The following is a 439,857-nucleotide window of genomic DNA, read 5'->3' on the forward strand; positions in this document are numbered from 1 at the left end:
CAGAAGCGCTTTATTTAATAGGCTTTTGCAAACACTGAGATTATTGTCAGTGTCAGAATATGAGAAGAAAAATACAACTGATGACATGCATTCCACAGAATATAAATATAACATGAAGAATAAAGGAACTGGGATAGCAGAAAACAAAATTCAAAACTTAATTTGTAAAATGATACATTTCTTAGTAGTTATGTGAGAGAAGAAGGGGCTATTAGCCTTTTTTGGGGATTACTGGGCCTATTTTTATCTAGGAGTTTAGGTATTTAAATGGCCTCTGGATCAAAACACTTGATCATTGGGTAAAAAGTTGGAACTTCAACTGCAAGAGTGAGCTCCCCAGCTGCAGGTGCCGGGAGAAGATGGCAAGTGAGACCTCCTCATCACTCCGGGAGGTGAGGACCTCACTCTGTGGCAGCCCCTGCCATGGCACAACTGCCCCAGCACCGGAGAAGCTGTCAGCTGGTGAGTGGCTTTATCAGGTAGGTGACTGCTGATATCCTTCAGGAAATGCTAATCCTAAGGGATGTGACACGCTTTGCCAATTATCAGCCTATGCCTTTGTCCACAGATTCACTCCTCAAATCCCTGCAAAAGTGGTCCCCAGGCAGCTACATTTTCTCCTGCCATGTCTACATCTACCAACATCACTTCATTTGCTTCCTTAGTGGAAGACGAAAATGCTCAGAGCACCATAAAGAAACCAGAACTGAAGACAGGCACGGATTTGCATGGACACCTTCTAGACATCCATCCATATGAGATTTTGCTGCTGTTTATACTCCTAAGGTAACTAGCATAAACAATTTGCCCACAGGCAAACACACCTGAGTTTGAAAATTTCACACAAATCATCATGAGAATGATTATTAGGCAGAGCTGATTAAATCGTGGTCAGGCCCCACTGAGCCCCTTTGGCCCCTGTGGAGGGAAGCATGTGCAGGCTTTGATTGAAGACCTGACATCAGAGAAATGTACTACAGGGAGTGGCAGTGCCCAGAAGAGCTCCACAATAAAATGAAAATGGTTTCTAGGGGTCGTGCCACCTGGGGAATGCAAGAAGGAGATACTCATGAGCAGGAAGCCGCTTTACCCCCCAGGACTGACACAAACTGTGAGGTGCTGCTGGTTCCTATGGACACTCAGACGGTGGCCCGTGAGCAGCTCTTGATTGACCAACAAAGAGCTGCTCTGTTCACAGAGAGCATTTCCAAAGTGAATGGACAACATCCTCCTGTTTGGAAGACTGCTGCTTAAACAAGGTAAAAACAGATACGTTCAGTGGGCTGAATTGCTTGCTATTTTTCTTACAGTAATGGAAGAACTGAACAGGGGTAGAAACCTCTGTTTGGGTTTTTACTGATTCATGGGCAGTGACCAATGGCCTGGCCGTACACTCAGGCAAGAGGACAATGGAAACGTGGTCTATTGAAGGAATGTCCGTCCATATGGGGCATGGCCCTATAGAGATTTGAGGGGTACATTAAAAGAGAGTAAGTCAATACTCATCAGAAGAACTTACTCCCCAGGCTGGGAAGGTGACTGGAATAGACAAGCAGGGATCTCTGTGTCAGCCCTTGTGGTCACCAGCTGGGTCCATGAAGGGAGTGGATGTAGGAATATTGCAGCAGTGCAGAGATGGGCTGAATCTAAACATGTTCCTTTTGCATGCTTGCAGGCACAGAACACCAATAAGAAGAACTGTTCTGTTTGTCAGCAAGAGAGACAAAAACTGCCAATGACTATGGGGCAGATGGCCTGGTGGGGAGGCCCTGACCAGAGCTGGCAAGTGAGGCTGATGCTGGTAGCCCTGTGGGCTACATATGGGTTTTTGACAGGAATAAACAGACTCTGGGCTGGGCTTTGCTTCCTTAGTGGAAGATGAAAATGCTCTGAGCACCATAAAAAAATCAAGAACTGAAGACATGCATGGATTTGCAGACAACTGTCATTTCTTCAGATCAAGGAACAATGAACAAGTCATAATGTCCAATGATGAGTAGAGAGTTATCTCCTTAGCATCATAGTTTAGTAATAGAGAAGTGGAACGAGTATAAAACACTGGTTGTCTAGAAGGGGAGATAAAGTATGAAGGGCTGGCTTACACACCTTCACAGGTAGGTGCTCACACTCAACATGAATGGAACTAAAGGAGTGTCCCCGTTAGATTTTTCTGATTGATCCAGGGAAGAGGGGTTGGGGAGGATGCTGATATAACTATGCAGTTCTTGCTAAGAGAGGAGTACACTGGTATAATGACTATAATTTTCTCTTTCTTCCTCAAATAACCTCAAAAAAATATTTTTCTCTCCTCCCCTGATGCAATGATCCTAGGACCAGGGCTACAGCTGCATGTGCTGGAAGCAGGGATGATTTCTAAGCAAGAAGATATAACTACATCTTTAAACTTGTATCTGAATTCCTAAGGAGATAATGGGGGTGGGTTGTACCTTCATCCCATCTAAGAAGTTGAGATCAAGAGTGGGCCAGGCATGGTGGTTCACACCTGTAATCCCAGCACTTTTGGAGGCAGAGGCAGACAGATCATGAGGTTAGGAGTTTGAGATCATCCTGGACAATATGGTGAAACCCCCATCTCTACTAAAAAATACAAAAATTAGACAGATGTGGTGGCACGCGCCTATAGTCCCAGCTACTCGGAAGGCTAAGACAGGAGAATCGCTTGAACCTGCGAAGCAGAGGTTGTAGTGAACCAAGATCATGCCACTACACTTCAGCCTGGGTGACAGAGTGAGACTCTGTCTCAAAAGAAAAAAAAAAAAAAAAAACATAGTGAATGCAGCTATGTTCTCTGGTGGCAAAACTAGCTCACTAGTTCTGCACCTGTGTTACCTTACGCTGTCTGAAGAGCAGGGGGCTAAGGAGGAGCTACTTGCATAATTAGCAATGCCACCCACAATCTAGACCAGCACAGTGGCAATACTAATGTCCCTTCCAAGGGTGAGAAAGTTTGGGTATCAACGGAGAGGAGAAATAGTAGCTGAGAGTAAAGAAAAAAATAAATGGATCCAGGTCCACTGGCTTCTGAAAAAAAAAAAAGAAAAGAAAAAAAGAAATGGTTATTAATTGGAAGAAATTCAATATTACATTAACACCTCAAAAGAGTCTCAGTGCAAGGGGTGACATTATGTCTCAGCTCAGTTATTTTAGATGCCTGAAAGAGTGAAGCTATATAGTTGCCAAGACCACTCCTGTTTTTGGCACCTAACGAGATTGAGAGGAAACCTACAAACCTGAGTAACTTTACTCTGGGAGACGTTCATACACTATGATGAACTGGACTAATTATTAATGACTACACAGGGTTCTAGTAATGAGGCAGTATCTTTTGAATTGTATATATTTTTTACATTTTTTTTTGTAGAGACAAGAGCTTGCTATGTGGTGCAGGGTGGTCTCAAACTCCTGGGCTCAAGTGATCCTCTGCCTCCCAAAGTTCTGGGATTTCAGGCATGAGCCACCATGGCTGCCCTGCATATTCTTTTGGTGTAAGGGATTTGTGTTTGAAAACCAGGGGATGGCTTAATAGTTTAGAGTAATCGTTCAGTAATAGAGAAGTAGAACAAATAATTAAAACATTAGTTGTCCAGAATAAGGAGATAAAAGTATGAAGGGCTGCTTTACATGCCTTCACAAGTATGTGCTCACACTCAACACGAATGGGACTGATGGATCGCCCCCACCCGTGGCCCGTGGTGTTACGATATATATATATTGGGTTTCATCCACGGTTCCCAGCTCATAACTCCTAAAATCCCTGGTATTAAAAAAAAAAAAAGAACATCCTCCCCAGAGCTGGGTCTCAGTCTGCATCAGCCTGTGGTCAGCATACAGCTTGCACACATCCCCATATGAACATTTAAGCAAATTTTGCATTAAACATTTCAGTTAGAAATTACCTTAAGATTACCCTCAAAGTAAATTTGAGAAGAGCTTGGTGATCCTAATTTGTGGAAAAAAACAAGTAGGTGCCAACCTTTGGTGGGAAAACAGTGGCCAAAATGATCTTAGAATGCCAAACAAAGGAAAACTACAAAAGAAAACTCAGCAATAGAGGCAAGTCTCCTTTCTCAGCTGCTGTTGTAGCTGTCCCTTGTCCTGCAGTATGTGTTCAGTGGCCCACGTGGGCCCAGGACTGTGGAAGACAGTGGAGTGCTCTCTCCTTCGCAGGCTGGGCTCCTTCCTGTCACCCGTAGTCTAAGAAAAATGTCAAAAAAAGTAGGTATGCTTTTCCGTCACACACAAAAAGAAATACTGAATTAACTCAGAAAAAGTATGGCTAACCAATGACTTCTTACAAGATGGCTTTTAAGCTTTGTAATTATACTTTCTCCCCACTTTATTGAGATATAATTTCCTTTTGCTCATAAGTTACTTTATAATAGCTAACACTGTAGTCTTCTGGAGTGAGTGGTTTGTATCACAGTTCTCCAGGTAAGAAAAATTAGACAGCTACAGAAAAGTACATGATGTCATTGGTGGGTTTGGGTCTTTGGTCTAGTATTTTTCTCCAGGGCAAAGTCTTTAGCTAACCAGATAGCTTGACTTGTGTGATAGCTTGAAAGAGGTTAGACATTCTGTTGATTTAAAGGTGCTGACCCTAGTGATTTTGTACTGTTCTTGCACCAAATGTGGTTTCTTTCCCAGAAATGTGGGAACACAGAGTTGGCTGTACATCCTAATGCGATTTCCATCTGTCCACATGAGCTTGTATGAATATGTATATATATATGTGTGTGTGTGTGTATGTAGATATATATTTGTATATATATTAAATATATATGTATATATATTTAATGTATTTTTATGTATATTTTTATAGGTATATATTTGTTTATATAGGTATTATTTTATAGGTATATATTTTTTAGTTGGAGTCTCATTCTGTCACCCAGGTGGAGTGCAATGGTTTACTTTTGGCTCACCACAACCTCCGCCTCCTGGGTTCAAGCAATTCTCCTGCCTCAGTCTCCTGAGTAGCTGGGATTACAGGCGCACAGCACCACACCTGGCTAATTTTTGTATTTTTAGCAGAGGTGGGTTCACCATGTTGGTCAGGCTGGTCTCGAACTCCTGACCTCATGATCTGCCTGCCTTGGTCTCCCAAAGTGCTGGGATTGCAGACATGAGCACTTTAGGAGACCAGGGTGGGAGGACTACTTGAGCCCAGGAGTTCAAGACCAGCCTGGGCAACAAAGGGAAACTCTTGTTTCTATAGAAAGTTTTTTAAAAAATTAGGCCAGGTGTGGTGATTCACACCTGTCATCCCAGCACTTTCGGAGGCCGAGGTGGGTGGATCACAAGGTCAGGAGTTCAAGACCATCCTGACCAACATGGTGAAACCCTGTCTCTACTAAAAAAAAAAATAAGAAAACACTAGCCAGGCGTGGTGGCACACGTTCCTGTAATCCCAGCTACTCGGGAGGCTGAGGCAGGAGAATTGCTTGAACCTGGGAGACGGAGGTTATGGTGAGCTGAGAGAGAGAGAGTCACTGCACTCCAGCCTGGGTGACAGAGCGAGACTCCATCTCAAAAAAAAAAAAAAAAAAAAAAAAATTAGCCAGGCATGATGGCACTCAGCTGTAGTCCCAGCTACTCAGGAGGCTTTGGTAGGAAGTCCACTTGGGCCTGGGAAGTCCGGACTGCAGTGAGTCATGGTTGTACCTTGTCTCAAAAGAAATTTAAAAATAAAATTATTTGAAGTCATAAATAAGAGTCTTTTCCTATTCTGTTTGCCTTAAAATAAATGCATAGGCTAAGAACAATTTGCTTTACTTATTTACCTATTGGTTTTTCTTATAAAAATGTCAAAAGTTTCCTTTCTTGCTGGTCACGAGTTTCAATGTATGTGTCCTTCTAAAATTCATGTGTTGGAGCTTAAACCCCAAAGTGACCGTACTAAGAGTTAGAGCCTTTGGAAAAATGACTAAGTCAACAGGCACCCTCCCTTGTGAAAGGATTAGTGCTCTTATAAAGGAGGTTGATGTGCATTTTGCCCTTTCAACTTCTGCCACATGAGGATACAGCAAGAAGGTGCCACCTTGGAAGCAGAGCGGAGCCTTCACCAGACACAGAATCTGCTGATGCCTTGATCTTGGACTTCCCAGCCTCCAGAACTGTGGGAAATAGATTTCCATTCTTTCTAAGTTAACAAGTCTGTGGTATATTATTGTAGCACCCTGAATGAAATAAGGCAGGAATGTACATTCAAAAGATATGTTCGTTCAATTGTATTTGCAGAAAATAGTCCTTAGATTGTGGCTATATCCTCAAAAGTCAGAGTAGAATTGCCTCAGGCTTTAGCCTGACATTGGCAACACAATTTTGTAAAGATGGAGATGCAACCACAGGATCAGTGTTTTGAGAGGAGGAGAGCAGAACTGAGGCAACATCTGATATAGTTCCTGGTATATGTTTCAAGACTGAGGAGATGTGCTTTGCTTCTGTCTGAATGATTGCCAGGAGTTTGTTTTGACCTAATGCAAGAATTCAGATCCCTCTAAGCCTAAGATTTCAGTTCAGTTTAAAATCCTGGGTGAGCTAAGCTCCATTCTAGGGTTGAAGTCAACCCTTTAACAACACATATTGCTGGAATCCTCAAATTTCCTTATTATCTGAACTGAATGGCCATCCCAGAGATTTTTTGGGACCTGCACGAACACTTAACTTTACCTTTTCCCAGACTTCACAAGTCCTCAACTATCCTGGTCTCAAGGGAGTTGAAATATTACAAGATTAGAAAGGAAACGATGGCCAGAAAGGAACTGGAGGAGAGGTAAGATGAGCCTGGACCATGAGCTTTTCTGGGACTATCTTCTGTTAACTTTTCCTTGCCTGCTTCTAAGCAAATTTATCAAACCTATTGCTATTATTTGAATGTTCCTCAAAAAGAATGTGTTGGAAACTTATTTCCCAATGCACCAGGGCTAGGAGACGTATAGGACATGAGGCCTTCACCCTCATGGGTAGATTAATACTGATTATAAAAGGGCTTGAGCCTTCAAGGTCAATCTCTTGTTCTTTTACCCTCTGGCCTTCCACCATGGGATGACACAGCAAGAAGGTCCTCCCCAGATGCTGGCCAGCATCTTGATATTGGATTTCCCAGCTTCCAGAACTGTTAAAAAAAAAAAAGTGTCTTTATAAATTACCCAGTCTTAGGTATTCTGTTATAGCACCGCAAAATGGACTAAGACACCTACTGACGTTCAGAATTTCTGGTGCTTGCCCTGAAAATATAAAATAAATGACCACATATGTGGGTATTGTCACTTCTTACACACTTTGGGGTTTTCACTGACTTTTTCAATGATATTCTGCAGTGCAATTTGGTATCATTTTTAGGAACTTTGGAATTAAAGTTCTCATACCCTAAATCCCAGGTAAGATATAGTGGTCTGCTCTTATCCTCAGTTTCACTTTCCATGGTTTTGGTTATGGTCAACTGTGGTCTGAAAATAAGTAAGTACAGTACAATAAGATCTTCTGAGAGACAGATTACACCCATATAACTTTATTACAGTATATTGTTATAATTGTCCTATTGATTTTTTACTGCTTCTAATTTATAAATTAAATTTTATTATAGGTATGTATGTTCAAGAAAAACATGTAGTATTTGATACTACCTGTGGCTTCAGGTATGCACTTGAAACTTATCCTCTATAGGTAAGAGGGACTACTGTACTACTTTAAAATGCCAGTAGTCATATGTCACTACTCAGTTTGAGATCTGATGGCCACAAGCATAACTTCGCACCAAAAATCCCCTGTAACCCAGGCGCCCAGAGATGGCAGAATCAAGATAGTCTAACGTAGGCGTAAAGATGGAATGGAAACTACTTATGGACTCTAGCCTAGGAAGGAAGCTCTGAGGTGAGGCATAAAATACTTCTATGATTATCTGCTTGAAACACTTAAGTGTTTAAGTTCCACAAAAGATGGGAGGCATGACAGTGCAGTGGAAGGTGACACCTCTGATCTGAATTCTATGCTTGCTTCTGCCTCTAGTTATTAAGGTATGTTTAGGCAAGTTACCTAACTCATATGGTACTCAGTTTTCTCACCTGCAGAATTAGTTGTAAGAGCCTGTATGTGTGTTGGCTTATTTTTGCATTTTGTCAGTTTGGCTAAGTTGGGAACTACGTTTTTCCAGAATCCCCTCTCTTATATGGTTCCAGTTTAGAATTAGCCCAAAGAGGACTTTGCATGAGAGTTGGGAGACAATAAGGGAATGGCTGATACCCCTGAAGGTCTTTTCACAATCACATGTGCAGAGACAGAGGCGCCTGCCAGTCTCCAGCTTGCTCTTGACATCCTCCAGTCCAGATTCAGCTCTTCCTGACTGCTGGCCCTGCAGACCACCAGAGCCACAGGCCCACCACCACATGCTTGGTGGAGGCCTCTCAGAAGCAGTAGCTACACAGAGGCAACAGTGTCCATGGACTGTTCCACCAACTTCCTCTTAGTGGTCCCACATCAGTGGGGACCCAAGCCATGCCTGGCTTCCCAGAATCATCAGACTAGTTTGTGATTTTTTATCTGATCCTCCAAAGCTTCCTCCCAAACCTTCACTTTCGGCACCCCCGCTGCTGGTGTGTAAGGTAGAATTTCTAGAATAAATCCGGTATCCCATAACACAGCAGTTCTGTTTCCCTGACTGAAACCAGCATTTCACTGACCACCTTTACTGGCTTTACACAGCCTTTGCAAAAGATATTGTGTTACTAACAATCAATTCCTTGATTTTCGGAAGGGAGTGTTAATTTGGCAGAGGAAATTCTGGAGAATGTAGTTTCCAACTCAGTCAAACTGACATAAAACAAAAATAATGCAGCACACGCATAGGCTCTTAAAACTAATTTTGTGGATGAGAAAACCGAGTACCACATGTTACGTAACTTGCCTAAATGTACATCCTGTCACATTATTTCACTCTGTGTGTGTGTGTGTGTGTGTGAAATCTGTGTGGTTCTGGAATGTGTAGGTAAGTGGAAAGAGAAATAACAAATAAATAGAAATTACAGCAAGGAGCTAAGATTTTTTTTTCTTCCAACTGTTATCTTAGTAACTTCAGAAACTCAAAGACATCTAAGATGTTTACTTTGCAATTAAGAAAAGAGGCAGAGGTGGCTGGCAGTCTCCAGCTTGCTCTTGACACCCTCCTTTCTGAAAGTTTTGCTCAAATATTTTTTAGTTGTGCCAGTTGCCATAGGAAAGTGTTATTATCCTGGACTTCAAATGTTTTCTCTAACAGTTTTGCAAATAAGTCTGGCACACAAAACACACTTCATTTTGTTTTTCTGGTTGTTTAAATGTTTAAAACTGTTGGGGAACTGAAATGACCCTAACTCTGGTGTAGATAAATATGCACGACTCGTCTCATCTCCTGTAGCTTACTCATTCCATTGTTATGCCTGAGAATCCGGTGTGGGCGAAAACACCTGATTGGTGCTAGCCTGGCTTCAGAGATGGGAGACCCATGGGAGCAACATCTGTGAGGAGCATGTCTCCCTCTCATGGTCATTCATCAGTACTACAGAAACCAAACGCACCCTGGAACAGGAAATAGAGTTCAAAACCCTTACTTTGTAGGTGTGGTGTATTTTTTTTCCAAATACCTCTTCATTCTGATCATATCTCTTTTCTACAGAGACAACTAGTTACATGGGATAGTTGCTAGATCACATTCAGTCTCTTCTGATTGAATGCTCTTCTGAGCATTCAAGTATAATATTTTTGAAAGTCTGTCTGCATGTTTAAAGACTAGATGAAAATTTATATGACTAATATAACCAAAATCCTTCTTATCCCTAATAAGAAAACTTTCTAAATGAAAACCCTACCCAAAGCAAACATTTCCTTTTACTTATTCATTCATTCACTCAGCTGTATCTAATACATTGAGTCTCAACTGAATCCTGGGCTGCACATTAGAGTTCCCTGAGTAACTCTTTAAAATGCAGATGTGGCCAGGTGGCTCACCTGTAATCCCAGCACTTTGGGAGGCTGAGGTGGGTGGATCACGAGGTCAAGAGATCAAGACCATTCTGGCCAAAATGGTGAAACCCCGTCTCTACTAAAATACAAAAATTAGCTGGGCATGGTGGCACACACCTGTAGTCCAAGCTTCTCAGGAGCCTGAGGCAGGAGAATTGCTTGAACCTGGGAGGCACAGGTTGCAGTGAGCCGAGATCAAACCACAGCACTCCAGCCTGGGCCATAATGCAGATGCCTGGGCCATACTTCCAAACAATTCTAACTTGATGGCTAGGACCTGGACACTGGATCTCTTTTTGTTTGTTTGTTTTGTTTTGTTTTTTTGGGTTTTTTTTGAGACAGTCTTGCTCTGTCACCCAGGCTGAAGTGCAGTGTCACCATATTGGCTTGCTGCAACTTCTACCTCTTGGGTTCGAGTGATTCTCCTGCTTCAGCCTCCTGAGTAGAATACAGATGTGAGCCACCATGCCTGGCTAATTTTTGTATTTTTAGTAGAGATGGGGTTTTACCATGTTGGTGAGGGTGGTCTTGAACTCCTGACCTCATGATCCACCCACCTCTGCCTCCCAAAGTGCTGGGATTACAGGCATGAGCCACTGCACCCAGCTGCACTGGTATTTTTTAAGCTCTTGCATGATAGTAACATGCTGCCATGTTAAGAACTACTAAGCTAATATTCCTGAACATGTCTGATGTGCCAGTCACCGTGGTGGTGCTAAAGATTCGGTGGTTGAAATACTGCCGCAGAAGGGGATAGCCTTCTGCCATCAGCATTCACAGGCCACATATACCCTCTCCTCTGTCTAGAATACTTCCCTTCTTCATTACGTAAGTAATTCCTCATGCTTTGCATCTTAGATTAAATATCACTTATTCAAAGACATTGCTGCCCTTCTATCTAAATTGGCTCCCATATCATTTGCCCTCAAGGAATCGTTCCTCTTTCCCTTCATGACACTTATCCCGGTTGTAATTACAAGTATTCCCCGACCACTGTAACTCTCACAATCAAAACTTAGGACCAAATAGATTTTGGTAATGAGGAAGAAGAGGCAGATTTACCTGAAGAGAATAAAGCTTCAGGGCTCTTGTGGTAGGCTGGATAACAGTTCCTCAGAGATGTCCACATCCTATTCCTAATTCCCAGAATCTATGAATTTATTGCCTTGTATGATAAAAGGGGCTTTGCAAATGTGATTAAGTGAGAGATCTTGAGTTGGGGAGATTATTCTGGATTATCCAAGTGTGCCCAATATAATTGCAAGGGTCCTTATAAGTATGAGACAGGAGAGTCACAGAGAAAATGCAGGGATGGCCAGGTGTGGTGGCTCACATTTGTAATCCCAGCACTTTGGGAGGCCGAGACCATGCTGGCCAACATGGCGAAACCCTGTCCCTACTAAAAATACAAAAATTAGCGAGGTGTGATGGTGCACAGAGGCTGAGGCATGAGAATCACTTGGACCCCAAAAGTTGGAGGTCACAGTGAGCTGAGATCTTACCACTGCACTCCAACCTGGGTGACAGAGCAAGACTCCATCTCAAAAGAAAAAAGCTTATATGATCTTAGGGCATTTCACATTTTACTGTGCTATGACTAATCAGTAATTGTTAAATTGATGCCATTTATTAATCAGTTTGTCATTGATGTCCTCCTTGTGGTCATGTGTTGAGTTTAGAATATCTTCCTTTAATTAGCAAGGAAATCAAAGCTTTTCCCAATGTATTCATAAGATTCACTCCTCATTAGTTGACTCATACAACAATCTGAGAGCCTCTGCATTACTTCTATTCAAATTTATCTCTTCCTCCTCATGAATTACTGCTTTTATTTGATAGGAAAAAATTTAGGGATAGTGAAGACAGATTTTTTTCTCTGATGGGATTAAGGAAGTGAACTGCATGCTGCACATATTCTATGACTCCTTCATGTTACCACACCTGGGCACTTGGACACAGTGGCTGTTAGGAGCTGATATGGTTTGGCTGTGTCCCTGCCCAAAATCTCATCTTGAATTATAGTAATCCCCATATGTCAAGGGGAGGACGAGGTGGAGAAAAGTGAATCATGGGGGCGGTTTCGCTCATGCTGTTCTCATGATAGTGAGTTCTCATGAGATCTGATAGTTTTATAAGGGGCTTCTCCCTTCACTCGGCACTCATTCTGTCTCCTGCCACCCTGTGAAGAAGTGCCTTCTGCCATAATTGTAAGTGTCCTGAGGCTGCCCCAGCCATGCAGAACTGTGAGTCAACTGTGAGTCAGTTAAACCTCTTTTCTCATAAATTACTTCATGTTGAGTATTTGTTCATAGCAGTGCGAGAATGGACCAATACAGGAGAGTTCATAGGAGCCATTCCTACACTTCAGCAATAACTTAATGCTGCATGGAAGTGACCACAGACCACATGAACATGCTCCATTAAATGAAACCGAAGTACCCCCAACTGCATTTCTGCCTGGCTGGATCCCAAAAATGCCTATAGCCACTCCAATGTTAGTCAACCAGTAGAAGAATACTCAGGAAGTCTGAGTGGAAAGAGACAAATATTAATCAATTGTAGGCAAAGTATTTTAATTTTGCATAATTTACAAAAACATTTGACCATGTGAACACATTTCCAGACTGCTTCCCAGGGTCTTGGAAGGGGCCTGAGCAAGGAAGGGCTGTCTATTGGTTTCCTATTGTCACTGTAACAAATTACCCTAAATTTAATCATTTAAAACAAGAATTATCTTACATTTCAAGAGATCAGAAGTCCAAAATCAGTTTCACTGAGCTAAAATCAAATGTGGGAAGTGCTTTTCTTCTGGAGAGTCTCTGGAGAATGGTTGCCATGCCTTCTCCAGCTTCTAGAGACACCTACATCCCTGGCTCATGGCTCATTTTTCCATCCTCAAAGCCAGCAGTGTAGCACTTTTCTCCCTTCTAACTTCTGTTCTTGTCCTTGCAGTTTTTTTTTCTTTTCTCTTTTTTTTTTTTTTTTTTTTTTTTGTTTGAGACTAAGTCTTCTTCAGTTGCCAGGCTAGAGTGCAGTGGTATGATCTCGGCTCCTAGGTTCAAGCAATTCTCCTACCTCAGCCTCCCCAGTAGCTGGGATTACAGATGTGTAACATCATGGCTGGCTCATTTTTGTATTTTTAGAAGGGATGGGACTTTGCCACGTTGACCAGACTGGTCTCAAACTCCTGACCTCAAGTGATCTGCCCACCTCAGCATCCCAAAGTGCTGGGATTACAAATGTGAGCCACCTTGCCTGGCCAGATTTTATAATTCTTACATGAAATAAATTTAATAGTGATTTCCTCCAATATGACAATAGTCCTAAACCTTTACACGACATTTTCAAGAACAAACTATTAGACAGTAGATGGTTTTTGAATGAATGGATTATGAGACACCCTAAAGCAGGGGTATCCAATCTTTTGGCTTCCCTGGGCCACACTGGAAGAATTTTATGTATACTACTAACATCAACAATTGTTGATATTAGTATATTTTATGTGTGGCCCAGGTTTGTTTTTTTTTTTTTTTTTTTTTCAAAAAATAAAAATAAAACCTGCAAAATCTCATAATGTTTTAAGAAAGTTTATGAGTTTGTGTTGGGCTGCATTTTAAACTATCTTGGCTGCATGCAGCCTGCAGGTGTGGGCCGTGGGTTGGACAAGCTTGCTGTAGAGCCTGGCTTGGTTGGATGAGGGTGCTATAATTCAGAGGATGGTCAGTGTGCAGGGGGAGTTGTCTTGGCTGTAGGATTGGAGTTGGTAAACTGAAGAAAAAGAAACTAGTTTTGCATGAAAGAATGTTTTCAGTACATGAATGTCCCAGATGTCCCAGCACTCTTTTAGTCTTGGCTGCACGTGTTGCAATAAGTCAAGGAACCCTACAAAGTAGGATGGAAAGATTGAAAGTGTGAATGACTTGAACCCGGGAGGTGGGGATTGCAGTGAGCTGAGATTTCGCCACTGCACTCCAGCCTGGGCGACAGAGCAAGACTCCGTCTCAAATAAAAAAAAAAAAATTCAAACTGCTTTTGAAAAAAACCAAAAATGCAGGATTATATTTTAGAATTAGAGCAGCCAGCCATTAGTGGCTATTCCTAATACGTCCATCTGGGGTCTACAGAAGCTCTACCTAGCGGCAAGCAACTATTAATTCACGTTTATAGCACCTAATAAAATTCCCTTTGCCTTTGAAGTCCCCATTTAGCTAAGGGGATGAGATGTGAATTTAGAACAGGACGAGAAAAGTGCAAAATGCTCCCGGACTCAGATCAGATAAACCTCTTCTAGGATGGCTTCCTCTTGGGAAGCCACAAGTTTTGATGCTTTCCCGAATTCAGAGCAGGCACTCCCAGAATCTCTGACTCAGCAGGCCAAGCCACCGTGCGGACCGCCCATCTGCAGGGGGCGCTCCGGGGCCGCGGCGCCAGGCCGCTCTGGCCCAGCGGGGACTCTGCCTGCCCCTGGCCGGCCCCTCCCCTCCCTCCGCCCGTCACCGCCGCGGAGCAGCTGCCGCAGTCTCTGCTGCTCGTTCGAGTCGCAGGTACCTGACCTCGGGCCCGTGGGCAGCGCCAGGGCGAGAGCCACTCGATACCTCCCGCAACGTCCCTGTAGGACCGGAGATCCAGTCGGCCTGGCCGAGGGTCCTGAGGGGAGAGGGTGCCCGGGCTCCCGGCACCTCCGCGGCCAGCGGAGGGAGGCGGGCCCAGGAAGCGAGCGCGGATTGGTGAGCGCGTCTCTGCGGTCTGTGTGCTCCTGAGGCCGGGAGAGGCCCGCGAGGCTGCTCGTTTGCGCATGCGGGGTGTGGCTGTGGTCCTGGGAGCCCCGGGGTGGCGCTGGCTCGCGGTTAATCCGGCGGTGGGTGAGTGCGGAAGCCCCGCCGCGGGTCCAGCTGCCCGGCCGGGGCGAGACGGTGCCCTCGCGGCGTGGGCTTGGAGGAGCGCAGCGTCCAGGGCGCCGGGACAAGCTGTTGGGGTGGGACTGAGCTGTCCCGGGTGCCAGTGTTAGAAGGCGGCATTTGCACACCTTCCGCTTAGGGCTCAGCTCATCGGAAACGTCCTCTCTTATTTGACGTGCAGTGCTAAGAAGCAGATCGTTCTCTCTCAGGTTTTCCTAAAGCTCAAGAGAAAAGCATTTGTTTTTTTAAAACGTTCCACGGTATTCGGGGTTGGCGACAGAACATCGTAAAGTAAAAATATGCCATTGAATAGTAACACTTCTCACCCTTTAAAAAATGACAGTGGTACCTAGGAGGTTCTTAAAGAGCTGTAATATGAGTGGTGTGGGGATTATTTTTATGTTCTAGTAATAGCTGTTTTCTTTTCGTTCTCTTTTTTTTTTTTTTTAAACATACGGTGTCTCGCTCTGTCGCCAGGCTGGAGTGCAATGGCGCCATCTCGGCTCACTGCACCCTCTGCCTCCTGGGTTCAAGCGATTCTTCTGCCTCAGCCTCCCGAGCAGCTGGGACCACAGGCGCCCACCATGCCCAGTTAAAATTTGTATTTTTAGTAGAGACGGGGGTTTCACCATGTTGGCCAGGATGGTCTCGATCTCTTGACCTCATGATCCGCCCGCCTCAGCCTCCCAAACTGCGGGGATTACAGGTGTGAGCCACCGCACCCGGCCAGTAATAGCTGTTTTCAGTGGTTATTTTATGTCAGACGTGATGCCATTGCTTTTAATACCTGGCACCTTTATTTAATCCTTGGAGCAACCCTATCAGATGCCATTTCCATTATACAGATAAGGAAACTGAGCCGCCGAGGGTCTGACTTGTCCAAGGTCAGACAGCTAGCAAAGGGTGAGCGAGATTTCGCCTCCTCTCCCTTACTTCAGTATCCCAGCTTCTGTTATCTAGCCAAACGTGTAGTGCTAAGAGTTTTGTTTATCAATTAGACGTGTAGCCAAAACTGATTTTCCTCTGGCTTAGTTTTCATGGCCATATGCAGAAGTCCTATATGAAACTAATTTAAAAGGAGTTTCATAAGAAAAATGTTAGCGCATTAAGGACTATGGTGATAATAAAGTTAGACTTGGACTGGGGTTCTCAATATGCCAGTATGATTTTGATTTGAATAGAGATGGATTTATTTGATTGTGAACACACTTAATTACTTTTCTTCATTATTTATGTTTCCATACATTTTTAGTGAGTTCACTTTGCCTTTGCAATATTATGATAGCAGGACCAGAGGGAAATCAAAGATTTTTCGATGATAGCAAGTTAATATTTTACAGAATATAGGAAAGGCATTGGAGGCTGTGAAGCGATGAGGAATTTTTGGCATGTTATTTAGAGCAAATTGTGTTACTTTGGAAAATAAAGGTTTCTCACAGTTCTTTGTCAAAAGGGGAAATTGTATTTCCCGTTGTGGAAAGAAGTTGGGTTTTGTAGTCCCAGACTTCTTAACCTTGTCTATTATAGATTTAAGAATTTGCATATTCAGCATTCACATAGCAGGCGTATGTTTAGTGCCTTCCATGGCCAGGCTCTGTTGTGAGCACTGGGGTTACGAGAGTAGACAAAATGAAGTCCTTGTCTTCCAGGAGCTAAAGTGTCACTGGAAGAAGGTGGGGGTGGGAATAATAAGCGACATTTGTGAAAGTTAACCTATCTCCAGTCAGATGGTAACAGTTGCTAAGAAGAAAAATAAAGTAACAAAGGGGGATAGGAAGCACCAAGAAAGGGACAGGTGCAGTCTGGTGCCATGGAAAAGACTCGAGCAAAACTGAAGGCGTCAGAGACTGCCATGCAGCTGTCTAGGGAAAGAGCACACCAAGCAAGGGCAAAAACCCAGAATCCGTGAGTCTTGTTGGAGGAACAGCAAAGGGGCCAGTGGCTTTGAGCACCTGGAGGGAAGGAGGATGAGACAAGGTCAGAGAGCTAATGGGCCCAGGTAAGGACTTTCGCTTTGACTCTGAGTGAGAAGGGAGGTGGTTGGAGGGTTTTGAGCAGAGGAGTGAGGGGATCTGGATTCAGGTTTTCAAAAGATCACTTCAGTTGCTGTGTTCAGAGTGACTGTAAGGGCAAGGATGGAAACAAGGAGACCTGTTAGGTTGATGCAGTAGTTGAAGCCAGAGAGAATGGTGGCTTAGACCAGGTGGGTAGTAAGAGAGGCAGTAAGAAGCCTTCGTATTTTGAGTACTGCTGATAGGATTTGTTGATGGTTTGGATGTGCTTGTGAGAGAAAGGCTGTTGGAAGGCTTTTGTTACAGTGTACCGAGATGGAGAAGACTGAATGTGAAGGTGGGTGGAGCCATTTTAGTCAGGTTTGAGATGCCTCTTCAAGTGGGGTTATAGAGACTGGAGTTGAGGAGAAAGGTCCAGCTGGAAAGAGAAATTTGGGAGTCACTAATGCAAGCTTGTTCAACTCAAATTTGTAAACGTTTTGAAAACATTATGAGATTGTTTGCATTTTTGTTTTTAAGCTCATCAGCTGTTGTTATTGTAACATATGTGTGGCCCAGGAAAGCCGAAAGATTGGCCACCCCTGCACGGAAGGGTGGTATTTAGAGCCATGAGCCTATGAGATCCAGTGCAAGGAAATGAGGATGGAGCCCTAGGGCTCTCCATGTTCACAGACTGGAGAGATGCACAGCTACAAAGGAGACTGCAGAGGAGAGGCTTTTGAAGGTAGGAGGAAAAAGAGGCGAGTATGGAGTACTGAAGGCCAAGTAAAGAGGGTTTCAGGGAGAAAGTAGCCAGCTGTGTCACCTCCTGCTGATTGACAAGTCAAGTAAGATGGAGACTAGGAGATGACCATTGGATTTAGTAATAGGAAAGTCTTTGGTGACCTTGCAAGAGCACTTTCAGGAGACAGTGAGGAAGAAAACCTGGTTGATATGGTTTCAAGAGACAACAGGAGGAAAGGAATAGGAGACTGAAAGTACAGGCAGCTCTTTGGAAGAGGTTAGCTGTACATTTTTTGTATGTCAGTTATTTGAAAGCACTGTCGTAATTCCCACAGTAAATAATTTTTATTTCTAATTTAAGCTACTGAGTAATAGCTACTACACCTGGATTGTTTTATCAATGACTGGTGGAAATAAAATAGCTATACTTTCTAAACCAATAAAGCTCATCCCTTTTATGTAATGCATTTCAGAGCCCATAAAAAGGCTTGGGTGGGCTGGGCGCAGTGGCTCATACCTATAATCCCAACACTGTGGGAGGCTGAGACTGGAGGATCTCTTGAGCTCATGAGTTCGAGACCAGCTTGGACAATATAGGGAGAGCTCATCTCTACAAAAAATTTTAAAATTAGCTGGGCATGGTAGCACACACCTATGGTCCCAGCTACTTGGAAGGCTAAGGTAGAAGTATCTCATGGGCACGGGAGATTGAGCCATGACTGAGCCACTGCATAGTCTGAAAAGGTAGTAAGTATATAAAAAGAATGCAATTTTTATCTTAAGGCATGAGTTCAGGTTCTTGTTTCTGCCCTCAGCAAGTTAATGTCCAAACCCGAATACAAAATAATCAAGGTATGCAGTAAAATACCAGATTTACACCATCCTGATCGGACAAATGTATCTTTTCCATAGCAAATACAGCCATCTGTTGCATTGTAGATGTAAAATGATTAGAATATTTCAAAGTTTAGGGTTATGTCTACGGATTTTTAAAATCTGTAATTTTATCTAAAAGAGGACAGGTCCTTTATACATTAAAATTTGTTTTTTTGGTTTTTTTTTAGCTGAGGAAAATATTAAGTTGGTGCCTTTTGTTCTTGTGTTTTTCTCTAGGAATTTTTCATGGGTTGGCTCTCCTTACTAGTTCTCTTAGCTGTCATTTCACACATTCTTTCTAATTTTTTTCTTTTGAATAGCTTCTTAAGTTAGACCCTTCCATCACTGACTTCCTTACTGCTTGCAATTGGGATTTTAAATTTTTATTGTGTTTTTATTTAACTCATACATTTTTTGTAAAAGTCTCAGTCTTCTCTAATACTATTTTCCCCCACCCTGAGTTCTTAATTTTTCGTATGTCCCTGAGAGCACAGTGTTTTTCTGGATATTTTTTTTTTTTTTTTCAGTTTCTTATTGTAAATAATTCTCAGTGGTGTGCTTTTCTTCTTTGCTTCTGGTGTAGAATTTTTTTCAGACTCCATCTTGACTTTCGTTTTTTATCCTTTAAAAATGAAAGAATTTTTGAGACTATAACCATAATATCGAATTTGTCATGCTAGTACCATTCTACTAAAGATTTTTTTCTAGATTTTCTATAAGGAAAATAGAGAATTGGGTTTTGTCTAGGCTTTCTATAAAAGACACTATTGTGATGTCTGTAAAAGATTTCTATTTAAAATAACTTTCATTATTATTAGAACTTAAGTTTATGGTTATGTCTTTATGTCTTTGTGATAAGTACTTTTTTTTTTTTTTTTTGGAGATAGAGTCTCACTCTATCACCCAGGCTGGAGTGTAGTGACACAATCTCGGCTCACTGCAACCTCTGCCTCCCAGGTTCAAATGATTCTCCTGCCTCAGCCTGGTGAGTAGCTGGGACCACAGACACATGCCACCACACACGGCCAATTTTATTTTTAATGGAGATGGGGTTTCACCATGTTGGCCAGGCTGGTCTCGAACCTGATCTCAAGTGATCTGCCTCAGCCTCTCAAAGTGCTGAGATTACAGGCATGAGCCACTGTGCCCAACTAAGTACCTTTTTTTCCTTGTGTTTTTTTGAGATGGGGTTTGGCTTTGCTGTCCAGGCTGGAGTGCAGTGGCACAATCATGGTTGAATACACCCTCCACCTCTTGCCTGGGTTCAGTGATCCTCCTGCCTCAGCCTTGAGTAGCTGAGACAATAGGCACGCACCACCATGCAAAGTTTATTTAAAAATTGTTTTGTACAGATGGGCTTTTACTATGTTGCCCAGGCTGGTCTCGAATTTCTGGGCTCAAGTGATCTTCTTGCTTCAGATCCCCAAAAGTGCTGGGACTACAGGTGTGAGTCACTCCACACAGCCAAGTACTTTGTAAAATTAAACTGGTAAACAGACATTAGAATTACCAATGTAAACTTTAAAAGCAAAATCAGTTACAAAGGAATAATTATTTTCCAAATTAGATACTTTTTTAAAAGTGCTATTCAGGTTTTCTGAAGCTTCCCTGTGTTAACAAGGATAGAACTCCACCAAATCGGTGTTTAGAAACCTTAAATAACTTAATGTCTGACTTGCCAGTACACTGTTAGAGAAACAATTCCAAGACCAAAACATGTTGAATAAACAGGAGGTATACACTAATTTGATTTACAAATGGACAGCTTTCCTGTCTCTAGCTCTCTCTCATGGTGCTTTAAACACACATATGCCATAGAAATCCTATCCAATACGTGGTATTTTTAATAAATTTCTAAATACAATCAATTAAAAGATTTGTGCATGTTATTATTTAGGTACGGTGCTGAGTAAATCAGAAACAAATGCAAGAGCAGAGATGGTTTATTTAGCTGCCTTTCCATATTGAGTTTTTATGACATCAGATACTCTGCTGTATTTTATTTTTTAAGCTAAACATATTAAAACTAGCCAAATAACCTATATTTTCTTTTATTACATTATGATGCCTTTTTTTCATTAGCTTAAGTTTTGTTTTTTCTTTGTTCATTTGTTTATTTTTGAGACGATGTTTCACTCTGTCTCCCAGGCTAAAATGCAGTAATGCAACCTGAGCTCACTACAGCCTCCGTCTCCTGGGTTGAAGTGATTCTCCTCTCTCAGCCTCCTGAGTAGCTGTGACTATAGGCACCTGCCACCACACCCAGCTAATTTTTGTATTTTTAGTGGAGATGAAGTTTCACCATGTTGCCCAGGCTGGTCGCAGACTCCTGACCTCAGGTGATCTGCCTCAGCCTCCCAAAGTGCTGGAATTACAGGCATGAGCACCATGCCAGGCCTGCTTAAGTTTAATTAAAAAAAAAAAAATTCTGAATGTGACTTTGTTTAAACAGTTTATATAGACATTTTAACTTTGGTGACAGTTTTATCAGTTTTTTCCAGCAGCCCAGCAGTACTGCTACTTTAATTTAAATCTGCCTCTCTGCCTTAGGAGAGCCTCAGTCTTTTGTCTGTATTTTACCCATTGACTGTTAATGCTGATTTTTTTTTTTTAAACACATCCAAAACTGTGGATTGCTTATAAAAGAGTTTTTCCATAATAGACTTATTTTTATTTCACTTGTTTATTCAGAATCTCTTTTTAACTTGTTCTTCAGGTTATCTCCTCAATCAGTTCCTAGAATTTACCCAGCCCTCAGTCAGTGTTCAAGCTCCTGTGCTGAACCTGAGATTTCTTAGGCCTTCATTCAACTCCTTCTCAAAGAGAGTTAAATATCAATGGACTTCACCCTTCCTTTGACCTTTGTCTTTTGCTGAAACATGTACCACAAACAATATTTTTTTTTTTTCCTTTTTAGGAAGAGTGGAAATCAAATAGTAATGACCACTTCAGGTTCTGTGTCATTTATATTTTGTTGTAAGTAACAGAAAACCTAATTCAAACTGTCTTAAAAAGATACCTTATTGATACCTATAATATGAAAAGCTCAAGGTTTGGCCCTGTTTATCTGTTCTGCCTCACACCGTGTACTTGCTACCTATGAAATATATATCAGAATGACAAAAGCAATTTTAGATGTCTCATTTACTCATCATATTTTTAGAAAAATAAAGTGAATGTATTTCTCTGGCATTCCAAGCAGTTTTATTGAAATGGTCACTTGCTCACCTTTAAATAAACTTATATAGCTAGGGGAATGTGATATGTTACATGGCTTTAAATAATGAAGACTGACCCCTTCAAAGCATATGAGCAGTGAAAAGTGATAGAGTTGGATACCAATGGAACAGGTAGGAATGGAGTCTAGTTAGGCAGTGGACATCTGAGGGAATTAAAAACACATAGCTGATTTTCAGTCAAAATAATATATTCATGTTTGGGCACATGGCAATAATTGATGTTAAAAAAAAAAAAAGCTCCACAGTGTAGTCAGAATAGTAACCATCTCTATAGAGTACAAGCACAAAGTAATGAGTGAGGCTGTAGCTGGTTTGGAATTGGTCAAAATAGAAATCATGAAATATCTAATCTCAGACCAAAAGAAATTAAATTAGAATTTGATAATGGAAAGATAGCCAGAAAATTGCTGAATACTTAAGAGATTAAATAACACATTTGTAAATAACATTTCAAAGAAGAAATCTCTAGAGAAATTAATAAATATGTTGAACTAAATGATAGTGAAAATATAGCCTGACATTTATGGGATATAGCAAAAGCAGTGCTTACAGGAGGAAAATTTAAAGCATTGAATGCATGTATTAGAAAAGAAAGATCCAAAATCAATCATCTAAAGCTTCCACCTTATGAAACTAGAAAAAGAAGAGCAAATTAAACCCAAAGTAAGTAGAAGAAAAGAAATAAGAATTAGAGCAGAAATTAATAAAATTGAAAATGATAAATCAATAGAGAAAATCAGTGAAACCAAAAGCTGGTTCTTTTAAAAGATCAATAAAATCAATAAGCCTCTAGCCAGACTAAGAAAAGAGAGGACATATATTGCTAACATGAGAAATGAGAGAGGACATCACTAGAGATCCCATGGACATTAAAAGGATAATAAAGGAGTACTATGAACAACTCTCTGCCCACAAATTCGATAACCTAGATGAAATTCAATTCTTTGAAAAGCACAATCTACCAAAATTCACACAAAAAGAAATCAACCGTCTGAATAGGCCTATATTCATTACAGAAATTTAAGAATCCATAACCTGGCAAGTACTAGAGCCCAGAAAGAAAATAACAAAATAATTAAAAAAAAAATCTATAACCTAAAACAGGAGCAGGCCCAGGTGGGTTCACTGGTTAATTCTGCCAGACATTGTTTAAATTTTCTCCATTTTTAATATGGTTTCTTTTAAAATGTTTCACTTTATTCTTTTCCTAATTTATATTAGAATGACAATGTATGTTTAACACTTGCATTTTTATAAATTTATGGGTTTTTAATGTTCTGAAATGTTACTAATTTTTTACTTCAAATGTGTTGAACGTTTAACTTCTTAAAACATTCCAGGCTGGGCACAGTGGCTTACACCTGTAGTCCTAGCACTTTGGGAGGCCAGAGCAGGAGGATCGCTTGAGCCCAGGAGTTTGAGGCTAGCCTGGGCAACATAGTGAGACCTCATCTCTTAAAAAAAAATCAGAATTAAAATAAAATAAAATAACCAGTATTCATGCTAGTGTTCCCATGTTATATAAGTGTGAAATACCCAAACTATTATTTTGCTTTCCAATTGCTATTGCATTTTTTTTTCATTTCTGAGTAGATTTTTTAAAATAATTTTTAATTAAAAAATTTCTTATTTCTAAAAAATTTTGTGGCTACATAGTAGGTATATATCATATTGCATTTCTATTTAATATGTACCTGCTTATGGAAGGAGTCAAAAAATGTTTCTCAATATTCCTATTTCTTGGACCTTAAAAGATGTTCAAGAAGTAGTCAAATGAACATGATTGCTTTTTAATGTGGTATCAGTCTTATTGGTACGCCTTTTGGCCATACATTTTTAGTTTATATTTTTTGGCCCCCATCGGTGAATGCCTTCACTTTCATTGTCATTATTTAAGCATTTACACTGACTTCCAGACTCTACTGAAGGACTCGTTTGATTGCATACTTTACTTGTGGACCATACATTCACTTAACAGAAGAGATACAGATTGAGCACTTAGTGTGTAATAGATAATGAGAGATACTGTGGATAGTGTGGAACAAGACAAACTCATGTCTTCAGAGTTTATTTTCAAATTGGGGAGATGTACAATACGTGAATAAGCACATAAATAAGAAAATTATAGATTGTGGTGAGAATGCCAACAAAGTAGCAGGGTGATGTGAAAAGTAACATGGGGAGAAGTAGGTGACATCTGAACTGAGACCTGAGTGATGAGAATAAGCCAGCCATTCTCCATCCAGGTGAAGCACATACCAGCAGAAAGTAAAGTAAGTGCACCCTTGAGGTGGGAAGGAGCTTCAGGGAATGTAAAGGAGGCAGGTAGGGGTGGAGTATAGAAAACAAGAAGGGGAAATGGTTAAAGATGAAATTGGAGGGGTAGGCAGGAACAAAATCATCAAAATTATTCCCAATTTCTTTAGTATTTGCTGCAGAACAAAGAACAAAATACTAAATGGTTTTGAGAATAAGAATTAGAAGGAAAGTAAGGTTTGTAGTTTCTCGCAATCAGTTTTAATTGACAGCGTTTAAACAAAAACACCTGCTTATTGAAGACATTTTCTGGAAAGCAGCAAATCTAGAAGAGCTATGTGGCTATTAAATCTTAAGATCCAAAGTCATGGACCATTCTTTCCCATGTTAGTCACAATGGGCAGGTCTCTGGGCAGTTTGTGAAAACAGCTCCATGGGAAACTGATAAAGGAACTTGTCATCCTCTATTCCCAGTTCTGAAAGATTATTCATAATTCTCTGAGTACACACATGTAAACTGAGCTAACTCACAGACTCGCCATTTTAATAGGATAGGCTGTGTGTAGAGGCTAGGGCTCAGTCAGAAAGAGAATTGCTGTAATTCATTGTGTTCTGCTTGAAAGGATGCTCTACTGAAGGTATCAGGACTGCTGATTGAGCTCTGCTTTAGAATATTGGTGTCTTCCACTTCTTGCCCCACCCCTTCCTAATTAGCAGCATGAGGAAAGTGCTAGCCAGAAATTACAGCTTCTGCGTATAATCCTTTATTTATCTCTGTCCTCAGAAACTGGGCTAGAAAATCTGGGGGCAGGGAATCCCTGTTTTTCTTTCATGAACCTGGAGCCATTTCTAAGCATGTACTTCCTACTTTCTTTTCAAAAAAGATGCCTTCCCCAAATAGGTTACCCCCAATCCAGGAAAAGAGCCGCAGATTCCCTTTAAAGCTTCATACACTCCTCAACTCCTTTAAATATAAGACTGTGTATTTCCTTGCTACCAAAGGTCTCAGCATTAAGTTAACATTTCCAGTGGGGAGAGAGGAAATACATCTAATACCCCACATGTGAGTCATCTACTCCATTGTTTTGTGTCTGTTCTACAAACATTTCTCAGTTTTGTGTCTATTCTACAAACATGCCATTTTAAAAATCCTGTTTGGCTAAGTCATCTCCGTAGTCTGCTGTCTGGTTGTCTTTTGTTGTATATCCTTCTTATTTATGAGTTCCCCTGGAAGTCAGAGTGAGTGAGGTGGGTCTAATAAGGATACATAAGGAAGTCTGAATTTTAAAGGTTTACCTAGGCCATAAATGTACATATGGTAAGTGTAGACGAGAGTGATTTTCATAGCTTCACACACAATCAGACCTCACCTTAGAGAAGTCCACTAGATCCTCTGGGGTTTTATAGCATAGGGAGGAGTGCCCTTGTCCACCCACTGTAATTATGTTTTGTGTGAAGGATGCAGTACATGCTTGCACCCGTCTAGCACATAATCTAGAGCTTGGAAAGGAACAAATTACAATAGAATTGTAAAAATAAATTATTATGTTGAAGATGATGTACAGTGATACAGTGCTTAATGACAGGTGCACACATTCTGAGAAATGCACCATTAGGTGATTTCATTGTTGTGGAAACATTGTAGACTGTACTTACTACACACAGCTAGATAGCAGAGCCTACTGCACACCCAGGCCATATGGTATATGGCCTGTTGTTCTTAGGCTACAAACCTATACAGGATGTTACTATACTGAAGACTGTAGGCAGTTTTAACACTGTGGTAAATATTTGTGTATCTAAACATAGAGAAGTTACAGTAAGAATACTGTATTCTGATCTTATGGGATCATCTTCATATATGCATCATTGACCAAAATGTGATTATGCAGTGCATGACTGCATTTTATATTTTGACAGTGAATCATGAATAGGACTAGAACCTGTAGGGATGAGGGGTAGTGTGTAAAGTAGCAAAGTTACAGCCTTTCTGGTCTCAGTGTCCTTCTTTGTAAAATTATAAGATTGAGTTAAATGATGTTGGATGGCCCTTCAAGCTGTAGAATTTTATGGAAATACAGTCATGTATAGCCTGGGCATGTAGTAGGCTACATCCTCTAGATTTGTGTAAGAACTTAAGGACATCCTGAGATGTTCATATAACAGTGAAAGCACCTGACGGTACAGCTCTCAGAACAGATCCCCATCATTAAGTGACACATGACTATTACACTTAAGCTTCTTGTAAGAATACAATCTCATACCTTCAAACTTATTTAGGGTGAAGTCTGGTTTCAATTTTACAGACTATTTAGAAAATAAGGAATATTTTGCAAAAACTGCAATTCTTATATTTTGAAACAACACAATAAATGAATGTTAGAATGCCATTTAAGTAGCACTTTATATAAAGTCCGCTAAGGTGGATTTAATAAGGTTTAGATTTCTGGATAGGCCTGTAATCATATGTTTGCTTTTAATTTTCTGGATAAACTTTTTTTAAAAGGAAAATTGAACTTCATTCCAACTTTGGATTTTTACAAATTCGCAGAATTATGGTAAATAACTGCAAAATGGCACAGAGAAACTTCAGAGGTACAGTCTTCTCGCCTTATGCCATACTAGAAGCTGAAGTTGAACTTGAAGTCTACACAGGCCACAAGGTGGCACCCTTAGGCCATATAAATAAAGTGCTGTTGCAATTAGAAAAAACAATTTTAAAGAATCAAATAACTATTATGTAATGATAGATTATAACCTGGAAACCTCCTGAGTAGGAAGTCCCTTGCTAAGAATTTTAAACATGGTAAAATTACATAGTAGAGAATTACATTCTGTGATTTTAATATCTTAGAATGAAATAAAATATCCAAAATAACCACTGTTCCTTTTGTGAACAATTAATTTTGATTTGTCTTAAGCCAGTACCTTTGCTAAAAGTTGAATTGTAACTAAACTTTAATAATGCAAACAAATAATAGTTAATCAATATAAATATTGCCAGAAATATATTAGAAATCCTTGTTTGGTGTTTTTTGATTTTCTGATGGAGAAAGAAAAATCTAGGTGTTTTCTTGTTATCCCAACCAGTAAGAAGTACTTGAGAATAGTTAGTCTAAGAGTTTAGTCACCTGTGAAGTAGAAGGCTTTTCCAAAAATATTTTATTGTTATTTTCCCACACTTTACAAAGCTTACTTTGTATATGATTACAAAGAGTTAATTTGGCTTATGTGTACTAGACTATTTTCTATAAAGTAAAAGACATTTCCAGGTATTGTTTCTAAAGTTTAAGAAGCTCACTTTGAGTGAAATGATTGTGAAGAGTTATATGGAATGTGCATACTAGACTAATGTTCTCCCTTATGTTATGTTTGATGAATTCATTAAACAAAAAATCTTGTGAAACTTAGTGACTTTTTTTTCTTTACTCATGAAATGAGTATAATGATAGTGTGCATGTACCTTGTAGGGCTTCTATGAGGGTTAAGTGAGCTATTACAGGAAAAGCACTTAGATCTGTGCCTGCAGTGTAACTTAATAAGTGTAGAATATTGTGTATCTCAACTGTTGCCCGGCAATTATTTGCATAGTAATAGCAGACATAACAATTTTTTTTTTCTGTTTTCATTAAGCTTAGTTCCAGAAGAACATCTACTAAGTAAAGTCTGACTAACTGAGTTTTAATTATTATATGAACTTAACACAATGAACTGGCCTTTTTGTTTTTGTTTTTGTACAAACAGGGTCTCGCTTTGTGGTCCAGGCTAGTGTCCAACTCCTGGGCTCAAGCAAGCCTCCCACCTTGGCCTCCCAAACACTGGGATTATAGGTGTGAGCCACTGCACGTGGCTAGGGGCCTTTCTTTAAGTATCATTCTGTAATTCACATACTTCAAATTAACCTCACCTTTACTGCATTAATAGTTCTAATTATGCAATTGTTGATAGCTTTGTATTGAAGACATCACAGAATTAAGAATTTTAGATACAACCACGTTAGATTAAAATGTTGGAAATACCACAAAATGTGTGTTTTCTACAAAGTTGGATATAAAAATGTATCTGTTTGTGTTAGATCCACATCTGCCTAAAAGTTGCTCCAAAAATTAGAACTTCTGTTATTTTTGAGCCTTGGAAATAAAATTCAGAAGTTTCTGCTCATAAATTTCTTCCTTCTAATGTTCTTCATAGTACTGGGATATCCTAAAATAATAGTGTTCTTAGTTCCTTCTTTTATTTTCTTCTTACAGAAAGAGAGTAACCCTTTTCCTTTTTTAAAGAATCCAAGTAAATATTCACATATATTGTCTTTATTTAGGACAGATCGCTGAAAGGTTAAAAATTGGGGTCCTAGCCATATGATCAGTGAGAATTTACTTCCTAGGCCCTTCTAATATAATTTTCCAAAAAATAGAGAAATAAGGATCTTAAGTCCAGCCTAGTTGAGGATGAACCATAAAGGAATCTTAGAAGTTTTACAGTGAGCAAAGAAAGCATTGCATCAAGATTCACCAGTCAGGAACTCGTCCCAGAGCCATACATTAGACAGCTTTCATCTGCATCACAAAATTCTGTTTACATTTTGATTAGCCAAAAATGTCAATGAATCTATGTAATAGGAAAAATACAGGATAAATTCTTGTTCAGTGTGCTAAGGAATTCAATAAAATTGTGGTACCTTACATAGAATACAGTCATCTCTTAGTATCCTTAGGGCATAGGTTTCAGGACCTCATGCAGATACCAAAATTTGCAGATGCTCAAGTCCTTGGTATAGAATGATACAGTATTTGCATATAACCTATGCACATCTTTCCATATACTTTAAATCATCTCTAGGTTACTTACAATACCTAATACAGTGTAAAGGCGATGTAAGTAGTTGTTACACTGTATTGTTTAGGGAATAATGACAAGAAAGAAAGTCTGTACATATGTATACATATTCAGGATTCAGTTTTTCCCTAAATATTTTTGATTCATGGTTGGTTGAATTGTGAATTTGATTCATGGTTGTGTGCAACTTTTAGTTTCTTCTTTTTTTTCATATTTCTAAAAATTCTTACAATGCACTGCAGAACTAGTCATAAGAAAAAAATATCACTTTAAAATCCTGTAACAATGAACTTAATTGAGTGTACATTCAGGAAAGAATTATTGGATTTTCCTATGTCTGGACTTCCAAGAAAAATTAATGTACCAGGCATCGCAGTCAGCCAGTATATGTAGACAAATCAGACCCATTTCTTGCCTTCTAGAAACATATTCTGGCAGGAATTTTAGGACAATTGTAAACAAGCAGAAGTTTTATCTGAACAGTTTTCTTCTGGTTATCTTGACAACTTTCAGAAGTTTCATGGCACATTGGAAATATATAAACTAAATATGAAGCCCCACCCTGTCACTTAAAGCACTATGGCCCTAGACTCGTTAATGTCTGTGAGCCTTCGGAATTAAGATTACTCTATTAGAGAAATAGTTGCTATGAAATAGCTGCTGAAGATAAGCAGACTGAAGAAATGTATTGTTAATGTTTTGGGAATGATTTGAAATTCTTAAAATTCGTCATTGCTCACAGCTAAATTTCTTTTCAGCATGGCTTTTTTCCTTGCCCAGTATCTTTGGATTTTTGCAGAGCTCAGGTTTTAAGAACAGTGATTTTAAAGTACTAGCAGTTAGGATTTAATGACTTCATTGGAAATTTTTGTTTTATAGATCTCTGAGACTATTTTTTGAAACAGCTATATTCTCTTAAAAGGATAAGAATAACCAAGTGATAGAATCTAAATTGGGGGGTTTCATTTACTGTGTATCATTCATTTTTTCAGTGTTAGTACTTTTCTTTGACATTAGAAAATGGCAAAGACAGTAAGATCTGATAGACTACCTTTCCAGCTATGCCGTTGTCTCCCTGCATTTTGCTGAAATGTCTGGTGCTTTGATCTCTGACCAAAATTACTGGTGTAGGCATAATGTAGTCAGTCCATTTGAGGCAAGAATGTGGTACTTAGTCTTGCTTCTCCAAATGGCCCTTCCAAATGCAAAATCAGTCTATTATGTATTCTTGTTGTTATTGGATATAGAACAATTTTTAGTTATTATATCATAAGTATATATTAATAGAACATATTCTCCCCATTAGTCCTTAACCATTAAGAATACTGTTATATCTTAAAGTTTTATAGATTGACCTAAGATTGTGGATCCAGAATTTGAGATATAAAAGAAAATTAGGCATGACTTTTCATCAAGTCAGTGAATCACAAGCTTCCATCAAACCTTTTTATTGTTGTTTGGGTTGGGACAAATGTGCTGGTTGACATAAGAAGCTCTTGTTGTTGAGATCTAAGTGACCACATTATCTCAAAGGATGAATGACTTCATCCTCCTCAAGTCTCTCAGGCAGTACCACAGAGCACAGAGAGGAGTCTTAAATGTCAGGCTGCATCAGCCCTCTAAAACCTGACTCCCAAAGTTCTGCTTTTAACAATCCCAGCTCGTCTGCCTCGGAACCAGTCAGTGGACACTGTTCCTTATGAACACTGTTCCTTGGGAACCAGGGCCCTGATCAGCAACCGGCGTGCTTTCTGGGGCTTGGTTACTCCCCTATTGACTGTTCTTGCACTAGACTGTGGTTTTTCCCCTGGTTTTCTTGACAGCTTTCAGCAGTACATTGCACAATGGAAATAAACTAAATATGAAGCCCCACCCTGCCACTTAAAGCACTATGGTTGAAGGAACCAGTTCTTGTATTTTTCTTTCCTGAAGGTCTTTACTCCCCACTAGAGGTCAGCCCACTAGCAGAAGCTGCTCTGTTACCAAGGGGTCAGTGCTCTACGCAGGCTTTCTGTGCAAACTGCTCTACGGCGGAGGACGGTCTCCCCAGAGCTGTGCCTAACCTGAAGAGGATAATAACTTATTTTTTGAGTGCTAAGTCATACAGCTAGTAAGTAGCTGAGCTGGGGTTCAAACCCAGGTAGCCTAGCTCCATACACATTCCGGGTGGAGTAACCAAGTCCTTTTAACAGCATCTGACAAGAAGAAAATTGTCTCTCTATGGTACACTCCTAAGAGTAGTGCCTTTCAGGAGAGTCACACTATCACATCTCTCTCCCTCCTACTTTTTCCACCTCTAAAAGCAGGCTTCATTTATGTTTACTTAGGTTTCACATCCATTCACAGGGGAACAGACTCAGTCCTCAGTGAATCTTGAAAGATTACTGGTTCATTATTCACACTTTTATTAGTGCCTCTAATTCTGTTTGTAGAATGGTTCTTACTAAACACTCCCTTTGGTAAATACCAGTGCATCCACCTGTGCCCTTGCAAATGCTTGGTCCTACAAGTTCTTAAATAACCTGATACCCAGACAAAGGACTCCAAAGATGATCTTGAATGGGGAAAATTGACACCTTCATGGTTGGCAGTCTTTTAGTCACAATCTTTAGGCCTTTGTAGACTCACTGCCTGCTCTCTCTCCTGATCATTATCCCAGAGAAATGAAGATTTACATTCACATACAAACAAATGCTTGTAGAAGCTTTAATAATGGCCAAAACCTGGAGTCTGATGATTAAGGTCTAATTGAGGTCTTGGAAGTTTTCTTGGCAGGTTTCTAGTAATTTAGTCTAATGAATTTGTTTAATATTAATATGAAATCACAAAAATCTGTAATTTGTTCAAGTGTATTTTCTTATGGGCCATTGTCATATCAAAAGAAAATGACAGGCTGGGTGCAGTGGCTCACACTTGTAATCTCAGCATTTTGGGAGGCCAAGGTGGGTGGATCACCTGAGGTCAGGAGTTCAAGACCTGCCTAGCCAACATGGTGAAACCTTGTCTCTACTAAAAATACAAAAATTAGCCAGGCATGGTGGGACACGCCTGTAGTCCCATCTGCTGGGGAGGCCGAGGCAGGAGAGTCACTTGAACCCAGGAGGTGGAGGTTGCAGTGAGCCGAGATCGTACCACAGCACTCCAGCATGGGTGACAGAGTAAGACTCTGTCTCAAAAAAGGAAAAAAAGAAGAAAAGAAAAGAAAGAAAAAGAAAATAGCAGAAGCATTGTCTTTCTTGTGGATTTAAGAGAACATTAGGATTATTTGGGGGCATAACCATATGAACTATAATTCTATCTCCAGATGAAAAACAAAATTTATTCTTCTTCTATAATGTGACTCTACCACATTCAGAATAACCCACTTGCACCATTTTAATTAACATTGAAAACGGAAGCCAAATCATACATTAGAGACAGACTGTACTCATTGAAAACTCAGCTGTAGTGGTCAGGACAAGAGAAAATACTAGGCTTTGGGTAAATACAGAGTATTTGTCTAAGGAAGTCAAATGAAGTGGCTCCATGACATGAAATTTGTCTAAACTGATACTGTAGTATCACAAAAGTAGGAAATGAGGAGCAGAGGTATTTTGTGTATCACCATGTCCTCACGGCATTTACTGACACTGGTTCTCACATACAGTTTGTCAGCCATTGTCATCAGTTCCAGCCTAGCACCGATAGCCCTTATGACACAACCTAACTTCCGTATTGTAAATGGAGCTTCGTAAAAGACCATTAATTATTTCCCTTTATAAATTTGTTCACAGGGATTTGATAATGGTGAGCATGGATGACCAGTAAAAAGTTAACCTGTATTTCAACCTGACCGGGAATGTGGGATTTGGACTTGATAGCATGGTATCTGGCACTTTTCAGGCACACAGTAAATGTTTGTTTTATGAATGAATATGGCTGTTTTTGTGGTCCTTACTGCCTGCCCATGACCCTGCTTCCATAGTCCCTCCACAGAAGAGTTCAGTGGGCAGACAGGGTGCCCTCGTAGTCTCTCTCAGTGCAGAGGGGTGCAGCCTGGTTGGGGCAGCACCACAGTTCAGGGGAAGCAGGGTCAGGCGACGTAAAGAAGATCACAGATAGATTTGGGCCAGGTTCACTTTCACACTGAAGAGACACAGAAGGGAACAGATTTAAAGAGATTTAAGTACCAGCATTCAAGGTAGATTAGAAATATTTTTTCTTAAATGTATCCTGGTGGTTTAAATGTAAGTATTAGCTTTTTAAACTTTTATTTTTTTTCCCATTATGAATAGTATTTCATTTCTAAAAATGCTTTTGTTGAATAATCTGGCATCTAGCCTCCATTTATAATGTGAAAAATATGCATTCTGAATTCCAAGTAATGACTGAGAGTGAATTTTTGGAGCCCAATTTTTTTTTTACTGATGGCACACGACTTGATTGTTATTCTTTTATCTTTCTGTCTTGCTTTCTTGTTTGTGGGCCACAGAGCAGCTTCTCTTAAGCCCTTCTTTGCTTCCTTTTCACTACTTTGTTTGTCAGGTATTTTTCTGGCCTCAGAAGTTGATGCCTCACCTACAGGTTTTCTAGAGAATTTCTGCAGGCTCAGTAACCTGTCTGTATTTAATAGAACAGTGAGTTCTTTTTCTCACCGTACTTTTATTATAACTGAATTTTCTATTTATTGCAGATCCTTGCCAGCACATTACAGAATATTTTTGTTGAACCTGCTTGAGAACTCAGAGAAACTGCTGAGTGACCACTGAACGAAAGATCTAATCTTAAGGCTTACGTGAGTATTTACTGCTGTGGACTTCCTCACATGATGTGACGCCTTCGTTGAACTGCTTTAGGGCAGATTCAGTTCTGTGATCAAGATGAAAAATATCTATCATTGGGCTTATTAAATGTGGAAGTAAGTTTAGCTGTTGCTCAGGGACACAGAAACTGACAAAATAAACACTTATTTTCACCTAACAAATAGACACAGAGACTTGTATTTCTTGCTGAGCCAACATTCTGAAGAATCCTTGTCTTTAAACCATGAGAATTCTTACTGTGTTTGAATCAAAAACACCAAGTAAATATTTAAAATTATCTATTCTTACAAAATTTAACCAAAACACATGACCTTTTGAAAAGCATTTGATATGTGGCATTTCATTTTTAAAAAGGTTTATGATAGCTTTTCCTTTTCTATGATTCAATACTGTGCAGGCGTGTCCAACCTACAGCCCAGAACAGCTTTGAATGCAGCCCAACACAAATTCATAAGAGTTTGAAAAACATCATGAGATTTTTTTTTTCGCAGTTTTTTAAAGCTTATCAGCTGTCATTAGTGCATTTTATGTGTGACCCAAGGTAATTCTTCTTCCAGTATGACCCAGGAAAGTAAAAATATTGGACACCCTTGCTGTAAGGGAAAAATATTTAGATTACCATCCCAAAAGAATTCTTGACTATTTTATTGAGTAAATTATTCTCATTCAGTTTTTTTGTTTGTTGGTTTGGTTTGGTTTCTTGAGACAGGGTCTAACTCTGACACCGAGGCTGCAGTGCAGTGGCTCAATCACAGCTTACGGTTACCTTGACCTCCCAGGCTCAAGTGATCCTCTCACCTCAGCATCCCGAATACGTGGGACCAAAGGCGTACGCCACCATGCCTGGCTAATTTTTAAATTTTTTTAATAGAGACAGGGTCTCGCTCTGTTGCCCACACTAGTTTCAAACTCCTGGGCTTCAAGCTGTCCTCCCATCTTGGCCTTCCAAAGTACAGGAATTACAGGTGTGAGCTACTGTGCCTGGCCAGATTTTTAAAAAGTCAACATATGTATCATAATCTAAAGTTTATTTTGATTTTTTAACCTTTGTAGTTTTTAATCATAAACAGATTATTTTTTTCTTATTTGAAATTATTCTTAACAGCCCCTCTCACCTTTCATTTTATCTCCAGTGAGTCATTAAGTTGTGCTAATCCTGTCTTCTCTATTCCTCTCCAGTATGTCTCCTTCTGCCTGCTACTGCCTTAGGTTAGGTTTTCATTTCTTGCCTAGATAGCTGCAGTGACCTAATGATTGATCTCCCTGCCTCCAGTCTTTTTTTCTCCAATCCAGCCCCTCCATATTGCTACCAAGTAATCTTTCTGAAAGACTAATAAGACCAGACTGTGCCATTTCTTTGACTTAAAATCCTTCACTCCACAGCTTCTGTACAGCAAAAGAAACAATCATTAGAGCGAACAGGCAACCAACAGAATGGGAAAAAATTTTTGCAATCTACCCGTCTGACAAAGGGTTAATATCCAGAATCTACAAAGAACTAAAATAGATTTACAAGAAAAAAAAAAAAACCATTCAAAAGTGGGCGAAGGACATGAACAGATACTTTTCAAAAGAAGATATATATGATGCCAACAAACATAGGAAAAAATGCTCGTCATCACTGGTCATTAGAGAAATGCAAATCAAAACCACATTGAGATACCATCTCACGCCAGTTAGAATGGTGATCATTAAAAAATCTGGAGACAACAGATGCTGGAGAGGATGTGGAGAAATAGGAACACTTTTACACTGTTGGTGGGAGTGTAAATTAGTCCAACCATTGTGGAAGACAGTGTGGTGATTCCTCAAGGTCTTAGAAATAGAAATTCCATTTGACCCAGCAATCCCATTACTGGGTATATATCCAAAGGATTATAAATCATTCTGTTATAAGGACACATGCACACGAATGTTCATGGCAGCACTGTTTACAATAGCAAAGACCTGGAACCAACCCAAACGCCCATCGATGTTAGACTGGCCAAGGAAAATGTGGCACATATACAACATGGAATACTATGCAGCCATAAAAAACGATGAGTTCGTGTCCTTTATAGGGACATGGATGAATCTGGAAACCATCATTCTCAGCAAACTGACACAAGAACAGAAAATCAAACACTTCATGTTCCCATTCATAGGCAGGTGTTGAACAGTGAGAACAAATGGACACAGGGAGGGGAGCATCACACACTGGGGTCTGTTGGGGGTGAATAGGGGAGGGACAGTGGGGTAGGGAAGTTGGGGAGGGATAACATGGGGAGAAATGCCACATATAGGTGATGGGGGGATGGAGGCAGCAAACCATATTGCCATGTATATACCTATGCAACGATCCTACATGTTCTGCACATGTACCCCAGAACCTAAAGTGCAATAAGATATATATATATAAAAGGAAAAAATAGAAAAGATTTTTTTTAAAGTCCTTCAGTGGACTGGACTCATTGAAATAATAATCCCAGCTATTTAGGAGGCTGAAGTGGGAGGATTGCTTGAATCCAGGAGTTTGAGGCTGCGGTGAGCCATGATTGTACCACTGCACTCCAGCCTGGCTGACAGAGCAAGACCCTGTCTCAATTAAAAAAAAAAAAAATCAGTCAATGGCTCCTCACTGAAATTCAGGTATAATAAACCTTACTGAGGAGTTAAGAAGATAAAATTAAATTATTGAAGAGCTCCTAGTTGGTACCTGGCTCAGAACCAGTCTCAGTATATGCTAATACCCACTCTTTCCACAGAGAGCCCATGGCAGCCACAGAGCCCTTGGGTAAGGCAGCCCCAGATTTTGGGACAGTGGCTCAGCTAGGAAGCCAAGTGGAAAGGAATAAGGGCAGCAATCTCACCAAACTCAGCAACCAGGATTCCCTGAATCCCTTTGAGGTTAGGCACAAGAATAGATGGGTCTAGCCTCCAATTCCATCAGTGTTTCAGAAAGAGACTCTCCCTAATCAGCTGTACAAGCCAAGTCCATCCGTGACTAAGCTTTTGTAATATAAGAATAAAAACACCGTCCCTAGAAAAGCATTGGTCTCTGCCTTTCTGTTTTCTTGTTTGTTTTCTCATCAATTTCCTAGTGGAGTTTCTTTTGACAGGCTTTAACTCTTTCTTAAACGAACTTAGGGGAAGAGAGAGAGACCTAGTTGTATGCACTTCAGTAGAGCAGAATGTCCTGAGAGTACAGGTGCACCAGTGGGTCCGGGAAGCGTCCATGAAAGACGTGGGCAAAGTGGAGAGCTGGATGAGTCCAAGAGATGAAATTCACATTGGACCTAGTTAGGATTGTGGCTTCGTCCTGACTTGGTATTCCCAGGCAGCCCTACTTTTTTTTCCTTCCTCATCTCTCAGTCTTTGGACGATGGGAATTTGGCATAATCACATATTGAGATAACCACAGAGCACAGCAGAATAAGATTAATACTGTAAAAATGAGCATAATCTGAACTGATTTCATATTTCTGATTTTTAAATTCAGTTTGTTACTTTTCTTAGCCTTTCTCTATGAGAACTTAAAATTTGTGCTATAAACATAACATTCTACAGGTCCTTGTTGAGTATAAGTTCTTTTCATGCAAGTAGTTTTGGTCACCATATAGAATATCTCAAATACAAGAAAAAGCAAATATATGAAAGATAATTATTTTGTATTAAATAAAAATGTCTACTAGCAGCAGCATTTATATATGGGTAGTTCTTTGATGTTAAACACCATGTTATCTGTGTGTTCTGACAATGTAATACTTTAAGCTATTATATCTTGCTTAACTTTAAAAATATCTCTTAATCTTTTTACGTGGTGAAAAGCAAAATAGAGCTTTATAGTAATTGAATTGGAATTTTAATCCAGCAGATGTGAAGAAAATAAAACATTTTAATGAAAAATAAAATATAATTGATAACTTCATAGTTGTTTCTGTTTGGTAAGGTAATTTATTTATTAGAGGCACGAGGCCAAAAAAGATGAGAAAATGACTTCTTTGTCTTAATTTCATTTGGCTTCATCGAATCTCACTCATCTGCTTCATTACAGGCGTGTTCCATCCACCACATCGGAACAATGTCATACGTTTTTGTAAACGATTCTTCTCAGACTAACGTGCCCTTGCTACAAGCCTGTATTGATGGGGACTTTAATTATTCCAAGCGTCTTTTGGAAAGTGGCTTTGACCCAAATATTCGTGACAGCAGGGGCAGAACAGGCCTTCACCTTGCAGCAGCTCGAGGGAATGTAGACATCTGCCAGTTACTGCATAAATTTGGTGCTGATCTTCTGGCCACAGATTATCAAGGAAACACAGCTCTTCACCTCTGTGGCCATGTGGATACTATTCAATTTCTGGTTTCCAATGGACTCAAAATTGATATTTGGTAAGTTCTCTGTGGTTTTAGAAGTCTAGTCATTTCTTCCCGTTACTCTCTCAACTGATAGTCTTATCTCTGGGTCTGTTGATTTTGTTTCCTCATTTATCAATTGAAATGATAAGTTCAGACAAGCATCGAAGACAGTGTAATTCTGTTAGGCAAATGAGGGAATGAGGAGCTGACTTCTAGATTTTTGCTGAAGCAGCATATTTTTTTCTATGAAAATAGTGGATAGTTTCTGCTATGAATTAATTATGCAGTTATGTCAAGGGAAGAAGAAGAAAAGAACTAACATTTGTTGAAAATCTATGAGCTGAACTGTTTACTTGTTAGCTCATTTAGTCCTCAGAATGAAGAGCTCTCACCATAGGTGTTATCTTCATTTACAGATTAGATAGTTGAGACAAAAAAAACGATTAAACAAAAGATGACAAAGGTCACACAGTTAATAGAGGAATTGTAAAGGTCACAGTTTATAAGGGACAGAACTGGAATTTGAACCTAGTTCTGCTAACTCTAAAGCTTGTGTGCTTTCTGTCATATCATGTACCATGTGAACTTCATAATCTCCCTGGAGTCCAGGATCCTTTTTAGACTGAACAATTTGAGGAAGTCATGGGGTTTTTTGTTTGTTTTCGTGATACTCTGCTTTTTGAGTGGGAAAGATGTCAGGTCACCTGTAAAACTGAGCTTGACCTTTAAATTGCAGTGCTGCCCTCATTTATTGATGCCATAATGCCCCTAAATCTGAATAAGACAGTAAGTGTTTCTCTTACTGCAATACAGAATGGGGTAGGAATTGACTGCAGGGTCTAATGTGATTGAGTTCTCGCCTATTGTTAGTGCTAAATAGCTGTGAGAACCGTAGCAGCTGATTTGACATTTTTTTCTTAGACTAAAAAAAATGTACTCTTGTCATAAATATCAAATAAGAGTGAATCTACAAGTAGATTTATTCACTGTTTTTGACTATATGTTCTCTTTTTTCTTTTCCCTGGAAGTAAAAAAAAAAAACAAGGGTTAATTCAAAATTCAGCTCCACTGGATGTTTGGCTCAGCTCTGGGTTTTACTTTTGAGTTAATTGGGCCCCATCCTTCCCCCTCCCCCACCCCCCACCCCCGTGATTTGTTTATTCTACATAAACACTTGTTTCTGTAGCACAATTCAGAAAATAGAGGCAGACGGCTCTAAATTCCACCACAACCTGCTGTTGAGGAGACGTTCAGTGTGAGGATAGGGGCTGTAGGTGGGGGATGTGTTTGGGTCACAGAGTAACGGTCTCTGTGATGAACTCTGCAGAGATCCCAGCCTGATGGTCAAGGCTCATGTGGAAGAGTTGCAGTGAGCCAAATGCTCCTTTAGTTTCCCACGGCCCTAGGGTAGGTCCTAATCAGGCTCATCCTTTCTTCACTGAGATCTACACAAATGGGTACTAACAATGGAACTGACAATGTAGTATGACTGCTATGATGACTTCTTACTTTTTTTAATGTTTGTGAACTTTTTTTAGCAATCATCAAGGTGCTACCCCTTTAGTTCTGGCAAAGCGCAGAGGTGTAAATAAAGATGTCATCCGATTGCTGGAATCTTTGGAAGAACAGGAGGTAAAAGGATTTAACAGAGGAACTCACTCAAAACTGGAGACCATGCAGACAGCTGAGAGTGAAAGGTACTTGAGACACAATTGTTTTTTTAAGTGACCAAGTCTCACTATATTAATCATGCTGGACTCAAACTCCTGGGCTCAAGCATCCCTCCTGCCTCATCCTGCTGAGTATCTGGGACTATAGGCACATGCAGCCACGCCCAGCAAGATATTAATGTAATTTTTTAAGGGAAAGTCACTTTCAGTACCTGGATCTTTTGTGGCAACTTTGTGAGCTTTAATATTCATTTGCTTTTAAGTGCAACTTGAACTTTATATAGGACCTTATGGCTGCAGATTACAATTGAGAAGCTATTAACAGAAAGTACTACCTGTCACGTGCACATAATGTTCGCCACCTGCTGTATTGACAGTACAAAGGGGTAGTAATAGTTAACAGCTGAATCTGAGGGAAGGAAGCTGGAGCTTGAGGATTTTAAGTACAGGTCACAAAAAGAATGGAATTTTTAAAAAAAAGGTAGTTTCAAGGGTAGGGAAGTGGCGTGCTGAGAAACAAGAAAGAGGAGAGGGAAAGTAAGATAGTACTTAACGCATGCATAGTTCAGTAAGTGAAAGTGAAAGTGACTTTCATATGAGTTGGAGCTAATGAAATTTGGACTCCTGTAAGTAATTTAAGCTAAGATGCGGTGACTGACAGGGTCTTGAATAGGTCATCATTTCTCATTTAGAAGCAATGGAGAACGAGGTTCAGGGAGCTCTGAAAAGATGGCAAACCATCTTTTCTCCTGGCATGACTGGGCTCAACAGGTAAAGTGAATAGGCCATACCTAGTTCTAGTAGCATGTAGTCTGGTTGACCACCATGCAGTTTCAGCCTTCCAGATTATACAAGTGAAGGAAGAAGGATGCTTAGCTTCCATAGTCTCTTCCTAACATTCTTGGTAGATTGGAAATAGAACAAACAAGGGCCCGCATCAGCTGTTTACCTACTAACTGATGGACTGAGACTTGGATTTAGAATCACATAGTCCATTTAGACCACTGGGATCATTGTTTCTGTTGAGTCCTAAATGAAATCCTATTTTTCTAGCTCACCTTTCATTTGATTTCTTTGTACCCATGATTGCTTTTCTCCTCCTCGTGTGCCAGTTGATGTTCTTTAGGGATCATTAATTCCAGTCTCGAGCTTAGGTCTGTTTTGTTTAGATACTTTCAAGCACTTAATACAGTCCTAAAGAAATCCAAGAGCTTTTCTTCTGGAACAGTGCACACTCCTCATGAGTGATCACTGAAAACTGACAGATAGATAAACAAGAAGTTAGAGATTTATTTACAAGCCCTTTTTTTCTCTCCTGTGTACTCTGGATTGACAGAATGGCATAAGCACTTTAACAATATTGAGTTAACTATTATTTGCTAAAGATTTGCTCCTCCAACATAACTTGAAATTTATTTTTATCTTTGTAAAAATACTATTAAATTACTTTAAGCTTCTTTACTATGAAAAACAACCAAGAATGTACTTTTAGGGCCTTTATTTTGTTAATAGCCAGTTTCTTGGCACCTCTAAATGCAAACCTTTTAGCATCAGTGTGCCTCAGTTGTGATTACTTGCTAAGAAGCGATTGATAAACAGATTGGCGAACAGTGATTGATGAACAGAATGAACAGATGAAGTACTTCTGCTTCCTTCACATACCTGCCATTTCACTGCAGCCCGAGAATTTGTATTCATTATAACACTGTATAAAGCTCGTTTTTCAAAAATTGAGTTATTAAGATTAGTATTACCTAGTTTTCCTATTTTACTGCTACCCCTCAGTGTCATGGTAGAAATGCAGTGATTGAAGCTTACATTACAAAGTTGAAAGGTAATGTCATTAGGAAAATGCAAATGAGGGCCACAGTGAAATGCTTCACACCCACTAGGATAGCTGCAGTTAAAAAGACAGATAATAACAAGTGTTATTGAGGATGTGGAGAAGCTGGAATCCTCATACACTGCTGATGGGAATGGAGAGTAGAGCAGCTTCTTCTGAAAAGTCTGGCAGTCCTTCAAAAATTACACATAGAGTTACCATCTGACCAGCAGTGCCAGAATCAGGGTTTTTATGGTGTTTGTACTACCTTATTTCCAACTATACCTTATTTTGCTATAGGACTATACCAAAGAAAATTGAAACATATGTTCACACAAAAACTTATATACGAATGTTTATAGCAGCATTATTTGTAATAGCCAAAACATGGATACCACCCAAATATCCATTAGCTGATGAAGGAATAAACATCATCTGTTTATCCAATGGAATATCATTAATATTATTATTTTGTACTGATACATGCCACAGTGTGGATAAATTTTGAAAACATGCTATATGGGAGAAGCCAGGCACAAATGGCCACATATTATGTGATTCTGTTTATGTGAAATGTCCAGAATAAGCAAATCTGTAGAGACAGAAAGTGGACTAGGAGCTGGAGGAAGGGGCAGTGGGAGTGACTGCTAATGGGTACATAGTTTCTTATAGAGGTGCTGAAAGTGGACTAGAATTAGAAGAGATGGTTGTACAATTTTGGAAATATATGAAAAGCCAGTGATTTGTACAGTTTCAAAAGGTAAATGTTATGGGATGTGAAATATATCTCAACAAAAGTAGAGGAAAAGGTTTAAAGACATTGGCTAGTATATGGCACTATGGCATAATTGTGTAACGGCCTTTTCTAGAGTAGAAGATAAAGCAACGTTTTAAGTGTATTTACTATAATATTTTCCATGTCTCTTAGGATTCCCTGAGACATAGCACAGCTTCTGCAGGCCTCATACAGGACTATAAATCAAGTTAATGAAAAATATTTCCCCACTCCTCCATATAAACTCTTAAGTTTCATTCCTTTTTACTTTATAGGTATGGGATAACAAAAACAATATAGATATCACGTTTTTTAAAAAAAAGACACAAACACACACCCTAAAGACAGTGTAAATATCGCATTCTAAAAAAAGATTATATACATACTCCATTATGTTAGAATCAGATATTCCCTGGACAGTAGAAAGCATTTCATTGGATAAAGTCTCCATAGAAAATTCTGATTGGCAGAGCTTCATGACCTCCAAAGAGCAATGAGAGAATGTTCTTTGAATTTTCATTTTATACCTAACATGTTTGAGTATAAGGACATGTCAACTCATAGTCAATAAATTTTAGATAAGTCAAACTAAGGCTCTCCAGAACTTTATCTATTTATGGTTTTACTCTTTTAGGCCCTCTCAACGTTCTAATCTTATTTTTAAGCTTGCTCTAAAGTTTTTTGAAATTACTGTATTGTTGTAGATTCCCACTGAAAACATCATCACTTATTCAGAGAATAAACATCTTTTAATTATTTAAAAAAAAATGTCTGAGTGTCAAGCAGACTGGCCCATTAGGAAGTCAGCCCCCCATGATTAGAGAAGACCTTTAATGCTGGTAAAGGCTGAAGGACCTTTGTTTGATGGTGTCAGGAAGTAAAATAAAGTTGTAGGTTAAAAAAATATACCAGTTTGGCATGTGTTTACTCATAGTTCATAGTGAATGCAACTCTAAGACATTATTTTATGCTGTTTTCATTGTTCGTCCTCAGATGGTTAGAAGGATATGAAGGGAAGGGATTTAGGAAGGATAGTCATGACCTTTGATAACCTAGTTGATTCCTGTGATCGTGGTTATTATGGCTTTAATCTAAATGATACCCTCTTATTGGGCCCTGTATGTTGTGATATAACCATGGGTGTTCTTCCCTTAGTGCTTCCAAGTACCAAAGTCAGATGCAGTTTCTCTGTGGTGGTTATATTTCTCACTGATAAAGTTCTGAAAACCAGAATCAGTGTTTTTATGGTGTTTGTAGTACCTTATTTCCAACTAGATTAGCCCTTATGCAGAAGAGAAATGAACATACTCTGTCTTCTTGTACAGGATAGACTAAAACCAGTAGGAAGAAATTATTAAGAATTCCTAGTGACTAGGCCAGCTGTGGTGGCTCATGTGTGTAATCCCAGCACTTTGGGAGGTCAAGGCAGTGGATCACGTAAGCTCAGGAGCTCAAGACCAGACTGGGCAATATGGGAAACCCCGTCTCCACCAAAAATACAAAACTTAGCCAGCCATGGTGGTGTGCACTACTTGGGGGAGCTGAGACAGGAGGATTACTTGAGCTGGGGAGGTGGAGATTGCAGTGAGATGAGATCACATCACTGCATTCCAGCCTGGGCAGCAGAGTGAGACTATCTCCAAAAAAAAAGAATTCCTGATGACTAGACAAGACCACATATGCAACAGGCTGAGGAGTAAGCTTCCATTATTAGAGAATTACATTTAAAGAGGAATTCCTTCATTGGCCAGATCATTAAATTAATAAAAATTCCCTTCTAACTTTAAGATTCACACACTATATATAAGTGACTTTGAAGATTTACTCCTCATCCCCCCCACTGCCCCCGCCTCAAACAGACATTTATTTTCTCGGTGTTCTAGGGCCCAGTAGTCTGAGATCAAGATGTCAGAGTTGGTTTCTTCTAAGGCCTCTCTGCTTGATTTGTAGATGACTGTCCTCTTCAGGTGTCATCACCTGCATATCTGCTTATTCTTATTACACATTCTTAAATTATGAGTCTGCACTTTGAATCTTCTAAATTTAACATAACAAGAATATGTTGTGGTTTAGTATCTTGATGGAAACAACTCATTTAACCTATTTCAAGACTTCTGCTCAGAACATCTTTTAAAAAAATAGAGAGATGGGGTCTTGCTATATTATCCATAGCGGTCCTGAACTCCTGGGCTCAAGTGATCCTCTGTCCTTGCCCAAAAGTGCTGGGATTACAGGCATGAGGCACTAAGCCCCACCAGGGCCTTTTTGACAGAATTTTTAATTTGATTTTGCTAAATTCTAAACCAAATGAAACATATTTATTACCATTTAACAATTTACAGTTTAGGATATATTGTTCAGATACATAAGCATGTAAGAGTTTACACACATATACACACACACACATACATACATACATACATATATATATATATATCAGTTTTCTTTTGGTAAGTGTTGTAAGTTTGGTCTTTTCTAAATAATAGCCCTATAGTTTTATGTTTTTGGAATTGCTGTGTTTTTTTTAATGCCCTTTTTGCTCTTTCTTCTTCCACAGTGCCATGGAAAGCCATTCACTCCTCAATCCCAACCTGCAGCAAGGTGAAGGAGTCCTTTCCAGCTTCCGAACCACGTGGCAGGAGTTTGTGGAGGATCTGGGCTTCTGGAGAGTGTTGCTCTTGATCTTCGTCATTGCTTTGCTGTCTCTTGGCATTGCCTATTATGTGAGTGGGGTGCTACCCTTCGTGGAAAACCAGCCTGAACTGGTGCATTAAAGGAGCTCACGGAAGATGAGGCAATTAATTGCCTGTTTCCTGGCTTCCCGTGTTTGTTCTTAGTTTCTCAGAATTTTTCTTAGTGCAAAGCAGTGAGGGTGGTACATGTTTCTTCTTGCATTTTTAATTATTGTAATCCTTTGAGATAACAGTGTGTTCATCTGAACTAACTACATACTATGATCAAGTATATTGCATCCTAATGCTACCTCTGACTCAGCCTGACCTTGTAGGAAAACCTACACATAGCCTTGTTTGATAAAAACGCAGAAATGACCAGAGAATAGAAGATAAAGGAAGATACTAGGAAGTCCTTACTATCGAAACCTTATCCTAATGTAGGACCAATTGAAGTTTTCAAAAAGAAAAAGAGAATCTTAGATGATTAGTTTTTGTTGGTGGTTTTGTTTTTATTTATTTTTGCAAAGCCCCTTTTTCTTTACTTTTTCTAGGGTTAAGAGATATCTTAAAACTTGAAGTAATTTTTTCAGATCTTGTATAGAAATTAGTATTGTTAGGATCTATTCAGTTTTAGTATTTTCAAATCTTGTCACAAACCAAACCAAACTTTTGAAAATGAGCCATATTTTGTTCAAAACTGATTGATTTGATCTTATATTTATTTGTTTTTAGGATGATTTTTTATTTTTTTTAATTTTGTAAACTGCTTTGCTTGTTCATATCTGTGAAAAATAAACAAGTTCATTTTGTTCACTTTCCAATTTTCCCTAGTATCCTATTCATCAAAGATAACCGTTAGTCAGAATTACGGTCAGAAAATTCTTTTTCTACTGAATAGTTAGCAGGGAAAAATAATTCTGATATTTAACTGTCATAATTCTGTAGAGCTATTACAGTGAAAAACTCAGTTCTATAAGCTAGCTGTGTTGTCACAGTTTTATCATGGTTCATAATTATTTCATGTGCAATCCTGCTTAGAGGCCCTGTTAGACTTTTAACAATTCCATCCATATCTGTAATTCTCTGATGGCAAGAATGGATAAAGCATTTCTGAGTTAACAGTGCTGAACAGTATTGTACTGGGTGTCATAAACTCTTTATGAATGGTAATATTATGTAAATTGAAATCTGGTCCCCAAACTGTATTGCAGCTTTCAGAAGTATGTTTGAAAGCCTCTTTTGTTAATGATTCTGTGATGTATGAATTATATTTTTGAGTTATTAAAAAAGAATATGAAGGCTTGATAATTATTCATTGGGTAAAGTCAGGAAATTGCAGTGAAAGAACTAATGGTTTTGTTTTTTGGAATATAGGCACCTAAGCTATTGCTAATTGAATTGCTCCTAGAATTAGAAATTATGCTTTAGAGTAGAATTGGTATTTCTGTGATTCTTTTTGCTTCTTGATATTTTCTTTTATATCTGTATATCAGTATTGAGGCTTGCTCTTTCATGTGGCTTTATCCTCCCTAATAGCTGTTGTAAAATGCCTGAGTAACTGGCTGCTTCAGGATCAGCCTTAGGTTAGATACAAACAAAATAAATCATAGATTTGTGTAAATACGGCAAAAACAGCTGGCTGTAGAATGAAGAACACTACAACTCAAATTTGAAGTATATTCAGAAGAAAAATTTGGAATTAGCTTTACATTTGTTTGCAAATCTAAACAAATATGCAAAAATTGGTCAAAATGGAAGTATGTAGCATCTTTAAAGATTAATGCTTCCTTTTATGTGCTGATTTCTTTGTATTCTGTTCTCTGCATTCATCATTCAGTAATATCACTAATAAATGTATTTATAAATCCCTTAATTACAATTTGTTTTTGGGTTTTTTTTTTTTTTAGTGTATCATAGTTTTTCTTTTAATTTGGGGATTTTGTAATGTATTGCAATTGGCTGCCTTTTAAACACAGCTTTTTTCAAACCTCATGTAATAGGTATATTGAGTTTCATATATGTTTGCCTTATAAATACTCTGAAATTCCAGTGAATTGCTTGTAGATTTAAGGGTGATGATAACTACCACAATTAAGCCCCTCCCAATTATGGAAGTTATTAGCATGCCCCACCTCATTTTACCACATATTCCCGGTTTATAAGATAGAAAACTGACACAGGGAAGGTTAAGTAACTTGTCTGAGGTCAAACAGCTAGGACCTGGTGGAAAAAGGATTCCAGGTTGAGGCTCCAGCCCCAGTTATTCTTGCTCTTTCCTCCTGCCCCACTGTTGTGAATCTGGAAATGGAATCATGTTTATCCAAAACCTCTCCTAGTACCATTTGAGCAGGACATTACTAAATTTTCCACTCATGGTCCTATATACTTACTTTTTTCCCCTTTTAACACACTATTCCCAGTGACAGAAGCTTTAATATTCAAACCCCAACCCTGGCTTGTTCAGAAAGTCTTTCATAGTTAACCGTACCTGACTGCTCCTTCTCAGTCCCTCCTTTCCCCACCACTTACCGTACTCTGTTTTATTACTTGTATTTTGCATTCCTTGATCTGTTTCTCTGCAAACATGATTTTCTTTCTAACTTGTTTATTATAAGCTTCATGAGAGCAGGGACTTGGTCTATTTTTATAACCTCATCTGTCCACAGAGCATCCTATAGAGTTCTTTGTACACAAATGCTAATAGCATTACTTCTTTACCTGGAGCTCTATTTTTTCTTTTCAAGTTGAATAGCTCTGCTCCTTTTATGCCTCCCCGGCAACAAGCTGCAGGTGTGAGCTGTGCTTGGTCCTCCTCCCACCGCGTATAGTGCAAACTATACAGGCGGGCAGTGTGGAGCCCCTCACCTGTAGAGCATGCAGACTTCTGATATGCAGTGCCTGCCACAGGTCTACCACCTGATATAGAAGCCCAGGAACAATATTCACCTGCCACTGCTGCTGCTTTGGTTTTGATGTTTTGATTTCAAAACCATGCCTCAGTCTTGGACTTGTGAAATTGTTTACGCATATCCAAGTGCTTGCAGCTGCAAGAACCAAAACCCAAATTCAAAACAGCTTAACCCATAGGAAATGTATTTTTTTATGTAACTGGACGTCCAGTTTATGTAACTGCAAGTCAAGTTACATAAATCCTATTTACATAAAGAGGTAGGGTAACCCCAAGGGTGACATCATCCAGAATCTTTATCTCAGTTCCCTTGTGCTCTTGGCTTGCCCTCTTTGTTGGCTGCTTCCTCCAGCTGCTTCTGCAGTGAGTACAGAATTTTTAAGCATCACATCCATTTATAACCATGTAGAGACCATCTTTCCTGTGACTCCCTCGTAGGGAACTTTGATGCAAACTTAAACTGTTTCACTGGCTGACATTGCATCACGTACCCCATTCTCAAACCAGCCGGTACTCTACACAGGTTGACTTAGGCCTGGATTGATGAACCAGTCCTTGACGGGGGTGGGGTTGGTAGAATTCTTGTGTTGGGCTTGGACTAATGGTTTTAGAAGTAATTGGGGCCATTCCTGGCAAACCGTGGGCAGGGACCATAGATCTTTTACATCCCATAGTACATGGGACAGCTTAGCCTAACAAAACATTGTTCTACATCCCACATGGTTATTGAATGTTCTGCTGGACATTCATGTGTTTGAAAAACAAACTCTTTTAGATACCTGAACCTAAAACCAAACTCCATTTTACATTTTAAAACAAGATATTTGTTGGTATAGTTGTAATGTATCATGAATTTTCCAAGAATATAACCACCAGATAATTAAGGGAAGATTCGATTTTATTTTGTTCAAAACTTGACCAAGGATTGTACCACGTTACAAAAATCTTGTTATTGACAGCAGTGCTGCTTACAATTAAGTCACCAACATCATTCTATTACAGATATTAATTGGTTGTTTCTTCTAGTGTAGTTGTGCCTGAGCATTTACGTATTGAAATACACATTTTATTACAAATTTCTTTCCCTTTATTTTTTGTTTCTATTACATGATTTATGTGAAATCATTTTATTGATTCTGGCAATTGTTAACTCCTACTTATCTGGGACCCATAAGATAAATAAGCTTAGCTTATTTCATCTTTTTTTTAAAAAAAAAAACAGAGTCTTGCTCTTTGACCCAGGCTGTAGTGCCATGGTGCTGTCTAGGCTCACTACAGCCTCTGCCTTCCAAGTTGAAGCTATTCTGCTGAGATTATAGGTTTGCACCACCATGCCCGGCTAATTTTTGTATTTTTAGTAGAGATGGGGTTTCGTCATGTTGGCCAGGCTGGTCTCAAACTGACTTCAAGTGATCTGCCTGCCCGAGCCTCCCAGGGTGTTGGGATGACAGGCATGAACCACCGCGCCCAGCCTTATTTAGTCATCTTGATGTACCTTTTCCAAATAGTTTATCTTGGAGTGAACACCAGGAAGTAGCTTTCCCAAAGTTAATAGAACATTCAGGGGAAATGAGGCTAATATCTGTTTAAACACCTTTAAAATTGTTCAGGCCGAAGCAATTCCGCTGTGCTACATAAAGTAGTACTTTGGGATTAGGTTCATTCCTTTGTGCTCCAAGTAGATTCAAAACAATTTTCTTTTCTTGAGACAGAGTCTTGCTCTGTTGCCAAGCTGGAACATAGCGGTACAATCTCGGCTCACTGCAACCTCTGCCACCTGGATTCAAGCGATTCCCCTGCCTCAGCCTCCTGAGTAGCTGGGACTACAGGCGCACGCCACCATGCCCGGCTAATTTTTTGTATTTTAGTAGAGAGGGGGTTTCACCATGTTGGCCAGGATGATCTCTATCTTCTGACCTCATGATCCACCCACCTTGGCCTCCCAAAGTGCTGGGATTACAGGCTTGAGGCACTGTGCCTGGCCGATTCAAAACAATTTTCTCAGAGGCGGGCGGATCTTGGCTTTGACTCCCCTCAAAGCACACATAGGCTGGCATTCTGTTTAGCTGCTCATCCTTGACTTTGCACAGCACAGCCAGGGACTGCTCCACAGCCAGAAGCATAGGCCTCAGCATTCTCCTGGGGACAAACGAAGGTTAGGCTACATTCCTTAGATGCAAGGACTACAATCTGGAGTTCCTCATTACCCAACACTCATTAAAAGCTTCGCTGATAACAGTATTTAGAGAGTATTGCTTGGAGGATGCTTTAGAGCAGAACTGTCTATTCAATCCTGGCAGTGCTGAAGATTTTCTGTATAGCTGTCCTGTACAGCAGCCACTTGCCACCTGAGGCCGTTTCAATTACATTAGAAATTCATTTCCTCATTATTTTAGCCACATTTCTAATACTCTTGGGCAGCACAGATAAAGAAGATTTCCATTTTTACAGAAAGTTCTTTTGGACCACACTGTGGTAGAATCTGCCTGGAGTTCAAGTCAGGTCAGTGGAGAGCTGGGTACTTGAACTGTGCTAATGGCAGTGCCCAATCCAGTTGCTTTTACTGAGCTCTCCATTATTCAGTGGTAACACTATACTTATTAACTCAGTCTTCACAAATGCTATTATTGTCCCCACCTCACGTTTAGAGAAACTAAGGCACTTGAGGCAGGTTTGAATAGAATGCCCAAGGTTACACGATTAGTAAGTGGCAGAGCAGGGATTTGAACGCAGGTACCGGGACTGGGGTCACTTGTCATCATCATGCTGTGATGCCTGTCCACTTAGTTGTGATGCCACTGTCTTGAAGTGAAAGTCGTCTTCTACCCTGTGGACTGAACCACTGGATCTGTTCCAAGGAAAGCTACTGAGGATGCCGTTGGCACCATTCTTTATGAAGACCCCTGACAAGAACTTTTGCTTCTTACAGCAAACAACTGGATTTCTGCTGAGCAGTTATTTTGCTTTCATTTTATGTTCTCTAGAAGTTGCATAATTGATCAGGTAGAATTCATCTTTCACACTAGATGCTGAAAAGCTTAATGCCAAATTTGAGTTTCACCACAAGTAACTAAAATACAGATCCTTATGATGATTTACTAGAACCTCATTCCTATTGATTTTAATCCTCATCTTTAGTTTTGTTTTCTTGTTCTAAATGTTCACTTCAGCCTACTTAAGTTGTTTTTAGATTATGATGGGGGTGGATAGTTAGACAGCTATTAGTGTGAATTGATAGAAATACCACAAAATTACTTTTTGATTTCTGAAACTTAACAGCAGAAAACGTATTGACCTTTTGCAATTTGAAACAATACTTTGTTGCTGCATATTGAAAATGGTTCCTAGCATACCTGGAAATGTCAGCTTACCTTGTTTGTGTCTTTATGTGTTCCAAAACAGGATTTACGTTCAGCTGAATAAGCAGATACTGTTCTAAACTATGGAAATGAAATGACCTAAGTTCTATTCTAGCATTCTGATGACTCATTTGAATGAAGCCTGAAAAGTGAACATTAACATGTTACTGGAATCAGAGAATTTTAGAGATAGGGCATCAGAAGTCATCTGGAGCAGAGAGGGATGGGGAGACCAAGGGGAACGGAATGACCATGGTCCCATTCTTAGGAAAGGAGCAGAACCGTTATTTGAATCCAGATATAGTCTGTTGCTCCTCCCTCCTCCATACCGCCCCTCCCTCACACGCTGCCATCACCAGCCCCCAACTCACTGTGCCATTCTAAATATTACTTAAAATTACAAGAGTCTGGTGTGAAATACCTAAAGATAGACTGTCTCACTATTGTGTTCTGTGTACTTTTATAGGTAAGCCAAATATGGACTGATCTTTTCATCAAGCTGATCGTCATAGCTGAGGATGTGGATTTCTGTAACCTAGTCTCTATTTGTGTGTCAACAGGAGACTCCAAACTTATCTTCTCTTGCTAAACAATTTTCTTCTGAGAATCTTGCCACTTCTCAAACAAAAATCCATTTCAAGTAATACACTTTCTCTGTAAAGCACCTTGCGCCATGGAAATGCTATGAGCAAGCTGAGCAGCAGGCCCCAGGCTTTCAAGAGCAGCCATGATGTTACCACATTTTGCCCTGGCTAGTCACATTATTTTCTTAACATGAAAGCCATTATTTCATCAGGCTCATTGTCTACTGCATGCTTTTGATTCAAGTTAGGAGATCAATGGTTGCAGGAACGTGTCAGCTTAAGCCCTGAGATTATAAAATGCCTTTTTTGATGGCATTAGAAAACAAACAAAACAAACATTTACTGCCTGGTTCTCCACTGTGCCAGAAATATCTTCAAGGTACTAAGCTCTTCTGTATGTTTTCCTATTTGTCCTTTTCCACATACTTAGAAGCATCTCTGAAAAGCCAGTGAAATATGTGTGAAGATGGGGCGATAGGGCTGGGCATGGTGGCTCATGCCTGAATCTCAGCAGTTTGGGAAGCTAAGAAACTGGTTGGATCCTTGAGGTCAGGACTTTGAGACCAGCCTGGCCAATATGGCAAACCCCTGTCTCTACTAAAATACAACAGCCAGGTGTGGTGTCACGTGTCTGTAGTCCCAGCTACTCAGGAGGCTGAGGCATGAGAATGACTTGAGCCCTGGAGGTGGAGGTTGCAGTGAGCCGAGATCACGTCTCAAAAACGTAGGAAGAAGAGGAGAAGGAGAAAGGAGGAGGAAGGAGGAGGAGGAGGAGTAGAAAGAGAAGTAATCCACACTCAGGATAAAAGCACTGGGTCTGCTTAGGAATCACTTTTTTTGGGATGTTCAATAGATTCTTCTTCCTTTTTTTCCCATAAAGTTTTATTATTGTTTTGTTGTTTTTAACTTGGGTTGTTTTTTCATGTCTGAATTATTTTAAGAATCAATTTAAACATAAGTTCTGACCTAGGGAAATTTGAACTTGAAATATACATAGCAAATCTCCTGATATTTTTTTAAAAAATAAATATATATTTGCTGGAATCATTACAAATTAATATTTGCATATATTGTTTTACAGATAGATACATCTTGGCAAATTTCAATGGTTTTCTTCTTTTTCACGGTATCCCTTTAAGTACATTTAAAATTTTGTGGTATGCAACATGAGCTTTACAGAATGCTTTTGTGTTTTTATGTGTCCCTAGGCCAAGTTACTTTTTGGAGGTTTAAGAATAATTGCTAGCCTAATTCTCTTGCATCTTGATATCATAAATTGCAAATAGGAAATGTGGCATCGAAGAGTTAGTTATTTCTTCCCATGATTGAGCTATGAGAAGGTTATTCTCTGCCACAATAAAAGTTACTCCTTTTCTTTGGGGATTAATTTCTAAATTTGAAGACTCTGGGTCAGAGTTGTGTGGACTGTGTCACCGAAATTTCAGCCCATAAGAAATAAAAATAGTTTTTGAAGTAGTTTCTAGGTCACTGGCACAGAAAACTGGCAAAAAGCTGTAACTTACTTTGGATAGTCCTAGTTAGTACAATTCCACCAGCACAGTCTGTTCTTTTAGATTGTGATTCAAGTTTAGAAGAAAATAAAATTTAGAGATCCCCAAATGTTACCCTAATCCCCAAAGTGCTTTTGCATTCTTACTCTATAACTTAAGTTTAGGTAATTCTCTTTGTAGATCCCCTGGTTTGGGGGAAAGGCAGGCATATTTCATCAGCTGAGGTCAGTTCTTTATTTTATTTTATTGAACAATCCACATTTATTTGTTATTTTAGGTAAGTTCCTATTTTGGATCAGACAGTGGAGGCTGTGGTTATTCAAGAAAACATGTAGACTTGGAGCCAACAAATCCCAACTTAATGTGAACTGACCTTGGCCAAATACATTTTCTGAATCTGTTTTCATGTTTAAAACAAATAATAGCAACCTCACAGACCTATCATGATTAATAAAAATAATAACTGTTATTTAAGTGCTGTATGTGTACCAGGCCCTACAGGATTGATACTGTTATTGTCCCCATAAAAAAAGGTGAGGCTTAAAAAGTTAAGTATGTTTCCTAAAGTCAGGAACTAGAGTCATTTTTGAAACCAGATGCTGTCTAACTCACTCTAGTGATTTTGTGTTCAACTATTATGCCATCATGGTGCTTCTTTGAAAGGAGACCCTGAAAGGCCCTGGCACTCGATGTATGTTATATGTGTTTTATTGACTAAACTCCAGCTTTTTAGGCTAAACTCATCCCTATACAATCTCAAAATTTCTGATATGCTGAGGAAGTATTAACTATCAATTACAAATCCTGTTCATGGTTTTTCATAGCAATGGCCTTATCCAGGCAGCATCATCTCAGGAACTCTAGCAGTCCCATCTCAGTAGAGCCTCAGTAGAGCCCAGAGACCTCTCCAGTGATGGGAGAAGGAAAATGCCCAGGCCTCTAACCCCTGAGCTGACCAATCACAGGTTTATATTGAACAGGGAAGTGTATCGTTTTTAAGGAATCATGGAATTTTACAATGCCCAATGCACATCCTGTGAAGGTCAAGAGGATGATTTTGATTGAGTTCCATGAGAAAAAATTCAGATCTTGGTAGTCACCATTGCAAAATTCTTTCAAAAGGTATTCCTCTAATAGAACTACTCTTAGAGCTCAGAGTCAGTGAGAATTATGGAAGCTTATATTTTCTTTCCGGTTCAGATGTCTTTTTCTGTTTAGGAAGCATGAAACTTCTCTCATGACTTTTGTTCCCTCAGTGTAAGACCTCAGAACTTGTGACATCATCTTGCCTAATTACAAAAACGTTTTAATGGCTGAGTTCAGAAATCCATTCGACTTCTTATGTTTTTCAAAAAATATGTGTTGGTCACAAGAAACAGAAGTGCACTATGTCCTCGGTGAACGACTTCAGCCATTGTCCGATCATCATTCTGGAATTCTCATTCTGGGAAGTGCCAGTCCCCGTCCCTAGTGGAAAGAGCTCTGAACTATCTATTTCTCCTTGACAAACTCTATACTTTTTCAAGGCCTGCCCCGCCCTAGCCTTGAGCTGCAGGTGGAAGAGAAGCTTGAAGGTAAGCAGCTGCCTTGCTTTCTGCACCTGGCTCAGAGAATGCTCTAAATAGCAGGGTCCTGGAGCTCCCACCCCGAGATGATGCTGTTCTACAGAGCAGACACCTGCCCCTGCTCAGAATGCAACTTCTGTTCAATACACAGGCTCATTCTCACTACAAAGAAGTTATTCCAATTCCAGAATTATGTGACAGAGCCTCCTTTCCCTTTCTGCTACTGATTGAAGTTCTTTATTGTCTTTCTGTTTGTTTCTTTAAGATGGAGTCTCACTCTGTCGCCCAGGCTGGAGTGCAGTGGCACAATCTCAGCTCACTGCAGCCTCCTGCGTTCAAGTGATTCTCCTCACTCAGCCTCCCAAGTAGCTGGGATTTCAGGCATGCACCACCCTACCTGGCTAATTTTTGTATTTTCATCAAGATGGGGTTGCACCATTGTTGGCCAGGCTGGTCTTGAACTCCTGACCTCAAGTGATCTGCCCACACTGACCTCCCAGAGTGCTGGGATTATAGGCGTGAGCCACCACACCTGGCCAAAATTCTTCATTGTCTTTAATGGAGTCCTAGTGACTCAGCCAGTAGTCTAGCTTTGGTTTATTGGTTTACAACTGCTCAAATGACATTCCCAGCCATGGAATAAATATAGACAGTCAACTTATTTCAATGTCAGCCTTTTAAAATAGGTATGTATATATGATTTTTTCTCATTTAATTTGGATAAAATAAGTAGTAACAGGCAACACAGTGCTTCCAAGTTAAAAGAATAGATGTAAAAAGAGGAGCTGAGATGCCCACCCTCAGCACCCCACAGGACACACACACACACACACACACACACACACACACACACACCTTGGTCTCTACCTCACCATTTACCAGATGCATAAGAAAATAAGGCACTCCTTGTCACAGACACCCTCTCTTTTGTGACTAGGAGGCAGAAGTGTGGTGGTGAGCACAGGGGCCTCACAGTCACACAGACCTGGGTGTGGATCCCCAGCCTACACTATGAGGGAGTGGCCTTGGGCAGGTTACCTACCCCCACTCCCCTAGCCTCAGGTGCAGCATCTGTTCAATGGGGATATCCCTTCCTGACTCAGCTCATCGTCATTCCATGGGAATGGTAGTGCTAACCAGGGGATCAGCTGCCATGTGTAAGCTGCTGAACATTGTTGGTGCACAGTAGCTCTCAATAATCAGGGTAATTACATGATTACTTCCTCTTTCCCAGCATTTATTTGCTGGAAGACAGGCCAACCTCTGATCTTGTGTACTTGGTCAGGCCCACAGGTACTGGGTTCCCAGAAGACTTCAGCTCTTTTTTGAGCTTTCATTAAATAATACCTTAATTATTAGCTCAAGAGGACACTGAACACAGTCCCTGTCAATCTTCCCAGCCTTCCCTATGGGAAGCCGAGGACAGTTGTGGAGCGGCAGGACCCTTCCTATGAGTGTGGAGAGCTATGATGGGGAGAGGAGAAGCAGGGTCCTGGAGCTCTCCACCCCGAGAAAGCCCATGCTTTCTGGTTCTATCTATTTATGATTATATCTGGTTCTGGCACATCTCTGCAGCTTAACAGAACTGGGATTTTTTTTTAACCTTCCCCACATTTACAGAGAAGAAAACTGAGGCTTGGAAGCTTTGCAAGGCAAGACAGAAGCTGAATCCAGGCCGTCCAACCTCCAGATCAGTGTCCTGTGCTCCTGAGCCTCAGAAGGCAAGAAAGAAGGGACACAGACGTCAGCGTTCCTGATGGGTGGGGCTGTCTCCGTCACGACTTGTGTCACAGAGCATCATCTCAAAGCTCTGAAGTTAGGAGGCACAGGGACCTGCTGCCACCTGCCTCTCCTGCCCAGTTCTGGTCTGCAGGCAGCCCAGGCACCTGCTGCCCTCCTGGCCTCCCAGGTCCTCAGGACGGAGCTCCAAGAACCATCCCTTCCTCCTCCTGGGCAGAATGCCACCTCCACAAAGCAAATCACATCCATCTGATCTTGAACAAAAGGCTGCCGTGGTGTCTGAAATGACAACTCCCAGGCGGGTGATGTCATGCTGTTTTGTTTGTCTCCATGGACTGTGGGGCTCCAATTTCAGTTGTGAAGAAAAAGGTCTGGGGAAAAAAGTTACTTCATTCGGAAAATTCCGAGAAGCCATAAATACAGTTTGCAGCTGAGGAAAGCACTTTCACACTCAGACAACGGATCTGGGTGGAAGAAAAGGCTTCACGCCCCCACGGCTGAGCCCCTTCACCCCCACCCATCACCACTGGCAGCCCGCTTCTGCCGGCAGATGGACATGTGCATGGTTCTGGCAAGATCTCAAGCAACCCCCGCTTCCCCAAGGAGACTCCATGACCCAGTGGCAAGTTGGCAGGGGATGTGTTTTCCCTGGTTCTCATCCTAAACTGTCTCCTGCCCAGAGTCCATCCCTGAAGTATTGGGCACTTCCCTCTCGTAAATGGTTGACCTGCGTCTCTGGGTTGCTGTTAAAGCAAATTTAAAATAACATTTCGTTGTAGTTTTCATTTCTTATTCCCTTTCTAGCCTTGCAATCTCTAGTGAATCATTTTTGCTTTTCTTATTTTTTTTTTTTTTCCTTTAACACGGTGAGAAAGAGGCAGAAACAGAGGATAAATTTTATTGCTCTTTTCTTTTTCTTTTTTGGAGACGGAGTTTCACTCTTGTTGCCTAGGCTGGAGTGCAATGGCGCAATCTCGGCTCACTGTAACCTCCACCGCCTGGGTTCACATGATTCTCCTCCCTCAGCCTCCCAAGTAGCTGGGATTACAGGCACACGCCCCCACACCTGGCTAAATTTTTGTATTTAGTAGAGGCAGGGTTTAACCATGTTGGTCAGGCTCAAACTCCTGACCTCAGGTAATTCACCTGCCTCGGCCTCCCAAAGTACTGGGATTACCAGGGTGAGCCACCGCACTTGGCCTTACTGCTCTTTTCCTGAGAAATTTAGTGCACAATTCCCAGTCCAGATCTTCAGCCCTAAGTCAGGAAGGAATCATCTCTGCTGGGAAAGACCAGGGCCAGCGAGCTCATATCCAGCGGGCAACTTTTCCAGAGATGGTGCTCCCTGGATTCCCCCACTTCTTTTTTTTAGTCACATAAACACAATACGGCAGGATAACAGAATCTTGGAAGATAGGACAAAGTCTCTCTAGACCACCCCTCCTTTCATTACATGTCCATCTTTAAATTTTAGAGGAAGGTTTTGTCGTTTGTTTTTTAATAGACTTATCTTTGGAATAGCTTCAGGTTCACAGAAAAGTTGAAAGGACAGTACAGTGCAGAGAGTTCCAGTTTACCCTTCACCCAGCTTTCCTTCATGTATGTTTGTCAAAACTAAGAAATTCACACTGGTATAATACTGGTATAATATAAATTCACTCCCAGCACTTTGGGAGGCCGAGACGGGTGGATCACGAGGTCGAGAGATCGAGACCATCCTGCTCAACATGGTGAAACCCCGTCTCTACTGAAAATACAAAAAATTAGCTGGGCATGGTGGCACGTGCCTATAATCCCAGCTACTCGGGAGGCTGAGGCAGGAGAATTGCCTGAACCCAGGAGGCGGAGGTTGCGGTGAGCCGAGATTGCACCATTGCACTTCAGCCTGGGTAACTAGAGCGAAAACTCCGTCTCAAAGAAAAAAAATATATATATAAATTCACACTGGTATAATACTGGGATAATATAAATTCACACTGGTATAATACTGGGATAATATAAATTCACACTGGGATAATATAAATTCACACTGGGATAATATAAATTCACACTGGGATAATACTGGGATAATATAAATTCACGCTGGTATAATACTGGGATAATATAAATTCACACTGGGATAATATAAATTCACACTGGGATAATATAAATTCACACTGGGATAATACTGGGATAATATAAATTCACACTGGGATAATATAAATTCACACTGGTATAATACTGGGATAATATAAATTCAAACTGGTATAATACTGGGATAATATAAATTCACACTGGTATAATACTGGGATAATATAAATTCACACTGGGATAATACTGGGATAATATAAATTCACGCTGGTATAATACTGGGATAATATAAATTCACGCTGGGATAATACTGGGATAATATAAATTCACGCTGGTATAATACTGGGATAATATAAATTCACGCTGGTATAATACTGGGATAATATAAATTCACGCTGGGATAATACTGGGATAATATAAATTCACGCTGGTATAATACTGGGATAATATAAATTCACGCTGGTATAATACTGGGATAATATAAATTCACACTGGTATAATACTGGGATAATATAAATTCACGCTGGGATAATACTGGGATAATATAAATTCACGCTGGGATAATACTGGGATAATATAAATTCACACTGGGATAATATAAATTCACGCTGGTATAATACTGGGATAATATAAATTCACGCTGGTATAATACTGGGATAATATAAATTCACACTGGGATAATATAAATTCACACTGGTATAATACTGGGATAATATAAATTCACACTGGTATAATACTGGGATAATATAAATTCACACTGGTATAATACTGGGATAATATAAATTCACACTGGGATAATACTGGGATAATATAAATTCACGCTGGTATAATACTGGGATAATATAAATTCACACTGGTATAATACTGGGATAATATAAATTCACACTGGGATAATACTGGGATAATATAAATTCACGCTGGTATAATACTGGGATAATATAAATTCACACTGGGATAATATAAATTCACACTGGTATAATACTGGGATAATATAAATTCACGCTGGTATAATACTGGGATAATATAAATTCACGCTGGGATAATACTGGGATAATATAAATTCACACTGGTATAATACTGGGATAATATAAATTCACACTGGTATAATACTGGGATAATATAAATTCACGCTGGGATAATACTGGGATAATATAAATTCACACTGGGATAATATAAATTCACACTGGTATAATACTGGGATAATATAAATTCACGCTGGTATAATACTGGGATAATATAAATTCACACTGGTATAATACTGGGATAATATAAATTCACGCTGGTATAATACTGGGATAATATAAATTCACACTGGTATAATACTGGGATAATATAAATTCACACTGGTATAATACTGGGATAATATAAATTCACACTGGTATAATACTGGGATAATATAAATTCACGCTGGTATAATACTGGGATAATATAAATTCACACTGGTATAATACTGGGATAATATAAATTCACGCTGGTATAATACTGAGATAATATAAATTCACACTGGTATAATCCTGGGATAATATAAATTCACGCTGGTATAATACTGGGATAATATAAATTCACGCTGGTATAATACTGGGATAATATAAATTCACGCTGGTATAATACTGGGATAATATAAATTCACACTGGGATAATACTGGGATAATATAAATTCACGCTGGGATAATACTGGGATAATATAAATTCACGCTGGTATAATACTGGGATAATATAAATTCACACTGGGATAATACTGGGATAATATAAATTCACGCTGGTATAATACTGGGATAATATAAATTCACGCTGGTATAATACTGGTATAATATAAATTCACGCTGGGATAATACTGGGATAATATAAATTCACGCTGGTATAATACTGGGATAATATAAATTCACACTGGGATAATATAAATTCACGCTGGTATAATACTGGGATAATATAAATTCACGCTGGTATAATACTGGGATAATATAAATTCACACTGGTATAATACTGGGATAATATAAATTCACACTGGGATAATATCAATTCACGCTGGTATAATACTGGGATAATATAAATTCACACTGGGATAATATAAATTCACGCTGGGATAATACTGGGATAATATAAATTCACGCTGGGATAATATAAATTCACACTGGGATAATACTGGGATAATATAAATTCACGCTGGGATAATACTGGGATAATATAAATTCACACTGGGATAATATAAATTCACACTGGGATAATACTGGGATAATATAAATTCACACTGGGATAATACTGGGATAATATAAATTCACGCTGGTATAATACTGGGATAATATAAATTCACGCTGGGATAATATAAATTCACACTGGTATAATACTGGGATAATATAAATTCACGCTGGGATAATATAAATTCACGCTGGGATAATACTGGGATAATATAAATTCACGCTGGGATAATACTGGGATAATATAAATTCACGCTGGTATAATACTGGGATAATATAAATTCACACTGGGATAATACTGGGATAATATAAATTCACACTGGGATAATATAAATTCACGCTGGTATAATACTGGGATAATATAAATTCACACTGGGATAATACTGGGATAATATAAATTCACACTGGGATAATACTGGGATAATATAAATTCACGCTGGGATAATATAAATTCACACTGGGATAATACTGGGATAATATAAATTCACGCTGGTATAATACTGGGATAATATAAATTCACGCTGGTATAATACTGGGATAATATAAATTCACACTGGGATAATACTGGGATAATATAAATTCACACTGGGATAATATAAATTCACGCTGGTATAATACTGGGATAATATAAATTCACACTGGGATAATACTGGGATAATATAAATTCACGCTGGGATAATATAAATTCACACTGGGATAATACTGGGATAATATAAATTCACACTGGGATAATATAAATTCACACTGGGATAATACTGGGATAATATAAATTCACGCTGGGATAATACTGGGATAATATAAATTCACGCTGGGATAATACTGGGATAATATAAATTCACGCTGGTATAATACTGGGATGATATAAATTCACGCTGGGATAATACTGGGATAATATAAATTCATGCTGGGATAATACTGGGATAATATAAATTCACACTGGTATAATATAAATTCACGCTGGGATAATACTGGGATAATATAAATTCACAGTGGTATAATACTGGGATAATATAAATTCACACTAGGATAATATAAATTCACGCTGGTATAATACTGGGATAATATAAATTCACACTGGTATAATATAAATTCACGCTGGGATAATACTGGGATAATATAAATTCACACTGGGATAATATAAATTCACGCTGGTATAATACTGGGATAATATAAATTCACACTGGTATAATACTGGGATAATATAAATTCACACTGGGATAATATCATAATAGCCCAACTATAAACTCTAATCAGATTTTTTCAATTTTCTCATGAATGTCTCTTTTCTGTCCCAGGACACCACTCTGCATTTTGTCATCCTGTCTTAGCCATCCCAATCTGTGATCATTTCTTAGCCTTCCCTTGTTTCTCATGACCTTAAGAGCTTTGAAAAATATTCATCAGGTGGTAAATTCCCTCTCACTTGGGTTTATCTCATGTTTTCTCATAATTCAATGGATTTGAAGAATACCACAGACAGGAAGCGCCCTTTTCATGTGATCATATCAGCAGGTGCATGATAGCAACATTACTTATGAGCAGTGATGTTAACCTTCATCATTTGGTTAACAAGGTATCTGCCAGGTTTCTTTCCTATAGTTACTATTTTCCCTTTCCATACTCTACTCTTTGGAAGTGAGTCACTAAATCCAGTCCACTCTCAAAGAGAGTGAATTTAAGCTTGGCCTCCTGGAGAGAAAGTATCTACATATGATATTTGGAATTCTTCTTTTTTTTTTTTGACACGGAGTTTCGCTCTTGTTACCCAGGCTGGAGCACAATGGCGCGATCTCGGCTCACCGCAACCTCTGTCTCCTGGGTTCAAACAATTCTCCTGCCTCAGCCTCCTGAGTAGCTGGGACTACAGGCACGCGCCACCATGCCCAGCTAATTTTTGTATTTTTAGTAGAGACAGGGTTTCACCATGTTGACCAGGATGGTCTCAATCTCTTGACCTCAAGATCCACCCGCCTCGGCCTTCCAAAGTGCTGAGATTATAGGCGTGAGCCACCGCGCCTGGCCTGGAATTCTTCTATAGAGGAGATTTTTCTCTTCTCATTTACTAATTTGTTGACTCATTTATAATGAAGGCATCTTTTAAAGATCAAAAAAAAACCCAGTGTATTTATTTGTATGTTGATGGAAATGATCCAATAGAGAGCAAAATAGTGTGAGTTTCTTTAGTTTCTACAGCAAGTGTTGAAAACTTTTTTCGCTATTAGCTTTGCACCAGGCCTTTCCTCATGTCTTTTACAAATTCGCTTCTTGGCCAGGTGTGATGGGTCACACCGGTAACCTCAGCACAGGAGGCCGAGGCAGGAGGAGCACTGAAATTCAGGAGATCAAGACCAGCCTGGGCAACATAGCAAGACTCTCCAGGAAAATTTATAAAAATAAAACAAAATAAAAAATAACATTTTCTTTTACCCACAATTCAGTTTCCTTAGGCCCTGCAGGAGGTCAGCTGTTGATGTCAGGGCAGATGCTTCATGGCTGGCCAGTGGAACTAGGCGTCAGGTCTGGTGATCTGGCAGAAGGCCTTGGTACCTGGTGGCAGGGGACACCTCTTTCCTCAGCACTCGCTCTTCATACCTCCTCAGCTCCCCAGCCACTCACAGGAACTCAGTGCAGGCCAGGGAAAGCCCTGTGTTTTACTTTGGGTAGGAAAGAGCCAGGTATCTCTTATGGGGAGCTGGGGCAGCTATAGGCCTCTGGAGGAGACTGGAGGGGCTCAGGGTCCTTGGGGGATAATTCAATGGGAAGGAAGCAACAGATTGAGTTTCCTGGCTCCAACTCAGAATCCAGAAAAGTGGGCCTTATGTTTCTTCTGTCCCTTTGTTGGGAGGCTGGAACTCCGAGGACAATGGTCATGGCCACGAGCCCAGCTGGGGGCCCAGGAGAGACATGTCTGAGCACCCCAGGATGTGTGATGAGACATTCATAACCTTAGAGACCCAGGTTAGAAATTCAATGTTGGAAGCAGCAGCCTGGGAGAAGCCCAGGACAGATCCTGGATGGGATTTTGACCTCTGCCAGTGGCTTACCTCCCTGCTCCCATCCTCCCCCTCCCCATCCCCACCACACAGAGACCTCTAATCTGGCCTCCAGCTGGGGAGCTCCCCACCCACATGCCTGGGCCCTACAGGATGTGGGAGTGGTGGACAGGGAGTGATGGTGACAAAGGTGACATCTCCTGGGCAGCAGAAATGGTCTCCAGGCATGCATTTTGCAGAGGCTAGCAGGATGGTGTCGACATAGATATGTGTATTTGTATATGAATCAATCCACACCCTGCGGTGACACTAGAAAAAACTGTCACCATTGACAGGAAGTGGTAAATTCCCTCTCATTCAGAGAATACCTTTCTCTTCTCAACCAGCTGCCCACGGGTTTCTCATCAAGATAGTAATTCATCGTACAGGGAAGGGATCTCACCATGTGGAAATTCCCACTTCCTCGGAGAACAGTGTGCCCAGTGTTAACCTTGGTGAGTAAGAATTCCCCTCTTCTCACACCCCCATGGCAGCTTTCCTCTCAGAAGCCTGCAGGTCTTATCCAAACCTGAAAAATGACCTGCGGCAAAAATGACCTACGGCAAGCACCAACAAACCAAGCCATTGGAGCAGATAGTGTCATTTTTTTGGTCTGCCCAGCAACCAAATAGCACTTCAGTTTTCCTTTGTGGGGAAGCAGCTCTTCTCCCCTCTCTTTTCATGTGATTCTGGTAGGGGAGGGAGTATGTGACCCAAGCCTGGCCATCACAGAGGTACATCTCTCTGGCCACAGGGAAGGACACATAGCCCAAGCTGGGCCAGCAGTTACCTCTGACCAACACTGCTAGATTGCAGTGCAAGGCAGAGCCTGTCTGAGGATAGAAAACGAAGAGATGGACAGAGGCCTGAAAGCAACCTCAGAGGTCCTGGGTCCAACTGGTCTTTTTAGTTATAAGCAACTTATAACCTACCTTCCTTCTTTCCTTCCTTCCTTCCTTGCTTCTTCTATTAAATGAAATTTATAGGAGGTCACTGATTTGGGCTGAGCTCCTGCACAAAGCCCCAGTAGACTAAACCAAGCTGGAGTCGCTCTTGTTAAGTTCCATCTCACCAAACTGAAACTAAGTCATCAGACCTTCCCAAAACTCAAGACAGAGAGAGATAATAAACAAATCCCCAAACAGGCCAGTTGTAGCCAGCAGGGTAAGGAAGTCCCCTCTACTTTAACCCTTATAAGGAAAGTAACCTGAAGTAACCTGATCTCATCAATCTGCTTCTTCTTCCCTGTGTCTGCTTTCTTCACCCTTTTCTTCCTATAAAGCCAAGCTCCTCTGTTCAGCTCATCAGAACACTTCTCCTAAAGTTTGAGAGGAGATGCTGCCCCAACTCATGAATTACAATCAAAGCCAGCTCGATCATTTAACTAAATTTGTTGTAATTTTGCCTTTCAACATTTCCCTCTTTCTCTTTCCTTTCCTCTTTCTTTCTTCCTTCCTGTCCCCGCTTCTCTCTTTATACTTATTTTGGCTTAGGCCAGTTTGAGTTTGGCTTTTGTCTCTTGCACTGAAATTTTTCCAAAAACTACCCCAGTGCCATTGACACCTCACACACCTGCCTGTCCCTCAACATTGGTTGAGAAAGAGTTAAGATCTCCATTTTTGAGTTGTCACAAGGGTACTGACCCATCCCAATCCACAACCTCTTTTGTCCCGTAAAGTGTAAAATAAGAATATCTTTTTTAAATTGAATACATGTATTTTTCTATTATACATATCATACAAATATTTATTTTTAAATGAGAGAAAGGAGAAAAATTAGTCATAGTCCAGCAACTATGATTTTAGCTTGTTTTCTTAATAGCTTATGTCTTTACAAGTATTTCCCCACACATTGATATAGTTGCAGGCTTCAGGCACACAAAATGTACGCTGCTGTGATCATTGCAACCATCAGCAAGCAGGCATTGCCATCAGCACTTCTTTCTGTGGTTTCTCAGTCTCTTTTCTTTTCTTTCTTTTTCTTTAAAACAAAAAATATTTTTTCCTGGTCAACAGGGCCTGAGCAACATGGTAAGATTCTGTCTTTAAAAAAAAAAAAAAAGAAAGAAAGAAAAGAAAAAAAAATAGCCAGGTGTGTGGCGCGTGCCTGTGCTCCCAGCTACTTGAGAGGTTGAGACAGGATCGCTTGAGCACAGGAGGTCAAGGCTGCTGTGAGCCATGTAAAATAAAAAATAAAAATGAAAACTAAAAAAGAGGAAAGAATAAATTTAATATTTTGTAGAGACACTATGTTGCTTAGACTGGTCTCAAATTCCCGGTCTCAAGCGCTCCTCCTGCCTCAGGCTCCCAAAGCACTAGGATTACAGGGATGAACCACATCCAGCCCAAAGTCTCCATTTCCCACAGCTTTTCTTAGTGGAGGTGGAGTTGTGAGACGGGAAATTATGTCAGTCACCTACAACAATGTCAACTCACCTGTTAGGTGGGAGCTCTTCCATCACCTGGAGTTTTATGCTGAGGCGTGGGTCCTGCGCCCAGAGACTCTGTCTCAGTCGTTCCGGGGTGGTTTCCGATGAGCCTTTCCGAGAGGCTCCGGGTGATGCCCACGCTGACGGGCGTGTAGGAATGCTTTTGCTATCTTGATGATAAGCATATTCAAGTTTGAGAAGCCAAGATATAGATAAGTCCGGACTTTCAGTTAGGAGTCATTTACCAAACACTGATTCATGCACCTGTGGTTTTCAGAAGCATACATTTCTCTTGGGGACCAAGTTTCCGAAGGGGACATGGCCCACAGTTTTGAGTCTAAAGCCCTTGGGAACTGCCAACTTCACATAACCTAAATGGGGAAAACATTAGGGAAAGATTCCTGTTACTGTTGTCTCATAATCTCCCTTCAGATGGCTCGAGATTAAGGGCAGACTTGGGGAGCTGGAGCCTTTGGTGCAGTCTCATAGTTCTCAAGTGCTGGGGACTATGTCGGAGGATGCAGTGATCCCTGCCCTCTAGAGCAGGGATCTTCCCAGTGGGAAGATGATTACAAAGTAACTGCTACACAGCTGGGAAACAGCTGGGCAGAGAAAGGCACAGGGTGGCATGGGAGCAAAGAAGAGGCACCTAGCCAGCCTTCGGCGACCTGGGGAGACAGCCTGGAAGCAGAGCTGAGGGAGGGTCAGCCACATGGAGGAAGGTGGGAAGGGCATCCCTGGCAAAGAGAACAGCAAAGGCAAAGGCAGAGGTAAGGGGGGTCAAAACATCAAGGCGCCCTTAGGTGTGGAATGGTGAGCAATGGAGCGGGAAGGCAAGGTGGGGCCAGGCCCACACACCTGCAATAGAACAGGCAGGTGGAGCCTCTGAGATCTCTGGAGCCGGCTCAGGACCGTTTGAGAATTTTCCACCTGTCCACTAGGCGGAGTGACTCGGCTTCTTGGACTACTTGTGGTGTCACCTCAAAGGCATCACATTTGGTCCATAAATCCCCAAGCCTCATTTAGGCCTGCACACACCTAACTGTAACCACACATCTTTCTAAGGGCAAGGACAATGTGTTGGTTAAGTTGCTAGTAGCAGACATATTTAGCAGTGGTTTACATGAAACACAGGCATATTTTCACCGGGAAACAGAACAGGATTCATACAGTGGTCCCGTGGTCAAGGTTCAGCATGTCCAGCATTCTAATCTACCACCCTTCACTGCCTTGCTACCCAAAGTGGGACCACGGTCCAGCAGCAGGTGCCTCACTGGGTGCTTGTTAGAAACACAGAATGAGCTCTACTCCAGACCTACCGAGCCACGGCCTGCATTTTAATAAATCCCCAAGTGATTTATTTGCAAACTGGTAGTTGAACAAGTTGGCCTTATTACTGGTTGCAATGAGGAAGACACCATGGGGGAACCATTTCAGTAAAAAGGTGTTCGAAAGGACTCACAGGCTTTGGGCTTTGGTTAGATGCGTGGGAGGAGGGCCTAGGAGGGAAGGTCTTGCTCTGCATCGTCTGCTCTCCGGAAATGGGACAATTCTGTGGCTGGGTATGTTAGTAAATCTTATCTATAAGGACAGCAGACAGGATCAAGGCTATAGTTGTACTTGATAAGGAAGCCGCTGTCACTTAATGAGCCAAGGGGGGATGTGTTTAGTGTTTTGTGGGGATTTTTTTGTATGTGCTTAGACAGAGTTATGAAGGGGTCTCTTGACCTCTTCATTCACAGTTGCAGAGTGGCAACTGACATCAGTGTCTGTGAGAATAGCCAGGCAAGCTTTTAATAAGATGAAGCCCTAGCTCAAAGTGTCAGGCCATTTCCCGGATGGCAGGGGATACTTTTTCTTTTCTCAGCATTAAAGGTTGAGAGTCGATGTGTTAGTTTGTGGCTTCCTTTTTCAAGGCTGCCTCCTGGCCCAATATGGTTGCTAGAACTCCAGCCATTTCATTAGTGTTTCATGGTTAGGAAAGAGGGTGGGGAGGGTGAACAGCACGTTTCTTAGATCCCTTTAAGAAGCTTTTAAGGCCAGGTGCAGTGGCTCAAGCCTGTAATCCCAGCACCTTGGGAGGCTGAGGTGGGAGTTCCAGAGGCATTTGAACCAGAGGGACTCTACCTTGAGTAGGGGCTGGGTAAAATAAGGCTGAGACCTAGCTAGTAGGCTGCATTCCCAGGAGGTTAGCCATCCTAAGTCACAGGATGACACAAGATACAGGTGACAAAGACCTTGCTGATAAAACAGCCTACTGTAAAGAAGCTGGCTAAAACCCACCAAAACCAAGACAACAGGAGTGACCTCTGGTTGTCCTCATTGCTCATTGTATGCTAACTATAATGCCTTAGCATGCTAACAGCACCATGACAGTTTACAGATGCCATGGCAACATCTGCAAGTTACCCTATATGGTCTAAAAATGGGAGGAACCCTCAGCTCTGGGAATTGCCCACCCCTTTTCTGAAAAACTCATGAATACTCCACCCTTGTTTGGCATATAATCAAGAAATAGCCATAGAAATGGGCAACCAGCAGCCCTGGAAGCTGCTCTGCCTATGGAGCCGCCATTCTTTTATTCCTTTACTTTCCTAGTAAACTTGCTTTCACTTTACAGATTCACCTCAAAGTCTTTCTTGGGTGAGATCCAAGAACCTTCTCTTGGGGTCTGGATCAGGACCCCTTTCCAGTAACAGGAGGATAACTTAAGCCCAGGAGTTCAAAATCAGCCAGGGCAACATGGCAAGGCCCCATATCTACCAAATAAATAAATAAACAAATTAGCCAGGTGTGCACACCTGTGGTTGCAGCTACTCTAGAGGCTGAGATGGGAGGATCACCAGAGCCCAGGAGGTGAGGGCTGCACTGAGCCCATAAATCAAAAATAAAATTCTAAGTACCCCCAGTCATCTGAATGGACCCTTCCTCTCAGCCAAGGGCATTCCAAAGTTAACCTGAAAAACTAGTTCAGGCCATGATGGGAAGGGGGAGTCAGACATGACTCCTTCTACCCTTCTCCCTCATCAGAACCCAGACATTCTTTTCTATTGATAATAACTCTTTGATCCACCTATGACTTGGAAGTCGCAGCTTTCAGTTGTGCCACCTTTCCAGACCAAACCAACGTACGTCTTACACATAACTGATTGATGCCTGGTGCTCCCTAACATGTATAAAACCAAGCTGGGCACCAACCACCTTGGGTGCATGCCGTCAGGATCTCCTGAGGTTAAGGACGTGCCCTTAGCCTTGGCAAAACAAACTTTCTAAATTGATTGAGACCTGTCTTTGACACTTTTGATTTTACAGTTGTGATCCTGCCGTTGCACTCCAGCCTGGATGACAAAGTGAGACTCTGTCTCAAAAAAAAAGAGAGACACTTTTAGAACCACAGCCCCGACAATTTTCATTTATGCCTCATTGGCTGGCCTGGGTTTAAAGAGATTTGAGAAGTACAGTCTTTTACTTGGATGTATTGCTGCCCACCACCCCACACCCCCATCCCAAATCAAGTACTTCTGGTAAAGCAGAAAGAGAAATTGGGAATTGGTAGGTGACTAGCAGTCTCTGTCTCAGATATGGAAGCCAAAGCTCAGGAGTGAGGAAATTCCAGGCCTGGAGGGTGGAGATTTTATCTTCTCTTATCAGTGCTTAACATTCCTGCAGCCAGACTTGTCCTGAGCTTCCCTGGTAAAAAAGAAACAACCTCTCTGCACCATCTGTAAGAAATTTTGATAAGGCAGAATTCGCCTTCCTCTCTGGTTTTTTATCCTGCTGGCTGGGAAAGCAGAAGTGAAATTTAAGTCAGAACCGCCCCTCAGGCCACAGCCACAGCCAGAGGACGGTAGGGATAAAAAAGGAGATCGGTCTGCTCTACAGGAAGGTTTTATCCCATCCTTAGGGAGGGTGAGTGATTCTTAAAGCAAGGCAGTTGGAGCTAGTAAGAAGGAAGCCTGGCTTCCCTTTTCACTCCACAAACCAGCACAACTGGGGAAAAATGAGTTTCGGGCACCATGTGACCTGCTGCCATGCTGAGGCGCCCTTGGAGAGGGTGCTGGGTGTCTCAGCATATGTTGTCCTTATGTCACCTTCCACTTACACACCCCATCCTCTGCTCCAGTTCTGGATCCCCTTTCATTCCCATGATAATCCCTTTCTGCAGAAAGGGAAACCGAGGCTTAGCAAGGGTTAAGCAACTTGCTCAAGATCACGCAGCTTCTAAAGATCAGAGCCAAGCTTTCCACCCAGTTTGGCCCGTCCCAGCCCCTGCTCCTTACCCTCCCTTCACAACAGGCAGGCGCTGGCCTAGACTTTGAGGGCCCAGCTCTGAGCCAGGCGATCACTCCCTTCCTCTAACCTCAGTTTCGTCGGCTTCTAAGCCATCCTCCCACTTCCCAGGTGAAGGTCTTAGGGTCGGACAGGAAGAGACTAAAGGATGAAATATGATTTTACAAAGATGTAGCCCGCTGAGACTGGGCTTCCTAATTAGTTAAATGAGGCTGATAATGGCTACCCTGCAGTTCACAAAACTGTCTCTTGCAGCCATTTATACCCATTTCCCCCAATTCGGGCAACTCAGAATGTGAGAAAAGCATTCCGCTGTTGCGAGAGTGTGATTTTACTCATTACAGAGAACAATTATTTTGAATCTATGAGAACTGTCTAGAAATCACATGCCATTTTCACTTTCACCTATTAATGCTGAAGCTTACATTCGGCTGTTTATAAAGCTTCCCAGTGCAGAAGCAGCTGGCAGCTAGCAGCCCACAGGCAGGCCTGTACCTGAAGCCACTGCACTTCAGAGGCACAGACCCACTCCGCAAGCTGCAGTGCTGGACTCAAACCTGAATAGATTTTGAAAGAAAGAAAGGCTTGCAAAAAGGACACAGTGAACCAACAGGAAACAATCAACACCTGTCATCATCTGGACTCTTCCCTCTGCTTGGGAGCTGCGTTCAGCACGGTCAGGGAGCCTAGGGAGGGAGGAATGAAGCTGAGAGGAAATGGAGATCCTGGGCCTGAGGCAGATCCCCTGGCCTATCTGCCTGCCTCACTCCCAGGCTCTGCCGTGGGCCAGGAGCTGGAGCCAAGACTCACCTACAAGGGACATCTGTAAAGCTCTTTGAGCCAAAGGCCAAAGCTGCTGTCCCTTATCTATGATCAGGGATTCCGACAGTAGAGTCCCCGGCGTCCTGGCCACCATGTTAGTAGAGTCATGTTTCCCTTTACTGGGTACAGAGGAGACCCACTGCATGGGGCCAAGCAGGGGGTGTGTGTGTGTGTGTGTGCGCGCGCGCGCGCGTGTCCGTGTGTGTGTGTGCGTGTGCGTGTGTGTGTCCGTGTGTGTGTGTCCGTGTGTGCGTGTGCGCATGTCCGTGTGTGTGTCCATGTGTGTATGTGTGTGTGTGCGTGTCCGTGTGTGTGTGCGCGTGTGCGTGTCAGTGTGTGTGTGTCCGTGTGTGTGTGTGTGCGTGTCCGTGTGTGTGCGTGTGCGTGTGTGTGTACACACCTGCAGTAGTTTTGAGGAGTCAGGGTATTTGCATAACACAGATATCTTTGCAGATACCAGACAAACAGGAAGTTTCAGAACCTCGGCCATTTCCTTTCACTGTGAATCAGCTGCTGCTTTTTCTCATGTAGAAATGATGACAATCACAGGGTAGGCCATGGCCACGGAGTCCAGGCGAACAGCACAAAAGCCTCCAAGTCTCCTCTGGTCAAGGATTCCCTGTACTCCCCACCCGTGCGGCCAGGGCCCCGCCCGCTGGCTTCCTAAGGCACTACAAGACACCTGTGATCACAGCCACCAGAGCACAACAGACTCCCCCCACACAGCAGCTATTACACTAACTCTGGGAATGAGGTCCAGCCAGGAGGCTTGGGGGAGCCCTCAACCCCCAGTTCCCGGCAAGGCTCTTGCACAGAGAGGCACGAAGAGTTACAAGCACACCTGGACTTGGCATTGGGATGCCTGGGCCCAGAACCCCATTCTTCCCAGCAAGGCCTTGGGCACACAGCCAGCCCTGCTGAGACTGGGCTTCCTAATTAGTTAAATGAGGCTGATAATGGCTACCCTGCAGGTTTGGGGTAAACATTACACCGAAAAGGGAGGAAGATTAGGCAGCAAATAAAAGCATGGGCTTTGGCCGGGCACAGTGGCTCACACCTGTAATCCCAGCAATTTGGGAGGCTGAGGCAGGAGGATCATTTGAGTCTAGGAGCTGCAGAACAGCCTGGGCAACACAGCAAGACCTTGTCTACAAAAATCTACAAAAATTATCCAGGCATAGTGGTGTGTGCCTATAGTCCAGCTACTCGGGAGGCTGAGGAAGGAGGATCACTTGAGCCCAGGAGTTTGAGGTTACAGTGAGCTATGATCATGCCACTGCGCTCCAGCCTGGGTGACAGAATGAGACCCTGTCTCAAAAAAGAAAAAGAGAGAAAAAAAAACTACTCAAGCTTTGGAGTCAGATACTTGAGTTCAAATCCCAGTGTTACCATGTATTGGCTATATGACCTTGGGCAGATTAACTGTTTCCTAAGTCTTAATTTTCCCATCTATAAATGGAAAAAATAAGAGTGCCTACCTGAGAGTCTACTGGGAGGGCTGAATGATATAATCACTCAGCACCAAGTCCAGTGCCTGGCTCGCAGGAAGCTCTCAGTGATGTGAAGCAGGCTTCTCACCACCTCCTCCCTCCTCCCTCTTCCCACCCACCCAGTGCTGCAGAGTCGTGAGCAGGGACCACAGCTGCTCTTCTTCCCGGTGTGTGCCCAGAACCTGGGCTGGCCCATCAAAAGGCTTAACAAATCAGTTGAATAAACAAATAGATGTTCCTGGTTCATAGCATATGCTAAGGAAATAAACGTATAAAAACATAAATTTAAGCAAAAGCCAAAGACCAAACGCCCACCCTCTCTGTTTTTGAACTTCCTGTAAGGGGACAGCATAGAAGAATGACTACAAACACCGCAAGCTTTAACAGCCCTCAAGTCTGGTTTGCATCCTGGCTCTGCCACTCATGAGTGGTGTGTCCTTTAAGCTCTCTCAGCCTCACTTTCCTCATCTGTAAAATGGACATCAAATAGTCACTCGGCCACACTGGGTTGCTTTTGATTTGAATGAGATAATGCATGCAAAGCACTTAACACAATGCTCGTCCTGTAATAAGCATGTGGGAGAATGTGTCAGATAAATCCCACCCTCGGGACCCTAGAAGATGATGCACAGATTTTACTTTTCTCGGGACAAGGCTTGGGGCCGATCTCCCTCATGCCTCGTTTCTCTTGGTCCTCTCCTTCCCTTCTTAAGCCTTACTGTCTTCTCTCATTGAAGAGCCGGTGTTCCTCCCCGCTGTGGGACTCCTGAGGAAGACAGTGAGCTACAACCTACACCCTTCTACCCACCACCTCACCCCAGCCACAGTAGGAAAGTAGGGTGTGCAAGAGGCCCGTCTCTGGGCAAGGAAGGCAGCACGTTTACCCAGGCATTTCTCTAGGGCATGTTTGTTCCACCAGCCGGTGCTCCAAGGGGAAGTCAGGGGTGCTGTGGGGGCACAGACCAACTGAAGGTCTGACGCCAGACAGCCTGGCTTTGAACCCAAGGCTCTGCCACGCGCGAGGCTGTGTGATCTCAGGCAGGTCAACTCCCCTTTCTCTTAACGTCAATTTCCTAATTGGTAAACTAGAAACCAGTCCTAGAACCCAGGGCTAATGTTGAAAATATTCAATAACCAGCTGAGGTACTAACTTATTACATGGCAGGCAGCCAGTACAAGGGTGTACCTGCTAAATATTAGCCCTGCTCACCTCTCCTGCAGAGGTTGTTGTGGCACCTAATGTGTTGCAAACACTACTAAACATTTGCCGCTATTGTTCCTGTTTTGATGTTGACCTCATGTCCTGAGGTTTCTAGCACAGCCTCCAGTGGAGGGAGCTCCGTGAAGATGCTGACCCTAAACAGACCTGGCTTGGTTCTCCCTGTGGCTGACTAAGGCTCATTTCCCTTCTCGCCTCCCTATGTTCACTAAAAAGTCACAGAACTGCTGGGGCTGAAATGAGGCCTTAGTCTCACCTGTCCAGGTAAGTCTTGGACAACATTCCTCTGCTGTCCGTGGGTGGGAGCTGTTTTCCCCATGAACATTCTCTGTAAATTTTCATCACAGCAACTAAGAGCCAAGTACCTAATGGCCCCGTCACTGGGTACATATTTGCAGTACAGACCAAGCCAACGTGTAGCTAACATGTCACACCTGGGGCCTCTTGCATTGTGTGGAAGGAAGGCCTGGAGGCGTTGCTTGTGCACATACCGCTGCACAGGTTTCTCCTTCAGGGGGTGGAGGTGCTGCCCCTCCAGTTATCACTCCTTGGGCCTGTGTTTTTAAAAGGACTCCCAGGGTGTTCAGGGCAAGGAGGCAGCCCTCCATAGCAGCAGGAGTTTAAGCTCAGCCATCCCCAGCTCTGCATCCTGTGCCCCAACAATGCGGAGGACACCAAGCCCAGCTGCCCAGAGATCAAGATCATCTCTGTCCCCAGGGAAAGCCTGCTGGAGTCCAAATCCTGTAGCAGCCAGGACAGCTGGTCGCCCAGGGAGGCCTGTGATTCCCTGCCTGGGCTGTGACAGTCCACTGGGCCCTCCCGTTGTGAGGATTAATAGCAACAGTCCCTCTCCTGCAGCCCAGGCGGCACAGCAGCCTGGGTTGCACATCTATGAAGTCCCCTCCTGTCATCTGATAAAAGATGCGCTCACTGCAGACAGCATGGACACCAGGGAGGGGAATGAGTAAGCCTCAGAGCACTAGCTCGAGAATTTGCAACCGACACAATTGCTGCCCACCAAAGCCAAAGAACAAAATGCAAACCCAAATGGGATCTTCTGGTAGCCGTTTTACCCATGGATTTTTTTTTTTTTTTTTTTTTTGAGGTAGAGTCTTGCTCTTTCTCCAGGCTGGAGTGCAGTGACACTAACTCAGCTCACTGCAACTTCCACTTCTCAGTTTCAAGCGATTCTCCTGCCTCAGCCTACCGAGTAGCTGGGACTACAGGCACACGCCAACATGTCCAGCTTATTTTTGTATTTTTAGTAGAGACGGAGTTTCACCATGTTGGCCACGGTGGCCTCGATGTCTTGACATCATGATCTGCCTGCCTTTGGCCTACAAAAGCACTGGGATTACAGGCAAGAGCCACCTCACCTGGCCTTATCCATAGATTTTAAAAAATTTAAATCACAACCTTCATGAATAGAGTCCAGCAGGAACCCATCCATGCGTTATTGGAGTGCCTGTATCAGTCCTTGGCTGTGTCATGACTATGCACGATATGACATAGCAGTGTGCTCACCAAGATGCCGCTTCTTGTGTGTAAGCTACGTTCTCTCTCAGTCAGGTTTTTGTATATATTTTCTCACCGTTGATTTATTCCTTACCAAAAACCTGAGAAAGACATCATATAAGAACAATTAATTGGCAATATGTATTAAACTTTTTCGGTGTGCCAGGCAGTGTGCTCTGTGCCTTTAACTAATATCTCTTTTATTCCCCCCAAGAATCTCCAATGAAGTAAGCACTATTTTGCCCCATTTCATGGATGAGGAAGAAGACAACGGGGACCCCATCCCAGATCTGCTGCCCCTAGAGCCAGTGAGCTTCCCAGTGGCACCCTCCCGCCTCCTGTGTGAGTCCTGCTTCCTCTAATTCATCTCCTGCCCATGTAGGCAAGGGCGAGGGAGCTGCAGACCCATGGCCAGAACTCGAGCATCTGAATTGGCCAAGCTCCAGGATGCAACCTGCCTGACTGCTGGCAGGTCAGAACTCTGGGGCCATGCCCACCACCTCCCTGCCCCAGAGGCGCCAATACAGACATTGTCAGCGCTCCTATTTGCACAAATAAAATGGCTTTCATGTGTGCATCAGTGCGGAACATTATTACTGACTAATGTCCCTGTTGTACACTAAGGTCCACTCTTGGTGGTGTACATTCTGTGGGATTGGACAAATGTGTAATGATGTGCGTAGGGGCCAAGGAAAACTTCCCCTTCACCCTCTGAAGTTTCACTGAAAATTAACTGATGAAAGGCAGATTAATAGGAGAAAAGGCACACATATCTATTTGGTCATAGTTTTACATGAAAGGGGCACCTTCAGAATGAAGACCCAGAGATGCAGGGGGCACTGCCCATTTTTATGCTTAGACGCAACAAAATATGTAGAAATGTGATTGGACAGAAAAGGGAATGATCTCCTGCTCACAGGCTGAGTGGGGACACACAGCAAGCCCTGTCTGGATTCCTCCTGGGCCCTCTGGGCAGCACTGCTTCCTGCTGGGTGCGGGGCAGGGACCTCTCTGGAATGGGGTCTTATGACCTACATCCAAACAAGGCAGGTTAGGTGATTTCCTTATGATAAATTTTTACACAGAAAGGTGGGGGGTAGAAGTTAGAGTAATATTTTTCGGTTTTATGACTGGCTTTGGGGAAAAGGGGTTTGAAAATTTCTATGACTCACATTGGGAAAGAGGACTTCAGGCTGGAGGGCAGTGGTGTGATCTCGGCTCACTGCAACCTCTGCCTCCTGGGTTCAAATGATTCCCTGCCTCAGCCTCCTGAGTAGCTGGGATTACAGGCACCCAGCACTGCACCCAGCTAATTTTTGTATTTTTAGTAGAGATAGGGTTTCACCGTTTTGGCCACCAGGCTGGTCTTGAACTCCTGACCTTGTGATCCACCCACCTTGGCCTCCCAAAGTGTTGGGATTACAGGCGTGAGCCACTGTGCCCGGCCGACTTGTGGTTTGTACGGCTTACCCCGGGGGAGAATGAGGTCAGGAGAAGCTCTTGCTTCTGAGGCCTTCATTTGGGGGGTGTTGTTTCCTGAGTCCCAGCACACATACCCACCATGTTAGTATGATATAGAATTGTTTCACCGGCCTTAACATCCTCTGTGCTCTGCCTTTGCGTCCTTCCTTCCCTCTTAACCTCTGGCGGTCACTGATGTTTTCACTGTTTCTATAGTTTTGCCTTTCCCAGAATGTCATAGAGTCATGTACAGATGTAGCTTTGCAGGCTGGCTGCTTTCACTTAACTATATGTATTTAAGGTCCTTCTGTGGCTTCATAGCTCATTAAAAAAAAAAAAAAAGAAATCCAAGAATTTAACTCATTTTCTTTTTTAGATGGAGTCTCACTCTGTCGCCAGGCTGGAGGGCAGTGGCGCGATCTCTGCTCACCGCAACCTCTGCCTCCTGGGTTCAAGAGATTCTCCTGCCTCAGCCTTCTGAGTAGCTGGGATTACAGGCACGCACCACCACACCTGGATAATTTTTGTATTTTTAGTAGAGATGGGGTTTCCCCATGTTGGCCAGGATGGTCTAGATCTCCTGACCTCATGATCCGCCTGCCTCGGCCTCCCAAAATGCTGGGATTACAGGCATGAACCACCGTGCCTGGCCCAAATTTAACCATTTTTAAAAATCACCAAATAATATTGCATTGTCTGGATGTGCCGCAGTGTATTTACCCATTCACCTATTGAAGGACACCTTGGCTGCGTCCAGGTTTGGACAAGTATGAATAAAGCTACCATGAACATTTGTGTGCAAGTTTTAAATGGAAGTTTCCGACTCACTTGGGCAAATGCCAAGGAGTGCAATGCCTGGATTCTATGGTAAGACTACGTTTGGCTTTGCAAATAGTGTTTTAAACCTAATTTTACTCTGGATGTTTCATGTTTTAATGGGATTACTTGATTTGGGGAACTGCAATGCTTCCAGCAAAAGCAAGAGCCTTCCTCAGTCCCTGGCGTGACACCCCAGGTTCCCCTCCCTCCCTTCCTCAGCCTCCCTGTCATTCTCCAATCAGTTGCAGCTGCTCTCAGACCCACCTGGATTCTACATACACATGGCCTGGTTCATACCTTCTGCAAGGCAGGGAAGTGATTGTTGAGCTTTAAAACCAGCTAAAATGCAGTTCCTACTGAGGGTACAAAAATATCTCATTTATATCAAGCTAAATCGTTTAGAATGTCAATCAAATTTGAAAGGAGTAATTCTGGAACGTAGTTAAACTCATTGTAATACACGTCATTCTAATATGACCTGAATTTTGATATGTTTTCCTTCTTTCTCTTCCTCAAATGCTGTTTTTCTTATTGAATCACTCCTTCCTTTTCTCAGCATACATACCTCTAACAGGGCGGGGGCAAGTCTTATGTGTCTTTGTAATACCTAAGCCAATATTTATTAAACGAGTATGTTGGAGAAAAGCACCTTGTTTTCCCTCCAGTTTGGCAAGGTCTTTCCACTGAGTCTTCATCTTTGCGCGGGTGACCCCATAAGCCGCACTGGAATGTCATTCACATGCTGACTTCACATGTGTTGAAATGTACTATTGACTTCCCCAGGTCACAGAGTCATGGAGGAGGTGATCAGGGTAGGAGTGGAGCCTCAGGGGCGAGTCTCAGGATTCCAGGTCTTTCTCACCAGCTCCTAGAGGAGTCTGTTAGCGCCATCAGAGTCTTTGCACACTGTCCCTTGGGGTCTCACCACTCCCTATACCACAGAAGGTCTCTGCAGTCTCATCATCAGGGGTACCGTCACCTTGGCTCTGCCCCAGCCATTCCCACCAATTTCCAGAGGAGCTCCTGGTGCCTTGAGCCCCTGATACTTTGCTGCTCTGTAAGCCCCTCAGTCCTGGGTTTTCCATTCTTACTAAGCTCCTCAAAGGAAGCTGTTGAAGGCTGATTTGTCTGATTAACCTGCGCTGCCCTCCACTCAAGGAACGAACTCAAGTTTCAGCACTTTGAATGTCACGCCAAACTCAGCATCTCTCCTCCTCATGACCCAGCTGTGGCCCAAGAAGAGCCCTGCTCAGGGGACTCTCCTCCCATCTCACAAGAGGACAGCTTGCCCTCCCTGCTGTGTCTTGGAGCCCTAATTTCGGCATCCTGGGTCTTGACTGCCAGCTCCGGTGTCCTCATCACCTTTTCTCCCCTAGGGCATAAGCTCTCTGAAAAGCAGTCTCAATGGACCCTGCTCCCATTCCAGAATCCCTGTGCTGAGTGGGCCCTGTTTTAGTTAGGGCAGGCTGAAACACCATAAAAAAAGATCCCAAACCATGCTGGCTGAAATACAGAAGTGTATTCCTAGACCCCCTTCCTGCATGGAGGTTCCAGGGCAGCAGCTGGCTCTGTGCTACGTGGTGATCCAGAGCCCAGGCTTTTCCAGCTGTGGCTCCATCATCACCCAAGGGCTTTGAACCACTGCAAGGAGAACAGGAGTGTGGAAGAGGCAGGCTGCTGTCTCAGAGCCCCTCACTCCACTGGCCAGAATTCTGTTTGTGGTTTCCCCAAACCCAAGAGGGGCTGGTAAATGCTGCCTAGCTCTCACCCAGCAAGAAGTGGAGAATGGGTTTCAGTGGAAGCCAACAGCCCCTGCCACAGATCCCATTTCTCTTCCTCCAATTGCACCTTCTCTTACCTGCCTACTGGCCCCACGTGCCCCTCTTGCAATGTAAAGGACTGAGGATTTTAAAACTCCAGGACTGATACCATCAAGAGGCAGCCACCTACTGCTCCTAAGAAGTGAGTAATAGAATCCGCTCACCAAGGAGTAATCATTGCTCTCTTAGTAACACACATCATATCCTAGCACTGGTCTACACTAGTGTTCTTTGAGTTTTTATTTTGTTTGTTTTAAAATTTATTGTCCATGCTGTCATTCATTATCCCCAGTCTCACTGATGTGTACATGTTCCAGGGGAAATAAAAGCCAAATATTATGAGCACATATCTTCCCTGAGCACAAATACATTTCAGAGCTTCCAGCTCAGGATCAATCTTGTGATATTAACCTTCAAATAGGTCATTCAGACACATTCAGTGTGTTCACAATGATATTGCTCACATAAAACAGGACCAGACTTGGGATTATAGCCCTTGGTACAAGGGTGTAGCTTCCACCCCAACTCCAGCAAAGGCTGGTCCCTGGAATCTGCCAAGGAACAAGAGAAGTCAAGTTGATTTGGGGGCAATTACCTCCCACCAGGTCCCTCCCACAACACATGGGGATCATGGGAAATACAATTCAAGATGAGATTTGGGTGGGGACACAGCCAAACCATATTATTTGCTTAGGACTGTTGGGTTGCAGTAGCTATTACCAGACCCAGGTGGGTAGTCCTTAAGCAGAATCCTCCACTGCGGCAAAAACTCAAGATTTTCAGCAGCATAAAATGACTGGGATTCAAAGGGAACAAAAATCCCACCATGTTGCTTCATAGTGCTAGAGGGCGAGTAAACCATCCCTCAATAGAAGCTTTTAACCACAAAGCAGTTGTGGGGGAAGGCACACTTTGTCTTTGAATGGTGGACAGCATAGAAATCCCAAGTGAATCTCCTCTCCTGTGGCTGTGGTCAAAAGTTACTGCTTCCTTTCTTGGGGGGATATGGTGTGGCCTTAAGAGGTTTGGGTGACATTTTTATCCCAGATACACCTCGAAGCAGAAGTTTCTCCAGGTGTGGTCCTTGGACCACCTGCATCAGAACCATCAGTGGTCCTTGTTAAAATGCAGATGACTGGCCATCCCTCAGACCTGCTAAACCAGAACTTTGGAAGGTAGGGCCTGGGAATCTGCATCCTTCTCAGGTACTGTCTCTAGTGGATCAGATGTGGTCAGGTGTTAGGCACAAGATGCTGTCATCAAGGGCCTTGCAGCATGCCTGGGGGTCCTGGGGCCTCAATTTAGAGACCTCTTTGGACCTCCTTCATGACTCCAAGCTGAGTCATCCCTGATTTTGGCACTGTGCCCTATGCCATTTTGCCTAAGTGAGCATTCTATGGATATTTGTTGAACTAAACCAGTACCCTTGCCAGCAGGGCATTTTCAGCTCTCTTTTGGGGGTCCCACCCACTGGAACACAGAAAGGGTACAATCTATCCCTGACAATAGATTGATGAGGGCATGGGTCTAAGCTACATCAACAAAAAGAAAAAGAAGAATTATCACCCAGCCCCACGGCTCCTCCAGTGGTTTCTGGAGGCAGAAGCAGCTGTTTCATTCATGTTCACTGTTCAGAGATTCTCAGCTGGGCAGAGACACCCTTGACATGACTCAGGAAAGGCAGACGTCAGCACAGATGAGTTTTCTAAGAAAGCCAACACGGGTAAGCGAACGAAGTCAACCTTGAGGGCCTTGACAGTGGCTTGGCCAGATAGAACATCTGTATGCAGCTTTGGCTTTTGTTCTCTAGAATAAGAGTCATGTCAGCTGTCCTAGGTATGCTTCCAGCGTGGCTGCTAAACTCCCAGAGGGGCCCTGGTCCTCATACGGGTCATGGAGGCATCATGTGTGGCTTCTGTCTACAGCTGCCCCTCCAGTCCTCCCAGTTTCCAGTGGGATGGAGTGGGAGTCAACGACTGGGATGGCCTTTCTCGCTTACTCAAGGTGAGGGGGTGTGCCTAACTAAGGAACTTGCTGGAAATGAGCTGACCTTGTTTCTCTGAACTCCTAGATTTTTAAGCCTCTTGCAGGGTCTGATTAGGGCCTGGGATCACTCAGTTTAAAGGAAGAGTAGGGATCTGAATGTGGCCTGGAGAAAACTTAAATCCTCTGGATACAATTTTCTCATAAGTCATGTCCAAAAGGAAATCAGAAAAAGCTTAAATAGCCCTCAGACAGCGCATTAACAACCAACAATGAATGGAATCTTGCTGTATTCGGGAAATGCACGTGACACAAGTATGGGACGAAGTGGGAATGATTAGCTCATGAGGATCATGTTCTTTCATGCTCATGAAAAGCAAAACACCTTCATTCATGTCTCAATCAATCAACAAGCATTTACCAAGCATTCACTACAGGCCAGCCTCTCTGCTGGGGTACAAAAGGTATGCAGAACAGCTCCTGGCCTCAAAGGCTCAGATTCTGAGCCTACTTGGAATCCTAAATATTCAACTTTTCATTAGCTTCTGTACTTCTACAGTTGAAATCTACTTGTCATAGGGTACTCAGTTGCAGGCAACTTTAGCTGACTTGGATTGAAAAGAAATTCAGTAAACATATAACTGAAAGGCTGGAGGCTCAGAAATAGGGCAGAATCCATGAGAGACTGTACAGCAGGAAGCACCAGTGGGTAACCCCACAGGAGTAAGCACAGGAATAAGGAATAACGCCATTGTCATCACAGCAGGGTCCAGGACTCCAGGGTTTGCACCACACATACCCTGGCATTGGACTCGGCACACCACAGCCTAAGCCTCTGCCCCAGCTACCACTGAAACTGGAAAGGATTCTCTACAATCCCTGTTTCTTTTCATCATTAGTTGTCAACTCTAAGTCTGGGCCCAGAGTCCTGAGCCACATGCCCACATCCTAGCTGCAAGGGAAGCTGGAAATTGAGTATCTGGACATTTTTGTTTTTTAGGGGGAGGTAGGCACCCATGCATGAGGCAAGGAATTTCACAAACATAGGAAGTGGTTTAGATGCAGGGCAGCCAAAATGAATCACAAATGTTCACCATACCTCCCATATCTTGCATAGAAATAGGAAATACAAATGTGAAAGAATAACAATTACTATTTTTTTTTTTTGAGACAGTCTCCCTCTGTTGCCCAGGCTAGAGTGCAGTGGCACGATCTCGGTTCACTGCAACCTTCACCTCTTGGGTTCAAGCAATTCTCATGCCTCAGCCTCCCAAGTAGCTGGGACTACAGGCGCCACCACCACACCTAGCTAATTTTTTGTATTTTTTGTAGAGACAGTGTTTCACCATGTTGGCCAGGCTGGTCTCGAACTTCTGGCCTTAAGTGATCCACCCACCTCGGCCTCCCAAAGTGCTGGAATTACAGGTGTGAGCCACTGCACCTCGCTAATTTCTATGTTTTTTTAAAGGAATTCTTCAGACTAGAAATTTTGCAGGTTATCAGTGCAATACAGAATATTCCCATTACCTTAAAGCATTCCCAAATACCTCAATTGCTGTCCCCATTTCCAGAACAACCATTGTTCTAAATCATCTACCTTAGATGATTAGGTTGGCCTGTTCTAGAATTTCTTATAAATGACATTGTTCCGTATCTACTCTTTTCTTTTGTCACTTAAAATAGTATTTTAGGCCGGGCGCGGTGGCTCAAGCCTGTAATCCCAGCACTTTGCGAGGCCGAGGCGGGTGGATCACGAGGTCAAGAGATCGAGACCATCCTGGTCAACATGGTGAAACCCCGTCTCTACTAAAAATACAAAAAATTAGCTGGGCATGGTGGCCCGTGCCTGTAATCCCAGCAACTCAGGAGGCTGAGGCAGGAGAATTGCCTGAACCCAGGAGGCGGAGGTTGCGGTGAGCCGAGATCGCGCCATTGCAGAACAAGACTTTTTTTTTTTTTTGGAGACGGAGTTTCCCTCTTGTTACCCAGGCTGGAGTGCAATGGCACGATCTTGGCTCACCGCAACCTCCGCCTCCTGGGTTCAAGCAATTCTCCTGCCTCAGTCTCCCGAGTAGCTGGGATTACAGGCACGGGCCACCATGCCCAGCTAATTTTTTGTATTTTTAGTAGAGACGGGGTTTCACCATGTTGACCAGGATGGTCTCGATCTGTTGACCTCGTGATCCACCCGCCTCGGCCTCCCAAAGTGCTGGGATTACAGGCGTAAGCCACCACGCCCGGCAGTCTTGTTCTTCTTAAGAAAACTTTTTAAAAAGTAGTTAATTTCAGGCCAGGCATAGTGGCTTATGCCTGTTATGTCAGCACTTTGGGAGGCTGAGGTAGGTGGATCACTTAAGACTTGAGCCCAGGAGCTCAAGACCAGCCTGGGCAACATGGCAAAAACCTGTCATTACAAAAAATATGTATGTGTGTGTGTGTACGTGTGTGTGTGTGTGTGTGTGTGTGTGTAAAAACTAGCTGGGCATGGTGGTGCATGCCTATAGTTCCAGCTACTCAGGAGGCTGAGGTGGGAGGATCACTTGAGCTGGGAGGTTTGAGGCTGCTGTGAGCTGTGATTGCACCACCACATTCCAACCTGAGCAAATGAGCCAGATCCTGTCTCAAAAACAATAGTTAATTCCTTTTTCTTATTGACTTTGTTTCATTTATATGACTGTATCATAGTTTGTGCTCCCATTCTCTTGTTGATGGACGTTTGGGCTGTCTCCCCTTTTTTGCTATTATAAATAAAGCTGCTGTGAACTTGTACAAGGTTTTTGAGGTTATAGGTTTTTATGACTCTTACATAAATACTTAGGAGTAGAACTGCTGAGTTGTAGGGTAGGCATATATTTCATCTTATAAGAAACTGACAGACGTTTTTTCAAAAGTGGTTGAAGCATTTTACACTCCTCCTGTAGATGTGCATGACATCCTTCCAACATTCAGTTTTTCAGTCTTCTTAATCTGAAGGTAGGTGTGTAGTGGTTTCTTATTATAATTTTCATTTATAATTCTCTGATGATTAATGGTGTTGGGCACTTTGTCACATGCTTATTGGCTGGTAGTATGTCTTCCTTTGGGAAGTATCTATTCACAACTTTTTTCCATGTTTAAAGGAGTTGTCTTTTACTTTTGAGATTCGACTTGCTAGTAGCTAAGAATTTTATACCTCCATATTCACTAAGAATATTGGCATGTAAACTTACTTTTATTATAATAGCCTTGTTTGGTTTAGGTATCAGGTATTAGCCTTCTTTGCGTTTGGATGATCTCTAAAATGCATTGGGAAGTATTCTCTCTTCTTCTATTTTACAAAATAATCTAGGTGCTATCTCTTTTTCCACCCTTATATTTGCAACCCATTTCTGACTTTATATTTGTACTGTGCTTATAGATAGCATAAAATTGGGTCTTGCTTTTTCTTCCAATCTGACAGTCTTTTAATTGGAGTGTTTTAGTCAATTTTCATTTAATGTAATCATTGATGTAGTTATTTATTACTTGTTTTAAGTTGGTCTAATCTCTTCTTTCCCCCCTGCTCTTCCTTCCTGGTTTCTTCAGAGTTTCAAGAGATTTTATTTTTAAAATTATATTTTAATTTACCTACTGACTTTTTGCAGACTGAAGATGCCAAAACTATAAACAGAAGCCAGAAATTGTGGTCTTCGAGCCTCTTGTTCTTTGCTAATTTTCTTCATCGTCTCCTTCCCTCACCACCTATTTCCCTTACTTCTATAAGCGAGCTTGGCTAAAACTTTAATATGAGTTCCAGTCACTGGGCTGAGAGGACTCCCAGACATTTTGTTAAATAAGAACATCCTATTATGAAGCTTTCCCTGTCTTATTTATGATTGACAGGTACCACAGTACCACTGCCTCAGAGAAAAAGCCTGTTTTCTTAAATGCTTTTCTCCTTGGTCACATATCCCAGGCTTAAGTTCAAATACTGAACCAATGACTTCTAAGTGGTTGAGTTTATTATTAAAGATGTCCTTTAAACATTGTCTAAACCCTGGCTGGTGCAGCTGCAGGTGGCAAGGAGTGAGAGCTAATGTCAGAATGCTCTGACCTGTATGTCAGGAAAATGCTAACACCAGCCCCAACCAGATGCTCCTTCTCCAACCACCCCATACCACAAATCAACTTCAAAAAAATCTACAGTGGTGGGGTTCCCTTTCTAAAATACCTGCCTCCTGATGGCACTGTTAGAGCAGGATGATTTTGACAAGGGTGTAGACTCACCAGGATTACAAAGTTGGCTGAAAGCTGAATGGGATCCTCAAATGTATTTTTTGAACATTTGCATTTAAATGCTTTAGGGCAGGATAAGAACTCTCCAGTGATTCTCGGGTCCAGCCACTCCCTATTGTGTTTTGACTGGCCCAAGGAGGTATCTATGTTAGTAGCCCTTGTGGCAAGTTCTATTTACAGGCATCTAGAAGAGTACAAGAAACCTTGCGTGCTGGCTGGGCCCTTGGCACCTGAGTAAAGGGTCCAGAAACCAGACAGCCTGAGCAGCCATTGATTCACATCTGTGTGGGACCAGTATTGATTCATATATGCGTGGGACCAGTAAAGACATGGAAAGTCTCTTCACAGGCCCCAAGTTCCAGCCTGCCAGTCCCAGCCCAGCTGCTCTCACAAGTTATTTAGCTTCCTCTTTATGGTCACACAAGCTACAGTTGGAAAAATTCACCTGAACAGCCTAATTTTATATCTCAAAAATTCAGGGCCGGGTGTGGTGGCTCACGCCTGTAATCTCAGGACTTTGGGAGGCCGAGGTGGGAAGATCTCGAGGTCAGGAGATTGAGACCATCCTGGCCAACATGGTGAAACCCCATCTCTACTAAAAAATACAAAAATTAGCTGTGTGTGGTGGCGTGTGCCTGTAGTCCCAGCTACTTGGGAGGCTGAGGCAGGAGAATTGCTTGAACCCGGGAGGCAGAGGTTACAGTGAGCCAAGATTGCGCCACTGCACTCCAGCCTGGTGCCTGGCAACAGAGTGAGACTCCGGCTAAAAAAAAAAAAAAAATTGAGGCCTGACCAGCACCATTTGTAGGCAAGGATCATAAAGAACAAACTTGGGTAACCCTGTACAAGTCAGGACCGACTCGAGTTTCTTGAATGAAATGGAGTTGTCCTAGGTCCTCGGAACTTCAGAGGAAAGCCTGGAACTCTAGAGGAGCTCCAGAGCCACAGATCCAGGACTGAATGGTGGCGACAGCCTCTCCTATGGCCTCTCTGCCCCTAGTGTGATGCCATTTCCCCACTCCTCAACTGGGGCCCCACGGTGCTGGCCAGACGCATCTTCCTCACTCACCATTCACATACTCTTAGTGACTTCTGGAGCCCTCAGTGGAAATCCCAAATCGGTGGCTTGGCTCATAGTAACTCTTCAGCCTGCACTCTCCCCGCACCACTCTCTGTACTTTCTGACCCCAGCATTGCATGAGTAACAAGATGTGTCATGCCCAGCCTGTGGCCCTGTTGTTCCATCCTCCTGGGTCATGCTCATCCCCCTGGACCCACCCCCACTGGATCAGTTTCCTGTTGCTGCTGTAACAAATGTCCACAGACTTTGTGGCTTAAAACAAAACAGGCCAGGCACAGTGGTTCACACTAGTAATCCCAGCAGTTTGGGTGGTGAGGCACGGGGATCACTTGAGGTCAGAGTTCTAAACCAGCCTGGCCAAACATGGTGAAACCTGTCTCTGCTAAAAATACAAAACTTAGTGGGGCATTGTGGCAGGTGCCTTTAATCCCAGCTACTTGGGAAGCTGAGGCCGGAGAATCGCTTGAACTGGGGAGGTGGAGGTTGCAATGAGCCGAGATTGCACCACTGCGCTCCAGCCTAGGCGACAGAGGGAGACTCCATCTTAAAAACAAAAACAAAAAATAAACAAAACAAATTTAGTAGCTCAGAGTTCTGGAGGCCAGAAGCCTGAAACCAGTTTCACTGGGCTGAAGTCAGCGTGCTGGCCAGGCTGGCTCCTTTTGGAGGCTCTGAGGTTAGAGCCTGTTTTCCTGCTTCATCCGCTTCTATGTTCCATGGCTTGTGGGCCCTTCCTGCTTCAATGAACACCCCTCCAGTCTCTCTAGTGAGGTCACAAGGCCTTCTCTCTGCTGTAGTCAAATCTTCCTCTGCCTGTCTCTTATAAGAACCCTGGTGACACATGTGGGATTGCCCACATAATCCAGGACAACTTCTTACTTCAAAACCCTTAATTCAGTCACATCTGCCATGTTCTATATGCCCCATACGGTGACATTGATAGATTCCGGTGATTAGGATGCAGATGTTTTGGAGGTTACCCCACTCACCAAGCTGGCAACTCCCTATCTGCCCTCCAGGTTCTGCTCAGACTTTGTCCTTCTCTGAGTGGCCTCCGCAATCCTCAAGGCTGTGTTTGGGGCTTCACTATTGCCATCCACAGCCCCTGACAGGCTCCCTCCTGAAGCTCCTAGCAACCTGGATTCTAACTGCCTTTTCACCTCCCTTCTTTCAACTATTAACAGTTTGAGGGCTGGGATCTCATCCGTTTTTTCCCTCTCAGTATCCTAAAGGTCTGGCACAGCATACATGCTTGAGATATGTTTGCAGGAAGGAAGGGGTCCCTTCTGGCTGACAACCCCAGGATAAAAAGCTCTGATGATGATGTGGGCACAGAGGTCCCCTATTTAAAGTGATAAGGGGCCCCAAAGAAAGTAGGGCTATGGCTGGGAGTGCTGGTGGACCAGGCCACATTATGTCTTGGGGGTATGCCACTTGTGTCTGGACTCCAGAGCTTTGCACAAATATGCAACAGCCAACCACCAAGAGACCCCCCCCAGGTCCCTCTGGTCATGTCTATTGCTCACTGCAACTTTCCTGGTCACTCTGACCCCAGGGACATGGCCTTGGGGGAAAAGTACTGGGAATCCAATGTCACTGTGCCTCTGAGGTGGTCTGTGACTTAGACATTGATTAACTTTTCAAGGAAACACAATCATTAGGCAAATTCCACCCACTTATCAGGGAAGATATAAACATCAGCAAACATTAACCCAGACCCATGGGTTTACAGCTCACAGCTGCCCCTGGGCACCCTGGCAGTGCCAGCTTGCTCCAGGTCCTGGTAGCTGTTTGGTCGAAGGGAATAAAACAGTCATGTTTAAGAGATCCAGGAATGTGACCCTTGGAATGCAGGCCTATGCATCACCAACGTTTGTGAATCAGCAAGAAACAAAAACACACGTCCCCCCAAGGCTGAATGCTATCTCACGCTGCATCTGTTTATTTCTGACAAGGCTAACCTAGTTTTAATGATTTATACTAAAACTTATAAGCCACTAAAAATGTCCTGCAGAAGGAGGATACAAGGGAAAGAAGTCTTGTTAACTTGAGACTGCTGCAGCAGGCACCCTGCTTTTAACCCTCGCTGGCAGCAAGCTTGGGCTATTTCTGGGGGGTCTTTTGCTGTGTGGTCAAGGCAGAAAGGGTGGGAGAGGTGAGTTTCTGTTGGAGAGGTATGGGTGGAAACAGAGTTAGGGAGTCTAGTCTACCTTCAAAAAGCATAAACCTCTCCGAGACTGCTAAGGCCAAGACAATATAGGACTGAGACACTCCCTCCATGAAGCCCACCAGGCCACTCTGCTATCCTGACCCCCTCAGGTGTCTGGGTGCTGGTGGCTACACATTCTGGAACACAGTGAAAGCACTGGTCTTTCTGGAAGCACCAACAGCTTCCAAGATGATCCCTCAGCTGACAGTCTCTGACCCTTTTTATGCAGTTCACAGGCCTTCTCTCCCTGAATTTCCCCAATGAGTTCCCCTCCACCCTCTACTTCCCCGCTCCCTCCCCACAGCTCTGCATCTTCAAGCTACACCTTCACTCTGTTACCCCCTCCAACTGGAGTCCCGTGCCCTCCAGCATCCTGGGAAAGGGAGAAAGAGGACCACAAGAGAGAGATCTCGGGATGAATAAGGACTATGCATTTGAGCTTCTCACGTCACATAACTCGTATCAATGATATGAAACTTGGATTTCTTTTCTCTGTCATTAACCCTGATTTGACAGGCAGTCTAGGGTCATCATTAGGAACATGGATTTGGGGATCAGACAGACCTGGGTTAGTGGTGGCTTTGTTATTCATAAACTGTATGCTTTTGAGGAAGCTAACCCACCATGCTCTTCCTCAGTTTCCTTACCTGTTCCCACTAAAATAACAGTGATACCCAGCTCACAGGGCAGTTATGAAAAGGAAATGAAATCTTGCATGAAAAGGTTTAATGATTCTTTGTATGCATAGTGAGTAATCAATAATCATTAGTGATTGTGATTGACATAATAGGATTGTGGGTAATATGAAGACAATGTAAAGCAACTTTGGTTGGAAAATGCTGGTGAATCAACCACTGTGACTTCTGTCTTATATTTAGGGTGGATGGAGTTGAGTGGGAAACTTTCCCCAAAGCATCTGGGATGTAAGTTCCTACAGGGATGAGATTGTGAAAGCCACTTCCGAATACCACTTGGATCCCCAAGCAAACAAGCATCATATCCTAATCCTGCATTGCTTCTGTTGAGAATCTGGCCCAGAGAAAAGCATTTCAACAGATACGATCATACGTAGTTTTTGTGCTGGGGAGGGCTTCTGGGCCATCTAGCTTCAGCGTGTAGGTCTGAGACAAAAGGGCAAATGGTTCGGGAATCGCTTCTACTCACATAGCCAGCAGCCTGATGGGGCCAAAAGCTACTTTATCAGGTCAGAGCCTCTAAAGAAGGAACCGGTCAGGCCTGAAGTCACCACAAACAGATCCAGCTGGTTTTTGTGGTGGGTAATGTTTGTTTGACATTATGTCCAGATGTCTAGATTACGAGACACATACTGTTAGCATCAAAAAGTGTTTATAAAGTTCTCAGTTGAGCTCCATAGTGAGTTAGATAGATCCTGGCATAAATCAAACTGAAACCAAATTACAGGCGCCATCCGTACAAGGAAGGGGCTGGAGCCCATCCCTGGTTTCAAAAAACAGGTAAGAAACCAAACTAAAGAAATTATCTGTGAGCAAAGAAGGACTTGCTCAATGTTCTCAGCTATTTTCCAACTCCAGGAAAAATGCTAAATCATGGACATGGCAAAATAATCAGGGGTTTTGTTAAGATCTGTTTTCCTACGGGAGCCCAGGGCAGGGAGAAGGCCCCCACCCTGGGAACACTTGGCTGATTTTCACTGCAGGGCATTTAATGAGATGCACTGCTTAGCAAGCTCTTAGGAGTGTGAGAAGTCAGCACTCCACCCTCCTCCCAAATGAAAAACCCTGCCTCAGCTGTACTGGGTTACCCTTTCTTGGCCTTTCTTTGAAACCTAAGCATCCACATCCTCTATCTGAGGATGACTTTCTCTTCTGGCAAAGAAGTGGAAATGGTTTTATTGGTTCTTGGTTTTTTTATACCCTCGTGTTGGCTATAATTTCAGATTTGTATTTTTAGGTTTGACTTTGGGTAGCAGAATAGAACACAAGCAGACCAGGTCAAGAGCTTCCATACGGAATCAGCTTGAGATAACATTTGCTCCCCTCCTGGGAAATGCTCTTAGCGTAGCGTCCTAAGAAGGAAACTGTCCATAAGTGTCATTCTTATGAAAAAAAGATGAAAGTAAAAATAAGAGCCTTCATCAGCTGACTTAATTCCAACAAAGTCCTGCTTACACCTGGGCCTTAATGACAATAAGCTTCTCCACAAACATACCAATGGGTTAGTAGCATCTGAAAAATCATTTATTTTTCACAGTTAATTATAAAAGAGCTCTATGACTGAGTTGCTATCTGTTATCTTTAAAATAGTCAGCAAATTACACCCTGGCTTAGTTTGTTCATCTTCACGCTGCTGATAAGACATAGCCAACACTGGGCAATTTACAAAGGAAAGTGGTTTAATGGACAACTCACAGTTCTGAGTGGCTGGGGAAGCCTCCTCCTAATCAGGGCAAAAGGCAAGGAGGAGCAAGTCACATCTTACATGGATGGCGGCAGGCAAAAAGAGAGCTTGTGCAACGAAACTCCCATTTTTACACCCGTCAGATCTTGTGAGACCCATTCGCTATTACAAGAACAGTATGGGCAAGACCCTCCCCCATGATTCAATCATCTTCCACTGGGTCCCTCCTACAACATGTGGGAATTATGAGAGTTACAAGATGAGATTTGGGTGGAGATACAGTGCCAAACCATATCATAGCCCTTGATGGATAAGAGGTGAAGGAATTGGAAAACAGGAAGAAACACACTTCATCCCCCATGCCATTCCATTTCCCACGAACGTTTAAACTACTCAGGCAAACTTTTTTTTTTCTTTTTTGTTTGAGACAGGGTTTTGCTCTGTCACCCAGGTTGGAGTGCAGTGGTGCAATCACAGCTCACTGCAACCTTGACGTCTTAGGCTGAAGGGATCCTCCTGCCTCCACCTCCCGAGTAGCTGAGACCACAGGTTTGTGCCACCAACTGCAGATAATTTTTAATTTTTGGTAGAGACAGGGTCTCACTATGTTTCCCAGGCTGGTCTCAAACTCCTGGGCTCAAGCAATCCTCCTGCTTCAGCCTCCCAATATGCTGGGTTTACAGGCATGAGCCACCATGCCCAGCCTATGCAAACTTTCATAAGCAAATTGAAGATAAATTAAAAATATTGGAGTAACCGGTGATAAAGTGTACACTTAAAGCAAATAATGTTGCTGTCAAACCTTTACCACTGAGGTCCGTTGGCAATTCAGAGCAACCCTGGCATCAAAGAAATTCTGAAAGCGGATTCAGTGTACTTAGAGCAAGGGTAGAAGACACAGAACATTTGATCTAAAAGCTAAGATGGGAAATTGAGCCTTTGTATTCTGTTGAGTGAGGACACAGAGAATTTTCTAGAGATACTTGATTTGATTTTAGTTTTTGAAACATGGTCTCACTGTGTTGCCCAGACACTAAAACTCCTGGGCTCCAGTGATCCTCCCACCTCAGCCTCCTGAGCAGCTAGGATTACAGGTGTGAGCTGCTACACCCAGCTGTGAAATACTTGGTTTTAAAAAGTTGCATTTGTGTGGATGGGGCATGCTAGAGGGTAAGACTAGAGAACAATGTCCTAGAAGCAATGACTATCACCTGGGCTAAGTTATCATTGTGCCTCTAGTAGATGCTGTGAGACTTATAGTAGGGGCTGAATATTTGAGGATGACAATCATCTTTAGGCATTTTCTTCTCTACACAGACACTAGAGGGGCCCCAGAAGCCCTCTGGTCTACCAGTTTCAGAACACTCCATGGTCAGGTCCACAGGCTTTGGTGTCTGCTGGACTGGATTGGAATCTTGGCTCCACCATTCACTAGCAAGTAATTCAACTTCTGTGTGCCCCACTTTCTTTATCTGTCAGATGAAGATGAGTATACAACTTGTATCATTCAAGGTCCTTGAAGGATAACTGAGGTGATGCATGCAAAAGCTTCAACATGTTTGTCAGCCATAGACTAAAAATGCATTTGATGTGAGACTCTCCTCTATCTCCCGAAGGCCACAGCAAGAGGGTGATGTCATCAGGAAGCTTGTATTAAAGTTAAAAGTTAGGTAGACATTAAAGACCAGTTTCAAGCAGGCTTAAAACAAAAAATGTCAATATACACTGTTGCTCCCTTTTTTAAAAAAAAAAGAAAAAGACAAGGTGCTTTGCAAATAGTACAGATTTTGCAGGGCTGCCTAGAATAAAAATGTATCAAATGCCAATAAATTTTAATTAGTAGTTGATACCAGAAAAATACCACAAAGAAGTAACCAGGCTGGGTACAATGGCTCACACCTGTAATCCCAACACTTTGGGAAGCCGAGACAGGAGGATTGCTTCAGGCCAGCCTAGGCAACAAGGCAACACTTCCTCTTACCAAAGAAAATTAAAAATTAGCTGGGCTTAGTGGTATATACCTGTAATCCCAGCTAACAGATCGAGGTGGGAGGATCCCTTGAGCCCAGGAGTTCAAGGCTGCAACAAGCTGAGTGCACCACTGCACTCAAATCTGGACAATAGAGTGAGACCCTGTCTCAAAAAAAAAAAAAGATAACCCATCTTTTCTACTAAGACCTCCCTTCCCCAATGCCTATAGACTTCTAGCATGATGGATAGAAATACTGTAGATATATTTTTTGTGAAACTCTTAAGGCATACCAAATTTTCAAAGTGATGTTCATTCCTATTTCAGTATGTTTCAGACCAGGGGTCCTCGACCCCCAGACCACTGACTGGTACAGAAACTGGGCTGCACAGCAGGAGGTGAACAGCAGGTGAGCAAGCATTACCATCTGATCACCACCCTCTGTCAGATCAGCAGTGGTATTAGGTTCTCATAGGAGCATAAACCCTATTGTGAACTGTACATGTCAGGGATCTAGGTTGCTAACTCCTTATGAGAATCTAATGCCTGATGATCTGAGGTGGAAGTTTTATCCTGAAACCATCCCTCCCCCCACCCACCCCTGCCCCGTTGCTGTTGGTGGAAAAATTGTCCCTGGTGCCAAAAATATTGGGGACTGCTGTTTTAGACGATAATCTGGCAGAAAGATTGCAGTTTAAATAAATTCCTACATGTATTCAACAGTGATTTATTGAGTGTACTTCATTAGGTGCCAGGAACAGTTCTAGACCCTGGGATGACCATATCAGTAGTGTTTGCATTCTAGAAATACTTCTCACTGGAGAAAAACAGCAATTACCTAGCTGGACATTTCTTTGGATTCTAGCATTAGCTAGTGGTGGATTTTCTAAGCAAGAAGATGTCAAAGGCTCTGTGTAAGGAATGATGACTGGGTATTTGGAAACTGAGTTGAAACCCCCAAACAGGTTCCTGGGGGGGCTCCCATCCTGGAGGAGCACCTGGTCTCTATCTCTGAAATGGAGGATGTGTGCCTCCCTTAGGCCAGGCTGGTTCTTCAAAACTAGGTAACTCAGGTGGTTTTAAAAAAAACGTTGCATTTCCCACAGAGTGGCCGTTAGTGCGGCAACAGGAGGGGATAAACTCAGCAGGACCAAGTGCAAGGCCTGGAGCGAATATGCAGGAAAGAAATGGCGAGGAATGAGGTCTAAGAAGGGGAACTCTGGCAATATCAGGGCTCAGCGTGCCTGTGAGGAGGAGGAGTCCCGTTAGTGGCTGGTTGATGAATCTTTCAAAGCTCTGAACAGTAAGCCACAAAGCCTGGCTCTGGTAATCAAAAAGAAAGGAGTTTATGGAAAGGGAATTGGCTAGTTCACAGACATAGCAGGAGCCTGGAGAAGCAATTTCACAGAATGATGTCCAAATCCATGAGCACTGTCAGGATGAGGAAGCTGCTGCCACCAAGGCAAAAGCTCCCAGTCCTGCCACTCCACTGATGCCATTTTAACCCCATTTCTTCCCAAAGAAACCTCTGCTATCTGCCTTGCCAGCAAAGTGGGTTCTGCTAGGTCCTCACTTCCAAGTCCAGGTCCCCCATGGGTAACTGGATTGGGAGAACCCAGCTCACTTTACTTGAGCTCTTTTGCAAAATGAGTTTTCTGGGTTGTTCCTGGTGAAAGTAGGACTTACAAAGCAGGACATTTCCCAAGTAGAGCAAAGGTGAGTTTAAAAGTTGCTGGAAAGCCAGGAAACACGGCAAGTGTCTGTTTCATTCAGTTGCTTAATAGGCCGCAAGGCCAACCTCCACCATCCACCAGTGTTAAGCACAGCATCGACACAACAGCGTTCTCCGCTGACACAGTTCAGCTCCACCTCATGCAGGCTAAAGATGCCTCTTCTGCCTGACGTGGAGGTAGCTCAAACTCAAAGTCAAACAGTAGTGGGCATTCTGAAGTCAAACAATCAAAAGAGCAGCCATCTCATCTTTGACTGGAGAAAACTAGCAAGAGCATTTATGGCATAAAACTTTCGAAGATCAATTGTTTGATTAGAGAATTGTCAGGAACCCAGTGGGGCCAGGCGTGCTGGCTCACTCCTGTAGTCCCAACATTTTGGGAGGCCAAGGTGGAAGGATCACTTGAGCCCAGGACTTCAAACCAGCCTGGGTAACAGAGGGAGACCCCGCCTCTACAAAACATTAAAACATTAGCGGGGCTTGGTGGTGCATGGCCAGTTCCAGCCAAGACTACAGGCTACTCAGAAGGCAGGAGGATCACTTGAACACAGAAGTTTAAGGCTGCAGTGAGCTATGCTTGCGCCACTGCACTCCAGCCTGGGCGACAGAGAGACTCTGTCTCAAAACAAACAAACAAAAAAGTGGGCACCTCTCCTTTTGTTTATTTACATTTATTTATTTATATATCTATTGGAGACAGAGTCTCTCTCTCTCTTTTGCCCAGGCTGGAGTACAGTGGCGCAACCTCAGCTCACTGCAACCTCCATCTCCCGGGTTCAAGAAATCCTCGTGCCTCAGCATTTCAAGTAGCTGGGATTATAGGTGCGCACTATCATGCCTGGCTAATTTTTGTATTTTTTATAGTGATGGGGTTTCATCATGCTGGCCAGGCTGGTCTCAAACTCCTGACCTCAAGTGGCCTGCCCGCCTCAGCCTCCCAAAGTGCTGGGATTACAGGCATGAGTCACCGCCTCCAGCAGGGCACCTTTCCTTTGAAGAGCTCATTTATTCCTTGTCCTCATGCAGGAGAGAGGAGCTTTCCCAGAATCATCTCTCCACCTTCCTCTGAAGTGACAGGGTCTTTGGATTCTGGGCACCACACGGCTGGAAACGGAGCTGGCCCCTCGTAAGGGCTCAAGATGTCACTGTCCAGACCGGCTGCACTGATGGACTCTGAGCCATGAGCACTGCCTCTCCTCCATTGTGCAGCCCTGAGCCAGGTTGTGAAGTTCCCTTACAGAGTCCAAAGTCTCCCAATTACTCTTCGCATCCCTTTTCCCCTAAGGGATTCAAGTGTGAGGGGTCATTCATTCTTATCTGGTTACCTTAGAATCCTAGCAGCACTTTCAGGTTCCCCAGAGAGTGTCCTGTGACCCACAGGCTGGGGCTCCAAATGTGAGAATGCTGCCCACAGTTACCCAGGAACTGACAGCAAAACTGGCACTAGCATCCAGCTCTCTGCTCTCCTACCATAGCACCTTTTGTTCAGGGATATTTGCATTTTAATAGAGGATGAAGACTTAAGCCAAAGGACTGTCTCCTGTTGTGAAATATCTGTCACCTTTGAGCCCTCATGCTAAGGATTGCTAAGGGTCAGCTCAGCCTTTTCCAGGAAGCCACTGGCAGGTCACAATAGAGTGAACAGAGCCACAGCCCTGGGGTGGCACCAGCACCCAATGGGCCCCTGATGCCCTCCACTCACAGGCACTTCAGACCATCAGCTTAGAGGAAGGGAGCCCATTTTCCAGGCCATCCCAGCCCATGGCTGGGATGTTTCTCTTTCACTCCTAACACTCAAGGAAATGCTAGCCCCTTGGGCATGCTGGCCAAGTTCAGCTTCTGTTACCAGCTCAGTTAGCAAAGCATGTGTTAGAGGAGAATCCACGGGATTTCAAGTGCTCTCCTCTTTCAAATAACGGAGTTGGGTCATATGACCTTTAAAGTCCTTCTGGGCCCAAATCCATGAGAATCCCAGTGGACGAGGAGTTATGGAAGAGCCTCTTGCAAACAGGTCCTGGAGAAAGGTTCAGTTAGGGCTTCAAAGCCTGTAGACTGTGAACTTATCTGCATTCTAAGCAGAACCTGAAATGGGACAACAGTCATGGCTCTGGTGCCAATAGCCAAGATGTTTTGATGACAGCGCTGGTTTACTCAAGGCGTGAGGAGGTGAATGCCCGAGAGTCTGTGGGGTCAGGGACATCTGTCTCATGCTGTCTGCACTGGCCTTTGCCTGCTCAATATTCAGGGAGCTAAAAGCAAGGTTCAGGGCTGCTGCCTCTTCTGGGAACCTGCCAGCCTTTCCCACTGCTTTGCCACACCTATTGCCCCCACTGGACACCCTCAATCCTGTCACTCAGCTGAACAAATGCTGCACTGTTTATTTAATTTCTCAAATAAGGTTTTTCATCTGCTTAAAGGATGGATGAATGTCAATCTCTGCAAAAAAGTGTTATGACCCTATTGAAGCTGTGGCTTCACCGTCCAGTCTTAGAGTGAGATCATGATACACGAAAGATAGTCTAGCCACCAAAAAGCAATTCGAAATAACATAAGGCTTTTATTTGTACTTCTTGGCGATCCTAAAGAAGACGGATGTCAGGCAATACAGTTCTCAGCCCTCTCTTCTGTCTGCTTTCTTCTTAACCCACAAATGCCCTAGCTTCCCTTGCCTCTGAAATCTTGGGAAAACCCTCTCTAATACTAGTCTGGGTGCTTCTAATCCTTTTACCCACCTGGCTTTCTGTACAATCAAAGCTCCCAAGAGCTTGGCTGGCAACACAGAGCCCTGCGGGGAAACAGGGAGGGCAGCGCTGATCCATCAGGACAGCTGTTCCTGAGCTGGACCAAATGTCTACCAAGGCAGGTGAGCACTCATCCAGCACACATTTGGGGCCGCTTCCTTTGGATCCACCCTACTCTCTCGTTCTGAAAAAACTACGTGTAAGTTTCAGATTTGTTGTGGCACCTCAGAATAGAAGGTCTGTGGGGACCAGGGGACAGAGGTAGAAGAAACAGTAGTACCCACGAAGGAAAACTGTTTTGAGTTACTGGTGGGAGTTCCCGACATGAACAGAAGAAAGGAGAGAGAAGAGAGGTGCTGATGCTGATCGGTTGCAGTCAATCTGCGAGTCGATTATGCTGAAGCTGGCGCAGCAGGTAAAAGCTGTAACAATACTAATCTTCACTGTGTTGCTTACGTGCCAGGTCCCTTCTGCTGTTCCATTTATTCTGCATGACAACTCCGCAAGGTACTCTTCCTCTGTTAGGGAGAGCATTTAGAGCTTAGGGAAGTTAAGCCATTTGCTCAAGGCCTCACTTGTCCATAAGTGGTGGGGTCAGAATTTGAACCTAACAATGTGATCAGAAACCACGCTTGTAACTTCTGCCCCCACTCTACTGCCTCCTCACAAAGTGAGGTTCCATTCGGGAGGGTGGAGAGGGAGGTACACAGAAACTCAAACAAGGCCATAGGGCACCTGGGCGGCACTGGTGCTCTCTGTACAGAGAACGATAGAAGCAGGGGAAAATCCCACTATCATGAGACGCGCTGCTTAGGAAATTCTGCATGGGCATCATCTTAGTCAACACAGTGAACTGCTGCAACAAAAAACCCATGCTATTAAAAGTGTATTTCAGGCTCACGTAAACTCTAATTAGACATTCCTGGTCAGGCAGCAGTCCTGGGCTCTTCCTCTGCCCAGTAACTCAGGGATTTAGGCCTCTGCCCCTTAGTGATACGAGCTGGGGAAGAGAGTGAGGAAAGCCACACTGGACACTTAACCACCTCAGCTAGAAACGGACACATCTCTCAGGCTCTTATTTCACTGGCCAGAATGAAGGACATGGGGTTGAGAGGCTGGGAAATGGAGTCCCTGGTTAGTCACCTGCTTCTCAACAGCAAGTTTGTACTATGGAGATCAAGGAGTCAAGGAGATCATGACTTTTCAGGGGTCAAATAGACATTTCTATCACATTTGAGAGAGAGAGGGGAGGGTGATATGATGATGTGGTACAGGTTAGTGAATGGCACATGAATTTCAGCATTATATGGGCTCTGTTGGATGTAGGACAACCCAGGGATGCAGGCGGATGCCTCTCTTAAGGAGTGACCCCAGGAGGTCAAGCTCATTCCCCAGGCATCTGTGGCCTGCTCAATCTTAGCCTAGGCACACTGATTAGGTCTGCCCCAGCACACCGTCCAATGTCACTGAATCTGATCCCAAAGGCAGCCTTGCCAGGGATTTGGTTTCTGAGAGCAAGGCCATCCTTCCTGTGGGCTGAACTAGAATCAGTTCTGTCTGGTCACATGACTTACTGAGGTTTTTAATAAGCCTTTGTCGACTGGCGACTCTGGGAGTTCAGGCAAGAAGTATTGAATCCCAGTATCTAAATTTGCAGACTACAGACATTTACAGAAAGAATTTGAATTAATGTGGCTGTCAGAAGGGAAAGGGGCCAGAAAAAAGGGTGGACAGATTCTGAGCAAGAAAAAATACACCAGGCTGTTCTCAGAATCATATTTCAAATTCCAAGTTTTTATGTCTTTTTTCCCCCAAATCATCATTAATTATGGATTATGTGTCTCTTGGAAGTTTGTTAATATTATTAGTTTTGGAAAGGCGTTTCCTGCTTCTTTTCCGTATGCAACTATTTATTTAGTCAGCTGGTTCTCATTTTTGAGTGTAGATTCCCTGGCCCAGCTGAAGGATAATGGACTAAAACATCTCAAATGAAACCCGAATAAATAAAGAACTTTGATTCTTGTTTTTCAGGAGTGGATAACACAGTATTGAATCCATTGGAACTAATCTGGCCTCTTTAAAAATAAATGCTTCTAGATGGAAATAATAATGGATTTGAAAACACTTGAGCTACACATTTTCTGAAACGCCAGCTCTCTTTCTGCACATCTGAGGCTTTGTACTTGGAAGATCTACAACTACCCTCAAAAATACCTCTAAGAAGAAAATTGTAAAATGTCCCTTGCTTTCCAGATGAGGAAACAGATTCTTAAAAAGACAAACATCTCTCCAAGATCATGGGCAATCACAGAACTTGGAGACTCTGAGTCCCAATTTCTGACCCCCTGATCAATTTCTATCAAACGGAAAGGACTACAGGATAGACATACAGATCTAGTGGGTTGTTACAAGAACATTTAGGATAATTGTAGGAATTTCCATTTGAAATTAGTGTTCAGTGCCTTAGTCAGCATTAGAAAGTCACATTAAAAAGCCTCCAAAGGGTCGCTTGAGTCCAGGAGGTTGAGGCTGCAGTGAGCTATGATCATACCACTCAGTGCTCTCCAGCCTGGGCCACAGAGCAAACAAGCAAACAAAAAGCCTCCAAAAGAGGAAAGTTTGCCTTTATTTGAAACCCTTGAGGCGGAGGTTGCAGTGAGCCGAGATCGTGCCACTGCACTCCAGCCTGGGTGACAGAGCGAGACTCTGTCTCAAAAAAAAAAGAAGGCCGGGCACGGTGGCTCAAGCCTGTAATCCCAGCACTTTGGGAGGCCGAGGCAGGTGGATCACGAGGTCAACAGATCGAGACCATCCTGGTCAACATGGTGAAACCCCGTGTCTACTAAAAATACAAAAAATTAGCTGGGCATGGTGGCACGTGCCTGTAATCCCAGCTACTCAGGAGGCTGAGGCAGGAGAATTGCCTGAACCCAGGAGGCGGGGGTTGCGGTGAGCCGAGATCGCGCCATTGCACTCCAGCCTGGGTAACAAGAGTGAAACTCTGTGTCAAAAAAAAAAAAAAAAAAAGAAAGAAAAGAAACCCTTGTGCACCCATCAGCCTCACTCCACCTGCCTGGCTCCACTCCGTGCTTCTACTATGACATCTGACGCTTCTCTCATTTCAGTACCACACCTCTTTCAGTTGCCTTCTTGACGCCCCCTTCCTGCCACTTGGGTGACGCGCTTCCCTCTGCACAAAGAGCAACCAGTTTGAGTGGGCAGGGTTCAGGCAGAGAGTGGTCTTGGGGGCCCCAACTCTTGTGTGTTCCAGGGCCCAGATGTGGGCTGTGGTGGACAGGACCAGGCTCAGCTGCTCCAATAGGTTGGTGGGACAGAGTTGAGGTAGCACAGCAGGTCACAACCTTGGCCACAGGGGCAGGTGGGACTCTGAACCAGAGATGACATCAGAGGCAGCTGTAGAGTAGACAGCTGTGGTGTCGTGAAAAAGGGTACTTGGGACATGAAGTCAAAAACCCTGACTTCAAATCCTGCCTCTGACCCATTACCAGCTGTGTGGCTTTGGACAAATGGTTAACCTCTCTGAATCTGACTTCCTCATCTGTAAAGTGGAGGCTACCACAATATTAGCAACACATATGGAGTTCTGAATATATCCTGATGTCTCTCTGTACATTTTACATATATGAACTCATTTAAATCTCACACCAACACTAGGGAGTGTGGACTATCACAGTGTACAGTTAGGGAAACAGGCACAGAGAGGTTCACTAACTCATCCCAGATCTCTTGGCTTGCGGTGGCTGAGCTGGGGTTTGAAGCCAGGCGGTCTGACTTCATTACCTCTTAGGGTTGCTGGAAGGTTATGGTTGCTTCCAGCTCAATGCACAGAGTCAATACTCAACAAAGTTACTTCTAAATAGAAGTACAAGAGGATTGATACGGCGATGGACAGGGATGGAAATCAGCAGAGGAAGGAGGCAGAGAAGCACATGTGGAAAACCAGGCTGGACAGAAGGACGGGAAATGGGCTGTACAGACAGACCAAGTGGTAATCCAGGGTTGAAACCAGCCCCAGGCCTCAGCTTCACTGTTGCTTCTTCCAGGAAGCCTTCCCTGGTCTCATGTGACTGAATTGGGAGCCCATCCTCCAGTGTATTCCGAAGCATGTGGGCCAGGCTCCCGTCTCAGTGCCCACCACCCCGGACTGCCATTGCTTTGACTCACTCTTTCTCTTCATGGCAGGCTCAGCAGTGACTTTGGCCGACTTACCTTTCTGTCTCCAGGGCCTGGCATCCAACCTGACACATAGTAGGTCTCAGCAGCTCTACTCGAATGAATGAATAAACAAATAGGCTCAAAGGGTGTCTGGGCACCAATATTCCCACCTCCAATCCACGCATTTCCATTCTGACAGCAGTGAAGTCCCACTGTCAAGGCTGGCCTGGTCTTCCTCCCCACTCCAAATGTGAGTGGATCAGGGTGGGGGTGTCTCCTTGGGTCTGTGGGCTTGCGGCTGGGACGGCAGCCAGGTGACCAATGGCTACCAACAGCGGGACTCCCAATAGCTAGTCAGGGCCTGAAGGGGAACCTGTGGCAGAACCCCACCTACCTCGGGCTTCTCAGCCACCTTCAGCCCAGACCCTGGCAGTCCTGAAGAGTGTGGCTGGAGCCGAAGCAGCTGGAAACGGCAGGGGAAATCACGTTTTCAGAGCACACCTACCCCTTTCAGGATCCCCCAGACATTCCCAGGGAAGCTGATGTGATGTCAGGGGAGAGGGTGCCACAGAAACGCCCCTTTCAGCAGACTTCAGAAGTAACAACTTTTCTTACCAAGGTCAGTCCCCAACAAGGCAGGCACGGGGCTCACCCACCCCGGCTCCCACGCTGCCATCCCAGAGACCCTCTCCTCCTTTACCAGGAGCCTCTGCCTGTTCCTTCCACGCCTGAGGGCAGGGAGCAGCTCTCTCAGGAGAGTCTCCATGGGAACCTCTAGGGGAATTCCGAGCCCCACAAACCGCCTGGACTTGGCTCCTCTAACAGTTGCTCAGGAATGCTGGCACACAGATTGAGAGGCTCAGCACAAAACGCCTTGGTTTCCTTCATTTTCTTTCCCCAACACCATTGCCCCTGCCAACCCCTAGTACTGAGGAATGTGCCCGATTGTGTAAGCTGGAAACGGGCAGGCCAAAATGTGGCAGATTTTGGCACAAAGTATAGAATCAATGTATAATCACCTAACAGGCCCTAAGTCAATTTTTATGGTTTTTTGTTTTTTGAAACAAAGTCTCACCCTGTTGCCCAGGCTGGAGTGCAGTAGTGCAATCTCGGTTTGCTGCAACTTCCACCTCCCAGGTTTAAGCAATTCTCCTGCCTCAGCCTCTCAAGTAGCTAGGATTACAGGCACCTGCCACCAGGTCCTGCTAATTTTTTGTATTTTTAGTAGAGATGGGGTTTCACCATGTTGGCCAGGCTGGTCTCGAACTCCTGGCCTCCAGTGATCCACCTGCCTTGGCCTCCCAAAGTTCTGGGATGACAGGCATGAGCCACTGTGCCTGGCCCAATTTTTATGGTTTTAATTTACAGCTTCTCTCAGGCCAAACTACTTCTACAAAGCAAAGCTAGGCAAAGTTAGAGTGGCACCAGGACTCTGGCCATGACTTCCAGGTTTGGCCCTTCCCAGTTGGGAAAAATCCAGGCTTGGGATTTGTACGTCCAGCCTGTACTCTTTGCATTTCCTCTTTTTTTTTTTTTTTTTTGAGATGGAGTCTTGCTTTGTCACCCAGGCTGGAGTGCAGTGGTGTGATCTCAGCTCACTGCAACCTCTGCCTCCCGGGCTCAAGTGATTCTCCTGCCTCGGCCTCCCAAGTAGCTGGGACTACATGCAGGCTTGCACCACCATGCCCAGCTAATTTCTGTATTTTTGGTAGAAACAGGGTTCCCTGGTCTTGAACTCCCGACCTCGTGATCCACCCGCCTCAGCCTCCCACAGTGCTGGGATTACAGATGTGAGCCACCGTACCCAGCCTGCATTTCCTCTTCTGGATGCAAGATACTGCAGGAAACAGGTCATGGCAGTCATTGTGCCAGAGAGATTCAGGTGGCTCTTGCTGGCAGAAATAAAAGACTTCCTGCTAATCCCTGCTCTGGAAAATAGAGTGTTCAGGACATTTCAGGCAGCCCTCAGACATTCAGCAATAAGAAAAGTTATCCATAAATATGTGGTAGGATACAAGAAAAAGATGCAGCCAGGGGTTGGGTAAGGCTGTGCAGGCTGGGTTTGGTAAAGGCGTGGCACAGCCCCACAATATCCTTGATGTGGAGGGAGGGGATCAGGCCGGGCTATGGATCAGCTGAGTGGGCAGTTGCCTCCTTGTCGTGCTCTGAGGGGTGATGAAACATCAGGAGCTCCAGTTCTCCTCCCAAGACCTCAGTAAGTCTCTGAGCTGAGTCATGGGAATGACAGTACCTGCTCTACTTCTCAGGATTGTCATGAGGTTCAAACTAAGTGACAGAGCCTATGTGACTGTGCTGGCTGTTAAGCTATTGTTTCTCAGCTCTCATCCGCCTCTGCTCTGAGATGCTGGAGCTGGGACTCTGCAAACCACGCTCCCCCTGCCAGCTGCTCCTTGTTACGAGTGCCAACAGCAGGGAGTAGTCGAAGGGCCTGTCACGGGACAAGAAGAGGCAAGCAGGCCGTCAGGGATGCAGCATGTCAGGTGGCACTGATGCTCCGTGTGAACCTGTGCGACCCTGAGATGCAGCATGTCAGGTGGCACTGATGCTCCGTGTGAACCCTGCAGTTGTGCGACCCTGAGATGCAGCATGTCAGGTGGCACTGATGCTCCGTGTGAACCTGTGCGACCCTGAGGGGATGCTACACGCTGTCCCTTTTCCATCTCCAGTTTAGGCACACAGACCTGGTCTCACCTGAGAGAGTCAATCTCCCAAAACTTTGGGGATAGTTGTTTTCATGATTTAGGTCTCTTTTTTCCCCTCCTGTGACAACGGACAAGTTGCTTTTCATTAGCAACAGAGCCTTCAGGGCTTCAGTATGGCGGCAGAAAGGTCTGATGGTGGTGAGGATGAGGAAGTCCTTGCTTCCTGTCCCTAGTGTTGGTGAGCCCGGGCTGAATGAAAGCAGGACAAAAGAATTCAAGTGGCTTGGATTCCAGGGCTCTTATATCCACACCTGGCCTAGATGTCCCGGCCAGCAGGAAAGAAAGCAGTGCAAAGGGCAGATGAACAGCCCCAAGGATAGGCTTGGAAGCAGGAAAGAGAAAGAATTCAAATTGCCAGGGAGAAGGAAAAAGTCGTGGAGTTCAGGGAAGTTATCCACCAAGAGCAATCAGCAATTTATGTGGACATTATTACTCTCAGTTCCAGTGAAATCAGGATTCCATCTGGTTTAAGGAAAATAAAATCTATAGTGTTTAATGATTTTGTTCCCATCATAACACTAAATGAACAAACATCTTTAGCTCTCTGCTTGGAGAAAAACAGAAATGGCTCTAACCAAGTGGTGTTTAAATATGAGCTCACTCTGATTTACCTCTGCTGTGTTTATCCCGGGCTAGCTGCTCTGACCAGCACGGTGGTGACATAACAAATGCTAAATCATTACACTGTTGATATTATGCCCTGGGGCATCTTGGTTACCACGACAGCCGCCTGCTCTTTGTGTGTATATTCCATCTACAGCCTAACTCAGGCTGGCCAAATCGCACAGATGGCAGCTTAGGGCCAGAGAACAGAACATGCAGTTGATTTTACTTCCCCATGCAAGAAAATTATAGAAACATAACAAATACAGTAACTTTCAGAAACATCCTTATCTCACACTGTTTAACATGTAATTTAGAAATAGACTCTTCAGCCAGGCACAGTGGCTCACGCCTGTAGTCCCAGCGCTTTGGGATGCTGAGGCGGGCAGATCACGAGGTTAAGATGTCGAGACCACCCTGGCCAACATGGTGAAACCCCATCCCTACTAAAAATGCAAAAATTAGCCGGGCGTGATGGCGGGCACCTTTAGTCCCAGTTTTTCAGGAGGCTGAGGCAGGAGAATTGCTTGAACCCGGGAGGCGGAGGTTGCAGTGAGCCGAGACGGTGCCATTGCACTACAGCCTGGAGACAGAGCGAGACTCTATCTCAAAAAAAAAAAGAAAGAAAAAAGAAATAGACTCTTCATCAGTATCAATTATTTAGGGTTGCCATAACAGAGTACCACAGAGCAGGTGGCTTCAACAACAGAAGTTTGTTTTTTCACAATACTAGAGGCTAGAAGTCCAAGATGGAGGTGCTTGCAGGGTTGGTGTCCTCCGAGGCCTCTCTCTGCGGCTTGTGGATGGCTGACTTCTCTGCATCTTCAAGCAGTCTTTTCTCTGTGTGTATCTGCACCCTTATCCCCTTATCTTCTGAGGACACCAGTCACATGGGATTAGGGTCTACCCCAGTGACTGCATTTTACTTTAATTATCTCTTTAAGGTCCTGTCTCCAAATGCAGGATATCTGGGCACCAATATTCCTGCCAGCAGTTCCTCACATTCTGAGGTACTGGGAGATAGGACTTCAACATAGGAATTTTGAGGTTGACACAATTCGGCCTCTATCAAGAGTGAATGATGAGAATAGCCAACTTTTCCCAAAGGCCTATGAAGTGTTTAAAACTGTAGTGAAGGTTCTACTTGAATTTCACCTTTAAAAATAGTCCTAGATGGAGGCAGTTATCATTCTTCTCCTTTTACAGATTATTGATGAAGGCCTGATGAGGTTAACTGCCTTGCCCAAGGTTACACGTGATGAAGCACAGGGCGGGAAGCAAAGTGAATATAACATAGAGCAAACCAGGCCTGTCCAACTCAAACCAAACGGATCCAAGTTTTAGATAATTCTACAACCATTTTTCTTCCAGGTGAACTAACAAAAGCAACTTCCTATAATCCTAGCATGTTGGGAGGCTGAGGCAGGCAGATTGCCTGAGCTCAGGAGTTCAAGACCAGCCTGGGCAACATGGTGAAACCTTGTCTCTATTAAAAGACAGAAAATTAGCTAACTGTGGTGGTACACACCTGTAACCCCAGCTACTTGGGAGGCTGAGGCAGGAGAATTGCTTGAACCCAGGAGGTGGGGGTTGCAGTGAGCAGAGATTGTGCCATTGCACTCCAGCCTGGGTAACAGAGTGAGACTCTGTCTCCCAAAAACAAAAAACAAACAAAAAAACCTTCCTAACACTTAGCACATGTACATTGACAAGAATAAGTGAAATCTCTTTGGAGAGACATAACACCTGACATTACTGAAATTCTCAAGGAGGTGCACGGCATGTGCTATTTCTGTGTGATAACCAGTTTCATAACTGAGAAGCATTTTTAAGACCTAAAGAAAAAGCAAAGCAATAAATAAACTTACTTTATTGATGGTCTTGGCATTAGAAAACCAATAGTGATTTCTAGAGAAAATCCCAGATCTCAAGAACACACTTTATACTGTGAAATTTGAACTTTACACAAAAACAGAAACAAAAGCTACCCTGAGCAGGTAAGAAATGTCAATGTTTATTTTTCTCTACTTTAAATATAAAATTAGACAATTTTGTTAACAGGCTGGATTATCTCAAGATTATCTGTTCTAGGTCCTCAATGTTCCTTACCTCTTTTGAGATTCCTATTTATTGTAAGTTGTTCAAAACAGCTCATCAGTAATCCAACTGTGTCACTTTGAACATCATAGCTATGTCGTCAGTCCTCTCCTCTCTGCCCTTGCCACTCCACCTACCCTCGCTAGACATGAGACTGATAATCTTAACAGGAAATAAAATGAGCAACTATGATTTGAAACTATTCTTGAGCTGAATATTCCGAACTTTCCAGATAAACATGAACTGCTGGCTTCCTCTAAAATGTCAGAAATCCCCAGTAAATGTGGCTGATGTTTGAATAACTAATTAACGTTAGCCATAGTTCTGCAATTTGCAACAACGAATACAACATTCTCATTACAAAAACGGTATGTCCAACGTCTCTTATATATGGTTTTGTCAAAGTTACTATAAAAAGTAAGTTGGGGCTGGGCACAGTGGCTCACGCCTATAATCCTAGCAATTTAGGAGGCCAAGGCGTGTGGATTACCTGAAGTCAGGAGTTCGAGACTAGCCTGGCCAACATGGTAAAACCCTGTCTCTACTAAAAATACAAAAAATTAGCCGGGCATGGTGGTAGGCACCTGTAATCCCAGCTACTTGGCAGGCTGAGGCAGAAGAATCACTTGAACCCAAGAGGCTGAGGTTGCAGTGAGCCAAGATAATGCCATTGCACTGCAGCCTGGGTGACAGAGTAAGACTCCATCTCAAAAAAAAAAAAAAAGTAAGTTGGAGAGATTGAGATTATGCCCTTAAAGAGGTAATAGAGGCAGTATTTTAAGATCAATGATCTACTTTGTATATATTCTCATTTAGAGCCAATCTGGCATAAATTGATATTAACATGCTCACCTTTAATTTAACCATGAAAAATGTCTAAAGACTGACAGAGAAAAATACACTTAATTTTTAACCCAAGACTTCAACCTTATCTGTCCATAAATCTACTTACCATTGAGTTTCTGAACACATAATGCACAGTCATTAATAAAAACATTTGATAGAAAGATTAAGTGACAAAAGTCAGTAGTGGCTACTTTGAGATTTTAACTGCAACAAACATAAATCAGCAAATCCTCCAAGGAAAACTAGCCCCCTTATAATAAAATCAGTACTGCTTTTACAAATCATAGATAATGCAAAACAGGGCTAATGTCAACAGCAATTGGCCCACAGAGATACACAGGTCCACCATTGCACACCACAAAAATACCACCACCTGCCCATCTTCTAGTGGTAGGAAAGGAGGCATGTTTCAATTGAGCTCTGTTTTCAGGAATACCTGGGGGGGGGGTGGAACACACACCCCATCCATCATCACCCTCCAGCATGGAGAATCTTCTCCTCAAGCACAGTCTCATCTTCAGACTCTTTCTCCTCTACCTTAACTTCTCCCTCTACATACTGTGGTTCCCAAACACTCATTGTGTTTTTTCCCACAACATTTAGGGTTATCTTTTTTTTTTTTTTGAGATGGAGTCTTGCTCTGTCACCAGGCTGGAGTGCAGTGATGTGATCTTGACTCACTGCAACCTCCAGGTTTAAATGATTCTCCTGCCTCAGCCTCCCAAGTAGCTGGAACTACAGGCACACGCCACCATGCCCAGCTAATTTTTGTATTTTTATTAGAGACGGGGTTTCACCATGTTGGCCAGGATGGTCTCGATCTATTCACTTCATGATTTGCCCACCTTGGCCTCCCAAAGTGCTCAGATTACAGGTATGAGCCACCCACCCGGCTGGGGTTATTTTATCATTGCCTCCTCACCATACTGTAAGGTTTAGGAAGGAGGGTAGCAAATGTTTTGTTAACTTTTCTAGCCGCAGAGCCTAGTATGGTCACGCACCGTGTAATGACAATGGACCATATATATATATATATGCCAGTGGTCCCGTGAGATTATAATAGCCCTGAAAAATTCTTCACGACATCTTGATGAGCCTGATCCTGTACAGGCCTAGGCTAATGTGTGTGTTTGTGTCTTAGTTTTGTTTTGTTGTTTTTTTCGAGGCAGAGTCTCCTTCTGTCACCCAGGCTAGAGTGCAATGGTGTGATCTCGGCTCACTACAACCTCTGCTTCCTGGGTTCAAGTGATTCTTGCACCTCAGCTTCCAAGCAGCTGGGATTATAGGCCTGTGCTACCATGCTGGCTAACTTTTGCATTTTCAGTAGAGATAGAGTTTTGCCCTGTTGGTCAGAACTCTCTTGAACTCCTGACCTCAAGTGATCCGCCTGCCTCAGCCTCCCAGAGTTCTGGGATTACAGGTGTGAGCCACCACGCCCAGCCTCTGTCTTCATTTTTAACAAAAACAAAAACAAAAAAAAAAAAAAAGAAATAAAAAACAATAAAGTGATTAAAAAAATCTAACAAAGCTAGTAGCATAAGCATGTAAAGAGAAAAACAGTTTTGTACAGTTGTACAAAGTGTGTTTTAAGCTGGGTTACTATAAAAGAGAATACATTTTTAAAAGTTTATAAAATAAAAATTACAGTAAGCCAGGTTTATTACTGAAGAGAGAAAAAATTTAATAAATTTAGTGCAACCTACGAATACCATGTACATACGGTCTACAGTAGTACAGTAATGCCCTAGACCAAGCTTGTCCAACCCATGGCCCACGGGCCACATGCGGCCAAGGACATCTTTGAATACATCCCAAGCTTTGAGTACGGCTCAACACAAATTCAAAAACTTTCTTAAAACATTACAAGATCTGAGATCGATCCAAGATGGCCGACCACTAACACCTCGGGATTGTAGCTCCCAGTGAAAGCTCAGAGAAGGAGACGACGCCACATCTTTAGACAAATTTTCGTCACTCACCTATCAGCCGATTCCCAGTGGAGGAGCCCCACGGGTCGCCAGCACGACTCTTGTGGCCGCCGCAGCGGTTTTGCCGGCGTCTCGGCGCAGCAGCTCTTCATGCAGAGCCAACGGGACCGCTTCCCCTACTGACCGGAGTTTGGAGCTCCGGGAAGTCAGAGCCCCTTGTTACGGACTCAAGAGGGAAGCAAGACCAGAGATTCCCGGGCAGAAGAGCACCATCAGTCTTATCGCTGCTATTTAGGCCGCCACAGTGGGTGGCTCGGATCCCAGCACTGGGAATCAATAAGTCGGACGTCGACTCAGAAAACTAATTAGAAAGGCGGGTCATCTATAATGAAGGGAAAAAAACAGCCTAAGAAGGCCGAGTATACTCAAAATCAGAACCCATCAGCAACGGAACAAGCCCTGATGGAAAAGGACTCATCAGCAACCGAACAAGCCCTGATGGAAAAGGACTCATCAGTAACAGAACAAGCCCTGATGGAAAAGGACTCATCAGCAACCGAACAAGCCCTGATGGAAGAGGACTCATCAGTAACGGAACAAGCCCTGATGGAAAAGGACTCATCAGCAACGGAACAAGCCCTGATGGAAAAGGACTCATCAGTAACGGAACAAGCCCTGATGGAAAAGGACTCATCAGCAACGGAACAAGCCCTGATGGAAAAGGACTGTGTTCCATTATCTGAAGTCGGCTTTAAAAGGTGGATGATAAGAAACTTCTGGGAGTTAAAGGAACTTGTTCTAACCCAATGTAAAGAAACTAGGAACTTGGAAAACGGTTCGATGAAATGTTGAAAAGAATAGACAATATAGAGAGGAATACAAATGAACTTACGGAGTTGAAAAATACAACACAAGAACTTAGTGAAATATGTACAAGCTTAAACAGCCGAATGGATCAAGCAGAAGAAAGGATATCAGAGGTCGAAGACCAACTTAATGAAACAAAACGACAAGACAAGAATAGAGAAAAAAGGATAAAAAGGAATGAGCAAAGTCTCCAAGCAATATGGGACTATGTGAAAAGACCTAATATACGCTTGATTGGTGTACCTGAATGTGACGGAGAGAATGAATTCAAGCTGGAAAATACTTTCCAGGACATTATCCAGGAAAATTTTCCTAATTTAGCAAAGCAGGACACTATTCAACCCCAGGCAATACAGAGAACACCACAAAGATATTCCTCAAGAAGACCAACCCCAAGGCACATAATTGTTAGATTCACCAAGATCGAAACGAAGGAGAAAATATTAAGGGCAGCCAGAGAGAGAGATCAAGTTACCCATAAAGGTAAGCCTATTAGGCTTACAGCAGATCTCTCAACGGAAACCCTACAAGCTAGAAGAGAGTGGGGGCCAATATTCAATATACTTAATCAACAGAACTTTCAGCCCAGAATTTCATATCCTGCCAATTTAAGCTTTACATTTGAAGGAAAAATAAAATCTTTTAGGAACAAGCAAGTACTCAGAGATTTTATTACCACCAGGCCTGCTTTACAAGAACTTCTGAAAGAAGCATTATACACAGAAAGGAACAACCAGTCTGACCCTTTCTAAAAATACACCAAAAAGTAAAGAGTATTAACATAAAGAAGAATTTTCATCAATGAAAGGACAAAATAGCCAGTTAATATCAAATGGCAGCAACCCTAAATTTAAATCGACCAAATCTCCCAATCAAAAGATACAGACAAAATCTAACGGTATATCCAAAGATATACATAGACTCAAAATAAAGGGTTGGAAAAAAAAATGTACCAACCAAATGGAGAGCAAAAATAAATAAATAAAAAGCAGGAGTTGCAATTTTCGTATTTGACAAAATAGATTTCAAAGCTACAAGGATACAAGGGTAAAAGGATTAATGTAATAATAAGAGATCTTAACACCCAGATACATAAGACCCATAATGAGATTTAGATTCAACGAGACAGAAAATTGATAACGATATCCGGGACTGGAACTAAGATCCAGAACAAATAAACTCAATAGAGCTCGCCATTTTAAACACACAAAATATACATTATCCACAAAATCTAACGATATATCTAAAGATATACAAAGACTCAAAACAAGGGGATGGAAAAAAATTCACCAACTAAATGGAGAGCAAAAATAAATAAATAAAAAGCAGGAGTTGCAATTCTCACACTTAATAAAATAGATCTCAAAGCTACAAGGATGTAAGGGTAAAAGGATTAATGCAACAATAAGAGATCTTAACACCCAGATACATAAGACACATAATGAGATTTAGATTCAACGAGACAAAAAATTGGTAACGATATCCAGGACTTGAACTCAGAGCCAGAACAAATAAACACAATAGAGGTCTCCATTTTAAACACATAAAATATGCATTAACCACTTTAAACACTCAAAATATTGATCGGCCATTATTGAAACCCATTTTAAGAATGAAGTAATATTCCTTTTCCCCTCTTTTTCTTTTTTCCCCTTCTTTTTCTCTTTTTCCCTCTAAGAAAAAAAAATTACAAGATCTATGCACACATCTTTTTTCTTTCTTTCTTTTCTTTTCTTTTTTTTTTTTTTTTTAGCTCATTAGTGTTAGTGTATTTGTTTTTCTTTTTTTTGAGACGGAGTTTCACTCTTGTTGCCAGGCTGGAGTGCAATGGCGCAATCTCAGCTCACCACAACCTCCACTTCCCGGGTTCAAGTGATTCTCCTGCCTCAACCTCTGGAGTAGCTGGGATTACAGGCATGCACCACCATGCCTGGCTAATTTTTGTATTTCATAGAGACAGGTTTTCTCCACGTTGATCAGGCTGGTCTCAAACTCCCGACCTCAGATGATCCACCCGCCTCAGCCTCCCAAAGTACTGGGATTACAGGCATGAGCCACCGTGCCCAGCTAGTGTCAGTGTATTTTATGTGTGGCCCAAGACAATTCGTCTTCCAGTGTGGCCAGGGAAGCCAAAAGATTGAACACCCCTGCCCTAGGCATTCACATTCATTCACCACTCACTGACTCACCCAGAGCAACTTCCAGTCCTACAAGCTCCATTCATGGTAAGTGCCCTATGCAGGTTCACCATTTTTTATCTTTCATACCATATTTTTACCATACCTTTTCCATATTTAGATACAAAAGTACTTACCATTGTGTTACATCTGCCTACAGTGTTCAGTACAGTCACATGCTATACAGGTTTGCATCCTAAGAGCAGCAGGCTATACCATGTAGCCCAGGTGTGTGGTAGGCTATGCCATTCAGGTTGACGTAAGTATACTCTATGATGGTTGCACAATAACAAAATCGTCTAGTGACAAACATTTCTCAGAATGTATCCATGTCAGTAAGCGACATGTCTATATAAGTCAGTCCATAAATGTTTGTTTAATAAAGGGATGTTATAAACTTGTCTTTTTGTTTGTTTTTGCATCATGTCCAACTCTTTCCTTCGGTTGCTTAGTAGAATGTATCTTTATGTTTTATATAGGATTTCTTTCCTTGGTAGCAACATTCTTAATGACAAAGTATCTTTTTAAAACGCATATGCTACCATGCATCTTTGTTGATAAAATGAGCATTGTATGCATTCAGCTACTTTGCTGAACATTAAACTGGCTAGTCATGATAAGATTCAGTTACAGACTGTGCTCTTAATATCATATTAAATAAAATATTAAAGGAATTGGAGAAAAAAAGATTCAGTGAAACTAAAATTAGATATTTTCAGTCACCTAGAGTGACCAGTTCTCTGTGGTATCTGAAAAAAACATACTCGACCAACAAATACTCTTTTCAACTTTTCAAGGAAGGAAGAGACTTTGGGGAGATGCTGAATGATCTCACGTCTTACTATGTGGCTCAGATTTTAGAAGTGATATGACGGAGTGAGAGCAGGACTGTCATCTGGAAATTCCCCAAAATGGGCACTTGTGGTCCAGCCCATTCTGAAACTCTGTGGTGTGGTGTGGACCGGTTGCTAGGCAACCCTGATGATGGGACCATGACTCTCTGCTTCAATAAAGCTGTGCTCCAGCCCAAGTAAACAACCCTGCTGCTCTACACAGGCAAAGGGCTGTCAGCACAACATTTTCAGTCCTCGCTGAAAGCCTATCATTTCCAGCCTTGGAGGGTACACAGTGCCCTTTTGCTAAAAGGACTCTTCTCCTGAAAATAAGAGGAGACATATTTCAAAGCTAGGACACCACAGACCAGACCACATAACACTCAGGACCAAATGTTCAGAAAACAGGATTACCATTTTGTGCTTGAGCAGTTGTTTTTCTCTTGGCCTGAGTGTGGAATACTGAAAGCAGGTGTCCGCGTTTGCATATGTACTTCCTGCACTGCCCTTCTGTTTGCTGGTGGCGTTGGCTTGTTGCATTATTTCTGTTAACCAAGAGAACTGTTTACATTGACTTGACCTAACTAGGATGCTCTGCTCCAAATACTCTTGTTTTAGCTTATAGCCTCCCCAGGATTTAAAATCCCAATCCTGTGGCATAGTCTTCTTAGGGGAACACAGAAGGGAAGAGGGCATCATCATAGCCATTTCACACCTTCCTCTGCCAATATTCTAAGAGATAGATTTTATTTCCTTTATTATTAGTTTTTTTTTTTGGAGACAGAGTCTCTCTCTGTCACCCAGGCTGGAGTACAGTGGTGCAATCTCAGCTCACTGCAAACTCCGCCTCCTAGATTCAAGCGATTTTCCTGCCTCAGCCTGAATAACTGGGACTACAGACACCCACCACCATACCTACCTAATTTTTGTATTTTTAGTGGACACAGGATTTCACCATGTTGGCCAGGCTGGTCTGGAACTCCTGACCTCAGGTGATCTGTCTAAATTGGCCTCCCAAGGTGCTGGGATTACAGGTGCAAGCCACTGCCGCCTGGACAAGATAGATTTTAGATGGATCCCACCTTGAGACAGTGAGTTGTTAAATTGTTGGAGTTCCTTTCAGCTGTTTTTGAGTAATTCTTCAAGAAACCAGGAGAACTGACTGAAAAGATGAGGCTCTTTCTTCATCTTCCATCACACACACATACTCTCCACCTTTGACTCTGAAATTTTTTAAAAAGGCTTCATATAGCCAACTCTGTATTTTTTAAAATAAATTTTTAAATAAAAGAAGACAGTAATTTTTGTTGCTCAGCTTGTGTGAGGGTCCTCTGGGTGTTCTGAAGCAGGTCAGTAAACACCTGTCACACTGATATGTGGTGTTGTTGAAATATGTCCACAAATTCTTTGACATGCCTTCCTTCAAAAAGGAGACCGTAATTCCTTCCTTCTTGAGTGTGGTGGCTGGATTTACTGACTCGCTGCAAATGAAGCCAATGTGGCAGAAATGTGACTCTGAGGTTCAGTCTCAAAAATGATAACTCCTGTCTGGTTCACTGTTGGGTTGCTTGTTTTGGTGGAAGCCAACTGCCGGGTAGCAGGGACCCTTAGCCACCCTCAGGACAGGCCTGGGTGTTGAAGGGTTTCACCTCATGCCAAGAGTTAGCAGCTACTTGCCAGTCATGTGAGTGAACGCTCTTGGAAGTGAATCCTCCACCCCGATCAAGAATTCAGATGATTGTAATCCCAGCCATCTTTTGTTTTATTTTTTCTTTTCGCTCTTTCTTAGTGCTGCAGACTTAACCTCCTAGGCTCAAGGAATTCTCCCACCTCAGCCTCCCAAGGAGCTGAGACTACAGGTACATGCCACCACATCCAGCTAATTTGTTTTTTAACGTTAAGGAAATTTATTTTTTATATTTATTTTTGTTATTTTATTTTAAATTCAGATGATATATGTTCAGGTTTTTTACATGGATATATTATATATTGATGAGGTTTGGGCTTCTAGTGAACCCATTCCCCAAATAATGAACATTATACCCAATAGGTAAGTTTTCAACCCTCACGTCCCTCCCATCTCCCCCTTTATGAAGTCCCAGTGTCTGTTATTTACATCTTTGAAAATATGTTCATGTGTTTAGCCATTAATAAACCTATTATTTAGCTCTCATAAGTGAGAACATGGGGTATTTGATTATCTGTTTCTGAGTTCACTCACTTAGGGTAACAGTCTCCAGCTCCATCCATATTGCTGCAAAGGACATGATTGCAGTCTTTCTCTTTTTATGACTGCATAGCATTTATATACATATCACATTCTCTTTATCAAATCAACAATGGATAGACACTTAGGTTGATTCCATGACTATGCTCTTGTAATAACGTGGCAATAAGCACACAAGTGCAGGTGTCTTTTTGATAAAATTATTTCTTTTCCTTTGGTTAGATAGCCAGTAGTGGAACTACTGTCTCCCTACATTTCCCAGGCTGGTCTCAAACTCCTGGGCTCAAGCAATCCTTCCACCTTGGCCTCCCAAAGTGCTAGGATTATGGGCATGAGCCACTGTACCTAGCCCCAGCCAACATCTTGACTGTAACTTCATAAGAGACCCTGAACCAAACTCACTCAATCAAACTAGTCCCACACTCCTGACCCATAAAAATTGTGAGAGATAGTCAATGTTTATTGTTTTAAACCACTAAGTTTTGAGATAATTCATTACACAGCAGTAGGTATACACTGGCTCTCCACCCTCCTGTGCCGTAGCCAGTTGTTCAGGTTCAGGAGGGAACTCTTCACCTCCTGAACCTGAACATGACTTTGCAGCCCTTCACATGCTGCATTAGGCAGCTACCACGATCAGAGATGAAACCTATTTGCGAGCTCAGATCTGGGGGGGGCCAACTCAAAGAGTTGAACATTAAAGCAAACATTTCAGAAAGCGTCCCTTTACTCTTAATTGTAAATGAAGACTAAAAAGCAACCTTCCCATTACAATGTAGATGCCACTTACACAGTATTTACAATTGTGCACAAGTAAAAGCGTGACCTGTGCAGACTGATTCTTTTGTTTGACCCTGGTCTGTTCATGAACTTTTTAACTTATCCCATGGATGCAAGTATCATCCACCAAGTTCAAGAATTGGATCAAAGTGGGCTTCATGTGTGTAACCCAGTTCCCCAGGCCACATTAGTACGCAGGTAACAAATGAGGTCACTACTAAAAGTGTAGCTGGGGAGTGATGTCAGCAAACGGCAGAGTGCGCAGCTCCAAGCTCTTATCTCCCTGCAGACACGCACACACACAAAGCAGAAACTGTCAGAACCAACTTTGTCAGAGCTCTGGAAAACAGCCAAAGGTTTACAGCAACCTTGTGAATGCTGAATTAAGAAAAAAGCAACTTGAAAATGGTATGAAAGCTTTGTGGCATTTTTTTCCTGTCTTTGCCCACCTCCTCCCCAGCATGGCAATAGTCCTGAAGAGGTGCCCGTGTTCCCAAAGTGGAACTCTGGTTCCAGGTTCCAGAAGAAGCAGAGCAGATCTCACTCACAAATTATCCCATGTGTGTGTTATAACCTGTCTGGGGACTACGTGAAAGACGGACACAGATGCTTGCATTGGTTTCATCTGACATAGGCTGGAGAAGTGGCCATTGCTCAAAAAACACAGCAAGGTGAACTGACCCAGAAGCCTGGGGAAAGAGTTTATGGTACAGATGTTCAGTAGACAGTCTGAGGCCCAGGAGGAAACGCTGGGGCAAATTCTTTGTGAAATAGGATCTTCAAAAGCACCTGGGCATATGGAGGAATCTAGAAAACCATGCACATTCTCAGGGCAAGATGCATGCTCAAAAAATACATGAGAAGACGCTAAACTTTCACCTCTAGCTGATAAAAGCTGGAATTTCTTATGACTCCCCAGCCCTAAAGATTGCTAAAGGGAGTCCTCCAGGTTGAAATAAAAGGACACTAGATTCTTGCCATAATGAAGGTTTAAATCATAGGTTTAAATGAAATATTGATTGGCCATTATTAATACCCATTTTTTTAGAATAAAGCAACATTTCCATTCTCTCTCCCTCTTTTTCTTCCTCTTTCTTCCTCTCCTTCACTCCTTCTTTTTCTTCTCTCAAAAAATAAAATAAAATAAAAGTCACAAATCAACACATTCCTAATGATCTCTTATCCTGGCCTGCAACCCCTTTCTAAAAAAAAAAACTGAATGGAGAAGAAACAACTCTTTCTTACAGAATTCCAATTTAATAAATAATGAGGAAATTAGCATATCACAGTAATAATTGCCCCAGGCAAGATTTCTATCAGGATGTTAAAATAAATGGGGAAAGGTGTAAGCAGAAACAGGTTATTTGCATAGTCTTAAAGTATGTCCCTCTGCATATTTAATATTTGTAAAGAGAAACATGGTAAGTTTACAGTGGAAAATTCCAGCAGATATCACCTTGGGGGGGAAAAAAAAAGACTCTTGACATAATGAAGCCATCATGAGGAAATAAAGATCTCTGGTCATGGTAAATACACGGGCTAATATAAAAGCCAGTATTTTTGTATTTTAAAGATTGCTAAAGGAACTCTTCCAGGTTGAAATAAAAGGACACTAGGCTATTGCCATAATGAAGCCATTATGAGGAAATAAAGATCTCTGGTCATGGTAAATGCATGGGCTAGTGTAAAAGCCAGTATTTTTGTATTTTTGGTCTGTAACTGCATTTTAAATTTCCTACATGATTTAGAAGACAAACACATAAAAACAATTCTAAATCTATGATATTAGAAATACTATATATAAAGAGATGTCATTTCCGACAACAATGACACACGAGGAGTGGAAGGAGCCATGTGGGAGCAGAGGTTTTATGCACTGTTGAAGGTAAATTGGTATCCATTCAAATTAGGTTATTATAAATTTAGGATGTTAAATATAATCCCCAAGGTAAACAGATAGAAAATATTTAGAGAATATAGACAAAAGAAAATGAGAAGGAAATCAAAAACTACCCCCAAAAATCAATTAATCAGAAAAGAAGGTAATAATAGAGGAAAAATCTAATATCCTCTAATGATAAGAAAAGACTCTTAGAATATGAGGAACAGAAGGGAACTCTCTCTATATGATAAAGGGTAGTTATGAAAAAACCCACAGATAACATTGGACTTAATGGTGAAAGACTAAAAGCTGTCCTGCTAAGATTAGAACCAAGACAAGGATGCCTTCTTTCACTGCTGCTATTCAACATTGTACTGGAAGCTCTAGCTACCAGATTGCAAAGAAATTAAAGGCATCCAAGTTGTAAAAGAAGATGTAAAACTATCTCTATTAGTAGATGCCATGATCCTTTATATAGAAAATCCCAAAGAATCCACAAGAAAGCTACTAGAGCTAATAAACACAACCACCAGTAAAGTTGCAGGGCACAATATCAATGCACAAAAAAGTTAGATTCTTGCCTTATACATACCATTTACAAAAATTGACTCAAAATGGATCAAAGACTTAAGAGCTAAAACTATAAAACTTTTAGGAAAAACTGGGGAAAACCTTCATGACATTGGATTTGGCAATGGTTTTGTGGATGAGACACCAAAAACAGGCAACAAAAGAAAAAATAGATAAATTGAGCTTCATCTAAATTAAGAACTCTTGTGCCACAGAGGACACTGTTGAGAATTTCAGAAGAGCCTACAGAGGGAGAAGATATCCACATGTCATCTGTCTGATAAGAGATTAGTATACAGAATAAATAAAGAACTCCTACAATGCAACAAGAGAAAAAAAAAACTTAAAAATGGGAAAAAGATTAAATAGATATTTTTCCAAAGAAGATACATAAATGGCCAATGAATACATGAAAAAATGCTTAACGTCATTAGTCATTAAGGAAACACAAATCAAATAACCAACAAGACACCACTTAAATATCTACTCAGATAGTTATAATTTTTTTAAAATAGAAAATAACAATTGTTGGCAAGAATATGGAGAAGGTGGAAGCTTCATACATTGCTGGTGGGAATGTAAAATGGTGCTGCCAGTGTAGAAAACAGTTTAGTGGTTCCTCAAAAAGTTACACATACAATTATCATATGATTCAACAATTCTACTTTTCAGTATATGCTCGAAAGAAATAAAAGGAAGGACTCAAAAAATAGATGCTTGTATGCCAATATTCACTGCAGGATTATTCACATTAGCCAAAAGGTAGCAACAATGCAAGTGATTATAAATGGATGAACATAACGGATAGCCATAACAAAATATGCTATATACATACAATGGAATATTATTCAGCTACATAAAAGAGTGAAGTCCTAATACATGCTACAACATGGATGACCTTGAATACACTGTGCTAATGAAATAAAACACAAAAGAACAAATATTATATGATTCCATTTATATGAAGTATCCAAAATAGGTAAATTCTCAGCAGCAGAAAGTAGATTCAAGGTCACCAGGAGCAGGGGGAAGGGAGAATGAGGAGTAATTCTTTGATGGTTACAGAAATTCTGTTTGCAGTGATGAAAAAGTTTTGGAAATAGAACAGTGATGGTTGCACACCATTGTCATCGTAATTAATGCCAGAGAATTGCACACTGAAAAAATAGTTAAAATGGCAAGTTTTATGTTATTGATATTTTACCACAATTAAAAACAAAATGTCTAGGTGGGATAAAGGAAGGGGATCTCTTGCTTTTCCTGGGGCACTTTCTTCCAATGCATTGCCTTGTCAACTCCTTTTCCCTTCTCTTCTCCTTTCTTTCTTTCCTTTCTTTTTCTTTTTTTTCTTTCATTCTTTTCCTTTCTTTGTTTCTGTGATATAGGGTCTCACTCTATTGCCAAGGCTAAAGTACAGTGGCTGAATCAATGCTCACTGCAGCCCCAAACTTCTGGGCTCAGACAATCCTCCTGCTTCAGCTAGCCCTGCACCACTATGACTGACTAATCTATTTTATTTTTCATACTAAGTGGCCCAGGCTGTTCTCCAACTCCTGGCCTCAAACCATCTTCCTGCCTCCCAAAGTTCTGGGACTGTCAGCTGGCCCTTGTCAGCATTTTTAAAGATATCTTGTTAACTCAGCCATTATTAAGGCCATTAAGGATAACCCAATAGAGGAAAACAAGAGAGGTTCACTTGCTTACCCACTTGCCAACAGAGCAGGCCCTCAGGAGACCCCACCCGTCCCTGGCCCAGGCCCCAGGCTTTCTCTGCCTCAGGTGACCATGCAGGTACACTGAATTCTCCAACAAGATTTTCCTAAATAGACCCAACAAGCCTAGAGAGATGTCCCAGGTGTGCTTTGGAAATCCCCTCAGGTACCACGCGGCTGCCGTATTTTCTCCCTACAATAAAAGCTGCCTTGCAGATTATTGCACTGAGATATCTGAGTTTCTGGTTCCCATACTCCAGACCCCAACACATACCTCCTGGAATCAGAGAAGAGATACACCCTCTGTCCCCCCACATGTATACCATGTTAAAAGGTTACGAGCAGGCCAGACATAGTGGCTCACACCTGTAATCCAAGCATTTTGGAGGCCAAGGTGGGTGGATCACCTGAGGTTGGGAGTTCAAGACCAGCCTGACCAACATGGTGAAACCCTGTCTTTAAAAAAAAAAAAAAAAGTTACAAGCTGGACTGCCTGAAGTTCTCAAAGTATAGCAGAACTTTTAATAAATGGCTTTTCAGTCTTGTTACTCCTCCCCTAGAGCTCAGGCAGGAGTCCATGGGAGCTAGCAGAGGGGGCAGAGTGAGGAATTAAGGGGACAAATACAGGGCTGTGCTCAGAAGTATTAATTCCCATGCCCTTCAGCTTTTATCCACTGCCCTCAATCAAACTTGGGAACTTGAATTCTCTTCCTTTAGCACAAATTCTCTCCTACGAGGAGCCTCAGACCATCGTGCAAATACAGCCGTGGTAGGCTAGCTTCTCCAGCTCCCCAAACTTGTTTAGATATGCCTGCATCTCAGGAGGGGAGGCGGGGGGTCCTGCTCGTTCATGTTGGCTTGCTGTGTGCCAGAAATCAAGTTTTAGATGTGCTAATCTCCTTTCTTTTGTCCTTAACTTAAAAGTAATTTTTTAATGGATTTAGTGGGTACAATTGTAGTTGTGCCACATAGATATTCTGTGCAGTGGTGAAGTGTGGGCTTTGAGTGTACCCAGCACCCCAGAGCGTACCTTGTACCCAATAAGTAGTATTTCATTCCTCACCCCACCCCGACCTTCCCTCCTTACTTTTTTTTTAATTTAAAAAAAATCAGATGATATTTATGATACCTATATGTTTTGGAAATTTTGAAATGTACCAAAAATTATATATAGGTTCATTAAAACTTGCCCTCAACCTTGTTACTTATTATTTCATGTCACCCTTACCGCTGTACAGTGAGGAAGCTTTAATCGCGTCTCTTGTGCAGCCAAGGGTAGCGAGGGTCAAAGAGAAGTGAAGAGCCTTGTCTGAGATCACGCCTAGGAAGTGGATTTGTGCAAGGAAAGCCTAGCTCCTCCCTGGTGACCACACTGCCTCCTCAAGCGGAGGCTCCAAATACAGAAGCGGGTGCACAACCTCCTGTATGCTCAGAGGCCTCCTTTGCAATAGTCTATACCCAGCCCTGCTGTACTGATGATCTGATGATCCCCCAAAGAAGGAAAGAGACCCAATTGCTGCCAGCCACAGAAACAACTTGGACAACATGACTTCCTCATCTTTTTTTTTTTTTGAGACCAAGTCTCCATCTCCCAGACTGTAGTGCAGTAGCGCAATCTCAGCTCACTGCAACTTTTGCCTTCAGATTCAAGCAATATTCCTATCTCAGCCACCTGAGTAGCTGAAATTTCAGGAGTACACCACCATGTCTGCCTGTTTTTTTTTGTTGTTGTTTGTTTGTTTGTTTGTTTGTTTTTGAGACAGAGTTTCGCTCTTGTTACCCAGGCTGGAGTGCAATGGCACGATCTCGGCTCACTGCAACCTCCACCTCCTGGGTTCAGGCAATTCTCCCGCCTCAGCCTCCTGAGTAGCTGGGATTACAGGCACGCGCCACCATGCCCAGCTAATTTTTTGTATTTTTAATAGATATGGGTTTCACAGTGTTGACCAGGATGGTCTCGAACTCCTGACTTCAGGTGATCCACCTCCTTTGGCCTCCCAAAGTGCTGGGATTACAGGCATGGCCACCGCGCCCAGCCATGACTTCCTAATCTTAACGATGAGGGCTGAACTAGTCCAAAGACTGTTAAAGATAACAGGCCTGAAGAAATACCTCGCACTAACACATTAGCAGAAATGTTGACTGTGTGAATAAATGGATGTCAGTCCCACGTCAAACATTCCATCCCTGTCCTGCCTCCTGGTGTTTGAACAGCAATTATGCCTAGACCACTAATATCAGAGTCAAACTGAAATGGGAAGCTTCTCACATACAGTCAGACACCCTGGCAATTACAGGGAACACACCACCCGGGCTATAGTTAAGGTAGGAGAGTTAGCCCCAGGAAAGGACCTCATTTCGCTTCTCTTAACTTCTACAATGCTTCTTGTTTCTGCTATTTTGATATCTATCTCACCAAAGCCAATCTTAGACTTTTCCCAACCCTATTATACTCAAAGGGCTTGGGTGTTCTCTGCATTGCAGGCATAAAAACTTTCCCAGAAGTCCCTGAGTTATCTTTGGGATAAATTCCTTCCCCAACACATTCTGAATCTGCTAGGTGGTCCTTAGCGATGGTGTGAATAGCCTGTAAACGGAGTGCTAGGTTTCTTCTGCTGGGGGGACACCATGCCTTTGAGCCTATCTGGCCCAAAACATCCACATTGTGACTTTCTTCCACAATCCTCAAAGCCACCTGCAAGCATTAGAGAAGGAGATATTTCTCCACTTAAAACTCACCCCTAAAAGCTGACTTGCCTTCTGTGGTTCACAATGTCTCCTGGAGAGAAAAATTCAGCCCTCGCAGTTTCAGGTTGAGTACACACTCAGCCCACTATTTCTGTAACAACGGAGCCAATCTCTGACTAATCCTCAACTTAGGAATGATTCACACATAGGAAGGAGCTCTGAGCAACCCCTCCACCTCCACCACCACCAGAGTTCTCCCTGCCACTGCCAGAGCCACCAGCTCCCTTTTCCTGGTCCTGCGTCCTCCTCCCCACCCTTCTCAGGGCTCAGAGGAGCTAAAGCATCAGCAAGAAGCACTGGTGCCAAAAGGCAGTAACGTTTTTAGAACCAGGGCCTTGGAGTCAGGCAGGCCATGCCGCGTGTTTGAATTCCTTCACTTGGCTGTATGGCCTTAGACAAGTTCATTAATTTCTCTAACCTTTGTTTTTCTCATCTGTAAAAATAGGAAGACAACCACACTAATCCCTTAGGGGATTGTGAGGATTGAAAAACATAAGACATATAAAGCATGTACCATATAGAAAGTGCCTTATAAGAAGTAGTTGTTATTCTCATCCAAAGACATTATCAATACTCAAAGGCTCAGCTCCACTAGGAGGCAATGGTAGTCCCAGCCCACCCTGGGCAGCCCCATACTTGTACCTAATGATCTGCTCCTGCTCACACCCCACCTCTTTGCTCACTCTCTCCAGCAAGTTCCCAGAACATGTCATCTTCCTTTCTGCCTTGATACCCTTCTTTCCTTTTTTTTTTTTTGAGTTGGAGTCTCATTCTGTCACCCAGGCTGGAGTGCAGTGGTGCAATCTCAGCTCACTGCAACCTCCACCTCCTGGATTCAAGCGATTCTCCTGCCTCAGCCTTCCAAGTAGCTAGGATTACAGGTGCCCACCACCATGCCTGGCTAATTTTGTATTTTTAGTAGAGACAGGGTTTCACTGTGTTGGCCAGGCTGATCTCCAACACCTGACATCAGGTGATCTGCTTACCCCAGCCTCCCAAAGTGCTGGGATTACAGGCGTGAGCCACCATGCCTGGCCCCTTCTTCCCTTTTCTTTGACTAAATTTTCATCGTTTAGGTCTCAGCTCAGATGTCACTCCTCAGGGAAGCCTTGCAGAGCCCTCTTCTCACCAGACCTAATTAGATTCCCTCTCACTTTGTTAAATGCTGTCTATCTTTGAAGCACTGTCTACAATCTTAGTTGTACCATTATAAATTTAACCATGTTCTGTGTCTGTTTCCCCTTCAGACTACAAATTCCATGAGTGTAGGAATATTAACTATGGTATCCTTATCACCTAGGAATTGGCTTGGCACATGGTGTGAATAGATGAGTGAAAGAGAGAGAAGAAGGAAGGGAGGAAGTAAAGGAAGGAGTAGGGAGGGAGAGAGGAAAGAGGGAAGGAAGGAAGGAAGGAAGGAAGGAAGGAAGGAAGGAAGGAAGGAAGGGAGGGAGGGAGGGAGGGAGGGAGGGAGGGAGGGAGGAAGGAAGGAAGGAAGGAAGGAAGGAAGGAAGGAAGGAAGGAAGGAAGGAAGGAAGTTAGTTAGTTAGTTTTTGGGTACACATGAACTATCCAAATCCTACCATTCTATATAGACCCCTGCCATGATAGTTCAGCTCAGAGTTCTAGGTTTCTGTATCAACTTCCCTACACAGCTTTAAGTCTGCTCCTGGATCTCAGCCAGCTGTTTGGAGCCCAACACCATCTCAAGCTCTTCCAGACCTTTCCTTAGATGATTAGATGCTGCTTCCAAACCCACTAGAGAGTGTCTGACATCCTGCTGGACAGGAATGAACTTTTCTGATTTGCACCCCAGCCACCTGACTGCCTTTGTTTATTTCCTCCCACCTGGATTCTAGCTACTGTGCTCAATCTCACGGATTAGCCACCTGGCCTTGATGGTTGCCAAGATGTCAAGGACATTCTGTGCTCTGAAGATGTTAGACTCATCCCAGACCCCATTCAGTGAAGCCTCAAGTTTCCCCTCCACTGCTGTGTGACTGAAGCCCAGCAAGCCTCATGCTTCTGGTTCTGGACACCTGAGCTTTGGACTACAGAGTTCAGGGTCACCGCTAGCACTTCTAGGATAGTCTAGGAGCCTAACTCAGTGTAGCCCCCGAGATCCATTCTACCAACTTCCCACGGAATATTGTAGAAATGTGATGACTTTTTAAAATGACCCATTTGAGGCTGGGATTACAGCACTTTGAGAGGTCAAGGCGGGCAGATCACTTGAGGGCAGGAGTTCGAGAGCAGCCTGGCCAACATGGTGAAACCCTGTCTCTACTAAAAATACAGAAAATTAGCCAGGTGTGGTGCCTGCAGTTCCAGCTACTTGGGAGGCGGAGGCAGGAGAATCTCTTGAACCTGGGAGGCGGAGGTGGCAGTGAGCCAAGATCGTGCCATTGCACTCCAGCCTAGGCTACAAGTGCGAAACTCCATCTCAAGAAAAAGAAAAAAAGGAAATGAGCCATTTAAAAAATATCAATTTTTCATGAAGTTTCTTACTTGCTTAAGGCCTGCTTACCACATCTATGTGAAACTAATCAGCATATTACCACCCTCACCCTCACCTCCACCCCCAACGCGCACGTACTTCAGTCTCACTGCGCCTTTGCTAATCACCACATACAACTTTATTTCTGTGGGAAAATGCATGCCCAGATTCAATCAACCAACCTAAAAATAGTCTTTGGAGCCTCAGTCCTCAGTAAATGCAGGGCGGGCTGCCTGCCGGTCCACTACGCCATAGCCTTTCTAAAGCTAGGAAGGAGAGAATTTGAAGGAGGGATGTTGTTCAAGTCCCACTTTAAAGCGATGGGACTGGTTTAGGCATGTGCTTGGGGAAATCCATCACTCACCACGTGGCTTTCCTTTCCGTTTCCCACCTCTTACCCCCAAGTCTTTGTTCACACAGGTTCTCCTGAATGGGATGCCTGCTCCCCCACCTCCACTTGGTTAGACTTGACCTGTCCTTCTCGACCTGTCCTTGTAGCTTCCTGAGACTTCTCCAGACTGCACCCACCTGCCCTCTTATGAACTCTTTGGGCACTTAGCACATGGCACGTCCCATTTGCTCTAGAATGCCTCATTTCTGTTTCCCCAGTCATAAGCTCCTTGAAGACAATGACTATGTCTCATGCATCTCCACAAGGATGAGCTCATATTGGTTCTCATAAATCCTTGATCTTATGAGATTGGAACTGAAGTCCTGGACATTTCCCGTTTCCTCTCCCCCACCCGACCCCTCACCTCCTCCAGCTCTCTAACATCACTGGGACCAGCCCGGACCACTCTGGCGTCCTATATGTCAACACAAGGTGTGGTTGTTTCTATCCACCAAAGGTTTCTGCCTGTGATGGAGAACCACGTGCTTTCTAGGAAGGAAGAGCATCTTCTCATTCAGCAGACTCAGCTGTTGGGTCGTGTGGGGTGATGGGTAGAGAGGAGAATCAGAAAAGCTAAAAGAAGGCAGAGTTACTCTCTGCAAGAGAAGCCGCAGGAGATACCCAGCTAAAGGAATCTTGCACAACGGAAGATGCTGGAAAGAGGAGGGAGTTAGAAGGAGATCCTGTCTGGCTACAGGTTCATGAAAAGAGGGGAGGAGGAGGACAGGGAAGCTGAGGATGAGGGTGAGTGATGGAACAAACATTGTCAGGGGGTGAGACTTTAGGGTAAAAGGCATGTTTAAAGACAAATTTAAAAAAGATCTGGGCGTGGTGGCCCACAACTGTAATCTCAACACTTTGGAAGGCAGAGGCAGGAGGATTGCTTGAGTCCAAGAGCTCAATATCAGCCTGGGCAAGATCTCAAAACCCTGTCTTTCTTTAAAAAAAAAAAAAACAAACAACAACTTGTGCTGTATGATGTAGTATATGCCCCTCTTTGCCTCCCTTAGAAACCTTCAGTAAGAAATCTACAGTTCCTTGATTTCTGAATCAGCGGCATGGAGCTTTCAGTTCATTGTTTCAGTAAGGCCACAGGTGCAGTAGTTCTCATGGTGGGTGTGGGGTGAGTGTGCAGAGCCCCCAGGGAAGCCCAGCTCAGGTATAGTTGGGTAACATGTACATTTGTTTGTTCAGAAGGTGCCAGAGCCCCTCTTTATTGGTGTAAAAATTAAATAAGGAAAATACAATTTATGAAATGAAAAAAAAAGTTACCTTGAGTCCTGCCAGGTTAACACAATTTTCCCAATCCTAACCGAGCCTTTGAGGAAGGCGTTCTTTGTTTGGTTGGTTGGTTGGTTAGGTTTTTGGCACAGGGACTTGCTAGGTTGCCCAGGCTGGAGTGTAGTGGCACGATCATGGCTCACTATTGCCCTGACTTCCCAAGGCTCAGGAGACCCTCCCAAGTAGGTGGAACTATAGGCATATGCCACACACGCAGTTAATTTTTGTATTTTTTTGTAAAGATGGGCTTTTGTCATGTTGCTCAGACTGAAGGGCCCAAGGAATCGTCCCACCTCAGTCTCCCAAAGCCCCGAGATTACAGGCATAAGCCACCCCGCCCAGATGAAGGTGTTCTTCAGCTGGGACCCGGAGAACCTCTGAGACATGAGAGAATCCTGGTCTTTGACAACCTATGTTGTACCTATGGACAGCTGACTAATGCTTACTTGTGGCTCAATTAAGACCAACAAAAAAATCCAGCAGTTCTGAAGAATGCTTTCCTGTCCCTTCTGGGGATGATCAAGGGGTCAGGGAACTCTCCACCTTCATGGGAGAGCATTCTCCCAGCGGCCGCACCCTGTGGGCTACACAGCATGCTCGTACTTATAATTGAATTCAAGAAACTGGAGCTGCAAGCCAAGAGCAACAGCTTGTGATGTGATTTGTGGGTGTTAAACGCGCCAGAAAGCGGTCAGCGTGTAGGCGACAGATGGGAGGGGAAGGTATTCCTTAGCTGCGGTGGAGAAGGAAGGCTGAGCGCCTTTTCCATTTTGGAACATGTGGCTTTTCTCTGCTGAGAATGGCTGGCCACCCTGGGGTGGCCCTGACCAGGAAAGTCTGAGTCTGCAGCCTCCGAGCCTGAAGGTCAGGCGTGGTCACTTTAAAAATAAACTCTTGTGACTGTAACCCTGGCTCAGCGTGTGCACTTGTGGCCTCCGACTGAAGACACTGGCCACAGCTATGATTTGCATTCACCAAAAATAGTCATTTCAGCATCTGAGAGCGAGACGGGGAAGGAAAGGCCAAGTGCAGTTTCTTCCTCTCCTGCTGCTGTTTTTCTCCGTGGGACTGAGCAGCTTGGTCAGTCTGTGTGCTTCCCTCTTGCTTCAGTCTCCCTGCTCAGGATTAGGCTCCTTCCTTCAACAAAGGCTTGTTGAGGACCATTTATGCACCAGGCATTGGGGATTCAACAGTGAACACAAGAGACGTGGGTCCTGCCCTCCAGGTTCTTAAGGGTCTTACTGGGCATATATTCATTATGTGGCTGCCGTAACTACAGCAAACTGCGTAGCTTCAAACACCAGACATTTTTTCTCTCACCTGTTGGAGGCCAGGAGTCTGAAGTTAGGTGTCATCAGGGCCATGCTGCCCGTGAAGGCTCTGGTGGGGGTCCCTCCCAGCCTTGCTGCTGCTGGCGGCTGCTGTTAACTTCCATCTTCCTTGGCTAAACAATGCCTCATCCCAGTCTTTGCCTCTGTCTTCATGTGTCTAGGTTTCTGTATCCAGATCTTTCTCTTCTTCTTCTTCTTTCTTTCTTTTTTTGGAGCTGGAGTTTCACTCTGTCACCCAGGCTGGAGTGCAGTGGCATGATCTCAGTTCACTGCAACCTCCACCTCCTGGGTTCAAGCGATTCTTCTGTCTCAGCCTCCTGAGTAACTGGGATTACAGGTGCCCACCACCACGCCTGGCTAATTTTTGTACTTTTAGTAGAGATGGGGTTTCACCATATTGGCCAGGCTGGTGTCAAACTCCTGACCTCTTGATCCTCCCACCTTGACCTCCCAAAGTGCTGGGATTATAGGTGTGAGTCACCACACCCGGCCTTTTTTTTTCCTCCCTGTCACCCTGGCTGGAGTACAGTGGTGTGATCTTGGCTCACTGCAACATCCACCACCTGAGTCAAGCAATTATCCTGCCTCAGCCTCCTGAGTAGCTGGGATTACAGGTGCCTGCTACCTTGCCTGGCTCATTTTTGAGTTTTTTAGTAGGGACAGGGTTTCACCTTGTTGGTTGGCCAAGCTGATCTTGAACTACTGGCTTCAAGTGATCCTCCCACTTCAGCCTCCCAAAGTGCTGGGATTACAGGTGTGAGCCACTGCTGCCTGGCCAGATCTTTCTCTTCTTCTGAGTACACCAGTCATACTGGATTTAGGGCCCAACCTAATTAAATATTATCTCATCTTAACTATTACATCTGCAAAGACTTTATTTCCAAAAACGGTCACACTCTGAGCTTCCAGTTGAACATGAGTTTGAGGGAGAGGGAGGAGCACTGTTCAGCCTGGTACAGGTGTCAAATGGCAACTAAACAAATACATAGATACGGGGCAGGATTATATGACAAGGATTAAGCAGGTGGCCAGATGTGGTGGCTCATGCCTGTAATCCCAGCACTTTGGGAGGCTGAGGCGGGCAGATCACTTGAGGCCAGGAGTTTGAGATCAGCTTGGCCAACATGGTGAAACCCCGTCTCTACTAAAAATACAAAAATTAGCCAGGCATGGTGGCAGGCACCTGTAATCCCAGCTACTCAGGAGGCTGAGGCAGGAGAATTGCTTAAACCCCAGAGGTGGAGGTTGAGCCGAGATTGTGCCACTGCACTCCAGCCCGGGTGACAGAACATGACTCTATCTCAAAAGAAAAAAGAAAAACAAAAAATTAACTGGTTGTTTTGTGTATATTTTTGTTTCTATCTTCCTTTTCACAGACCAAGTCAATATACACCAATCAGAAGCACACTCCCCTCAGTGTTGAATGAAGATTCTGGAAGGCATGCAGCCTGCCGAGACTGTCTTCCTCTCTCAGAGACCAGAGAAGGGCGGTCAGGCCTGGAGATAGGAGAGAGTGGGAAGACAGTGTGACAACAAGAACAGGGGAGGCAGGGGATGGCGGTGGGGGGGGGCGGGTGGTTCTGTGGGAAGGGAGTGGATGGGCTGTCCTTGACTTCGGGCCCCTCCCCCACCCCACAGGCACAGCATGTACACCGCTCCCTGCCTCACCGTGAGTCCTAGGCACTTGTAAGTCCCTCTGAACTGAGGGCCGGGGACTTGAGCAGCTCTGGAGATGGAGTTATGGGGTTATAGGTGGAATCGAACAGAACCAACTGGAATGTTCCTCTGAGCTAAAACCTCACTGAACCCCTCCACCTCCCCTACTGTGGTTTATAATGGCAGGTGGTGACTAACAGAATGGGGACACTACACAGAGTAAGAAGGGGCGACTCTCGACTCAAGGCCTGGAAGGAGCTCCCTGAGGAGGTGACTGCACAGACGTGACCTACAGAATGGGAGGATGTTCACAGGACCCACGTCGGGGAGGAAGGACTTTTCAAGCTGATGCTGGGCCCTGTGTGAGGGTCTTGAGTAGGGAAGGAACATCTTAGTCTCTGAGCTGGGGCAGAGAGAGGCATCACATGGGCTGAAGAGGAAGGGAGGGCCCAGAGGCTCGGGCCCCGTGGGTTACAGTCAGGAATCTGGAGGCAAAATCAATAGGACTTAGTGACGATGGAAATCCATTCCTTGAACAAATCTCGGAAATTCATACCAGCAAGAAGAGGGCAAAAAGAGGAACATTTGCACAAAACGATGAACTGTAAACACGTCTCCCTGAGTGTATGTAACCTACAACACAGTGTCTGCCAGCTGATGGGTTTTAAGTTGTTCCTGACATACCCCTGTTATGAACAAGACTGAGAAGAACAACCTTGTTTTTGTGTATATGCTTTTATTATTTCTACAAGACAAATGCCCAGAAAAGCTAAAGAGGTTTACGTTTTCAATGGCTTTTGCTCATTGTCACCACATTGCCCTTCAACGGGCCAAACTGAAAATAGAGCTGCCATCCAGCCATCCTACTACTGGGTATATCCCCACAAGAAAGGAAATCAGTAGACTGAAGAGGTCTCTGCACGCTCATGTTTGTTGCAGCACTAGTTACAGTAGCCGAGATTAGGAAGCAACTTAGGAGCCCATCAGCAAATGAGCAGATAAAGAAAATGTGGTGCGTACACAAAACTGAATGCTATTTAGCCATAAAAAAGAATGAGATCCTGCCATTTGCAACTACATGAATGGAACTGGAGGCTATTATGTTAAGTGAAATAAGCCAAGCACAGAAAGACAAACATCACACATTCTCACTAATCTGTGGGAGCTAAACATCAAAACAATTGAACTCATGGCAATAGAGAGTAGAAGGGTGCACCAGAGCCTGGGAAGGATAGTGGGGATGGGGGGAAAGGTGGGGATGGTTAACAGGTACAAAATAAAATAGAAAAAAATGAATAAGACCAAGTACTTGATAGCACAACAGGGTGAGTATAGTCAGCAATACTTTGATTGTACATTTAAACATAACTAAAAGAGAATAATTGGATTGTTTGTAACACAAAAAATCTTGAGGGGATGGATGCCCCAATTTCCAGGATATGATTGTTACACATTTCATGATTGTATCAAAATGTCTCATGTACCCCATAAATATACATACCTACTGTGTACCCACAACATTAAAAACTTTTTAAAAAATGATTGGGCCTATTTATGAAGCAATAGGTGTGGTTTGACTGAGAGGAACACTCAGACAGGGCAGGCTCCCCACCCTGCTGCAGCCACTACCCACTGGGCTGGGCCTCCATGGGTGGGGGTGGGGAATGGGCTTGGGAAAGACTCCAGTGCACATGTCTGAATGAGGGGCTTTCACACGCTAGAATGTTCCCGAAAGGGGTTACTTTCCTGAGTGCCAAGAGTGACGTCAGGAGCAGAGCTGCCCCTCTCAGGCAGGTCAGGGTTCCCAACTGAGTGGCACTTCTATTACCCCAGGGGGGTGCATGTTGGTTGTGGTGATGGGGCTAGACACGGTGGCTGGAGTCGGATGTCCAGGGTCAGAGAGAGGTATCTGGCTTTATGCCACCCTTATGCCACCATTCAGTCTCTCAGCCTCATCTGCCTCTTATTTCAGCCTCTTCCAGGTGGCTAGTGACCAGTACCGAGTGGGGGCCAATCCCACTAAACCTAGATGCAACCTAAGAGCACCTCACCTGGGCTTCGGAGACAGTCAAGGAGGGAGCGGGAACCTGCTTAGTGCCTAGCAGGTGCAGCCTGGAATAGGAGGCAGCACACGCTGATAGGTTTCCCTTTCTCACTCTATCCACAGGCAATGAGCAGCTGGATGCAACATCTTTGTACCTCCCTCTCCTTCCCTGCTTTGCTCCCCATCTCTCCTGCTCACTAGATGACACTCCCCAATAAAGGACTCGCCTGAACGTTTCTGTGTTACGTTCTGCTTTGGGCTAAGACCCCGGCTAAGAGAGCCACTTCTAGCTGTGTGACTTTAGGAACATGCCTACTTTCTCTAAGCCTAAATGTTCTCATCTCCAGAATGGTGGAGCACAGGAGCTCTCACTGTGGTTGGCAGAATAATGGCCCCCTAAAGATGTTCACATGTTCATCCCTGGAACTTGTAAATATGTTAGGTACCATGGCGAAGGGCAACTAAAACTGCAGATGGAATTAAGGACATTAATCTGATCTAAAAATAGATTAATCTGGATAATTCAGGTGGGCCCAATGAGACCAAAGAGTCCTTAAGAGTGGAAGTGGGAGGCAGGCAGAGATGCGACGTTGCTGGCTTGGGAGATGGAGGAGGACGCCGTGAACCAGGGGACAGAGCCGGCCTCTAGAAGCTAGAAACAGCACAAAAATGGAATCTCCACTAGAGAGCCTTCAGCCCTGCTGACACCCTAATTTTAGCCCAGTGGGACCTGTGTCAGGCTTCCAGCATTCAGCACTGTAGTCATACATTTGTGTTATTTTAAGCTACTGCATGGTAATTGTTACAGCAGCAAATAGGAAACTAGTATACTTACCTCATGGGCTACTGTGACAATTTGATGAGATAATATCTGTAAAGTACTTAGCTCCAGCCCTGGCACGCAGGAGATGGGTGGCGATCGCTGTTACTGTTTGGTAGTAAATAACCCAAGACTGCCCGGCTGGCTTCTTAGTGCAGCCACCTGAGTCCCACCCCTGGTGCTTCAGGAGCCTGGGCAAGGGAAGGAAAACCGTAGCCTGTAGGACTTAGGCTTGGCCCTGATATACAGCCAGGTGCGACCCTGGAGCCACACCACTGGGCCCCATATTATAATCTGTGGCCACCGGCACCATCCCATCCTCTAGCCCTTGGTACCACTATCCTTGCCCTATCTCAGGCTGCCCCAGACACCTGAAAAGCACGCCAGGGCCTGAAATAGCAGTCATATTCCTTGGTCTGAAAAATGCTTTTTCCTGCCAATTTGATATTTTTGTTACTGTGAATCCTCGTGTTCCGCAATTAAAATATGAAGACATTTATTCAGGTATCATCAATGTACCAGGTTATGTCTTCTCCAGGTGGGGGCCCTGGACAGCAGCAGCACAGCAGCAGCATCCGCCAGAACTTGTTAGAAATGCAGAGGTTCCTGCCAATCCCAGACCTACTGAATCCAAGGCTCTAAGGGTGGGGCCCAGCCATCTGCTTTTTAACAAGGCTCCAGGTGCACAGTCAAACTTGAGAACCACTGCGCCACTGCACAGGGCATTGAACCAGATGTCAAATGCAGGTGGCTTGGCACCTCTCACCAGAGTGTAAGTTTAGAATCCTGTCTATTCTTACCACCCTCTGGGGTCAGTCACAAAGGATATAACGTTTATTCATTAATTCAACAAATATTGAGTGCCTACTGTATGCCAGACATCGAAACAAAAGGTGGCGTACAGTGGGGAACAAGCCAGATCGGGGCCTGACCTCGTAGAGCTAACAGAGAAGACAGACATTCAATGAATCATTACCTACCAATTCCTTACAAGAGATGCTTTGCAGCTTTTTAAAACTCAGTGCTTCTTGGGAGGCCGATACAGGCAGATCACAAAGTCAAGAGATCGAGACCATCCTGGCCAACGTGGTGAAACCCCGTCTCTACTAAAAATACAAGAGTTAGCCAGGCGTGGTGGTAGGTGCCTGTAATCCCAGCTACTTGGGAGGCTGAGGCAGGAGAATCACTTGAACACAGGAGGCGAAGGTTGCAGTGACCTGAAATGGTGCCATTGCACTCCAGCCTGGTGACAGAGCTAGAGTCTGCCTCAAAAAAATATATGTATATCAATGCTTCTCAGTCCTTAATTTGCGTAGAAATGCAGGCTCTGATTCAGTAGGTCTGCGGCAGGCCTGAGGGTCTAGTCTGTCTTTGAACCAGCTCTCAAATGAGGCTGCTGGCCTGAGGGCCACACTTTGTGTAGAAAGCTTTAAACCTCCTGAGGCAATTTCATATCCAATTCTAGCCTACAATTTCTCTGATGGGAAAAAGTGACAGGAATCATTGTTTTTTTTCTTTCCTGTAGAAAAACCAGGAGAGAGTCAGGAGCGGTTATCCCCCTCGCAGGTGAGAAAGCCAGGCCCCGGCACTCTGAGTGACACATCGAGGCTGGGTGTTAGGCCCCAGAGCTCACTGCACACCGCCTGCCTTCCTAGGAGGTTCTGGGCTTGGTTAATTAACTTCTGCATTTGAGTTTTATCACAGAGCCACAGAGCCACAGATCCACAGAGCTCTCCCTGAGCCAGCCCTGATGTTGGGGAGACAACTGCTTGGTTCTCCCTCTAGCCCAGGACTTGGTTAAGAAAATAGATGTGGATTTGCAATGCACGTGAGTCAAGTGAGTTCTTTGGGCTGAATGATAAAAAAGGCGCATTGCTCACATGGCTGAAGGGGAGAAAATAACACTGGATGGTGGCAGCCCCTCTCATTCCCCACAACCCCATAAAAATAAAGGCCTCCCAGTCCCCTAGAGCAAAGGGAAAATGGGAAGCAGGCTTTTCTTGGCTTGTTTCCAGCCAGGGCAGCTGGAATCTATTGGACACATTCAAACAGTCACTCTCCCTGAGATAGGCTGGCTGGGTAAATGTTTCCATTTCATTTCAGGAGGCCACTTCCTCTCTTGAGCCTCCCAGCTCACCAGGGGCCACCCTTTCGCTCTCTCACCCCATCTATGTTTCTTGCCTGCACTGAGCTCTCAGGGTTTGTGAAGGGGATTTGTATGATTCCAAGTGATTTCAGGCATTCCTTTGGAGGCTCCACTCCACATCAGCAAACATATTAAAAAGCATCCAGGGCTGGGCACAGTGGCTCATACCTTGTAATCCCAGCACTTTGGGCTGAGGTGGGAGGATTGCTTGAGGCCACCTCTTTTTTTCTTTTCTTTTTTTTTTTTTGAGACGGAGTTTCGCTCTTGTTACCCAGGCTGGAGTGCAATGGCGCAATCTCGGCTCACTGCAACCTCCGCCTCCTGGGTTCAGGCAATTCTCCTGCCTCAGCCTCCTGAGTAGCTGGGATTACAGGCACACGCCACCATGCCCAACTAATTTTTTGTATTTTTAGTAGAGACGGGGTTTCACCATATTGACCAGGATGGTCTCGATCTCTTGACCTCATGATCCACCCGCCTCGGCCTCCCAAAGTGCTGGGATTACAGGCTTGAGCCACTGCGCCCAGCCGAGGCCACCTCTTAAAGAAATTTTTCTTTTAAAAAACCACTAGCCAGGTGTGGTGGTATGAGCCTATAATTTCAGCTACTCATGAGGCTGAAGTGAGAGGCTGAGGTAGGAGGATCACCTGAGCCTGGGAGTTAGAGGTTTGCAGTGAGCTATGATTGTGCCACTGCACTCCATCCTGGGCAACAGAGAGAGACCCTGTCTGAAAAAAAAAAAAAAAACAATAAACAAGCAAAGGAAAAACCCTACACATCTTTTGTGTTACGTATTGGGCCAATGTGAGCAAGTTTTATTTGTTAGCATTCTGACTATAAAAAAATCATGCTTTTATAATTCTACTTTTAAAATAATTCGCCTACCAGGAATACATTCAATGTACAATTGGCTGTGCTTTCTTACATCAGTATGCAAGCCAGAAAATGTTTTCAAGGTAAGAAAAGCAAGCCTTATTGTTTTTAAGCATAATGAAGTTTTATGAATTCCCAATTTATTCACAAAATCAGCATGTAATTTTTGTAGGCATTTGATCTAACCTTTAATTTCAGTTCTGCAATTCCCTTTCTACTTTGAGTTCCCTATTTTTGGGGGGAGAACTTAAGCGTCTTGGTAGGCTCCTGATGGTACTTAGTAGCTAAAATGGCCTTGAGTCAGGGAGGGTGAGGCAGGCGAGGACCTAGGCAACAGTGGATGTCACTCACTGGGAAGAGGAAACCGCTTCCCAGCTCTAAGTCTTCTCTATACATCGTTTTTTTCTTGCATTTTCTTACCTCCAGGGATCCAGTTTCAGCCAAGAATCTGGTTGCCATGGTGACAGAGAAAGCTAGGCAGAATCGTCAAGTTCCGGGCTTTGTTCAAATGGACTAAATTTTAATTACAGAAAGCGTGGTGAGTTTTGGGCAAGGAGGGTGGAATTCCAGCACACCGCAATCTGGATTGAAAAAGGCCACAGAGAGAGAAGGCGTGACAAGAAGGTGGCAGGGTGAGGGGTCTGGGGGCCCAGGCGGTTATGCAAAGGTTACCTACACAGCGGGTAGTCCTATGGGCCTGGGCTTTCAGATCTGGCTCTCCTGCTCCTCGTCGTGCGATCCTGAGTAATAATTAGACATCTCTGAGCCTTCCTTTCATTCGCATAACAGGATAATCCCAATAACGCCTGCCTCCTACAGCTGCTATAAGGATTACATGAGCTGCTCTGTTTAGCATAGTAGTTGGCACATATTAGATGATCCAATATTATTATATTCATATGTATATGTATGGATTTATGTTTATTGAATTCAAAATAATAACTATTATTATTGAAAGCAAACTTCACAGGTCCAAAGAAAGTATTCGAGTCACTCTCAATGTCTCTGCCCTCATAGAGGATGGCGTGACTTCATTCCTAAGGGAAAGGAAAATACTTTTTGTCCCGTGGCTCCAGTGTGTGTTAGGGCCCTGTTGACACCCATCTTTCTTATCTGCTCACAAGCACAGACAATAGGCCACACTGGCAGAGTGAGTGTTTCCTCTGAGCAAAGTTAAGGGATGAAGATAGCAGTCTGCATTTGTAAGCCACTCAAGAAACATCAGGTTCAGCCAGCTGAACCTGCTGTAGCAAAGGTAGCGAGCAGTGGTTCAATCAAATGTGTGGGGTCAGTGATTCTCAAACTGGGATGCACATTGGAATCCCCACCGAGTCCTCCACTGGATGCTCAAATCTGTCTGGGAGAGGAAGGAAGGGAAGAAGGATTCAAGAGAGGTGTTATGGGCCAGGCTTGAGGGTGAGCGGCCTCACTTCCATCCTCACTCCATCGGCCAGCCGCAGGCACATGCCACCTCTGAGTGTAAGGGACTGAGAAACTGATCAACTGCAGAGCCAGCAGGAAAACCAGCCAGCCGCTGCCACATGGGTGATTTTGATGCACAGCTAAGCTCAAAAACTCTTCTTCTGGAGTAAAAGGGAAAGATAATTGAGGTTTCAAAAGCTGAAGACAGACAGCAGGAAGCAAACAAAATACCATCTTGCAGTGGAAGAGAAGCTTAAATGGTTTCGAGCACTGTCACATACTCCCACGTAAATGTTTCAGATAAGGTATCACAGGCTCCAACTTGCCCTTCAAAGGCAGGACCTCCCCCTCCTGTGGCACCCTGGCCAGCCTCCCCACCCAGCACACTGTAGTCTGCCACATGCCTGCTCATCTCAATTAGACTGCAGGCAAGGGTTCAATGTATTCATCCTTGAATCCCAAGTATCTGGCAAGGTCCTTGGCACAGAGTAGGGAGAGCTGGTTGAATTTGGTCTGGGAGATTAATGGAAAAGAAGAAATTCAGAGGCAGAAAAGACCCATGGTGGTTAAGAGCGCTGATTTTGCCACTTAGTACCTTGGTGACCTTGGACAGGTGACTTTAGCCTCTCTCGGTGTCTTGCTTTTCTTGTTTATCAGTAGGGTCTATGATTGCATCGACCTCGGATGCTTGTTGCGACGGTTAAATGAGCTAAGAGATCCAAATGTGCTTAGAAGAGCATCTGACTCATAATAAGTCCCTGGTAAGTGTTGTTGCTATTTTTGTTAGTAAATGATAAGAAGTCCTACCACCGAAAGGATAGGAAACAGAAGGAAGAGGATAGAAATGAGCAATTGCAACTAGAAGGGCCTGTGTGCCCACAACAGGGGTGAGGAGGAGTCTCATAGAGCAGGTAAGTTTCCCCACATGCCATGGCCAAGAGACTTCAAAGCAAGTAAACATCAGAGGGTGACATTTGCCTTTCTGCAGAGCAGATGGAACAATCACTGTGCTAGCCTTATACAGGCCGGGGCAGGAAATGGGCTAACCAGAGTGAACTGCTGACACCGGTGACAAGGAGTCCATGGTGCCAAGCTGAGACTGGGGTTCTGAAGGGAGAATAAGACGTATGTGTTGGTGTGGGTGGGGGCATGTGATTTGGTGGGGAGGAAGAAGGGTAGAAGAGAGAAGAAATTTCTTGGGGCATCTGAGAGCCACCTGAAAATATTTGACCCTGTCTTCAGGCAACAGGTGATTGCTTTATTGCATTAAAACTTCCAAAATTCAAAACATGTATTGCAGCAGCTGCCTGGTAAGATTTCAGAGGACACAAAGATGTGTTAGAAAAATACCCTAAAGCCCTGCATGATAAGAGAAGGCGGGAGATAATGCTGTGGCTGTCAGCTCAGTCGTCATTCAAGGGTTACGTTCATTTCTCATGAAAACGAAACACCGCTTCTGATGACATCAAGATTAGGTGTCTAATTTGTGGATAACCTAGACCCCACTGGCTCTTTCCCCAGTCGTTCCTCAGATGAAAAACATTATGAGATGCCAGTTATGAAAACCTGACAGAAGTGAAATCATTATTTTAGCCTGTCCTTCAGAAGAGCCTGGGTGATGGGTGGGCTGTGGCTCAGAGGAACTCAAGGCTCCTTTCTGTTGTTAAGCCCCTAGGATTCTAATCCTGTCCTCTATATGGTGATGGTTCTGCTGTTCCACCATCAGGAACACTGGCAACAGGTGCTTTCTCAGCTTCCTTCGAGACTAATCTGAACCCTTCGTGAGGTATGTGATGAACTTGGAGAACAGCCCATAATTAAAGAACGTTCCACCACTTCTCTCCTGCTTCCATGGCCAACACCTATAATTCTGTAGTCAGGTAATCAGCCCTCATTGCTGAGGCTTTGACTGCCTTTGCAGTGCAGAATCCTGAAGGTGTCTTCTGTTGTTTGCCTCTTAAGATTGAAAGTCACTTTAAAAATCTAGGCTCTGAGTGCCGGGCGCGGTAGCTCACTCCTGTAATCCCAGCACTTTGGGAGGCTGAAGTGGGCAGATCATTTGAGGTCAGGAGTTCAAGACCAGCCTGGCCAACATGGTGAAACCCCATCTCTACCAAAAAATAAATAATAAATAAAAATTAGCCAGGCATGTTGACGCGCACCTGTAGTCCCAGCTACTTGGGAGGCTGAGGAAGGAGAATCACTTGAATCCGGGAGGCAGAGGCTGCAGTGAGCCGAGATCCTACCACTGCACTGCAGCCCCAGTGACAGAGTGAAAGTCCATCTCAAAGAAAAAAAATCTAGGATTTGAGGGCAGCTAAGAACACAGGGGGCAGGGGTGAGGTGGGTACCTGGAGGGGAGTGAAAGAGAGGCCACAGTTGCCCGAGTCCAGCCTTGGGTCTCTGATCTGCTTAAACTCCTTCTGCAACTCTCCACTGCCCTGACAGTGACATCCCCACAGTTCACCATGGTCTTAAATCCCCTGAGAATTCCACCTCATCCTCTGCCACTTCCCTTCACTGCTCTGAAGATGCCCTGGTCTTGCTTCTGTCCCCTGGACATACCCAGGTTGTCTCCATCTTTGCATGTGTCATAGCCTCTTCCAGGAAAACCCTTCCTGTTGCTCATCCCAGAACTGAGTCTTGGATTTACTCTTATTTTGAGAGAAGGGGGCATTTCCACCACCAGAAGGGATCTTGCTGTCTCGGTAGCCACTGTACCCTGGCACCTGGCGCATCTACTATATAGAGTCACCATGAGTACACTTGTTTCACAGTTTGCTTGGGCAAGCCCCAAAGCCTGGTTCCCGGTAGGATGAGTCTTGGTGAGTGGGCTGAATTTCTACACAAGTCTCCCTACCAGTTTCCAATCTTGGTGAAACTATCTTTGTGAGCATAAATGAGAAAATTTGCCATTCATATCACCAGTTACCCAGCTGTGGGCCAGGTCCACAGAAGAGCCTCATCCTACTTTCAGTTTTTATTTCCTCCAGTCATGGGAACAGTGGGGTGCCACCTTTTCAGAAACTCTAAGAAACGGTGTTCATGAAAGTGGCCAGAGAGTTTTACAAGTTCACCATTAGGAATGATTAAATATCCATGACTAATGCCTCTGTTATTAAATCGTATTGGGAGTTCAAAAGTTTGCTTTCTGTGCATTAAGAGTAAAATGAGAAGAAGAAAGCAACTGAACCTCACTTAGAAAACATTTTTCTCTCCTTGGCAGGGTGCAGCAGCTCACACCTGTAATCCCAGCACTTTGGGAGGCCAAGGTGGGTGGATCACTTGATGCCAGGAGTTCAAGACCAGCCTGGTCAACACAGTGAAACCCCATCTCTGCTAAAAATACAAAAATTAGCTGGGTGTGGTGGCATGCACCTGTAATCCCAGCTACTCGGGTGGCTGAGGCAGAAGAATCGCTTGGACCCAGGAGGCAGAGATTGTAGTGAGCCAAGATCGCGCCATTGTGCTCCAGCCTTGGCAGAAAAAGAGAAAGAGAGAGAGAGAGGGAGGAGGGAAGGAAGGAGGGAGGGAGGGAGGGAGGAAGGAAGGAAGGAAGGAAGGAAGGAAGGAAGGAAGGAAGGAAGGAAGGAAGGAAGGAAACATACATTTCTTATCTCCTAGACCCAGAAGCACCTTCCATCCATGAATCCAGGAAGTAGGAATGAGAGCTGCCACCACGGTAGAAAAAGTGAGTAACCCTTACGTGAGACATAACACCCAGGCCAGGTGAGCTTCAGGAAATGGGAACCCTCTAAGGGCATGCTCATCTGGACAGAGCCACTCTGAGTGCCAGAATTTGTATAATGTTTTAGATTTGCATGGATACAGAAATATAGAAGAAGAAGAATCTGTAAGAGGATTTAACAGTGGTTATGTCTGAGAAACAAGGAATACATGTAGTTTTAGGGGTTTTTTCTTAGCTGAATTTTTTGAAGTTTCTAAAATGAACATAATTTACTTTCGGAATTTTTTAAAAAGCATTGAATATTTAAAAATTTTTTAATAATGGCACTCATTAAACAAAAAGTATTACAAAACAGTAGAGTTACAAAGGAGGAAAAAACTGCTCAAATCAACTACTATTTATGTTTGGGGTTTTGAAAAACTATATTTTTTTTTTTAAAAATAAACTGTTTTGTCTTATTTAGCATAGCTATAATTATACTATATATAAAATATTTTGCTTGCATTCTTTAACTTATTTCATTGTAAGTACTTTCCATGCTATTACTTAGTCTTTACAACACTATTTTAACTTGCGAATAGTATTCTGTTGAAGTATCACAGTTTGCATTTACTTCTGTGCTCAATAGGGGACATATATGTTCTTTCAGTGTTTCATGGTCTCAAGCTGCCCTTAGTATGTCATGCCATAGAGTTTAGATTCTATTCTTAAGACAATGGGAAGCCGCTGACAGTTGTTAAGTGACCAAGTCATGTCATCGAGTTTTCATTTAAGGAAGTTCTTCTGGCCTTTCTGAGAAGATGAATTGGCTACAGTGAGGCTGAATTTAGGGAGAACAAGAAAGCTGAGGCTGAAGCTGAAATTTTCCAGACCTCTCATTTCACAGAAATCGATACTCACAGTGCCCGTTTTGCCTTCACTTTACACCAGATTGTAAAATTTTGAGCATTATGAAAATTTGGGGCTCCAACTTCTCCATTTTGCAAAGAGGCAAATAAGACTCAGAGGGTTTAAGTGACTTCTCTAAGGTCACATAAAGATTTAGTGGTGCCTAGAACATAAGGTTTCTGATTTTAGTCTCATGGCCTTCACCAGAGCAGACTGCATCATCATGAAATAATAGAAATTAAACGTCATTGGTATATTCAGCAATGTGTTCAGGTGAAGAGAGGTTTATAAGTGTGTAAAAGACAGGGATGATAGTAGGGTGGTGATAGTGATGGTGATGATGGTGATAATATTAGTGGTGGTGGTAATTGATGCTGGTGGTGGTAATGGTGGTGGTGGTGGTGGTGGTGATGCTGGTGGTAATCATGATGGTGGTGATGGTAGTGGTGGTGGTGGTAATTGGTGATGGTGGTAATGATGGTTGTGGTGGTGGTAATTGATGGTGGTGATAGTGGTAGTGATGGTGGTGGTGGTAATTAATGGTGGTAGTGGTGGTAGTGATAGTGGTGGTGGTGGTAGTGATGATGGTGGTAATGGTGGTAGTGATGGTGGTGGTAGTAATGATAGTGGTGGTGATGGTTAATTCTTGGTGGTGGTAATGATGGTGGTGGTAATGATGGTGGTGGTAATGATGGTAGTGGTGGTAATGATGAGGGTAGTGACGGTGGTGATGGTGGTAATTCGTGGTGGTGGTAATGATGGTGGTAATGATGGTAGTGGTGGTAATGATGGTGGTGGTAATGATGGTGGTGGTAATGATGGTAATGGTGGTAATGATGGTGGTAGTGATGGTGGTGATGGTGGTAATTGGTCATGGTGGTAATGATGGTAGTGGTGGTAATGGTGGTAATGGTAATGAAGGTGGTGGTAATGATGGTAGTGGTGGTAATGGTGGTAATGGTAATGAAGGTGGTGGTAATGATGGTAGTGGTGGTAATGGTGGTAATGGTAATGAAGGTGGTGGTAATGATGGTAGTGGTGATAATGGTGGTAATGGTAATGAAGGTGGTGGTAATGATGGTAGTGGTGATAATGGTGGTAATGGTAATGATGGTGGTGGTAATGATGGTAGTGGTGATAATGGTGGTAATGGTAATGATGGTGGTGGTAATGATGGTAGTGGTGGTAATGGTGGTAATGGTAATGATGATGGTGGTAATGATGGTAGTGGTGGTAATGGTGGTAATGGTAATGATGATGGTGGTAATGATGGTAGTGGTGGTAATGGTGGTAATGGTAATGATGGTGGTAATGATGGTAGTGGTGGTAATGGTGGTAATGGTAATGAAGGTGGTGGTAATGATGCTAGTGGTGGTAATGGTGGTAATGGTAATGATGGTGGTGGTAATGATGGTAATGGTGGTAATGATGGTGGTAGTGATGGTGGTGATGGTGGTAATTGGTCATGGTGGTAATGATGGTAGTGGTGGTAATGGTTGTGGTGGTAATTGGTGGTGGTGGGTAATGATGGTAGTGGTGGTAATGGTGGTAATGGTAATGATGGTGGTGGTAATGATGGTAGTGGTGGTAATGGTGGTGATGGTAATAATGATGGTGGTGGTAATGATGGTAGTGGTGGTAATGGTGGTGATGGTAATAATGATGGTGGTGGTAATGATGGTAGTGGTGGTAATGGTGGTGGTGGTAATGATGGTAGTGGTGGTAATGGTAATGATGATGGTGGTAATTGGTGGTGGTGGTGGTGGTAATGATGGTGATGGTGATAGTGGTGGTGGTGGTGGTGATAGTGGTGGTGATTCTTTACAAAGGACAAAGTACTTCCCCAGCTATGATCTAATTTGATCTCCGAAATAACTCAAATATAGTGGCCATGGTTTCTTGCCATGGTAGGCATCATGTGAGATGCTTTATTTATTTGATACCACAGCCCTATGAGATTGGCATGATTATTCTTCCCATGTTAACAAATGAGGAAACTATAGCTCAGAGAGGTGAAATGACTCACCCAAATAAACAAGGAAGCCGTAATTAGAACTCGTTTTATATAAGTATGTGAATTTTACTGACTTGTTTTTTCCGTTTTACCATGCAGACAATACTTTCCTCTGGTGGGTAATTTAACCAAACTATTGAAGGTCATGGGTGAATAAGAAGGGAGGCGGGCTGGCTGGCCTGGCCGGGCACCCATACACCTGGGTTACTGGGAATAGGCTGGCCACTCCTTTCAAAGATGCCCCTCCTGAAGGACATGTAATACACGGAAGGGGGCTCCACACAGCAGCATTCTTCACGTGTAACAGCGGCCCATGAAACAGGGCTAAATTGTAAGGAGCTAAAAAGCAGGGAAGAGCTAAAAAGCATTGGGCTGCTTTGCCATGTGAACCTCATTATTAAGAATGCTACCTCAGGGCCGGGCATGGTTGGCTCACGCCTGTAATCCCAGTACTTTAGGAGGCTGAGGCAGGTGGATCATTTGAGATCAGGAGTTTGAGACCAGCCTGACCAACATGGCAAAACCCAGTCTCTACTAAAAATACAAAAATTAGCCTGGCAGGGTGGCACACACCTGTAGTCCCAGCTACTCAGGAGGCTGAGGCAGGAGAATTGCTTGAACCTCGGAGGCAGAAGTTATAGTGAGCAAAGATCGTGCCACCACACTCCAGCCTGGACAACAGAGCGGGACTCCATCTCAAAAAAAAAAAAAAGAGAGAGGCACAAGAAGTGACAGGCACATAAGCTGCTAGAGGACAGAACTGTTTTTCAATCTTGAAATCCTCTAAAAATTGATCACTCCTCACAGGTTCCTATCAGCCTAAATCTAGACATTTATTGCTATAGGCAACAGAGTTTGTGAGTGAACAAAATTGCCCAGGGCAACTGTGCTTCTGGAAACATGACAGTAAACAGTTATTATTGGGTCATTTCAATGCGGACTTATTTGGAACAGCTGTACTTGGTTCAGTACATTAATGTAGCCCGAAGTTAATTAACCATCATGACTGACTTGCTGGGGAAAATGCAGAACACCAGGAAAGTAAATGTCACATTTGTTTTTATTTGCTGCCCTAAACAAATCATAAATACCATAAGTTTAGTAGTCGGACACAACGGTGCCAGGGATATTCATCCTCCTGTAATGAATGAGATGGAGGGAAAAGTGTGATGATTGCCAAAAGCACTGACAAGGGAGACGAAGTAATTTATTCATTGAAAATGCACACGCATGCGTGCACACACACACACACACACACCCCTAGGCCGAGCACAGTGGCTCATGCCTATAATCTCAGCACTTTGGGAGACTGAGGCAGGTAGACCACCTGAGGTCAGGAGTATGAGACCAGACTGGCCAACATGGAAAAACCCCATCTCTACTAAAAATACAAAAAATTAGCCAGGTGTGGTGGCATAAGCCTGTAATCCCAGCTACTCGGGAGGCTGAGGCAGGAGAATTGCTTGGACCTGGGAGGTGGAGGTTGCAGTGAGCCAAGATCCCGCCACTGCACTATAGCCTGGGCGACAAGAGTGAAACTCCATCTCAAAAAAAATTCTAATCCAATGAAAGAAAAAGCAAAGACCACCAAAAGTACCTGTCTGTATTTCAATCTGATCACATCACAGACTGCGCTTTCTCAGGGTCATTGGTTTTGCTCATCATGTGGCAATGGGTTTTCTGCTCCTCATCCTCCCCAGATATCAGCACGGTTCACCTTCTCCTCCTGCAGGTCTTCACTCAGATGTAACCTGACCTTCAGTGGCCTCCCTAGTTCTTTATCTGAAATCACCCACTCCCCTCCCCCACCTGCCCATGCATCTTCCTGCTTTTTAGCTCCTTAGCACTTATTTCTATTTCAGTACTCTATGTTTTAAATACTTATTTATTTATGATTGCTGTCTCCCCCATTAAAATGTAAGCTCTGTGAGAGCAGTGATCTTTGTCCTTCTTGTTCTCCCATTTTTCCAATGAGCACAGTGTCCGACACATAGTAAGCTCTAAATATATATTTGTTGAACAGATTAATGAATGAATGAATGGAACAATCAATCCATCAATTAATTTCTTCAATAAAGTTATTGAGAACCTACTAAGGGATAACACATAGTAGGCTCTAAATACCTATTTGTTGAACAGATTAATAAATGGGGCAATCAATCAATTAATTAAATTCCTCGATAAGATTATTGAGAACCTAGTAGGAGGTATGACTAAGGAATGATGGAGAAATTTATTTATTGAGCCTCTTAATAGCATTTATTCAGCCTCTATGATGTACCTCAGACATGGAAAGCTAGATGATTTTCATGTCTAATACAGAAACCCCAAAATGCTATTTTAAAACATGGCTGCAAGTTGTAACTCCTGCTTTAGGGGATGAGAACAGAATTCATCCTAGAGATAAAACTGCTCTACTGTGTAAGAAAACATTTCATGGTACTTGGCTTTGCAAAAATGAGGGAAGGTGGACTGAGGTTGTTCATAAGTAAGTAAAATCGACTATGGTTTCCTTGGGCAGGATTTTTGGTTGTTTTTGTGAAGGCATTGTCAGTTTGTCCCCAACAAATGTAAAATACAGAAGTTCTGGTTTGAGCTGAGCTGGGAAAAATTCTAGGCTTGAGTGTGAAAGCAGATTTGAGAAAGAAATTGGTTCTGAGGGAAGAGACCCCACAGTCATGGAGGCCAACTGGTGGCCAAAAAGAGACTGTCAATGAGGGGCTCCTTCTAATAGGGGATGATGATGGACCTACAGAGATGTTTAAGATCTAATTTTCAGTTGTACAAGCAATGTGCTCAATCCTCCAGCAAATCGGTTACACAAAACTGAGTGAGCACAGACTGTACAGCTGTACTTGGTGTTAAAATATTAACATACTTCATACGGGTTGGTAAATAGCCTCTGTCCTGAGGCTTTCTCTCCCAGTTATTCCCTAGTACACTGTTACCTTGAGTACCCCAGCCCACTCCAAGCCCCCTTAGCCACCCGGTGATCCAGAACCTCAAGGGTTATGCCTGACACCACAAGGACCCTTTAGGATGGATTGGCCATTCTCTGTGAAGGCCACGGCAGTTGTTAAATATTCTGACTCTCATGGCTCATCCCTGTGATCCCAGCACTTTGGGAGGTCGAGGTGAGCAGATTGCTTGAGGCCAGGCATTCAAGACCAGCCTGGGCAACATGGTGAGAGCCTGTCTCTACTAAAAATGCAAAAAACAATTAGCCAGGCATGGTGGCACATGCCTGTAGTCCCAGCTAACACAGGAGGCTGAGGTGGGAGGATGCCTTGAACCTGGGAAGTGAAGGCTGCAGTGAGTCGAGATCACACCACTGCACTCTACCTGGATGTTGAAGTAAGACCCTACTTTAGAAAAAACCATCTGACTCAGCCCTGCCTCCACACACATACCAGACTAATAAAGGGGAAGACTGTCCACGACCAGGTAGAAGCAGAGCAGAAAGAGGCAATAGTATGAGAGACTGGAGGGACAGCTACAGCAGAGAAAGGGAAGGTATGGGATGGGAGGTAGGTGGTAAGCGACAGGTAACATCCAGGACACACAGGCACTCCAGATATCTTCAGTACTATCCAGAGGGCCCTAGTATTCTGCAGTCACGCAGAGCAAGGATTCAGGCTATCACTACCTAGTGTTAAAGAAAATGAGCTCGCAGAAGGCTGGGAACTCAGGGACACTGAGAGTACATATCAGATGGAGAGAAATACCGCGTTGCCCTTCCCAACATGGAACTGCTGATTCTGGTAGATTCAGTTTTATATCAAAGGACAGGTGGTGTCAGCAAAGCACGGGCTGAAAGAAAACAGCATCATTCCCCATGTATTTAATCAGATGTTCAACTCTGCAGGGGGTAGGCGTGGCTGTGGTTGGCTCCAGCATGCCAGCTCCAAATCTGACGCATTCCACATCCGGAGCGCCCCAGGAAGGAACACAGAACCCCTGCTGTGTTCATTAGACTCCCTGCTCAGCCCCAGCACTCTTTTCTCTTAATATCAGGAAAATGAATGAGAAACTATGAGGCAGAAGTAAATGCAATCATCTTCCAGAGGCCCAAGCCAATGCTTTCGGGGACGTGGGGACTCGCATTTTCATAGGCCCCTTCATTCTAGCTCTCTCTTCTCCCTTTGTGCTTCCACGTTCACTCTCCACTTTTCCTCTCACACTTGCATCTTTTCCTGAGTGAATAAGGATCACACCCCAGTCACCAGCAACGTGGCCAGCCCCGTGCCAGGCACAGAGGCGACACTCTGCCCGGGGCTTGCTGAAAGCAGACCAACGGCTCCCCTCTCACTGCAGAAAAGCCAGCTTGTGCCCAGAAAGCTAGAGAATGAAAATGGCAATTCATCATGATAACTAGGACTGAAGGCAAAGCTATCAGAAAGCCTGGGAGGAAAGAGCCAGTGGTCCCTTCATCCTCCTCCTGCAGGGCGGTGAATGCTTCAGACAAACACTGCGTTTGGGACCATGGAGGTATGTGTGCCATGCCCAGCAAGATTCATTCAGGATATTCTAGAGCATAAACATCTTCTCGGCTGCCTCTCTGACCTTCTCGCCTACAACTCTCCCCATGCTCCACTCTGGCCACATGGACTTCCTTGCTGTTGCAGGGATTTGCCAAGCATGGTCCTTCCTCCAAGCTCTGTACCTCCTGTTCTGTGTGTTTAGAACACTCTCGATGTCCCCGCAGCACCTTCCCTCCCTTCCCTCAGGTCCTCGCCCAAATGTCACCTTCTCAGAGATCCTACATGATGACACTACCAAAAATCACATACACCTCTAGTCGCTCTCTCCACCCTTACCCAGCCTTATTGTCCTTTCTAGCACTTTCCCCAGCAGATACATCTGATGTTTTAAGGTCTCAATATCAGGCACATGTCTGTTTTGTTTCCTGCAGATACTTCAGTTACCAGAAAAGAACTTGCTCAATAATACTATTGAATAAATGACCAAATGGTCCCTTAACTCTTGCACCGGCAAATATTGTTTTATTATTAATTTTCCCCCCCCAAACTCTTAAGAAATTCTTATGATATCACTGAAAGCCAGTCTGAGCTTCTGAGAAGCAGAAACTAACTTGTTTTAATCCCACCCATGGGAGCCTTTTAGTTGACCTCGTTAGCTTCATTCCAGGTAAAAGTGTAATCTACCTCAGCCTTTCCAGCCCCTATATTCAAGGTGCAGATGTGCCCTGGCTGGGAATCGCTGCTTCGCACCTTCAATAACATCACTTCTTCCAATTAATGGAGCATCTACTCCCATACACTGCATGTATACACTTGTCTACACCCCCATCCAGATGCTCAGGCATTGCACAAAAACTAGACTCAAGAATATCCCATTAGATCACTCAATACCAAATATTTTTCCTGCATCTACAAGATGTTGGTAATACAGCAATAAACAACAGAGCTGTGGAGCTTACGTTGTAGAAATCAGACAATTAAATGTTAACTTGAATTAAAACTGACCTAGAAATGTGGAATATTCAAAGACATTAATCTATGTTAAAATTTTTCATTTTCACAGTTCTGGAAGTGGATAGTGGTGATGGCTTCACTATATTGTGAATGTACTTAATGCTACTAAATTAAACACAAAAGTGGTTAAAGCGGTAAATTTTATATTATGTGTATTTAACCACACAATTTTTTTTCATTTTCTTTCCTGGGTTATGCTCTAAACATGTGTTTTGTGGTTCAGCAGTCTGCACTTTTTCACTTAAATTTCTTTGGTAGAAAAGGAGTTTACACAAAGGGTATTAGTAGCTCGCAGAATTATCAGGAAGCTGGAGAACAGGCTTGGGGCTGTTTTGAGAAATAACATTCACAGATCTGTTCTATCACCACTGCCACCAGGCACTGGATGCTGCAGATCTCAGTGTCACTACATAAACCAGGATCTTACTTTACTGCAGCTGCTGCTGCCCTCAGCACCAGTAGGAGCACTTCCTTTTTTTTTTTTTTTTTTTTAATTTTTTTTTTTTTTTGAAACAGAGTCTCACTCTGGAGTGCAGTGGTGTGATCTTGGCTCACTGCAACCTTTGCTTGCCAGGTTCAAGCAATTCTCCTGCCTCAGCCCCCAGAGTACAGGGACTACAGGCCCATGCCACTACACCTGGCTAATGTTTTGTATTTTGGTAGAGACAGGGTTTCACAATTGTTGCCCAGACTGGTCACAAACTCCTGATCTCAGGCAATCTGCCCGCCTCAGCCTCCCAAAGTGCCAGGATTACAGGTGTAAGCCACCTCGCCTGGCCACTTCTTTTTTTTTTGAGATGAAGTTTCACTCTTGTTGCTCAAGCTGGAGTGCAATGGCGCTATCTTGGCTCACTGCAAACTCCGCCTCCCAGGTTCAAGTGATTCTCCTGCCTCAGCCTCCCAAGTAGTTGGGAGTATAGGGATGCAACACCACGCCTGGCTAATTTTTTGTATTTTTAGTAGAAATGAGGTTTCACCATGTTAGCCAGGCTGGTCTTGAGCTCCTGACTTCAGGTGATCCACCTGCCTCAGTCTCCCAAAGTGCTGGGATTACTCCTGGCCAGTAGTAGCACTTCTGAACCAGGAATTTGACCTTTCAGTCACTGCCCCTACAAAACATCCCCTCCACCATCTTCACCAGGAAATGGATTCTGGATGGCACTGGCATTCTTACATTGGCCACTTTCAAAGTGAAGGCTCAAGTCTCACACAAGCATGTCTGGAGGGTGGAGCCCAGATCACACGCCAGGGCAGTAGTGGCAAGGGAGACTAGGAATATGTTTTCTGATGAGCTCGTAAGGCACCAAACACTGGAGGGACTTTCGGTAGATGCTGTGTAGCCAGGAAACATGACAGGTGTCCCCTACAGATATGCTTTTATTTTGCTCTTTTCTTTTATTTCCTCCTAACCACACTTTCACTTCTCCGAAGCTTCACTTACACTCTACTTCCTCAGACTCCTCTAGAGCAGCCGCTAGAATAGTTTGGAGCCTCCCCCAAATTTCTCTGAAATTTCTCTGCATACAGATGCACAGTGGGGTGTCAGGCTCACTGCGGGCTGGAAGAGAACCAGAACACAGTGCAGCTTCTCTGCAAGCCAAACTCCCCTGTTGCTTAATCCCTAGGCAAAATGCAGACACTTGAGGATGGACCGTAGGATGGAGTAGACAGACGGAGGCAGAGTGAGCCAGACAACAATTCTTACCCTGGAAAAATATTGTCAACCTAGCAGATACTCATGAAGTTCTTTCTTTCTTTCTTTTGAGAGGGAGTCTTGCTCTTTCACCCAGGCTGGAGTGCAGTGGCATGATCTCAACCCCTGCAACCCCTGTCTCCCAGGTTCAAGTGATTCTCCTGCCTCAGCCTCCTAAGTAGCTGGGATTACAGGCACGCACCACTGCACCTGGCTAATTTTTGTACTTTTTAGTACAGACGGTGTTTCACCATGGTGGCCAGGCTGGTTTTGAACTCCTTATGTCTTGATCCGCCCACCTCAGCCTCCCAAAGTGCTGGGACTACAGGCATGAGCCACCACTCCTGGCTGAAGTCCTTTCAATTTATGTTAATTCATTGACTCAACATTTCACAGATGTTTATCAAGGACCAACATTGTTCAATGGCCCAGGCCTGTTACAGGTGTTGGGGATTCAGTCATTGATAAAACGGGACATTCACTGCCTTCATGTGCAATCTAGTACAGGAGGAGAAGTACTACTGAACCAAGTTCCCAACCAATTTACTGATGGAATGACACACAGACAATCCACAGTGGTAGTTCCTGGCCTTCTTTCCACTGGTAGACAGATGACAAATGACACCAGTACCTCCAAAGGGGTGACAATATAGTAGCACTAGTTATATGCCAGGCACTATGCTAAATTCTCTCCACACATGAACCCACTCGGTCCTCACCACAACTCTCTCAGATAGGTTCTCTTGTCATTCCCATCTACAGTTGAGGAAACTGAGGTACAGAAGTAAAGTTTCTTGCCCAAAGTCAGGGCTGGGAAGCAGCAGAGCCAGGAGTAAAACCCAGGCAGTGTGGCTTCAGTGTTCAGTTCTGCTACAGCATCGCTGGCAAATGTGGGGGTTACCATGTCATTCCCTGAGAGTCAGCTATAACTAACTCATTTTCCCCGCTACTCAGAAAGCAACTTTAAACCCATGCTCATTCAATTATTTTGTTAAAGACATAAATCAATGGAAAATGCTTACTCTTTGATCAGTAAAGAACTTGCTGCAACACACATTACAGAAACTTGGGCAGGATTACTTCTGACTAGCTAGTGCCATTCAGTTCTGGGGAGGTTTGGGGGCACCTCTGGAATGAATCAGATTGCCTAATAAAAATAGTGATTATTTATTTAGGGCTTATAATGTGCTGGACAATGGTCTAAGCTCTTTAAACATATTAACTCTCCCATCTACCTTAAGGGCCCTTTTCCCAGCACAGAGCCTAGCCCAGACCCATACCCTCTGAGAATGTCCCCAAGAGATCCAACATGGTCCAGGCAAGAAAGTTGTGTCTATCCCAGATTATTGAAGGACCTGTCAGTTCAGTCCAGCCCTGACTTGGCATTGCAGAAGCCAGGGCCAAGGTGCACAGTTTCAGGGACCTGTTGGTGAGCTGAGGTAGCCTCCAAGAAGAAGACAATGTCATTACCTCTCCTGAAGCAATTTGCCCTCCCCCTCTCCACCTAGGAGGGCACTCTCTGATTGACTTAATGCTAGGATGCTTCTGAACAGTGATCTGCTGTTCGGAACCACGCCATCCTCTATGACAAATCAAAGAACACAGCATCCTGGAGACAAAGCCGCCAGGCATACCTTATTCTGACTCGACAGCTTTCATGTCTGCGTCAGCCTGCCTTTCTCTGTTTAGGAATCATCACAGCTCCAGCTTTCCTTCTAAATAATACGGTAAACATCCAGCCATGACTCAAGCCAGTTATTTGCTGTTGCCCAAACTGCACCTTACCCAGGTTCTCTTATGGTCCCTGAGTCATTAACCACACAACAAGCCAGGTGCCAACTCCACCTAACAAGGCCTCCCTCCCCTGGCTCCTTGCCAAGGCTGCTCTTAGCCTGGGCTAATGAGATCCCTCTACCCCCGCCATGCCCCACCCCCTGCTCTCTCACCCACTCAGGCAGGCTGGAATTGAGAGTTCAAAAGCTGTGAAAACTGAGTGAGGCTTGCAAAACAGGAAAAATGCAAACTGGAAGCCCTTCATGCCAATTTTAGGGCAGCCCCTGTTAGGAGAGCAATAAAGAAATAGCCATTTACACAATTTAGAAGCAAATGGCCCTTTCATCTGGAGTGGCTGTTTAATGAAAAGCACACTCTGCTGCAGAGGGGGAGTGAGCTCCAGCTAGAAGCACGCCTTCCTACAGCAGAGGAAAGGCTGCCTTGCTGAATGGCTGCTCAATGCTGCTCAGAAAGCAGCTGGAGGTGGGGTGACTGAGCAGAGAATTGCCTGGTGGATGCGAAATTTATTTTTATGCTTTTGTGTCTTGTGAATGTTCTTTTCCAGGAGGCTACCCTGTGCTGAGATACTGAGGCAGCTGGCCACAGCATCAGTCATGCTGGACTGTGTGATGGAGAAAGAAGGGCAGTAAGAGACAGCAATAGCAGCAGCACTCCATCTCTGGAGTAGTTTCCAGGGCTAAGACTGGAGATTTGCTGTCATCAGAAAAGCACCACCTTTTCAATATAACCACATGGGCCAACTCCTCCTCCCCTCCCGCAGCATGAGTAGATGGTTTGGAACCAGCTATGCCACCGCTATCCAAGTGTAGTTCCGAGACCGCGTGGGCACTGGGATTACCTGGAGTTTGGTAGAGACGCAGACTGTGAGGTCCCACCAACCAGGAGTTACTGAATCCGCCTCTGCGTTGGCCCCCCATGCCTGGGTGATTCTCCTGCACTCATTCCCTGAGTGCCACTGTTCTAGGCCTTGCTCTTGGTTGTGAGGAGAGAGATGCAGGGGAGGAAATGCGCCCCGAAGGCACAGGCTCTTTCTTGGGGGGGCTTGTGAATAGACACAGGGAAAGTGGCCTGTAAGTAACACAGCTGCTCTTCCTGCTTGCCGGAAACTTGCAGCACTGAGTAACCATCATTGTCTCCCTGCTAAATTCTACAGCCCCTCCTCTCTCCAGCCAGGAGAAAAACACCAGGAGGCAATGACCTCAGCCCTTTACTGATGCAAAACTATTTCCTTTTGCCTGTAGGAAACCATGTCCATCAAATATTCCTGGAGCTTCTGACTACGCATCAAGCTTCCGACTGCACCTGGAGCCTTCCGACTGCTTCTGACTGCTCAGCCCCTTGGGAGAAGCTCCGCCAGTTCAAGACCCTCACCCGACCCTCTTCTCCGACCCAGGCCTTCTCAGCTATCTGGGGCTAGCAGGCAGGTTGGCCTTCACCACTGAGGCCCCTGGTAAATTTCTACAGATAAACCCCCATTTAATTTTTTGTTTCCGTGTTGCCTGCCTCCCCACCCCACAACCCCCAGCCCGCCCCTCCTCCCTACCACAAGATGTCAGGAGCAGAGAAAGGTTATATTACCAAATTTATTTGAAAGAAAACCTCCTAAGAATTTTCTTAGGTTTGCAAATATTTCAAGAATGTCTGTGTTGTCAAGAGTGTGAAGAATGTCTCATTGGACATCCGTCAGCGTCACTGAGAAAAGAAATCAGTCTCTGATGGGGGAGTGTGGGAAACAGTGAATGAAGAAAAAGCAGGGGTTTGCTTTTTGTAATAAACAACGCTGGCGTGCACGTGTTTTCTCATGTTACATTAGAACATGCTCCGGCCCTGGTCCCTTCTGCCCCCTCCGCCCTTCTCTGCTTCAAGAAGGCCTTCAAGATAAGAATGTTCATTTATTTGGGCAAAGCTGTGTCAAAATTGGCTTTAAAAAATTGCTGATGAGAAAGCTACGTGAACGTTATCTTTAAGCCAGCTAATTACGCACAAGCTGGGGCCATTTTCTTTTCTGTTTTTTGGAGACAGACTTTCACACTGTTGCCAGGCTGGAGTGCAGCGGCACAGTCTCAGCTCACTGCAACCTCCGTCTCCAGGTTCAAGCGATTCTCCTGCTTCAGCCTCCGGAGTAGCTGGGACCACAAGCGCTTGTCACCACACCCAGCTAATGTTTTGTTTTAGTAGAGATGGGGCTTCACCATGTTTGCCAGGATGGTCTTGATCTCTTGACCTTGTGATCCACCCGCCTCAATCTCCCAAAGTGCTGGGATTACAGGTGTGAGCCACCGTGCCCGGCCCCATTTTCAAGCATTAACAGTTTGACAGAACATTAAATATGATGCTGAGGACCTTATTATGTTTGTGCTGTATCCCCAAGCCCAGCACGGCTCCTGCTACATTGTTGGTACTTGGAAAGTGTCTGGCTGACGAAGTGAAGGAGTCAGAACAGAGGGTTAGATAGCAGGCAGGACATCTCAGAGTGCCTTGCTGCTTTCCAGCACAGGGTCATGTCAAGCTCCCAGAGACTCTGAATGTTTACATATAAATCGAGGATGAAAATGGAACAATAAAGATTTGGGGGAGAGTGAACCCTAACCATTTTCAAGCCTCCTAGTCTGTAGACCGTAAGTATCCTCTCCTATTGCTTAAGGGCCTGCTCTTAGGCTGGATTCTGTTAATAGCAGAACTGGAGACAGGGATTCTCAGGCAAGTGATTTATCAAAGAGTGCTCTGAAGACACTGGGAGTGAGGACAGCAGGATAGGGGAGGGGAAAACTAGGAAGGAGAGGGCTCAGGGAGTGCAAACTACACCACCAGGTTGTCCCTACCTCCAGGCAGGGGCCCACCAGTCTTAGTCATTGAGACATTGACAGGATGTGGAAGGAATGGGGTGAAGAGAGAGGTTGGAAGTGAAGTTCTATCAGAGGAGTTATACAAGCCCTGAAGGGGATTGGGCCGTGCACCAAGAGCATCTACTACATTCCCAAGGTCTCCTTCAAGATGCAGTGGGGCCTGCCTGTCAAGCCTTTGTAATAAACATGTAAGTTGATTTTTGTGGATGCATATAATTTAGGAGAAATTTTAATAGCCCTCCATCCTGACCCCACCTTCCTTACTCTATTTACATACTACATAGTTCATCCATCTTTACATTAATTAACAGCTTATTCATTGTCTGTTTCCATACACTAGAATGGGAGCTCCATGAGGGCAGGCATTTGTCACACTTTTGACTGATGTATCCTAAGAATAGTACCTGACATGTAGAAAGTACTGGGCAAATATTGGTTGAATGATAGAGTATTCTGACAAACATATTCTCTGCTTGGTTGTGGCTCAGGGATTTTTGCAATGATTCTTTGGGTCCAAGCAATCAACTTCTGACCTGCACGAATAAGCAGGGAACTCTAACATGCTGGTGGAAGGATTAGAGAGCCCTGTGATTCTCAGATTTTAGTGCATTTAAGAATCACCTGGGGATCTTGTTAAAAATGTGATTCTTGGTTCTCCCACCCAGAAATTCTGATTTAGTAGTTCTGATGGAGCCCAAGAATACGTATTTTACAAAAGCATAACTATCAATTTTGATGTAGGTGAACTGAGCTCACATTTGAAAAATACTGGTAGAGTCTGAGACAGTGGGTCAGTTATAAATAGCTGCCTTAGCCCACCCAGCTGATCAGCCGCAGAGCTGGGGCCAGACCTGGCTCTTCCCTCTTCAGTGCAGCGTGTTTTCCACTCACTGTCTTTCTTAAGATATGTTTATAAGATTCGCACGTATGTTGGTTACCATGGGAACATCCTGCTGCAATCCTACAACTGTAGTTGGGCTTTGTGGCATAGGTTGATAGCTATCTTTAGCAAAATTTGGCTTCACAGTTTATTATGGCTTGTGTTGCCCCTGTTTTCCTGGAAAATTGTAAATGTCATAATCATTTATCACGAGGGAAACCAGTGTGAACCAGGAACTGGGGCAGAGATGCACGAGTTGATTTGGGGGTGTACTAGCAAGACATGAGGAAGTTTTATGGAAAACTGTGGAATGAAGCCGCGTGATGTAATGCGTGGTGAAGAGCCTTGGGGCAGGCGTACATTCACTAATTAGAAGTCAGTAAGCTCAAAGAAGCTGTGAGGAGGAATTTCTCCAAGCCTGAACAAATGAATGTTGGCTTAAAGATATTGCTATGAAGCAATTTCATTCACCATACACCTTCTGGCCATCCTTAAAAGGTGTGTGCCATGGGTGGGGGTTAGATCCCAAAGGGGGTGTTCAGTGGGCAAACGTGGTTGACAAACTGTCTTCTAAGAATAAACCCTTAAAGTAAGCACTATATTACTTAGGTGTGACACGTACAGTGTGCCAGGCCCTGCTTTAAGTTTTATGTATCATCTCATTTGACTTCATAACAATACTCTAGGAAATCATTATTTTTTAAGTTTGAGACTGGGTCTCACTGTGTCACCCAGACGAAGGAGTGCAGTGGTGCGATCATAGCTCACTGCAGCCTCTGACTCCTGGCTCACATGAACCTCCTGCCTCAGCCTCCTGAGTAGTACAGTAGATACTATTATCTTCACTTTACAGATGAGGAAACACAAAAGTTCCATCAGTTGTCTAAATTCATACAGCTACTACCTATTTGAGCTAGAATTTGATCCAGGCAATCTGGGCCCAGAACCTTTGCTTTTAACCAACCACTGTTCTCTAGTACAGCTGAATGAAGTGTAACAGATGGGACTTTGCCTTCTAGAGCATTGCCGGTAGGGTTGAAGAACCATTTAATAAAGAGAGCTGGGACAAAACTGAGTGTCTTGGCATGTTGGTAGGGGGAGGGCATCAGCGAGGGGAGAAGAAGCACTGAAAATCATTCTGGAAGATGCATTTCAAGTCATTTCTCTGGAGTTATATGACCTAGATTCTCTCCTGTCTCTTTGACCTGTACAGAAAGTGTACCATGTTCATTATTGCATTTGTCTTGTGGCTTCTTTTCTGGGAGAGGAGCTCAAAGAGAAGGAAGAGGGGACAATTGGCCTCAGTTCCATAGAGGGCAGGAGGCACTGGGTTGAAGAGCGCAGATTTCTCTTGACCTTGTCTTGAGTTGTGTGCCCTGACCCAGGATTCAGTAAGCGAGGGGCCCAAGGGGAGAAGAGCAGTAGGACTTGGGAGGGACACCGTCTAGATCCCAAATGCTTGCAGGCTGTGGCTGAGAAGCTGCAGAAGAAACCCTGTTGGTTTGGCAATAGAGGCTGCCCAGAGAAAAAGGAAGCCTGAGAGACTGGGCCGGGGGAGGAAACCACCGGAGGCTGGAAACAACAACCAGAGCTGGTGGCAAAAGTTTGCACCAAACCTCAAACCAGAGAACTTTCTTTCATGTATGTGCCAACAGAGAGAGGCCTTGTGAGTGGGGATTTTTCTGGAATTCATCTTAAATGCAAAGAAGCTAGAGGTGTAAGGGAAAGAGGACGTCTTGAGAGGGAAGCTGGTCTCACTCAGAGTGATGTGTGGCTCCTCCCGGATCCTTCATCCTCTGTCCCTCTTTTCCTTCTCCTTTTCCTCCTCCTTCTCCTCTTCTTCCTCTAGTTCTGCTGCTGCCTGTCTCCTTCCTCAGTGCTCAGATAAGATGTAATGAGGGCAAATGAGATAGAAATATAAAGAAAGGTTTGTAGACGTAACCCTTCACCCAGAAAGTGTATTTACACCCTAAATAAAGTGCAGCTTGTTAGCCCTAAATAATTTCTAATGATGAACTTCAAACAGGTGACTGTGGGTGTACAGGGCTGGAGGAGGGCAGGCAGTGGTAGTGTCTACTTGTGGATGAGACAGCTACTGTTGTTCCTTTCCTATGCAGGAAGCCCTATGCAACACACACACACACACACACACACACACACACACACACACACACACACCAGCCTCTTCACATGCACACCTGCACTACAGTTGGGTCATTTTCTGGGGAAGGCTGCCCAAAGACTGCAGTCTAGAGGAGGAGGAGAGTTAGCCAGGTGAAGCGGCTGCTCTAGGAATGATGCCTTGGACCTGGTAAAGCTAGTGGGGAAGGAGCCACAGCTGCTGAAGCAGTAAGATGAGCATCTCATCAAGTAACCCTATAGGATCCCTCTTATATAAGTCTTTGCTAAGTACCAGTACTTTAGTCTGGTCTGATGCCAGCATCGGTATATCCTTGGAAGACTGGCTCAATGTAGCCCAACTCTCTCCACCTCTCACCGCTCTCTCCCCGAGCCTACCAATGTTCAAAGTCTAATGTTACTGTGGCCTCTTTGGCACCCACAGGCTAGCAAGGTCTAGGATATTTGAGTTACAGAGCAAAAATAGAAAAATATGTTTTTGCCTTATTATCTGCAATTCAAAACATGTTCCCTGATCTTTTTCAGTCCATGCATATCTAATATGGCAGTGACACAAACACAGCTTGGTGAGTGGTCCTCTCCCTGTTCCCTGGCCCTCACATGTATATTCACTGATATGACCCCCCCTGCCCTGGGAGCCTCATAGCCGGCCGTGCCCCATTCCATGCAGTCATCATTACAGTTCCTTACTTACAACCATCTACGATTGAATGGCGAGTAGGCAACCAGATCCATACAACGACTGTTGATTTTTTTTTCCAAGTTCTCAGTTTATTTTTGAAAAGTGAGATTTTCTCACGCAGCATGAGATTGAGGGTTTGGAAAGGTTTCTGGTCTGGGAAATCCATGACTATAATAAACGGGTTTATCAGACCTGGTTGTTTCTGAAGCAGGGTGTCACACGCTGGTGGAAACAGTGCTGATGTGGGTCCTAGGAGGGTTAGGCTCGGAGGGCAGGTGAAACCAGCTGATGAGAGCCAGAGATTCTCAGGAACCAGGGTTGTGACTGGGGGTGCTCAGGAAGAGACTCCCATATAGAAATCAAGCAAGGGGTCACCCCCAGGCTCCCAGGAACTCCCTCAGAGGGTGACGCAGGGTTATGACAGGGAAGGCAAGCGGGGGAGGTCGGCACATCCCTGCCCAAGAGCTCCAGCTGCTCCGGCCCCACAAAGGAACAAGCCTTGCCCTTCCCTTTGATTAGTGACCTGCCAGCCCTCATGTGGCTCTGCACTCTGGGACCTCTGGGCTCTGTAGATGCCTGGTTTCTGTGACTCCATTTCTCACTTTCTAAAGAGGTGTGACTTCTTCTGCAGAAGTTAGGGGCTCAAGTCAGTGGTTCGCGGGAAGTTGCTCAGACAGAAAGCCTGAGCTGATACTTGGTGGGTGCAAATGAGTCTGATGGTGTCAGTTGTTCAGCATTTTGGCTATCATCCCTGTGACCCTTGAATCACATTCAGTCCAGAGAGAATCTCGTACTTCGAAAGGTCAGGTAAGGGACCCGTCACATATGGCACCCTGTAAATTCTTTTCAGAAGCACTCTGCTATGGCTGATGTCATCATCAGCTGCATTATTGCCATTGTTATTCTCTCTCTCTCTTTCTGTCTCTCCCTTCCTTGACTATACTATTGAATACAAAATAAATTCAGTGTGCTTTCATGTGTCTTGATCTTTGTCTTACTCTGTATGTCTAGGTCTGGGCCTCCCTCTCATTCTTGGCTCAGCTCAGACTCCTGCATGCTTGCCACTCACCCACCCAGTCCTCAGCACTGTCAATATGAATGCATGACACCCTGTTTTGGAAACAATGCTGGAAGCAACCTCCTCAGGCTTTGGTTCTGCAGCATCTGGGCCCAGCCAAGGACTCTCTCTCATTCACCCAAACAACAGATGCTCTTAGGAACACTGTGCTGCCATCCATCACTAATACATTTTTGTTACAAGTAGAGTTGCTGGATTTACTAAATAAAGACACAGAACACCTGTTAAATTTCAATTTCAGATGAGTAATGAATACAATTTTAGTATATCTCCCCTGCAATATTTGGAACATACTTATAATAAAAATTAGTTATTGTTTATTTGAATTTCAAGTTTGGCTGGGTATCCTGTGTCTTATCTGGCAAACCCAAGTGACAAGTCAGACGACAATAACAATAAGGAACTGGAACTTACTGATGTAGACACCTGAGAAATCTAGAGGCTGGACTGGCTGCAACACACCTGACACTGGGGACTAAATGATGTCACCAAGAACAGCAAGTCTTCTTTCTCTGTCTTCTAGGTTAGCCTCCCTGAGTTGGCTCCATTCTTAGATAAAGTTCTGTCTTTGTGGAGGCAGAATAGTTGCAGTTTTCCAGTCTCCTCTTCTAAGATTCTGAGTTGGTAAAAAATAAAAAGTTGTTTGTTCAAAGGCTCCCACAAAACTTTTGATTCATTCCAGGCCAGGGGTGCAATGGCTCACACCCGTAATCCCAGCACTTTGGGAGGCCAAGGAGAGAGAGTCAATTGAGGCCAGGAGTTCAATACCAGCCTGGGTAACATAGGGAGACCCACCCCCCATCTCTACAAAATATTTTTAAACAAATTAGGCAGGTGTGGCGGTACACACCTGTAGTACCAACTACTTGGAAGGTTAAGGTGGGAAGATTGCTTGAGCCAAGAGATCGAGGCTGCAGTGAGCTGAGATCATGCCACTGCATTCCAGCCTAGGTGACAGAGTGAGTCCCTGTTTCAAAAAAAATGAAAGGATTCGCTCCAGCTAGATCAGCTTGAGTTGCCTTTCCACTACTAACCCAAGCTTTATGGCCAAGAAAATGAATGAAATCCACTGATTGGCATAGGCTGTTGCCAGATAATGGGAAAGGGATGATTAGGAGGCCAACCATACCTATTCCCTACTCACACCAAATGAGTATATGGATACGCAGTGCTGCTTGGCTTCTACAGCAGCTTACAAAGCCCCAGAGAGAGGAAATGTAGAGGTTAATAAGGCAGTGTGGGAAGCAGGCCTGCCCCTTTCAAACAGCCCAGAATGTGCCATTCAATTGCTGTCCTGGGTACTTCCTGGAGTTAGCAACCCCTCTTCCTGGTCCCTAACTGTTTCACAATGTGCCTCGTTTGTAGCAACACGTGAGACTGCTTGTAAGTGTGGCTGAATCTCAGAAGTACAACTTCATTATCAGAATCACTGCTGATAGGAAAGGTTTTCGGGATGTGGAATGACCCAGGCACACATCATCTACTAGATGGCTTTTCTGTGTGTCTGTTTTCAAGGGCAATTGGCTTAGAATATTGAGAAATTTAACCTGACTTTTATTTACATTTTAAGAGATTGCCTCAGCTTTGGTAAGTATGTTTTAATAACGCTGTTTAAATAGTTGCTTCTTTTTAAAATCGAGTATGAAAAACTAGGGGTTGCTACATTCCTACAAAGATTCTATCAGCAGAACTAAATGGGGAAATGAACCATTAATCCGTGGCCTAATGTTTTTCCTTACACGAAAACAAGTTAAAAGCTAAAGGCCTAAGAAATAAGATAGAAGCCTCTTTCTCTCTTGTGTCAAAGAAGTCCGAAGGGAGGTAACCCAGAGCTGATGGAGTGTTTTCACAGTCATCAGGAACCCAGCCTTCTAACTGCCCTTTCATTCTTGGCATATTTTACTTCATGGTCCAAAATGGCTACTTGAGCTCCAGCCATCACATCTGATATTTTAACTAACAGGAAGGAAGAAGGAGTCAAAGAGCATGCTCATGCCCTTCAAGGACATTTTCTTAAATTTATATATAACACCATCATTTACATTTCACTGGCCAGAACTTAATCACATGGCCACATCTATCAGCAAAAAAGCAGGGAAAGTAGTTTTTATTACACATAGCTTTTTGCCCAGTTGAAAACTGGGAGTTCTATCAGTAAGAAAGAAATAATGGATATTAGGCACAGGTAGGAATCTTGGAGCCACGGACAATTGGAAAACTTTTCATGTTATAATGAGAGCAAAACATTGAAATGTTTTTATATGTGGGATTTTAAAACAAAACCGAACAAAGATACCAGACATGAACAAATAAACATTAAGCCCTGGGCTGGGTTCCGTGGCTCATGCCTGTAATCCCAGCACTTTGCGTGGCTGAAGCAGGAGGATTGCTTGAGCCCAGGAGTTCAAGACCAGCCTGGGCAACATAATGAGGCCTCATCTCTACGGGAAAAAAAATTTAGCTGGGTATGCTGATGCACACCTGTAGTCCTAGCTACTCGGGAGACTGAGTTAAAGGGATTGCTTCAGCCTAGAAGTTCAAGACTGCAGTGAGCAGTGATCTCACCACTGTGCTGCAGCCTGGGCAACAGTGCAAGACCCTGCCTCAAAAGACAAAACAAAATATCAAAGCCTGAAAAATTTGTAATAGTCTAAACTTACTTCCCACGTGTTAAATATATCATTTTATGTAGATTTAATCAATGTGCACTTGGTTTTTGAGTGGTTGTAATTAGATGTCACTTCCAACAAACATTGCCATATTTGGTCACAATTCACATATTTGTAGTTTTTAATATCTGCTTTATATTCTACCACGTTAACATAGTTTTAAAACATGGAAGGGGAGAGAGATGATGCAAGAGTGGCAAAAAGTTCAAAATTGTTGAAGTTGCTTGAGGAATACAGAGGATTGATCATTCTGTTGTCTCTACCGTGCATGTTTGAATATGTCCATCATCAACGTTTTTATGTATGTATCATCATTTCCCTAGAGATAGAGAAATGTTTAAACAGGAGAACCAACCACTAGTTTCCTTTTTATAGTCAGTATACCTGGACGGGAGAGAGAAGATGGAGAAAAACTCTCTTGAGGCTCCTTTCATCTCCCCTCTAAGCAAAACAGATTTCATTCAGAAGATTGATCTTAATCTAAGAAAGCAAATTACAAGAATTCTTTGTTCAAGAACAGCAATGCTGTGTTGTGCTTTAAAAGGGTTGGTTTCAATGGAGAACTTCAATCTTTTCATGAAGTTTTCCTTGTTAGAAAAAATCTGTAGGCCGGGCATAATGGCTCACACTTGTAATTCTAGCACTCTGGGAGGCCAACGAGGGTGGATTGCTTGAGCTCAGGAGTTCAAGACCAGCCTGAGCAATATGGTAAAACCCTGTCTCTACAAAAACATTAGCCAAGCATGGTGGTGAGCACCTGTAGATATTTGCTAGGCTGAGGCAGGAGGGTTACTTGAGCTCAGGAGGTTGAGGCTGTAGTGAGAAGAAAGAGAGAAAGAGAAGAAAGCAAGAAAGAAAAAAAAGAACGGAAAGAGAGAAAGAAAGAAAGATGAAAGGAAGGAAGAGAGAGAGGGAGGGAGGGAAGGAAGGAAGGGAGGGAGGGAGGGAGGGAGGGAGGGATCTGTAGAGGTATTGTACATGATTCATTTTCCGTCTCCCACCAAATTCTCCCCAGTCCCCAGTATTTATTGAAAACCTGTTCTGAGCTGTTCAGAGATACAGAGATGAGTAAGACATTGTCACCGCCCTCAAGCAGTTCATATTCTGCAAGGAGAAAAAAACGTGGAAAGCTATAGTTATGAAATAATGTGATAAGTACACTGACAGAGCTAGCCACAGCACATCATGACTATACAAAGCACATTCATGCAACCGGATGGGTACAAAGTGTGAATCCAGGAAGACAAAACCCAGAAAAATATGATTTCTTTTGAAAATGTTGCCTTCATTGAAAGAAACTTAATACTGAGTGGCATTACAGTTAGATGAAGGCCAACTATGACCCCACTAATATAAACTGCAAAGAAGCTTTAAAATGAATGGAATTTGCAAATGTTAATATATTCCACAAATTTAAATGGTAATATGACTTTACCACAAATTCCTCAGTTGCAATCAGAAGAAATGTGATATTTAATGAGGACAGGCCTTTAAATAAGCCAGTGAAAGATAAGTTATGTAACCTGATGCTCAAGTTACTGAAAAATATCTCTTTAAGCAGATGCGACTTAATTTAAGTTGTTCAGTAAGTCTTTTTGGATACAGCAATTAGCGTAGTGGCTGGAACAGGATACATTTGTGGATGAATGAATGAGTGAGAACACTTGGGCTGTAGACTTGGATCTGTCACAGAGTGCCTAGGTCAGTTAAACCCCCTGGGATTTTATTTCTTAACTAGTGAAATTAGGGGGTAGGATTTATTGGGGGTTTCAAACTTTATTTAGCCATATCACCCTTTGTTCAAATGAGTTATTACTTGGAGTCTCGACAGATAAGATGGAGCTAAGTGGAGGTACCTGTGTGTGTGTACGTGTGTGTGTGTGTGTGTGTGTATTATGTTAGGGGTACACTCTTTTTGTTTTGTTTGTTTGTTTGTTTAAGACAGGGATACAGTGTGTTACATAGGCTGGAGTGCAGTGGCAAAATCTCAGCTCACTGCAACCTCCACCTCCAGGGTTCAAGAGATTCTCCTGCCTCAGCCTCCCAAGTAGCTGAGATTACAGGCACATGCTACCATGCCTGGCTAACTTTTGTATTTTCTGCAGAGACAGGGTTTTGTCATGTTGCCCAGGCTGGTCTCAAACTCCTGGACTCAAGTGATCTATCCGCCTCAGCCTCCCAAAGTGCTGGGATTACAGGCGTGAGCCACGGTGCCCAGCCAGGGGCCCACTCTCGGTTCATTCTCCATTCTCCCCTTCTGGTTATCCCAGAGACCTCTTCCAAGAACAAAGTCCTACAGTCACTGGTCTAGAGGATCCCTGAGGTCATTTCCAGCTCTGACGCTGGATGATGCTATTCTTGGAAGCCATTTGGCTATAGAATACTAGTTCAGGAAATGTCCAAGAAAACTTAGTCCCGTCTGCAGAGAGAGATCGTGGAAAAAGGGGGACATTTTGAACTGATCAAACTTGCTGCATATCTGAAGTCAGGAACAAGAGATGGAGCAGCTCTTTATTCTGATTCACTTTCAGGCAAGGTTCCTAAAATGAAGACAATTTAAACCAGTTTATACCAGAGTCAGGTCTCCCGAAAGATTCCAAGGGGCAGTATCACCAGGCACAGAGAGTTGGCTTTTCTTGGCCTTTTCTGTTTAATGCTTTCAGCCAAAACGTCATGGAAGAGAACTCCAGGCTTGTGAAAGTCATGTCTATTAATACATAGCCTGGCCTACTGATAACAGATGTGGTTATAATAGGAGCTGAGTGAACAAAAACACATTTCCCCAACGTTAAACCTCAAGCACATTTTCCATCATTTGTTAACAGACAGAAATGCTGGCTCAGGGCAGATGCTTTTCTTTGCTTGTTTGTGGAAATTGCTGCAAGCACCCATTGGGGAAGGAGGATCTGAGGTCTCCATTGGCCAGTGTCTGAAGGAGACGGCGGGACAGAGCGAATTCCTCCCCTTTTCTTGTAGAAACTGCTTTTGGGCTATTGCTACAAAAGGCTCTTTGTTGATACAAACCCTCCCTGAGATAACACTAAATACACTCAGAGAAAGGCTCCAGAAAGCTGAGCATTGCTGAGCTGAACCGTAACCGTCTTATGACTTACGCCTTGGCCAAAACCACCTCCATATTGCCAGCCATGAACTTCATCTGTCCAGCTCTTGTGTTAGTGCAAAACCACATACCATCTGGAAACAGTCTTGAAGAATTCATGCAATGAGAGACGGAACCCCCTAACTTTACCTTCCTAAAGCCAAGCCACCCACAGTTGGTTGCTTTAGCAACCCTTATAGCTTTCCTGGAAAGGGCATTGAGAAATGACCAGGTGAGACTTAATAGTATGTCAGCCTGATTATCAGGCTAATTTGAGCTTCTGGCTTCCAACCTCACACTTAATAAACTAGGTCAGCTACTTCTTTGTACAAATTTACTTCTGTAGACTGTGGGGAGAGACCATCGTCAGCAGTGTGCGTTTTATAGACACAAGTTCCAAACCACATAACATTTAATTTTTCTCAACACAGCCCTGAGTGCTAAAAGACTAAATCTGTCTCTCAGAAGAGCATTTGCAGCCTTCATTTGAGCGTCTGGCAGGAAGGAATCTGATTTTCCAGTGGATAAGTATTAGCTAAAATGGTTGTCATTATATATTCCCTGGAGTTCTCTATGCTTTGTCGGGTCAGCCCTTGCCCTTCTGATAGTAGCTTGAAATCGTTGTCAGGGAGCTTGAGTTACACCATAAATGTGAAGTCACCCAGGAAAACACTTGTTTAGACTGGAATTACAGCCCATGACTGCATGCCTGAGCTTTCCCTTCTCTTTGTCCAAGCTTCCAAGGATCCAGCTCCCCAGCTAATGCTGTACCACATCTGTATTATGTCTGCTGCAGATGAACTTTAATCACCCAGGGCAGCATCCTTGAAATATTGTGTCATCTGACAGCAAGGCGATGTCTACAGTATAATCCATATTTCATTTTAGTATATATACAAACACTGAAAAGAAATTCCTCAGTTGATAACAGTATCTGTCTCAGGATAGTAAAAATCTGGATGATTTTTTTCTGCCTAATTCTGTATTTTCCAAAATTTTGCAATGAGCAGATATTGCTCTTACAGTAGAGACACAAAGAATGTGTGTGTGTGTGCGTGTGTGTGTGTGTTATAGTACAATGTGACTATCATGCCACAACCAACACAGAGTTTGTACTCTGCAGAGCTCAGGCTCCAAAACCCAGACTGTTTACTGAACTTTCTAGAAGAGGTTCCTAGCCTCCACATTCCTGTTATACAGAAAACTTCATCAACTTCCCACTTCACTTCAATTGTGGAGGCAACGTAGGAAACACTGGCAAATTGTCAAGTGCTCAAATGACCCTACTAATTAATGGAAACAGCTGATGAGAGCCCAAATTAATAACTTAATTTTATTTTATAAATGTGTATGTTTAGTTGGTTACAAAATATGCTTAGTATCAAAGGGATGATTATGGCTAACACTTTGGTCTATTTCTCTTCTTCCATTGAGTCAACATCAAAAGTTGCCACCCTGGGCATCCATTAGTGGGGTGGGAAGAGGAAAGACCCAGGACTGTGCCTCTGGAATCCTGGACCCAGAAGGTTTCTTTCCTAGTTGTCATTGAAGGGCAGGACCTTCAATGACACTATTTCTCAGCGCACTCACAGGGACGGGAACTGGGCTGCATGATTTTGTTCTCCAGCCTTATTCGTTTAACTCAAAGAAAAATTTATTTGTATAAGTTAATTACTCAGATAATGTGCCTAGATTCTGGATGTCCAAAGACCAATAAGATAGTTTTGAGACAAAATACAACAAATAATAAAATACAACATTCAGAGTACTTCGAGAGACACAAGCAGAGGGCTGCAGCCAAGAGTGCCGCAGAGGGAAACCCTGGGGACAGCGTCCACTCGGCACACCTAGATTCCTCCAGCTGTTCAGTTGAGTGCTGACTCCTGGAAGCAGCCGGCTGAGGCCTGGAACCTAGTTCTGCCATTATTTGCTATAGACAGTGAAAGAATTAGCAAAGCTTCCTGAGTCACCGAGGACTGACTTCACTTTCCTTATAGGGTTGTTGACAGAATGACTTGAGATAAGGTCAACATGCCTTTAGCCCAGCTTGTGTGGCACAGTCAGCACCCCCCAGGTCTGGGGAACAAATCCCGGGCTCCCCGTCCTGCAGCTCTGTCCCATTAGCTTCCTCCACTGAGCCTGAACCGGCACCAGCTCCACTCTCCAGGAAGGAGGATGTGGATATGAAGAGGGAGGCTTTGATGACTCAACACAGCCACCCAAGCAGGTTACGTGAAGGATGCAGTGGACGTGTCTCAGACCTCTAACCTGCTTTTCCAACCTGCTTTTCCAACCGTGCTCAGCCTGGGTGGCAGAGAGAGGCTGGGGCAGAGGGGAATACAGTTTTGAACCATGAGTAGCCTCTTGTAGTTCTGAAAGGGACATTCTGAACCTGGCTTTCGCCTCTGTTGTAAACTTCGCAAGAGCAGGGAATTCACTGAGTACTGGCATGGGTGTTATTAATGCCAGTTTAACCCTTTGGTGAATCAGTATTATTTCATCTGGACTCCAAACATAACATATTTCCAGGCTGAATAATGTGAGCCGCAGGACTGACAGGTGGTCAAACAGCGTCTCATGGATCCACACAACCAACCTGTGAGGCTCATAGGTGCAAACTCATCATCCCGAGTGCACAGACGAGGACCCTGAAGTTGCTGACATGAAGAAACTTGCTCCAGCTCACACAGTCAGCAATGTCTGAAAAGTGGCTGGACCTTTATTTAACTACCTCCAAAGGCTGCATGTGCAGCACGTACACAGTAGTTTGAATGCTCTAGAGCAGTGCCAAGAGCCAGGAGATATTTTAAAGGGCAGCTAAAGGACACAGCATTGACTTTATGTACTACAGTGAGAATGTTTTATTCATAGGCAATCTCTCTGGGACTTGCTCGGGGGATTTTTTTTTTTCCCTGCATGGAGCAGAGAAATAGTGTGTTTCTTCCAAGATGTAAGTAAATTCCATTGACTCCCAGTAGTGCTTCCTGACAACTACAGTTCAGCTCAGACATGCCTATTGGACAACTTCGACCCTATTTGGTCATTGGTTCTCCTACCTCAGTCTCCTCAACGTATCACCTCACCTTGCCATCAGGGTTTAGGATCTTATACAGACAGAAGATAATTTTTTTTTTAGATGGAGTCTCGCTCTGTCACCCAGGCTGGAGTGCAGGGTTGTGATCTCGGCTCACTGCAAACTCCTCCTCCCGGGTTCAAGCAATTCTCCTGCCTCAGCCTTCCAAGTAGCTGGGATTACAGGCGTGCGCCACCACGCTCAGCTAATTTTTGTATCCATAGTAGAGATGGGGTTTCACCATGTTGGTCAGGTAGGTCTCAAACTCCTGACCTCGTGATCCACCCACCTCGGCCTCCCAAAGTGCCAGGATTACAGGCATGAGCCACTGTACCCAGCCAGAAGATAATTTTTGAGCTCCAGCTTTAAGGATAACAGAAAAGAAGTTTCTCATGATTCCCAACTCTAGAAATGAAGAAATAGGTTTGTGAACTCCAAGTAGAAGGAAGACCAAGTCTGACTCAAATTTACATTTGAATGGAGAATCCCTTTGTGAGTGAAGTCAACCACTATTTACTGGGAAGAAGTTCTTTGTAAAAATCCACAAACATAATTCAAAAGTAAAAATATATTCTTTTATTTTCTACTCCTAAAGTGATTTATGGCAATTACTTCTGGCATGAGATCAGTGACACATGAAGGATATTTGAAACTTTGGATCTGATGCTTACCTTATCTGCAGAGCCCTGCATGTTGCTCTACAAAGAAGCAACTGCAAACCTCACGCTTACTGACCAATGCATTGGCACCAATTTGGGACACCGTCATGAAGGGTCCTGCTGGATCCTGCCAGTGCTTTTTTCTTTTCTTTATTTTTTTGAGACAGAGTCTCACTCTGTCGCCAGGGTGGAGTGCAGTGGTGCAATCTCGGCTCACTGCAAACTCTGCCTTCTGAATTCAAGCAATTCCTGCCTCAGCCTCCCTAGTAGCTGGGACTACGGGTACACACCACCACACCCAAGAACGTTTTGTATTTTTGGTAGAGATGGAGTATCACCATGTTGGCCAGGCTGGTCTCAAACTTCTGACCTCAGGTGATCTGCCCGCCTAGGCTTCCCAAAGTGCTGGGATTACAGGTCTGAGCCACTGTGCCCGGCTGCAAGTGCTTTTTAATGCATTTTAAAGAAATGGAGAAACTCCCACTGGTATCCTTTAGGTCATTACAGAGAAGATGGACTTTGGCACTTCAGGAAATCCGGTCCCATCATGATGGTGCAGAGTAAATCATACTTTGATGCGACCAAGAGCCTACAGAGAGGTTGGGCAAACGATTACCAAGGCACAGCCCTGGAAACCAAACTGGGGAGCTAAAGGATTTCAAGCAGCAGTGATGGAGCATCTGTGCTCTCATAATGTCCTCATAAGAGTGTAAATAGGGAAAAAAATATATATTTAAAGCCAAAGACTCACGGGTTAAGATTGAATAACATAGGCACCTAGCAAAGGAACTTTATTAGACTCAAAATTGGCATTAATCAGAATTTTCCATTAGAGTCACTTTCTTTTATATACAATATTTGAAATGCTTAGCTATGAAGCAGCTGTTATGCAGACTGTGTGTTATTATTTTATACCATTACATTTCAGACTGGGGGATTGTCTTCACAATAAAATTTTAGGAGTTTATGGTTGCTGATAACAATTCAGCCCTGCCAAATTTTGATATGTCTTGTTTCAGCACTGCCCTCACCTGCTCAGCCGATTTCTTTATTAGGATAATTTGCTATAATGACATTTTACGCAGGAGGAAGTTTTTTCTGTAAGACCTAATTTTGGAAACAGAGGCAGGGATGCTCAAATGTGCTACTTTTTGAGTTCCTAAACCGATTCCTGGTTTAACTTCACTGGATTCTGATGGTTATTAAGTGACTTGGAACAAGCACCAGCGTTTTCCTTTGCACTTCATAAATCACAGACCCAAATGCCAAGTTACAAAAAACAAAAATTATGATAGAATGGCATGCACAGAAAAATAAAATGACAGGGAACTAGAAGATGACATGGGTGGAGCAGATCTTTCTGAAACCCTTCCTCCTAAGCAGAAGTGAAAGTCAGGAAAGAAAGGTGCATTTATTACTATAATGATGGTATCCTTGGCTGGGCACCGTGGCTCACACCTGTAATCCTAGCACTTTGGGAGGCTGAGGTGGACAGATCACTTGAGCCCAGGAGTTCAAGACCAGCCTGAGCAACATGGTGAAACCCTGCCTCTACAAAAACTACAAAAATTAACCATGCATGGCAGCATACACCTTTAGTCCAAGCTACTCAGGAGGCTGAGGAAGGAGGATTGCTTGAGCCTGGGAAGTCAGTGTTTCAGTGAGCCAAGATCACACCACTGCACTCCAGCCTGTGTGCTAAAGCAAGACGCTGTCTCAGTAGTAATAACAGTAATAACATTCTATTCTTTGTCCATAATAATATCTCTATTGCTGATGAGTCTGAATGGAGCCATGCACATGCTGCCATATCTTTCGCAACTAAGAAATAGGTTTCGTGAGACAGCTGCCTGGAACAGGGATGGAGGCAGGGAGGGGCAGGGAAAGAGGCAGAGTTTGGAGCCCCAGCACAGGGAAACAAGAAGCATATGTCATCTTGACCTTGGCCATCTGACCTCATCAGATACATGCCCACCAGTACAACCCCTAGTCCTGGTGCACCTGCTGTTGCAATATGCTGTGACATGTTGGGTTTATAGCACATGTGAGAGAAAAGTCATACTCCCTGAGAAAGCATCTGTGTTTTGTTTCTTGAAGGGGCCTGAAAATTTGCATTTTGTAGTCACTGGGGCAGGGGTGAAGATTAGAAAGAAAACGTATTAGAAGAATACAAGTACAATGATTAGGAGCACACAGTCTTGTGCCAGTCGGCATGGATTCAAATCCCGACTGCCACTGAAAGCTGTGTGATCTTGGCATACCTCTTTAACCCCTTTGTGCTTTAGTTTCCTCATCTGTACAGTGGGGATCATAACCTTACCTTTCTTACTGAGTTCTCATGAGAATTAAATAAATGGATATATGTCAAGAGCTAAGTCTATAGGTAGCACTATGTGTGAGTTGTGATTTATTGAGTACCTAATGTGTGCCAGACCCCATGTAAGGTTCTTTCATATAAAGTTTTAATCTTCATAGTATTGCAAACTTAGGAGGCAGGCAATATTATTTCCGTTTTACAGGCAAAGACATTGAAGCTCAGAAAGGTTAAGAAAATTGCTCAGGTGTATGCAAATAAGTGGTCCGGCAAGGTATCAAATCCAGGTGTGTCTGTCCAACCTTATATCAAATACCATCGCTGTCCTCAGTTCTCAGTGGCTGCTATTTTATAAACATTTGTATTGTGGTTTAGACTATTACATTTCTAATCAATTTTATTGATGAGAAAATTATTCCTCTCTCCATCATCATTTGTCTAAAGCATTTGAAATTAACAGACAGCATTAGATCAATGCATTTGACACCTGAAGTTGACTTACTCTGGACTTCAGGGGCAACTCCTGCATGTCATGAGCTTTGGTGCTGTTGGAGATAAAGAGAACAGTTGCTCCTTCCTTCCTTCCCTACCTCCTTCTTTTTCCTCTCACCAGACAGGAAGAACCAGCAAATGTACAGCTGCCTCTAAGCAGAGTGATGAGGCCCTGAGTGGCCTCTTTCCGGAGCCAGAGGAACATCTGGTAACTCAATTACCAGGCAGTCTTTCTCACAGGGCTCTCCTTTGGGGGCCTCACAGCACTCAAGGACTGGGAACAAGTCTTTCCTCCCAACCAGCACTTGAGACAGGAAGCAGGCCTTCCTTCAGGTTGCCTGGCTCAGCTTCCTGCTCACACAACAGAGTCAAGGAAGAACAGGTGATGGAAAAACACTAATAAGGAAAAGAACAAAAACAAGAATGAGTGTGGAAATAGCACAATGCTGTAAAGTTTCAGTTCATAAGAAATGCAGCCCCGGCTGACATCGATCATTTTGTCATCTGCCAAATGTTGGCCAAGTCCTTCAGAAGCTTCGCCCAACAGGGTGGGAGGGTTATTGCTGGAGCCTAGGGCGGTGATACCTAGAAGACCCAGCAGACAGGACACTATGACACCACCATTCGAGAGAGGACTGCAAGGGTTTGGTCTCTGTAGGGTACCTGGGTTGGGCATGGTCAGAGAAGCAACATAGCTCACTGGGTGACATTGACCTCACAGGTCCCTGTGCCCTCTGGATGCTAACTAAAGCATTGCTTTAACACATCTGAACTGGTATTTAAAGTGGCAATAATGAATAGACAAATCAATACTGTTGAAGAAATGCTCCCAAACAATTTCTTCTATGTTTTTGTTGTTGTTGCCTGTGCTCTAGGTGACAGATCTAAAATCCCATTGCCAATCTAAGGTTAAGGGGATTTATGCCTATGTTTTCTACAAAGACTTTTATAATTTTAGAGTATACATCTAGGGTGTTGATTCATTTCTCTAGTTAAGTTTTGCATATGGCATAAGGTAGGAGTCCAACCTCCCTCTTTTGCATGTGGTTATCCAGTTGTCCCAGGGCTATTGGTAGAAAAGACCATTTTTCTCCCATTGAATTGTCTTGGCACCCTTGTCAAAAATCAATTGACTGTGAATGTCCAAGTTTATTTCTTGACTCTCGGGTCTGTTCTAATGATCTGTGCATCTGTTCTTATGCCAATACCACACTGTCATGAGTATTACAGTTTTATAGTAAGTTATGAAATTGAAAGTGTGACTCTTTCAACCCTGTTCTTTTCCCAGATTGTATTTGCCATTCTGGGTCTCTTGAATTATCATATGAATTTTAGGATCAGCTTGTTCTTATCTGCAAAAAGGCAGCTAGGATTTTGATAGGAATTGCATTAAACCTGTAGATCAATTTGGTGATATTGAAAAAATATCTTTAGGTTAGCAAAGAAATAAGGTTAGCATCTCCTGAGCTCTGGCACTTGAAGTCAGTGTGGCTTTGGGTCTCTCATATCTACTAGAAAAAAATAAAGCCTACCCCAGAGGTTGCCAAATAAATGAGACAATCTAAATGAAAGCATTGTGAAAACTATAAGGTATTGTGAAAATCAGAGGTGTTGTTGAATCTGTTTGGGTAGGAAGTAATTAATTCAGTCTTTCAATTGAATTTTTTGATGGAATTCAGATGCTGTGCTTATAAACTGATATAAGTGAATTAGAACGGACACGTTAAAACAAGTATTTATTGTCCCTCTCAAGCTGGTCATCTTGCAAAATTATATATTTATTCTAACAATGCTACATTTGCTTGAAATATTTTTCAGTTATTTTTTTCACATTTCTTCTTTTTAACATTAGTATTTAATTGAACACACATATTTCAAAATTAATCAAAATATAAAAGTTACAGTCATAGGGATCAAATTTATATACTAAATTATGTCTGTGTTTATATACTTGTTTGGAAAACAAGAAACTTATATAATGAAAAATAAAAATAATTGTATAATTCTTGCCATAATAATATAAATGCTTTCCTGATCTAACCAAGCTTATTGAATTAAAGTTATTGTAATTTTATGTTAGCCATTCATACTTAGATTGAAAATTGTATTATAATATCCATCGCATTACTTTGAATATCCTCAGTAATGGCAAATTATTACAAATCATTGTTTTTGAAAGCAAATTTGATTTCTTGGAATGATCAGAAGTCAGTTGGACCCAAGTTGAATGGCTCAGTAAAGGCAGTGATCAGCCTGAATAATGTTTTTCTCAAAACTGCAGTGTTATTACTAATAATCTTTGCTTTAAACTGTCATTTATGTGTTTTATTTAATCAACTTATTTTGTAGAAATTGGGTCTCCCTATGTTTCCTGTACTGGTCTTGAACTCCTAGGCTCAAATGATCCCCTTCTCTCTGCCTCCCAGAGTGCTGGGATTATAGGCATGAGTCCCTGCACCCAGGCATAAACTTATGTGTTTAAATAACAGTTATCCTACAAAGATGTGCCTGGCCCAGGCAGTGATGTACTTGTCATCTGATAACCTGATTGAGAAAATAATCAGGTTCTCCCACCAGGTCGCTCCCTCAACACGTGGGGATTACAATTGAAGATGAGATTTGGGTGGGAACACAAGGCTAACCATATCATTGGGCATATTGATTACTTAGAGCTGAAAGCACTTGAGAAACAGTAGTTGCAGAAAAGGCTACAGACTTGCACTTTCCTATAGGTAGCAAGCCATAAAAACTCCTTTGTGAAAGATGCCTTCCCTGTGCCAGAACAAGAAAAATAACCCTTAGCGCCAGAGACTGGGAATTGATGCTGTGAAGGATCTGTACAAATAAACCTACTAAAATGGCTCTCTTCCAATGTTTTACCCCCCCACAAAAAAACAACAACACATTTCCTGATGATTCCCTGCCCTTGTCTTTTCTTCACAAATTTATCAGTTTTGTTTTTGTTTTTATCTAAAAGGCATAAAAGCTTTCTGCTTTGTCCGTTTCTTCGGGTCTTCGCTGTCTTGTGAGAGCCTCCATGAACATGTAAAAATTAATAAAATGTGTATGCTTTTCTCCTGTTAATATGTCTTGGGTCAATTTAATTCTTAGACCCAGCCAAAGATCAAGGGGGCAAAGGAGAATGTATCCTTCTCCCTGACTATAGCCACCAATAGAAACCAATCATTGTGAATACCCGACATGGCTTCAGTCAGTTCAGCACACCTGCCAACCCTAGCAGATGGGAGAGGAGTCAGATTTCATTTGATTTTGAAAATTAAAAGAACATGACATTTCTTTCTCCTTAGGACCAGGGATCAAATGCATGACGGTTACACCTTTATTCTGTCAACACTGCCGATGCCAACACATGGAGGTCCTCTTTTCCAATAATTGTTGGAGAAAAGTCCGTCTTTTTAATAGTTACACCTGGCATGTTACAGCTGCACCTTGTTGGAATCATGTGTCTATAATCTCAGCAAAAGAGGCTGAGAGCACCCGCCTAGAAGTAGGGAGAGAAGTCTCAGATTTTCTTCTACGTTTCAGGCAGTTCTCCATGTTTACCATGAGATACTCACTTATCTCTTCTTTGTTATTCAACTAACACATATAAAGCCCCTATAGTAGGCCAGCCTTCTGTTAGGCCTTGTAAGAATTAGAAATGTGAATTAAATGTAAATCTTCAAACCCCTAACTTCATAATCTGGTGAGAAAGAAAGAAAAATGTGCAAACATCCTGTAGTACAAACCAGAATATGATCATTTAAAAGTGGGATAAACGTGCTGGCGGAAGTGTGGCTGCGGGGATGATTAGGCTTTGGAGAGAAGGTTTAAGTGAGCCTTGAAGAATGAGAAGGAATTTGATGGAAAATGGAAGAGGATACTCCATGTGTAAGGAAAGCCACAGAAGCAGGAAAACCCTAGTGTGTACAGAGAAGGGTGGCAGAAGGACACAGCAGAAGGAAGACCAGAAAGCAGGTATGGGATCATCTCAACTACAGTTTGTACCTTGCACTAAGGAATCCTGCTATGTGGGCTGTGGGGGAATGAAACTCAGCCCTTCCTCAGTTCATGCTCCAACCACCCAGAGGAAGGGGTGTCTTTTCAAATTTACACAGAGACACAATAGGGGCTAATAGAACCTTATTCTTTCTGAGGCAAGATCTTGCTCTGTCGCCCAGACTGGAGTGCAGTGGCATGATCACGGCTCACGGCAGCCTTGACCTGTGGGGCTTAAGTGATCCTCCCACCTCAACCTCCCAAGTAGCTGGGACTACAGGTGCATGCCTTCACACCTGGCTAATTTCAAAAAAATTTTGGTAGAGCCAAGGTTTCACTATCTTGCCCAGGCTGGTCTAGAACTCCTGACCTCAAGCAATCCTCTCACCTCAGCCTCCCAAAGTGTTGGGATTACAGGCGTGAGCCTCCACACCCGCTCTGGAGTATCATTCTTGATGGTCCTGAATAGCATGCCAAGGAGTCTGGCATCTGTTGTGTAGGTGACGGGAAGCCCTTGAGGATTTTTGTGAAGGTTTGAAGAGTCAAAAATAATGTGAATAATGAGAATAATAGCCAGATGGGTATTAAGCACACTTTCCTTTGTTGCTCGCTCTACTTCAAGTGTATTCTCACATATTCACAAAGGCTTCTGAATGGTAGTTTTCTAACATATGAGCGAATCAGTGACCTAACAGATGAATTTAAGAGCCCATGTTGAATGCAGATCCAAACCCCAGGTCTCTAGACTTTCAGACTAAAAAAGTCAAAGTCAGTGAGACAGAAAGTTGAATTGTCGTTGCCAGGGGCTGAGGGGAGGCAAGAATGGGAAGGTATTGTTTAACGGGTACAGAGTTTTAATTTTGTAAGAAGAAAAGAGATATGGAGGGGAATGGTAGAGATGGATACACAACGTGATGAAGGTATTTAATAGTTTCTTACTGTTTGGGGCTTTTTTATGTCGGACCCCTGTAAGGATCACTAATGCAGTACTCAAGTGGAAGAAAGTGCAAAATAAAACACACACACACGCACACACACAAAATCTAAGAGTGAAAAAACTCTTATTTCCCCTTGTTTTTTTTTAAGACAGTCTACATTTTCCACTTATAACCAAAAACCCTTTAGACCTTCCAGTAAGATAAAGTGAAAACTGTAAACTGTTTGTACGTAGTTTACCAAAATAAGTTCACGATTATAAGCAAAAATGTCAGCCACCTTCACCTCCTTACAAAGGCTTATGTATTCCCACTTGTCTCAATGCTAAATCATGTAGCATTTGTTCAATGGTCATTAAAAGCTGTATGCCACCAAGAAACAACATCTTGGGCTCTTCTGGGTACAGACCAAGTTTCTGCTGCAGTAAACACTTAAAGGAGCACCAGTTCCAATGCCAGCACTGTCCTGGTGGAGGCTCCCCCGCCTCCGGCTGTGAAGCTTCATCACTGTTTGTGTGGGTCTGGGCACAGAGGAAGGCAAGGTCGCAGGTCCAACAGCTAGCATGGCATTGCTGGAAGGGTGGAGGAGGCCCTAGAAGGAAATTTTGAAATTGTCAGATACAAAAAGTGGAAAGAAACTTAGTGTTTTTTTTTCTTTTTAAACTTTTATTCTAGGAACAGGGTACACGTGCAGGATTGTTACATAGGTAAACTCATGTCATGCAGGTTTGTTGTACAGATTATTTTGTCACCCAGGTACTAAGCTTAGTACCCAATAGTTATTTTTTCTAATCCTCCCCCTCCTCCCACCCTCCGCCCTCAAAGAAACCCAAGTGTATGTTGTTTCCTTCTTCGTGAACGTGGAAACTTAGTGTTTCTTTACGGAAGCCCCTAGGTTTCTGTAAGGAGGCAGGAGAGGCTGAAGTGATGCTGTAAGTCATGAGGTTCCTGTTTCCATTCCACTACTTTTTCTACCACCCTATTCCGCCTCACTAAATATGTGCTAATCTATCTCATTTGTGGATTTGTATATTTATTATTTTTCAGTTATTATCCTCCCCTATACGAGCGTTTTAAAAGCATTTTTGAGAGATACATCGCATAGCGTAAAATCCACCATGTTGAAGTGTGCACGTCAGTGGGTTTCAGTACATTCGCTATATTGTACAACTGTCACCACTTTGTAATTCCAGAACATTTTCCTCACCCCAAAAAGAAACCAGTACGCTAAATGAAATAAGCCAGCCACAAAAAGATCAATGCGTCCTGTATGATTCTCCTTATATGAGGGGAGTTGTCAGTCAGTGAGACAGAAAGTTGAACTGTGGTCGCCAGGGACTTCAGGGAGGGAGGAATGGGGAGGTGTTGTTTAATGGACACAGAATTTCAATTTCTAAGAAGAAAAAAGACATGGATATGCTGGTGGAGATGGCTACATATATTAGGAAAGTATTTAACACCACTGAAGTGTATACTTAAATGGTTAAGATAGTAAATTGCATGTTTTGTGTGTTTTACCACAATAAAAATAAATTTTGGTAAACACCACAATGAAAAAAATTGGGAAAGGAATCTCTGTAGGTATCTTATAAATAGCAATATATTATTGAATCATTTGTGCTAATAGTTTTCACCTGTTAAATGTAAACTTTTTTTTTGTTTGTTTGGTTTTTTTTTTTTGTTTTTTTTTTTTTGAGACAGAGTTTCGCTCTTGTTACCCAGGCTGGAGTGCAATGGCGCCATCTCGGCTCACCGCAACCTCCGCCTCCTGAGTTCAAGCAATTCTCCTACCTCAGCCTCCTGAGTAGCTGGGACTACAGGCGCATGCCACCATGCCCAGCTAATATTTGTATTTTTAGTAGAGATGGGGTTTCACCTTGTTGACCAGAATGGTCTCGATCTCTTGACCTTGTGATCCACCCCCCTCGGCCTCCCAAAGTGCTGGGATTACAGGCGTGAGCCACCGCGTCTGGCCCATAAACATTTAAAATACACCAAGTATTAAGAAAAAAAAAGGAGCCCATACCTATTAGCAGTTATTCTCTATTCTCACCTTCCTCCAGCTCCTGGCAGCCACTAATCCACTTTCTGTTTCGATTTGCTTACTGGGGACCTTTTATACAAACGGAATCGTACAATAACATGACCTTTTGTGTCTGGCTTCTGTCACTTAGCATAGTGTTCTCAACATAATGTAGCCTGTATCAGTACTTCATCCCTTTTATGGCAACATATGTGGGCTTTTCAAAGTGGATTCCAGGCTGAGAGATGAGTCTTTCCCTCTGAAAGCTTTCTTCTGGAAGTAGAGCTTTGGCATAGCTGAGCTGGGGAGCACACAGGCCTAGGAGGCCTCATTGTATACAACTCTCCGCGTGGACCAAATGTTTTGTCTCTGTACGGGCTCCCTTTTCCCTCTTCAGCGTGAGAAGACCCATAACAGGAGGCCCTGCATTCAAACTCAGCTGGGATACTGACCCCTGGTCAGGTCTTTAGTAGTGATGCAGCTCACAGGTATCATGGTGCCAATGGCCACTCTGTAACTGGTACTTTTCTTTCTATATAACCATGTATCACAGAGGAGAAATTCTGCTATATATTCTGCTAATTGCAACTGAATGTAGCCTGTGATAAACAAAACCCACTCTTCTGAAGCACGGTTCACTTTGGGGCATATTCTGTTGCACATGCCGCTTGGAATCAGAGGTAAATCAGACCCATTTGAGCCACGTAATGTACTGCTTTGCTGCAGAGCCTGGGGAAGCTTGGTGGTGGGTCATGTGAGGAGGATGGGCCACTGCTCTCTTTCAGCAGGAAGTTGCTGTGCTTTTCTTGTTTTATAAATGTTCCCAGATATGGAGGCCGGGTAAAGCAGTGATCCTGTTGGACTCATTCTAGATATACTATTATTTGTCACAGTGTAAAGGGGTAAGAAAGATCACTTCATGTTTTAAAGCACAAATCTCTTTTAGGAGGTTATACTGGGCATTCAAAAGTTTTGTGTAATTTTCTTTTTTGCTTTTTTTTTTTTTAAGAGATGAAATCTCTCTCCATCACCCAGGCTGGAGTGCTGTGGCACAATCATGGCTCACTGTAACCTCTAACTCCTGGGCTCAAGTGATCCTCTCACCTCAGCCTCTCAAGTAGCTAGGACTACCAGGGCATGCCACCATGCACAGCTAAGTTTTGCTTTTTCAAATAAATTTTCATAGTGGCAGGATCTCATTATGATGTCCAGGCTGGTTTGGAACTCCTGGCCTCCAGTGATCCTCCCACCTTGGCCTCCACCAGCACTGGAATTACAGGCATGAGCCACTGTGCCTGATCAATTTTCTCTTTTATATGTGTTACTTTCTACAATTTCTTTGCTGGCTGACGTTGAAGATTCTTCCTTGGAATAGATGCGATGTTCAGGAAACAGGAAGAGTTTCCTCATCCAAGTTCATGGGTAATTTGATAGGTTTTCTTGGAGAGTTTAAGTAGAATTTAATTGTGAGTATTTGAGTGTTTGAGACCGGGAGGAAGGAGATGGCCTGAAGGGGTAATCCCTACTTGATGGCAAGACATAATTAAAAGGAATGTTCAGCATGATTTTCTCTAAAACACAAAGTTCTACATGATTCTTATATGAGCATGGGCTGAGAAAGCATGCTGTGTTGTGTAGCAGCATCTGGCTTCAAGAATTCATTGTAATGAGATCAACAAAACATGAATATTGCCAGCCACGCACTCAGTGGCACCCAGTGTTGTCAGGCTGATACACCTTCTCATTCTCACTTGCCTAAAATGCTTTTTTCAGCTTCCTTTGCAGCTAGGAAAAACATATGACATAGTTACCCGCAGAAAGCTTTTGCTTTTCTGATAAAAGGGGAAAATATTCCCACTGTGACCCCCTTCTCCTCTTCCTTCCTTGAAAGTGGAGTGATGCCTGGAGCCATGGCAGTTTCCTTGAGGCAGTCATCTTGTTACGGTAAGGAAAGGCCAAGAGAACTGTCAAATTGTTAGCCTCAGCATCACATCACTGAACTGATGAATCGGCACCATTGTTGTACTTTTAACCTTCATGTTGTTTGAGAAACATAAGCCCCTATTTGTGGAAGTTATTTTTAGTCAGATTTTTGCTAATGGATATAATACATGGAAAAACTTTGCTTTACTAGTATTTACTCTAATACTTTGACCTAAATATCCACCATGTCCTTCTTTGTCTCTCTCTTGTATATTTCAACACTGCCTCATGTCTGTATTTATTGTTCCCTTGTTTTTTTGTTGTGTTTGTTTCTTTGTGTGTGTGTGTGTGTGTGTTTTTTGAGATGGAGTGTTTCTCTGTCTCCCAGGCTGGAGTGCAGTGGCAGCTCACTATAACCTCTGACTCCTGGGTTCAAGCAATTCTCCATCCTCAGCTTCCCAAGTAGCTGGGATTACAGGTATGTGCCATCAGATTCTGAAAATGAAACTTTCATATAAATATATTTCTTTCAAAATGAATTTTATAAATCCTTTCCCTCCAAATTTAAAACTTAAACCTCTACTAAGTTTCCATGAAAAGAATCCATGGGAGCTTAAGCTTTAAAAGATTTATAAAATTCATTTTTAAAGAAATATATTTATGAGTAAGTTTCATTTTCAAAATCTAATGCGTGATCACTCCATTTAGATTAAAATGTTGCCTGGTGCACTTGCAACCCACACATGGCAGAATTAGTTGGTGTGGAAGAAGGAAAGGGAAACTCTGACTGCATACGGTCCAAAGCTGATGACAGGCCTGTTTGTGCATAAAGACAATATTTTTAGAAACCCATAACCTTAGCAATCTCAAATGCCAAAAGCAGAGTGTGAAATAACCAAACTAGAAAAAAAATGGAGGTCTTATTATTGATCTCCGTCACACTAATATATTTTATTAGTGTGCTTTAAAAACAAATGTATTTTTTTTCAGCAAAAACAAATGTATGTTTTAAAAATTTTTTAATTACTCCCTTGAATACGTGTGTGTAGTTTATTTAGGAGAGTATGGGTAGTTGACACTGTTTGTCTGTTACGGATATGGTCTGTTGTATCACGTAGTTTCCTGTTTATTAGGACCCTTGGGGGGAAATTTCTGTCTTATCATAGGATCCCAAATATTTGTAAGTGAGCAATAGGTTTATTTTGATTTCATGAATACTGTAGATAATTTCGTCGTCAATGGGCTGCTTATTTTTGTTTTCTTCTTTGCTTTTTTAAAAAGTTATCTAAAAAGATGCACAAGTCTCATGACATTAGGTGCAATGAAAAAAGATTGAGCTGATTAGGTCAGACTTTTACGCGACATCCAGGAGTGACTCTGTCCCATAAGATACGCTCTGCCTTCACTTGATGTTTTCCAGCATTGATTTAGGATATGCACTAACATCATATGAATTTTTAAAATTGCATTTATTTTTAGCACCAACTTTAAGGATTTCTATTATGACAATAGACAATAGAGATTTTTTTATCTTGTGATTTAAAAATCCCCCAAAATATCTAAGTGGTTTTTTTTTTTTTTTTGAGACGGAGTTTCGCTGTTGTTACCCAGACTGGAGTGCAATGGCGCGATCTCGGCTCACTGCAACCTCTGCCTTCTGGGTTCAAGCAATTCTCCTGCCTCAGCCTCCCGAGTAGCTGGGACTACAGGCGTGTGCCAGCATGCCCAGCTAATTTTTGTATTTTTAGTAGAGACGGGGTTTCACCTCATTAACCAGGATGGTCTTGATCTCTTGACCTCGTGATCCACCCGCCTCAGCCTCCCAAAGTGCTGGGATTACAGGCGTGAGTCACCGCACCCGGCCATCTAAGTGTTTTAACATCATGATTGCAGTTTATTTTTCACTCAGCTCGAATCCAAGATGGGCGTTCCTGATCAGCCTGTAGCTCTCCTCCAACCCAAACACCTTTCAAATTGTGGCTCCACCATCTTCAATATGGAGCTTCCAAAATTGCTCTGCTGCCCTGCATCAAGTCTGCAAAAGTGGATAGGGGTCAGGCCACTCATATTTCATTGGCCGAAACTCAGTCACATGGCCACATTCACTGCAAGGGATGCTGGGAAATGGAGTCTAGCTCTGTGCCCAAGAAGCAGGGAAAAACAGGTCTGATGAGAACTTAGTCAACTTCTGCAGCAATGAAACAGGTAAGAAGGCAAAAGAAAAAGAGTTTTACAACCTTAAGAGGGAGAGATAATTCAATTAACAAAAAGTTAGACTATACCCCAAAGTAGTTTGCAGAATTCTATCTACCCAAATCATGTGAAATGAAGTTAAAATGTGAAAGAAGTTAAGGTAAAAATAGGGTAAGAGTGAAATTTGAAAAATGCTCTGGGGACACATGGCACACTCCTTCCCTGGTGACACAGTTGGCAGAACCAAGCCAACTACACAAGGAAGCTCAGTGTGTTTAATCTGTTGCTCAGATAAAACCATCCTGGAAAAACTCCCAGTTTTACAATCTAACTGATACTCAGTATCTCAGTTATACAAATAACTTCAGCCTGCATGGAATAGCTGCTTGCTCCTCTTGACTGGTAAGAATACTTTGCTTCCATGGAAAAGGTGTAGCAAATGGATGTTGAGCCCAATCAAACTCATAGTATCAATACTTTGTGGTAAGCTTGGGGAGTAAGTTTTCTAATCATTGAAATCAGCTTGTTTTTGTTATTTAAGAAGCTTAAAATGATTAAGAGAATCTGACATGTTAGCCTTATGATTTTATTTTGGAATGATAAACTAATACTCAATTTGTGATTTTCACTTGAAAGTTGCAAAATAATTAAATATGTTCTTTAGAAGTGTTGAATGTTCAGAAGAACCTAATTTACTACATATAGAAGCTAGTTTTATTCTAAGAGCTCATTGAGATACTGAAAGGTTTTTCTTGCTTGGTTTGTAAATTTGTCCCATCAGGCATTTGAGGTGTTTGAGAAAGTCAAATTTATTAAATTGGTAAAGATAACCAAACATATTCCTAGGAAATCTGATTACTTGCATAAAGATGGTCAGCTTGAAGAAATTTAATCTTTTTAAGTTAATTGAACACTAATCAAACAAGAAAAACAATTGTTCTCATTTTTATATAAAAATCACTATATTTACAAATAAAATAACCAGGTTTATAGATTAAGCTTGAAGACCTAAAACACATTTTAAGTGTAAGGGCCAGGGATAGGGGGCAGGAATGAGCAAGAAGCTACCAGGAGCTAAGAAACCAGAACCTGAACTGCAATCCCCAGAGAAAGGGCTTTGCTTGGAAGTCTACCTCCTCCCAGGGGCAGGCTGTCGAGTCATATGGGGAAGAGATAGTGAGACTGAAGGGCAAAATCAGGGTCATTACTAGATTTCTGTTGAAAACAGGGCAAAGGAGAGCAGCCCATGATATGGGTATGACCAAGGGCCCAACCCCAGAATATGGGTCTGGTGGAGATTCCAGATGGGTAGCAGGGTCCTGTGGACAGAGGGCCTACATACAAGGACATAAGAGGGCAAGGGAGAGGCTACACCATAATGGAGATGTCGGGCCACTTGGTGCTGAGATATAGAGCAGAACAGACACTAAATAAGCCCAGTGCCCCCCGCCAAGGGACAGGAGAGAGAACAGAGAGGCCCTTGGGGAAGTGGATGCTCCTGAAGAACAGGTGGAATAGACACTTGGTGTCCTGGTGCCTTGACATCTGATGTGATAATCATCATCTTAACTGTGAACCCGGTGAAGAAGGACAGGAGCAGCTTGTACCAAGTTCTGAGGTGTGGGGGTAGGGACACAGTGCTCCAGTCTGGGGTGTGGAAAAGTGAGGCTACATCGACAGCATCATGGAACTCCACCATCTAGATGATAATAACACCCCTCCCCAACTCATGATAATCAAAACTATCTCCAGAAATTGCCAAACTTTCCCCCAGCCCCCAGGCGGACAAAATTGTGGATAAGACTGACTGCTCTAGAATGTAAATGCCATGAAAACTGGAACATTTTTCTTACATATCTCCAGCAACCATAAGTGGCACTGAATAGGTATTGTTGAATAAATGAATGAATAAGTAACTTATGAATCATAACAGCAGTGGAAGAGCAGTGATAACACAACAGTCAAATCCTGAAGCCTTCCTGGATTAAAATAAGTGAGCATCAATTGGCGTAAGACAGAACCAAGATAGCTTTATCCTTAAAAAAGTTAAGAAAGAAATAATGGTTTGTTTATAGTTAAAATATTTAATTTTTTTCGATTGGGACATTGGTTTATTTCCTCATGTTAATAGTGAGTATATACTTATCATTATAAATATAATTTAATACTTTAAACACAGGTGTGTTGCTTCTCTGGGGTTCTTAACATTCCAGTTGGAAATCTGTCTCTGTTTAAACCACAAAGCTCCATACATCACTGCAGTGAATGGATCACCAATCAACTAGCGACGGGAACAAGAGGCACAGGGCGCAGAATGAAGGAGTAAGAGCACGAAATGCCTTCCCATTTCCCCCAAAATCCCAGAATGCAATCGCCATATCTCAGAGGAACATCTGGTTGAATGGGGAGACTGGGTAAAATTTTGGAGGATCTGGGAGGCCAGGCCTTGTTTTAAGGTAGTGAGCATTTGAGAGCCATGAGTACATGTGAAGCACAGTCAGATGCTGTCAGTGGTGCCTTAAGACGATTCTATAGGCAGGGAAGAAAGCAGAGGAGAGAGATGCACCAGGCTGGCTACGATGAGACGTGCACCAAGGAGCCCGGCTGCTTGACTTCAGAGCCAAGGAAATGGAGTGTGGCCATTACTGCAAAGCTGGACTTCTGCTAAGGACAGAGCTTTCAGAATGCTTACACATTGTTGGTTTACAATTCTCTGAATGTAGCCAAGTTTGATGACAATGGAATTTACTGTCCTAGTTAAACAACTCGGAGAGGGTTACTAAGGCGGGGTCATGAAGACCTAGACAAACTGACCCTCTCACCACCTTGGATAGCCTTGTCCACTTGAGTCAAATCCAGTGTCATCTGAGAGTGAAGGATTATTTTGTCTCAAGGGTAATCAGCTTTAAGGCAGGATTCTAGGAGGAACTTTCATAAAGTTTTCTTTTCATTAAGATGCAGAGCATAATTTTCAGCAGTTATGAAGTGACAGTCTCTTATCTTTGTTTCTTTGATTTTTATGACATTGCGGCTGGAAATGCCAGCAAATCCTTTATATTCATTCTTCCTTTCTCCCTTATAACAAAATCCCCGGTTTATCAGCTGGGACTATGGAAATCCAGACAGCATGTCTCATTTTCCAGCTTCTCTTGCTAGCTAGGTATGGCCCTGTTCCTTTTTTTTTTTTCAGACAGAGTCTTGCTCTGCCACCCAGGCTAGAATGCATGATCTTGGCTCACTGCAACCTCCACCTCCCAGCTTCAAGCGATTGTCATGCCTCAGCCTCCCAAGTAGCTGGGACTACAGGTGTGCACCAGCACACCCAGCTAATTTTTAATAGAGACAGGGTTTCACTATATTAGCTAAGCTGGTCTCAAACTCCTGACCTCAAGTGATCCACCTGGCTTGGCCTCCCAAAGTGCCGGGATTATGGGCGTGAGCCATGCGCCTGACTTGTTGCTACCTTCCAACTAATGAGATGGGGGAACACATATCATGTGGCAGTTTCTGGGAACCTTCCCAAAAGGTTCTGCTCTTTGCCTCTATCTTGTTGATAGGGTCCCTGGGCGGTGGTTAGGCAGGCTGTCCTAGACTGGCGGCAGGGTGGAGGGGTGAGGGACCTTGCAAAGCTGCCACCCCAGTCCTTCACATGAGACAGAAATAATACTGTATCTTGTGTAGGCTTCTCTTTGGGATATTTTCTGTTACTTGCAGATGTACTCACCCTCAGTAATAAAAAAAAATAAAATTGTATTCTATAATATGATTTTTCACCTACCCTATTAAAAATGTTTTGTAACTTCTCCATACTCATTCTTTCTTCCCTACAATTTGTCCCACAGGTAATTGATAAATGATCTCTGAAAGTTCCAGCTGAATCATGTCACCCACACCCTGCCACCCATGTTTGAGAATCTTCGATGCCTTCCCATTTCCCTCAAACCAAGTGACACTTCCTTGGCCTGGTAGGGAAGGTCTTCACGATCCGCACCCAGCCTGCCTCTCCAGCCTGCTCTCTGCTACTCCCTCTGCTTGGCTGGGATGGCCCTTCTCCTTATAGAGAAGGCTGTCCCCACTTCTGCCTGCCAACGTTCTCTACATCTTTCAAGATCCATCTCATTAGCCAGGCATGGCAGCTAGTGCTTGTATTCACAGCTGCTTAGGAGGCTGAGGTGGGAGGATCACTGGGAGGTCGAGGCTTCAGAAGGGAGCTATGATCATGCCACTGCACTCCAGTCCAGGTGACAGAGGGAGACCCTGTCTCTTTAAATCAATCAATCAGTAAATAAATCTGTGAAAGGTTGTATTTGCTTTGTTTCCCCACCCCTCGCACTGCCCAGGCTTTACCCTTCTTTGACTCAGAGGGTGTCTGTAGCTCTCCCCTGGGAGAAAGTATCCACCAAGGAGTCAACATTACTACTTCTCTAGCTGGGTCATCTCCATGATATTTCCTTTCCTCTGGTGGCTTTCACTGAAGGTGTCATTTTTCTGATCCGTTGTCTGCCATTAGCACTCACCAGGCCATATGTCTTTCCCGTTAACCTAAGTTTGGGTTACCTATACCTACTATCTAATAAAAGTTTCTTGCCTCTTTTTGATTTTGAGTTACATTACAAAGCCTCCTTCTGTGAACTTAGCCTGAGGTGGCACCATGCCTGACCCCTTCTTCCTGGTTCCCACTCAACTACAGAAGTCTGTGGGTTGGGACGGGGGAATCTAAGGCAGTCTCTCCAAACTAGAACTGACAGGAAAATGTTAACATTTATTGGGCCAGAAGTCATGGTAATCACTTTACATGTATCATCTCGTCTCTCGCAAAAACAAGATCACATAACTAGTGAATGGCGGAATCAGAACTCAAACCCAGGCAGCCTGCCCCCAGCACCCTTGCACTGTAATGTGCTATCTACTCTGCAAACTCAAGGCAGTATGCCAGTGTCACATATGAACAGTTCAGACCCAGAAGGAATCGCTTCTTCCCAAACCTCTTTTGAGTATTTCTATTTTTATAGGAGGTGTTTCCTAAAGCCACAGACAATGTGCAAAAAATGAAATCAGATTCTTTTTAAAGAAACTCATGAGGAACAAATGACTCTTGATCAGGCTGTTCCTCTTTTGATCAACATCCTGGCAGGAAGCGTTGCCTACAACACGCACAAGAGACTTGAGAAGCAAGGAGTGTTTGCCCTTGCCTATCACTGAGTTTCCTGTTTTGCTTTCCAAAATTTGCATCGAATTTTTAAAGTGCTTTTAGGAAAAGTTTTTTTTTTGTTTGTTTTGCTTTTTGTTTTTTCCATGAGACAAGATTTATGTTCTTGAGTGACTAGCCACAGAAACTGCACAGAATCAGCTTGAGTTACCTAGAGAGAAACCGTTTTCTCTTCACTGAAGCCTATTCTGTGCCCTTCATCTGTTCACTTAGAAATATTCAGTCCTGGGCCAGGCGTGGTGACTCACACTTATAATTCCAGCACTTTGGGAGGCTGAGGTGGGCAGATCACCAGGTCAGGAGTTCAAGATCAGCCTGGCCAACATGGTGAAACCCCATCTCTACTAAAAATACAAAAATTAGCTGAGCATGGTGGTGCATGCCTGTAATCCCAGCTACTCAAGAGGCTGAGGCAGGAGAATTGCTTGAGCTGGGACCCAGGAGGCAGCGGTTGCAGTGAGCTAAGATTGCACCACTGCACTCCAGCCTGGGCTACAGAGTGAGACTTCGTCTTAAAAAAAAGAAAGAAAGAAATGTCCAGTCCTCTGTGCTTTCGCACTGACCCCCACATATTCCCGTGGTACTTTGTCAAGCTTAGTTGTATACATGCCTGTGACTCTGCTAGACTGTCAGCTTCTAGGAGGGAAGAACTATGTCTGACTCATCTGTTTATCTCAAGGTGCCTGGCACATAGTAGCCACTCAACAGATGCTAGTAGCATGAATGAGAAAACAATGACTGCTTGAAGGATGTCAGCATTGATTGAGTACCTCCTTTGTGACAAGCACCATGCAGGTGGCTTGCACCCACATTTCATTTCATTCTCACAACCCAGCTGGGCAGTTAGTCTTATTCTTCATTTTTCAGATGAGGAAACAGACTCACGGAGTTAAGTGCATCACCCAAGGTCAAGGTCACACAGATGGTAAACATGAACCAGGAGTCAGGCTCCAGTGCTCTCTCCCATTCTCTCTTTTGCTTCCTTCCTTAAAGTAACACATGAAGGAAGTCAGCAGCTGAGAAGGCTCACTGATGCTTACAGGTACTGGGCAACTTTGAAAAGCTGTCTCCTATTATGGAATGGTGGAACTTACTTTCGAGAGTTAAACTTACTAATCTCATTCTCTCCTGGCAGAATGAGATCATAGAGAAAGTAACTGCCTTGATTTTCTGTGATCTTTTCTACAAATGGCAACATGGAACAGGGGAAGGAAGGGGGTCAGCTCAGCCAGGGTTCAAATCCTAGTTCTATCACTTACCAGCTGTGTGACTCTGGCAAGGTACTCAACAGCTCTGTATCCCTTACAGAGGGACAATCACACTTACTGGACAGGAGAGTGAACAGTAAATCAGAAATTTCAAGGAAGTAGTTGGCACCCAGTGAATGCTTTATAAAAGGTAGTGTTTTTGGGTTTTTGTATGTTTGTTTGTTTAAGACAGAGTCTTGCTCTGTCGCCAGGCTGGAGTGCAGTGGCGCAATCTCAGCTCACTGTAACCTCCGACTCTCTGGTTTAAGCGATTCTCCTGCCTCAGCCTCCTGAGAGCAGCTGGGATTACAGGCATGTGCCACCACACCTAGCTAACTTCTGTATTTTTAGTAGAGACGGGGTTTCACCATGTTGGCCAGGATGGTCTTGATCTCCCCACCTTGTGATCCACCCGCCTCCGCCTCCCAAAGTGCTGGGATTACAGGCTTGAGCCAGCATGCCCAGGCAAAATGTAGTGTTTTTAATAGGAAGGTGCCCATGAGGTGCTGTGTTCCTGTCAGTGGTCCTAGCTAACTCCCTCTAGCCGTAGCAGGCCATGGTATGAGGCACAACTCTGTCCCTTCATGCCAGGGTTCCCTCTGTCCAGAGAGGGAAACCTCATCTACCCAAGTGACCAAATCCTCTATAAGACACCCTTCCTGGCTGGGCACGGTGGCTCAAGCCTGTAATCCCAGCACTTTGGGAGGCCAAGGCGGGTGGATCAACTGGTCAAGAGATCGAGACCATCCTGGTCAACATGGTGAAACCCCGTCTCTACTAAAAATACAAAAAATTAGCTGGGCATGGTGGCGTGTGCCTGTAATCCCAGCTACTCCGGAGGCTGAGGCAGGAGAATTGCTTGAACCCAGGAGGCGGAAGTTGTAGTGAGCCGAGATTGCGCCATTGCACTCCAGCCTGGGTAACAAGAGCGAAACTCCGTCTCAAAAAAAAAAAAAAAAAAAGACACCCTTCCTGAAGGCCTTTAACCACTTTAACTCCACTGCATGGTTTGATCGCTGTTAATTTGGTAATTGATTGATTGGTTGGTATAAGAAGGATCTTGATCTATTGGCACAGGCTAGGGGCCCACAAACTAGAACCTACAGCCCATATTTATCCCTCCTCCTGGTTTTGTGTGATCCATGAAATAAGAATGGCGTTTATATTTTTGTAAAAAACAATCAAAAGAATATTATTTCATGGCACACAAAAAACTGTATGAAATTCAAACTTCAGTGTCCATAAAGTTTTATTGGAACACAACTGTGATCATTTATTTACATAGTGTCTATGGCTGCTTCCCTGTTACAATGGCCACGGTGAGTAGTCGCAACAGAGACCATATGGCCCGCCAGCCTAAAATAGTTCCCATCTGGCCCTTCACAGAATAAGTTTGCCAGCCCCTGGTATAACCAAATTGCTGCAGAAGCCTCCTTACTTAGAAATATTCAACCAAACCCCTGCCCTTCCCCTTATTCACTCCATTTCCAAATGGAGTACCAGATTGGAAATTCTTTTAATTAACAAACTGCCAATACTCCCTGGAAAGTTTGCAAGTGCACACTGATCTCCCCACTTCCATTTTATTTGACTTAATCACACCTTATCCCAGCATGTAAGAGCAAGTAAGGAGAAGGTGGAACTAGGCAAGGAGGGGGAAGGAAAGAGCCAAAGAAGGCCAGCCGTGGTGGCTCATGCCTATGATCCCAACACTTTGGGAGGCTGAGGCAGGTGGATCACTTGAGGTCAGGAGTTCAAGACCAGCCTGGCCAACATGGTGAAACCCTGTCTCTACTAAAAATACAATTCGCTGGGCGTGGTGGCACGTGGCAATAATCCCAGCTACTTAAGAGGCTGAGGCAGGAGAATCACTTGAACCCAGGAGGCAGAGTTTGCAGTGAGCCAAGATTGTGCCACTGCATTCCAGCCTGAGCAACAGAGGAGATTCCGTCTCAAAAAAAAAAAAGAGAGAGGGAGCCGAAGAAGAGAACAAGGGAGGCAGTGAAAAGGCTAAGCAATGTCATAAAGAAGTTTGTTCCAGACAAGAAAATCCATCAAAAGCCAGAAAAGTAAACACTTAACAGAAATGTATAAATACTCCTGCTTTTTCTGCACTGACAAACATATCATCTCCTCCTCAAGAAAGCTTTAACAGTTTTGACAAGATGGCAGCAAGACACAATAATGCCAGTTAGGGAAGAGGATCAATCCAGCAACTACTGTTGAAAAAGTGTAATATTTACTCAGCTTATGAACTAACCAGTTGACAGAGATGAACTCAAAACTCTTGACTGTCCTGGCAAACAAAGCTACAGAGTTAGAACTATCTAAAAGAAGTCACAGAATCCCTTAAGAAAGAAAGAAACAGCAATTTTTTAGCATTAAAATTGGAATGTTGGAAGCTATAAAAATCAACAAGGACAGACCTGGTAGAAAAAAAGACAAGGACATCATTCAAAGATTTTTATTTTATAAAGCTACTGCAAATCAAATATTTAAAGATTTTTTTAAAAGCCTGCACCTTCACTTGATTAACATGTCTTATCTGATTAATAGAAAGACAAGTCCTTGTGATGTTAATACCAGAGAACAGCTGCAAAACCTTGGTACCAAAGAACCTCATAGCAAGATTCTGAAGCTCAGAAACAGGGATTTCTGAAAGACCAGAATAAGCCTAGCAAAGCATTTCTCCATTTTAAGGCAGAGCAGAGATGAAGACCACAAGAGCACAAGTGTTTGCCAAAGTCAAGTCCCATTGGGATTTGATACAGAGGGGAGATTTCATCTAAACAGGACTCACATAGGGATGTGAAAAGATGAAAAATCTCATTTCCCAAGATAAAAGAGAAAAATCACAAAAGCAAAAAGCAAAGCAGTACAAGCAAAAGGAAGAGTAAAGACAAGCAAAAGGAAGAATAAAGCCAAGTGCGGTGGCTCACACCTGTAATCCCAGCACTTTGGGAGAATGAGGTGGGTGGATCACTTGAGGCCAGGGGTTCAAGACCAATCTGGCCATCATGGTGAAACCTCGTCTCTACTAAAAATACACACACACACACACACACACACACAAAATTAGCCCTGTGTGATGCTGATGCCTGTAATGCCAGCTAGTTGGGAGGCTGAGGCGTGAGACTCACTTGAACCCAGAAGGTGGAGATTGCAGTGAGCAGAGATCACGCCACTGCACACCAGCCTGGGCAATAGAGTAAGATCCTGTCTGAAAAAAAACAAAAACAAACCAACAAAAGAATAAAGCACTTGCAACACTGTCTATACCCTGGTCCATTTAGTATCGGCTCATGCTCTTGACTCTCTCAATTCAGGAGTTCTGTCTTTCACATTTGTGGGAGTTTGTTTACAAGTCTACTCACAATCAGAGAAGGATGTCCCAGTGGCTTACTGTCAATTATTAACTGCCACAAATCAAATAACAAAAGAGGCAAAAGGAAAAAATTAAAAGAAAGAATTCTAACCAGTACTCCTCAAGACTGTCAAGATCACAAAAAACAAAGCAAGTCTGAGAAACGATCACAAGAGACATGATGATAAAACGTAATGTGGTATCCTGGATGAGATCTGGGACAGGAAAAGCCAAAGAGACCTGAAGAAAACACTGACCTTGGTTAATAATAATGTATCAATATTGATTAATTAATTGTGCCAGATCAACCATTACTAACACAAGAGGCTAATATAGGGAAAACTGGAAGAGCACAGGGTGGTAATATCAGACCTCTGTACTAACTTTATAGCTTTTCTGTAAATTTAAAAATATTCCAAAGAGAGGAGGGGAAATGAAGAGAGGCTGGTTAAAGTTGCAGCTATGTAGGATAGATAGGTATAGAGCTCTATGGTACAGCATGAAGACTGGAGTTAATAATATTGTATTGCATACTGGAAATTTGTTAAGAGAGTAGATTTCAGGTGCTTTTACCACCACCACCACCAAAAAAAGATAAGTATGTAAGGAGATGGATAGGTTAGTCGGCCTGACTATAGTAATCATTTCATTATGCCTATGTATATCAAAATATCATGTCATACGCTTTAAATATGTGCAATAAAAAGCAAGATTTTTTTAATTTAAAAAAAATTTAGAAGAAAAAAGTATTCACTGAGTGAACATTTCACAAGTGCCTACACATCCATCAGCCACTGTCCCAGAAGTCTCACTTGAAATCTGGAGTTGCAGCGAGTTTGCCTGTCAAAACTAGCCAGTGGCTCACTACAGATAGGGAACAAAGTGTCCCCTTGACCTTGCAATGGCTGAAGGTGGTGTTTTCCAAAGTGAAATTCACTGTGAGATTTAATAGGTGTTAATTTAAAAGAAAAAATAAACAACAACAACAAAAAAAGAGAAGGTGGTCTTTGATTTTTAAAAAAATTAGAAAAATTAGATTAAAACAAATTAAACATACTTCTTTACTACTGCACCTCTCATAACCCTTATTATGCTTTTGCACATCGCAACTACATTGAACTATACAATGTAGCATTTCCCAAATTGATTTGATTATAAAACTCATTTATTGCAGAATACCTGTTGGGACTAGCTTCCTCCGAAGATACTTTGGAAATCACTAATTTGTGCAGCCTGAAAGAGGACTAGGATGCCAAAAACTGCTAAACAAAGAGCGCGATACAGTAAAGTTAAAAGAAACACAATGAAAACAATCTAATTAGCCATTACTGATTTTTAACTCGTTGTTTCAGAGATCTCTTGCCAAACTAATTGCTGAAAAATTCTCATATGATGCCCACAGCCTGAAACAAGAGTCAAATGGACTGTGTATCTTGTTATATGTATCTGGATGAGGAAACTATTAACAGTAGGCTCAGTCGACATCTTCAGTTGCTAAACAAAAGGCATTTGTATCTCAGCCTTTTGAAAAGTTACACCAATTTGGGGGTGGACAAGGAATATTTGGTTGAGATTAGTTAATGCAGAGATGAATAAATCCTCCTTATCCTGAAGAACAAAGACAATTCAATTTCCAAATAACTGCAGACACCCAAATGTACCTTGGACAGCTGGAATATTTAGAACCCATATATGATAAATCATACATTTTCTTCTTTTCCACATGCAACCTTCTCAAGTCTAAACTGCATTTTAATTTAATCAGTTTGGGCAATTATATCTCTTCAGCTGAGATTAAAGTAAAAATAGGTTCAGACCAGGCAGGGTTCTTTTGCAAATTTGTTTCAAAATATAGCAGATGATAGGTATAAAACTTGAATCTTGACAACACAGCTTTGTTAAGCGACACAGTAGTAGCATTTTTATCATCCTGTGACTGCTTTTAGCACAGTCCTTAAAGAATTGAAAAATTCTTGCTTGGGATGCATTTAAAGTAGCAGAAAAATAATTGTTGAGAAACAGAAGACCTAAGACAGCAGAATAGAGCAAGGAATCAGAACTTAGCAGAAAAAGCACAGGCTTTTTGGAGTGTGACAGATGTTGGTTTGAATCCAAATTCTTCCCTTCAAAGCTGAGTAATCTTGGGCAAGTCACTTTTGGAAACTCAGCTTCCTCATCAGTAAGATGGTGATAATCTCATCCCCCTTGCAAGGCCACTGTAAGTAACAGAGTTAATGCACAGAAAGTGTGCCTTTAACAGTACCAGACACATAACATAGTACTAGTGCTAACATAATAGAGGTAGTATATCTCAGTAAATGGTAATTATAATAAGAAAGTACCATCACCCATCTTAAATAGCAGTTTGTTTGGCAGGGATACAAGCCAATATTGGAATACAAACATAAAATAACAAAAGCCAGGTTAAAAAAGAAATGCAGGCCAACTAAAGTAAAGGCTGCATGGAAAGAACAACTTTATTTGCATCAGTAGAGTTTTCTGGAAGGGAGGCAAGACCAGTAAACTTTTGGCGATTTGACAAAATTGAACTCAGTTAAAATGGTTCTGCTTCAGTCAAGTTTGTAAGGTGGGCTAACCTGTCATCTCCAGAACAAAGTTTCCTAAAACTAGTACATTCCTGGACTAAAGCAAGAAGACGATTGGATCTTCATTAATGATACCATGAAAGTGAACAAAAGAAATGTTTCCCAAATTGCATTCTCGGTGTTATTCAGAAAAAAAAATATGGAATTAATATAATGTAGGAGCTGTTGGGTTAAACAAAGTTAAACCAGTTTCTAGGCTTTTTTCCCAAAGCAAATTGATAAAAATTTAAACAGTAGGGAAGAACATAGGACAAAAAGTAAGATTTCTGCTCACTTCAGCTCTATCCTTCAGTTCTTCACAGAATCAGCAATTGTTACTAGTAGTTTCTTGTGTATCCTTCCAAAACCACTGCATGTATATATGAGGAGATCTCAAAAAGTTTATGGAAAAATGAAATTAAAAGATAAAAATAAAAATCACAAACTTTATTTCTTGACATAAGCTCTATCAAGGTCAAGCCACTTTTGTAAGTGATGATACCAATCATTCAGTTCATCTCTAGAGAACTGAGAATCCTGGGAGTAACCATGTCATGTAGTTTCATATGTATATATATATATATAGATAGATAGATACATACATACATACATATACATATCAAACTTTATATGTATATGAAGTTTTACACGCCTTTTATAGTTTTGTTTTTAGATTAGGAAACAAAAAGTAGTCAGAAGGAGCCAAATTAGGACTATAAGGTGGATGCTTAATGATTTTCCATGGAAACTCTCACAAAATTGCCCTTGTTTGATGAGAGGAATGAACAGAAGCATTGTCATGGTGGAGGAGGACTCTCTGGTAAAGCTTTCTTAGGCATTTTTCTGCTAAAGCTTTGGCTAACTTTCTCAAAACACTCTCATAATAAGCATATGTTGTCACTCTTTGGCCCTCCAGAAAGTCAACCAGCAAAATGCCTTCAGCATCCCCCAAAAAACTGTTGGCATACCTTTGCTCTTAACCAGTCCCTTTTCGCTTTGACTGGACCACTTAACCTCTCTTGGTAATTGCTTTGATTGTGCTTTGTCTTCAGGATTGTACTGGTGAAGTCATGTTTCATCTGTTGCTACAATTTTTCAAAGAAATGCTTCAGGATTGATCCACTTGTTTAAAATTTCCATTGAAAGCTCTGCTTTTGTCCACAATTGATCTGGCTCAATGGTTTTAGCACCCATCAAGGGGAAAATTTGTTCAACTTTAATTTCTCAGTCATAATTATATAAGCTGAACCAACTGAAATGTCTATGGTGTTGGCTATTATTTCTGCTGTTACTCATCGGTCCTCAATTAGAGCATGTACAAGATGATTAATTTTTCTCTAAAAAAGTTGATGTGGATGATCTGCCCATTTACCGTGGGGTATATCTAGCACATCATCTTGTCTTTTCTTAAAATGAGTTATCCATTTATAAACTACAAATTTCTTTGGAACATTGTTCCCATAAACTTTTCATAAAGCATCAATGGTTTCACTATTTTTCCACCCAAGCTTCACCCTAAATTTGATGTCTGTTCTTGCTTCTATTTTAGCAGAATTCATGTTGCTCTAATAGGGGGTTCTATTCAAACTGATGTCTTATCCTTCTTACTGCCTCAAACTAGATTCTGTTCAGACATGTTATAACAAGTTAGTGCAAGTTAATTTTGGTATAATTTTTTAAATCTATGCATAGTTTACTTCATAATATGCATTTTCCATGAACTTTTTGAAGAGCTTTCATATAAACAATTTGGTAAATCAAGCTATAATTTGTATAGCTAGATATGGATAAATACATTACAAAATGATAGTAAACTATACAGACTTCTGCATTTTCCCTTGTTCACTTATATATCTTGGGAAAATATCAGTTCATTTAGATCAGTGATTCAGTTGGATACATTAAATATACCAAAAAATAGATTAGTGGCTCTCAACCTGGAATAATTAGTCTGTAGACTTTTTAATTGTCACAACTGGGAGAGTGACAGAGCAGGTTGCTACTGGCAACTAGTAGGCAGCATTTACCAAACTCCCTACCCACTAAATACCCTTTAAATAATGGTTAGAGTTTAGGGATGCTGCAAAACATCCTACAATGCACAGGACAGCCCCACAACAAAGATTTATTAGGCCCCAAATGGCAATGTTAAGAAACCCTGATTTCTGTCCAGTCATTTTTAAATGACTATCCAGTCATTTCACTGCATAGATTAATCATAATTTATATAACCAGTATAATATTGGTGGTCATTTAGGTGTCCTTTACCAGGAAAAAAAAAAAGCGGAAATGAATATGCTTGTGCAAATGCAGAAGCATATCAATAAGATAACATTCTGTAAATAAAATGGGGAGGGGGCGTCAAACTATGTGCACATTTTTATCTTTTATAAATAGTGTCACTTATCCTCCAAACACAGTATAGCAATTTACACTGCCTTCAACAATGCATGCAAATTCCTTTTTTCTGATATCCTACCCCAAACAGTATAGTAACATACTTTTTGATATTTGCCAATCTAATTGGTTAAAATAGTGTTGTCTAAATTTGCACTTACTTAATTATAAGCAAAGTTGAACTTTTAAAACTATTTGTTATTTTTGTGAACTATTTGATTAATTTTATTTGACACAGGACTTTTCAGAGCCTTTAATATGTTTGTCTATATATGACACTCCAAGAGGTAGCATTCAGCAATTCCCAGTCTTTCATCTTTGTAACTTAATTTTTTTCATAGGTCATTTTGAGAAAATATGGTTATGTAAAACAGTGAGAATTACTGAATATAAGACATCTGGATGAGACTGACATATAGAAAGAATTTATACAATTTCAGTGAATGCATAACAGTGACATCAATTATTTGGTGGTATATCTAGGAGACAGGGACACTGCTAACCCATGGTTGCAAGTAAGAGCAACTGAACTTGAATCTTACAGAACTCTAATACTCCTTTATCAAATGAATTAATCAAGATTATTTTCCTTGCAGGTGAGTGAAATTCATAGAAATGATTAAAACTGATTTTTTTTTGAGATGGAGTCTCACTCTGTCACCCAGGCTGGGGTGCAGTGGCGCAATCTGGGCTCACTGCAACCTCTGCCTCCCAGGTTCAAGTAATTCCCTGCCTCAGTGTCCTGAGCAGCTGGGATTACAGGCGCCTGTCACCATGCCCAGCTAATTTTTGTATTTTGTAGACATGGGGTTTCAGCTTCTTGGCCAGGCTGGTCTTGAACTCCTGATGTTGTGATCCACCCACCTTGGCCTCCCAAAGTGCTGGGATTATAGGAGTGAGCCCCCGCACCCAACCAAAATTGATTTTTTTTTAAGCAAAGAACTTATTTGCTTATATAAATAAACCTTGGGAAGGGTTTCTATGCAGCTGTGCCTCAAGTATGACGGGTGCCAAGAACTCGAACTCTGTGAGCTTTCTCTCTTGACCCTTCAGTTTTATTCTCTCAACGGAGGCACCCGCTAGCTGCCTACATCTGGTGTTTCACTGTTTCACCACCAGAGAGAGACTGCAACACTGGCTCTCATATTCCAGGTTCAGAAGTACCAGGAAAGTCCTGGATTATTGCCTATTCCTGTGCCAAACAGCAGTGCCAAGATCAGTAGCCCTGAGAAGACTGAGTACTCATTAGTGTCACGCGATAGGAGTAGGAGTTTCGGCCAGAAGAGAGACAAAGGGAGGTCTCTCTCACCAACACGTGACATGACATTCTTTGCCTCCATGTTAACGAGAGACGAAGAAACATTCCTAGAGAACACAGTCATCGTGAACCAAGTGGCACCTGACAAATAAATTTAAAAGAACGTAACATCCATGTCCTTGTGCAGTTTACACAGACTTGCCAATGTCTAAAGCCACATTAGGCACTGGAGCAAAGCTCTCAATTGACTGGATTTGGACAGGTGAAGAAATATGTATCAGAAGGATTGGCAGCTGTAGTTCTGGGGCAGAATGTAAGCTTTCATGAGTTTCGTAAGAGATCCACATTCAAAGACCTACAATGGCATGGAATGAGGAAACTGGCCTACTCAGTAACATTTATAACATTTCAAATCTTACTGGTTTTCTATTTGCTGCTGTAACAAATTACCACAAACGTAGCATCTTAAACAATATAAATGTATTATCTTACAGTTCTGGAGGTCCAAAATGGGTCTTACTGGGGGGAAATCAAGGTGCTGGCAGGCCTGCATTCCCTTCTGGAGGCTCTAGGAAAGACCTATTTTCTTGCCTTTTCCAGTTCCTAGAAGCTGCTCATGTTCTTTGGTTCATGGTTCCCTTCCCCAGCTTCAAAACCAGCAACAGTAGGTCCAGTACCTCTCACATCCCATACCTCTGACCTCACTGCTGTTGTCATCTCTCTCTCTCTCTTTCTCTCTCTCTCTTTTTTTTGAGATGGAGTCTTGCTCTATTGCCCAGGCTGGAGTGTAGTGCAGTGGTGCGATCTCGGCTCACTGCAACCTCTGCCTCCTGAGTTCAAGATATTTTCCTGTCTCAGCCTTCCAAATAGATGGGATTATAGGCACGTGCCATCATGCCCTGTTAATTTTTTGTATTTTTAGTAGAGACAGCGTTTCATCGTGTTAGCCAGGATGGGCTCCATCTCCTGACCTCATGATCCGCCTACCTTGGCCTCTCAAAGTGCTGAGATTACAGAGGTGAGCCACCGCGCCCGGCCATATCTCTTTCTTTCTGACTTGTATTCTGCCTCCCCCTTCCACCTTTAAGGGCTCCCGTGATTACACTGAGCCCACATCGAGTATTCAGTATAATTTCCCAATCTTGAAGTCAGCCAGTTAGCAACCTTTATTCTACCTTCTATCTTAATTTTCTTTTGCCATGGACCTACCACTTTCACTGGTTCCAGGCCTTAGGACACAGGCTTTCCCGGGGGAGGCATTATTCTGCCTACCACAAATTAACAACTTAGGAGCAGGCATGACAGGGCACATCTGTAGTCCCAGCTACTTGGGAGGTTGAAGCAGAAGGATTGCTTCAAGTCCAGCCTGGGCAACACAGTGAGACCCCAACTCTAAAAAAATTTTTTAAAAAAGAAAAAGAAGAAACTTGGGCTGGGCGTGGTGGTTCACACCTGTAATCCCAGCACTTCAGGAGGTCAAGGCGAACCAATTGCTCGAAGCCAGGAGTTTGAGATCAGCCTGGCCAAGATGGCAAAACCCTGTCTCTACTAAAAACACAAAAATTAGCTGGACATGATGGCTTGTGCCTGTAATCCCAGCTACTTGAGTGGCTGAGGCATGAGAACCACTTGAACCCAGTGAGGCAGAGGTTACAATGAGCTGAGAGGGCACCAGTGCACCCCAGCCTGAATGACACAGTGAGATTGCCTCAAAGAAAAAGAAAGAAAAGAACTAAAAGACAGCATCACTATTTTTCTCCTGAACCATCAAAAGGACAACGGGCATTTGAAATACTGATTATCAATTATACTAAATACTCCAAACATTTAAGGTAAATGTCCAAAATGTCAATGTTTAAAATGTTCAGGGACCAGTTTACATGGACATGGAAAGGTAAGTTTCTCTGCAAACTAACTCCTAAGAGGCAGGGAGTTTGATTTCTCAAAAATTCAGGTTAACATTTCTCAAACTGGTTACTTATTTTTTTAATAATTCAGGAAATTATTCACATTGCTCAATTTCCATTATATCCTCCCAGTAAAAGTAGCAATCATATACAATATAAATCATAGCATCCCATAGAATGCAGGCATTAAAAATTTTAAAATAAAATACCCATAACAGAAAACCGGAGGGCAAAAGTTTTTATAAATTATATTAAAATTATTAAAGGATTATCCTTTTCTTAGTGGATATGGGAAGCTTCTTCATAATAATGCTGACATTATTCCCTCTTTTCTTGACTGCAAAGCTTATGCTTAAAGCAGTCTGAAAATGTAAATATAATGTTGATAGAGTTTCCTGAAGATACAACATGAAATGAGAAAAATAAGTTAGTTCATCCATCACCCCATTGGAAACTTTTCTAAGAGTATGAGTAAAGAAATACCCTCAGACACTGTTAGTGGGAGTATATATTGGTATAATCTTTTTGGAGGGCAATTTGGCATATCTATAAAAATATTTATAGATACATATCTTTTAACTGTACAATTATCTGCTAGAAATCTCTATCCTTATAGAAAAACACAAACACATGAGAATGAATATATGTACTATAATATTTGTTGTAGCATTATTTATAATAACAGCAGGAAAAATAGAGATAATCATCCACAGATGAATGGTTAAATTATATGCACCAGTTTCTTGGAATATTATATATATTTTTTTTTACTAGAGAGAGAGTTATAATGGACAAATTATAATGAAATGTATAAAGAATTATAGTGGAGATCAGGTGTGGTGGCTCACACCTGTAATCTCAGCACATTGGGAGACCAAGGCGGGTAAATCACCTGAAGTTGGGAGTTTGAGACCAGCCTGGCCAACATGGTGAAACCTCACCTTTACTAAAAAATACAAAAATTAGCTGGGCATGGTGGCATGCGCCTGTAATCCCAGCTACTCAAAAAACTGAGGCAGGAGAATTGCTTGAACTGGGAGGTGGAGGTTTCAGTGAGCGAGATCATGCCACTGCACTCCAGCCTGGGCGACAAAGTGAGACTCCATCTCAAAAAAAAAAAAAAAAAAAAAAAAATTATAGTGAAAATTCAGTGGATTAAAAGAAGTTAGACCCAATTTAAAAATGTGCAAAGGGGAAAACCATCCCAGCAACCTGACCACAGCTGGTCTTCCCTGGACACCATGAACCACACTGTCTAAACCTTCTTCACTCCTGCCAATACTGACCATTCCCCCAACTATGAGATGCTGAAGGAGGAGCATGAGGTGGCTGTGCTGAGGATGCCCCACAACCCTGCTCCCCCAACATCCATCGTGATCCACATCTGCAGCGAGACCTCAGTGCCCGACCATGTCATCTGGTCCCTTTTCAACATCTGTTCATAAACTCCTACTGCCTGGGCTTCATAGCATTCACTACTCTGTAAACTCTAGGGACAGGAAGATGGTTGGCGACCTGACCAGGGTCCAGGTCTATGCCTTCACTGCCAAGTGCCTGAACACTGGGGCCCTGTTTTGGGCATCATCATGGCCATTCTGCTTATCATCATCTAGTATTGATCTTGCAAGTCCATCGATAGAGCAGGAGGCATCATCCAGGCCAGGAGCTCTGCCCATGACCTGTTTCCCACGTACTCCACCTTCCATTCCTTGCCCTGCCCCCCCGGAGCCAAGTCCTGTATCAGCCCCACACTTTTCTACAATGGCATTCAATAATGTGCACGTGTTCCTGGTTTAAAAAAAATGTGCAAAGGATTTGATAGATATTTCATCAAAGGAGATATACAAATAGCCAATAAACACGTGAAAAAATGCTCCATATTACTATTCATTAAGAAATTTAAATCAAAACCTCAAGGAGATGTTACTTCACACCAAGTAGGATGGCTAAAATAAGAAAGACAAATAGTAACGAGTGTTCATCTGCATGTGGAGAAAATGGAATCCTCATTCATTGCTGGTGGGAATGTAAAATAATTCAACCATTACTAATGGGCCCAGGTTTCTGGCTTCTTTTGGGACAATGAAAATGTTTCAAAATTAGATTGTAATGATAGTTGCAGAACTCTGAGTACACTAAAAAACGCTGAATTATGCACTTTAAAATGATACATTTTATGGTAAGTAAATTGTATCTCAATAAACATGTTATACCAAGAAAGAGTTCAGAGAATCATGTGGTGGATCTGCCCCAAGACCATTAAGTAAAACCAAGCCCTTTGATAATAATTTACATTTACTGAGTGCTTATTAAGGACCACACTTTTTCTAAGTATTTTATATGTATTAACTCATTTGATCATTTCAATATCCTATAAGTTAAGTATCCTTGTCCCTATATGTAAAGAAACTGAGATGCCCATGATCACATAATAGTAAAAAGCAGAACTGGGATCTGAACTCAGGCTATCTACCTCCCAGCCTGTATGTCTTAAGCACTCACTATTTGTTCTCTTAACCACTACACTGTACCACACTGCTTCTCTGAGCATATGGTGTCCATTACTAGAACACAACAATCTGGAAACCCAATTAAAATATTACTAGGTATTTTAAGCAAAGAATTATGGTTATTGATATTTTACTCTAAAGAGCTGTATATTTTGGCAGAAGTCAACATTATAACCAAGAAGAATCAGCCTACTGTCAAAGCCTGGTTTGCCAAAATATGAGAAATGATAAAACAGAACAAGTCATCACAGATTAAAGCCCCATCCTATCCAAGCCCAACAGGCATTTGAATGTCTGTTATAAGCCCTTTCAAATTTTTATCCAAAGCAAAACAGTGCAACCAGAAAAGACCAGATATTACACATGCCATAACATTGACTTCTGTAGGATAAACAGTGATTTGACATCAAGAAGAAATATAAACATTCTCATCATCTGCTTTGATATATATGCTATTAGAATTCCTACGCCATTTTCTAAAAATTTACCTTTTTCTTTTGTTACTAGTGCCATTGGGCTAATCTGGTGGGGAAAACTGAAGTATATATGATAGGTTAGAGAAGATTTCAAAAGCATTTCTTTCCTTCACAAAATAAAAGGCAACAAATATCTGTTAAGCAGATTGCAAAGGGGTAAGGTGGTAACAATTCATGCTTTATAATAGAAGTGACATTTCTTTGCTCTTTTGTTTTAAAATTAAACTACAGGTCCTGCTTGACTGATATTCAAAACCCTAATGCTTTGTGACTTATTGGCTGCACAAAGTACTATATTTTCAAAAAGTGATGTTGATGTTGACTCTAAAATTTTCCTACATACAAGGGCACATTCTCATTTCTCTCACCCTGGAGAAGGATTTTCATGGGATAAAAGGGCGGGGAATTGGAGTAAAAACTTCATGGGGGCTAAGTTAATTGGCTTGGAGGTATACCCAGATTAAATTCCAACTGCAAACAAGTCATCACAATCTTAGTCCTGAACAAGGTGTGTGCCTGTCAGAGATGTGGAAAAGAAGAAAAGTGGTAACCAGCTGATCACCGATCTCTCCCCACTCCCTTCTATGTCTCACTTACCCCTAGCCCCAGGCCTCATTTCCACCATGCTGCCTTCTGATGCCTCCCTACATCTGTTCTACACTCCACCACCTCTGAGTGTTGGTTCATGTTGCCCACATTCCTGGAGATGCCTTCCTTTTTCTATGGAACGCTGTCTCCCTCTCCCAACAACTCCCAACATACATACTCCCCACCAAACCTGCTTAATTCCAGGGTATTTCCATTAACTGTCTTTCATTCATTTGATAATCTTATTTGACTAGCATCCACTCATTTGGAGGAAAAACTACAGGCCAAACACTGCCAAAACAACCTTTCAAAGACTATTGATTTTCTCCAAGGAATTCTGTCATTATAATAGCGATTATGTATATTTATATCATAACTCTGCCTCACTCTGTTCTGTTACTCGATGAGACTTGCCTGATTTTTGGACCTTAAGCACTCTGGACTCAGGCATACAACTGATACTCAGTAAATTCTTGTTAACTTACTGAGAGATTGGGCTGTCAAGAATGACTATTCTAGCTACAGTCCATGGTAAGAGAAAGTAAATGTCCTTTGTCTCCCATTTCTGAGCCACATGAATCCAACTGACTTTTGGTCCATCATTCTCCCTCCTTCAACCTCCTCCCCAAAAGAGATATAAAATATTTATCTCCAAGAAGTAACCACATATCCCATTCAATTTTGGCCAGAAGTAGGAACCCTCAGACCCCAAATTCTAGTACATGGCCTAAAAGGCTGCTTATTACCTGTGAGCTGAAATGAAATTTCAGAGTGGTAGACAAGGAGACAGGATTTGAGTCCCAGTGCTGCTACAGATGAACTATGACATCCTGAACAAGTCATAATTTCTTGGAGGTTTAATGTCCTCATCTGTAATATGGAAATGCTGGTGCCTTCAGAAGTCTCTTGTGAGGATGAAATAAGGGACTGATAAGAAGGTTCATTGAAGTGAGATCATCTGAGGTTAGGGGTTCGAGACCAGCCTGGCTAACATGGTGAAACCCCATCTCTACTAAAAATACAAAAATTAGCTGGGAGTGGTGGTGAGTGACTGTAATCCCAGCTACTTGGGAGGCTGAGGCAGAAGAATCGCTTCAACCCAGAAGGTGGAGGTTGCAGTGAGGTGAGATCACACCACTGTCCTTCAGCCTGGGTGACAGAGCGAGACTCTGACTAGAAAAAAAAAAAAAAACTGCAAAGGCTTATAAAAAAAATATTGAGAAGGCTTTTCAGCCCTTCTCTGGTTCACTTACCACTTTGCAAAAATCCCCAAAAAGCCTTCCTAAAACGAATTCCACATCAGTGACTCAGACCTTTAATCTTTGCCTTTTGGCACTACAATTTTAAATCAAACTTCACAAAAGAAAATCATCACTGACTTAACCTCCTGCAATCTGGCTTTTGTTCTCAGAAGTCTAATGAAGCTGTATCTTGAAAGATCATCTGTGTACTCAATTTGCTGAGTCCAAGGATTTTTTCTCTCACCAGCCTGCTGGCCATAGGAGGCTATTGATCGTTTTTCTCTCTCCCTTTCTGTAAGATAGCAATAGTGTGATTTTTCTCCTACTTCTCAGGCCCTCAGGAACTCGGAGGTTCAGTAGAAAAAGGAAGGCATCTCCAGGAATGTGGGTAACATGGACCAACACTCAGAGGTGGTGGAGTGTCGAACAGATGTAGGAAGGCATCAGAAGGCAGGATGGTGGATATGAGGTCTGGGGCTGGGGGAAGACTTCATAAGAATTTACTGAGTATCAGTTGTATGCCTGAGTCCAGAGTGCTTAAGGTACAAACATCAGGCAAGTCCCATGGAGTAACAGAACAGACTTGTTGCCTACACTCCCTCCTCCTTCCACCTCCTTACTGTGGTATTCTCTGATCTTCTCACTTCCATTCTCCTCTTGCATGTTCCACTTCCCCTCATGGTCTCACTGACCCTCATGACTTCAGTGACCAGTTTCTAAGCAGAATGGCCCAGTTTCTAAGCAGAATGGCCCAGTGTGTAGCTCATCATCACTGACTTTCGCTGGAATCAGTCACACCTTTACCCCCTGCAATCTCCCCATCTCTCCCCGAGTCTGGTGGGTGCTCCCACATGTATGGGCTGGCATCAGCTCGACTGTGTCATGCCTAACATAAACCTTATTTTCTCCCTTAAATGGCTCTTCTTCCTGCTTTCTCCCTCCCTCAACCCACATATGTAGTTAGTTACCCACCCAACTCCAGTAGTTCTCTTTTGCAACATCTTGTCCAAGTCCTCATGACTTCATGGAGAACTACAGTAACAGCCCTGCATCTATCTTGCATCTCTAGTGGGCTTTCCTTATTGATAAAAGGGGGAGGATACAAGTTTTGATCTGCTGTTTACTCACGCAATAGCTTTTAACATTATAACATTTTACCATTTTTTTTCTTTTCTTTTTTTTTTTTTTTTTGAGACAGAGTCTCACTCTGCCCAGGCTGGAGTGTAGTACTGGGATCCCAGCTCACTGCAACCTGCGCCTCCCCAGTTCAAGTGATTCTCATGTCTCAGCCTCCCAAATAGCTGGAACTACAGGCACCTGCCACCATGCCCGACTAATTTTGTTTGTTTGTTTATGGTAGAGACTAAGTTTCCTGGTTTCTCTATGTTGGTCAGGCTGGTCTCAAACTCCTGGCCTCAAGTGACCCGCCCACCTTGCCTCCCAAAATGCTGGGATTACAGGCATGAGCCACCACGAAGGGCCAAAAATTTTTCTTTGTTTTTTCTTCTTTTCTTTTTAATTTTTTTTTTTTTTTGGAGATAAGGTCTCGATCTGTTGTCCAGGCTGGAGTGGAGTGGCATGACCATAGCTCACTGCAGCCTCATACTCCTGGGTTCAAGCGATCCTCCCACCTCAGCCTCCCAACTAGCTGAGACCACAGGTGTGCACCAAAATACCAGGTTAACTTTTTAACTTTTGTATAGAGACAAGGTCTCATTATGTTTCCCAGGCTGGTCTCGAACTTCTGGCTGCAAGCAATCCTCCCATCTCAACCTCCCAAAGCACTGAAATTACAAGGATGAGCCATCTACCTTGGCCCTTTATGGAAATGTTTTATAAGTACCACATTTCTGCTAAGCATTTTGTGTATATTGTCTTAGGAGGAAGGTTTGAGTTTATTATTCTCATTTGGAAGTATAAAGATAAAGTAAAAGATTATATAAGTATTTCTCAGATCAACAAACTGGGAATGATATGGTTTCCCAAAAATATTACTGGCACAGTTTTTCCAACTTTGCAAACTTCTGCTCTATCTGAATTGGTCCTTGCTTCAACATGAGGTGCCAGATGCCCAGGTTTTACAGATGGGATCTTCTTTACTTCTAAGTGCCTAGGGATCCAGTACCTACCTTGACAATTGACGCCCAGCCTCCCATCCTACCCCTCCTACCCTAATGCCCCTGCCTCATGAAGACACCAACCCCAATGCATCCTTTCTTAATTTTCTGCTGTGCACAACTTGATTTTCTCTGCTGCACTGCTGGAACGCTTTTCAGTTGTCACCAGTGCCAAACCTTTACCTTCTGCCCTGTGAGAAGCTTCATACCTGTAGTTCCACTCAGGGACTAGGGCCTACGATGACCCCTAAAAGTACATGATGTTTCAATATGGTCATTTTGAATCTTTCGAGGCTATTCATATTTTAACATTTATCTCTCTTATAACCTAAAAGGCAAATCATAGGACCTTTTTTTTATTTTGAGACAGAGTCTTGCTCTGGCACCAGCCTGGAGTGCAGTGGTGCGATCTTGGCTCACTGCAACCTCTGCCTCCCGGGTTCAAGCAATTCTCCTGCCTCAGCCTCCCAAGTAGCTGGGACTACAGATGTCTGCCACCATCCAGACTACAGACTAGTTTCCTATATTTTAGTAGAGACGGGGTTTCACCATGTTGATCAGGATGGTCTCCATCTTCTGACTTTGTGATCTACCTGCCTCCACTTCTCAAAATGCTAGGATTACAGGCATGAGCCATTGCCCCTGGCCAGGACTTTCTTTTTATTGCTAAATACTGTGTCCAACAGATGATGTAATCCTATCCCTACTCCCCTCAACCCTAACTTTTTAACTTTTATATAACTTCTACCCCACACTGACCTCAGAATGCCACATCATTCTTTTAGGGAAGTCCAGTCCACAACTTATAGCCCTGCTTGAGCTGGTGGTGGGGTGAGGGCTTCCTCTCACAGCCATAGTATTTGGTCCTGTGCCCCTGCCTTTTATCCCCTCAAAGGGAGAAGCGTGACCCCCACCCCGCACTCCGGAATCAACTCTGAGACTCCTGCTACCATCTGCCACTCCCTTCTCTTCTTGCAGCTGCTATTTGCCTAAAGTCACACAACAAAATCTGGGCCAAAAAATTCCAAGATACTCCAATCTCTAATTCTACGCATTGCCAGGAGTTCTTTCCAGGAAGCTGACTCTGTTAAATTAACTGAGGACAGCTGCCTCTCTGTGATGCACATTCTTAGATTATTGCTCCCTCAAGTCAACACCTGTGTGCCAGCTTTTTATTTAAAATTGCAGGGGTAGGCTGGGTGCAGTAGCTCACACCTATAATCCCAGCACTTTGGGAGGCTGAAGTGGGCAGATCACAGGTCAGGAGTTTGAGACCAGCCTGGCCAACATGGTAAAACCCTATCTCTACTAAATATACAAAAATTAGCTGAGCTTGGTGGCAGCCACCTGTTACTTGGGAGGCTGAGGGGGAAGAATTGCTTGAATGTGGGAGGCAGAGGTTGCAGTGAGCTCAGATTGGACAACTGCACTCCAGCCTGGGCAAAAGAGCAAGACTCTGCCTCAGGGGAAAAAAATTTGCAGGGATAGTGGCTAAAGATCACCAGCAACACTGAGACATAATTTAACACCCAGTACCAAAGGAGGCTCATAGAAAGGGAGTATGAAAAATCAGGAGGAGGCTGGCTGTGGTGGCTCACGCCTGTAATCCCAGCACTTTGGGAGGCCGAGGTGGGCGGATCACCTGAGGTCAGGACTTTGAGACCAGCCTGGCCAACATGGTGAAACCCTATCTCTACTAAAAATACAAAAATTAGCCAGGCATAGTGGCGGGCACCTGTAATCCCAGCTACGTGGGAGGCTGAAGCAGGAGAACTGCTTGAACCCAGGGGGCGAAGTCCCAGTGAGCTGAGATCGCACCACTGCACTCCAGCCTGGGCGACAAGAGTGAAACTCTATCTCAAAAGACTGAAAAGAAGAAAAATCAGGCAGAAGCAAGACCTGTGGATAGACCTGCCCCCACTTCAAGAACCGTCTGCATCAGAACAATCACAAGAGCACAAACTAGGACAGCGACAGGATCAGATTCCTTCCACACTAATTCACAAAGATGTTTATGCCCCAGTTCCCACCTAAAACATCTTTTTATTTTGGGGGGGACTTTGAGGTCTATGACCTAGTTTTTTATTTACCTTTTCTACCTAGGCTACCGCCTCCACATTCAAAAGGTCAAAGCCGTTCTATTTTATTCCAGGTAGAAGTGGTCTTCAGGGCTGCTCCTGAATGAGAATCAGGAGCAGTGGAAAGATTTCTCCTTTCCTGCTCCCATTCCCCTCCCTAACCCTCCTCACACAGCTTCTAGCCCCTACTGACTGGCCTGGAATTCTATCAGCTTCTCATGCTGAAACATAATTAAATGGTTTTGGCACAAAGTTAAAATGGAAATATCACAAAAAGAAATGCAATTTTCCTTCCTTCCTTCCTTCCTTCTTTTCCTTCCTTCCTTCTTTCTTCCTTCCTTCTCTTTCCTTCCCTCCCTCCCTGCCTCCCTTCCTTCCTCCCTCCCTCCGTTTCTCTCTCTCTCTCTCTCTTTCTTTCTAGTGATGGGGGTCTTGCTATGTTGCTCAAGCTGGTATCAAACTCCTGGGCTCAAGCATTCTACCTGCCTTGGCATCCCAATATGCTGGGATTACAGGCGTGAGCCACCGAGGCCCACAATGAGTCTGATCAGTCATTTGCATTTTGATAAAAAGTAGTTGATTGTTTCTCTTTTCCACTTTCCACAAAGCAATTGTTGAGAAAAAAAAAATGAGTCTCAGATAATGAGAAGGATATAAAGGTCACGGAAAAATCTAGAGTCCAGCTGCTTATGTCACAATCTAGCCAAAAGCAGGGTCATGGGTATTCCTATTTCCATTTCTGCCATATCCCCTCTGCCTCTTGTGGTATCTAAGAGACAAACAGCTCACCACTCCCATCACTATCTGAGAAATGAAGAGAAAAAAAAAAGTAGATGGATCACAAGTCAGGAGCCAAAGCATGCAAAAAGAGATTAAGTCAACTCGAGAAAGGTTCTGTTCCTCGAATTTAGACATATTTTATTATTAGTCAATGATCAACGCAAGTTGAGGACTTCAATGACCTTTACTGTCAGAGATGCAAGAACCCATTGATGCACAGCAAGAACACCCAATTCCTAGAGCAAGAAGGGGAGGGAGGAAGTAACCCTGCAGCCATCACTTTGGGACCTTGAGTGACTTCTTTTATGGGAACCTGGACCAAAGATCTTTGAAATCTTGACAGAGTAGATGCCAGCACCATGCTTCCTGTGCAGCTTACAGAACTGTAAGCCAATGAAACCTCTTTTCATTGTAAATTACCCAGTCTCAGGTATTCCTTTATAGCACTCCAAGAATGGCCTAACACACCAGCCTTGAGTAATAATCCTTGTAAAAGCCCAAGTTGAATTGGAATTGGTTTTCTAAGTTTTACTGAGTTCCCACAGAAGGCCAAATCCATGTTTGGGTAACCAGAAGGACTGCAGCTAGCCAGTTGGCATCTAAGTGTCACTACGAAAAGGCTTCCTTTTCTGAGACTGAGAAAGTTCAGGTTGGACTCCACTCCCAATTCAAACCCTTGCCTAGGAGCCCTTTGCTGGGCATAATCTTAACACATATACCCAGAGCACAGTAATTAACACAGTTACTATTTTAGTCTTGAAGAAAAAACTACAGGCACACATCTGTAGTCCCAGCTGCTTGGGAGGCTGAGGCAGGAGAATTGCTTGAACCCAAAAGGCAGAGGTTGCAGTGAGCCAAGACCACACCATTGTACTCGAGCCTGGGTGACAGAGTGAGACTGTCTCAAAAAAAAAAAAAAAAAAGATTAGAAAGTCTTATATCTTAGAACAGAATAGAAATTACTTAAAATTTTATCAATAAAAATTTTAAAATAGTTACCATCAGTTGTATATATTTTTCTGACATGTGTTCTCTGGTGATTTGGTATGTTTCTATCAAAGATGCTTGCCCAGCAGAGGTGATGGCTCACACACATATTCCCAGGGCTTTGGGAGGCCAAGGTAGGAGGACTGCTTGAGCTCAGGGGTTCCAGACCAGCCTGGGCAACATGGTAAGACCCCATCTCTACAAAAAATACAATAATTAGACAAGTGTGGTGGCATGTGCCTGCAACCCAGCTGCTTTCCAGGCTGAGGCAGGAGGGTCACTTGAGCAGGGGAGGCAGTGGTTGCAGTGAGCTGAGATCATGCCACTGCATTCCAGCCTGGGTGACAGAGTCACAGAGTGAGACCCTGTCTAAAAAAAAAAAAAAAAGAATTAAGAATGCTTGCCCAAGACATGGGACTACTTTCCTTGGCAGTTATAAAGCAATGAGTACTGGACTGGACTAATACAGGGGTTTTAGCTTGTACCCAGCCACCAACCAGCTAGACTGCCTGGAATCATCTTCCATTCCCCATCTGACAAACTTTTACTCATCTGTTAAGAATCAGCTCAAATGCTGCCTCCTCTGAGAAACCATCAAGTACCACCAGGAAAGTCTCTGGGTTCTCATGCATTTTGCTTATACCTCTTTTGAAGTATTTTGCTGTTTCATAATTTTGGTTTTCCTATATGCTTTTCTAACCAAAACATAACTTTCTTGAAGACAGGCAATGTGGTCTCGTATGTCTACTTCCTTGGCACCTAGCACAGTAGTTGACTTAATGAATTATTAAATAAATGAATGAGCTGTATGATCCTAGGCAATTCATATAGCTTCTCTGGTACTGTACTTTCTTCATTTGTAAAATGAAGGTATCTGTATTAGTTAGGGTTCTCCCGAGAAACAGAATCAAGGGAGAGTAAGATAGAGAGAGATTTATTATGGAAATTGGCTCACATGATTATGGAAGCTAAGAATTCTCATCATCTGCCATCTGCAAGCCGGAGAACCAGGAAAGCCAGTGGTAGAATGCAGTCCTAATCTGAAGGCCTGAGGACTGGGGTGAGCAGATGGGGTTCTGATAGAGTCCCAAGAGCCAGAAGATCAACATCTGAGGGTAGGAGAAGATGGATATCCCAGCTCAAGAAAAGAAAGAGACAATTTGCCCCTCCTCTGCTTCTTGTTCTAGTCAAGCCCTCAGTGGATTGGATGGTGTTCACTCATGTTGGTGAGGGTGGATCTTCCTCATTCAGTCTAGCAATTCAAATGCTAATCTCTTCTGAAAACGCCATCATGGACACACTCAGAAATAACATTTTTACCATATATCTGGACATCACTTCGCCCAGTCAAGTTGCAATATAAAGTGAGCCATCACAGCATCAGTCTACTTTTTCCAAATCCTGGCCAGCTCAAATGCTCCTTGAATGCATAACATTCAGTTACAGATATTCCATCTAGGCCTCACCAAGTGTAGGGCAGACAAAATTGCCTTCGGAGTTCTGCCATCTCCCCTTTGTACCCTCTCCACTCATCTGATTCCCCTTCATGTCCTGGTTAGGAGTCTTTTCCATACACCCTTGAACTCAGTTACTTGAGAATAGTGTCAGGGTTATGAGCACAGAGCCTGGAGACAGAGAGACTGAGTTGAAATACTGCCTCTCGCACTTATTAGCTATATGACCTTGAGAGTTATTTAATCTCTCAATTTTCTAATTTTAAAATAGAGATGATATTCATAAAAATACTCACCTCATAGGATTGTCTAACATAGGCTCTGATCAAAAGGAATGGATGTCAGCATTAAACAACGAGCACAGTCTCTACTGGACATAGGACTCCTCCCTCCTCACCTCCCTCCAGTGCTGAGTCTGTTGCAGTTGTTGACTCTTATTTTTGAGAATGGGTAAAATAAAGGCTTAGTAGAAGATGTATGCACGCACACCCTAGATATTTTAAATAAGGCAGGGGGGTGGGGCAATTCAGGTAGTAAGTGTAGGCCTTTAAAGGCTCACCTCAAGGCAGATGCCTAAACTTGGTTGATTTCACTTCATCAATGAATAATAAGATTAGAGCTATAAAATTCACTCTTCCTGGTTTGTGAACAGAATATGTGTCTCCTTGTTATCAGAGAGTAATATTATATGGCTTCCCAAGATTTGTATTTCTTTTATTATATCTATTATATATTATTTTAATACCTAATGTTAGAATAACACTTTATTTATTTTCCTGTACGTATTTCATAAGCTTCTTACAACCTTGTGAAGTGAGTAGAGCAGATATTATCTGTCCCATTAAAAGAGGAATTACTAATTTATTGTATCTGGGAGTGTCTGACACATAACAATTTTGACAATTCTCTGGAAACTTACATAGATATTGATGAACCAGGAGCATTCTCTGAGAAGGTAAGATGGTAACTTAGATTTTATTCATCAATTTACTGGAATCTAGCTGTAAATCTTAGATACCTTTAGAGTCTAAATATAATAACATATTAATAGATGTGTAGCTTAGAAATGGTTGGTGTTGCAAATAATATATTACTTCACGTATTCCAAAAATAAAAGGTAAGTAGCTTTTGTGATTCACAGAGTAAAGCAGAAATAGAAACACTGCAAATATATGGATTAACTATAAATTGACATAGCAACATCCCTGTGAGACGCAAATCTATAAGGAGCTAAGTAGACCATTTCTCCTACATAGAAATGAATATGGTTATTTGGTCATAAATTAAATTCCACTTGACTTTGCAGAATATATGGTGCAGAATGAATAATCTTTACTCTGGTAATTAATAATTATATTCCCAAATTATACTCACAATCTTTTCTTATTGTTCATTATATTAATACAGATGTAACTTTTAAGGAATGCTTGACAACAGTTAAAGCTGATGCATTAAAATGTGAGTTTGGGCATAGATATGAATTTATGGAATAGATATTAATGTATAATAGCTGAATCTTCTGCCTTGAATTCTAGATAAGTATTTGTTTGCTGGTAATCTTATTTGGTAAGACCAGAGTAAATTAATTATATCAATTTATCACTAAATGCAATTCCTGTGAGGCTTTATTCCTGAGTGTAAGGAAACACTCTTCGTTTATTGAAGAAAATGATGGAATCACATTTTGGCAAAATGATGGGGAGTAAGCAGATGGAAAATGGGAGAAAAGCCACATGGGTAATAAAAATCATGAGTTTTCACCACATAACTAAAGTATAAAGCAAAATTCTCCTGGGAACCCTATAAGTCACTTGATTTAACAACAGTGATTTATTTTCCATTCATCAAGGGTTCTACACTTAAGGGGCAGAGGGAGTCTTATGACATATGGCTCTCAGCACCAGCTGTGACAGGGAAAAAGGGCTGTTGATAGAATAATCCTGACCCAGATAATAAGATCCTTAGCTGGCTGCATCTAATAGCTTCACAGGACATCTTAGGATGGAAGTCAGCCGAGAAAGCCATCTTCATTTGCCCTTTAATTTGGCACAAACAGTAGATACTTATTTCTCTAAAAATTAAATTAATTAAAAAAAATTTAGCCGGGCATGGTAGCTCACGCCTGTAATCCCAACACTTTGGGAGCCTGAGGTGGATCACAAGGTTCAGGAGTTCGAGACCAGCCTGACTAATACGGTGAAACTCCATCTCTACTAAAAATATCAAAATTATCCGGGCATGGTGGTGTGCACCTGTAATCCCAGCTACTGAGGAGGCTGAGGCAGGAGAATCACTTGAACCCAGGAGGCAAAGGTGGCAGTGAGCTGAGATTCACACCACTGCACTCCAGGCTGGGCAACAGAGTGAGACTCCATCTCAGAAAAAAAAAAATCATGGAGTAATTTCACTTAGTAGTCTAACCTGTATCTCAAAATAGGAACAAAGCTTTAAAAATACTACCTGTCTTGCTGGCTTATTTCATTCCATCCTGTCCTTGTGATGTCACACTAGGTGTTATATCACAACTACTGAGGGTGGAGGGACTGATCAATAACTAGAGCCATTTGGGATGTGAATGCAGGGGGGAAATGGTCTCTAAAGAACTCTGAGGCCCAGTGTGGTGGCTCCTGCCTGCAATCCCAGCACTTTGGGAGGTTGAGGTGGAAAGGTCTCTTGAGCCCAGGAGTTGGAGACCAGCCTGGGAAACACAGTGAGACCCCTATCTCTCCAAAAAAAAAAAAAACAAAACAAAAATTAAATTAGTTGGGCATGGTGGTGCATAGCTGTGATCCCAGCTACTTGGGAGGCTGAGGTGGGAGTACTGCTTGAGCCCAGGAGGTTTAAGCTGCAGTGAGCTGTGATCACACCACTGCATTCTAGCCTAGGCAACACAGCAAGACCCTGTCTCAAAACAAACAGACATATAAAAGGAATTCTGGATCTACATCTGTTTTGCCAGACTGGGATTGAGCAGCAGCAAGCCATAAATATTTTCTAATTAGGAGTAGGCCATGATCAAATCAAAAAGTCACAATGGTGATCATATGGAGGATAGACTGGAAGAGAAAGACAGTGGACTTTGCACTATCACTTGGAAAGTTCTAGAAAGGAGAGAAATGCTGAGAGACTAAGACAGTGGTTCTGGGGATAGAACAAAGAAAACAGTCAGCAGTCATCAGATCCTGTCCATTCTCTCTCTGAAACTTCTTAACCAATTTAGTCAAATGTCTCAATAATGTCCTTTATGGCATTTTGTTTTCCTCCTGTCCAGGATCTTGTCCAGGGTCACATATTGTGTTTGTTATGTCTCTTTAGTCTCCTTTATCTGAAACAGTTCATCAGCTTTTCATTACCTTTCATGACACTGACATATTTGAAAAGTACAGGTCAGCTATTTTATAGGCTGTTTCTTAACTTTTGTTTGTCTGATGTTTTCTCAAGATTAGATTTAGGTTATGCATTTCCAGTGGGAATACCACAAAAGCAATGTTGTGTCCTTCTGAGAGTCACATTTGGAGACCACATGATGCCTGCCTGCTCTTCTTTGCTTATGTTAATCTTGATTATCTGTTAGGATATTGTCTGGTTTCCCCACTGTATAGTTACTGTTTTCCCCCTTGTTACCAATTTGTGATTAGTGGGAAAATACTTTAATACCATAGAAATATTCTGCTCTTCAACAAACTTGCCTGCCTAGATTAAGTATTCTCTGATGATTCTTGTCCAGATCAATCTTTACCATGAAGTTTGCAAAACTGTAATTTTCCAAATCTTCCCTGCCTTCCACCAGAACTTCCGTTTTTAAACCAGACACATTACTACCTGAAATAAACGATTACGTCCTCCAGTTTGGTCATGGTTTTTTAACTAAATCCTAACAAGTGTTCTGTGGGACTTTCAAGAAGTCTTCTTAAAAATGCAAGGGTGAGGTAGAAGTGGGGAATGGTGTCTTCCTCCTCTTTTCTAGGAAGAACATGGTGTAAGAAGAGAAAAGAGCAAAATACTAGGGCCCCAAGGGACACTGAAAGTTGCTAGTAACAAAAAAAAAAAAAAAAAAAGAGTAACCTGTATAGAAGTCTGAGAAAATCAAACATCAGAACCCAGTGGTGCCTCCAGAATCAAAGGAAGGAAGATGCTTAAGGAGAACAGAATGGACAGTTTAAATATCATAAGGAGGTCAAACAAAATAAGGACTGAAAAGTCTCTACTGAATTCAGCCACTTGGAGGTCCTTGATAGCCTAACGAGGAATTTTACTAAAATGGATGGGAAAGCTGGGCTGTAGCAAGTTAGGAACCAGACAAAATATCAGCATTAAGTTTAGGCAACTCTGCCACAAAGATTGCTTCAAAAGAACTACAGAAGGAATGTGGTTCATTCCTTTTGATTGGTGAGTGGTATGACGATTTGTCTATTTCTCAGTCGATGGATATTTGAGTTGCTTCCAGTGTAGGGCAATTATAAATAAAAATGCTATAAACCTTTGCATATAGGTCTTTGTGTGGGCATACATCTTCATTTCTCTTGGTCCTTGGGAGAGGATTACTGACTATAAATTAACTTTTTAAGAAAACTGCCTAACTTTTCCCAAGTGATTATACCATTTTGCATGCCAACAGTGTATGAGTTCCTGTTGCTTTGAATCTTCCTCAGAACTTGACATTGGCAGTTTTAAAAGTTTGGCTGTTTTAATACATGTACACTGGTATCTTGTTATGGTTTCAATTTCCATTCCCTACTGCATTTGCACTCTGTTAATTATATTGAGTATCTCTTCACGTGTTTATTTGTTGTTTGTACCTCTTCCTTGGTGAATTCAAATCTGTTGATCATTTTAATTATTGGGTTGTCTGTTTTCTTATTATCGAATTGTGAAAGTCTTTACATACTCTGAATTCAAATCCTTTATCAGATAAGTGTTTTCCAAATATTTTCTCCAAGTCTGTGGCTTGTCTTTCCATTTTCTTAACAATATTTTTTGAAAAGCAGATGTTTAAATTTTTGATGAAGTCCAATTTATCAAGTTTTTATGGTTCATACTTTCAAGTTCTATCTCAGAAATCTTTGTCTAATTCAAGGTCCTATGTTTTCTCCTAAACAGTTTATAGTTTAGATTTTAGGTCTATAATCTATTTTGAGTTAGGTTTTGTATGTGGAGAGAATAGGAGATTTGAACATATTTATCATTAGAGAAAAAGAGCGACTGAAGATATATGATCTAACAAAATTACAAAAGAGTCAAAAGCAGGTTGGAACAGAAGTTCATTCACACAAATGAATCCCTTTTCCCACTAAAACAAAAAGGAAAGAAATTAAAGCAAAATTTGTAAGTGGATGGGGTTGGGGGGAGTTACATGGTATCACCTCTTGGTCTGCATTTTCTCTGGAAGGAGACAAGAGCATCTGATAAAAGAAGAGAGATGAGGCTAGAGAACATTAGGTTGGAGAATAGTAACTAAGATCTGGCGTAGAAACTATGGAGTGGGGAAGAAAGGTAACCACTAACAAATCAGAGGGAAGCTAAATGACAGTAGAAACCCAGGCAAGTCTGGAAACCTTGAAATTGCAATTGCTTTTGTTAGGCAATTGTCCTTGGTTGTATTGCTGAACATGATCAGCATACAAGCCATGAGGCCAACGCAGGAAGAGGCTTGGCAGAGGACACGGACTGAATTCACAGAGACTGATGAGAAGTGACACTCCTGTTTAGACAGGAGAGGAAATGAGTCCAAGAGAAACGGATAGGAGGAGACTATAAAAAGCGGCTGCAGGAGTATGAGGTCTAGGTGCGGCTGACAAGCAAACTCCAAATCCAATAGTTATTCTGTGCTTTTCTGCTCATGGGATCAAATGACATATATGATCTATACATCAGTTAGGACTCATTTGGTTGCAAGTAAAACAATTTGATTTAACCAAATAAAAGTGACATAAACAACACAGGTTTGTTCTAGTTTTGTTTTTTCTCCACTTTCTTTCTCTTCCACAAGAAGCCTAGAAGTAGGAAGCTCTGGGAATGGTGAAATAAGTGGTACGACAGTGCCAGGATTTTGGGGTAATCTCTCTGCTATTGGCCTGGTTTACCCTCATAATTACAAAATGACCACTAGAACACCAAGCTTTACATCTTGGCCATACTTCTTTGTTTTTTATTCCTTTGGCATTTTAAGACATTTTTATTGTGGAAAAAAGCATAAAGAAAAGTGACAAAACAGCAGAGTGAATCCCATGCACTCAACACTCAGCTTCAATAGTGACCAACTACGGGCAAACCTGCTTATCTTCCACCGCACACCCACATCCCTCTTCCTGGGTTATTCTGAATCAGATACCAGGTGTCTGACCATTCCAGGCTTGAACTCATTCTTTACTTCTTTCCCTTGTCCCACATATCCAATCCATTAGCATGTTCCACAGTTTTTTGTTTGTTTTTGTTTTTGTCTCCAAAATATACCCTGACTGTGTCCTGCCCTCTATCTCCATCACTGCTACTCTAGTGCAGGCACCATCATCTCTCACCTGCACCACTCCGAGAGCCTCCTAACTGGTTTTCCTGTTTCTTCTCTTGTCATGGCCATATTTCATAGGTACGAAGAAGGAAAAGGGTTTATACTCATGGTCTGTCTTTTCACATGGAGGAAAATTTTCCCAGAAGTCCTTTCCTCACTAGATTTCCCTCTGCTCCCATTGGTTGATATACAAACTCCTACTGGTAAAGTTGACTGGTTTATTAATTAATTAACTAATTTCAGCCTTAGGCCTTCCATTTACCTGATTTCTTTGATGTTAGTCTGCAGTCACATATTAGATACTGCCACTAAATCGTCTTCATATGCTGAACTTCCAAGTTTTGTGTTTTAGCTAACAAATGGATATATGAGGTAGGTAGAGGGAGCTACCTGGTAGGCAACAGTTTGATTTCAAATATATTACCATCTTCCTCTGCCTCAGTGTTTTTGCAATTATTCGAATAGTATTTGCATTTTACCTTCATTTTACCAAAAGTATAAAATATAAAATAAAAGTGTTAATAATGGAAATTAGAAGCACTGGTTTTATAAACAGTTGAGACAGTCAGAAAGATAGGAATCCTCAGCCTCCTCAGATGCTTTTTTAGCTATAAACTGGTTAATTTTTATATAGTTGTAATGGAAAAATACATAATTGATAATATGAGTAAAATGCTAGAACCATATTGCCAAAGGTTATGCCTAAAGTTTCGTATAGATATATACAATTTTTTATACTCTGGAATAAACTCCTCCTTTTAGCATATAATTCTGTTGTTCAGCTTTCACACATTTGATTTAAATCCACATTTTCACAGACTCCTGTATGAAAAGGGGATCATTTTCCTTTCTTTATATTCAAAATTCTCCAATCCTGTGATTTTGCTGAATCACCTTCTTTCATTCCCCCACCAATCCTTTCACTGTTAAAAGAAATCTAATATTGCTGTTCCTCTTATGTTTACCTCTGACTTTTCCTCCCCGTGCTGAACTGCAGTTCTCCCCTCTCAGCCCGTTTCATTGTAGTTGTACTCTTTTTCCTTTACTCTACATTGTTGGCCAAACATCTCCATTGTTTTTCTTTCCAGAGTGATTCTAAATGCTGTTAGGCAAAGTGATTAGAAATATAGTCAATGTAAGGAAGAATTAGAAATTAAAGTAACTCGTTTGTTGGCAAGTGCCACTGTTTCTTAGTATGTTATTGCATGTAGATTATTTCTTGCTCATCCTCTCTAGGCCATAAGAACTATTCTTCGGCTCAGCACATCCGTGACTATCCTGTTATAAGCACTAAATGTAACTTTAACAAACAAAATGCAGTGAACAGTGCACACAGAAGACCTAAATTCCAATCTAATGTCTGTCCTTCATATCAAAATAAACACAGCAAAATCTTACTCATTTACATGTAGTAGAGTGAAAACTCTACATATGTGAAAAGTCTGAGTTAGAGACTTTTAAAAACTAAATCATTCAAAAACAAGCAATGGGGAAAGGATTCCCTATTTAATAAATGGTGTTGGGTATTTATTGGCTAGCCACATACAGAAAACCGAAACTCAACCCCTTTCTTATACCTTATACAAAAATTAACTCAAGATGCATTAGACTTAAATAAATGTAAGACCTAAAACCCTAGAAACCCTAGAAGAAAACCTAGGCAATACCATTCAGGACATAGGCATAGGCTAAAACACCAAAAGCAATGGCAACAAAAGCCAAAATTGACAAATGGGATCTAATTACACTCCAGAGCTTCTGCACAGCAAAAGAAACTATCACCAGAGTGAACAGGCAACCTACAGGATGGGAGAAAATTTTTGCAATCTATCCATCCGACAAAGGGCTATTAGTATCGAGAATCTATATGGAACTTCAACAAATTTATAAGAAAAAACAACTCCATCAAAAAGTGGGCAAAGGATATGAACAGACACTTCTCAAAAGAAGCCATTTATGTGGCCAACAAACATGAAAAAAAGCTCATCATCACTGGTCATTAGAGAAATGCAAATCAAAACCACAATGAAATACCATCTCATGCCAGTTAGAATGACAATTATTAAAAAGTCAGGAAACAACAGATGCTGAAGAGGATGTGGAGAAATAGGAATGCTTTTACACTGTTAGTGGGAATGTAAATTAGTTCAACCATTGTGGAAGACAGTGTGGTGATTCCTCAAGGATCTAGTACCAGAAATACCATTTGACCCAGCAATCCCATTATTAGGAATATACCCAAAGGATTATAAATTATTCTACTATAAAGACACATGTGCACATGTTTATTGCAGCACTGTTCACAATAGCAAAGACTTGGAACCAACCCAAATGCCCATCAGTGATAGACTGGATAAAGAAAATGTCACACATGTACACCATGGAATACTATGCAGCCATAAAAAAGGATGAGTTCATGTCCTTTTCAGGGACATGGATGAAGCTGGAAACCATTATTCTCAGCAAACTAACACAGAAACAGAAACCCAAACACCACCTGTTCTCATTCATAAGTGGGAATTGAACAATGAGAACACATGGACACAAAGGAGGGAACATCACACATCAGGGCCTGTCAGGGGGTGAGGGGGCAGGGGAGGGATAGCATTAGAAGAAATACCTAATGTAGATGATGAGTTGATGGGTCTGCACATTCTGCACATGTATCCCAGAACTTAAAGTATTGGGGGGGGGCAGGGGAACTAAAACATTGTATTCCTTTTGGAAACATAGCAACTTGAACTACTAAGAAGGGGTTTCTAAGTAAAAGCTCTAGTTGCCTACTTTAGTGAAATTTCAAAATAACACTTTGGGTAGTTAGTAGGATCTATCTCCATATAAATAGCAAATGCACTTATCTCCTTTAAAAACCATTTCTTCTTTTAAGTAGGCTAACATCCTAACCACCACAACCACATAATCACAGTCTCACTTAGGGGACTAATTTGCTTTCTTTAGACAGCAGTAAAAGACATTCCTTCCAAGAATGGTTTTGTTAGCAATTTACATTCTACATTATTTTAATCTCTATAGAGTTATATGCCTGACAAATTTAGAAGGGGTTAGAAAGGGATAGACTGAATTAAAATAGTGTATATGATTTCAACTGCAAGGGACAGATTCAAACATAGGCCTTGGTGACCCTCAATTTATCACTCAATTTACCATAAATAATTAGGCAGTTATTTTGTTATATCATAATATGTATGGGTCTTGAGGTTAGAGAAACAAATCAAGATTATACTGAAAGTTTGTACCGAGAATTCACAGGCTTTGAAACCCTAAGATACGGCACTTAACTGATGCCCTACCTTCACCTCCCAAATTTGTTTTAGGGATAAGAAAAAGAGAGTAAGTGCCATTCAAACACCATAAGATTTAGAGTAAGACCACTTTAGTTTTTACCTGGTGCACATGGCATTGTGACCCTGAACAGGACACACAACCTCTCTAAGCCTGTTTTCCAGTTACAGAATGATATTACCAACCTTAGATCATCATTATTATTATTTATTTTAAGACAGGGTCTTGCTTTGTTGCTCAGGCTGGAGGGCAGTGGTGTGATCACAGCTCACCGCAGCATCAATCTTCTGGGCTCAAGTGATTCTTCCACCTTAGCCTCCTGAGTAGCTGGGACTACAGGCACATGCCACCATGCCAGGCTATGTTTTTTTTCTTTTTAAGCTGGTCTTGAACTTCTGAACTCAGGCGATCCTTCTGCCTCGGCCTCCCAAAGTGCTGGGATTACAGGTGTAAGTCACTGTACCTGGCCAGAACATTATTTTTATTATTAAGTTCAACCATGTGCAAGAAAATGTTTTGTAAACTGTTTAGTATCATTCAAATGCTAGAATAAAAATGGAGAAGCAAGAGAAACATATACTTTGTTTTTTTTGTTTGTTTGTTGTGTTTTTTTTTTTTTTTTGAGACAGACTCTTGCTCTGATGCCAGGCTAGAGTGCAGTGGTGTGATCTTGACTCACTGCAACCTCTGCCTCCTGGGTTCAAGCGATTCTCCTGCCTAAGCCTCCCAAGTAGCTGGGACTACAGGAGCGCACCACCACGCTCAGCTAATTTTTTGTATTTTAGTAGAGACAGGACTTTACCATGTCGGCCAGGATGGTCTCGATCTCCCGACCTCAGGTGATCCACCCACCTCTGCCTCCCAAAGTGCATTTTGTTGTTTTTTAAATAGAACTGTTCTGGTTTTGGCTTAGAGGAAATGTTTTCTCTCACACCTGGCACCTTTTGAAAAACTAATAAACTATTTCACCTGTGGTTGACTTGTAATTATTTCATACTTCTGTGAAGAGAAGGAAATATAATAGAAAGCAGTAATTTTAGACAAATTCTCAAATTACCCCTACATTCCTGAAGACTTTTTGGTCAGGAAAGCATCCCTGTGTAGATGAAATATAGAATTTAAATTAGTTTTACAGAAAGTTAGTTACATTGTTAAAAATTAAATCATTATGTTTTGTTTGAACAAGAATTAGTTTTATGGATGGGTGCCGTGGCTTACGCCTATAATCCCAGCACTTTGGGAGGCCGAGGTGGGTGGATCACTTAAGGCCAAGAGTTCGAGACCAGCCTGGCCAAAATGGCGAAGACTCATCTCTACTAAAAATACAAAAATTAGCCGGGTATGGTGGCACACGCCTGTAGTCCCAGCTACTCGGGAGGGTGAGTCAGAAGAATCGCTTGAACCTGGGAGGTGGAGGTTGCAGTGAGCCAAGATCATGCTACTGCACTCCAGCCTGGGCAACAGAGTCATATTCTGTCTCAAAAAACAAACAAAACCACATGACTAGTTTTACGAAGATAATTTAGTAGTAGAGTCCTGAGAAATGACAGAAAAGGGCTGAAGGAAATAACTGTCTTTAACATTTGTTGTAGTTTTACATAAATAGAAACCAAAATAGCAATTATTACTAGACTAGATCATCTAACTCCAGATACTGATAGGTAATATCACCAACAAACAATTTGTTTATTGTTAGCAGGACTTTAAGTTGAATGAAAAGCAAGAAAGAAGAGGAAAAGTAAATATGTAATAATACAATATCTATCACAGCTCAGAAATTCAGAAATTTCATTCAGGTCAAAATGCCAGACATTTCACCCTTACCAAAATCTCCCTGGAGAGCCTGTCTGCCTGCAGACTGGAAGGACATTCCTTAAATAAATGGGGCTGTGCTCTGATCTCTGACCAGCTAATTTGACTAAGGGCAGTCGCTTGGCCCAAACTGAGTCCATCATATTCTCAGAGACATAGAGGCTGAAGTGGATGGTGTTGACACTGAAGATGCAAGGTCATGAAGACTTGTTGGCAAAACTGGCAGCATGGCAGCCCAAAGCCATATGCAAGCCAGCGTTATGAGGGAGAAGAAACTAAAAAAAATAACTTACAGAGATGCAGAATAACTAGTCTGCAAAAAGGAAAATGGAGCAGATGTGAAACAAGGACAAGAGATTGGGAAACCAAGCAGGGAGGACCAGAAAGAGGGAGAGAAGCTGTCTGATCATACATGCTTTCTTCAGTTGGGTTCTGTATAATACCTTAAAATAAATCTCCTTCCCTTTACTTGTGCTGGCTCCAGTATGTTTTGATTCCTCAGAACCAGAGGTTACTTTAGTAAGATATGCACCGATTGGACTAGAGCCAAAAGTAAAAAAGTAAACAAGAAAAGCATCTGAATAGCCAAATTGCATTTCCAAAATACTCTATACGGAAGCTCATGGGGTACTAAATATCTTTTATTACTTTTAAAACTTGCATAACAACTGTATTGAGATTTAACTTACATACTATAAAATTCACCCTTGTTTCATTTCTTGTTTACTTTTAATTTTTTAATTCCATCAAGCTTCCAGATCTGGTGTTCAAGTCTATGAGTAACTTTAACAGACAGAATGGCTAGTAGAAGCAAGCACACTGCAGCAATAAAGTGACAGTTGACAGCCTAGCAGCAAAGGAGGAAACAGAAAAACTATAAATAGGAGTACAATAATTCCAAAGGAAAAAAAAAACGCAATCTGGGACCATTTAGAGTGTTTTTTTTTAGTCTCCTTTGGTTCCGAGGAACAGCTCAAGTTACATCTAATATTAGGGGAAGGAGTTATTAGGAATGAAGAAAACAGGGATCTCAGCCCCAAAGGGCCTCGTGGGAACCCAGGAAAAGCCAAATCACCAAGCCTCTGGAAGAACAGGAGCTTCGAGAGCCAGAAGCCTCATGAGCCAGGACGTCACCGGGAATCCAAGGTAACTCCAGGACTTCAGCATCAGGAGTTCACCTCAGCGATGAGTTATTTTTGTGAATCAGCTCTCCCTTCCCTCTGTGCTTGTCAGTGTTTTTCGGTTTCTCTGCCTGCCTCTAACTGACTTCCTCATCCTTTCCTTGGAATTTGCAAACTGACGACTCCTGACCTCTTTCAGCCTGCAGACTCATTGTGTTTGGCCAGCATGGCGCCTTCCCATTGTTGAGAATTCCGAGGCATCTGGGCGTGGCATGAGCTTGGCAGTCCCCGAATCTTTACGTGCCGGATCACCCTCGCCGTGCTCTCTTCTCTCATTGGCACTGCCTGCCCGACTGCCAAGGGCGCCTGAGTGTGGGACCCCTGCCCTGTATTTCTTCTCTACCCCACAGCTTCTGCTCATTGTAGTATCTGCTTTCTCATCACTTTTGCTTGTTCTATCCCATGGGCTCTCTCTGTACTGTATATCCCTTTAGCCCCCACTGCTAACCAGTCATTCAAATTCTCCAAAGGGAGAATCTGGATCATCTCACCCATTTTTGGCTAAACTTGTCCCATTTGTTCATTGTCTAGAAAGCGGCCAGCCTATAGGATAGCTGCTTTGGGTCACGTGTCAGCTGTTTGCCCAATCAGTTGTGGCTGAGGGGCTGCCTGGCCCACTTAGACCAGAGCACCACTGTCCTAGGGCTGACCCTTCCTAGGGACTGTCGGCAGGGCAGCTACCTTTAGAAAGCACCAAGGGCCAGGCGGCCACCGTCAGTGTCCAGTGCACTGAGTAAGAATGACCCAACTCTATAAACCCTAAAAAGCCCCAGAGAATCAGGCTCCATTTAGCCTCCCCAGAAAATTAACGTCTATGACCGAACCAGAGAGTCTTTAAAGAAAAGTTTAGATTGTGTTCAGTTTCTTCTATTTAAGGAAGCAGTGATGTATGTACTAGATTTTGGAGTAATTTCCATTAAAAATTATTAAAGTAAAATAATAACAGATATTTAGTATGTATTCATATTTGGGAAAGCTTGGGTTTTTTTCCCTCAATTTAATCTGATTTTCCTTTCAAATGGAAACTAGGAAGTTGTTGAGAATATATCTCTGAACGTTTTCTAATCTTGGATTTTCCATTTACCAGCTAGCAAATGCTTTTGTAATATAGTTGCTGAATTTCCTCATCGATAAAATGAGGATAATAGTACATCTTTACCAGGGTTGGCACTTTTAACTGAGAGAAATCCAAATAAAACATTTAGGACAGGTACCTGGTTCACAGTTAGTGTTAACAATTGTTAACTATTAGTATTATGACTGCTGTTGTTTTGTTGTTCTTATATAAGTAAGAGAGCTATGTACTAACATATTAGTAGAGTTTTTATAATGGTTGATAATTGTTGAGGTTTTCCTATTTGTACATACATAATTGCTTTTCCTTAACACAGTGTTCTAACTCTGTCATAAAAATTGTGTATTGCATTTCCAAAGAAAACAAATTGCTTCAATCAGATTGCTTTATTGTATAACAACAGGGCATTGTTTGGGGAAATCTGAGCTTATTTTAACCCTAGTACTGGTCTATCTATCCATTAGCTTATCTTGGTGCCTAGACTGAAAGGCAACCTTCAGAGCCAGCCCCAGTGCAGAGAGTTGTCAGTCTGAAGGTAAACACCTTTGAAATACAACAAAGGCTATAGCTGATGCCAAAGGACTTATCTAAAGACCGTCACTTAGGAGTCTCTGGCCAGTTCCAGGATGACTTCCTGCCTGGAAACAAGACAGGAAAGTGCTGAATGGGTGCACGCCAACAAGGCTGGATCTTGAAAGGAGTGGGACTCGATGAAACCGTTAGAATCAACAAGGGAGCTTTAGAAAACATACCAATGCTGGTCCCATCTTAAACCAATAACCTTTTTTTTTTTTTTTTTTTGAGACGAAGTCTTGCTCTGTCACCAGGCTGGAGTGCAGTGACGCATTCTCGGCTCACTACAACCTCTGACTCCCTGGGTCAAGTGATTCTCCTACTTCAGCCTCCTGAGTAGCTGGGTCTACAGGCATGCACCACCATGCCCAACTAATTTTTGTATTTTTAGTAGAGACAGAATTTCACCATGTTGGCCAGGATGGTCTCCATCTCCTGACTTTGTAATCCACCCACCTCGGCATCCCAAAGTGCTGGGATTACAGGTGTGAACCACCGTGCCCAGCTAGACCAATAAAATTCTGTAGTTCCGAGGTGGGACACAGGAAAGGGAGAAAGCAAGCAGCCATATTTTTAAAAGCTCCTCAGATGCTTATAATGTGCAGCCAGGGCTGAGAACCCCAGTGTTCTAGGGCTTCAACTAATTTGCTTCTGCTACTGAGCACTACTCAGAAGAGAGGCTACCAGGGAAGAACAGAGGAAAGGAGAAAAGAAGACATCACCCAAGAACTTTTGCTCATCATATAAGCCTTGTCAGCAGTTTAGTAAGCCTTACCCTCTGCTCAGCACTGTGCAGAAACTGAGCAAAGGGTGAAAAGAAGATTGCGATTAATACTGCCTGCCTTCACAGAGCTTTCAAAAACAGTTGTAGAGTCAAAATTAGCACACAAGAAATGGTGGCAGAACCATAAAGTATTATGTTGTGGCTATGATTCAAAGAACATGCTCTGAGGATTTGGCAGGGGGCAAGGTGAAAGTCAACATGGAGGGGGTGGAACCTCCTGAAGATGAGAAGGATTTGGGCACAAAGGGAGCACAAGGAAGTGCATTATAAGCACAATGAACAGAATGAGCAAAATCAGAGAAAAGGCAGGGTGTGAGCACAAGCAGTGACAGACCAGTCGAACTGGGGGGTAGGGGGGATGTTTATTGGGCAGTAGTAGTAAATACACTTGGATAATTTCAGTAAAGTGAGACCAAATTTAGAAGACTGGGGTACTAGACTGAGTAATTTAAACATGCATTAGGGAACAGGAAGTCATTATGGGTTCGTAAGTAAAGACAGACAATGTGTTTTGCGTTTTTGTTGTTGTTGTTTATAGAGAGGGTCTCACTCTGTTGCCCAGGCTGGAGTGCAGTGGTATAATCATAGCTGACTACAGCCTTGAACTCCTGGGCTCAAGTGATCCTTCCACCTCAGCCTCCTAAATAGCTAGGACTACAGGAGACACCACCATGCCCAGCCGTTGTTTTTAAAAATTTTTAGGGCTGGGCTCGGTAGCTCATGCCTGTAATCCCAGCACTTTGGGAAGCTGAGGCAGGTGGATCATGAGATCAGAAGTTCAGGATCAGCCTGGTCAAGATGATGAAACCCCGTCTCTACTAAAAATAACAAAAATTAGCTGAGCATGGTGGCAGGTGTCTGTTATCCCAGCTACTTGGGAGGCTGAGGCAGGCAACTGCTTGACCCCGAGAGGTGGAGGTTGCAGTGAGCCAAGATCATGCCACTGCACTCCAGCCTGGGCAAGAGAGCAAGCCTCTGTCTCAAAAAAATAATTTATTTTAGAGATGGACTCTTACTCTGTTGCCCAGGCAACACACAGAAAAGTAAAAGCAATCAGAAAAATATTATGCATAATCTCTAAACACAAGTGACTGCTGCTTTGACATATTTCTTTTAGTTCTAATATATTTTTATATAGTGCTGATCTCACTTTATAAACAATTTTGAATCTTGCCTCTAATATAATAGTGTTAGCATTTTCCCATGTCATTAATAGCTTTAAGCTTTGCTTCTGTAGCTATGTGACCTTCCTTGGTATAGTTGCACTGTGATTTACTTCTAAGACAACAGCTGTCTTAGTCCATTTTGTGCTGCTATAATATGATACTGCAGACTGAGTAACTGTTAAAAGATAGAAGTGTATTTGGCTTATGGTTCTGGATCTGGGAAGTCCAAAGTTGAGTGGGTACATCTGATGAAGGCCTTCTTGCTGCATCCTTACATGGCAGAAAGCATCACATGGACAAGAGGAAGAGCAAGAGCAGACCAAACACACTTTTATGACAAACCGATTGCCATGTTAACCCACTCCGTTAATGAGGGCAGAGCCTAGGTTTGTTCTTTTTTATTTATTTACATCCTAGAAATAGTAAGAAGGAACAAATTTTTAAGAGTTAGCAATATACTGAAGGTGAAAAAGAGAAAAGATTCAAAGTTGTCATGTTCTTGGCAAATGTAAATAAGACAAAGAAAAATAAGAACCCATAAACAAAATGAAAGATTAAACAGCAATATAGAAAAAAAATCACAACACATGACAGAAAAGGGGCTAATTTCCATAAAATATAAACAGCTTGTACCAATCAATAAAGGTCAACAACCTAATAGAAAAATGGGCAAAGGAAATGAACAAACAGTTCTCAAAAAGGAAATAGAAATGGGTTTTAAAAACAAAAGACAATCAACTTCACTCACAATTAAACATACAAGTTAAAATGAAAATGAAGCATTTTAACAGATTTGCAAAGATAAAATGTTAAATAATGCACTTTGTTAAAGAGGATGTTGGAAAACAGGGAATGCACACGTTGCCATTCGTCTTATCAATGTGATTTATGTGATCACTTGTAGGATAATTGGACAATAGATATTGTATTAGTCTGTTTTCACGCTGCTATAAAGAACTTCTCTGAGACTGAGTAATTTATAAAGGAAAGAGGTTTCATTGACTCACAGTTCTGCATAGCCCAGGAGGCCTCGGGAAACTTACAATCACGGTGGAAGGAGAATCAAGCACTTTCTTCACAAGGCGGCAGGAGAGAAAGAAGTGCAAGCACGGGAAATTGCCAGACACTTAAACCATCAGATCTTGTGAGAACTCACTATCATGAGAACAGCATGGAGGAAACTGCCCCCATGATCCAATCACTTCCTACCACACCCCTCCTTCAACAATTGGGTATTATGGGGAATACAATTCGAGAGGGGATTATGGGGATTACAATTCGAGATGAGATTTGGAATGTGTGGACACAGATCCAAACCAAATCAGATACCAATGTGGAAAGTGGACATAGCCTTTAACTCGGCAATTCTACTTTTAGGAATTTATCCTACAGATAATTTACAATATGTGTAAAATAATATATAACCCAGATAATTCTTGCAAGTGTGTTTGTAGGAGCATAATATTGGAAACAACATAAGGTATACCAATAGGAAATTATTTAGGTAACATATGGTATATCTGGAAAGTTAAATATCATGCAGCCATAGGCCGGGCACGATGGCTCAAGCCTGTAATCCCAGCACTTTGTGAGGCCAAGGCAGGTGGATCATGAGGTCAAGAGATCGAGACCATCCTGGTCAACACTGTGAAACCCCGTCTCTACTAAAAATACAAAAAAAAAAAAAAAAAAAAATTAGCTGGGCATGGTGGTGTGTGTCTGTAATCCCAGCTACTCAGGAGACTGAAGCAGGAGAATTGCCTGAACCCAGGAGGCGGAGGTTGCAGTGAGCCGAGATCGCGCCATTGCACTCCAGCCTGGGTAACAAGAGCGAAACTCCATCTCAAAAAAAAAAAAAAAAAAAAAATGCAGCCATTAAAAAGAAGTGTAGCAAGTCTCCACCCGGACTCCGCCATATTGGGTCTTGTGGGTCGTGTGGCCGCTACCTCCGCCTGCGGGGCCTTGCGGGGACTGAGCCCTTCAGCGTTGCTACCCCCAGCGCAGCTCTTACTGCGGGCCACTCCAACAGCTGTCTATCCTGTCAGGGACTATGCGGCGCAAACATCTCCTTCGCGAAGGCAGGCGCTGCCACCGGGCGCATCATGGCAGTCATTGGCGCAGTGGTGGACGTCCAGTTTGATGAGGGCCTACCACCCATCCTAAATGCCCTGGAAGTGCAAGGCAGGGAGACCAGACTGGTTTTGGAGGTGGCCCAGCATTTGGGTGAGAGCACAGTAAGGACCATTGCTATAGATGGTACAGAGGGCTTGGTTAGAGGCCAGAAAGTACTGGATTCTGGTGCACCAATCAAAATTCCTGTTGGTCCTGAGACTTTGAGCAGAATCCTGAATGTCATTGGAGAACCTATTGATGAAAGAGGTCCCATCAAAACCAAACAATTTGCTCCCATTCATGCTGAGGCTCCTGAATTAATGGAAATGAGTGTTGAGCAGGAAATTCTGGTGACTGGTATCAAGGTTGTGGATCTGCTAGCTCCCTATGCCAAGGGTGGCAAAATTGGACTTTTTGGTGGTGCTGGAGTTGGCAAGACTGTACTGTTCATGCAGTTAATCAACAATGTTGCCAAAGCCCATGGTGGTTACTCTGTGTTTGCTGGTGTTGGTGAGAGGACCCATGAAAGCAATGATTTATACCATGAAATGATTGAGTCTGGTGTTATCAACTTAAAAGATGCCACGTCTAAGGTAGCCCTGGTATATGGTCAAATGAATGAACCACCTGGTGCTCGTGCCCGGGTAGCTCTGACTGGACTGACTGTGGCTGAATACTTCAGAGACCAGGAAGGTCAGGATGTATTGCTATTTATGGATAACATCTTCTGCTTCACCCAGGCTGGTTCAGAGGTGTCTGCCTTAATGGGCAGAATCCCTTCTGCTGTGGGCTATCAGCCTACCCTGGCCACTGACATGGGTACTATGCAGGAAAGAATTACCACCACCAAGAAGGGATCTATCACTTCTGTACAGGCCATCTATGTGCCTGCTTAAAATACTGGTAAGCCGATTGCAACAGCACATCAAAAAACTTATCCATCATGATCAAGTAGGATTAATCCTGGGAATGCAAGGCTGGTTCAACATACACAAGTCTATAAATGTAATTCACCACATAAACAGAACCAAAAACAAAAACCACATGATTATCTCAATTGATGCAGAGAAGGCATTTGACAAAATTCAACAGCCCTTTATGCTAAAAACCCTCAATAAACTCAGTATCGATGGAACATATCTCAAAGTAATAAAAGCTATTTACGACAAACCAACAGCCAATATCATACTAAATGGGCAAAAACTGGAAGCATTCCCTTTGAAATCTGGCACTAGACAAGGATGCCCTCTTTCACCACTCCTATTCAATATAGCACTGGAAGTTCTAGCCAGAGCAATCAGGCAAGAAAAAGAAATAAAGGGTATTCAAATAAGAAAGGAGGAAGCCAAATCGTCTCTATTTGCAGATGACATGATAGTATACCTAGAGGACCCCATCGCCTCAGCCCAAAAACTCCTGAAACTGATAAGCAACTTCAGCAAAGTCTCAGGATATAAAATCAATGTGCAAAAATCACAAGCATTCCTATACACCAATAACAGACTTAAAGAGAGCCAAATCAAGAACGAACTGCCATTCACAATTGCTACAAAAAGAATAAAATACCTTGGAATACAACTTACAAGGAACGTAAGGGACCTCTTCAAGGAAAACTACAAACCACTGCTCAACGAAATAAGAGAGGACACAAACAGATGGAGAAACATTCCATGTTCATGGTTAGAAAGAATCAATATCGTGAAAATGGCTATACTGCCCAAAGTAATTTACAGATTCAACGCTATCCCCATCAAGCTACCATTGACTTTCTTCACAGAACTGGAAAAAACCACCATGAACTTCATATGAAACCAAAAGAGAGCCCACATAGCCAAGTCAATTCTAAGCAAAAAGAACACAGTGGGAGGCATCACACTACTGGACTTCAAACTATACTACAAGGCTACAGTAATCAAAACAGCATGGTACTGGTACCAAAACAGAGATATAGAACAATGGAACAGAACAGAGGCCTTGGAGGCAACACAACATATCTACAATCATACAATCTTTGATAAACCTGAGAAAAACAAGCAATGGGGAAAGGACTCCATGTTTAATAAATGGCGTTGGGATAACTGGCTAACCATATGCAGAAAGCAGAAACTGGACCCCTTCCTGACACCTTACACTAAAATTAACTCCAGATGGATTAAAGACTTAAATATAAGACCTGGCACCATAAAAACCCTAGACGGAAAATCTAGGCAACACCATTCAGGACATAGGAGTAGGGAAGGACTTCATGACCAAAACACCAAGAGCGTTGGCAACAAAAGCCAAAATAGACAAATGGGACCTAATCAAACTCCACAGTTTCTGCACGGCAAAAGAAACAGTCACTAGAGTGAATTGGCAACCAACAGAATGGGAAAAAATTTTTGCAGTTTACCCATCTGACAAAGGGCTGATATCCAGAATTTATAAAGAACTCAAACGGATTTACAGGAAAAAAACAAATAAGCCCATTCAAAAATGGGCAAAGGATATGAACAGATACTTTTCAAAAGAAGACATATATGAGGCCAACAAACATATGAAAAAATGCTCATCATCACTGGTCATTAGAGAGATGCAAATCAAAACCACATTGAGATACCTTCTCACGCCAGTTAGAATGGCGATCATTAAAAAATCTGGAGACAACAGATGCTGGAGAGAATGTGGAGAAATAGGAACACTTTTACACTGTTGGTGGGAGTGTAAATTAGTTCAACCATTGTGGAAGACAGTGTGGTGTTTCCTCAAGGCCTTAGAAATAGAAATTCCATTTGACCCAGCAATCCCATTACTGGGTATATATCCAAAGGACTATAAATCATTCTACTACAAGGACACATGCACACGAATGTTCATTGCAGCACTGTTTACAATAGCAAAGACCTGAAACCAGCCCAAATGCCCATCGATGATAGACTGGATTGGGAAAATGTGGCACATATACACCATGGAATACTATGCAGCAATCAAAAAGGATGAGTTTGTGTCCTTTGTAGGGACATGGATAAATTTGGAGAACATCATTCTCAGCAAACTGACACAAGAACAGAAAATGAAATACCGCATATTCTCGCTCATAGGCGGGTGATGAAAAAAGAGAACACATGGACACAGGGAAGGGAGTACTACACACTGGGGTCTATTGGGGGGAATAGGGGAGGGACAGCGGTGGGGGGGAAGGGGGGAGGGATAGCCTGGGGAAAAATGCCAAATGTGGGTGAAGGGGAAGACGGCAGCAAAACACACTGCCATGTGTGTACCTATGCAACTATCTTGCATGTTCTGCACATGTACCCCAAAACCTAAAATGCAAGTTAAAAAAAAAAGAAATAAAGTGAAATAAAATACAAAAAAAAAAGAAGTGTAGCTTTGTAGGTATTGATATATTAATAGTAATTCTCTGAGACATATTTTTGAGTAAAAAAGCAGGGTGCAAAGGTTAGTACTGTGTAAGAGGGGTAGGTAGGGCTGGGGAGGATATGTATAGATGTATTTGTATGTGCACAGACTTGCTTTTGATCAATACATATGAAACTGATAATAGTTGTCTGCAGGAGGAGCACTGAAGAGGTGGAAATTAAGGAATAGGATTTTAAAAGACTTTCACTCTACTCTTTTATTCCTTTCAAATTTTGTGCCATATATCTGGTTTTTGTTTTCTTTTATTTATTAAGACAGGGTCTCACTCTGTTACCCAGGCTGGAATGCAGTGGCACAATCATGACTCACTACAGCCTTGACCTCCTGGGCTCAAGCAATCCTCCTGCCTTAGCCTCCTGAGCACCTGGGACTACAGGTGCATGCCACCGTGCCCAGCTACTTTTTTTTTTTTTAGAGATGGAGTTTCACTATGTTGCCCAGGCTGGTCCCAAACTCCTGGGCTCAAGCAATCCTCCCACCTTCACCTCCCAAAGTACTGGGATTACAGACTTGAGCCACCATACCTGGCCTATATCTGTTTTTCCATTCTAAATAAGATGTCTTGAAAGGAATTGCAATGGGAAAATATCAAGAGGACAATGGCTTTTCTACATTATGTGAAATCAAGGTTCGAAAGGACAGCCACTTGAATTCTCTCCAAATTGTGATTCGGATATAGCTTTGTTAGTCAGTGCTCTTCCCTGTGAGCCCAAGATGACAGGGCCTGTGAATGTTGTCTTTCTTATAGGATGTGCTTAACAAATATGTTAGATACTAGATTAGGATTCCAACCCAAAGAGTAGAAAAGTGGAAGAGCCATGGATAGAAATGGACAGATCAATGTAAAAGGAAGACTCAGAGACAAAAAGCATTTAGGAGTGAAAAGAAGGTTCCCTGCAAAAATGTTCCAAGTGAGTCAGATTTCAAAAAGACCAGCTCAGAGCCTTGGAGCCAGTCTGCGCTTTTCACATTAAGACTATATACACAGTAAGAGTCTCAAGAGGGTTGTGGAGAGAGATGAAGCTGGAGAGGTGGACAGGGCCAAGTTTTCATAGGCCTTAGAAGCCATGGGAAGGAGAGAGAAGAAGTTAGAAACGGAAAGAACAAACATTGTTGAGACTACTTTGGCTTCAAGAGATGGAGAGCTAAATAAAATAGGTAATTTATTGGCTTGGGTAACTGGAAAGTCCAGAGACTCAACTATAACATCAGGATATTCTTTCTCTTTCTCCACCCTCCCCCACACCCACTTTTCTGTGTTGGCTTTATTCTCTTGCAGACTCTTCCCACATGTTGGCTTCTGGCAACTCTAGCTTTGCAATTAACACATAAGTGTCCCCAACAGTTCCTAATCATTCCACTAAAAATCTCAGCACTAACTCATATTGGACAACCTGTGTCATATTCTGATCCCTAAAATGATCACTATTCCAAACACTAGTAGGTCAGGCAAAGATCATATGATAACCCTTACAGGTCATTTTAATATTATGGACCAAAAGTGAGGGAGGGATGGGTCCCCAAAGAAATCAGGATGCTGTTTCCAAACACAAAGAAACTGAATATTTGAAAATAATAAAAATAATGACAGTCGTTATGGGCAAAATCAAAATCAAATGACAGCTGTTCCCTTCCTTAAAAAAAATTGGAAAGAACATTTGGAGGCAAAAAAAAGTTAAGATGAAGGTTGGGGAGATTGTGGGAGCAAGCTCTGGAAGAAATGGAAGGGATGGTGTTTGGATGGAAACGCTGTCAGTAGAGAGTAGTTATGGACTCTAAGAGCTAAGGAGGATCCTGGAGGCCCTCTAGTCCAATCTCCCCAACCTCTCCTATTCAAGCGTCCCCCACTGCCTCCTCCCCAAAAAACAAATTAGGACCCCTTACGTGACCATTTAAGCTCTACTTGAACATATTCAGTAACAGATAGTTAATGATTTTGGAAAGTATTTAATTTTTTTCATTTGTCCAAATGTATGGGATACATGAGAAAATAATTAATTTTGTTCTCATATGGGTCTGATTCTTTAAAATGTCTGCTTTTCATTGAGCTTAAATCTAGTACTCAGTGTGCCCTCTGAATTAACAAACCATGAGGCTACTCCTTCTTTCATCAGACGATCCTTTAAGTGTTGGAAGACACTTCACTTCTGCTCCAGTCTTTTCTCTCTTAGCCAAGTACAACCAGTTCTTTTGACCACATATCAGGTGACATGATTTCCAGACTTCTCTTAACCTAGTTGTCTGTCTTTGGATTCATGCTAGTTTGCGTGTGTCTCTCTTTAAAATGTGCTTAAATATAAGCCTCCAGAGGGGGTTCAACCACTGCTGAGTTCAGTGGGACCACTGATTTCCTTTATCTGGACACTACACATACTTTGCTAATGCAACCTAAGATTGCACTGGCTTTTTTTTTTTCATCACTGTATATAACTCACTCATTTTGAGCTTATGACCATTAAAATCCCCAAGTCTTTTTCCTCATGAATGGCTGACAAGTCAGGCCTTTTGTAATTATGTAGGTGGCATATTTTGAGCCAAAAGAACAGAACACTGTAATGTGTGTGTTTGTGGTGTACGTGTATGTGTGTATATGTGCATGTGTGAAATGAGCTTTCACCTGTGGTTTCAGGTCAGTCACTGCCAACCTTTGCACCCACTTTTGCTTTGTGCCAGCAGTTCTGGATGAATGAACACTTTAGTTTCTATAAGCTGTACCACCCCTCTCCCATAGCCAATTAAAGGGCAGCAGCCAGGACAGCTCTGGAGGGACCTAGGATTGGTCACATCAGGCCCATGCTTTAGAGAAGTCATCACTGTGGAGCCAAACTGATAAACCTTCCATCCAAGTCCTAGATTCCTAGATACACCCACCACGTCCTGAGCAGAACTGAAGCCCTTCGTACTCTAGCTGTGTCATCTGGGGTTCCTGATTCCCTTATGACCTCCTCACCTGCTTTATAGAAGACACTTTGCACAAGGCTATAAGCCACTTCTTCTATTTGGAAAGACCTACCTGATCTAAGATTTGCACTAACACTTGCTGTCTTAAAATGTTAACACCTAGAAGTCCCCTCCTACTCTCTGCCCCAAGCCCCTTAGGCTAGATCCTGTGCATGTAAACAGACCACACAATAAACTAAAGTTCACCTTGTCCCTTGGACCTGGTAATTTCCACTGCTGATCTCTCCCTGGCAGAGGCTAGATCTTTTGACTCAGTGAGTCTCAGCCCCAACACTGCCACAAGGTCCTAAGTCCCTTGAGGCTCTGGAAAAGTGCCAGTTATAATAATTAAAGAGAATCTGCAACTGGCACACTGAGGGTGTGGCAGAAGGTGGAGTCTTCCCTGACCCAAAGAAAGGGAGGTGTACTGTGCAAAGAGTGGGTGGAGAGTGGGGGTATGTAGATACCACCTGCCCTTTCATCTCACCTCCCATAATGCATGCATTCAAGAGCAAAGGCAGCCACTCTTGTAAAAGAACTGAGTTCTCAGACTCTCATCATGATGCCAGACTCTTACCTCAAACATTCAAAGAGCCTACCTGTTTGCTAGGATTTATGTCTCAGTTTTCTCACAAATCTCTGCAATAGCTGTCAGATTGTGTCAACAGCAATAAAGAAGTTATATATTTGTGCTTGTCGCTCACATTTTCTCAGTCCCTGGAGAAGAAATGGTGCCTTGAAGAACAATGGTGAAGCAGAACCATCCGTGACGCTCCCATCACCTTTCCAAACTTGGGTTATTTTCCAAAGAGGAACCGGATGTTTTCCTAAAGGGAAAGTTCTAACACCCTCTTTCTGAAAAATAAGACACTGGAACTGAGGGACCATCCACTCAGGATTTCCCAGGTTATGACCACAATAAAGTCTTGGATGGCATCACCGCTAACAGAGAGGTTTTCAAGAACTGATGCAGTAAGTAGCATATAAGAAGTAATTGTGGCCGGGCACAGTGACTCATGCCCGTAATCCCAGAAATTTGGGAGGCTGAGGTGGGCAGATCACTTGAGGTCAGGAGTTTGAGACCAGCCTGGCCAACATGGTGAAAATCCATCTCTACTAAAAATACAAAAATTATCCAGGCATGGTGGTGCTTGCCTGTAATCCCAGCTACTCAGGAGGCTGAGGCATAAGAATCACTTGAACTCAGGAGGCAGAGATTGCAGTGAGCCAAGATTGTGCCACTGCACTCCAGCCTGGGTGAAAGAGTGAGACTCTGTCTCAAAAAAAGAAGAAGAAGAAGTCATTGCTAAATCTAACAGGGCATTTTATAAGAATTCCTAGATACTCAAAACACTCCTCCTTACCAATCCAAAATTAGTAAGCCAGAAAATGAGAATAATTTTTCTTTACATGTGTTAGCTAGGCTAAGATTAAAAACTGAAAAAGCAAACTAGAGATGTGTGGGACTTTTCTTCATAGCAAAATAAAAAGTACCTGGAAGACAATCCACATAAAATCATTTCAAGAGAAGTAATGCTGACACATCTGCTGAGCGACTGTTGATCAGAATGTTTAGACCATATCCAAGGATGTCAACCCATGGCTCCTCTGCTGATTATTTTGGGACAGAACCAAATTTCAAAAGGAAAAGAAATATAAGATAACACTCAAAGAAACCCTGCCAATTCTGAGTTTGAAAATATCAGCAAATGTGCTCAGCACTTCTTTCATCAGAGTCGAAATACAATTTTGTTTGATACAGACTGTTTAAAGGGCTAAGTATCATTTATCTCAGAATAAAAAATATTAAGGCCCATAAGGAATAAGGTCTTGGAAGATAGAAGGGAATGAATTCAAGGGCTCATGGGAAGGAAAAAAGGTTGGCTCTTCCTCCTATATAGAAGGAAAGACAGAGAAATTTGAAGGGAGAGCAGGGAGAAATGGCATGGGGCAAAGGTGGATAAGGCGGTCAGTGCTTTCCCCTTTATTGAATGTTCTCAGTAGAGCAGGAAAGGGGGAGGGGCTACCTGTTTCCCTCACTAGACTACAAGATCTGTTAGGGCAGGAACTGGGTCTGTTCTATCCCTACCGTAATGCCTGCCCTTACTGTAATGCCTGCCCTGACTATAATGCCTGCCCTTACTCTAATGCCTGCCCAGCACAGTACATAGCATATTTTTTACTCTTACTTAGAATTTGTTAAATATAAGGAATGAAAGAATGTGGGCATTAGGGACTTAGAAGAATGAAAAATGCTGGGAATTGCTGTTAAGAACTGTGCTCTGGAATCAACAAGAAATTGAATAGAGGTTGCTAAACTGAGGTTAGGTGGTATGCATGTAAGCAGAATTGAATCAGCATTTTTCTGAAGTTCAGAAGAAAGAACAGAAAAAACAGGCAGATGGGAACTGGCATGACCAGCACAGTGGAATGAACACAGGGTAAGAGTTTTGTATGCATGTGAAGGTGATGCAAGCCAGGCTGGAAATGGGGTCAAGGGTGGAGACAGACTGAAAACAGCAATAGACTGGCAAGGCCATGAGATTACAGGTACTTGCGAGAGCTTTAGGCAAAGAGCATAAAACATCAGGACAGCAGATAGCACATAGAATTACTTTGTAATTTTATAACTTATAAATTTACACAGTTGCATTGTAACTAGTTTGTGGAAGACTCAGAAACCAAACTCTCTGCTAAAACCCTTCAGGCTTTTAAGTTCTCTGCCTTTAGTATCAAACACATTTCTCCTTTTAGGATTTTCTATTAAAAATCAATCCTTTTAAGCTGGGCGCAGTGGCTCATACCTATAATCCCAGCACTTTGGGAGGCTGAGGCAGGTGGATCATCTGAGGTCAGGAGTTTGAGACCAACCTGACCAACATGGTGAAACCCCATCTGTACTAAAAATACAAAAAATTATCTGGCTGTGGTGACAGGTGCCTGTAATCCCAGCTACTGGAGAGGCTGAGGCACGACAATCAGTTGAACCCGGGAGACGGAGGTTGCAGTGAGCCTCCCACCACTCGTGCCATTGCACTCCAGCCTGGGGGACAGACTCTGTCAGAAAGAAACAGAGAAAGAAAGAGAAAGAAAGAAAGAAAGAGAAAGAAGGAAAGAAAGAAAGAAAGAGAAACGAAATATGCTTTTAATCAATTTTTCTATCACCTCTTGTTAAAATGTCTTGTCATAAGGTTCTGTTTATTTGTTTTGAATTTTCTTGAAGCAAACACGTAGATTCACATTTGTGTTTCTCAGGTTGGAAATTCTTCGTTTGTGAAAAATCAATGCAAAGGTATGTTAGAAGCCTAATTAAAAAAAACACTGATTCATAACCAGATGGGGGTGAAGTGGGAGTACGGTTTGGACAGAGGAGAGAATGAAAGGAACTTTTACTCTCCTTAGCCTGTAAAATGTAGTATTTCAAGGGATTCCATTGTTTGTTTTAAAGAAAAAAAAATCCACATGTGTTTTCCTGTTTGGTCTGTAAATCAGTAAATATTAAGGTGGAAACAAAAGAAATACTTCTTTGTGATTAATCATCTACTTTAGTCATCCAAACTGTCTGATTGTGTTGCAGACTGTACTTCTGAAAATAGTCTCAAGTATTGTTTCTATACCCCAAAATGCTTGCCACTAAATTATTCCTCTTTGATTCAACACTGAAACACAGAGAAGATCATTTTAAAGAGCTCATGCGATGTATAGAACTAACTTTATAAATCTAGATTGGGCATCCTCCTCTGTAAAAAATAAATTATAGTAGCAACTTCAGTGTGTGGGAATTTTATTTTAACAAAGCTATCTCAAAATCACAGCTCTGTAGTAACTGTTCAGTTTTTCCCTCACGTCCTTGGGATATATTTACAAAGTTTTACTTTTATCACAGGACACTAAACCCTTAGAAACAATTTGAAATTGAATACAGATCTCTGGCCCCGAGACCGCAGAGAAATTTTTCTCCCTTGATGAGTTATCCAACCATTTAAAAATCTTATTTTCTTTGATTGTTGATAGGAATGTTGGCTTGGCACAGTCTTTTTACAAACAACTTTTGATGTTTATTGAAAACTCCCAAGTATGAATTTCAACAAGTTAACAAAGGGTCCTAAGTTTTCCCATCCAGCCATAAGTAACAGCTGACGTTCAAGTTATTACATGTCATCTCTTGCCTATCTTTTTATATCACACCAACTTTCAATTAACCATTGTGGGTTTTGACCACACTTGCTAGGAAATAACTATTTAAATATGTCCTTCCCCTAAAACATTTCTAATGGGATTCCCCTGGCAAAGGTAGATGGGATTTTTAAAACTGGAGCTGTACTAGAAACAGAATTGTTTTTGGTAATTGCTGATGAGTTTCTTGGCTAGCATACATGCAGTTAATATGACAATTCTAAGAATGGATGGCAGAAGAAAAGGGTGAAAGATGGTTGTCCTGCAAAAACAGGCTGTCCGGCTTCAGCAGGAGTTATTTTCTACTTAGTTGCCTTTCTCTACTGTTTTCTTCTTACTGTTTCAGCGCTGAGATTCTGCCAAGAATATGAACTAAATACAATATGAAAGGAAAAGGAAAACATGAAGATAAAACTTCCAAAAATGACATTACAGAGAAGAATAAAGTTTTCTTTCTTCCTTAAAAATGTTCTCTGAAATACTATCTTTAAATAAAAGCCATGGAGTTGAATATCCCAGCATCTTAAAATAACACTCTAGGTAACAGCTCATATTTATGGGCATACCTCGTTTTATTGTGCTTTCCTTTACTGCACTTCACAGATTTTTTTTTTTTTATTTTTGTTTACAAATGGAACGTTTGTGGCAACCCTGCATCCAGCAAGACTGTTGGCAGCATTTTTCCGGCAGCCTGTGCTCATTTCATGCCTCTGTGTCATATTTTGGTAAATCTCACAATATTTCACACTTTTAAGTTATTATTATATCTGTTATGGTGATCTGTAATCAGTGATCTTTGATGTTAATATTGTAATTGTTTTGAAGTGCCATGAACCACTCCCACAGAAGACAGTGAACCTAATCAATAAATATGTGTGTGTGTGTGTGTGTGTGCGCGCGCGCGCACGCTCGTGTTCTGACTGCTCCACTGACCAGCGTTCCCCCATCTCTCGTCCTCTTATTGAGCCTCCCTATTCTTGGGAACACGATATTGAAATTAGGCCAATTAGTAACCCTATAATGGCACCTAAGTGTTCAAATGAAAGGAAGAGTCGCACGCCTCTCACTTTAAATCAAAAACTAGAAATGATTAAGCTTAATGAGGAAGGCTTGCCAAAAGCTGAGATAGGCTGAAAGCTAGGCCTCTTATGACAGTTAGCCAAGTTGTAAATGCAACGGAAAAGTTCTTGAAGGAAGTTAAAAGTGCTACTCCAGTGAATTCATGAATTATAAGTGAAACAGCCTTATTGCTAATATGGAGAAAGTTTAAGTGGTCTGAACAGAAGATCAAAACAGCCACAACCTTCCCTTAAGCCAAAGCCTAATCCAGGGCAAGGCCCTAACCCCCTTCAACTTTATGAAAGCTGAGAGAGGTAAGGAAGCTGCCAAAGAAAAGTATGACGCTAGCAGAGGTCGGATCACAAGGTGTAAGGAAAGAGATTGCTCTGTACCACAAAAATACAAGGTGAAGGAGCAAGGGCTGATGTAGAAGTCACAGCAAGTTATCTAGAAGATCGAGCTAAGATCATTAATAAAAGTAACTATACTAAACAACAGATTATCTATACACAAAACAGACTCATATAGGAAGAAGATGCCATTTGGACTTCACAGAGAAGTCAATGCTTGGCTTCAAAGGAGAGGCTAACTCTCTCGTTAGGGGCTAATGCAGTGGCTGACTTTACACTGAAGCCAGTGCTCACTTACCATTCCACAAACACTAGGGCTCCTAAGAATTGTGCTAAATTTTCTCAGGGTATTGATAAAGAAAAAAAAAGAATTTTGCTGAACCTACTTTACATGTACTCTAGAAACAGAACAACAAAGCCTGAATGACCACATATCTGTTCACAGTATGGTTTACTTAATTTTTAAGCCACTGTTAAGAACTACTGCTCAGAAAAAAGATGTCTTTCAAAATATTATTGCTCATTGACAATTCACCTAGAACTCTGATGTACAAGGATACTAATACTGTTTTCATACCTGCTAACACAATATCCATCTGCAGCCCACGGAAGGAAGAGTCATTTCAGCTTTCAAGACTTCTTATTTAAAAAATGCATTTTATAAGGCTATAGACGCCATAGATAGTGATTCCTCTGATGGATCTGGACAAATTGAAAACTTTCCATAAAAATTCACCAATCAGAAAGCTATTTGTCACCCATGAGAAGAGTTCAAAATATCAACATTAACAGGAGTTTGAAAGAAGTTGACTCCAACTCTCATGGATGACTTTGAGGGGTTCAAGACTTCATGGGAGGAAGTAACCACAGATGTGGTAGAAATAACAAGAACACTAGAATTAGAAGTGGACCCTAAGATGTGACTGAATTGCTGTAATCTCATGATGTAACTTGAACAGGTGAGAGCAAAGAATAGTTTCTTTAGATGGAATCTACTCTTGGAGAAGATGCTGGAAACATTGTTGAAATGGCAACAAAGGATAAACTTAGTTGACAAAGCTGCAGCAGAGTTTCAGAGGATCAATTCCAATTTTGAATGAACTCCTACTGTGGGTAAAAGGCTGTTAAGCAGGAGCAAATACTACATAGAAATCTTTTGTGGAAGGAAGGATCAATCAATGTGGCAAACTTCATTGTTGTCTTATTTTAAGAAACCACTATACCTACCCTGACCATAAGCCACCACGAACATTGAGGCAAGACTCTACACCAGCAAAATGATTATGTCTTTGATTTGCTGAAGGTTCAGATAATCATTAGTATTTTTTAGCAATAAAGTATTTCTAAATTAAGGTATATACATTCTTACACATAATGTATTGCACACTTAATAGCCCACAGTACAATGTAAACATAACTTTTATATTCTAGGAAACCATACATTTGTGTGACGTGTTTTATTTGCAATGTTGTTTTATTGTGGTAGTCTGGAACTGAACCCACATTTTCGAGCTATGCCTGTATTGAGCTATTACGAAGTGCCAGACACTGTGCTAAATGCTTTATATGTATTACTTTACCTAATCCACATAGAAACCCTATGAAGAAGGTATTTTTATCACCTTCATTATGAAGATAAGAGACGGGTTTAAAGGACCTTAATGTATGGACATTCATCACCCTGATTTAGTCATTTTAGACCTTTTACTGGAAGGGCTCTGAGACTCCAAATGCACCTGTTATTTTTCCACCTAGTGAACATTAGCACCTATAAGTGTAATCAGAATGGGGAAGGAGGTTGGTTATAGTATTTTTCAACTTTTAAAACAGTTTCTTCAGTAATTCTGCTTCTAGGCATATACCCTAGAGAAACTCTCCTGCATGAGCCAGAAAATACATGTATGCTCATTTACATAGCATTCAAAATGAATAAACTAAATTTCCATGTATCAACATAGGTAGATCTTGAAAATAGTGTTGAGTTTTGCTGTTGTTGTTGTTGTTTAAAAAAGAAAGGCTATAACATGATGCATTCAGTATAAAATCATTTAGGTAAAATTTTGCTTAGTAAAACTATTTAAAACATAAAACAATAGAATAACTTATTTGTGAATTTGTACTTATGTTATAAAAGTGTAAAAATATGAACCAGACAGGCCAGGCACAGTGGCTCACACCTGTAATCCCAGCACTTTGAGAGGCCGAGGCAGTTGGATCACCTGAGGTCAGGAGTTTGAGACCAGCCTGGCCAACATGGTGAAACCCTGTCTCTACTAAACATACAAAAATTAGCTGGGCGTAGTGGCAGGTGCCTGTAGTCCCAGCTACTGGGGAGGCTGAGGCAGGAGAATTTATTGAACCCAGGAGGTAGAGGTTGCAGTGAGCCAAGACTGCACCATTGCACTCCAGCCTGGGCAACAAGAGTGAAATTCCATCTCAAAAAAAAAAAAGGCTGAGTGCAGTGGCTCACGCCTATAATCCCAGCACTTTGGGAGGCTCAGGTGGGTGGATCATCTGAGGTCAGGAGTTCGAGACCAGCCTGGTCAACATAGTGAAACCTCGTCTCTACTAAAAATACAAAAATTAGCTGGGCGTGGTGGCGGGCAGCTGTAATCCCAGCTACTCAGGAGGCTGGGGCAGGAGAATCACTTGAACCTAGGAGGCAGAGGTTGCGATGAGATGAGATTGTGCCATTGCACTCCAGCCTGGGTGACAGCCAGATTCTGCCTCAAAAAACAGAAAGTGAACCAGATAGTTAAAACTTCAGGATAACAGTTACCTGAGGGAAGAAAGGAATGTTGCTGCAGGGGAAAGTGCAAAGTAGGCCTCAATTCCATTTCTATGTCTCATTTCTCTTGTTTTAAATAATATGAATATGAGAAAAGTTAACATTTATTCTTACAGGGTCTACATGGATGTATTACCTTATTTTCCAAAAGCTTTTATATTTAAAAAATACTTCCATCCTAAGAAAAATACATATTCTTGCTAAAAAAAGAGCAGGAATCACCACATAAAACATAATCTCACTAAAATTTTAGGTTACAAAATTTTTTTGAAGTAGGCTTAACTATAAGCCCAATTTATCCATAAAGTAACTTACTAAGCCATCCATAGAATGTCTATCTTTGAGTCTTGGAAATTCAATGTGTCCTCCAAAACAAACTAGTTGTAAAATATGTTCATCAGTAATTTGATTAAGGTGAATTTCTTTATTCAGCTTTACATTAGCTGCAAACCACAGGGTGCCAGTCCGAATAACCTCTCACCATATTATCCAGGGCAGCAGGAAGAACAACTGCCTGGGGATTGCTCTGGGCTGCATGCTTCTGGCCACAATTCCTCCTCGTGGGTCACTGTTACCATCTGGACTGTGCATTCCCAAATCTGATTCCTCCAGCCATCACTCTTCCTCTCCCTTTCTCCATTTCCAACAGCATAGGATTTCACTTTGGGGGTAAACAACCATGAATGCTATCAAATTAGACTATGTAAATCTGGGAGTGAGTGTTCTTTGTTGCATTATTGGGTATCAAGGTTCTGGGTCATATCTAAAAGTATTCCAGCTTGAAAATTAATTTAATCTCTTGTTTGTTTGCTTTTGTTTGCAATCATTTCACTCTCTAGGTAATAATGTAGTTGAGGAATGCTATGCCAGCATTATTTGAAGTGCTACTCATTGCTTACAATTATATTTCCTAAGTGTGGAAATTATTCTGTCTATACATTTAAATATAATCCTGTTCAGTTATATAACAATCAGTACCCATTTTTTTGTGGGCATGTATTCATACACATTTTTTTTTTATATTTGCCGTGTTTCAAAATTGATAAAAAGACGGGCTACAAATATACATAAAATAAAGCACCAGAAAACTTCAGTCTGAAGGCATGAAGAAATGAGGACACAGAATGTAAGCAAAGAGTGAGTTAAATATATAAAATACATCCTGTTAAATATTATACACAGACCGGAAGGAGACCACATATAAGGCTCTAAGCTTTCTCACAGCCAAGGGAAATACTGTCAGTTCCACAATTAGGTTTCCAGAAGACAAAAACAAATGGGGATAATAAACAAGGGAAACACAACTATACCAGGTGCTAAAAACCAAAGAAAAATATTTTCCAGATATTGTTAGAGAGAGTAAATATGGCAACAATTTCATGGCTCCTAGAAATCCCTTAATGAGGCCTAAACAATCCACAATGGATTGTTTAAAGAAATCTGAGGGGAGGACAGAGCCATAGCATGGAGTCAGGGGCAGAGGGTGAGGAGGGGTAGTCTAGGCCTTATCCAGGGGCTAAAATGTCACAACAGTTGCTCTTGACATGAGGTTCATTACCAGGGTGACCATGCAATTTATTGTCTAACCCAGGACCCTTTGAGAATGAAAGAGGGTACTATTAATAATCAGGCCCCCACAATAGGTATAAGGTATGACTGTCCTGGGCAAACTGCCACATATAGTCACTTTAAGTCATTGCTCATCACCTGCTGGCATCCTGCCCCAGCACATCCTGCCACTATAGACCTGGTGAGCCAACCTCATCCTGTCAAACATGGAGTGAGTCAAGCTCAATTTGTAGGGGGCTCTGGGGGATTCTAGTCCAGGTCATCAGCACAGTGTGGGCTTGCCTGTGAGTCAGTCAGACAGGGAAGGGAACCAAGAAAGACTGGAGTAGGCAAATGGGAACAGTCGCCCGAGGATCCATCAAAAAGAGGTCTGGGCATATGTCAGGAGAATGGGTGAAAGGGGAAATAAAGAATATTATAAGTAATTGCATTAGGTTCCATGAAGAGGAAAGAAACAATTTCCTTTCCCTCTGGCACTCTCTCAAGGGCCCCATGAGAGATCTAGTGGAAGAAAACTTCCTAAAGTTGGGATATTATCATAATGGCTGAAACAATTATGCTGTGGTTCTCAAACATGTGATATGAATTACCAGGAGAGTTTGTGGAAAACTAGATTCTAGCACTCCAACCCCACTGATAATGATTCTATTAGTCTGAGATGAAACTCAGAAATCTATTTTAACAAGCGAGATTAGTCAGGCATGGTAGCACATACCTATAGTCCCAGCCACTCAGGTGGCTGAGGTGGAAGTATCGCTTGAGCCCAGGAGGTTAAGGTGTGATCACATTGCACCACTGCACTCCCACCTGGGCAACAGAGTGAGACTGTGTCTGAAAAAAAAAAAAAGAAATTGTACCAATTACTCTGCTGGGAAAGAAACAGAACCAATTTGGAAATCAGTATATTTAGTCACATAGGACAAGAAGGAGAGTCAAGAAGTAGGACATTCCAATGATCAATTGCACCACATGAGAATCTCCCAAGCCTTCCTGGACAAGGCCCACGACTGCCTTCCCTAGCCAGGCAAAATAATGGTGGAGGAAGTTCCCAAGCTCCCATTCATTCCTAGTTGCATTTTTTTTTTGCCAGTGAAACAAAGGCCAAGCTTCTTGCCTCTGATGTCCTGAAGAATTAATGGTACCCTGTCCTGTGTTTATATCATATGTACTTTATTGGCCCTTATGTTAGAGTGATTATATATATATATATTTTTTTTTTCTTTTTTTTCTTGGACACAGAGTCTTGCTCTGTCACCCAGGCTGGAGTGCACTGGTGTGATCTCGGCTCATTGCAACCTACACCTCCCAGGCTCAAGTCATCCTTTCACCTTACCCTAATGAGTAGCTGGGACTACAGGCGTTCGCCACCATGCCAGGCTAAGTTTTATATTTTTTGTAGAGATGGGTTTTGTCATGTTGCCTAGGCTCAAATGATCTGCCTGCCTCAGCCTCCCAAAGTAATGGGATTACAGGCGTGTGCAACCGCACTAGCTTAGAGTGATTCTCTCTGTGTTGGTTTCCATGGCAAGTTTACAAGCTTCTCAAGGGCAGAGACAATACCATATTGGTGTCTTGCAGCATCTAGGGTAGGCGTGTCATGTGCATCGCTAAGTTTCTTTGCCTGCTTCCTTCTTCTCTCCCTAGGTGTCAGGCATTAAGCTCTCTGCCTTCAAAGTTTAGTGGAAAGGCCTACAAATAATGAAGTGCTTTATGTAGAAAATCATAGAGGTAAGCACAGTTGCTGTGGAGCTAGAGAACATGAGCTTGATATAGCCTGTCAGAACCAGTGAGAGTTGATAAACATGAGCCAGGCAGAGGAGAAGCGAGGGGGCATTCTAAGCATAGTAGCATCTACAAAGCTAGATAGCACCTACAAAGAGAAAGAGTTAGCAGGGTGTGTGAAAGAAAGAAGAGAAGGAAGAGAAGAAAGGATGGGGGAATTTGTGGTACTGTGAGTAGCTTACTGTGGCTAAAGAAATGTTCACTTGAGTGGCTGACGGTAGGGTTAAGAGAAGAGCATGAGCTCTGGAGCCAACCTGCTGGATGACCCAAATCCCAGCTCTGCCACTTAGCTATGTAACTTTCAGCAAATTACTTAAACTCTCCTTCCTCAGATCCTAATTTGGGACCTGTAGGGCCTCTTTATGATAAACTCAGTGGCTTAATACCTATAAAGCAATTAGAATAGTGCCTGTCATGTAGTATGTACTCAAAGAGTAGTTCTCGGCTGGGCACGGTGGCTCACGCCTGTAATCCTAGCACTTTGAAAGGCTGAGGTGGGCAGATCACTTGAGCCCAGGAGTTTGAGACCCACCCGAGCAACATGGCAAAACTTCATCTCTACAAAAATATAAAAATTAGCCAGGCACGGTGGCATGTGCATGAAGTCCCAGCTACTCAGGAGGCTGAGGTGGAAAGATCGCTTGAGTGCCGGAGGTGGAAGTTACAATGAGATGAGATCGAGCCATTGGGTGACAGTGAGACCCTGTCTCAAAAAATAAAAAAGATTTTAAAAGTTCTCTTGCTCTTACTTGCCACTTTTATTCCATTCCATGAAAGTTCCACTGATTATATCTCTAAAACAAATACCAAAACCATCCACTTCTGTCTCCATACTCTCCACCCTGGTTCAAAGAACTAAGATATCTTTATTGGATTCCTGGAGTAGCCTCTTAACTGGTCTCCCTACTTCCACTCTTGCTCTGCTTTAATCTCATCCACAGAACAGCATGAGTGATCATTATCAAAGACAAATCAGATGTCACACTACTTAAACACCTATTATCTCATCACACTTCATACCAATCATTTAGAATTCTCCTTACCATACCTGAAAAGGTATTAAATAATCTGGCTCCCTCCTACTTTTCTGACCACCTCCCAACACCCACATCCTACTCCCCTCCCTTTTACTATGTTCAGCCTCTAGCTACCTTGAATTTGACAAATGTTTCTGGCTAAGACCTTTGCATCTGCTGCTCCTCTGTCTTCCTCACCTCTTAACTAGTTTGCCTCCTTCTTGTCTTATAGAACCCAGCTCAAATGTCAGAAGAATTGAAGTTTGAGAGACAAAACTAAAGTTACAGCTTCTCTGGTTTCTGTTATTCTGGTAAATGTATCTCCTTTTCTTTATTTTTTCTTCTTCATTCCTCACCCGCTATGTAGTAAGCACCATGCTAATGGAAATATAGGCTTTTTCATTGCTTTAGTCTCATTGCCTGTAACGGCAAACACTCCATCCCCAACACAGTAAGCACTCAAATATTTATCGAATTGCTGTTAAATGAATTAGGAGAGGAGGGAAATAAAAGAAAATGCTGCCAAAATTAAGGCACCTGGGGCCAATTAGGCTTTTGTGGTACTCTAGTGAGAAATGATAAGCTCTGAGCAGTGGTTTCCAACCTTGGTTGTGCATTGGAATTACCTAAGAGTTTTTGTTGTTGTTGTTTAGATGGAGTCTCGCTCTACAGCCCAAGCTGGAGTTCAGTGGCACAATCTCAGCTCACTGCAACCTCTACCTCCCAGGTTCAAGTAACTCAACCTCACCCTCCTAAGTAGCTGGAATTACAGGCATGTGCCACGGTGCCCAGCTCATTTTTGTATTTTTGTAGATGTTGCCCACCTTCGTCTCAAACTCCTGTCCTCAAGTGATCCACCCACCTCAGCCTCCCAAAGTGCTGGGATTACTTTTCAAGCCACTGCACCCAGTTTTCTTTTTTCTTTTCTTTCTCTCCCTCCCTTTCTCTTTCCCTTCCTTTGTTCTTTCTTGGGACAGGGTTTCACTCTGTCATCCAGGCTGGAGGGCAGTGGCGTGACCAGGGCCCACTGACAACTTTACCTCCCAAGGCTCTGCAGATGATCCTCCTGCCTCAACCCCTGGAGTATGTGGGACTACAGACATTGGCAACTACGCCAGGCTAATTTTTGTATTTTTGCCATTTTGCTCAGGCTGGTCTTGAACTCCTGGTCTCAAGTGATCCAACTACCTCCACTTCTGTGAGTGCTAGAACTACAGGTGTGAGCCACCATGCCCGGCACACCTGGGGAGTTTTAAAAACGACTGACACCTGAGCACCACCCTCAGTGATTCTGATTTAATTGGTGGGTGCAGTGTGGACATAAGAATTTTTTAAACCTTCCCACAGGATTCCAATATGCAGCCAAAGTTGAAAACACTGCTCTAAAAGCAGAGAGAGATATGGAAGAGAGAGCACAGGACTTGGTGGTTAGTTATCAAAATTGGAAGGGACAGAAAGGATGGGGCCTGGGAAGACGCCTAGATTTCTGGCTTGTGTCTGGGTGAAAGAAGCATGCTTTGAGAAAAGAATAAACTACATCTTGGACAGCCTGAGTTTGAGGTGCCTCTAGGAATTCAAGTCGGAGATGTTCAATAGGTATTTGCTTCTTAATAGATTTATTTACTCTAGTGAAGAATAGAAAGTCCTTCTTTCAGGAAGACAAGAAAGCCAGACCAGCATCTCTGGAAAATACAACCGTACAGAGTGTAAGACCATTTTCATTCGGCACAGCCTCTTTATTCAAAACCCCCTTTCCAGCCAATGCTCTGTCTGTGTTGAGATGTTAACATGTTGATATATTTTCAAGAAGGGTATGATGTATGGGTACTTAACTTATTATTCTTGTGCTATCTGCAGGCTTAAAGTATCCCATATATAAAATCGCTGGCAGCCTTTAAGTAGCATTTAAAGGTATAACAGCTTTAAAACGTCCCATAAAGGAAAATAAACATAGCCATAATTACTTCCTTTAAGATTCGAGGTCAAAGACACTTAAACCTAAACTGCTCAGCTTGTTCCATTTTCTAATTGGTAAACATTTACTGGGTTACCAAAGATACCAAGTGCATTCTGAAAGACCATGTCTCCTTGGTTTGTTTCTAATTTAAATTACACAGACACACTAAACAAGGACTGAGAGAGTGATATATTTAGTTAAGTAACAGATGGCAAATGGACATTCTGTCCAGCCTCTATCACATTCGTTTCTCAGTATTCCACGGAAAAGTGATCTAAATCTTGAAGAGAAATAAACCAGGAGGAAATGCACCAGGCCCAGACTAAATCTGTTTATTCGACTAAGAAGAATTTATACCAAGACTAGTGTAGATGAAAACATTCAAAGGGGATATGACTGGCTGAAAAGATACAAGAGGAAGGAAGAAATAAAGCTAGATTCAAGTAATTCGGAATGTATTAGAGATGAAACAGGAATTCTGATTATGTGACTGCAAAACAGCACATACATACGCAAAAAGAAACAACAGAGGTGAGTGGAAGATACTTTCCAAACCCTTACGTAGGCTTGCTATTGTGGCTAAGTACTGCTCCCGACAGCCTCCGCAAAGACTGAGGTCCAGTAAGACGAAGAGGGCGGCTGCAAACGCACGGGGGGCTGCCTCCCTCTCGGAAAGGATACTTCCTCGCCGAGAGCTGCAACATCCCGGCGCTTCTCTCCCGTGGCCCGCCGATCCAGCAGGTGAATCCCGAGAATGATGAATAATGGATGAATAATGCCCTGCAAACTGCCAAGAGCCAGGGGTCGCCGAGTCCGGCAACTCCCTTCAATCAGGCGCCGCTCCAGCCACCCCGACCTGTCCTGGGAGGAGACGCTCTCGGGGCCACGGAGAGGCGGGCAGAGAAACACTGGCCCCAGCGCCCGGCGCACTCAAGGCGAAGTCCCCCGAGCCAGGCACAGGCGTGGGGGGCCGCAGTAGGGGCCGCTCGGGTGCAGCGGGGCGGCTCCCGCGCGGGAACAAACGCGCGTGAGGAAACGACCTCGTTTCGAGTCACCCGCAGCGGGCACGGTGGGCGTGACGCCATGACGCAGAGCACGCGGGCGGCGCGCCGGGGCGGGGCGGGGCGGCAGGGGGCGGGAGGAAGGAGTGGGAGGAGGAAGCGGGGAAAGCGGGGGCTGCGGGAGGGGGAGTTGGCAGTTGCGGCGCTGGTTCCCGGGAGCAGTCGTCGAGCCACAACTGCAGAGGAGGAGTTCGGGAAAGCGGCCGTCAGGACCCCTCCCCTCCGTCGTCGCCGCCCCGGTACAGAGGCGCCTGGGCGCGTCGGAGGGACCCTCCCCCGCGCTTCCTCGGGCTGCTGTCGCCGCTGCTGGGAGATGGGCCTGCGCGCCCTCCGCCCTTCGCCGCAGCTCTGAGGACTTAAAGGTACGGGCGGGCACCGGAGGAGCTTGCGCCCCGGAGCGGGAGGGCAGGGGCGGCTCCCGCTTGCGACCCGGGGAGCTCTGGCCCGGCCGTAGCCCTTGCGCGTATCCCTGGGACAGAAATGGATTCGGAAGTCCTGTGGCAAAGGCGCCCCCTCCCGTGTCCAACGGGAGCCGGGGGCCGGGGCAGGCTTAGGGGGTAAGGCCTCGGGCTGCTCCGGGTCCCCTACCGGGCCCAGGCGCGGGCGTCTCCCGGGCAGCGGGGGCCGAGGCGGAGCGTGGGATCCGCCCCAAGCCCAGTCCTCCTGGCCCCGGGCGTCTGCGGCCGGCGGCCTGCCCGGAGATACTGTGACGGGCCGACGCGGCGCTTCCCTCGAGCTGTCCCCCGCCGCCCCTGAAGCGGGGACACCCGAGGGCGTCTGCCGCGGGGAGGCGGCGGGGCGGAACGCATTCCTGACGGGTGAAATCGGCTCTAACGGGACCGATTTCCGGGCCTCGCTGCAAATTCGGAGCCGGGACGTCGCCCCACAAGCCTTGCTGCCTGGGGCCCTAGGGAGGGGAGCTGTGTTCCGGGGAAGGTTCCCGGGACTGCTACCAGCTCCTTCGAAAGCGAAAATTACATACCACACCAAAATGATGTAGCCTTGGGGTGAAATATGTGTTAACGGGGGTCTTCCGGGATTGTCTCCCTATGCTAAGCCTTTAAGGTGTTGCCAGCCCTCGTCCAGCAAGTAATGCTGCTACTTTGAATTTTCAGTTTTTCCTCTCTGGGTTCCACTCTGGGTTGCTCTTTTTTTTTTTTTTTTTTCTTCCCATTTCCATTAATGGGAAGAAGAAAAAGGAGGTTTAGGGTTCATTAACCCCGCGACAAGGGCAGTAAATAAAAAGAAGGAAGAGTGGTTAAGGCTATATATGGGAGAGAAAAAGATTTAATTTTTTCCCATTGGCCCTTGGAAATGTAAATACAGGAACGATGCTTTACTCTGCTTAATGTTTACTATCCACAGTGTTGCAGAATGTTCTGTTGGAGTGACGTTAGAAAAGACAGTGTTTAAGTGCCGCTGCGATTTTCAAACCTAGGTGTTGGCCAGAAGTGGTAGTTTTAAGTGTTAGTAAACCGTGGAGGCATAAGCAGTCCCTTCCCTTGATGAGTTGCCTTAAATTGTTAGTGATACTTACATTCCACCCCCCCCTTTTTTTTTAAAGAACATGGCTGTTTTTTCATTATTTTTGTCTGTTCTTATTTTAACCTAGATTCATTGACCCTTTTGGTTGTTTGAAGTCTGACCGTTTGCCTCAGTTTTATTTTCAGTTTTGCCGTTCTGTTTATAATGCAAGCCATTACCGTATTTGCCTGTTTATGCTGCTGTTAACGGGGACTGAACTGTCTGAATTGACTTAAAATATAAATACTTTTCTGTTTAGAAAATGGCGATGATCGTATTTTCAAATGTTCTTTCCCTGTTACAGTTCCTTGGTAAAGACTTAGAATTAAGTCTTGGGACTTAGTAAACCAAATTATGTCAAAAAACACTTAAAATTGGTTAGTTTAATGCCCTGCTTCTTAATGTTCTATTTAAATTACTGCATACAATTTAACTGAAGTTTACATTTTATGTGTCCATGGAAAATATTTTAATGTCATCGCAAGGTGTCTTTTTGAGGAAAAAATTACAGTTGGCAACTATTAGTGTTTTGTTTTTTTTTTTTTCACTCTCTCAGCTTCCAAGAGATTTCAGTAAGGTTAATTTTTAAAACCACAACATTATTTTAGGAGTTGAAGCACAACCCTGTTCTTCGTATCCAAATAGTGGCCACTGGGAATTTTGTTTCCTCATTTAGGGGATGTCTTAGTTGATCAGTAGACTTTATAAAGAACTGTCTATATTGTCATCCGGTCAGTGTTGGGATTTATTTTTAAAATATTGTTGGCGATTTCTTGAATTTTTGATGTATTTGGCTTGACTAAAACTATTATTTTCTACCTAACATATGGGAGGCGCTAAGATTCTTATTTTTAAAGATACTTCATTCAAGAACATGGACGAGTAAATAAATAAAAATACTTAAGCCTCTTAGTGGAAAGTAAATACACTTCCCAAATGTGAATGTAAGTGAAGTCATAAAGCAGTATTTTAGCATTTGAGAATGCGAGATACTTGGGTCACCTCTATTTTAATGAGGTTGGATTGAAGGATACTAATTGTTATGGGGTTGTTTAGAATTAAATATGAGTAATTAAAAGCAAAGTTTTTGTTTTAAGCCTTTTGAAATAATCGCTTGTATCTTCCGGAAGGTTCTGATACCCATTCCCCGCCCCCCACGGTTTTGTTGCTGCTGCTGCTGCTGCTCCCGCAGTTTTTATCTTGAACACTTACTTAGATTATATAGAAACTTTTTGGTTTCAAATTATTTCTTCCTCTTCTCCAACACACAGTTTGTTGTTGTTGTTTTTAATCTACAGGGCACACATGGTTGAGATACGTAGTTTTCTGAAATTTCCAAGTGGGGGAAAGAAGACAAAATATTTGTGATAACATGTAAAAGTCCCTAGTCAAGTGCTGGGCATAGAGTGAGTGGAGGTAAATTTTGTTATATTAATATTTACATCTGAATTGGTCACTTATATCTTCTTCAGTTATATAGGAAATCTTAAGCAGTTGTTATTTGTTTTTCTAATGTCATTAACAAGTGGAAATTGACTGTCAAATGCAGGCTGGTTTTGTACTGAACTAATAAGCTTATGCTCTTTTAACATTCTTCACCAACATAAAAATTAGGCCACCTTGGGCGAAAGGCCGAAGTAAAGTTAAATTTCTAAATTTATATTTGATTGCATATTGCATTGTATTTGGCAAACTAGCACATCACAGGAAAATAGTAGTTTAATTTAGATTGTCTGAAAGGACCCATATATATAGTACTTAGGCTTAAAAGCTGGTTATCAAAATGTTCATCCTACTACTTATTAGAATAGCTAAATTTTTCTTAGGAATTCTTTTTCTCCAACTAAGAGTAAGTATGAATTTTCTTAAGTCATGCCAGTTCTTTGTTAGCAGGCAGAAGATGCCTAACATTGAAAACTTAACCATACCTGCACAGCTAAAGACTGAGGGATAGTATTTCTTTGCTTAACATATCTGTATTTCAGATGGTGGTAGACTTCAACCAGTCAGTGAAATCACTTTGGGTGTTTAAAACTTGTTTATTTCATTTGTTTCTCAAAAGCTATCATGTATCAGTGATACTTTCTATATCAAAGTGGAAAAAAGTAGCACTTTTTGATAAAATAGGTTTTGTTTGCATTGCTCTGTGGCTGTCATTAACACCTGAAGAATTATTTTTATTGGTAACATTTTTTGAAAGCTGCTCCATTAGGCGTAAAACCATTATATAGTCTTGTCCTATTGATGTTATGTAGAATTTTATTTTATAAATCATTTACTAGAGAATTACTGTTAATTTGTTTTAGGAGTCTTGTTTGGGAAGGTTTTGTTACATGAAACTCTCAGTATGACAGAAGTGATTAGTTGTTGTAGCTCTCAAATAAGTTTGTGGGCTGGGTGCGGTGGCTCACGCCTGTAATCCCAGCACTTTGGGAGGCCGAGGCGGGTGGATCATGAGGTCAAGAGATCGAGACCATCCTGGTCAACATGGTGAAACCCTGTCTCTACTAAAAATACAAAAAATTAGCTGGGCACGGTGGTGCGTGCCTGTAGTCCCAGCTACTCAGGAGGCTGAGGCAGGAGAATTGCCTCAACCCAAGTGGAGGTTGCGGTGAGCCGAGATCGCGCCCTTGCACTCCAGCCTGGGTAACGAGTGAAACTCCGTCTAAAAAAAAAAAATAAGTTTGTGCATTGAATTCTGAAGCAAAATCTTGCTCAGAAATCACCTTAGTTTGTTTAAGCCCAAAGGAAGCTTCAAAACTGAGTCTTTGGTCCAAAAACCTGGAGTTGGCCCCCTAAAATTGTGTATACTTAACATTTTTAACTTCTGTCCTGTTGGGGAGACCCCTGAGGGTAAAAGTAGTACTTACGATTTGAATAGCAGGCAGGTTGCCAATTGAAGAGACTGGTAGAAGTGAGCCATAAGGAGAGAGCCAGAGTTGTTAAAAGGAAGGAGCAAGAAACCAGGAGAAGCTGTTGGGAATGTGATGATATTCCCAACTTCCAGGTAAATATTATATAGCATATTAATATAAATACTGTATAAACTCATTAGCATGAATCTATTGATTTATATTTTGTGATTTCGAAGTCAAGTGTTGGTATTTGCCCCTGAACATGGTAAGGTATCCTAAATTTATTATGCATAATCACAGATGAGACAATGTGTGAAATGTGCAAAAGTGTAGGAAATAATGCAAGCTTGTGATGGCAGGGACCATTTTCTTTGTTTACTCTTCAAGTCTCAGCACTTAGCATAAGCCTAACTGTATAATAAAAGATGTGGAATAGATATTTGCTAATAGAATTAATAAATTATTTATTTTACAACTATCTCTTCAGCAGTGTTGTCCAATAGAAATACAATTGGAACCACAAATGTAATTTAAAATTTTCTAGTGCCATGTTAAAGAAGTAAAAAGAAACAGGCAAAATTAGTTATTGTAATGCGTTTAATCCAATAGATCCAAAAGATTATCATGAGTGACTTTACATACTTTTATTCATATTGGACAGTGCAGCTCTAGGGGCCTTTTTTATGACATGTTCCTCTGTACGGAACTTCTTTGTCTTTTTGGTAGTCTTTTTCTAACTGATTGACATGTCTTTTGAGGCCAAATACAGAATTGGATACACCTTCGAATTGGAGTTACTGGGTTGGATTGAAAATCAGGCTGTCTTCTCCCAGTTTTACAACTCCCCAATAAATGAGTAGGTGCTTCACTGTCTTTCCTCGTATATAAAATAAGCATACCTATAATCCCAGCACTTTGGGAGGCCAAGGCAGGAAGATCATTTGAGGTTGGGCGAGACTAGCCTGACCAACATGGTGAAACCCTCTCTCTACTGAAAATACAAAAATTAGCCAGGCTTGGTGACAGGCACCGGTCATCCCAGCTACTAGGGAGGCTGAGAGGCAGGAGAATCGCTTGAACTCGGGAGGCAGAGGTTGCCGTGAGCTGAGATCACACCACTGCACTCCAGCCTGGGCAACAGAGCGAGACACCATCTATAAAATAAAATAAAGGAGGATGTTCTAACATCGATTTCATTGGATTAGTATAAATTAATTATACCTTTGAAACACTGGGCTGCTCAGACAACACTGTTACAAAAGAGGTCTTTTGATTATTAGAGGGACGCTCAGTGTAAAAACAGTAGTGCATGTAGAGTGTACCGTTACCTCTCACAGTGGGGCCAGTAACAGTAAACCAACACAAGAGGCTCTTAAATGGAATCAGGAGAGGTGACTAGCTTGCTTTATTTAATATATTTACTATTGCCTGAATAAGTCTATTTTTCAGTTTTCGTATGGAATAAATGGGACTTTTTATATAGGCATCCTTAAATCAATCATGAGATAAGGTCCTTTGGAAAGTGGGGATGGGAACTGGTAAGTAGTGTGAGTAGGCAAGTGGGAAAAATAGCCATTTAGAAAAGCCTGTTATCTCAGGGTATATGATGTTTATGGTATAATGACTATGATTCTTTTATCCAAACCAAGGATGGCAGTGGTTACCTGGTAAGCCATTGAGACTTCTGGTTATATACATAGCTATATCAAATAGTTTTCTCCATATAGCCATATCCTTTAATATAAAACCAACTTCTCCTGGGCATGGTGACTCATGCCCGTAATTCTAGCACTTTGGGAGGCCGAGGCCGGCAGATCACCTGAGGTTAGGACTTTGAGACCAGCCTGGCCAATATGGTGAAACTCTGTCTCTACTAAAAAAAAAAAAAAAATTACCTGGGTGTGGTAGCAGGCACCTGTAATTACAGCTACTTGGGAGGCTGAAGCAGGAGAATCGCTTGAACCTGAGAGGCGCAGCGGAGATCACAACGGTGAGAAGAGCAAAACTCTGTCTTACAAATAAAAATAAATAAAACCTTTTTTTTTTTTTGGAGACAGAGTTTTGCTCTGTCATCCAGGCTGGAGTGCAGTGATACAATCTTGGCTTATTGCACCCTCCAACTCCCACGTTAAGGCAACTCTCATTCCTCAGCCTGCCAAGTGGCTGGGATTACAGACACCCGTCACCACACTCAACTAACCATTTTGTATTTTTGTAACAGACAAAGTTTTGCCATATTGGCCAGACTGGTCTCAAACTCCTGGACTCAAGTGATTCCCCCACCTTGGCCTTCCAAAGTGCTGGGATTATAGGTGTGAGCCACTGTACCTGTCCCATTTCTAAAATTACACACAAACATTAAATATCCCTTAGATTTTTGCATAAATACATCATACCTTACTGATGTCCTTAGCAAAAATGCCTAGAACCATATTGTAGTGCATTGCATGGTAGCCCCCCAAAAGATATGTTCACATTCTGATCCCCAGAACCTGAAATGTTATTTGGAAAAAGGGGTTTTGCAGATGTAATTGTTACGAATCTTGAGATAAGATCATGCTGATTATCCAGGTAGCCTCAAAATCCAGTGACAAGTGTCTTTGTAAGGGAAAAATAGACAAATTACAGAGGAGAAGACACAGAAAAGGAGGAAGCAATGTGCTCATGGAGACAGAGACTGGAGTGATGTAACCGCAAGCCAAGGAATACTTATGGTCACCAGAAGCTGGAAGAAGCAAAGAACAGATTCTCCCCTCCAGCCCCAGTAGGAGCACGGCCCTGCTGGATTTTGGACTTCTGGCCTCCAGAACTGTAAGAGAAATGTCCATTGTCTCGAGCCAACCAGTTTGTGGTAGTTTGTTACGGCAGCCACTGGAAACTAATATACAGTCAGAAGTCTTCAGTAAACCAAAAATCTCCAATTACCTTTGTTTTATATCATGTGCTTTGACTGTCAGAGACTAGACAGCCCTTTCTTTAGAATTCTAACTCTGAGAAATATCAGAGGAAGTGTTTTAATACCCTCTGGTCTCAACAGGAATCGATTATATCTTGTAAGATACATTTTGTTATTTTTGCTTGTGTCATTTCTTTCCTCTCCTAACTTGCTCCTTCTTTGCTCTTTGCATACTTTTCAAGATGTAGTTGACATGGGGGAGAGGAATGAGTAACATACTAGTTAGACCAACAGGTGTTGTCTTCTTTAAGGTGTAATTCCTCCATGATCCCCCTTCCACCTATTCTGTCTCCTTTACTGGATTTGCCTCTTCTCCCCTACATGTTAATGTTGGAATGCTACAGGCCTCATTCCCTGCTCTTTAGTATTTACTTCTTGATTATTTCATCTGTGTTCACAATTTTACACACCATCGAAATAACAGCAACTCCAAAATTTACATCTCTAGGCTTTACTTTTCTCCTAAACTCGGGGCTCATCAAACAGGTATTTGGATATACCTCTCTGCCTAGATGTAAGATATGTCTCAAATATAAATGTCTAAAAGTAAACTCCTGATCTTGGCTTCTTCTTAAAAGTTGTTCGCTTCATAGCCTTCCCCATTTCAGTTGATAGCAGTTTCAGCCTTCTGGTTATTCAGGCCAAATCCTCTTGTAATCCATCAGGAAATCCTAACAGTTGTACCTTCAAAACATGTATTAAAACATGTCCTCAACACCTTCGCTGATGTGCCATTGTTGTCTCTCTCAGAGATTACTTCAGTAGTCTTTAAACTGTTCTCCGTGCTACCATTCTTGACACCTCCCCTAACTGTTCACAACACTGCATTGATCCTTTTAAACTCTTAAGATTCTAAACTATCTTTATCACTTTAGAAACTCCTTAAATTTCCCTGTCTCACTTAGAATAAAAGCCAAAGTCCTTACAGTGGCTTAAACCTACACAACCTGGCATGCTCATATATCTCAGATATTCTTTGCTTTGTTCTTTTATTTTAAGCCATATTAGGGCCTCCTGGCTATTCCTTGAACATACCGGACACATTCCTCCCTTAGTGCCTTTGCAGTGGCTGTTCTGGCCTTGGATGCTCTTTCCCCAGATTTCCACATTGCTAATACCCCCTTTATCTCCTTCAGGTCTCTGCTAAATGTAACCCTTTCAATGAGACTTGATCACCCTATTTAAAATAGTAATCAATACCACATATACACTGATCTCCTTTACTCTACCTAACTTTTTCCCCCACCTTCTAGTAAATAATAATATCAAAATGTTTGCGTAATATTTAGAAAAAAATGGTAAACTTGTATATGAGAGCTTGGAGTAACTTTTAGTAATGCCTATTTATAGTTACTGACCTAGAATGATTGTGGAGATAAGAAAGGAGTTGGGCCTGAAAGAAGACTAAGACTAGCAGAGAAGATGTGGAAGACAGTGTGACAGTTCCTCAAGGATCTAGAAATAGAAATGCCATTTGACCCAACGATCCCATTACTAGGTATATACTCAATTATAAATTGTTCTGTTATAAAGACACAATGTTCATTGCAGCACTGTTTACAATACCAAAGACTTGGAACCAACCTAAATGCCCGTCAGCGATAGACTGGATAAAGAAAATAGGGCATATATATACATCATGGAATACTATGCAGCCCTAAAAAATGAGTTCATGTCCTTTGCAGGGACATGGTTGAGTCTGAAAACCATCATTCTCAGCAAACTGACATAAGAACAGAGAACCAGGGCCGGGCGCGGTGGCTCAAGCCTGTAATCCCAGCACTTTGGGAGGCCGAGGCCGGTGGATCACAAGGTCAACAGATCATCCAGACCATCCTGGTCAACATGGTGAAACCCCGTCTCTACTAAAAATTACAAAAAATTAGCTGGGCACGGTGGCACGTGCCTGTAATCCCAGCTACTCAGGAGGCTGAGGCAGGAGAATTGCCTAAACCCAGGGGGCGGAGGTTGCAGTGAGCCGAGATTGCGCCATTGCACTCCAGCCTGGGTAACAAGAGCAAAACTCCGTCTCAAAAAAAAAAAAGAGAACCAAACACTGCATGTTCTCACTCATAAGTGGATGTTGAACAATGAGAACACATGGACACAGGGAGGGGAATAGCACACACTGGAGTCTGTTGAGGGGTGGGGGGTGAGGGGAGGGATAACAGAGGGTGGGGAGATTGAAGAGGGATAACATTAGGAGAAATACCTAATGTAGGTAACGGGATGGAGGCAGCAAACCACCATGGCATGTGTGTACCTCTGTAACAATCCTGCAAGATCTGCACATGTACCCCAGAACTTAAGTTTAAAAAAAAAAACTTACATGTCTCTGGGTAGTTGGTCATACCTGGCATTTCGTACTCCGCTTTCTCTATGGTTCCATAATGGTGTATTGTTTCTCTTCTTATCAAAGAGGACCTGGAATAAGCCCTCTTTTCCCAAAATGTTTTTTATTGGGAAAATTGAAAGAGTAATGCTTTATTCCTTTCTGTAGCTGCTTGCTTTTTGTAATGACTTGAGTAATGAGTATTACTTGTAATGAGTATTATTAAAACCTCAAAGCATCATTCTGTTCCTCTCCCAATCAAATATAAGCTTCAAGAGGGAAATGTGGCAGGTGCATGTTTGTGAAACTGTTTAAGAAATACCTCTTTGGGGAGGCTTTGTGGCTTATGGGAATAGCTTATTCTGAACTTTTAGTTTCTATTTCTGAGAGATTATAGAAACTATCTTAGGCTAGTACCCAAGAGAGTGTATCTGGGTCTTGGTAAGTATTTACTTTCTAAACAACTTGCTGGAAGCTGATACTCACCTACACTAATGATGTGTCGAATTATCCCCATCTCCCTCATTTATAAGTAGTTGAATTAAAAATATTTATTTCATTTATAATATTAGACTACTTGAGGTAGGTTTGTACTGGCTGTACGTTATTTATGTTTACCTTTGAGAAATTTGTGTACTTTAATGATATATTCAAAACTTCCAAGTGGCTACTTATTCTGATTACATTAGGAAAGCCATTTCAGAGCCAAGCATTTATTTTTATTTCTAACCTAATGTGTAATAAATTTTTTTATCCAGTACATGGTAAATTTAGATTCATTTGTGCTATCTTCTCAGGTAAATGTACTTGCAGGTAATATATAAGTGATTTATACGTACCATTCTCTTTACTGAATTCTTGATGTGTTATTTTATTTAATCTTTATAATCTATGGACTGTAGATACTGTAATTCCCATTTGAAAATTGAAGAAACTGAGTCTTAGTAATTTAACCCAATGTCACACAGCTAGTTAATGTAAGTTTCAGAGGCTGAACTTGAACTCAAGATCTACTGACTCCAAAGTGCATGCTTAGTCACTTGATATGACATAATCTGTCACTACCCCATATTTGTATAGCATTTAAAAAACCTTTCCCCTAAGTGAATCTAAAATTTTTTTATCTCATCTTATTCTATTTCCCAGCTTTAAGGTGGGTAGAATAGATAATTGTGTCTGTAACAGAAGACCCAAAATCTCATGGTGGAACACAGTAACAGTTTATTTCTCACTCACACAAAGAACCATGTGTGGTACTCAGGTATCCAGATTCTTTCTATCTTGTGACTCCTCTGTCCTCTACATTTTGCTTGTTGTTACCCACTAGTGTTACTCCATTCAGCCAGCCATTGTGTGAAGAGAAAGAGAGCTTGAAGGTTGTTTTCAGAAATGATTTAGAGGTCAGTCTTTGAAAGGGCAGACATTGTTATACTCAGATTGCATTGGCCAGGACTAATAACATGGCCACACCTAGCCATAAGTGAAACGGAAAATATAGTCCTGCTTTGTACTCAGGACGAAAATGAAGCAGCCTCGCATATAACAGCATCTCTGCCACAATAGTATTTTCCCTATTTTACAGGTGATACAGAGAGGTCCTTTCTAAACTAAATCCATAAAACTACTTGGTAGAGTTCATAGAACCTAGGTTTCCTTAGATCTGCATATTATGGGCTCATGCTTCTAAGGAGACATTGAAATAATTGAAAGATATTTTTATTGTATATCTAATACCATTTATTTCTTTCACACTGGGCATTAAATGTTTTAACCTCTTCATGTCTGTTATTAATACATTGAAATAGATTATTAATTGACTTACCTCATAAGGAATAATCAACTTTAAAATTTTTTCAGTGGTAATTGCCATTTTAGGTAAAGATGACACAATAGATTATAATACCTTTATGGACATTTATAGTCAACTAACCTTTGAATATACAATATTGATTAACATTTATTTGTATGATTTTTGTTTTTAATACATGCGATAGGTTACTCTAGTCTTTCTGCCCACATAATATTTATTCTTGTGTGATGAATCAGAGACTTTGTTTAGGAATGCAAGTTATTTTTTAACTTTTCCAAAAACTTAACTGTTGTGGAAAGAGTTGCAACACCAAACCTTAATGGAATAGAAGTATTTTCTTACTGAGCTTATCATTGGTATAGCTATGAATGTTGTACTAATAATGTAAATTAGTGAGAGCAGGAAGGATTTACAGAAACTGTTAACTTTTGCTGGCAAGTTAAATCTGACATCTCAGCATTAGCAGTTAGCCTTTCATTGTACTTTAGACTCCTTGGAGAATGTGTTGAAAGCTGTGAATGTATCCTGTGACTAGAAAATATATATATATATTCACAGTTTAACATACACTTTGAGATTTCATGGATTTTACTGAAGCCGGTCCATGAATTATCTGGGTTTTTTTTAGCATTTTTATATTTTTCTAAAAATGTATTGTGCTTTTTATATTTTTACTTTAATAGTCTGTAGGAGGAGATGCTTAATAAATATTATAACCTGGGTAGTAAAAATAATGCCTATAGGCTGGGCGCAGTGGCTCATGGCTGTAATCTCAGCACTTTGGGAGGCCCAGGCAGGAGAATCACTTGAGGTCAGGAGTTCAAGACCAGCGTGGCCAACACTGTGAAACCCCATCTTTACTAAAAATACAAAAATTAGCCAGGTGTGGTGGCATGTGCCTATAGTCCCAGCTACTCGGGAGGCTGAGGTGTGAGAATCACTTGAACTTGGGAGATGGAGGTTGCAGTGAGCTGAGATCAAGCCAGTGCACTCCAGCCTGGGCAACAGAGTGAAACTGTCTCAATAAAGGGAAAAAAAAAAGAATAATGGCTAGAATTTGGTAGTTATATATGTTGGGGAATCAATTTGTTAGAGAAAAATTTGACATTTCTAAATCTGAGGTTCATAGTTAAGCAAGTCTTATAAATAAGCATATAGATCATGAATGATATAACTTAAAAATAACGTTTAACTAGATTTTTGAGTATTAGTGATTTATCTCTGTTAAGAGAAAGTGATATATGGAATCTAGTTTAATGCCTGAAACTTAATGATGTGGTTCAGATTTATAAAAACTCTGTTTACTTTGGGCCAAAATTAGCTTGTGTAGAAATATATCACTTCTAGTACATCGCTTAGAGTCATGGTCTGATCAAAGGATGGCTTATGATAATTATCTGTTTTTGGTAGTCAACTGCTACGTTAAATTGTACATAGCCATATTTAAATTTGATGAGATAGTATTTGCAACACTACATATAGCAAATGCTACACAAAGACAGATACTTCCTTTTTTCATTGTCTTATTTATTTCATTGCTTTGTTTAGCACTAGAGGCTAAGCATATCCAAAATATGAGTCTAGGTTTGAAGATTTCCCTATTTTTTATCTGTTAATATTGATTTCTGAAGTTATGCACAGTGAGCTAAGTGAATATTCTCTATACTAGATCATTTGGTTAGGAAAATAGTGATTTCTTTTCTGCAACTTAAATTATCTACCAAAATGTTCAGTTATTAGAAAACCATTGTCACTATGAAAAATAAAGCGCTGTCAAAAGTATCTTGTCTATTAGAAAGAAAGCTTTAAAATGGATTTTAAAGAGAGACCGAGGTGGGTGGATCACTTGAGGTCAGGAGTTCGAGGCCAGCCTGACCAACGTGGTGAAAACTCGTCTCTAATAAAAATACAAAAATTAGCCAGACGCGGGGGTACATGCCTGTAATCCCAGCTACTTGGGAGGCTGACGCAGGAGAATCGCTTGAACCTGGAAGGTGGAGGTTGTGCGCCACAGCACTGCAGCCTGGGCAACAGAGCCAGACTCTGTCTCAAAAAAAAAAAGGAAGTTCTTTTGTGCCTCCCCACAAAAGGTAGCCGCAATTGTGACCCCTAACATTGTACATTAATTCTGTCTGTTTGGAACTTTATGTAGTAGAATACATAGAATATGTAAGCACATACTCTTGTGTGAGATTCTTTTCTTGTGTGTAGGAGTATTTTGTTCCTTTTAATTGGTTCATTGCTTTAAAGTGTGAATATATCACAACTTGTTTGTTTATTCTACTGTTAATAAAAGTGTGGGTTGTTTCCAATATTTTGATTATTATTACTAATGCTATTGTGAGCATTAAGTATGTCTAATGTATATGTACATTCATTTTTCTTAGGTACTTATTTCTAGGAGTAAAATTGTTGGGTACTAGGCCATCTCTGTGTTCCGATTTGGTGGATATTGTTAAACAGTTTTCCAAAGTAGTTGTGCCATTTTACACTCCCGCCAGCAGTGTAATCGAGTTCCTATTCCTCCACATCCTTGCTAACACTTGGAAATGTCATTTAATTTTAGCCCTCCTATTAGAGGTATGTTGTGGTCTCTGAATGTGGCATTAATATGTTTTTCCTGATGACTGACGATGAGCACTTTTTCGTATCCTTTTGTGAAATACCTGTTAAGTTCCCTGCCCATTTTTCTGTTGGATTGTCTGCATTTTCTTAGTGATTTGTAAGCATTCTTTACATAGTCTGGGTACTATGTTTTTATTAGTTATATGTGGCAAAAGTGTCCTCCCATACCCTTAATGCTGTCTTTTGACTTTTTTCTAGTCCAGTTTATCAGTCTTTTATTTTATGGTTGGTACTTTTGTATGTTCTGTTTAAGAATTTTTTCATTGAAACAGTCTCCTTGTCTCCTGGAAGCTTTACATTTAGATCTGTAAACCGGCTGTAATTGATTTTCACACATGGGTGAGCCATCTATCAAGTGTCGTTTCTTTTCTTACGGGGATAACCAGTAGACAACACTTTCCTTTTTTTAAAGGCCATTTATTCTCAGTCCTCAGCAACATCACCTTTGTTGTAAATCAAGTCTCATGTATATATATTGCTTTTTCTGGACCGTTTTCTGTTCCACTAGTCTTTATATGCATCCTGTGGCATAGCACACTGTCTTAATTACTGTAATTTTATAATAAGTCATTATACCTGGTGGTGTTAGAGCCCTTTCCCCACTTTGTTCCGCAAGATTGTGTAAGCTATTCTTAGCCCTTTGTATTTGCATGTATACTTGATTATCAGTTACAAACGACAAAACCTGCTATAGGGAGTGAGAAATCACTAAAGTCAGAGTGATAATGACCAGAAGCTTTTCTAAGATATTAATAATGATTAGGTCAGCTCAAATCTAGAATATTTTTTTAAGATTAAAGAATGCCCTTGTGATTTCAGCATTCGTCTTATCATTTCTTATAGACTATTTAATAAATGGCCTTATTTTAAAAAATGGTTAAGGAACATGCTTGTTTGAAATTTCATATTTATAAAAACACACAAACCAAGAATACAATTAAAGGATCTTTTATTTTTTATTTTTCAGAACATCCATGATAACAGTCTTCTGTAAATTGAACTTTTCAAGAATTCTCTGAAGGAACCAAGTAGGATATTCTTACATCATGACTTAATCTGAATGCAAGAACAAGAAATAAGTTTTATCTCTAAGTATAATGAAGGGCTGTGTGTAAGCACTGACCCTGACTCAATTCTAACAAGCATTTTAGACATGAGTTTACATCGGCAAATGGGTTCAGATCGAGATCTTCAGTCCTCTGCTTCGTCTGTGAGCTTGCCTTCAGTCAAAAAGGCACCCAAAAAAAGAAGAATTTCAATAGGCTCCCTGTTTCGGAGGAAAAAAGATAACAAACGTAAATCAAGGGAGCTAAATGGCGGGGTGGATGGAATTGCAAGTATTGAAAGTATACATTCTGAAATGTGTACTGATAAGAACTCCATTTTCTCTACAAATACCTCTTCTGACAATGGATTAACTTCCATCAGCAAACAAATTGGAGACTTCATAGAGTGCCCATTGTGCCTTTTGCGGCATTCTAAAGACAGATTTCCTGATATAATGACTTGTCATCATAGATCTTGTGTGGATTGCTTACGACAATATCTAAGGATAGAAATCTCTGAAAGTAGAGTTAACATTAGTTGCCCAGAATGTACTGAACGGTTTAATCCCCATGATATTCGCTTGATACTAAGTGATGATGTCTTGATGGAAAAATACGAAGAATTTATGCTTAGACGGTGGCTTGTTGCAGATCCTGATTGTAGGTGGTGTCCAGCTCCAGATTGTGGGTAAGAAGATATTGTTTGATTTTTCTTGAGTTAATTTTTTTCTCTGTGGATAAAATAATTTGCTATTATTCAAAAGAAAAATTTTTACATGCTGGAGAATTCATTCAACAAACCTGTTGAGTGCATACCATATGTCAGGCACTATTTAAGTTTTAAAGGCAGTGATGCTATCTTACTCATTTCTATATTGTCTCTACATTACATATTCACTGAGCATTTTTAGAGGAACGGATAAGATGGTAGAGTACAGGATCTGGTAAACAAAATTGGTTTTCCCATCTATTAGGAGAATTTTGATGTTGTAATAACAGATGAAATGATCCGGGTTGTTTGTGATGAGGGGGTTATTTATGGTCATAAACTTAAATGACCCTCTTTTCTAATTTATTTCTTTTCTCTTTGTAGACATGTTTCTCACTTGAAATAAATGGCCCTTTTGAAAGGTACCTTAACATGTGCCACAGTATGATGGGTTCATGTTGATATACATAAGCATTTGCTAGTCTCAAGTTCTAAAGGTTATGTAATATTTGATTTGCCTCAAGTTTTTGAATTACACATACCATATCCTCAACATTTAAAATAAAATAGTTTTTCTTCCATATTTGATTATTATGTTCATGAGAAGCTCCTGTTTACAGGGCATTTATTGTGTACAGTTGTCAGAATTAGGGAAACAACAGTCATACACTCTTCCAAGAATAGCAAAAGCCACAAACAATTAATATGATACGTAGCATACTATTAGTAAACCAGAGATTATAAGTAAGAGTTTGGGGAAACCCAGAACTTCCAGGATTACCTGGGTGTAATCTCAGAGGCAAGGCTGGGATGTGAGTTTCATTTATCAAATTATAATTTCAAGACTCATTACCTGAATCAAATCCATTATTTAAAAGTTTCTTGGGTAGTGAATTTTCAGATTGCATCTAACCTACATTCTGTAATTTAAAACGAGAAAAGTAGTGTTTCCTGCCTGTGCAGATCCCAATATTCCCACGTATCACTAACCCTTAACCATCCCCCAAGGATCTCTGTGTAATATACAACATTTAAAATTTACCTAATTAGTATTTTATGAATTAGTCATGTATAGAACTCAGATACTATTCATTATCAGGTATGAATTATGGTGTCCTATACTGCAGGGAACTTTTACTATAATATAGATAGACAACAAACTATGTTACAGATACTGTCTAAACTGGGCCAAGGTTAGCTGTGTTTCCAGGCGTAATGGCAGAAGCACACTCGGGGGTATATGCAGGGCTAAATTTTCAAGAAAACGGTGGGAAAAAAATAGGAATTATGAATAGTAACTTTAAGTAACTTGAGCAGAAGACAGTATTCTGTCAGAAAGAAACAGCTTAGATATGATTGAATCACTCTTGATCCCATGGACTGACCCTGCATAGCATTTTCACTGGTGCAAGTGTGCATTTCCACTTGTGAACATGTGCAAGTTATACTCTTGAAATTAGAGTAGATTTCAAGTAGGATAGCAAATTTTAGTTTAAAAAGAACTTTTCGTGAGTCATTATAACAAATACTTCCATAGCAAGAGTTCAAATACTGAGGAATATGTCTATGTTATGTTTCATCTACAGAAAGAGGGTGGTTTTTCTATCTATCCTTCATCGAACCCCATGGTACAAGAAGTGCTTCATACATTCCTCTAAATTTTTAATAGCTTAAAAAAAAATCTCCAACTGGGTGTGGTGGCTCATGACTGTAATCCCAGCACTTTGGGAGGCCAAGGTGGAAAGATCACTTGAACTCAGGAGGTCGAGGCTGCAATAAGCCGTGATTGTGTCACTACACTCCAGCCTGAGCAACAGAGCAAAACCCTGTCTCAAAAAAAAAAAAAAAAAAATCCGACAATGATAGAACAAAGGAAAAGGAGACTTAAGTTGTCACAGCCTTTGGCCAGGAGCCATTAAGACAGTAAATCCAGGGGCACAAACCTTCTGGTCACTTGACTGCCGTATATTGTACTGGGGTTGATTGATAATGTAATTGTAATGTATAGTTAACACTCATAACCTAATTGAACACAATAGATAGGGCTGAAGCAAATTATAGTTCATATAAGAACTGATTTTAGGAGAAGCCTGCCAAGCCAACTGGAAAAGAATTGTTTATTTGACATATAGAATTATGAAAATTAGTTATTTGAGGGGGGAAAATTAGATTGTCACCACATATAATATATTAAAATCAAAACAGATTACAGAGGTAAGGTTATATAAAGGGAAAAAAATTAAAACAAAATGCAGGTGAATGATAAGCTAACCTGCTGTCACCTTCTGTGTTAAAATTGAATACACATTTACTCTACAACTGAGAATTTCAACTCCTAGGTAAGTAATGTAGAGAAAAATCTTTACTTGTGTACCAAGAGATTTGTTTAGGTATGTACCACAATAACAGAAAAAAATGTTCATTAACAGTAGAATAGATAAGTATATTTCGTTTACTGGTTATCTCTTGAGGGTAGGAAGAGGGGATGTGAACTTCAGGGTGTAACCAAGTTACTTCTGAAGCCACTGATAAATAAAGGTTCTGATTGCCACTTGATGCTTAGTGTACTGGTATAATATCACTACGTTTCTTTCTTAAATGTTCCAATTTAGATTATGAGTTGATCATCCTACTGATAATCTTTTTAACTTGTATGGTAGATACAGGAGTATTTATTTTACTATTCTTTATAAATCCTTTTTATATATTTATAATAATTTTTTTCAGAAACTTGTACTTTGGGATATTTTGACACATTTTCTTCTTATTGAAACTTCATTGTTAAATAGTAAAATGGCTCAGTATTCTTAAATATGGCCATTTTCATATATGACATTAATTTTACTTAAACATACAGTTTAATGCACCTTGAGAAATACTGTTCTTACCTCAGATAGAAAAGAGTTCTACCTGACCCGGTTTCCATTTAAGATCTCTTGGGGTTTCTGACCTAATATTCTTTCTTCTCTTTTGAGGGCTAGGACTGATCACACTTGTTTAAAGGACAGTATTCTAAAAATGCCACTTGAGAAGGGGCCAAGGGGGCCAAATCTGAGTGCTGTGATTTAACCAGAATGAGTCTAGCTAGCCAGCTTCTAGAACATGCCAGTCCTCACAGGTTCAGAGAAAAACCTGGCCATAGCTAGGGAGAAAAACTGGGGGAGGGATCCCAGTCTGCAAGGAGGAGAAGCATAGAAGCTGTCTTGAATAAAAATATCTGATTACCTTCTGCCATGGAGGACTAGTTAGTACATTGTCTAGGCAGATAGCAAAAAGTTGTTGTTTTAGTTTCTATCACCTGTTTCAGTTGGCCAAGGCCACCCTGCTGCCAGCACACTTTATCCCTGCCATCTCATGTGAGTGCTTCTGACTTTGCTGGGGAACTTTGAATATACAAGAACATTTATTATACTGGTATATAATTAATGATTTAATGTCTGTGAGCCCCCCAAAAATCCCCCAGCAAAGTTGCTTTTTGTTTTTGGAAGCACAGGTTAACCCCATGCTCAATAAAAAAAATTGTTCAGTGAACCAGCCTGACTGTATGCCACTAACATAAGTCATATACATTTGGGTAATGTCATCAACTATAATTGGCTTTGTGTAAGCTTCAAGCTGGTTTGCTATGATATTTAAATGGCTTTCAATGATAACTTACTCTGGTGGAGAATATTGTTCTTAACGGATTAAAAAAGAATAGAGCCATAGGCTTAGGGACTAAAGAACATGTATTTTTAGAATTCTAATTAATGTCTATGTGATTGTCATTCTCATCCTATAAAGATGTGTTTTAGCCATACCATGACCATCTTTTGACAGGCTGCATATGCTTTTGTAGACTGGCCTTTTATAAATTTTGCAGAGATTATAGATCCAACTTTGATTTTATTTAGAGAAAACACGTAATTGGGACTTAGAAAACAGATTTTGGGTATAGAGAGCCGTAATGAAATAAACTACATTTCAGGGTAAGTTGTAATTCATGACTAGTGATAAATTGTATGTGTTAGAACATACATGCATAAAAATATTCTAAGAGTTAATAGCTTGAACTGAGAGTGCTGTTTTTAATGTATTCTGCTTCCTAACTATAAAATTAACCCAGGTATATTTTAATACCAAATAATTCAGTATACCATGTGGTTGGTTAGTTCTTTGAAGTTAAAAATCACATTATCTGTGTCTTCTGACAATGTAATAAACATTAAGCATTTCACATTTTGAATTTTTTGATTAGGGGTATTCAACCTATATGTTATTCCTACCAGCAAACATTGTTCATTGCTAGTAAGATTTTTGGTGATGTTTTAATGAGTTAATAAAAATAACATTCTTCCCCTCCATTCTCATTCAAAACCGTGTTAATATATGACATAGGAGACATGTCAGTTTTCTTTAAATTAGTTGACTAAAGAATATAGCATTGGATATGCAGCCAAAATGGCTTGCTAACACTTCATCCCTAAATTAGACAGACTTTCCCAACTAGTCTCAGGCGTGTAGGCCTGAGAACAACTGAAGCCCTCTCCTACAGCACATAGTGGAAAACAGAACAGAATGTATCCTGTCTGTAGGATGCAAATCCTAAAAAAAAAAGGGAACCAGGAGATGAGCCTCACTTTGTCTAGACCTTCTCTGAAGTAAAGTAAGTTATTCCTTTTCCATGGGAATAATCATAACTTTAAAGTAGAAAGAAACGTGAGGTTCTTGGTTCTGATATAAAACTTGATTGTTCCCCTTAACTGGATCAAATTGGTATTTCTGATTATATTTTCTTTCTGTTCTTACCTTTGAAAAACTTTGTTTTTAACTTTTTATGTTAAAAGCTTTATGCTTTAAAAAATTATTTTGGACTTACAGATACTTTTTCTTTATTCTCTTTCAGTCAACAGAAGGGACATGAGAGATAGTCTTTTTTTAATCAAAATATTTATTGAGACTGCCATGTCTTAGGATAACATTTCATGTTAGGTATTTATTTTTCTTCTTACTTGTTTCTCATAAGGAATTTGCTCTAGGCAGAATGTATCACCCTAGCTGGTATCCTTACTTGCTTGTTGTTATCAATAGTATAGTTTGTAAAACATTAGTACTATGAAAGTCTCCCAGGAGACAGTATAAATGACTGAATTTAAATAAATTTAGGAAATACTGCTGCCTACTATGTACTGAGCATTGGTGTGTTAAAAATTCTTATCAAATCCTATAATAAAAAACAAAAACCACTTTAATTTTAATTGGCATTTTCCTAACTTTACCACTGAGTTCTTCCTTTATGTGGATCACCTGTTAACAATGCAGCGAACAGAAGATACTTCTGGAGAGACTGTTGTTTCAGCCCCTTCCTGTCTTCCCACTCCTGTCTTCCTCTCCATCCACTCCTGGTGTAAGCATTTCAAGTACAGTAGCTAGAGACTTTCAGCTGAAGGATAGAGAAGTAATGTAAGGCTTGAATTAAATAATGGACCATAGAAGGAAATGGAGCTAAACTACTAAACCAAGGTTTGGGTGCTGTTTGAGCCAGAGATGTTTAATTAACCACTATTCAGTTATTTCTGTGACCTTCTATTGAGCCTGTTCTTTTTCCAAATAACACTTCTTATACCAGAGCAGAGAGACTCCTGGAATTCTCTGTAAAGTGAGTGTTTTGTATTTAATTTAGTTTTACCATTTGCTACCATTATAATTTCAGAGTTATTTTCCAGTGGAAAATAAATTCAGCTCCCACAAAAGGAAACTCATCTTCAGGAGTTCTGACAATCTGTTCTCAAAATGTGTGAGTGCTAGGTACATGTAATTCCTTCATATATTATAGAACATGCCTAATACAGTTATGGTTAGGATTGAATACATATGAATGTGAAACACTTACACAGGAAGCACTCAATAATTGTTAGTGTAAGAAAAAACTGCTAGACAAACTGCTGTAACTTTTATAGTCATCAGATTATACATTTAAGAAAACTGGTCAGTATATTAAAGTAATCTTGTTTTTCTTTGGGATTTGTATAAATTCAGTAAACTTGAATGTTTAATTCAGGGTAGGACATCTTTGTTTTTCCATTTAAAGAATACTGAGAAATAGCATGAAACATTTGTACTTTAACATCTGGGTACATATAATGTGTCATGAACTAAACTAACTCTCCTTTTTTCTCTACCCCTGTAGTTCTACCTCTCCTCTGTCTTCCTCTCTTCTCTCCCGTCTCTCTTCACACACATAAAAACACTACATATGTATAATCTTATTTTAATCTCATAACTCTCTTTGGGGATACATTTTTACCAAATGCCAGGTAGCCAAAGTCAGATACCTTCATCATAGTCTGATGAACTTCTGGGATATAAGAATAAACGGAAATTTTTATTTAAATAATTTTTTAAAACTAGCAATCAAGGGCTAGATGTGGTGGCTCACGCCTATAATCCTAGCACTTTGGGAGGCTGAGACAAGCAGATCACTTGAGGCCAGGAATTCAACACCAGCCAAGCCAGCATAGGCAAAACCCTATCCCTACTAAAAATATAAAAATTGGGGCCGGGTGCGGTGGCTCATACGTGTAATCCCAGCACTTTTGGAGGCCAAGGTGGGCAGATCACTTGAGCTCAGGAGTTCAAGACCAGCCTAGCCAACACAGCAAAACTCTGTCTCTACTAGATATACAAAAAAAATTAGCTAGGCTTAGTGACGCATACCTCTAATCCCAGCTACTCAGAAGGCCAAGGCAGGAGAATCACTTGAACCTGGGAGGCAGAAGTTGCAGTGAGCCGAGATTGTGCCACTGCACTCCAACCTAGGCAACAGAGGGAGACTCCCGTCTCAAAAGTAAATAAATGTAAAATAAAAATACAAAAATTGACCAGGCCTGATCTCAGCTACTTGGGAGGTTGAGGCACAAGAATCATTTGAACCTGGGAGGCAGAGGTTGCAGCGAGCCGAGATTGTACCACTGTGCTCCAGCCTGGGTGATGGAGTGAGACACTGTCTTATTAAAAAATAAATAAATAAGACTAGCAATCAAATATTAAATGTTTGACATAATAATGCAGGAATGGTAATTTCCCCTACACTGCCAGCTGTTGGTTTGCCCCTGATACACTGTATATGTGTGTGTGTGTGTGTGTGTGTGTGTGTGCGCGCGTGTGTGTGTATTTATACCATATATTTTTAAAATTCCAAACAGATACTCAGTTTAATAATATTACTATTCATATAATTCAGGAGAAAATTTTATAGTTACATTTTATAGGAGAACACTGTATTTGTAGTAAAGTTTGGATAAATCTCAAAAATCTTGTTCTCTATAAGCAGCCATTTTCAATACGCATAAGACTCAGAACTGTAAGGAATTATCATCTGAAAGCAATTTATGAAGCTGTTTTGAAATTCAATTATTGAGAAGATCTGAACACTGTTAGAAATACAAAGAAAAAATTGAGAAGAAAATATGCTTTAAGTCCACAGTTTTCTGTTTCCTTGCCAAACCCCTTCACTTCTTTATGGAATTTGTACCAGATTTTGGAACTTGTCATGAAATTTTTAAAGGGCAGTATTGATGTTTTGCTTTTAATTCTTCTCAAGATGTAGAGTCCCTAGAAGTATTTGTTTTTTTAAAGATTTATCTAAATCATTAATTAAAAATTAGGTCAGTTCTTAAAATTTTGTGTAATGCTATGAATACTAGTATACTGAGCAGCCTTCTACAAAGGTTAGAATTATATATAACCTAACTTTGTTAATCTGCCTTGTATATTTTTATAAATATTTATTTGCTCAGAAAGGATGTATTCTTACTAAATTTATATAGGTAAAGCATTCTCAGTGTTCATATTAGCTGTAAATTGTTTTCCTATTTAATTATTTGAAAATTAAGCATCTACCTAAATTTGGCTTTTACAGTCATCACAAAGATTATAGGATTTTACTCTTGCAACATACTGCACATTTAAGTTATCCAGTAACATTTCACCATATAAAAAATGCCTACTTTTATGTCTAAAATGCCAACCAAAAGATGTTAATATTTAATCCTAATAACATAATTTATATTATTATTATTATTATTTTTTTTTTTTTGAGACGGAGTTTCGCTCTTGTTACCCAGGCTGGAGTGCAATGGCACGATCTCGGCTCACCGCAACCTCCACCTCCTGGGTTCAGGCAATTCTCCTGCCTCAGCCTCCCGAGTAGCTGGGATTACAGGCATGCGCCACCACGCCCAGCTAATTTTTTGTATTTTTAGTAGAGACAGGGTTTCACCATGTTGACCAGGATGGTCTCGATCTGTTGACCTCGTGATCCACCAGCCTCGGCCTCCCAAAGTGCTGGGATTACAGGCATAATTTATATTATTTATGTAGAAATGATAGTCACTTGTATGTGACATGGTTATTAGTCGAGCACAAGTGTAGGGGTATGAGAAATGTCATCAAAGCAGTCATTTGCTTATTTGGCCTTCTAGAGGCCAAGGCCAAGGTTAAAAATTGTTTTGGCCAAATACTAAGGCTAAACCAAAGTGAATGCCTGTTTCATGTATGGGAAAACTTAGTTGTTGGGAGATTATGTAATTGACTTAAAATTATACAAGTAGTAAATGGTGGAAGTGGAATTTGGACTGGCTCCCCAAAACCTCTTTGCTACCTTTGTAAATTGTTACTGACTTCAGAAAATAGTTTTGTCATTGTTTCCTGCATACACAGATTTCCCCATTCTGCCCCCACACTTTCCTATTTCCTTCTTTTCACTGATATTATTGTTTTAAAACAAAGGCTATGCTTTAGCTTATAGATACTTTAGATTATAACTTTGATTTAAAAAAACAAGGTCTTCTTTCTTTACCTGGGACTGAATGAATAAGCTGTCTTGGAAATTTTAAAGCTCAGGAAAATGAAGCTTTGCTAAATTACCCAATGCTGATTATAAATGGCCTTTAATTCAATCCTGTTTGAACATGTCTGTGATAGAGAATGGCAATTAGAAAATTGGTCTATAAGATGGAATTTAAGATGTAAATTAAGTTTTAAGAATGTAGTACTAGGGGACCGACAAGTCCAAAAATGGAGGGAACTCCCTGACTCTTAAAATCCTGCACAGTTTATTTATAGAGTATCTTGAAACTTAATACAATCTCAGTTACAATTATTATTTAAATTTTATTGCCAACTCTGAAAACTCCCCTAAATTTCCAGGCAAAAGGAAATGTTTGGTATTTACAAAAGACTCTTAGACGTTGATAAGACTTGATTGTTGCTTCTTTTCAAAGGGAACTAAAAACTTCTAGAAATTTTTAAATTGAAAGTTGTATAGAGGTAATGGTAGATTAACATGCAATTGTAAGAAATAATTTAGAGATCCTATGTACCCTTCTCCCTCTTTGTCTCAGTGGTGCCATTTTGCACAAATTATAGAACAATATCAGAACCAGGATATTGGCATAGTAGCAATCTACCAATCTCACTCAGTTTTCCCAATGTTACTTGTATTTATTTGTGCTCAGTGTATTTAGTTATATGCATTTTATTGTGTAAATTTGTATCCACCACCATAGTCAAGATACTGAACAGTTCCATCACAACAGAAGTCCCTCATGTTGCTCCTTTTTTTTTCTTTTTCTTATTTTCTTTTATTATTATTATTATTATTATTATTTGGTACAGTGGCATGATCTTGGCTCACTGCCACCTCTGTCTGCCCCTGCATTCAAGCAGTTTTGCCTCAGCCACCCAAGTAGTTGGGATTACAGGTGTGCACCATCATGCCTGGCTAATTACTTTTATATTTTTTGTAGAGATAGGGTTTTGCCATGTTGGCCAGGCTGGTCTTGAACTCCTGACCTCAAGTGATCTGCCTACCTTGGCCCCACAAAGTGCTGGGATTACAGGCATGAGCCACCGCACCCGGCCTGTGTTGCTGTTTTATAATCACATGTACTTACCCCAACTCTTTCCCCTCCCCATTCCTAATCCTTGGCAACCACTAATCTGTTTGACATTTCAAAAATATCATATAAATGGAATCATACAGTATGTAACATTTTGAGATTAACTTTTTTCACTCAGAGTAATTATCTGAAGATTTGCCTAAGGTGTTACTTGTATCAATACTTTCTTTATTGGTGATAGTTTGCATGCAGTATAGCTTATTTAACCATTTACCGTTTGAAAGTCATCTGGGCTCATTCCAGTTTTGGCTATTAGAAGCTGCTGTGAATATTAGTGTACAAGTTTTTGTGTGAGCACAAATTTTCATTTGACTGGGATAAAGGCCAAAGAATGCACAGAATTTAAGTCATACGTTTTTGAAGTGTCAGAAATATTAACTCGGTCTTTAATCTGAAGCCACAAAAAGAAAAGAAACGAGTTTGTGTATTTTTTGGCAGGAGATTGGCACCAAAGACCACTTTAGCCATGCATCTTAGAAAAATGTGAGACTTCTACATACATACAAGATATTACAAAATTTATAAATTGACATGGTATGCCATTACCTGACAATTATAACTTACATATAGTCATTACAATTTTAAGCAGGTAATCTTTTTTTCTTTAAGATTTTCCACTTTAAAAAGTAATTGTAGAAAATCAGAAATATATAAACATACAATCAAGAAAATTAAAACTCAATACCAAGAAAACCACTATTAAGATTTTTGGTGTATTTCCTTCCATTTTTGTGTGCATACAGTACTGTACTAATTTAATATGGTTGTTATAAAACTGGGATTAGGCCAAATGCAGTTTGGTGTCTTAAAAGTTGAGGGAGAGGGGCAAGAGTTGAAAAACTACTCACTGGGTACTGTGTTCACTATTTGGGTGACAGAATCATTAGAAGGCCAAACCTCAGCAACATGCAGTGTACATACGTGTGTAACAAACTTGTGCATATATCTCCTGAATCTTAAAAAAAAAAAACCCTGAAAATTAAAAATTGAACTTTTAAAATGTTTTGTACTTATGATTGTTTGCTAATGTATAAATAGAAAATGTGTTTCAGGAATAACATTTAGTTGGATACTTTTTAAAATGAGTATCTCTTGTTTTATGTTGCATTTTAAATCATTTTTCTTGTTCTTTCAAGATATGCTGTGATAGCATTTGGATGTGCCAGCTGTCCAAAATTAACTTGTGGGCGAGAGGGCTGTGGAACAGAGTTTTGCTACCACTGTAAACAGATTTGGCACCCCAACCAGACCTGTGATGCTGCTCGACAAGAGAGAGCCCAGAGCTTACGTTTGAGAACTATACGTTCTTCATCCATTAGTTATAGTCAAGAGTCTGGAGCAGCAGGTATTTATGTCTAATTTTTTTCTAATAAAATATTTGACACAGAACACTAGTTATTTTAATTTTTTAAAGTTAAGTATTCCTGTTTTCCTTTGACTTGCCAGAAGTGTTTTGAAGTGCATTTCTATCCTAGAAGCACTCATTTTTTCCTATGAAAGAAAGTGATTCTGAAATTGGGGAAGTTTTATTGTCAAAAAAAAGGAAAAAAGGAAGTGTCATGATAATTTATATAACTGATAGCCAAAGATGGTCTGAAACTGTTGATTATAAAGTTATTTGGCCAAGCATGGTAGATCACACCTGTAATCCCATGACTTTGGGAGGCTGAGGCAGGCGGATCACTTACGGCCAGGAGTTTGAGAATGGCCTGGCCAACATGGTGAAACCCAGTCTCCAAAGAAATCAGCCAGGCATGGTGGTGTGCACCTTTAATCCCAACTCCTTGGGAGGCTGACGCAGGGGAATTGCTTGAACCTGGAAAGTGGAGGTTGCAGTGAGCAGAGATCATGCCACTGCATTCCAGCCTGGGCAAAAAAAAGAAAGCAGAAACATAATAATTTATGTTTCTGTCTCAAAAAAGAAAGATATCTTATGTAAAATGTACCAAATATTTCTAATGAAATATTTAAAGTATGTCATCTTTATATTAATGATTATATAAATATCACAGAATCAGATTTGAATGGTATTTATTGTTGGAATCATTTTCATTTAAATATTTAATGAAATGCATTTTTCATTTGCAGATGTCTCATCCAATCCTAGGATCAAGGATATAAAAATTATACTGTCCGGGTGTGGTGGCTCATGCCTGTAATCCTCCCACCTCAGCACTTGGGGACGCTGAGGTGGGAGGATAACTTTAGGCCAGGAGTTTAAGACCAGCCTAGGCAACATAGTGAGACCGCCATCTCCACTGAAAAAAAATTAGCTTGATGTGGTGGTGTGCACCTGTAGTCCTAGCTATTAAGGAGGCTGAGGCAAGTGGATCACTTGAGCCCAGGAATTTGAGGTTACAGTGTGCTGTGATCATGCCATGGCACAGCCTGGGCAACAGAGTGAGACCCTGTTTATTAAAAAAAAAAATCATACCTTTGTGGGGAGGACACTAAGAACTTTAAGGTGTCTTTGGTCCTTGGCCAGAAATTTAAGTTTTCTGGGGATCTATAAATGTACAATATATACATACCAGAAATCTGAAAAAATTATTAAAAGGAACATCTTCATGTTCTTTGAATAAAAATTCAAAAACAAATTTAGTGTGACAGAAATATATTTATTGGAATTATTCCTTTTTGGAAAAAATATTTTTATTGCTGAAATGACAGGGAAAAACTTGGAAAATACAGAAATTTTTCAAGAAAATAATTTATGTTTCTGCTATTAATCTGAGATAATCATGTACTTTATTAGAAAAAAGTTATGAAATTTTAACACAGAATATTCAATATTTAATACTTCTGTAACATAAATGTATTTTTATATTTGTTTTCTGATTGATTTGTTTCTATTTCCTTTCCTAAAGATTTGAGGAACTCAGAGGTATTAGTATTAATTTGTAGGTATGGGTCCAGAAGCAATTCAGAGAGGACCTGAATATACCTAAACTGTTCCCTAAAGACTCAGCAGTAGCCATTGGATATTCACTCTTCCAAGTGGGGGTGTTTGTTTATTGGTTACAGAACACACAGTCATATAGAGTAAGACAGAATGGACTCTGGATCAGACTGCCTGAATTCAAATCCCACATTCTCTACTTGTGCAATCCTGAGCAAGTTACTTGTTTCATCTTTAAAATAAAGGTACTGACTGAGCACAGTGGCTCATGTCTGTAATCCCAGCACTCTGGGAGTCTGAGGTGGGCGGATCAGGATCTTGAGATCAGGAGTTCGAGACCAGCCTAGGCAACATGGTGAAACCCCATCTCCACCAAAAAATGCAAAAATGCAAAAATTAACCAAGCGTGATGGCAGACATCTGTAATCCCCAGCTACTTGGGAGTCTGAGGCAGAAGAATCACTTGAACCCAGGAGGCAGAGGTTGCAGTGAGCCAAGATTGCACCACTGCCTTCCAGCCTGGACGGCAGAGGAAGACTATGTCTCAAAAATAAAATAAAGATACTAATAATACTTATGTCTATATACTTGAAACATTTCCTGACTCACAGGAAGTGCTTTTGCTATATGAGGTAGGGGAACTTAGACAAACCGCAGTCGCTTTATAGAGATTTAAGTATGTATGGGCCATCATTAAATTAAAAAATGACAGAAATTGCTTTTATTATTTTTTTAAATAAACATCATGATTTAGTTATCCAAATGAATATTGGTCTTCCTCCAAGTAGTCACCATGAGAGTTTTTGTGTTTATTTCAGCAGTGCTTCCCTGGAATGCCTCATTGGCATAACCTTTAGGTAATATCAGTTTAATGTCCATTTGATTTGACAGTTTGATTTCTGAGAATGACTGAAAGTTCCTTTAGAGCTAAGTCTAACAGAGTATCATACCATGTTGAATTATTGGTTTGGGATGGATCCAAAGTAAGATGTGACTATGTGATCATGAGTGATTTTATATATATATATAAAAGAGCTCTTTGAAAGTAATTATGAAAGAAAACCTTGCCAAATGATTTGAACCAAACAGTAACATTGTTGGAATAAATAATTTCAAGGTGATTGTTTTAAAAAACAAACTTCATTTGAAATTTGTTCCATGTTTGTTTAAAAATCTTGGCTGGGCATGATGGCTCACATCTGTAATCCCAACACTTTGGAAGGCCAAGGCTGGAGGATCACTTGAGCCCAGGAGTTGGAGACCAGCCTAGGCAAAATGGTGAGACTCCATCTCTACCAAAAATTTTAAAAATTGGCCAGGCATGGTGGTATAAACCTCTGGTCCCAGCATCTCAGGAGGCTGATGTGGGAGGATCGTTTGAGCCTAGGAAGGCAAAGCTGCAGTGAAAGGTTATTGTGCCACTGCACTCCAGCCTGGGTGACAGAGCGAAACCCTGTTTTGAAAAAAAAAAAAAAAATTAAAAGTACATTGAGGGCCGGGTGCCATTGCTCACACCTATAATCCCAGCACTTGGGGGTGCCAAAGCGGGCAGATGGCTTGACTCAGGAGTTTGAGAGCAGCCTGGCCAACATGATGAAACTCCATCTCTACTAAAAATACAAAAACTGGCCAGGCATGGTGATGTGCACCTGTAGTCCCAGCTACTTGGGAGGATTGCTTGACCCTGGGAGGTGGAGGTTGCAGTGAGCTGAGATTGTACCACTGCATGCTAGCCTGGGTGACAGAACAAGACCCTATTTCAAAAAAAAAAAAAGCGTGGTGAACTTGGCTTCTCACAGACTTGTAGAAAGTGAAAAGGAAGCTACCATCTAAATGATTTCATTTATTACTGTTATTCCACGTATTTTTCTATTGTTTTCTGTATCATGATATGTTGAAAAACTAGTTTTACTTTTAATATTAATTGGTATAATAATGATTAGTTGGTTTTTTCCTAATCAGTTACAAAAGGTCAACATGTGCTTAGTTACATAAAGTACATTAGTATTTGTATTTGTAAAATAGCATAATATTTATATTATAATGTTTACGTTTGTCTTTAAACTGTGACAGTACTGCATCCACTTGAGGTTCTTTCTTATAGCTACTAGGAGGTTTATGCACTTGGAGCTAAATTTTAAATGAACTACATATTTTTCATTTTTGTTACTATAGTTTTTCCATTTTATAAAAATAAAATATTTAATTGGCTTTCCACTCCTGCCTCTGTCCCCTTACCACTACCACCCTAAGAGATAATCATTGTAAACATTTGAGACATGGTGTTTTGTAACCTGCTGTTTTTCTTAATGTGACAATGGGCCCATATTTTAGCAGTAAACAAAAAGATAATCAAAGAAGACAAAAGCTTTGCCAAACACTGTAAATAGAAATGGGAAGCTTTTTCACATCAGGGAACTGTGGCTAATTGATTCTTGGGGAATGGGGGATCAATTGACCATAAACAATTTCATTTAGAATTTTTGCTATATGAGGGTATTTGGAGATAAATGTATCATCCTATAATGTGCACAGTAAATTTTTCCTAATATGTTGCTTTGAGGAAAGAGACAAAGCAAACTAAGCAGCCTTTCATAGATGAATAAGTAAACCGAGAGTGAAGGATGTGGGTACAAGTATATAGAGACCTATCAAAAATACGTTGCTTCTGGTTTTCATTCTCTAACATGTAATTTTAGCATATTAAAAGGCTGTTTTGTGTTTTTAGAATGGTAAGAATAAATGGGGATATTACCTTTCAGTTTGTTCCAAAGATCGCATGCATCAGAACCAAAGCTTGAGTCTCTTTACTCACCCATCTAATTGAGATACCTGCAACTTGAGTATACTCTGGAATGAGGAAGTTTGTCAGTTAACATCTACTTAAGCAGATAGGATTAACATTTCTTTAATTTGGTATATTACATGTTGTATCAGGCATAAAAGTTACCTTTTTTTGATTTATACCCCAGTGTTTAAAATTGTTAAATGCAGACTTTGTGTTCTTTCATTTAAATCATGACTTACGGTTATTTTTAGTTTTTGCTGCTTAGAGTTATCAGTTTGTTCAAAATTTCTTGAATCATTAAAATACTAATTGTGAGCACTGGCCAGTTTTTAAGGAAAAAAAAAAAAAAAAAAAGCAGTTTTGGTCCTAGAAGGAACACTAAAGAAACCTGAATTAACTGATAAAGCACAGGTAAAGTTTGACCATAAAACTTGTAGAAAGAATAGACTATAGCTTAATGCTTGTAATGTTAGAAATTGGAAAAAATACTTAAATTCGGTGGTTAGCACTATAAATATCTTTTCTAAACTGTGAGCAGTTAGAAAATGTAGCTGGCCAATAGTAAAGTAATTACAAGTTGCTAAACAGATGCCAACATGCAAAATAGTTGTATAATTTTCCTGGTTATACTTGATTTTTAACTTGACAATGTTATGCATTGTAACCATATTATTCAAACCATATATATTCAAAGAGTAACTGAGTGAATAAATAAATAAAAAGGATAAAGCCAATTAATTTAGAAGTCATGAGCATAACTAACAATAATTGCTTTTATTCTGAAACTGTTTTCCACGATTTGTAACCATATGACCCTTCCTTAATCTCTTCCTTCCTTCCTTGTATTCTGGATACTGATTCTTTGCAAGGTCCATCTCTCTTTTGTATGAAGTAAAATACTGGGAAAAGGCTGCTTTTCTAAAGATACTTGTTTTGCTATTTTTATGGTGCTTATAATTTATATAATTAAGTAAATTCATAGTGCTTTGGATATAGCACCTCAGATTAATATCAAATTGTCACCTCCTGTTAGTGTTCATTCACTAAAGGAATAGTATACAAAATGCGTACATTTGAACTAAGGGAAGATGGTTAGAAAAGTTCTAGAATCAGGAAGTACCACTCAGAAGACTTCTATGGGACCATGACAGAGATAAACTTTACTACGCAGTTTACAGTTTACCTGGAGCTGTCCTTGATTCTCCTTTCTCTGTTTATTTTTTGTTATTCTTTGTTCTTACTGTTTTACAATGTTTGAAACATGTTTATGACTTGATATTTTAATGTAAAATGTGTTCTCTTAGAAGGGAAGAAAAAATGCTTTATATACTAAAAACACCACACTAAAGCTGTGAGTTAAACTATCTACATCTTAAGATTTTCTGTAAACTGCCAGAAGTTATTTTTAGACCAGTTTTATATACTTAATAGATTTCTCTGTGTTCCCAATAGCTGATGATATAAAGCCATGTCCACGATGTGCTGCTTATATAATAAAGATGAATGATGGGAGCTGCAATCACATGACATGTGCTGTTTGTGGTTGTGAGTTTTGTTGGTTGTGTATGAAAGAAATCTCAGATTTACATTATCTAAGGTAAGTTTATAGAAGGGGCTGTTTATATGTAAATGTAATTTTATATTGTAAGACAAAAGAACTTGTTTTTAAAAAGTATTATCCTAAGCATTTTTAAACTTGGTTTTGTAAGATACTTAAAGGAATTGGTTTTATTCTAGTTACATAAATTTAAAAGAAACCGTCATTATGCTAGTTGTTTGGAATTAATAACTGGTCAAAAATGGGAAATGGGTATTTCCTCTTTTTGTTTTTGTTAAACTAGAATACTAGTAGGTAATACTCTGTGTAATTATGCTAGACCATAAATACTTCCATTTAATTTTCCCATACATAAAATTTGTCATTTAGGCCTCCGAGTGAGTTTATGATATAATCAGATAACTGATGCCTAAAAATATGCATGTTCTGCATTAATTTACTATTAAAAAACTAACAAGGGTTTGAGGGTAATGAAGGACTAGGGGTACATTTTTAACCTGAATCTCAGTTATCAGTATCTCATTAATATAATTTATAGTGGTTCTTACCTAGTTTAATGAACTCAGAATTTAAAGAAAGGGGAAAAAACTCCTAAGTATGAGAAGTTTTTAAAAATAGTCATTGCTTTAATATATTACATTAATTTGTTACTGTGGTGTTTTGCAGCAGTTACTTTACCTTATAATTTTTTCCATTAGTCCGTCGGGATGTACTTTTTGGGGGAAGAAACCTTGGAGCCGGAAGAAGAAAATACTATGGCAGCTAGGAACACTGGTCGGTGCTCCTGTTGGAATTGCTTTAATAGCTGGCATTGCTATTCCTGCAATGATTATTGGCATTCCTGTGTATGTGGGCCGCAAGGTAAAATGTTTACTTCTTGTTACTCGGTTATCTTATTCTAAATCTTTAGGTGTATTCTCTTAGTATTGACGATTTTTTGCTTTGTTTTGGCTTTTGTTTAGGCAAAGTGTATCTTCAGTTTCTTCACTATAAAAGTTACTCTTTTTTCATAAATTTTTAATGTTTGGCAAGCATATGTGAATACATATAAAGCAGACTTGCTTTAAAATTTTCTGAATCTGAAAATTTTAGTACATTTGCATTACAAAACTAACTTTGAATATAAAATATTGAAGGATACACACCCAAGATTTTTCTCATAGATATATCCTTGTAAGGTCAGATCTATAAAATCTTTTTAATGAAAGTTAATAGCTAAGTAACACATGCCCTCTGGCAAAGAATAGCCAGTTCTTGAATTATTTCTGCTGCAGTTCAAAACTGTTTTTTTTTTGTTCTTGGATTACTGCTAATAATAAATAATTTTGCAAATTATAACAATTTTGTCAAAGTCCAAACACCGGTGACTACCACTGGCCTCTAATTGATGAATTATATTTCATTAGCTAAGCAAATAATTCTTTTTTTTAAGGGTTAATGGGATAATTTATGAGGGCCTAAGAAATCTCTTGTTGCCTAAATTAACAGAATCTCTGAATTGAGAAGTAACTTTAGAAATTTTCTTTGGTTCTTTCAGTAGGAGATGGCTAAAAGAAAAAAAATAAATTTTCTTTAGTATCCAAGAAGATCAAAAAAATTAAAACTTTTTTTTTAAAATTAAAAATTATCTAATCTCAACCCTGTACCCAAGCAGAACAAAGGATAACAATTTTTAAAAAGGGAACTAACAGGCCAGGTGTGATGCCTCATGCCTATAATCCCAGCACTTTGGGAGGCTGAGGTCAGGAGTTCAAGACCAGCTTGGCCAACATGGCAAACCACATCTCTACTAAAAATACAAAAAAAAAAAAACAATCCAGGCATGGTGGCAGATGCCTGTAATCCCAGCCTCCCAGAGTCTGAGGCGGGAGAAATCACTTGAACCCTGGATATGGAGGTTGCACTCCAGCCTATGCAACAAGAGCAAAACTCTGTCTCAAAAAAGGAAACAGGCTGGGCATGGTAGCTCATTCCTATCATTGTAGCGCTTTGGGAGGCTGAGGCAGGAGGATCACTTGAGGCCAGGAGTTCAAGACCAGCCTGGACAACATAGTGAGACCCCATCTCTCAAAAAAATTTAAAAATTATCTGGGCATGGTGGCATGCACCTGTAGTGCCAACTACTTGGGATGCTGAGATAGGAGGATTGCTTAAGCTGGGAAAGTGGAGGCTGCAGTGAACTGTGATCGTGCCACTTTAGCCTGGGCGATAGAGCAAGATCCTATCTCTAAAATAAATAACAGAACTAAAGGTTGTCATACCATGTCATAGGTGATGTATGTACTTTGACTCATTTTAACACTGCAGTAACCTCAATATTTTGGTATGCCATGTGTGTACCTATGCAGCAATCTTACATGTCCTTCATGTGTACCCCAAAACCTAAAATACAGTTTAAAAAAACATTTTGGTCTGTAATTGATATGTTAAAATATTGAGAGGAAAATTTATGTACTATATCTTCAGTTACACAGAAAGAAGCAGAGCTGAGATTTGAACTCAGTTGCATGATTCTTAATATTAAGTTTCCTGATTAAGTTTTATTGGCTATTTGGGAACTTCAGTTATGGGGAAACCAATTCTGTTGTAAAATGGCTACTAATTGTTATAAAATTCTTATGTTGAATCAGATACTCTTTCCCTTTGTTTCCTTTATTTCTATTTCTGACTTCTGGGACCAGACTCGGAATAAGGTTGATCCTCTTTCACGTAACATCTGAATTTTTTGTGTTCAACGTACATTTTATAATCAGAAGAATAATATATACAGTTTTTAAAAAATTAATTTTGGGACTGATGATAAACATATTTATAAGCCAAATATTTATTTCAGAAGGTTTTAAGTGAGTAAACCTGAACTTTAAAATTTGTTGGGGCTTGTGTGGTGGCTCACACCTGTAATCCTAACACTTGGGGAGGGTAAGGAGGGAGGACTGCATTAATCCAGGAGTTTTGAGACCAGCCTGGGCAACACAATGAGACCTTGGCTCTACAAAAATTTAAAACATCAGCTGTGCATGATGGTGCATGCCTATAGTCCCAGCTGCTAAGAAAGCTGGGATGGGAGGATTGATTGAGCCCATGAGGTTGAGGCTGCAGTGAGCTGTGATCCTGCCACTGCACTCTAGTGTGAGTGACACAGAGAGCCCCTATCTCCAAAAAAGAGAAAATAAAAAATTTCAAAATATAGTAGCTGATAATAATTTTTCATGTAATTATTCAAAGCAAGGTTTTGCTGAAAACAAAACTATTTATTCGGGTACTTAGAAGGAAAAGAGAGACTGTTGTACCACATGTACCTATAAATAATTTATAGAGGAGAGATTATTTACCTCATTGTTCAGGTCATAGGGTACAGTTACAGGCTTCCTTTTTTCAAACATGTACCCAGAGCATTGTAAATGAATGAATTAGTTTTTCGTTGAAATAGTGTTCTGTGGTGCTTGGGATCCCAACCAACCCAGGAAAACCTACTAAGTCAATAAAGTACCCAAAAGCTGAGCCTTCACTTAACAATTAAAAAATAGAAAATGCAGCAAAAAATCATAAACAGAAAAATTAAGTTGAACCAGAAATAGTGGAATGATGTAATCACTGTAATCGATCATTTGTGCTTGAAGCTGAAAATTTTTCTGGAAGAATTCTTTCTCTTGGCAGCCTGCCTTTGCAAGTGAGCTCCATCGGTTGTTGCTTTGCCTTTTCTCTTCTTCAGTGCTAAGTTTCCCAGGAATGGGAGTAGGGAGGAGCAGGAATTAGCTGCAGTACTGAAGGATAATGAAAGGTACCCTGGAAGGTCTGCCATCTCTGCCTGCATGGACTGTGTAGGGAAGTGAGGAGGCTCATTTACAAGGAACCTCTAGTCAATGCTGGGAAACGGGATTCTGACTAGACAATAGAAAGGTTTCTCATCCCATACCCTCATCACCCACCTCCCACCCCAATTTTTCCACTGTTTTATATATCCCCCAATACTCCTCATACTTTACAGCCTTCCAAAGGCTAAAGGTATTATTACACCATGTAGTAATAGATTATTTTATAAGTCTCACCTGTAATATTGTTTATAAGTCATTTTATTTTAGAGAGTCCCCATACTTTTGAGGCTGTTTTGAATCTGTCTTGGAACAGCCCTTGCAAACCATGAAAATAAATATGTCAAAGTTCATATAATTTCTCAAGCCACTTTTTAATCACTGCTTCTATGATGATATCAGATTCTGCTTATTAACACCTGTCCTGTACAGAGATACTGAGTGAATTCAATATTGTCCTCTGTTAGCCATTGTTTATCGTCTTTTTTGTTTCTCTGCCCTTTACTTTGAGCTATAAATGAAAACCCTGGATTTTGAGTAATTTGTCAATATTTGTCTTCATAAAAAGGGATCTGAGAAAAAGTAATTCTGTTTAATCATACTCATTTATTAGAAATGGTTTTTAAGGTCCATTTTTAAAAAGAAACCTTTCCCAGAAGCCAATTTTTACCATTTAGACAATCTTCTTTAGAAAGAAACCTTTAGAACACTAGAAGTATCCTGTTAGTGAACCATGTGACTCATAACTGTGTTGAAAATAATAATCTTAATTTCTTTCTGTTTGCTCAATACATAATTACACTAGTTTTGATTAAAATTATAAAGACTACTTTCACTCAAGACTTAAAATTAAGCACAAAGTAAAATCTGTTAAATCAGTCTTAAGCAAATTATTTATAAGGAGCAAATTATTTGTGAGAATATACTGATAGTTTAAGGACACCAGTAAGTTTACCTTGAACTAAGATACTCAGCTATGAACTTTTTTGAAAAATAACTTTAGCAAGTATAGGCCTTTTTCAACTTAAGTTAAATTGTAATGTATTTTCCTCTTTAATCCCCTACCCCTATTTTTATTAATTCAAGATTCACAATCGCTATGAAGGCAAGGATGTTTCAAAGCACAAACGGAATTTGGCCATAGCAGGTGGTGTAACGTTGTCTGTAATCGTGTCTCCAGTAGTAGCAGCAGTGACTGTAGGTAAGAAAATGCTGAAAAGTACTAATTACCTAAAATTTTATGGAGTTAAAATTTTGTGGAAGGATTTTTAAAAAACAAAGTGTTTGAAGAGAAGACGTTTACTTTTTTGTTTTTTAATTTAAGGACCAATTTAACTAAATCAATTAAATTAAGCCTACATTAAGTCTTTCTTTGGTTAGAGTAGTTGGTAAATTGTTAATGGCTGATACCCTTTCCCCCTTACTCCACCCCAAGTGCAGTTCGGAGGCCTGGTACGTCAAAAGAAAAAAGTTTACATCTCTCTCTTTTTCTCCTCATGTGAGTTACCTGAAAGACTGGGAACTTTGAATTTGCTTAACAACTGGGTAAATCTACTTTTGGCAAATGTTTCAGCCAACTCTTTAGAACCCCGGCACTTTTCTCTGTATGCCTCTTGAAAAGACTTTCTAAAACTCATGTTTCTGTGAATTATTTTGTTGTTGTTGTTTTTAATGATTGATTTAATTTCTCTTTAGGTATTGGTGTTCCTATTATGTTAGCTTATGTCTATGGCGTTGTTCCAATTTCTCTTTGTCGAAGTGGAGGTTGTGGAGTCTCAGCAGGCAATGGAAAAGGAGTCAGGATTGAATTTGATGATGAAAATGATATAAATGTTGGTGGAACTAACACAGCTGTAGGTAAGTCCTTTAAGCAAAGGAAGAAAATGTGCCTATTAACAGTGTAAGTAGTGGGGATTCTGGAGATAACATGCAAGTCAGAATTTACATTGCCCTCCTTTTACTAAGCCTAATAGTATTCACTCAGAAGTACATCCATGAATAAATTGCCAAGGAGAAGTGTATGGATGAAAGAGGTGGGGGTAATTTTGGGTATCTGACCTCTAATGGGAATATAATATCTTAGAAATCATAAACTTTTCATCTTAAATTTTGCCTGAAACATTACAAATCATTAAGTAAAGGATATGAAGAGAAATACAGTTCAAAAAGAAATACAGATGCCCAATAAATCAAAAATATCTTCAGCTCAATGTTATTGAAAGAGATGTGAATTAGGATAGTAACTAGCAGAGATGAAGAATAAAAAAGCCTTCATAGACTGTCAGTAGGAGTATGTCAGTAAACCTTTTTTTTAAAGTGCATGTTCTATATTCTAGCAATTCTTGTTATAGGGAAATAATCAGGCAGATGTGGAAAGATAATACCTACTTTATTATCTTCCATTTTCTCTTGAACTCACCTCAATCAGTCTTTTGTCCCTCCCACTCCAGAATTGTATTTCTGCTATTCACTAAAGCAGAGTCACCAGTGGCCTCCGTGTAACTTCATACAGTGGTCAGTTCTTGGTCCTCATATTCATGTAACAGTCTGTCTGACATGATAGACTCTACCGTTCTTGAAATACTTCACTTATCTTCTGGGAAACCACTTCTTAACCATATTTCCTGGCTACTTCATCTCATTCTTCTTTGCTGGTTCATTTTCCTCTTCTGACTTCTAAATGTTTGTTTCCCAGGACTCAGTTCTCAGAATTCTTCTCTTACCTACACTTTTGCCCTAGGCGATCTCATCTATTAAATAATATATAGACTGACCTCTCTTTAAATTTATATCTAGGCTAGAACTCTCCCCTGAACTTCAAACTTGTATGTCTGACTTTGCTCTTGATCTGCACTTGAATGTCTAACAAGAATGTCAAGCTTTACTTGTCTATAGCCAATTTTTTTGCTCTAAAATCTGTTCTTCCCTTCATCCTCCTTAACTCAGTAAGTAGCTTCTCCATTCGTCCTATTGCTTGGGCCAAAAACCTTCCCTTATGATGCCTCCCTCTTTTCTCTCATGTCCTACATCTGATCTGTCAGCAAATTCTGCTGCTTCCTTCAATACTTAGCTATAATTCAACCACTTCTTACTCTCTTCACTGCCCTTCCCTTAGTGCAAGCTACTATTTTTTTTCCTGGGCAATCGTAATAGCCTAACTGCTGTATCAACTTCTCAGCTTCTCTTCCCTATTCCATAGTGCAGCCATGGTCACATGCCTAAACCCTGTCAGATTATGTCTTTCTTATGCTCAAAACTTCCCCGGTGGCTTCTAACTATACTGGGGAAGAAAATCCAAGTTTCTTATCTTGGCCCAAAAAGCCCCACATGATCTGCCCCAGCTGTGTCTCTGAGCTCGTCTCTTGTCACCCTCCTATTTTATACCACCCTTACTTGATTTTTGAGGGTGCTAAGCATGCTCTTACATACAGGCTTTTAAACTTGCAGTTCTCTCTGCCTGGAATACTCTTTCCCTAGAAAAATTAATGGCTCACTTTTTTACTTCATTTGTCTCTACAAGTATTACCTTATCAAAGAGGCCTTCCCTCATCACATCATATAAAATGACACACAGCCATGTACATACATGCAGTTCTCATCACTCTTCTGCCCTTTACTCTCTTCTATTTTTCCTCATAGCATCTATCACCATGTGATTGAATATATAATAGGAACTCAAATATGGTGCAAATAAATGACTCCTTCAAAAGTTTTGTATGACAGATACTATAAAATTGGAACATGGTTTTACTAGATCTTAATAATAGCTTGTAGACAGAACTGTGGGATGTATCTAGAAATCAACGTTTAGCTCATTCTTATTTACCTAGAGAATAATAAGCTCTTTAATGACACCCTTAATGAAAACTGTCACATAATTTTCCTCTGAAGTCAGCTATATTTTTCAACAATCAGATTCTTTATAGAATTTCTAAAATCTGGGTTTTTGAAAAAAAGAAACTAGTGACCATTTAAAATGAGGGCTTTATTCTGACTGCTTCTAATGGACTAGCCTATTTTTCCATGTATGTGTATATTTATATTTTATACCTTATATAATGTCCTCTCTGAAATCATGGAGGAATTTAAGAAGGGGAAAATTGATAATCATACTTACTTAGTTTCTTTAAAATATTTGCATTTAGATACAACATCAGTAGCAGAAGCAAGACACAACCCTAGCATAGGGGAGGGAAGTGTTGGTGGGCTGACTGGCAGTTTGAGTGCAAGTGGAAGCCACATGGATCGAATAGGAGCCATTCGAGACAACCTGAGTGAAACGGCCAGCACCATGGCACTGGCTGGAGCCAGTATAACGGGGAGTCTGTCAGGAAGTGCCATGGTAAACTGTTTTAACAGGTGTGTGTTTTGGTTTGGTTTGGTTCTGCCTTCTGATAACTACAAATTATTAATTAGGTGAGAATTTCGAACATAAAGCATGGTGATTATATACAGCCCTACTATGTAGAGGTTCAAAATAGTAATGTTAAAAATGAAATTTGGGACCAGGTGCAGTGGCTCACACCTGTAATCACAGAATTTTGGGATGCCAGGTGTGTGGATTGCCTGACCTCAGGAGTTCGAGACCAGCCTGGGCAACATGGCAAAACCCCATCTATACTAAAAAATACAAAAAACTAGCTGGGTTTGGTGGCATGCACCTGTTGTCCCAGCTGCTCAGGAGGCTGAGGTAGGAGGATCACTTGAGCCTGGAGGGGGGAATGTTGAATTCAGCTGAGATCACACCACTGAACTCCAACCTGAGTGACAGTGAGACCCTATCTCAAAAAAGGAAAAAAGAAATTTGGTGGTAGACTTCTAAGGCTAAGGAATAGCATTCTGCCAGTTTTTTCACTGTCCTTGTCAGATTTTATATTATAAATAATTCCTGCAGCTGCTTCAGTAGACATAGAAGCAAAGGCAATATTTAAGCCTAGATCTTACCTCTATGGGTAACAACAGCTGGATATTAGGAGATGGGACTTTGGCTGAGTCCCCAGGAATGTGTGAACTGGGACCGGGATAATTGGCTAGGGGCCTTTTATGTATTAATGCTTGCTTACTTTGTTCTCACCAAGTCTTTTATCAATAGCCGTGTAGATAAGTAGGAAAAATTATCTTCTCCTGTTTCTCTTTATTTCACTATTTTTCACTTATGCTAAGCCTTGCTTTTTTAAGTGTAGGGGAGAGAGAATACATGAATTAAAAGAAAAATCAGACATATTTATCTTATTTTTTAGGTAATTTGCATTTAAATACAAACTCTTAAGTTATAGTGGCATATATAACCTCTTTAAAAAGGCAAATGTTAGCTGGGCTCGGTGGTTCACACCTATAATCCCAGCACTTTGGGAAGCCAAGATGGGAGGATAGCTTGAGGCCAGGAGTTTGAGACCAGCCTGGGTAACATAATGAGACACTGTCTCTAATATATATAAATAAATAAAATATTAAAAGGCAGGTGTTATTTATTGAGCCAATTTTTAATATAGATGCTGAGGATTTTTGTATTCATTGATCTGTCATGTTTAAGAATGTATTCTAACTTCATGTTTTGCGTTGAAACATTACAAAGTGCCATATCCAGGGTGAGAATAATGGAGCACATTTAAGTGAAAATCCTCTGTGCCCTTTTTGTGTTATTCTGTTACAACCTTACTTGGCAGACAACTAGTTTTTCCCATTTTATTTGGTGTGCTGTAGTAAACTTTGAATTAAATAAAAGGAAAATAAAAAAATAATGGTTCCTAAAATAGCTTCTGATTACTAGGGTTCTTAACTGAATTATTTAGAGATACATATTACAGTAGTGCTGATATTAAATATAATTTTGGTTATTTCCTACCCTCCCTTTAAGGTTGGAAGTTCAAGCAGATGTACAGAAAGAACGGTACAGTCTAAGTGGAGAATCTGGCACAGTCAGCTTGGGAACAGTTAGTGATAATGCCAGCACCAAAGCAATGGCAGGATCCATCCTGAATTCCTACATCCCATTGGACAAGTAAGGAAAAAAATGTTATAGAATTGAAAGGATTTTAAAAATTAATTTTAAAGGAATAATTCCTATCATTAGATTACCAGGGAAAAATGGCTACCAATTATTAAGTTCTCTGAGAAAAGAAAACAATGAGCTGTCCAGAGTAGGCAAATCTATGTAGATCATAAAGTGGATTTGTGGTTGCCAAGGGCTGGAAGAGGGAAGAATGGGAACTGACTGCTATTGGTACAAGGTTTCTTCTTGGGATGATGAAATGTTCTGAAATTAGGTAGTGGTGATGGTTGCACAGCTCTGATCACAACTAAAAATCACTGAATTGTACACTTTAAACAGGGAATTATATCAGAACACAATAAAGCTGTTCTTTAAAAGGTAGCATAGTGCCTAGAACAGCGTTAAGTAATAAATGTATCTACTACTATTTAAAAAATTGAAGCATTATAAAGAATTCTCTTATTTCAAGTACGTTTTTTTAAGCAGAACGTTTCCTGCATTAAGATGGTCTGATAGCTTACATATTGTCTGAATTTTCCATGCAGAAACCCTTCCCCTAGTCATCTGAACAAAAAGAAGTCAGAAATTATGTTTGTGTTTGTTACTCTTATGTTTCAGAGAAGGCAACAGTATGGAGGTGCAAGTAGATATTGAGTCAAAGCCATCCAAATTCAGGCACAACAGTGGAAGCAGTAGTGTGGATGATGGCAGTGCCACCCGAAATCATCCTGGTGGTTCATCCAGTGGCTTGCCTGAAGGTAAATCTAGTGCCACCAAGTGGTCCAAAGAAGCAACAGCAGGGAAAAAATCAAAAAGTGGTAAATTGAAGAAAAAGGGTAACATGAAGATAAATGAGACCAGAGAGGACATGGATGCACAGTTGTTAGAACAACAAAGCACGAACTCAAGTGAATTTGAGGCTCCATCCCTCAGTGACAGTATGCCATCTGTAGCAGATTCTCACTCTAGTCATTTTTCTGAATTTAGTTGTTCTGACCTAGAAAGCATGAAAACGTCTTGTAGTCATGGTTCCAGTGATTATCACACCCGCTTTGCTACTGTTAACATTCTTCCTGAGGTAGAAAATGACCGTCTGGAAAATTCCCCACATCAGTGTAGCATTTCTGTGGTTACCCAAACTGCTTCCTGTTCAGAAGTTCCACAGTTGAATCATATTGCTGAAGAACATGGTAACAATGGAATAAAACCTAATGTTGATTTATATTTTGGTGATGCACTAAAAGAAACAAATAACAACCACTCACATCAGACAATGGAATTAAAAGTTGCAATTCAGACTGAAATTTAGGCCCATAGATGCTGCAAAATAATTACCAGTGTACAACCTTGTTTGGAGCTGGTTGAACTACATGTGACTACCGTAAGTTTCAAGTTACCAGCAAAAGCCGGGTTTCATTTTCATAATGCAGATACATTTTCTGTGTTCAGCAAGGCATTGTGTGTCATGTGGATATTAGTTACCAAACTATGAAATGAAGGCTTTAAAAGTGCATTATTTTAACGATAATAAATTTGAAGAGCAAAGCATGTTTTGTGTGTTTGCCACAAAACATTGCTTGAAGCACATACTTGTGTATTTAGAAATTGGTCTTAATTTATAATCAATATAAAATACTAATGCAATTCTACAGCATTCAGATGAAGAAAACTTGAGGCTTTAGGGATAAGTGGTTAGTGATATTTTATTGAAACCACTAAGAGTTTAAAAGAACTGCATAGGTTACTCTCAGTATATGATACTCTTTGTAACATTTCTATTTATATCTGGGCATAAATTTCATTTTCTTTTCTTCATATGCAATGTGGTTATATAAAGCTTAGTGCAGCTCATTTGCTACCATTTGGATACTTAGACACTTTGAGCAAAATTGTGGCAGTTTTTGCACAATGTTGAAATAGAAATACCTGGTACTCTATCTTGTATATTGTTGATGCCATCTTAGAGGAAAAATGTAAGGTAAGTAATTAAGTATATGACAGCAGCAAATAAGATATATAAAACTATACAATAAAATCCCATTAGGTTATAAGTATTACAAAAAAGCCACCTTTCTCTAAGGGGAAATTTGTACCCCATTGATTCTTGGTGCCTTTGGGATAGATTGGGTTTTAATGGCCTAGTTCTTTGAGGGTTTTGCTGTGGTGTTTTCCATGTCTTCTCTAGTCACCTTGGATTATATAGAAAAATACAGGAAATGGATAAACATGAATGTGATTAATAACAATGCTGAAGAAGTATTAGCCTACCAAAGACACACTCAGGCTTTAGTGAATAACTTTATATAACCTCAATTTTTAACACATGCGTATCTTCTCCAACCATGAAATCAAAGCACGGTGCAGAGCTTGTACCAAGTACAAAAGGTCCATGTATGATTAGCATTATTTTCTTTTGCTTTTGTTTATGGACAATGTTCAGCCGACATAAGCGGAAGTTGGCCAAAATACTACCTGTACTGTTAATTTCCTATATAGTTCACTTAAGCAGGTTAACCTCAATGATAGCAGTTAAAATGTTCTATCTTACATATTTCTTTTAAGTATTACCATTATGGTGCTACTGAGCGTTTTCTTTTGATAAAAAGAAAAATGCCGTGGGCTGCAGTCTTCTTCCATCACTTTTCCCTACCAGTTCCATTAATATGCTTATAACACTAGTGCCCGTTATTTTATTTGATAATGCTTATTATGGTATTTGTATATTTGTTTGCATTCCAATTTTGTTCAATAATGAGCGTGTAAACTGCATATCTGAAATAAATGTAAATACTAATGTATTGCTCTCTTCTGGTGTGTGCACAAGTGTTTTTTTCATAAGAATGGGGATATTCATTTGCCATGTGGTGGTAGTCATAAATATTGTGAGCCATTGTGATGATTTTGCCTTCTGGTGTCAGCCCAAAGGGAAGCAAGCATTTGCTGAACTTTTCAACAGTGTTTAGAAACTACCCTTTCTTCCCAATTCCTGTCTTTCTACCAGAAAAAAAGATGTATACATCATCATAATTTTTTTTGAGTAAATTGGTGGGGTTTAACTTGAGTAAATATATCTATCATTAAATTGTGAAGAGACATCAGTATTATAAATCCTCATCTTAGAAAAATGGAAAGATCAGATAACTTGGTAAAAGGGGGGAAAAGTAAAAAGATCTTAAAAGACTATTTTAAGGGATTCTATTCTAGCAACATTATGAAAGATTATGAAACTGGAACCATTTAAATTCAAGCTAATTGTAATCAAATGCTTTCTATTCCTGTAGCTCTATAAAACACATAGTTTTTCTGTTTCTCTGGTCCATAGTTAATACTTCATGAAAATAATCTTTTTTTTTTTGTTTATTTTGAGATGGAGTCTCACTCTGTAGTCCAAGCTGGAGTGCAGTGGCACAATCTCGGCTCACTGCAACCTCTGCATCCCTGGCTTAAGCAGTTCTTGTGCCTCAGCCTCCCAAGTAGCTGGGATTATAGGCGCACATCACCACACCCAGCAAATTTTTTTTTCTTTTTTTTGTATTTTAGTAGAGACAAGGTTTCACCATGTTGCCCAGGATGGTCACAAACTCCTGAGCTCAAGTGATCCACCCACCTCAGCCTCCCAAAATCCTGGGATTACTGGTGTGAACCACCATACCGGCCAAAATAATCTTATGAATATGTTGACTGCCTTCTTGATGTTTCTTTAAAAGGCTAAAGATGAAATGGAAAGCTAAACGATCTTTGGAGGAACACAGCAAAAACAGTGCCATATAGGAGGCTGGTGCCTTCATTCACCCTACACCTTCTTTTGGTGATACTTATAACCAGTATCACTTCAGTCACACCTTACAACTAGCTTTGAAAATTCCTTGTCTCCTGGATCCTTCAAAGTTGGATTAATTTAGGACCAAGCCAGTTTTCCCTGGAGCTTAATTCTGGGCTAGCCTGGAGCAAGAGATACCTCCAGGGTGTTCAAAACAAACCTTAACTCGCTGAAATCTTGTTACAACCCTTTGTACTTTAAGGCCTATTGGAAAAATCATCTGGTAATGAAAGAAAAGAAATACAAAGATTATAATAGTATAACCTGCTGTTGATTATGTAGACCACCAATTTAACTGGTAGATTCGCTTCAATGTACAAATTCCCAGCTCCAGGGCATTGAATTAGTTAGCTTTTTATGTTAAATGCACGTAATCCACCACTTCTAGCTTATTTTTGCTGGAAATTGTGTTAATTTTGTAAACATGTAAGACTTTCCATAGCTTGTTGTCTAGGTAAACATATAGACGAATCACCATATAAAGTATTTTATGTTGAAAACTGTCAGAGCAATTAATTGCTAACATGATATGAGCAAAAGAAACTCCTCCATAGATCGTTTTGCCCTTCCATTCAGAGTCATGAAGCTTCTTACAGCTTCTAGTCTGTCCCTGGACCTAAGGAAAATTTTTCTTCCTTATATAGATGCTGGCAACCTTTCATATGGTTCCTATTAATGGATTTGTCATTTTGTTTATTTCCTTCACTAAAGTACGAGAGAGAAATCATGGCCAACAGCCAGTGTTTATATACTGGTTGATTTTTGAATGCCAAAAACAGTATTCTAAACTTGGACAGAGTTATGTTATTTGGGTAGCTATTATTTAATAGATGGATATGAAAAGTTTGCAGTTTTAGCATTTAGTTCACATTGAATCACTGTACATTATACACTAGTCAGAATTTTTGTTACTTCTACCAGTTTATTCATTCAACAAAGTAGGTACTGGAAATACAGCATAGTACCAAATAAACACTCAGGCTTCAGAAGGCTTGTATTAGAATTTGGAAGATACAAAAATAATAAACATATGCATGTAGCTTAAAATAATGGAACCAGATATGAAATAAGCAGATGATGGTTGCTATGAAAAACTTGAGGTGGGCATAATAAGAGTGACTGGGGTTTTGGGGGAAGCAGTACTGTTTTATACAGGGCAAAACAGGAAAAATTTCTGTTTAGAAGACATTTGTCCTAGGGTATAAAGGAATGAAGAATGAGCTGTGTAAACATAACTGGTGAATGAGCATTTCAGAAACATCTCCAGGGTGAGTTAATGGACAGTTCAGACATCAGTCTTGGAATCTAAGTTTGCTATCTATTAGGGCAAGTCTGCCACCTTTTTTCCTTGGATGGTGTCTTGACTGTCCCTGGCACTTTACATTTCCATAAACGTTTTAGAATAACCTTGTTGTGTTCCACCAATTTAGATTGGGATTACATAGAATCTGTAATTATCCTCATAGAAGTCTTTTATGGCCAGATGCAGTGGCTGACACTTGGAATCCCAGCACTTTGGGACCAAGACAGGTGGATCACGATGTCGGGAGTTCAAGATCAGCCTGGCCAACATGGTGAAACCCCATCTCTACTAAAAATACAAAAATTAGCTCGGCTTGGTAGCAGGTCCAGCTGCTCAGGAGGCTGAGGATGGAAATTGCTTGAACCCAGGAGGCAGAGGATGCAGTGAGCCAAGATCATGCTGCTGCACTCCAGCATGGGCAACAGAATGAGACTATCTCAAAAAAAAAAAGTCTCACATCATCTTTAAATTTCATTCCAAGGTACTTGATATTTTTAATCCTATTATAATGGTATATTTTTTAAATGCCTGCCTGCCTGTCTGCCTCCCACCCTCCCTCCCTCCCTCCCTCCGCCTCCTGGGTTCAAGCGATTCAGCTGCCTCAGCCTCCCAAGTAGCTGGGATTACAGACGTCCCACCACCATGCCTGGCTAATTTTTGGTATTTTTAATAGAGAGGGGGTTTCATCATGTTGGCCAGGCTGGTCTCGATCTCCTTACCTCGGATGATCCACCTGCCTCAGCCTCCCAAAATGCTGGGATTACAGGTGAAAGCCACCATCCCCAGCCAGAAATGCTATTGATTTTGTATAATGATTTTGTATCTGGTGAATATTACTCTTTTAATTCCAATGGCTTATCTCCAGATTCTTTGGGATATCACTCTACAATTATTTGTGAGTATTTGTATTAAACACTTTTACAGTGCTTTGAAGTGTCAAATACTTTGTGAGCACTTTTAAAATAGTAACTTACAGAAAAGCAAACAAAAAATAATGAAAGAAATAATAACTTAGCAAGTTTACTTATATAACAGACCTGCACATGTACCCCCGAACTTTAAAGTTAAATTAAAAAATAATATTAGGTTGACTTTGAATAGTGAATAGGGGTCATATAATTTAGAAAGATGCAAAAGGTAATTACATATCAAATTATATATTAAAGTCTTTATTATAATTAGAGTCGGTTCAAAATAAAATATTCCTCAGAACAATTGTGAAGGAGGTATTCTCATCCTCATTACAGATGAGGTAACAGGCACAGATGTTAAGTACTTTGCCTGGAGTTGCATGGCCACTAAGTGACAGAGGTGGGATTCCAATTGCTTTTTTTTTTTTTTGTCTTAGGTCATTTCATCGTTAATTTATTTTTCTGGCCCATTGCACTGGCTAGGACTTCTAGTGTGTACTTCTGAATAGCAGTGGTTATAGGGGGTATTGTTGATTTGTTAATAACCTAACCTCAAAGGGAAATATTTCATCATTTCAGCTATTCATTATGATATTTGCTGAGATATATTTATAGGAGATCCTTTATTGGATTTAGTAAATTGTCTTCTGACTCCTAGTTTGTTTGCCAAGAGTTTTTACTTTGGAAAATATGTTGAATTTTACTGGCTATTTGGTGGGGGGAGCATCTGTCATATAACTGTGATTACTTTAATATGTTAATGTGGTAAATTTGATTTTTCAAATGTTAACCTGAGGCAGACTTCAGTGATCAGGGTGTGTAAGATTGGAATGATGTCTTCCTTGAGTGTTTGGTAGAAATTGCTGTTAAGGCTGTCTACACTTGAATTGTTTGTTTTTTAGTACAAGAGATCCAGGTTCTCAGGATTAGTAAGCAGCTAATTTTCATCTATATGAGCAGTAAACACAGTCTCTTTACTCTGTAAGAGTTGACTAATTCTAGAATGTCTGGGCTGGCTGGTGACAATATAGTCTTTGCTTTTATTTTTTTCCTTTCCAGCCTTTTGCCTAAATAGCATTGGAGCACATATTTCTGCCCCTTTTTGTCTTGCATGAAGGAGGTAAAACATAGACATTACATAACTTCATGTGTTCCAGGTAGCAATACCTCCAGATTCTTATTTCTGTATTCAAGATATTAGGGTAGGGCCGGGCGGGGTGGCTCACGCCTGTAATGCCAGCACTTTGGGAGGCCGAGGCGGGTGGATCACTTGGTCAAGAGATCGAGACCATCCTGGTCAACATGGTGAAACCCCGTCTCTACTAAAAATACAAAAAATTAGCTGGGCACAGTGGCGCGTGCCTGTAATCCCAGCTACTCGGGAGGCTGAGGCAGGAGAATTGCCTGAACCCAGGAGGCAGAGGTTGCGGTGAGCCAAGATCGTGCCCTTGCACTCCAGCCTGGGTAACAAGAGCAAAACTCCGTCTCAGAAAAAAAAGATATTAGGATAACAAATCTTAAAGACACTCTAGTCTTTGAGAGCAGGGACTTGTCTTTCCTTTTATTTTTCCTATACTTATAGTATAGCCTGGGCATTTTAATTTTGCTTTGGGGGGGGGTTGTTACTTTTTTGCTTGTTTAAAGAAAATATAATACTTTCAACTAGATAAGGAAATCACAGTTGCTTTAGAAGTATTGTGAACTGATGTTTTAGAAACTTTCTTTTGAAAGGTTAAATAAAATGTGCACAAATGAATTATTTCCCCTTCCTTCCAACTCAACCGTATAACTCCAATTAATTCTTTTTAATGGCTGCATAAATTCCGTAGTATAGACGTGCTGCAGTTATCCCGACATTCTCATATTGATGAGCATTCACTTTGTGTCTGTTATTTGTTGTTTCTTTCCTCAATACGAAACACTGCAGAAAACATTCTAATACTTAACGTCCTTATATTCTGGTATTTCTAAGTATGTGAGATAGATTCAAGGAAATTAAATAGCTGGGTTAAAGTCCATGTATATTAAATTTTTAAAGGTTACCACATTGTCTTCCAAGAAAGGCTGTCACAATTTACAATTTGCTAACGATATATGAGTTCCCTTTTCCCTGCATTCTACCAAAAATAGGTATTGGAGCTTTACAAATTTTTAAACTGTTTGATGTAAAGTAGTATCTAATGTTACATTTTCCTGACTAGTTTGTACATCTTTTTGTTTTTTGTTTTTTAATTATACTTTAAGTTCTGGGGTACGTGTGCAGAATGTGCAGGTTTGTTACATAGGTATACACATGTCATGGTGATTTGCTGCATCCATTATCCCATCATCTACATTAGGTATTTCTCCTAATTCTATCCCTTCCCTAGCCCCCCATCCCCAACATGCCCCAATGTTCCCCTTCCTGTGTCCATGTGTTCTTATTGTTCAACACCCACTTATGAGTGAGAACATACAGTGTTTGGTTTTTCTGTTCTTGTGTCAGTTTACCGAGAATGATGGTTTCCAGCCTTATCCATGTCCCTGCAAAGGACATGAACTCATTCTTTTTTATGGCTGCTTAGTATTCCATGGTATATATGTGTCACCTTTTCATTATCCAGTCTATCACTGATGGCATTCGGGTTGGTTCCAAGTCTTTACTATTGTAAACAGTGCCACAATAAACATGCATCTTTATAATAGAATGATTTATAATCCTTTGGATATATACCCAGTAATGGGATTGTTGGGTCAAAGGTATTTCTATTTCTAGATCCTTGAGGAATCACCACACTGTCTTCCACAATGGTTAAACTAATTTACACTCCCACCAACAATGTAAAAGCATTTCTGTTTCTACACATCCTCTCCAGCATCTGTTGTCTCCTGATTTTTTAATGATCCCCATTCCAACTGGTGTGAGATGGTATCTCAATGTGGTTTTGATTTGCATCTCTCTGATGACCAGTGATGACGAGCTTTTTTCATGTTTGTTGGCTGAATGTCTTCTTTTGAGAAGTGTTTGTTCATATCTTTGGCCAGTTTTTGATGGGGTTGTTTTTTTCTCACAAATTTTTTTAAGTTCTTTGTAGATTCTGTGAGACATTGACCACCACCTCTAGAGGTTTGGCCTGCATACCCTGACTCAGTGACAGATAAAATGAATGCACTCTCACACCATTACAGTGATTCAAGTGGCTAGGGATGGTCGTCAGCTGTTTTAAGGGTGAAATGCAGCCCATCGACCAGGATTCCCTCTCCATCGTTATATGTAAAAAGATTTCGTAGCAGAGGTTGTAAGGCAACACACTTGTGGATAATTAATGTGGTTAAAAGAGTGGTTATACAAATAATAAAAGCTTTAGGTTCTGGGCCCAGAATAAACACCGTTAACGGGTAATTCCCCTTTAATCTCCGCCTGAGAGGACCGTCCAGCACAAAGTTTACATGAGTAAACAGAGTAGAGACAAAGGGATGTGGGGTAAGCAGACTTAAACTGGGAAAGCCTCTTATCGTCCCTATCTTCTCCCTAGCTCAATGGACCTGCCACCTTCGGCCTGTCCTAATAAAACCTTCTGGCCATCCAAAAGGTTTGAGACAAATCTATAACTTTTTCTAATATTTCGCCAGCCACCCTGAGTGAATCTCAACATTTTTTTTTTCTTGTAAATTTGTTTAAGTTTTTTGTAGATTCCGGATACTAGCTCTTTATGGTAGCTTGCAAAAATTTTTTCCCATTCTGTTGGTTGCTGGTTCACTTTAACAATAGTTTCTTTTGCCGTGCAGAAGCTCTTAAGTTTAATTAGATCCCATTTGTCTATTTGGGCTTTTGTTGCCATTGCTTTTGGTGTTTTAGTCATGAAGTCCTTGTCCATGCCTATGTCCTGAATGGTACTGCCTAGGTTTTCTTATATGGTTTTTATGATATTAGGTCCTGTGTTAAAATCTTTAATCCATCTGGAGTTAATTTTTGTATAAGGTGTAAGGAAGGGATTCAGTTTCAGCTTTCTGCATATAGCTAGCCAGTTTTCCCAACACTGTTTATTAAATAGGGAATCCTTTCCCCATTGCTTGTTTTTGTCAGGTTTGTCAAAGATCAGACGGTTGTAGATGTGTGGCATTATTTCTGAGGCTTCTCTTTTGTTCCACTGGTCTATAGATCTGTTTTGGTATCAGTACCATGCTGTTTTGATTAGTGTAGGCTTGTAGTATAGTTTGAAGAAGGTAGTGTGATGCTGCCAGCATTTCTTTTTTCTTTCTTTCTTTCTTTTTTTTTTTTTGTTCCATATGAAGTTTAAGGCCCAGCAGGTAAAAGAAAGTATTTGAATTTGCTGTCTTCTAAATTGGCTCTTACATCCTTTGCCTATTTTCTTTTGGATTATTTTCTTGTCAGTTTGAAAGGTATTTTGGCCAGATGCAATGGCTTACTTTGGGAGGCTGAGGCAGGAGGATTGCTTGAGGCCAGGAGGCAGAGGTTGCAGTGAGCTGAAATCACCCCACTGTACTCCAGCCTGGGCAACAGAGCAAGACTCCATCTAGGAAAAATAATTTTTAAAAATGAAAATAAATATAATAGGTTTTGGTATACTATACTAATAGTTTGACTCTTGTATTTTTCTCCAGATCTGTCATTTGAGTATTAGGTTGTATGTGTGTACATTCTATTTTATCCTTAAGTAAACTTTTCATTTTGAAATATTTTTAGATTTACAGAAAAGGTACCAATAGTTCAGGGTTCCCATATATTCTTTACATTTTTTTTCCTGCAATATGAAGCCTGTTGTGTGTCTACTTGTAATATTTTAGACTTTCTAGTCCCCTCTGTTCCTAAACTGTACTTATAGTCTCTTTTGGTAGTTTATAGTGAGATTTTAAATTTTTCCTATTATTAAAAATCTATCTTCAGTTGATCTTAGCATTTAGTGTAATATAAAAGTCCAGTTTTACTTCCTTCCAGATAGCCATTTGTGATGGCACTATTTCTTAAATAACCTTTCCTTTTCCCACTGATTTGAATACTGTGTTTACACTAGAATCCATTTCTAGATTTCTATCAAAAAGTCTGTTGGGATTTTGACTGACAATACCTATGTATCAATATGTGGAAAACTGGCATCTTAAAAATATCAAGTCTTCCTGTCCATGAATACAGTATACCCTTTTATTCAGTTCTTTCTCTCAACAATGCTTTATAGTTTTCAGTGTACCAATCTCTTAAAAACATCAGTTTGTGATTACATTCAATTACTAGTATACAGAAATAAAATAGATTTTTATATGTTGATCTTGAATCCTACAACCTGTAAGTCACATTAATTTTAGTAGTGTTTTTTTGTAGATTCTATAGGCTTTTTTTTTTTTTTTTTAAGCTGGAGTTTTGCTCTGTTACCCAGGCCAGAGTGCAGTGGCTCCATCTCAGATCACTGCAACCTTCACTCCTGGGTTCAAGCAGTTCTCCTGCCTCAGCCTCCAGAGTAGCTAGGATTACAGATGTGTGCCATCATGCACAGCTAATTTTTGTATTTTTTTTAAATAGAGACAGTTTTGCCATGTTGGCAAGGCTGGTCTTGAACTCCTAACCTCAGATGATCTCCCTGCCTCAGCCTCTCAAAGTGTCAGGATTACAGGCATGAGCCACCACACCCGGCCTCTATATGCTTTTCTACATAGATATGTGTGTCTAAAAATAAAGACAGTTTACTTCTTTTCCAATCTGTATGTCTTTTATAACATTTTAACCCCTTACTGCACTGACTTCAACCTCCAGTGCAATGTTAAATAGGAATGGTAAGAGGACATCTTTACCCTGTTTCCAATCATGGGGTGGAGTAGTTTGTCTTTTCAGTCTTCCTCAGTTTTTATTCCTCCTGATAAGTTCTTGAAAAACTCAAGTAAGTGGCCTTATCAGGATTGATTGGAAAACTCCAGAGTTTGCCTCTTAAGTTATTCACACTACCTTGGGTGATTGCTTCCCCCCCCCCCACCATATCATTCATTTTTCAAAACAGATACAGTTCACATACTATAAAATTTGCATTTAAAGTGTACAATTCAGTGTTTTTACAAGGTTGCACAACTAATATCTGACTCCAGAACATTTTCATCACCCCATCATGGGAAAGAAAGAAACCCGTTCCCATCAGTAGTCAGTTCCCATTCCCTCTTTCTCTCAGTCCCTGGCAACTACTAATTTACTATATGGGTTTGTCCATTCCAGACATTTCAGATAAATGGCATAATAAAATGTGGCCTTTTGTGTCCTGCTTCTTTCACTTACTACTTTCAGAGTTCATCCAAGGGTCAGCATGTATCACTACCTCATTCTTTTTTACGGCTGAATGATACGCACTTGTATGCATATGCTGCATTTTTGTTTATCCATCAGTTGATGGACATTTGGGTGGTTTCCACTTTGTGGCTATGATGAGTAGAATTGCTGTGAACATTTGTGTACTAGTTTTTGTGTGAACATACGTTTTTGACTTTTAGTAATAGGAGTTGCAGAATTATTGGATCAAATGGCAACTCTATGTTTAAGTTTTTGAAGAACTGCCAAACTTTTCCAAAGCTGCTGTACCATTTCACATGTTACATTAGTAGTGGATGCAGTTTTTAATTTCTCTGCATCCTCGCTAGTACTTGTTACTGTCCACCTTTTTTATTGTAGCCACCCTAACAAAATATGCCCTTGTTTTACCACAATATGAATTAGGATTAAAGGTATGTTTCTTGAAATAGTCATCCCAATCCACTGCTTAATTAAAGCAAATAGTTGGTCCTATTTTGCTGGGCACAGTGGCTGATGCCTGTAATCCCAGCACTTTGGGAGGCTGAGGTGGGTGGACCACTTGAGGTCAGGAGTTTGAGACCAGCCTGTCCAACATGAAACCCCATCTCTACTAAACATACAAAAATTAGCCGGGCAAGGTGGTGCACACCTGTAATCCCAGCTACTTGGGAGGCTAAGGCAGGAGAATTACTTGAACCCGGGAAGCAGAGGTTGCAGTGAGCTGAGACTGTGCCACTGGACTCCAGTCTAGATGACAGAGTGAGACTCCGTCTCAAAGCAAAAAAGAACAAAAAACAACTGATGCGAAAGGAACACTCTGTCCTGTTTAAAAATAAATTGATCCTATTTTACAAATGGGAAACATATAAAAGAGGTCTAATGGCAGGTAGTAAGATTAAATTTTAGGCCATTTTTGAACTTGCGTCACTATTAAAAATAGAATATTAATTCAGGTTGCTTTGTAAGTCTCCTGTCTGGTTTCTGTTTCCTGCACTGTGAAGCATACCTGCAGTGGCAGAATTTTTTTTTTACCAAGTTCCTTGTGCAGTGTGGTACTGGAAATTCTGCAGTAAAGTAATCCAGTCACACTGAGCTCTTCCTTCTCATTGACCTGAGTCTGTTTCAGAACATGGCTTAGGTTTTACCTCTTCCTGAACTGTCCTCAAGGAACCCTATTTGGCTTTTAATACCTTTGACAAACATTTCATTGATGCTGTTTTCTCCTAGGAGAGTCTCTTGCACTTGATGTTATTGCCAGTTTTTTTCCAAATGAAGTATGAGCTCATTAAAAGCAGGGGATAGCTTTTTAAAAGTTATCCCCCACAGTATTACTCAGAGGATCATAGTGTCATTCGCTGCAATGCTCATGCAATTCAGATGTTAATTATTGCATCATCAGCTTCTGTGCCAGTAGATCATAAATTCTAACTTCCCTAAGTATCATAGGAGATATTTTTATATTTCCAAACCCCTGTACTGTAAGATTCTCAAGTGACTGTGCAGACATTTCAAGAACAACTGTTTGAAATATTTAGGGTATCATTGTAAACATTTCAATAGTAGGAACTTCCTAATGTGAACTCTGGAAACAAGAACACCAGTGGGGCAATGTCTTCTGGATTCATTCATTCAGCAACCTTTACTAAGCATCCATTAGCCTATACCAGACTCTGGACGTACAACTGTTTGTGTATTGGTTCATCCTCAAAACAATGACAGATTGGAAAATAAAGAGATGCTTGCTATTGCAAACAGATTCTCTGTAGCTTAGGTTGTAGGTTAACCTCTTGGCTGTTGTACCATGACTAATTTCCAGGAGACGGCACCAGAAGTCCAAGACTAGCCACTTCTCTATATATTAATATTTCTACTGGAGGTATTTTAATATGTGCCTCTTCTCCAGTAAATATTAAAGTGTCCATACTATTTGAAAAGAGGTTTCTTGCATTTTTCTAATAACATAGGTGAGGTCATTATACTTAAAGCAATTATATACATGGAAGGAAAGATAAGGTGCTTATCAAATAACAGAAGGCATTTTACATGAACCACATAAACCAGTAACCCCAAATGGTAAGAAGATAACCCAATTTGCAGACAAGGAACCTGAAGGCTGCAAGGTCATACAGCTCCTAAGTAGAGTTGGGATTTGATTCCAGGTGTATCTGATGCCAAAGTCTGTGCTCTTTAAAGCAGTTTCCCAGAGAAAAAGGAGAGTTGCTTAGAGTTATAGTCTCTTGCTTTTCATTGATTCTTCTGAGATCAATTAACTTCCAACCACTTCTTTTGATTTCTGGCAAAGGCATCAAAACCTATAAACTCGGATGGTTTTGGTGGCTCATGCCTGCAATTCCAGCACTTGGGGAGGCTGAAGCAGGAGGATCGCTTGAGGCCAGGAGTTTGAGACCAGCTTGGGCCACATAATGAGACCCTGTCTTTACAAAAAACAAACAAACAAAAAACCATAGGCATGGTGGTGTATACATGTAGTCCCAGCTATTCAGGAGGCCAAGGCAGAAAGATTGCTTGAGTCCAGATGATTGATGCTGCAGTGAGCCATGATTATGCCACTGCACTCCAGCCTGGGCAACAGAGCCAAGGTCCTGTCTCTAAAAACAAGCAGAAAACCTATAAACGTGACAAAATTCGTAGTATTCTAAAGCTAGATTTCTCCTTACAGACATCCCTTGCTAGAGCTCAGGCGAATTCTGTGACTTGCACATCAGTTTTTAGGGGGTCCTTTCGGTCTGAGTGGTACCTACAGGCTAATAGGAAAGTAAGACAAATTCCAAGTGCACACTTTGCTCCATTCTCTCCTAGAGAGCAAAACCCATGTGTTTTTGGAAAATAATATATCTGAAATCCCTTTAACATCATGCTGTGCCCTTATAACTCATGCTTAATCCCTGCACACAACATAGAATTGAGCCTTCTGAACTTCCTCCTGGGAGACCTTTAGTGCAAAGTATACTATTCCTAGTGGGTACCACCACTCAGCAGGATAAAGGGAGTTTTCACCAAGATGCATAAGAAATGGCAATGAAAAGGTTAAACTTAAGGCTCCATGTCTTTGAAGCTTTCCTGACAAATAACGAAATTCTCAGTACATCCATCATTTTGCAGTCTCAATTTGTAGAGGCCTTTTCATTTTAAGATCTTGCTCATGAAGGAGGCACTCTCTGAATTTGCCTGATTAGATTACGGCTCAGTCTGAGCAGTTCAGAAATATGATAGCTTGTCTAGACTCAATGTCATAGCTGTCCTTAAGGTTTGCCTTCTTTCCCTTCCAAATTTCATCTTTTCCCGCAAATCCCAGATAGCAAAAGGGCCAAACAAGTCACAGGCCCTTGACGTTTCACAATCCACAATATCCCTAGGTGCGTTCTTATTTGGGCTTCAATATGAGTGAAAGGATTTAGATGAGATAATCTGTAACAATTCTCTCCAGGCTACAATGTAATACAAGTCTATGACTAAGAAAAGGCTGCTGGGTTTGATCAAGGTTGTTGACAGGAGTTTAAATAATGGTGGGAGGAAAAAGCCAAAATTCTTTCAAATCAATGAGAGGTGGGGAAAAGAGAGAATTATTTTATTTTTCATTTTTTTCTTATAAACAGAAAGATCCATTTTTTAAAGCAATGATATAGGGAAAGATGGAAGCTTGGAAGACTTTTCTTTAGGTGAGGAATAGCTGCGTAGGTTAGGCTGACAGGGTGGCAGCAATGAAAAGGGAGTGTTGCAGACATGAAAGGGAAGGTATTATTCTCAGAGGAAAGTCCTAGAAGAAAAGGAAGGGATCAGATCAGGGGTCAGCATTAAGTAGAGAACAGTTGGAGGCAGGGGATCTGGTGATGAGTCGGGGGGGAAGCTGATTGGAGCAGGCCTATGGGATGGTCTGTTACTTGAGTTAAGGCTAGGAGGCTGAGGGTGACCATGGGAGCATGTGGTAACAACTCCAGAGGCCAGACATTAAGAGGCTTGGACATAGGAGGTGCGGAGTCCTACATTCAAGATCTGTACGCAGGGAACTTTCATATTGCCCACAAGCCAGAAATAGTAATAGTCTCTTATATCATGTGCAGTGTAGGAAGTATTTTCATGTTATTTTACAACAAACCTGTCAGCCCAAATGATACTTAAGATTTAAAAATAAGCAAACTTAAGCCCAGAGTTACTGTGATTTGCTCGGATGTTTTACACCTAGTAAATAATTGTCACATAGTTTTAGTTCAAGGGCTTTTAGTTTCTTTCCTTTCCTTTTCTGTTTTAATATTTTATCTTTCACCCTTTTGTCTAGAAAGTTTGCTTATAAGGTCCCTGAGGCAGGAGTTAAGCTCTGATGATTAAATAACCCACACTCTGTACAGAATTACTTTTGAGACTTTTCTCCTTCCAGATGCACGATTTACGGCAAAACAATTAGATATGACAAGTGCTGACATTCCACTAAAATACTTTAGGTAATATATGTACCCACAAATATAATCATAAAATTACCAAGACGTCATTCAGTCAGTGAATACCTATTGAATCTATTATGCTCAGCATTTTGCTAAGCACTATGGGAAACAGAACTGAACCAGATATTTTATGTCAGACAGGTAAACTCAAAAACACCAAAAGAGTGGTAAGACATCCTGTGCAAAAGCAGTTATTCTTGGGTGAGTGTACCATGTTTGTGTAATGAAATGTCTGCCAGGATGAAATATTAGATGTGGGGACTGAGAGCAAGAAAAGTTTAGAAGCCCAGGTTTCTTAGGCCAGTGTGAATGCTGGTATCTTTTGTGGAACTATGGGATAAGTGAAGCCTGAGTATTAGGGAACAGAGAAAATCCATTTAGGGCATGCTTATTTGTGGTATCTGTGAGACATCTGTGTAGAGATGAACAGTTTGAAGTTGGCTTTACAGGTCGAAGCTCAGGAAAGATTTACAGGCTGAAGAAATACAGAAGCAGCTGAGAGGTTAAGTGTTTGGATATAGTTACAAACAATAAAAATCTCAGTGCCTTAACAAGAAGAGCATAAGCTTGCTCATTCTGTATGTCCAGTGGGGACTGGCAGAACCCTGCCTCAACCAGCATTCAAAGAACCAGGCTGACAGAGCCACCATCGTCTTGTAACTGCACTGTCTGCAACATGAAGCCTTGTGGGTCACTGAAGCAAGGGAAAAGGTCAGGGAGAGTCTGGGGCCAGGTCTTGAGTACTTTGGCTCAGAAGGGACACATCACTTTTACCTAAACCCTACTGGCAGAAGTGGTCACGTAGCCCAAACCAGTTACAAAGAGGCTGGAAAATACAGTCTTGTGTATGCCCAGAAGGGGAAGATAACTAGGTATTAGTTAAGAGTGGTAATGCCAGAGTACAATTAAAATGCTGATATTTTCTGCCATTTTATATGCAGCATGCAATTTTCTGTTCTATCCAGCTGTCACACAAACCACGTTCTAGTAATATTAAGATTCATGCAGTTCTCTGAAAATGCCAAGTGACTGCACACTTTCACTTGGCAATTTTTGTTAATTATTAGGCAATGCTTCCATATTAGAAAAATAAGTTCCTCTTACAGCTCTAAATTAATTATCTATTTAGTAATCATTTTCATGTTGTAGAGTTCAGTGTTGCATTTCATTTTCACTGATTGTAATCTGCAAGTACTAGTACAAAATGGGATTTATGTGTCTTAGCAGGATGGATATGTGATATAATAATCACTGTTAATGACTTCCATTTTTAAAAAAGAATGTTAAAGAAATTCATTTCTATCAAACTTAAGAGGACTCCTTCCTTGCCCAAAGAAATGCAACTTTAACTCAAAATTTTAACACCTTCAGTGTGCACCTTGATGCACTTGCATCTTGTTTCCTCTGCCTGGCACCTCCTTTTCTGTTATCCAAGTGACATACTCCAGTTGTGGCACTACCGGGCCCCATGGAACCTTTCCTAACCCTCTCTCAGGCAGGCCTGGGCATTCCTCTTGCTCTGTGTTATCACTATAACTACCTCTATTGGTGTACCAAAATTGGAAATTTATATTCACTAAACTGCTTTTACTCATCTGTAACTGTTAAGGAATAGGCACCTGAATAGAGTATATGAACTCAAAAGATAGACTGCCCAGTTTGGATCTCGGAGAGATCACTTGCAACATCTGTACATCCTCATCAATTTATACAACCTTCTGTTCCATTGTTTCCTCATCTGTAGCAGTGCTATGAAGATTAAATGAGACAATGTGTGATAAATGAGACACAGTGCCTAGCACAAAGCTCAACAAAATCACCTGCAGTTATTAACATCACTGTGTCAGGCACCAGAAAAGAAAGTTCCCTTGTGTCTCTAAAGTTCTCAAGCCTGTAATCCCAGCACTTTGGGAGGCCGAGGCGGGTGGATCACGAGGTCGAGAGATCGAGACCATCCTGGTCAACATGGAAACCCCGTCTCTACTAAAAATACAAAAAGTTAGCTGGGCATGGTGGCGCGTGCCTGTAATCCCAGCTACTTGGGAGGCTGAGGCAGGAGAATTGCCTGAACCCAGGAGGCGGAGGTTGCAGTGAGCCGAGATCGCGCCATTGCACTCCAGCCTGGGTAACAAGAGCGAAACTCGGTTTCAAAAAAAAAAAAGTTCTCTCAAGTTGCTATGTATAGGAAAAGAGTGGTGCCATTTCTCTAAGTAAACTGCATACGTAGGATACATTTCTAACACAATCCACCATTCACTTTATAAAAATTTAATAACATTAAAAAGGAGAAATTTTGTTTGAAAACTAAAGTCCCATTACAGATGTTTCACTTATGAACAAAGAAAGCAGTTTCAAAGAAAAATGACACAGTTTGGAAGGTACTGTTTACCCAAGATGAGTTAAAATATTCTATAACTATAAAATATTAAATAATGAATATGGGAATAGTAGACATGATATTAACTTTCATCTTCACTTCTAAGTGAATAAAAAAATGCTCCAGAAAGGGGAAACTGACTATAGACCACAGGAATAAATGGCAGTACACTGATAGAGACCGAAAGTCCCTCACTTTAACCCAGTTAACAAAGGAGCTTTCAACATATATTAGTTCTTCATGTTCTTTTACAGTAGAGGAATGAATACAGTCATAAAAGCAGAAAACAAAAAAGGGGGAAGGGGAACACTCACATCTTTGGTAAAATATGGGGGTAATAATTCAGATATAAATGCAGGCTTAGTTTGCTTTAATACAGTGGTTTTTTTTTTTTTTTTGGCTTATATAAAGGAAAGTAGCTTTTTAAGATCTAGTAAAAGGTGGTAAAAATTTTTGGCAATTTTTGTTAATTATTAGGCAATGCTTCCATATTAGAAAAATAAGTTCCTCTTACAGCTCTAAATTAATAAACAATTTATTTAGTAATCATTTTCATGTTATAGAGTTCAGTGTTGCATTTCATTTTCACTGATTGTAATCTGCAAGTACTAGTACAAAATGGGATTTATGTGTCAGCAGGATGGATATGTGATATAATAATCACTGTTAATGACTTCCATTTTTAAAAAAAGAATGTTAAAGAAATTCATTTCTATCAAACTTAAGAGGACTCCTTCCTTGCCCAAAGAAATGCAACTTTAACTCAAAATTTTAACAGCTAATCAAAATAGTGTGTATATTATAAATTAAAATGTATTTTAACAAGTTCCAAATATACTTATCTGGCTCTGGTACATAAGAAAATATTTACAACGATTAAAAAGCAGATTGTAGAATATACATGTTCTATGTATAAAAATAAGTAGAATATTTTATAGTCCAGGCCAAAAGATCTTTTCTAAGCCAGGTTTTATCCATGCAACTCTGTTACAATACCATCTCATTAACATTACTGGAACACCCACACGCACAGAAGTAATCTAACAAGAATCTTGATTTAAAGCTCATACTGCCTTTTTAGGGCCTGTATGTCTTCTAAAGTAAAATGGTGGTTTGGTGTGCCTGAAAGGTCCTCAAACAGCTGCTCAATGAGCTCCTTTTGGCCCTTGCTAATTAGTGTCAACATCATCTAAAAGAAGAAAAAAAAAACCGTGTTAGCATAAATAACATGTTTAAGTTACAGACACCCTAATAAAACCAATCTCTATTAATAAAATACTTAGCCACTTACCTTAAACCTTTCTGCTACACTCAGGTATAAAAGATGCTGATACACCAGTGAGGGATCTTTTTCAATAAGATAATTTTTCAGAGACTGAATGAGGAGGAGGAATGTATCCCCTTCAAGTTTGTTACTTAACAACATTGGCAGATCTTCTGGTGCAGTGACGGCTAAAAGGTGTGCACAGGCTTCTTTATCCTTCCTGGTACTGAGAGTGTTTATAATCTGACCAAATTCATAGGCATTATTAGGCTTGGCTATCAGAAGTTTCTCAGGGTCTTCTGGTGACCCACTGCTTTTCTCTCCCTTCTCAGAAGTTAGGCATCCTGTGGAGACCTCCCCTGCAGGTCTTCCAGGCTCCTCCTCATTGCCTTCATTCACCTTCATGAGGAAAAAACGCACTGAGACACTAAGCTACAGTCACCGCACACATCCTAAGTATGTTTGTCAGCATGAGAATTGAGAACTACAAGTAGACTGTATTGTAGTCCAGTTCCAAGTGAAAAATTTGTAATTTCTTTTAGGAAGAGAAATTTTAGGGTGTAAGATCCAATTCATAAAAGTTTAAAACACTATTTGACATTGAAACTATGACAAAATTTAATTTTTGGAACTTTCCATTAATACAACTTGCATAAAGGTCTATGTCAGTTTTATCTCTTTTTCACAATACATTTTAACAGAGAAATGAGTTTACATTGAATTCTCCTAAAACAGTTTTTTCTTCCCTTCTTTAAAGAGGAAAAAAAACCTTCCTAGCTTCTCTTACATACTAGCCTCTTACTCTTGGTGGAAATGTAAGATTATCGATGGGGTATTAGCATTCATGAATGTACAGGGATTCACAGCCTGACATTCTTCCCTAATATTAGGCAAAGAAAAACATTTTAGTTATCTGAATCACAAAGGCAGTTTGATCCTGAGGCAGCTGGAGATCTCTGATGAGGCAGTCATAGAGTGCTAAAAAGGTCTCAATCAATCTGGAAAATCTCTACCAGGTGAGGCTTGCAGGGCCCCCTTAACTACATCAGTCCCGTCAGGAGTCTCCAGGTCTACCCTGGAGCAAAGTCAGTGGCCATCGGTTCCCAGTATACTCTGGAGTGGGAGCAGTACAGATGGAAGCCAACGAAAGGAAGAACTCCAGTAATGCAGAGACTCCCATTACCATCTGTGGATCCACGTTGGGAAATACAATGGCTAATTATCATGGCAAAGGAGATGTTTTGTTGCTGGTTAAAATTTTGGCACTGATCATCAGAATGAAAACGCAATATTAAAAATGTTCTAGAACTCCTAGGAATATGACCTTAGAATCCAGACTAAGGTCCCCAAAAGAGTACTTTCAAAGAAAATCAAATACAAATACCTCTTGAATCACAATTTTCCTTCTCTCCTTTTCTTTGTTGAATGATGCTGTCTTATCCTTAAGATTAAGGAGTCTAGTTATTTCTTCCAGTTCCATCTTCGCCTCAATAATACTTGGGTCTAGTAGGAGAACTTTATTGAGATCAATTAAACTTTTCTGATAATTCTGTAAGTAGGAAGATAGAGAAAATAACTTTCATAGAAGGAGCCTAGAGTAACCTGACTGGGAGTGAGGTTGATGAAGTGAGTTATGCAGTACGTGTGCAGGATCCACATTAGTACCACTTTTATAAAGTGAGCCTATGGGGTGAGCATGCAGCTCAAATATTATGACCCATAACACAGTGAACATCTTCTAGAGATTTTGAAAAAGCACAGGATCTGGAGTTAGAAAAGTTAAATTCTTTATCACCACAACCTTCCCAGTCCCTAATACACGGTAAGCACTTGTTGCTTGCTGAATGAATAAACGAAAGAATGAACCCATCCTTGTATTGGCACCTACTAGCAATGAAACTTAAGATCCTACTTAACCTTTCTGGGCTTCAGTTGTCTCATCTTTAACCTAAGGGTAACAAAAGCTCTATTCAAATTTTCACAAGGCTGTACGGAGAAGTAAATGAATAAATAGTAAGTGGCTTACAGCTGTAAAGGACTATGCAAATGGTAGTTATTATCATACTCTTGTTCCATAAACTCCTTCTGGGTTGTTTGCTGTTCAAAACTGGCTAGAGTCTACATTTAATATTCCATGAGTCAGACAATACATTCAAGAAGTAGAGGGGAAAGAAAGGGAATCTAACAAGACATGACTGCTGAATCCGGTAGCAGAGACAGATGCCCCAAAGCCAGTCTGCTGTAACTCGTTATGTTCTAAACTACAGACTAGACCCATGTTTTGATTAAACCAAACTGCAAGGAGGCAAAGAATTGCAAGGGTGTGTAACCTCTTTAAGTATTCATGACACATCAGTAACTGCATGCACAAGAGGCTGAGCACAGATAAGCTGAGCTAGTGATTATGTGACATTCCTGGGGACTAGCTGTAATCCCACATGCCTTTCCCCTCCCCCACAACAACGCACCAGAGCAAAAGGGACATATTTAAAGAGCAGCCAAGTTGAGGAAGTAATGAAAGCTAATTCTTAACCATTCTGAGCATTTTACATGTATTACTTTACTCTCACAGTAGCCCCATAAATACTAACTTTTATAGTTCCCATTTTAAAAATGAAGAAACTGAGGCCTAAAGAAGTGATCTCTGGGATGGTCACAGCAGCAGTGACCAGAAGGTGGATGATTACACGGTGTGGCGCTCAAGGGAAAGGGCTGGAAATAGAGACCTGTGAGACCCTGTGAGCCTTGGAAATGGAAGTTCAACACCCTCGGAGTCAATACGATCATTTTCGTGAATCTGGAAAGTCTCTGCCTAAAGAGCAGCCTGACTGGTTGAGAGACACAAGAAAAAAAGAAGTACACGTTGACAAGTGTTAGCACTGCAGACAAGCATGAAGAGAGGGCAGAATAGCAGCAAGGGTGGAGACAGAATTGGGCAAGGAGGCAGCTAAGAGGGGCGGAGCTCATTCACTTCACAGATGATCTCTGAGCATGTCCATGTGCCAGGAACTAAGAAGACCACAGCAGGAAAGACACAGGCCTTGCATTTATGGATGCTTACATCCTATGGGGGGAAGCAATTAAAAACATGTAAACAAATGAATAAATAATTACAGACTGTCATTGATGCCATGAAAAAAACTAAAGGTTGAGATGGATACTAATGAGGGAGCTCCTTTTTCTACAGCTACAGTGGTCAGAGTAGTCAAGACTGGAAGAGAATCCAGCCATGCAGTGTAGAGGGAAGAGCAGAGCTTATACAAAGAGAAAGTGTGTCCCAGCACTTTGGGAGGTCAAGGTGGGTGGATCACATGAGGTCAGGAGTTTGAGACCAGCCTGGCCAATGCAGGTAAACCCCGTTTCTACTAAAAATACAAACATTAGCCGGGTGCACATCTGTAGTCCCAGCTGCTTGGGAGGCTGAGGCAGGGGAATCGCTTGAACTAGGGAGGCGGAGGTTGCAGCGAGCCAAGATCATGCCACTGCAATCCAACCTGACAAGATGATGCCACTGCACTCCAACCTGAGTGACAGAGCAAGACTCTGTCTCAGAAATAAACAACAAACAACAGCAAATCAGAAAATGTGACTTTAACAAAAGGAAGAAGGCATTAAAAGTTGCTAACAACCCTATTAGGCCTTTTAAAAAGGATGTATTGTAATCACATGTGTTTGTGACAGTATTTACCATTAATAGACTTGATGAAACCATAAAAGCAATAGTTATTTTACAAGATACTCTTTTTGATATTTATATTGATACATAACAATTGTATGCATCCTCCTCTACAGCATCCTCTTTGGGTGGACCTTGCAGCTTCCTCTGTTAAGTGTAAATTCCCTCGGCACCATGTCTTTATTCACCTCTATACTAACACCTAGCACATAACTGGCAATCAATAAGAGAAATAAATTGTAAATAAAAGCAAAATATTCAGAGATCTTTTCTTACAAAGAACAGCTGTACATTAAAGAAAGCTCATACTTTTCAAAGCTGGCACCATTAAAAATCACTATTAAAGTCAGAAAACAAAAGATCTGAGGAAGGCATAGTGTTGAGCTAGGAACTAAAGCCAGGGCATCTGCTACTGTGAGCCCCTGTGCCACTTCCTCATTGCAGTCATGCTGGGCAGACAGGCCTGGGCGTGAGTTCTGACACATTCTATAAGCAGTTGTAGCCTTTGAAGACCCTGAAATTAGGCCAAGCATAGTGGCTCACATCTACGCTTTTGAGAGGCCAAAGTAGGAGGATCGCTTGAGGCCAGTTTAACACCAACCCTGGCCAACATAGCAAGACCCTGTCTCTCTTAAACAGTTTTTAAAATTCTGAAATTAAATTCACTCGGCATATACCTCAAATTACTAGACAACTAATCAAGCTATAAGCTACTAGCCTCATAATCTACTAGAATAGGATTACTCAAATTTTGGATTGGATTATCTTTGTCATCATAATATAATTTCTGGAATTCATTCCAAAGAAATAGAAAAGTCCAATGAAGTATTAAAGTCCAGTCTTTCATTAGGCGCAGCTTCTGACCTTTTGTCAGCTCACAAGGTTCAGAGAGTCAGGTAGCCACTAAGAGCTAACTGTGCTCCAAGAGTTTAACCATTTGTAAACTCATGAGTCACGCAGATCCTCATTTACCAAATCTACTAAGCTCAAAGAGGCGAGTACATTTTGAAGGAGTCTCTTAATATCTGGTGCCACATACCATCTAGGAGATTTTTACATGAGGTTTACAAATGAGTGTGTTGCTAACCAAAAAAAGGGGGGTGGGGGGAGGCATGTGTTTGGATTACATGGACACTGTGTGGCTTCGTCAGCATGGAGCCAGGAGGTCACAGGGCAGCATGGGGTTCCTGGCAGGACATGCAAGCATGACTGCACTGCAGCTGGAGTGGATCTAGGATCTGGAAAAGCTGGACATTTCAATGCACCCAGGTGGTTCTCATTTGCTAAACTATGCAACAACACGACTACTCTTCTCCTTGCAGAACCCAGACAGTTCCCTTTCAGTGACAGGCATGGAATTACAACTGTCTCAGACTCAATCAGTCAAAACAATCCTCTCCCCACCCCCAAGCTTCCCTCATCCTGAAGGCTTCCCATTATCACACTGTTCCTCTCAGCCACCCAGCCAGAACCTGGGAGACATCCCCTCCATCACTATGTCCCCCCAGAAATTCCTGTGTTGAAGTTCTAACCTCCAGTACCTCAAAATGTAATCATATTTGGAGACACGTCCTTTTAAGAGGCAATCAAGTTAAAATCAGTAGGCCCTTCCTAGTCCAAGAAAGATGCCCTTCCTATGTCTTTATAAAAAGACAAGATTTGAGCACGCACGCACGCGCGCACACGTACACACACACAGGAAGGCCATATGGAGACATAGGGAGAGGACAGAATCTGTAAGTCAGAGACAGAGGGCTCTGAAGAAACCACCCCTGTTAAACCGTGAGCCAAGACTTCCAGCCTCCGGAATAGATTTCTGTTTTTCAGGCCACCCAGTCTGTGGCACTTTGTTACAGCAGCCACAGCAGTTAACATACTTCTCTCTTTCCTTGGACATTATTTTCCTTCAGGTATCTGCTTCTTACCTTGCTGATCTCTCACTGACCTTTCTCCTCATGCTGCGCCCCTCTGATCAACCTTCCGTGAGGTCCCCAAATCCAATCCATTATGCCACCATTCACCCCACTCTGGAGGCTCCATCACCTTCAGAATCAAGTCCAGCCTCCTCAGCGTGGCCTACCAAGCCCCTCAGGATCTGATCATCTCCCTCAGTCCCCACTCCTAGTCACATCTGGCTTCCAGCTGTACAGTTTGTAAATAAGTCTATCTATAAAAAATGTGCACAAGAATGTCACAGCAGCTTTATTCCTAACAGCCCCAAACTGGAAACAACCTAAGTGTCATCAGCAGGTGAATATATACACAAATTGTGATATATTCATACAATGCGGTGATACAAAGGAACAGCTCCTGATAACTACACGGTATAAACAAATCTCAGGTTATGCTGAAAGAAGCCGAACAATAGAGTCCATTGTATATGATTTATGGTAATACCCAAAAGAATCAGAACTAATCTATAGTGGTAGAAATGGGATGAATGGCTGCCTGAGGGTAGGGGTGGAGAGAGGGAGATTTTTTTGTACAGGGGTGCAGAGAACTTTCTAGAAAAATGAAAACTTTTTTTACTTTTAGCACACACCACCTTTGGAAGAAAATGTTCTTTATCTTGATTGGGATAGTGGCTACAAGAGGGTAGGCACGTATCAAAAGGCAATGACCTGCACATTTACAACGTATGAACGTCATTGTATTATACCTTAATAAAGCTGAGTTTTAAAAATTATTTCAGGAAATACCATTTTCCAGTATGTTCTGGTTTTTCCTTGTGATGTTATTTTCTATAAATATGAACATTCATTCATCAGGACTTCCATGCAGAAGAATCTGCATGAAGAAAAGTGTAATTATACAATATCCACTTTCTTTTAAACTAATGGTGTGGTTTTCTTAGAGAAGAATGTCATTCTACAGACTTAAACTGACCATCTGGGCTTAAAGGCCCAGATCGCTATAAGCCTTCAAGTCCCCGATGTGTCTCTCTGAACTTCTGGTGAACCATCCTCCATTCTGATGCCTCCCCCACCCAACCTCCAACTCCTGTCCTTGCTGGAGGGACCAGCGGCATTACCGCTAGCTTTCGGTAATTCAGTACCAAGTCTTCCTGTACCTTAAAATGAACCTACTATAACTAATAATATTCCTCAGAAAACTAGAGAACAAATCATCATTTTTGAGCTGGAAAGAATCTTGGAAGTGATCTAGTTTAACATTATAATTAGGGGTGAAATCTGAGGCCTATATCAAGATTTTAGAACTGGTTAGTACAATACTAGGATTAAATCCCAGGATAACCCCAGTCCCATCCCAAGATCTGGAGATTTATGCATGTGAAAAATATTTGATTTGTTCAGAACTGAAGTTTATGCATCAAAATGAAGATTTCCTCACCTTGAGTCCTTTATGAGCCAGAGCTCGTCTATAGCACGCTTTCACGTTCCCATCATCTAGCTGAAGTGCCTGATCACAGTCCTGCTTTGCCGCTTCAAACTGGCACAGCTTCAAGTAACAGAGAGCTCTGGCATAATGCAACAGAACTCAGTATTATGAAAGGTAAAGATAGGATATCTGTAAGTTTAGACAGCTAAGAAAAATCAGAAAATAGCTCAGTAAGTCTTTTCCTATACCACAGTGGTTTCCATTATAACATTTGATTCAATTATGGCACTTGGGATACAACCGCAAACAAAATACAGTCACAGCCCTCAAGGAGGATGCAGTCAGGTGGAAGAGACAGTATTAAAACAAGAGAACACAATCAAATCTGTGCAAAGAACTTTGGGAACACATGCTGAGAACGATATCAGATTCAGTGGGGCTGAGACAAGGGGCAGAGCAGGCAGGGAAGACTTCCTAGAGGAAGTGACATTTAAGTTGAAATACAGAGTATGAAGTTAAGAATTATCTGATGCAAACAGTGGGTTGAGAGAGTTCAGACAGAGTAGGGGAGAGTGGAGGCCAAGGACACAGGGAGTGTACAGACCTATAGTACAAGAGAATATGGTGTTCTTGAAGAACTAAGAAGAGTTCCGTATGGCTAGAATGCAGGAATGAAGCTGGAAGAGCAGGCAGGGCAGATCATGAAGGGTCTTGTAAGTCATGGCAAGGAGGCTAAGCTTTATAAAATGAGCTTAATGCAAGTCCGATGAAGGGTTTTTTTTTTTTTTTTTTTTGAGACGGAGTTTCGCTCTTGTGACCCAGGCTGGAGTGCAATGGCGCGATCTCGGCTCACCGCAACCTCCGCCTCCTGGGTTCAGGCAATTCTCCTGCCTCAGCCTCCCGAGTAGCTGGGATTACAGGCACGCGCCACCATGCCCAGCTAATTTTTTGTATCTTTAGTAGAGACGGGGTCTCACCATGTTGACCAAGATGGTCTCGATCTCTTGACCTCATGATCCACCCGCCTCGGCCTCCCAAAGTGCTGGGATTACAGGCGTGAGCCACCGTGCCCGGCCTCGATGAAGGGTTTTTAACAGGGGTTGACATGTTTGTCATGTTTTCGGTAGTCCCTCTAGCTACAGCTTGGAGAATGAGACAAGAGGGAACAAAGCTGTGCAAGGACACCATGAGGGTGCTGTGGACATTTAGGAGGGGACAACAGTGGCCCAGAGCAAGGGAATGATGGAATGATGGGGGTGGTGGTGGGGAGACAGAAAGGGTCATGCTGAAGATGGATTTGGGATTTAGAAGGTAGGAGCATCCAAGCTTGCTGTCTAGAAAAGAGAGGTCAGGGATGATGTCCAGCCCTGAGTGCAGAAGAGACAGGGAGCACTTCAGTCTGGAGCTCAGAAGACAAGAGATTTGGGCGACATCATTGTAAGGCAGTATGTGGAGCTGGGGAGAGAATGAAGTGGCCTCCAGAGTAGGGAGGAAGGAAAAGGGACCTAGACCCTCAGAACTAAGAGAATTCCAGGGAAAGCAAAGCCTGCAGAAGGAAAGGGAGAGGATGAGAACCAGGCAATGAACTGCCTGCCTCCTCCTCCTCTGCAGCCAAGAGGAGGACGCTTCACAGGAAACTGAATGGCCAATAGTGCCCGATCCTGCAGAGGCTGAACAGGAGAAGGGCAGGAAAACATCTGTTGGATTTAGTGACATCTTTTGTCTAATATTCTATCACCATATTCTATATAGGTATCTTTTTTGTTTTTTGAGACGAAGTTTCACTCTTGTTACCCAGGCTGGAGTGCAATGGCACAATCTCGGCTAATCACAACCTCTGCCTCCCAGGGTCAAGTGATTCTCCTGCCTCAGCCTCCTGAGTAGCTGGGATTACAGGCATGCACCACCATGCCTGGCAAATTTTGTATTTTTAGTAAAGTAGTGGTTTTTCCATGTTGGTCAGGCTGGTCTCGAACTCCCAACCTCAGGTGATCTGCCCACCTCAGCCTCTCAAAGTACTGGGATTATAGGCATGGGCCATCATGCCCAGCCTATATAGGTATGTTTTACCACATGGTAAAGACGGTATGTGAGCAACAATCTGCCCGTTCCTGCTGCACACTATAAAAGATGCTGGAGCCTTCCTGCAGCACTCCAGAAGGAAAAGGGCAGTCTCCATAAGACACTATTTTGAAAGGCCATTGATTCCTGCTCCTCCCACGCTGGACAATGCCCAGACCCAGCTAACTGCAGTGAGGCCGGCTGGTCAGGAAATGCCGAATCAGAGCCGCACAAGCCAAAGCAGCCACAGTCGCCTTTGGGAACCTGGTAGCACAGACTACGTCAGACCTCTCATCCCACCCACACCTCAGGCTTCCAGTCTCTCTACAACTCCCATGGCCTCACCTCTTTCAGAAATACTTGGTTAGGACAGCTTGCTATGGAAATTCCTAGAACCATCACAAAAAACTTTGGCAATTACTTAATATTCTTTAAAATATTTTTAATAATCAAAACTATTAACATAATAAATATATAAAGTTACAAAGAACTTGCCTGTTTGTATATATGGCACATTCCTTATTGTAAATTTTTAAGCATTCGCTGTATTTAGTGAGGGCGTCTTCATAGTTTTTGTCATTTACACATTGATTTGCTTCTTCTTTAAGGGCTTTAAATGTTTTTTCATCTATAGGACAAAAAAACAAAAAAGGAAGTATTTGTACAAGCACCTCTACAAAATCTTAAGTGCAGTTATAAGTATATCTTCTATTGCAAATTAATTCGATCACATAGCATGCAGAGCTAAAATCTAAACGGAATAAAATTTTGTAGACAATTAAAATGACAAATAGGCTATAGGTAAAAATAATTATATAATTATGGTACTATTATTTTCTAACTAGAAAATACGACACAAGTAATAATTCTGTCATTTGGTCCATATTGGCATACCTTTTCTCTACTGGGATTCTAGAGACAGTAACAGAGGCCAGAACCGCCTTAGAGATGGTAGAATTAAGCAAACAGTGCTACCAGGGCTCAGGTGACTATATGACAAGAGGCAGAGTCTCCAAGAAGGCTGCACATGTGAATTTGCAACCCTCACAGTGTTTTCTGTCATCTCGATCTATGCTGCCTCATGCAGCGCTTTTACAGTGGTACAGGAGCACTCCATATCTTTGGTTAAGCTTGGATGCAAGAGAATCAGTCAATAAAATGGGATACAAATATCTACAGTGTTCTGCTCGGCAACTATTTTGTGAATAGTGAACATTCCTCTTAAAGCCTGAAGTGGACATCTATCCAGCACCCCAAATTTCCTTGGGAAATCACATCTCTTCCATTCTCTGCTCCTTTGGTTTAAGTGAAGCAAACCTTACTCCAGCCCTAACCTTTGAGATAATCATTTGATTAATCAGCACATCATGGTCCAATGGCCACGATAATCCAATTGGTCAAGGATGGGTCTATGAGAGCTGATCAAATGTTCTTGAAAGATTCTTATAAAGTAATTCTTGCTCTTTCCTGTGGGATTTAAGGCTCAAAGGAGGGGCAATTTTGCCATCCTGTGGATGGCAAATAAAACAGGATGGTGTGAGAATGGAGCCAACAGAGAAATGAAGAGGCCAAGATGGAGAGCTGGAGTCTCTGAGTCCTGAATCCAGCCATCCCTGCAGCTACTCCACCTGTGGACTTGTCCATAATAAGTGGCCATAAACAGCTTTTTGCTCACTTGAGGCATTTCAAGTTGGGCTCTCTGTTATCTGCAATCAGAATCTGAACTGTTCATTACCAGAATTATAGACTATCCCCATTATTTTGCAGTGAACATGGCTGACACCCTGCTCAGAATCTATTTCTGGGACCTCAATATTCATTCAGCTATCACCCCTCTCAATTCAGACCACGTGTTCAGGGGAGGCTGACCTCACTGATCAGAACCCCAGGTCTAAGCCAATCTGCATAGGGCATTTCCTCATCGAAGAGACTGACTCAGGGATGGGCACATGGCCGAACTCAGTTGAACAGAATAACAGAATTAAAAGTCTGGGCTTTGGGGCAATGCACTTCTTCATTCTTAAATTAATGTCACCAAAAGCAATGGTTTCTCTCTGTCTCTGGACACTGATGCAGATGTAAAGCCTAAAACTGCTACAGTTCTATTGTTTCCTGCTACAGCCTAGGCCTTGATGAGCTGTGCTTGATTTACAACCTGTCTAGGCATTTTCAGTGACATGAGCCAAGACTATCCCTTATACTTTACATCAACAGATTTTCTGTTACTTACAACCAAAGTTTTCAAACATACACAAAATATTAAAATTTAAAGTTTGAAACCTAGGTAGTAAGTTTATCCTATGGAATAATTTGATATGTAATAAAAATCCATAAATTAAAATTTAAAATATACCTTTAAATTTTGCAATCTTAAAATCTTCTGATAAATTTATAATTATTATTATTATTATTATTTTGAGACAGGGTCTGGCTCTGTTGCCCAGGCTAGAGTGCAATGGCATGGTCTTGGCTCACTGCAACCTCTGCCTCCTGAGCTTAAGCCATCCTCTCACTTCAGCCTCCCAAGTAGCTGGGACCATGCCTAGTTAATTTTTGTATTTTTAGTAGAGATGGGTTTTGCCATGTTGCCCAGGCTAGTCTCAAACTCGAGCTCAGATGATCTGCCTGCCTCAGCCTCCCAAAGTGCTGGGATTACAGGCGTGAGCCACTGCACCCAGCCAATTTTTTTTTTTTTTTGGTAGAGATGGGGCCTTGCTTTATTGCACAGGCTGGTCTTGAACTGTTGACCTTAAGTGATCCTCCTGCCATGGCCTCCCAAGCTACTGGGATTACTTCTAAGAGGCACCATGCCCAGCCCCCTAAATTTATAATATAAACTCAGAATGTAAACAATAATCTTATTTGTCCCTCTGCACAAATTGTATAAAGTATTAGTTACTTTTCATCTTTTATTTCAAATCACAGAATATTTCATGTTTCAAAAGATCTCACACAGGCTAGGCAACTCAAACCTACTAACCCCAGCAGTTTCAGAGGTTGAGGCAGAAGGATTACTTGAGCCCAGGAATTTGAGACTAGCCTGGGCAACATAATGAGATCCCGTCTCTATTAAAAAAAAAAAACAAAAAACTAGCTAGGTATGGTGGCACACACTTGTAGTCCCAGCTACTCAGGATGGAGGATTGCCTGAGCCCAAGAGGTCGAGGCTGCAGTGAGCCAAGGCTGCATCACTGCAACCCAGTCTGGGCAACAGAACAAGATCCTGTTTCAAAAAAAAAACGCTTTTACATGTATACTAGTAGGACACAGGAGGTATGTAGCAATTTCTTACGACCATATAGTATTAAAGAGGGAGAACATAATTCCAGCACTTTGGGAGGCCAAGGCAGGCAGATCATTTGAGGTCAGGAGTTTGAGACCAGCCTGACCAACATGGTGAAACCCTGTCTCTACTTAAAAACAAACAAACAAACAAAAACAACCTGTGAAAATTAGCCAGGTGTGGTGGTACGTGCCTGTAATCCCAGTGACTCAGGAGGCTGAGGCAGGAGAATTGCTTGAACCCAGGAAGCAGAGGCTGCCCGCAGTGAGCCAAGATCACACCACTGCACTTCAGCCTGGGCAACAGAGCAAGACCCTGTCTCAAATAGTAATAATAAAAATTAAAAAATAAAAGATGGAGAACAGGGACTTCATTTAAACCTAGGACTGATTCTAGAATTCATGCTCTTATCTCTGCTTTACTGTGAAAGTACACACACAGCTCAAGGTAACCTTCAGAAGAAGTAAGTGTAGGTGTCCCCCACCTGTGATGGCCTGCTGGTGATGGCTGCTGGAATTTCCTACTTGGTTTGAGATCTTCTCTGTTGCCGGATGCCAAGCTTGCAGTGGCACAAAGGCAGGCACAGCAGGAATGGGTGACAGCTTCTCCCGCCAATTTGGTCCATCTAGCACTATTAAAATTCTTGATAGTCTAAAGAGAAAATGAATTTTCTGTTTATCATTTAGTTTACTTTTTATATTACTGAAGGTCAGATTAAAATTTACAAATGCTATGCAAATGTGTACTTCCTTGTAGAAAACATGCAATCCTGAGCTATTTTCTGTTCACGTAAACTGTTTTCAAAAAGATTTTTACAAGTTGCCATAAATGATGCAACTTAGACTATTTTTAATCAAAACAAAAAAATTAAGACATTTTTAATTTGTTAAAAAATTTTAATATATACATAAAATTTTATTTTTGAGGAAGTTAAATATATAAATAAAACGAAAATTTAGGAGGCCTAAAAGAAATGTCTCCTGTAACATTTAATATCATTACTAAATTGATAATGTATTACGCTTGAGAATGATCAGAAGTATTTTAGAATTTCTATGCCCAAACTGTACATTATGATAACCACATTACCAACCACTGCGGTTGGCAACAGATGTACAAGACTGGCTGCCAACACTGCTAAGGGCTCGCTGTCATGTGAAGAATGCTTTTTCTCAAAACATTTACATGTGGTTAAGATACTCTTCCTTGCTCTGTATTTTTTTCATCTCTACAATTATCAGTTTATTCTTTTGTTCATTTGTTTGTGTTGTTTTTGAGATGGAGTCTCACTCTGTCACCCAGGCTGGAGTGCAGTGAGGCGATCTCGGCTTACTGCAACCTCTGCCTCCTGGGTTCAAGTGATTCTCCTGCCTCAGCCTCCCAAGTAGCTGGGATTACAGGCATGCACCACCATGCCTGGCTATTTTTCATATTTTTTGTAGAGACAAGGTTTTGCCATGTTGGCCAGGCTGATCTCGAACTTCTAACCTCAGATGATCTCAGCCTCCCAAAGTGCTGAGATTGCAGGCATGAGCCACCGCACCTGGTCCCATTTATTTATTCTCTTTTCATACGAATAAAGATGAAAAAATAAGACACTAGGTTCTACCACAAGGACTTCTTTATTAATGACATTTACTTACGGCCATATGAAATTTAGACTGATAGCCTCAGTGATCACTTTTTCATTATTTTAAACACACAAAATGTCATAGATTTAAAAATAAAATTAAAAATTATGTCTTTTGAACAAATCTGGGTAAAAAGAACTGCTTCCTAAGACTGAAATGGCTTACTGGCAATTAGTAGAGTAAATTCAAGTTAGTTAACTCTAGTCTCTCATACTTTTTGTGTGAAGAACTTTTGTATTTATAAATAGACAAATGTAATACATATACTTTCCTTATAGTTTCTTAAACTTAAATTTCAATAGTGATCTTTGGTTATAATTGAATCTTATGTTTTAATGTTAAAAAATAAATTAGAAAGTTAATGTATAACCACCCAGAATTGCAGACGAAAAAGAAGTTTCAGAAAAATAGAATTTTCAAGCAAAACTTGTATTACCAGCAGAGAGGAAGGAAGAAGCAGCTGAAAAGAGATGATGTGTTGCCAGGGAATAAATAAGTATATGCAGGGAAAATTAGCATATAAGATTCCTAGAGAGGAAGAGAGGAATATGGTTAATGGAAGACAAAACGAAATAAACACAGACGTTTAAATTAAAAAAAAAAAAAAAAGGTGGCTGCTGCTTAATTTTCCATAATGAATTGGAATAGATGGAAAAGCAAGCATAAATATGGGATTCACAAATAAGGAATAGTGAAAAAATTTAAACAGATATTGTATATAAAAATATACATGGCAAAACCAAAGCCTCCTCCATCAACAAAATATCAACAAGAACGATTCCATTTAAAAGAAAAATGACTGAGTCTTAAAAGTCAATTACTTAAAAGTCAATGAACCTTCTTGAGTACATATAACAAATATAATACAGTCTTCAAAAAGTTAAGCATAGAATTACCCAACAATTCCACTCCTAGGCATATACCAAAAGGAACTGAGAGCAAGTATGCAAACAGAGACTTGTCCATGAATGTTCACAGCAGCACTGTTCACAACAGCCAAAAGGTGGAAATGACCCAATGTCCATCAACTGGTGAATGGATAAACAAGATGTGATATATACATGCATATAATGGAATGTTAGCCATAAAAAGAAATGAAGTATTGATCCCTGCTGTGCCATGGATGAACCCTGAAAACATTACTCTGAGTGAAAGAAGCAGGACACAAAAGGTCATGTATGATTCCATTTGGATGAAACATCCAGAACAGATAAACTCATGGAGACACAGCACAGATTGGTGGTTGCCAGGGCTGGGGGGAAAGGAGTATGGGGAATGGCTGTTTACGGGTCTAGGGCTTTCTTTTGGGGTGACAGAAATGTTTTGGAAGTAGAAAGTGATGACTGCCCAAGATGGTGCATGTACAAATTGCCACTGCTTTGTATGCCTTAATTTTATGTTCATGAATTCTACCTCAATTTTTTAGAAAAACTGTAACGCAAAAAGGTCAGAAATATGAGTAATCATGGTCTCTCAGACCCATTTCTCCCTTCAGCCACTTAGCCTACTATTAACTACATTTCCTAAAATGCCTTTTCATCAGGCCCTCCTCTCTGCCATACACTTCCAATGCCTCCTCACTTCCTGTTTCATGAGAACCTCTAACACTGAGATCTTAGTTTCTCCAACTCTACCTTGAAAACTACCAAGCTGAGGATGGGGCAAATTAAAAGCAACAAGCAATGCCCAGAAGCACAGGAGTAAACCCTGAGCTCTGTGTTTGAGAATGCACTCAGTTTTATCGAGGATGTCTACCATCAGAGGCACTGCAGTGACAAAGGTGAAAAACACAATTTCTGACCTCAGGGAACAACCACTAGAGCCACAGGAAAATAATTCTACAGAGAAAGACACTGAGTGTAAGAACATTATGGAAGTTGGGTAATAAACGAGGGCCCAGTGTTATGGGGGCACCGAGAAAGGGAACTTAAGGTGCACCTGTGGGGTAGGGAGACTGTGGATCAGGGAAAGTCGTTTCCTAGAGGAGGCAAGTCCTTTCCTGATGGATGAGAAGGAATTCACAGACAATAAGAGGAAAGGGCCTGTGGGCACATAAAAGGAAGCAGCAGATGGCCTGCCATGGGTGGTGGCCAGGTGAGGCTGCCTGGTCAAGGCCAAGGAGGCTCAAGGTCAAGGAGGCTGTGAGTGTCTGAGGTTCAGTCTCATCTCACCCCATCACAGATATTGGATGTATGTCCTTTTCTTCTAGGCAGGCTGGGATCAGACAGGTTCCCTGTGACCACCAAGAGAACAGTTGTCAGCTCTGCCTATATATCTTTCCAGCACGGCTAGAACCACATGGGAAGGTAAGGTCTGATTTTAAAACTTACCTTGAATTACCATTCTCATTCCAACAATTTTGTTTAAGGTCTCCTCACGTTCTGTCAGGGTCCTTCAAAGCCCCCCTTAAGTGTTCTCTCTGGAACAAGTGCAGCCCATACAGACAAAGCTGGCGTGGCCTCTCTGTGATCTCCTTCCCCCAGCCTGGGGATAAACTGCTGTACAGTTTCTCCCCAGCTATATTCTAGTAGTTTGCTTAAATATAGAGACCATGTCGTTTTTTCCCCCCTTTTTTTTTCTTTTTTGAAGGGAGCTGGGTGGGGTCCACTAGACCAGTACAGGGCACAGTGTAACATATAAGTATTTCAGAAATTACACTTTAAGCAAATGGGATCAGGAACTATTATACATAAATAGAAATGTTATCCAACTAGCAATTTTCACATTTCACCAGAAAACAATTGATGAAGTCTGGAACCTTCCCATTCTCATGCTGGGGGTAAATAGGTCATACTATAAATTAGATCCAAATTCTTTGCTATTTTACCATTATAAATTACTACTCATCCTAGGTGAGTGTCTATTTACAAGGGCATATAACGGAAATATCTAGCAGGGTCATGAAGACATCGTTCTCCTAAGGAGAAGCAACAGATATGTTTCCACTGACAGACATGGTGCCAGTGAACACCTGCAAATCCTGTGGGAGCAGATGATTCAACACAGCAGTTTTCACTACATTTTTGGGATCTTCTTCTGTAGCTAGTACTGATTTATTTTATTTATTTATTTTTTGGGGGGGATGGAATCTTGCTCTGTCACCCAGGCTGGAGTGTAGTGGTGTGTTCTCGGCTCACTGCAATCTCTGCAGGCCTGGTTCAAGCAATTCTCCTGACTCAGCCTCCTGAGAAGCTGTGATTACAGGTGCCTATCACCACACACAGCTAATTTTTGTATATTTTTAGTTGAGATGGGCTTTTGCCATGTTGGCCAGGCTGGTCTTGAACTCCTGACCTCAAGTGATCCACCCTCCTCAGCCTCCCAAAGTGCTAGGATTACAGGCATCAGCCAGCACACCAGCTACCAGTGCTGATTTATGACATCAATGCAAACACCTTCTCATCACCTCATATTCTTAAGCAGCACATGAGTTATATCCTGTGTTACCAAGACAAAAAGAAGAATATTCATTGAACAGTAATAAATGGAACATAAAACAAATACAAAGGTGTTAAGGGAGAGAACCATTTGATTTAATGGAGTAAAAGAAGGCAATCATTCAGGTGCTGGAAGTAACTGAGAACACATCTATACTGCTACATGTTCTTGCAGGTGGGGGAGGGACAAATGAATAAAACAACCAGATTTTAGATAGCTGCCTAGATTAACTACCTGTTAACACTGTCATTTGCTAGCTGGAGTCCACAGTCTATTTGCAACACTGTTTTATAATCCACATAAGCCTTCCCGTACTGCTCCAGAGTTTCATAGGCCATTGCCCGCCGCAGAAGAGGTTTCATTGAGAATGGATGAAGTTCCAGAGCCCTAAAGAAGACAAAAATATTACGTACCATTTGTTTTGACAAATGCTCTTTAGTTTATACTTCACTGAATAGATACTGCAGTACTGAACTCATGACTTGGGAACCAGGCAACATGCCAGGAAGGCAAACGCAGAGTAACAGAGCAATCAAACTTGTGTTCCTTTCTTTTAAGCCAGTATCAAAGCACTTGCATTGACTCTTTCTCACTGAGCCGTGAGCTCCCTGGCAGCGTTCCCTGGCCTCCCCAGTGCCCTAACAGAGCAGCATGACTGGAGGCACAGAGCAGGGTTTCAACAGATTCTTGCCGTTGACAGATTAAAAAGAAAATTCTTATTTGCAACTATGTATTTAATAATAAAGTACAGAACCATAAAAGTTGCATCCCATTTTGAAAACTGGCACTCTAAAACTTACTACAGTTTATGATTCACTTGTTGCAAAAGGGTCTCTAAAACAGACCAAAAGGGGATCAAGGAACTAAACATACAATGATTCCTTCTACATCATGAATTTTCATCTTGCACGTTTTAGTCTATGAAGTGTTTCCAATATCACTAAAGATGTATCTCATGGTTGTGTTTTTTGGTTTTGTTTGAAGTAAGTGTTTAAAGCTACTTCAGTATTTAACGTACCTCATTATATTCTCAAGTAAAACAATAAAAAACTGTACATATAATCCTCGATTTACAATATGGTTATGTCCCAATAATCCCAGTGTAAACTGAAAGTATGTTAAGTCCAAAGTCAGCCCAGAATCTTTGGTTAAAGAATCACCAATGCTTAAAGACTAAAACCTTGTGGTTGTGTATCCCTTTCAAACCATGGTAAAATAAAAAATTAAAAAAAAAAAAAAAACAGAAGTTAACCACTGTAGTTAAGGACCATCTGTATTTATGAATGAACACTATAGTACTCTTGGTTTTAACAAAATCAACAGAAGCTGCAAAGAAGTCCTCCATGCAGAGATCCTGTGAAGACCCTCCTTTCTATATAACCTACTAACCAGCATCTGCACCAGACTGTCCACATTGAAGATTGTGGATTTATTCTTTCAACTCATGCTATAAGCAGTTAATATATCAAATATTTAACTTTCTGGGAGACCATGAGCGAGGGCCGCTTTCTTTAGCCTTTTTTTTCCCCCCAATAGTCTTAGAAATCTGCTACCTATTCCTATTGACAATGATTTGGCAATGAGGAAACACTGACAGAGTATCTGCTATGGGCTAGTCACTGCAGATTTCCCCATCTAATCTCACAACAAACCTGTAAGGTAAATATTAGTATGTTCATTATGTGGATGAAGAAACAGACATGAGGAGTAATGGGCCCCAGGTCAGTTCTTTCGAATATGAGCTTTGTGAAGGCCAAGGGCATTGCCTGTCCTGAGCAACACTATATTCCCAGTCCTAGATCAATGTCTGGGTCATGAGAGGCACTTGGCAAACTTCTCTGTGAACCCTCAGAGCCTACACTCTGCCTACCGCAACCCACACAGAAACAGTGCAAATGAAGGAACTCTGAGTCATCTGCCACTAAGACCACTCCCACATCATACAGATACTCAGCTGCACTTGTGGGAGCCCTTCCGGCATATCATAGAAACTGTTCTAGAAAAGCTGTCAACCGGGCGCGGTGGCTCACGCCTGTAATCCCAGCACTTTGGGAGGCCGAGGTGGGTGGATCACGAGGTCAAGAGATTGAGACCATCCTGGTCAACATGGTGAAACCCCGTCTCTACTAAAAATACAAAAAATTAGCTGGGCATGGTGGCGCGTGCCTGTAATCCCAGCTACTCGGGAGGCTGAGGCAGGAGAACTGCCTGAACCCAGGAGGCGGAGGTTGCGGTGAGCCAAGATCGCGCCATTGCACTCCAGCCTGGGTAACAAGAGCGAAACTCCATCTCAAAAAAAAAAAAAAAGAAAAGAAAAGCTGTTAAACCTAATCCATTTCACTTCTCAGAAAAAATAACCAATTTCACTATGCCTAGGTGTTAGGATTGTGCGTGATTTTAATGATCATCTTTGTGCCGTCCCAGTTTTTTCTTAAGTTTCTATAATAGGTTATTTTTTTTAACAGCAAATGTTATTTAAAACATAAAATTTAAATCAAGTAAAAATATTTAAACACTAGACAGTAGATCCGTGGGCATCAGGATCTGTCACCTATGCCACTGCCTTAAATTTAGCTTAGTTTATTGTTTAGGTGATATTAACTCTATGAGCAGAGAGAGTCACAACCATGTGACAACCTTCACTTCACAGAAGACTTCCAGTGACCAAGGTGCCATTTATCTATTCAAGATGGCCTTAAGCCAAGCTTGGGATCTAAACTTGATGAGATGATGTATTTAATTTTTAGCACTTTCTAGCCCAGTGAATGCAAGATTTCTTTTTCTTTAACCACAATCCTGAAAGTGGATATGAATTTATGAATGGAAATTCCATTAAGGAAAAAACTATGCATAAAAATAAGCACAGAGAACTTTTGAAGCAGAGCTTACAAAAGCAGCTGTCTATTCAAATTAACACAGTTAAGACCCTAAAGAATCTTCCTATTTCAAGTCTGTGAGAGAGTAGCAAAGATAAGGAAAAGCAGAGAACTGGCCAGGCACCCAGGCTCAAGCCTGTAATCCCAGCACTTTGGGAGGCTGGCAGACCACTTGAGGCCAGGAGTTTAAGACCAGCCTGGCCAACATGGCAAAACCCTGTTTCTACTGAAAAAATGCAAAATATTAGCTGGGTGAGGTGATGCACACCTGTAATCCCAGCTACTTGGGATGCTGAGGTACAAGAATCACTTGAACCCAGGAGGCAGAGGCTGCAGTGAGCTGAGATCATGCCATTGCACTCCAACCTGGGTGATAGAGCAAGACGCTGTCTCAAAGAAAAGAAAAAGCAGAGAATTACTAGGCAACATTCATTTGTTGAATTTGTCTGTTGAAACGTCCTCAATGGAAAGTCACCAAAAGATTTTTGGTGTGGGTTAGATAAACCAAAACAGTTCTGATAGATGAGAAAAGTGAAGTTTTTTTAGTTTATAAACAATTATGAGAATTTTAAAAGTTGTAAAATGATGGCTTTCAAACTTAACCATCACAACCCCTTCTCATGCTTCACCTGAAGTTCTAAAAGACAGCCATGGAGATGCTACAGTGAGAGGAGAGGCTGGGCTTAGAGATCTTCAAGCTCTTCAAACCTCGCCTCCTCCCCACCCCACAATCCCAATGGCCACTCTCCAAATACATGCCTGAAAAACAACCAAGGCTCCTCAGGAGTAAAACATTTAAAATCAAATGGTAGTTTTTTCCAAAATGCATCTAAAAAATTATTTTCATAGGTAAGATTTTTCCCCCTTATTTTAAATTTTGCAATTCTTTTTTACAGTGTTTGACTCCCGATACCACTTACCTGCTAATAAGAACTTGTGGGCCGGGCGCAGTGGCTCACACCTGTAATACCAGAACTTTGGAAGGCCAGGGTAGGCGGATCACTTGAAGTCAGGAGTTCAAGACCACCCTGGGCAACACAGTGAAAACCCTTCTTTACAAAAAATATAAAAAATTAGCTGGGCGTGGTGGCGCATGCCTGTAAGCCCAGCTACTGGGGAGGCTGAGGCAGGAGAATCACTTGAACCCAGGAGGCAGAGGTTGCAGTGAGCCGAGATTGTGCCACTGCACTCCAGCCTGGGGACAGAGTAAGACTCAGGCTCAAATTTAAAAAATAATAATAATAAAATAAAAAGGAACTCATGGAACTCTCCAAAGATAATTAACTGAAAACCTAAAAAAATTAACTTTTCCTTTAATATGTATGCAATCTGTTTGAGGTAAAGTGAAAATATAGTTACTTGAGCTGAAAAGATGTTCACAGAAGCACAGTGTAGCTTCTCTGGCATTAAAACAAGATTGAGAATCACTGCTTTAGAGTAAAATCACCCCCTGCTGGGCCACATCTCCATTTCTCTTACACTGGGACTGGTAGGCCACCTATCAAAGAAAACATCTGAGTAGGTCAGTCTCTAAAGGAGTCAGCACTGACCAGCAGAGCCAGATTCCTTGCCTAAAAAACAGCTCTTACATTAGCACAACCTACCTAAACCCATACTCACTTCCCTCTCGGTCAGGCCGTCTCCTGCCCTCCCCCAGGACAAGCCCTCACTCTAGTCTCCCTGGCTGGAGTCCCATCCTTGACTTCCTCCTGGGTCTACAATGAAACACAGCAAATTTTAGCCAGTAAATGTTCATTACCTTAGAGGATCTCATGTAAGACAATGCAAACCACTCTTTTGCAGCAGCTCTAACGTTAGGGGTCTCAAGTTTTAACTAAAGTGTCCTGGCCTTCCTCACTGTGGAAAGGTCTAAAACAAGTCTGAAGGGTAATGTATTAGAAACAGACACTTGAGTTGTAAGGATGTTGGCTGCAAATCACAACCAGCTTGGTATCCAACAACTTCACATGGTCTTGTCTGTTAAGAGCACTAGTAAATGTCCTTAACAACTGGCTCTCTGGGTAAAGAAAAAGGGTGGGGGTGAAGCCCAGATTTGTGGCATTTGTTTCTTTCATAGTATTAAATGGTATCCCACCATGACAGATTTCAAAATATCAACTTGACATCAACCAGCTCACAAAATCCTGAAAAATGTAATGATTAGCGAGTGTAGTGAGCCAGCACAACTGAGGATGTGGTCTGATGTCAGGCCAAAGAAAATATAAGTATTATTCATTTCAAATTTAAATATGTAAAACTGGCCAAAAATTCAAGTGCCTCAAGGCCTTCTTTTTAAACTTAGGTACAGATACTAGCAAGCTTTACCCATATCAATAAACTGATACTGCTCCATGAAAACAATAACAAATTACTCACCTTATAAACAGTGTCCACATAATTTACTGTCCAAACTAGAGTTTCTGAGGATGTTATATGAGATAACGGAAGTACGCCAGGGCTGTGTCAGTCAAAGTAGGACATGCCTTCTTATTTTTCACATGTACTAATAGTAGCTTCTTGCCAAAGTGCTTTTTATTACTTAATGGTGGGAAACAATGTTTTATTTATGTAGATATTTACCATCCAGGCAGGTAACTTATTGAGTACCATGGGTGAATACTATGCTTCGATGGGGTACAAAGCTGTATAAGACATGGTCCCTCAGAGGATACCAGAGGTTGGGAAGGGTAGGGGGAAGAGAGTGGGGGTGATACAGGCAGAGATGTGTCAAAGGATACAAAATTATAGCTAGCTACCTAGAAGGCACATGTTCTAGTATTCTATAGCACTGTAGGATTACTATAGTTAACAATGATACATAGTTTCAAATATATATATATATTTGAGACAGAGTCTCTTGTCTGTCACCCAGACTGGAGTGCAGTGGTGGGATCTCGGCTCACTGCAACCTCTGCCTCCCGGGTTCAAGTGATTCTCCTACCTCGGCCTCCCAAGTAGCTGTGATTATAGATGTGCGCCACCATGCCCGGCTAATTTTTGTATTTTTAGTAGAGATGGGGTTTCACCATGTTGGCCAGGCTGGTCTCAAACTGACCTCAAGCAATCTGCCCACCTCGGCCTCCCAAAGTGCTGGGATTACAGGCATGAGGCACTGTGTCTGGCCACATCATATATATTGAAGCATCACTCGGCACCCCATAAATACGTACAGTGATCACTTCAATGTGTTTAAACCCCCTTCAGTGGATAACAAAACTTAGAGGTGTGACCAGGTGTCAGTGTAGATGTTACAGACCTGCAGATGACCAGGAAGTCTGGGGCACCCAAGGAGGTAGAGAGAGGGGGTTGCGGAGCAGGAACTTCAGAAGCAAAGAAACAAGTCTGAAGGGTAATGTATTAGAAACAGACACTTGAGTTGTAAGGATGTTGGCTGCAAATCACAACCAGCTTGGTATCCATCAACTTCACATGGTCTTGTCCAAAGGTGGTACAAAGGGTATTACCACCATTGGGGGCAACATGGGCAAGGGCTCAGAGAACAGGGTGGGCAAGAGTAAGCAAGTGGTCCAGTAGACCAGATGGAAATAGAAACTTGCTTGGGGGCAGTGTGGTGACAAAGAAATCTGCAGTTATTTCAAAGCCAATACTGAGCCATTAAAGGCCTGTGTGAAACAATCTGAACAAAATAATGTATCAGGAAAGTTATTCTGATGCCACAGTGGATTGGAACTAGTTATTAGGCTTCTCCAGTAGTCTAGGAATGATACAGAAAGCGCACGAATTAGAACGGTAGCAGTGGAAATGAAAAAAGTTTGCACAATCTTCTATAACCTCTTCATATACATGAGATAATTTATGATTTGTATGCATCAATCAATTAACATATCATAAAACTCTTAAGAAATTAGACCTTTAGGCAGAAAACGTAGGATCTTGCATTCACCACAATGAAATTATAACAATCTCTTGACAAACCTGAAAAGGTGCAGTTTACCTGTTACAATCTTGAATGCAGCCACGGCAGTTTCCTTCTTTTAGGTAACATGCTGCTCTATTTGAATATAAGATACTTAGATCATCTGCACTTTCACTTCCTAAAATCACATGTAATTAAATACAGTTAAAATCCATTAGCAAGATCACAGTTCACCAGAATTAAAAGACGCCCGAGGTCCCCGGTGGCACTGCAGTCCTGCAGACTGATCACGCAGAGCTACACGGGGCTGCTACCCACAATAGCCACCAAGGGAAAGCCCGGCGGGAATGGAGGTAAACGTGCCTGGCCAGGCACATGCCCGCATTCCAGGGCGCTGCTCACTGAGGTCAGGTGGCACAGCGCTCTTAGTCACCTGGGAGGAATGCAGCGATGCTGGCGCCTGTCATTCAGGAGACGGCGACGCCTCTCCCTCGGGGCCCTGGGGGTCGGGTGAACCGCAGCGCCAGGGGCCCAGGAAGCCGCAGGGCGCGGCGCACCTACCGGCCGGCTCCAGGAGCGCGATTGCCGCCGAATACTCGTGGGCCGCCTCGGCGAACCGCCCGCTTCGGAACAGCTCGTTGCCCTGGCTCTTCAGGCTGGCGGGGCTGACCAGGGCGGCAGGCGGAGGCGCAACGGGGTCCCCCTCGCCCCGCCCGCCGCTCGGATGCCCGTTGGCACCGCCGCCCGCCCCCGCCGAGGCCCGCTGCCGGCTCTGCTTGTCCGCGCCGGCCTCCGGGGTCTGGCCCCGCCGCGGCGCACCCCTGGCCGGCCGCTTGCCGCCCTCGGCTTTGCTGCTCAGCTTCTTCTGGATGTTGCCCATGGCGCACGTCGGGGCTGTGTGCGCGGCTCCCGCCGGCTCCGCGGGCTCTGTGGGGAAGCGGATGCGGGAAGTGAGGGTTTGCATCACCGGGAGCAGCCGCCGCCGAGGCCGCGGGGGCACCAGGCGCAGAGGGCGGGCTCGGGGGAAGCCGGGTCGGTGCCGCCCCTGCGGGCGGAGCCGGCGCTGCCCGACCTCTGCGACCCGTCCGCCAGCCCGCACCCTCCGGCCCCTGTGGCTTCCTGAGGACGCGGCTCCCCCGCTCCGGACAGAGGCCATCCGCGTCTGTAACCGTCTGAGCGCTGACGGGTCTATGGCGTGAAAACCGGCATCTCACAGCCATCTCCTTGAGGCCCACCTGTCCAGGTAGAGCTTACAAAATACTACTCTTTTGAACGGAGTCGCAAAAACTTGAATACAATTATAGTACCCAAGGCAGAGACGCCTTTCCTTATTTTAAAAGATTAGGAAAAAAAGATTTGAAAGAAAAATAAAGTGTGATTTTTAAGTTATTTTAAAAGTGAATTTAGCAAAAAAGCCACATAAAATTGTCACTTAATTTTTAAGCTTATAGGGAGCCTTAAAAACACAGTAAATTTTCCATCCCAATGCCTTATTCAAACTAAAAATTTCTTTGATTTTGATTAGGAGTTCAGGTATTAATAGCTTTAATAATTGTTGAAACTATTTTTAAATATGAAAATTATATATATATAGTTTCTTGTTTCTTTTTTCCAGGCAGTGCCGAAGAAATATATATTTCATCTATAGTGTCTTACCAATATTTAAAACAAAGCAATTAATCATTTCAAAGCACTGCTAAAAAGTACTTAAATATAGAGATTTCCAAGCTATCTCTTTTAACAAATTCTTATCTGATTCTTTTTTTTTTTTTTTTTTTTTTTGAGACGGAGTTTCGCTCTTGTTACCCAGGCTGGAGTGCAATGGCACGATTTCCGCTCACGGCAACCTCCGCCTCCTGGTTTCAAGCGATTCTCCTGCCTCAGCTTCCCGAGTAGCTGGGAATACAGGCAGGCACCACCATTCCCAGCTAATTTTTGTATTTTTAGTAGAGACGGGGTTTCACCATGTTGACCAGGATGGTCGCGATCTCTTGATCTCGTGATCCACCCGCCTCGGCCTCTCAAAGTGCTGGGATTATAGGCATGAGCCACCGCGCCTGGCCAATCTGATTCTTCAATTTTTTTTTTTTTTTTTAATAAGATGGGGTTTCACCATGATGGCCAGGCTAGTTTTGAACTCCTAACCTCAGGTGATCCGCCCATCTCGGCCTCCCAAAGTGCTAGGATTACAGGCATGAGCCACCGTGCCTGGCCAATCTGATTCTTAATGGATATATTTTCCATTCTCTTTCATGAATGGTAAAGCCAAGATTTTAAGCACAGAGACAGAGGGAACAGAAAAGCTCAATTATTTAAGTGAAAATCAGTGGATGAACACCTTAAGCATCAAGTATAAAAACACATTAATAAATACTGTTTTCTGTATAGCAGAATAACATCCAATTTGGATCACCAGCCAAGGGGGGCTTAATTATTAAAACAAAAAGATTTTGCTATAGAGATAAATCTGCACATTAAACCCATTAGGATTCCTAGAGTAAGGCTCCAGTTTTCATCTGATTTCTGCTAATCAAGTTCTCAGGCAGACACTGGGTGAAACCACAAAATTCAGGGTCAGCAGAAACAATGGTCAACTTGGTATTACTTTCCATGCCTTTGCACAGTATCCCCACAGTCTCGAGCAATACTATCACTAAAGAGATACAGTTCACTTAGAACTTAATATGGGTCACATTCATCCTAATACCAAGTATTATCATTCCCACTTTACAAATGAGGCAGCAGAGACACAAGGAAGAAGCTAAGGAATCCAATCAAGTACACAGAGCTAGAAGCCAGCATAACTCGGATTTGTTTTTATTTTTACTTATTTATTTATTTATTTTGAGATAGGTACAGTGGTGCCATCATAGCTCACTGCAGCCTTGACCTCTGGGGCAGGTGATCCTCCCCTTAGCCTCCGGAGTAGCTGGGACTACAGGTGAGAGCCACCATGCCTGACTAATTTTTAAAATTTTTTGTACAGATGAGGTATTGCTATGGTGCCCAGGATGGTCTCAAAGTTCTGGTCTCAAGCAATCCTCTCTCCTTGGCCTCCCAAAGTGCTAGGATTGCAGGAATGAGCTACTGTGTTCAGCCATAACCCAGATTTGAACTGAATGCAAAGCAGTCTTTCCTTAAGACTGAAATGGCCCTGAACAACTTTGGTAGCCTTTGGACAGGTAAACAGAGGCCCAAACATGAAAGATGTGTGAGTTCCGTTGGGTGCTGGGATACCCATGGGACAATGCAGTGGAGCTGTTCAAGAGGTGGCTCTGCATTAAATCAGAGAGGGGGCCTTATCCAGAGCCAGTGACTTGGGAGTTAAGTATATAAAAGTTTGAGTGTGGCACTGGCAAGGTGGCCTTTAATCCTAGCACTCTGGGAGACTGAGGTGGGAGGATTACTTGAGGCCACTAGTTCGAAACAAGCCTGGGCAACATAGTAGGACTCCATCTCTACAAAAAATAAAAAGTTCAGATGTGGATGAGATCATTCAAAGGCTCAAAAGGATCCCTGAGATATACTAACACTTAAAGGATGAACAGAGGATGGATCTACAGTGTAGGCAGAGAAATGCCTAGAAATGAGAGAAAAAACCAGGAGTGCATACTGTCGCAGAAACACCAAGAGTATTTTGGGAAGAAAGGAGTTAACAATAACAGCTATCAAAGGAATGAATGGCCAACCGTGTAGCCTCAAGTAGGGTAGTATGGGTAGTTCACAGATGCAAAAATCCTCAACAAAATACTAGCAAAACAGATTCAACAGCATACTGAATGGATTACACATCATGGCTAAGTGGGATTTATCCCAGGAATACAAAGATGGTTCAGCATTAGAAAATCAATCAATGCCAGGCCGGGCGTGGTGGCTCAAGCCTGTAATCCCAGCACTTTGGGAGGCCGAGGCGGGTGGATCACTTGGTCAACAGATCAAGACCATCCTGGTCAACATGGTGAAACCCCGTCTCTACTAAAAATACAAAAAATTAGTTGGGCATGGTGGCACATGCCTGTAATCCCAGCTACTCAAGAGGCTGAGGTAGGAGAATTGCCTGAACCCAGGAGGCGGAGGTTGCGGTGAGCTGAGATCGAGCCATTGCACTCCAGCCTGGGTAAGGAGCAAAACTCCGTCTCAAAAAAAAAAAAAAAAAATCAATCAATGCCAACACACCTAATTAACAGAAAAGTTATTGCATACATGATCCCACAATTGATACTGAAAAGGAATGACAAAATCTAACATGCTTTCATGATTAAAAAAAAAAAAACTCAGAAAACTAGGAATAGAAGTGAAATTCCTCAACAGAATAAGGTATATTTATGAAAAACCCATGGCTAACATCATATTCAAAAATGAAAGTAATGAAAGCTTTCTCCTAAACATCAGCAACAAGACAAGGATGCCTGTTTTCACCACGGCTATTCAATACTGTACTAAAAGTTGTAGACTGATCAATTAGGCAGTCAAATGAAATAAAAAGCATCCAAATTAGAAATAAAGTAAAACTATCTCTATTCATAATTACATAATCCTATTCATATTTAAAAATCCCAAAGAATCCACCCCTCTTGACCACCCCCCACCAAAAAAAAAGAAAACTAGAGCAAATAAACAAATTCAGCTAAGTTGTAGGGTATAAGAGCAACAAGCTGGTGTTTCTATACACCAGCAATGAACAGATCAAAAAGGAAATTAAGGAAACAATTACATTTATAATAGCATCCAAAAGAATAAAATATATAGGAATAAATTTAACCAAGAAGATAAAAGTATTGCTTTAAGAAATTTTTAAAAAGACTTGAATAAATGGAAATATATCCTGTAATCATGGATAGGAAGACTTATTGTTTTTAAGGTTAAGATGTCAATACTATTTAAAGCAATCTACAGATGCAACACAATCCTATCAAAACTTTTATACAGAAATGGAAAAGACAATCCTTAAATTCATACAAAATTGTAAGAAGTTCAGAATAGCCAAAAAGATGCTGAAAAAATAGAGCAAAATCAAAGGACTCTCTTCTTTTTTTTAGACAGGGTCTCATTCTAATGATATATTAGGCAGGGTTCTCTAGAGGAACAGAACTAATAGGATGTAAACTACCTTATATATATATATTATGTATATATTATATATATATTAACTATATAGTTAACTAATATAATAATATGTATAAACTGCCCTTTATATATATTATATATTAACTCTAGTTATATATAGTTAACTAATATATACAGTCACACAACTATATAATATATATAGTTATATTATTGTCACACAACAACTATATAATATATATTTAACTATATATAACATATATAGTTTAATATATAATAAAGGGCAGTTTATACATATTAATATATATAATATGTATATAAGATTATATAATAGATATAAAGACCAGTTTATTAAGTATTAACTTACACAATCATAAGATCCCACAATAGGCTGTCTAAAAGCTTGAGGAGCAAGGGGAGCCAGTCTGAATCTCAAAACTGAAGAATTTGGAGTCCAGTGTTCAAGGGAAGCAAGCACCCAGCATGGGAAAAAGATGTAGGCTGTTGGGAGGCTAGGGCAGTCTTTCTTTTTCATGTTTTTATGCCTGCTTTATATTTACTGGCACTGATTAGATTGTGCCCCAGACCACCGACTCACATATTAATCTATTTGGCAATACTCTCATAGACACACCCATTATCAATACTTTGTATCCTTCAATCCAATCAAGTTGACACTCAGTATTAACCATCACAGGTCTACCCTTTGTCAACTTGAGCCCATGCACATCTCCTGAGATCGTACATGATCTTCAAATAAAGACAATAATAAAGTCATAATTATACCTAACATAATACAACTATCCTTCGTACAACCAGAAACACACCAATCCCTAAGCCAAATACTATTACATAAAGTTAACAATACTTAAATGTTGATATGAAGTCAATAAATCTTATGTCACATAAAAGAAAAAGGAAATAAAATGAAGATATTTTCTTAGTACAAACGTATACATGCACAAACATGTTTTTAACAAGAGGAGGAGGAAATACTCGTGACAATTACAGTCCCTGTTTCTGCAGCTGGTCACATGGTCATAATTGGTATTGATGACTAACTTCTTCTACTACCCATTCTGTATTCCCTTTGCCTTCAGCAAGCACCTCAGCAGGTCCTGGTTTTTCTTCCTGGTGGAATGACCCAAACCTTCATTCCTGAAGGGCCTGGGCCATTTGTAGTCCTGCCTGGACTGGGCTGTTGTAGTTTCTCATTGACCTTAATCACAGGGCATGGTAATGCTAAGAGACGCCCTCTTGGATCTCCTGTATTCCATGCATGCTCTTCCTTACCTCCATTGTGGAGTAGTAGACTGATTTCATCTTGATAGTCCGGGTCAATCACCCCAGCCAACACCGTAACTCCATTCTTAGCCTGTTGACTTAAAGGTAGGAGGAGCCCAAAGTGTCCAGGTGGCAATCTTAATTTCCAGTTTAACAGGATCATTGTTGTGTCTCCTGGTGGCAGCATTCCTCCCTCTGGAACTAAGACCTCTAGGCCAGCAGAATGTAATGTCACAGCAACAGGAAACAAATATATTGCTAGTAGATCACTAGGGGTGATGGTGAGTGGTACCATTTCTCCTTCGCCCCTTGATTCCTAGACTCATGAATCCTGGCAGTATCATATGAGAGAAGCATATCATATATTGGATGCTGATTCAGAGCATACCCGACCTTCTGGAGATGTTTTCCCCCGTCCTGCAAAGTACTGTCACCTAAGTTGGTGTTGTAATTCCAACTTCAAAAAGCCATTCCACTTTGATAGCTGAATTCTATCAATTCAGCTGCTTCAGAACATGGTAAGATCAGTGAATTCCAGGAGTAGGAGCCCACTACCTCACTTCTTTAGACATAAAGTGAGTGCCAATGGTCAGAGGCAATGCTGTGTGGTATACCATGATGGTGAATAAGGCATTCTGTGAGTCCACAGATGGTAGTCTTGGCAGAAGTATTTCATGCTTCTTCCAGGTCCTTGACCATCCAGACAAACCACTGGCTACAACCCATGAATCAGTACATAATCACACATCTGGCCATTTCTCCTTCCATGCAAAGTGCACATCCAGGTGCACTGCTCAAAATTCTGCCCACTGGGAAGATTTCCTTTCACTGCTATCCTTCAGGGATGTCCTAGAAAGGGGCTGTGGTGCTGCAGCTGTCCACTTTTGGGTGGTGCCTGTATATCGTACAGAACCGTCTGTGAACCAGGCCCTACTCTTCTCTTCCTCTGTCAGCTGATCATAGGGAACTTCCCATAAGGCCATCGGTGCAGGCTGGGGAAGAGAAGGCAGGGTGGCAGGAGTGGAGACCATGGGCATTTGAGCCACTTCGTCATGTAACTTACTTGTGCCTTCAGGATCTGGTTGAGCCCAATCGCATATATGCCACTTCCATTTGATAATGGATGCTGCTGTGCACAACCAACTTTATGGCTACATGGGTCAGAAAGCACTCAGTTCAAGATAGGCAGTTCAGGTTGCATGGCAACTTGACCCACACTCAAATGTGCAGTTTCCACCAAAGCCCAGTAACAGGTCAAGAGTTATCTCTCAAGAGAAGAGTAATTATCTGCAGAAGATGGCAGGGCCTTGCTCCACTGTGATTCACCTGGGAAACCTGCCAAAGGCTCCAAACAGCATCCCTGTCACTAACACCTCAAGCATCGTTGGATCTGCTGGGTCATATGGCCCAAGTGGCAGAGCAGCTAACACAGCAGCCTGAACCTGTTGCAGTCTTCTGTTCTGGACCCTGCTCAAAATTGGGAGCCTTTCAGGTCACTTAATAAACAGGCTGGAGCAACACACCCAAATGAGGAATGTGTTGCCTCCAAAATCCAAATAGGCCTACTAGGCACTGTGCCTCTTTCTTGGTTGTAGGAGGGGCCAAAGGGCCCTTCACCTTAGAAGGAATATCTTCCTTCACCTTGAAAGTAATATAACAACAGGCCCCACACCACTGGACCCCTAGAAATTTTACTGAGGTAGAAGGTCCCTGAATTTTAGTCAGATTTATTTTCCATCCTCTTGCACACAAATGTCTCACCAATAAGTCCAGTGTGTTTGCTACTTCTTGCTTACTGGATCCAATCAACATAATGTCATCAATGTAATGGACCAGTGTGATATCTTGCAGAAGCAAAAAGTGATCAAGTTCTCTCTGAGTAAGATTATGACACAAAGCTGGAGAGCTGATATATCCCTGAGGGAGGACAGTAAAAGTATTGCTAGCCTCGCCAGCTGAAGGCAAATTGCTTCTGTGGGCCTTATGGACATGAATGGAGAAAAAGGCATTTGCCAGTCAATGTCTGCATACCAGGTACTGGGAGATGTGTTAATTTGCTCAAGCAATGAAACCACACCTGGTACAGCAGCTGCAATTGGAGTCACCACTTGGTTAAGCTTACAATAATCCACTGTCATTCTCCAACATCCATCTGTCTTCTGCACAGGCCAAATGGGAGAGTTAAATGGGAATGTGGTGGAAAACACCACCCCTGCATCTTTCAAGTCCTTTATAGTAGCACTAATCTCCTCAGTCCCTCAGGGATGTGATGTTGCTTTTGATTTACTGTTTTTCTAGGTAGAGGCAGCTCTAATGGCTTCCATTTGGCCTTTTCCACCGTAACAGCCCTCAGCCTACCAGTCAGGGAGCCAATGTGGTGGTTCAGCCAGCTGCAAAGTACGTCTATGCCGATTATGGGAAAGGACCACAGGATGAGTCCAGGGACCCACTGGTAAAAGACTAAATGCTTGCCCTCTAAGACTGAAAACAAGACACATATGCCCACTCCAGTGCAATAAAGGAAAAGAGAGGTATAGATTAGAAATGAAAAAATAAAACTGACCTTATTTACAAACAACATAATTGTCTATGAAAAAAATCCCAAGGAATCTACAAAAAGATCCTAGAACATATAAGTGAATTAGGCAGATTGCAAGATACTAGATCAACATACCAAAAAATCAATTAGGCTGGGTGTGGTGGCTCAGCACTTTGGGAGGCCGAGGCAGGGAGATCACCTGAGGATGGGAATTCGAGACCAGTCTGACCAACATAGAGAAACCCCGTCTCTACTAAAAATACAAAATTAGCTGGGCATGGTGGCACATGCCTGTAATCCCAGCTACTCAGGAGGCTGAGGCAGGAGAATCACTTGAACCCAGGAGGCAGGAGTTGCAGTGAGCCAATATCATGCCATTGCACTCCAGCCTGGGCAACAAGAGCAAAACTCCATCTCAAAAAAAAATCAATTATACTTCTATTTTCTAGTAATGAACGACTGAATTTTCAATTTTATAAATTTTTTTATAAATATGATTTACAATAACTTCAAAAAGCTAAAATACTGAGGTATAAATCTGTCAAAGTGTGTGCAGTATCTATATGCTGCAAAACAAAAAACACTAAGAAATCAAAGATGACCTAAATAAATAGACACACATACCATGTTTATAGATTAGAAAATGCAATTTAGTCACCATGTCATTTCTCCTCCAAAATGATCTATAAATTCAGTTCCATTTCAATCAAATTCCCAGCATGTCACCCACATGGAAATGCAGCAGCATAATCATAGCTAACTGCAGCCTCAAACTCCTGGGTTCAAGCACTCCTCCTGTCTCAGCCTCCGAGTAGCTAGGACTACAAGCACGCACCACCGTGCCTGGCTAACTTTTTTGGATGACTTTTTTTAAATACAGAAAACCCAGTTGTACTCCTTTATATTTGCCATAGTACTATTATACTCTGTCACAGATTATTATATAACGATATATAGAGGAAAATCCCCTGTATTTTACAATGACTAAAAATACAAGTTTTAGTAATATAACAAAAAGCCCTTTTTTTTTTTTTTAGACAGAGTTTTGGTCTGTCACCCAGGCCAGAGTACAGTGGTATCATTTTGGGTCACTGCAACCTCCACCTCCTGGTCTCAAGCAATTCTCCTGCCTCAGCTTCCTGAGTAGCTGGTACTACAGGAGCGTGCCACCATATCCAGCTAATTTTTGTATTTTTCGTAGAGACAGGGTTTTGCCATGTTGAACTCCTGCACCCAAGCCATCCACCTGCCTTGGTCTCCCAAAGTGCTGGGATTACAGGCCTGAGCCACAGTGCCTGGCCCATACAAAGACTTGTAAAATAGTCACCAAATGTAAGACATTGTTAAGTAATTTCATGTGACACATAATTGAATATTAAGAAAAATGAGAGGAATGTAGACCATAAAAAGTAAAATATTCAGAACCTATATCCTACGGCAAAAAAAAAAGGAAAATATAACAGAAAAAACTTATTTTAGAACTATGTGTGGCCATGCATGATGCCTTATGCCTGTAATCCCAGCAATTTGAGGGACTGAGGCAGGAGGATGGGCTTGAGCCCAGGAGTTTGAGAACAGTTTGGGTATCATAGGGAGACTTCATCGCTACAAATAATTTTGAAAATTAGCTGGGCATGGTTGCACACATATGTGGCCTCAGTCAGGAGACTAAGGCAGGAGAATTGCCTGAGCCCAGGAGGTCAAGGCTACAATGAACCATGATTGCACCACTGCATTCCAGCCTGAGCAGCAGAGTGAAACCCTGTCTCAAAAAAATTAAAATGAAAACTATGTGTAAAGGCAAGGGAACTAGAATAGCCAAACAATCTTGAAAAAGAAGAATTAAGCTGAAAAAAAATCACACAATCTGAATTTAGACTTAACAGTAAATCTGTGTGAATCAAGACAGTGTGGTACTGACAAAGTGACAGACCCATAGGTCAAAAACAGAATGGGGTCCAGAATTGGATTCTACTTACTGGTTATACAAATGTGATTTTTTTTTTTTTTACAAAGGTACATAGGCAATTCAAAAGAGTAAAGACAGCTTTCAACAAATAGTTTCAGAAAACGGTGGCTCACTTCTGTAATCCCAGTGCTTTGGGAGGTTGAGGCAGGAGGACCCCTTGAGCCCATAAGGTTGAGGCCAGCCTGGGCAACATGGCAAGACCTTGTCTCTGCAACAAATAATTTTTGTTTTGTTTTGTTTTGTTTTGAGATGGAGTCTCTGTTGTCCAGGAAACAGTGCGATCTCGGCTCACTGCAACCTTTGCCTCCCAGGTTTAAACCATTCTCCTGCCTCAGCCTCCCAAGTAGCTAGGACTACAGATGCATGCTACCACGCCCTGCTAATTTTTGTATTTTTAGTACAGATGGGGTTTCACCATATTGGCCAGGCTAGTCCTGAACTCCTGACCTCAGGTAATCCACCCGCCTCAGTCTCCCAGAATACCCAGATTGCAAGCGTGAGCCACTGCACCCAGCCTAAATAATTTTTTTGAATTAGCCAGATATGATGGCACTCAGCTATACTCTTAGCTACTTGGGAGCCTGAGGCAGAGAATCACTTGAGCCCTGGAGATTGAGGCTGCAGTGAGCTATGATCACACCTCTGCACTCTAGCATGAGCAACAGAGTGAGACCCTATCTCTGAAAAAGAAAATTTACAAGAAAATCTTCATGACTTTGACTTAGGCAAAGTGTTCATAGATATAACATCAAAAGCACAACCCATTTTCAAAATTGGATAAATTAATTTACAAAATGAAAAACCTTTGCTCTGTGAAAGACTGTTAAAAGAATGAAAAAAGCTACAGACAAAAATATTCAAATCTCATATATAACAAAGACCTTGCATCAAGAATATAAAAAGAATTCTCAGGACTTAACAGTAGGAAAACAACAACCCAATTTTTGAAAATTGATGGAATAATTTGAAGAGACACTCACTAAAAGTGATTAGAGATGGTAAATGAGCACATAAAAAGATTCTCGGCTGGCACGGTGGCTCACACCTGTAATCCTAGCACTTTGGGAGGCCGAGGCAGGTGGATCACAAGGTCAGGGGTTCAAGACCAACCTGGCCAACATGGTGAAACCCCATCTTTACTAAAAATACAAAACTTAGCTGGGCATGGTGGCACATGCCTGTAATCCCAGCTATTCAGGAGGCTGAGGCAGGAGAATTGCTTGAACCAGGGAGTGGGAGGTTGCAGTGAGCCGAGATAGTGCCACTGCACTCCAGCCTGGAGACAGAGTGAGACTCTGTCTCAAAAAAAAAAAAAAAAAAAAAAGAGAGAGAGATTCTCATCAGGAAAATGCAAATTAAAACTGATGAGAAACCACCATATACCTAATAGAATGGGTAAAAAGGGGGAAAAATGCCAATATCAAATGCTGGGAAGGATGAGAAGCATCTAGAACTCTCACGTGTTATTAATGGCAATGCAAAATGGTATAGCTACTCTGGAAAACAGTCAGGCAATTTCCAATAAATTTAAATGTATACGTGCCATATGACCCAGCAGTCCTACTCTTAGGTATTTACCCAGGGCAAATGAAAACATATGTTTACATTACAAAAACCAGCTCATGAATGTTTAGAGCAGTTTTTACTCATAATTACCAAATACTGGAAATAACCTGAATGTCCTTGAATAAATGAATGTATAAACTTTGGTACAACTATTAATGGAATGTTACTTAGCAATAAAAAGGAATGAGCCAATGATACATGCAGCTACATGAATGAATCTCAGTGACAAGCTAAGTGAAGAAAGCTAGACCCAAAAGGTGACATACCTTCTAAAGATTCCATTTAAATGACATTCTGGAAAAGGTAAAACTATGGGAACAGAGAAGAGCTGGGATGAAGGAAGGGTTTCACTGAAAGGACAGCAAGAAGGCCTTTTTGGGTGGTAAGAATTGTTCTGTATTCTGACTGTGGTGATGGTTACATGAAATTGTACATGTATTAGAACTGTACATTCAAAAGATCCATTTTTACTATATATAAAATTTTAAAATAGTAGGAATTAATATAGTTTATACTTCATCTCACTTCAGATAAGATCTAAAATGATTTCCTTTAACTGTAAGGCATATGGCTAATTATGCTAAGCTAAATATAAACCCTAAGGAGATTTGCTGCCGGATCATATTTACAATCTGGCTAAAAGGCAAGCCTGAATCCTTGAAAAACTGGTTACCTTAATTTCTCCCTTTTTAATCCTTTTTATATTCTCTCTTCCCTCTCAGCTCTCTGATTGTCTTCCTCTTTCTGGCTCCCTCCTTTTCTGTTCCTTTGTCTTTATCCTATCTTAACTAATTGTATTTTAATCTAAAATATATACATTATTTGTCGTTGCTAAAAAAAAATTAACACTTGTTCTTTATTTTTAAAATTGAGTGAATTGAACATTTTGTATCTCTATCAAAATTAGAATATTCTGTCAAATTACTTAGAAGTTGATTTTTGCTTGTGAATGATTTTCAAAATTGATAATATCTCCCCCCTTCACAGCCCCCCAACTGCCAGTTGCTCAGGTTTTCTCAAGGAGGAAAAAGTTTTTATGTCCCTTGTCAAATTAGGAGGCAAATCTTTCCCCTCAAAGTTGACATAACTTTAGATGTTTTATATTATGAAGATAAAGCTTTATCTAGTCTAATTCTCTTAAAATATTGTTTCAAGTGTGAAATTATACTTCTTTTGCATACAGAAAATATTTCTGAGAGACACACATAGCAATTTTCTAGTAATGCATTCATTTTTGGCATATAACTGGGGCTACCCATACCTATTTTGAAACCAATGTATTTGTTTGCAGTCAAGTAGATATATACAAAACCATTATCAAAGAGAGATATTTAAGGTTAACTTGCAAATGGTTTGTGTCAATAAACATAGCCTAAACATAGCTGTTTACATTTAAAGGATGACCAGGAATTAAACTGAGCACTAGAAAAAGGTGACAGCTTAAGAAGGAAAATGGTTTGAGAGATTCTATCAAGCTGTGTTGATGAGTGAAGCTGGCTTGTGAATTTACAAGGCAAAGCTAGAAAAACTTCAGTAGATTACGGATTTCTGTACAAATAGAAAAATTGAGCCAGCTCATCATATAAAAATGCAGTATTTTACATAATCTAAATAGAAAAGATGTTTTACTCTTATCTCCACTGCCATCTTCATGTTTTCTTTCACTGTCTTTTTCTTCTTCATCTTCGGAGTTTTCTATTTCCTGAATAACCATCCTTTTCCCTTTGGTTTGAGTCTTAGATGCAGCTTCAGAATTCTTCAGATCTCTTTCAACCTCTGACAAGATTTTCTGCAACATAATTAGCATATTCAAGAAAATATTTTCCTTTAATAATAAATATAACCATTCTTTCAGGTAAAAACATAAAGATGTTGAAAAATGAATAAAACTAAGACAAGGCACTTTTTTTTGGTAGCCTTTGTCTGATTGTAATCATACATGTCCACTGGGGGGGGACATTTAGTGTAACAAGCATAAAACATAAAGAAAAAAAATCACCTAAAATTGCCACTCAGATACTACTAACATTTTGATAATCATCTTTCTAGATGTTTCTATGCATATATACCCACGGAGATGTATAGTTTTACACAAATGAAATTATGCTACTTATGCTGTTTATTTATTTATTTAAAATATAGACATGAGGTTTCACTATGCTGTCCAGTCTAGTCTCAACCCTGGGCTTGAGCAGTATTCTCGCCTCAGCCTCCTGAAGTGCCGGGATTACAGGCATGAACTACCACACCCAGTCCACATTACTGTTTTAGAATAACATTGAAAATTCTGAAATATTTTAGTCTGACTCTAATGAAAAATATATATATCAATCCTTTGTTGGATACACAATTTTCAAGTATTTTCTCTGTCTGTGGTCTGTGGCTTGTTTTATATTTGAAGGCAGGGTCTCCCACTGCGCCCCGGCTGGAGTACAGTGGTGCAATGACAGCTCACTGCAGCTTTGACCTCCCAGGCTCAAATTATCTACCTACCTCTGCCTCCCAAGTAGCTAGGACTACAGGCCCACACCACGACGTCTGGCTAACTTCTTAAATTTTTTGTGGAGATGAAGTTCAGCTGTGTTGCCCAGGCTGTTCTTAATCTCCTGGAATTAAGTGATCAGCCTACTTGAGCCTCCTAAAGTGCTTGGATTACAGGTGTGAGCCACCATACCCGGCTGTGGCTTGTCTTTTATTCTTCTAATAGTGTCTTCGAAAAGCAGATGTTTTGAATTTTGATGAAGTCCAATATATCAACTTTTTCTTTTGTGGATTGTACTTTTCATGTCTCATTTAAGAAATATTTGTCTAAGGTCATATGGATTTTCTCTTGTTTTCTTCTACAACTTTTTATTTTATACTTTACATGAACATATATGATTCCTTTTGAGTTAATCTTTACATATGGTTAAGATAAAAATGCATTTAGAACCAGGCACAATGGCTCACGCCTGTAATCCTAGCACTTTGGGAGTGGCATGCACCTATGGTCTCAGCTACACAGGAGGCTGAGATGGCAGGATTACTTGAGCCTAGGAGGTGGAGGCTGCAGTGAGCCATGTTCCCACAAAACTACAGTTGAGGCATCAGAACAAGGTCCTGTCTCAAAAATTAATAAGTGAACCTAACCGTTACAAAAAGGAAATACTAAGCCAGGCCCTAAACCTAAACCTGAAATGTTGACTTGACAAAAGCAGCTGATATTCTAGGAACATTAGCTGCCACTCAGAGACAGTGGGATAGGTAACCCAATAGGTGTATGTGGAAACTTAGTAACAATTTCTCCATGGGTTTCTCTCATTTCTGACTACACTGCAAACAGAGGCACTAAACCACCTTCTTCCTGGACATCGCTCAGGATGTTTCTTAGCAAACAGAAATGGTATTCATCTGCAGCAGAGAGGACAGGTGTGTTGGCTCTCCAGTGTAATAAAGGTGATGCTTCCCAACACAGCAAAGATTGGGCAGATTTGCTTATAGCCCATCATAAAAGAAGGGGGTTTCCTAAATTTTTGTTTTTTTGTTTGAGATGGAGTCTCATTCAGTTGCCCAGGCTGGAGTTCAGTGGTGCTCACTGCATCCTCTGCCTCCCAGGTCCAAGTGATGGCCCTGCCTCAGCCTCGCAAGTAGCTGGGATTGCAGGTGTGTGCCACCATGCCCAGCTAATTTTTTTTTTTTTTTTTTTTTTTTTTTTTTTAGTAGAGATGGGGTTTCTACATGTTGGCCAGGCTGGTCTTGAACTCCTGACCTCAGGTGATCTGCCCCACTCAGCCTCCCAAAGTGCTGGGATTACAGGCATGAGCCACCATGCCCGGCTAGTTTCCTAAATTTTTTATTTGTCAGCCATCACATAAACCCACTGAGTGTGCAGCATCCATCTGGACCACTCTATGTCATCCTTGTGAGACTTGGGAGCAAGGCGGAACTAACATGAATGTGAAGCTCATCTGCTTGGAGTAACAAAGTCTTTTATGTTTGAACCAGGATATCTTAAATCCTCTGGTAGGCCACCTTGTTCATTTTGAAGTGGGGGAAAATCTCAGTTCTTGACACTTACCTCTACTCTTCAGGCATGAATACAGATCCCCTAAGTGTATAACTGAGTCAGTCTGCTCAGTCAGGTAGCACATGCTATCAATGATGCTATGCTTACCATGCTAGTTACAGAGAATAACGCTCTTCAATGACCACAGAATTCACCCCAAGGTACCTTCTACACCATTCCACATAGCTCAGATAAATTAGCTCAGAGAAAAACATTGTCTACAACACTATAGGAAAGAGAAAAATTGAATATTTGTCCTTTGGAGGAAGGTTTATAGTTTTGGAAAAAAATTTTAAGATCCTGCTTTCTTCCACTTCAAATAGGTGTTAACATTTTGGGGAGTCTGGAATATACCTACCTTTTAAAGCTGTGATCTAATCTTCAACATAATTTGTTTGGCAAGATTGATACCACTTTACCATAAATACAGAAACAGCCAACTACAGAATTAGGTGAGAAATCACTTTTTGTACTTACCTTGGCCAAATCATTATCAGGCTCAACATCTAGTACTTTACTCAAATCTTCTATAGCTTCCTTGAGCTTGTTTTGATGTTTATATGTAGTAGCACGACGCAGAAGAGCTGAAATTTTACCAAAATAAAGTTACATTTTTTAGTATTTGGCATCATGGTTACAACATGTTTTGCAAATGGAAGAATCTGAGTAGTACAGGACAGGATGTAATTATGCAAAGCTCAACTACATCCATTTTCATGTTGATACACAATAGGAGATGACACTGAGGTAAATAAAAGGGGCCGCATCAGGCAACTGTCCTCTCTGTTACAAACCTCTGGCCCTCTGGCAGCCCCAGGCTCCGCCAGCTCCTCCAAGGACTAAGAGATTTTATACCTCAACCCTTCACAGGCAACACATTGTGTTGCAATACTGGAAAGATTTTCACTGATAATAATCCTTTCCTTCTTAAGATTATGACTAGTATTATTTCACCACTTTTTGAAATCCCTTATCTAAATGTATTATATTGGCCAGGCACAGTGGCTCATGCCTATAATCCCAACAATTTGGGAGTCTGAGGCGGGCAGATCACTTGAGGCCAGGAGTTCAAGACCAGCCTGGCCAGCATGGCAAAATCCCATCTCTACTAAAAACACACAAAAATTGGCTGGGCGTGGTGGCACACACAACTAATCCCAGCTACTCAGGTGACTGAGGCAGGAGAATCATTTGAGCCTGGGAGGTGGAGGTTGCAGTGAGCCAAGATTGTGCCACTGCATTCCAGCCTGCGTGACAGAGCAAGACTTTGTCTCAAAAAAAAAAAAGTATATTACTGACCAGCATTTAGCTCAGAATATGGCTCATTAGTGACATCTGTATAGCAATCTCTAAAATGATTAGAAGGAGTTATTTAGCACAGGGAACTGAGAGAATCCTGATGATTAAGTCAGCTGGGTAAAGAAATTAAGCACTTTGGTAATTTGCGTTTGATTTTTTTGGTAGGTTTCAATGTAAAATTTGGTAATTATTTAATACTGACAATGAATGCCTCTCTAGACCCATCATATTACCTATTATATAATGAGAACTTTTGTGTAATAAGTCATTACTTTGAAAAAGAATCAAGTTTGGTAATTCTGAAAAGTGAGAAATTTTATCTGACATATTTTAATATGCTATTTTAGAACATTATAAATTTGACCAATTTGAATTTTAGTCTTTGAGCTATGAAAATTTAAATAAAACATTTTGTTATAAATTTAATCAAAGTTGTAACATTGCACTTTAAATACAATTTAGCTATTCTATTGCTATGAAGATTTCTGAAGAAAATTTCCATGCAGAAATATTCATGACATAATGATTATCCTTTTTAAAAACTTTTTATTTCAGATAATTTGAGATTTATAGAAAAGCTGCAGAGATAGTATAAAGAGTTTCTATGTCCCTTAACTCAGCTTTACCTAATGCTAACATCTTCTTTATTTTTATTTTTTAAGACAGTCTTGCTCTGTTGCTTAGGCTGGAGTGCATTGGTGTGATCTCAGCTCACTACAACCTCTGCCTCCCGGGACCAAGCAATTCTCCTGCCTCAGCCTCTCAAGTAGGTGGGACTACTGGTGCCCACCACCATGGTCAGCTAATTTTTTAAACTTTTTATTTATTATGTTTTTTTTAAATTATTTTTTTGAGATAAAGTCTTGCTCTGTCACCCAGGCTGGAGTGTAGTGGTATATGATCTAAGCTCACTGCAACCTCCACCTGCTGGGTTCCAGTAAGTCTCCTGCCTCAGGCTCCCAAGTTGCGTTTTTAGTTTTAGAGATGGGGTTTTGACATGTTGGCCAAGCTGGTCTTGAACTCCTGGTCTCAAGTGATCCACCCACCTCAGCCTCTCAAAGTGCTGAGATTACAGGCATGAGCCACTAAACCAGGCCAATTTTTAAATTTTTGGTACAGATGGGGTTTTGCCATGTTGGCCAGGCTGGTCTCGAACTCCTAACCTCAAGTGATCAGCCCACCTCAGCCTCCCAAAGTACTGGGATTACAGGCATGAGCCACTGCGCCCAGCCGAGACAGTTGTTAAAATTAACAGAGATAATACATGTAAAGTGCTTGGCACAGGGCCTGGCTGAGCACTGGTATGGGGCTGGCAAAACCTTCAGTGGGCTGCTACCTAAAGCTGGGAGCCCAGCCATACTCTGTGACAGAGACCAGCTTGCCTTAAACACAGACCTAACAGCACTTTATTGGGTATCAGAGGGCAGTCCATGACAGTGACAGTGGCAGCTGATGCACCAGGCTTCCCCTTAGCACTCCATGGCTTCTGCCACCTCCACCATGTTTATAGGCACAAAGGGATGCCTTGCATGTGAAAAAAAAATGTATATTTATTTGAATTCATAAATACTTAAAGAAATATAATGTGTCTATTATAAAGCATGTCATTCCCTCTTGGAATGACTCCTTCTTGATAAGCAGAGAAGTATAGAGTCTTATTTGCATACTTCAGGCCTGAACCATGACAAGGTGGTCAGTCACAGGGACAGGGAATCAAGATAGAGCAAAGGTTTTTGGCAGAAAGAGTCAGTTTTTGAAAAATTTTAGAATTAAATTATTCAAATTATTAATTTAAAATAATTAAATCATGGTGTAGTAATTAAATAATTAAATTACAGGCTTGGTGGCTCACGCCTGTAATCTCAGCACTTTGAGAGGGTGAGGTGGCAGATCACTTGAGTTCAGGAGTTTGAGACCAGCCTGGGCCACATAGCGAAACCTCGTCTTTACAAGAAATACCAAAAATTAGCCAGGTGTGGTGGCACATGCTTGTAGTCCCAGCTATTTAAGAGGCTGAGGTGGGAGGACCACCTGAGAGTGGGAAGCAGAGGTTGCAGTGAGCCAAGATTGCACCACTGCACTCCAGGCTGGGTAACACAGTGAGACCCAATCTCAAACAAACAAAAACAGGCCGGGAGCGGTGGCTCACACCTGTAATCTCAGCACTTTGGGAGGCCAAGGCAGGTGGATCACCTGAGGTCAGGAGTTCAAGACCAGCCTGGCCAACATGGTGAAACCCTGTCCTCTCTACTATATACAGGTGAGGTGTGCACGCCTGTAGTCCCAGCTACTTGGGAGGCTGAGGCAGGAGAGCCACTTGAATGCTGGAGGCAGAGGTTGCAGTGAGCTGAGATTGTGCCACTGCACTCCAGCCTGGGTGACAAAACAAGAGTCTCAAACACAAACAAAGAAAATTATAGATAGCCAGCTAGGTAGAAATACCCACAAAGAAACTGGTAGAGGGTTGTAGAGGTCTAGTGTATGCTTATTATTTTACTATATTTACAAATACCAGAAAATCTACAATAAATTATACTTCAATTTTTCTGGATAAAAAGATTGTTCCAATGCAAGCTTGAGATTTTTTTTTTTTTTTAGACACAGAGTTTTGCTGTGTTACTCAAGCCTCTCTCACACCCTTGGGCTCAAGCAGTCACCTCACCTTGGCCTCCCAAAATGCTGGGATTACAGGCATCAACCACTGTGCCTGGCTGAGATACTTCTCTTTTATTTTATTTTAGTTGTTGTTTTGTTTTTTGTTTATCAAGATAGTTCTCCTTTAAAATACATATGTATTTTATTCAATCCTCTGGGATTATTAGCTACTTCAATACAAAATAATCAGGGATTTGACTTCCAAGTTAAACTTAAAAGCAACTGTATGAAGTTGGTGATTCACATACAGAAATTTGAGTTTATCTGAAATACTTTAATGTAAACATTATAAGTGTCTACAAATGGTCTTTATTAATGCATCCTGCTGCAAATTTAAAAGCATTCTATAATATTTTTTACCCTTTACATTTCCAGGTTCTAACTCCAAGACCTTTTCACAATCCTGAAAAGCACTATTCCAGTTCTGTAATTTGATTTCTGCTTGAGCTCGGTTGTTATAGGAAACTACAGTGGGAAGCACTGATATGCTCCTAGAAAAGAAACAGTTATTGGTATCACACAAACTTAAATTATACTTCTGACAAGTGCTACAAAAGAGAGGCAAGAGCCTATAAATTGGGAGGTGAGGTGGGTGGGGTAGGAGAGAGATTTGGTTAGAAAGGTCAAGTAAGACTTCTCCAAAGAAGTAAGGTGAAGACTAAGATCAGAAGGATAAATCAGAATTAACTAGATAATGGGAGGAGGGAAGAGCATTTTCTTTTTTTTTTTTTCTTAAATTTTTTCTTCTCCTTTAAAGGTGAAACAGTGGGAATGGAGAAGAAACAAGGAAATCTGTAACTGGTTGTAATCAGTTAGTTGTAAATACCACTGTAATCAGCCCAGCCATGGGAAAAGCATTTTTGATGTCAGACCCAGCATGTGCAAAGGCCCTGTGGTAGGAAGGAGCACCACAAGTATCAGAATTAAATCCAGGCAGTCTACAATAGAACCCAAGTTATTCACTTCTATATTATATGAGCCTTCTGTTGAATTCCTTTTAGATGGCTTCTATTTTCTCTGCAAAATAAGAAGTTAAGTCCTCTGTGAAAAGAAGGAGTGGAGTGGGAGCTTGGAGGTTTGGGAAAAGTATTGAAAAAATAAGAGAAACACAAGTACAATACATTGAGAGATTCTGACACAGAATTTTATTTATTTATACTGTTTCAACAATAAAAACATTACCATTTTTTAAAAGGCAAATCTAAACCACAGCAAACATCTGCTCACCTGGTATAATACATCACTGCTTCTTCATAATCACCTGAATTGAAAGCTTCGTTTCCTTTGTCCTTTTCACGAGTGGCAAGAAAATCCTTCTCTTTCTCAGTCAGTCCTAGAAATAAATGTTATCTGCTATATGTAAACATATAATGTAACAGAATTTTTTAAAGTTTAAATCCAAGAATGTTTATTTTAACAGAAGAAGAAGAAAGGAGAAAAATCATAAAATGAACAAAATAAAATAAAAGATTAACTAAGCTTAGGGATGTTTTTCTTTTTAAATCATTCACAGCCGGGTGCGGTGGCTCACCCCTATAATCCCAGCACTTTGGGAGGCCGAGGCGGGTGGATCATGAGGTCAAGCGATCGAGACCATCCTGGTCAACATGGTGAAACCCCGTCTCTACTAAAAATACAAAAATTAGCTGAGCATGGTGGCGCGTGCCTGTAATCCCAGCTACTCGGGAGGCTGAGGCAGGAGAATTGCTTGAACCCAGGAGGCGGAGGTTGCGGTGAGCTGAGATTGTGCCATTGCACTCCAGCCTGGGTAACAAGAGCGAAACTCTGTCTCAAAAAAAAAAAATCATTCACAAGTTTTGAGGATTCAGAATTTTTTAATGATTGATTTTGTTTTACACATTCATCTATGGACTACAAACAAAAACAAACTGCCCATCTTTTGTTCTGAAGCAAAAAGAAAACAATTTGAGGAATTTGGAAGAAAAGGAGGATTGCAAAAAAGGAATTAAAAACAAATAAATTACAGTAAGAAAAATGGGTTTATATTTTAAATTCTTACTACATTTAAAAATTAAGTGGGTAAAAGAATCGAATTTGTTGAGTGATCAACTCTATAAGAAAATCCATCAACATTTCATGGAAATCTGTGCAGTACTCAAACACGGTGTCTTCTAGGTTTACACTTTTTATTATAATTCAAAAGCTTTAAAGACTAAATTTTTTTTCTCCAATTACCTGCTGTCTCTATTCTTGTCTCAATTTTAGACAAGTACGACTTGTCTATTGCCGTCTTTTCTTTGTAATCTTCATCAATTTTTAAACATTCCTTTTCCACATCAAATCTTAAATGAGAGAACAATAAAAACCAAAAAAAGTACACAGGCAAGAAAACAAATTTATTATTGATATATTTGTACAACTATGCCTTTGGACATATATTGAAAAATACATACTAAGTTTATAGTTCGAGTCCTCTGAGTTCTTTCTTAAGAAAACATATAATTTAGTGAGAACTTAAACATCAATCAGATTTAAAGTGGTCAGAACTTTGAAATTCAAATTTTTGTTTTCTTTTAGTTTGGATGGGTATAAAAATTACATTAATTATTTTTGGCTGGTTTTATTTTAAAAGAGAATGTAGTAATTTTTTATGTACTAAAAAAAAGACATCAAAAGTGGTAAGATCAGATATTCTCAGTACTCTATTGAAGTAATTTGATATTTTTGACATATTCAAGTTTATAATAATTATTTAAGAAATTACTGGCCGGGCGCAGTGGCTCGCACCTGTAATCCCAGCACTTTGGGAGGCTGAGGTGGGCGAATCACGAGGGTCAGGAGTTCAAGACCAACCTGGCTAACATGGTGAAACTCCATCTCTACTAAAAATATAAAAAATTAGCCGTGAGTGGTGGTGGGCATCTGTAATCCCAGCTACTCGGGAGGCTGAGGCAGAATTGCTTGAACCCAGGAGGCAGAGGTTGCAGCGAGCCAAGATTGTGCCACTGCACCTCAGCCTGGGTGACAGAGCAAGACTCCATTTCAAAAATAAAAATAAAAAATAATTTAAAAAAAGGCCAGGTGCTGTGGCTCACGCCTGTAATCCCAGCACTTTGGGAGGCCACAGTGGGTGGATCACCAGAGGTCAGGAGTTTGAGACCAGCCTGGCCAACACGGTAAAACTCTGTTTCTACTAATAATACAAAAATTAGCTGGGCGTGGTGATGCACACCTGTAATCCCAGCTACTTGGGAGGCTGAGGCAGGAGAATTGCTTGAACTCAGGAGGCAGAAGTTGTAGTGGGCCAAGATCATGCCATTGCGCTCCAGCCTGGGCAACAAGAGCGAAACTCCGTCTCAAAAAAAAAAAATTATTGCAGTATTTTGTGGTAGATAACTTTTTTTAGTGATATATTTTATATAAAGACATGTAAAACATACTTATCCCATTCTGCATAATCTCTTGGAGTTTTCTTTTTAGTTGGTCTTTTAGAATATTTTCCCTAAAAGAATAAAATCATATTTAATTTAACACATTTAACATAAGATTATCAGGTTTTACTTTATATTCAATGTAAAGTATTGGGCTAAGATATACAAATGGAGGACGAGTGTGGTGGCTCACACCTGTAATCCCAGCACTTTGGGAGGCTGAGGTGGACAGATCACTTGAGGCCAGGAGTTCCAGACCACTCTGGCCAACATGGTAAAACCCAGTCTCTACTAAACATACAAAAATTAGCTGAGCATGGTGGTGCATGCCTGTAATCCCAGCTACTTGGAGGTTGAGGCATGAGAATTGCTTGAACCTGGGAAGTGGAGGGTACAGTGAGCAGATTGTGCCACTACACTCCAGCCTGGGTGATAAAGCGAGACTCTGTCTCAAAATAAAAAGATACACAAATGGAATGGATAAGAAAAATAGGTACCCTAGAAGTTATAATAACTTCAGTATTATAGTTATTAATAATATACAGCATGTAAAAGAAAGAATTTTAAAGTTAATTCTGGGGACAATCTACAGGCTTTTAACTATATATATATATAATTTTAAAACTTATGTGAATATGATTATTACTGATTTTCTTATAATAAAAAAGTCCTAAATTCTGATTCATTCTTTTCAAACCTAGGCATTGGAGAAACAAGAATAACTGCTATATTAGAAGTGTTTTGTTTGCAATGACAGTAATCTGATTTGGAATCATTATATTAAAAAAAGAAATTATCAGCTTATATAACTAAACTGGTAGAAGGGCAGGGGTACTGCTGGATAAGGGGATCCCTACGCCCTTTCTCCACCTCTCCTTGCCCCTCCCAGTCTCTGCTCCTCTCTATCTACTATTTCACTTTCCTTGATGGTACTTGCTTTCTTCATGTGGCAGGAAACATTGCCATAAGCATTCTGGAATTATAACCTCACAGCTGTCTCCACTAGAGGAAAAGGAGAGTGACTCTTTTATCTTCAATAAGAGAAATTTCAAGGAAGGACTGATTGCCCAGCTTGGGTCATGGGCCCATCCTGACCAAGCACTAACAGTGGCCCAAAGTAGCCATATTCACACTGCCGAAAACGGAGGGCAGGTTCTTCACCAGAAGAGAATGAGAGAAAAGCAAACAGTAGCCATAATGCTCACAAATAATCAGTCTCCCAGAGAGGGTACAATTTTTTCTAGATAAGTACTAAGGAATATTAACTTTAAAATATTTATATAGTCTGCAGAAATGGAAATATAGCAGAATTTATCATACTAAAATAGGTACTGATTTGTTTTTAAACTATTACATATACTCATTCTCATTAGGCTTGGGTTTGCTAATAGCAATACTAGGAACTATATACACTATACAAAGGAATGCTATGGAGTCCTTACAGGCTCAGTAAGTGTCATTTGATGCTTGAACTCAATTTCCTGCTCATAAAGACAATGTTCTCAATGCTAAGATGATGTTATAGGTTGAATTGTGTCTCCCAAAACAATATGATGAAGTCCTAACCCCTGGTACCTGTGAATGAGACCTTATTTGGAAATAAGGTCTTTGCAATGTAATAAAGTTAAGATGAAGTCATTAGGGTGGGCCCTAATCCAATATGACTATGTCCTTATAAAAAGAGGAGAAGAGGTTCCAATAGAAGGAAGCTAGCCATGTGAAAATGAAAATAGAGCTTAGAGTTGTGCTGCTATAAGCCAAGGAAGGCCAGGGCTACCAGAAGCTTGAAGAGCCAAGGAAGGATCTTCCCTTTCAGGTTTTGGAGGACCCTACCAATACCTTGACTTTGTATTTCTAGCCCCTAGAAACGTGAAACAATAGATTTCTGCTGTTTTATGCTGGCCACTTCCTGTGGTGTTACAGCAGCCCTAGGAAAGTAATACAAGTGGTACAACTCAGTTTGAAAAGGGCATTGATTAGAAATCAGGGGTATTTAGCCAGGCGTGATGGTTCATGCCTGTAATCCCAGCACTTTGGGAGGTCAGGGTGGGTGGATCACGAGGTCAGGAAATTGAGACCATCCTGGCCAACATGGTGAAACCTCATCTCTACTAAAAATGCAAAAACTAGCTGGGCATGGTGGCGGACACCTGTAATCCCAGCTATTCAGGAGGCCGAGACCGGAGAATTGCTTGAACCTGGGAGGTGGAGGTTGCAATGAGCTAAGATTAGCCTGGTGACAGAGCAAGACTCCATCTCAAAAAAAAAAAAAAAAAGAAAAAAGAAATTAGGGGTATTTAATATTCATATGTGGCTCTCAAATACCTACCTCTGACAAAAAAAATCCCCCTTTAGGGATCAAAAAATGAACATGAATTGGCTTGATTGCAGTATGTATTTCAAAATGTGTAGATATATCAAAATATTACATTGCATGCCATAAATATATGCAAGTTTTATCAATTATAACTGAATAAACAAGCAAGAAGTTTTCAATAAATAAAAAAATGAATGTGGAGCAATAAAAGTATCAAGATATGGACTCAGTATATGGGATAAAATCTAATGTGTAGTATCATATTTGGATATTTTAAGAAGGCAATGCACCCTGGCTTTGAAAGATTGGAACATGTGCCTTCTACCTATTCCCATAACACTGCATATTTACTGTCATAATTCATAATATGCTACTTCAGTGGGGCTCAAACTTTTCAGTATCGTGACGTTAGAAATGCTCGTTCCTCAGTGCCAAAAAGAACTATTGCTCATACAAAGAATTTTCTCAGCAAGGTAATTTTACTTTCTGCAGAAAGGGTGCTACTCATCAGCAATCTTGCCACAGGAGCACAATGAACAAAGGAAAGACAGAAATATTTACTGCTTACACATTGGGTTCTTACCACTGTGTCCTATCTTAGTTGGTTGGAGCTGGACCTCACAGTCTAAGCTAAACCTGATTGGCTAACAACTTAAAACTTTCCTAAATAGGTAAAAGCAATGGAGAACAAAGGAAAAGAGTAAGTTGCTTGTGAAAGTACTTAGAAAAGTAGTAACATTTCCAAATTAGGAAGGGACATAGGCTGCAAGCTGGGACATACCTGAGCATGTCCAGAACAAATATCTTGGTTAAACTAAAAGGACATAGAATGTACTCATTTCTTTATATCTAACAGCTACGTAGGATAGGGCTTAACAAAAAGTTATTAGCAAAAAGCAAGAAGGATTTGAAGGAAGTTAGTCTATAAAATAAACTATTATTTCTAATATTTATTTTTTATTCTTTAACAAGAAGGGAAACTTTGAAGAGGAACTTTTTATTTTCTACAATGACACTCACATACTCTTCAAAATTATTGGTCACTGGAGTTATACAGGTCTTCCAAATAGTCACACATTTCATTATACAATTTTAAAAATCATAATTTGTTAATATCTGCATGGAATGCATCAAAAAAGATTTTCAAACATGTTAAATAAAATTTATAGGAGATCACTAATTTGGACTAAGCTCCTGCACTAGGCCCCAACAGACTAATCTAAAATGTAGTCACTAGTGCTAAAGTTCCACATAAGCAAACCAAAACTAAGTTGCTTATCTGACTGGAGAAATCAAGAGACAGTAATAATAGACAAATCTCTGCTTTAACCTTTATAAGGAAAGTAATGCAGAGTAGCCTGTTGTTTAACGGTCTACTTTTTATATTCCTTGTCCCTGCTCAAGCTACCTTATAAAAACCAGGGGTTCTGCCATGGCCATTGGAGCACATTTTTCTAAATTTTTAGAAGAGATGTCATCCTGATTCACGAATCGTTAATAGAAGCCAATCAGAGTTTGAAATTTGTTTTAATTGTCCTCTGACAAGTATCCCCCTTAAGGGCTATTTTCTGTCACAAGCAGATATTTGAGAAACACATAGTATCTAAATTACTAGATATTATATTATACAAAATATTTAATACCTAAAGCCCTAATTTGCACTTTGCTTTTAGAGATAGGGTCTTGCTCTGTCCCCCAGACTGAAGTACAGTGGTACCATCATGGCTCACTGCAGCCTTGGCCTCTTACCTCAGTTTCCTGAGTAGCTGGAACTAGAACTACAGGCACATGCCATCATACCAGGCTAATTAAAAAAAAAAAAAATTTGTAGAGATGGGGTCTTGCTATGTTGCCCAGGCCTTGAACTCCTGGGCTCAATGATCCACCTGCCTTGGCCTCCCAAAGGCATAAACCCCTGCCCTTTCTTGCCTGGCCCTAATTTGCACTTGAAAGCTCAGATTTTCGTGAGTTGTTTTCCTTAAAGTGACAGGCCTCCTTCATTCACTTTCAACAGAATTTCTGCCAAAATCCCAAGTCTGAATAATGATAGTTTGTCAGCCATTATTTCAAGTAAAAACAGCATTCCAGGAAAACATGACTATGCATCATATCATAACCATCTTATTTCACTATGTAGGAAAATGCTTTCTGCATACTTCTCACTTTGTCACACAAAATACTAAAAGGCCATATCCTTGATGTTCAAGATCTAACAAAGTAAACATTCTATTATTTTATCAAAGGTATTAAGTAAAACTGGAATTTGTTTTTACTGTACGTACAGTGTGCTGCCTGCCTTGCTTCACATTAAGGCAACAACAGCTTTATCCTCAGTGCAAATACCAACACAGTGACAAGGACAAAGCGTTAGTATTATTTTCAAAATAGCGCTGACTTTCTGGACCCCTTGGAAGAATCTCTGGAACTTCAAGGGTTTCCTAGACCATACTATACCACTAGTCTGTCTACCCATTGCTCTTTCAGGGCAATGACCAAGTATTATTCGTAGTTATATTATTATATTTTCAGAGCAAAGTCTTAGTACACAGGGACTTTTTTTTTTTTTTTTTTTTTGAGATGGAGTCTCACTCTATCACCCAGGCTGGATGGGGTGCAGTGGTAAGACCTCAGTTCACTGCAACCTCTGCCCCCCGGGTTCAAGCAATTCCCTGCCTCAGCCTCCCCAGTAGCTGGGATTAAGTTGCCCACCACCACGCCTGGATAATTTTTGTATTTTTAGTAGAGAAAGGGTTCACCATATTGGCCAGGCTGGCCTTGAACTCCTGACTTCAAGTGATCTGCCTGCCTCAGCTTCCCAAAGTATTGGGATTACAGACGTGAGCCACTGGGCCTGGCCGTTTTTTTTTTTTGAGACAGAGTTTTGCTGTGTCACCCAGACTGGAGGCCAGTGGCATGATCTCAGCTCACTTCAATCTCCACCTCCTGGGTTTAAGCAATTCTCATGCCTCAGCCTCCCAAGAAGTTGGGATTACAGGCACATGCCACCATGCTGGCTAATGTTTTTGTATTTTTAGTAGAGATGGGGTTTCACCATGTTGGCCAGGCTGGTCTCAAACTCCTGGCCTCAAATAATCCACCTGCCTCGGCCTCCCAAAATGCTGAGATTATAGGCATGAGCCACCGTGCCTGGCCGACTATTCAATAAATACAATTTCATTGATTGCAGATAGTGGCATCCTCACCAGATTATCGTGCACCTCAGCTACCTGCATAATTCCTAATGAGGAATACAAAGATCCAAGAAGGTAAATTATCACGGAGCAGAGTGATGAAGGGCCCTGGATATTTTAAAAATAAAATTGATTCAAAGAAAAGATGAGAAAAACAAGAATGAGTTAACCTAGAATGAAAAGACTTGGGGAGTCACCTGACTCCCCAAGGTCATATGGATTACAGGGTCATATGGATGCCAGGAACCCCAGTTTCAATCTAAAGTTAAATAGAATGGGCCTGGAACTTCAACAGGCCCCTTCTCTATGGAACCCATGGATTAAAAAGGAGAGGTCTATGTGACAAAATAGGGACCAACCACAGAGAAATGGGAATAAGGGGAAAACAACATGCACTAAATCGAGGAATGACATTTATAAGTACTGAAAGTATCTGTTTACTATTTTAAATACATAATTAAATTATGGAATATGATATATCCTCTGTAGCCCTACTGGATATATATAATTGTTCCCTGAAATTTTCACACACTGAATCAGACCTTTTGCTCTCATCAAAACTGGGCAGAAGAGATAGGGTATGTGTGTGTAAATAAACCCAAGGTACAAGACTTCAAAGAAAAAACTGTTTCATTTTAATCTCCAAGTAATGGGATACAGCCTATTAAAGAAGGTGGTAGTTCCCAGGCAGCTGAAAAACCTCCCGACTCTCCTAGAGGACAGCACACATAGGCTGTTCCAATTAAACTGAGATTGCCCCTTAATAAACAACAACAATCCTCTCCCCTTCCACCCACAAAGATATCAAAAAGACCTACTTTGCCAGCATGAAGACAGCTGTTTGAACCACGAACTGGAGGCAAATTATCTTTCATTGCCGGAAATGTCTCGGTTTCATGAAAGTACATTTTATCTTCTTCTTTCTTAATTTCTGATACCCAACTCTGAGAATAGAGAAAAAGGTAAATATATAGTTTGAAATAATTAACCAAGTATAAGAAAGACCTAGAGTTGACCCTTGAACAATACGAGTTTGAACTGCATGGGTCCACTTATATATGGATTTTTTTCAATACAAATATTGGAAAAATTTTTGGAGATTTATGATAATTTGAAAAAACTCACAGATGAACTAGAAATATGAAAAATTTAAGATAATGTTAGGCATTTAATGAATGCATAAAATATATGTAGATACTAGTCTACTTTATCATTTACTACCATAAATTATACACCAATTATAAAAAGTTAAAATTAATCAAAACTTACCCACACACTTACAGACCATAAATGGCACCACTCACAGCAAAGAGAAATGTAAAAGACATAAAGATGCAGTATTAAATCATAACTGCATAAAACTGACTGTAGTACACACTATAATACTGTAATAATTTCACAGCTACCTCTTGTTGCTATTGTGGTAAGCTGAAGTGTTACAAGTATCTGCTTCAAATGCCTTGTGACACTCACTAGTCATTTCTTCATGAACAGTTTGTCTCTCCAGTAAATTGCATCTTGCCATAAAAAGTGATCTCTCACAGTTCTCACATATTTTTATGATGTTTAGTGCAATAGTGTAAACCTTAAATAACACCATGACATCCATATAAAGTGTCACTAGTGATCCTGGAAGTGCTCCCAAGAAGCAGAGAAAACACATGATATTACAAGAAAAATTGAATGGCTTGATATGTGCCAGAGATTAAGATCTTCAGCTACAGTTGCCCACCATTTCAAAATAGGTGAATCCAGCTTAAGGACCATTGTGTTAAAAAAAAAAAAAAAAGAAAGAAAGAAAGAAAAGAAAATTAATGAGCCTATCGTTGCATCACTGCAGCTACACCATCAGGTGCAAAGACGGCACTTCTTGTGAAATGCTTTTTTATCTTGAATTAAAAATACAGCCTTCATGTGAAAGCAAGATTGATGTAAGAAAGATATTCCTGACTGGGCATGGTAGCTCATGCCTGTAATCCCAGCACTTTGGGAGGCCAAAGTGGGTGTATCACTTGAGGTCAGGAGTTCCAGACCAGCCTGGCCAATATGGTAAAACCCCCGTCTCCACTAAAAATACAAAATTAGCCAGGTGTGGTGGCAGGTGCCTATAATCTTAGCTACTAGGGAGGCTGAGGCATAAGAATTGCTTGAACCTGTGGGCGGAGGTTGCAGTGAGCCGAGATTGTGCCACTGCACTCCAGCCTGGGTGATAGAACAAGACTCAGTCTCAAAAAAAAGAAACAAAGAAAAAAGAAATAGAAAGACATTCCTATAGACTCTAATATAATTTCAGAAAAAGCAAAGTCATCATATTACAACTTAAAGCAAAGGGAAGATGATGGATCTTTAAAGCTGAAAAATTGAATGCCAGCAAATTATGGTTTGAATTTTAGAAGGAGGTTTGGTTTTTAAAATGTTAAGAGAACAGGAAAAGCAGCTTCTGCCAACCAAAAGGCAGCACACAAGTTTCCAGATGCCACTGAGAAAATCACCAAAGAGAAATAATATCTGCCTGAACAGGTTTTTAATGTAGACAAAAGTGCTGTATTCTGGGGGGAAGAAAATGCCACAAAGGATATTTATTAGTAAGGAACAGAAGCAAGCACCAAGATTTAAGGCAAGAAGGGATAGGGAAATTCTACTATTTTGTGCAAATGAAGTGGGATTTATGATCAAGACTGACCTTATCTATAAATGCTGTGAACCTTCAATCCTTGAGGGGAAAAGATAGACACCAGCTGCCAGTCTTGGCTGTACAAGAAGGCCTGTACAAGAGCGCTTTTTCTGGATTGGTTCCATCGCTGCTTTGTTCCTGAAGTCAGGACGTACCTTGCCACTAAGGGACTACCTTTTAAAGTTCTTTTGATGTTGGACAATGTCACAGGCAACCCGGAACCCCATGAATTCAAGACCAAAGGGGTCAAGTGGTCTACTTATTCCCAAACACAACATCTCTAATTCAACCTCAAGATCCGGCGGTCACAAAGACCTTTAAGAACTTCATTACATGCCCTACTCTATGGAAAGGATTATCAATACTACAGAAGAGAACCGTGATAGAACATCATAAATGTCTAGAAGGATTATACCATTGAAGATGCCATCATTATTATAGAAAAAGCCATTAAGCCAGGAGTGGTGGCACATGCACCTGTAGCCCCAGCTACTCAGGAGGCTGAGGCAAGAGGATCGCTTAAGACCAAGAGCTGGAGGCTGTACTGTGCTCTATGACCCTGCCTGTCAATAGCCACTGCATTCCAGCCCTGGCAACAGAGCAAGACCCCCATCTCTTAGAAAAAGAAAAGCCGTGAAACAATAAATCCCATCTAGAAAAAAATTGTCCAGATGTTGTCCAGGATTTCATAGAATTTACAACACAGCAAATTAAGGAAATCATAAAAGAGATCATGAATATGGGGAAAAAAAGTTTCAAGATATGGATGTTGGAGAAATTCAAGTGCTAACACCACACCACAGTAATGAACAGAAGATGACTTCATGAAGAAGGGCTTCTGAACCAGTGCAAGACAATGAGAAGACGGAGAAGCAGCAATGCCAGAAAACAAACGGACATTGGACAATCTGGCACAAGGGCTCTGACTACTCAAGACTGTTTGACTTCTTTCACAGCATCTACCCTCTGTGATATGGGTATTAAAACTAAAACAAACAGTGGAAGAATTGGCACCATATAGTAACATTTTTAGAGAAATGAAAAAGCAAAAGTCAGACAAATTATGATATTTTCTATAAAGTTACACCAAGTGCACCTGCCTCTCCTTTCGTCTCCTCCACCTCTTCCATCTCTGCCACCCTTGAGACAGCAAAACCAACCCCTCCTGGGCCTCCTTGTCCTCCGCCTAATGTGATGATGATGAGGATAAAGACCTTTATGATGATCCACTTCCACTTAATGCATAGTAAATATATCTTCTCTTCATTATGATTTTCTTTTCTCTAGCTTACTTTATTGTAAGAATACAGCATATAATCTGTATAACATACAAAATATATGTTAATCAACTATGTTCTTGGCAGGGCTTTCAGTCAACAATAGACTATCAGTAGTTAAGTTTTGGGGGAGTCAAAAGTTGTAAGTAGATTTTGACTATGCAAGGAGACAGTGCCTCTAACTCCTTGTGTTATTCAAGAGTCAACTATATTTATCATAGTTCCCTATGAGTCAATTTTTTAGACAATGTGATCCTGCCATTCTCACTATCTGGAACACATTTCCTACTTTTTATTTTAAATTATGGTAAATATGCATGAGATAATAAAATCTGCCCCCTTAACCATTCTTAGTCTACAGTTCAGTCTTGTTAAGTATATACACATTGTTGTTACCCTTCCTACTTTTATCTTGCAAGACCTTATTCATCATTCTTTTCCCAGATTTCCCAGAACTTTCTAGTTGGCTAAAAGTGCTTCTCCTCCATAATATATTAGCATAAAGATTTACAAGCCATCTACTGTTAGTCTCTCTTCCTATACTGTAAATTCCTTGAGGGCAGGGCCTAGTCTTACTTTCATCTTCGTGATTCAGTGTCTGACATATAATAGGTTCTTAATGTTTATTAATTGGAGTTGTGACAGGTGCCAGAAAAAAAAAATGAGTAAGAGATTATCTGTGAAATTTTATTACTTATAATTCAGAAAAGGTGTATTGAGGGTTCTAACATTTGTTAGACATTTGTCAGACACTCTTAAAAGCACTTGGATACAGCAAAAGAAACTAAATTTATCTGACCTATCTGTATAGAAAGTAGGGAGGGTGAAAAGGGGCAAAGAGAAATATGAGAAGAAAAAGAAAAGCAGTAACGTGACAAAGGTAAAAGATAAGAGGAAGATTTATGGAGAAGGAAGGAAGCAAGAAAGAATGGAGAAAAGGGGACAAGTGGCAAACAAAGTGTAAAAGAAAGGCAAGGGAATGGGAGACTAACTCACGAAGCGGCCAACAGGAGTTCTAGCCCAGCCTTGGCAACATAGCAAGACCCCAGTCTCTACAAAAAAATTAGCTGAGTGTGGTGGTAAATGCCTGTAATCCCAGCTACTTGGGAGGATGAGGCAAGAGGATCACTTGAGCCCGAGTTCAAGGCTGTAGTGAGCTATGATTGTGCCACTGTACTCCAGCCTGGGTGACAGAGCAAGATCCCATCACAAAAGAAAAAAAAAAAAAGTGGTGAAGAAGAGCAAAGACACAGAACGGGGCAAAAAGTAGGCTCTTCAACTAAAATCAAGCTGTCAACATCCTGAAAACAAGGCCAAAATGTCTGGGCATAAAGTGCTATTTTTGACTGGAAGATTAGTTGTATTTTTGAACTCAAGCCAATAAAATGAAAAGGCTGAAAATTTAAAAAGCAGCATTCTAAGTTATAGAATACATATACCTCAACATTGTTTCTAGATGTTTTAAAATTGTTTTCAACTCTAGAAATAGATGAATAAAATACAGTAAACTAAAAAACTGGTTCTCTAGAATCTGCTTTTTATATATGTATATTTTTTTCTTTTTTTTTTTTTTTAGACAGAGTCTAGCTCTGTCTTCCAGGCTGGAGTATAATGGTGTGATCTTGGCTCACTACAACCTCCACCTCCTGGGTTCAAGTGATACTCTCATGCCTCAGCCTCTGGAGTATTTGGGATTATAGGCATCCGCCACCATGCCTGGCTGATTGTATTTTTAATAGAGACAGAGTTTCACCATGCTGGCCAGGCTTATCTTCAACTCCTGACCTCAGGTGATCCACCTGTCTTGGCCTCCCAAAGTGCTGGGATTACAAGCATGAGCCACTCATGCCCAGCCCAAAAATTATTTCTTAAGCAAAATGAAACTGTGAAGAAACTCTGAGAAAATATAAGTAAATATGTATCTGGTGGAGAGAAAACCATCCTAACTATAAAAGATCTTAAAGAATAAAATTGAAGATAAAATTTTATGTGATTACATAAACATTTTAAAAAATAAAATATACCACACACATTTAAAAGGTAAACAATGAGCTAGAGGAAAATTTGCAATATACAGTACAGAACTCTTACAAAACAATGAGAAACATATTGATAGAAAAATCACAAAAATCAGGTCGGCGTGGTGGTAGGAACCTGTTAATCCCAGCTACTCGGGAGGCTGAAGCAGGAGAATCACTTGAAACCTAGGAGGCAGAGGTTGCAGTGAGCCAAGATTGAGTCACTGCATTCCAGCCTGGGTGATAAAGTAAGACTCCGTCTCAGACAAAAAAAAAAAAAAAAAAAAAAAAGAAAAATCACTAAAGGGACTTCTTGTGGCCTGATGGAGTCAGAGACTGGATTTACCTTCTTGCCTAAATTCTAGAAAACAGGGTACAATGTATGGAGTGATGGTGTTCAGACACTAGACAACAGGTGGCACAGGACAGTGATTGAGGTAAGCCCTACACTTGCTCCAACTCATTGCCTACAGTTTGCAGGCTGCAGCCCAGGAAAGGTACTCAAACAGAACCCGGTGGCCTCAATGGATTCAGCAGACAGAGTTTACACCCTAGGGAGGCGAAGACTGTGAGGATTCCGGGGAAAAAGTGCCAAAGAGGAGGAAGCTGTACAGAAAGAGAGCTATAAAGGTGACCCGAATAGCCTCGCATTTATTTGAAAAATTGAATTCACAGTTAAAGTCTTTCCTACTAAGAAAACCCCCGGACTATATAGTGTCAACAGTGAATTGAATTAAACATTTCAGAAAGAAATAATAGCAATTATATGCCAACTTTTACAGAAAACAGAAGAAGAGAAAATACTTCCCAACTCCTCCTATGAGGCCAGCATCATCCTGCTACCAAAACCAGACAATGGCATTACAGGAAAATAAAACTATTGACCAGTGTCTCTCATGATCATAGACACAAAAATCCTTCACAAAATTTCAGCAAATCAAATCCAGGAATATATTTGTAAAAGATATATAATGACCAAGTAGAGTTTATCCTGGAATGTAAGGTTGGTGTAATATTTAAAAACAATCTACATAATTTACCTTATTAACAGACTACAAAGAAGATCATCTGTTCAAATGCAGAAAAAGTATTTTACAAAATTCAAAACCCATTCATGATAAAAATTCTCATCAAACAAGGAACAGAAGGAAACTTCTTCAACTTAATAAAGGGCATCTACACGAAATTTAAAGCTAACATTGTATTTCACAGTGAAAGGCAGAATGATTTCCCTGTAAGATTGGGAAGTAGGCAGGATACCTGCTCTTACCACTTCTACTGAACACGATACTGGAGGTTCTAGCCAGTTCAACAAGGCAAGTAAAAAATAAATAAATAGCAGACTGGAAAAGAAGCAAATCTCTCATTTTTCACAGATGGCATGATCCTGCAGGTAGAAAATCCAATAAATCTACACAAACGTTCCTAGAACTAATCCATGAATTAAACAAAATTGCAGGAAATGAAGTCAGTAAGAAAAAGCAATTAGATATATACAAACTCTCATAATTAAAAATTGAAATTAAAATTAGGTGTCTAGAGTAGTCAAACTTATAGGAACAGAAATAGAATGATGGTTGCCAGGGCATAGGGGAATGGGGAAAAATTATGGGGAGCTGTTTAATGAGTACAGTGTTTGTTTTGCAGGATGAAAAGGCTCTGAAGAGTGGTTGCATGAGCATGTGAACATGCTTAACACTATTGAACTGTACACTTAAAACTGGTAAAGATAATGATTTCTATGTAATATGTATTTCACTACAATGAAAAAAACAAAATTTCATAACTGAGGTGACAGGTTGAGCAAAAACTTGAAATTACAAAAACATTTACAATAGCATGAGCTATATGTAATGCGTAGGAATAAGTTTAGCAAAAAATATGCAAGATACTCAAAACTATAAGACATTGCTGTAAAAAATTGAAGACTTAAATGAATGAAGAAATATATAATGTTCATGGATCTGAAACCCCAATATTGTTAAAATGTCAGTTCTTCCAAAATTGATCCATAAATTCAACATAATCCCAACCCAAACACAAGCAAGTTACTTGGTAATAAGCAAAAGATGTACGATAGCAAAAACAACTTTTAGAAAGAACAAAAGTGGAAGACTTGCACTACCTCCAGCCTCTTATCACAGTAAGATTTCAAGAGTTACTGTAAAACTATTACAATCAAGACAAGAAGGTAATGGAGCAAAGATGGACATTTAAAATAGACTGCTTATGGGGTACACTTGCTCATCAAGGAACATAAAATAAATATTAAAAATAAAATGAAACATAACTGAGGGAGTCAGAAATAGACCCACACATAAGGTCAATGGATCCTTATTTCTTTCTTTTTTTTTTTTTTTTTTGGAGACAGTCTTGCCTGTCATCCAGGCTGGAGTATAGTGGTACCATCTCAGCTCACTGAAACCTCTGCCTTCTGGGTTCAAGCAATTCTTGTGCCTCAGACTCCTGAGTAGCTGGGACTACAGGCACATGCCGCCATACCCAGCTAATTTTTAGTATTTAGTAGAGATGGGGTTTTGCCATGTTGGCCAGGCTGGTCTTAAACTCCTGACCTCAAGTGTTCCATCTGCCTTAGCCTCCCAAAGTGCTGGAATTACAGATGTGAGCCACTGTGCTCAGCCCGATGGATTTTTTTTAAAGAGATTTTTTAGAGATGAGGTCTTGCTATGTTTTCTAGCCTAGAGTTAAGCATTTATTTACAGGCCTGAAATAGTGCACAATAGCCTAAAACTCCTGGGCTCAAGTGATTCCCTCATCTCAGCCTCATGAGTAGCTGGGACTACAGGCATGTGCTACCACACCCAGCTTTTGTCAACTGATTTTTGACAATGGTACCAAGAAATTTGAAGATAATATTTTATTAAATGGTGCTTGAACACTTTTTGTTCTATTAAACAAAGATTTCTTAGACAAAACATAAAAGGCCAAACAACTCACAAAATAGGATTTCATCAAAAGTTAAAACTTTTACTCTTCCAAAGATAGTGTTAAAAATAAATTGAAAAGATGGCTAGGCATGGTGGCTCATGCCGGTAATCCCTGCTCTTTGAGGGGCCAAAGTAGCAGGATCATTTGAGCTCAGGAGTTCAAGAATAGCCTGGACAACATAGTGAAACCCTGTTGCCACAAACAATTAAAAAAAAAATTAGCCAGGCATGGTTGTACACATCTGCAGTCCCAGCTACTCTGGAGGCAGAAGTGGGAGCATCTCTTGAGTCTGGGAGGTCAAGGCTGCAGTGAGCCATGATGGCACCACTGCACTCCAGCCTGGGCAACAGAGCAACGTCTCTAATAAAGAACAAATATTTGGCAACTCAATAATAAGAACACAAACAATGCAATTTATTTTTTTATCAGGCAAAGGATTTAAAGACACTTCACAATAGAAGTTACGTGAAAAGACAGTATCATTAGGCATTAGAGATATGCAAATTAAAACCATAATGAGAACCCTGGTAGGATGGCTAAAACTAACAAAACTGACCATACTGTGTGCAGACCAGATATAAAGCTGCTGGAAATTTTATATATTGCTGTTCAGGACTGCACAATGGTACAGCCACGTTGGAAAACATTTTGGCAGTTTAAACATAGTATATTTAGGACTCGGTATTAACTAGGTTTTAGGCATCCACTGGGGGTCTTATCAAAGGTAAGTGGGTAAACAAACTATAGGGTATTCATACAATTCAGTATTACTCAGTAACTCAAAAGGAGTGAATATGGACACATGCAACAACATAGATGAATCTCAAAAGCATTATATAAGTGAAGAAGACACACAGGCACTCGATAACATACTGTATGATAAGATTTAAATGCAAGTCTAGAAAAGGCAAAACTATCGTGACAGTTCGGTGGTTGCCAGATACCGGGCGGTGGGTCTACACTGACTGCAGGTGGGCAAGAGAAAACTTTTAGAGGTGACGGAGATGTTCTGTATCATATCCATTTGTCAAAACTCTGAAATGTACACTATGAAGCTGGTAATTTTTATGGAATGTAAATTATACCTCAATAAAACTGATGAAAAGTCTGTAAATATTTAAGAAGAAATTTAAGTGACAGATCCATGAAAAATAACTCAACTTTATTAGTAATCAAAAAATATGCTACAATAGCCCTGTCCTTACCTGTAATTTTGCTTTCTGTGGTGTCAGTTACCCACAGTCAACTGCAGTCCAAAAATAGTTGAGTAAAATATAGTAAGGTATTTTGAGAGAAAGAGAGATAGCTCATATTCACATTAACTCTTAAAACTGTGTTGTTATACTTGGTGTTTTTTAGTTATTGTTAATCCCTTACTGTGCCTAATTTATAAGTTAAACTTTATCATAGATATGTATATATATAGGAAAAAACACAGTATATTTAGGCTTCAGTACTATCTGCAGTTTTAGGCATCCACAGGGGGTCTTGGAATGTATGCTCCAAAGATATGAAGGGATTACTGTACTACCATTTTTTTCAACTATTCAATTGACTAAAAATGATTACAGTATCCAGCCAAGAATACCTAAAAATGGGCATCATTCTCTCTCTCTCTCTCTCTCTCTCTCTCTCTCTCTCTCAAATAAAGATACCAGGTCTCTCTGTATTGTCTAGGCTGGCCTCAAAGTCTTGAGTTCAAGCAATCCTCCCTGAGTAAGTGGGACTACAGGCACACACCACTGCACCTGGCTTGGACATTCTTACATACTGTTGAGGGTGGTATATGAAGGTACAACTTTTCTGAGAACAGAGAAATATGTTTTAAAAGCCTTAAAAACATTCAAATCCTTTGATCAAACAATTTAAAGTTTTGTGTCTCTCTCTTGTTTTTTGTTTTTTTAGACAGGGTCTCACTCTGTCTCCCAGACCAGAGTGCAGTGGCACCATCACAGCTCACTGCAGCCTCAATCTCTCAGGATAAAGCGATCCTCCCATCTCAGCCTCCTGAATGGCTGGGACTACAGGCACCTGCCACCATGTCCAGCTAATTTTTGTATTTTTGTAGAGACGGCTCTGAATACATTGCCCGGGATGGTCTCAAACTCCTGGCCTGAAGTGACCCTTCTGCTTCAGCCTCCCAAAGTGCTGGGATTACAGGTGGTGTAAGTGACCATACCTGCCAAGCAATGTGAGTTCTAATAATTTATTCTGAGAAAATAATTAGGGAGGTGCAAAAAAATTACAAATCCCAGCACTTTGGGAGGCCAAGGTGGGTAGATCATCTGAGGTCAGGAGTTCGAGAATAGTCTGGGTAACATGGTGGAACCTCGTCTCTACTAAAATTATAAAAATTAGCTGGGCATGGTGGCAGCCACCTGTAATCCCAACTACTCTAGAGGCTGAGGCAGGAGAATCACTTGAACCTGGGAGGCAGAGGTTGCAATGAGTGGAGATATCATCACTGCCCTCCAATCTGGGCAACAAAGCAAGACCCTGTCTCAAAATAAATAAATAAGTCACAAACAAACATGTTTGTTTATACAGCACTATTTATTGAAGCTGATCAAATCACAGGTTTTTAAAAAATAGGACGGAATATTATTCAGCCAATTTAAATACACACATGTATGGACGTGCACACACACACAAATTTGCAATGTTCCCCAGGTGTCAAAAGCGACCAATCCTGCCTAATTGCCACTGAAAAGCCCTTTACTGACAAACAAGAAGCTGAGGATTTCAGATAAGTGAAGTAAACATACATGCAATGTCTCAACAGTATCTACAGAAAATTGGTATTACTCTATACCTTTATATCACCATCAATTTTTTCCCATTCTTCAGCTGTAAAACTGGCTGCTGTTGCTGCTGGTTTATCTTTCCTCAAAGCTCTACTTTCAGGGGCCAAGGCTTGAAGGTGCTTTTCACAAAATTCTGTAAGTTCAGGATAATATCCTTCCTCACCAGACCTTAAATAAAAATAAGTTTTAGAGTTAGCACCTTATTTAGGATCATCTAGACCAGCAGTTTGCAAGCTGGGTTCCATGGAGCACAGGGGTTCTGTGCAGATCTCAGGGGCTGCACAACGTTGAAAGCTGGACTGTTGGACTGTCTCCTTCCTAAACCTGCGCATTCTCCATTTTCACCTGCTAATCTATGAAATGATACAATGAAGAAAAAAAAGGAACTTCAAAGAAATCAATTTTCATCACACACTTTAAAAATGGAATAAGGGTGAGTGGGGCAGGGTGGTCCCCAGCCCTGTGGAGGAAATGGGGCTACTCTGCGGAGTTGACGTGGGTTCTAGGTTCATCCTGGTACCACCATTTTGAAGGTTTCCTTTAAGATCATGCTGACATCTGACCCGAGGCTGTTCCTGAAAGTACACCTTTCACAGCAATCTTAAAGTTTGCAACAGAAGAATTTCAAGTTCCTGCTGCAGTAAGTGCAGTTGTTACCAGTGATGGAATGGAACAAATCCTGCACAGACCACTGGAAATGTTTTTCTAAAACATGGTTCAGAACTGCAAATTATTCCCAGAGATTGTGATGGAAGTTGTTAATATCAGCTGCATGGAATATACAATTACCTTTCAGAATGAATACTGGTATTTTTTGTTGTTGAAAAATTGAAACCAGGCATTTAACACACTATGAAAACACCAAGAGTCAATGAATAATGAAAGGTAACTCATCTGTCCGTTGTTGTTGTCTGTACTCTTCATGTGAAGAGAGAATGCTTATGAATGAAGGGTACTACAGTTACAGAAGATTCCTACCTCACACACAAACAGGTAGTTCATTTGGGGTAAATGGATTATCCAACTAGTTTATAACTGAGAGCTTCTGATAATTTTTTGGGAAACATTTGAAACATTAAAATTTACTGAATCTTACATGTTTGAGTTAAAACTACTAAAATAATTATGGATCATGAATGGCAATTTGCTTGATAGCATCTGGTTTGCAGACTCATAGTTTGATTTTTAATTAAATATATAGCTTATGATGAAGTCAATAAATATCAGTGAATAGTTAACTATATTTAATTTTTATCAGCCTAGGCACTGTAGCTCAGGCCTGTATTCCTAACACTTTGGGAGGCCGAGGCAGGAGGATCACTTGAGGTCAAGAGTTCGAGAACAGCCTGGCCAACATGGTGAAACTGGGTCTCTACTAAAAGTACAAAAATTAGCCAGTCATGGTGGCAGGCAGCTGTCATCTCAGCTATTCAGGAAGCTGAGGCAGGAGAATCACTTGAACCCGGAAGGCAGAGGTTGCAGTGAGCCGAGATCGTGCCACTGCACTCTAGCCTGGGTGACAGAACAAGACTCTGTCTCAAAAAAAAAAAAAAAAAGAAAAATTTTTATCATTTAGTTTTTTATGTTTCAACCCTCATGTATCATATAAATTTCAGTTTAATATCAACCAAAAAATGAAAATTTTAATCTAAAAAAGCTGAATAATATTTTCTCTTCTCTTCAACATATGTATGTTCATATGTTCATTTTGTACATGATATTAAACTCGTAAGTTCAATATTAGTGACTGACAGAAAGAGAATTTGGGCTTCCTTTTAACAAGGAGTTTCTGTTCACAGTTTAATTTTTTTTTTCAAAGAGGTAGGAAGAAAATGGCAGATAAACAGTTTAAACAAAACACCCTGAAATTCAACCACTCAAGGAGCAGAATTCCTTCTTTAGAGAGTAAAATGGAGACATCTGTTCCTTTTATTTTTAAGAAAAATCAATCTTTTTCCAGTCTCTTGTAGGTCTGTTCACTCTTATGTTTCTAGAAAAATATAAATAAATTTGATTTCCAAATTAAATTTTAAAAAACAATTCAAAGTTCAATACATTATAACTAAATTAGACTATTCATAGAATTTCTTGGAACCAATATTATTATAACTGTAGCTTTCCAACTGTTTCATCCAATAAACTTTTTATTTTTATTTATCAGTCCTTGGCCAAGCATACATGATAATATTCTGCTAAAAAAAGGAGGGGGGGAACAATTGATATTATTGATTTTTCGCTTTCCATTCCGAAAATGATGTTATTACATCAGCATCTGGCTGGGGACCAACAAGGAAGACAGGAAGCCAAAGGTGATGAAAGAGAAAAAGGAAAGAAGCCAGTGATAAGGAATAGGGATAGAGAAATAAAGAACCACCACAGAGCAATAGGAATACTAGATGTCCTGGAAGGTAAGCTCATGCTCCACAAGCATCTTCTGCGATCGAACTCTGGCCTCCAAAGGGAAACAGCTCAAGGGATCCAAGAGAGGCCTCAGCACTTTGGGAGGCCAAAGCAGGAGGAGTCTGACATCAGCCTGGGCAACACAGTGCGATCCAGTCTTTAAAAAAAAAAAAAAAAAGAAAGAAAGCAATCCAAAAGAGGTGTCACAGGTTGGTACTCCTCAGGACAGTGTTTTCTTCAGTGGGTTCCTCGAACACATGCATATCAATCAGCCAGCTCCATTGTTAAAAACACATGTTGCCGGGCTGTACCCCAGATTTCTTAAAGCAGAATCGCTGGGAATAGGACCCTCAAATATGCATTTTTCACAACCACATTTGATGTATTTTCAGTTGGACAGTCACTAGGATGAGGCTCTACCCTGAAAAGGCCCTAATTCCCTGCCTTCTGATACTACCTTCAGGCCTCCCCACCACCTTCCATGTAATCAGTGTGCAGTGGGTCATCCTCCTTTGTTGTCAGGTGATATGAAGTGGGAAAGTGCCAAATAACTTGATCAGCCTAGGCTGGTGAGATAAGCTTACCTTCTAATAGCTTTTGTTTTTTGTTGAGACTCTTGTCACCCAGGCTGGAGGCTAGAGTGCAGTGGCACAACCAGGGATCACTAAAGCCTCTAAGGCCCAAGCAATCCTCCCACCTCAGCCTTCTAAGTAGCTGGGACTAAAGGCTCAGATAATTTTTGTATTTTTTTGTATAGATAGGATTTCACTCTGTTGCCCAGGCTGGTCTTGAACTCCTGAGCTCAGATGATCCACCTGCTTCGGCCTCCCAAAGTGCTGGGGTTACAGGTATGAGCCACCACACCCCACCCTAACAGTTGTCTTCACAGCTGCTTTACCTTCTCCTAGAAAATGTAGAGAAGGCAAGAAAAATGCTCTCCTGGATACTAATTAGCCTAAGTCTCATGCTGGCAGTAGATACAGGTGGAACTCTCCAAACTAACCACAGAATCAAAACCACTATTTTGGGACCTACCCTGCATGGTCAAAAACAACAATCTCAATATTTAAGAATTTTCTGCAATATTTCTCCTTTTTTTTTTAAGATGGAGTCTTGCTCTGTCACCAGGCTGGAGTGCAGTGACGCGAGATCTTGGCTCACTGCAACCTCCACCGCCCAGGTTCAAGCAATCCCCTTGCACCTGGCCTCCTGAGTAGCTGGGACTACAGGCTCATGCTGCCACGCCTGGCTAATTTTTTGTATTTTAGTAGAGATGGGGGTTTCACCATGTTGGCCAGGATGGTCTTGATCTCCTGACCTCATGATCCACCCGCCTCAGCCTCCCAAAGTGCTGGGATTACAGGTGTGAGCCACTGCACCTGGCCTTCTGCAATATTTCTAATGTAGCTTTTACTTTCAGAAGGCAACAGCAAGATAATTAAAATTGTCACACTAAAACATGAAATGATTTTTAAATGCTTACCTGAGCACACAAAGAATTTTTTCCAGATGTTTAACATCTGAACATTTTTCAATGTATTTGAAATCCAGATGTTCAATGGGAATTTTAAACGTTTTTGTTGTTCCAAAACCCCACAGTGATGGATAATCTTTGGTGGTCATAGCTGAAATACAATATTAAAAAGTTATTACTCTAATGTATAAATAATACTCAATTTAGATAGTAGTAACCATGTAGGTACTTCTTTGTATTTTTTTAATTTAAAATTTTTTTGTAGAGACAGGGTCTCACTATGTTGCCCTGGCTGGTCTCTAACATCTGGCTTAATCAATTCTCTTGCTTCAGCCTCCCAAACCGCTGGTATCACAAGCATGAGCCCCATTGTGCCTGCCCCACCTAGGTGTTCCCAGACCAAACTGAGGGTTGGCCTGCTGGTTTTCATGGTCCAATAATGAAATGCAGATGAACTGAGGAGGAAGAGAGTATTTATTTCTGCAACCAGTCACAGGGAGAAGGCTTGGACATTATCACCAGACCAACTCAAAATTACAAAGTTTTCCAGAGCTGCTATACCTTATAAGCTATATGCCTATGTGTAAGTATGCCTTCATCTAAAGAGATAAGAGATTAACTTCTTAATCTATAACTAAGGTCTGAGTTCTAAAGACCTTCCTCTAGGGTCTCAGTAAATTTATTTAAATGGGTCCAGGTGCTGGGGCTATTACCCTTATCTTGTCTCCAGCTAAATCACGGAGGTTTGGGGAGTTCCTTCAGCCACCCCGATAAACTTGTTTGTGGAGGTCTGGGGAGTTTCTTCAGACCCACAATAAAACTTGTTTAATTCTAAATGGGTCCTCCTAAAACTTCCTTTGTTATTTTGTCATGCTTTAAGGCCCAGGAAAGGCCTAGGTAAAACTCTTGGTGGGCTTTTGTTATATCCCAGCCTTTGTATAAGGGCACTGGCTTTTAATATTTAACTTAAATACACAGTACTGAAACAGTTGTTATGGAGGCCTATGTTAGTGAGATCTGGCCTGCCACATAGGTACTTCTGTATAAAAAAAGGTGGAGTGTTTGTTTTTTTTGTTTTTGTTTGGTTTTTGAGATGGTGTCACTCCGTCACCCAGGCTGAAATGCAGTGGTGCAACTGTGGCTCACTGCAGACTGGCCTTCTGGACCCAAGTGATCCTCCCACCTCAGGCTCCTAAGTAGCTGGGACTACAGGCATGGTGCCACCACTCCCAGCTAATTTTTCTTAAATTTTTTTTTTTTTTTTTTGTAGAGATGGGGTTTTGCCATGTTCCCAGGCTGGTCTCAAACTCCTGGGCTCAAGTGATCCTCCTGCCTTGGCCTCCCAAAGAGCTGGGATTATGGCTGTTTGGGAGGCCAAGGCAGGAGGATCACTGGAGCCATCATGCCCAGTCCATCTAGGTACTTCTGTAGAAAAGAAGGTAGAGGCCGGGCGCAGTGGCTTATCCCTATAATCCCAGCACTTTGGGAGGCGGATCACGAGGCCAGGGTTCAAGACCAGCCTGACCAACATGGTGAAACCCCATCCTTACTAAAAATACAAAAATTAGCTGGGAGTGGTGGTGGGCACCTATAATCCTAGCTACTCAGGAAGCTGAGGCAGGAGAATTGCTTGAACCCAGGAGGCGGAGGTTGCCCGAGATTGCGCCACTGCACTCCAGCCTAGGCAACGGAACAAGACTGAGTCTCAAAAAAAAAAGAAGGTAGAGGTTTTTTCCCCCAGGAAGTCTCTTCATTTTGAATTCCCTATCCCTGATAACAGCAGTTAACATTTATGGAGTGAAATTACTGTGTGCCATACATGGATTACCTCACTTAATCTTCACTTAAGCAAAACTGGAATACAATGACAGAGCAGGTTGTGGTGCCCAAACTGCTTTTTAAGACTTTTAAATGTTAATTTTGAATGACCTTCTGCTACTTTAGCTGTTTGTTAACATCCCAATCATCCTTTGTGATTCACCACAAACATAAATAACATCCTGTCTGTAACTTTCCTTAACACAATCCTTTTCCCCACTCCCTGCCTCCTCCTTCACCCTACCACTCAGCCATGAACAGCTCCCAGAACTGTGTTCTAAGGACACTCTGTATATACCTCTTTTTTTTTTTTTTTTTGAGATGGAGTCTTACTCTGTCACTCAGGCTGGAGTACAATGACACAATTTTGGCTCACTGCAACCTCCTCCTCCTGGGTTGAAGCGATTCTCCTGCTTCAGCCTCTCAAGTAGCTGGGGATTACAGGTGTGCATCACCCCACCTAGCTCATTTTTGTATTTTTAGTAGAGACAGGGTTTCACCATGTCGACCAGGCTGGTCTTGAACTCCTGTTCTCAAATGATCCGCCCACCTTGGCCTCCCAACTGGGATTACAGGTGTGAGCTACCGTGCTGGGCCCTGTACATACCTCTCTCTTAGCACATATTTGAATTATGTTTTATTTGTCTTCCTTTCTAGATTGTGAAAGAGCTCACTTTATTTAGCCTCATAGCTCCAGGGCGAACATAGTAAGTAGTGCCTATACCCCTTCAGAAACATTTGCTGAATTTAATTGAATTGGGACCATCAAAGCTTAAAAAAAAAACTGCACTAAACCCTATTGGACAATAATTTTAAAAACAAGAAGTAGCGGCCAGGTGCAGAGGCTCATGCTGTAATCCCGGCACTTTGGGAGACCAAGGTGGATGGATCACAAGGTCAGGAATTCAAGACCAACCTGGCCAAGATGGTGAAACCCCATCTCTACTAAAAATACAAAAATTAGCCAGGTGTGGTGGCAGGCGCCTGTAATCCCAGCTACATGGGAGGCTGAGGCGGTAGAATTACTTGAACCCTGGAGGTGGAGGTTGCAGTGAGCTGAGATTGTGACACTGCACTCCAGCCTAGGTGACTGAGCAAGACTCCATCTCAAAAACAAACAATAAACCAAGAAGTAGCAATGGGTCTAATTCATAGAAGTATTTCTTTCAACCCTCTGGGCGTCTGGTCATATATTAGACCTCTGCAGAAAAAGAGGACACTGTCCACTTCTCCAAATTCCTGCCAGCTTTGACTTAGGTATAAGATACAGATGACAGTTCTTAGACTTCAGGATGAGATCCAGCTGAGAAATCAGATGTGGCTTTCACACCATTCCTGCAGGGCCTATTGATGAATGGCTTCCATGACAAGGATAACCTTAAGGGGCAGAAGTTACAGGAAAGCAAGATGAAGAACTTGTAAATTATTGTTGCTGCCCAGAATAGAATGGGTTGCCCTAGGAGTACTTTTCCAAAGAGCTGGGGGATCTTTGGTGGAAGACCTGTAAACATGGGATTAAAATAGATTATCTTGAATTGAAGGTATTTTGCAACCCCTGAGATTTTATGATTTCAATAAAATATGATTAAAAACATATAAAATGACAGAGCCATCTCTCTCTCTTTTTTTTTAATTGAGAAGGAGTTTCGCTCTTGTTACCCAGGCTGGAGTGCAATGGCGCGATCTCGGCTCACTGCAACCTCTGCCTCCTGGGTTCAGGCAATTCTCCTGCCTCAGCCTCCTGAGTAGCTGGGATTACAGGCACGCGCCACCATGCCCAGCTAATTTTTTGTATTTTTAGTAGAGACGGGGTTTCACCATGTTGACCAGGATGGTCTCGATCTGTTGACCAAGTGATCCACCCGCCTCGGCCTCCCAAAGTGCTGGGATTACAGGCGTGAGCCACCGCGCCCGGCCTCAGAGCCATCTCTTACCTAATCAAATGAATTTCATTCTGAACACCCTTTTAACATTTCTGAGAATCTTTTTGTTTTAAAGACTAGTCAAGTGCAGTAGTGAGAACAGACAAAGTACAACAAGGAGTTGGCTCTAAAACTGAACAGTCAATTGGGAGAACTCAGTACCTTTGGACCAAGTCTCTCTGAGAATCCTTTTTGAAAACTACCATGCTTTTTTTTTTTTTTTGTTTTTCTTTCTGTAAGATACACCTTTTCAAGATTACCGAATGTCCATCCCAAGTTCCAAAAAGCAAGTTATACGATACATTAGAACTCTTCCGCCTCTGTTCGCAAAGTCCTTGTCTCGAATTGGGAAAATCTTGGGTCCTAGCTGGATGTAATTGCTCCCCCATCCGGATCTATACGCACCTCCCTATCTCGTGGCCAGTTTGCTAATCCCTCCAGTGCAAAGTGCTCCGGCCTAGTAACGCGGAAAGCTGGGTCTGTCCCACCGAGGCACCGTCTTCCCTACACAGGGCCGAGCGCCCCCTGCAGCCAGAGACCGAAAAGGAAACGGCATCCTCGGCCGTAGCAACGGTCTCTGTGTACAGCGGCGCCGGGACCCGGCAGCCCCACAGCCCCGCCGCGACGGTCTCCGATCTCTCCCCAGCCCCCGTGGCTTGGGTCACCAGGGCCGAGCGCGCCGCTGGGCCCGGGAACTCCGGCGTCGCCACCGCGCCCCGATACCCGACACCGTCCCCCGCGGCCTGGAAAGCCCCGCGCGTTCCCAGGCCTGGAAGGACGTCCACGTCACGGCTCCCTCTCCCTCGCGGCCCACCGCCCCTTCCGCCCCGGGAGGGAAGGACTGAGATGCGACGCATCCTGTTCCCAGCCCGCAGGTACAGACAGGCACTCACCTGGTTATCAGCGCCCCGCCTCGGGGAGGTCGAGGCCGCTGCCACAGCTCCGGCTACGGCGCACGTGACGAGGGAGGGGCGGGGCCAGAGGCCACAGGGCCTGTTGGTCACGCCTCTGCCACGCCCCGACCCGCTGCCCCGCCCATCTGCCCACTGGCCCCAGGTTCACCCTTCGCCGCCTTCATTGGCAGTGGGCCATTTGAGCCATTTTTTTTTTTTTTTTTTATGAGTGATAATATGCAGTGTTTGGTTTTACAATTTCAAATTAGATCACACTTGTATTAGTATCATATTTTTACATAGCAAATAAGCCCATCATGGGTGAAAAGCATTCTAGAAAGGGGAATGAACCAGTAAAATGCAGAGACATTCAGATACTAGGGTAAGGGAAATCACAGTATCATAGTTCTGGTTGGGACTTTACCGATTATCTAACTCAGAACACTGGGTGCTAAAACCAGAAAATCATGAGGCAAACCAGGATCACTGTTAACTCTAGCAGTCCTCTTTCAGTCACGGCCATCACCCCTAGCATCCGCCAGGCACAGGGGCTCACGCCTGTAATCCCAGCACTTCGGGAAGCCGAAGCGGGAGGATGGCTTGAGGCCAGTTCGAGACCAACCTGGGCAACAAAGTGAGAGCCTGCCTCTAAAAAAAAAATTATTTAAATATAATTTTTTATTTTTTATGTATTTATTTTTTTGGAAGCAGAGTCTTGCTCTATCGCCCAAGCTGGAGTGCAGTGGCATGATCTTGGCTCACTGCAACCTTGGCCTCCCAGGTTTAAGTGATCCTTGTGCCTCAGCCTCCCGAGTAGCTGGGATTACAGGCGCCCACCACCACACCCGGTTTTTTTGTATATTTAGTAGAGATGCATTTCACCATGTTGGCCAGGCTGGTCTTGAAATCCTGACCTCAAGTGATCTGCCCTCCTCAGCTTGCGAAAGTTCTGGGATTACAGGTGTGAGCCACCATAGACACCTGGCCCATAAATAAGTTTTCAAAACGCTGTTACTGTTCTGTTATCCTGGACTGCTCTATTCCCTGCTAAGTAAATTGATCTCCTATTTAACTACTATAAAAAGTAATTAAAAATTCAGAGTTGTTGAGAAATGCTGAGTGTATGACAAAATGTCATCTGCTAAGAACAATGGCAAGGAGAACCTAGCCGCTCCCCACCCCCAGTGGATAACTACTTGGGGCATTCTAAAGTGGCAAGACAGTATATGTAAACCATACACCGGTTAAAACAATTCTTTAAGCACAGGACATGTGACCCAGCCCCCGTGGCTCCCTCGTGGAGAATACTTTCCAGTTGGTCTGTGATCCGTGGTAAGCAGGCACCAGCTGCCTACCTAGTTTATGTTGCTGCTGTGAGAAAACACAGAACACCTGTTTGTTAATAATAATCACCTGTTCACAGAGAATAACTAATGTGGGTCAGCCTGGAATGCTGTCAGCCCTCTGAGGCTCTCATCTCAGAAGACTGTTGGTTCCCCCAGATAATCCCACTTTGCTGTACTATCTGGGTGTCTGCTTTTTAATTCCTTCAGCACTGCCTGGGTGGGGGTCTCTACGGCCTAGTTCGTCTCGGTACAGAGTGCATTGCAACCAAGATTCACTTACCTCTTCCTCTTTAAAAAAAGAGTAAATCACAGACAAGGTTCCCTCTTTCTTTTCAAGCATCCACATTTTCTGAGTGGTGGTTATGAGTCAGGCACCAAATGCAGCACAGGGATGAAAAGGTGAATAAGACAAAATAGCAATACAGATGAGATGAATAAAACGATAGTGGTTACTTGTCTGGAAATTTCAGTTTTATAATTTCAAACTAGTTAAAATAGATGAATATCGAAGTTCATTTACAGTGCCTGGCAGTTCTGTAAATATATTTCTCTTTCCCTTTTGCACTTTACAGCCCTGCAGTCTGCTACCAAACACTGTTAGTGGCAAAAATTCTAATGCTCAGCAGGACACAGTGGCTCATGTCTGTAATCCCAGCACTTTGGGAGGCCAAAACGGGCAGATTGCTTGAGCCCAGGAGTTCAGACCAGCCCGAGCAATATAGTGAGAGGCTGGCTCTATAAAATAAAAAATTTAAAAAATGATCACTTTAGTGATCTTCATAGAGGTAAAAGAAGATATCATCCAAGAAACAAGGAGATAAAGTGAGGCCTGGTAAAGTTACTTAGCTAGATAACAAGGGGTGGTGTATTTGGATCCAAAGCCTTGCACCAAAGCCCTTATTGTTTACTGATCTCTTAATTACTAACTAATCCATCAGTAAGTCCCATTGGCTCAACCTCAAAATGTAACTCACAGCCAGATACTTATCACCTCCACAACTACGGCCCTGGCCCAGCCACCATTACCTCTAATTATTACAGATGGTCTCGTTTCCTTGCTGCCACCTGCCCTATATAGTCTATTCTCATATAACAGCCTAGTAATTCTTCATGCCGCTCTCCTGCTTACTGTCCCAATGGCTTCCCATCACAACACCCTAAGTGAGCTGACCTCTTCTGTCCACCTCTGCAACCTCATCTTCTCCCACTATCCCTCCTGTCATGAAGTTTGAGTCACATGGGCTTGATTCTGAAGTGGGAACAGGATTAAGCTCACTTTTCACCCCAGAGCTTTTACATGGGGTGTCTTCCCTATTTCGGTGTTGCTCTTTCTCATCCTTCTATCCTCTGCTCAAATAACCACTCCACCTGAACTTCTAACACAGAACTCATTCTAAGGAAGGGTGAGGACATGGATGTATTATGTATGATGAGGCAACTTGTCACCCAGTCTGGAGTGCAGTGGTGCATCTTGGGTCACTGCAACCTCCACTTCCTGGGTTCAAGCAATTCTCATGCCTCAGGCTCCCAATTAGCTGGGATTATAGGCACACACCACCATAACCAACTAATTTTTTGTATTTTTAGTAGAGAAGGAGTTTCGCCATGTTGGTCAGGCTGGTCTTGAACTCCTGAGCTCAAGCGATCCTCCTGCCCTGGCCTCCCAAAGTGCTGGGATTACAGGTGTGAACCACTGTGCCCAGCTTTCATTTTTTAATTTTTCATAAGTCCAATCTTTTACAATAGCTATCTTAAACCACTGTTTCCTCCATATGCCTTATGACTACTTGTAATCATAATTCCTCCACTTTGATAATGAAACTGAAAATAAAGTGAACTGGCCATTGAGTGGCAAGACTGGATTTGAAATCTTCATTTAGTGCTTTTCAGTGTGTCCAGTCAGTAAGCCGTTAACAGGGTGCCAAGTTATGTGCTAACATCAAGCTCAAGCTTATTAATTTTCCTATTTTAGAGCACTACTCAAAAGAATGTTTTTAAGGCCATTTTATGTCAGTAAAATTACTTCCAGTTTCTAGATGAAGGGAGCACAAAAAGGTAAGTGGCTGAGAGCAGACTGAGTTCCCAGCTGTAATACTTTTTGCATTAAATTCTTCTGCCCAGTTAGCCAGGTAACAATATTCAATTAAACTACTGATATGAAAAGGACTTAGTCTAAAATTTAGAAGAATTAACAACAGTGTAACTCTCTTATCCCATAAGTTGGGGTTTATCTGTTTAGGGAACTGTCATAAAGAGATAACATGTATTGGGATTCCCATATCTAAAAAGTTCAAGAAGGAATATACCAGAATTATAAAATTAAGACAGCTCAATTTTATTGCCAGCCTGGGCAATGTAGTGAGACCTCAGCTCTACTAAAAATCAAAAGAATCAGCCAGCTTGGTGGTGTGTGCTTGCAGTCCCAGCTATTCAGGTGAGAGGATTCTGAGTCTGGGAGATGAAGGCTGTACTAAGCTATGATCATGCCACTGCACTGCACAACTCGCTCCTCCGAGAGAGAGACATTGTCTTAAAAAAATAATAATCTCAGCATGGCAGTATCTCATATAGCATGCAGTAAATTTATAGAATATATGAAGATGGTAGTAAAAATAGAGGTGTTTTTTACAAAACCATGGACAATATTTTGAATGTCAAACACAGACATAGCTATTAATAAAGTTGAAATACATCAGATCTTCAAATTGCATGTCAGGCTGGTCAACATGACATTCCAGAACCATGGAATCCCTGAACAGAATCTCGTATAGTTACCATTAAATCAACATCCCTAAGATCAAGGCTAAAGATTTAAACATTAATCCAGTAATTCAATGTAAACCAATGCTCTCTTTCCCAACCCTTGACTCAGGGTGTTGCTCAGTCCATCAGGCTGGAGTGCAGTGGCACGATTATGGCTCACTGCAGCCTCAAACTCTGGGACTCAAGTGATCCTCCCACCTTAGCCTCCCGAGTCACTGCCTCTTCTTTTTGCATCCTAAAAGCAGAACTGACTTTAATGAGTGATTACACCTGTGAAACTGCACTTGGCTTAATAGCCTGCTTCTTTGCTTGGGGTTGATTTTGCCTTACAGAAGGTAACAATTTAAGTTTCCCTTCATTATTCTGAGATTTAAGAGTCAAGCATTACATGAAAATAAAGGCCTATACCAAGTAATAAATGAAAAACTGAACTCAAGATGATGTATGCATACTGACACCAAGCACAATGGTATACTCCATATCCAATGAAACAGTGACACAGAACAGTGGTTTCCAATAAATTTATTTAATCAGAACTTCAAAGGGTTCTAGAAACTTGCATTTTTAACAAGCACTGCAGATGATTCTAGGTTTTCATTAAAAGTGTGATTCAGGTAAGCAACTTTACCCTTAATTGTGTGTCAGATTACATATAGAGTAAAACAAAAAGTCGTGTAATGGAACAAAAAATTGCTTTAACAAAATAGTAGTAAATACAATTGGTCTTAAAAATAAAATCATATATATATAGTTGTATTCCTAAGTACAGCAGTACCTCACTCATTCCAAGTTTCCTTTCTGTGGTTTCAGTTACCTGTAGTCAACTACATTCAAAAATAGGTGAGTACTGTACACTGTATAAGAAGGTATTTTGAGAGCAACAAAGACCAACCACATTCATGTAACTTTATTACAGTATGTTATCATTGTTCTATTTTATTAATCTCTTGTTATGCCTAATTTATACATTACACTTTATCATCGGTGTGTATATATAGAAAAAAGGTGTATAAAGGTTTGGTACTATCTGAGGTTTCAGGAGTCCACTGGGGGCCTTGGGATGCATCCCCTGAAGATAAGGGGAAACTACTGTATGCAAAATCGAAAGCTATACAACAATTAAAAACATTGAGAGAGCAAATCTAAGTATAAGTGAAGACATTCCGCTGAATTCCCAGGTTTCATCGAGCATCAAAAACCACCACTGGATTAATCTGAGTTAAGGACAAAAAAGGTACTTAAAATTATTAATATTGAAGATTTCAAAGTCACTTTGTCTCTGCAGTAAGCTGGTTTGTTATTTAACTTAAAATGCAAACAACAGAATTCACTATTTACTATGACAACTTGAGATAAACTAAAAACACTTTCAAATTTTATCTGCACCTTTTCCATGATAAAATGTAAACACTAACGCAGGCCAGGCGTGGTGGCTCACGCGGGTAATCCCAGCAGGCAGACCTGTATTACAGCTCACGCCTGTAATACAGTATACATAGCATTTGTATTTCTCCCTGTGAAATTTAGCTTGTCCATAAATTCAAGCTCAAGAATGAGTGCTTATATAAATACAGTCATGCACCCATGATGTTTTGGTCAAAGACGGATCCCATATAAACAGGGGTTGCATAAGACTATACTATATTTTTGCTGTACCTTTTCTATGTTCAGATATACGAAAACCATTGTATTACAATTGTCTATAGCATTCAGGTTTATAGCCTAGCAGCAATAAGCTATACCATATAAGCTATATCCTGTGTATGTATAGCAGGGTATACAGCCTAGGTTTCTGCAGGAATGATGAAACTGCCTAAGGACACAATTCTCAGAATGGACACCTATCCTCAAGCTTAACTGCAATCCCTAAAAAGTAAATTAATGAAAACCAAAATCAACTAGTATTATTTATTTAAAGCCTACGCATTGATCCATGAAAATGCTAATCACGTTTATTTGTACTGTAATCCAAGAAGTTATCATTTTAACCAGAAATTAATCTTTATCAACCCCAGGATCCTACCTCATATTTAGAAAGCATAGTTAAAAGGATACATCTTTTAGTCCTTTTCTTGTACATTATTCTGTATCCACATTCTCTGCATCTGATTGGATCCCTAGATTTTATTTCATTTTCTGTGTGACATTCTAGAATTTTTTTTTTAAAAAAAGGACATTTAGTCAATGCCTAAAAGAAAACTATTAGAAATTATCTTAACTATACTTTTCCCCTAAGGCAATCCGAAGCACGAAAATATACTCAATCTCAAGGGTCTGTTGCTATTCTGAAATGTATTAAGTAGGAAAGAAAAGTGTTGTAGGCAATGCACATTTCCAGGAGAGAGAATGAAATCTCAACCGTTGTTTTTCCAGTTAGTAAACTGCAGACCCAAGACGAACCCAGGTCTACCGACCTCCACGAGATTTTTTTTTTATGGTTGCTAAAGTTATCTACTTTATAACTTAGAAGATCAGTAACTCATTCAAGCAAAGAACAAATTAAACAATTTCAAAAAAAATTAAATATTCTTACTTTATGTAAGTGCTACTCTTACCTCCACAGATATATATCATTGGTTGCTGCTTTGGAGGTTGAACGTCCTTCTGAGTGTCCATTGTTAGCCCCTGAAATCACAGACTCAAATACTGAATATATCAAAAGGGCTTCTCACAAGTCCAACCGGGACCATTTTTCTCAAGAAAAGCTAAAAGGATCCCAATTCCTAATCGTTCTTTTCCCCCAAATCCTGTGGGTTAGGTCTCAAGGACAAAACGCATACACACAAGTGTTGAGCGTCTACGCCGAACTGGACACAATTATAACTACTTCTTACATGTTATGCCATTATAATCTTCATAACAATCCTAGAAGACATCACTCTTATTTTACAGATGAAGCGACCGAGACTTAGACATGTTAACTTCTGCAGGATCCCTCAGCTACTAAAAGGCAAAGGAATACAGATTTGACTGCAAAGCTCACATCTTTAACAAAAGCTGTATTTTCCCAAACTCTACCCGAAGTTAGCCAAAAACATTATAGCCCTCAACTGGGGAACAGACTAACGGAAGAGAAGAACAATGAAGTAACTCTACCAGCGAAACATCTAAACTAAAAAAATATACAGGGAAAAGAGTGACAGCATGGACTGTACACCCAGCCTCTCTCAACTCTACCCCAACACTGGACCTTTTTACCCCAAGTCTCTTTCCAGTTTGGGCCCAAATACCCACCACAAACCTCAACAAACCCGCCAACTCGCTACCTACGCAACACGGGAAAGTCTCTCCGCGTTTCCAAACACGATCCGGCTCGTCTCAGAGTCGAGACCAACTTCCGGCGCGGGTGTATGACGCACAGTGGAGTCGCTCTCCGCCTCTTCCGTCCTGGGTGCGGCCAGGGAGCCCGGATTGCGCAAAGGCGGTAAAGCCGGGCCCACTGTCTGCTACACTCTACGGGTGTAGATGCCTGTTTGGCCTCCAGCTATTTTAATTTTTCAGGAGAGCAGTGCATTTTGAAAGTTACGCAAGTCCAAGGCGTCGTGTTGTCTTTGACTAATGTAGTGGTACAAAGTAACACTTTTCCAGAAGGGTAGACGGTTAGGAAAAAAACCTAGGTGATGGCGTCCGAGAAGTATCAGGCTGGCTGTCACTTCGACGATCATAGAAAAATCGACTACACCAATGATTTTCACGTAGAAAAACGCTTTCCAGATTGTTTTTAAAAATTGTTTGATGCCTGTGCTGGGGCAGTGGGGCAGCTGCCTCCTATCCTTCTCATGGCTTGTTTTGCTTTCTGTCCCTTTCTCTCACAGGCTACTGTCACATCCGTCTCCCAGTCCTTTTACTTGTTTTAAAGCAAAGGCTAGCGTGACGGTAGCTACACGAACAACTCCCACTTTAAGAGATTTTGGTAGCTTTCCCTGTCCACTCAACCTCCCTCCGTCCTGTGTATTCCACCATAGAAGAACAAAGTGCTCTGCTTGGTGGAGGTGCGTTCTTTCAAAGCTCAAAATTTCAATAGGATGGATCAGTTAGCTTCAGAATGTTTCAATTTGTTTCCTTTTTTCCGCAGCAGATATTTTACTTAGTAGGGTGAAAAAAATGAAGCTACTTAAAAATTTCAGAAATACCTTAAGCGTTAATAACTATGTTAAAGAAAGAAGCAGGCGTTCTTTCTCCCAACGCGCACTTGGTCTTTGATATTTTATTAAGCAGGTTATGCTCCTTTCGGGCCCTCCGTCCAGAAATTTGAGAGCTTTGAGCTTCATGTTTCACTTCCAGAAGTTCAGACTCCTGTTGCATCTCCACAGACCAGCTTGAGAGATGTAAGCAGATCTTTCCAGGAAGATGCCATTTAAAACCTTTCAGGGAAGCCCAGTAGTTCCTGGCTTCTTTCTTCGTAGACAGGCTAACAGAGCATAATATTTTAACCATAATCCCTGTTACAAAATACCTCTCCTTTTAACCAAGGAGGTGATCTAATACAAGAGGCACAATAGGCTTCCCTATAAGAACTATTAGATAGAACCATTGTTATCCTAAGATGACAGAGTGAGCCCCAAAGTCAAACTTTCATATTTGCAAGGTATCTTGTATTCTAACTCTCCAGTTAAAATATCAAGATAATTCTGGCACAGAACAATTCATGGCGATCAGAATGGATCAACATATGTAGAGTACAAATGGGTCCTGGGACCCTACAGAAGGGCAAGGTAATGACAAGTCATAGCAAGGAGATAAAGAATTTCGACAAGAATTTATGTTGGTGTTAGTTCCCAATCCAACATGCTCTTTCCTATCAACAGAGACTGGTAGTTTTAGGATCACTACGGAGTACGGTCAACGTAAGCTACTTTATTGTCAATGATAGCATTAACTAACTTTTTCTGTTTGACATGACAGACATTATTGCATTGCTCTGTTCTAATGGGGATAGTTGTCTTGCCATCCTGGACAATAGTGCTTTTAACTCTTTATTAAGAAGGTTATGGAAATGGAAGTTGCTGTTTTTTCCCTGAATCTCTGTCTTTCCTTTTTCCTTGGTTATATTCACTTAAATATATCCAGATAGCTTGAATATTATGGTGATTTGGGAAATCTCCCATTACGTTTTATGGGATGGTCCCAAAAGAAGCATTAGATCTTGTGGCAGGTATGTTTTAGAGTTCTCAAGTCAATGATGGGATGACACCCAATGCAAGAAAGGAAAGCAAAGGGTAGGCACAGTGGTTTATGCCTGTAATCCTAGCACTTTGGGAGGCTGAGGCAGGCAGATCACTTGAGTTCGGGAGTTTGAGAGAAGCCTGGCCAACATGGTGAAACCCTGTCTCTACTAAAAATACAAAAAATTAGCCAGGAGTGGTGACATGCACCTGTAATCTCAGCTATTCAGAACACTGAGGTGCAAGAATCGCTCGAACCCAGGAGGTGGAGGTTGCAGTGAGCTGAGGTTGCCCCACTGTACTCCAGCTGGGTGACAAGTGAGACTCCATCTCAAAAAAAAAAAAAGGAAGCAAAAGGCAAAAGACTGTGATGAGTAAAGAATATGAAAGTACAGCTCAGCAGCTTAAATCTGGAGTAAGTAAAGCTCAGGCAAACTATATGTAACTTGGTGTCTTTTTGCCCATTTTTAGGTGGGGATAGGTGACAATGATTCTTCCTTGAACAATATAAAGGAGATGTGATATGAGATGGTCATTTACTCCTCAGTCATAATAAAATATCTCAAGAAAAATTAACTGGAGAAAAAGAAAAGGGTAATGTTTAAATGGTTTTGTGGTTACGTGGATTTTATTTAACCATAGGCCAAATTCCCTGCCCTGTCATTGGGGTGGAGATGGGGAGCAGACATTAAACAAAACGAGTAGATAATATGGGATTTTAGAAGGTAATAAATTACACAGAGAAAATTCAGCAGAATTCTGCAAGAGGATTGCAAATGTGGGGCAGGAAAGGGCAAAATGGCTGTAATAGAGATTTGTTTGAAGAGGGTACTATTCACTCTACCAGGGAGTGTGGCGTAGGCTTCAGAAAGGCGCTGTCTTGAAGAATGTGTAATTCATTCATTCTTTACAGTCCTACAGGTACCTCAAACGTAACAGTCTCACATTAAATGCTTCTTATTGTCTCCCAAGCCTATACTCTTCACTGCCTCACTTCTTGTCCCATGCAGTTGATTCTGCTAACTGAATATGTCATGTCTTGGTTCTGCTCCATCCCGCTGCCTTCTGGAGAAACGCAGTAGCTCCCTACTGGTCTCCTGGCAGCCACCCTTGCCTCTCTTCATTCTGTCTTCCATTCTGCCACCAGAGTGGACTTTCTAAAATGCTCTTCAGAATGTTAACATGCAACCAGAACTCTCCAAGACTTAGCTTCTTAACTTCTCAAGAATTTTCTCTAATCCGTTCCTCCAACAACTCTTAGTTTCTGCCTATAACAAATTATCTGCAGTTTCTCTATGTGCCCAACTGCTCTTGCACATTTTGTTTTGAGTCTGAAATTTTCCTGCCCTTGCACATTTTAAGTTTGGAATTTCCTGTTGTCTGCCGTTTAAACTGCCACTTGTACATCAAAATCTGTCTCATGCCATGGCCTTTAGGCACTGTACTTTCTTCTGCAATAGGGTTAAGCTGATTCCTCTTTCCTCTGTGTTGCTACTGTTCCTCTGTCAGAGCACTTGCTCTGTGCCAATGAGCTCCTTAACAGCAGTAAGTATGCCTTTGTCAGCTTTGTATTCCCAGTTCCTTGCCCAGTAATGGGCACCTAGTTGGAACTTTATAACCGTTAGTGGCCAGGCTCAGTAGCTCATGCCTGTAATCCCAGCGCTTTGGGAGGCCGAGGCGTGTGGATTACTTGAGATCAGAATTTGAGACCAGCCTGGCCGACATGGCAAAACTCTGTCTCTACTAAAAATACAAAAATTAGCCGGATGTGGTGGTGGGCGACTGTAATCCTAGCTACACAGGAGGCTGAGACAGGAGGATCATTTGAACCTGGGAGGTGGAGGTTGCAGTGAGTTGAGATCATGCCACTGCACTCCAGCCTAGGTGACAGAGTGAGACTCTGTCTCAAAATAATAATAACAATTGGTTAATGAGTTTGATTTTGGATGACTTAGGGACATCCAGATGGAGAAATGTCCAGTCAGAGAAGAGTGGTGGTCGTGTCTGTTAGTGGCTTGAAAGCGATGGTTGAAGTTCTGAATGTGAATTAAGCATGGGATGATAAACTAATGGCATCCCACTGTAGGCCATGTTAGCCTTTCTAAATACGGTAATGCTTCCCAAAGTGGGAATTGGTAGAGGAGGAGCCTTTCTGACTCGCCTCGGGCGGCTGCAGGGGTGACAGAGAGAGTGGATGCTCCTCCCGCGTAGGCGAAGTCTGAGGGCGGCCTGGCGGGGGCGCTGCGGAGCCGGAGGCAGGGGCGGGGCGGGGCGGCGCGGGGCGGGGCGGCGCGGCGCGGGGCGGCGCGGGGCGGGGCGGCGCGGGGCGGGGCGGGGCGGGGCGGGGTTGAGCGTAGCGGTTACTCCGGGCGGGCAGTTCAAACAGGAGGAGGGTCAGGCGGCTGCCCCACTCGAAGCTGGCGTGGGGGTTGCCATAGCCCGCATCCCAGGGGACGAGGCCGAGGCTCTTCCCTGGCGCTTTCAGCGGCGGCTGCCCGGCTCCTCTCCCACCTGTGCTCCTCGGCGCCTCGCCCGGCTCCGCGGCCTCCAGGCGGGCGGCGCGGGGATCCCAGACGAGTATCAGCTAGCGGGTCTCCAGGCGGCCCTGGCCGCAGCCCCGGCCCCGTGTCCCCTGTGCCTTGCAGGTGCTGAGCCTAGGGAGGCCGGCGCACGGCAGCCCTCACTCCTCCGCTCCAGGTGACGTCTGCCCGCCCCCCGCCGCTGGCTTTCTGGGCCCAGCGGTTCTTTGACGCCCTGGTGAGACCGTTACCCACCCGCCCTCCATAGCTCCTCGGGGGAGTCAGTGCCGGGCTGCAGCACACATTGCCTTTGCAGGGACCCGACTTTGGGGAGTTTGCTCAGGTCCCAGTCCAGCTAGAGAAAACAAGGATATTAAGAGAACTACTTTCTGGAGGGCTGAAGGAAATTCAAAATGATTTAGACCTTCTCATGTGTTAGAAATAATCCCTGCGGCATGCACCCTGCGTCCCCTTCGACTTTGAGCAACCATCGTGCTGCTGCACCTTCCCATTAATTGTTCGAACGAAAGCTTTTCTCTTTAAGTGACATTACTTTGGCATGAATTTTAAAGGCAAAAATGAGAGAATTTCTTGTTTGGAAGCCTACATAACTTTGACGTCCAAGAGATCCAGATTTACTGATGGTAAGAGTTTCCACTTTAACAAATGAGGGATATTTCGGTTTAGTATGAGTATTTAATTCTCTGATTTGATAGGTGCTTTTTTTTTTTCTTTTAAAGAATACTTTAGGGAAAACCAGCCTTTTATCAGAAGCCTGGTTTTTAAAATGAATGTCAAACTATCAAAGAGGCTTGATTGATTTATCGGTGAACTGTTGGATCCTGAAAATACAACAGACAGTCCATGATTTCGCATGAATAATTTTAAAATTAAGTTGTGAAGAACCATATTTGGGACCAACGTCTTGGGGTAGTAGAAAGATGAAAATGATAGTGGAGAAAGGACATTGGAGGCAACTTCAAGTGTGTAGATTAGCAAATTTTTTTTCTTTCCCTTCTAAAGTAGAAATGAACAATTTTTTTTTAAGAGATGGGTTCTCACTATGTTGCCCACGCTGGTCTCAAACTCCTGGACTCAAGCGTTTCTCCCGCCGCGGCCTCCTAAAGTGCTGGGATTACAATCGTGAACCACTGGCCAGATTTTGGATAACGTTTTAGGGGAAAGAGGTAATATCTGCATTCCCCACTTTGTTTTTAACAATTTGCCTCTTAGTTTCCTAAATTCTAGCATTGTGAGACACCTAGTGGTGAAGTAGCTGTATAGTTGTCATAACGATGGCTCACGCCTGTAATCCCCAGCCCTTTGGGAGACCAAGGTGGGTGGATCACCTGAAGTCAGGAGTTCGAGACCAGCCTGGCCAACATGGCGAATCCCTGACTCTACTAAAAATACAAAAATTAGCCGGGCATGGTGGTGGACGCCTGTAATCCCAGCTACTGGGGAGGCCGAGGCAAGAGAATCTCTTGAACCTGGGAGGCGGAGGCTGCAGTGAGCGGAGATCATACCACTGCACTCCAGCCTGGGCAACAGGAGTGAGACTCTATCTCAAAAAATAATAATAATAATAAATAATAAAAATAGAAAAATAAAAGGTCTGTGACCGAATTTTACCAAATTGAGTAAAATGTGTTATTTAACAGAATTACTTTCAGAGAGGGAGAAAACAGTTCATGGGTGGAGGTGTAATTTGAATATACATTCTATTGTATTAATTTAATATTTGTAAAACAAAATTATTTAAAATATAACAAAATTATAAAAATCAGTTTGATAAATCTTCTTGGCTTGTGACCATGTGCAGAAGTTAGCAGTGATCTGAGAGGATGAAGATCAGAAGGGGACATATATGACATTTATAAAAAACAAGTATAGGCCGGGCATGGTGGCTCACGCATGTAATCCCAGCACTTTGGGAGGCCGAGGTGGGCGGATCACGTGGTCTGGAGATCGAGACCATCCTGGCTAATATGTTGAAACTCCGTCTCTACTAAAAATACAAAAAATTAGCCGGGCATGGTGGCACACGCCTGTAGTTCCAGCTACTCAGGAGTCTGAGGCAGGAGAATCGCTTGAATCCGGAAGGTGGAGGTTGCAGTGAGCCAAGATCACGCCACTGCACTCCAGCCTGGGCAACAAAACGAGACTCCATAAAAAAAAAAAAGTATAGATTTAAAAGGTTAAAAATACTTAAACTTAGTTTAGTAAAAATAATCTTCTAATGATGATCATACCATACCATAAAGAAATAATTTTGTGTTTAGAGTAGCAGTTTGCTTTTGTAACAAAGATCATTCACTCATGTATTTGATAAAATTTCATAAATTACTGTCTTATTACGTTCAACTAAATAGACCTTCCCAGGATCTTTTAATGTAGAAAAATTGTGCATTTACCCTGGAGAAAACTTTGAAACAAAGATAGTCTTCTTAGTGTCCTTTGAATCATCAGGAAAAAAATCAAAAACTATAATAATTTTTAACACTATTTTTTCCAAAATTTCTTAGCTTTAAGATTTAAGTTTCTAAAAATAAGGAATTTGATGATATTGTTGAAAAGGTTAAGGAGTACAATATTTCTTACTGTTATTTCTTGCTCATGTAACTACTGAATAACTTTTTCTTTAAGTAATTGAGTTGCATTCTTTATTTGCAACTTCAAGAATATTTTAAATGGTGGTTTTCTTTATTTGCAACTTCAAGAATATTTTAAATGGTGGGTTTCCCATAAATAGTCTTCCATAAACTGTGAAGTCAAGGCTGGATGACCATGCATCACAAAATATTTAGAAAATGAGATTTGAATGAGTACAACATGCCAGGTGTGAAGTAGCCCTACCTGCGGTGCAGTGGTTCATTTTGGTTAGCTCACAGAGAATGTGTTAGTAGTTCATGGACGAGCCAGAGTGTTTGTCAAGGCTTAAGTCTGCAAATTCAGACCTTGTGAATGGTCATGGGGACTAGGTTTCTACAACAACAGGTCTATGTTACATGTTTGAACATCATTACTCTGGAGTTGTTCAGCCTGATTGCAGATAGAGCTAGTGGCAGCACTCATTATTTGACACATTTCCCAAAGATGTTTAAAAAGTAGCATATAGTGTTTTTTGAGTAGACTAATTTAGGCTGACACAAATAAGCTGGAATATTAAAATGAAAATTGTTTAGTTCTGTGAAAATCATAAGGTAATAATCTAAAAATAATGCTTCTAGGTTTTTTCTCTTTAGGGGTAGTTCAATAAAATATGTGTGCATAGTACTTAGACTATGGTTAATCAAATGATCTTTGAATATTTATAACCTGAACATTTTGGTTTTATGATGTCAAAAACTTGTTTTAAGTAGGATACACATCAGTTTTTTATAGAGGAGAATTGAATTTTTAAAGTAACTTTTCAAAAATTGCCATGTAAGTTTCCATTATCATCTGTACTCATCACAAATAATGTATTTTGGTGTAAGCTGCCTGGATACTCATTTCAAAGGCAGAATAACTTTGTTGTCACTTTGCAGAAACAGAGATTTTGAAGATGTCACAAAGGCACTCAGGTCAAGCTAGCAGTGAAGCAGGAAATGGGGTGGATTGTCCTCCAGTTGTCAACTCCAAGTACTCTACCTTCAGAGATTGTTGTTCCACATCTTCACTTCAAGATAATGGCTACAGTGAGTTAAAATCTTGTAGCTTTGATAATACAGACAAAGACTATCTTGGAAAAAAAGAAAAAGGCCCAGCATTACTACATGAGCACCCTGAAACTTCAAGCCTGGACTTAACACATCCTTTAGAGTCTCCCACCCAAAAAAAGAAATTTATCTTGCTTAGAAAGGAAAAGGATAAAACCCCAGAACTTTGTGAAACACCTAAAATCAGTGACAAAAAATGTTTACCTCGCAGAAGGTTGAATCTATCTTTCTCTCTTCTAAAGGGGGACTTTGAATCACAAAATAGTTCTTTAGAAAGTAGTATAAGCCAAGTTCTCAACTTAGAAAAAAATATTCCAAGCAGTGCTTCAGGTTTGTCCAGGCCAAATAATTTTAGCCCTTTAGTTACTAGCACTTTAAAAACAGAAGAAGTGACTTTGAGCAGTCAAAAATTGAGGCTTAATTTTTCTCAGCAAAAGACTTCCACAATTGATGATTCCAAAGATGATTGTAACCTATTTGAAGTTGACTGTATATCTCCAATTCAAGGCAATAATTTTAAAGACTCTATCACACATGACTTTAGTGATAGCAGTTTATGCATTAATGATGAGAATACATGTCCAGAGCCCCTGGGCTCCTCTGTTAGTGGAACAACTTGTGGAACAGATGAGGACATATTTGTGACTCCAATAAGTAATCTTGTATCAAACATTAAATTTAATGCAATTCAAATACTTTCTCCTTCACCTGAAGTGAAGGGCAATATTTCAACGCCTGAAGACAGTGGTTTTAACTCACTTAGCTTGGAGAAATCAGAATATTCCCTCTCTGACCAGGAGGGTTCTTTTCAAGAACTATTCCAGAAACATAAGGGGACTCCCAAAGTGGGGGACACCATAAGAAAGACAAGGCATCTTAAAAGGTCGAGAAGACTGTCCACCCTTCGGGAGCAAGGCTCACAGTCAGAGACAGAAGAGGAAAAGCAGATTGTCCACCCTGGCTCTGAAAAAAGAGCAGCAGCTGCTTCTGCTATCTCAGAGGGTCAACTGAACAGTGATGAGAGTGGGGATTCAACCTTTAGTTTAAAGAATTTATCAAAGACCCCAGCCTTGCAATTGGTGCATGAGCTCTTCATGAAAAGCAAAAGAAAAAGAAGCCAGCAAAATAGTGGACATGAATTCTTAGAGGAAGGGGATGGGGGGAAAATAGCTGTATTACAGTGTATACTTGCAGGACTGATTGGCAAGAAGATGGGTATAGAAAAACTGGATATCTTAACAGAATTGAAATATAGAAATTTAAAGCATATTCTTGCTATGGTTTTAGATTCCTTGACTGCAGAGAGCCTATGCAGGTAAGAAGTAAGAGTTGTTTATGAAATACAACTTTTTTTTTTAAGTTGGAAAGTTTTTCTGTGACTTGAGTGGTTATCCTTTACTTATTTTCTTGTTTTATTATCTCTATATTTTATTGTCTTATGTCAAAGGTAGTTTAAGTGAACTTCTCAACAGAGCTTGCTAATACAGTTCCTTCTGTTTAAAAGCTTAAGTAGCAATAATATCGTCTCTTTTTTTTGTATAAAGTTCTTATCACTGTCATTTGGAAGGAGAGTTGCTAAAAGTTGAACTTCGAATTTTCAGGAATGCAAGCTCTATTCCATGGAAGTTGTTCGATGATTTATTTAATAGTTCAGATCCTATTGTCAGATTGCAAGTAGTATTAAAGTTATGACACTTGGTCAGAAATAATGTAATGCATTGTGGTGACTGAGAAATGACAATATACAAAGAATACCACTTAATTATTTAAGTTCTAGAATTTAAAAACAATAGTTAGCTTTCATTTTAGGGTTTGATCTTTCCAGAGACCAGGGGAGTGTGGATTATTTAATTTTTATTGTTAACACAGCAGTGAAAGTTAATGACTTTGGGGACTTTCAAGAGATTAGAAACTGAAGAATTTGTGTTCACAGATGTTGCAGTAGAGTGAATGCTGCTACATAATAAACACATTTCAGAGTATTGAGAGTGGGAACTAGGGTTACAAAGACTAAAAGGAGACTCTGTTCATGCCAATTTGGGGGAGTTGCAAGACTATCAGAAGATAAGACCCATGGGAATGCCATGACAGTGAAGTAGAGAAGTCGTGTGGAACCATCATCTATAAGGCAATGGTTATGGAGGAACATGCAGGAAGTTAGTGAGTTTCTTTCTTGATGCCAAGAGTTTTTTATAAGGTGCTTGGATTTTTGTTTTGTTTTTTAGTTTTTGTGGAGATGGGGTCTCACTATGTGTTGCACAGGCTGGTCTGGAACTCCTGGGCTCAAGTGATCCTTCCACCTTGGACTCCCAGAGTACTGGGATTACAGGCGTGAGCCACCACACCCAGCCCTCTTCCCCATTACTGGGTGGCTTTCTGCCTGTTCTTTTCCTTCCCTCTGATCTAGGGCATATTTATCAGCTTAGAGAGAGTCAACAGCAATTGAAGCAGCCATAGTAGCTGGAAGAATAGTGTTGACAACTGGGACTCTCTGTAAGAAGTGACTTCTTTATTTCAATCTTTTTCTGACCTTATTCCCTTTGATTGTTAGAATAACAAAAAAAGACCAGATTAACAGTCAAGGTATTACTTTTTAATAATAATATTGTCAGTTATTGATAAATCAGCAATCACTGGACAAAAATTGTGTTTTTTCTTTAGCTGCTTCATTCTCATAAACTGGTTAATAAAATAGGAACTCTGTGGTGCAACCCATAATAGTATTTATAGTTGGCACTTAGTAATGCCAATGAAGGATTGATTGTGCTTGTGTTTATATAATCAAAACGACAGAGATTTGTTAAACACAGGAATAGGAGAAATTGATAAAACCTCTTGACATCAAGACAATCATTTTCATCTTGTGTTAAAGATGACAATCATTTCCTGCATCTCTTGTTCCAAATTTTTAATGTCACTTTTGAAGTTAAATCCTCTTAGTCTCCCAGTGGACTCATATTGGCTTTATATGACCATTTATAAAAGAGCAATCTATCTGTATTATAATGGCATATGCCTTATATTTTAATAGGACTTCTTTTATATGATGAATCGATATGAAATAACTATGTTGGCCAAGTAATATTCTTATGTAAATTTTTAGGTTTAAATTTACTGCCCCAAATCTTTAAAACAATTTTTTTCTCATTAGTTAGCATATACAACAAAATGTTGATCCTATAAAATGTATACAATATAAGGATGGATATTTTTGTTACAGTGTTTGGAAGGTAAGCAGAAATTGGCGTGAAATTGTTGTTCAAGATAAAAATGCAAATCGGAGGAGGAAATTTTATATTACGCAACTGAAAACAGATTCTGAGGTAATGTATGTAATAATTCTGTAAAATGATTTGTATAAATACATAATAATCTCATGTTGCTAGACAACCTAATTTGGTTTTCCTGTTCTTTTAACCTTTTCCATTTAACAAACATTCACTCATAAATTCTTTAGTTTTCCCAAACTCCATTTTCACCCAGTCTGTAAGTGGAATAGCATCAAGAACATCTTATTGGGATTTGTTGCTGCTTAAGTATATGTGCTCTTAGCAGCATTTGAATACCAGTGATATGCTGAATCCTAATTACAATACGACACCTTTCTAGCATTCTTAATCCAGTCTTTTGAGTGGACATTATGTGCTAGTAGCTGTGCCAGTGCTCACATTACAATGCTGAACATTTCTGACTTGGTTCCTGCTCTTTTGGAGCACACACCTGGGGGTGATATAGGTAAATAGGTGACTACAATCCTGGTGTGTTAGGGGGAGCCCAGAGTTATTTAAAGGAGTTTTTGACTGATACTTGAGAATCAAGAGAAGTGCATCTCAACTGAGACCTGAATGATGAGTTAGCAGTTAGCCAGGTGAAGACAGTGAAGAGGGTTTTAGCAGAGAAAATAGCGTATGTACAAGCCTGGAGGTGAGTGAGCATAGCAGATCACCTGTGAAGCATCATAAACTTGCACTCCCTTGAGGATTTGAATTCTGGCTTTAAAGTTACAAGAAAAGTCTTACAGAAGCTGATGGATTCTCAGGCATGCTATTTTGTATAATAGGCATCTGATGACTCTAGTACCCATGTTTGATTATAATTTAACTTTAGACCAAAAAAGAATCTGAGAGTTCACTGATTCATTCTTGTTCTAGTGAAAAATATGTAATAACATAATATAAATTTCTAATTTGACTAAATATAATAATTGGAATGAAGCATGGCATAAACAAATAGGAACACCTAGATACAGATTGGCAGGTTTCTCATTACAGTGAACTATTAGGGACTGCTATTAACGAAAACTTTGACTTACTGTTTTATTTTATATTTTCACCCATTCAGAGCTCGTGGCTACTTACTGCTGCAGCAGCTGGCTCTGGAAGTTTATAAAAGGGAAGATATTAATTGCCTTCTTAACATCTCTTTTTCGAATGCTGCCCTACGTGCTAGGGACAGAACTTAAAAAACAGTTGTTAAAGCATGCACTGATTAAGTATTTTAACATTTGACTTCATATACTTCTTAACTCCTCTAAGGAAGAAGCATGATTGTACTGGCAACCCTCCAGGTAACTCCAGAGAATGAAATATTCTATTCTCAAAAACAACAAAAAAGAAATATTCTATTCTCATATTTGGCCAGGCACAGTGGCTCATGCCGGTAATCCCAGCACTTTGGGAAGCCAAGATTGGTGGATCACTTGAGGTCAGGAATTCAAGACCAGCCTGACCAACATGGTGAAACCCCGTGTCTACTAAAAATACAAAAATTAGCTGGGCATGATGGTGCAGGCTTGTAATCCTAGCTACTTGGGAGGCTGAGGCAGGAGGATCGCTTGAGCCTGGCAGGTGGAGGTTGCAGTGAGCTGAGATCATGCTACTGCACTCCAGCCTGGATGACAGAGTTAAAGTTTGTCTCAAAAAAACCAAAAGTTTGTATCTTCATATTCTAGTAATCACTTTTTTTAAAAACTCGGCTTCTTAAAGAACTGTACTTTCCCTCCTTTCTCTTTTTTTTGAGTCGGAGTTTCGCTGTTGTTACCCAGACTGGAGTGCAATGGCATGATCTCGGCTCACCACAGCCTCCGCCTTCTGGGTTCAAGCAATTCTCCTGACTCAGCCTCCCGAGTAGCTGGGACTACAGGCATGCACCACCACACCCAGCTAATTTTTGTATTTTTAGTAGAGACGGGGTTTCACCTTGTTGACCAGGATGGTCTCGATCTCTTGACCTCGTGATCCACCTGCCTTGGCCTCCCAAAGTGCTGGGATTACAGGCTTGAGCCACTGCGCCCGGCCTCCCTCCTTTCTTATGTTCTTTTGCTTATTTGACTTGCTTTTTAAAATCTTTTTCAAAATAATACATGGTTTAAAAAGTCAAATTAGGTTATCATAACAAAACATACTATTATGCCTTCATCCACTTGATTCTTGTTACATCAATACAATCATTTTCAACACTTTCTTTTAGTGTTTACCTTCATATTTCCACATAATTTTATTTCCCTGCCATTTCTTTACTCTCTAACCCCTCACTACTACTACCACCACCTGCATAACCCCTCTTTCTCTGAATTCCTTTTCTCTTCTCCTATATTACGACTATAATTACACCACCATTTGGGAACGAATCAGAATTAGGTGCTGACATTATAAGGACTGTATTGATATTATTACTTTTTCACAGCTGTTATATGTTGTACACTATGATTACACTTTCTTTCTAGTATAACTTTTTCCCTCCAGTTAATAATTGCGTAGTTTTTTCTCTCACTTTTATTTATTTATTTTTGCTTAGTTTTTCTGTATACAGATCCCTGATTCATCTCCCATTATCCACCAGAACTGAAAGTCTCCTCTGTGTAAGTCCACACAAATCAGGTATTCTACCTGTTCCTTCTTTTCCTCAGAGACATCCTTCCTGGGGCCCTTTGCTGTCCTATCCCAACATGGACTGGTTGCTTTCTACTTGAACTATTCTAATGTGTTATTTACCAAAACAAAAACAATTTTAAAAGAAAACTGTTTGATGGTTTTCTCCACTCTTTTGTTTGCTTCTTGTCTACGGCTGCTTTTTCTACAACCACAGAGTTGAGTAGCTGCAACTACATGGCCCACAGTGTCTAGACTATACATTATATTATCTGGTCCTTTCCAGGAAAGGTTTGCTGAACCAAGTTTAAAATAAATGGAAAAATAACCAGTCATAGAAACTTAGATGTAGAATTTAATTTTAACATTTTTCTTTTTATGTTTATTTAACGTTTGTATGTTAAGTGAGACAAGGTCTTTTTTTTTTTTTTCCTAAAAAGGAATGGTCTAGGGAGAGAATTCTGATGGTAAAAAACCTCTTGAAAGCATATAAATCCATGTGCGTCAGAAAGCTCTCCTGGAACTGTGTTGGTATTGCAGTATTGATGCCTCTTGTCCTTTACTACAGGGGGCTGCATTAAATGTTGAGGATGCTGCCACTCGGCTCCAGCTTTTAAATCGCTCAGCTTTAAGATCTGTGCAGGCACAGGCTAGGATACCTGGTTCTCAGAGAGAGCAAGGGTCAACATTTTCTCCCTGGGGAGAAGTTTTGACACCTCTAGCAAGCTCTTCTGTTACTCACTTAAGTAGTAAGCAGGAAGAATATGTTAAGGTGAGTATTTATTATAAGTTATTAGAAATAAATATTTACATAGTTTGAAATAAAGTGCTCCTCTATGTGACACCAGAAGATTTAGTGTGTGTGCTTTCACTGCAGGTTGCCAAAACACTTTTTATTGATGAAGCAATAAAACCTTGCCCAAGGTGCCAATCCCCTGCTAAGTACCAGCCATATAAGAAAAGGGGACTGTGTAGCCGCACAGCCTGTGGTTTTGACTTTTGTGTGTTATGTTTGTGTGCTTATCATGGGTCTGAAGAATGTAGTAGAGGAGCAGCAAAGCCAAGAAATAGAAAAGATGCTGTCCCAGGAAGTGCCCAGAGTAAGCGGAATTTAAAACGCCTCTAAAGAGACTAAATGTAGAAGCACTAACACAGTGTTCTATGTATCTGACTTAAAATTATGAATATTTTGAATACATGCAGATCTTCCCATTAATGATAGGTGATGATTTATTTCCTATTTTGTATATATTATAATCCATGTAATTGTATGTTTTCTTTAAAGTGAGTTTTGAAAAAATTTTATTTTACTATGTCATTTTACCCATTTTAATAACTTGGTGTTTTAAATAAAGATTTTTCATTGTTGTTATATGTATTTTATTGTTGTATGTAACATTTTAAATTTGTGCATTTCATTACTCTGTTGAAATGCTTTTCAATCATTTTTTAAAAAAATAGTTTTTCAAATAATTTTAAAGATTTTGAACTTGAAACAGATGGCCTTGTAGATTTGGAAAATGAGTAATTGGTGGAAATGGAATATAAATAAAATATTTTCAGAAGTTCCATTAAATTTATTCTGTAATTTCAATCTCTGGTTAAGTAAAATTTACTGAATGTTAATAACTAGGAAGATATAAAGAAGAAATTATTGGAAGTATGTGGTTATTCATAATGGGACTCTTAGTTAATATATGCTTATAAGTAACACATTTTAAATAAGTGCTTTTAAAAAATTCTAGAACTATAGGCACAGATTTCATTTATTTAATCTAATCTGGATATTAATATTCTGACAAATTTGGTCTGGTTGGAAAAGACAGATTTAAGTGTGAAGATTTACTAAGTTATTTATAAAGTACCTTTTTCCAAAAATGATTTGAGTTTGCATGTTACATTTATAGAACAGCAGCAAAAAAGAGATACGTTTGTTTGTTTGTTTTGAAGCATGGTCTCTGTCTCCTCAGGCTGGAGTGCAGTCGCATGATCTCACAGGATCTTGGCTCACTGCAAACTCTACCTCCCAGGTTCAATCAGTTCTCCTGCCTTAGCCTCCAGAATAGCTGGGATTACAGGTGCGCACCACCATACCCATCTAATTTTTGTGTGTGTGTGTGTGTGTGTTTTTTAGTAGAGACAGGATTTAACCATGTTGACCAGGCTGGTCTCGAACTCCTGACCACAAATTATCCACTTGCCTCAGCCTCCCAAAATGCTGGGATTACAGGCGTGAGCCACTGCGCCGGGCTAAGAAAGAGATGAGTTCTACTGTTGAACAAATTACTAATACCAGGGCAAAATTTGAAGATAGTTTCATAATTTTTTTGTTTGTGTATGGGTAACTGATGTGTATACATATCTGTGTTCACAATCTGTGCATAGATTTTTTTTTTTTTGAGAGAAGGAAAGAAAAAAAATAAGTAAAGGAGAGGAAGAAAGAGGAAGAGAAAGAGGGAGAGTAAATGGAAATATTGCTTTATTTTGAAAAAAATTGGGTATTAATAATGGCCAATCAATGTTTCATTTAAACTAATGGGTAGGTGTGATGTGGTATTGACAAGAATGTATATTTTGTGTATTTAAAGTGGAGAGCTCTATAAATATTTATTAAGTTTACTTGTTCTGGATCTGAGTTCGAGTCCTTGATATCCTTATTAATTTTCTGTCTCATTGAATCTAAGTCTCGTATCTGGGTATTAGGATCGTTAGCTCTTGTTGTTGCATTGATCCTTTTACCACTATATCTTTGTTGCTTTAAAATCTATTTTATCCGATACAAGAATTGTAACTCCTGCTTTTTATTTATTTATTATTTATTTTTGCTCTCCATTTGGTTGGTAAATCCTTCTCCATCCCTCTGTTTTGAGTCCTTGTGTATCCCTGCATGTGAAACAGGTCTGGATGTAACATGCCATTGGGTTTTGGCTGTGTCTTTTGATTGGGAATTCAGTCAATTTAAATTTAGGGTTACTGCCATTTGATGTTGACTGGCTGTTTTATCCATGTGTTGGTGTAAATTCTTCTTTATGTTGGTGCTCTTTACTTTTTGGTGTATTTTTAGAAAGGCTAATACTGGTTGTTTCTTTCTGTGTGTAATGCTTCTTTCAGAAGCTCCTGTAAAGCAGGCCTGGTGGTAATAAAATCTCTGAGTTCTTGCTTGTTCATAAAAGATTTTATTTTTCCTTCAGTTGTGAAGCTTAGTTTGGCTGGATATGAAATTCTGGGCTGAAGGTTCTGTTCTTTGAGGATGTTGAATATTGGCCCCCACTCTCTTCCAGCCTGTAGAGTTTCTGCCGGGAGATCTGCTGTAAGTCTGATAGGCTTGCCTTTGTGGGTAACCTGACCTTTCTCTCTGGCTGCCCTTAGTATCCTCTCCTTCGTTTCAACCCTGGTGAATCTAACGATTATGTGCCTTGGGGTTGCTCTTCTTGAGGAATATCTTTGTGGCGTTCTCTGTATTACCTGGGGTTGAATGTTGACCTGCTTTGCTAGTTTAGGAAAATTTTCCTGAATAATATCCTGAAGGGTATTTTCCAGCTTGGATTCATTCCCTCCGTCGCATTCAGGTACACCTATCAAACGTAAATTTGGTCTTTTCACATAGTCCCACATTTCCCGGAGACCCTGCTCATTCCTTTTTATCCTTTTTTCTCTAATCTTTTCTTCACATTTTATTTCATTAAGTTGGACTTTGACCTCTGATATCCCTTCTTCTGCTTGAACAATTCGAGTGTTTAAACCTGTGCATACTTCTTGGAGTTCCTGTATTGTATTCTTCAGTTCTATTAATTCACTCATACTCCTCTCTAAGTTGTCTATTCTCAATAGGATTTCATCAAACCTTTTTTCAAAGTTCCTAGTTTCTTTACGTTGGGCTACAACATGTTCTTTTAACTCACAGAAGTTTCTTATCCATTCCCTGAAGCGTGATTCTGTTATTGGGATGCGCTCGTTCTCCATCAAGCCTTGTTCCATTGTTGACGTGAAACTGTGATCATCTTTAGAGGGAGAGGCGTTCTAACTTTGAGTATTCTCAGCTTTTTTACGCTGGTTTCTTCCCATCATTGTAAATTTATCCTCCTGTCTCTTTGAAATTACCAACTTTCAGATTAGGTCTCTTGAGTGGACGTCCAGGTTGTTAGTTCCCAGGGCCAGAGCAGCAGCGTTAAAACTGATGGTGCTTTTCTGCCCAGGATTCTCCTGTCTGGCTTCCTTCTTGTGTCCGTAGTAGGTGACTCTGCCTTCCCGGGGCTCCAAACCTCGGTCAGAAGGGGAACCGGTCCTGTTTACTCTGCGCCGAGCGCTGCCGCGTCGAGGTGCCGGCGGAACCGCTGTGCCGACCACGAGAGTCGCGCTGGCGACTCCTGTGTTTCCACCACTGGGGGATCTTCTGCTCCATGAGCGACCAGACTTTGAAAGTGTGGCGTCCTCTAGTTCTCCGCGCCTTCCCTGAGAGCTGCAATCCCGGGATGTTAGCGATCGGCCATCTTGGATCGTTCTCCTGTGCATAGATTTAAATGTAGCCCTTATTTGCTGTTTTAACAAAGTCGTTTAAAATATGAGTTAGATATAGACATATGTGAGGGAAATCTGTCTGAAATTTTAACTTGTTGCTTACCTTGCTATAAAATTTTGATTAGCTGCTAAATATTAAATTTTCATCTATATCATTTCTAAAAGGAGGCTAAATTATATTTACTCATAAATTTCCTGAGACATCTTTCACATCAGGATCAATTTACTAGTTAACGTTCTTCACTTAGGCTTAACTTTTCTCTATAAGAGAAGTTTGTTTTTAGGAAATTTATTTCAGTTTTGATTCTCTTAATTTATAAATTTGATTATTTGGTTAACTTAATGTAAACCCTCTCTTTATTTATTTATTCTTTTTGAGACAGAGCCTTGCTCTGTCACCCAGGCCGGAGGGCAGTGGCGCAATCGCAGCTCGCTGCAGCCTCTGCCTCCTGGGTTCAAGCGATTCTCCTGCCTCAGCCTCCTGAGTAGCTGGGGTTACAGGAGCCTGCCACTGTGCCCAGCTAATTTTTGTATTTTTTAGTGGAGATGCAGTTTGATCATGTTGGCCAGTCTGGTCATGAACTCTTGACTCATGTGATCTGCCCACCTTGGCCTCCCAAAGTGCTGGAATTACAGATATGAGCCACTGTGCCTGGCCTAAACCCTCTCTTTCTGTGGCTCAGATCAAAGCGTATCTTCATCTGTCGTATGAACAGTATTGCTATTTTATACTGTTGATTTCTGCCTGGCCTAAATGGCATTCCTGCAGTGACTTTCTAGATCTTAAAAATCACAGATCCAGTTCCTTGATATATTTTTAAAAAATGAAATGCAATGTTTTCTATTCAATTTAATGTGTCATTTTAAATACTCACATTTCCCAATATCTTATGAATTTTTATTTTATTACAGAATAATACAAAAGGAAATAGAACCACTTCTTTTACCACTTTACATGTGAAAAATGTCAGTAGTACAATGAAGGAATCTGGAGTAAAGGAATCTGGGATCCTGTTTCTACTCCATCATGAGGCACTTTCTTATTGTCTTGTATATATTGCAGTCATACTGATCTCTTGGTGTTATTATCACTTTTGTCATTTTGTGGCTACCCAGCTGATATGGTTTGATATTTGGAGTGTCCTCTTCTCCAAATCTCAAATTGTATCTCCCAGAATTCCCACATGTTGTGGGAGGGACCCAGGAGGAGGTAGTTGAATCATGGGGGTGAGTCTTTCTTGTGTTATTCTCGGGATGGTGAATAAGTCTCAGGAGATCTGATGGGTTTAACAGGGGTTTCCACTTTTGCTTCTTCATTCCTCATTTTCTCTTCCACTACCATGTAAGAAGTGCCTTTTGCTTCCCGCCATGATTCTGAGACCTCCCAGCCATGTGGAACTTTAAGTCCAATTAAACCTCTTTTTCTCCCCAGTCTCAGATATGTCTTTATCAGCAGCGTGAAAATGGACTAATATAGTAAATCGCTACTGGTAGAGTGGGACATTGCTGAAAAGATACTTAAAAATGTGGAAGCGGCTTTGGAACTGGGTAACAGGCAGAGGTTGGGACAGTTTGGAGGGCTCAGAAGAAGAGAGAAAAATGTGGGAAATTTTGGAGCTTCTTAGAGAGTTGTTGAATGGCTTTGCCCAAATGCTTACAGCAGTATGGACAATAAAGTCGAGGCTGAGGTGGTCTCAGATGGAGATGAGGAACTTATTGAGAACATGAGTAAAGGTGACTCTTACTATGTTTTAGCAAAGAGACTGGTGGCCTTTTGCCCCTGCCCTAGAGATTCATGGAACTTTAAACTTAAGAAACATGATTTAGGGTATCTGGCAGAAGAAATTCCTAAGCAGCAAAGCATTCAAGATATGACTTGGGTTCTGTTAAAGGCATCCAGTTTTATAAAGGAAATGGAGCATAAAAGTTTGGAAAATTTGCAGCCTGACTATGCAATAGAAAAGAAAAACCCATTTTCTGGGGAGAAATTCAAGCTGGCTGCAGAAATTTGCATAATTAGCAAGGAGCCTAATGTTAATCCCTAAGACCATGGGAAAAATGTTTTTAGGCCACGTCAGAGACCTTTTAAGCAGCCGCTCCCATCACAGGCCTGGAGGTCCATGAGGAAAAAGTGATTTTGTGGGCCTGGCCCAGGGTCCCCATGCTGTGTGCAGCCTAGAGAGTCGGTTCCCTGTGTCCCAGCCATGCCAGCTGTGGCTGAAGGGGGCTAATGTACAGTTTGGGCTGTGGCTTCAGGGGATGGAAGCCCCAAGCCTTGGCAGCTTCCATGTGGTGTTGAGCCTGCGGGTGCACAGAAGTCAAGAATTGAGTTTGGGAACCTCCGCCTAGATTTCAGAAGATGTATGAAAATGCCTACATGCCCAGGCAGAAGTTTGCTGCAGAGGCAGGGCCCTCATGGAGAACCGCTGATAGGGCAGTGCAGAAGGGAAATGTGGCATCTGAGCCCCCACGCAGAGTCCTTATTGGGACACTGCCTAGTGGAGCTGTGAAAAAAGGGCCACCATCCCCCAGACCCCAGTATGGTAGATCCACCAACAGCTTGCACCATGTGCCTGGAAAAGATGTAGACATTCAATGCCAGCCCATGAAAGCAGCCAGGAGGGAGGATGTACTCTGCAAAGCCACAGGGGCAGAGCTGCTTAAGACCATGGGAACCTACCTTTTGCATCAGCATGACCTGGATGTGAGACTTGGTATCAGAAGAGATCATTTTGGAGCTTTAAAATTTGGCTCTCCTGCTGGTTTTCAGACTTGCATGGGCCCAGTAACCTCTTTATTTTGGCCAATTTCTCCCATTTGGAACAGTTGTATTTACCCAATACCTGTACTCCCATTGTGTCTATTATCTAGGAAGTGACTAGCTTGCTTTTGATTTTACAGGCTCATAGGCAGAAGGGACTTGCCTTGTCTCCGATGAGACCTTCGACTATGGACTTTTCAGTTAATGCTGAAATGAGTCAAGACTTTGGGGCACTGTTGGGAAGGCATAACTGGTTTTGAAATGTGAGGACATGAGATTCGGAGGGGCCAGGGGTGTAATGATATGGTTTGGTGGTGTCCCCACCCAGATCTTACCTTGAATTCCCACGTGTTGTGGGAATGACCCATGAGTAGGTAATTGAATCACGGGGACAGGTCTTTCCCATGCTATTCTCGTGATAGTGAGTAAGTCTCATGAGACCTGACAGTTTTATCAGGCGTTTCTGCTTTTACAGGTTCATTTTCTCTTGCCACTGCTATGTAAGAAGTGCCTTTTGCCTCCTGCCATGATTCTGAGGCCTCGCCAGCCACATGGAACTATAAGTCCAATTAAATCTCTTTTCCTTCCCAGTCTCAGCTATGTCTTTGTCAGTAGTGTGAAAATGGACTAATACACCAGCCCATTAGAGTGTAATCTTTTATTTCACTTTGGTGGTAAAAAAGATTTTATCACATTTAATTTTAGAAATCAACAATAAATAAGTGGTTCTCTTTACTACAGTTACTGTGAAACAATGGAATTTGATGTTTTTTATATGTCTGGTTTTATTTGGGATTTAAATATTACAATGAAGTAGATACGAATGAAATAGTATAAAGACTGAATGCCCATATTTTAATGATTTTTTAATGAAACCTTCTGAAGAATAAAGATCAGAGTAGAACTTCAAAAGGCATTTCTTTTTGGTGGGTTTTGTATTTGTGATGGGTCAAGAGATACATAGGTTAACTAGAAGAAAATCATACAGTATTTGTGTACAGCTTTGTCGAACAGAGGATCCAGCTACCCAGAAAAAAGTAACACTATTGTTATTGTGTATTTTCATAACTGACTGGACCAGTTATCCCAGCTGTGTACTTCTGTAGCAGCTTGTACATCCTCTGTCATGGCACTTAGTTCACTTTATTAAAATCAGTTGTTAACTTTCTTTCCCTGGAAGCTCTGTGAAGTTCTGGACTATCATGTTTGATTTAAATACCATTGCATCCCTAGCATCTAGCATAGTGCCAGGAAAGTAAAAGGTGCTTGGTAAATAGTTATTGAACTGTTGCTATTTTTGGTGCTATTGGTACTTTCATCCAAGTAAACCATTATAAAATAGTAACCAATTTTATCCTAATAATTTATTAATTTCTTAATATTGAATTTTCAGTGATTAATGCTTTAATACACAAAAAGTGGGATCTAAATGATTTCTTAAATTATATGTAAATATATAGTCATGAATATATTTGGTCTAATCATTCTTTTAGCTGATCTTTCTTAGAACCAGTTAGGGTGTAATGGAAGGATCCTTAGGCTAGAAGGAAAAAAGCTTAGATTGGTCTCCTAAACTACTTACTAGTTATTCCCTTATGCAAGTTACTATTGTTTCTGAGCCTATATCCTTTATCTATAAATAAAAGTTAGGGAAAAGAAAGTTAAAAGGCATGATGTATTGTGAACCCACTCTTGAAACTCTTACACCAATTTGCATTACTACACATTTGGCTGCACGTAAATAGAATCAAGTGAAATAGCATTTGTGGGGATCAAACATAAAACCTTGATAATATTATCATCATACTGAATGAAACTATAAAATCAACTTCTAACCAGCTTGCCAAAAAAGTGTGTGGCTTAGGCTGGGCATGGTGGCTCACACCTATAATCTCAGCACTTTGGGAGGCTGAGACAGAAGGATCGCTTGAGCCCAAGAGTGTGAGACCAGCCTGGGCAGCATAGTGAGACCCTGTCTCTACAAAAACTTTAAAACCTAGCTGGACATGGTGGTATATGCTAGTCCCAGCTACTCAGGAGGCTGAGGTTGGAGGATCACTTGAGCCCAGAAAGCCAAGGTTGAAGTGAGCCATGATCACAGCATTGCACTCCAGCCTAGGAGTGATTAAAAAAAAAAAAAATCACAGAAAGTAGGGGCCAGTATTCTAACAGGCAGTCTACCATTAGTACATAACAAAACTCTTTGTAGAGCTATTGGTAAACTCAGTACACATGTAATTACAATGTCATAGATGGAAAATTGCTTTCCTATTTTAGAAAATAAGTTGGTCTACCTGGGGGGAAAGAATTCTAACTGATGATAATTTTGCTTGAATAAAGTAGTTCCTTAACTCCTGAGTAGCTTCAACAACTGTGTTATTTGAAAATCTAAATGAGTTAAATGAATATGCTATTATCCAAGACCTCAGCTCAAAAGAAAGAGAACTGTTCCGGTTCCAAAGTCTTTATAATCTAAAGACACAGGGCACGAAAACAAGAGTAAGGGTTACTACATTCCAGTTAATGCTACATTCTTATCAGTTTTATATTAATATGTGAGGAAAGCAATGAGAAAAATTCACCAAACATTTATTGATGGATATACTGTGGGCTCCCAAGGAGGTTCCAAAGCAAGAGGAATGATTAAATTTAGCACTTTATTTTTGCATTTTGTTTCACTTCTTAACAGGGATATAAGAAAAGAATAGTATTAATTAAGAGGAAAGCCAATTAATGTTTTACCTTCTGTTGATTTGGGATAATAACCATTAAATCTTTTCTCCCTACGGTCTGTTGCTTTGACAGTCTTGCTAACTGATGGGTAAGATTATTCTTCCTATTTGACTTCTACTTCGTTTCAGGAAAGACAGGTATTTTCTGTTTCTAACTCCATAGTTTAGGGAAAAATGGCCAGAAACTTGTGGCAAATAATATAAATAGAAACAACACTTTAAGAGCTATCTGATAATTTTATACTAGCATTTCTATGGGTACAAGTATGGATTTATATTTATCCTAGCTATTGAAAGACTTAAGTCTTATTATGGATTTCCTGGAAATAAATTAAGGATTGAATTGCTCTTGAGAAAATATTTTGATACTTAGCACTGTGTAAAGCTAAGTTTTTCCATTACCTTTTCTTAGTTTATGACACAAAGCAAAATTATCATAAATGTATGACACAAAAATTTACTGAACCTTTTAAAAATGGTGTCTGTTATGTTCCTGGTTTGCACTACGTTATTATGGCTTCATTTTCAATTATTTCAGTTAAAAATAGTGTACCATATAGAAAATGCTCTAAGTGTTTTTAAGAATTGAAATACCCATTATTTCTATATAGAGAGGGTAATTATTTTAAGGATTGCACGGAACATTCCTCTAGGGGGCACCAAAGACTTATTTATGATGATTTTGGCTTTTTTTTTTTTTTTTTTTTTTTTTCCAAAAAACTATTGTAGTTTTTATATATTTGATGTTGATGTGCTGCGACATTGCCAGATAGGGGAAATGTTCCTCGGGTTAATTTTTAAAGTGTTTACAGAATAAATGTGGGTAATAGTTATTACTTAGAGTTGGTAATTAAAAAGTCTTGCGAGAGTGTGCTATTTTCCTGGAACACCTTATTGGTTTCCCCAGAACACCTGTTGGTGGGCCCCAGTTTGTGCTTTGGCCGTCTGTGTTTACTTGCCCAACAGCTCTGCACTGCTGGCTCCCTCACCGTGGACTGTGGAGCCAGAGGAGTAGAAGGAGCTGTGGAAACCTGGCAGGTGAGTGCTGTTATGAATGGTGGTGGTGTGCTACCAGTGATTTCCCTCTGGTATTCTCATTCCTGCAGAAAGGTAGTGTTCGGTTCAGGTCCTAATCTCATCCTGCCTAGATTACTATAAATGCCTCCTAACATGTTTCTTTCTTCTCATGTTTCAAACATAAGAATCTGAATTTGGTGAGATTCATATTCTCCCTATCTGACTCTCTCCTAAAGGTCCACTGCTTGGTTATTTGTACCAAAATGTGGCCCCAATCATGCTGCTTCCTACTAAAAATGTAGCAGAATTTAGAATCTCCTAATGGTCCTAACTTTCTAGCAATCTTTCCCATCATTCTACTCTATACACTTTGTTCTAGCCAAACTAGATTCCTTGTTTTCTAAACTTCTCATGTGATTTCTGTACTTACTTCCTTCTTTCCGTATTAAATCACAAAAAAATCCTGTGAATCCTTAGTTTCTTTCCATGAATCATTTTCTGATCTCTCCAACAAGATGAGATTTTTTTTTACCTTCATTGAATGTGGTGTTTATTTATACTTTCCTCATGGTATTTCTGGCATGTTGTATTTATGCTAAATTCTTTACTTGTCTTCTACTATTAGCAAGTTCCTTAAGGACTATTTTCTCTTTCTCCTTTCTTTAGCATGGTTTCTCATGCATGACAAAATGTGCAGCAAGTATTAATTGAATTGTTGAAGTAATGATGACTGGTGTCATGTAATATGACAAATTTCATCCAAATCTCAATTTTCTTTACTTTTTCAACTGGTATCATGGGGAACTTGAAATATAGTTGTTTTTGAGAGAGCTAAAATAGAGACACCACCCTCTTCATACTCCCTTTGCTCTCACCCTCCAACTACTTGGAGTTTGGACAGCATTCTATTTTTCTATTCCTCCTTGCCTTTGCCAATGCTGTTTTCCCTCTTGGATTGTTGTTCTCTCCCTGCCCGATGTGTCTTACTCCAACTGGCCTTTGAAGGCTACTCAGGAGTCATTCAACTTATCACCTCCCTGCCATGCCCAGGCTGGTTGTATCTTTTTCCTCAGCACGGCTGGGGCCCTTTATGCTGTGTTATCACAGCATTTATCAGAACTTTTATGTTTTCCGCATTAGACAGTGATTTCCTTTGACCTGTTCTGCGTCCCCAACACTTACTTCGTTTAGTGTCTCAGCACTGAACAGATGTTCAATTTAGCAAAAGCCTTCCCTGCCACCTCTTCTGTGCCCAGTCTAACTTAGGTATACACACAGTGCTATAGGGCAAAGAGGGAGCAACTAAGTCAAACAGTTCTTCCCTATTGTTAAAAATGAGGAAATGTAGGCCAGACGTGGTGGCTCATGACTGTAATCCCAGCACTTTGGGAGGCCAAGGTGGGTGGATTACCTGAGCTCAGGAGTTCGAGACCAGCCTGACCAACATGGTAAAACCCTGTCTCTACTAAAAATACAAAAATTAGCTGGGCATGGTGGCGCATGCCTGTAATCCCAGTTACTCAGGAGGCTGAGGCAGCAGAATTGATTGAACTTGGGAGGCGGAAGTTGGAGTGAGCCAAGTTCATGTCACTGTACTCCAGCCTGGGCAACAGAATGAGACTCTGTCCCTTAAAAAAAAAAAAAAAAAAAAAAATGAGGAGGTGTCAAGGCTGCTGATATAAAAGATGTCATTTTTTTCTTCTTTGCTGTGAGGGATATATAAACTGCTACCTCCCTCCTTGTGTACTGATACAGAGTAGTATTTGCACTCATTTTCCAGTTAATTTGTAAGTACTCTTGAATTGTTTTATAGGTGTGTAAATGTCCCAAGGGCAAGGGCTGTTCTTGCCTCCCTCTAGTGCTCTAGTTTCTGCTACAGGTACTATAATCAGATAGAGACACAGGAAATGTTGACTAAAACAGCTGTATAATCCTGAAACAGTGACACCAATTAAAATATTTATGTTTTTTCTCTTCTTTCCCCTTGCTGTCAGTATGCATACATTTTTTTTATATATCTTTACCATTGGTGGCAAATTTTCAGTTTGGCCAGGCAGGAAACTATATGTCTTACAGATATTATCTCATTATGTTAAGAGCAAACATGTGAGGGTGGTACCATTATTATCTACAATTTCTCTTCCAGAGAAGGAAACCAAGGCTTAGAGGAGCTTAAAAATATGTTCATTTCACTTTAGTAAATTTAGAGCTGGAGTGAAAAAAATGGGAGTTGTTTGATTCCAGATATTTCATCTTGGCTTTCTACCTGCTCATACTGCCCTCATAGCACCCCTCTCCTGCATCAGCCAGACTTTGGTGCTGCTAACCCCTGATTCATTAGGGGTCACTTGCTGTTGATTTGGCCTTGGGTAAGGAGATTGAAAATTCAAGTTATTGGAGTTCTTTTTTTCTGACCACTGATATCTGATTCAGGGATTAAAAGTTGAGATCATTTATTTTGACCAATCTAATATTCTTATGTTTTAATAACATAATCTTTATTACTTTATTAAGTGTGGTCCATTCATTTGACAAATATTTATTGAGCATTTACTGTATTGTGTCAGCCTTTGTTCTAGGTGCTGGGGCTACAGGAGAGACCAACACAGGCCAAAAAAATCCCTTAGAGCTAAAATCCATTTTAAAAAAAGAGAAGAAGAAACAAAGGAAAAGGAGGATAAGAGAAAAAGAAAGTATTCTCTACTAGTGAAAATTACAACATCCTAAAGCAATATTAAGAGTTTTCAAACTTTGATGAGGGAAGGGTTAAAAATTGAATTATCTCATCAGTCTGTGCAAGAAACAAAGTAATGTAATGGAATATATTGACAATTAGAATAAATCTAAACCAGCAGGTCCAGATGGTAATTATCTTGGGTAAGTTAGGAAGTTGCCTAATGAATATATTAAACTAATTATGTTCCTTTTTCAAAAAAAAATTTATGAACTGTTAAGTTAGGAAATAAGGAGAAAAAAGTTGTTGTCCAGTTAAATGTCATAAGGACGTGGGTAGTTGTTATCCAGTATAGATAAGATAGATAATTTGACAAAAGTAAAAATAACCAATGATTATTTTAAAAATGGAAATAAGCAATATATAAAATTTATAACCCACATTTCTAAATCTTTTTACCACATGCAGTTACTTTAGAGATTGGAATGTGGGGCTGGTACCACATCATTCCAGGTGGAGTTGCCATCCAGCTTCTAGGAAAAACACTCTAATGCACTGTCCTGTCATTCTGAGTCATTTGTGTATACAACATTTAAGTATAGTTTAGTTATATAGAAATATATGAAGACAGCCCCAGTGAGAACAGAGGCTATTCATTCAGAGCTTGCTATATATAGCCAGGGAGTCAGCCTCCATCACTTGTATTTTGCAGAGACTCAAATATAGGCAAAGAATTAGGAAATCTTTATAGTGAAAAAAAAAGAGATGATTTCAGGCATGCTCCCATTGGAGGCTGTTAACATTGGAAGATAAAAATGAGAATCTAGTGGGCATCCTATGTGATTGATCTAGGGAACATGCTTGGCTTTTTTTGTTGGTCTTGAGTGGGAAGAGAGGGCAAAATTAGGGAAGCTGGCAGTTACCAACCAAGTCCATGCCATTCTGAGCCTATTGTTGCAAAAGTTGTGGTTTGGCTTCCAAGGCTGACTGCTGCCAGAGTTTTGTTAGACATGGTGTGGCCACTGTCCGTTTGCATATTCAGATTCTCAGCCATATAGATATCCCACTTCTATCAAAAATTAAAATCACAATGATCATATGAATTTTATCTCTTGGTGCTATTTCTGTTCACACTCAGAAAAGTTTAGAACAAGGCTTAAGTTGGACCCTACCACACCAAATTTAAAGAAGGATTGATACCTTAAAATCATTAAACAACAGGTAGAATGCCTGAAAATATGCTCCTGATTGTCAAGGAGATATTAACAGATGCTTACACTAGCCAGCCTCTTAAACAGTACTTGGGAGAATCATTACATAAATTCCTGCAGTTTTTCACCCTAAACAAGCTACATAAAATTCCCCAAACCAAATTAATCCTTGTACTTCAGAAGTCAGCCTTCGTGGTTTTTGGTTTGAGGCTCATATTTGAAACTCTATAATCTTTTTCTCTGTTGATAGCAGCTTAATATGGTATCACTTTTGTCCCACAGCTATATTGGTTTCTCATATCATAGTTTTAGCTGTTTTGCAGGGTGACTGTCTGAGATGTTCTCCAGGATTCCCCAAGCTGAATTTCGGGTGTACAAAAAATCTCTATGTAATACCATCTCAAACAAACCCTTCAAATTTGCTGATTATATGTCCAGATTTAGAATAAACAGAAACTTAATTTCATTTATGTTTATATTTTCATTTCCCATTAAAGACTTTGATTTTAAACTATCTTGGTTTCAACAATGACATGGAAAAAAAAAAAGGCTTTTCTACAGTTTTGGAAAAACTGGCTAGGGGCTGGGTGCAGTGGTTCATGCCAGTAATCCCACCACTTTGGGAGGCTGAGGCAGGTGGATTACTTGAGGTCAGGAGTTAAAGACTGGCCTGGTCAACATGGTGAAATCCTGTCTTTACTAGAAAAAAAAATAGCTGGGCATGGTGGTACATGCCTGTAGTCCCAGGTACTTAGGAGGCTGAGGCAGGAGAATTGCTTGAACTTTAAAGGCGAAGGTTGTAGTGAACGGAGATTGCACTACTGCATTTCAGCCTGGGTGACAGAGCAAGACTCCATCTCATGGAAAAAAAAAAAAGAAAAGAAAAAAACTGGCTAGGGTTTATCATTTGGGGAGCAAAGACAGAATATAATGTGGTATAAGTAAATAGTTCAAGTACTTATTGTGCCTCCCGAGTAGCTGGGATTACAGGCATGTGCCACCATACCCGGCTAATTTTTGTAGCATTAGTAGAGATGGGGTTTCACCATGTTGCCCAGGCTGGTCTTGAACTTCTGACCTCAGGCGATCTGCCTGCCTTGGCCTCCCAAAGTGTTGGGATTACAGGCGTGGGCACTGTGCCTAGCTGAGTTGTGTAACTTAAATGGGTGATCCGAGATATGTCAATTGTATCTCAATGAAGTTGTTACCAAATAAATTACCAAAATACTAGAATAGTTTATAACCTAGGCATTTGGGTTCAAATTACTGTCTTTGTGGTTCTCATGCCATTCTTTAATTTTGTGAGATTGCTTTTAAAGAGAAAGGCCACATCACATAGTGGTCAAAGAGCAAGGGCTTTAGAATCAGACCTGTGGCTTTAGCACTTTCAAGCTATGTACCTTTGAGCAAATTATCTCACCTTTCTAAGTTTCCTAAACTGTAAATTGAGACTAATATCTATCTCTTTGGGCTATTGTTAGGAGCCCATAGCAAATATGTAGTAAGTGTTAGCTACTATTAATGTTAAAACAAATGGACTTCCCATCAGCATGGGCTATCTAAAACAGAGATGAACAAATCCTGCCTGTGAGTAAAGCACCATGCAGAATGATCACAATGGAGAATAACTCCAGAAGTTTGTTTCAACAAAGATCTAGTGAATGGTAGGCACTCTGCAGTGGGTGTGGCGGGGCTGGGAGGAGGTTAAAATAAAGTGTAGCTCCCTCAACCCCTAGAAATGTACTGTCTGGTGGGTGGCACTAGGGGAAGAGGGTGTACCTCTTTGTACCATTGATTTTAATATATTTTTGAGATATGGGTTTGCATCAGGTATTCAAGAGCAAGAGGAGAGACCAATGAAAGGAATTCATGGGAAGGTATACTGCAGGAGATGAGACCCGAGCTGCGTCTTGAATGAGAAAATTTAGCCTGATAAAGGCTGGGAGAGTTTTTCTGGTGGTGTAAACAGCACAAGCAAATGCCTGAAAAGCCCATTTATATGCTGACTCTCAAATTGCTGTCTCCTAAATTCTGGGTTCCTATGTCAAATGTAAGTGAAAATCTTCCATTGGATGACTAATACTTTTTTTCCCCAAGCTTTTAAGTTCAGGGGTACATGTGCAGGATGTGCAGGTTTGTTACATAGATAAATGTGTGCCATGACGGTTTGCTGTACAGATCATCCCATCATCTAGGTGTTAAGCCCAGCATCCATTAGCTGTTTTTCCTGATGCTCTCTCTCCTCCCACTTTCTACCCTCTGACAAGCCCCAGTGTATGTTGTTTCCCCCCATGTGTCCATGTGTTATCAATCAGCTCCCACTTATAAAAGAGGACATGCAGTATTTCTGTTCCTGTGTTCGTTTGCTGAGGATAATGGCTTCCAGCTCCATCTATATCCCTACAAAGGACATGATATTATTCCTTCTTATAGCTGCATAGTATTTCATGGTATACGTGTGCCATATTTTCTTTAGCCAGTCTATCACTGATGGGGATTTAGGTTGGTTCTCTCTTTGCTATTGTGAAGAGTGTCACAGTGAACATATGCATGCATGCGTCTTTATAATAAATGATTTCTATTCCTTTGGGTTTATACCCAGCAATGGGATTGCTGGGTCAAATTGTATTTCTGCATCTAGGTCTTTGAGGAATTGCCACACTGTCTTCAACAATGGTTGAGCTAATTTATACTCCTACCAACAATGTAAAAAGTGTTCCTTTTAGTTCGTAATCTAGTCAACATCTGTTGTTGTTTTTTTCTCCTCCTCGTCCTCCTCCTTCCTGTACTTTAAGTTCTGAGGTACATGTGCAGATCTTACAGGATTGTTGCATAGGTACACACATGCCATGGCGGTTTGCTGTCTCCATCCCCCCATCACCTACATCGGGCATTTCTCCCAGTGTTATCCCAACATACCCAGTGTGTGATGTTCCCCTCCCTGTGCCTATGTGTTCTCATTGTTCAATACCCACCTATGAGTGAGAACTTGCAGTGTTTGGTTTTCTGTTCTTGTGTCAGGTTGCTGAGAATGATGGTTTCCAGATGCATCCATGTCCCTACAAAGGACACGAACTCATTGTTTTTTTTATAGTATTCCATAGTGTATATGTGCCACATTTTCTTTGTCTAGTCTATCATTGATGGGCATTTGGGTTGGTTCCAGGTCTTTGCTGTTGTAAACAGTGCCACAGTGAACATATGTGTGCATGTGTTTTTATAATAGAATGATTTATAATCCTTTGGGTATATACTCAGTAATGGGATTGCTGGGGCAAATGGAATTTCTATTTCTATATCTTTAACGAATCACCACACTGTCTTCCACAATGGATGAACTAATTTACACTCCCAACAGTGTAAAAGTGTTCCTATTTCTCCACATCCTCTCCAGAATCTGTTGCCTCCAGATTTTTTAATAATCACCATTCTAACTGGCATGTGATGGTATCTCAATGTGGTTTTGATTTGCATTTCCCTAATGACCGCTGATGATGAGCATTTTTCATATATTTGTTGGCCTCATAAATGTCTTTTTTTTTTTTTTTTTTTTTTTTTTTGAGACAGAGTTTCACTCTTTTTACCCAGGCTGGAGTGCAATGGCGCGATCTCTGCTCACCACAACCTCTGCCTCCTGGGTTCAGGCAATTCTCCTGCCTCAGCCTCCTGAGTAGCTGGGATTACAGGCACGCGCCACCATGCCCAGCTAATTTTTTGTATCCTTAGTAGAGACGGGGTTTCACCATGTTGACCAGGATGGTCTCGATCTCTTGACCTCATGATCCACCCGCCTCGGCCTCCCAAAGTGCTGGGATTACAGGCTTGAGCCACCGCGCCCGGCCAAATGTCTTCTTTTGAAAAGTGTCTGTTCATATCCTTCACCTACTTTTGAATGGGTTTGTTTGTTTTTTTTTTTCTTGTAAATCTGCTTTAGTTTTTTGTAGATTCTGGATATTAGCTCTTTGTCAGATGGGTAGATTGCAAAATTTTTTCCCATTCTGTTGGTTGCTTGTTCACTCTAATGATTGTTTCTTTTGCTGTGCAGAAACTCTTAAGTTTAATTAGATCCCATTTGTCTCTTTTGGCTTTTGTTGCCAGTGCTTTTGGTGTTTTAGTCATGAAGTCCTTGCCTATGCCTATGTCCTGAATGATACTGCCTAGGTTTTCCTCTAGGGTTTTTATGGTGTTAGGTCTTATGTTTAAATCTCTAATCCTTCTGGAGTTAATTTTAGTGTAAGGTATAAAGAAGGGCTCCAGTTTCAGCTTTCTGTACATGGCTAACCAGTTTTCCCAACATCATTTATTAAACAGGGAATCCTTTCCCCATTGCTTGCTTTTTTCAGGTTTGTCAAAGATCAGATGGTTGTAGATGTGTGGCATTGCTTCTGAGGCCTCTGTTCTGTTCCATTGGTCTATAACTCTGTTTTGGTACCAGTACCATCTTGTTTTGATTACTGTAGCTTTGTAGTATAGTTTGAAGTCAGGTAGCGTGACGGCTCCAGCTTTGTTCTTTTGGCTTTGGATTGTCTTGGCTATGTGGGCTCTCTTTTGGTTCCATATGAAGTTTAAAGTGTTTTTTTTTTTTTTTTCCAGTTCTGTGAAGAAGTTCAATGCTAGCTTGATGGGGATAGCATTGAATCTATAAATTACTTTGGGCAGTATGGCCATTTTCATGATATTGATGCTTCCTAACCATGAGCATGGAATGTTTTTCCATCTGTTTGTGTCCTCTCTTATTTACTTGAGCAGTGGTTTGTAGTTCTCCTTGAAGAGGTCCTTTACATCCTTTGTTAGTTGCATTCTTAGGTATTTTATTCTCTTTGTCTCAATTGTGAATGTTTCTTCTTTTTAATAATCGCCATTCTGACTGGTATGAGATGGGAGATGGTATCTCATTGTGGTTTTGATTTGCATTTCTCTAATGATGAGTGATATCGAGCTTTTTTCATGTTTGTTAACTGCATGTATGTCTTCTTTTGAGAAGTGTTTGTTCATTTCCTTTGCCCCCTTTTTAATGGTGTTGATTTTTTTTTTGTAAATTTGTTTAAGTACCTTGCAGATGCTGAATATTAGATCTTTGTCAGATGGACAGATTGCAGAAACTTTCTCTGATTCTGTAGGTTGTCTGTTCAATCTGATGATAGTTTCCTTTGCTATGCAGAAGCTCTTTAGATACCATTTGTAAATGTTTGCTTTTGTTGAAATTGCTTTTGGTGTTTTAGTCATGAAATCTTTGCCCGTGCCTATGTCCTGAATAGTATTGCCTCGGTTGTCTTCCAGGGTTTTTATAGTTCTGCTATTTTTTCTTTGTTTGTTTTTTGAGATAGAGTCTCACTCTGTTGCCCAGGCTGGAGTGCAGTGGCGTGATCTCGGCTCACTGCAACCTCTGCCTCCTGAGTTCAAGTGATTCTCCTGCCCCAGCTTCCCAAGTAGCTGGTGTTGCAGGCATGCGCCACCATGGCTGGCCAATTTTTGTAGTTTTAGTAGAGACAGGGTTTCACCTGACCAGTTGGCCAGGCTGGTCTCAAACTCCTGACCTCAAGTGATCCACCTGTCTTGGCCTCCCAAAGTGCTGGGATCTCAGACGTGAGCCACCACACCTGGCCAAGTTTTGGATTTTACATTTAAGTCATTAATTCATCTTGAGTTGGCTTTTGTATGTGGTGGAAGGAAGGGGTCCAGTTACAATTTTCTGCATATGACTAGCCAGTTGTCCCAGCACCATTTATTAATTATGGACTCCTTTTCCCATTGCTTGTTTTTGTCAGGTTTTCAACGATCAAATGGTTCTAGATGTTTGGTCTTATTTCTGGGCCCCTATTCTGTTCCATTGGTCTATGTGTTTGTTCTTGTACCAGTATCATGCTTTTTTGGTTACTGTAGCCTTGTAGTATAGTTTGAAGACAGGTATTGTGATGCCTTTAGCTTTGTTATTTTTGGTTAGGATTGTCTTGGCTATTTGGGCTCTTTTTTGGTTTTATAAGAATTTTAAAAGTTTTTTTCTAATTCTGTGAAGAATGTTAATTGTAGTTAAATGTGAATAGCACTGCATGTGTAAATTGCTTTTGGCAGTATGGCAGTTTTCACGATATTGAGTCTTCTTATCCATGAGCATGGAATGTTTTTCCATTTGTTTGGGTCATCTCTGATTTCTTTGAGCAGTGGTTTGTAGTTTTCCTTGAAGAGGTCCTTCACTTCCCTTGTTAGCTATATTCCTAGGTATTTTATTCTTTTTGTGGCCGTTGTGAATGGGAGTTCATTTATGATTTGGTTCTCTGCTTGCTTGGTGGTGGTGTATAAGAATGCTAGTGATTTTTGCACATTGATTTTGTATCCAGAGACTTTGCTGAAGTTGCTTATTGGCTTAAGAAGCTTTTGGGGTGAGACAATGGGGTTTTCTAGATATAGGATCATGTCATCTCCAAACAAGATAGCTTGACTTCTTCTCTTCCTCTTTGAATACTCTTTATTTCTGTCTCTTTCCTGATTGCTCTGGCCAGAACTTCCAATACTGTGTTGAATAGGAGTGGCAAGAGAGGGCACCCTTGTGCTGGTTTTCAAGGAAGATGCTTCTAGCTTCTGCCCATTCAATATAATATTGGCTGTGGGTTTGTCATATATGGCTCTTATTATTTTGAGGCATGTTCATTCAATACCTAGTTTATTAAGAGCTTTTAACATGAAGGGATGTTGAATTTTATTGAAGGCCTTTTCCACATCTATTGAGATAATTATGTAGTTTCTGTTTTTAGTTCTGTTTATCTGATGAATCACATATATTGATTTGTGTATGTTGAACCAACCTTGCATCCCAGGGATGAAGCCTACTTGATTACGGTGGATAAGCTTTTTGATATACTGCTGGATTTGGTTTGCCAGTATTTTATTGAGAATTTTTGCATTGATGCTCACAAGGATATTAGCCTGAAGTTTCCTTTTTTTTGTTGTATCTCTGCCTGGTTTTGGTTTCAGGATGATCCTGGCCTCATAGAACAAGTTATGGAGGAGTCCCTCCATTTCAACTGTTTGGAATAGTATGAGTAGAAATGGTATCAGCTATTCTTTATACCTCTGGGTGGAATTCAGCTGTGAATCTGTTTGGTCCTAGGTATTTTTGTTGTTGTTATTTTTAGGCTATTAATGCCTCAATTTCAGAACTCACTGTTGGTGTATTCACGAATTCAGTTTATTCCTGGTTCAGTCTTGGGAGGATGTATGTGTCTAGGAAGTTATCCATTTCTTTTGAATTTAATAGTTTATGTATGTAGAGGTGTTTATGGGCTTCTCTGATGGTGGTTTGTATTTCTGTGGAGTCAGTGGTGATATCCCCCTTAACATTTCTGATTGTATTTATTTGAATCTTCTCTCTTTTCTTCTATATTAGTCTAGCTAGTGGTCTATTACTTAAAAAAAAAAAAAAAACCCAGCTCCTGGGTTCAGTGATTTTTTTGAAGGGTTTTTCATGTCTCTGTCTCCTTCAATTCAGCTCTGATCTTGGTTATTTCTTGTCTTCGGCTAGCTTTGGGGTTTGTTTGCTCTTGGTTCTCTTGTTCTTTTAGTTGTGATGTTAGATTGTTAACTTGAGATCTTTCAAGCTTTTTGATGTGGGCATTTAGTGCTATACATTTCCCTTTTAACACTGCTTTAGCTGTGTCCCAGAGATTTTGGTATGTTGTAACTTTGTTCTGATTAGTTTCAAAGAACTTTTAGATTTCTGCCTTGATTTAGTTATTTATTCAAGAGTTATTTAGGAACAGGCTGTTCAATTCCCATGTAGTTGTGTGGTTTTGGGTAAATGTCTTGAGCTCTAATTTGATTACCCAGTGGTCTGAGAGACTGTTATGATTTCAGTTATTTTGCATTTTCTGAGGAGTATTTTACTTCTGATTATGTGCTCAAATTTAGAGTAAGTACTGTGTGACAGTGGGAAGAATGTATATTCATTTGTTTTGGGGTGAAGAGTTCTGTAGACAGCTGTCAGGTCCACTTGAACCAGAGCTAAGTTCAGGTCCTGGTTAATTTTCTATCTCAATGATCTAATATTGTCATTAGGGTGTGTTAAAGTCTCCCACTATTATTATATGGGAATTTTTCATCAGAGGTCTCTAAGAACTTGCTTTATGAATCTGGGTGCTCCTGTATTGGGTGCATATATATTTAGGATAGTGTATTAGGTTCTCTAGAGGGATAGAACTAATAGGATGGACATATATATATATATATATATATATATATACACACACACACACACACAGATTATATATATACATATGGAGTTTAAGTATTAACTTTATTAAGTATTAATAGGATATATATATATATGGGAACTTATTAAGTATTAACTTACATGATCACCGAGTCCCATAATAGGCTGTCTGCAAGCTGAGGAGCAAGGAGAGCCAGTCTGAGTTCCAAAACTGAAGAACTTGGAGTCTGATGTTCAAGGGTAGAAGCCATCCAGCAAGGGAGAAAGATATAGGCCGGGAGGCTAGACCAGTCATTCCTTTTCACATTTTCCTGTCTGCTTTATATTTGCTGGCAGTTGATAAGTATATGCCCACCAGATTAAGGGTGGACCTGCCTTCCCCAACCCACTGACTCAAATGTTAATCTCTTCTGGCAGCACCCTCACAGACACACCCAGTATCAATACTTTGTACCCTTCAATCCAATCAAGTTGCACTCAGTATTAACCATCACACATAGTTAGCTCTTCTTGTTTAATTGAACCCTTTACCATTATGTAAAGCCCTTCTTAGTCTTTTTTAATCTTTGTTGGCTTAAAGTCCTTATTGTAAGAAGCTAGAATTGCACCCCTGCTTTTTTCTGTTTTCCATTTGCTTGGTAAATTTTACTGCATCCCTTTATTTGAGCCTATGAGTGTCTCTGCATGTGAGAAGGGTCTCTTGAAAACATCATGCCAATGGGTCTTGGTTCTTTATCCAGCTTGCCATTCTGTCTCTTTAATTGGGGCATTTAGTCATTTACATTTAAGGTTAGTATTGTTATTGTGGATTTGATCTTGTTTTCATAACAGTAGTTGCTTATTTTGCAGACTTGTTTATGTGGTTGCTTCACAGTGTCACTGGTCTGTGGTATTTCAGTGGTTTTAGTTTGTTTGCTGGCTAGTAATGGCTTTTCCTTTCCATATTTAGTGCTTCCTTCAGGAGCTCTTGCGAGACAGGTTTGGTGGTGACAAATTCCCTCAGCATTTGCTTGTGTGAAGAAGATCTTATTTCTCCCTCACTTATGAAGCTTATTTTGGCTAGATATGAAATTCTGGGTTGGAAATTCTTTTCTTTGAAAATGCTGAATATTGGCCCCCAATTTCTTCCGAATTGTAAAGTTTCTACTGAGAAGGCCGCTTGATAGTCTTATGAGCTTCCCTCTGTAGGCCTTTCTCTCTGGCTGCCCTTAACAATTTTTCTTCCATTTTGACCTTGGAGAATCTAATGATTATCTGTCTTGGATTGATTGATCTTCTTATGCAGTATCTTCCTGGGGTTCTCTGCATTTCCTTAATTTGCATGTTGGCCTGTCTTGCTAGATTGAAAACGTTCTCCTGGATGATATCCTGAAGTATGTTTTTCAACTTGGTACTGGCTAATAGACTTCTTAAACTCTCCCTCTCAATGTGGTCCACTCACAGCTTTCCCCAGCTCTGTTAATGGCAACTAAACTTTTCTGGCTGTTCAAACCAAAATTGAAGTCATTCTCAACTACTTTGTTTCATTCCCATGTCCAGCTTGTTAGGAAATCCTCTTGCTCTACCGTTAAAATGTCAGCAGAACCCGAGTCTATCTCAAACCTGTACCGCTTGGTCTGAACCACCCTGGTCTGAACTACCATTAGCTCTTGCACACTTCCAGTCATGCAAATTATTAACATATTCTCTAGACAGCACCCAGAGTGATTCTTTCAAATAGAAGTAAAGTTATGTAATTTGTCTGTTCAAACTCTGCTATGGTTTGCATTTCATTCAGAATGAAAGCTGGAGTCCTTACCAAGGGCTCACAAAGCCCCCCCACCTCCCCAAGCTCTCCATTGTCTTCTGTCAGTATCCGGTCACACTTCCTTTGGACCTCTAATTTTGTCTGGCCAAGATGGTGGTACATTTTGGTCTTTTCCTATGTAATATGGAAAAGGCAGTGAATACAACTAGATGGGTGTTATGGTTCCTTACAATACAAGCACCCATTGTCTCATTCCTTCTTTTCTTAAGCATTCATATACCTATGGGGCCCCTGCCGGCCTTGGAGAGTTCCCACAATGTAAGAGGCAAATGTGAAGCCACCGAAGGTTTTAAGCAGGTCAGATTTACATTCAGATGGATGATTTTGAATTCATGGTGGAGAACGGGCTTAAGCTGAACTCCACTGGAAACAAAGACTGAAAGACCAGTTAGGAAGTTTTTACGGCAGTTCAGATGGAGCCTGTACTCAGG

The 439,857-nt window shown here is 41.2% G+C and overlaps 5 protein-coding genes, 3 long non-coding RNA genes and 2 pseudogenes across 37 annotated transcripts; 6 read left to right on the top strand and 4 right to left on the bottom strand.

Annotated features, from left to right (window-relative positions):
* Positions 1-14,534: 14,534 nt before the first annotated feature.
* ANKRD46 (ankyrin repeat domain 46) lies at positions 14,535-46,812 on the top strand. Of its 12 annotated transcripts, none has more exons than XM_035277677.3 (7): positions 14,811-14,879; positions 17,447-17,651; positions 19,414-19,511; positions 33,530-33,631; positions 37,693-38,030; positions 39,536-39,694; positions 44,822-46,812. In XM_035277677.3, exons 5-7 carry the CDS (start codon positions 37,720-37,722, stop codon positions 45,036-45,038), a joined length of 687 nt encoding a protein of 228 aa, XP_035133568.1. In that variant the 5' UTR covers positions 14,811-14,879; positions 17,447-17,651; positions 19,414-19,511; positions 33,530-33,631; positions 37,693-37,719; the 3' UTR covers positions 45,039-46,812. The 12 variants fall into 12 exon arrangements, with proteins under 12 accessions (XP_078209583.1, XP_008981653.1, XP_008981651.1 ...); XM_078353459.1 differs by lacking the exon at positions 19,414-19,511 and adding an exon at positions 21,444-21,502; XM_078353457.1 differs by lacking the exons at positions 14,811-14,879; positions 17,447-17,651 and adding an exon at positions 14,535-14,561.
* An 83,822-nt stretch (positions 46,813-130,634) lies between these two features.
* LOC118148532 (uncharacterized) lies at positions 130,635-138,110 on the bottom strand. 4 transcript variants are annotated; one of them, XR_004735365.3, is made up of 4 exons: positions 138,000-138,110; positions 137,744-137,836; positions 135,285-135,410; positions 130,635-131,281 (listed from the first exon to the last, which is right to left on the bottom strand). It is a non-coding gene; the product is annotated as an uncharacterized LOC118148532 (long non-coding RNA). The 4 variants fall into 4 exon arrangements; XR_008477023.2 differs by having other exon boundaries at positions 137,744-137,904; XR_004735364.3 differs by having other exon boundaries at positions 137,744-138,110.
* Positions 138,111-139,533: 1,423 nt separating this feature from the next.
* On the top strand, positions 139,534-159,114 carry LOC103788684 (uncharacterized). Its single transcript, XR_614667.6, has 4 exons — positions 139,534-139,656; positions 140,414-140,531; positions 142,370-142,436; positions 155,559-159,114. It is a non-coding gene; the product is annotated as an uncharacterized LOC103788684 (long non-coding RNA).
* A 16,854-nt stretch (positions 159,115-175,968) lies between these two features.
* LOC118148345 (uncharacterized) lies at positions 175,969-266,336 on the bottom strand. Its single transcript, XM_078352479.1, has 4 exons — positions 266,306-266,336; positions 255,653-257,111; positions 251,052-251,167; positions 175,969-179,775 (listed from the first exon to the last, which is right to left on the bottom strand). Exons 1-2 carry the CDS (start codon positions 266,334-266,336, stop codon positions 255,922-255,924), a joined length of 1,221 nt encoding a protein of 406 aa, XP_078208605.1. The 3' UTR covers positions 175,969-179,775; positions 251,052-251,167; positions 255,653-255,921.
* Positions 230,187-234,997, top strand: LOC100403151 (ATP synthase F(1) complex subunit beta, mitochondrial pseudogene; annotated as a pseudogene). Its single transcript, XR_013528184.1, has one exon. The product of XR_013528184.1 is annotated as an ATP synthase F(1) complex subunit beta, mitochondrial pseudogene (transcript).
* RNF19A (ring finger protein 19A, RBR E3 ubiquitin protein ligase) lies at positions 256,285-301,797 on the top strand. The gene is made up of 10 exons (XM_002759353.7): positions 256,285-256,514; positions 271,222-271,988; positions 283,087-283,295; positions 289,090-289,234; positions 289,894-290,056; positions 294,094-294,208; positions 294,703-294,864; positions 297,153-297,366; positions 298,865-299,008; positions 299,618-301,797. Exons 2-10 carry the CDS (start codon positions 271,315-271,317, stop codon positions 300,306-300,308), a joined length of 2,517 nt encoding a protein of 838 aa, XP_002759399.4. The 5' UTR covers positions 256,285-256,514; positions 271,222-271,314; the 3' UTR covers positions 300,309-301,797.
* Positions 301,798-318,660: 16,863 nt separating this feature from the next.
* On the bottom strand, positions 318,661-393,205 carry SPAG1 (sperm associated antigen 1). 2 transcript variants are annotated; one of them, XM_035276618.3, is made up of 19 exons: positions 393,137-393,205; positions 388,513-388,654; positions 384,638-384,797; positions 373,726-373,851; positions 367,409-367,470; positions 366,204-366,310; positions 365,235-365,340; positions 364,368-364,498; positions 360,531-360,637; positions 357,638-357,797; positions 344,148-344,513; positions 343,665-343,764; positions 337,068-337,220; positions 332,249-332,415; positions 328,977-329,109; positions 326,433-326,559; positions 320,790-320,954; positions 319,433-319,804; positions 318,661-319,330 (listed from the first exon to the last, which is right to left on the bottom strand). In XM_035276618.3, exons 2-19 carry the CDS (start codon positions 388,650-388,652, stop codon positions 319,199-319,201), a joined length of 2,814 nt encoding a protein of 937 aa, XP_035132509.3. In that variant the 5' UTR covers positions 388,653-388,654; positions 393,137-393,205; the 3' UTR covers positions 318,661-319,198. The 2 variants fall into 2 exon arrangements, with proteins under 2 accessions (XP_035132509.3, XP_035132510.3); XM_035276619.3 differs by having other exon boundaries at positions 392,649-393,205.
* FBXO43 (F-box protein 43) lies at positions 344,622-432,950 on the top strand. Of its 14 annotated transcripts, XR_008477015.2 has the most exons (7): positions 404,786-405,573; positions 408,460-409,945; positions 411,851-411,953; positions 415,069-415,272; positions 415,378-415,600; positions 416,471-416,578; positions 422,255-432,949. XR_008477015.2 is itself a non-coding variant. In XM_054246374.2 (6 exons), exons 1-5 carry the CDS (start codon positions 405,489-405,491, stop codon positions 416,552-416,554), a joined length of 1,962 nt encoding a protein of 653 aa, XP_054102349.2. In that variant the 5' UTR covers positions 404,786-405,488; the 3' UTR covers positions 416,555-416,578; positions 422,255-432,950. The 14 variants fall into 14 exon arrangements, 8 of the variants coding, with proteins under 8 accessions (XP_035132512.3, XP_054102349.2, XP_035132511.3 ...); XR_004735127.3 differs by lacking the exons at positions 415,378-415,600; positions 416,471-416,578; positions 422,255-432,949 and adding exons at positions 412,972-413,197; positions 414,427-414,490 and having other exon boundaries at positions 415,069-415,123; XR_004735126.3 differs by lacking the exons at positions 415,378-415,600; positions 416,471-416,578; positions 422,255-432,949 and adding exons at positions 412,972-413,197; positions 414,427-414,509 and having other exon boundaries at positions 415,069-415,120.
* Positions 384,873-388,517, top strand: LOC103788693 (ubiquitin-fold modifier 1 pseudogene; annotated as a pseudogene).
* Positions 397,752-400,571, bottom strand: LOC100415062 (RNA polymerase II, I and III subunit K). The gene is made up of 4 exons (XR_614670.5): positions 400,516-400,571; positions 399,801-399,870; positions 399,301-399,393; positions 397,752-398,449 (listed from the first exon to the last, which is right to left on the bottom strand). It is a non-coding gene; the product is annotated as an RNA polymerase II, I and III subunit K (long non-coding RNA).
* Positions 432,951-439,857: the final 6,907 nt, after the last annotated feature.

The sequence above is a fragment of the Callithrix jacchus genome, chromosome 16 (assembly GCF_049354715.1).
Source record: "Callithrix jacchus isolate 240 chromosome 16, calJac240_pri, whole genome shotgun sequence".
Lineage (NCBI taxonomy): Eukaryota > Metazoa > Chordata > Mammalia > Primates > Cebidae > Callithrix > Callithrix jacchus.

What these genes read in the sequence shown, in the direction of transcription:
- FBXO43 (XM_002759355.5), top strand. Translation starts at nt 405,489, where the DNA reads ATGAATTTTAAAGGCAAAAATGAGAGAATTTCTTGTTTGGAAGCCTAC. An exon ending in ACTGCAGAGAGCCTATGCAG is followed by an intron (nt 409,946 to 411,850) that starts GTAAGAAGTAAG and finishes TTTTTGTTACAG; the next exon opens with TGTTTGGAAGGTAAGCAGAA. An exon ending in AACTGAAAACAGATTCTGAG is followed by an intron (nt 411,954 to 415,068) that starts GTAATGTATGTA and finishes CCTTTACTACAG; the next exon opens with GGGGCTGCATTAAATGTTGA.
- SPAG1 (XM_035276618.3), bottom strand. Translation starts at nt 388,652, where the DNA reads ATGACCACCAAAGATTATCCATCACTGTGGGGTTTTGGAACAACAAAA. An exon ending in CGCGCTCCTGGAGCCGGCCG is followed by an intron (nt 343,765 to 344,147) that starts GTAGGTGCGCCG and finishes ATGTGATTTTAG; the next exon opens with GAAGTGAAAGTGCAGATGAT. An exon ending in GTGTAGCAGAAAGGTTTAAG is followed by an intron (nt 319,331 to 319,432) that starts GTAAGTGGCTAA and finishes TTCTTCTTTTAG; the next exon opens with ATGATGTTGACACTAATTAG.
- LOC118148345 (XM_078352479.1), bottom strand. Translation starts at nt 266,336, where the DNA reads ATGGGGATAATTCGACACATCATTAGTGTAG. An exon ending in TCGACACATCATTAGTGTAG is followed by an intron (nt 257,112 to 266,305) that starts GTGAGTATCAGC and finishes TCGCTTTCGAAG; the next exon opens with GAGCTGGTAGCAGTCCCGGG.
- RNF19A (XM_002759353.7), top strand. Translation starts at nt 271,315, where the DNA reads ATGCAAGAACAAGAAATAAGTTTTATCTCTAAGTATAATGAAGGGCTG. An exon ending in TGTCCAGCTCCAGATTGTGG is followed by an intron (nt 271,989 to 283,086) that starts GTAAGAAGATAT and finishes TGTTCTTTCAAG; the next exon opens with ATATGCTGTGATAGCATTTG. An exon ending in ATGGTAAACTGTTTTAACAG is followed by an intron (nt 297,367 to 298,864) that starts GTGTGTGTTTTG and finishes CCTCCCTTTAAG; the next exon opens with GTTGGAAGTTCAAGCAGATG.
- ANKRD46 (XM_008983405.5), top strand. Translation starts at nt 37,720, where the DNA reads ATGTCATACGTTTTTGTAAACGATTCTTCTCAGACTAACGTGCCCTTG. An exon ending in GGACTCAAAATTGATATTTG is followed by an intron (nt 38,031 to 39,535) that starts GTAAGTTCTCTG and finishes AACTTTTTTTAG; the next exon opens with CAATCATCAAGGTGCTACCC. An exon ending in CAGACAGCTGAGAGTGAAAG is followed by an intron (nt 39,695 to 44,821) that starts GTACTTGAGACA and finishes CTTCTTCCACAG; the next exon opens with TGCCATGGAAAGCCATTCAC.